This window comes from Microcebus murinus, chromosome 28 (genome assembly GCF_040939455.1).
Source record: "Microcebus murinus isolate Inina chromosome 28, M.murinus_Inina_mat1.0, whole genome shotgun sequence".
NCBI lineage: Eukaryota > Metazoa > Chordata > Mammalia > Primates > Cheirogaleidae > Microcebus > Microcebus murinus.
In genome coordinates, this window is record NC_134131.1 from 2,195,494 (window position 1) to 2,772,209 (window position 576,716).

The 576,716-nt window shown below is 41.8% G+C and overlaps 6 protein-coding genes, 2 long non-coding RNA genes and 1 other non-coding gene across 21 annotated transcripts; 5 read left to right on the forward strand and 4 right to left on the reverse strand.

Annotated features, from left to right (window-relative positions):
* Nucleotides 1-10,506: 10,506 nt before the first annotated feature.
* Nucleotides 10,507-34,352, reverse strand: CLK4 (CDC like kinase 4). 6 transcript variants are annotated; one of them, XM_012787387.3, is made up of 13 exons: nucleotides 34,333-34,352; nucleotides 26,227-26,387; nucleotides 21,544-21,769; nucleotides 20,335-20,425; nucleotides 19,871-19,937; nucleotides 17,393-17,509; nucleotides 17,139-17,305; nucleotides 16,839-16,933; nucleotides 16,453-16,582; nucleotides 15,220-15,302; nucleotides 12,262-12,341; nucleotides 11,394-11,484; nucleotides 10,507-11,308 (listed from the first exon to the last, which is right to left on the reverse strand). In XM_012787387.3, the coding sequence occupies exons 2-13, from the start codon at nucleotides 26,385-26,387 to the stop codon at nucleotides 11,168-11,170; spliced, it is 1,449 nt and encodes a 482-aa protein (XP_012642841.1). In that variant the 5' UTR covers nucleotides 34,333-34,352; the 3' UTR covers nucleotides 10,507-11,167. The 6 variants fall into 6 exon arrangements, with proteins under 6 accessions (XP_012642841.1, XP_075854593.1, XP_012642840.1 ...); XM_075998478.1 differs by lacking the exon at nucleotides 34,333-34,352 and adding an exon at nucleotides 30,838-30,984 and having other exon boundaries at nucleotides 20,335-20,422; XM_012787386.2 differs by lacking the exon at nucleotides 34,333-34,352 and adding an exon at nucleotides 30,838-30,984.
* A 24,903-nt stretch (nucleotides 34,353-59,255) lies between these two features.
* On the forward strand, nucleotides 59,256-59,446 carry LOC142865511 (U2 spliceosomal RNA). The gene has a single exon (XR_012915712.1). It is a non-coding gene; the product is annotated as a U2 spliceosomal RNA (small nuclear RNA).
* Nucleotides 59,447-60,102: 656 nt separating this feature from the next.
* On the reverse strand, nucleotides 60,103-80,247 carry LOC105883872 (zinc finger protein 354A). Of its 2 annotated transcripts, XM_012787395.3 has the most exons (5): nucleotides 80,056-80,247; nucleotides 78,233-78,319; nucleotides 74,646-74,772; nucleotides 73,621-73,716; nucleotides 60,126-62,249 (listed from the first exon to the last, which is right to left on the reverse strand). In XM_012787395.3, the coding sequence occupies exons 2-5, from the start codon at nucleotides 78,263-78,265 to the stop codon at nucleotides 60,691-60,693; spliced, it is 1,815 nt and encodes a 604-aa protein (XP_012642849.1). In that variant the 5' UTR covers nucleotides 78,266-78,319; nucleotides 80,056-80,247; the 3' UTR covers nucleotides 60,126-60,690. The 2 variants fall into 2 exon arrangements, with proteins under 2 accessions (XP_075854678.1, XP_012642849.1); XM_075998563.1 differs by lacking the exon at nucleotides 73,621-73,716 and having other exon boundaries at nucleotides 60,103-62,249.
* Nucleotides 80,248-87,862: 7,615 nt separating this feature from the next.
* Nucleotides 87,863-88,786, reverse strand: LOC142865011 (olfactory receptor 1f45-like). Its single transcript, XM_075998420.1, has one exon. It carries the CDS (start codon nucleotides 88,784-88,786, stop codon nucleotides 87,863-87,865), a length of 924 nt encoding a protein of 307 aa, XP_075854535.1.
* A 24,201-nt stretch (nucleotides 88,787-112,987) lies between these two features.
* On the forward strand, nucleotides 112,988-113,973 carry LOC105868564 (olfactory receptor 1f45-like). The gene has a single exon (XM_012759567.3). The coding sequence runs from the start codon at nucleotides 112,988-112,990 to the stop codon at nucleotides 113,909-113,911; it is 924 nt and encodes a 307-aa protein (XP_012615021.3). The 3' UTR covers nucleotides 113,912-113,973.
* A 17,163-nt stretch (nucleotides 113,974-131,136) lies between these two features.
* On the forward strand, nucleotides 131,137-132,305 carry LOC105883873 (olfactory receptor 1f45-like). Its single transcript, XM_012787396.3, has one exon. The coding sequence runs from the start codon at nucleotides 131,271-131,273 to the stop codon at nucleotides 132,210-132,212; it is 942 nt and encodes a 313-aa protein (XP_012642850.3). The 5' UTR covers nucleotides 131,137-131,270; the 3' UTR covers nucleotides 132,213-132,305.
* A 30,753-nt stretch (nucleotides 132,306-163,058) lies between these two features.
* LOC105883874 (uncharacterized) lies at nucleotides 163,059-170,470 on the reverse strand. Its single transcript, XR_012915310.1, has 3 exons — nucleotides 170,332-170,470; nucleotides 167,483-167,575; nucleotides 163,059-163,496 (listed from the first exon to the last, which is right to left on the reverse strand). It is a non-coding gene; the product is annotated as an uncharacterized LOC105883874 (long non-coding RNA).
* Nucleotides 170,471-170,495: 25 nt separating this feature from the next.
* LOC105883875 (uncharacterized) lies at nucleotides 170,496-189,333 on the forward strand. The gene is made up of 3 exons (XR_001159956.2): nucleotides 170,496-170,658; nucleotides 175,291-175,422; nucleotides 188,982-189,333. It is a non-coding gene; the product is annotated as an uncharacterized LOC105883875 (long non-coding RNA).
* Nucleotides 189,334-190,173: 840 nt separating this feature from the next.
* On the forward strand, nucleotides 190,174-402,818 carry MITF (melanocyte inducing transcription factor). 7 transcript variants are annotated; one of them, XM_012787398.3, is made up of 10 exons: nucleotides 190,174-190,461; nucleotides 322,910-323,159; nucleotides 375,423-375,650; nucleotides 376,656-376,739; nucleotides 378,833-378,928; nucleotides 386,736-386,853; nucleotides 388,865-388,939; nucleotides 394,134-394,209; nucleotides 397,312-397,459; nucleotides 402,207-402,818. In XM_012787398.3, exons 1-10 carry the CDS (start codon nucleotides 190,358-190,360, stop codon nucleotides 402,606-402,608), a joined length of 1,581 nt encoding a protein of 526 aa, XP_012642852.1. In that variant the 5' UTR covers nucleotides 190,174-190,357; the 3' UTR covers nucleotides 402,609-402,818. The 7 variants fall into 7 exon arrangements, with proteins under 7 accessions (XP_012642852.1, XP_012642854.1, XP_012642853.1 ...); XM_012787400.3 differs by having other exon boundaries at nucleotides 388,883-388,939; XM_012787399.3 differs by having other exon boundaries at nucleotides 322,913-323,159.
* The last annotated feature ends 173,898 nt before the right edge of the window (nucleotides 402,819-576,716 follow it).

A 576,716-nucleotide genomic window follows, 5' to 3' on the forward strand; every position in this document is an offset into this window, starting at 1 on the left:
CCCCCGGACTTACGGACCTTCCTGGCACTTCCAAAGTTCAAAACTTCGAACCCCGTGGAAAAGCCTCGAGCGTCTGTGCTGGGTGGTGACTTGGCGCCGCTTGGTGGCCGCTGGCGCCCTGTGCGCGCCCACAGCGGGAGACGCGGCCCAGGTCTGCGCCAGGCAGGAACGCGCCTCTTGGAACCCCAATCCCCTCTCCACCTACGAGGTGCCCGACGTGGGTGCTGCAGACAGAAACGGGGGCGCGCTGTGCCCGACCCAGAGAGGGCCTTCGAGAAAGCGGAGAACATAAACCAAAGCGAAAGGTGCGGAAAAGGAACCCCAAGTTGGTTGGACTTGACGGCCCCATTCTGCAGTTAGAAACACAACCGGACCCAAAATCCTTTTGCAGTGTGCACCCCATTTCCCTGGATCGCCTTTGCTGTGAATGTGCATCACGAGGTCACGGCAGGGACGCTCCGGTGCGCGGCCGGCCGGGAAAGGGAAAAGGGCTGGCGGCCACGGCCCTGTCCTCACCGACGCCCACCGGGCGTGGTTGTAGCCCAGCGTGGCTCCCAAGTACCTCTTGCACGCGCACCTGTAAAACCCGAATAAAAACAACACACCACAAACCTAGATGCTTGCAATTTGGGCAAGTCCGCAACCATTTTTTAGAAAAAGACCTGCTATACCTCTCTTTCTTTCCTCTCCCTCCCTGGGTATCTTTGGGTTGTCTGATTTCGTGAATACTGTATCTCTCAGAACTATCAAAGACCTCCAGCTCGCACGATCCTTCTTATTCCCTTCATACAGAGAGGAACATCATCCCTGAGGTCGATGGGGGGTATGGTTAGGTGCTTACAGAGACAGTCTTGGCTCTGTGCTAAAATCTAGTATGTGCCCAGTAAATGGTCTGAAAAGTACTTGCTGAGCAAACGTGACGGTCTACTCTGAAAAGAGGCCAACCCCCCACCACAAGGTAGCACTTCTTGCCAGGAACACATAGGTAAATTCCCCACCCCCGTGCTCATGTTACTGTGCATGTTGTTCACTATGTTCTAGAAGCTTCTGTATGTTGAACAAGCCAGGCACATTGTCTCCTTGGGGCTCTGCCCTTGCCCACTACCCCCCCCCCATGCGACATCCTGCTCTCGGGGCTTTGAACGGCAAGGGCAGGTCTCCAGGTCCTCAACCTCACTGCCTCCAGCAGGACCTTCCCAGACTGCCACCAGAGGCTGCTGTACCCTCAGTCCCCTTCAGGAGGGTGGACCAGGGAACCAGGGCAGTCCTCGCTGTCTGAAGTCACCTCGTAAAGAAATCCCTCGTCTAGCTCACCGCTGTTCCCCCAAAGAACAAAACGGTCTCTGGCACACAGCGCTCCACCAATATTTGTTGGATGAATCAAGATGGAAATGTTTGCTGTCTACAACTCATTTTATTTTTTATTTATTTTGTTTTTGTTTTTGTTTTGTTTTTTTTTTTTGAGACGGAGTCTCGCTTTTGTTGCCCAGGCTAGAGTGAGTGCCGTGGCGTCAGCCTCGCTCACAGCAACCTCAATCTCCTGGGCTCAAACAATCCTGCTGACTCAGCCTCCCGAGTAGCTGGGACTACAGGCATGCGCCACCACGCCCGGCTAATTTATATATATATATATATATATTAGTTGGCCAATTAATTTCTTTCTATTTATAGTAGAGACGGGGTCTTGCTCTTGCTCAGGCTGGTCTTGAACTCCTGACCTCGAGCGATCCTCCCGCCTCGGCCTCCCAGAGTGCTAGGATTACAGGCTTGAGCCACCGTGCCCGCCCACAACTCATTTTAAATGACAAGAGATACTCCTGTGTCAGCTGGGGTCCTAGAGAGAGGAGACGGCATGGTGAGGAAGGGGACAGCCCCGTCACAGGGCAGAGAGGAGAGAGAGGAGGTGGCAGGAGGTGGAGGGAGGGCACTCACAGTGCATAGCCATGTCGCCCCTAGCTGGGAGCCCAGGGGGAGCTTGGAACCAGAGAAGGGTTTGCTCCGCAGGAGCTGTGGCCTTTGCTTAGGGGGACGCCACCTCCGCAAAACCGTGGTTTGGAAGGGAGGGAGCTGGGGGGGAATAAATGCTCAGCTAGTCCCTCCTCCTGCTCGGGCTCCCAGTGACCTCACCTACATGGCAAAGGGGCCAGCCTCCCAGAGGGCAGAGAGCGGAGTCACAAGGGTGGGGCGCAGATCCTGAGGGAGGAAAGGAGAACATCCACCCACGCGATCACGTGGGCAGCACCGTCTAACACGTGGGGAGGTGGCACCTTCCCAGGTCAGTCCAGCGACTGGCAACAGACTAACTCTAAACCCGGCCTGACCCGGCACTGCTCAGGGAGACCAGTGTGCCACCTGGTGGCCACTGCTGTGGATTCCCTCCTCCCTGGACGACCCAGCAGTTTGTCCCCCGCAGGGGTGGCTATATATATTGCAGGGACGGGCTTTGCATTCCTGTGCACAGAGCCTCGGCCAGTATTGCCGTCCTTACCCGGTGCCCAGTCCACAGGTGTGCGATCTCCTACAACACAGCGTCCAACCAAGGGACCCGCTCCGCAGCAGAGGCGTGGGGTGAGCCCGTGACCAGGGGACCCGCTGGTTTGTCACATCCTGCACTGACCAGCCCCAGCCAGCCTTACGGAATACTGGAGCCGCCTTCCGAAGGGACAGAGGAAGCCCTTAGTCACTGCTCTGCAAGCACGCGGTGCCATCTTTCGGGGTGTGGCACATGCACTAAAGAGGGACCTCTCCACGACGCTGTGTTCTCAGTAAGAATACACGGGGCCACTGGCCGGGCGTGGTGGCTCCCGCCTCTACTCCTAGCACTCTGGGAGGCCGAGGCGGGAGGATTGCTCGAGGTCAGGAGTTCGAAACCAGCCTGAGCAAAAGCAAGATCCCCGTCTCTACTATAAATAGAAAGAAATTAATTGGCCAACTAATATATATAGAAAAAAATTAGCCGGGCATGGTGACGCATGCCTGTAGTCCCAGCTACTCAGGAGGCTGAGGCAGGAGGATCGCTTGAGCCCAGGAGTTGGAGGTTGCTGTGAGCTAGGCTGACGCCACGGCACTCACTCTAGCCTGGGCAACAAAGTGAGACTCTGTCTCAAAAAAAAAAAAAAAAAAAAAGAATACACGGGTCCAGGAACCAAGGGGTAGAAGCCAGAGTGCCCACTGGCCGTCACCCCCCATGACCCACTGGGAGATTTTGTTCCTGCTGTCCCCACAACTCTGGGCTCTCACGGTTGGAGGTGATAGTTCTCAAAGGGATTACACTCTTGCCAGGGGACATGGCAAGGGTCCCATCCATTGACAAGCTGTGGCTGTGACCCAGGGCACTTTGAATGCTGAGCACAGGGAACTGAAGTGCAGAAGGCACCGTTTGGCTGGCAGGGGCGACTGCTAATCAGCAGGGAGAGGCAGAGTGGGAGCAGGAAGGAATAGGCCAGGCGCCTCGAATGCCCCCGCTGCAGCCGGAGCAGACTCCTAGGGGTCGAAGGGGCATTTCAAAACATTTTACAGAATAGGGATTATTTGGGTCAGATAGGGTTGATAACCACCGTAGAAGATCGTAAATAATGTTAATAATGAAAAAGTTCAAATATGTTCAAAACGCCGTTTAAGAAGGCAGGGCTATGTAATTCATTTTATAAGAGTTTCCAGGAAAAAATGGTTTCAATTAAGCTGCAGGATTTGAAGGGATAAACTTCAATTACACGAGAAGACTGCTGATGCAGAAAAGCCCCAGGCCTTGACTCAGCGCCTGGATCCTAGATCCGGCTCCACTAGCAAGCAGGTCACGGTGCACACTGCAGCGAGCTACTAACCCACAGACCCTCGCCTTTTAGTTTCTAAACTGGAGGTACTGGCAGGCACCAGATTCACTCTCCCGTCTGAAGCAGCTAGAAAATCAGCTAGAAAACTTCATGAAACAGCAGTTGGCAAGTCACTGGACATCAGGAAACAAAGGCCTCTGATCGGCCGGCTGCGGCGGCTCACGCCTGTAATCCCGGCAGTTTGGGAGGCCGAGGCGGGCGGATCGCTCGAGGTCAGGAGTTCGAAACCAGCCTGAGCAAGAGCAAGACCCCGTCTCTACTATAAATAGAAAGAAATGAATTGGCCAACTAACATATATAGAAAAAAAAAATGGCCTCTGATCTTTGGAGATAGGAAACGGAGTGGACCCAAGGGTCGTCCCAGATCACCGCTCTCCGGAGAGATTGTCCAGGCCACGGTGCGCAGACACAGGGACAGCCAGCCTAAGGTGTGCGTCCAGGGAGGCCAGGGCGGTCGGGATTTGCAGAGGAGAGGACTGGAGAGGGCCCCCGAGGTCTGCACTGCATACTGGTCAGCGGGTGTGAGGAAACTACCTGAGGCCAGGAGGAACAACCCGGAAGGATTAGACTCTAATCAATAGTAGAAACAAACCCCGAGCTCACAGAAGGCCAGGGATAGTTCTTCAGACCGGCTAGTGCAAAGAACCTGATAGTTCAGACCAGCTAGTGCAAAGAACCTGATAGTTCAGAGGGCATTGGGTAGAGTACTCAAAAAGGTTTTGCTTCATTTTTTCCCCTTTAAAATGTTGCCCTTTTTGGACTCGTTTGGCTACCAAAAAAAATAAATAAATAAATAAAAATAAAATGTTGCCCTGGTCCTGCCTAGTAATGCTTAAAACCAAAACCTGAAAAGATCAAACTGATCCAAACACTTACCCGTGTCCCACAATAAGACGCAAGCATATAGGAATGCAGAAACATCCAGCACCCAGTAAGTAGTAAAACAAAAGGCAAAATTACCTGGCATTTAAAGCAGCAAGAAATATGACCCATAATAGAAAAAAAAGGCAATCAATCAAAACCAACCCAGAAACTAGAGAGATAGAATTAGTAAACAAGGATATCAGAAGCTATAATTGTTGACTGTTTCTTGTTGGGGCAATCTTTGAGAGTGTAATATAAAAAAAAGAGGAAAAGTTGTAACCATATTTCATATGTTCAAGGAACTAAAGAATGAATATGTTAAGAAGAGACATGAAATACTTTTTTAAAAGACCTAAAACAAACTTTTAGAGATTAAAATAACAATGTTTGAGATGAAAAACACAACAGATGGGATTAAAGGCAGATTAGATACTTTAGATGAAAGGGTTATTGAACATAAAAATACACCCATAAAAACAAAATGAAGGTTCTCTGTTCTGATCCATTGATAAAAAAAATAAAATAAAAATAAAAACAAAGAAAGAAAAATAATTAAAAAAAAAAAAAAATGAAGGCTGGGCACAGTGGCTCATGCCTGTAATCCTAGCACTCTGGGAGGCCGAGGCGGGAGGATGGCTCAAGATCAGGAGTTCGAAACCAGCCTGAGCAAGAGCAAGACTCCGTCTCTACTAAAAAAATACAAAGAAATTAATTGGCTAACTAAAAATATATAGAAAAAAATAGCTGGGCATGGTGGTGCATGCCTGTAGTCCCAGCTACTCGGGAGGCTGAGGCAGGAGGATTGCTTGAGCCCAGGAGTTTGAGGTTGCTGTGAGCTAGGCTGATGCCATGGCACTCTAGCCCGGACAACAGAGTGAGACTCTGTCTCAAAAAACAACAACAACAACAACAAAAAACAAAGGCTATGGATAGACATACAAAAGCTGAAAGAATTCATCACCATCAGACCCACAAAAAGAAATGTTAATGGAAGTAATTTAGGCAGAAGGAAAACCAAACCAGATGGAAATATGGATTTATACAAGGATTGAAAAGCACAGGAAATGGTAACTATGTGGGTAAAAAAAATTAGCTGGGCAACTAAAAATAGAAAAAAAATTAGCCGGGCATGGTGGTCCATGACTGCAGTCTCAGCTATTCGGGAGGCTGAGGCAGGAGGATTGCTTGAGCCCAGGAGATTGAGGTTGCTATGAGCTACGCTGACACCACGGCACTCACTCTAGCCTGGGCAACAGAGTGAGACTGTCTCAAAAAAAAAAAAAAAAAATTCTCATACTTTATGTGAAGTGGTGTCACTTAAAGGTACTGTATACTATGATAAAAACGTATACTACAAACTCTAAAGCAATTGCTAAACACACACAAAAGTTATACCTAATAAACCACCAAAGGAGATAAAGTAGAATTGTGGAAAAATAGTCCAAAATAAGGCAGAAAAAGAGGAAAACAGGAATAAAGAACAAATGGAACAAATAGAAATAGCAAGATGGTAGATCTAAACCAAACCACCTCAATAATTACATGACATATAAATCGTCTAAACACATATAACTAAAAGGTAAAGACTGTCAGATGGGGCCCGGCGCGGTGGCTCACGCCTGTAATCCTAGCACTCTGGGAGGCCGAGGCGAGAGGTTTGAGCTCAGGAGTTCGAGACCAGCCTGAGCAACAGTGAGACCCCATCTCCACTAAAAATAGAAATTAATTGGCCAACTAAAAATATATATAAAAAAATTAGCCGGGCATGGTGGCGCGCATGCCTGTAGTCCCAGCTACTCGGGAAGCTGAGGCAGGAGGATTGCTTGAGCCCAGGAGTTGGAGGTTGCTGTGAGCTAGGCTGATGCCACAGCACTTTAGACCGGGCAACAAGAGTGAGAGACTGCCTCAAAAAAAAAAAAAAAAAAAAAGAAAAAGAAAAAAAGACTGTCAGATGGGATGAAAAAGCAAAACCCAACTATATGCTGCCTATAAGAAACAATTTAAAGACACAAAAAATTAAAAGCACAGCGATGAAAAAAGATACACTGTGGAAACATTAAAATGGGGATAATCTGTATTTGGACTCATGTATATGAATCCTATAGGGCTAAAAGTAACATAACAGGAAAATAATTTATAGACTGTAGAATACTGTATAAATCAAGAATAGCGGGGCCAGGCGTGGTGGTGGCTCATGCCTGTAATCCTAGCACTCTGGGAGGCCGAGGCAGGTGGATTGCTCGAGGTCGGGAGTTTGAAACCAGCCTGAGCAAGAGCGAGACCCTCCATCTCTACTAAAAATAAAATTGGCCAACTTATATAGAAAAAATTAGCTGAGCATGGTGGCACATGCCTGTAGTCCCAGCTACTCGGGAGGCTCAGACAGGATTGCTTAAACCCAGGAGTTTTGAGGTTGCTGTGAGCTAGGCTGACGCCACGGCACTCACTCTAGCCTGGGCAACAAAGCGAGACTCTGTCTCAAAAATAAATAAAAAATAAAAACTTCAATGTTAGTGGATCACAAATTGAATTGATAGCTTAATAATTTCTGCTACCATAAAGAGGAACAATTATTAAATAAAACGAAAAGTCATCTGGGTTAAAGCATTTATAGAAAACAAAGTCATTGCTACTTATAGTGGAACTACCAAATTCCAGGTAATCTGCTGATGTGTTTTTCAAACTCCTGACCTTTAGCGATCCACCCACCTCGGCCTCCCAGAGTGCTAGGATTACAGGCGGGAGCCACCACACCCGGCCAGCTAGATGTTTTTAATCATCCTATAACACAGATATTACTTCTAAGTAACTCCACCTAACAAAGTAAAATTTCTCTGCCTGGTTGAGTGTCAGGGAAGACCTGGGGCCACAGTGTAAATCGTGGTGGTAAAAAGTCTGAGTTTCTTCAATACACTGAACTACTAACCTCAAGGAATTAGCTGAAAGGTAAGAAATGAAGAGCAGAAAGAGCTAAAAGCTTTTTTATATTAAAATTTCAACCTTGAAGCTTGATTATATCCAGGTTCAACATCTTTAGGTTTTAGGAAATACCTCACAGGTACTGCACACATCTGGTTGTCAACCGTCGGCTCTGATTGATTACTGAGTTCGAGCACTGTCAGCCTGATCCCTCCATGATAGTTCCCATCAATTTTTCACCCAATGAATTAGCATCCATTGGTGACTGGTTCCATTACTTCATTAAGAGTTGCAACATAGTGTATTTCTAATAGCCCTTCTGTATTTCTTAAAAGGAATTGTTTTAAAATGGTCATTGTATGGCTTGGTTTCTTTGAATGGGGATCCAGTCAGGGTCCAAATATTGTCAGCATGTCCCAGGTTCATAACATATACATTCCCACTTCCATCCTATTTTTGGCTAATGAAACTGAGTCATTTCTCTTCGAGAATTTCTTATACTCAGTATTTCATCCTCATAATGTTCATTCCTCTAGTCCTCATTTATCCTGTGTCCTGATTCAAACAAATCAACTATAATGTTTTCTTTCAGACATTCATGAAATGTTAGTTATGGACAGAATATCAGATAAGGAATTATTTTGTTAAGATATGATAGTGGAATTCTGATTTAAAACCCTCTCATCTGTTAAAAAGAGAAATATTATGAACAATATGGCATCTGGCATTTGTATTTAAATACAAGTAAGTTGAGGAACAGGAATAAAATTTACAAAATGTTTTTAACTTTTGAAGCTATGTATATAGAAATTCATTATTCTATTCTACTTTCGCATTGTATTTTTAAAAATCCCTAATATAGAACTGGCCAGCTTTTCCAAATGACTTAAACTACAATAAATACATGCATGTTTACCAAAAATTTCCTTTCAACTATATCCCCAAAGGCTGGATTGTTGGTGACACAAGCCTGTAGTTGCAGCTACTTGGACTCAGAGGCTGAGGCAGGAGGATCGCTTGAGCCCAGGTGCTTGAGGCTGCAGTGACACCACTGCACTCAACCCAGGGAGACAGAGCGAGACCCTGTCTCAACACACACACACAAAAGCTTGATTTCAATGAATTTTTGAGAAATAGTAAACTATGAGGTATCAAATTATTAAGAAAAACACCTAAATTACAAATAATTCATATTTATACACCCACTGGCCATTCTACACCTTTTTCCCTTTTAGTGCTGAAGCTTTAGGAACCTTTGTAAAAAAAAAAGAAACCCTGGAGGTTTTAAAGAGTTCAGAAGTACATGGAAAAAGGCAATTAAGGGTAGGAATTTGAGAGCTCAAACAAAGGGGAAGGTGGGCAAAAGACCCTCATATAGGAATCCCAGAGGTAGCACCCTAACCACTAAGCATTTCTTCTAATTTTTTAAAGTTTCACTTTAATTCCTAAAACTCCATGAACTAGGCCTAGGAATTAGCAAATAGCCTCTGTGAAGAATGTAAATAAATAATTTTCAGAAGAGAAAGGGGATTAGCAATCATTAACTTCTTAGTAAGAAATAGTGTGGATAACTTTCTTTCCTCCTACATCAGTTTCTGGCAGACAGTAAACATTAATTTGGGAACCAGAAGCACTTGCTGGGGAAAGGACAGGAGGCTTAGGTAGCACAGTGGCACTAGAAAAATGAAAATGCAGGGGAAAATAGGTGGCAAACTTCTGAATCTGCACAGCAACACAGCTAGGCTGAGGAAAAAACATTAAAAAAAAAATCAAATGCTCCTTTAAAAAAACATTATCGGGATGGGCACAGTGGCTCATGCCAGTAATCCCAGCACTTTGGGAGGCCAAAGTGGGAAGATCGCTTGAGGCTGGAATTTGAGACCAGCCTGGGCAACATAGTGAGAACACATCTCTATACACAAATAGAAAAATTAGCTGGGCATGGTAGTGACCTCCTATAGTCCCAGCTACTTGGCAGGCTGAGGCAGGAGGAGAGCTTGAGCCCAAGAGTTTGAGGATGCTGTGAGCTATGATGACATCACTGCACTCTAGGCAGGGTGACAGAGCGAGACTGTCTCAAAAACAAACACACAAAAAACACATTGTCACATATAACATAGTTCAACTATTCTGAAAGTACATTCACAATATTTAGAATACATCATAGAAGCCTAAACATAATTTATGCAGTGATTTTACGGTAAAATTTGTTTCAGCTTTCTTAAAGCTACTTAGTCAACTTAAGGAACATAGCCGTGCGATACTGACAAATGCTGCCCCTAGATTAACGTAGCGAATCCAGCCTGGTTTCACTATTTGTCATACAAGAGAATTCCATGCATTTTATGTGTTTAAAATACACAAACAGATAAAACTCAAATCTTTGCGTAATGCACTTTTGAAATGGGGATACTTTAAACAAAAAATAACCTCTATCTGAATAAGCAACTATGAATTCTACAACAAAAAATATTTCTACCTGGCAGACTAACCACATCAATAGACTATTTCTCCTTTTACTAAATTAAGTAGTATTTACTACCATGCAGTTTTTGTGTGAAAACTGGTACAGTAAAAAAAAAAAAAAAAAAAAAAAACCAAAAAAAACTATAGTCAAAAAGTTTATGTTAACCAACCATGTTCTGGAAATTTCTACATAGCTTTCTTCCCAAAGTGTTTTCCAATCAAATCCCTTTTCTCCAGTAAGGATTAAGCCAAATATAAATTGCTTAATAATAGCCTTAATCCTCATAGGTCTAAGTATTTACTTCATTTGATAAGGAAATAGACACTGGACAATTTTAAGACTTCTCAGAACCTAGTATTAAAAACTAAAACCTCAGTCAGCAGAATTCCTATTTTTATATCACAAAACAGCCCTTGGAAAAACTGAGTTTTCAGTCAGACTTTAATCTTAAATGAAGTGTGCATGTGGTTTTACTAAACCACCTGTCATAATGGACAAACTGGATGCCTTTCCATGAATGTCTACTTATCCCCACGGACGTCACCAAATGAAACAGAACACAGTACTTATAATAAAATTCTAACAGTGAATTTTCTATGGGTTTTGGTTTCCAATACCTGCCTATCTAGAGTTGATAATAATTATTACCCGTTCAACAATTACAGAAAAAACTTTTAAAATTAAGAAAAGTTCTAAATTTGAGGTATATAAAGAATATTCATTTAAGATTATAAAGTAGTTCAATATTCCTTTTACTCAAAAAAAAATCACTTCAGAGTTGATCTCCATGTACAAAAGACAAGATCAATCACATTTATCACTGGACACAAAGGATATTCCAAAGGTCATTAAAAACCGTAATTAATCTCAAGAAAAATTAATTTTAACTTTTATATTTCATTCATTATCAAGACCATACTTACTTAACAAGATAATGATACTATTGATACAAAACATACAGTATTTACACTTAACTGTACAAAATAATTTAATGTTTACAAAAATATTAGAATGTTTAGTTGACTGACACAGTCTTAAGTAATTTCTTCTAGAGAAGTATATAGTAAGACCACTGATTTCCATTTCATTTCCTTTTTAATAAGTCAAAAAAAGGATGCTGCAATGCTTCATCCAGAGTAATTCTTTTAGTTGGATCATATTCTAACATTCTTCGAACCAGGTCAAACAGTTTTTCATGTTCTTCATCATGACAAAGCATAAATTCCTAGGGAGAAAAATGTTTTTGTTTAAAAAAATGTATTAGTAACAGTGAAAATACTGTTTTTAAACTTTCATCTTTTTTCCTTTACCTTTAATGGTTTGCAGCGTCTCCTAACATATCTACCAGCAGAACTATGTTCGTCCCAATCTAGCTGGTTATGGTGAAAATATTTGCGTTTTCTACAGGAAAAAGAAGTCTGGCTTAGTAAAATAGCAAAAGATCCACATCTTTACCCGGCCACAACCATGGGATGAGAGACAGAAGCGTAAGCAGCTCTCTCTAGATGTACAGACATATGCGCATGCATGTAATTTTTAAAAATCTCAGCAGCAACTATATAGCAGACACCTTATATAACATCATCCTTTATTTTCCATCCTGTGAGGTTTTAATATCCCAACTAAGTTGATTCCAAATACCATACACAGAACAATGCTAGCTTTAAAAATAGACACCTCCTGCATGCATTCCTGTAAATTCTGATTTCACTAGATCTGGAATAGGTCTGGAACTCCTTAAATAACTCCCTGGTGACTTCAGTGAAGCTGCGTTTGGAAGTCTGGAAATAATACCTTGTCCAAGGACATACATGCTGGTTAGTGACAGCACACATTTCAAGCTTAGATTGATGTGACTCTAAAAAACAGGCTTTTTCATATTCTATGTTATTATTTATACATCGACTTAAGAAAGCGTTCATATAAAGGTAAACTACAGTATTAAAAAAACATCATTAAAAAAACATCATTTTATTTACTAGATCACAAGTTAAATACTGAATTTTTTAAACTATGACTTTTAAAAAAGGAGATGCAGTATAAGTTATCTCTAATACATAAAAAGTTCAAAATCTGCAGTCCTTGGAACATGCATTGTAACAACGTTGGGTTTTCTGTAGTTTGAATATCGGCTATTGTATGTACCCAATAAAGGGCTTAAAACATATTAAGACACACCTCGTTTTCTGGATCATGTGTGGTGGTAGGGGTCCTAATATTCGTTCCATCATTGCCAGGTGCTCTTTACTATCATGAGTCTAAAACACACAGGAAAAAGAAATTTAGCACACTCCATTTTCCTATAAGCACATTCAAAGAGAACACAAGAAAATGGTGCCACTATAAAAGGACCAGACAGCTACACAATTCACATTACAGCATACTGCAAAGATGGAACAATACCAAACGAGCTGTGTTGTTTGGTGCAATACAGTCTCTAAGATGAATTGGTAAAATTAAAACCAAGCAGTTTCCTTGTTTATATGCATTTCTTACACTGTTTTCACTGAAGAGGACTGGGGAAGATCACTAGAAAAACTGTTTCCTCCTCATTTAATCAGCTGCTTAACCAAAATTAACCTCCCAACAATCAGTCCATTTATTAACACTTACTAATTCCAAGCAATAGAAGTACACAGTCCCACTAATTCTCACGACAATCCCGAGCCAGGTATGTGAGAACATGAGTGTCAGAGAGGTTAAAATATTAGCTCCAAGTCATATAGTTCATAAACAAGGAAAGTGGAGCTATAAACTCAAGTTAGAGCTCATAATCCTTAAACTATATAGTAATAGAACCTTGGCTTCAAACTTAATAGCTGAAATGGTATGCTTCTAGAGCAGAGACTGGCAAACTTTTACAGAAAAGGGCCAGATAGCACACATTTTAGGCTTGGCTGGTTACAAATGGTTTCTGTTACATATTCTTCTTTTTGTAAAAACAGGCATTAGACAGGATTTCACCATGGGCCAAAGTTTGCTAACCCTAGTTCTGCAGAGCAGAAGCTGTGTGTAACTGCTTTGTAAAATCTATTAACATCAACTCTTGTGCCCTGCATATTGCTTTCAAAACATTGTTATTAATTCATGACAGGAATAAATCATACTAGCTCCACATTTTTTAAAAAAGTTCTGTAGTTTCAGAATATTTTGCAGTGTGGAATTAAAATATAAACTGCCTCGCCTCTTAAATAGTCTGCACTTCATTTAAGACCTCAAAGTGATTTACAATCACAAAAATCATTTGAAGCATCCGTTTTATATAAGTCAGAAGGAAGAAAGCATGCACTCTGATTAACTTTTTCTTATCCTACAACTCGCTAATACAAACCAGACACTATCCCTTCCTAGAACTAATTGATAACCATGGTTCTAAAGCACTTAGCGTGTCTATAAACTCAGTACTTTTTCGTAGGATCTCCACAGATGAGACAGAAACTCAGGTCTTGTGAGGTGCCCTACAAGAAGCAAACTCATAAATTGTGCAACAGCCCCCTAACTGACTCCACTTATCATAAACAGCTCACCCCCCTGCCCTGCTGTAACTTCAAATCGACCTCAACACCACCGAGCTGGGATTTCCACAACCTCTTCCTCCCAAACCCACTGGCCAGGAGTTTAAAAAAGCTATCTACTAACAACTATTACTATCATTTCATAAAAATAATATTTTAATACAAAAAAGGGAGGGATAATCTATAATAAAGGTAAGAATGGTAACCCTACAAAATCATCTTTCGTTTACTTTTGGAAACTACTGACTTCTAGAACTTTTTTTTTTTTTTTTTTTTTGAGACAGGGTCTCACTCTGTTGCCCAAGCTAGAGTGCCATGGTATCAGCCTAGCTCACAGCAACCTCAAACTCCTGGGCTCAAGTGATCCTCCTGCCTCAGCCTCCCGAGTAGCTGGGACTACAGGCATGTGCCACCATGCCCAGCTTATTTTTTCTATATATTTTTAGTTGGCCAATTAATTTCTTTCTATTTATAATAGAGACAGGGTCTTGCTCTTGCTCAGGCTGGTTTCGAACTCCTGACCTTGAGCGAACCTCCCGCCTCAGCCTCCCAGAGTGCTAGGATTACAGGAGTGAGCCACCACGCCCGGCCTAGAATGAAACATTTTAATACCTTTCAAAGTATGTGAAGTCCTTTATTGGTCAGTCCTTGCCTATTGCCATCATTTTCCCTTGTACACAAGATACTCTGACAACATGATTCTTCCCTGACTACAATACGTTCCTTTACTCCTCTGTGCATTTACAGATACTATTTCTTCTTCCTTATAAGCCCATCATGCTACAGTTTTCTGATAAACTTCTAGTCTTCCTTCTTCTTTCTTTTTTTTCCCTTCGAGACAGGATCTTGCTCTGTTGCCCTGGCTGTAGAGCAGTGGTGTCGTAGCTCACAGCAACTTCAAACTCCTGGGCTCATCAAGCCATCCTCCTGCCTTAGCCTCCTGATTAGCTGGGGCTACAGGCACATGCTACCACACCAAGCTATGTTTTTCTATTTTTTTGTAGAGATGGGGTCTCACTCATGCTCAGGCTGGTCTCCAGCTCCTGACCTCAAGTGATCCTCCCGCCTCGGCCTCTGAAAGTGCTAGGATTATCGGTGTGAGCCACTGTGCCCAGCCCTACTCTTCCTTCCAGCATTAGCTTCAACTCCCTAACCTCCTCGGTAATGTTTTCTCTAAAGAAATGTAATTTTTAACCTTTCCTGGGTTCCTCCTACCTACACTTTTGTACATCGTTCCATTACAGCTAATATCACACTATACTATAACAGCTTTCTCATGTCTTTTTGCATGACTTGAGGACAGAGATGTTGTCTTTTCACCCTTATACACCAGGTGCTTAGATATGCCTAAGGCATCAATGTTAAGTATTAAGCATCTACAACTAAAGAAATGAAAACATGTGACAACAGAAACCGCACATGCAGCAGGTGTTAAAAATGCCAATCACATGCAACATGAACCACGACTAGTTGCATTTCATTCAACTGTGGCTTTAGAGAAAGATAATCATTATCTCAAAATAATGATCTATGGCAGATTTCCAATAAGGAAGCCAAAACTTAAACATGCCTTTAACATTTAAAATTCATTATTATTAATTGAAATTTACTAGACACATACCTGAAAGACTGTGAAACCAAGGTAATATTCAATGAGAATGCAACCTATGCTCCAAACATCACAAGGCTGAGACCAACCTAAAGCTATTTAAAAACAAATATAAACATTTTACTATGCAACAACTTTTAACTGACAACACACTAAATCCTTTCCTATATGGGTGCTCCCTTTACATAGCCCATTAGGGAGAATATGACAACAAATTCAGGGTTTATATTTACAGTTTTGTATTGAACATTTACCTAAAATTTAAAGTTATGTAAAATTCAAAATTCAGTTCCTCAGTCACACCGCCACACTACAGGAACTCAGGTGCCCACGGTGGCTAGTGGCTACCATACTGGGTGCAGGTATGGAATATCTCCATCATTGAGGAAAGTTCTATTGACTAGTGCTGCATAACATTCTTGATTTTCTTACCCCTTTATGAATCCTCTACTCTAGGTAAATATCATTAGTTTGCTTTTTCAGAACCTAACAAGTCTTGCTGGGCTTAAAAAAGAAATAGGAAGTAGAGGAAACATCTGATTCCACAAAAACATTTTACTATCTAACCTCAGTTTGACCTTACTTTTGTAATCAGCTTATTCCGTTTAACTATCTCTCAACGGCACCTGATCTGACCTTTTCCCCGTCTCCAAGCCCACAAACCCTCCTGACTTCCCTGCTCTATTACCATGTCCTGATCTCTATTTTGAGGCGTAAGATGCACATTCCCTTAGAGTTCCTTATTTTAAAACCCTGCACCTCAGCGCATTCTTTCCCAGCCTTTCTCACATCAAGAGTTATCACAAACGCTCCTCTTAGAGAAGCCCCTCTTTTCTTGACCTTTATCCACCCTGTATCTAGATGGTTGCCAAGTAACCACCAAGCAGTCTTCTCACTAGCACCATACTTTTGTGATGACATGAAAATAGGTACCCATGTAAAAATACCCATGTGATTTTCAAAATCACATTGGTGTGATGTACTTAGCTAACAGAGCCTATTCTCTCATGATCATTTAAGACTAACTTGTTCAAAAATAACCACCACCTGGAATATCTTTCACAGACGGTATCACATTTTTACCACTAAGGAAAAATATTTATAGCAATGTCCACACACTTTATGAAAATAGAAAACGTTTTTAGAACACTGCTAAGAAGCTGCTACCTGCCAACACCTCCAATAAAAGCTCTAAGAACAATCTCTTCTTCAATTACAACAACTGAAAATCCAGTGTCTACTGACCCAAAATGACCTCTGGAGCTCTGTAGTGCCGTGTAGATACCAAAGTGCTGTGATGTTCATCATCATACGTTGCACTTCCAAAGTCAACAACTTTGATATCTGTGCTTTTCAGTGTGCGTTCGTCACGTTTCTAAAGACATACAGTTGAGTAAATATGAAACTCAGTAAGGATATGAAATATTTTATAGCATTATTCAAAAGGCTTGCATATGAACTATTTTTCTGGGTTGTAAACATAAGCCTATGAGAAATGCAAAGGATTACTCCTTTTTTGGTTAAATATTAAGCTACAATGAAGCTCAGCAGTGAAATTCCTCATCTACGGATCACCAAGTTAAATTAATTTTAAAGACAACCACCAAAATTAAAACAAGTCTTTAACTTACCATTTTAGAATTATACTTGACTACATAGTCAGACTTCACAAATAAAATGTTTTCAGGCTTCAGATCTGTATGGGTTAATTTATTATGATGCAAAACTACGAGAGAACGAAAAGGCATTATTGGTTTCAATTGCAAATTTTGCTTGGCAGGGAAAGGTAGATTATCAGTGGATACAGTGGCCAAGAGGGGTTTCATCTTTATCTGTAAAATGCATATTTTTAGTGACAATGTTTTGATATGTTGCTTATATAATAAAAACTTAAATTTTCTAGTGTTTAAAGATTTGCCAAGTATACTTACAATTTATTGATTGGCAGATCTGATACGCCATCTGCCTGATGTGGTCAATCTGAAATGGCAGAAAGCTGTTTTCTTTAATGAAATCATAGGTACTAAGTCCCAGCAGTTCAAACACAATACAAACATGACCATGATGATCAAACCATTCCAGCATCTGGACACATCGGCTAAAATAGATCAAAATAATAATTCAGTTCACCGAATACTGAGTATTTCATGTAATATGATGCTTCATAGTTCAAATTTATACTTACAAGACACTGTTGGGGTCAGTACTATTTAAATGCTCTAATACTTGGATTTCTGAACGAGCTGCTTCACGGTAGCGGCCTACATTTTTTACGATTTTCACTGCTACATGCATGCCGTCCCTTAAAAATAAAATCAAGATGAAAACGGTAAATGTACAGGAGTGGGCTGAAGTCATGTATCCTCTAAAGCATGATCTTAATTACCAAATTCCTCTATGCTATTATTCTAAAATAACCTTTCAATAAATCTTTCAAACCATATTATAATAGATTTCACATAACATCTTTTCAAAACATTTTGACAAAATATACTTTATATGAAGAGATGATTCCCTTAATACTTATGAATTTTAATGTTTGTTCCCAGAATTTTATATTCACCTAGATTTTATACAAAAACTAAAAATATATATATAAAAATATAAACCAAGAATAGAATATGCTTCTGCTGAAGGCACTCATTCATTCACCCACCAGGCTAGACCTACGCTGTGCCAGAGTAATGAAGACAAGACAGGGCCTGACTAAATCCACATTTTACACAAACGATTTGTTCTGTGAAGTTTGGACTCGGTCAAAGGGGCACACTTGTGGATCTGCAGGGCCACATGTGGTCTTGAGGCCGCAGGCTCCCTACCCTTTCTTCACAAAAGAGGTGACACAGAACTGAGCCCTGAAAGATAGCTATGAGTTTGACAGACTGGGAGGGAAATGCAACATCCAGGTAAAGGAGTCACCAACCATAAAGTCATGAAGCCGAGAAAACCCTTAGCACAGTCACTGATGCAAGTACACAGAAATACAGCTACAGGGTAGGGAAGTAGGCTTTAGAAGGCTTCCTAAAAAGTACAGAGTAAGAGCCATAAATGAATTTGAGGAAATCAATTTGCAAATCTTCGCCTTCCTCATCCTCTTTCCTAGGGTCCGTCTGGAGATAGGCCAGCATTCAAGCCTCCTTTATCATTGTGGCCTTTCTGCTTTACAAAAGAAAGGAAAACCTCAGCCATCCCTTATCAGTGTATCAAGATGTATGTCACAGGTTATAAAAAATCTTTGGGGCAAACGTATTCTAATAGCCAGGTAACAAACCTTTTCCATGTCCAGTGGTTTCCAATTCATTGCTTTCAATGAGGTACCAATAAATATGGGCTGATAAATCATTTAAAAAAAATTTCTGATGATAATCCTCCTATGATGGTTGGCATATATGTCAAGACTTCAAAGAACTTTTATAAAACTACTGTGACAAAACTTCTACTCTCATCTATATAATTATAATGACCAAAAAGTTTTCTCAGTGAAAAGTGAAAACAGAAAACAGTTACTCAACAATGAGATATTTATCTATGGATATATATACTCATTTTTTAGAAGCCCCAATCATTCCAATAAAAGATACATTCCAATAAAATCCTGTTTTAGGTCTAATAAGTATAAAAATTTATAATATATTGGTACTTTGATCAACTGAATACTATTATTTGGAATACCTCAATTAAATAAATACTCAGAAACTTAGAATCTCAGGAAATTTTAAAAGGACATTAACGGGACAATTGGTGAAATCTGAATAAGGTCTATAATAGATTAGCTGGCAAAATTTGGAAATATAACATATATAAAACGATAAAGTAAATATTATAAAATGTAGACATTTGGAAAATCTGGGTAAAGAATATATAAAAATTCTTTGAACTATTTTATCAACTTTTCTGTGAGTCTGAAAATATTTTAAAGTTCAACTTATGTTTACATTTTTGTTGCACAGAAATAAGATGGGGTGACGATAAAAGTTAATTTAGGATAATATTCTTTATAGAAAGTAGAACAAAAATAAGTTCAAGAATAAAACGTGTAAGTATTCAAGAAGAGTTTGTTTATGGTTGATGGTAGGTATCAAGCGGCTACAACAGATTCCTTCAAATACATTTAAACAGAAAGTTTTTTTTTTTAAATTAAGGTTTACAGTAAGCTGCAAATTATATATCCCAACTATTTTATGATAAATGTGCAGTTTCATTAAATTGTTTAAGAAGTTCACTTACAAAAAAGTTTACAAGCCACAGAAGAGAAGTCCTGCAGGAAAATGATAAAATGAGGCAGAGAGGGTCCAATTACTATGCCTCCTTAAAGAATTTGGACTTTAGTTCTGTAGGGCTTAATATAACTTTTTTGTAGTTTAGGAAGCTAACTCTAACATGCGAGATTAGATACGCTTTATTGCCTCTGCAATCCAAAAGCTGAATCTTCACTTGAACACCCACTTTAATTTCAATGAACTCCATCTGATAAAATCTATCAGTATTCTTGATCAAAATCCACATTAATGGTAAATAAATCATACACAGTTCAAGAAATTTTGTTGTATATGTATATTTCCCAGAAAAACACATGGCTATCACTTAAAACATATTTCATTTAAATTATCAATCAATCCTTCCCCACCAAAAATATCAGAATGTTCAAAAAAAAAGAACTTACATGCCATGATCAATGCACTCTACAACTTTGCCAAAGGCTCCTTCACCCAAAGTGTCCACAATTTCATCTAAAGTGAGGGGGGGTGCAAAGAGGTGTAAGTACCCAAGTACAAATTATCTAGTTATTCAAACAATGAATGCTTAAGTGTGGAATATTTTCAAATGATCTCTATCAAAGCATAACTAAGGTTTCAGCACTCAAATTATTTTATTTTCAGCTGCTACAAAAACAATTAGATAGAGCTATCTTTCTTGCTCTAATCTCAAATTCCATTGATTATTTTGGAACTTTAGAATAGAAGTATTTAAATTCTACAGAAAAGAAGAAATACAAAAGAATAAACAAACCCACAAAAAACAAAACAAAAAAGTAATGAAGAGTTCTTTAGCCCCCCGCTGACAAACTATTCTTAAAAAGATTATTCTGTGTGCAAAGTTTAAAAAGTGTTGAAAAATATTCTATACATCTTGCTCTTAGAACGTCTCCACTTTGACAGATCAGGTGACCCTCCTCATCATCCTCTATACTCCTGGATCTTTTCCTTCGGTGGCTCTTCTGGAACGGCAAGTGGGCAGCACCAAGATCGTCCAGCCAATCAATATATCAGAGTGAATTCAGGGCAGAATACGCAATTCATTCAGCGGGGAGATATTCAGGCATTCAGATAAGCACCAGGCCACGAACAGTTGGCAGGAGCAATTTCAAATTCAGTCCCCAGAAATTCACAGGGCACAGTTTATGTTACAGAAGAAAAACATGGCAAGGAACAGATTTTCAGATAAGATACTTAAAGTGGCAATAGAAAAAAAACAACACAATTGTCTCTTTAAAATACTGATTTAATTGAAGTCTGAAATTTAAAGAATGCAATGTCATGATTTACTAATCTCTTGCTATAAACAGCATATGCTGTGAGTTGAGATGTCTAGTTTGTCAGAAAAATGTTTTAAAATGTCAAGATTAGTTGAAATTGTTCTTAGCAATACATAAAAATATTCATGATTAAAATAAAAGGGGGAAATAAAGGCTAATTTCAATGTTCAAGCTAATACAAGCTACTTCTACTGAAAAAAACTTGGGGAGAAAAACAGTAATTCAAAGTTTACTGATTAAATAGGAGAAGATGTCTGAATGTAAAAAAAGGGCAAGCTTTTTGGATAATACATTTCCCATTCAGCACCCATTTTCACAATTTCAACAGAACTGGTTGCAGACAATGATGCACTGTGCTACAGAACTAGCTAATATTAGCTAATAACACTTAAGTATCCACTAGTGCAATTTTCCATATTGCTTCCAAGTATCAGGGAAGGGATTTCTTTCAAAGTAAAAAAAAAATGTTTAATATGAAAGAAAAGATGGGTGCATCATTTTTTCGTAAGAATATATTACAAACACAAAAAATAAGATAATTTTATTACTAAAATCAAAGAACTCATGATCTGGTCTCAGAATATAAGTCAATGTGGGCAAGTGAAGGCTAGCTAATAAATATACAGATCAACTATGAGAATTTGGAAGTTTCCTTTAAGGATTTAAGTAATATAAATACAATTATAATACATCCAAATAGCATTATATATGTATAAAAAACATTTGAAACTTATCAGCTCATTAAGAGCTTTTATGCACAAATAAGAATCCACTCAAAATAAAAACAAAATCAATCATACCGAATGTGAATGATGACTTGAACCAAAATGTCTATTAGGCTTCCTTTTAGGACTGCTTCTCCTGCTTCGGACTGAAGATTTACTGCAGTGGATTCGATAACTGCTTTCAATGTCTCTGTGATAATGTCTAGGAACATATCCTTCACAGTAGTCATTCCTGTATTCATCAACGTATCTCCGGTCCCGATAATCTCTCTCATTCAAGGACCTTGCTTCTAAATAATGACTGTGAACACATTAAAGGATTTCAAATTATTCTCTTCATTCTGGAGTAATGTGGTTTAAACAAAACATTCTCTTCAAGAACTCTTGGTTTAAAGAGCTAACTCAATAAAAGAAAAAAAATTCAAATTGATGAATTAGAATTCATATTTATCTCAAAGTTTAACAAATAATTTTACTTTAACAATCAAGTAAATGGGCCCATTATACAGATTGTTGTCAAGCACTTCACACCAAGGAACAAAGTTTGGGTCAAATCATTAATTTATTGTTACTTAAGTGTTCCTTTACCTTCTTGGAGAAAGTTAAAACCAAAACTTCATGAAACTGCTGTTCTGAACTCATCAGTCTTATGATATATGCATCTAAGTTTTTTTTCCTCTCACAGAAGCACACACAATCAGAGGCAGGCAAAACAGGATTCCTTTCTCTTTTAATATAAGTGTATTTTAGAAACTCCTGGACATAGAGAATTCTTTCATGAAAGGTGTATTTTAGCTATAAGGAATCTAAAATTTTTCCAGCCCTTTTATTTTACCAACAACTAAATTAAGATCCTTAGAAGGAAAATGATTTGCTATGGTTATAGAGCACATTAGTGTCAAAAACTGAAATATTTTCTAACCGCTATTATACAGGCCATTTTTATTACACCTATCACCTGTCCTGTCTTCCTCTCCTCTTTACATTTCTAGCCTTCTGTTATTCCTGTTTGAGAAATAGACAACGTAGCTTTTGAGGATTGCCTCATGCGCTGAAGACATCTAAAATAAAAAAGGGATCCTGTAATTGCTTGCCTAAGATTACAATAGTCCCGCTATTCTACTTCCCTTTGCATTTCTAATTTCCTGTCATTCCTGCTTGAGAAATACATAAGAAATACAACAGAAAACATCAAGTGCCATAGTGCTTGCATCTGTAGATCCCTTTGAGAATCCGATGAAAGCTATGACCCTCTTCCCCAAGTAGCACACAAACGCATACACAAAACTTGGCAAGGAATTTCATAGAAGTCATGGATCTTAGGAAGTTAAGCAGCATTGATGGGATGGAAAGGGAAGGACATAGATTTAATTGGCCCAGCTTCCCATCCCCTCTCTACCTGGGATGAGTGTCCTCTTCAACAGAGTGCGAAGCTTCAAGAGGGATGCACATGGAGCACTGAGGGAGAGAGGGGACACCTGCCCAGTCAGACAAATCGGCTAAAGTAATCCTAACAAGCAATGGAGTGACAGATGTTGACTAACTGCCCTCACCAACCCCTTTCTTTCCCAGAGTATGCTGTCGTTTTTTTCCCCCGGGCAGCTGGTTTAGGCCAAAACAGAAGCATCTTTATAAATCCTACCCAACAGGGCTACCATCAAATGCAGGCTGGGGAGTTGCAGGAACTCTCTTCTCTCTGCCTAGTGTCAGTCTTAAGTTCTATCCATTGGAGAACTCAGGACATCAGGGTAACACTGTGGGTATAGGTCAGGGATCTGATCAGTTGGCTTGGAACTGTCAGAAAGAGATCTACAATATAAGCAGCTAGAAATGAGCATACTCTTAAGGGCATCCTGTTTTATTCTGTAAGGCATCCTTCCCACAAAAGTCCAAAATCTATTAGAAAAAACTAACACTAACAATCTTTAGCAGGAATAATACATGAAGGTAGAACTGCTAGTAATCCAAATTACTAGCATAACAAAACATGCAGTAAAACAATACCATGAGGATAAACTAAAAGGATGAGTGTCTCTTTGATCTATAATGGCCAGTGACCAAGGCTGAGGGATTATATAAACAAAGTCTACAGAATTTCACAGGCTGTGGAGAGGGTAGACAGGACAACAGATTGATTTAATTTTTAAAAATATTCACTGAATGCCCAGTGAATATTTCACTGTAGCCTTTCAAAATAGCCAAGATTGACGAGGGTATAGGCATTCGTTTTTATTTCCACACAGGTCCTGTGGGAGATAAAAAAAATTATATAAGGCAAAGTCCCTGCCAACCAATAATGAACAGTTTGAGTTTACGCACATAAAAATGAAACAAAACCCAACAATGCAGGAAATACAGAAAGGTTACATATGAGTGCTTAAAGAGAATGAAAAGAAAATCTACTTAAAATGGTCAAGGAAGAATTCATGAAAAAGATGGAAACAAAGTTGCATCGTAAAGGGAAGCCAGGATTTGGACAAAGTGAAATGTAGAAGAAATTCCAGGAGGAGAATAGCATATTCCCATCTTACGTTCATACAGCACTTTTAGACACAATGGCGTAAAGATGGATTTGTCTATGTAGTACTCTGGAAAAAGTAAACAATTCCAGCAAGAGCAATCTTCACAAAGGGGAATGTGGACAAATAAATAAGCTGAAAATAGATCATTAAAAGCCCTGCATGCCAGGCTAAGGAATATTTCTCAAAGGATGGTCTATTTATTAATGATACTGAATATGGAATTCTTATTAAAAATGACATCTCCAGGCCTCAGGTAATATTCAATGAACCTAAATCTGGTAAATCTGCATTTTAAACATACCTCCAAGGTGATTCTTATTCACACTCAAGTTTGAGAATCACTAGTAGAAGACTTAATACTTCATGTTATAGGACTCTGACCACAATATATAAAATATGGCATTTACAGCCACCTCAGTCTTTTTAACATATTATGCAGAATGGATTAATTAACCCTGTAGGGAGACCAATTCACAGGCTACAGCCAAAAGACAAGTAAGAAAAGACACACTGTAATATATGACTATTTAAATAATGAATATGTAATAAAAACTTCTTTTAAATCAGTAAGAAAAATATAATCTAATAAATAGGCTAAGAATAAAAAAAGTTCAAGTGATCTACAAATATGTAATAGTGGACAAATTCACAAGAAATTTAAAAATTCAAATAAAAATAAAAAGTCAAGACTGGTGATAGCATGAAGTAGCATGTTGCAGAAATACAGTTTGGTACAAACTTTCTAGAAAATGAAATGTGAATATGTAGCAAGAACTTTGTAGGAGTTCATACCATTTAACTTGAAAATGCCTCTTCTTGGCATCTGTTTTTAGGAAATAAATAAGAGGCAAAGATTTGGATACAAAGATATTTTTAAGAATCATTAGAAATAATTTTACATCCAAAATAACGGGGACTAGCATCCTACTAAGATTATCTTCTTTATACTTCTCTGCATTTTTCTATAATTTTATAAAAAAACACCCCCATAAAGTTTTTAATCTTCAAAAAGACTCTTAGAATATTCTAGATTTGGTAAGCAATTATCACATATCTGTCAAAGAAGGTACTGGCCTGGTGGTTAAGCCTTGAGAGTTGTTTGTATTTATGAATAGTGGGGTACAGATAGTTTTCTATAGTATTCTGTACATTAATTAGCTTTGGTCATTGAAATCCTGCCATAAACCTTCCCCTCTCTCCCCTTAAATAATAATGTGTGATGAAGCATGTTAGTCTACACTGACTACAAACAAGCTCACTATCTGGCAGAACATGTCTGTTTAGCATGGAGAAGGAAAAAAATTACATACTGTTTTTTAAAGTAACCCCAGCTGGCTAATTTAGAAAGCAATCTGGTAAACAGTCCCAATGGAACATCTGCACAAAACAAGGAGAAAACATAGAACCAACAAAACAAATGAGAAAGGGAAGTTAATGGAAAACAGAGTGAAAGAAACTCTACCCACCTAGTCTTTCTTTAATCATTTAGAACCTTTAAGATTCCATTAAAGGAATTAAATCTATATAAATGTATAATCTTCAAATTTTACTCTGGTAAGAATATAATAAAACAGGACACACACTGTTGCAAATTTTTATTGAGGCCCTTTCCTAAATGATTAGCTACTGCCTGCGCAAAGGAATAGATCTTAGAATAAAACAAGCTTCTAAAATCCCAAACAAACATATATTCTGGCCTTATCTACAAATAAAACTTGCAAAACACAGTCACTAATTCCTAATGCTCTTTAATATTCCCAAATAACACATGTTGCTTTTCTCATCTGGAATAACTTTCCCCCACCCCCAAATCCTCTCATTTCTGAAACAATGAGCACTCCAACATACTTTTCTCCCTACATGCAAGTTAAAGGCGTTCACTGGGCATTCTATTATCACTATTACTTAACTTTTTGTGTGTCTCATCTCCCCAACCATTATTGGCAACCTTACTGGCCAGGACTCAATGTTATTTATTTTACATTCACAGTTACTGATTAACTGTCTCCCACCACTCCCAGACAGACATAGAGAGATGAGGATAGGAACTCTGTTTTATTCACAGCTGTAGCCTCAGTACCTACAGAGTCTATCCTAAAATAGGCACTCAATAAATATCTTCTGAATGAATATTTAACTGAATTATAAACAATTTGACAGATGAAAGCCATATAAGCAAATGACAAATCATTAAAACTATTAGTGTTAAAATGCTACTAGTTCAAGAATAATTTACCAATCAGATTCTTTAAATTGGTGGTGTAGTTTACAATGCCTGTTCTCTTGTGTACTACTGTGAGATCTCCTCTTTCGTTTGTGACTTCCACTGTAGCTTTCATGTCCCCAGCTTTCTCTGCTATCCCAATCAGGGCAGTGAGTTCGTTTGGAATGCCGCATCTGTTAACAGAAACGAAAAGGGAGTTGCAAAAAATATGGATGGTTACGTTTGGTAAAAACGTTATGCATTAATATTATTTGAATATAAACACCCAGCACATGGGATCACACAGGTTCTGAAGTCTTTTTGGGTAATGTTTCCCAAGGCACGGGCCCCTATACCACATCTGAGTGGCATGTCGGGTGACTGGTGAGTGGCACAGAGATCTAGTACTAAATGACAGACAGCATGTGAGACCTTAATAAACATTTTCTTTTAATTCTTCTGATTATAACCAGGACTAATTTTCAGTTTGGTGCTTGTCTTCAACTAACACTTGTTAACTGCCCTTTAATAACTTTTAAATTTATTTTTACCTTCTATTTACTAGTGAACTTCTAGTTAAGCTATTGACATGGTTTCTTTTAAAAATGTTTTAATGTTAGAATGTGAGCTGATTTAAAGATAAATAGCATCACAAGTGTCATGTGGCTTTGGCAAAGTACTGTAATAGAAAAAACTGAAGTGAAAAAAACAGAGATACTAAAATATGGGAAGTGACTTTGTTCTAATGATAAAGAACCACTCATTAATTAAGCTTCTTTTTCTCAAACTTTCTAGAGTTCCTTTCTCTAAATCTCAGAATGACTGCAAGCTTTGAAAATAACAGAAGAGGTGGACAGAACACAGTATTCAACAGAGAAACTGAAGGGCAATAAAAAGGTGATTTTATGAACTCATTTTCTCTATCCAACAAATTTACGTTCTGATCATACTGCAGTTATTCTTAAAATTAAAACCTTTTTGTTGTAGATCTGGAGTATCTCTGAAAAATAAACCAACCTACAAGGGTGCACACAGAAGCACGGTCACAGTGAAATCAGATAATGGTGACAATTCCAACTCCATCGACAACGTCCAATGCACAGCCTGGCTTCTCTCCAGGCTCAGCACCTGTGCTCAAACAATTTAACCCCTATCTGCCTTTCCTCATCCTAATTCTTTTTGAAAGCAGTTAAGTTTTTAAAAGTGAGATCCAGACTCGGCTAAATAGGGTAAGTTTAAGTGGTAAGAAGAATTTCACAAGGAGCTGAAAAGGCTAGAAGGGAGCAAAGCCAATCTAGTTAACTTCACTGAGGTTGCTCAAATGACTGAATAATAAGCAAACAAATCCAAGCCTAAACGTAAACTATTTTAAATGGATTAAAGACTATGAGATGAAGCAGCTTCAATTCTCCTGAGAGGTATTCCCTAAGCATGTATCATGCCATCAGAGTCTGATGCCACCAAATACTCAGAACTTTTAACTCATTTTTCTGGCTGATTCTAATTCTATGTCCACCAAGCATCCCTGTGATAATATGGCTTCTCTTTTAGCTTACTTAAAAAAGGAAGAGGAGGCATTGGTCAGGTCAATCAAAAATCCTAAAACTTGGCCGGGCGTGGTGGCTCATGCTTGTAATCCCAGAACATCTGGAAGCCGAGGCGAGAGGATCACTTGAGGCCAGAAGTTTAAGACCAACCTGAGCAACACAGTGATACTCTCATTCTCTACATAAAATACAAAAAAAAAAAAAAAATTGCTACGGTGTTCCAGGTGTGAACAGCTCTTGGCCGAAGAAAAACTCGAGTGGCACACGGAGAGTTGGAGAATCAGCTTTATTTCCACGGTGAGCTCAGAGAGGCTTATCTGCCACCAAACTCTGAGCGCCCCTTTTTCATTTTCTTTTAGTTTTATACCTTTTTGGGGGTTACAGTTAGCCAATGGCAACTTTTCATAAAAGTCACCTCATTTACATAGTAGTCAGCTAATCAGAAGTATGTCCCAAAAGTTACTTCATTTACATGGTAGTCAGCCAATCAGAAGTATGACCCCAAATCACCTCATCAGCGGTGAGTATTAGTAGCTGCTCAATTTAGGAGTGGGATAAGCGAAACAGGCAGGTTTTGGTGGAACGCCCAGACAGTGGCTCGTTCACGCCTGTAGTCCCAGCTACCCCAGAGGCTTGAGCCCAGGGTTTGAGGTTGCAGTGAGCTATGATGACATCACTACATGCTAGCCCCTGCAACAGAGACACTGTCTCCAATAAAGAAAGAAAGAGTCACTTCTATGTGGGAAAATTAAATAAATGACACTACAAATTTACCTGAGGCAAAAGCCAAAAAAAAAAAAAAAAAAAATCTTCAGAAGAGCTATCAAGAACAATTTATATTTCGAATGCAATTTTTCTGACCTGTCCCTTGAAATGGCAAAGTTGTATTTCAACCACATCAGGAACTCAGCTTGGTTAAGCATTCTTAAATAGCAGCAATCAAAATTATAACATCTGATGAGTGAGGGCTGTTATTATGATCATCCATTATTATGCAGGTTTTGCAAGACATAAGCACCTACTTCTAGTTTTGTTTTTCCCCTACTGCTGTCAGTCTGACAAAAACAGCTCACCTCTAGCAAGGCAGAATTCTCAAATCACCTTAGTTATTTATTCACATACAAACATCAAAATAAGAATGAACTTGTGAGAGGCCCAAATATTTATTCCTCTAGTCAAGTTCACTACTTTAACATTTAACTCACGGCTTGTCTGTCCCAGTCCCTTTATCCTCCACCTTCCCTCAATGTTCAGAAATATTTCACCTACAGGCAAAAGATTAAGATTACTGGACAAAGTTCTGTGTGCAAAGGTTTCTTTGCACACACAAAAAAGAAAAACTTATCTGGAGGCTTTGTTGGAAAAAAATAAAATAAAAAAAAAAAAAAAGAAAAACTACCTAAAGTTATTACACTACCTCTAATTAACAAAGAATCCTATGTATTAGAATCACCGGGTAGATTTCAAAAAAATCGGACGAAATGGATCTATATATATATACATATGGATAAATATATATATAGGTAAATATATATGGTATATATATTATATATAGGTAAATATATATGGTATATTATATATAGGTAAATATATATGGTATATATTATATATAGGTAAATATACATATGGTATATATTATATATAGGTAAATATATATGTATGTATTATATATAGGTAAATATACATATGGTATATATTATATATAGGTAAATATACATATGGTATATATTATATATAGGTAAATATACATATGGTATATATTATATATAGGTAAATATATGGTATATATTATATATAGATAAATATATATGGTATATATTATATATAGGTAAATATACATATGGTATATATTATATATAGGTAAATATACATATGGCATATATTATATATAGGTAAATATACATACGGTATATATTATATATAGGTAAATATACATATAGTATATATATTATAAATAGGTAAATATATATAATGTATGTAATATATAATATATTATATATACACACACCCGTATCAGAAACCTGATTCTATATTATATATAATATATTACATATATATATACACACACACCCGTATCAGAAACCTGATTCTATATTATATATAATATATTACATATATATACACACACACCCGTATCAGAAACCTGATTCTATATTATATATAATATATTACATATATATACACACACACCCGTATCAGAAACCTGATTCTATATTATATATATTACATATATATACACACACACCCGTATCAGAAACCTGATTCTATATTATATATAATATATTACATATATATACACACACACCCGTATCAGAAACCTGATTCTCCGGTGCCCTTTTTAGGACCCTGTAGTTTTTAACAACTTCGCACTGTGCACATGGCTTATAAACATGAAAACAGCATTAAACGGCTCCGTGACTGCATTTCACGGGTGGAAAGGCTGCAGGCGCGCGCGTGGAGCGCGGAGACACAGAAACAGCTACTCTGAAGACAAGGTGGCAGGCGGGCGCGGTCCCGGGCGGTCCCCCAAGGGTCGGATCCGCACGCGGGGCGGTCCAATGCAAAACCATCGGAGACGCAGACCCGCCGCCACAAAGCGCGGCGCCCCACCTCGAAAAGCCGCGCAGGGCCGAGCCCCCGCGCGCGCACGCCCCGCACCGCGGCCGCGGCCCCCGCCGCCCGGCTCCCCGCCCGTCCCGGGCGCCCGGCCAGACACCCGGGGAACACCCGGAGCCCGACGGCACGGTCGTAGCGGGCGGTGTGGACGGTCCCGCGGCAGGCCCTCACCCTCGCCGCCGAGACCAGGCCCCGACGGGGCTCGCCGAGGACCGCGTCCGCCCAGGCCCAGGGGAGAGCCCAGGGCCCCCGCAGCCCCGAGGCGCGCGGCCGGGGCCTCCGGGCAGGGCCAGCCGCGGACCCGCGACGCCGAGGAACTCCAGGCGAGGGACAGCCCGCCGGCCGAGCGGCGCCCCGCGGAACTCCCTCCTCAGTGCCCAGTCCCCGAGGCCCGAGCCCGGCCGCCGCTCCGACGCTTGGCTCCCCGAGACCTGGAAGACCGGACAGCCGCCAGCCCCGCACGCCCCGCTCGGAACCTCACCTCCGCGAAAGCAAGTGGCCCTTTGGCGGAGAAATGTCGCCAAAACGCCGTCTCCCCTCTCCAGCAGCTGCGACAAACACCCTACAAAATGGCGGCAGCGCTGTCGGCATACAACCCCCCCTCCCGGCGGCCTCTGGCGCCACCTACGCCGCGCGAACGCGCCTGCGTGACAGAGCCTCGCGCGCTCTCGCCCGAAAGGGGCGGGGTTCCGTGTGACGCCGGGGGCGGGGCCTGAGAGAGGCCACGCTGCGACTGCGCGGCCCCAGGCAGCCCCGCCCCGCGGCCGGAAGACGCAGAGGGTGTTCCGGTTCTCGGAGGACGCGGGTGGAACCCGGAAGGGACGAACACCTGTGTCCTGCCCATGCCCGCGGCGCGTGTCTGTTCCTTAAAGTGGAGGTGTCTCAGCAGGACGGGCTCGTGGCCCGTTTTCTGCCGTCCCTGTCGAGGGGGCTGCGCCATCGCCTTTGCCTGCCAGGGCGCCCACCAGGTGGGCCCCAGGTGGGCCCGACGCCGCCAGCGCCGGCCGCCGGGGACCAGGGTGGCTCAGCGGCCGGGCTGCTTGTGGTCCAGCCCACTGGGAGCTTCCAATCTAAAGCGGGTTCCGGCCGGGCGCGGTGTCTCACGCCTGTAATCCTAGCACTCTGGGAGGCCGAGGCGGGCGGATTGCTCGAGGTCAGGAGTTCGAAACCAGCCTGAGCAAGAGCCAGACCCTGTCTCTACTATAAATAGAAAGAAATTAATTGACCAGCTAATATGCATAGAAAAAATCAGCCGGGCATGGTGGCACATGCCTGTAGTCCCAGCTACTCGGGAGGCTGAGGCAGGTGGATCGCTTGAGCCCAGGAGTTTGAGGTTGCTGTGAGGGAGGCTGACGCCACGGCACTCACTCTGGCCTGGGCGAAAAAGCGAGACTCTGTCTCAAAAGAGAAAATAAATAAAGCGGGTTCAGATAAAGTAAAGAGGGTGTCTCAGAAAACAAGCTATGGGAGAAGGGGTGGGGGTGCTTGTCTTTTGGAGGCACGTGCTCCTTCCTGATCAGAACAAAACCAAAACACTGCAAAGTTTCGATGAAGGCTCCGAAGTTCTCCAGCCCTGGTCGGGTGCCTGCCTCCTCAGCAGACCAGGTAGCTGGAGGTGTCCCCGCTGGAGTTCTCCCCAGCATTTGGCCCCGTGGGTTGATTGTATTCAGCCGAGGCAGAGTAATGTCTCAGTGCCAGTGAGGGGCCATGAGGAGCTTGCTTGCTTCACATAAGGTGTTTTGCAGTTCTGAGAATCTCCCCGCAGTTTCTCCAGCTTTAAATGAGTAGAGAGAAATCTGAGGGTCAAAGTCAGGAGCCCTGGGGGATGCTTTGAAGGGACAGAGGAAAAAAGGAGCCCGAGAAGGAATGATCAGGAGGGGAGAACCAGAAATACAGTGTCAAAGCAAAGGGAGGGAGGGCTTAAAGGAGGGACGGGCACTCTGACGGTGCCAGTGCTGGGAAGGGTTTAGGTAAGGTTAGGTTAGGCTGAGGAGTGTCAGGGGTTCTCTGTTGTGACGAGGATTGCTGGATAAAAAGGAAAGGCAGAAGTCAAAATTGGAAAGGTAAATGTGGGTGTTGGCCCTATAGCACACGGGAGACCTGGTAGAAGGAGGGCACTGTGATAATACCTTTGCTGAGATAAAATCGGAAACGTGTGCCACCTACTTTGGATAAATAGGATAAGTCTGGATCAATTTCAGGAGATTGTACTCCAAGAAGTAAGGTTAGAAGACAAATTTTTGTGGAGGTTGTACCCCACTTCAGGAAGTGAAGTAAAAAAAAAAAAAAGTGCTGTTGAAAAGACACTTGGATAACTGGAAACGAAAACTCTTTATGCTACAGAATGAAACACACTATTATTCTCCTCACCTGGAATAGCCACCAATTCTGTATCTACACATTTAAATCTTACCCATCCTTGAAGGGCCATCTTTTTAAAGATGGTATCTCTGACAATTCCAGTTCCCACCCATTGTCCTGCTTTTGACTACTTTGGTTAGAGATGAAGTCCTCAGTAGTGGTGTATAGCCACCTGGGTATGCCAACAAATTTTGCCCAAAAAGCGAAATTTATTGGGTCTACAACAGATCACACATACTGTGTGTGATCAGGAACATCTGTCAGAATGTTGAGCTGAGTACACAGGCAGATCTTGCAGGACAAAGAAAGGCTCAAATTGTAGCATGTTGGGGTATAAATTCAAACTGGCACTAAAGAAAGTTCCCCTGATTCCTGGAGTATGAGAGATCTTTGCCTAGTGAGGGTATAAGAGAGTATGGTCATGACAGCCCACAATTCAGCTCAAATAACAACACTGGGGTAAAAGAGAGCCCCGTCAGAAGGCCACCTACAGGGGCCTTTGTAGACATCACACACTGTTACCCAGTAGCGGAGTCTGCTTTGCGATTACTGCTATCTTGTTTTAGTGTAATTTTGAGTATTTTAATGTAAGTGTGCCACCAAAAGGCCTAATACTTAAGAGCATGTAGTGATCAGAAGGAAGTGGAGAAAATTCCTATGACCAGCATCTCTATGACATGTAAACAGAGCACTATGATGCTTCTAATCGCTTTCTGTGGCTTTGTGCTCCGATTAGAGCCAAGGACCTGATTTATATTGTCTTTGGTATCTCAGTGCCCAGAATTCAGTAAATATTTGCAGGTTGTTTACATAAGCTGCTTTTGGCTATTTTGCTCAGTTGGTTTAAGTTCACAGCGACTGAGTGAGCAGTGGACATTTACTCCCAGTCACCAGGTAGCTTACCACCCTTATGTGCAACCTCAACCCTTCCTATTACATCAGTTACCTGTAAAGTCATCACCTTTGGTCCGAAGACTAAATAAAAAGATCTATCTAAATTTCTAAGAAACTGCTACCAACGCCAGAAACACTGCCTAATCCAATAGCTTCATGTCCACACAAGAACAAATATGTCCAAAAAAAAAAAAAAGCCTTGTTAAACCATGTGTTAAAAATAAAACTAAAGAAATTATTAGTTTCGAAGAGCAACCAGAAAAATATACCTGTTGTATATTCTAGGACATACATTCTATAGGTTTAACTTCAGACATAGAAAATACTCATCTACGAAAGCCAAGTTCTACAGTAAATGTCTAAATTATTGTGTAAATTAAATTTAACAAAAGCTTACCATCTTTACAGAGTAACCTCTACGAAGCTGTAAACCTTTGTGCAGTTACAATGTATTGTTACAAGCTGCTCTTTACCAATGGGTACCATCCAGTATTCAATTAGATTTTTTGTTTTGTTTTGTTTTTAGCTATCAATTAAATACAATATGCTAACCACTTCACAGACATGATCTCATTTGATAGTCTGAGCAATCCTATAGGGAGATCAGTTATCAAGTCCCAGAATCAAGATTCCAATCCAGGCCTTGTTTGCTCCAAATCTTGGCGTTTAACCCTTTATACCGACTGTTTCAATTCATACAACAAAGTACATAGCTACTTACTTCACTTAGTCATTAGAGGAAATAGGCTGAGTCCATCTTTCAGCAAGACCAAAAGGTTTGTCTTACAAAACCACTTTGCAGGGTAATATATCATGAGGGGCCTTGTGATGAAACAGTGGGGCAGTTTATCTCCAGCACGTCAAGGCCATTAAAGGTCTCAGTGCCTCATTTGCTGTTCGATACTGAGTCACAAAGGGTCTCCCAGGTATCCCGCACTGCCCTACATGAGTGACATCCCAGCCTTGTCCAGTGGTTCCTGACACTGGTTGCAAGGAGATTCACACAGCACCCTGCTAAATAAGACTCAGTCACACCAAACAATGCCAGAAACATTGCCTGATTCGTGACTCACTTTTCAGCGTATATGTGAGATGAGGAGTGGAAGGGTGCAGGGAGTGATTTAACTCAGAAGTTCTGTGGAGAATACCATAGGCTTTTTCTTTTCTTTTTTTTTTTTTTTTTAACCAATCTCCTTGTCAATTTCCACTACCATCCATGAAATGGTCTGAGAGCCAGGGCCATAGCTAAATGGCCTTTTGAATATCCCCGGGATAACCTTGGGACTCTTCTGGATGTTGGTTTTGGAAATTGCAGCAGATCAGCAATTTACCCTTCCATTTCATGCCCAAAAGCCTACAGAAAAAGGAAGTAGCATGATAAGCAGACTGAGTAATGGATCCTCAGGTTCTTAGCTGCTGTACATGAGTCATGTCCCCCCCCCATTGGTACAGAAAATCAGGAATTAAATAGATCTTTTTGTAAGCTTCAATTGTTGACTGGGTATAGAGTCCCTGGGTTTCAAAGCAGTCACTAAAACATTTTAGTGATTTCCTAATGTCTATCACACATTAATCTGCAGGTCACTACCCCCACACGGATCTGATTAAAATCACGTCTCAAAAATTTTCCCATAATGCATTTTCTCTAATGAATCTACTTTGTGAATTTTTCTCAGCATTTAAAAATATTGTCAAATTATCCTGATTGGCTATGTTGTCCTCGTAGATCAGACATTACACTAAACACCACGATTGTCTTGGACAATCTATAGGTCTAGCTTGGATAGGCGTGTACGTACAAAGGCATTCATAAGGGCTAAAGGAGCAATTTCTCATCCAGGTTAATAAATAAGAGTTTCTCAACCCTTACTGCCAATATTCTCAACTTCAAATCATCCAATGAAACCATTGAAGGGGAAATATATTTATCTAAATCCTAAATGTTTTGTTTGCAAAGGGAATTTTTCTGACGATCTGCAGGTTACATTTGGCAGGCTTCCAAATTAACCCTCCCTGGGGGGTGTCTTGTGATTCCTGCAACATCCTGCCCCTGAGCAAAGAATCTTATTGTGGATTCCTCAGATTGTTAATGCACCAACTAATGCATAGACTACTGTAGACACTGACAAAGATACTGTTTGTTTCTGAATCATGGAGTTGTGCTGATGATTATCTTGCATGAAGATATTTTAGCCTGTATGTTATAATCTGTAGCCAATGATTGCAACCTCTGTGTTGTTCAGAGACCAGCACCTCCTCAGACACCAACCCGTCCGGTGCCTTGATCTTGGACTTCCCAGCCTCCAGAGCTGTGGGAAATAAATTTGTATTATTTATGAATTGCCTAGTCTGTGGTATTTTGTTATAGTGGCACAAACAGACTAAGACAGTATGGGAAAGCTGTGTATGGCCAGATAGGCCATATCTGGCCCCGGCTGACTATTTTTTAAATAAAATCTTCCTGGAACATAGTAATATCTATTCGCTTATATATTGTCTGTGGCTGCTTTCACACTACAATGGCAGAATCAAAGTTACGACAGAATGTACAACCTGCAAAGATGAAAATATTTATCTAGCCCACTACAGAAAAAGGTTGTCAACCCCAGCTTTAAGCCATACAATTTAACCCTCTTGGGTATAGCAGGCTGATATATTGGCTCCTACGTAGTTAAGATATATCAGCCCGCTGCACTTTTTGCCAATATTTCGGCCCGCTGTGCTAAGAGGGTTAATATGTTTTCTTCTGAGTCTATATTATATCTCACAATTTAAAAAAAAGCAAGAAAAAAAAAACCCTTTGGGCTCTCTACTCATGCTGAGAACGTATAGGTAATTGTTATGCCTTCATATAGACAATTCTTCATCTATACAAAACAAAGCTACTGTGTTTCCCCCAAAATAAGACCTACCCATAAAATAAGCCCTAGCAGGATGTCTAAGCATTTGTGCAATAGAAGCCCTACCCTGAAAATCAGCCCTAGTGATGGGCGTGGCTACGCAGCGCATCTGCACAAGCCATGCATTTCATTGCAGAGCGGGAAAGAAGATGAGCAGCCCTTCTCATCTGCCCCATCGTGACAGCTACTGTCCCAGAGGTGACCGGAAAGGTGCGGGCAGCCCCACCAACAAGGTCGGCTCCCCTGTCAGTTCCCGGCCATCCCATGCGTGCTGCAAGCTGAGGCTTGGAGGTGAAAATGACACATCCCCTGAAAATAAGCCCTTCTTGAGGAAAAATAAATGTAAGACCCTGTCTTATTTTCGGGGAAACACGGTATTAGTAAATATGCACAAATGGCCTTCACGGTGGAGGCATTACACGCTGGCTTGTAATTCAGGCTGGGAATTCGCTGAGTGTGTATGTATGTGTGCACGTGTGTATGCATGTGTATGCATGTGCACGTGTGTGCTCGTGTGTATGTATGTGTGCGTGTGTTATTATAGCGAATGCAGGGGAAGGGATCTGTCATGGCAATGCATGCAGAGGTTTTGCAAGGGTGCTGGGGAAATCCGCTCGCATTTTCACCCTTGCGACTGTGGTCGATGCATATTTTTCTTTTTATCCCCTGGCTCTGACATCTCCTCCCCCCACCTGTTTTGTTAAAATCTTTGCCGTTTTAAGTAGCTGAGGAGGAGGGTGGAGGCAGTGCCATATTGTGAGCTGAGTCACAAGGAACTCAGGCTGTCGACCCATATGGGGAAGGGTGGCGTTCTGCGAGGTAGGGGCGGGACATTTCAGGGGGCAAGCGGAGGGGACTCAGTCTCAGTGAGCTCCTCCCGGGAACCGGTTCTGAGCCGGCTGGTGGCAGCTCAGCTCTCTGTGGTGTCCTCAAAAGACTGGAAAACACATCTGCTAGAGGGTCACGTGCCCCCCGTCTGGCATGCCTGGAGTCCTGGCTGGGTCCTTGCTCGTCACCGTCGTTGATGTGAAGTGGCATTCTCCACTTTCACCTTATTTTTCCTAAATAATAAATGCTTCTTATTTAAGAAATGTGGCTGCCTTTTGGCCAAGACCGCGGTCACTGCTGGGCTGCTTCTCCGTGTCCTTACATGCCACGTGGCTCGAAGGAGGGGACAGGTCTCTCCAGTGGCTGCGTTGTTCTCGGGACTTCCATTCCGCTCCCTCAGTCCCGGAGCCTGGGGCACGTTTACCAGGCAGACTTTTTTTTTAAAAAAAGGAACTGGATCAACATAAGCAAGTAGGATTATTCGTTAAAGCCACATGTCCCCACTTTGTTGCAGAGCGACACGAGTGTAGGAAGTTATTGCTAGTTATCTGGGACTGTAGCGGAGTGCTGCCATGGTGACCTAACACTTTCAAGCTTAAGAGTATGGAATCTGGCCGGGCACGGCGGCTCACGCCTGTAATCCCAGCACTCTGGGAGGCCGAGGCGGGCGGATTGCTCGAGGTCAGGAGTTCGAAACCAGCCTGAGCAAGAGCGAGACCCGTCTCCACTATAAATAGAAAGAAATTAATTGGCCAACTAAATATATATAGAAAAAATGAGCCGGGCATGGTGGCGCATGCCAATAGTCCCAGCTACTCGGGAGGCTGAGGCAGAAGGATTGCTTGAGCCCAGGAGTTTGAGGTTGCTGTGAGCGAGGCTGACACCACGGCACTCACTCTAGCCTGGGTGACAAAGCAAGACTCTGTCTCAAAAAAAAAAAAAAAAAATGATTTGCTATTAAGGAATGTCCCTGAACATGCTCTGATTTGGAGTCGTAAATGCCTTACAATTTCCATCTGCTCTTTTTGAAAGTACTTAAAGGAGATGAGCTATATAGGCCTTCAAAGGTACTAAGCCTTGAAAGAATTCTTACAAATTATTCAACTCGATTTATGAAAGTGGGGGCAAGACATGAGTGAACGGGTCCCAGTGATAAGGGACCCCCAACTATTACTTGGTGGCCTGTCATCCACCAGAGACCCCCACCCCTCACGGAAGACCCACATCTGCATAATTCTAACCTGTTTCCTGGCCCAGCAACTAATCTATTACCTGGTGCATCAGCATAACACTAAACTATTACCTGGAGCATCAACATAATACTAACCTACTACCTGGCGGGCATTAGCAACCTGGTACCCCACCCCTTGGATCACCCCAGCTTAATAAAAGTGGGAAAAATCGGGTAGACAGCGGGGCTCAGAATTTGGTGGCGAGGTCCCTTTGAGCCTGCCAGCAAATAAACTTTGATTCTCCGTGTGCTGCTTGGTTTGTCCTTGGGACCACCCGCTGTGACACCCGCTGACCAGCAGAAGACTGGAACTAAAGAAATCAAGCGGGTAAATCCCAGCTTCACCCCCGGGCGGGGGACACCTGCTTAGCATGTCCCACCTGAGAGCCACAGAAATATGATAAGGATCAAATTTTCTCTCTTATCATGTTAAAGACACAGTCTAAAAAGTATTTGTTTTCCAAAACCACTTCGTTGAAGCATAACTGACGTGTAAAAGGCTGTGCATAGTTAATTGCACAACCCGACGAGTTTGGGGATAGGTATACACCCATGCAAACGTCTCCACCAGGGCCACAGACATTCAATTACCTCCTAAAGTTTCCTTTCATCCTCCTCCTCATCATCATTAGTATTTTGTGGTAAGAACGCTTAACAGAAGACCTACCCTCCTAGCAAATTTTAAGTATCCTGTATAGCATTGTTAGATAGACACACAACACTGTATTCGTTCTCTAGAACTTATTCATCTTGCAAAACTGAAACTTTGTACCTTTGACCTTCACCTCCCATTTCCCCCTCCCCCCCCCCAGGCCCTGGCAACCACCACTCTACTCTCCTCTTCTGTTCACTTGACTTCTGAGGTTTTGCATAGAAGTGAGATCACACAGTGTTTATTTTTCTGTGTCTGGCTGATTTCAGTGAGCACCGTGTCCTCTGGCTTCAGCTGTGTTGTGCAAAGTGGCAGAATTTCATTCTTTTTTTCTTTTTTTTATGGCCGAACAGCATTCCATGGTGTGTAGACCACATTTCTTTAGCAATCGTCCGCGTATGGACACTGCAGTTGTGCGCATTTCTGTGCTATTATGAATAACGCCACGGTGAACATGGGACTGCAGGTGTCTCTTCGGTTTACATTCCTTTGGATAAATAACCAGCAGCGGGATTGTGGAATCATGCGGTAGTTCTGTTTTTAATTTTTAGAGGAACCTTTTATACTGTTTTCCACAGTGGCTGCACCAATTTACATTCCTGCCAACAGTGTACCACGATTCCCATTTTCCCACATCCTCACCAACACTTACCTTTTGTTGCATTTTTAACAACAGTCAATAAGATGTGAGGTGACATTTCATTGAGGCTTTGCTTTACATTTCCCTGATACTGATCACCTTTTCATATGCTTATTGGCCTTTCGTATATCTTTGAAAAATGTCTTTGAAAAAAGTCCTAACCCCATTTTTATTTATTTATTTATTTTTTTGAGACAGAGTCTTTCTCTGTTGCCCGGGCTAGAGTGAGTGCCATGGTGTCAGCCTAGCTCACAGCAACCTCAAACTCCTGGGCTCAAGCCATCCTCCTGCCTCAGCCTCCCGAGTAGCTGGGACTACAGGCATTCGCCACCATGCCCGGCTAATTTTTTTTTTCTATATATATTAGTTGGCCAATTAATTTCTTTCTATTTTTAGTAGAGATGGGGTCTCGCTCTTGGTCAGGCTGGTTTCGAACTCCTGACCTCGAGCGATCCACCCGCCTCGGCCTCCCAGAGTGCTAGGATTACAGGTCAGTAACCCCATTTTTAAATTGGGTATTTTGGGGTTTTTTTTGCAGTTGTATGAGTTTCTTTTATATTTTGGATATTAACCCCTTATCAGATGTATGGTTTACAGATGGTTTCTCCCATTCTGTAGGTTGTCGTTTCATTTTGTTTGCTGTTTCTTTTGCTGTGCAGAGCTTTTCAGTTTGAGGTAATCCCCTTGTTTATTTTTGCATCTGCTGTGTGTGCTTTTGGTGTTATATCTGAGCAATCATTGCCAAGACCAATGTCAAGGAACTTTTTCCCTTATGTTTTCTTCTAAGAGTTTTACAATTTCAGATCTTATGTTTAAGCCTTTAATGCATTTTAGTTGATTTCTGTGTAGGGTCTAAGATAAGAGCCCAGTTTCGTTCTTTCGCACGTGGATATCCAGTTTTCCAAACACCACTTCCTGAAGAGCTTGTCCTCCCTCTATCCCGTTTCTTGGGGTCATTGTTGAAGATTAGCTGGCTGTATGTGCATGCGCTTATTTCTGGGCTCTCTTCTGCCCCGTTGGTGTTCGTGTCTATTTTTACGCCAGTACCACACTGCTTTGATGACTGTAGCTAAAGATCGTGTGTTAACTTAACAGGATTATTGATTAAAGCTTCACAGTACTGTTGATGATTAAGGCATAGAATTTTAGTTTACCAGAATAAACCCCTGGAAAATGGAATCATGGGAAAGTATAAACGGACGGGTGTCTCCCTTGCAGAGCATCTGTGACCATGACCAAGTTAATTTCTATTTATGCTAAACAAAGTGTTATTTAGAGACGCTCTTCGGTTCAATACTGTTTCTTGCCCCACCATCCATCTTATGTTTCTTTTTTTTTTTTTTTGAGACAGTCTCACTTTGTTGCCCAGGCTAGAGTGAGTGGCCTTGGCGTCAGCCTAGCTCACAGCAACCTCAAACTCCTGGGCTCAAGCGATCCTCTTGCCTCAGCCTCCCGAGTAGCTGGGATTACAGGCATGCACCACCATGCCCGGCTAAATTTTTCTATATATATTAGTTGGCCAATTAATTTCTTTCTATTTATAGTAGAGATGGGGTCTTGCTCTTGCTCAGGGTGGTTTCAAACCCTTGACCTTGAGCAATCTGCCCGCCTCGGCCTCCCAGAGTGCTAGGATTACAGGCGTGAGCCACCGCGCCCGGCCCATCTTATGCTTCTTTTCACTATTTAGTTTAACAATTATTTCTATTTCCAGATTCCCCGCTCTTCCACTCTTCCAAAAGATAAACACATGCAGACACCCAGCAGTTTCTTCCAAAATGCCTTCAGCGAGAAAGATGAGCAGGAGGAAAGGAAAAGGACAGTAGCCACGTCCTGTCCTGCCCTTGTTGGAAGAAGAATGTGGGACATATAAGCCATGCACATCTGATGAAGGCAAATATGTTCCTGCTTTTCTTGTCCCTAGTCATTTGAGTGTCTGCTGGCCGGAGTCTGATGAGCACAGGGCACGACGCCGCACATGCATGTAGCGTTCTTCTGCAAGCGTGGGGTGCTTCAGCCCGCGTTGGAAACCAGTGTCAGGCATGGCTTTGTGCTCCAAACTGATCTGGCAGCCAGAACTCCCTGTCAGCGGCCAGCCTGTTTTAGTGGCATAAGGAATCCAGTAAAACAGAACCCCGAATCTGAATCCTGACGAGTCACAACAAAAATTAAAGCAGATCCTAAACCTAAAAAGTACTTGATCACCACCTTGTGGCCGTGACACCACACGCCCCATAAACTACGGCAGACAGTGAAATCCTGGAGCAGTCAAGATGCATGAGAAGAGTGTCGCCCACAGCCGGGTGACAAACAGGTGACAGACACACCGCAGAGCCACAGGGTTCTGCCTCCGGGGTGGTGAGGGGTGGGTGCGCTTCTCCAAGGCTGCCCCAGGGAGGTGTGGACTTCCCGGCAGACAGGCAGGCTGACAGGGGCATGTCCAGACACACAGACATCCGGACAGGCAGATGGATGGTCAGACATGCAGGCATCTGACAGACGGACAGATGTTCTGACAGACAGGTGTTCAGACGGACCATCGGACACGTGGAGAGATGTTCGACAGATGGGTGTTCTGACAGGCAGGCACTCTTAGAGGACATTCAGACAGATATTGGACAGATGGACAGGAAAGAACTTCCAGACGGGCGGACATTCAGGCAGACGGACACTCTGGCAGATGGGTGTCCACCACCTGGGCATTCAGACAGGTGGCCCTCAGACGGGCGGGTGTCCCGACAAATGAAAATTCAGACACGTGGATGACTGGAGAAGTGGAAAGGTGTCCAGCATGATGGGCAACAGACAGACAGAGCTTCACAGAGATGGACATTCAGACCAAAGGTTAGATATTTGGACAGATGCCCAGATGTGCTGACAGGTGTTTACACAGATGGCTGTTCAGACAGATGGACAGACATGCAGGCTGAAGGACTTCTGGACACGCGGACAAACATTCACACAGATGGATGTCCAGAGGGACAGAGTGGATATCTTGTAGACAGACTCCATCGGTGTGTCCTTCTGGACGTTTCCGCAGGTGGACAAATGTTCGAACAGGTGTTTCAGGAAAAGGGCATGCAGCTACAGAGGTTCTGACAGACGGATGTTCAGACGAATGGTTGTTCCTGCAGACTAAAAGTTTAGACAGATGCCATACATACCGACAGACAGACATTGGGACAGACAGACAGACATGGGGGCAGACGGCATTCCAGCAGCTAGGTGTGCCTACAGAAGATGTTCGCACCACATGGACACCCACACAGACGGACTGATAGACAGATGAACATTCTGACAGACATTCTCGCAGGTGGATGTTGGGACAGGCAGACAAACGGAAAGATACTCAGAAGAACGTTTGGAGAGACAGGTATTCTGACAGATGGGCATTTTTGACACCTGCGTGTTCAGAGGTGGACTTTCCAATAAATGGACATTTCGGTGGATTCATACTCGGACAGATGGAGAGGCTTTCAGACAAATGGATGAGCAGACAGACAGACATAGGGCTCAGATAAATGAATGTTCAGATAGATGGACAGACATTCATGCTATGCACATTAAAGCAGACAGATGCTCAATCATTCGGACACATGGACGAATGTTTGGATTTACAGACAAATGATCAGAGAGATCTTTGGACAGTTGGACAGATGCTTGACACACAGCCTGACGCATGGGTGTGCTGATACACAGAACTGACAGACGTTCAGACAGATGGGTGTTTAGACACACAATTGGAAGTTCAGACACCCCAACATGCTAACAGACGTTCAGACACCTTAACAGATACATGGTCAGACAGATGGACTTTGGGATTGCTGGACAGATGTTCAGATAGACCAACGGGCTTCCAGAAAGCCATTCAGATGCAGATGGACGCACAGGCGGGCGGGCGGGCATTCTTACAGATGGACATTTTGACATGCAGGTGTTTCAACTCATAGCGTTCAGACACACGGACAATGTTTTCTGCCACAGTGTGGCTTGCCTTTTCATTCTCTAAATCATGTTTTTTCACAGAGGAGAAACTGAGTTTTCATTAAGTCTGACTGATCAGTTCTTTCATGGATCATGTTTTTTGTGTTGTATCTAAAAAAGTTATTCGGCCTGTCCTCAGTTAGGGGTCCCACCCAAGCCACAAGCACAAGGCAGAAAGGGATGAGGCCGCAGTCATTGATTTCATATTTTATTCTCATCACATTGGGCTGGGGGAGGAAGGGGTCATGGGCCAATGAATACATTCTGCTACTTTTTGCCTTTCAGATAGATTGGGACCCCGGTTCTAAGCGTCTCTGGGCTCCGGATCTTAGTCAGTAGCGACAGACCACTGCGGCTGGGGCATGGGGACTCCTGGGAGGAATGCAGGGACCAGGTATGGAGCTGGCCCTGGAAAGCTGGTGTTCCAGGGCTGCCATCCGGGTACCTGAGGATCCTCCATGAAGATCACATGTGGAGGAGCCCACAGCTGCCCCGCAAAGGGAATAGGGATGCCGTAGGCCTGAGGCTGGAACTGGGGGGGCTGGAACTGGGGGGGCTGGAACTGGGGGGGCTGGAACTGGGGGGGCTGGAACTGGGGGGGCTGGAACTGGGGGGGCTGGAACTGGGGGGGCTGGAACTCAGGGGGCTGGAACTGGGGGTGCTGGCACTCAGGGGGCTGGAACTCATGAGGCAGGAGGTCAACCACATCTGCAGAGGGAGGACATGAGAGAGAAAAGCACATGGACAGCTCATGAGAACGTGCCCTGTCCCTGAACACTCGCCTATGCCCTAGGCCAGCCCTGGGGCCACGCCCGGTCCTGATGAACAAAGTCCCCCAGGGTCACTGGTGTTGGGGAGCAAATAGGATAAGCAGAGACAGATGCAACAGAGCAGCAAGTCTCCTGTGCTGTGTGCACACCTTGTGACACTGCTCAGCAACGCTCAGCAGGGCCAGGCCCACCGTCCCCTCCATGTTCAGGGCACAGGGGTGGCAGGGCCAGCCGATGCCGCTTGCTAAGGGACCATGAAGATGAAGGCGGGGAGAGACAAACCTGAGAAGACGTTGGCCTTCCATCTGTATCCCATGATCCTGTGCAGGGCGTCTCCGTAAGGGCACGGCAAGGGCTCGCTCCTCGGCCTCTCGTTGGCCTCACGGACGGTGTAGTACAGATCCCGCAAGTTTGTCAGCATCTGCAGACAGTCCTGCCAGCTCTTCTTTATGCCCCTCTGCTTGAGACGCCGGGCAGCTTCTTTAGCTATTACGTAGTTCTTCTTCCTCACCTTGAAGTACACCTCACGTTCAAGAGATTCCCACTCTTGCAGGAAACTCCAGATTTCCTGGTGACTCCATGATTTCACTAAGCACTCTAGAAGGGACAGAGCAACGCGGATGATTTGGCATGAGTCACATGCACACCCGGGGCACAGATCCCCCCCACACACACACCTGACAGGCCCGGACATGGCTTTATTCCTTAGTGGGAGACAACGGCTTAGATGAGAAGTTCGGGCACTCAGCGTCTGAGTCCCGATGCCCAGGCGGTCACTGGGGCAGGTCAGGAGCATCAGAGGGTCTGGGTCTTGCTCAAGTTCCAGAAAACATCGATGGGGCCGAGATGGCACATTTGCTCCCCGGATTGGGGCTCACACCCCACGCCACAGCAGGGCCCTTCACCTCCACCAGGGCTGGGGGCAGGGGGCTCCCGGGGTGCTGAGGACGGCCCTGGGGTCCCCTGGGCTGCACCCGACTCCCCTTGGTCAGATCTGGGGAAGATGGGGACGGGAGAGAAAGTTTCCTGTGACATAAATAGGATGCCAAGAACATTACCTAATGGTGCTTCCGGTTTTTCTTTTTCCTTCTTGACTATCTGAGAGTTTCCGGTAATTTTAGTTTCATGTCTCACTTCCTATTTAAAAATAAGATATAATTAAGAGGTGAATATTTACATGGTAGGAAACCTTTTAATTATTATTACTATTTTAGAGACAGGGTCTTGTTCTGCTGCCCAGGCCGGAGTACAGGGCTTGGTCATAGCTCACTGCAACTTTGAATTCCTGGGCTGAAGGGATTCTTTTGCCCCAACCTCCCAAGTAGCTGGGTCTTCTACATGTGTGCGCCATCACGCGCGGCTAATTGTCTCTATTGTTTCGTGTACAGAGATCTCACTGTGTTGCACAGGCTGGAATCGGAACTCCTGGGCTCAAGTGCTCCTCCCAAAGTGCTGAGATCATAGGTGAGCGTCACTGTGCCCAGCCAAACTCTTATTTAACAGTGAAAGGATTAAAGTGTTAGCCAATCACAACATTAAAAATAAAAATCAGACATTCTCGACTCTTAAGAACTGAAATGTAGCCGGGCGCGGTGGCTCACGCCTGTAATCCTAGCACTCTGGGAGGCCGAGACAGGCGGATTGCTCGAGGTCAGGAGTTCAAAATCAGCCTGAGCAAGACCCCGTCTCTACTGAAAAATAGAAAGAAATGAATTGACCAACTAAAAATATATATAGAAAAAATTAGCTAGGCATGGTGGCGTATGCCTGTAGTCCCAACTACTCGGGAGGCTGAGGCAGGAGGATCGCTTGAGCCCAGGAGTTTGAGGTTGCTGTGAGCTAGGCTGACGCCACGGCACTCACTCTAGCCTGGGCAACAAAGTGAGACTCTGTCTCAAAAAAAAAAAAAAAAAAAAGAACTGAAATGTAGTGAGCAAAATGTTAACATTGGAGGAAGGGAAAAAAAGAATAAAAATAGAAAAAAAAAAAGAACTGAAACGTATATTCTAAAATAATGGGGACCTCATTTGCAAACTATTGATGAAGCACTTAATTCTCAACGTCAAATCAGACTGTGCCAGAGGAACTATAGAAACCAACAGTGTGTGGAGGCAGGAAGCAAATGTGTGGGCCCTACAAGTGCCCAGCTCAAACTCATACAGAATTTCCAGGCTAGGAGAGCAAGGAGCGGGAAACCAAGCAGAGTGTCTTCCAGAGTAGGAACCCTGGGGAGGTAGCGTCCCACAACAGAACTCATATTTGGATATTTGGGAGAAAAAAAGCAAAAAACAGAACTCATATTAAAAAACTAACACGTATTTTTGACTTATTCATGGTTCCACAAAAATTTCTCTAAAAAAAAAAAGTTTGACAGATAATGACAGGCCAAAATATGCATTTGAAAAGACTGAGGATGCACCTTCACAATAAAAGTAAAACAAGAAGTGTCAAAACGAAATGTCAGAAACAGCTACTGTCAAACCTAGTACTAAGGAAATCGGACATTTCATATTTAATGATATCTATCGACTGAAGACTAGACAAATGGGACTTGATCAAATTAAAAAGTTTCTGCACAGCCAAGGACACAACCAATAGAGGAAACAGACAACCTACAGAATGGGAGAAAATGTTTGCATGCTACACATTGGATAAAGGACTGATAACTAGAATCTATAAAGAACTCAAGAAAATCAGCAAGAAAAAAAAATCAAACAAGCCCATTAAAAAGTGGGCAAAAGACATGAACAGAAACTTTTCAAAAGAAGACAGACTGACAGACCGGAAACATAAAAAAATGCTCGACATCTCTAAACATCGGGGAAATGCAAATCAAAATGACAATGAGATATCACTCAACTCTAGTGAGAATGGCTTTTATCGAAAAGTCCCCAAACAACAAATGCTGGCCTGGTTGTGGAGAGATGGGAACACTCATACACTGCTGGTGGGACTGCAAGCTAGTACAGCCTCTGGAAAACAATATGGAGAGTCCTCAAAGAACTAAAAGTAGAACTACCCTTTTATCCAGCAATCCTACTACTGGGTACTGGGTATTTACCCAAAAGGAATAAAGACGTTCTATAAAAAGACATCTGCACTCAAATGTTTATAGCAGCACAATTCACAATTGTAAAGATGTGGAAACAACCCAAGTGCCCATCAATACATGAGTGGATTAATAAAATGTGGTATGTGTATGCCATGGAGTACTACTCAGCCATAAAAAATGGTGAACTAGCACCTCTTGTATTAAGGATGAAAACAGAGACCATTCTTCTAAATGAGGTATCACAACAATGGTAAAACAAACACGACACGTACTCACCATTAAATTGGAACTAATTGACCAACACCTATGTGTATATATGGAAATAACATTCATCCGAAATCAACCAGGTGGGAGGGGGGAGGAGGGGATGGGTAGAGTCACACCTAACGGGTACAATGCACACTATCTGTGTGATGGGCACATTTATGACTTTGACTCAAATGGTACAAAAGCAATATATGTAACCAAAACGTTTGTAACCCCATAATATCCTGAAATTAAAAAAAGAAGAAAAAGAAATTCAAGATGATCCCCAAACCATCACCATTACTTATTTCCAAGTAATTTAACTGCCTGACAAAAAAAAAAATCTCAACATTAAAGGAACACAAAATATCCAGCTCCTAAGCATGTAAAATGCACGGTGTGACCTCCTACCTACAAGACCTGGCATGCAACAAAACAGAGATAGCCGGCTCACCACGAGTAGAAATTGCATCAACAGACCCAGAAGTGACACAGATGATGGGATTAGTGGAGCCAGACTTCAAACAGCGTGTAAGAGGTTGCCTAAAGCCAAGCGTGTCGTGGAAGCAGGAGTGTGTACGCGAGTAGGAAGATACAGAGAACCCAAACGGAACTCACGGAGAGGAAAAACGGAATAACTAAGCTGAGCCTTTAAGCAGATACACAATCCAATCAACATCAGGAGTTTGTGAGAGATAAACCACGACGTGGACGGGCAGCGCGGGACAGTTGTGCAGGTCACGCACTCGGTAAGCAGAGAGCTGGTTTCTCCCGGCTCTCGTAAGTACACCTCTGGGTCCCCACACAAGGTAGTCGGCTGTGCCGTGCCTCAGTTTCCCTCACTGTAAGATGGATACAGTAATAACACCTTCCATCAGGCTTACCATGGGGAGAGTTATATTTGTAAAGAACGGCACACAATTTTTTTTTTTTTTAAAGACAGAGTCTCACTGTGTTGCTTGGGCTAGAGTGAGTGCCCGGGCGTCAGCCTCGCTCACAGCAACCTCCAACTCCTGGGCTCAAGCGATCCTCCTGCCTCAGCCTCCCCTGTAGCTGGGACTACAGGCATGCGCCACCATGCCCGGCTCATTTTTTCTATATATATATTAGTTGGCCAATTAATTTCTTTCTATTTATAGTAGAGACGGGGGTCTCGCTTTTGTTCAGGCTGGTTTTGAACTCCTGACCTCCAGCAATCCTCCCGCCTCGGCCTCCCAGAGTGCCAGGGTGACAGGCGTGAGCCACCGCGCCCGCCATGAACGGCACACATTTTAATGGCTACAGAAACTTCTTGTGAGGACAATCCAGCCTTCCTCCCCTGAAACAGGAAGCCAGCTCGCTCCAACTCACCTGCATGGTTACTCCTGAGTTTTCTCCTGGCAGTCTTCTCCCTGCAGCTGCAGAGCCTAGTCCGGCGGTGACAGAGAGCTGGCACTGCCTCTTCCCCGTGGAATCCGGGAGTCGGGAGCTGCGGGTGCGAGGATGAGCTTGCCCCTCTCTGCCTCTGGTGTGTCTGAAGCCAGCGCAGGTCTGGCCTCTTTTAAAGGCCTTGGGTGGGACTGAGCCAGACCCACCCTCATCCAGCTTCTGGATTGACTCGGGATAAGCTAATCATTGCATATGCAAAATCCCTTCACCTGGATAAAATGAGATTGAGTAAACGGGACAGAGAAATTAGAGATCAGCGAGGGGGCTGGGCGCGGTGGCTCACGCCTGTAATCCTAGCACTCTGGGAGGCCGAGGCGGGAGGATCGCTCCAGGTCAGGAGTTCAAAACCAGCTCTGAGCAAGAGTGAGACCCTGTCTCTACTAAAAATAGAAAGAAATTAATTGGCCAACTAAAAATATATAGAAAGAAAATGAGCCTGGCATGGTGGCGCATGCCTGTAGTCCCAGCTACTCGGAAGGCTGAGGCCGGAGGATTGCTTGAGCCCAGGAGTGTGAGGTTGCTGTGAGCTAGGCTGACGCCACGGCACTCACTCTAGCCTGGGCAACAAAGTGAGACTGTATAAAAAAAAAGAAAATAGAGATCAGCGAGGGAGGGACTCCCAGGGACTCCCAGGGTCTCTGCGACCACATCTAAAATCAAAGGGAGGGCTTGCGACATTCCTGCAAACAAACTGCCCCTGTCCCCCAAGGTAGCATGGAATGGTCAGCGACATTCTCTGAGTTTGTCACTAGGATTCTTTGTGACTTGCTGCGGTGGTCTGAACGGAGGGTTAGGGGAAGAGACCAGGCTTCAGCGGGCTGAGGGTGGGCAGGATGGCAGCAGGGGGTGGGATGGGAGGGTGGGGGGTGGTGGTGGGGGGGCCCTCTAGGAGGCCCAGGCAGAAAGAAGAGTTTAGGGAGGGGCGGGGAGAGGAGCAGAGCGTTCTGCCTGCAGGGCGGGCTTGAGACTTGTTATGCCCCAGGACGGGAGAAGAGGCCAAGGCCAGGTCTGGGGGGGTTCATATTAAATAGTTGGAGCAACTATTTAACTAACTATCTAACTAACTATTTGATGGTGGGGACAGAGGACAGCACTGAGTGCCCGGGGCGATGGAGCATGCTGGGGAACACAAGGCTTAGATCGTTTCTTGGTTTTGGCATCTCAGAGGTAGTCCAGGGTTAGGAGCCCACTCCAAATAAATCTGGAATCTCGGGATTTATTCCCAATCCTTTACGTCGACGCCCTTTATCTCAGGATGGAGCCTGAGTGCACTGAGCGGGACCCTCCGAAGTCAGGGCAAACTCAATTGCGGACTAATGTTTGATTCTTTCCGTGTCATCTGAGAACGCCACGTCCTCTCCTTTCTGCAGACAGATTTCAGGCCTCCACGCCCTGATGTCGCGTGGCCGGGAGACTGGTCCCCGGGCCTCCCACCTCCGGCCTGGCCTGAGCCACGCCCCCACCCTGCAGAGACAGAGGTCCCACCCAGCTGCTCCTGCGCCTCCCCAGATGCTAACGGACACCCAGTCCCCTGCCCAGGCGGGCCTGTGTCCCGTTGCAGGCACACGGGGACTTTAGGCACCCCCAGTGCCACACCTGGCAGGCCCAGGGAGGCAGCACAGGGACAGGACTCAGGCCTCCCTGCTGACCCGGGAGGCAGCGTGGGGCTGCGTGACGCAGACTAACGACAGAAGAGCAAACTGCAGGTGACCTCCGAGCTGCTGGCCTGCAGCCCAGACCGGTGCGTGTAAGGGGGCGGCCAGGCGCCTGTCTCTTGAGCGGTGCTTCCCCAAGACCACCGGGGGGGTGAGATGCCAACGCCAGCTGGTAAGGAACCTGGCTGCAGAAACCCAGACCTGTCTGGATCTAACCCCTCTAAGCCAAAAAGGACACCCCTGCCCTCCAGCACTGGCCTTACCCTGACTTTTCCCTCATTATAATCTCATTTTAAGGCTAAAAATCTCACCCATGGGTGGAGAGCCATTAATAACATGGTAATGAAATATAGGACGATGAGGGCAGGTACTAAAACCACACAGGCACAAGAAAATCTGCACCTCCCTGTGCTCACACCTCATCCTTTTCCCACCTAAGCCTCCTTAAAACTCTCTGAACTCCCCTTCCCTACGTGGGAACATAATAGTCCCCTATAGATTAGCCTCCTCTGTGACCTGGCTTGGCCTCTTGTCGATTTCTATCCCACAGAGAGCCCCACTCAGAGGGTCTACACCAGCACCACCCGCCTGTCTACACCAGCACCACCCACCTCCCATGCTTTTCGGGGCTCCTCCCCTGGTGTAGATGACAGCCACATGCGGGCTGGTTTGAAAGCAGACATGCAGAAACAATTCCTGGATCCTTTTTCTTCCCCAGCGACAGTTTCCTCTCAAGCAGAAATCAAAGGAAACCCTGCTGTACAGATGCGCGTGGCGTTAACCTTTTACCCACGCTGGAACTGAAACAGCGCAGGCATCAAGGGTCACTTCTGCGGGCGACAGCCGACCCACCTAACGGGGACCCGGGTCACACTGCCCGCGGGACGCAACCAGGCTGTTTCTGACACAGCCATTCTTCGTCCGCGTGGCAGCTACGGATCCCCGTGCTTTTCTCTGGACAGCCACGCTCCGGCCACCTTCCTCCTCTGCATGGACTGGCTGCACGGGGCCTCGCTGCTCACCCCGGGCACAGAGGCCTTCTCGGCCGGTGACGGGTGCTGCCACGCTGACCTCGACCTCCACCAGCGCTGCGTACATTTCAGCCTAACTCCCGGTCGGGTCCCTCTCTCCCACAGCTCCGTGAGCCAGTGAAGTCCTGGACCGGGTCTGCAAGTGAGTTCAGCGGTGGAACGCCTTCCCGGCCCCGACTCTACGGTGGAATCGCTTTGCAGGTTTTGCAAAGGCCAAACCTAGTGATTCAGACTTAATTATCGTGCCCCCAGGACCAGGGTCTTGTGTTTATGGGAATCTCCCCGGAGGCTTCTAGGAGGAGGCCTGGGTTGAGATCTCTGCACTGCTGCACTGAGCGCGGGGCCTGTCTTGGTCCCTGTCTTGGTCACTGCACCCTCCGAAGGATTTGGATTAGATTAGAACTCTCTAGGCTGCAGGCTAGAATCACCAGGAGAGGGTCTAGCATCCTGAGTCCCTTCTCAGAGAGCCCTACGCCATGATGATCCAGGTTGGACCCGAGCTTCTGGAGTTCCGACGGGCTCCAGCGGTTCTGATCTTCAGGGCTGAGCAGCTCAGCTTTAAGAGGGACCAACGGCCAGGGAGCTTTTGATTTCTGACAATTGATGGAGTCTCTGGGGCCTGGGGCAGAAGATTAGGCAATTAGGAAAGATTTAAGATTTATTCAAGAAGGGGATCTGAATTTAAAAGAAATGACTTACACTCGCTTTCAGGGCTACTTGTCTTTTTTATTTTTTCTTTTTTTTTAAGCCGGGGTCTCACTCTGTTGCCCGGCCTAGAGTGCCGTGGCATCAGCCTAGCTCACAGCAACCTCAAACTCCTGGGCTCAAGCAATCCTCCTGCCTCAGCCTCCCAAGTAGCTAGGATTACAGGCATGTGCCACCATGCCCGGCTAATTATATACATATATATATATATATTCTTAGTTGTCCAGCTAATTTCTTTCTACTTTTAGTAGAGACAGTGTATCGCTCTTGCTCAGGCTGGTCTGGAACTCCTGACCTTGAGCGATCCTCCTGCCCCAGCCTCCCAAGTGCTAGGATTATAGGCGTGAGCCACCACGCCCGGCCAGGGCTACTCGTCTTTTTCAGGGTGAGGAAACATGGGCGTTCAGTTTTAAACATTTGGGAAAATTACCTAATGTAAGGGGATCTGTTCGGATGTTTCAGTGTCAAACCTGTGGGCAGGGCCCCGTCTCAGAATTTCTTCCCTGCTCCTGGCACAGTGCGAAGGGCTGGGCTTTCTGAAGGGGCTTCCTTAACAGCCATGCACTGGAACGTACAATGGAAGAGAGAAACCTGAGAAGTGGTGCTCCCAGTTATGGCCCAGGATTCTCTCCAGGGCCCCTCTGGGAGGACAGGCCAGGCACGTGGCTTTCAAGCCTAACGGTCGTAGAAATCCTATAAAGAGTGTGGATTTCACCATGGTTTAGAGCTGCCTGTGTTTTCAAGGTTGAGTGAAGAGACATAGAATAAGGGGTACCAATAGAATAAGACCTAGTGTTGGAGAGATCAGTAGGGTGACAACGCAATAATCTATGGTATATTTCAAAATACCTAAAAGAGAATAATTCAAATGTTTCTGGCATAAAGAAGGCAAATATTTAAGGTGGTAGACATCCCAATCACACTGATATGATTTTTACAAATAATATAAATGTATTAAATCATCACATGGGCCGGGCGCGGTGGCTCACGCCTGTAATCCTAGCACTCTGGGAGGCCGAGGCTGGCGGGTTGTTTGAGCTCAGGAGTTCGAGACCAGCCCCAGCAAGAGTGAGACCCCATCTCTACTAAAAAATATAGAAAGATATTACCCAAACAAACTAAAAATATATAGAGAAAAAGTTAGATGGGCATGGTGGCACATACCTGTAGTCCCAGCTACTCGGGAGGCTGAGGCAGGAGGATCTCTTGAGCCCAGGATTTTGAGGTTGCCGTGAGCTAGGCTGACGCCACAGCACTCTAGCCTAGGCAACAGAGTGAGACTGTAAATAAATAAATAAATATTAAATAAATTTAATTTAGATATAATAAATAAATAAATACACTTTAAATTATCACATGTACCCTGAAAAAAAAATAAAATGAATAAAATTTTTAAAAATTGAAATCACCAATTAATAGTTCAATACCAACCCAAAATAATATTCATGATAATTTACACAGCCAAAATTTTGGAGTTCAAGGGAATCTGGAAGGAGTGAAGAGAGAAGCAGAAAAAAGTAACTGAGGGTTAAATGTCACAGGTGAATGCTTGTTTTCCTCCAAAAGTCATATGTTGAAACTCTGCTCCTTAGTGCGATGGCCTTAGGGCGTGACGCCTTTGGGAGATAATTAAGGCTAGATGAGGTCATGAGGGTAAAGCCCTCAAGAATGAGATTAGTGTCTTTATAAGAGGCCAAAGAGAGCTGGTCCAGGGCCCAGTGGGCAGAAGCTGGCCCAGTGTCAAGGAACAGGCCATTACTCGCAGTGGGTGCTGCGTATCAAGACTTCGGTTTTCCAGGAAAGGATCTGAAACCGTCTCGGCACTTTCACTCGCTCTGTGAGCTCAGGTGTGGTCTTCGTTCTCTGAACCTCAATATCTTCTTTTGCACAAGAGGCAAAGTCCCGTCTCACCCTCCCGATTCAATCAAGTCTATCCCGGATGTGCTCCCTGTCGGTTAGCTTAAGGAGTTGGGACTTCGATGGCATCAGACAAATCCCTTCACAGCGCTTGATGGGACACCTAGGAGAGGGTGTGTCTTCCTTCAACGTGGGGAGGGATTGGAAAGGATTCTGGGCCCCGTAGCCCCAGCTGCAAAACAAGAGTTTGCTCTTCCTTACAAATGCACATCCATGATCTCGGAATCCTTTTGCTACCTCCCGCAGTGGCAGTGCTGCATCCCTTTCACTGGCAAGTGCTGCATCCCAGCCCCTCTGTGACTGCAGAATTCGCTGAATTTGTGAAATGCTTTTTCTGCATCGAGATGAACACAAGGCGCCCCCCCCCCACTTCATTCTATTCATGTGGTATAATTGATTTTCATACGTTGAACAAACCTTGGATTTCTGGGATAAATCCCATTTGGTCATGGTGTGTAACCCTTTTTAATATGCTGCTACGTTTATGTTAACTTGGCTAGGAATCGGCGAGGCATGTGTGCCAGACGGTTTCAAATTCCTCGAGCATCTTTTGTTTTCTTCTCCACTCTTGACTTGGGGTTTCCCTGAACACACCTCTCGGGGCGTCTGTGTCTTGTGGCTCTGTGGCTGTGATCCAGTGTGACTGTACGGGAGCCCTGTTGGCATGGTGGCACATTCTATAATCTTCTGATTAACCTGTTGGCGGGTCTGTGTGGGGGCTGGGACCTCTCAGCGTTTCTCCAGTGGCTTAGCTTTTTGCCTCCTCGCCCTGCACTTCCTCCCCTGGTTGCAGCATTCCCAATCTATTTCCGTGAAGCCTTGACCCCTGTTGACTACATTTCCTCGCCCTTAGGTGAGATAAGAAGGTTCGAGAGAGCTAGAGAGCTAGAGAGGGAGGAATGTCCTTCACCCAAGCTAGAATAAGGCTCTAGCAAACTCCTTGAAATGTAGTTTTTTTTTTTTTTAATGGGGAAGGCTCTTGGGTGTATTTCACAGTGGTTACCCTCTTCTGCCAGAGCCCTGAGGGAATATTTCCTGGATCATCACCTTGTGAATCTGGTAGGATTCCTGGAGCTAAAGGCAACGGAAGTATGAGGGGGCCCCTTAAGACTGTGGCCCCCAAGGAGTTCCTCACTCCCAATCTGGCCCATACTCAACTTGTACCAATTCATCAAAATTACCATTTGTTTTCCTACCAGTTTATGGCTCTGGTAGCTTCTGCTCCAAGTAAGCAGATTTTGGCTTCGCCTTTGGATATGCCTGTCTCTTCAGATTTCGGTGTTTCAACCTCAGTTCTCAGAAAGATAAAAGGAAAGTCATTGATTTTCAGCTTGTCCAGCCTTTTAAGGACAGGAGTGAGGACTTCAAAGCTGTTTACATGTCACAGCTAAAACTGGAAATCCCGACAAGTTTCTGAGTGCTAGAGAATTAAAGAATACTGAATGCCAACAAAATCACAAAAATTCTTTAACTGCTCAGTTAAAACTGTTTAAATGCTGAAGAGGAAGGGTAATAATATTTCGTGATGATTACTTCAGTGTCAATAGAACAGACATCAGATGTTTTCTGCGGAGCATCATGCAGAATACGGGCAGGAGAGCAGACACTTTCCATAGAATACTCCAGGCTTAGCTTTAATTTTGAATAAAAATTGTTTATACTTTTAAATTTTTTTGTAGAGATGGGGTCTCGCTATTGCCCAGGCTGGTCTCAAACTTCTGGCCTCAACTGATCCTCCTGCCTCGGCCTCTCAAAGTGCTGAGATTATAGGTGTTAGCCACTGTACCTGGTCAAAAAATTGTTTGTACTTTAATGCATCTACCTAAATTTGTATTTATATCTACCAAAGCAGTAAAATTTTCTTTATTAACTCAATTGAGGCTCTGCAAAAATTTTATAGTGTTTCTGAGCACTAATCTAGAAGATAGAAGATAGCCTTATAAGCAAGATTTTTCAAAGCAAAAACATTGCACAAGGGAAAAATTTTTTTGTCACTGTGATTATTTGCACCTGAGGTTATATTGTAAAAGGATAAGGCATTTTAGATTTTTAATCTCTGCAATAGAAAATGGAGCAATTACATTTTTATTGTGGTGGATTTTATCCTATCACTTTGAAAATGTCTGCAATTTTAGAATCAAAAAATATTTTTGAGCTGAAAAGATTGATGTGATGATATAAAATGTGGAAGGTCATTACAACTTCTGCAACTTATTTTCATTTGAATTTCTTTTAATCAGAAATATTTTATCCCTTTCTTTAGTAGTTGAGGATATATACCTTTTAGGTTTAGCTGTTAGTATATGTTGGTTTATATCTCACTTTTCATCATTTTTTATATTGAACTAACAGTTCTATACTGCAGAAAGAGCCTCAAAAGGACTTTTCCCTAATTTAACAGATACCCAATGTTTTGAAAATAATGAAATTTGCACTTGCATTTGGAAATCAAATATGCACAAATGAAAGATGGAAAAAATGAAAGATGTATTCTTTTTTTTTTTTTTTTTTTTTTTTTGGAGACAGAGTCTCGCTTTCTTGCCTAGGCTAGAGTGAGTGCCGTGGCGTCAGCCTAGCTCACAGCAACCTCAGACTCCTGGGCTCAAGCGATCCTCCTGCCTCAGCCTCCCGAGTAGCTGGGACTACAGGCACGAGCCACCATGCCCGGCTGATTTTTTTTATATTATATATATTAGTTGGCCAATTAATTTCTTTCTATTTTTTTATGGTAGAGACGGGGTCTCGCTCAGGCTGGTTTTGAACTCCTGACCTTGAGCAATCCGCCCGCCTCGGCCTCCCAGAGTGCTAGGATTACAGGCGTGAGCCACCGCGCCCGGCCGAAAGATGTATTCTTAACACAAAATATAAAATTAAAAAATAGATTATAACAATTATAACAATCGAAAACACTGAATAAAATCTCACAAGGTTGAGGCACAACTAACAGTAAATTGGGGTTGAATTGTTCAAATAGTTGCACACTTACAAATTAACAATAAACTGAACTTGATATTGTGACAGAAAAGGTGAACTTCATGTGTACCTGCAAGGGAGAGCTGCATTTGCAAGGACTGATTCCTGAAGAGAGCCAGAGCTGATTTTATTCAAGGTTTTTGGAAGTTTGGTGTCCAGGGATTGGTGGATTTTCAGAAGCAGGAGTGCTTATGGATGGTCAGACTTTCAAGTTTGCTAGCGTGGTCACTGCAGTAAGGCTGTACTGACGGGCAGACTTTCAGAAGCATGGCCACTGGAGTGAGGCGCTCGCAGACCGACAGCTAGGAAAACGAAGCAGTCACTAACTGGCCGACGCCCAGGAGCTGCAGGCTGTCATCAACTTGGTAACATTCAGAAATAGCCACTGGAGTGAGGCTGCCGCTGAATGATTTTCAAAGCATGTGTACTGATCCAAAGATCTAATTATCTGGGATTATTTAAAACTAGGGACTTCTGCCAAAAGAACAGTCTTTTCCTTTCTTCAATATGGAAAGCAAGTACTTTTATTCTCAGTTCCCCCTTTTTGTCTTCCCTCAGCCAAATGTGGGAGAGACTATAAGGGATTGTTCAGATCTTTATTTGCAGAGGTATGATTTCTAGCTTGAATTGGCATTAAACTTAAGTATGATTTCTAGCTTTTGTTGCCACTTAAGCGATTTAAGTGCCAATTATTGAAGCATAAAAATATCTTTAAGTGCTGATTTTTCATTAATGGGGAAAAAACCCTGAGTACATTTAGGGTGTCCTGACAAAGTCAATACCAGATGCTGGACAAAAATCATTAAATACAGCACGTCTATCTGGCAACCCTACCTGTGAGTCAGCTTAGCTTTCTTCTCACTCACCATCATCACCTATTTGCTTGCAAACCATGTTTTATTCTAATACATGATGATCTGTCTCCTGTTCTCCACCCATGTTGTCCCTGCTTGAGTTTGGATCCTCATTCATCTATCACTTGAATTATAACAGCCCAGATTTCTAGGCATCAGTCTGTCCAGCTTTCTTCAACCCCCTAAATTTATCCCCTACACAGTTGCCAGAACAATTCCCTTTCTTAACATTTTTTAACCCATCCAGCAATTTTAGGATAAAATCCAAACCACTTAGCATGGCAAATAAGGCTTTCTGCTAACTGGCCTCGGCTTTCTACTGAAGCTTTAACATCTACCATTCTCCTGCTCACTAGTTCTACACTTTTAGGTTTCCCAAACATGCCAATATTACTCACTTCTACTTTGGCACATGTAGTTTCCTCTTATTTGGCATGTTTATTCCACCCTCAGAAGAGTCCTATTATTCCTCCAAACTTGGTTCAGGCCCTGCTGCCTCTGGAAAGCTTTCTTTCGTATGTCCAGGCTCCCTTGATGAGGTCTCTTTCATCTTGTGCAAATTTTACAACATTCTTATACTGCAACATACTGTCATAAGTTATTTGCCTATTACAACAAACATGCTTATATACTGTGATATAATTTTACTCATTTGCTAGTTCCTCAACTCCATCCCTTCCCTGCCAATTTATGGCTTCTTGAAGAAAGGCCTTTCTTCTTAAAATTTGCAGTGTGTGGTACAATATCTGCCCCAGTTAAAAAACAAACAAACAAATTGCTGACTGCTTCTCAGCCTTTTGGCTAAGATCAAGTATAGGTATGTGTTCTTATCAGTTTAATATCTGATACACCCTCTATTCAAGGATAATGTATCAATGGATTTCTGGAGCAGGGAGATGTAATAGGAGCTTGTTCCACCCACTCCACACAGCAACCTAGCATAGCAGTACCTCCAGGACTGCTATACCAATCCCACAAAAATGAAAAAACAAACAAAAACCCCCACATTTACTAAGTTTATGAAGTAACTGATGTCTATCTTAGTATGTCTATGCTGCAATAACAAAATACCTACTGGGTAACTTGTAAACTGAAATGTATTTCTCACAGTTCTGGAGGCTGGGAAATCCAAGATTAAGATGCTAGCAGATTTGGTGTCTGGTGAAGGCTGTCTTCTGGTCCAAATAAGGTATATTCTTGATGTGTACTCATGTGGTGGGAAGCAGAACAAGATCCCTCGGGCCTATTTTATAAGGGCACTCATCCAATCCATGAGGCCTTCACTCTGATGACCTAATCACCTCCCCAAAGGCACCACTTCCTAATACCATCACCTTGGGGGCTAGGATTCCAACATATAAATTTTGGGGGAACACAAAACACTCAGACCACAGCAATGTCCTTTTCAAGATTTTGCCATGGGTCTTAGAATTGTTAAAATTCTGGTAAGTCCTTTTGCTGTAGCTTTAGACTTGAAATAACTGCCTATTTTTATCTTTGATATACCTAAGGTGACAGCTCACAGGATATAGCAGGTATACTTTCACAATAAATATGACTTCAGGGCAATGAAAGCATTTCTGAGTACAGACTTAGGAATTGAGTAGAAAATTCCCAATTCATAGCAATTACTAGAACAAAAGAGACCAGGTTTTTATTTTTGTTTTTTAATGAAATTCATGCACAAAGTTTGACACCAGGTCAGGAAAAGGACAAACCCCAGAGACTGAGAGGTAGTTTACAATTCATTTTTCCCTTATTTTGGTCCTTTTCTCTAAAAATGTATAATTTCTTTGATCAATTCTTTCATATGCTATTAAAATGTTACATAAAAATATTACCAGTGTATATACTTTGACGTTTTCTCTAATGAGAAATCCAGGGCACACCTCCCCACCTACTTAGATGTTTCTAATGATCACATATGAAACCTAGCATATACTGCTGTAGAAAAAGGGAAAACAAATACCTTCTACTTTATAAATGACCAAAGTTAATGTCTCCAGTTGTAAATTCTTCATCTCCGGCTATTTTTAAGAGTCTGACAGGCACAGACATTTTCCTCTCTTACACAGTCAAGGTTTATCCATGGAACTTAATATCTAATGAGGACTAATTACAGGGTTTTTCATATCCATTACATTTATACATCACTCTCAAGTATGTATTCTCTGATGAACTTTGGTTTAAGGCTTTCATACATGCAAATCTACTTTCTAGGAGTCGTCATCAATATGAATTCTATAATGATTAGTAAGGGATGACCTGTGGTTGAAAAGTTTTCCACATGTACTACATTCATAGGGTTTCTCTCCAGTATGAATTCTCTGATGTGCAATACGTGATGAGCTTTGTCTAAAAGTTTTCCCACATGTGTTACACTTAAAGGGTTTCTCTCCAGTATGAATCCTTCGATGTTGAATAAGAGCAGAACTTTGGCCAAAAGATATCCCACATTCCTCACATCGATATGGTTTCTCTCCAGTATGAATTCTCTGATGATTACTAAGGGATGAATTACATCTGAAGGTTTTCCCGCACTCATTACATTTATAGGGTCTTTCTCCAGTATGCATTCTTTGATGCTGAATGAGAGCCGAACTCTGTCTGAAGGCTTTCCCACACACTTTACATTTACATGGTTTCTCTCCAGTATGAATTCTCTCATGTATAATAAGTGTTGAGTGGGAACTTAAGGCTTTGCCACATTCATTACAATTATAAAACTTTTCACCAGTATGGATTATTCGGTGTCTATTAAGCCGTGAAATAGAGGTGAAGCCTTTTCCACATTCATTACATCTGTAGGGCTTTTCTCCAGTGTGAATTCTTTCATGTTGAATAAGAGATGCACTCTGACTGAAGGCTCTCCCACATTCACTACATTTAAAAGGTTTCTCTCCAGTGTGAATTCGCTGATGATAACGAAGGGATGAGCTAGACTTAAAGGTGTTGCCACATTCATTACATAAGTAGGACTTCTTTCTGGAATTTCTTTGACATCCAGAAAGGGAAGTATTACAACTGGAAGGTTTCCTACCTGGATTATATCTACAAGGATTGTCTTGAGCATGAATTTTTTGATGTATGAAAAGGCCTGACCTTCGGCTGAAGGCTTTACCACATTCTTTACACCTATAGCATTTCTCTACAGTATGGGTTCTTAGATGTTTATAAAGGGATGTACTGAGAGTGAAGGCTTTCCCACATTCTTTACATATGTATGGTTTCTCTCCAGTATGAGTTATTTGATGCTGAATAAGAGCTGAACTTTGGCTAAAGGCTTTTGAACATTCTTTACATTTAAATAATTTTTCTCCACTATGGTTTTTCTCATGTTTACGAAGGGATGAAGTGTTAAGGAAGGTTTTTTCACACATACTACATTTATAGCGTTTCTCCACTGTGATTTTTCGTTGATTAAATAAATTTGAATTTTGTTTGTAGCTGTTTCCTTGTAGGTCCCACTTTGGTGGTGTTTTTTCTCTGGGAACTGTCTGTTGCATCACAAGAATTGATTTGGGGCTGATGTTTTGAACAAAATCAATATTTTTATGGCTTCTTTCTATAGTCAGGATTTTTTTGTGGGTAACTGAAACCATATGAAAACTTTCCTTTTTATCTTGCTTTTTCTCTAATCTGCCTCCATGTATGCAAGGCTTTTCTGATTTCAAGTCCCAGGGCCCATTCCTTTCGGATCTTTTCGTTATCAGGCCCTGAAATGAAGAGTCTTGTGTTTGAGTTGACTTTGTGGTTTTATGACTGTTCTTCCATTCTGGAGGGGAAAAAAAAAGAAAATGAAGATGTTTCATGTGATATCACAGTATTTAACTACTGAGACTAGATGTGTAGAGTGAATAAATAAATATTGATGATATTTAAATATGGGCCTAGCATCTGGCCAACACATAGCAAGAAGAAAAAACAGGAGAGTTAGTATAACAAAATACAATTGATGGATACTGAAATACTAGGGAAAAGAAAAGAATAAAGCAAGCCGATTTTAAGAGAGTAAGAGTTACCAGAAGAATTGGCTAATTGAGAACTGAGAAAAGGATTATGAGGGGAGCATGAGTTGGGAAAGGCAATCTGGGTCAGTATCCAAAGCCCATGATGGACTCCTAAATTATCTTGACGTTTTTCTCTGTGTAATCATTCCTAACCAAAAAAGTCTTCCCCCTTTTCTCTCATACCAAATTCCTGTGTATCCTTCAGATTTAGTTTAAATATTAACTCTCTATGAATTCTTTCTTGATTCTGACCTTCCACAGTCTATTCCCCTTAGTACAGCACTTACCAGTATTAAATATAAGTATTACACATCTTTATAATATATATACACATATATACTATTATTATATTTACATTTCTTTCCATATCCATCTCTCTCTCTTTCCTTTTCTAACATGTGTTCTTCTAACAAGCAGATTAGCACGCACTATTTTTCTACAGATCCTCTTGACAGCACCCCAATTATATATAAAACTTGTTAGTCTTATAAATCTTATTTGTATATTCCCAATTTGAACAATGTCAATATTCTTAATTACTTACACATTAATTTCATATATACAAATACACATTTTCATATATACAAATATACATACATATTATACATAAACACACACACATATCTCAAACCCCTACTTAAGTTGCCTTCTAGGACAGTACATGGGCTATTGAAGAGGTTTCAGGGCCAGTTCAAACAGGAAAGCATTATCAAATTAATCTACAGAGGTGCCACAAGGTAGGCATGAAGCAAGCTGAGAGCTGCAAGCTAGGGAGGCAACTTGAGTTTATGCATTAAGCAACAGAGGCCATGCAGGAATGGCTCCAAAAAGTCAAAGATCAACAATAAGTTAGGCATGTATTAAAGCAAGGTTAACATGAAAAAGTAGTAAAGAACAGAATTCAATAAATATTAAAACTGGGTGAGGATACGATACAATATTAAATTCTGTCAGGAGAATTGTACACATTTGACATTTTCTCCTGGGCTGGAAGTAACCATTTAAAGAGATCATTTGCAACTCACTGTATTTGCCATTCCCATCTATTTAACATTCACTTTCTCACCTCTGTACAAATTACTCCTGCTTGTTAAATGCAGTAATATACTCTGGTTTTTTTTTTTTCTACCATTGTTCACTTTTCAGTTTCCTTCATGGATAACCCCTTTTCCATTTCTTTTTTAAAAAATGGCATTCCCTAGGGTTGTGGACTTTTTTGCCCACTCTAAACAACTTGGCTAATTTTATATGCATCCATATCTTTATTATTTATTGTAAAGGAAAGAGGAGTTTTTTATACTTTCTTCTTAATACCTTTCTAGTTCCTTCCCCATTTAAATTTTGCTAAATTAAGCAACCAAATTTCAATACATAGTCAGGCACAGTGGCACATGCTTGTAATACAGTTACTACAGACACAGGAGGATCATTTGAGCCCAGGAGTCAGAGATCAGCCTGGGCAATACAGCAAGATCTCACCTCAAAAAAAAAAAAACCAAAAAAATTCAATATATTATTTGGGCCATTTAGAGGATAGTGACAAAAATGGAGTCCTTTCCCCTGTGTTATTTCTAGGTTTAGTACATGTGCTGGGAAGAAGGTAGCAAGATTCTGCAATTTAGATTCTAGTGCATAAGATAACAGTAGAGATCCTGCCTTAGGCCTTAGTGTAAAGAAAGTCTGCAGCTATGTGACCAATTCACCTTTATGAGAAACCTGGGATTGGGTACCTAGGTGGTATTTTGTTTCCCATGCATTACTGTTTCTACCATAATTCCTAACTAACGTCCCTGTCTTGAGTCTTGCCCTCTTCCAATTCAGTCTACACCAGGGGTCCTCAAACTTTTTAAAGAGGGGGTCAGTTCACTGTCCCTCAGACCGTTGGAGAGTGCACACTGTGGGCCCGGGATGAGTCAGCTGCTAAGCAGGACAGGCAGCCACAGCAAAAACACCTGGAGGGCCGGATAAATGTGCTAGGCGGCCTGCATGTGGCCCATGGGCCGTAGTTTGAGGACGACGCCTGGTCTACACAGTGCAGCCTTTCTAAAATCCATCCCTTATTGTGTTGCCAACTTCCTTAAGATCCTCCAACAGATTTTTTTTCAGTGATTCATGTATGAAGTTGAGTCCTTTACATGGTAAACAAGGTACGTCATGATCTGACCTTTGTCTACTTCTGGCCTCACCTCCTGCCCTGGTTTATTGCCAAGGAATGCTGAAATATATGCAGCACTGTTTTTTCCCCCTCTTAATTCTTTATTTTTATATAAATGGGGACATCCTTTCCATTCACAAATATTCACGAAGTGCATACTATGGGCCAGGTAATGTTCTGGGGAATGCAGATAATGTGTTGAATAAGACAGGGTTCCAGTTTCAAGGAGCTTACACTGGGAAGAAGGGGGAATAATGTGACTACTAACAAGCAGATAAATAAAAGCCATACTGATATCTGAAGAAAGAGCTTCCCAGGTAAAGGAACCAGCAAACACAAAAGTAAAAGTGTGGCTGGCTTCTGAGGAACAGCAAAGATACTGGGTGGAGTGCAGTTAACAGGTAAATGGTAAAATGATAAAATAAGACTGGAGCAAGAGGTGAGGGGCAAATCCTCTAAGGCCTCCCAGGTCATGATAAGGACTTTGGAATTTTACTCTAAGCCTGATGGGAAGCCACAGAGGAATTGTGTCCTCATTTGACTTGGCTACTGAGTAGAGGAGACTATGCTGGGCACCAGTGGGGCAGGGAGAGGAGAGGCCACCTAGGAAGCAGAAAGGGGTGGTAGTATAGATGACTGCATCAGGAAATACTGTGAAGGAAGACCTACTGGGACTGGAACTAACAGGACTCACAGGGTACTGAGAAAGAAACAAAAAGGTTAGGGATCACTCCTAGGTTTCTAGCCTGAAAATGCTAAAAGCCAGTACCAGATGCTGAGAAGGAGAAGACCACGAAACAGCAAGTCTCAGGGGGTATTCTGTTTCAGATATGTTTGTCATGGCTGAGCTGCCTTAATAGACACTGGAAGAAGATACACAAAGGCTCATTTGTGTATACTATTATGGAGATCCAGGAAAAGGTCAAAGCTATAGATGATGCATTTGAAAGTTGTCAGAATTTTAGCTTTATTTAAAGCCAAGGAACTGAAAGGAATCACTTTAGAGGTTGGGCAGGTGTGGTGGTTCATGCCTGTAATCCCAGCACTTTGAGAGGCTAGAGGTGGGAGGATTGCTTCAGGCCAAGAGTTTGAAACCAGTCTGGGCAACATAGTGAGACCCTGTCTCTACAAAAAATTTAAGAATTAGCCAGTTGTGCTGGCCTGTGCCTGTAGTCCTAGCTACTTGGGAGGCTGAGGCAGGAGGAATGCCTGAGCCCAAATGCTGGAGGCTGCAATGAGCTACGATCCTGCCACTTGCACTCCAGCCTCGGTGACAGAGTGAGACCTTGTCTCTAATAAAAGGAAAAGAAAATGAAAAATAAAAGAATAATTAGAGATAAGAAGAATAATATCAGGACAGTATGATATTCCAGAGCCAAAGGAAGAAAGTACTTCAGCAAGGAGAGAATAATTGCAGCAAATAATTTGATGACTAAAAACTGAATCCTGATCGTGGCAAGATGGAGGTTGTTTAGGATATAACAGTGCTTTCAGTGGAATAATAAAGAAGAAAGCTCAAATGGGATGCACAGAAGAAACAATGGGAGGTGAGAAAATAGAAACATCAAGAATAGAAACTCTTTCAAACAGTTTTGTTTAAAGGAGAATAAGGGCCGGGCGCGGTGGCTCACGCCTGTAATCCTAGCACTCTGGGAGGCTGAGGCGGGCAGACTGCTCCAGGTCAGGAGTTCGAAACCAGCCTGAGCAAGAGCGAGACCCCGTCTCTACTATAAAAAATAGAAAGAAATTAATTGGCCAACTAATATATCTAAAATTAGCCGGGCATGGTGGCGCATGCCTGTAGTCCCAGCTACTCGGGAGGCTGAGGTAGAAGGATTACTTGAGCCCAGGAGATTGAGGTTGCTGTGAGCTAGGCTGATGCCACGGCACTCACTAAGCCTGGGCAACAGAGTGAGACTCTGTCTCAAAAATAAAATAAAATAAAATAAAATAAAGGAGAATAAGGAAATGAGACATGAGGAGTTTTTATTTTTTAAGGGACATGATTATAATGCAAGAGTCCGTATCAATTCTGGGAAACTCATCCCAATTCTAAAGTCCTGAATTCATGTTTTCCACTAAGGCAGACATGAGTCTTAGACTGTAGACATCCTAACTGTTCCTTATGATCTGCTTAGAACTTTCTATATGCCTATAAATATGTTTTCTGAGGTAGAATTCAACCTTTACTCCCTCCTAGATTCAAACCCAGGCCTGACCTACCTCCTGATGAGCAAGGTTAAGATTCAGGTCAGAAGTTCAGAGACCTGAATGATCTTGCTAATGACCACTGCCCTGACTTGCTCCCTTTTTTTTTTTGTTTAGAGTCAGAGTCTCACTCTCTTGCCTGGGCCGTGGCATCAGCCTAGCTCACAATCTCAAACTCCTGGGCTCAAGCCATCCTCCTGCCTCAGCCTCCCGAATAGCTGGGACTACAGGCATGCGCCACCATGCCCGGCTAATTTTTTCCATATGTTTTTAGTTAGCCAATTTAGCCTGCCTAAATCTGAACCCAGTGCATTCCTTTTCAAACCTTTTTTATATGTATTTCCCAGTTCAGAATAACATCAAAACCTTTACCATAAATTCTTAGTTTCATTCTGGAATCTTCTCTGCAAGCCAAGTCTAGGCAGCCATCAAATTTTCTTAAATGTCATCACTAAAAGGTCTCTAACAGCCATCATGAATACGGCCAAGTTCAGAATTTTCTTACTCTAGAGTGACCGTTGATTCTCAATTTGTTCCTTCGACCTACTTCTCATCTTTCCAGCGTTATTTCCCCACTATTAAGAGTTAATCCCTCTTAATACATAGAACTCCTCTTGTTATTTCAGAAATCATTGATTGCTGCTTATTTGATTCATTTATCAAAAACTTAAAAAGCATCTACTATGTATTAGGCTCTATCCCAGGCACTGGTGGTACACAATATACTATGGATCCAAAAATACAAAGAAAACAGTCTATTTCTTCAAGGAGTTTACACTTTGGCATAAGAGATGAAGAAGTTAATGGGCAATCACAACAAAATGAGATAATTTCTACAATAAAAACACAAGGTAGAAATGGATGCGAACATGGGCTTAGAACAGCATCCAAACTATCCTTAGAGAGTGGAGGGTGCAGGTAGGAAGGATGCAGGTGGTGGCTAGAGTTTTCTGGAAGAACTGACATAGAAGATGGGATTTTAAAGGATCAGCCACAGGACAGACGGAGGGGTAGAACGAGGGCTGAAGGCAGCATTCAAATCTGTGAACCCAAGTCGGCTTCCAGACTCATTTCCTGAAGTGTCCCTGACCACTTTATGGCCAGTCAGAGTCAACATTACTTCTATAAAAATGTCACTTTTAAAAATCTGCAGTCTCATAAGTTTTCTAGAGTCAGAGAACTCAGGAAGCTAGCTAATGCTGAGAAGTATGCATAAACCATTAATAGGCGTAGTAGTACACATTTGTAAACACCCTCCATAATGTTTGTGTTGGTGGAAAAGAGAAATGCTGTTGTAGAAATTTTATTGTAGTAACTTTAATTTTTAAAGCTTTATTGTGGAAAATTTTCAGCATATGCAAAAGTAGCATGAATTGTATAGTGAATACCCAAACCAGCTTCAACAGCCACTAACGCTGCTCCATCTATAACCTTCTTACGGGTTAAATTGTGTTTTTAAAAAAAGATATGTTGAAGTCCTAGCTTCCAGCACCTTAGAATGTATGACCTTATTTAGAAATAGGGTCCAACTAAATGAGGTTATTAGGGTACGCCCTACCCCATTATGACTAGTTCCTTGTAAAAAGGGGGAATTTGGACATGGGCACGCACAGAAGAAAAACAAGAAGACATACGGGGAGAACACAATGTGAAAACTGAGGCGAGGATAGGACGGACGCGGCTCCAAGCCAAGGAACACTCAGGACTGTCGGCCACTACTACAAGCTTAGAGTAGGCAAGGAAGAATTCTACCCAGAGTCTCAGAGGGAGCAGGGCCCTGCCAGTATCTTGATTTTTGGACCTCCAGCAACTGCAAAATACATTTGCTGTTTTTTTTTTTTTTTTTTTTTTTTTGAGACAGAGTCTCACTTTTGTTGCCCAGGCTAGAGTGAGTGCCGTGGCGTCAGCCTGGCTCACAGCAACCTCAAACTCCTGGGCTCAAGCGATCCTCCTGCCTCAGCCTCCCGAGTAGCTGGGACTACAGGCATGCACCACCATGCCCGGCTAATTTTTTGTATATATACTTTTAGTTGGTCAATTAATTTCTTTCTATTTTTAGTAGAGATGGGGTCTTGCTCAGGCTGGTTTCGAACTCCCGACCTTGAGCAATCCTCCCGCCTCGGCCTCCCAGAGTGCTAGGATTACAGGCGTGAGCCACCTCGCCCGGCCTACATTTGCTGTTTTAAGCCACTCAGCTTGTGGTCCTTTGTTGTCGTACTGCTAAGAAATTAATGCAAATTCCTACATGTCTTCCACCAGATTATGCTAAGCATATCCCAGACATCAATTATTTTATCCATAAATATATTAAAACCACTCTTATTATGCCCACCAAAATTAACACTATTGTTTGCAGATATTTTTGTCCGTAGGATATAAACCACTAATAAATCAAACTGCTATGATATAAAGGCATTTGAAATAATTCTTCACCATGTAGTTAAGCCTGAAATGCAACTAGGGTCATTTGTTTCATTTTATCTTCAATACTTAGGGGATACTTACTTGCTTTTATTTAATTTTGTTTTATTATTTTACAAAACATTTTCCAATGTTTTGTAAACATTGGAATATCAAAATTATATAACAAGATATCTCAAAAGATTTTAGATTTTATCACTGTTCCCTTCAACCTTTTTTTCCCTTCACCTTACAGCTAACCATTTTTATTGATCTGCTTTTATCCTTTTTTTATGCTTTTTTTTTTTTTTTAAGCAGAGTCAGTCACTGCTTAACAACTGGGATATCTTCTGAGAAATGTGTCATTAGGCTATTTTGTCATTATGAGAACATCATAGAGAGTACCTTCACAAACCTAGATGGAACAGCCTAATGCACACCTAAGCTACATGGCATGGCCTATTGCTCCCAGGCTACAAACCCGTATAAGTATGTGATTGCACTGAACTATAACACAATGGTGAGTATTTGTGTTATCGAAATGTATGTAAACACAGAAAAGGAAATATATGGTATTATAATCTTAGGGGACCACTGTCATATATGTGGTACACTGTTGACCGAAATGTTATATGGTGCATCACAATATAAGCAAATATACACATACCATCTTTTTGGGAGGTATGTCCCCCCTTTCTTAGTTAACAGTACTTCTTGTTTTATACATTTCTCCACTTACTAATATATTCTAGAGTGGAACATAGTGGTATTACAGAGGTCTTCCTCATTCCTTTTTATAGCGGTATAGAATACCATTGTGTGGATGTACTACGGTTTATTCAACCATATTCCTTTAATGGACATTTGGACTAACATTAATTTTATTAAATCAGGACTTTACATTGGTACATGATAAAGGCACAGCTTTAAATCAATTTCTACATTGCTGAGAAGCAAAAAGTAACATTTATAAAATCCTGGCTCAAATGGGACCTGCTGAGCTACCATCATCCAAAGCCACATGTAACCAATATCACTTCTTCTCCTAGCCAAGAATAGAGTCAGCCTGAGGCCTCAGAACTACTTCCCAGAGGGAGGAAGTTCTCTGTGTGCTGACATGGAAAGAGCTTCAATACATACCAAGTGGAAGGTGCAGAATATGATGCATTGTATACCGGTTGAGTATCCCTTATCTGAAATGCCTGGGACAGGAAGTGTTCCAATTTTTTTTTTATTTTGGAAATTTGCATTATATTTACCAGTTGAGCATTCCTAATCTGAAAATCTAAAATCCAAAATGCTCCAGTGAGCATTTCCTTTGAACGTCATATAGGTGCTCAGAAAATTCAGAAAATTTTGGATTTTGGAGCATTTTGGATTTTTGGATAAGAGGCACTCAACCTGTCCTATAACCAAGTAGAGAAAGAAACATAAAAATATTTGTTTATTTATGGATAGATGAGCTCTTCCATTTAGCGCTGCTGTCTCTTCTTCACCTCTGATTTTGTCTCTCTAAAAATACTTCTCTACATAGTGCATTCTAAATCTGGCCATCTGCTCCCTCTCATTCACCAATCATCAGCTCCATTCTGGCTTCTGCCCCACCACAACCCTTGTTAAGGCACTATGACCTCCCTGCAGCTAAGACAAGACACTCTCTTCAGTTCTCACCTAACTTACCTCCTTCGAAACACAATCTTCCTATGCTAGAGCAACCCTCCATTTTCCTCCATGTTCTTCTCATTTTCCACCATCTCCTTTGTATGCTAATTTTCCTCTATCTGATCTTTAATCCTTGAAGTTCCTGAGGGTTTAGTCTTAAACCCCCAATTCTTCTCACTGTGCCTCTTTCCACAGGCCAAATTCAATTACAAATTTATACTAGATGCAAGAGGTCTCCTCTGCTCTCTTCTCCCACTTTTGGGCAGCCTACTCAAAATAGCAACCTAGCTGCCTCAAAGTCAACATGTCTAAAGCCAAATTCATGATTATTCCCTCCAACCTGTTTAACCCATTGTTTCTGTAAATGGCACCAGTTCTCAATCAAAGCCTTAAGAAGTATCCTTACCACCTCTCTCTCTCAGCCCTCTCATCAATTAAATATTCTACCACCTCAAAGTGTCTTAAATTCATCTACTTCTTACCTCCCCTGTGAGTCCCAGCCCTGTCTACCTCATACCCCTGGCCACCAGTGATCAATACTTGAGGTGTTTCACTCTACCTCACATGAAAACTATCCCACACCAAGGGCGTCTTGTACCCTGATCACACTGGCTCCTCCTCTTCCCTCATAAACCTCATGGAAAGTGCTTTCTCCATTCTCCAGGCCTGATTAACTTCCTGCCTCCATGACTGCAGTAAGCCATGTAAGGTTTACCACCTCTAGTTTTGCCTCACTTTAAATCTATGCCGTTGGATGCTTCCAAAATGACCCTTCTTATTAAACTCAAATCACTTAAGAACTTCATGAATATAATGAGGACTGAACTCTAATTTTTTGCTAAAATCTCCTTCCTGGCCGGGCGCGGTGGCTCACGCCTGTAATCCTAGCACTTTGGGAGGCCGAGGCGGGCGGATAGCTCGAGGTCAGGAGTTCGAAACCAGCCTGAGCAAGAGTGAGACCCCATTTCTACTATAAATAGAAAGAAATTAATTGGCTAACTAATATATATAGAAAAAATTAGCTGGGCATGGTGGCGCATACCTGTAGTCCCAGCTACCCGGGAGGCTGAGGCAGGAGGATGGCTTGAGTCCAGGAGTTTGAGGCTGCTGTGAGCTAGGCTGACGCCATGGCACTCACTCTAGCCTGGGCAACAAAGTGAGACTCTGTCTCCAAAAAAAAAACAAAAAAAAAACTCCTTCCTAAGGAGGCCAGCAGGGTTAGGCTGACAAACAGGAAAATTCCCACTAAGCGGCTTTTGTTAACCAAACGAAGCAGTGGTTTACTTCCTGACCTGATTCTGGTATGGCATTAACATCACCTAAAAGATAAAAAGCCCCTGTCTTAACTCAAGCATCCTGGCAGATGCCTATCATAAATCTAAAATGTCTTAACTGAGCATCCTAGCAGGCGCCTATTCTTAAATTTAAAGCATCTTAAAACATCCTAGCAGGGGCCTATTGTAAATTTAAAATGTCCTCCTGTCTGGACCTCCCAGAGTGCCCACAACCTTATCTTAAAATAAGCATATCCTTTCTGGTCTTCTAGATAAAGTCTAACCCTCTCAGCCAATTGCCAGCCAAAAAATCTTTAAACCCACCTATAACCTGTAAGCCCCCGCCCCCTTCGAGATGTCCCACCTTTTTGGGCCAAACCAATGTATACCTCTCATGTATTGATTTGTGACCTTGCCTGTAACCTTTGTCTCTCTGAAAATGTATAAAACTGAACTGTAACCCAGCCACAGCGAGACCACTTGCTCAAGGCTTCTTGAGAGTGGCTCTGGGTCATGGTCCTCAAATTTGGCTCAGAATAAACTTCTTTCAAATATTTCAGGGCTTAGATTTTTTCCGTCCACAATATTCTCTATGATAAATGAAAACATTACATTTAAATAAAGTCCCCTTTCAACAGACCCGTTCTCGATCCCATCCCAAATGTAACCGGTGTTAGCAGCTGAGGTGTGTCCTCCTTCCTCTGTGGCTTATACACGTTACACATAGACACACACACACACACAAGTTTTGTTAAACGTAAATGGTGACGTGTCATAATAATGCTCTGTAACTTGCTTTAGTACTTAATGTGCTTTGGAACTCTGTCCAAATCAGTGGTCTCTTTTGTTTTCAGTGTGACAATGTCTGTCAGAGTAAGGACACATGGTAGCTTTAGCTATTCTTCTACTGAAGGACATTTAAATCGTTTCTGATTCAGATTAAAGTTTCTAAGCTATCAAGGACCATGCGATTCTCTGCTTAAATCCTTCAATGATTTCCATCCCCTGCCACAGAGCGCACATCCTAGAACTGTCCCAGAGCACTTCCTGCATGGCCCTTGCCCAGCTTTCTAGGCTCATTTCAGTCTCACCTCCTTCTTTCCCCAAATACATTCCCTGAGCTTTAGCCAGAATTAATTATTTGCAATTCCTTAAATACACTACGTTTGTCGAATGAATACATGAAAATGCAGCCCTGTTCTGAAACAACAGGAAAAAGCATAAGAGAGACCGAGAGTTTCATTTGTGAAGAGAATACAACAGAATAAGCAGAAGCTCCTATCTAAGAGCCTGGGCTTCCTCTTCCTCACCACTTCTGGAGGACCGAGAACCCTGAAGGGAGTTTCCCAACCCAAATCCAGGCTGCAGCTCCTCTTATTAACCAGATTTTTTTTGTCGTCTGCAGTGATTCCCGGCACCTTGGGCCCACCCACTCACCTAGAGAGCAGCTGCTAGGACTTTCTCTCTCTACCTTCCAGGGATCTTCTCCTTGCTGCAACAGGGAGATCACTTTTGGTTTGGTAAATGGGAGTCCTGCTCATAGACAGAAAAAAAACAAAATAAAAACCACAGACCTGATTTTGTTTTGACACAAAGAGTTTCGTTTCCCAGATTTAAGTGCCAAACCCAGAGGATGGTACAAAAAGCTTCTGTGGGTTGCTCAAGTTGTGCCCCCACGATGTAAGGGAATATGTTAAGGAAAAGGCAAATGACTTGCAGAACACGACTTTGGTATAATTAATTGTATGTTAGGGAGATAAGATAAGCACGCAGCCTTGGTAATTAATAGGCTGCCATTAGCTTTCCATAAAAAAGGGAACATGGGATGTACAGACTGAATAAAATTTGTAAGCAAGTATCTACAGAAAGGATTATGTACCAGGTAGCTTGTTTAAATGCGAAAACACTATCTGACTCCCTTTCAACAAGTGCAGCAGTCATCAAACTAAAGGTTGTGGGTCAAATCCAGACTACCGCTTGTTTATGCATGAACTTAAGTGCACAGAATGATGAAAAAAAAAAGAGAACTATGTTATAGAGACCATTATGTGGCACACAAAGCCTAAAATATTTACTACCTGGCTCTTTACAGAAAAAGTCTGCTGACTCCTGGAAAAGACAAGAGGGAAAGGTAAGTGGTAGGTCGAGGTTGAACAAAGCCCTTTTGAGAGATGAGCAAACCAATCACAGAATAATCTTTGTGGGGAAATGATGCCTTAATCATGTGCAATTATACAGAGGGAAGGGGATGATTATCAGTGCCACCTCCCCCATTCCCATACATGGGGCAATTCCATACCCACTGGGGGAATATGTTTGTGATCTTTAGTTTTAGAGATCTGATTTGTATAATCCTCAAACTCAGCTAAAATGTTTAGATGACCTGCAGCTCTTACTCAGGGAAGAAGGTGCTGCGATACTGCAGTTTGTGTATTCTGTGTCTGCAGAGGAAACGCCCTTACCCAGGGAGAGCAGGTTGCTATAGTTCTCCAGCATCACATCCCGGTACAAGTTTCTCTGAGAAGGATCCAGCTTTCGCCACTCATCCCGACTGAAGAGCACGGCCACATCCTCGAACACCAGCGACACCTGCAAGGACAAGCCATTCCAGCTCACTCAGACCGCCCCTCGGAGTGAAGAGGGCAGCAGTGCGGGAGGCAGCCAGTGTACCCACGAAATGCTTCTGATACTATTCAAGGTCCTGAAAATTCCTGGCCATTTGTATAATGAATAATCAACCAGTAACAGACATATATTGAGCAGCATAAAGCATGAACCAGGCCTTGTGTGAGCCACTATAAGGGATGTGTAGAAGGACTAAGACCATTAGTGGGAGTGTTAATTAGAATAATCTTGCTGATGGTGATTTGAAAATACATATTAAAAAGCTTATAAATGTGTATATTCTTTAACTCACCAATTACTATGTTTGTATTATAATGAACAGCAAACAAAAGTACACACACGCAGTTACTTATTATAGTGTTTATAACAGAAAAAAATGGAAACAATCTAAATACTCACTGATAGAGATTAGGTTAAATAACTTTTTTTTTTTTTTTTTGAGACAGTCTGGCTCTGTTGCTTGGGCTAGACAGCCGTGGCATCGGCCTCACTCACAGCAATCTCTAATGCCTGGGCTCAAGTGATCCTCCTGCCTCAGCCTCTGGAGTATATGGGACTATAGGTGTACACCACCATGCCCAGCTAATTTTTTCTATTTTCTTGCTCAGGCTGGTCTCGAACTCCTGAGCTCAAGAGATTCTCCTGCCTTGGCCTCCCCAAGTGCTACAGGCATGAGCCACTGTGCCCTGCCTAGATTAAATAACTTAAGGCACTATATGTCTGCTCACTCAAACTTGAGGATAGTAATTATAAAAATTAAAATAGCTATTAATATAATTTATTGAATGTTTTATATAGGCCAAATACTTCTCTTAGAGCTTTAATCTTTAGTGTATATTCTTTATTTAATCTCTACAACAATCCTATAAAGAAGGTCCTATTAATGTTTCCATTTTATACAAGAAAAAACAAAGTCACAGAGAAGACATGAAATTTGTCCAAGTCACGTAGATGGTGTAGAAGTGGAATTCCCATTGAGGTGAATGTCCAAGGCTCCATTTTTAATACTTTGCAAAACTGCCTTGTAATGTCTACCTCTTAGGGTTAAGAAATAAATAATGTTCAATAAAGATGGATAGTGATGCCAGTTACACAACAATGTGAAAGTCCTTAAAATACCAGTGAATTATACACTCAAAAAGGGTTAAAATGGTAAAATTTCATGGTATATATATTTTGCCACAATAAAAATTGGTGAAAATGGCAAAATAAACACATACATACAGACATATGCACACAAATAGATGGGCATAGAAAATGATTCTGAGGGATGCATTCTAAAGGGCCCATAGTGACTATCTCTAGATGTTACATACAGTAAGAGTGATTTTACTTTTTTATATATGTATTTTTTTCCTCTAAATTATTATAATTCATGTATGATAAGAAAAAATTTATTGACACTGGCACATGGGGGAATAAAAGAAATTATCTTTGCCCTCAAAGAATTTACAGTCCAACTCGCAGACAAAGAAAACACAAGAAATAATTTGAACAATGAAAGAAAACCATGTAACTGGACAGGAGTGTATGCCACCTCCTAGTTCCACCCTCATACTGCAAATGAGGAAAATAAGGTCCACAGCAGCCAAGATCCCAGGCCACATGCATTATTAGTGGCAGAAGCATAACTAAAAATTTCTAACTATGAACCCACAACTTGGTATGTTCTCTTTCTGATATATATATATTTTTGAGACAGGGTCTCACTCTGTTCACCCAGGCTAGATTTCAGTGGCATGATCATAGCTCACTATATCCTCCAAATCTAGGGATCAAGCAATTCTCCTAGCTCAGCCTCCTGAGTAGCTGGGACTACAGTACATTCCACCATACCCAGCTAATTTTATGTGTGTGTGTGTGTGTGTGTGTTTTCCTGTACAGACTGGGTCTCACTATGTTGCCCAGGCTAGTCTCGAACTCCTGGCCTCATGTGATCCTCCTGCCTCAGCTTCCTAAAGTTCTGGGATTATAGGCATGAACTACTGCACCTGTTCTTACATTTCCTGTCACTGAATTTTACATACAAGTCCACAAGGTATTGATGTACGGGCAGCAGATGTGGTTAGAAAGGACTATGGTATTCACTCGCACACAAAGATGGAGAAGATTCTGGGCAGGAGAGCAACCTGGTTCTGTTGCAATAGAATGGGAAAACCTTAAAGGAAAAAGAACAGACCAATTATGCAATTATGCAATGGCAGGCCCTGGCTGTAGCCTCAGATCAGATCCCACTGCATTTGTGGGTCCAAAAGATAATGCCACGTTATGGAGGAGCTTTGGTAACATGTGGCTGGTGCTCTGAAAGACATATCACAGTTGCAGCTGGATGGCCTGAGCATGGACTGAGGGTCATATACCTCAGCGGGAATTCAGGTGTTAGATGAAGATGGGCAAAGAAAAAACAAGTATTTTCTGGGTGCTAGAAATACTGTGTAGCAATTTCTATCTATTAACATTAATAGTATTATTAACAATACTATTATTATTATTGATAATAGTATCACTCAGCTCCCACAACCACCACATATTGAGCAGTTACCATGGTAACCTGAATTCGGATCCCACCCTGATCTAAACACTTTCCAGGCACTAACTCAGGTTAACTCTCCCCTACGCTTGGAGGTAGGCACAGTTGTTATTCCCATTTTATAGGTTAGGAAACCGGGGCACAGAGAGGTGGAGTGATTTGTCCCAGGCTCACAAACAGCAAGAGAGATGGCCTCCCCAATACCAATACTCCACACAACCCTCCCTTTGGCTTCCTGAGGGGTCTTCTCCCTCCTCTCAGAGGCAGGAGACCTCTTCACTGTGGCCTCCCCGACATAGCTCCCCTAGGTTCAGGCACTATCTCACCTGGATGGCGTGCCTCCCCCTCTCCCCAACAGAAAGATAAAAACAGCAGGTCTAGATCAGTTTTCCAGAGAGTGGTACAAACAAGGCATACGATCCGTCAAGTTAAGAGGGAGATAAAACTAAAAGCCGTAAGTTGGAGAAGACTGGGGAAGGCACCATAAGAATTCTCAGGAGCAGAAAGGAAAAGCAAAGCATTCTCACCGGGGGCTGGAAGGGAGACATGGATGAGTGAAGGAGTCAGGGCCCGAAAGGATTTTTCCCAGGTGTGTATGTCTGCTCTATCCCTAGTGACATAAGGACACAGGCATCTTACCTATCAAATCAGTAACCACAGGGTGGACTGAGATGAGTGAACAAAAGTGTGTCCGGCAGGGAAAGAAGAGAACACCAGACACACGCGGACTGGGAGGGCAGGGAAGCATTCCCTGAGCACCCGCCATCCCAAGGTAAGAGGGCGTCTGCTCTGAAACCTGGCGACGACTGCACTGGGTAGAGAACTTCAGTTGGGAGGTTAAACACGACAACAACAAAATCCATCCACTAGGAACAGAGACGGCAACGAGCTCACCTGAGACCTTGCCTCCCTTTGCTCTGCAGCCATGTCCCCCTCTGGGCTCCTCCCCTGGATGGGCGCAGTCTCCAGAAGGTGGCAGATCTGCGAGAAGGAAAAGGGGGCAGGATGAAGCGCCTTCTGCCTCCCACCCCGAGAGGCAGCAGCCCCGACATCCCTACAGCACCTGAGAACGACCCCACGTGCCGTCACAGAGGGGCGGCACAGGGACCCAGGAGTGCAGGGAACCAGAGGGAAGGGCTGGGCCACGCTGGCGCGGGCCCCGGCTCCTGCGGGCTCCGAGTCTCCACGGGCGGCAGCGCCAGCTGCCACTGCCGGCGCCCCCATTTTACAGATCGGGAAACCGAGGGCGGAGTGGGGGCGGCACGGCGGACCGGGGCCTGCGCACCTGCTCGCGCCTCGCCGTCCGCTTCCTCCTCCCCAAGCGCCCCCGCCCGGCTCCCGACTCTCACCCCAAGCCAGCCACCCCGCGGAAGGGGACCGCCGGGGAACCGGCACACGAACCGGGGTCGCGGTGGGCCCGGCCGGGGGAACCGGCACACGAACCGGGGTCGCGGCGGGCCCGGCCGGGGGAACCGGCACACGAACCGGGGTCGCGGCGGGCCCGGCCGGGGGAACCGGCACACGAACCGGGGTCGCGGTGGGTCTGGCCAGGGGAACCGGGACGCGAACCGGGGTCGCGGCGGGCCGGGCCGGGGAACCGGCACACGAACCGGGGTCGCGGTGGGCCCGGCCGGGGGAACCGGCACACGAACCGGGGTCGCGGCGGGCCGGGCCGGGGGAACCGGCACACGAACCGGGGTCGCGGCGGGCCCGGCCGGGGGAACCGGCACACGAACCGGGGTCGCGGCGGGCCGGGCCGGGGAACCGGCACACGAACCGGGGTCGCGGTGGGTCTGGCCAGGGGAACCGGGACGCGAACCGGGGTCGCGGCGGGCCGGGCCGGGGGAACCGGGACGCGAACCGGGGTCGCGGTGGGTCTGGCCGGGGGAACCGGCACACGAACCGGGGTCGCGGGCCCGGCCGGGGGAACGGGCACAGGAACCGGGGTCGCGGCGGGCCGGGCCGGGGGAACCGGGACGCGAACCGGGGTCGCGGGGCCGGCCAGGGGAACCGGCACACGAACCGGGGTCGCGGTGGGTCTGGCCAGGGGAACCGGGACGCGAACCGGGGTTGCGGGGCCCGGCCGGGGGAACCGGCACACGAACCGGGGTTGCGGGGCCCGGCCGGAGGAACCGGCACACGAACCGGGTCGCGGCGGGCCGGGCCGGGGGAACCGGGACGCGAACCGGGGTCGCGGTGGGCCGGGCCAGGGGAACCGGGACACGAACCGGGGTCGCGGCGGGCCGGGCCGGGGAACCGGGACACGAACCGGGGTCGCGGTGGGTCTGGCCGGGGGAACCGGGACGCGAACCGGGGTCGCAGGGCCCGGCCGGGGGAACCGGCACGCGAACCGGGGTCGCGGCGGGCCCGGCCGGGGGAACCGGCACACGAACCGGGGTCGCGGTGGGCCGGGCCAGGGGAACCGGCACACGAACCGGGGTCGCGGGGCCCGGCCGGGGGAACCCGGACGCGAACCGGGGTCGCGGCGCCCGCGCTGAGGGAGGAGACGCGGCGCCGGCGGGAGCGCGCCCGGGGCGGCCCGCAGGCAGGGGAGGCCGGCCGGCGCCGGCGGGGACCGGGCCCGACCTGACGCGCCGGGGCCGCCGGCGACAGCCGCCGAGGGGCCCGCCCGCGCCCACAAAGGCCCCGCGGAGCCCGGGCCGCCGCAGGCCCGCGCCCGGCGCCGCGTCCCCCCGAAGCCCGGGTCCGCCGCTCACCTCCCGGGCTCCGGGTTCCCGAGGGCCGCGCCTCCCCGAGGGCCGCGCTCGCAGGCGGGAGGCTCGGAAGCGCCCCCGCCGGGCAGCAGCAGCCTGGCGTCCGGCCTCCGCGGCTGACGACGGGGCGAACCTCAGGCCCCGCGGCCGCTCACCCGGCGGCGAACGCTCCGCCGCCCGCTCAGGTCCGGGGGCGGGGCTGGGCGGCCGCGCGTCCCTCTGGGAAATGTAGTCCACGTGGGGCGAGGGAACCAGAGCATTCTGGGAAGTGTAGTTCTCCCGCTTGTCTGCTTAGGCCGGACGTGGACTGAGCTGTCGGATATCTGCGGTCGCCCGCCAGGTGAGGGCCCTAGTGCGCTGTAGGGCTGCGGGTTCCGGGTCTTTGGGAAGGGACGAGGGCGGAGTCTTGTAGCTTTGTGTCTGTGTGAACGCTGGGAGGGCTCTAGATGCTGGCCAGGAACCCACCCATTCCCCAGGGCAGCCCTGAGCAGCGGGTGTGTGCCAAGCGCCATTGCAAGGGGTTTGAAATGCACCCCTGCACGAAACGAATTGTCGCCCAGGAGGATGCTTTTGGGGGTGTGGGGAGCAGGCGACACGCGGTGAACACGGGGTTATATCATCTTAGGAAGCAAATGTGAAGGAAAAGCCAAGCAGAGCAAGGTTGGGGGATCCGGGCGAGTGGGGAGGGCGAGTAGGGCGGCCTCGCTGGACAGGTGAGGAGGAGAGAAGGAGATTCTGAGGCTGTGCAGGGGAGCCGGGAGGGGCCTTCCCGGTACTGAGGAGCCAACGCATATATATATATATATATATATTTTCAGATAAATCTTTTCAGTTATAAAAAGAACACACATCCTGTTTAGAAGGTTTGATAAAAATGGGGAGAGTGAAAGAAAAATGTTGCCCATGCCACCATGCAGAAATAGTAGTTAGCATTTTGGTGAACATCTTGTAAGAGCCCTTTAAAGTCCATTTTAATCTTTCAGTCATGACTGCCGCTCTCCTTTCAACAAAATGAGATATTAGAGTTGGCACTTGAGACCTTTTTGGGTCTCCTCCCTGTTTAAAATATGCCTTGAACACTTGAATTTGCCAATAAATATTCTTCTTCAGTAGTATTTCAATAGCTTCAGAGCACTACCAGGCTGGCTGAGCAAACACCCTTTTCATATGCTAACATGTGCTAAGAAGGGGCGGTCATTACAATTCTCTAAGCCAATTATCAGGTTAGGTGTAGAAATAATTTTACATAATAGTCCATACTAGCTTGCAGTCCCACCAGCAGTGTAAGAGTGTTCCTATCTCTCTGCATCCACGCCAACATTTATTGTTTTGGAACTTTTTGATAAAGGCCATTCTCAGTGGAGATAAGTGACATCTCATTGTGGTTTTGATTTGCATTTCCCTGATGATTAGAGATGTTGAGCATTTTTCATATGTTTGTTGGCCATTCTTCTGTCTTCTTTTGAAAAGTTTCTGTTCACGTCCTTTGCCCACTTTTTGATAGGGTTGTTCGATTTTTTCTTGCTGATTTTCCTGGGTTCTAAATAGATTCTAGTTATCAGCCCTTTATCGGATGTGTAACATGTGAATGTTTTCTCCCACTCTGTAGGTTGTCTGTTTGCTCTCGTGATAGTTTCTTTGGCCTTACAGAAGCTTTTTAATTTGATCACATTTATTTGTTTTTGTTGTTGTTAATTGCCTTTGGGGTCTTACTCATAAATTCCTTGCCTAGGCCAATGTCTAGAAGAGTATTTCCAAAATTTTCTTCTAGAATTCTTATAGTTTCATGCCTTAGGTTTAAGTCTGTTATCTAGTGTGAGTTGATTTTTGTGAGAGGTGAAAAGTGCGGATCCTGTTTCAGTCTTACATGTAGCTATCCAGTTTTCCCAGCACCATTTATTGGATAGGGATTCTTTTCCCCAGTGTATGTCTGCTTTGTCAAAGATTAGATGGCTATATGAGGATGGTTTTATGTCTGGGTTCTCAGTACTGTTTCATTGGTTTATGTCCCTATTCTTGTGCCAGTTCCATGCTGTTTTACTTATATTATAGCCTTTTAGTATAGTTTGAAATCTGGTAAATTCATGCCTCCCATTTTGTTCTTCTTGACTAGCATTATTTTTGCTGTACGGGGTCTTCTCTGGTTCCATATGAAGTATAAAATTATTTTTTCTATATCTGTGAAAAATGATGTTGGCATTTTAATAGGGATTGCATTGAATATATAGATCACTTTGAGTAGCACAGATATTTTAACAATGTTGATTCTGCTGACCCACGAGCATGGTATATTCTTCCATCTGTTTACGTCCTCTGCTATTTCCTTCTTCAGTGTTTCATAGTTCTCCCTGTAGAGGTCTTTTAGCTCCTTAGTTAAATATATTCCAAGGTACTTTATTTTCTTTGTTGCTATTTTGAAGGGTATTGAGTCTTTGATTTGGTTCTCAGTTTGACTGTTATTGGTGTATATGAATGCCTCTGATTTGTGTGTATTGATTTTGTATCCTGAGACTTCACTGAATTCATTTATCAATTCTAGGAGTCTCTTGGTTGAATCCTTGGGGTTTTCTAAATATAATATCATATCATCAGCAAAGAGTGAGAGTTTGATCTCTTCTGCTCCCATTTGGATGCCTTTAATTCCACTTTTCTCATGATTAGACTGTGGAGGGGGAGGAGAGATCACCTCCAGCCCCGCTTAGCTCTTAGTGGGCTCCTTGACTAGATCTACGAACCAAATTGACACCAGACAGACGAAGAAGAGAAAAAGCACACGCAATTTGTTAGTTTTACATGCCCATGAGGATCTTCACAAGAGAGTGAAGTTTGAAGAAGTGGCCAAAGCAAGATGCTTTTATACTTTTTAGACAGAGAATGGGGTACAGCTAGTGGAGGCGAGATTTACTTTGGGAAGGTTATTTATGCGGGTCCATTGCAACCCAGCTCCCGGTCTCTGGTGATAAGGCTACTTCCTCTCCCTGGCATGGGGGGGGGCACCCCTTCCAGAGGAATCTTTACTGTTCACTGCTCACAGGAAGAGACAGCTCAGCTTACCCTTTCTGAGACAATTCTCCAGTGTTTTCAATTCAAAATAACCAGCCTACAAATTCGGCATATTCTGGGGTGGCACATACTTCACTCCTTCACCTGTCATCATGGTTTTCGGGGGAGAATCTCACAGGGTTAACCCGTCCTCATCGCCTCATGTCAGGGATATGTGATATCAACACGTGTCATCGATCATGTTGACCTCATCACTTGCTTAGCGTGGTGCTGACCAGGTTTCTCCACTGTCAGGATTATTTTCCCCTTTCTGTGTTCTTTGGAGGCGAGTCACTAAGTCTAGCCCACCCCCGAGGTGGGAGGATTAAACTTCATCTTCCGGTGTGCAGGGGCACACCTACATATTGTGGACGGAAAAAATCCAAGCCCTGAAATATTTTGAAAGAAGTTTATTCTGAGCCAAATTTGAGGACCATGACCCGGAGCCACTCTCAAGAAGCCTTGAGCAAGTGGGCTCGCTGTGGCTGGGTTACAGTTCAGTTTTATACATTTTCAGAGAGACAAAGGTTACAGGCAAGGTCACAAATCAATACATGAGAGGCATACATTGGTTTGGCCCAAAAAAGGTGGGACATCTCGAAGCGGGGGCTTACAGGTTATAGGTGGGTTTAAAGATTCTTTGGCTGGCAACTGGCTGAGAGGGTTAGGCTTTATCTAGAAGACCAGAAAGGATATGCTTATTTTAAGATAAGGTTGTGGGCACTCTGGGAGGTCCAGACAGGAGGACATTTTAAATTTACAATAGGCGCCTGCTAGGATGTTTTAAGATGCTTTAAATTTAAGAATAGGCGCCTGCTAGGATGCTCAGTTAAGACATTTTAGATTTATGATAGGCATCTGCCAGGATGCTTGAGTTAAGACAGGGGCTTCTTATCTTTTAGGTGATGTTAATGCCATACCAGAATCAAGTCAGGAAGTAAACCACTGCTTCGTTTGGTTAACAAAAGCTGCTTTGTGGGAATTTACCGTTTGTCAGCCTAACCCTGCTGGCCTCCTTACCATTTGCCAGCCTAACCCAGCTGGCCTCCTTAGGAAGGAGTTTTTAGCAAAAATTAGAGTTCAGTCCTCAATATATCATTTCAAATTCTTCTGTAAGGAAAGTTTGTTCCTTCCCCCCATTCATTTGTTTATTCAATCACTCGCTTTCATCGGTAGGGACTCATTTCCATTTATTCCATGCTTGGGTCATGACCCAAACCACTCTATTTGGTGCTCGAATTGTTCTAGCTTTGGCCTCAGGAGCCTTTTCACACTGGCTGCTGTGCTCTTTGACACACGCCTGTCCCCTTTTCTTTTTGTTTTTCGTTTTCTTTAGCACGCCCTTACTGCCTCGCAGTACAGGATGCTCCGGGCCCATCTCATGTCTTCCCTGTCCCTGGCCTGGGATCAGCCTCATCTTCAAGCAGCCACAACCAGCGTGAAGTCCAGAGCGAACAAAAGACGGTCCTTTTGGCAACACGCTCAGTGAGGCCCTGCGGCTCACACGGGAAGAGTGTGGACAGCCCGATCATAATAGGAACCAGAGTTCACCAGTTAGGCAAAACCGGTTTTCCGTATTCATGTGGCAGAAGGTTAACTACCAGGACAAAGCCATCTGCTGAAGACTGCATAGACACCGTGAGACAGAAAGTACCGGAAAGCTTAGCTTCCTCCCCGATGCATGAAGAAACAAAAGAATACAGGCAGGACAACGACAATTTCTAGAAGTTTGCAATAAGCAGACGATGGCAGGAAGGGCCTCTTCAGCTCATCAGAGACATTACCAGGCTCTCCCGGAAGACTCCCTGGTAGGCCTAGCCTTGGGGTGGACACTGGAAGGACAAGTTGAGGGCAAGTGATTCCACGACACTGGAAAATACCTTCAAGGCTGTGACCCTCTCCAGGGAGAGCGGCCTCTGGGGACCTGTTCTGGGAAGAGGCCTGAGCCTCTATTTCAACACTCACTGAGCTGAAGTCCAACTTTTCAAATTCTTTTAATTGTCTTGCAAAGAGCTGGTCTCCCATGGTTAATTAGCAGGAGTGGGAAACTGCCTACAGGAAGGAGGGAGTGGTGGGTCGTCCCAGCAGGAGAGGAGGCTCTTGGCACAGGTTGGTGCCTGCTAACTCAGGCCCTGGAGGGTAAATCACCAGACACAATCCTGATGTCCCCGCTGCCCCCTGGGGACTCTGCCAGCCTGGCACTGTGCCTGCTTCTCGAGGAAGAGGATGCTGGCGGCCCGGCGTGAGGCTGAGCTCCAGCTGTGAACAGTGCATGTCCTGTGCGTGCCTCACCCTGCCTGCAAACCGCGGCAGGGGTGACGCCACCCGAGCCCCGGAGTGCCCTCCTTTCTGCATCTCTCTGTGCCGCCGGCCTGAGAAGGGATGCCGGCAGCCCAGGGAAGACGCAGTAGATGGTGGCCGCCAGCAGCAGGAGGTGTAAAGACCCGAGGCTGAAGTGGCATGAACCCGTGCACGACCTCTCACACTGTGGCCAGGCCGACAAACACAGGGGCCTGTCCGCTTTCTGGACACGCCACGCTGCTGAACTTTTAGGGGCTCCTTTCCCCCTTTCAGGCAGGCTTCTCAGTGTGGCACGTGATGACTTCTCCCTGGGGTGCACCGGGTTGGGGGGACCATGTGGGTGCAGGTGAGTTTGCCTTTGACTCTGCACCTGCAGTCTGCTCATGGACTTCCTTCCGTCCCCACTCTCCTCCCCACAGCGAGAGCAGAGGGAGGGAGAGACTCTGAGCAGTAAAAGCCAAGTCATGCCTCAGCCCTGCAGCCTCCTTGGGTGCTAGAATTTAGTGAAATCTTTCCACTACTCCAGCTCCCTCGGTTTTGAATTTTACTGCTCTGACGTTTGCTGTCTAGGAACGCGCACTTCCCACCTTCCCTTAGGCTGTCATCCGTGCTTTCCAATACATGATGATTTAGGAGGACGACAACTCTACCGAGCACTGGAGACGTTACTTCCAATGTACGCCGTGGGACTTTCTCAGAACGAGAATGTAATGGAATAACAGGATGGGATTCTATGCAGACATGGGTCATGCAAGGGAGAATATGCTGAGACCAAAATGAGCCATACGACCTCAAACGCCAACACTTAGTCCATGTTCTGACATCTCAAACCTTTCTACTGAACCACCTCTATAATCAAACTGGCAGTTCAGAAGGACACGCCAAGTTTGTCCCATGTAGCCAGGTTGCCATGGCACCCAGATGTCCCCTCCTGGGAGCCCACACACTCCAGGCTGAGAAGCCCTTGCTGGGTGCTCAGCGCACGTCTGTGGTGTGTGATTGCTAAACGAGCTAAGGGAAATGGACAATTATTAGGGTTTCAAAAAATCAGAGGATTCTTTCAACAGAGACTGATGAAGGAAGGAGGAAGAGAATCAGGAGAGACAAAGCGTGAAAGATATAAATAAGTGGGTTGATAAGAAATAAAGCTGTAAGTATAGGTTGAGGCCAAATCATGTCAGGCATTGTGTTTGGAAGCAAGAATATTTGGACTTATCTCGAGGTCTTCAATATTCTGTCTGTGGATGGGCTGACAGGTCCCAGTCAGTGTTCCAGGAGGATGGAACTGACCCTGTGGGCAGGATAGAGATGTGCAGGGAGAGGCAGGGGCAGTGAGGTTCACCAGGAGCCTCTTGTGGTTGAAGGTCAGTGTCAGGACCAAGTCAGGAAGGGCCAAGAGTGAGGACAATGAGCACTGATAGCCCCAAGAGCGGAATGAATTGAGAAAGGAGAGGAGGAGAGGGAAGAGGGCCGGCAAGGGGAGGGCCATTGGAGACTGGTCCCTGGAGACGTAAGTGAGTACCGTCTGGACATCAGGAAAGAGAAGGTGGGAACGGGCCTGGTAGGCTGTTAGTCCCCAGTTGTAGAATAGAAGCTTGGACTACAGGACACTTGGCCCTGCAGAGTACAGCAACTCTAGACTTGGAACCAGGAGTCCTGGGTTCAATCAAGTCCTATAATTAGTTCATGTCCCTGAGTCCCTAAGGTGCTATAGTAAGTCTAGACACCTCAGCTCGGAGGGAATCTCTGCTTCCTGCAGCCCACTTAAACTTGAAGGGTACCCCAGGGTTCCTTGAGAAAGTATAGTTGCTATCTGGTGCCTCTTCCTTCCTGTTCCTGGCTGATAATTGTGCTGGCTAACAAAACACCAAAAAGGTAGATTGGGCTGTGGGGTGGGGCAGGCTAAGGGTAGGGTTTGATTGTGAGAAGTTGGAGAGGGACCCAAGCCTCGGACACAGGAAGAAATACCTGACTCAGTGATGACCAAAGATTTTAACAGCAGACAAGACGAGTCAGTAATCAACAGTTACTAGGACAGCCCTGGGCAAGGTAGCCTTTCTGTGAGTCTAGAAATGGGATAATTGTAGAATCTCGCGTGTGAGGCTATCGAGAGCAATTGACTCTGAGAGTCTGCTCTGAAGTCCTTTGAAATTCCCAGATCATTGTGGCTGCCACTGTCTTAAGAGGGTTGCCGGACCCATCTGATAAAATAGATTCACATGTGTCTGACCCTCAGTTTTTGTTGTTTGTGAAATGAATGCCTTAGAACCAGACCTTTTTATAAATAACAATTTAATAGTTTTATAATATATGTACAGCCTCATTATCTAAAATCATGATCATGTATCACCAATTAGAGGAATAGTTATGGGTGAGTTTTGCAACTATTGCTGTTCCCCCTTCTCTGTTTGTAAAATGAACAAATGTATGATTTCCAAGAGTCCTCTCAGCTCTAAAAATTATAATTCTAGAACCTGAGAATTAGTTTCCTTATGGCTTCTTTCATGCCATGATTCCGGAGGCTGTAGATGAAGGGATTGACCAGTGGTGTCACCACTGTGAAGATGACAGTGGCCACCGTGTCCTGAACTGAGTAGGAGGAGGAAGGGTGCATGTAGACGCCCAGGATAGCCCCGTAGAACAGGGACACCACAGTGAGGTGGGAGCCACACGTGGACAGGGCTTTCCTTATCCCACGGACAGACGGCGACCTCAGGACCGTGGAGAAGATGCAAGCATACGAAACAACGATGCATGTAAATGGTGTCAGAAATACCAGTGCGCTCACAGTGAAGCGCATCATTTCATTGATAAGGGTATCAGAACAAGAGAGCCTCAGAATAGCATCAGGGTCACAGAAGAAGTGGTGCACGGCATTGTCGGAACAAAATGTGAGTCGGACCATGAGAATGGTGTGGAGAAGAGCATGCAGGTGTGTAATGAGCCAGGACACGGCCACCAGAAGGACACAGAGTCTGGGCCTCATGCGCATGGCGTAGTGCAGTGGGCAGCACACGGCTACGTAGCGGTCGTAGGCCATCACGCTCAGGAGGAAGCCGTCCATGTTGCCAAAAGTGATGAAGAAGTAGATCTGGGTCATACATTCCACATAAGACATAGACTTGCTTCCCAGCACGTGATTCACCAGCATCTTGGGGATGGTGACCGATGAAAAGCAGATGTCAACACAGGAGAGGTTGGCCAAGAAGAAGTACATGGGCGTATGGAGATGACTGTCACAGCTGATGGCCAGCGTGATGAGCATGTTCCCAGCGATGGTGACCAGATACATCCACAGGAAGAAACCGAAGAGAACCTCTTCCTGCTCTGGCTGCCCAGAGAGTCCCAGGAGAAGGAATTCTGTGAATCCAGTCTGGTTGTTTCTGTCCATGTCTGTGGGGGGAGAATGTGGTTAGAAGAAAGGTTTAATTTATTGGGCTCCATCTATTGCTTAGAGATTGCAATTTCTAATGACACCACATCGTGGGTTTATTAATATCATTTCAAATATAAAATCACATGAGATTGGTAATGTCATCATCTGAGCAAAATTTTATGTTATATGTTTTGTTTTGTTTGGGAATTAATTCACATTAGATAATTCCATGGAGTTAGTATTATGGACATCAACAGCTGGTTAATTTTAATGTTTAATTATGTTGCTTACATATAGCTTTACTTCACTAACATTTACTAAACAGCTAGTATGTACCAAGTACTTTCACATACATTCTTTTTTTTGACCCTATGAATGATGAGTAAGAATCAGAGACTCAGAGACTTTAGGTGACAGTCCCCAACAGACATTTAGCAGTCCTAAAAGAGAAAAAAAACATTTCTTTAAATTCCTCCCTGGTTTCCCTTCCAGATTTTGATTAGCTACCATTTGTTGATTAACCCAGTGCCAGGCACTGTGCTCTTGCTTGGTGTGCATTTTCCCATTTTATCCATATTAGAATCTGCCAGGTAGATATAAGGAGCTTCATTTAGAAGAAGGAAAAGGTAAAAGCAAGGACATTTAGAAATTTGATCAAGGTCATAAATCCTTTTACCTTGATAAAGTGCTATTTTATACAACTCCCTCAAATTCACTGTAGGTCTCTTACATTTTCCCAGGACGTTGCTGCTTGTAGGCTTTGAGGGGTCTCCCTGATGGTCCGTCCTCAACAACCTAGAAACTGCACAGCATCAAGATGTCCTTGTTGGCTTGTCGAGCTAAGCTTGCGGGTGAGGTTTCTATGTGCACGAGTCTGCCAAGAGAATTCTGTTCCCCTTATGCTAGCCACAATAAGAGAATCAGTTCGGTTTAGGACTCAGTTTTATTTTTAGAATGAAAGGGAGAGATTTATAGAGAGCAAAATCATGGGGTATATCTAAACCATAATCCCAGCATTTAGAAATCAATACTGTTGCAAAACACTGTGGTGTCAATAATCCTTAAAGAAGTCACAGTGTTTAAAGGGGCGTTGGTTAGGAAAAAAAAAATTCACAGTGTTTGGATAATAAACAAGAGAGGAGATAGAATTTCTGGAGAGGGTAAAGCCCCAGTCCTCTCCACTTGCTCTGGCAGTGTAGGCAGTATAGACAGCATAGACACTATAGACAGAATAGACAGTATAGACACTATAGACAGTATAGGCAGTATAGGCAGCATAGACAGTATAGGCAGTATAGACAGTATAGACACTATAGACAGTATAGACAGTATAGGCAGTATAGGCAGTATAGGCAGTATAGACACTATAGACAGTCTAGGCAGTATAGACACTATAGACACTATAGACAGTATAAGCAGTATAGACGCTATACACAGTATAGACAGTGGTATAGACAGCACATTTGGGAGACAGGCGGTTGGACGTAGATCGCCTGGGACAGTGAAGAGTCCTAGCATCTTGAGAGTTAAAGGGCAAAACCCGTGTAAATTGGGAAGATCTGAAGTTATTTTCTCACAACTTACAGCACAGACTGCAGGTGGCGGGACGGGACTAGGCTGTGTCCAGAGATATGGAAGGAAGGTGCCGGGGAGAGGCTGACTCTCGTGGAATGTGGAGTTGGGGCTCGGCGTGGCGTCAGGGAAGGCGCGGCAGTGTTCGCGCAGCGCCGTCCTGGCGCGCCGAGGCGCACATGGGCACGGCCTGACTCGCTGCCCGCAGCGGGAATGGCAGGAGGGGGCGCAGCGGGTGGCGTGGGCTCTCCGTGCGGTCTGTCCCCTGCGGATAAGCGGGAGACGCAGGAAGACCAGCTGTGAAGAGTCCAAACCGCGCGCGGGGCGAGCCCTGGGCAGGGGTGTGGGCCACGTGCGTCCGCGTCTGCTGATGACCCGGCCCGCGAGACCCGCCGGGCCGTCCCGGGTCAGTCCGCGGAGGGACGGAGACACGAGGGGCGGCGGTCGAGAGGAGCGGCCGGGCCTCCTGTCACAGGCACCGGGAGGGGACGGAGGCTCCCGGCCCCGGCCATGTGGATGGAGGGCTCTGAGATCGCCGCAGCGACGGCGGCGCTGGCAGAAGCGGACAGGGCGTTTGGTTCTTGCTGGCGCCCCTGGGCGAAGGCAGGTCTGGGGAAACCCCGTGCGCTCCGAGCAGAGCAGAGAGAGGAGAGCGAGGGTGGGGACACGGAGAGGCCCCGCGTGCTGGCGGGAGCGACCAGGGCGTGGCCGGAGGCCCGAGAAAGGCACCCGGCTCGGCACACAGGGCTGCTCCCGGGGCAGAAGCGACGCCTGCAAAGGAAGGTGACAGCAGCGACGCCCTGCGCCGGTTCTCGCGCTCCCTGCCAGGGGCTCCGGGCGGCGGAGGGTGACGGCGGGGTCTCCCACCAGAGACCCCCGGACACGCGGCCCCGCACAGCCGTCTGCCCGCGTCCCCGGAGCTGGTGAGTCCCGCCACGCAGCGAGGACAGCCGGGCAGCAGGAGGGGAGGCGTCCCTGCGCGGTGGGGACTGGCACCTCCCAAACCCTCCTTCGCCGACCAGCTCGGGAAACGGGCTTGGGAGAGGACAGGGGCAGAGCCCAGCCTCAACCCGCGTCCCCGCCACCCGTCCTCCAGCCGGGAAACACGCGGGACGGGGGACGGCTGACGTGGGTATTGGTGACCGAGAGGGACTTCAGTGCGTCATGCCCAACACGCTGGGGTCTGGCCAGGACTTTTCAATGAAAGCAGCCGAGAGAAGATTAGTTACGAGAAGCCAAAGGCTGCTACGTCCTGATTTGAACCCCACACGCTGAGAGTCCCGGGAGTGGGTCACACTGCAGGCGCCTGTCACTCTGAGTGGACACTCGCCACCCGCCTCTGGGTGCTGCTTCCGCTCTGCCCTCGGCTGCCTCGGAGGGGCGGCCCCTGCCAGCCCTGGGCAAAGTGTCAGGTTCCTGTGACTTAGACAAGTTGATCCTGCTGTCCTGCTTGTGAGTCGGTCGCCCAGGGACGGTGGCGGCGACAGCTGACCTGTCAGCAGCGTTGAGTGTTCCGGCTCCCGGACCTCACACCAGGGCTGCTCCGGCCCCAGCCCCGGCCCCGGCCTGCACCCGCGCGGCTCCGCAGGGACCCGAGTAGCCTCTCTGGGGCTCCTTCCCTGAGTGGCCACAGGCCGAGGTGGCAGAGCACAGACAAGCGTGTGGCACAGAGGTGGACATCAGGGCGGGGCGCACGGTCGTGGGGGACCGAGACTCTCTCTGGGCGGGGGGAGAGGGGCTCTGGGCTCCGAGCTCTTGGCCAGGCTTCAGGAGTCTACACTGGCTGATGCTGGCGCTGCGAGCCCCGCTGCCTCCTTCCCTTCCCACTGCCCCCCTCCTGTCCCCACGGTGCCACCTGCCTGCCAGTCCCCAGCGGACGTGCGTCCTGACGGGGAGAGGGCTGCACACGGCAGACCGAGAGTCGCTGCCCGCTCTGAACGCGGCGAGATGCAAAGGGATCTAGTGGGTTTCTATTCCCAAATGTTGGCTATGCGCGCGTGTCCACGCGGGTCTGTCTGCGGCGGCGGCGACCGCGCCCCACCGGCTCTCCCAGCCCTGCTTACCCGGCTGCTGTCCGCGGCTGTCAGATGCTGTCACGGACTCCCCATCTCTGTAGACCCGGCCCCGGATCCTGGACGGTGGGAATTTCTCAGCTGGGGCTGGAGATCGAGGCACCCGTTCTCACTGGAGGACAGACAGCATGAGCCCCTGTGGGGCCCGCAGGCCAGGCTTGGGGGATTGGGAGCAAATTAGTAGGTTCGTCCATCCCTGGGCAGCGGGATTTCCACAGGGATCAGGGCAGAGCTAGTTGCTAATTTGGGTGACCCTAGGGTTGATTCCTCAGAAGTCCTCATTAGAGATACTCAAAGTTTCTGTTGTTTGTATTCTGTCTGGGCACCGAAACTTGGAGCAGGAGAAGCTCAGCTCTGGTGCAGAGACTTCCCGCACAACCTTGGATGTTCAATCTCCCTTTTCTTAGCCTGTTCACAGTCTGGGAAAACAGTGAGAGGAGGAGCGCAGAGAGGGGTATACTTTGTGATCATGAAATATATCATAGACAAAAACATTTTAGCAGTTGAGAAACTGTATGCAAAATGTAAGAATCCCTAAACAGAATGCTGAAAACTCTTAGAACTCCAAGCAGCGTTTTACTAAATGTGTGCTTTTACTGGAATACTTTATTATGCATTTCTCCAGCTCAGTCATCCTAGTGGTCCAAAATACATAGTGATGCTGAGGGGTTGGAATTATGAAATAAAAAGTATGATTTAAAAATCTTAACCAAATAAACAAATAGACACATATATAATAACAAACATACACATAATTGTATCTTATATACGATACGATATAAATGTATATCTCTTAAAGTCCAAGAAAATTAAGTAAGATTAATTAAAACATGTCATTGATTGTAATAAAAGCCTTAAAAAGTGCATGAAATATAGACGTTAGAGATCACCTTCTCTGGTCATCAAGTAATAAAATTAGAAGCCAAGAAATATAGTAAAAAAGCCCATTGCTTTTGTTGGATTTTTAAAATTTAAAGTGTACTTTATATACGGTAAAAATCATCCATTTTGGCTGCTGGCTCTATTAACTTTGACACGTGCATCCAGTATGGTAACCACCATCACAGTGAAGGTATCAAATAGTTCAATGACCTGCAAAAAATGTCCCTAGTGCCCCTTTGTAGTTAGCCCCTATCCAAACGCCAGCCGCTAGCAGTCACTGGTCTTTGTGTGTCAGTAGTATGCTCAGTTTTGTGGCTCAGTAGTATCTTGTTGTAACCATTTGTTACTCCGTCCATCCGTTCAAGGACATTTGAGCTGTTTCCAGGTGCATGCATGATGAATGAAGTTGCTGCAACCATTTGTACACAGGGTTTTGTAAACATAACTTTTTATTTGTCTTGGTTAAATAGCTAGGAGTTTTATTGCTGTGTCCTATGGACTGAATATTTGTATCCCCTAAAATTCTCATGTTGAAGCCCTAACTGCCCAGAGTTAGCTACTCTCCCAGCAAACAGGCCCCAAGGCAGGATCGTCGCAAGGGATTTGGAAATAATACGAAATGAAGAAATAATATAGCCAGAGAAATGATTGAGACGGAGACAAAGTGCAGTTTAAATGATGGGGGAATGTGGGGGTCTCCAGCATTCCCTTGAGCTGTGAGCCCACGAGCAAAGTCCCCCATCAGTGTTTATTGTTACAGCAAATACTTGTCTTTCGTTAGAGAAGTACGTGCACAGCTCACTTTTTGAGGTTTCCAGGGGAACCTTACCGAGTTCTGTCTACAAGAATAGACAGTTACACAATTTTTCTAAGATAAGCATGTTAAGCCCAGAGTGAGAAACAGACCTAGCATACAAATTAAAGATAAAATGCATAAAATGAGAACACTGAGTCTGTGTACTAATGTAATTCTTCCAAACACAGAGCCACGTGGTCAGGAGTGAAGCAGGAATAGCCTTGAAGTCTAGGGTAGCTCCAGCTGCAATGTTATCTGCTGGGAAGGCATTTTACACTTGATCTTAGCCAAAAGGCCGCGAAGCGATGGGAAGGCATTTTAATCAGGTTCTCCGCCAAGGATCCAAACCGAGCTTCTTCTTTGCAAAAAAGCTCAAGGCGAGGGTCGGCAGCAACGAAGAAACGTTGCTTTGCAAACGTCCTCTGACAATGCCCCCCTTGTTGGAAGCAGCTTCTATTCTGTGAACTCACATGTCCACAGATTCCTTCACGACAAAGCCCTGCAAAATCCCTGAAACCTTTCAAGTCTCTTAGCCTATATCCCAACACTAACCCCCAGGATGGCTGTATTTGAAGCTGGAAACCTTAAAGAAGTATGAAGGTTAAATGAGGTTATTAGGGTGTGGGCCTGATCCAACAGGATTAGTGTCCTTATAAAAAGAGACACCAGAGCTCGCTCTCTTCTCTCTGTTGGTGCAGGCACAACGAAAGTCCATGTGAGGAGGCAGAAGGAAGGCGGCCATCCCCAAGCCAAGGAGACAGCCCTTGCCAGAAGCAGAATGAGTCAGAATCTTGACCTTGCACTTCGAGCCTCCAGAACTGTGAGAAAATAAATTTCTGTTGTTTAAGCCACCCAGTCTATTGTATTATCTTGTGACAACCTAAGCTCTTTAATATAATAACCATATGTTTAACTTTATAAGAAACTGGCAAAGTGTTTTCCAAAGTAGTTGCACCATTTTGCATTCCCTCTGGCAGAGCACAAGAGTTTCCCTTGCTCTGCACATTCAAGATATTTTCAGGGTTTAAAAAAAAATATCCTAATGGGGATATGGCATATTATTTCATTGTGATTTTCATTTCCATTTCTGAAGACGAGTGAAGTTGGGCATCTTTTCATGTGCTTCTTTTTCATCCACACATTTTCTTCAGTAAAGTGTCTGTTCGAATCTTTTACCCAATTCTAAATTAGGTTATTTATTTTCTTATTTAAAAATTTTGAGAGTTCTTTACATATTCCGGTTACTAATTCTTTATCAGATATAGCATTTGGGAATAATTTATCCTAGTTTGTGGCTTGTCTTTTCACTTTCTTAACAGTACTTCTCTTTTATTTTTGTTTCATTAACTAATTTTTTTCTATAAGTTGGGCAATTAATTCCTTTTTATTTATAGTAGAGATGGGGTCTCGCTCTTGCTCAGGCTGGTTTTGAACTCCTGACCTCGAGCAATCCACCTGCTTTGGTCTCCGAAAGTGCTAGGATTACAGGCATGAGCCACTGCGCCCACCCTCTTTTTTTTTTTTTTTTTTTTTTCCTGCTAAAACTGACAAGGCATCACAACAGTATTTTCGAGGAAAAATGTTTTTAGTTTTGCTGACATCTAATTTGTAATTTTAAAAAGTTTGTATACCAATCTTTTGTTGATGTACCTATACAATCTTTGCCTAACCCAAGATTGCAAAGATTTACTTTTATGTTTTCTCCTAGAAATTTATAGTTTTAAGTTTTACATTTATGTTTATGACCCCTTTGGAGTTAATTTTGTATATGGTATGAGGTAAGGATCTTTTTAATGTTTTTCAATATGACTGTTTAATTGTTGCAATACTATCTGTTGAGAGATTATTCCCCCCCCCCATTGAATTGCTTTGGCACCTTTATGTAAAATCAGTTCACCATGTCTGAGTGGCTCTATTTCTGAACTTTGCTGAGTTCCATTATTCTACAAATGTATGCTTTTATAAAAACTATTGTAACTTTATAGTGAGTCTTGAAATTAGGTAATATGAATCTGTCATCTTTGTTCTTTCTCGGTGTTATTTTCCTATTCTAGTTCATTTGCCTTTCCATATACTTTTTAAAATCAGCTTGTCCATTTCCAATAAGAAAAATCTCTTCAAGTGTTTTAATTAGACTTGTGATAAGTCTATTCATTATTTTGAGAGCAGTTGACTTCTTACCAATATTAATTCTTGCAATCCGTAAACATTATACATTTTTCAATTGATTTGGGTCCTCTTTTTATATTTTTAAAAAATATTTTGTAGTTTTCATCATACTTTGCACACATTTTGTTATATTTCATTTTTTATGATTTTTGATATATTACAAATAAGACCTCAAAAATGACTTCTAATTGCCCATTGCTGATATGTAGGGATATGACTGATTTTTGAGAGTTGAATTTATATCCTATGATCTTGCTAACCTGAATTCTAGGATATTTTTGGTTTTGTTTGTTTTTTTGTTTCTGTCTCCTCTTGTGCGTATTCCTTAGGATTTTGTACACAGGGGGTTGTGTTTTTTACACATAGAGTAGCTTTATTTTTCTTTCCTTTTCTATCTGTATACCTTTTAGTTTTTTTCTTGCTTTATTGCACTGGTGAGCACTTCTAGGACAATGGTGTCACTTCTAGGAGTGGTGAGAATGCACATCTTTGTGTTGTTCTGAATGTCAGTAGGGAAAACATTTAGTCTCTCACCATAATTATGACAATAGCTTTGGAGTTTTTGTATAGGCCTATATCAGGTTGGAGAAATGCCCTTTGATTTGGAATTTACTGAGAATTTTCACAGTAATTGATTTTTAATTTTTTGAAATGCTTTTTTTTCATTGATTAATATGATTGTATTGTTTCTATTCTTTTTTTGAGACAGGGTCTCAGTGTTTTCCCCAGACTATAATACAGTTCGTGATCATAGCTCACTGTAACCTTGAACTCCTGGGTTTAAGGGATCCTACTGAGTAGCTGGGACTACTGATGCACACCACCACACCTGGCTAATTAAAAATTATATGTAGAGATGGGATCTTGCTATGTTTCCCAGTCTGGTCTCAAATTCCTGGCCTCAAGCAGTCCTCCTGCCTTGACCTCCCAAAGTACTGGGATTACAGGTATGAGCCACTGTGCCAAGTGATTCTTCAGTCCATTTACTTAGTGATTACATTGATGGATCTGTAGTTTCTTCTCTTGCAATGGATTTGTCAGGTTTTGGAATCAGGATTACATTGGCCTCATAAATGAATGGGAAGTATTTCCATCCTTCTCCATTTTTTGGACAAGGTTTCTGTATATCAATATTATTTTTTCCTTAAATGTTTTATAAAATTTACCAGTACAACCATCTGGGCCTCCAGTTTTCTTTTTAGAAGTTTTTTTTGTTTTGTTTTGTTTTGTTTTTTTTAGATTGCTTTATTTCCTTTAATTATGTTTATGTCCCAAACTAGGTAAGGACCTAGCAGTGTAGGGGAGACGGAATTTTTTTTCCAGCATATTGAGGATACAAATGTTAAGGTTAGGTATATTGCCCTTTCCCCCCTCCCCCCTCGAGTCAGAGCTTCAAGTGTGCCCATCCCCCAGTAGGTGCACACCGCATTCATAATGGATGTGTATGCCCATCCCCTCCCCCCACCCGCCCGACACCCGATAAATGTTATTCCTCTATGTCCACTTAGGTGTTGATCAATTCATACCAATTTGCTGGTGAGCACACGTGGTGCTTATTTGTCCATTCTAAGGATACTTCACTTAATAGATTGGGTTCCAGCTCTAGCCAGGAAAACACAAGAGATGCTCTATCACCGTTGTTTCTTATAGCTGAGTAGTACTCCATGGTATACACGTGCCACATTTTATTAATCCACTCATGTATTGATGGGCACTTGGGCTGTTTCCACATCTTTGCAATTGTGAATTGTGCCACTATAAACATCCGAGTGCAGGCGTCTTTTTCATAGAGTGACTTTTGTTCTTTTGGGTAGATGCCCAGTAATGGGATTGCTGGATCAAATGGTAGATCTACTTGTATTGCTTTAAGGTATCTCCATATTGCTTTCTATAGAGGCTGAACTAGTTTGCAGTCCCACCAGCATTGTAGGAGTGTCCCTATCTCTCTGCTTCCACGCCAACATTTATTGTTTTGGGACTTGTTAATAAAGGCCATTCTCACTGGAGATAAGTGATATCTCATTGTGGTTTTGATTTTCATTTCCCTGGTGATGTTTTAAAACTAAGGCTTCTATTTCTTTAGTAGAAATAGAGTTACTAAGAGTTTCCTTTTATTTTATTTGGCATACATTTTGGTAAGTAATGTATTGTCTGGAATTTGTCTATTTCTTCCTAATTCAACTTTGAAAGGTTGTATGTGTCCAGGTGTTTTGGGAAAATCCCAGGACAGTATAGAAAAACATACCCCCAAACTGAGAAGGAGCTGAGAAACCAAAGAATGACTCAGACAAGTCCAGTTTGACAAGTTGGATGAGTTTATTAGAGGTTACCTACAAGGACACTTGCTCTTGGGTGGCATGGGAATTTCTTCCACAAGAGCTTCCTGACATGCAAAATCTGCATCTGCCTACCCTGTGGTGTTGCCTTAAATCCCTTCCCAAAGAGTGACACTGAGCTGTTACATTGCATCATTGCTTGTTCACAGTGAAACAAATCATAGTACCATCATCACAGGCCATCATACAACCCCTGTTATGTTAACGATATTACAACTTTCCATTCGGTGAGGATTTTAGTATTACAACTAGCTAAGGGCACTGTAGGAGAGTGAAAGCATTTTTCAAGCAGTAGGGGCTTGTCTGAGCTGGCCATTTCAGGGCAAGAAAGTGCTGAGCTGCCCAAGAAAGTGCCGGGCACATTTACTGAGCCCAGTAGTTATCTTGGTACTTGCTTAATCTACTTTGTAACAATTCTGCTGAACACTCAAGGCTACCACAGTGTGTCTGTTATGTGGTGTGGAACTTGCATTTTCCCCCCGCATCAGGAATTTGTCCATTTCCTGTAGCTCTTCTAGTTTATCAGTATGTAATTGCTCATAATAACCTCCGATGATCTGTTGTATTTCTGTGGTATTCGTTGTGATGTCTCCTTTTTTTATTCCGATTTTGTTTCTTTGGGTTGTCTCTCTTTTCTTCTTGGTTTTTCCAGCTATGAGTTTATTGATTTATCCTTTCAAGAAACCAACTTTTTGTTTTGTTGATCCTTAGCATTATTTTTTTTAAATCTATATTTTGTTTATTTCTGTTCTGATCTTTATTATTTATTTCCTTCTACTAATTTTGGGTTTGCTTTGTTCCTACTTTTCATGTTCCTTGAGGTGCATTTTTAGACTGTTTATTTGAAATGTTTCTCCTTTTCCAATGTAGGCATTTATTGCTATGAAATTCCCTCCCAGCACTGCCTTTGTCGTATACCATAAGTTTCACTATGTTGTGTTTCCATTTCCATTTGTCTCAAGAAATGTTTTAATTTCCTTGTTAATTTCTTCTTTGACCCCCACCCACCCATGGTCATTCAGGATCATGATGTTCACCTTCCATGTATTTGTGTAAGTCCTGACATTCCTCTTGGTATTGATTTCCAGTTTTATTCCATTGTGGTCTGAAAAGATACTTGATTTTTAAAAATTTACTGTGACTTGTTTTGTGACCTAACGTATGATGTATGCTGGATAATGTTTAATGTGCTGATGAGAAGAATGTGTATTCTGTAGCTGTCGGATGAAATATTCTGTAAATGTCCATTAAGTGCATTTGTCAATGGACTTAAGTCAAAGTTAAATCCAGTATTTCTTTGGTGATTTTTTATTATTATTATTTTCACAATACTCCAGCGGTACAAATGTTTAGATTACATATATTGTCTTTGCCCTGCCCGGGTCAGAGCTAGAAGTGTGTCCATTCACCCAGACAGTGCGGACTGCACCCATGAGGTGTGAATACACCCATCCACTCCTACCTGCCCGACACCTGAAGAATGTTACTAACATATGTGCATGTAAGTGTTGATCAATTAGTACCCATGTGATGGTGAGTACATGTGTGGCTCTTTTTCCATTCTTGTGCTACTTCGCTTAGTAGAATGGGCTTAAGCTCCATCAAGGATAATAATGCAAAAGGTGTTAGTTCGTAATTGCTTTTTGTGGCTCCATGGTATACCACATTTTATTAATCCACTCATGTATTGATGGGCATTTGGGTTGTTTCCACATCTCTGCATTGTGAATTGTGCTGCTATAAACATTCAAGTGCAGATGTCCTTTTTATAGAACTTTTTTTTTTTTTTTTTACTTTGGGTAGATACCCAGTAGTGGGATTGCTAGATCAAATGGTAGTTCTACTTATGGCTCTTTGAGGTATCTCCATAGAGGTTGTACTAGTTTGCTGTCCCACCAGTAGTGTAGGAGTGTTCCTATCTCTCTGCATCCACACCAACATTTGTTGTTTGGGACTTTTACCAAAAAGCTATTCTCTGTGGAGTTAAGTGATATCTAATTGTGCTTTTTGATTAGCTTTTTGCTGATGATAGAGATGTTGAGCATTTTTCATATGTTTCTTGGCTATTAGTCTGTCTTCTTTTGAAAAGTTTCTGTTCATGTCTTTTGCTTACTTTTTAATGGGGTTATTTGATTTTTTTCTTGTTGATTTTCCTGTGTCCTATATAGATTGTAGTTATCAGCCCTGTATCAGATGTAGCATGAAAATATTTCCCCCCATCCTATAGGTTGTCTATTTGCTCTCGTGGTATTTTCCTTGGCTGTGCAGAAGCTTTTTAATTTGATTAGGTAGGATTTATTTATTTTTCTTGTTTCTGTCGTTTGGCATCTTCTTCATAAATTCTTTGCCTAGGCCAATGTCTGTAACCGTTTGCCCAACATTCTCTTCTAGAATTCTTATAGTTTCATGCTTTAGGTTTAAGCATGTTATTCATAGTCAGTTTATATTTGTGAGAGGTGAAAGGTGTGGATCCTGTTTCAGTCTTCTATATGTGGCTATCCAATTTTCCTAGCAGCATGTATTGAATAAGGTTTTTTCCCCAGTGTATGTTTTCATCTGCTCTGTTGAAGATCAGATGGTTGTATGAGGAATAGTTTTATATCTGGGTTCTCAGTTCTGTTCCATTGGTCTATGTTCTGTTCTTGTGCCTGTGCCATTCTGTTTTGGTTAGTATAGCCTTGTAGTATAGTTTGAAGTCTGGGAAATTCATGCCTCTGAATTTTTTCTTTATGTTTAGGATTACTTTTACTATATGGGATCATCTCTGTTTACATACAAAGCATAGAATTATTTTTCTTAGATCTGTGAAAAATGATGTTGGTATTTGAATGGGGATTGCATTGAATCTGGAGATCGCTTTAGGTAGCATAGACATTTTAACAATGTTGATTCTGTTGATCCTTGAACATGGTATTTTTTTTCCATCTGTTGACATCCTCTGCTATTTCTTTGCTAAGTGTTCCGTAGTTCTCCCTATAGAGGTCTTTCACCTCCTCAGTTAAATATAGTCCTAGGTATTTTATTTTCTTTGTTGCTATTGTGAAGGGTATTAAGTTTTGATTTCATTCTCGGTTGGACTATTGTTAGCCTATATGAATGCTACTGATTTGTATACATTGATTTTATAACCTGAAACTTTGCTGAATCTGTTTATCAATTCCACTAGTCTCATAGCAGAATCTTTGGAGTTTTCTAGATATAAGATCATATCATCAGCAAAGAGGGAAAGTTTCACCTTCTCTGACCCCATTTGGATGCTCTTCATTTCCTTCTCTTGTCTGCTCTGGCTAGGACTTCCAGCACTATGTTGAATAGAAGTGGTGGTAGAGGGCAACCTTGTCTGGTTGCAGGTCTACACGGGAATGCTTTCAATTTTTCCCCAGTCAGTATGATTTTGGCTGTGGGTTTGTCCTATATGGCTTCTATCATTTTGAGGCAAGTCCCATCTATACCCATTTTGATAAGTGTTCTTATCATAAAAGGGTGCCATATTTTGTTGAATGCTTTTTCTTCATCTATTAAGAGGCTCATATGGTCTTTGTTTTTACTTCTGTTTATGTGGTGAATTACATACATAGATTTGCATATGTTGAACCATCCCTATATCTCAGGGATGAAGCCCACTTGGTCATGATGGATTATTTTTCTGGTAAGCACCTGAATTTGTTTTGCTAGGATTTTATTTATAATTTTTGCATCTATATTCATAAGCGTTATTGGTCTGTGGTTATCTTTTCCTGTTGAATGATTTCCTGGTTTTGGTATCAGGGTGATGTTGGCTCATAAAGTGTTTTGGAGAGGATTCCTCACTCTCAATGTTGTGGAATAATTTCTGCAGGATATGCACTAGTTCTTCTTTGTAAGTCTGGCAAAATTCAGGTGCGAAAACATTGGGCTTGAGCGTTTTTTTTAGGAAAGTTTTGTATTGCTGCTTCAATTCAGGAATTCTCTTTCTCCCTTATTTAGCCTATGGAGGCTGTGTGTTTCTAGGATTTTGTCCATTTCCTCCATATTTTCAAATTTATGTTCATAGAAATTTTTATGGCATTCATAGATGATATTTTGTATTCCTGTGGTATCAGTTGTCATTTTTCCCTATTGAGCTTATTAGATTCTTTTCTTTTCTGCTTCTGGTTAATCTATTGAGAGGTATGCCAATTTTTTTCCAAATGATTAATTTTTTAATTAATCCTCTGTATAGCTTTTTTTTGTTGTTGTTCATTTAGTTCTGCTTTGATCTTGGTTATTTCTTTTCTTCTGCTGGATTTGTAATTGGTTTGGTCATCCTTTTCCCGGTCTTTGAGATGATTAACAAATTGTTTATTTGTGATCTTTCTGTCTTTTGGACATAGGCATTTATGGATATAAATAGTCCTCTCAGGACTTCTTTAGTTGTGTCCCACGGTTTTTGATAACTTGTGTGTCCTTATCATTTAGTGCAAAGAATATTTTGATTTCCATATTAATTTCCTCCTTGACCCAATAATCATTCAGCAGAAGGTTGTTTAGTTTTCATGACTTTGTGTAGAGATGAGTGTTTCTGTTGGAGTTGATTTCTAATTTTATTCCGCTGTGCTCTGAGAAGATGCATGTTATAATTTTCATGTTTTAAAATTTGTTCAGACATATTTTATAGCTTAGAATATGGTAAATCTTAGAGAATGTCCCATGAGCTGGTGATAAAAATGTATATTCAGTGTTTACTGGGTAGAATGTTCTATAAATATCTGTCAGGCCCATTTATTATACAGATCTGTTTCAGTCCACTGTTTATTTGTTTGTTTTCTGTTTGCAGGGTCTGTACTTTTCTGTCAGAGGTTTGTTGAAATCCCTGACTATTATGGGGCTGCTGTTTATCATTTTGTTTAGATCCAGTAGGATTTGCTTTATGAATCTAGGTGCACCTGAGATAGGTGCATAAATATTTAGAATTGTTATGTCTTCTTGTTGAATTGTACCCTTCACCATTATATAACACCATGATCATCTTTGTCTTTTATTACTTTTATTTATTTGAAGACTAAGTTATCTGAAATCAGAAGTGCTACACCAGCTTTCTTTTGGTTTTCATTTGCATAGAATATAGTTTTCCATCTCTTCACCTTGAGTCTAAATGAATTCTTGTGGGTTATACGTGTTTCTTGAAGACAGGAGATACTTTGCTTGTGTATATTTATTCATTCAGCCAGCCTGTCTTTTTAGTGGCAGTTCAAGCGATTCATATGTACTGAAAGAATTGATAAGTGGGGTGGATTTTTGTTCATCCTGTTAAGTTGAATGTTGTTGCTTTGTTTTCTCTCTTGAGCCATTGTGGTGTCTGACCTCTGATTGTTAGCTTTTGGATGATTTTACACTGGTGAGTGTCTATTTTGCTGATCCATGTGTAATATTGTTCTGAGTACTTCCTGCAGGGTGGGTCTTGTCTTGATGAAGTCCCTCAGTGTTTGCTTGTCTGAAAACATTTTTATTTCTTCCTCATATAAGAAACTTAGTTTTGCAGGATTCAAATTCTAGGCTGGGCATTATTCTGCTTGAGAAGACTGACAGTGGAGCCCGAGTCTGTTCTGGCTTGTAAGGTCTCAGTTAAGAAATTTGAAGTTAGTCTGCTGGGTTTTCCTTTGTAGGTTACCTGCTACTTTCACCTTATGGCTCATAGGAGGGCTTTTTTCATGTTTATTTGGGCACTCTGATGAGTATGTGTTGTGGTGTCTTCCTGTTTGCAATGACTCTCCGAGGAGTCCTTTGAGCTTCTTGTACCTGGCTATCTAGATTTCTAGCAAGGCCAGGAAATTTTCCTCCCTTATTCCTTCAAATAGATTATCCAACCCTTGTGTATTTTCTTCTTCACCCTTATCGATCCCTATGATTCTTATAATAGGACTCTTCACATAATCTCACATTTCTTGTAGGCTTTCCTATTTTCTCCTTTTTTCCCTCGGTTGTTTCTCTACAACTGACTTGTTTAATTCAAAGGTGTTGTCTTCAATCCCTGAGATACTTTATTCTGCTTGATCTAGCCTCTTCTTGAGGCTTTCCACTGTTTTGTAATTCCTTGAATGAATTTTTCATTTACAAAAGCTTCCTCCACCAAGATTCACAACAACACAAAGATGTACATTCTCATCACTCCTATATAACATTGTACTAGAAGTCCTCGCCAGTGTAATGAGGCAAGAAAAGAAGTAAAAGGAAAGATTGAAAAGGAAACAAAAATAAAGCTACCCTATGTGTAGAAGACATGATCCCCTAGGTAGAAAATTCTAAGGAACCTGCACGAGAAAAAACAGAAACAAACAAACAAACCTAAAAATATCCTAGAACTCAGGTTAGCAAGGTCAGGGATATAAATTCAACTCTCAAATATCAGTCATATCTCTACATATCAGCAATGATATATTAAAAGTCATTTCTTTTTTTTTTTTTTTTTTTTTTTTGAGACAGAGTCTTGCTTTGTTGCCCAGGCTAGAGTGAGTGCCGTGGCGTCAGCCTAGCTCACAGCAACCTCAAACTCCTGGGCTCGAGTGATCCTTCTGCCTCAGCCTCCCGGGTAGCTGGGACTACAGGCATGCGCCACCATGCCCGGCTAATTTTATATATATATATCAGTTGGCCAATTAATTTCTTTCTATTTATAGTAGAGACGGGGTCTCGCTCTTGCTCAGGCTGGTTTCGAACTCCTGACCTTGAGCAATCCGCCCGCCTCGGCCTCCCAAGAGCTAGGATTACAGGCGTGAGCCACAGCGCCCGGCCTAAAAGTCATTTCTGAGGCATTATTTATAATGTGTCAAAAAAAATAAAAAATGAAATATCATAAAATGCATACAAAGTATGCTAAAAACAACAAAGGATTTCTCAAAAAATAAAAAGACCTAAATCAATCAAAAGATGTGTAATGTTTCTGGATTGCAAGAATTACTATTGATAAGAAGTCTTCCTGTATTGTTTTCTTAGAAAAAAAAAAGAAAGAAAGGAGAAAATTTAAAAAAAAAAAAAAAGAAAAAAAAAAGAAGTCAACTGCTTTGAAAATAATGAATGGACTTATCAAACAAGTCAAATTAAAACACTTGAAGAGATTTTCTTTTTTACTGGAAATTGACAAGCTGATTTTAAAATGTATATGGAAAGGTAAATGAACTAGAATAGCAAAATAATACTGAGAAAGAACAAAGATGACAGATTCATATTACCTAATTTTAAGACTCACTATAAAGTTACAATAGTTTTACCAAAGCATACACATATGGAACAATGGAACTCAGCAAAGTTCAGAAATAGAGCCACTCAGACATGGTGAACTGATTTTACATAAAGGTGCCAAAGCAAGTCAATGGGGGGAAAATAATCTTCTCAACGGATAGTAATGCAACAATTAAATAGTCATATTGAAAAACATTTAAAAAGATCCTTACCTCATACCATATACAAAATTAACTCCAAATGGGTCATAAACATAAATGTAAAACTTAAAATTATAAATTTCTAGGAGAAAGCATAGAAGTAAATCCTTGCAATCTTGGGTTAGGCAAAGATTGTATAGGTACATCAACAAAAGATTGGTATACAAACTTTTTAAAATTACAAATTAGATGTCAGCAAAACTAAAAACATTTTTCCTCGAAAATACTGTTGTGATGCATTGTCAGTTTTACCAGGAAAAAAAAAAAAAAGAAAAGAGAAGTACTGTTAAGAAAGTGAAAAGACAAGCCACAAACTAGGATAAATTATTCCCAAATGCTATATCTGATAAAGAATTAGTAACCGGAATATGTGAAGAACTCTCAAAATTTTTAAATAAGAAAATAAATAACCTAATTTAGAATTGGGTAAAAGATTTGAACAGACACTTTCCTGAAAAAAATATGTGGATGAAAAAGAAGCACATGAAAAGATGCCCAACTTCACTCTTCCTCAGAAATGGAAATGAAAATCACAATGAAATAATATGTCGTATCCCCATTAGAATGGCTTTTATAAAACCCTGAAAATATCCTGAATGTGCAGAGCAAGGGAAACTCTTGTGCTCTGCCACAGGGAATGCAAAATGGTGCAACTACTTTGGAAAACACTTTGGGCAGTTTCTTAAACATATGGTTATTATATTAGAGAGCTCAGGTTGTCACAAGATAATACAATAGACTGGGTGGCTTAAACAACAGAAATTTATTTTCTCACAGTTCTGGAGGCTCGAAGTGCAAGGTCAAGGTTCTGACTCATTCTGCTTCTGGCAAGGGCTGTCTCCTTGGCTTGGGGATGGCCGCCTTCCTTCTGCATCCTCACATGGACTTTCGTTGTGCCTGCACCAACAGAGAGAAGAGAGCGAGCTCTGGTGTCTCTTTTTATAAGGACACTAATCCTGTTGGATCAGGCCCACATCCTCATAGCCTCATTTAACCTCAATACTTCTTTAAGGGTTCTAGCTCCAAATACAGCCACCCTGGGGGTTAGTGTTGGGAAATAGGCTAAGAGACATGAAAGGTTTCAGGAGTTTTGCAGGGCTTTGCCTTGAAGGAATCTGTGGACATGTGAGTTCACAGAATAGAAGCTGCTTCCAACAAGAGGGGCATTGTCAGAGGACGTTTGCAAAGCAACGTTTCTTTGTTGCTGCCGGCCCTCGCCTTGAGCTTTCTTGCAAGGCAGAAGCTCGGTTTGGGTCCCTGGCAGAGAAGCTGATTAAAATCCCTGCCCAGCAGATAATGTTGCAGCTGGAGCTACCCTAGACTTCAAGGCTATTCCTGCTTCACTCCTGACCACGTGGCTCTGTGTTTGGAAGAATTACAGTAGTACACAGACTCAGTGTTCTCATTTTATGCATTTTATCTTTAATTTGTATGCTAGGTCTGTTTCTCACTCTGGGCTTAACATGCTTATCTTAGAAAAATTGTGTAACTGTCTATTCTTGTAGAGAGAACTCGGTAAGGTTCCCCTGGAAACCTCAAAAAGTGAGCTGTGCACGTACTTCTCTAACGAAAGACAAGTATTTGCTGTAACAATAAACACTGATGGGGGACTTTGCTCGTGGGCTCACAGCTCAAGAGAATGCTGGAGGCCCCCTCATTCGCCCGTCATTTAAACTGCACTTTGTCTCCGTCTCAATCATTTCTCTGGCTATATTATTTCTTCATTTCCTATTATTTCCAAATCCCTTGCGACGATCCTGCCTTGGGGCCTGTTTGCTGGGAGAGTAGCTAACTCTGGGCAGTTAGGGCTTCAACATGAGAATTTTAGGGGATACAAATATTCAGTCCATAGACACAGCAACCAAACTCCTAGCTATTTAACCAAGACAAATAAAAAGTTATATTTACAAAACCCTGTGTACAATTGGTTGTAGCAACTTCATTCATCATGCATGCACCTGGAAACAGCTCAAATGTCCTTGAACGGATGGATGGAGTAACAAATGGTGGTTCACCAAAACAACTAGATACTACTCAGCCACAAAACTGAGCACACTATTGACACACAAAAACCAGTGACTGCTAGAGGCTGGCGTTTGGATAGGGGCTAACTACAAAGGGGCACTAGGGACATTTTTGGAAGTCATTGAACTATTTGATACCTTCACTGTGATGGTGGTTACCATACTGGATGCACGTGTCAAAGTTAATAGAGCCAGCAGCCAAAATGGATTATTTTTACTGTATATAAAGTACACTTTAAATTTTAAGAATCTAACAAAAGCTATGGGCTTTTTTACTATATTTCTTTTACTATATTTCTTCATCAAATAATAAAATTATTTGATGACCAGAGAACATGATCTCTAAAGTCTATATTTCATGCACTTCTTAAGGCTTTTATTACAATCAATGACATGTTTTAATTAATCTTAATTTTCTTGGACTTTAAGAGATATACATTTATATCGTATCATACATAAGATACAATTATGTGTATGTTTGTTATTATATATGTGTCTATTTGTTTATTTGGTTAAGATTTTTAAATCATACTTTTTATTTCATAATTCCAACCCCTCATCATCACTGTGTATTTTGGACCACTAGGATGATTGAGCTGGAGAAATGCATAATAAAGTATTCCAGTAAAAGCACACATTTAGTAAAACGCTGCTTGGAGTTCTAAGAGTGTTCAGCATTCTGTTTAGGGATTCTTACATTTTGCATACAGTTTCTCAACTGCTAAAATGTTTTTGTTTATGATATATTTCATGATCACAAAGTATACCCCGCTCTGCGCTCCTCCTCTCACTGTTTTCCCAGACTGTGAACAGGCTAAGAAAAGGGAGTTTGAACATCCAAGGTTGTGCGGGAAGTGTCTGCACCAGAGCTGAGCTTCTCCTGCTCCAAGTTTCGGTGCCCAGACAGAATACAAACAACAGAAACTTTGAGTATCTCTAATGAGGACTTCTGAGGAATCAACCCTAGGGTCACCCAAATTAGCAACTAGCTCTGCCCTGATCCCTGTGGAAATCCCGCTGCCCAGGGATGGACGAACCTACTAATTTGCTCCCAATCCCCCAAGCCTGGCCTGTGGGCCCCACAGGGGCTCATGCTGTGTCCCCCAGTGAGAACGGGTGCCTCGATCCCCAGCCCCAGCTGAGAAATTCCCAGGGTCCAGGGTCCGGGCGGGTCTACAGAGATGGGGAGTCCGTGACAGCATCTGACAGCCGCGGACAGCAGCCGGGTAAGCAGGGCTGGGAGAGCCGGTGGGGCGCGGTCGCCGCGCCGCAGACAGACCCGCGTGTACACGCGCGCACAGACTGACATTGGGAATAGATACCCACTAGATCCCTTTGCATCTCGCCGCGTTCAGAGGGGGCAGCGACTCTCGGTCTGCGGTGTGCAGCCCTCTCCCCGTCAGGACGCACGTCCGCTGGGGACTGGCAGGCAGGTGGCACCGTGGGGACAGGAGGGGGGGCAGTGGGAAGGGAAGGAGGCAGCGGGGCTCGCGGCGCCAGCATCAGCCAGTGTAGACTCCTGAAGCCTGGCCAGGAGCTCGGAGCCCAGAGCCCCTCTCCCCCCACCCAGAGAGAGTCTCGGTCCCCCACGACCGTGCGCCCCGCCCTGATGTCCACCTCTGTGCCACACGCTTGTCTGTGCTCTGCCACCTCGGCCTGTGGCCACTCAGGGAAGGAGCCCCAGGGAGGCTACTCGGGTCCCTGCGGAGCCGCGCGGGTGCAGGCCGGGGCGGGGCCGGGCCGGGGCCGGGGTGGGAGCAGCCCTGGTGTGAGGTCCGGGAGCCGGAACACTCAACGCTGCTGACAGGTCAGCTGTCGCCGCCACCGTCCCTGGGCGACCGACTCACAGGCAGGACAGCAGGATCAACTTGTCTAAGTCACAGGAACCCGACACTTTGCCCAGGGCTGGCAGGGGCCGCCCCTCTGAGGCAGCCGAGGGCCGAGCGGAAGCAGCACCCAGAGGCCGGTGGCGAGTGTCCACTCAGAGTGACAGGCGCCTGCAGTGTGACCCACTCCCGGGACTCTCAGCGTGTGGGGTTCAAACCAGGACGTGACAGCCTTTGTTTTCTCGTAACTAATCTTCTCTCGGCTGCTTTCATTGAAAAGTTCTGGCCAGACCCCAGCGTGTTGGACATGACGCACTGAAGTCCCTCTCGGTCACCAATACCCACGTCAGCCGTCCCCCGTCCCGCGTGTTTCCCGGCTGGAGGACGGGTGGCGGGGACGCGGGTTGAGGCCCAGTCTCCACCCTTGTCCTCTCCCGAGCCCGTCTCCCGAGCTGGTCGGGGAAGGAGGGGTCCGGGAGGTGCCAGTCCCCACCGCGCAGGGACGCCGCCCCTCCTGCCGCCCGGCTGTCCCCGCTGCGTGGCGGGACTCACCAGCTCCGGGGACGCGGGCAGACGGCTGTGCGGGGCCGCGTGTCCGGGGGTCTCTGGTGGGTGACCCCCGCCGTCACCCTCCACTGCCCGGAGCCCCTGGCAGGGAGCTCGAGCTGGGGCGCAGCGCGTCGTTGTTGTCACCTTCCCTCGCAGGCGCCGCTTCTGCCCTGGGAGCAGCCCTGTGCTCCGAGCCAGGTGCCTTCCGGGGGCCACCGGCCACGCCCTGGTCGCGCCAGCACGCGGGGCCTCTCCGTGTCCCCACCCTCGCTCTGCTCCCTCTGCTCTGCTCAGAGCGCACGAGGTTTGGCCAGACGTGCCTTCGCCCAGGGGCGCGCGCCAGCAAGAACCAAACAGGGTGTCCGCGTCCCGCCAGCGCCACCGTCGCCGCGGCGATCTCAGAGCCCTCCCCCCTGCAGGGCCGGGAGCGTCTGTCCCCTCCCGGTGCCTGTGACAGGAGGCCCGGCCGCTCCTCTGGACAGCCGCCCCTCGTGTCTCTGTCCCTCCGCGGACTGACCCGGGACGGCCCGGCGGGTCTCGCGGGCCGGGTCATCGGCAGTCGCGGACGCACGTGGCCCACACCCGTGCCCGGGGCTCGCCCCGCGCGGTTTGGAGTCTTCACAGCTGGTCTTCCTGCGTCTCCCGCTTATCCGCAGGGGACAGACCGCACGGAGAGCCCACGCCACCCGCTGCGCCCCCCCCCCCCCCCCCCCCCCGCCATTCCCGCTGCGGGCAGCGAGTCAGGCCGTGCCCATGTGCGCCTCGGCGCGCCAGGACGGCGCTGCGCGAACACTGCTGCGCCTTCCCTGACGCCACGCCGAGCCCCAACTCCACATTCCACGAGAGTCAGCCTCTCCCCGGCACCTTCCTTCCATATCTCTGGACACAGCCTAGTCCCGTCCCGCCACCTGCAGTCTGTGCTGTAAGTTGTGAGAAAATAACTTCAGATCTTCCCAATTTACACGGGTTTTGCCCTTTAACTCTCAAGATGCTAGGACTCTTCACTGTCCCAGGTGATCTACGTCCAACCGCCTGTCTCCCAAATGTGCTGTCTATACCACTGTCTATACTGTCTATATTGCCTATAATTCCTATACTGTCTATACTGCCTATACTGTCTATAGTGTCTATACTGCCTATACTGTCTATACTGTCTATAGTGTCTATAGTGTCTATACTGCCTATACTGTCTATACTGCCTATACTGTCTATAGTGTCTATACTGTCTATAGTGTCTATACTGTCTATACTGCCTATACTGCCTATACTGTCTATAGTGTCTATAGTGTCTATACTGTCTATACTGCCTATACTGTCTATACTGCCTATACTGTCTATGCTGCCTATACTGCCTATACTGCCTATAGTGTCTATACTGTCTATAGTGTCTATGCTGTCTATACTGCCTATACTGCCAGAGCAAGTGGAGAGGACTGGGGCTTTACCCTCTCCAGAAATTCTATCTCCTCTCTTGTTTATTATCCAAACACTGTGAATTATTTTTTTTTCTTAACCAACGCCCCTTTAAACACTGTGACTTCTTTAAGGATTATTGAAGCCCCAGTGTTTTGCAACAGTATTAATTTCTAAATGCTGGGATCATGGTTTAGATATACCCCATGATTTTGCTCTCTATAAATCTCTCCCTTTCATTCTAAAAATAATACTGAGTCCTAAACCGAACTGATTCTCTTATTGTGGCTAGCATAAGGGGAACAGAATTCTCTTGGCAGATTCGTGCACATAGAAACCTCACCAGCAAGCTTCGCTCAACAAGCCAACAAGGACGTCTTGATGCTGTGCAGTTCCTAGGTTGTTGAGGACGGACCATCAGGGAGACCCCTCAAAGCCTACAAGCAGCAACGTCCTGGGAAAATGTAAGAGGCCTGGAGTGAATTTGAGGGCGTTGTATAAAATAGCACTTTATCAAGGTAAAAGCATTTATGACCTTGATCAAATTTCTAAATGTCCTTGCTTTTACCTTTTCCTTCTTCTAAATGAAGCTCGTTATATCTACCTGGCAGATTCTAATATGGATAAAATGGGAAAATGCACACCAAGCAAGAGCACAGTGCCTGGCACTGGGTTAATCAACAAATGGTAGTTAATCAAAATCTGGAAGGGAAACCAGGGAGGAATTTAAAGAAATGTTTTTTTTCTCTTTTAGGACTGCTAAATGTCTGTTGGGGACTGTCACCTAAAGTCTCTGAGTCTCTGATTCTTACTCATCATTCATAGGGTCAAAAGAAAGAATGTATGTGAAAGTACTTCGTACAAACTAGCTGTTTAGTAAATGTTAGTGAAGTAAAGCTATATGTAAGCAAACATAATTAAACATTAAAATTAACCAGCTGTTGATGTCCATAATACTAACTCCATGGAATTACCTAATGTGAATTAATTCCCAAACAAAACAAAACGTATAACATAAAATTTTGCTCAGATGATGACATTACCAATCTTATTTGATTTTATATTTGAAATGATATTAATAAACCCACGATGTGGTGTCATTAAAATTTGCAATCTCTAAACAATAGTCGGAGCCCAGTAAATTAAATCTTTCTTCTAACCACATTTCCCCCCCACAGACATGGACAGAAACAACCAGACTGGATTCACAGAATTCCTTCTCCTGGGACTCTCTGGGCAGCCAGAGCAGGAAGAGGTTCTCTTCGGTTTCTTCCTGTGGATGTATCTGGTCACCATCGCTGGGAACATGCTCATCACGCTGGCCATCAGCTGTGACAGTCATCTCCATACGCCCATGTACTTCTTCTTGGCCAACCTCTCCTGTGTTGACATCTGCTTTCCATCAGTCACCGTCCCCAAGATGCTGGTGAATCACGTGTTGGGAAGCAAGTCTATGTCTTATGCGGAATGTATGACCCAGATCTACTTCCTCCTCACTTTCGGCAACATGGACGGCTTCCTCCTGAGCGTGATGGCCTACGACCGCTACGTAGCCGTGTGCTGCCCACTGCACTACGCCATGCGCATGAGGCCCAGACTCTGTGTCCTTCTGGTGGCCGTGTCCTGGCTCATTACACACCTGCATGCTCTTCTCCACACCATTCTCATGGTCCGACTCACATTTTGTTCCGACAATGCCGTGCACCACTTCTTCTGTGACCCTGATGCTATTCTGAGGCTCTCTTGTTCTGATACCCTTATCAATGAAATGATGCGCTTCACTGTGAGCGCACTGGTATTTCTGACACCATTTACATGCATCGTTGTTTCGTATGCTTGCATCTTCTCCACGGTCCTGAGGTCGCCGTCTGTCCGTGGGATAAGGAAAGCCCTGTCCACGTGTGGCTCCCACCTCACTGTGGTGTCCCTGTTCTACGGGGCTATCCTGGGCGTCTACATGCACCCTTCCTCCTCCTACTCAGTTCAGGACACGGTGGCCACTGTCATCTTCACAGTGGTGACACCACTGGTCAATCCCTTCATCTACAGCCTCCGGAATCATGACATGAAGGGAGCCATAAAGAAACTAATTCTCAGGTTCTAGAATTATAATTTTTAGAGCTGAGAGGACTCTTGGAAATCATACATTTGTTCATTTTACAAACAGAGAAGGGGGGACAGCAATAGTTGCAAAACTCACCTATAACTATTCCTCTTATTGGCGATACATGATCATGATCATGATTTTAGATAATGAGGCTGTACATATATTATAAAACTATTAAATTGTTATTTATAAAAAGGTCTGGTTCTAAGGCATTCATTTCACAAACAAGAAAAACTGAGGGTCAGACACATGTGAATCTATTTTATCAGATGGGTCCGGCAACCCTCTTAAGACAGTGGCAGCCACAATGATCTGGGAATTTCAAAGGACTTCAGAGCAGACTCTCAGAGTCAATTGCTCTCGATAGCCTCACACGCGAGATTCTACAATTATCCCATCTCTAGACTCACAGAAAGGCTGCCTTGGCCAGGGCTGTCCTAGTAACTGTTGATTACTGACTCGTCTTGTCTGCTGTTAAAATCTTTGGTCATCACTGAGTCAGGTATTTCTTCCTGTGTCCTAGGCTTGTGTCCCTCTCCAACTTCTCACAATCAAACCCTACCCTTAGCCTGCCCCACCCCACAGCCCAATCTACCTTTTTGGTGTTTTGTTAGCCAGCACAATTATCGGCCAGGAACAGGCAGGAAGAGGCACCAGATAGCAACTATACTTTCTCAAGGAACCCTGGGGTACCCTTCAAGTTTAAGTGGGCTGCAGGAAGCAGAGATTCCCTCCCAGCTGAGGTGTCTAGACTTACTATAGCACCTTAGGGACACAGGGACATGAACTAATTATAGGACTTGATTGAACTCAGGACTCCTGGTTCCAAGTCTAGAGTTGCTGTACTCTGCAGGGCCAAGTGTCCTGTAGTCCAAGCTTCTATTCTACAACTGGGGACTACGAGCCCACCAGGCCCATTCCCACCTTCTCTTTCCTGATGTCCAGAGGGTACTCACTTAAGTCTCCAGGGACCAGTCTCCAATGGCCCTCCCCTTGCTGGCCCTCTTCCCTCTCCTCCTCTCCTTTCTCAATTCATTCCGCTCTTGGGGCTATCAGTGCTCATTGTCCTCACTCTTGGCCCTTCCTGACTTGGTCCTGACACTGACCTTCAACCACAAGAGGCTCCTGGTGAACCTCACTGCCCCTGCCTCTCCCTGCACATCTCTATCCTGCCCACAGGGTCAGTTCCATCCTCCTGGAACACTGACTGGGACCTGTCAGCCCATCCACAGACAGAATATTGAAGACCTCGAGATAAGTCCAAATATTCTTGCTTCCAAACACAATGCCTGACATGATTTGGCCTCAACCTATACTTACAGCTTTATTTCTTATCAACCCACTTATTTATATCTTTCACGCTTTGTCTCTCCTGATTCTCTTCCTCCTTCCTTCATCAGTCTCTGTTGAAAGACTCCCCTGATTTTTTTGAAACCCTAATAATTGTCCATTTCCCTTAGCTCGTTTAGCAATCACACCCCACAGACGTGCGCTGAGCACCCAGCAAGGGCTTCTCAGCCTGGAGTGTGTGGGCTCCCAGGAGGGGACATCAGGGTGCCATGGCAACCTGGCTACATGGGACAGACTTGGCGTGTCCTTCTGAACTGCCAGTCTGATTTTAGAGGTGGTTCAGTACAAAGGCTTGAGATGTCATAACATGGACTACGTGTTGGCGTTTGAGGTCGTATGGCTCATTTTGGTCTCAGCATATTCTCCCTTGCATGCCCCATGTCTGCATAGAATCCCTCCTGATATTCCATTACATGCTCGTTCTGAGAAAGTCCCACGGCGTACATTGGAAGTAACGTCTCCAGTGCTCGGTAGAGTTGTCGTCCTCCTAAATCATCATGTTTTGGAAAACACGGATGACAGCCTAAGGGAAGCCGGGAAGTGAGCGATCCTAGACAGCAAACGTCAGAGCAGTAAAATTCAAAACCGAGGGAGCTGGAGTAGTGGAAAGAGTTCACTAAATTCTAGCACCCAAGGAGGCTGCAGGGCTGAGGCATGACTTGGCTTTTACTGCTCAGTGTCTCTCCCTCCCTCTGCTCTCGCTGTGGGGAGGAGAGTGGGGACGGAAGGAAGCCCATGAGCAGACTGCAGGTGCAGAGTCAAAGGCAAACTCACCTGCACCCACATGGTCCCCCCAACCCGGTGCACCCCAGGGAGAAGTCACCACGTGCCACACCGAGAAGCCTGCCTGAAAGGGGGAAAGGAGCCCCTAAAAGTTCAGCAGCGTGGCGTGTGCAGAAAGCGGACAGGCCCCTGTCTTTGTCGGCCTGGCCACAGTGTGAGAGGTCGTGCACGGGTTCATGCCACATCAGCCTCGGGTCTTTACACCTCCTGCTGCTGGCGGCCACCGTCCACTGCGTCTTCCCTGGGCTGCCGGCATCCCTTCTCAGGCCGGCGGCGCAGGGACATGCAGAAAGGAGGGCGCTCCGGGGCTCGGGTAGCGTCACCCCTGCCGCGGTTTGCAGGCAGCGTGAGGCACGCACAGGACATGCACTGTTCACAGCTGGAGCTCAGCCTCACGCATCCTCTTCCTTGAGAAGCAGGCACAGTGCCAGGCTGGCAGAGTCCCCAGGGGGCCGCGGGGACATCAGGATTGTGTCTGGTGATTTACCCTCCAGGGCCTGAGTTAGCAGGCACCAACCTGTGCCAAGAGCCTCCGCTCCTGCTGGGAGGACCCCCTGAGGCCCCACCACTCCCTCCTTCCTGTAGGCAGTTTCCCACTCCTGCTAATTAACCATGGGAGACCAGCTCTTTGCAAGACAATTAAAACAATTTGAAAGTTGGACTTCAGCTCAGTGAGTGTTGAAATAGAGGCTCAGGCCTCTTCCCAGAACAGGTCCCCAGAGGCCGCTCTCCCTGGAGAGGGTCACAGCCTTGAAGGTATTTTCCAGTGTCGTGGAATCACTTCCCCTCAACTTGTCCTCCCAGCGTCCACCCCAAGGCTAGGCCTACCAGGGAGTCTTCCGGGAGAGCCTGCTAATGTCTCTGATGAGCTGAAGAGGCCCTTCCTGCCATCGTCTGCTTATTGCAAACTTCTAGAAATTGTCGTTGTCCTGCCTGTATTCTTTTGTTTCTTCGTGCATCGGGGAGGAAGCTAAGCTTTCCGGTACTTTCTGTCTTACGGTGTCTATGCAGTCTTCAGCAGATGGCTTTGGCCTGGTAGTTAACCTTCTGCCACATGAATACGGAAAACCGGTTTTGCCTAACTGGTGAACTCTGGTTCCTATTATAATCGGGCTGTCCATACTCTTCCCGTGTGAGCCGCAGGGCCTCACTGAGCGTGTTGCCAAAAGGACCGTCTTTATTCGCTCTGGACTTCACGCCGGTTGTGGCTGCTCGAAGATGAGGCTGATCCCAGGCCTGGGACAGGGAAGACATGAGATGGGCCCGGAGCATCTTGTACTGCGAGGCAGTAAGGGCGTGCTAAAGACAACGAAAAAGAGAAACAAAAGGGGACAGGCGTGTGTCAAAGAGCACAGCAGCCAGTGTGAAAAGCTCCTGAGGCCGAAGCTAGAACAATTCGAGCACCAAATAGAGTGGTTTGGGTCATGACCCAAGCATGAAATAAATGGAAATGAGTCCCTACCGATGAAAGCGAGTGATTGAATAAACAAATGAATGGGGGGAAGGAACAAACTTTCCTTACAGAAGAATTTGAAATGATATATGTAGGTGTGCCCCTGCACACCGGAAGGTGAAGTTTAATCCTCCCACCTCGGGGGTGCGCTAGACTTAGTGACTCGCCTCCAAAGAACACAGAAAGGGGAAAATAATCCTGACAGTGGAGAAACCTGGTCAGCACCACGCTAAGCAAGTGATCAGGTTAACATGATCGATGACACGCGTTGATATCACATATCCCTGACATGAGGCGATGAGGACGCCTCAACCCTGTGAGATTCTCCCCCGAAAACCATGATGACAGGTGAAGGAGTGAAGTATGTGCCACCCCAGAATATGCCGAATTGGTACACTGGTTATTTTGAATTGAAAACACTGGAGAATTGTCTCAGAAAGGGTAAGCTGAGCTGTCTCTTCCTGCGTGCGGTGAGCAGTAAAGATTCCTCTGGAAGGGGTGCCCCCCCCATGCCAGGGAGAGGAAGTAGCCTTATCACCAGAGACCGGGAGCTGGGTTGCAATGGACCCGCATAAATAACCTTCCCGAAGTAAATCTCGCCTCCACTAGCTGTACCCCACTCCCACCCCAGACATCTCCTAGTGACTCCCTAGAATCTATGCCCATAGCCAGATATCTCGACATTTCTTTCCAAATTTATCATTCTTTGTCTAAAAAGTATAAAAGCATCTTGCTTTGGCCACTTCTTCAAACTTCACTCTCTTGTGAAGATCCTCGTGGGCATGTAAAACGAACAAATTGTGTTTGCTTTTTCTCTTGTTCGTCTGTCTGGTGTCAATTTGGTTCGTAGATCTAGTCAAGGAGCCCACTAAGAGCTAAGCGGGGCTGGAGGCGATCTCTCCTCCCCCTCTCCAGTCTAATCATGAGAAAAGTTAAGAGAATCCCAGACTAGAAAGACACTGTACAGAGTCTGGGGGGAGAATCCAAGATGGTGGATGAGAAAGCCCGCCAGCCAGAGGGTCTCTGCAAAAAAGACAGATTTTAAAAGAAAGTGAAAAAAAAAAAATAAACAAGCAGACAAACATAGATTGGATGAGAGTCGGAAGGAAGGGTGCCCGAAACTACAAGAGATTCCATGGGAAGAAGTTGCAGAGGAGAACTGGAAGGAGAAAAGCCCCCGAGAGGCTTGGAGACCAGTGACAAGGGTATGTGGAGGAGTTAACTTCCCCTCCCTTGCATCTCGGACTGCTGGTGGGCTCCCCAGCGGGTGGAGAGACCTGCCAACACCAGTCCAGAGACAGCTGCCGCCAGTGAGCAGTGAGCCTCTTGAGGACAGGGCACCAGGCTCCCAACTCCCTCAGGGCACCTCCCCACGCGCAAACCTGAGCCAATCAGCAGGCGCCATATTGCTTCATTCTTCCCTCCCCCTTCCCTACCTGTGGATGCCCAGAGACACAATTTAGCCATCCCACGGAGGCATCTCCAAGGAACGGGACCTCTCCGTTTGGGGCCCTACAGCAGACTGAGGGGTACTCAGACTCTGAGCTCCCTACCCACCAGCCCTCCCAGGTGCTGCTGGCCTGGTGACTCCAGGAGAATGGGGCAAATCCCAAAGTAGAAAGATATCGATCCAGTTTGGGCACTCTGTGGGTGACTTGAGACCAGCACTCCTCTCTCTCGCATGGTCAGGAATTAATCTCCAGTTCCCAGCGGTCAGACCTGCAGACCAGATCCTGTACACCCAGGTCTGGATCACACTGCCCCGTGGCACAGAGAGGATATTTGTGAACGAGCCTACTGAGGTGTGTGTGTCTTCAGGGGCAGATCAGCGTGCTTGAGGGGCAACCCTCCTCCAACGGGAAGGCCATGTGCCTGGGCTGCGGTCCTGGGCAAGGAACCTCCTGGCCCGCATCACAGCCAGGGGAGGTCCGCTGGCTTGAGGTCTTGCCTGTAGGCAGAGGCCCAGGAGAAACCACGGAATAGGGGAGATTGGGAGGATTGAGGCCTGCTCCAGACTGCAGGTCTCTGACAGCTCCAGCCTCACCCCTACATGCAGACTTTTCAGCTGAGCAGGGCCATTCCAGCCCCTTGCTGACAGCTTTGCCCAGAAGCAGAGAAGAGACCTTTGCCCCTGCTAACAGCATTTGTGGTGCCAGAGGGCAGGCTTACCCAACCCAGCTCTGCCCAGACTCACTCCCAGACCTGCCGTCACTGAGGGGGAGAACAAGGACACATCTGGAAGTCCCAGGACCCACCCACCACCTGAGGCACTAGAGTGCCTCTTCAGAGGAACAAGAGCTGATTACAGGACTCATAAACAACACTGTAGCCTGCTCCTCCCAGAAAGCACCACCTACTGACAGGGTGGGCATTCTGCACACACTTTTACCGCATCTAATGTCTCATCATACAGGGTATGGTTGAATCTTACCGATAAACACCACCTACTGGCTCAGAGACTAAACAGGGTATGTCATTATCCAAACAAAAATCTAAAGGCAAGAAGCAACAACTGCTCCAGATGGGAGACAATAAGTGAAAGAACTCTGGAAGTATGAAGAATCAAACACAAAGAAAGCCCCCAAAGAGGAACACCAGCTCTCTAGCAATGGACATTAACCAAATTCAGAAAACTAAAATGACAAGATAATAATTTGAAACATGGATTGAAAGAAAACTCAATGATACGCAAGAAAAAATGGATAACCAACACAAAGAAACCACACACACACACACACACACACACACAGACACACACACACACACAAATCCAGAACTTGGAAGAAAAGTTCACTAAACAAATTGAAATATTAAAGAAAAATCAAATCGAACTCCTGGAAATGAAGAATTTATTCAAGGAACTACAAAATACAGTGATCTACAGGGTAGATCAAACAGAAGAAAGAAACTCAAGGATTGAAGATAACATTTTCCAATTAAATAAGTTGGTCACAGAGATAGAGCAGATAAATAAGAGAAAAGAGCAAAGCCTATAAGAAATGTGGGATTATGTGAAAAAACCTAACATTAGAGTTATGGGATACCCAAAAGGGAAGAAGAAAACACGCAAGGGTTGGATAAGCTATTTCAAAATATAATAGAGGAAAATTTCCCAGGCCTTGCTGAAAATCTAGATATCCAGGTACAAGAAGCTCAAAGGACCCCTGGGAGATTCAATGCAAACAGGAAGACACCATAACATGCAGTCATCAGACTGACCAAAATATACATTAAAGAGGCCCTTCTACGAGTCCTAAGGCGAAAGAAACAAGTAATATACAAAGGAAAGCCCATCTGAATAACACCAGGCATCTCAACTGGAACCTTACAAGCAAGAAGAGACTGGAGACCAATTCTCACTCTTCTGAAACAGAATAATGTCCAGCCTAGAATCTCATACCCTGCAAGACTAAGTTTTGTATATGACGGATAAATAAAGACATTCTCAGATAAGCATTGAGAGATTTTACCAAGAGATTTCACCAAAGATAGAGAGAATTCACCAAAACAAGACCAGCCCTCCAAGAAGTCCTCAAAACAGAGTTACACATGGATCAGCACAATAAACACTCACAAATGTAAAACCACTCAAAAGCTAAATATCAAAGGTCAGATACCACAATGGCTCAAGAGAAAAAAACAAAGCAACAAAGTTCAACCCAATAGGATGAACGAAATTTGCCCCACCTCTCAGTTCTCTCAATAAATGTGAATGGCTTGAACTCCCCACTCAAGAGACATAGGATGACTGAATGGATAAAAAAAAAAATATAAGCCCAGTATCTGCTGTCTTCAGGAAACACATCTAACTTGCAAGGATGCATTTAGAATCAAGGTAAAGGGGTGGAAATCAATATTTCAAGTAAATGGAAGCCAAAAGAAGGCTGGCACAGTGGTTTTGATTTCAGATAACTTAGTTTTTAAATCAACAAAAGTAACAAAAGACAAGGAGGGCCACGTATATAATGGTGAAGGGTACAGTTCAACAAGAAGATATAATAATTCTAAATATGTATGCACCCAACTTAGGTGCACCCAGATTCATAAAGCAAACTCTACTTGATCTAAACAAATTCATAAACAGCAACACCATAATAGGCAGAGATTTCAACACCCCACTGACAGCACAGGACAGATCCTCCAAACAGAAAATTAACAAAGAAATAATGGACTTAAACAGAACTCTAGAACAAATGGGTCTCACTGACATTTACAGGATATTCTACCCTAAAACCACTGAATATACATTCTTCTCATCAGTTCATAGGACATTCTCGAAGATTGACCATATCCTAGGACACAAAGCATGTCTCAAAAAATTTTAAAAAATAGAAATCACACCATGTATCTTCTCAGACCACAGTGGAATAAAAGTAGAAATCAACCCTAATAGAAACTCTCATTTCTACACAAAGTCATGGAAACTAAACAACCTCCTGCTGAACAATTACTTCATTAATGAGAACATCAAGAAGGCTGGAATTCTCTCCAACACATTTTATGAAGTGAACATAACCCTGATGCCAAAACCAGGAAAGGATGCAACAAAAAAGAAAACTATCAATATCCCTTATGAATATAGATGCAAAAATCCTCAACAAAATCCTACCCAATCGAATCCAGGTGCTTGTCAAGAAAATAATTCATCACAACCAAGTGGGCTTCATCCCAGGGATGCAGGGATGGTTCAACATATGCAAATCTATAAATGTAATTCACCATATAAAAAGAAACAAAAACAATGACCATATGATCCTCTCAATAGACACAGAAAACTCATTTGACACCACCCTTTCATGATAAGAACGCTTATCAAAATAGGCATGGACAGGGCTTACCTAAAAATGATACAAGCCATATATGACAATCCCACAGCCAACATCATACTGAATGGGGAAAAATTGAAAGCATTCTCACTTAGAATTGGAACCAGGCAAGTTGCCCACTACCTCCACTTCTAATACAACATAGTGCTGGAAGTCTTCGCTATAGCAATCAGACATGAAAGTGGAATTAAAGGCATCCAAATGGGAGCAGAAGAGATCAAACTCTCACTCTTTGCTGATTATATGATGTTATATTTAGAAGACCCCAAGGATTCAACCAAGAGACTTCTGGAATTGATAAATTAATTCAGTGAAGTCTCAGGATACAAAATCAATACACACAAATCAGAGGCATTCGTATACACGAATAACAGTCAAATTGAGAACCAAATCTAAGACTCAATACCCTTCAAAATAGCAACAAAGAAAATAAAGTACCTTGGAATATATTTAACTAAGGAGCTAAAAGACCTCTACAGGGAGAACTATGTAACACTGAAGAAGGAAATAGCAGAGGATGTAAATAGATGGAAGAATATACCATGCTCGTGGGTCAGCAGAATCAACATTGTTAAAATGTCTATGCTGCCCAAAGTGATCTATATATTCAACGCAATCCCTATTAAAATGCCAACATCATTTTTCACAGATATAGAAAAAATAATTTTATACTTTGTATGGAACCAGAGAAGACCCCGTATAGCAAAAATAATGCTAGTCAAGATGAACAAAATGGGAGGCATGAATTTACCAGACTTCAAACTATACTAAAAGGCTATAATATAAGTAAAACAGCATGGAACTGGCATAAGAATAGGGACATAAACCAATGAAACAGAACTGAGAACCCAGATATAAAACCATCCTCATATAGCCATCTAATCTTTGACAAAGCAGACAAACATACACTGGGGAAAGGAATCCTTATCCAATAAATGGTGCTGGGAAAACTGGATAGCCACATGTAGAAGACTGAAACAGGATCTGTACTTTTCACCTCTCACAAAAATCAACTCACAGTAGATAACAGACTTAAACCTAAGGCATGAAACTATAAGAATTCTAGAAGAAAACTTTGGAAATACTCTTCTAGACATTGGCCTAGGCAAGGAATTTATGAGTACTACCCCAAAGGCAATTAACAACAAAAAAAACAAATAAATGTGATCAAATTAAAATGCTTCTGTAAGGCCAAAGAAACTATCACGAGAGCAAACAGACAACCTACAGAATGGGAGAAAACATTCGCATGTTCCAATCCGATAAAAGGCTGATAACTAGAATCTATTTAGAACCCAGGAAAATCAGCAAGAAAAAATCAAACAACCCTATCAAAAAGTGGGCAAAGGAGGCCGGGCGCGGTGGCTCATGCCTGTAATCCTAGCACTCTGGGAGGCCGAGGCGGGCGGATTGCTCAAGGTCAGGAGTTCGAAACCAGCCTGAGCAAGAGCAAGACCCCGTCTCTACCATAAATAGAAAGAAATTAATTGGCCAACTAATATATATATAGAAAAAATTAGCTGGGCATGGTGGCGCATGCCTGTAGTCCCAGCTAGTTGGGAGGCTGAGGCAGAAGGATTGCTTGAGCCCAGGAGTTTGAGGTTGCTGTGAGCTAGGCTGACGCCACGGCACTCACTCTAGCCTGGGCAACAAAGCGAGACTCTGTCTCAAAAAAAAAAAAAAAAAAAAAGTGGGCAAAGGACATGAACAGAAACTTTTCAAAAGAAGACAGAAGAATGGCCAACAAACATATGAAAAATGCTCAACATCTCTAATCATCAGGGAAATGCAAATCAAAACCACAATGAGATATCACTTATCTCCACTGAGAATGGCCTTTATCAAAAAGTTCCAAAACGATAAATATTGGCGTGGATGCAGAGAGATAGGAGCACTCTTACACTACTGGTGGGACTGCAAGCTAGTATGGACTATTATGTAAAATTATTTTTACACCTAACCTGATAATTGGCTTAGAGAATTATACTGACCGCCCCTTCTTAGCACATGTTAGCATATGAAAAGGGTGTTTTGTTCAGCCAGCCTTGTAGTGCTCTGAAGCTATTGAAATACTACCGAAGAAGAATATTTATTGGCAAATTCAAGTGTTCAAGGCATATTTTAAATGGGGAGGAGACCCAAACAGGTCTCAAGTGCCAACTCTAATATCTCATTTTGTTGAAACGAGAGCGGCAGTCATGACTGAAAGATTAAAATGGACTTTAAAGGGCTCTTACAAGATGTTCACCAAAACGCTAACTACTATTTCTGCATGGCGGCATCGGGAACATTTTTCTTTCACTTTCCCCATTTTTATCAAACCTTCTAAACAGGATGTGTGTCCTTTTTATAACTGAAAAGATTTATCTGAAAAAAAAAAAATGCGTTGTTTCCTCAGCACCGGGAAGGCCCCTCCCGGCTCCCCCTGCACAGCGTCAGAATCTTCTCCTCTCCTCCTCACCTGTCCAGCGAGGCCGCCCTACTCGCCCTCCCCACTCGCCCGGATGCCCCAACCTTGCTCTGCTTGGCTTTTCCTTCACATTTGCTCCCTAAGATGATATAACCCTGTGTTCACCGCTTGTCGCCTGCTCCCCACACCCCCGAAAGCATCCTCTTGGGCGACAATTGGTTTCGTGCAGGGGTGCATTTCAAACCCCTTGCAATGGCGCTTGGCACACACCCGCCGCTCAGGGCTGCCCTGGGGAATGGGTGGGTTCCTGGCCAGCATCTAGAGCCCTCCCAGCGTTCACACAGACACAAAGCTACAAGACTCCGCCCTCGTCCCTTCCCAAAGACCCGGAACCCGCAGCCCTACAGCGCACTAGGGCCCTCACCTGGCGGGCGACCGCAGATATCCGACAGCTCAGTCCACGTCCGGCCTAAGCAGACTAGCGGGAGAACTACACTTCCCAGAATGCTCGGGTTCCCTCGCCCCACGTGGACTACATTTCCCAGAGGCACGCGCGGCCGCCCAGCCCCGCCCCCGGACCTGAGCGGGCGGCGGAGCGTTCATAGGCCATAGGCCGGACATCAGGCTGCTGCTGCCCGGCGGGGGCGCTTCCGAGCCTCCCGCCTGGGAGCGCGGCCCTCGCGGCAGACGCTCGGGTTGGGTCCCTGGCAGAGAAGCTGGTTAAAATGCCCGCCCAGCAGACAACGTTGCAGCTGGAGCTACCCTAGACTTCAAGGCTATTCCTGCTTCACTCCTGACCACGTGGCTCTGTGTTTGGAAGAATTACAGTAGTACACAGACCCAGTGTTCTCATTTTATGCATTTTATCTTTAATTTGTATGCTAGGTCTGTTTCTCACTCTGGGCTTAACATGCTTATCTTAGAAAAACTGGGTAACTGTCTATTCTTGTAGACAGAATTCGGTAAGATTCCCCTGGAAACCTCAAAAAGTGAGCTGTGCACGTACTTCTCTAACGAAAGACAAGTATTTGCTGTAACAATAAACACTGATGGGGGACTTTGCTCGTGGGCTCACAGCTCAAGGGAATGCTGGAGGCCTCCACATTCCCCCATCATTTAAACTGCACTTTGTCTCCGTCTCAATCATTTCTCTGGCTATATTATTTCTTCATTTCCTATTATTTCCAAATCCCTCGAGACGATCCTGCCTTGGGGCCTGTTTGCTGGGAGAGTAGCTAACTCTGGGCAGTTAGGGCTTCAACATGAGAATTTTAGGGGATACAAAAATTCAGTCCATAGGACACAGCAACCAAACTCCTAGCTATTTAACCAACCAAAATAAAAAGTTATGTTTACAAAACCCTGTGTACAAATGGTTTTAGCAACTTCATTCATCATCCATGGAATGAAGCTCAAATGTCCTTGGAAACAGATCAAATGTCCTTTAACGGATGGATGGAGTACCAAATGGTGGTTCACCAAAACAACTAGCTACCACTAAGCAACAAAAGTGAGCAATGACACACAAAGACAGTGACTGCTAGCGGCTGGCGTTTGGATAGGGGTTAACTACAAAGGGGCACTAGGGACATTTTTTGCAGGTCATTGAACTATTTGACACCTTCACTGTGATGGTGGTTACCATACTGGATGCACGTGTCAAAGTTAATAGAGCCAGCAGCCAAAATGGATGATTTTCACCGTATATAAAGTACACTTCAATTTTTAAAAATCCAACAAAAGCTATGGGCTTTTTTACTATATTATCTTTGTTGGGTTCTAATTTTATTACTTGATGACCAGAGAAGGTGATCTCTAACGTCTATATTTCATGCAATTCTTAAGGCTTTTATTACAATCAATAACATGTTTTAATTAATCTTAGTTAATTTTCTTGGACTTTAAGAGATATACATTTATATCATATCATAAATAAGATACAATTATGTGTATGTTTGTTATTATATATGTGTCTATTTGTTTATTTGGTTAAGATTTTTAAGTCATACTTTTTATTTCATAATCCCAACCCCTCAGCATCACTATGTATTTTGGACCACTAGGATGATTGAGCTGGAGAAATGCATAATAAAGTATTCCAGTAAAAGCACACATTTAGTAAAACGCTGCTTGGAGTTCTAAGAGTTTTCAGCATTTTGTTTAGGGATTCTTACATTTTGCATACAGTTTCTCAACTGCTAAAATGTTTTTGTCTATGATATATTTCATGATCACAAAGTATACCCCGCTCTGTTCTCCTCCTCTCACTGTTTTCCCAGACTGTGAACAGGCTAAGAAAAGGGAGCTTGAACATCCAAGGTTGTGCGGGAAGTATCTGCACCAGAGCTGAGCTTCTCCTGCTACAATTTTCGGTGCCCAGACAGAATACAAACAACAGAAACTTTGAGTATCTCTAATGAGGACTTCTGAGGAATCAACCCTAGGGTCACCCAAATTAGCAACTAGCTCTGCCCTGATCCCTGTGGAAATCCCGCTGCCCAGGGATGGACGAACCTACTAATTTGCTCCCAATCACCCAAGCCTGGCCTGCAGGCCCCACAGGGGCTCATGCTGTGTCCCCCAGTGAGAACGGGTGCCTCGATCCCCAGCCCCAGCTGAGAAATTCCCACCGTCCAGGGTCCGGGCGGGTCTACAGAGATGGGGAGTCCGTGACAGCATCTGACAGCCGCGGACAGCAGCCGGGTAAGCAGGGCTGGGAGAGCCGGTGGGGCGCGGTCACCGCCGCTGCAGACAGACCCGCGTGGACACGCGCGCAGACTGACATTGGGAATAGAGACCCACTAAATCCTTTTACATCTACCTGTGTGCAGAGGGGGCAGCGTCTCTCGGTCTGCGGTGTGTAGCCCTCTCCCCGTCAGGACGCACGTCCGCTGCGGACGGGCAGGCAGGTGGCACGGTGGGGACAGGAAGGGGCCATGGGAAGGGAAGGAGGCAGCGGGGCTCGTGGCGCCAGCATCAGCGAGTGTAGACTCCTGAAGCCTGGCCAGGAGCTCGGAGCCCAGAGCCCCTCTCCCCCCCACCCAGAGAGAGTCTCGGTCCCCCACGACCGTGCGCCCCGCCCTGATGTCCACCTCTGTGCCACACGCTTGTCTGTGCTCTGCCACCTCGGCCTGTGGCCACTCCGGGAAGGAGCCCCAGAGAGGCTACTCGGGTCCCTGCGGAGCCGCGCGGGTGCAGGCCGGGGCCGGGGTGGGAGCAGCCCTGGTGTGAGGTCCCGGAGCCGGAACACTCAACGCTGCTGACAGGTCAGCTGTCGCCGCCACCGTCCCTGGGCGACCGACTCACAAGCTGGACAGCAGGATCCACTTGTGTAAGTCATAGGATCCGACGCTTTGCCCAGGGCTGGCAGGGGCCGCCCCTCCGAGGCAGCCGAGGGCCGAGCGGAAGCAGCACCCAGAGGCCGGTGGCGAGTGTCCACTCAGAGTGACAGGCGTCTGCAGTGTGACCCACTCCCGGGACTCTCAGCGTGTTGGGGTTCTAATCAGGACGTGACAGCCTTTGTTTTCTCGTAACTAATCTTCTCTCGGCTGCTTTCATTGAAAAGTCCTGTCCAGACCCCAGCGTGTTGGGCATGACGCACTGAAGTCCCTCTCAGTCACCATTACTCACGTCAGCCGTCCCCCCGTCCCGCATGTTTCCCGGCTGGAGGACGGGTGGCGGGGACGCGGGTTGAGGCTGGGCTCGTGCCCCTGTCCTCTTCCGCGCCATCTCCCGAGCTGGACGGGGAAGGAGGGGTCCAGGAGGTGCCAGTCCCCACCGCGCAGGGACGCCGCCCCGCTCCTGCCGCCCGGCTGTCCCCGCTGCGTGGCCGGACTCGCCAGCTCCGGGGACGCGGGCAGACGGCTGTGCGGGGCCGCGTGCCCGGGGGTCTCTGGTGGGTGACCCCCGCCGTCACCCTCCACCGCCCGGAGCCCCTGCCAAGCAGCGCCAGAACCAGCGCAGCGCGTCCTTGTTGTCACCTTCCTTTGCAGGCGTCGCTTCTGCCCCGGGAGCAGCCCTGTGCTCCGAGCCTGGTGTCTTCAGGGGGCCACCGGCCACGCCCTGGTCGCGCCCGCCAGCACGCGGGGCCTCTCCGTGTCCCCACCCTCGCTCTGCTCCCTCTGCTCTGCTCAGAGCGCACGAGGTTTCCCCAGACGTGCCTTCGCCCAGGGGCGCGCGCCTGCAAGAGCCAAAGGGCGCGTCCCCACCCTCGCTCTGCTCTCTCTGCTCTGCTCAGAGCGCATGAGGTTTGGACAGACCTGCCTTCGCCCAGGGGCGCGCGCCTGCAAGAGCCAAAGGGCGTGTCCCCACCCTCGCTCTGCTCCCTCTGCTCTGCTCAGAGCGCAGGAGGTTTGGACAGACCTGCCTTCGCCCAGGGGCTAGCGCCTGCAAGAACCAAACGCAGTGTCCGCGTCCCGCCAGCGCCGCCGTCGCCATGGCGATCTCAGAGCCCTCCGCCCGCAGGGCCGGGAACCTCTGTCCCCTCCCGGTGCCTGTGACAGGAGGCCCGGCCCCTCCTCTCGACCGCCTCCCCTCGTGTCTCTGTCCCTCAGCGGACTGACCCGGGACGGGCCGGCGGGTCGCCCGGGCCGGGTCATCAGCAGACGCGGACGCACGTGGCCCACACCCGTGCCCGGGGCTCGCTCCGCGTGGTTTGGAGTCTTCACAGCTGGTCTTGCTGCGTCTCCCGCTTATCCGCAGGGGACAAACCGCACGGAGAGCCCAAGCCACCCGCTGCGCCCCGCCCTCCTGCCATTCCGGCTGGGGGCAGTGAGTCAGCCGTGCCCATGTGCGCCTCGGCGCGCCAGGACGGCGCTGCGCGAACACTGCTGCGCCTTCCCTGACGCCACGCCGAGCCCCAACTCCACATTCCACGTGAGTCAGCCTCTCCCGGGCACCTTCCTTCCCTATCTCTGGACACAGCCTAGTCCCGTCCCGCCACCTGCAGTCTGTGCTGTAAGTTGTGAGAAAATAACTTCAGATCTTCCCAATTTACACGGGTTTTGCCCTTTAACTCTCAAGATGCTAGGACTCTTCACTGTCCCCAGGTGATCTACGTCGAACCGCCTGTCTCCCAAATGTGCTGTCTATACCACTGTCTATACTGTCTATATTGCCTATACTTCCTATACTGTCTATACTGCCTATACAGTCTATAGTGTCTATACTGCCTATACTGTCTATAGTGCCTATAATGTCTATACTGTCTATATATAGTGTCTATACTGTCTATACTGCCTTTACTATCTATACAGTCTATAGTGTCTATACTGTCTATAATGTCTATACTTCCTATACTGTCTATACTGCCTATACTGTCTATGCTGTCTATACTGCCTATAGTGTCTATACTGCCAGAGCAAGTGGAGAGGACTGGGGCTTTACCCTCTCCAGAAATTCTATCTCCTCTTGTTTATTATCCAAACACTGTGAATTCTTTTTTTTTTTCCTAACCAACGCCCCTTTAAACACTGTGACTTCTTTAAGGATTATTGACACCACAGTGCTTTGCAACAGTATTGATTTCTAAATGCTGGGATTATGGTTTAGATATACACCATCATTTTGCTCTCTATAAATCCTTTCTTTCCCTTCTAAAAATAATACTGAGTCCTAAACCGAACTGATTCTCTTATTGTGGCTAGCATAAGGGGAACAGAATTCTCTTGGCAGACTCGTGCACATAGAAACCTCACCAGCAAGCTTAGCTCGACAAGCCAACAAGGACATCTTGATGCTGTGCAGTTCCTAGGTTGTTGAGGACGGACCATCAGGGAGATCCCCCCTCAAAGCCTACAAGCAGCAACATCCTGGGAAAATATAAGAGACCTACAGTGAATTTGAGGGAGTTGTATAAAATAGCATTTCATCAAGGTAAAAGCATTTATGACCTTACACAAATTTCTAAATGTCCTTGCTTTTACCTTTTCCTTCTTCTAAATGAAGCTCCTTATATCTACCTGGCAGATTCTAATATGGATAAAATGGGAAGATGCACACCAAGCAAGAGCACAGTGCCTGGCACTGGGTTAATCAACAAATGGTAGCTAATCAAAATCTGGAAGCAAAAGCTGAGAGGAATTTAAAGAAATAGTTTTTTTTCTCTTTTAGGACTGCTAAATGTCTGTTGGGGACTGTCACCTAAAGTCTCTGAGTCTCTGATTCTTACTCATCATTCATAGGGTCAAAAGACAGAATGTATGTGAAAGTACTTGGTACATACTAGCTGTTTAGTAAATGTTAGTGAAGTAAAGCTATATGTAAGCAAACATAATTAAACATTAAAATTAACCAGCTGTTGATGTCCATAATACTAACTCCATGGAATTATCTAATGTGAATTAATTCCCAAACAAAACAAAACATATAACATAAAATTTTGCTCAGATGATGACATTACCAATCTCATGTGATTTTATATTTGAAATGATATTAATAAACCCACGATGTGGTGTCATTAGAAATTGCAATCTCTAAGCAATAGATGGAGCCCAATAAATTAAACCTTTTCTAACCACATTTCCCCCCACAGACATGGACAGAAACAACCAGACTGGAGCCACAGAATTCCTTCTCCTGGGACTCTCTGGGCAGCCAGAGCAGGAAGAGGTTCTCTTCGGTTTCTTCCTGTGGATGTATCTGGTCACCATCGCTGGGAACATGCTCATCACGCTGGCCATCAGCTGTGACAGTCATCTCCATACGCCCATGTACTTCTTCTTGGCCAACCTCTCCTGTGTTGACATCTGCTTGTCATCGGTCACCGTCCCCAAGATGCTGGTGAATCACGTGCTGGGAAGCAAGTCTATCTCTTATGGGGGATGTATGACCCAGATCTACTTCTTCATCACTTTAGGCAACATGGACGGCTTCCTCCTGAGCGTGATGGCCTACGACCGCTACGTAGCCGTGTGCTGCCCACTGCACTACGCCATGCGCATGAGGCCCAGGCTCTGTGTCCTTCTGGTGGCCGTGTCCTGGCTCATTACACACCTGCATGCTCTTCTACACACCATTCTCATGGTCCGACTCACATTTTGTTCCGACAATGCCGTGCACCACTTCTTCTGTGACCCTGAGGCTATTCTGAAACTCTCTTGTTCTGATACTTTTATCAATGATCTGATGATCTTGACTGTGGGTGGGCTGGTATTTCTGACACCATTTACATGCATCATTGTTTCGTATGCTTGCATCTTCTCCACGGTCCTGAGGTCGCCGTCTGTCCGTGGGATAAGGAAAGCCCTGTCCACGTGTGGCTCCCACCTCACTGTGGTGTCCCTGTTCTACGGGGCTGTCCTGGGCGTCTACATGCACCCTTCCTCCTCCTACTCAGTTCAGGACACGGTGGCCACTGTCATCTTCACAGTGGTGACACCACTGGTCAATCCCTTCATCTACAGCCTCCGGAATCATGACATGAAGGGAGCCATAAGGAAACTAACTTTTAGGAGACTAGTTTTGTCGAGATTCTAGAATCAGAATTTTTTAGCATTGAGAGAACTGAGAACAGAGAGACTGGAGTCCAATAGGTGCAAAACTCACCCATGACTGTTCCTGTAATTAGTGATGTGTGATCAGGATCACATTTGTGCCTATGAGGCTGATGAGTGCTCGTAAGTCATAAAGGCCTTTATTCCTTATCCATATAAGGAGCTAATCTTATAACCCTCAGGTACAGACAAAACTAGACTCAGGGCCAGGTGAACTAGTTCATCAATACAAAGTGACACCTCATTGCATTTTTAAGGGTGGATCTAGCAATGTTATAAGATACCAGTCACCAAAATGGTTTGGAAATTTTATATGCCAACTGAGAGCGACATATACTAACTAAAGTTTCACCAATATCACCCAATTATCTTACTGTGCATAACGTTAAATAAAATAAGAGCTGACACTTACCAAATACTTTTAATATATTTAAGGACTATTTCTGTATTATCTGACTTAACTCTCACACAACCTCATGATTTGAGACCAAAAATATCCCCATTTTATAGGAGGAGGATCTTGAATCACTAGAGAGATTAATTTGTCCAAGCCCATACGACGGAACCGGAAAGCACGCGTGTGGATTTGGGGCTGTCTGTGGCCCGCAGTCTGGCAGTCTGGGGCAGGCCTTCCCGCCCTCCCCTGTTCCACGTTTTCTCCCAGGCCTTTGCTAGCAAGCACGACCTCCAGCAAGCTGGGCTCCCCATGACTGTGATGTGGGCTAGGAGGTGCCCTGCCCAGGATGCTGGCCTGAGCTAGAAGCGCGGTCCTCCCATGGAAGGAAGGGTGCCCGGTGAGCGCCCCGCAGCTAGGACCCACTCTGACCTGCCCCTGCAGGCTCCCGCACCTCAGGTGTACAAGATCCGGCCTGCACACCTGTCACCTGGGCCCCACAGATAAAGCTCTGACCCTGTCAGGGAGAACAGGGTCTCCTGGTCCCGAGTCACCCACAGGGCGCTCAAGCCGGATCCATGTCCCTCCGCCTCGGGGTGTGCCCTGCTCTGCTGGAGCCACCAGGCCAGCAGCACCAGGAAGGGCTGGCGAGTAGAGAGCTCGCAGTCCGAGCACCCCTCAGTCCACCGCAGGGCCCCAAGAAGAAACATCGGAGCCCAGCTCCCTGCGGATGCCTCCAGGTAAAATTGTCCCCCTTGGCCAGTCCCGGGTCAGGGACGGCAAGGGGCGAATAGCGGACCAGGCGGAGGAAGGACTGCACGCTGGCTGTCTACACCCCTCTGGGGGGGGGGCAGTCTGCCCACGGTGGGAGGGCTCTGGAGTCAGGCAGGTCTCCCGGCCTGCTGGACCCCTGCAGCTCCTGCAGTGGGGGCTGGAGTTGGGAAATGTTTGTGCGGGAGGAGCTACAGGCCCCCCCCCAGGGAGGACAAAGTTCCCAGTGGGTTGAGAAGCAACGTGGCACCTGCCGGGGAGGTGCCCGAGGGAGCTGGGAGCCTTTTGCTCCGTCTGCAAGAGGCTCTCCACTTGCCCAGCTGCTGTCTGCAGGTCTCTGCAGCAACTCAGGAACCCCGGGCAGCCCGAGATGCAAGGGAGGGGGATTTTAACCACTCCACCTACCCTTCCCGCTGGCTGGCCTCCGACCTCTCAGGGCTTAGTTCCTGCTGGTGCCTTCCTCCTTCCAGTTCTGCTCTGCAACTCTGCCCGTGGAGTCCCCTGCCGGTTCAGGCGCCCTTCCTTCCGACCCTCATCCGATCTATGCCTGTCTCTTTGCTTTTCTTCTCTTTCATCTTTTATTTCTTTCTTTCAAGGAAATATGAGAGTACAAACATTTTGGTTGCATTTTATATCTTTGCCCCTCCCTAGCAAGGGTTAGAGGTATGCACTCCCCTCCACAATGTTCACCACTTCCCTCAGCCGTGGGTCTACCCCGCCAACACCCAAATCCCTGGAGAACGCCACCACCAGTTGAGCACCATAGTGTCAATCAGTCAGGACCAATTTGATGGCGAGTACATGTGGAGCCCATTCTTCTGATCTTGTGTCACCTCACTTCGGACAATGGGTTCAAGCTCAATCCAGGATAGTATGAGCGGGGCTGGCTCACTGTCATGTCTTAGAATTGAGTAATATTCCATTGTAAACATGTACCAAATTTTAATAATCCACTCATGAATTGACGGGCACTTGGGTTGTTTCCATGTCCTTGCAATAGTGAATTGTGTTGCCATAAACATTCGGGTGCCGATGTCTTTATTATAGAATGTGCTTATGCTCTTTTGGGTAGATGCCTAATAATGCCATTGTTGGGTCGAATGTTATTTCTATTTTCAGCTCTTTGAGGTATCTCAAAATTCTTTTCCACAAAGGTTGCAGTAATTTGCAGTCCCACCAGCAGTGTAAGAGTGTTCTTGTCTCTCCACATCCTTGCCAGCATTTGTTGTTTTGGGATTTTTTTGATAGAGGCCAATCTCACTGGGGTTAGGTGATATCTCATTGTGGTTTTGATTTGCATTTCTCTGATGATTAGAGATGTTGAGCATTTTTTTTTTTTATATGTTTGCTGGCCATTATTCTGTCTTCTTTGGAAAAGTTTCTGTTCATTTCCATTGCCCATTTCTTGATGGTGTTGTTTGATTTTTTTCTTGTTAATTCTTTTGAGTTCTAGATAGATTCTTATTATCATACCTTTATCAGAAGTGTAGAGAGCAAATATTTGAAGCTCTTTTTTTGAGACAGAGTCTCACTTTGTTGCCCAGGCTAGAGTGAGTGCTGTGGCGTCAGCCTCGCTCACAGCAACCTCAAACTCCTGGGCTCAAGCGATCCTCCTGCCTCAGCCTCCCAAGTAGCTGGGACTACAGGCATGTGCTACCATGCCCGGCTAATTTTTTCTATATATATTAGTTGGCCAATTAATTTCTTTCTATTTTTATAGTAGAGACAGGGTCTTGCTCTTGGTCAGGCTGGTTTCAAACTCCTGACCTTGAGCAATCCACCCGCCTCGGCCTCCCAGAGTGCTAGGATTACAGGCGTGAGCCACTGCGCCTGGCCTATTTTAAGCTTTAAAATAACAAAAATAAAGATGTCCACTATATAATGGTGAAAGGGAAGATCCAACAAGAAGATTTAACAATTCTCTTTCATCTTAAGTTTCTGCTTATGCAGAGATGCTCTGGCTGGTGGTGTTTCTTGTCCACTGTCTTGCCTTCTCCTCACTGTGCTGATTTTCTGTCTAGATGATCTGTTTAATGCTGAGAGTGAGTGCTGAAGTCCCCCATGATTATCGTGCCAGAGTCTCTCCCTCCCTGCAGACCCAGTAATATTTGCTTTATATATCTGGGTGCTCCAGTGTTAGGTGCATATATCTATTTAGAATTATATCCCCTTACTGAATTCATCATTTATCATTATATGATGAGTTTGCATCTTTTTATTTTTAACTTAGTCTGTTTAATCTGATAGTGCTACTCCTGCTGGCTTTTGGTTTCTGTTTGCATGGAATATCTTTTGTCATCCTTTTGATTCCTACTGTTAGCCTTATTATTTGCTTCATTCATATTGCTTTGCATCTATTTTCTTTTCTTTTATTTCTATCTTTTACAGTTGAAAGCATAAATCATTGATTTTAAAATTTTCTCTCTTTTCGCCTAATGTAAGCATTTTAAATGGCAAATTTCTCCCTAAACATTACACAGTTTTGATATCATTTATTTTCATTATCAGTCAATTAAAATATTTGTTTCCATTATGCTGTTTAATTTCTAATTATCTGGGAGCATTTTTAGATGTGATATTTTTCCTGTTTTTTAATTTAAATTTGTTTTGGTCAGAGAACATAATATGTAAGCCTCATGTATATTGTTGAGTAGTTCCCGTGCATTTGCTAGGAAAGTGTACTGTAGCTTATTGTCAGTTATGTCAAGTATTTTCCTGATTTCCTTTAGTTCTTTGTTCCTGGTTTTCTTTAGCTCATGAGAGTATTTAAGACAGCTGGCTTAACATCTGTGCTTAGTGATTCAAATGTCTGGGCTTCCCCAAGCGTGGCTCCTGTCAAACGTTTCCCCTGTGAATGGGCTATGTATTTTTTATTTGGTGTGCTTTGCAATGTTTGACGTTGTTGAGGGCTCTATATTCTGAGAATAATATTTTGGTGACTCTGGACATTTCATTTTCCCTACTTGCAGGGATCGCTGATGTTTCAGCTTGTTGGGGGCTGGAGCTGTACTGTAGGTAAACCCACAGCGAACAGCGTTTGATGGGATGTCTCTTCTGTCCTGGGACCCACGGACCCTCGGATACCAAATTCCAGTCTGCCGACTGAAGTAGAGAAAACGCACTTTTAGGTCAGGTGGCCACGTCATGTCACCCAACTGGGGCATTTTCAAAAGGCCGCTTGGACCGGACACCAGAACCGCAGGCCCAACCAGGCTCGTCCGAGACAGGTGAGGATGTGTGGGCGCTCTGCTTACATGGCCTCTTACCAGGAGGCTGGAAAGCCATCACTCCCCTGTCGTGTCCAAAAGCAAAGAGATGAACACGAGAGCACACTGAGAAAGAAACACTTAAGCCGGGCGCGGTGGCTCACGCCTGTAATCCTAGCACTCTGGGAGGCCGAGGCGGGAGGATCGCTTGAGGTCAGGAGTTTGAAACCAGGTTTCATAAGAGCAAGACCCCGTCTCTACTGAAAACAGAAAGAAATGAATTGGCCAACTAAAAAAATATATATAGAGAGAAAAAATGAGCCGGGCATGGTGTCACATGCCTGTAGTCCCAGCTATTCAGGAGGCTGAGGCAGGAGGATCGCTTGAGCCCAGGAGTTTGAGGTTGCTGTGAGCTAGGCTGACGCCACGGCACTCTAGCCCAGGGAAACAGAATAAGACTGTCTCAAAAAAAAAAAAAAAAAAAAAAACCACAAGAAAACAAAACTTAAACAGCTCAACCAGGAGAGAACAAAGCCAAGTGACATAACCATGAAGATTTAAGGCTAGTTGATTGCAAAAGGCAGTAGGAGAGTGAGGGGTGAAAAGGAAGGACACAAGAAAATACAGACCTGGCCAAACCAAATGAATCTCCAAAACCCAGCACTTACAAAACAAGCAGAAACATAAAACGTCACTGAGAGCCTGTACCAGACCAATTGAGTCCAACTGCAATGGCTGTATAAGAAAATTCGTCTTGAAGCCACAACAAAATCTAAATGGAAATCAGATGACTTCGGAGAACAAAAGCCAGCGATGACTCATAAAAATACCCCTTGAAAAGGAAAGTGAACAGAAAAACAGAGAAACGTCCAAATAAAATGTGTTTTGCTGGTTCAGGGTCTGGTCCAGCAGAAGGTTCCTCGTGGCTTATCAAGTCACAGAAACAAACCCTCCTTCTGGAACAGATCCCTCCACTGGGTTGGGAAGGTTAGGCGGAGGGCTGGTGTGTGTGTGTGTGGTGTGTGTGTGTGTGTGTGTGTGTGTGTGTGTGTGTGTCTGTGTGTGCAGCTGAGTGAGATAAATGTGGAGCTGCCTAAGGCTTAGCAAATGCGTTCTGGGACTCCCAGCCTCCCTGACTCCCAATTTCCAGTCCGTCTGCCTGCCGGGCCCTGGCTGGACCCCCGCAGTGGAGAGGCATCAGCCTGCCCAGGCTTAGAGTAAACACCACCTGCTCCTGGGCTGCAGGTGTTGCAAGTAGCAAAGACAGATGGAAGCTCTGAGCAGGGTTTTTTTCTTTTTTTGAGACAGAGTCTCACTCTGTTGCCCAGGCTAGAGTGAGTGCCGTCGTGTCAGCCTCGCTCACAGCAACCTCAAACTCCTGGGCTCAAGCGATCCTCCTGCCTCAGCCTCCCGAGTAGCTGTGACACCTTTTGTACATATATTTTAGCTGTCCAATTAACTTCTTTCTATTTATAGTAGAGATGGGGTCTTGCTCTTACTCAGGCTGGTCTCGAACTCCCGACCTCGAGCGATCCGCCCGCCTCGGGCGCCCAGAGTGCTAGGATTACAGGCGTGAGCCACCGCGCCTGGCCGTGTCCAGGCCTTTAAAATTCTGAAACCCTTAATCCCCCCTCACACGAGACAGCCTGGGGAAGCAATCGTCACCCAGCAGGACGGGGCGGCACTTCTGGCAGAACCCTGCAACGCAGAGGAAGCTGACGCTCTCTCCAAATGGTTAAAGGGTTTTGCTGTGTCCAGAAAAGTTTGTCCTTCCTCCCTTCCTTCTTCATTAAATACCCTGCTCACGCCTGTCATCCTAGCACTCTGGGAGGCCGAGGCGGGCGGATCGCTCAAGGTCAGAAATTCGAAACCAGCCTGAGCAAGAGCGAGACCCCCATCTCTACTAAAAATAGAGATAAATTAATTGGACAACTAAAAATATATATACAAAAAATTAGCCGGGCATGGTGGCGCATGCCTGTAATCCTAGCACTCTGTCCTTCTCCCCCTCTGCTTCCTGGGTCTCAAATAAACCTCCTTGTCTCAGGCCCTGCTTTGGGAAACCCAACCAAGACATCATCTGTTTACTCTGTCTAATGTAAAAACCCCACATGGTTTTGCTTTCTGCCTTCTGCTCCCGGAACTGTGAGTACCTTAACCCAAGAAAAGCATATATTAATAATAAACGTTCTTGTTTTGTTATTTGTTTTTATACTGGGTCTCACTATGTCACCCATGCTGGAGCAAAATGGCGAGATCCTAGCTCACAGCAGCCTCAAACTCCTGGGCTCAAGTGATCCTCCTGCCTCAGCCTCCTGAGTAGCTGGGACTATAGTCACGAGCCATCGCACCCTGCTAATTTTTATTTTTTTGTATAAGACAAGAGTCTGGCTTTGTTGCCTGGGCTGGTCTTGAATTCCTGGCCTCAAGCAAGCCTCCCACCTTGGCATCCCAAAGTGTTGGGATTACAGGCGTGAGCCACTGTCACCAGCCAGGCTTCTTGTTTATTGAGCATGTATTATGCGCCAGCCAAAGTGCAAAGGGAAAAAGTTAATATGGCAAGTAAAATATACTAACAACAAAAAGAGACCTTTCTTCCCCTGGTGCTGACATAAGTTATAGCAGTGGGAGGATAAATATTTCTACTGCTTCCTTCCTCATTCGGAGGGCAAAGGGAATTGCCAGCTAGACCTGAGATTTTCATCTCGTTAACGAGCAGATGGGATGCTGCGGGTTCTGAGGCTGCTCTGCCATGCCAGAGGACGGAGGATTCTTCTAGAGCAGGGCCCCTTAATGAGCTTTTGGAGATGCAGGGGTAGGAGCAGTCTTAATTGAAGGTGGGGGCTGAAAGAGCTAAAAACACAAACATTTGGGAAGAAGTCTACAACTACGACTATGGGAAGGAAAAAGTGGGTGAGGCCTGGGAGTGTGGCCAGGGCGAGGTCCCCACAGAGACAGGCCCAGTGACAACTGTCCACAGAGGAATGTCTAATGAGCCTACAGGTGGGTTTCCTTGATTGTTGCATTGTGCTGGGAGATGATTCCCCTCCGCTGCCCCCAACCTTTCTCATCGTGGGCCACACAATTGCCGTGTGTCAGCCAACTCTTGATGTGGATGGCCAATGAGATAGGCCACATTTCCTCCACGTGGGGCAAAGAAAAGAAACCAGCAGCAAAATACAAGTCCCAATACCGTGGAAATGGGGTTTCACAACGTAGAGGGGAAGGTGGACTTGGCCTACGATTTTTTAAAAGGTAAAGCGACTCAAAGAGCATCAGTTTGGGGGCTTAAGGGACACCCGATGATTGGATTATAAATTCATTATCTCACTTAATTCCCAGGGAGGATGAGGAGGCTGCAGGGCGTTCATGTGACTTGTCCAAGGTCTCAAAGGTGGGATTTGAACTCAGCTCTGACTCCGAACCCTCCCGTGCCAGGCATACTTGAGCGGACTATGTTAGACTAGAAAGCAATTCGCTTCTCACTCAGATCTGCCCAGCCCATTGCAACTGTGCTTTTTAAAACCCTGGTTTAAAATGTTTTTCACATTGGCTAAAAATATAAGATAAAGGACTTGAAGATTCATCAGATTTGTTCTTCCCTCTTTTCACCCTCTAATCATCAGGGAAGAAATTAGTTCTTCTACATTTTATCCATCTTCAAAATCTTGAGTGGGTCTCACACACACACACACACACACACACACACACACACACACACACACGCAACCCATAGTCTATTTGGGAAAGTGCACACTGAAGTTATATATATCCCACTGCATTTTTATTGCTGGCCACATACAGAAAGAGTTGCTTGCTTGGGGCCTCTGTGCAGGAACCAGAGACCCAGTTGCTGGAAGGATACATCTTACAGTGTTTGGATTGTGCTAGAAAGAACATCACGGCCTGTGGTCTTCCACATATATATGCAGCACCATAAAAAAATACGTTCAATCTCTTCAGGGTACAGGAGGAAACACACATTCATTCATTCAGGAGGTACTTACTGAGTTCCTTCTATGCATCCGGCATTGTTACAGTCACTTGAGATCAAATTAGTGCAAAATCTCTCTTCCCCTGTGAAGTGATGGGGAAGGGCGGAAGATAAACAATAAGTGTAAGAATAAATCAGCTACAGAGAATAGTACATGAATGCAATGAAAAGGAGAAAGGAGTGGGTACGTTGCGATTTGCTGTGTTAAATGGGATAGTCTAGGACCCACGGGAAAGGTAAGAGTTGTATGAAGACTCGAATGGGAATAATATGTGAACAAAACAAATAGGAAGCCCCGGGGGATCTCAGGGACTCTGGCGTGGCATTGACATTCCGGGCCGGAAGCTCTGCCCGTCTTGCGGCTGTGCCAGTGGGATTCCACAGGGTGGCAGCACACGCTAGCGAGGCCTGCAGCCCGCAGGGACGTGGAAGGTGCCGGCTTTTGCTGCCAACTGCAGAGGGGGTCTCGGGGAATCTGTGTGTGAGCTGAGTGTCTGTCAAGGCATTTCTCCCTTTCCTCGTTTCGAGATGGCATCAGCTGGAGCTCTGTAGACGCAAGGCTCTTTGTGACAATGACAGCAACGCTGGCTTTCACATACTGAGAATTTCCGACGTGCCGTGTGCTGCTTGCATTATCTCATCGGATCTCCTTATAATCTCCTGCCCTGATCTCATTAGAACGTCACCACTTCTCAGAGGAGGGTACCGAGGCTAAGAATCATGTCACAAATGTAACATGTGACCAATATAAATATTCGAACAACACAAAGTTATATAAAGGGAAACAGAACCGAGACAAAATCTCTTCCCCACCATGTCAACCCCTCATGTGAGAGTCTGTACTTTTCTATAATTGAAAAGGTAATTATCTGTATCTGAGGCTATATAAACATAATATCTGAACACCATAAATTTTTTAAGCAGTGTAGAATAATATAACACGAAGATTATATCTCTTTTAATCTTACTACCTAGAAAGAATTGCCTAGAACATTTTTTTTTCTGGTAATACCTATTAAAACTTTAATTCACACTTTTATGGCTTTCGTTCTTTTTTCTTTTTTTTTTTTTTTGAGACAGAGTCTTGCTTTGTTGCTCAGGCTAGAAGTGAGTGCCATGGCGTCAGCCTAGCTCACAGCAACCTCAGACTCCTGGCCTCAAGCGATCCTCCTGCCTCAACCTCCCAAGTAGCTGGGACTACAGGCATGCACCACCATGCCCGGCTAATTTTTTCTATATATATTAGTTGACCAATTATTTCTTTCTATTTTAGGTAGAGACGGGGGTCTCGGTCTTGCTCAGGGTGGTTTTGAACTCCTCACCTTGAGCAATCTGCCTGCCTTGGCCTCCTAGAGTGCTAGGATTACAGGCGTGAGCCACTGTGCCTGGCCATGGCTTTCGTTCTTGATTTGTCAACTTCAGAACATAGCTATGGACTCCTTGCTAGCTCACTGTTACTCAACAACCTCCCAATTTTTGTTACATCTTGGTTTTGTTTAGTTCTTTTTCTACCAATTAATTTTGGGGCTGTGGATAATACATGTAAGATTCTCTTTCTTTTCTTTCTTTCTTTCTTTCTTTCTTTCTTTCTTTCTTTCTTTCTTTCTTTCTTTCTTCTTTCTTTCTTTCTTCCCTTTCTTTCTTCCCTTCCTTCTTTTTTCCTTTCCTTTCCTTTCCTTTCCTTTCCTTTCCTTTCCTTTCCTTTCCTTTCCTTTCCTTTCCTTTCCTTTCCTTTCCTTTCCTTTCCTTTCCTTTCCTTTCCTTTCCTTTCCTTTCCTTTCCTTTCCTTTCCTTTCCTTTCCTTTCCTTTCCTTTCCTTTCCTTTCCTTTCCTTTCCTTTCCTTTCCTTTCCTTTCCTTTCCTTTCCTTTCCTTTCCTTTCCTTTCCTTTCCTTTCCTTTCCGAGATAAGGTCTCATTCTGTTGCCCAGGATGAAGTACAGTGGCTTGATCATAGCTTACTGCAGCCCCGAACTCCTCCCAAGCGATCCTCCCTCTTTGGCTTCCCAAAGTGCTGGGATTACAGGCATGAGCCACTGCACCCAGCCTCTATTTTTGGCATATAAAATTTAGAACATGCCAGTTAACTTTGTTTTTGTTTTTTAACAAAGAGAGGAAATTAGTAGTGCATTTGTATTTATTCCATTTCCTGTGGCCCGGTGTCCTTCTGTTTTTTACAACTCACTGGTCAAAGTTTGCTCTAACAGGAGTTAATTCCCGCGCAATGCTGGTCACATCATCCAGCCCCTGGGCTCTTCTTATCCACCACATGACACACAGTGTCGCACTTGGTTTGTGTTTAGATTTTGCTTTGATCCAAGTGTTACGACGGTAGTGCAAAAGTCAGTGGCACTTGTGGGAACACGTTCTAATTGTGCCCTGTATCCACTCTGCCGTGCGTCCACAGGAGGACATCGTTTGGGCAGGCATGTGGCTGTCCCCAAGAGAGAGAACATGCCTCAGAGGCAGGTGACCATGCGATGAGTTTTGGCCTAGAGGATGTGAGCAGCATCGTTGTGTGGCTGCTTCAGGGCGCCTTCCCTGTGGCCCTCCCCCAGCTTGTCGAGAGGAGGGGGCTTTGGACCAGGAAGGTGGCACCAGCCCCTGGGCTTGGCAGAGGGGCAGCTGAGAGAGGTCTTGCTGCCCCGAGCATGGCATGGGGTGACGCTTCCGGACCGGAACTGAACTACCCACCTATGGATTTTCATGTGAGCAGGGAATAAACTTTCTCTCTTACTTGAGCTATTGTTTTTTGTGGACATTTTGTGGCTGTTGTGGTGACTTGCAATCGAATATGATCCCAACTAATAGGGTTTTGAAAGACTTATAATAAAAGAAACAGCAGTTGCCAGGCCCATGTCTGGGTCCTCAGCCAGGAGCAACACTTTTTGCCGTTTCTTCCCATATTTGCACCCAAAATTCTAAATAATATTCTTTGGCTACTCTTCCTTAATTTTGCCAATATTATTGGCTATTTTTATGGTTGATGAGGACTTTACTCTCTTACATCTTTCCTTCCCCTTCAGTCACCCTCTCGATATAGTTCTATCATAATTTATTTAGTTAAATTGATATTCTTTATTAAATACATTGATATGATTAAATAAATATTATTCACCAATGAGGCAAATTGTTAATTTTGCTTACATTTCTTCTTCTTCTGTATACTCTTCTTTTTTTAGAAGTGTGAGTTTTCTTGGCAATTGTGAAGGTTTCTTTAATCCTCCTATTAGATAGGTGTTTCCATTTCCAGTTTTTAGCTGAAGACTTTGAGGCCTTTTTTTTTTGTTCCCACTCTAATGATAATAGTGATTAATTTATTGGGTTTGTGCATTATACCACACACTGAGCTTGATGCCCATTGAGTGCTCAATTATGCCTACCATTGTCCCCATTTTACAGGTCAGGAAGTCAAGGCAATAGAGCTTACATGACTTGCCCAGGGTCATGGAATCAGGATTTAGACTCAGGTGTTTTTGACCTCAAAGCTCATGCACATCTTAACCCTCTTCCTTGGGAATGGTGTGAGGAGAAGAGAGGGACGTAGTCACAATATTTAAATTCAGGACAGTATAAGCATGAGCAGACAGAACAGCTCAGACTAGCCTGATCAGAAAGGAAGACAGATGTTATTAACCAGTGCACGCCAGATAAATGTCAGTCCTGTCTTAACTAAGGACCCCTGACTCAGTCTAAGATGGGAACCCAGCCTTGGTTTTTTTTTTTTTTTTTTTGCTCTGGTCTGCAGATGAACCTGGACATTTTGCTTTAAAGTAGAAGAAGACCAAATAACAGGTACCTACAGGCTTCTACTTTCCAAATAGTAACTTTAGCCTCCAAGGAATTAAACAACTTGCCTATGGCCCCACAGCTAAAATGGTAGGAGGGGGAACTTGCCCAGGGGCCTCGGTTTCCAGAGTCCAGGCTTTTCTCCTTACGCTGAGACCTGCTTCATGGTTGTGCTCTCAAACACCACCATCCAGAGGACTTGGCAAAGACATTTTGCAAATTAAAACCCATGCATATATGATGAAAAAAAAGAGGTGATTCTGCTACTTGTGTGTGCCGGTGTCTGTCTGGGAGGTGACTTGGGATGCCAACACCCACAATTCCTCAGGAGATAACTCTGATGATTTCAGGGACAACATAATGGGATCTTTAAAATCAGGGCTGTTTGAGAAAATCTGGGCACCTGTCACCAGGCTAGAGACATTGGAGGTAATGAGAGTAATAATGAGACGTTAATGAAGTAATGGCCCAACTCCTGCCCGTTGAGTCAGGGCCTTCCTGCGTGTGAATAAATAACGAATTACAGGGATCATCTTACCTGAGATTTACAGAGTCTCTCCCTGAGGATAAGTCAGAGGAAGGTGTTTTTTTTTTTTTTTAATTATCTTGAATTATTAAGATTACCATTTAGTAGTGAATAATTGTTTCCTATTGGACTCTCAAATGTGCTTAATTATACTTGGAGAACAATTTGCTTGAGCTTTATAAATAAACCTGAATATTACCTAAGTCCCATTTTTTTTTAAAACCCCTAGGGGAATATGCTACTAATATAAATGAAATCAATGTCTACGCAATTCCCAGAGTAGCAGAGTGTCCTTACCCCGGTCTATAAAATTAGTAATATAATGCTTACCTCTTGGGGTTGGAGAAGGCTGAGCGATGGTAACCAGCCACTGGCTACATACCAGCCTGTCCCAAGTGCTTTATGTATATTAACTCATCATCCTCCCAATGACCCCATGAGGTGAGAGCTATGGTTATCCTTAAACGGAGAACTGAAGCACAGAGAGGTTAAGTAACTTGCCTTAGTCACACAGCGACGGAAAGATAGACCTGGGATTTTAACCCAGACTGCCTGACCGTTTCTGCAGAGCTCACGCTCCAGGAAACAAGAGGGAGAGGTCAGGTTGGTACAGACGGTGTGCACCAAAAGCCCATGGGAGGCAAAAGCAGCTGGCTAGAGCAGGAGAGCATAGTTAGGTCACGGCCAGTTGATGAGGTTAGGTGCTTAGAGTCTCAAGAAAATGGAAAGAGAGAAGGAAAAGTGTAAATGTGGTATATGTATACCATGGAGTACTATTCAGCTCTAAGAAACAACGGTGACATAGCACATCTTATATTTTCCTGGTTAGAGCTGGAACCCATACTACTAAGTGAAGTATCCCAAGAATGGAAAAACAAGCACCACATGTACTCACCAGCAAACTGGTATTAACTGAGCAGCACCTAAGTGGACACATAGGTACTGCAGTAATAGGGTATTGGGCGGGTGGGAGGGGGGAGGGGGGCGGGTATATACATATATAATGAGTGAGATGATGGGACTTGAGTATGCATGGAAAAAAAAAATGAGTGAGATGTGCACCATCTGGGGGATGGTCATGCTGGAAACTCAGACTTGTGGGGGGAGGGGGGGAAATGGGCATTTATTGAAACCTTAAAATCTGTACCCCCATAATATGCCGAAATAAAAAAAAAAAAAACTAGAAAGGGACTAGAGGTCTATGTGCCACACCCATAGCTCGAGGACCCACAGCCGCGGGCTGGCCATGCCCTGGGTGGGGAGGGCGGGGCTGGCAAGAGCTCAGAGGGAATGGCTTTTCGGGGCCCCTGGGGAGGGCGCACTCAGACACACGCCCTAGAGCTCTGGCCCTCGCAGCGATTACCCTGCCCTGCAACACGGTGGGGAAGCAGAGAGCCTCTGACTTCAAGGGACCACTTACTTCTTGCCGATGGGAAGCTCTATGGTAACCGGTGTGGAACAAACAGGGATGTTGCCTCCTTACACGTTCCGCTCTGCACAGGGCCCCAGGAGCTTTGAACAATCCGAGGAGAGGAACTGAATTTCAGAGGGTCTGAGCTGATAGCGGTTAGCAGTTGAATTTAATCAATTGTCTAAGGGAAGAAATGCATTATTTTAGATAGGAGTGTAAATGAAACACAGCTGGCTGTGGGTTGATCATTTTTGCAGCCATGCAGAGAGGTGCATGGAGGTTCATTACACTGTTTCATCTACTTTTTTTGTGTGTTTCTATTCAGAACGGAAAGATTTTTTTTTTAAAAGAAATATAGCATTTCTTGCACATCTGAGATTACGGTTATACATTCTGACCTGTAACAAAAACCAAAAGGAATCTAAACTGCGTGTCTTGTATGTTTGATTTTGGAAGATAGGATACGTGCTCAGTTAAATACATATGAATGCACTGAAGCTGCAAATTTCGGCACAGGGTAGAGATGCCCTCCCTTGCTTGCTTTCAATAGCTAACAGTTGCATTAGACCTATTCAGGGCTCTAACATATCTTATCCTAACTGATTTTCACAACACCTGTGACACAGGTAAAGCAGATGTTATTATTCCTATTTTTCAAGATAAAAAAATCAAGACAGAGAAATTGTGATTTTTCCGAAACTCCTGTGGCAAGCAAAAGGGAACCAGGAGTCAAGTCTTTGAAAGTCAAGCCACAGAATCGCCTTCATTAGCATTTCCCAGAGAGCTTCGTACAATATTGGGGCTGTAACAGGCTCTTGAGTCTTTATTGATTAGCTGGCCATAGTTGCCATGAGTTATTTATTTAGAAATAGTAAAATGGAAATGGATTTAAATGAGCATCCCATTCTATGCTTTTTCTATTTCAAAAATGTCTATTTCATTTAAAGATATACCCTTCACAGCTAAGGCCTGTTTGCAGAGGTCCAGAGAAATAGAAAGAACTCCATTAATATTTTGGTTTTGTTTTTGTTTTTTTTTTGAGACAGAGTCTCACTCTGTTGCCTGGGCTAGAGTGCTGTGGCGTCAGCCTAGCTCACAGCAACCCAAACTCCTGAGCTCAAGCGATCCTCCTGCCTCAGCCTCCCGAGTAGCTGGGACTACAGGCATGCGCCACCATGTCCGGCTAATTTTTGTATATATTTTTAGTTGTCCAGCTAATTTCTTTCTATTTATTTTTTTTAGTAGAGACGGGGTCTCGCTCTTGCTCAGGCTAGTCTCGAACTCCTGAGCTCAAACGATCCTCCCTCCTCTGCCTCCTAGATCTATGAATATGTTAAAAGAAAACTTCCCTGGGCAGGGAATCACTGAAGATCTGCCGGCCAGTTCTGTTCATGGCGTGAAACTTACACCAGTGGTTTCCTCAAACTTCTGAATGTGACAGTGGAGCAAGAGAGGCCTGCGTCACTCTCGAAATCCCTTCAATTCCTAGAGCAAATGATAGCTAGTGTTTGAAAACCTCATTCTTAGTTTTGCCAAATGTAAGAAGAAAAATATTTCTGTGTGTCTGTTTGAAAAAGGCCATAATAGTTAGCTTATTTCTTTTTAACTTTCTTTTTTCAGGGAAGCTTAGGAGGCTTTTTCCCTTTAGTTAAACATAGCTTTCGAAAATCAGAAGTATAAAATCTCTCCACTTTACTCTTTCATTCTTTTCCTCCTCCATAGAAGTATGGTGCCCGTCAGTATCTACCCATGCCGGGCAGAAGGGGGTAGGAAGGAAGATGCCACTTTCTGAGACCTCTCATTGGGGTTCTTTGCACAAAAGAAAAAAACCCATGGAGGCCAAGGCATCAGGATTTTTGACAACCTCTCTGCACTGGTGGAGGAGTATTTGCATTTGATCCATTGTAGTGTTCTTTATTTCCTACAAACTACTTTGAAGTCAGGGATATTCCTTGGGCTTTGGATTGAAGCGTTTGGATGGATTTGTCATTGATGAGCTCTGTAGTTGGGTGACAGAGTTGATTACTCCTGCCCTCTCCCATCTCCTCCTCCTTTTTTTCTTCCTTCTCTTCTTTGTAGTCAACTCTCTTCTCTGCCTCCTCCTCCATCTCCTCTGCTTCCTTCTCCTCTTCTCCATCTTGTCCTTTTTAAATAAGTCCAAACAATTTTCAGAAAGAACACGGAGTTTGCCGTGATCAAGTTTGTCTTTAACTTGCTTAGTCGTGTAGCTAGAATTGAGTGATTACATCTGCAACAGTGGATTACAAGAGCACTGCATTTGGAGTTGGTTGTCCCAAGTTGTAGCATTGATTTGACTTTTATTGGAGTTGGAAGGGGGCCAATAAATAGCATTGCATTCCTCTCTCCCCCCATCCCTGTTCATAACCAATTGAAGGATGGACTCATGTGAGACAGAAGATTAAAATACACGTTCGTTGTTGGTAAAAATCAATTGCATAATGTGGCCTGCTCTGCAGCCACTTCTAGGCCTCTTAAGTATTTCCCCCAAGTCTAAGCTTGGTGCATCTCACCTGGGAAACATTGCCGTACTCACTGCCTGGGGCACAGGAAGAAAGATGAACTTGTAGACCCGATTGTTAACAGAAATGCTGGCTCAACTCTTAGACCCTTACTATTTGAAAGTAGCAACAGAGCATAAAACACTCATTTCATCCCACGTGCTGATCCAAAGCCAAAAGGAAAGAGAGGTCAAAGCAGCGGCTCCACTGTTTCTCCCAACGTTCTCTGTGTGCCAGCCGATTTTCCGAACACTTGCAGGAATTCATCCGTTTAGTTCCGTGAGCACTGGATGAGACGGGCGCAACTGTCGCCAACCCGATTCTGGCCGTTGAGGAAACCGAGGCACAGAGGGAGTAAATACTGTGCTGTCAGCTGCTGGACTTGAGGTTTGAACCTGCCCCGGCTCCAGGGCCTCACATTCCACCTTTTTCCAGACCGCTTCGGAGATGTTGCCTGTTTCTTGGGGAGGACCGAAGGAGCAGGGAGGAAAAGAGGGCCGGGACCTGACAAGTCCCACTGTCATCACTGTGGGGCCAAGAGAGGGCAAGTCACTCCTCTCCAGACCCCAGGCGCCTCTTTGGTAAAGCGAGTGCTGCATGTGTGACAGGCACACAGACTCCATCCCCTCTTGCCCCCAAACGACATTATGATCAGTCGTAGCCCAGGCTGGTGGGGCCTGACACATGTACTATTTGGGGGACTTCTTTTAAGAAAAAAGAATACAAAAATCAAAATTTAAAAACTCTGTATGAAAGTTAAAGTATATTCATACAATGATAAAAGGCAGAGTTTGTGATTCAGACTGTAAACTGTCTTTGGGGGTAGGCTGGATATTCTTCCTCTCAAAGCTTGTTTGGTTCTTCTCCTGCAGATACGCAAGGCTTTGTAGACCAATTCCCATCCAGTCAGTTAGCATCTGTCTTGCACCTGTTTGTTAGACAAGGTGGGTCTCTTTGAAGGCTTCACCTGTCATGCACCAGAGTTCAGAACAAACACCACAGTTTAAGGAATCCCCTTTGCTGGAGAAGGAGGAAATTTACATAGAGTAAGATCAGCAAGAGAAGAGAAGGTGGGAGTCCTCCATCCCCTCCTTATTCTGCAAAAGTTCATACCAGGCTAGGGAGTTTTGCTGTGTTCCCCTGTGGAGGGGAATTGTAGGCTTCTTGGTTCTAGGCAGTCTGGATTTGGGAATTAGCCATTTGGAAGGAGTTTTCTGGCGATATCAGCTGCCCAGACCTGGGAGTCTATGGGATGTTGCAATCTTTCCTATAAGGGAAAGTGGGGCCCTGATCCCATGGGAGCTGAGCTTGAATGCAGCCCTCCTTGTAGAAGAAACGGGCACCTCTGAACTGATCCCAGCTAGTCTGCTGTCTGGTTAATCTGGAATCAATATACTGGATCACCTTCAGACATTTTTACTTATTGGACCTAATTTAGGCTCGCATTAACTGAAGCTTTAAAATAGTTCAGTATATGGTTGGGCGCAGTGGCTCACGCCTGTAATCCCAGCACTCTGAGAGGCTGAAGCGTGCGGATTGCTCAAGGTCAGGAGTTCGAAACCAGCCTGAGCAAGAACAAGACCCCGTCTCTACTAAAAATAGAAACAAATTAATTGGCCAAGGCTGGACGCGGTGGCTCACACCTGTAATCCTAGCACTCTGGGAGGTCAAGGCAGGCGGATCGATTGAGCTCAGGAGTTTGAGACCAGCCTGACCAAGAGCGAGACCCTGTCTCTATTATAAACAGAAAGAAATTAATTGGCCAACTAATATTTATAGAAAAAATTAGCCGGGCGTGGTGGCGCATGCCTGTAGTCCCAGCTACTTGGGAGGCTGAGGCAGGAGGATCACTTGAGCCCAGGAGTTTGAGGTTGCTGTGAGCTAGGCTGACGCCACGGCACTCCCTCTAGCCTGGGCAACAGAGCGAGACTCTGTCTCAAAAAAAAAAAAAATAGTTCAGTATATAGTCTATCATTTATTGAGCACATGCTATGTGCTCATCAAAAAGACTGTATCTTGTATAACCCTACTAACTGTGTGGGGTACTATTATCATCCCCGTTTTATAGAGAAAGGAACAGAGGCTCAGAGAGATGATGAAACTCACCTCTGTCACACACCTAGTACGTGGCAGACCTGGAAATCTGACTCTCATGCCAGAGCCAGTGTTCTGAAACCTTGTGCCGTGATGTCTCCATGATGCGTGGCGGGGGTGGGAAAATCCAAGGCTTAGAGAACCAAGCTCTCCGTTCTGGGACTTGCTCTGTCAGTCTTCACCCTGCACTTGTGGACAAGCCGCTTGCAGCCTCAGAGCTGGAGCATGAGGGGAGGAATAAGGCCCAGAGCTTAGAGTGACGGCAGGATTAAAGATCATTTCCTAAAGGGGAGCACTACAAAAACGAAGCAGAGTTTATGTCTTTATTTTTGGATCTTTGTTGTCTACTGGGTACTCGATGATGGACGTTAAATAAATAAATGAAATGAGAAGTTTTATTTGTTCAAGACTCAGAATTTTGGTGTGATTTGGAAAACAAAAGACAAAATAAACTCAATAAGATCCTATTTTAGTTCAAATATCTTTGATAATAAGCCATAAAAGAGAACACACACGAGAGAGAGAGAGAGAGAGAGAGAGAGAGAGAGATCACACTGCACACACCACACACTGCCAATGATTCTCAAATTTAAGTGTGACTACATTACCTGGCAAAGTTTTCAATGAGACCCAAGGACTTCCTTTCGAATCGGCGCTGACATCACACTACCAGATTAATTTTTTTAAATTGATCTGTCTTGGGTGTATCTTGGAGGTAGAAATGAAGAAACTATATTTCTTCCTTTCTCACCTTTCTAGTGTAATTTTCAGGTACAAATATAGATTGAAGTGTTGCTGTTGTTAAAATGACACACTTTTTCACATAGGCTAAGATTAGAGAGTTTCAGAAGAGAAATTCACAAGCCTGGGGTCCAGCCAGGGAGCCCCTCATTGCTGATTTTCCAATATCAATCAGCTCACCTGAGTTTATTGAGCACCTACTATGAGCTACGGTGAGTCCAAGAGACATTATGAAGATGTTCTTGCCTTAATGTATTTGCCATGTGGTTGAAGAATTAAGACATAAACACAGATAATCCTACTAACAATGCAGTTAGTAAGTCAGAATTAGGACTCTTCTGGACTGAAAGTAATAGAACTCCGCTTAAGCTGTGATATGAGATTTATTATTATCATAATGGTAGTGGTAGATCCTAACCACCCTCCCCTACAAAGAAAAGTAATGCTGCAAGGCCTTATCTAGAACCAAGAGTCCAACTCCATCAGAGTTCTTATTTCCTCATATTTCAGCTTTCTCTGTTTCCCAGTCCACATGGTATAACATGGCCAACCCAGAGCTCCAACATGTATACTCCTCAGTTCAGAAGAAAAGATAGACAAGTACTGGGAGTCTCAATTCTAAATCTTAGGGCTTATTTGCTCGGTTTGAGCCAGATGCCCCGCCCTGATCTAACCACCTGTGACCAGGAAGCCAAACATCACTAAAGAAACGCTGTCCTTGGCCGGGAACGGTGGCTCACGCCTGTAATCCTAGCACTCTGGGAGGCCGAGGGGGGCGGATTGCTCGAGGTCAGGAGTTCAAAACCAGCCTGAGCAAGAGTCAGACCCTGTCTCTACTATAAATACAAAGAAATTAATTGGCCAACTAATATATATATAGAAAAAAAAAAATGAGCCGGGCATGGTGGCGCATGCCTGTAGTCCCAGCTACTCGGGAGGCTGAGGCAGAAGGATCGCTTGAGCCCAGGAGTTTAGGTTGCTGTGAGCTAGGCTGACGCCACGGCACTCACTCTAGCCTGGGCAACAAAGTGAGACTCTGTCTGAAAAAAAAAAAAAAAGAAAGAAACTCTGCCCTGTAACCATATGGCTCAGGGAAGCAGGGCTGTTCCCAGAAAGAGCTATCTGCAGAGTCCTATATGTGTATAAAATACAATTTTATTAGCAGGATGTTCAAAGGCTACAAATAACAGAGAAACTAACAGAGGCTTAATACTAACAGAGAATAAAATATTATAATTAACCACATACCGAGATGCTGAGGGCGGTCAGTCCTAGGGTGAATTCAGTGGCTTAATCACTCCGGGGCTCTGAGCAGGTCTTGTAGACAGTCTTGGCATTTTCCCCATGGCCACAAGACGGCTGCTGTGAATCGAGATGAGATATCCTCACATGATTGTTTCCGAAAGCCAGGGGGTATCTGGAAAAAGACATCTCCTTGCATACTTCTCTCCTTTATCATATAAAAGAGCTCTTGCCCAGAAACGCTCCCAAAAAGCATGCACTTAAGTCACATTGGGCAGTGCTGGGTCACAAGGACAAGACTAACTTCAAGTGCGTCTGGAAAAAGGAGTCTGAGCTTTTCATTTTCTGTAATGGGAGGCGACCAACTAAGACAGAAGGGAGTTGAGAGTTGGCTACTAAAAAGCCAATCCAGGCCAGGCGCGGTGGCTCACGCCTGTAATCCTAGCACTCTGGGAGGCCGAGGCGGGCGGATTGCTCAAGGTCAGGAGTTCAAAACCAACCTGAGCGAGACCCCGTCTCTACCATAAAAATAGAAAGAAATTAATTGGCCAACTAATATATATATATATAAAAATCAGCCGGGCATGGTGGCTTGTGCCTGTAGTCCCAGCTACTCGGGAGGCTGAGGCAGGAGGATCACTTGAGCCCAGGAGTTTGAGGTTGCTGTGAGCTAGGCTGACGCCACGGCACTCACTCTAGCCTAGGCAAGAAAGCGAGACTCTGTCTCAAAAAAAAAAAAAAAGCCAATCCAAAGTCAGAAACAGTGATGGACCACCAAATAAGTAGCACAGGCCGTGCTGTCTAATAGAATTTTCTGAGATAAGGAGAATGCTCCATACCTGTTTGTTCAATCTCACAACCACTTGCCACTTGTGGCTACCGAGCACTAGACACGCAGCTAGTGTGACCCAGAAACTAAATTTTAAATTTTATTTAAATTTAATTAATTTAAATTCAAAAAAGCACAGGAGGCCAGTGACTACTGTCTTGGTTAGTGTGAAATTATAGATGATATCTTCTTGGAGTTATCTTTTTGGAGGTCAGAGGCAAAACAGAGACATCACTGTGAGCCAGAATAATCTGGTAGCCTTCATGGGTGGGGGACGGGGAGGAACTTGAAGTGGATTTGAAGGATGATTGGGGTTTGGGAGTTTTCCAGGAGGGTAAGCTTACTCTGAGGCAGGGAGGCAGACAGTAATAGGGCATTCTTAGGAGGTGCTAATCAGATTAGTTGGACAGAAATAGATATCTGTGGAGGAGTGGGCAAAAAGTGGAAAAGTACTTAAGTGAGATGGCAGAAATGCTTGGAAGCCAGCTTGGACCACGTGCAACAAGCATTTACATCATTGAAAGAATAGTAAGATATGAAGTAGCACTTAGGAAAGATTAACCTGGTGATAGTAAGAAAGGAAAATAGAGGGCCAGAAATTCAGCCATGATAGTATTTTCAAATTTTTCATGTTATGGCACATAGGTATGCGTTGCTCACTGGGGAAAATGGACAAGACAGCTGCTGACCAAAGGTAACCATCCCAGGGACCCCAGCTGCCTGGGGCATTCGAATGAGGACCACTGTCTTCTATCAGCCCAGCAGTGGATGCCAGCACACAGCTGGGACCCTCCAAGGTAGCAAACGGTCCTGAATAAAAGTTACGTATACGAAAGAGAAGGAAAATGAATGAAATATTTCATAGGGGACATTGAAAGGAATTGGGACCTAATTAGAGGTTTTTAGGGTAGATGTCAGAGTTGACAATAACTCTGAAATTTTGAGAATTGTTATACCAGAAATAAAAGTACCAATGCAAGATTGTTTTGAAGGGACATGGTGATTTCAGTGGTAAGATATGGGGGTGAAAATTGGACCCCTGTAGTGAATTGTGTCATTGGTGGCCCCCCAGCAATCCATGGCCCCAGTAATCATGCTTTTGTGTATTTTGCCCCCCCCCCCCATTGACTCTAGGCTTGGCCGTGTGACTCTTTGGCCAATGAGACATTAACATAGTGCAAACAGAGGCTGGTAGTGTTTGTGCATTGAGGCCTGTCTTCTTGGAACCAGCCACCATGCTGTAAGGAAGCTCAGGCTAGACCACTGAATGATGAGAGGTCATGGGCAGAGATGTAGGACTATGACGGTCCCTCTTGCATGCTTCAGTCCTAGCCAAATTCTTACTTAAATCTAGACATAGGAGTGACCTCTGCAGAAGAACCACTCAGCTGAGCTCAGTCAGTCCAAAAATTGATGAAAAATAATAAATCATTGTTGTTTTAAGCTACTAAGCTTTGGGTATTATATTAGGTAGCAATAGATAATGGGAACAATATCCAAATAAAAATGTAGGTCCTTGGTGAGGTCCTTGGTGAGATGGGCCTGGAGCTCTGGGCCTTAGATGTAATTTTGCGATATATGCATGCTTCTGTTGTAGCAGTTATATTATTATTAAACTGGTTGCTTGTGTTCTTCATTAGACTGTGAGCTCTGTGAAAACAGGAACTGGGTCTTTGGTGGTTCCTAATATTCTATACCTGGTTCAAAGTAGATTCTCTAGAGATCCATGCTGAATAATAGAATAAGAGAATGAATAGAGACAGTGAAGTATAGTGGAAAAGGAATGGACTTTGAGATCAAACAGACTGGGCTTGACCTTCAACCCTCCCAATGACTAGTTGTGTGACCTTCAGTAAATCACCAATCCTCACTGTAAAATGTAGGTAATGTCAGCTACTTCTCAAGGGTCATTGAGAGAAGCCAGTAAATACTCAATAAACTGTAGCTATTTTTTTTTTTTATTTTCATTATATAATGGTAAAGGGAAATTTTTTTTTTTTTTTTTTTTTACTGTAAATGAATGGAGTGATCATCACAATGGGGGAATGAATGAAATTAATAAATGAGTAAGAGTAGAAAGAGAAGAACTATGAGCCTGGGGAGGATATGTTGGGAATACAAGAAAGAAAATGATTCAGAAAGAGAGAGAAAGCAAGAGTGATAGCATAAGAGAGGAAGACCCAGACCAATTGGAATGATAAGAAAAGAACCAGAATAGGGTGCAATTTTTTGAAAAAAAAAAAAAAAAAGGCAGATTTTTAAGAAAGACCCAAGTCGACATTGCTACACTTAATGGTTATAATGTACAGGGTGTACATCATTTTGTGTGTTTATTAAATCTCAGGTATTGGTCTAGGACTGTCAGTAGGGAAATCTACTTTTGCAGAAAAACATTAGGCTGTCATGGATGATCTAACTGTATCTTAACTAGGGACAGCATTAGATCCTAGATAAGACAGCCTTCTCAGGCCTTTTCTATCCTTTATAATTTTGACTGAGTACCTGGTGGTTGATAAGAAAGTGAAAGTTTAAACTTTCTGTGGTTGGATTTTCAGCTTCTAGAAGAATCACTGGAAGGAAGGCATGAATTTATGTAGAATAAAGAAATGCTCCAAGAAAGAAGAATACTATCCACATTAGGCCTCTTGGGAGAAATTAAACCTCAGAGATCCAATTCCCTGAAGTCATTTCTCTCTGGAGAGATAAACAACATAATGGCTGAAAAGACGTAGGTCTTGAGACATTGCAAAACACCCAATAAAACCATCACCTACAAAAACAGAATCATGAGTTACGCAAATACCTCTTATTTCATTGTCTTGGAGTTAGAAGGAAATTAGGCCAGACTCTTAATGAGATCAGATATTGTTGGTGAGAACTTTGAAGTTTACATTTGTGAGTTTTGCTGCCCACTGCCCATTCTTTCAAATAACAGCATTCTGATTTTGCTTTGGGGGATCATTTCTCTGCCACTCTCACTCAGCTCATGTATTTAGGAGGAGTAGGCGTGTGACTAAGGCCTAGGCAACAGAGTATCACATTCATGTGACCATGAGGATTGGTTCAGAGATGAGCATGTACCCTCAAACTAAGCCAATCAGGTTCAATCAGAGCTAACTCTGAGATTTTGCTGGAGTACCTGACAGATATGCTTCCTTTCCTCTTGGACTTGAATTAAAGGTAATATAAACTTGGAGCTGTCAGATACCATCACTGACAGAGGACTTATCTAAGAATATTGGCCACACACCGGCATTGCCTAAGCCTCTGGATTCAGTGATACCTGAGCTTTTTAGCTATATAAACCAGGCATCCTCAAACTACGGCCTGTGGGCCACATTTGGGTGTTTTTGCCCATTTGTTTTTTTACTTCAAAGTAAGATATGTGCAGTGTGCATAGGAATTTGTTCATAGTTTTGTTTAAACTATAGTCCGGCCCTCCAATGGTCTGAGGGACAGTGAACTGGCCCCCTGTTTAAAAAGTTTGAGGACCCCTGATATAAAACAATAAATATCTTTATTATTGAAGCCAGTTTGAATCGTTTTTTCTTTTTCTATTATTCACAACTGAAGTAATCCAAACTAATAAAAATAATGGGATGTAAATGTATTAAGTTATGGAAGGGGAAGAGTACCAGCCATATATTATTTAATGTAAGTCTTTCTTTTATGTTGGGCCCAATAACAGCTCCAATATAAAGAAGAGAACTCTGTAGCTAAGAGAAAGGAATAACTTTGTATAATGTCAAAGAAGGAAAGAAATGCCATTTAAACTATATGATGATGGCAGGGCAGCAGTCAATAAATTATTGTAAGACAGTCAAATCCATCCTGTCACTTGTTTTTGTATGTCCCACAAGAATGGTTTTTACATTTTAAATGGTAGAAAATAAATGAAAAGAGAAATGCTTTTTCTTGATGCATGAAAATTATATGAAGTTTACATTTTAGTGTCCAGAAATAAAGTTTTATTGGAATATAGCCATGTCCATTCATTTGTGTATCGCCTATGACTGCTTTTATGCTACAGTGGCAGAGTTGAATGAGTGAGACAGAGGCCGTATGTTCTGCAAAGCTTAAAATACTCTCTTGCTCTTTATGGGAAAAGTTTGCTGTCCTTAGTGGTGGAAGATATATACATGAAGAAATCTCTCTTCCTGTAACAGGATATGTATATGTTGTATATCAACATACATGTGCACATGTATTAGGGAGTATAAAGGGAGGAAGAAAAAGTTTGGTTTTTTTTGTCCACCTGGGTCTGGACCACCAGCTACAAGAGGTGTCATAGGAGTATTTGCTTTCAATAATCTAAATATTTTTATATTTAATAATCTAAAACAATAATAACAATAATCTAAAAATATTTTTAGCAGCAGAATCCCTTTATGAAAAGAAATTTCTAGAAGTCTCCAGAAATGTATACTATTTCAAAGTGAGCAGTTTTACGTGTGTCTCTAGTGGTGTCTACTAACTGCTGCTCTTGACCTGGCTGCCGTTTTCCCCCAGTCTCTGCTGCCCCGACCAATTCCAGCCGTGAATTCCAGGCACTGGTGTGACACCTTAAGATATTTTAAGGACAATTTGGAAAGCACTGGGATCTTGCCAAAGCTGTCTGCACATCAGAAATCAAGAATGTTCCTTTTAAATGTGAATTCCTCATCTGTCTACCTTTTGCCACGTACTTCGATTCCGTATCAGTAGCTCTGGAATGGGACTCTCAAATCTGTACATTTAACAAGCTCTCCAGGTGATTCTGATAGTGGCTAGGATTCGAGCTCCTGTCAGAGGTGATCTTAATTTTCTCCCCAACTCTGAAATTCCTTAACTGTAAGATCTTTAATAATACTTACAAAAGAACTTCCTGAAAAGAGACACAGAAATTCTACAAATCATCTCAGCACTTTTCTTTCTTGCTTTTCTTTTTCTTTCTTTCTTTTCTTTCTTTCTTTCTTTCTTTCTTTCTTTCTTTCTTTCTTTCTTTCTTTCTTTCTTTCTTTCTTTCTTTCTTTCTCTCTCTCTCTCTCTCTCTCTCTCTCTCTCTCTCTCTCTCTCTCTCTCTCTCTCTCTCTCTCTCTCTCTTTAAAATACGCACTCATCTGTTAAAAACTCAAAGTTGGCTGGGCACGGTGGCTCGCGCCTGTAATTCTAGCTCTTTGGGAGGCCAAGGTGGGAGGACTGCTTGAGGCCAGGAGTTTGAAACCAGCCTGGGCAACTTAGCAAGACTCCACAAAAAGTTTCTTTTTAAAATTAGCCTCCTGTGGTGGTATACACCCGCGGTCCCAGCTACCCAGGAGGCTGAGGCAGGATGATCGCTTGAGTCCAGGAGTTTGAGGTTGCTGTGAGCTACAATAGCACCACTACACTCCAGGGTGGGTGACAGAGCAAGATCCTGTCTCTAAAAAAAAGAATAACCTCAAACTCTACAAAAGTAAGTTTTCCTCTGACCCTGAAATCCTTCAATTGCTTCTTAAGAGGCATTCAGAATTTCCAGTTTTTAGTTTATCTGTTCAGAGATAATGTATACAAGTACTAATGTCTATCCTTTCCTTTTTCCTACTAAAGCTAGGAAAACATACACACTTGCTGGTTTTCACTTAATATTATCTTTGATATCAAATTCTGAATAGACAGAATTATCTAATACTTTTATTGTATGCACAGTATTATTCCCACATAGAATTATTTCTATTGAAGGATGGCCAGGTTGTCAATCCGTAATGTGATATGTACATTGTGGACATGTTTGCTCACATATGCAAATGTATCTCAGGGATACATTTCAGAGGGCTTTAAATTAATTTCTTATGATGATGACAGGAACTTGAATTAAGCGCCCTCTTCAGACATTTTGGTTTTTACAAATGCACTTGTTTGGCAACAATGTGTAGGAAAACAAGTGCCTGAAAATTTTATTTCTCAAAAATCTGTCTAGAAAGAGCCTTACTTTATTAATTTCCAAAAACGAAAACAAAAAAATACTGACCACCTACTATGGTTGGTCACTATGCTAATGGTTTTATCTGATTCACCTTATTTAAACCTCTGTGAAGTAAATGTTCTTTGCCTTGCAGATGAAGAAACCGAGTCTCTGAGTGGTGACCTAAGGCAGCGAGAGGCCTGTGTGTTATAAGTAGCAGGACTGGGTTGGAAACTTTGTCTTCCATCTTAAAAACCCAAGTTCATTTCACAAGACTCGGGTCTTGAAAGCTAATCTAGTGAGATGCCATCTGTGCAATTTCAGGTTTAGTTTCTAACAGCCCTCCCATGAGGAGTAGAAATAATGACACAAAATTCTCTTCTCGCCAACACACCACTGAAGTCGCAGGAGAAAGGACCAAATCCCCTTTCTGCCAACAGGGGGACAGAGAGATGGGAGATTTATTCTGTAAGACGACTATGAACAAAAACAATAGAAAATAGTCATCCTAACTGAATTCCATATCTGCTTATTATCTAGGTCTTTCTGCATTTCTATCCTTGAGAGTACCAATTAGCTACATCTCGTGAAGAGATTTATAATCAGGCAAGGCTGAACCCCCTGGTAATTAGGAATCTCCTCATTATCACTCATCTTTTGAACAGTGCAGATTGGCAGGCAATTGTCAGCTTCAAATTGGTCAAGCTCTAAATTGGTCAAGCTTTAAATTGGCCAGGGATTCCTGAAGCTTCTCCTTCGTGTCAGGGGGAGAAGAGAACAAAGCCGCAGACCTGGGGACCCCCTGTCTCGAATTCACTGAAACAGGGTACTTGGGCCAAATAAGAGGGTCATCTTACCAGCTTGGGCTAAAAATCTATTTTGAACTTTGACTTCAAAAGTTTTATTTTTAATTTTAATTTTATTTTTTCAGAAAACTTTGACAAAAAAAGGCTTCTAGGGTTTTTAAATTGGCAGTCTCCATAAGACAGCCTGAATTTTCCAGTTTATATCACTTGTGTCCTGTCCTAATATATGTTACTCAACATATTATAACCATGAAGCATGAAAGGCGGCCACACTCTTAATTAATAAGAGTATCAGTAACTCTGGGATGGGACTCTCAAATCTGTACATTTAACGAGCTCTCCCGGAGATTCTGATAGTGGCTAGGATTGGAGCTCCTGTCAGAGGGGATCTTAAGTTTCTTCCCAACTCTGAAATTCCTTAACTCTAAGATCTTTAATGACACTTACAAAAGAACTTCCTGAAAAGAGACACAGAAATTCTACAAATCGTCTCAGCACTTTTCTTTCTTTCTTTCTCTTTTAAATAAGATACGCACTCATCTGTTAAAAACTCAAACGTGGCTGGGCACGGTGGCTTAGTATTTACCGGGTACATTTTCTCATGAAGCAAAAGATATGTGAAGGTTTTTTCAGTGGATTTCTTTACAAAGTCTTAGCAACAACTCTCTGAGGTATGTTCTTTTAACTATTCCCATTTTACAGATGAGAAAGGTCAGATTCTCTTTAGGGTAGCCCAAATCTATGATTGGTCAATGGGGGAAGAGGGATAAAGGCCCAGCCCACCTGCCTATGGTGTGAAAACTCTGAAAAGCTCCTCTAGTTCCAGAACTAACCACAGGATCGGCTGAAGTCGCTGTGGCAATTGTGTTCAATTTACAAGTCTTGTTTTCAAGAGCAATCCTCAATCATGCACAATAATCTCTGTCTCTGAACCCAAACTAAGACAATACCGAGGCATTGTGTGGTGAAATTTTAGTGTTCAAGGGATAACAAGAAGATCCTAAAAGCTCCCAGAAAGGAAAAGCAACAGATCAACTGCAAAGGAACTAGAATCAGAATGACATTAGATTTCTCTACAGCAACACTGGAACCTAGAAAAGAGCCTTTTTAAGTAATAGGGGAAAATATTGTTATCCAAGATTTTGATTTAATCCTAAACTACAGATTTCATCCTAGAAGCACATAACTGTTTAAATAAGTGCAAAGATGGCGTAAGGACATTTTCATATAGGCAAGGACTCAATAAGTCCACATCTTTCTGAATCTTTGTTTGGAAAGTACTGGAGTATAGTGATACAAGGAGGAACAACAGCTGATAGTGTACCAAAATGAAAGAATAAACCAAGAAGGAGGGAGACATGTGATGTAGGAAAATAGAGGACGTTACCGCAAAGGCTGGCAAAGAGACAACCCCAGGAATGCAGCCAGCAGCAAGCTAAGAGAAAAATCAGCCCAGATCAGATCAGAAGGACAGAGGGTTCCAGCAGGGAGGGCTTTAGGAAACAAGAAAATTGATAATAATAAAGTAGCCATTAATTCCAGCAGAAATATATGTTGTACGCAAAAAGAGGCACAGTTCTAGTGAGCCAAGTAAATATTTGCATAACAATTTACTAATGTAAGTCATGACTATTGGTTTAGTAAAACCATTGACTATGTTGGAGTGTTGAGAAAGAGGAAAATGGTCAGACATCGTGGTAAGCTAGATTTTTATGTAGCATGTAGTGAAGTCCAGGATGCCTTCTTAAGTTGGCTAGCCAATAAATGGTAGTATATGCAAAATTTTAGAAATATGAAAATAAATACTAGGGGAGGTAACTAGAAGAGTTAAGGAGGGATTGCTTCTGAAGAGCAGAAGTGAAGCACAGTGCAAGGAATGACTGTTTTTCATAATAAAACTTCAAGTACTGCCTATGTTAGACTTTTAAAATCATGTGCATTCATTTCTTCCAATAAAGATTTTAAAAGCTTATTTAATTAAAAAGTTAGAAGTGGCAGAAAATGGCCTGCTTTGTTGTGATAGTGGCACTTTGGGAGTGTCAAGATACAGAGGTGGATGAACCAGGACAGATTCATAGAACATACTAGCTTTCTCTGGAAGTTGCTAGAAAAACTTAACAAAGGAATCCTGGTAAAAGAATGAACTTCCTAAAATCAAACTGTCATGATATGCTACTTTGTCACTTAGGTTCCGCTTGCTGACAGGTGTGAGCCACAGTGGCAAGTGCCTCCCACCTGTCCCTACCACAACCTCTTGTACCCATGGCAGACACTGCTAACTCAGCATGGATCTGTTTCATACGTAAGTATGATCAATTAGCAATGTCCATCATGGGCACAGAAAAGAGAAGTGGCTGCACATTTGCCAAAACCTTTGTGGCCTCAGAATCCTTCTCAACTCAGGGCTCTGCGAGCCATACCACTGGAGCAGTGGGACAGTTCTGGAGGACTCTTCCAATTCCAAAATTCCTCATAGGATTGGCATCCATATATACAATACGCCATCCCTGGTATAAAAGCCCACCTTCCCTAGGTTAGTTTGGGTCTTTTGAGAAGCAGATGCTGAGACAGGATTAATTGTGCGTATGTTTATCCGGGGAAATTGCCATGACAGGAAATGGTGAGGCTGGAAGAGCCATCGGACTGCCAACGAAGGAAAGAGAGACTTTCCAAGTGCAGTTCTAAGTAAAGTTTAGCAAGGCCATCGGAGTGTCCTCAAGCCCCTGTCACCCATCAGAGGAGTCCCGAGCCTGCCAGGAATGGGCCTCGGTATCCCCCCACCATGCTCAGTCACTGGTGATGGGAAACGTGGTCTTTGCTCAAAAGCAGTGATGCTGGGCCCGGACGTTGGAGCTCTGTGGATGTGACCACAGAGTCGTGAGGGACGACTGAGAAACTGGAAGGTGGTGCATGCAGGGCCAGAGCCTGGGCAGTAGCAGACGGACTGGTGTTGTTGGCATCTTCCTCCCAACATGGTGGCCAATGGCCAGATCCAGACAGGGAGAGTAGGATAGGAACTTCATTGGCCTGAATTTGGACAATGAGATAAAGGGAAGGAATCAGAATAAAAAACTAGGTAGACCCTTAGTAATCCTCCTATGCATCGTTAAGAACTCTGGGGAACTGACCTGACATATTTCTGGTCTCTTCAGTGGCCCAGATGAAGCTGTTTTAATCAGTAATTATGTTAGAAGCTATAATTAATTACAGCACTAACAACAAAAACCATTGATAGGCACCCACTAAGTATTCGTAGTTAGTATTAAAGAACGGCTCTTGACCTCAGGTGTTTTTGGTGGAGTTATAGCATTGGCAAATTCAACCAGTGTGTGCTGCAAACACACACACACACACACACACACACACACACACACACACACACAGAGCAACCCCATTCACTTTGAAGAGAGACATTTGCACAAAAGGGTCAGGAAAAGTCAGTTACCCTAGCTGGTATTCCTTCAAAGAAACAGAGATTTGCTTCCAGTGTTGGATAACATATTTTTAGACTCTAGTTTGAAGAGCTTCCACCTTTTACTCATGGCCTTACGTCTACAGAACCCCACAGGCCTAATGACTTAAAGAAAAGCATCATTTGTGCCAGTTGGGGCAGACGTCTGTCCTTTAGATACACCTCCATCATTGATTCCCATTAGAGGCTGGGGCCACCGACGCAACTGTCCAAACATGGGCGGCTGTAAACAGCAAGCTCGGCTGGGGGTACTTACAAAATCCTCAAGATCGTCTCTCCTCTAACTCAACACGCCGTGTGAGTCGTGCCTTCCCCTGCCTCCACATTCGAATATCTGAATAATAAATAGCACAAGGACGATTCCAAGTGTGGCTTATGTACACCAATTAGGCTTCAATGATCTGAAGTAGGAATTTGCTACCCGTTGAACAGATAAGGAAGCAGTGTTTACAGAAGTTACTTGAGGTCGCATCGTGAGTCATGAGGCCGTATCAGAACATGAACATTTGGCCTCATCTGGGCTTTTTTGTCAGATCCTATGTTTCAACTGGTCCAGCATTGCACTGCCAGCAGAGGGCTTCACCAAACACACTCTGGCGATCGATCAGAGCACTTGGCAGAGGGGCCATCTTCGTCATCAAATTTCTAAAGCAAAGTCCAAACAACTCTGCCATTGATTATTAAGTGACAACACATGTTTTGTGTTTTTTTTTTTTTTTTAAAAAACCCACCTTTTGAATATAAAAGAAATAAGTAAAGAACTTTAACCCTAGCTGGGTAACCACAGTAAAATAGTTAATCTACCATTTTATCCATTTGTAGAGAATTCTGCTTTCCAATGGTGGCATGAAGACCCACTGAAAATGATGGGAAGACACTCCCTGAAAAGTAAGAGCCCTTCAAATTACAAATACTAAAGGTGTTGATCCTCGAGATGCTAATTGGCCTTCCAAATAATCCAACACTGCAAGGGCTACACATACATCCATTATGTTCCTTGGCCACTGTCCCTCCCATTAGCACTAATGAACGTTTCCGGGACCTGCCTGGCCACATTCCCATCATAGATACCAAGTTAAGGACATGCACCACATTGGAAATTCAAAGTATTTCCCTCCCCTAGGAGTCATTTCATCATGTTTTGATTGGAATATATCCCTAACTCTATTGTAATAAAAGACAATTGAGTTAATAGCATGTTGCATTTGGGAGGATGGCTCAGGATTTGTCTGAAAAGCAGTGATGCTTTGGGATTTTTTTTTGTTTAAATACTAAAAATAAGAAGGAAAATTTGGAGGAAACCCAGCTCCTAAAGATATTGTATCATTCCAACCATTACATATGAGAAAGTTCAATATATGCTTCTTAATCATTATTTTTGTCAAATGTGTATTTCCTGCAATTTCTTCCACTAGCCTTAACTGTATCAATTTTATCATAGCTATGAAGTCAGTATGAAAATCATGCTACAGTCTTTACTTCACCCAGGCAGTTGTTCTATGGTTCATCTTTAGAGTTAAGAAAAAGACATAAAAAATTTAAAATATTCATCTGAAGAGTGAATATTTCATGAGGAAATCAAGAAATCAAATACCATTTTACTGTAGAGACCATCATGAGAGAACAAATGATAAATTTCAATTTTACTTTAAAAGAATCCATCAATAATTTCCAGAATGTGCACACATGCACACACACTTGCACACACACTTCCCCACGCACCCTAACACACACTGTCATGTACACACCCCATCACATGTGCATTCCCACATGCATCTCCAACATAGGAACCCTCACACACACGCACACACACGCCCACAATCCTATAGTAAAAGAGTCTCAAAAGTGGACAGTCCAGTTAAGAGGAGTTAGTTGAGAAGGGGGAGTTTCTACATATTTCTATATTTAGAATTCTTCCTATGGGAAGCTGTTCCCCTCCTCTCTCATTTATTGATTTATTCCATCATTTATTTATACAGTATGGACACATAAATATTTACTTTATTCTTTGGGTTACAACCCAACAGTATGGTTATTTTGCTGCTCAAATTATTCCACTTTTTATTCACACGCGGGAGCAAAAAATGAATGAGTTACTGCTGCACAATTGGGAATGGGCACCCAAGATGTTCCTAAGGTAATATTAATATTCAGTTGAATGGTAGGTAAAATACTTGGGCATTTGTTTTATTATTAATATTCAAATTATATGTCTCTGCATATGAACATTATATTCATTATTTTGTATACATTTACACTAATAAAGTTACCTCCTCAAAATGAAATAGATATAATTTTTTACCCAATAGGCTGTTAAAAACAAATGTTCGGGCCGGGCGCGGTGGCTCACGCCTGTAATCCTAGCTCTCTGGGAGGCTGAGGCGGGCGGATTGCTCGAGGTCAGGAGTTCGAAACCAGCCTGAGCAAGAGCGACACCCCGTCTCTACTATAAATAGAAAGAAATTAATTGGCCAACTAATATATATACAAAAAATTAGCCGGGCATGGTGGCGAATGCCTGTAGTCCCAGCTACTTGGGAGGCTGAGGCAGAAGGATCGCTTGAGCCAGGAGTTTGAGGTTGCTGTGAGCTAGGCTGACGCCACGGCACTCACTCTAGCCTGGGCAACAAAGAGAGACTCTGTCTAAAAAAAAAAACAAAAAACAAATGTTCATTCATATTAAATGAGGGCAAGGATATGGACAGTATGAATTGTAGTTTTATTCTGTGGGGCATTTTGGTAGCATTTTAAAAAATGTAAATTGGCCATTTCTATGAACTGCAAGTTCACCGCTCAGCACTAACCTAGACAAACAACCCTGGGAGCACTTCGCAAGGCAACATGCAAAAGTGTTCAGTGCAGCCAATTTTTAAAAAGCAAAATAATTGAGAGTGACCTAGATACCATTAATTAAGCCAATGACTAACCTACGATCCAGCCATACTACCAAATAGTATGAAAGACTAAAAAGAATGATTTGGAACTATTTAAGCTTAACATGAGTAGATCGATCTTCAACACACAGTGTGCTATAAAAAGGCAACTTGTAGAACACATAAGAGAAGACACCTCTAGGGGTATATGTGTTTGTTATTTTTATTTGTTCAGAATTATCTCCAAAAAAGAATTTGCTATTTTAAAAAGCCTAAAAAAATTGTTCTGCTTAGGCCATTGGGGACTCTTTCAGGCTGGCTCTTGCCTCTCTCTGCAAACTAGTGTACGGACTAGATCCAGCTTCTTGAAAGCAGGGACAATGTCTTATTTGACTTTGGAGAACAGAAAATGCCTTAATCATAGATGTTACTGGGCTAGAAGTTAAAAATCAGAATTATTCCTCTGATTTAACAAATACTTTTGAGCGTGAGATGGCACAACAAACAGCTTTCTCTAGGCCAGTACTTAACATGTATAGAGCGTGTAATGTGGGACATGTCATGCTACATGATGTCATTGCATCTCTACAACCACCCTGTACAGGTGAGGTTCAACATATTTGAACAACCAGTATTGGTGTGAGCACTATGGGCCAGTCAGAACCCACCTTGGCCTTGGCCATGGAGGAAGGTTCTAGCAGCCTCCTGCAGGGTCAGGTTTTAGTTCCTCAGCTGCTGGAGAGGTCCAGGTCCAGGGGCTTCTGAAAAATAAGACCGAATGGCTGGGTCAGTGGGAAGGGGGTCTACAGGTGCACACCAACAGATACTGAAAGGCAAGGATTATTATACCTGTTTTATAAGTTGATGTCAAATAATGTCCCCAAGGAGACAGAGTTGGAGACAAGTCTAGGCATTTCAGTAGTGTTCTGTTCACAACAGCATGAGTATTGTAAATTAAGGAAATGAATTTAAAATTTTAAACGAAACCAGATTCAGAAGCACTTTTACCTTTTCTCATAATTCCTTCTCATGACAGGAAATGACACATTGCATTTAAATTTTAAACTGAGGACGCTCAAATCGACCCCTGACACTTCAACAAGACTTCCTGTCTCCAGGGGAAAGAAACGACATTTTTTTAAATTTAAATTTAAATTTTTATTTCAGCATATTGTGGGGGTACAAATGTTAAGGTTGTGTATATTGCCCATGTTCCCCCTCCTCCCTCGAGTCAGAGCTTTAAGCGTGACCATCCCCCAAATATTGCACATGTCACTCATTATGTTTGTATATACCCACTCCACCTCCCCCCTCCCACCCACCCGACACCCAAAAAATGTTACTCCTATATGTCCACTGAGGTGTTGATCCGTTAATACCAATTTGCTGGGGGGTACACGTGGTGCTTGTTTTTCCATTCTTGGGATACTTCACTTAGTAGAATGGGTTCCAGCTCTATCCAGGAAAATACAAGAGGTGCTGTGTCACCATTGTTTCTTAAAGCTGAATAGTACTCCATGGTATACATATACCACATTTTATTAATCCACTCATGTATTGATGGGCACCTGGGTTGTTTCCACACCTTTGCGATTGTGAACTGTGCTGCTATAATCATTCAAGTGCAGGCGTCCCATTTGAAGAAACGACATTTTTTAAGTTGTGTTTTTTGATATACATGAAGTATGAAAGTGAATTTTTCTGTTTTCCAACCTAGGGCTCCATCCTTCTGCAGCAATGCCTTGCTCCAAGTTAATGTCCTTGGCCACAAGGCTTCCTCCTCCTTACTCTGCTTCACTGTCCGCCTGTTGGCCTGCTCAGCTGGGGCTGATAAGGGGCTGCTGTTCCATTGGGCAGTTCTTTCTAGGTTCTTCGTTTTATTCTTCATTCTTTAACACAGATCCTCATCCCTGGGTAGAGGTGCAGGTTTGCACTGTCTGAGTTCCAGCAAGGGAGGCAAGCTGAGGCATGCACCTGTGCAAACGTGTGTGTGTGTGCGTGCGTGTTTGTGCCTGGATGGGGGATTGCAGACCATGGGATCGATTCTGCTTTTTGCTGACTCATTCAAAACCCCAGAGGTACTAGCTTTGAACAGGTGCAATTATAACAACGACAGCAACAAAAAAACCAACCCCCTCCCAAAACCTTAGCAGGTATTTGTATAAGAAGACAATCTTACTAATCTTCTGAGAATTGAATATTTACTCTTTACGACATAATATGCAGGCAAGATCACCACAGTGCATTGGACTGTGGTTAGGGAATCCAATAAAAATAAACAATATCACTTTTCTATACATTTTATGTGGAGGTGGAGGTAGATGGTAATGGTGTTTACTTTGGGTGGGTTTGATTATTCTCTTTCTAAATCTAGCAACTCTGCTTTTTTTTAATGATAGGAATTATAAAAAAAAAATAGTGTTCAAATAATGTTGTTCATGTGGGAACTGTGAACACAGAATTGAGACTGTGTATATTTCAAACAAAAGAAGGTCTTTGGATCCTTCTAGAAGCAGGCCAAAGCCTTCCCTATTAAAAAAATCAAACGGAATCAGTTAGCACTAACTAAAAAAGTTATGGCTTATATTAATATCATTCCTTTAATGGAGAATCTAATGAATGTTGAAACGTACCTCCTGGCCAAGGTTCACAAGACCTTCCACAGCCTGGCTCCCACCCACGTATCCACCAGGGTCCTCAGTATCTCCTAGAGCTGTCAATTCCTGGGCCATCTGCCCCCACCTCCTCTAGGATGGGCAGGGTCACCAAAAGTGCAATCCTCACAAAACATGAAGCAGTAGGCAACCACGTTTGAAGACAGAATATCTAATTTCTAAGCCTCAAGTTCTTTAAAGTGGAGCTGATAATAGAATGTCTTGTGATAATAGGATGTCTTGTGACTTAAATGAGGTAATGGATTATAGGTCCCTTACAAGAGAGTTAATGCTCAATTAGTCTCAGCTCCCACCGCTGTGCTCAGTCCTTCCTTGAGTGAGGGACCAACAGGGACTATTCATAGGTGAGGGAAGCCAGCAAATAGATTAACCAGCATCCTGTTCCAGGAATGGCATAACTTAATAAGCTCTCTCAGAAATTTGACTGGAAAATACTAAGAGGAAAAGTTTATTACTTATGAATACTGAAGCTGATGAAGACATAGAAGAAAGATCACACTGGGAGACTGTGATGAGCCCCAGGCAAGCTCAATTTTTAGGCCTCTCTGACTTTTGCCTTCTGGAAACATTTGTTGGACTATACAATTTACTCATTTAATTGTATACGTTTGTTACTTCTGAATTTTGAATGTGTGCGTGTTATTTTTGTGTCCTTGTATCATTAAAGGTTCAGATGAAACAATTATAATGACTCCAGGTATCTCAAACAGAGGGAATTTAGTATAGGAAATTGGCCACACAGACAAAGAAAGAGCTGAAAATTTAAACAGGGAATGGGAGGTTAGTGGTAACAGCAAGCTAGTACCAACCCTAGGACTGGAGAGAGGGAAGATATACATTACCAACGTCCAGAATTTGGGGCCATCTATTGGAAGCTGGAATCATAATAGGTTTCCAGGCAGGAAGCAGGATCAGGAAGAGAGGGGCTGTTCTGCAGAAATAGTACTATAGACAAGAACCGCCTACTTCCACATGAAGCAGAAAGTGGAGGAAAAGTCGTCTGACTTTTGTCCTCCTCTTGTCCCTCAGTCTTGCACCAGTGACTCACATTGGCCAAACCACCTGAAAGCCAGAGGGCAACAGAGCCTGAGGAATGTAGTTCCCTAAGGAATGAAGCAGAGAACAAAAAGAAAAGGACCAGCAAGGCCCAACCACACAACTGCTCAAGGGTAAGTACTACATCATTAACTGGGTGTTTTCTCCCCATAGATGGTGAAAGAATTATTCTTATGAAAGATGTGTATTATTGCCTCTGTTTGGAGTGTAATCCTCTCTCTAAAGATAAGAGCTGTTAGAGGAGGAACACTGAAACTCCATAGTCAAATTCAAGAGAACAGACTTAAAAGTAAAAAGGATATTTTTCAACTCAGAGAACTCTGCAGCTCATGTCTAATGTTTTCCAGCTACAGCCTGATGACTCAGAAGATTTTTTTTTTTTTTTAATTTTGTCTCAGCAAATCTTGATTATCAGTGTGATCAGCCTTCTCTCTTGGATCTGGAGGGAATGATTAGCAGGAGGCTAGCTGTGAACTGGTCTAGATAACTTTGCACTTGTAAGGGATTCATTTTGCATTCTCAATCTCAAGGATATTTAAAATGGCATTCAAATAAATGTTTGCACACAACCCATGTTGGTGACAGATTCTGAATTTTGGATACTATTTTATGTAATTGCTTCACTACCTTCCCAGGCACTCTGGTGTGTGTATAACTGCATCTCAATTAAAATATCAAAGCAATTGAAAAATCACAGGCAGCTCTTACATTGTAAATACTAATTTTAGCTCACCTTTGCAGGGTCAGAAATTGTATCCGCTTGTAGAGTGCCACTGGGTGACACAGGTTTTGCCATATCCATTGCTTCATAGCAGAGAGATCAGAGAGGTGAATGTCAACAAGACTGGACACTAACTAGTAAAGTGAGCTAGACGTCTTCACCACCGGAAACCCTAAAGGAACTCCTTCCAAGCTTAGCATTAACTCATCCTGTTCCTACTTTGCCTTAAGGAGTTCACCTACAGCGCATTTATTTAATCTTTGCAAAGCGCCATCACCTTACCCACAAACAAATCAAAGACTTATTGGACGTGGGGCTGAAAATATCCCTGGATGTCTCTGGAGCCTGGGATTCCATAGATGCGAGCCCCCGTTGTTTGTAACATGCTGCATGTCACACGTTTGTCTCCTGAGGTCATCCCTTGTTCATAAAAACATGACCTTTCCTGCCACGTCTAGGGGGAATCGATCCAGCCACAAGGATGTAGGTCTGGCCTGTTCTAGAAGGCAGCGAGGAAGTCCTCCGGTTTCCACACTTCCTATCTCACTACCGGTTCCTGGAAATGGGGCCCGTGTCTCCTCTTTCACTCCTTTAAGCGTGTCAGGAGGGAGAGCCGGGTACTGGCGGGGCGTCTGCCAGATTCCCACTCCCCGTCTTCGTCTGGGAATCGCCTCTCTCCACACACACACAAGAAGGGCCCCTGGGCGGCCATGTTTACACAACCCACCTTCTTCCCGCCCTGATTGGACTAGAGCAGTCACGTGAGCCGTGGAGCGCCAATCAGCAGAATCTGCAACTGAGGGACCACTTCCGGGTGGTCTGCTGCCTTGGAGGAGGCGTAAGTAGCCATGTTGGCCGAGGACATGCAGTTCAAGAGCAATTACATGTAAACAGAGGAAAGAACAAACCTGCTGTGCAACAAATTACCTAAAACTTAGCAGCTTCTTATTATTTTATTTTGTTTTTTTAAGAGACAAGAGCCTTGCTCTGGTGCAATCACGATAACCTCGATCTACTGGGCTAATTTAAAAAAATGTTTTTAGAGATGGGGTCTTGCTATGTTGCCCAGGCTAATCTCAAACTCCCGGCCTGAAGCGATCTCCTGGCATAATTTAGCAGCTTTAAACGACAAACATGCATTACCTCATGCAGTTTCTGAGGGTCAGGAATCTGGGGCCGGCTTAGCTGGGTATTTTTGGCTCAGGGTGTCTCATGAGTCTGCAGTCCAGATGTGAGCCAGGGCTGGAGAATGTGCTTCCAAACTCACTCATGTGGCTGCTGGCAGGAGACTTCAGTGCCTTGCCACAGGGTCCTCGCCATAGGGCTTCTGACCAGACACAACAGCTGGCTTCCCAGAGCTGAGAGACAGAGTACCCAAAATGGTGGTTGTAACTTTCTGAAATATATATTTGGTCTTCATTTACTGTTTCCACAGGAGGCGTACAGGTTTAAGAAGGTATACAACTCCTAAAATCTTTAGAATCTCCAAAGTGATGTCTTTTTTTATGCTAAGGAGTTCACCGATAGCTGGCAGCCCCTAGGTAGCTCCAGATGGAAGCTGGTCACCAGGAAGATCAAGGCAGGGTTAGAAGGAGCTAAAAGAGTCTCTTTGGTGTCTCTTCTTATAAGGGCACTAATCCTATCCCAAAGGCCCTGCCCTCGAGACCTGCTTCAAACCTAATTACCTCCCAAAAGGCCCCATATCTAAATACTATTACATTAGGGTTAGGACTTCAACATATGAATTTGGCAGGGGGTGGGGGAAACACAAACGTTCAGTCCATAATGGAGATCTTATAAGACAATGCTGTATCCTCCTGCTTTGGGGGAGATCTATCCCAGGATAGACTGGCTATCCTGAGGTTAACAAAACACATACCCCTACATCTCAGAGGCTTAGAATAAAGGTTAATTTTTAACATATGCTCCGTGTCCAGCATGGATTGGTGGGGACTCTGTTCCATGTCATCCTTGCTCCCGGACCATAAGGAGTCTCCACCATCAGTGATTTGGGTGGACAAGGGAGGAGAATGAGATGAATCACATGTTGGCACTTCAAGGCTTCTGCTTGGGTACAGCACGCACATTCACATTTTCGCATTCCATTCACATTTCCTTGGCCAAAGCAAGACATATGGCCAGGCCTGGCTTCAAGGGTGTGGGAAGTTCAATCTGACCATGTTCCTGGAAGGAGGAAAATGGGATAGGGTTAGGGTTAGGGTGAGGGTTAGGGTTAGGGTTAGGGTTAAGGTCAGGGTTAGGGTGAACAGGCCTGATGGGCACCATCCATAGTAAGTAACTAGGACAGAGTGCTATCAAGGGAGTTTGTCATTGCCCTTTGCCTCCTAGTCCCTTTCTCTTTACTTCTTTCCCTTCTATCTTTATATCTTTTGCATTCTTTTTTTCTCTCTTCTCCTTCATTCCTTTTCCCTAGGTTATAAAACTATTTTCTGATTGCAAAAATGATATGTTCAAACTTCAAAAAATTCAAATATCATTGAAATATTTTTAAAAATTTGCCTGTTTCACCTCTCCTACCATAGTTAAATACTCTTAACAGGTGAGATGGGGAACATAATTTCAGAACATTTTTTTATACAATGCAAATATAAACATGACACTACATTTTTAAATTATAAAAATAGGATCATGTACATAGTATTTTGTAACTTGCTTTGTTATTGCTTTGTCTTAGATATCTCTTTTTGTTTTTAAGTCAGGAAACAGTAACAACAACCACATGACATTAACAAAGACCATTTATTGAATACTTATTGTGTCTCTCTCACTGCTTTGGGGATGGGATATTCACTGCTCAAGACCTCAAGCATTTTCTCTTTCATTAGAGAGAGATCTATGTCTGGCTCCACTTCTATCACAAATAGTTGTGCAACCTTAGCCAGATGTTTTGGCATTATTGGGCCTGAGTATATGTTTGTATTTTTATTTTCAACGACAACAAAAAATTAAGGGGTAACCCCATGAGTCCAATTCTAATTGTATTAGGATTTTTCTTGTTCAAACTACAGATACTGACTCTCATTAAGGTAAGAAAAAGGAATTAATTGGAAGAATATTGTGTGGCTCAGAATCCAGAAGGAATAGTTGAACAATTGTGTCTGGGGACGGACAGAAACCAGGGGTCTTGGCAGATCTCTGCAGCAGGAACTTGTGGGTTGCTTCTGTAGGGTGCTGCTGTTGGGTCACAGCCTTTCCTTCCAGGGTTTTTCGGTAGAAGATTTGGCTTTCTGGAATGGAAAGGTTTATTGGTCTGGCTTAGATCAGCAACGCACTCTTCTAACCAGAGGGAGTTGGGTACTGTTGATTACTAGCCCTACTAATACCGCCTGGGATGGGGGCTGGGCAGCTTTGCCCAGAGGCAAACAGAGGCACTCTTGGGGAGAGAAGCAGGAAAGAAGAAATAAAAAGTGAACAATCAAAAATGGGTGTCCCCACATGTACTCGCTATTAAATTGGAACTAACGGATGAGCTCACATGTGCATAAAGGGAAGTAAATCTCAATGGAAATCAATCAGGAGGGAGGAGGAAGGAGAGGATGGACGAAAACTTACCTAACGGGTACAATGAGCACTATCTGGGTGACAGGCACACTTTTAGCCCTGACTCAAGCATTTACAAAAGCAATCCATGTAACCAAAAACATTTGTACCACCATGATACTTTGAAATTAAAAAAAAAAATGTTAAAAAAGGATGTTCACTGCACTATTTTACTCCCTCTTCTCTCCCTGTTTCCATCTTTCTCTCTCTCTTAACTTTCTATTATGAATTTTCTCAATTGTCTGCATTTCTGCTTATCAATGTCTTGGGTTTGACAGCATGTGATAGGCTTTGTTTAACTGTGCTGGTGGGGTTTAAGTGCTGGAGGGTCTCTAATCTTTTCTCTGATGCCTCCAAAAGAATGCCTTCTGAATACATGGGTGAACTGCAGCACATTCGCCTATTTTTAAACATGCAGAGACTCAGTGATATCGCAGTACTTTGTGCCTCTCGTGTTTTACAGAACAGCAAAATTGAAAACTCCTACATTTATTTGTAGCACTGTTTATGGTGGTGAAAATTGGAAACAAGCAAGATGATCAAGAAGGGATTGGTTAGATAAATCCCCCTGTGTCTTCCACGGCCATATCATCCAGTGAGTCAACTCTTTTTTTTTTGTCTTTAATTATAGAACCCCAGAGAATCTGAGGACAGATACAGGCTCTCCCTCTAGAAAAATGCTCATACATTTTGCATAAAATTTCTCACAGATGTTTTAGGCATTTGCAAACCCAGTAATAGTTTACCTATAAATCCAGGAGGGGTTCATAATCATTTTATTTGTTCTTGGTGTAATGGAATACTGTCTAGGCATAATCTTTATATGGGTATATTCTTAATATGAAAACTTATTTAAAATATATGAAAAAAAAAACAAGTTGCAAAGCACTCTGGGAGGCCAAGGCGGGAGGATGTCTTGAGGTCAGGAGTTCAAGACCAAGCAAGAGCAAGAGCGAGATCCCTTCTCTACCAAAAATAGAAAAAATTAGCCAGGTGTGGTGGTGTGCAACTGTAGTCCCAGCTACTTAGGAGGCTGAGACAGGAGGATAGCTTGAGCCAGGAGTTTGAGGTTGCTGTGAACTAGGCTGACCCCACAGCACTCTATCCTGGACAACAGAGTGGGACTCTGTCTCAATAAATAAATAAATAAATAAGACAAAACACAGATGGTAATAGAGAGTAATACCGGAAATATATGCTCTACTCACTTATTGCTCAGCCTTTTTAAAAAATGCTTTATTGAGTTATGATTAACACACAAAAAGCTATACATATTTAATGTATACAACTTGATGAGTTTTGAGATAAGTATATACCTGTTGCTCAGCCTTTTTGTGCTGTTGGTTTTTATGGCTCTTTGACTTATGGTAGAAATAATTTGGAAGATTAGATAAAAGAAGACCATCTGCAAGCACTAAAGAGAATCCTAAAGGTTAAGTCTATAGTTTATCCCTTTTTTCTCACCATAATCATGGCATTCTTATCACTGGTCTAGATGGCATATTTAAAAATTACCATTTCTTCCTTGCCCCTGCTTTTAAAAGCCATGGGTATACATTGTAACAAAATAAAACATTAAAAAAGTGTGACTTTGGAAATGAAATTTCTTTTTTTTTTTTTTTTTTTTGAGACAGAGTCTCACTTGTTGCCCAGGCTAGAGTGAGTGCCGTGGCGTCAGCCTAGCTCACAGCAACCTCAAACTCCTGGGCTCAAGCGATCCTCCTGCCTCAGCCTCCAGAGTAGCTGGGACTACAGGTATGCGCCACCATGCCCGGCTAATTTTTTGTATATATATATTTTTTTAGTTGGTCAATTAATTTCTTTCTATTTTTGGTAGAGATGGGGTCTTGCTTAGGCTGGTTTCGAACTCCTGACCTTGAGCAATCTGCCTGCCTCGGCCTCCCAAAGTGCTAGGATTACAGGCGTGAGCCGGAAATGAAATTTCTTTATAATTCCTCTTTTGCCCCAATAGTAGCTGTCAATAGTTTAATCTATATAACCATTACACACACACACACACACACACACGTGTGTTTAGTAAATGAAAATAGAATTGACATATATTGTTTTGCAACATGCTTTTTTATTTCATGTAGAATTTGTTTTGGATGTCTTTCTATATCAGCTTATAGAGCTCCATCTTGTTCTTTTTTTAAAAAAACTTGCATTGCGTTCCATTGTAAGGATGCATCATAATTTATCTATAGTCTCCATGCCAGAGATCCAGTTTTTCAATATTATAAAAAATATTGCGGCCGGGCGCGGTGGCTCATGCCTGTAATCCTAGCTCTCTGGGAGGCCGAGGCGGGCGGATTGCTCGAGGTCAGGAGTTCAAAACCAGCCTGAGCAAGAGTGAGACCCCGTCTCTACTATAAATAGAAAGAAATTAATTGGCCAACTAATATATATACAAAAAATTAGCCAGGCATGGTGGTGCATGCCTGTAGTCCCAGCTACTTGGGAGGCTGAGGCAGGAGGATTGCTTGAGCCAGGAGTTTGAGGTTGCTGTGAGCTAGGCTGACGCCATGGCACTCACTCTAGCCTGGGCAACAAAGTGAGACTCTGTCTCAAAAAAAAAAATAAAATAAAAAATAAAATAAAATGAACCTGGGATTTTAAAAAATATATATATATATTGCAATGGAAATTCTGCGTATACATCTCTGTACCTTGGTGAGAATATTTCTGTAGTATAGAATTCCTGGTAATGGAATTCTTATTCTTCATTAATTTTTCACCAGGTAATCGGCTTGCAGTCCCACTTGCTTTGTTAATCTGTGTGTCTTACTGAAACAGCTCTAGTTGCTCAGGTGGCCAGGGATTGACGTGGCTCAGGACCCTTGCTTGACTGAACAACTTAAACGTTAAGCAAACATGCCTTTCATAGTCTGCAGCAGCTAACACGTTTGCTTTGGTTTAATCAGTCAGAGGAAAATATATTCCAGAAGAGAGTGCCTGTCTCTACCTTATCCCCTTCTGAGCTCTATTTGAGAGAAAAAGAAGTCCAGTGACTATTTGGCATAATATAGAAGGGCTAGTGAGGTTGTCACTCATGATGCCAACTATGTTGGTATGAGAAAAGGTAAGGATCATTCAAAAAAAGTTCTTGTTTTAGCGATTCAAGATATGTGGATTATTAAAACACAGATGATAAATTTGGCCCTAAATAAAGGTGATCAAATGCTATTTATCCCTCCCTGCCCCCAAATCAAAAAGTATTCCTTTTCTAGCTGTACAGGTTAAGAATTTCCCCCATGTATGGAAATGTTTATGAAAATTAAACCAAAACATATCCATGCAATGGAGTGCTGTACAGTAATGAAAGTAAATAAACTAAGCTGCACACAGTATCTTACAGGAATCTTTTTTTAAAAAGTTGAGTAAAAGAATCCAGATACAAAAGAATTTTTTTCAGTGTAACTCCTAGTTAGTTAGTTATCTATTGCTGTGTAACAAATTACCCCAAAGCTTCCTGGCATAATGCAACAAAAATCAATTATTGTGCATGGTTTTTGTGGGTCAGGTATTCAAGAGTGGCTTAGAGCAGTTCTGGCTCCGGGTTCCTCACAAAGCTGCAGCCAATGGTTTTCTGGGCTGTTGTCATCTGAAGGCTTGACCAGGGCTATAGGACCCACCTCAAAGGTTGCTCGGTAACAAGGCTGGTGAGTCCTGGATACTGATGAGAGGCCTCTGTCCGTATCCATGTGAGCCTCTTCACACAACTGCCTGAGCTTCCTTCTGGCTCTTCCCAGAGTGACCAGTTGGAAAGCACCGGGCAGAAACCTCCATAACTTGCCATGACCTAGCCTTGGGAATTGGCCACGCAGGTCAGCCCTGATTCAACGTGGAAAAACACCCCTCGGAGGCCAGGATCACTGGGAGCTGGTGACCACAATTTCACTCATAATAAATGCAAAAATAGGGAAAAATAAACTATATTGCTTAGGGAGGCATACCTGGGTGTTAAAACTATGAAAGAAAAGAAGGAAATAGTTATCTCAGAAGTGGTTACCTCTTGGAGAGAGGAAGTTGTGAGTGGGCAAGTATTGTCATTTGTAAAAGAATACCTTTATGTTTTATGCACTTTCCATAAGTGCATAAAATGTGATGTGTTTCATAATTATAAGAAAAGATTCTTTGAAGAAATTAAGCGAAAAGAGAGTTGACATAAGAAACAGAAAGTATTCTTTTCTCTAATGATATTAATATGAAATTAGCCAATAGTTCTTACCAGTTCCAGACAATTATATTGATTTCTTTACCCTCACAAAAACCAACGTGGTTGTATCATCCCCTTTTACAAATTAAGAAATTGAGAATTAGGGTGCATTAGGTATCTTAGGTGTCAGCCAGTAAGGGCTGAGTGAAGCCAAGGATCAGACCCAGCCGGTATGTGGTTCTCGTGCAGAAAAGGAGGCCAAACTATTGGCATACCTTTTAAAACTCTCTTTATTTTTGCCTAAATTGAACAAACTTTTGAAACCCTTAGCTGGATCCATTGACTAGCCTTTTTCAGTATGTGACTAGCACCACGTAAGTAAACAGATATGTGTTTACTTACACATAGCATCACCATGTAAATGGATATTTGTTAAATAATTTAAAAAAAATTTATTTATTTTGCGAAAACCCTGTATGATGCGGTCATGTGTCAAGCACTGTTCTGTGTGCTTTGCAAGTATTAATCCATTGACAGTCCTCTGACCCTCTGGTATTCACTCTCATTCACCTGTGAGAGCTAAACTCCTGGGAAACTTTGCTTCTTCACTTGCCCCAAGGCAGGAAATTCTCTGTTTTTCTTACTTCTTTACCTTTGACTCCTGGGTCTTCATATTTTAGCATACAACTGTGGCAAATCAATTCAATAGCAGTTCTTTGAGCACCTACTCCACACTGGGTTCTAGGAGGAAACAAAGATGAATATATTTTCATTTGTAACCTAAGAAATGAGTACTTGTCTTTTAAAACTTTCGACAACGTTTTGTGTTAACGTGGATGGGAACATCCAATTCCTTGAGAGGTTTATCCCTGCAACCTTCACAACAAGAAATGTGCATGCATCTTGGCTTCTTTCTGTTTCCGATTTTAGTACCTTAATAAGTGCTAAATATGCTTCATTCAGTTACTTCCTGGCATGATATTCCTCCAAATATCCTGTAGCAAGTGTTAACGCATCTGCTTTTTGTTTTAATGAAGAGATCTCAGCCTCCTTATCAGCAATACCATGGGGATAGGCTAAATTCCACCCTGAGAAATCAGTTCAGACCGGGATAGAGCCCTAGGGATGGAAGAGAAGTTAGTTATTTTGTTCAATCCATATTTGCCTAATGTACCCATGAACAACTGTGGAAAACTGAGTAAAAATCCCATTTTCATTTGCATTATCCCTGTTATCATTACATTAATAAAAAGGAGCCAATGTGAGTTCGTTAGAAAACATAATTTCTTTTACTTATGGCTAATCCATTCCTTCATTTAAGAGACAGATATTGCATATCTACCATGGGCATGGTCCCGGCCCTCTAGAAGCTCATAGTTTGGGCCAGGGTAGGGGTGCACTGGGAATGCGTGTGTCCTGCTGGAGGTGGTGGTGGTGAATGTATATGGAAAGTTAAACAGATCATTATGATACAGTGAACTGCAGATGTTATATCTGAGGGACTTAGGAAAGGGGCACTTAAACCCTCCTGGGCATCTGCTGAAGTTTGGTAGGGTTGGGCAAAGCTTCCTGAATAAGATAAAACTTGAGCTGAGTTTTTTAAAGTCTAAATAATTGTGTTAGGCAAAAAGGGAAGAGGAAAAAACAATTCCAGAGAGAAACAGTCTGGGAAATTCAAGCATTTGGGGTTATTGCAGTTGCTGGATATGAAAATCTGGGAGTGACCTAAAGATAGGAGAAGGCTGGCTGGAACCAGGCTGTGGAGAGCTGGATTTCAGGGTTAAGGAGCTTGGCCTGCCTTCATTCCGTAGCAACGGGAATCCTGAAAGGGTTTCAAATAGGGAAAAGGCAAGGTGAGATTTGTGTTCATGAAAGATCCCTCTTGGTGCAAGTTTCCAAAGCAGGCGTGCTTTTTTGGCCTAGCAATTGAATTTCTAGGAAATTATAGTGGATGGGAAGGATGGGAGCAAAGATTTAGCTATTAGGAAAATAATGAAATTATCTTTACCTATGATAGTGAAATCTTGGAAACAACCTAAAAGTCCAACGATGTGGAGATTAGAAAAATTAATTTTAGTAAATTTATATAATGAAAAGTATTATAGACAGGGAAACTACTCACAATAAATACAGGAAAGGGAAAAGTCAGTGACAAAGCAGTATATTCAGTGTGATCTCCTTTTGAATATTTCTTTAGACATATATATATACACATATGTATGAACACATATATATACACATACATATGTATGAACATATTGAATGGCATATACCAAGGTACGAATATCTCTGAATAGTGGAATTATGGATGTTTAATTTTTTTCTTTTTATTTATCTGCATTTTCTAATTTTTAAATAATGAATATTATTACTTTTCTAATATAAAAATGTTTATTTAAAATATTTTACCGAAAAGCAAGTAACTTCACATTGGTAGCTACTTAAAGGAAGACAGAGAAGCAGAAATGTCCACTTCGGAATTTATATTCCTCTTTTGCAATATTATCTCATGAAATGTTTTGCGTTCTCGTCTTGCACCAACCTTGTGAGCTCAGGCACTTTGGGGCAAGAATTAAAAGCACAGCCCTCAGTTACTGCTCAGCATTGGGTTTGGAGTCACGTGGGTCCAACTACTCTTTCCCCTGTCTTGGTAGCTCTGGGGTGACAACTACCTGTTGCCATCTGTTTGGCTTTGGAGATCATGAGCTACAAAGGCACTTAAGTGCTTTTTTTTTGTTTTTTTGAGACAGAGTCTTGCTCTGTTGCCCGGGCTAGAGTGCCGTGGCGTCAGCCTAGCTCACAGCAACCTCAGACTCCTGGGCTCAAGCGATCCTCCTGCCTCAGCCTCCCATGTAGCTGGGACTACAGGCATGCGCCACCATGCCCGGCTAATTTTTTCTATATATTTTTAGTTGTCCAGCTAGTTTCTGTCTATTTTTAGTAGAGATGGGGGTCTCACTCTTGCTCAGGCTGGTCTTGAACTCCTGACCTTGAGCAATCCTCCTGCCTCAGCCTCCCAGAGTGCTAGGATTACAGGTGTGAGCCACCGCGCCTGGCCAACTGTTTTAAGCAAGGTAAAACAACCCCCAAACTCACTGCTCAGCTCTAAACCTATTGACTCTTTGTAACTGCTCCACTGCAATCAGCTATGCTTGAGACCTACTACAATGTCACTCCTAAATCATTTAAATCACCCTTCACATCCCAGCCAATCCTTTTATGTTTCTTATGTTGCCTTTTATATACATACCTAAGCTTTCAACTTCACCTTGGATTATTTCTTAATCATCTTCTTTTTACTTTCTGGCCTCATGTTGGTCCCTTCCTTTTTGCTGTGATTCCTGTCAACCTGGCTTGATGTCATCCCTTACAGTGGTGGCTCTAAAATTTCCACGTGTGTAAAACCTAGCTGGGGAATCTCACTAAACATGCAGATTCCCCTTTGGAGATTCTGACTTAGTCGTTGTGATTCTGGGCTTGGAAATCTGCATTTTAATGGGTTCCCACAGGTAATTTTGGTAGACATGGCTTGTGGCCAACACTTTGAGAAGGGCACAACACTGCGCTTTCCTGGTCTACACAACACGGCACTCTTCCTAGCACTCTGGAAAACAAGACATTCAGAAGCCAGTAGCTCAGGGTCCACAGACTCCAAGAGGAGCAATAGGTAGCCACAGGGGGGTCCTCGGCACCTCTGAACTTGCAAATGACATTGTGATGGGCACTTTTTTTTTTCTAGTAAGAAGGTCTACAGCTTTCATCATATTCTCAAAGAAATCTACTATCCCAAAAGTTAAAGAAATACTAAAAAGCCTGTAAGTAGATTTATGCCTTGAAAATTAATTACCTTCCCATTTTGACATGCTTCCTGTCTAAATTTTGTGTAGCTTAGATTGTTTTCTTGGGGATCCAGCCCATATCTTGGCATCTAGTCCACTGTCTTGGCAGCAGAAGGAACGTGTAGAACATATGCTGGGAGAATCGAGCAGAAAACTTGCCTGTTGACCATCTCCTCTTCCTATACCCCATCACCCCATTTCCTTGGTATTTTTCTGTTATTTACATTGCTCTTCATCTGGACCTATCTCACCCTCTTTTTAGAGAACCGAATATCCACCTTACTGTTCATTCTTGTGCTCGTTAGAATATATATCAAATAACAGAAACAAAAATGAAATTATCTTATATTTAAAAAGAGGGGGAGGCCAGGCGCAGTGGCTCACGCCTGTAATCCTAGCACTCTGGGAGGCTGAGGCGGGCGGATTGCTCGAGGTCAGGAGTTCGAAACCAGCCTGAGCAAGAGCAAGACCCCTTCTCTGCTATAAATAGAAAGAAATTAATTGGCCAACTAATATATATAGAGAAAAAATTAGCCGGGCATGGCGGCGCATGCCTGTAGTCCCAGCTACTCAGGAGGCTGAGGCAGGAGGATCGCTTGAGCCCAGGAGATTGAGGTTGCTGTGAGCTAGGCTGACGCCATGGCACTCACTCTAGCCTGGGCAACAAAGCGAGACTCTGTCTCAAAAATAAATAAATAAATAAATAAATAAATAAAGAGGGGGGGGGAATAGGAAGATTTGTGGGTTTTTGAACACATGATGGACTATTGCTGCCAGGGAGGCTGCAAAGTAGTTTTTTTTTTTTTTTAATTTTACAGTCTCTAAAGCAGTGGGAGAAAGAGGGTGCTGAATGGTTTTGAGTAGTAGCTAGCATATCTTGCAGTGAGGACTTAGGCACAAAACCTAGATCCGCCAGTGCAATCAAGCCTTGACCTTGGACTGGGAGATAGACAGGTGAAGTCGTCAGGACCATGCTGAATGCATTCTGGCGGTATTTGGTGGGCATATGCAGTAGCCAGGGGCAGCATTTTGACAGTGTCCCGTGTGCAGTGCCAGAGGTGCAAGCTGTGATGTTTAGTGACACAGGGTGGCGCAGGGTGCCTTTGCCAGTCCAGTTCTGTGGCATCAATTTCAGAGTTGTTCCCAGTTGCACAGTTTATGTGCTAGGGTCTGCTGCTCTTCCCAACCGTCTGTGGGCTACTTAGTACCCTTTTGGTAAATTCCTTTCTGTTGAAGTCGACCATAGTCAGTTACTGTGAGGTCTTTTCTCCAAACAGACTATGCACAACTCTGTTTCCATATTTTCCTTATGTCCGTTTTCTTTTTTTAAGTGACATGTCTTTTTATGTAATTTCATCAGAAACTGTAACTCATTTTTAAAAAGTCATTGTGATAGTTTCCTCTCTCTTATTTTTCGCTTTGTAAAAAAAAAAATTTTTTTTGATCATGGAAATTTTCAAACTTACACAAAAGTAAGAAAGAACAGTATAGCGAGTTCTAACAACCTGTCCACCCAGATTCAGCATTCTGTACCATTCACGTTTCACCTTTCCTTTCCCGTGCCTTTTTGGGGAAAAATGAAGAGGAGATGGAGTGTTTTATGCCGGCTCCAAGGTATCATATCGTCTCACCCATTAATACTTTATATGGGCTGGGCGCGGTGGCTCACGCCTGTAATCCTAGCTCTTGGGAGGCCGAGGTGGGCGGATTGCTCAAGGTCAGGAGTTCAAAACCAGCCTGAGCAAGAGCGAGACCCCGTCTCTAATATAAATAGAAAGAAATTAATTGGCCAACTGATATATATATATATATATATATAAAATACTTTATATGTATCTCTGATAGACAAGAACTTAAAAAAATAAGATAAGCACAATACTATCACACAGTTAAAATTAACAATGATTCTTTAACATCATTCAATTCTACTTCATGTTCAAACTCTCCCAGTTTTCCTCAAAATGAACTTTTATAATTGGTTTGCTTGAATCAGAGTCTAAATAAAGTCTGCACAATGAATTTGAGTGATATGACTCTTTTTTTCCAATTTATCTTTTTTTTCTTTTTTTTGAGACACCGTCTCACTCTGTTCCTCGTGGCATCAGCCTAGCTCACAGCAACCTCAAACTCCTGGGCTCAAGTGATCCTTCAGCCTCCCAAGTAGCTGGGACTACAGGCATGTACCACCATGTCCAGCTAAATTTTTCTATATATTTTTAGTTGTCTAGCTACTCATTTCTTTCTATTTTTAGTAGACACGGCGTCTCACTCTTGCTCAGGCTGGTCTTGAACTCCTGACCTTGAGCAATCCTCCCGCCTTGGCCTCCCAGAATGCTAGGATTATAGGCCCAAGCCACCATGCCAGGCCTCTAATTTATCTTTTATTGGGATATAATTCACATCCCTCCTATGTCTCTTAAATCTTTTAAAACCTATAACAGTTCTTTCTTCCTCTTCATTTCATGCAATTTACTTTTATTTTTTTATTTTTTTTATTATTTTTTTTTTGGCCCCGGCATACTTGGAGAAGCAATTTACTTTTAGAATAATGTTTTCAATGACTCACAGAATTTCTCAATCTCTGGGTTGTCTAATTGTATCCAAGTGGTGTCATCGACATTTTCCTCTCTCAAGATTTAGAGGCTTGATTACATTTAGTTTTCACATACCTAGATTTTTCTTTTCTTTTCTTTTTTAAGATCTAGCTTAGTCATATCTCCTCCAAGAATTCTTCATTACTATCCCTGCCCTCAGTGGTTGGTCTTTTCTTAGACACTTGTATCATTTACTTATCTATCTATCCATTAAATCATATCCATTCCTATTCCTAAAAAGGCAGGGATCATGTCCTGAGTACTGGAACCACACATGTGTCATCACTGCTATTTCCCCAGAGCTAGGGCACACTGTGCCTGGCACAGAGTAGACGCTCCATAAATAGTTGTTGAGCTAAGAGGATAAGAGAGTACAAATCACACACCAGTTATGTGCTGCTTGGCGCTGCTCCTTTGTGTGTGGTTTCTCATTGTATTATTAATACAAGCCTTGACTCTACTCCTGGACTGGGAGCCCCATGAGGGCAGGGAGGAGGTCAAATATATTTTTGCAGTCTGAGTACTTAACACAATGCCATACACACACCTACCGCATATTCAATGCACAGTAAAATGGGGACCCTGGCCTATCCATTTTTGCAGGATTTTTGTGAGTTCAAATGAGAGGTGCATGTGACAGGTGTCCATAAAAAGTAAAGTATTACATAAAGACAGGTAATATTAATGGCAATGATTATAATCTCTAGTTATTGCTTTTGTACATCTAATACGCACAGTCCTCAGGTTAAATGTATGGAACTTTTGACTTTTATCACCTATTTTTAGAAGTGGTACCTATCTCTAGGGTTTAATGAAGAGAGATTACAAGGGACAGCTATCAGGTGGCCAACTTTTTGTTATTTGGATTAATGGTGTGGCAGTCCGCAGAAAATTATCCATTTAAAGGAGTGAAAGTTTGTATGGTGATTATTCAAAGCTGTTGTGGTTGCAAGTGACAAAAACTTAAACCAAAACAGTTGCTGCAAAAGGAAATACTTTTTCAGGCAGGAGGATTCTCATATCTGGAAAGTCCAAGGATATCTGACTTGGGATATGGTTGGAACAAGGAAGTGAAACAATGTTATTGTATTTTTCTCTCTGGTTCTTATCTTTGCTTTTCTCTGCTTCTCTTTGTTGATCTCATCTCATTCTCTCCCGTCTTCAATCAGCCTCCCTAAGTGGCCAAGAGTAAGTAGCTCTAGGTTCTCTTCCTTCCAGCATCATGCTTCCAAGAATCACACATGCTTCTTCAGTTGCCCCAGCAGAAAAGTCCCAAGTAGGACTCCTAAGTCATGTTAGGGTCCCTGTCCATTCCTCGAGGGATCACTCATGGGTCAGGATTAGGTCACATACCCACCCCCATTGGGTGGCAGATGGCACCGTGATGGATAACCCTGCCACAAGTAATGGAAAAGAAGTTTTCCTGAACAAAGAGTTGGATGAGACCAGACAAAAAGGTGTAGAGGGGAAAATAGCAGCCATCTGTGTGTACCTCAGGGCAACCTCAGCTCAGACATCTGCACCCTAGAGATCTCTCTAGAAGGTGTACTTAGTTGAAGATAAGTTCAAGGGTGTTGGTTTTCCTGACAGTTTTTTCCCTCTTTTGAGGCTGGTCCCTTAGGTCTGATAGGTCACTGTTTGGTATAACGAATGATGTAACAGACTGTCTCATTACACTTCTAAAGAGGTTGCAAACCGCTGTTCTCACTTGAAGTCTGTGATACCCTTCCGGGGTCAGCAGACCAAAATTATGAACAGAGTTTTATTTACATCTGTATTTTCTAAGGAGAGCGCCCATAAATTTCCTTGAATTAAAAAGCTTCTGGTGAGCCAAAAGATTAAGAAGCCTCCAGTGTTTCTTTTTTTTTTTTTGAGACAGAGTCTCACTTTGTTGCCCAGGCTAGAGTGAGTGCCGTGGCGTCAGCCTAGCTCACAGCAACCTCAAACTCCTGGGCTCAAGCAATCCTCCTGCCTCAGCCTCCCAAGTGGCTGGGACTACAGGCATGCACCACCATGCCCGGCTAAGTTTTTCTATATATATTAGTTGGCCAATTAATTTCTTTCTATTTATAGTAGAGAAGGGGGTCTCGCTCTTGCTCAGGCTGGTTTTGAACTCCTGACCTCGAGCAATCCGCCAGCCTCGGCCTCCCAGAGTGCCAGGATTACAGGCGTGAGCCACCGCGCCCGGCCTCCAGTGTTTCTTAATAGGGATACCACTAACATTTGGAAAAGAACATTTATTATTGTGCAACATGTTTAGTGTCTCTGGCCCATCCTCTGTGAATGCCTGTAACATCCCCAAGTTATTAGAACGATCAACCCCGCCTCCTATATTCTGAGCGCTGGAGGTCGAGAACTCAGATGAGAGTAGGAAACTAGACTGCCTGTTCACGTCAGGTTTTACCTTTCTCCTTTCTCTGGCAGAGTTGATACTTCTTTACTTCGGACATCTATTCCAGTAGTCTGTCTGCCAGGGACTCTGGAATCCCACATTCATGAGCACAAAATGCTCACTTTCCTCAGATTTAAAAAAAATTTTAATTGTGATTTTCTTTCTTTCTTTCTTTCTTTCTTTCTTTCTTTCTTTCTTTCTTTCTTTCTTTCTTTCTTTCTTTCTTTCATCTCTGGAATCCTACATTCATGAGCACAAAATGCTCACTTTCCTCAGATTTTAAGAAATTTTTAATTGTGATTTTCTTTCTTTCTTTCTTTCTTTCTTTCTTTCTTTCTTTCTTTCTTTCTTTCTTTCTTTCTTTCTCCTTCCTTCCTTCCTTCCTTCCTTCCTTCCTTCCTTCCTTCCTTCCTTCCTTCCTTCCTTCCTTCCTTCCTTCCTTCCTTCCTCTCTCCCTCCTTCCTTTCTCCTTCCTTCCTTCCTTTCTCTCTCTCTCTCTCTCTCTCTCTCTCTCTCTCTCTTTCTCTCTTTCTTTCTTTCTTTTTTTCTTTCATCTCACTCTGTCGCCCAGGCTAGAGTGCCGTGGTGTCCATCAGCCTAGCTCACAGCAACCTCAACTCCTGGCCTCAGTTGATTCTCCTGCCTTGGCCTCTCAGAGTACTAGGATTACAGGCATGAGCCACCATGCCTGACCTCCTCAGGTATTCTGTCATATTTTAGTAGTTATAGTGGAGGACCCAAAAGCACTATTTTGGGGGCTACATTTAATTATTGGATTTTGGTAATTGCTACTGTGACACAGTGTGCCTCCTGTAGTTTTTCTGAATCTCCTTGAGATTCCCAGCTCTAAAATTGACCCATCCTACTGGCGGTCTTTCCTGATGTGAAATTAAAACGTTTCATTGTAAGGCAAGAAGTGCAGGCAACTCCTAGGATGTGCCCAATCATTAGTGTAGCCTCCTAAGAGTTTTCTGCTAGGATGGTCATTTGGTTTATTACTTCCAAAAGCACAAAGATGAGATGTCAGTGTGAAAGAAGTATCTTCAAGATCTAATAAAGAAAAGAACGACCACTGACTGAGCAGCTATTTTATGGAGTACAAATAACTCTCTCTTACATTTGACCTTGCGACACCTTCTAAAACTGATTTGCCAATCCCCTCTCTTACAGATGAAGAAATCGAGGCTTCTAGGAATCAAGGGACATGTTTGAGATTGCACAGCGCTTCTTAGAAGGACTTGGGATTTCAACTCTTGAGTCTTACACCTTTGAATGCCACTCTGCAACTCTATACCGCCTCCCTGCCTCCTCAGGGCGCTCCTAATGAGTGAGATGTGCACCATCTGGGGGATGGTCATGATGGAGACTCAGACTTTTGGGGGGAGGGAGGGAAATGGGCATTTATTGAAACCTTAAAATCTGTACCCCCATAATGTGCCGAAATAAAAAAAAAAAAAAAAGAAGGTACAAATTCTGCTGGAACTAATCAGAGGGAAGGACTGGAAGTACAAACGAGCCATAAAGGAGAGTTTTTTTTTTTAAAAAAAATCCTGTTCCTTCAGGGATGCTGGGAAACTTAGGCGGTTTAACGTGCCCCTATAACTCCACTCCTGAAATACCAGGACAATCTCATTTGAACTCCCAGCCAGCTGAGAGATTAAAAGCAGAGAGAGAGAGCGCGCGACGACACTGTTTTGTAACTTTGTGCCTTTCAAAATGCACCGGATCTTTCAAGTGCTGCTTTTACTTTTAGAAGCAGTTAGTTGGGTAAAGGCGGCGGCTGCGTAGTGCTGTGAAAGCCCCGAACGAATAGTTTGCAGAGAGGATCCCATTTCTCCAACAGCGTCTACACCGCGAGGTGCAGGGACGTTTCCCCACGCTGTTCCAATCCGGGGACGAGTGGATGTGTCGCAGCAGACTAGGGAAGCATGCGGGCTGGGAGCAATCATTTTACTTGCATTTTAAGACGAGACTTGAACGCTAAAACTTTTTAGTGCCCAAACCCTTCACTGCTTTATTTTTAAAGCAAGCACTCGTCTGAGGTGGGGTGTGTGTGTGTGTGTGGGGGGGGGTGTCGGTGACGGCAGGACAGCAGGCCGAGCCCGTTCTTATTAATATTAAATGGCCAAGTCTGTACCCTTGAAGCAAGCGGGGAGAGAGGAGGCAGAGGAGCTGCTGACATTGACAATGAATCCAAACAGGAGTTGCTCTGGCGGTGTCCAGCACGCCGCCTCCCCGCGCCTGGCCTTCTGGGAGTTGTAGTTTCCGCGGGGGCGCGGCGCCCGCGGCGAGCCGGGAGCGCGCCGCCCGCGCCGAACTACAACTCCCAGGCAGCGCGCGGCCGCCGGCCCCTCCCGCGGGCCGCGAGTGTAAACTGGCCGCGCTGGGCTGGCGGCGGCGGCGGCGGCGGCGCGCGGGCGAGCGCGCTTGAGGTGGGCGCTGCGCGGGGCGCGCGGCTCGGGGGGACCCAAGGCCCCGGCACCTTCCCTCCGGCCCCGGGCTCGGCGCGCGCTTTCGAGCAGCGGCAGGCCGGGAAAGCGGGAGCCATGCAGTCGGAATCCGGGATAGTGCCGGACTTCGAAGTCGGGGAGGAGTTCCACGAGGAGCCCAAGACCTACTACGAACTCAAGAGTCAGCCCCTGAAGCGCAGGTGAGCGGTGACAGCCGGGAGCGGGCGCGGCGGGCGGCCGCGGGCCCCTGCGCCTGCCGCTCCGGGGCGCGGAGAGCCGGCCGCCCGGGCTCGGGGACAAGGACCCCGTGCCCTTGCCCGGGGCGGCGGCGGCGGCGAGCTGCACCCCGCGGCTGGGGGCCGCGCCGCCCGGCCGGGGCGCTTCTGAGGGGATCGGACGGGGCGCGCCTCAGGGGGGCGCCGCGGCCGCCGGGGAGGGCGCGTCGGGGGAGCGCGCGGGGACCCTCGGCCGCGGCCGGGCCGGGTGGGGGCTGGGGAGCGACCCGGCGCGCGGCGGGGGAGGAGGGCGCCGCGCCGGGACGCCGTCCGGCGGGACCAGGGCAGCGGGGTGTCCGGCGAACCCCCTTTCTGAAGTCCCGGCGGGCTGAGGGGGGTGCGCGGAGATGCGACGCCGGGGGGAAGCGGGGAGCTCGCTGGTCGTCGCCTCCCAGGAGCGCGGCCGCTGAGGGAACACCGGCCCCCGGCCGCTTCCAGGTGCGGTCCCCGGCCCCGCCCCTCACCTGCCGGACCGCGGCGCGGGCGCGGGCGGGGGCCGGGCGGCGGGGGGCGTGTCTCCCCGGCCAGGTGGGGCTCCCCGGACGGACAGACAGTCGCTTTCGCATCCAGGCCTTCCCCGAGCAGGCTGGGGTGACGGCGGGGGAGCACCTGGGGGGTTATGGGGAGTGTCCCCTGCTTGGCAGCGACACGTGTCTAATGCGCTGGGGACTTCAGCAACTTTGCAGAAGAGGAGTGAGGGTATCTGCTGATCTGGCGCCCTCCAACCTCGAGTGGGGCCCCCTCTCTCTCTGCGCTGCCCTCTTTTGCTGCCCGCACCCCTCTACTTGTCTGTTGGGGTGGAGTGGGCGTCTTGCTTTCTCCATTATCTCCCTGTGTCCACTCGGGGCACCTCGCTCGTCTCATCTCCAGTGTTTACTAAGCGGGCGGTGGTCACTTGGGGCTGTGACAGCAGGGGAGGGGTTGTTTCCCCCATCTCGGTTGCAAGAAGCAAGCATCCAGCCCTGCCCTGTCCTTCTCTCTGGGCAGGTCCAGGTGAATGGGCCTGGCTGGTGGAGGAGAAGAGAGCCCAGAAGGCAGGGTGAATGGGCAACTGAATCAGGAAGTGATTCCTGGTGTAGCCTTTGCTTCTGGAGAGCACCCGGCTGGTTGGTTCTTGCTCCAGTGCACAGCCGAGCCACGTCTCTCTCCTTCAGGGCTGTGGCAGGTGTCTGAGCCCAAGTCGGGGAAGGAAATCTGGGCACAGCAGACCTACCGACTCCAGTTGCTGAAGCAGCCTCTTTGTAGGTGCTTACTTAACGCAGCTTGGAAGGAAACCTCCTGAGCAGTTAGATGCATAAAACCAGCCTTTAGTTGGTGGTTTTTCTTCATAATGGCTGTTTTGTGTGTGAGCATAGATTGTGTGTTGGGGGCTGGGGGGTCTGAGTAATAGTGTGTAAAAGGGTATTGTTGGTTATGCTCATTGGGGCATTATCTGCATTCGGCTGAAGGGACCAGTGTTTTACTGAGCAGTCTCTGCTTTTGCTTCTATAAGCAAATGCTTACAGGGCCAGAATGAGGGAGCGAGTGTGTGTGTGGAATCCTGAAAGAAATGAATTAACTGGACTGTTTGGAACATTTTTGATGGTAGCTGATACATAACATTAGATGAGTTTGAGAGACGGAGGAAAATACCATCTGGAAAAACCCGAATGGGTGCCTCGAAGCTCCTGTTGAAGGATGGGGGGGGGGGGAGGCTGTTCTTTTTCAAAGTCAGCAAAATTTTCTTGCAAGGGTGAACGTCCTCAGTAGCTAGCTAGCAAGCACGTGTCAGGAAAAATGTGGGTACGTGGGAAGAAATGGCTTCACACGTTGATGCTACAAACAGGTGCGGGCCTGAACCAGCATGGAAAGGAAGGCTAAATTAAAAAAGTTGTTGTAAAACTTGTATGTGAAGCAGACACATGCACTTTGAAATAAACCAGTTAAATAAAATCTGTGAATAAATATATGGAGTTGGCAACATTGCCCTATACTGTTTCCCACAGTTGTCTGATGGTATTGTCATCAGCATCTGTTGTGTGACTTTTAAAGGGCTACAACATCATTCAGGGGTCTTCTCAGTGCTTGTTGTCTTGAGTCTTTGCTGGGCACTTCACCTCTTGTATGCCTTGGTTGGAAAAAGTTGGAATTAAACGGTTAAGACTGCTGTGGTCATTTTGTCTATCACTTGGGTTCCTCCAGATTATCTGTTAACGTTGAAAATATGTCCGGAACCTGCCCACTTCTCACCAACTCCTCTGCTACCCCTTAAGGCCAAGTCACCATCACCCCTTGCCTGGGTCCTCGCAGTAGTCTCTTAACTGGTCTCCAGACTTCTGCCCATGTCTGGTTTTAGTGAATTTTCAATGAAGCAGCCGCAGTGTTCCTCTTAAAACTAGTTCTCAACCAGGAGACATTTATGATTGTCACAGTGGAAGGGAGTCATTACTGACTTCTAGTAGGGTGGAGGCCAGAAATGCTGCTGAACGTCTACAGAGCACAGGACAGCCCCCACAACAAAGAATTATCTGGCTCCCCAATTGTTAATAGCACTGAGGTTGAAAAACCCTGTGGTAAACCGTAAGTCAGAGCGTGTCATTCACTGCTCGGGGTCCTCCAATGGCTTCTGGTTTCTCTCAGTAAAACTCAAGTTCCTGAAGATGGCACAAGGCAGCTGATGTGGTCAGGCTGCCTGTCAGCTCTGACCTTATCTCTTGCTGTCCCCCCTCCTGGCTCCCTCTGCTCCAGCCAGGCCGGTCTCCTCATTGTTCCCGGAAGACTCTAGGCCCTTCCACCTCTGGGCTTTTGTGTGTTACACTTGCTGTTCCCTTGCCCTGGAACATTCTTTGCCCAGACAGCCACAGCACTCACTCCCCACCAACTTTGAGTGGTGTTTAAATATCATTCCCATCACCCTCATAGTGTGGCCTTCCTTGACCACCTATTTACAGTTGCTATCCTTCTAAAATCGCAGTCTTCCCTGCCCAGCTGCATTTTTTCCATAGTACTTATATTATAACCTACCATATAATTTTGCAATGCGTTTATTAAGTGTTTCTCCACACTAGACTTCAGGCTCCAAGGGAGCAGGGATTTCTGTCTGTTCGTTGTCCACGGTTGTATCCCCAGAGCCTAGAGCAGAGTTTCTCATCCTCACTGCTATTGACATTTTGGGCCATCTAGAAAGTTCTTTGCTGTGGAGCTGTCCTGTGCATTGCAGGATGTTTAGCGGCATCCCTGGCCTCTTCCTGCTAGAGGCTGGTACTGCCCCCTCCACCTGTGACAATTGAAAATGTCTCTAGACATTGTCAGAGGTCCCATGGTAGGCAAAATCGCCCCCAATTCAGAACCACTGACCTAGAACAATGCCTGGCACAATAAATATTTGTTTGAATCTGTGTTGTTTTGTCCCTTAGTACTGTATCTCACTCAGAGTAAGGTGTTTGATTTTTGTTTTTGCCAATCCTTTAATAATAGGTGTCCACCAGGCTCTCTCCAAAGAGGAATTTATATATTCTTCATTGCGGCTAAGTCAGTTTATTCAAGTGTTTGATGAGGAGAGACAAGTTTCATTCTTTTTTAAATTTTTTTATTTTTATAGAGATGGGGGTCTCACTCTTGCTCAGGCTGGTCTTGAACTCCTGATCTTGAGCGATCCTCCCGCCTTGGTCTTCCTGAGTGCTAGGGTTACAGGCGTGAGCCACTGCGCCCGGCCAAGTTCCATTCTTAGCCCAGTCCTTTTTGACTTCGGGAACCTGAAGGTGCTGGGTTTAGATTATGCAAACCCCATTTTGGCCACAGTGATGGGCAAGGCTGTGTCCCAGGAAGACACATGCTATATGGGAAAAAGGTTCTAATGAAGAATTATTTGCACTTTGGTCCTTCCAACCAGGTTTTTAAAACCTTTGTGTGTTCTCCTGGGAATGAGTTCTGAGCTTTGGGTGGCAGAGAAGAGTGCTGGAGATTCAGAGTGAAGCCAGAGCTCAGGCAGGCATCGTCAGGGCGGGAAGTAAACGTGGAGCTGTTGCGTGAGCTCGTGGGAGTGAGGGATTTCTCTCTCCACCTTTCAGACCTGTAGACAACGTTTTAAAGCCTGGTAGCATCTTTAAGGCTCATGGTGCTTTGGTTCGGTGTACTCAGTGCTAAATTCTGTGGCTTTGTAGTTGTTGCTAATGCCCTTTTCCTAGACAGGCTTCAGAATTGGCTTAATTTAATTCCCATTTCTTCTTAACTTTTTAGTACTGTTTAGACAGCTATTATTAAACTTCCTGCAAATTGGAAATGGGAATGAAAGTGAGTATTAGGTTTATCACTGCAGGACAAGATAGAGCAGTGATCCCTAAACGCTGATTCAGAGAGGTGTGTGAGGTTTTTCCCGGGTTTGGGGTGACACGAGAAAGACAAAGACTGTTGTGTCACACGCATACTCACGCACGCACATTTGGGTATAAAGGCCACTTCCAGGCCAGGCGTGGTAGCTCACGCCTGTAATCCTAGCACTTTGGGAGGCCGAGGCGGGCGGATTGCTCAAGGTCAGGAGTTCGAAACCAGCCTGAGCGAGACCCCATCTCTACCAAAAATAGAAATAAATTAATTGACCAACTAAAAATATATATACAAAAAATTAGCCGGGCATGGTGGCACATGCCTGTAGTCCCAGCTACTCGGGAGGCTGAGACAGTAGGATCGCTGAGCCCCGGAGATTGAGGTTGCTGTGAGCCAGGCTGATGCCACGGCACTCACTCTAGCCTGGGCAACAAAGTGAGACTCTGTCTCAAAAAAAAAAAAAAAAAAAGGCCACTTCCATTTCTTGGATTTGTGCTGAGATATTTTTTTTTTTCCCCCTCGTGTTATCATATTTAAAAATGCCCTTTCTTTTATGAAATGATAATCCGTTCTTGGTAAAACAAAACTGTCTGACTCTTTTTTTTTTTTTTTTTTGGTTTCTGAAAGTTTTCTTGATTTTTCTGGTCTGTCCAACCTGCAGGGATCTACTAGCATAGAGATGAAGAGCCTTGTTCTGGCATCGTTGTCTGTCCCTAACTAGCTGGGTGTCCTTGGGCAGCCTGGGTGACCTTTAATTTCAGTTTCCTCACCTGGCAAATGGGGGCTGCCTCCTAGGGGTCTTAAGAATATTAACTATGGCACTGGCTGTGGGAAAGTGTTAGCAGGGGGCCTGGCACATGTAGTAAGTGCTCTGTAAATGTTAGCAGAAGTCGTTCTTGTTGTTATTGTCTGTATTACTTAGTATTGGGCTCTGGTATCCTGGAAGGTGTTTGCATTTGGTCAATTGTGGTTATCTTCTCTAATGCGAGTGTTGTTATGCAATAAGATTCCTTTGATATCAGTAAATTCCTTTTTGCTTTTCCCCTAATGAGGTGTCCAGATAAATTTTTTGCGTTTTATATTTTTGATCCAATCCATAACAATTCTTTTATGCTGGCTAAAAAAAAAACCCTTAGCAGTTGCGACAGCACACACATAAAAATTCATATTCAATGCATATTTATTGAGTCCTAGTATGTGCACTTAATACCAATAACAATGGCTAACATTTATTGGGTATGCACTGCATGTCAGTCCATTCCAAGTGTTTTTACATATATAAAACGTGCTTAATCTTTGCAAAGCCCTCATGAGATAATCATAATAATAAAAACAATAATGATATTAATTATCATTTAGAAAACACTTAACACTTATCTTGTGTTTACTATGTGCCAAGCACTACTCTGAATATTTTACCTATATCAACTTAGTTAATTCTCACTTCAACCTTGGGTGTCTGTATTTTTATTATTCTCATTTTACAGAGAAGGAAACTGAGGCATGCCAGTTAGATGGGACCTGGATCTAAACCCAGGTGGTCTGGCTCCAGCCTTGTGCTCTTGTCCTCTAGTCTGTACTGTGCACGATTGTGCAGAGTCCAAAGACGCATCTTGCTGTGCTTTCTCCAAAACCCCTGGTGCGGTGAGGGAAAGAGGACACGTGGATACAGTTAATCATATAAGACAGAGTGTGGTCCCTGTTGGGGGGGGAGGGACAGCAGCAGTGGGAATTTAATAGAGGAAGGAGAGTTGGTGGGGCAGTTTTGTGGCCAAGTAGGGGTGAGGTTTGGTCTTCATGGCGAACAATGCTCAAACACGTTTCTTTACAACATTAAATAAAATGCTAGACGCCTTGGAGGGCATAATACTAAAGCAGATGTTTAGGGTTTTCATTTGCCTTTTAAGCTTGTAACCAGACTCTCCGCTCTTCCTCTGGTCTCCAGGCACCTGGTGGCATCTTGTGGCGGAGAGAGACTGGATGCACACACACAGGTTTAGAGGAAGACAGGTGTAAGCACTGTGGTCAGGGCTTTACCGCTTAACTGCTGTGTCTGTGTTCAAGATTCGTAGCCTCTTGGAGCCTCAATTTCTCTACCTATAAAATGAGATCAATAGAACCCATCCCCTTAGGGTTGGTAGAAGTTTTAAAACTGAGGCAAAAATGTGTAAACATGCCAAGCACGGCGCCTAGCACTGTTCGTAAATGCAATTAATTCCTTTTTTCTTAGTAGAATTTTACCATGATGCAGTTTTTTTTTGCTAATCATCATAATAACACAAACATGGATAGAATCATGTATCTGAAGCAAAATAGACAAGATTGAGGTGCCTTAACCTGGCAGATGTTCAAATCTTATTATGCAGATTCATTTTGTGGTATGATTAGATGGAACACTTGATTAAAGTGGAAGTCTACAAATTGGTTTTGTGTGTTATTGGAGATTTCCTTTTCCCAATTACTACTAATTATAGATTTTATTTAAGTGGATGTATGTTTAATTCCTTTTGAGTTCTGCAGTGCAGTTTGCACAGGCTGATGTTTATATCTGCTCCAGTTGTGCAAGAAGTGGAAAATATCCTTTTTTTAGAACAGATCACATGTGCTTACTGTCAGGAATAGGACCTCAGTGTAAAAAAATGTATCTTGGGACAAATCAAAGTTACTAAATTTCTCCCTCCAACTGCTTTGTTTCAGAACTGGCAGTATTAGGATAAATAAATGGAAAAAAAATCTCTGGTTAATTTTTTTTTTTTGTCATCTTTCAAGGACAATAGGCAAGAGTTTTATTTGTTGTGTGTGTGTATGTGTGTGTGAAATATAAATTGTACTTTGCTGAGGGTTTGTCTAATCAGAATAAATTATAAAAATGTGTTTGACTCTACTCCAAGTATGCATTATTGGAAGAAAATAATCCAGGAGGCAGGTCAAAGATATTAAATGCAGTCCCCACAAGCTTTTGATATTGTAAAGACAGGTTTGCAGTTTATAAGAAGGTTTTTGTGAGTCTAGTGAACATTGTGTACTCTGAGAAAAGGAATCACACCAAGAAGTAAGTCTGCGTCTTTATCGAGACAAACCAGGTCAAGAAGACCTGCAAGGAGGTCTGTGATCTCTGTGGGAATTTCTCTTTTCCCTGTTTCTGTGGCCAAGGGTTTTGAGAGGAGGCCCAAGTTTGGCTTCTCAGTGGTAAACCCATTTCTCTAGCCTGTTTTTGAGACATGGCTTCCTTATTTCTTTGTTTTGTCTTTCCCTCCTGTGGCCTTTCGTGCATGCTGTGAAGAATAAAGAAGCACACATTCGAAGTGTCTGCCCAAGACATTTGTCCTGAGAGTCAGGACGACGAGGATCTTATCTTCGAGGGTCAGCCTTCCAGGGGCTTCTCGGGTGCTGGGCAGACCGTGAGCAAGCGGCTCTGTGCTGGCCATGGGGTCGCATGGAGAAAAGACAGGCAAGGTTCCTGCTACAAGGTGCTTGCTTCTTGGAGGTGGGGCACAGTTAATAATGAACCAAATAAAGGAACAAGATAATTTTGGCTAACTGCTCTGAAAACTAAACACGGTGTTATTGGTAGAGTGTGATTGTGAAAGAAGGGGGCTTTATTAGGTTGGATGATCAGGAATGACCTCTTGGAGGAAGTTATTTTGAGGCAAGACCTGAATGTCTGACATAGGTACAAATCTTGGTCCTACCACTCACTAGCTCTGTGTCTTTGGACAAGTTACTCAACATCTCTGAACTTTAATCCCCTCTTCTGTAAAATGGGGTAATAGCTACCTTGCCAGTCTGCTGCAAAGGTAAAAAGGTAGTGTATGTAAAGCTGCTGACATCAGGCTTGATGCTTAGTAGGTGTTCAGGGATACCCACAGGACTGGTTTAAGGTAATATATGAATAGTGGAAAAAGAAACACAGACATTAATTTTCCTTAGGAGTGTTTATTACTTGGTCTTAAGAATTTTCCTAATGTTGAGTAAGTGAGTCAGAGATTCATGTTTGTCTTTAAAAACCTAACCCTATCCACACGAGTAGAGTTTATATATAAAAAAAAAAACAAAAAACAAAAAAAAACCTAACCCTGGACTAAGAGAGGAGGTGGGTCTTGTTATTTTTATTATCCTTTCTTTGTTCTAGAATTATCCTATTAGATATTGTCCCTTGGTCTGCTTGCTGGTGTTGCCTGAGATCATTCGTGTCTGACCATCCGTAGCCTAGGAATGTTTTTAAAAAAATTTTTTTTGGCTGGATTTACTTTTTTGGTGTGAAGGAGAAGTCCACCTAACCAAGGATTAAAAAGGAAAGCCTAAGATAGAGTTAACAAAATATACACACCCACCAGGAACAAAGAGCCAGCATAGAACTCCTGACTCCTAGTCCTGTGTTTCAGTCCTGAGATCACACTTCCTGTCCACTCTGATGTGAAAATGTCAGTGTGGACACAGAAATGAAGAAGAAGAAGCAGCTGCCCTCCCACTCACCACCTCGAGTGTCCAGTAACTTCGACATCCATAGGCAATGGTGTGTTTTTAATTCAACTACTTAAAAAAAAAAATCTTCAAAGCATTTGGATTTCAGTGGCTGTTTCTTTGATTCAAGGATACACGGAGTGGTTACTTTTAAAAGGAAAAGTCCTGGATGGTGTGAGAGCAGATATTTAAAATCCAAACGCACTGCAGTGAATTATAGGTGTATAGAGGGCACTGGTAGAATTCTGTCCTATAAGAAGTTGTGGCTCATTGAGCAATTTCAGGAAGGCATCTGTGGTCTTCACCCTCCCCGCCCCTGCCTCTTCTCCATAGTAGGATAACTTGCTGAATCATTCACACACGATCCTCTGTTTTCCCATGTGATCAAGAGCAGCATCGGAAAAGTGGTTGTCCCCACTGTTGAAGGAAAGCATGGCTTGTATTTGTAGAATAGGTTTTCTTTCTGGGAAGCTTAACTTGCCTTCATGGGAAGAAAATCTGAGGCAGAGAAGATTCATGTAGCCTCAGGGCTGTGGTTATATATGAAATTATGAAATGACATACGGGAATACTGTGTTTACTTTGGTACCTTTACCATGAAGTGTTTCTAAATACCAACTGGTTCTAGGAAGCACGGCTTTCTCAAAACATACATTTTGTGTTTATAACTGGAGATTTGGAATGTGTTGGAAGGAAATGCTCATGGAAATCCTAAAGATGATTTTCTTGTTTATCTCAGGACCTAGTGCGATCCTGGTGAAGTCTACAAGTGCAGCGGTGCCCAGCCTTTTTGGCACCAGGGACCAGCAAGTTTCTTTGGTTTCATGGAAGACAATTTTTCCATGGACTGGGGGTGGGGGTAGGGGGTGATTTATTGATGATTCAAGCGCAGTACATTCCTCTCTGCTAATGATGATCTGTATTTGCAGGCGCTCCCCAGCGCTAGCATCACCGCCTCAGCTCAGGCATGAGATTCTCGTAAGGAGCAGCAACCTAGATCCCTGGCATGCGCAGTTTATGGTAGGGTTTGTGCCCCTGTGAGAATCTAATGCCGCTGCTGATCTGACAGGAGGCGGAGCTTATGTGGTGATGTGCTTGCGCAGTGCTCACCCCCTGCTGCGTGGCCCAGTTCCTAATGGGCCACCTGTACTGGTCCATTGCCTGGAGGTTGGGGACTGCAGTACTAGAGGACCCCAGTCAGATGTGGCCACGTTGTTCCTCTTGCCTGGGATCTATCCCAAACCAGTGGAGATAGTGAAGTGCTCTAAAATTGAGTCCATTAATTGACACACCGATAAATCAGTGGTCAAATTGTAATAATCCCCTCCATCAAAAGGACTGGGTATATTTTTGTTTTAATTTTTTTAGCCTTTGATGTTTTCCAACAAAAGGTGAAAGGGTATGATTTCAGCGTGAGCTTTGTTCTGTTGTATTACTGCTGGTTGCACCATCTAAATTTAGGATGTTGGCACCTTGGCTAATAGAACCCTTTGTAACTAATTTATAATGCTTTTGGCAGAGAATGATTATGAATAAACATTAAAATAGTATTGGCCAGTTAAGGTCATTTACTTTCAAGGGAAGAGGATGACCCCAACTATGCATTCTTGAAAATTCTCTTTATTTATTTTTAAAGGAAGAATTTACAGTAGCTTATGTGAAGCAACCCTTAGAGATATAAGCAGCTGGCAGGATTCCTGGTGACATTCCAAATAAAAGTGTGCCTGTTTTCTGCAAGGAAGTATATGCTTGGAGGGTAACTAGTAAGAAGTTGGCTGCTGGCTTGTGGTATATTGGACAATCAGTGTGTAGACTTTTTGGAACCACTAATAATATTTTTACATAGGTAAATGCTAGATGAGTAAATGCTAAATGATGGGATCTTAGAGTGCAATTAGATACTCATTACATATGGAAGCTTTAAATCTTTGTTGATTTAGAAATGAATGAGAGGGTTTGATGGTGCTTGCTTGGTCATAGCATCAGAGTCACTGAAATGCATGACTTAATGGCAGAGAGCTGAGTGGCAAGGACAGTTAATTGGGTTTTCATTTTTGGGGTCAGCAATACTACATGGTCACTCTGCTGGCCTTAGGGTATCTTCCTAGTGTACCCCTCTTTCTCACTCTTGGGTTCATATACCTGACATCTTACTAAACAGTTTTCACTGGCAGCCAACTTTCCTTTCCTTACATATTTCTTCTCATGGATGTTTTTATTTTGCCTGCTAATAATCTATTTCCAAATTCTTATAACAACCCCTCCCATGTGCTCAACCTGTGTAGTTTAATTTCATGGATCCAGAAATGGAAAATTTGAGACAGGCCTGGCTGCATGTCCTTATCACAGGGATTGGTTCCAGGGAGGTGCTGGTTGTCTAGCTACAGAGAATCCCAGGGTGAGCTTGGGTGCTACTGCATCACTAATGTAGATCTTATAACTAACTTTCTAGAGGGAACTTTCCATTTTTTTAACCAGTGAGAAATTATTATGAATGATTATCTCTGGCCTAACAATACAAGCAGCATCTCTCCCCCCTCCTCCCCCTCCTTTTTTTTTTTTTTACTAAATGTATTCTGATCCAGGGAAGTTTTCATTCCAAAACAGCAATATAAGAATAATTCAATACGGAGACATCAGATTTATGGTAAAAGCATTAGGGCAGCGGTTCTCAAACTTGAGTGTGCGTCAGCATCCCCTGCAAGGCTTATTCAAGCAGACTGCCGAGATGCACCACTCCAGTTTCTGATTCCTAGGTCTGGGTAGGGTCTGAGAATTCACATTTCTAACAAGTTTCCAAGTGATTGCTCAGATTGTAGGTCTGGGGGTCACACTTGGAAGACCATTGCAATGAGGTGGCGGTGGTGTGATTTTGACCAGTGAACTTGGAATAGAAAGCATCGTGTAGAGCTGGGATGCAAGCAACACAGAAGCTTGGGCAGTTTGCTGTCAGGTGACAGACAACCCGAATTAACCACGGGTTTTTCTTTTAATCAGAAAAGCTTATGGTTAAATAGCAGAAAGATCCAACAATAAGGGATAAGTAGGCCTTCCAGCAATAGGACTCTTGGCTGTGTAAATGTGGTCTCTGAGTGACTGGACGTTCACTTAGCTGTACTGCCACAAGGAGCCCTGAGCCAAAGCTCAAAAGGGGTTTGTCGTTTGATCTAGACTCTGGGTGTGTGGAACTGCAGTCACTTGACTGATTTGTTTCAGAAACAGGGTGATGGTGGTTTGGGGCACGTCCACATGACCAAATTGTTTTTCACAAAACTTCTGCAGAAATACGACTGTCAGCCTGTTTTCCTGCCTTAATGAATTCCAGACAGTTTGTAGAGTGTGGGAGCTTCCAAAACAGAGGGGCGGAATGGGCTGCGACCAGCCAGCGTCTGTGTCGTCACACACAAGGGTGTCCTGCCACATGGCGTCGGGTTCCTCGTTCTGAATCTCCCCGAGTTGTTCACTTCCTCGAGGGTGAGGTATAGACTGCGGGAGGGAAGGGCCAGGCCAATGTCGTGTCAGACAAATAAAGCCGATAGAAAACTTCCGGATCCCTTATTTACTAGGAGATTCAGCCTACTCCTCTGTTTAATCCACTTAGACCCAAGCATCGTGATTTTTCTTTTCTTTTGATGCATGCTGACCTTCTCCAGAGGGAAAGTCCTGATGTTCTTATTGTAAACCAGTTTAAGAGTTGTAACCAGTCTCCTAATCTGAACCTCAGAATAGGACAGATTTGAACTTAAATTCCAATTTGTCCACCTGCTTGCTGTATGTCTTTGGGCAAATTGTTCTTGTGGCCTCTGTTTCACAAAAGAGGGCCAATGGGAGGCAATGGATAATAATATGAGCTAAGTTATAGGGCGATTATGTGGATTAAAAGAAATATGTGGGCACAGTGCTCAGCCCGAGGCCGGGCTGTTAGTTCCCTTATTCTGGTTTCCCCTGTATCCACGGCATCAACAAGGTTTTTGACTTGAAATGAATTTTTAGTTTTAGGGCACCTTAATAAGGAGAAAACAATTTAGGGGCATTGGGAAAAGAACAGGATCCACAGAGGAGATGGGGGCCTAAATAATCCCCAAGTTGGATGATCAGCATCAGGATCGTTTTTTTTTTTTTTTTTAATTTTTTTTATTTCAGCATATTATGGGGGTACAGATTTTAAGGTTTCAATAAATGCCCATCTCTCCCCCTCCCCCCACAAGTCTGAGTCTCCAGCATGACCATCCCCCAGATGGTGCACATCTCACTCATTATATATGTATATACCCGCCCCCCTTCCACCTGCCCAATACCCTATTACTGTAGTACCTATGTGACCATTTAGGTGCTGTTCAGTTAATACCAATTTGCTGGTGAGTACATGTGGTGCTTGTTTTTCCATTCTTGGGAAACTTCACTTAATAGTAGCATCAGGATCTTTGGAAGTTGATGCGGGTCAAATAGTGGGGCCTCGGGTATTTGACGACGGCACGTGCTGTTTTCATGGAAGGCATTATTTTTGTTGCCACGCAGTTTTTATCTTTATCAACGTGTTTCCTTTCATCATGATTATAGACTATAGCTAGGTGGAGGGATGAATTATAAGGTGCACTAATTGGGGTTGCACAATCTTGCCCTGGCCGTGTAGCTGCTCGGCTCGCTGCTGTCACCACGGGAACATCCCTCACTCCTAACTGTCAGGTTGCAGCCTGGCCTGTGGGTCCTTCCTGCTTCATCTTGTCACAGCCTCTTTCCGTAGTTACCTTTACCCAGTGTAAGCCATGATGCCCTGTATTCTTGAGCCTCAAAAGCTTTCACTCTTCTAGAATTTTTTTTTTTTTTGAGAAAAGCAATATGTAGCTACTTTAGAGACCAAAATCTAAGTTTTAAGTGTTTTTCTCCACACTCATATGATAGTTTGCTTTTCTTGATCATCACTGCTTTCCCTCCTAGAACTTACGGCCAGACTAGTCACTAGAAAGCAGAAAGGGGGAGTAGCCCAAGTGGTACCCATCTTTCTTAGGGGAAATTTCCTGTTATATTGCACATAGATGTGGATGCCTTCATCAGTTAGTTTAGTAACTGGGTGACAATGTGCCTGCTTCGTAGGATCGTTGTGAAGATTCAGCGAGGTAGTGAGATAATACCTAGTAAGGATGCGGTAGACACCAGCTACTGCTCTGGTGTTTGCCTAAGAATGGAAGAAGTAGTTAATCACGGAAACATTTCTCTGTGCTGGGTTGTTGATTCTTCCTTGCTTTGTCACTGTTAAGTAAATGAGTAACAATTTGATTCTCCATAGCTTAAAAAAAACCCCAACCTCGTAGTCAATTCTCAAATGCTTGGGTTACATGCGGGAAGTTTTTAAACCTAGAGCAGCATTTGGTTATTTAGCCCAGGAATCTTCCAGACCACTTCCCCCCCCCCCCAACTGTCAGCTGTTGTGTGCATAGGATGGGAATGAATTTGATTCCCAATCAATGGATACATCTTCCACCAGAATCCAGCCACACATTCATACAACCATGCAGGATTCTCAAGGGAGCGTTCCTAGTCTGAGTTTTATAAGGAAAGAGGGAAAATGAAAGTTCTCCTGTTTCTGTGTGAATAATAATAATAATAAACTAATTGAAGCAAAAGACACGTAGAGCTAGGTGCTTTAGGGTGAGTGCTGATGTGTTCCGAGAAGGAGAGAAGAAAGTCTGAGAAGAGTTGGTCAGCAGTGGGCTGGTCTGCTGGGCTTCTGAACCCTGCATGTTATAGCAAGGGGACGGGGTGGATCTGCCGCGTGGGCTTTGAGTCGAGAGTTAGGACGCTCAGAACTCGGGCAAGAGCCAGCTGCTGAGATGGAAAGGTGGTTCTGGGCGTTTTCAGAGTAGGTCTGTTTCTCAGGCATCCAAGTAGGTGAACGTTAAGAGATCTGACTCCCACAGTCATGGTTTGAGAATTATTTGTAGAATCTTCAGGCAGATTCTCTTTGCCTTGTGAGATAAAAGAATATGTAATGAATATTTACTGAGCCTACTGTGGAGGTGGGAGATCATGGTGAGGAGGGTCAAACCGGAACCCCTGTCGCCTTTGACAGATGGGTGGCTGCTGGGTGACAGAGTGGACTCCAGTTCAGAGGTCTTTTTAGGGGAGAAAATAAGCCCGCTTGGTGGTCACATCAGTTGCCCTGGGAAAGAAATATGTTTTAACTGGTATTTATTGAAAATGGCTTTTAGCCGTCACTTCATTTGAATGTCCTATTTAAGAAATGATGTGTAAAAATTTAAGAAATCAGGTATTAGTATCTTCTTGTTTATAAATAAGCTAATTGGTAATACTTATGTTATTGTCTTTCAGTTCCCACAGGAACAGGGAATTTGTTACTTAACCCCTCAAGGATCCAGGGCACTGGATGTCCAATAAATATTTGTTGTATAAGGAATGACCAAGAAAGATGAAGTGTTTCTGGAGTGCGAGGAGGGACCAGTAACTTTTGGGAACTCTGTTTTTAAACTCTTTCAGGAAAATGCGTAAGAGATTTGTCTCAACCTACCTCGTATTAGCTATAGGCCCTTGTTAAGTTTTTCTGAGCCTCAGTATCTTTATGTATAAAATGAGGCTAATAATAGTATTTCCTTCTTGGGATAACTGAGGATTCTAGAAGATAATGTGTAAAATGCCTGGCCTATGTAACTCCTTACATAGTACATTAATTTAATAGGGGTGACTGTTGTTATTACTGTAGATCCTAAAGATATCCTAAAAATATAATCAGTTCTTATTATTTCTGTTCTATAAAGTCACTGCAGACATTGAATAAGCAAATACTGAATCATTGCTACTAGGGAAATATAAGTTCCTAAGAGTCTGTGGTTGCAATGTTTTCGTCAACCCATCAGTACATAACCTTGTTTTATGTGTGTTTCTGCTTAAAGACATGTTATTTAGTATATTTTATTGGTTCACTAATGTTGAACTCACAGCCAACAGTACTATAACTCACACCTGAACAAAACTTGTCTAAAACCCATATTTTCTTGTGAGGCACATCCTGGCTTTCTTTCCCATAGAGAAAGTAGAGACCATTTCTGTGCTATGCTTGGGGGCCGTTTGAAATAGTGGAGTCACCAACAAAAAGCACAAAAATACAAAAAAACATGGCACTAACTAGACCATTGAAAGGACACTTGCTTATGTATGTGAGTATGATATGAGCGCTTAAACAGGAAGGCAGACCATCACCTTGTTTGACCTCAGTTGGGATTGTGCTTGTTGGGCTATTCATATTTCTTGGTGTTCTGCGCATGTCCGTGGCTGCAAAAAACTGCTGCAAATACTGATTTTGGGGTTACAAATAAATTTTAGTGAGTAGGTGAATTCGCAAATGGAGGATCCATGAATAATGAGGGTTGATTGTATTAAAGATTGTTTTCTTTAAAGCTTTTCTGGGAACCTGGTCTTTCATTTTTTACTAGTTTGTTTTCCAGTAAAAATGGCCCATCTCTTCCAGATCTTTAAAGCTGATTGGGGCTTCAATTTTCAGATATGGTACTTTTTATTTGGACATAGTTTCTGTTGCTCTTGAGGAAGGTAGAGTGTGAGGGTGGGCACCTAGGTAGAGAGCACAGAAATTATGGGCCATGGGAGAGCGACCTAGCAGAGAACTGTAGGATGGCTTAGAACTTCTGGTGTAGGCTGTTTTTGAAGATAACCAGGCCCAGCCTACTCAGGGCCTGGAGGATAAAGGTGATGATTTTGACTTCTCTACGCATTGGAAATTAGCACATTATAGTTATCAGCATGGCCATTATTGTAAACATTAACGAAGTACTTGCTGGGAGTGCTTGAAATTCTTTTAGAAGAAGGGAGAATGGAATTGTTTTCAGTGGCTTTGGTAGTTTCAAGTTGCATAGCAGATAGATCACACAACTAATAACACTGAAGAAAACACAAAGAGAAATAATAATAACAGCAGCAACTTGGAGCATTGTTTAAAGCCCTTATTATAGGCTGTGCCTTCTGTTAGTGCTTCAGCTTACCTTTTGTATTTTCATGCAGTATCCTTGTGTATTATACTAGTATAAAGAAGGTACCTATGTAATCTTTTTCACATGTTAAAAAAATCAGGAAGCTGAAACAGCTTGAATTCATAATTAATAATGGGCATGGTGGCTCACACCTATAATCCTAGCACTTTGGGAGGCCAAGGCAGGAGGCGCACTTGAGGCTGAGAGTTTGAGACCAGCCTGAGCAAGAGTGAGATCCCGTCCTCTACAAAAAATAGAAAAACAAATTAGCTGGGCATGGTGGCACTCACCTGTAGTCCCAGCTACTCAGGAGGCTGAGGCAGGAGGATCATTCAAGCCCAGGAATTTGAGGTTGCTATGAGCTAAATACCACCACTGCGCTCTAGCCTGGGTGACAGAGCAAGACACTGTTTAAAAAAAAAAATCAGATCTAGGTGAATTATAAACACATTAAGATACTTATTATCTCCCAGATGTGGTATTAAACATTTTAAATGCTTTATATAGTGTAATTCTAATGTGAGGTAGGTAAGACCCCAGTTTATAAATGAAGAAACTGATGCTTGTCTATCTTCTGTCACTCATTTATCTGTTGCCACTTGTCTGTCTTAACGTCACTCAAATAAGGATGGAACAAAAATTCAAACCGAGGACTGTCTGACTACCAAGGTCACCCTCTTACCCACCGTGCTGCAGGGGTTACCATGAATATTGGGGTTCGGGGGGAAGGCAGGATAGGAAGTGATTAGGGGTGGCAACTCATGTTGATTTTGGAGTGGAAAGAGGACTAGGTTTCTGATGAAGCCAAGACAAAAGGCTCAGGGTGTGGTTGAACATTTGAATCCAAAATAAATAGATCTGTCCATTACAGGTGCGCGCAGCGTGCCTGTCTGCATAGTTCTTTGTTTTCAAAGCTGTTTCTGAAAAAGGAAAAGGGATAGGTGGTGAAGGCTCCAAGAAAGGTAGCAAAAGATGGGATGGTGGATACTTAATCATTCACAAGGGTGTGGTGTGTAAGTTGTAGATTTTCCTCGTTCCTTATTAAAGATCTTCTTCGAATGCTTTGATGACATCAAGCAGTCTTGTCTACACACCCACCCTTGTGTTCTGCTGCTGAACATGACGTAGCCCCTAACATCTTGATGTTTTCGGCTCATTTCTCTTTCTCCCTGTCTTTTTTTCTTCTAACCTGACATGTTAATTGCTTTTGTGTGTGTGTGTGTGTGTGTGTGTGTGTGTGTGTGTGTGTGTTGTCTTCATAAAGTTGTAGCCAGTCTGTTTTATTCTGGACTATTTATCTTTGACATGCCAGAGGTCTTGAAACATCATCATGTTGTGTAATGAGCATAACTTCTGCCTTGACGTGTGGGTGTTAAGAGCATTAGTCATTGCAAAGTATTGACTTAAATATTTTCAATAAAAGGATATAATGATCTAACAGAGAAGAAGAAGTTATAAAAATCCTAGTTAATGGCTTTAATGGTGAGCCATATACTTCATGGGTTCCATCAGCCATGAGTTCGAGATTTACAGAATGAATATAAAAGCATTCTTATTCTTAATTAGTGGGAGAAGAGAAAGACCAACAATTCATAAAAGGACTTAATTCTCATACATACCAAGAAAAGTGTACACCATCCACGTTTCCAGTGATTCTACTCCCGACCCTTCTCATGTATCTTTATCAACATGAAATGTTAACGATTTCCAGGAGATGTTATCAATAGGGACTCCCTGGGCTGTGTCTTAAGCCTGATCGAAAGCCCTTCACCTTGTGATGATCTCTTCTTGGAGAACCATCAGGGAATTCTTTGCAACACTATTAGAGAGCCAGGGCTTTCCTGAACTGACAAAGTAGGTCTTTACCTACAGAGTTGATTTTATGAAGAGTTTGGTCAGCATTAGTCATTATGAAACTATGTGCCTGCTGCCCTGTTTATTCTATAGACATCTCCCTGTGGCAGAAGATTGAACCCTCATCTCTCCGTGTCTCTGGGTGTCTAAAGATGTTGGAGGTACGTTGTTTTCCTTCTTGCTGGGGCGTATGTAGTAGGCATTGGTCTTCTGGGAATATTGTCTAGATGAGTGTTTGGTAATCAGTTTAATAGATTGATGGGCTATCTTATTTCCGGGGCTGGAGGTTTAAGCTAGAGACACTGGGCTAACTCTCCTCTTTACTCAGCAGTCCTTAGTCATTCTGGTAAACAACTTCTGAGCTAAATACCTTTTTTTTTTTTTTTCCTAGAAAGGTTACAAACAAGGAAATAGCTTTCATGTCAGAGTAGGGGACATAAACTGTGTCTATGGCTGCTTTTAAAAATTTCTCACCTGGCTATTTTCAAAGGAAGTCCAAGTCAAAATATATCACTTATGGGAATCATTTTTATAATTATTTTCATGATCTAATCAGCAATTATGACATTTTTGGGGACTGGAGGATTTGTGGAGGCGAGATCTATTTTCATCAAATTTCCTTGCAGAGATTATTGATCTTTAGTCCTGCTATGTTCGGTGTTGAATTTATTTACTACTATTGTTAACAGAATATATAGATAAGGAGGTTGTTTTGAATGGGAGCCAAGTAACCTGTTGATGTAAAGTCTATTTCACCTTTTATGATTACCATCAAGCACCTCCCTCCTTCCTGGCTGAATTCCCTGTCATTTTAAGTAGGCAGCAATTACTGGTTTGCTAGAGAAGCCGGCTCCTGCTGCCAGGGATCCTGTTAATTATCACTCTATCTCTAATTTAGCCTTCCTAGTGTTGAGAGAAGGTGCGCAGAAGCGTGCGGCAGCAGAGCGGCTGCAATCGTATCTTCCTAGTGATCTCCTTTTTGAGACGGTCCAGTGGTGCCAATGTTCAGCCAAGGGGCCGAGGTGGCCCTGGTGAGTGTTTCTGACTCCCTCCTCTTGGTTGTTCGTTCCTCAAGTGTGGTGTGCTTTCCTTCTCCCTTTTGTTTTGAGTAAGAGCTAATGGTTGGTGTTTATGTTGGGTATTCATACCTATTGCCGCTCTGTCTCTGAAGTCGAATGGGATGCCCCGAAAATAGTTCAGTGGTTTTCCCACCAGGTATTTTCTCTATCTACGAAAAGGAGACCATGGAACTGACCATGTGCCTGTTTTCCAGAAGGTAATACAAATGATAACCGAAGTACCTCAGTTTACAGGTTCTTGTGTGGCTTTTTTTTTTTTTTTTTTTTTTAAGGGTTGTCAATCTTTCTGTTGTATCAGATCTTTGGTTCTTGTTGTTTATAAATGGCTAGATCACTTTCTGTTTGTTTTCAGAAGTGTTTGCTTCACTTGTTTCAGTGGATATTTTTTCAGAAGTTCCACTGGATCATTTGGTTAGGTTTGGAGTGCTTACGCTTCCTTTTCCACTTTTTATGTTATTTTTGGCAGTGTTGGTGTTTGAAGCTGTAGAAGTGATTCACTGCAAAGTGAATTAATTTTCCACATTTCCAAATGCATTTTCCAGTCACCCCCAAATTTCTTTTCCCCCTTTCAGATGATTCTGCAGTTGTCCTGTCGTTCTTGCTGGCTCAAATATAAATGCTGATGTCACTGAATTTCTTAAATTACAGCTGGTGGGGATTAACAGAAATTGTAAGAGAATACCACTTCCTCATTTTGCTGTTTTCTTGACTAATTATTGTCCTTTGAAGTCCTGTAGAAAGAGGGGGATTTGGAAATAAATTCCTTGTCTGGAAGTTTAAACAGCAATTTTCATTTTCATTTTTCTGTTGCTCTTCAAAAATATTGTAGTGCTTAGGATGCTACTCTGCTGTGCCCTTTATTAACCCCAGACAGACTTTTCTCACTCCTTATTTTGCACTTTGTACTGTCTTCTACCCTGGGTGAAGGGTTTCGAATACTTCCCTTAAGTAAGTTTCCTTTTATAGAATATTTTTACTCAACAGTTTTTCTCTAACTCCAGACTGTTACTGACATTAGGTGAAGGGTTGTGATTCATTTATTCATTTGTTCAGAGCCTTTTGTTCTTTAAAGGAATGCTTAGCTGTGTCCCCATTGTTTTCTTGTTTAGAGTCTCAGTGTTATTTGTGACAGTTTTGATTGTTCCTACACCCTCTAAAAATTAATTTTTCTGGCTTCCCTCTCCTAGTTCTGACACTGGGAGTCTGGGCCCTAGGCTTTCTTTGTCACTTGCTTTGTGGTTTGAGTGATGGCTCCATGAACCTTGTCCTGGGAGTTCTCTGGGTTTCTGAGCGGGACGTTGAAGCCACCTGCAAGTGTGCACACAGGACAGCTCAGTGCCGCTGGGCCGTATTGATTGAATTGCAGTCCCGTGGAAACAGAAATAGAAAGGGTTCAGCATTTGCACTTTCCTCTAGTGGCGTTTTTGCTTATTTTGTGTATTTAGAAAAGGTAGCCATATGCAAACTGCTGACTTACTATTTTCCCTGGAATGGAAACCATTTGGATTATTTCAATGAGTTTTAGCTAAGATTTGTTTGTTCACAGTATTAGTTTTGTTTTCTGGTGGCCTGATTAGAATAAGACCAGAATGTGTCTTTTTACTTTATGGAAATGACTGCTACTTGGTGCCTTGGAATTTTGCAAACCAACATGAATTTGAAAAGTCATATGTTTATTCCAGAGTCAAAATAGAAACACGTTAGTGAAAATTATATAGATATTTCCATCTTGGGTCATTTACTGTCTTTGAAAAAATTTTTTTGACTAAAATATTTAAGATTTCAGAGCAATCTCTTTTCCTGGTTAATTTTTCCACAAATTAATTTGTCTCATTTTAAATGAGAAAAAAAAGATTAAACAGAAGAATTACAGACCAAAATCACATGTAGTATAATATTTACTATAAGGTGGTGATTGGTTCTTTTCTGTTGTCTTTCATGATAGAGTGGATTTAGTTTAACTGTTAGTGTTAATAGTAAGGTTTGTATTGGGAATTAAAAATAGAATTTTCTTACTGTAAGAACTATTAACACATTAACTGACATGTGAGTTGTATTTAACTCCTGCTAGTTTTGAGCCCAGGGCCTCATGAAGTTTATGTAACTCACATGTCTCTTCATCTTGGGAACTGTGAGGACTATTTTTCAAGTTGCATATAACTCACACACAGAAAACAATAACAAATAACAAATTTTTCATTAAATCAGAAAGGATAATTTTGCTTTCTAAGTTTTTATTCGATTTTTGTAATAAAACACCATGGCCCCAAGGCAAATTTTTTTTTTTTTTATTGTGGCAGTCAGTGTGTTAAGCACTGATTTGAGTTCCTGAGGACAAGTTATGATTGTTTAACCTCTGGAAAATTTGCATTGTAAGGTATGTATACAGTTAGCCAACACTTCCTTCTAACATTGTGATGATAAGTTCTTTGAATTAAGATTTTGGTATGGTATAGCTATCTGGAGAATATTTCAAATGCCATTGTGGAATTTTTGGTTAAATGCAAGTTTTAGAAGTTTGATAAATAGAATGGAGAGAGGGAAAGAAAGAATAGTTATGGATTGGTTGAATTGTTTGGGATGAAGTATTTTTTTTTAAAGAAGTTTTTATACTTATCTAGGAAATGTCACTAAATATAATAAAATAGGAATTTAATAGCTGAAGAGAAGGAGGAATTGGTAACATATCATGAGGTTGTAAGAGGAACTGTGGGTTGAGCATTAAATAAACTATACATTTCACGAGGCTGATGACCATGAGTGCTTTTGTTCATGATTTTATCCCAGCAAATACCACCATGCTGGACCTAGTAATTCCTCGATAAATATTGAATGAATGGGTGTATGTACTGAGAGGCCTGGTTAAAGGCCCAGCTGTGCTATATACTGACTGTGGGACCCGGCTAACCATTTATGAGGGATCTGTCTCCTCCTGTGTACAATGAAGGGCAAAGACTGGATCAGGGATGACCATGTGGGACGGCAGTGGCCAACCGTCACCTCTGTGAATCCGGGAGGAGCCTTGGGTCCTTCCGAGTTCAGTGTGCCAGGCTTCTGTGACCCACCGTGGATATGACAGGTGAAACTTCCTTGCTATCTCTTAGTGGTAGCTTCTCCCTTTGTTTTTGATATCTTGAGCCCAGTCAATCGTGAGTCGTAGAAGTAGGCAATATTCTATGAAGTGTGTTGGTCCATAGTAGCGACGACAATAGCATGTACCACTGTCCCTGCATTCATTAAGTTTTCTGGTAGATTTAGCAGGTATAGGTAGAACCTAATGCATGGGTCTAGATCAGGGTCCTCAAACTTTTTAAACAGGGGGCCAGTTCACGGTCCCTCAGACCATTGGAGGGCTGGAATATAGTTTAAAAAAAAACTATGGACAAATTCATATGCATACTGCGCGTATCTTATTTTGAAATAAAAATACAAACGGGCAAAAATCCCTGCATGTGGCCTGTGGGCCGTAGTTTGAGGATGCCTGGTATCCTCAAATACCATCTTAGATGGTATTCCTCCCATGGAGTAAGATCCCAAGAAATGATGACATTAGCAGCATTTTTCACGTTTACTCCCCGAAGCCTATTTATACATCCGGCTTGTGATGCCCGAGCACCTACTGTGTGCCACATGCTATGCTAGTCATAAAACGGCTGGCCCGTAAGCCATGGGCTCTCTGCCTTCTTGTAACTCACGGTGACATAAATATGGTTCTGGGTCTGTCATTGTCCCTTTATGGACAAGAGATGGAGGGGTTAGTTCTTCTTCTGAGGGGGTCAAGGGAGGAGCAAAGTCTCCCTGAAGAAGCAAAGTCTGAGCTCATGATTGAAAGGTGACTGCCAAGCAAGTGCGAGGAAAGCATTGCAGGTGGCCCAAGGCACAGCGGCACAGCGCAGTGTGGCAGCTTCGCGGCAGCGTGAGCATCGAGCCCGGCTGCAGCGTCAGGGAGCGAGGCCGGTTTCAAGCACGCTCGGGCTGCCAAGTGAGGGATGGGCTGGAGGGCGGCCAGAGCTGCTGTCACAGAGGCCCGCTAGGATGGTTCCAGCGGAACTGTCTTTGTGAGGGACGATGATACGCATGCGCTGTGCAGCCCCGGGGACAGGCTGTGATTGCAAGAGGGCAGAAAACCTCTGTCACGGATTTCAAGGGCAGTGAGGACAAAAGTAAGTCTGTGTGCATGCACGCTGCTTACCGGTGACAATAAAGTGATGGCTCATTCATTCATTCATCACTTAGTTGGGTGCCTGTTCTGTACCAAGCACTTGGAAAACACACTGTTTAATAAAACAGGCATGGGCTCTGCCCTCGGGGAGCCTCTAAGGGGAGACACAGTCAAGCGAACAGACGACTGTTGATTACTGTGTATTCTTTATAAGGTTCGTGAGCAAAATTCTGTGTCTATCCTATTATCCACACACCCCAGCCCCTTTTCCTGCAGCTAGTTTATAGTCTGACAACATGCTCTCTGCTCCCTCTAGGAAGTTTTGGAGAGTAAAGTTAGATAAGCAGGTAAGCCTCAACGCCCATGCCTTCTGTGGTGCACATTTGCACATGCACATAAACACACATGCCTGTGCACCCCAATTAAAGACATCTGTCTTCATTCCAGAGGTGGACAAGCACCTAGAATAAGGCACATGAGGATTCCTGTAAGCAAATCTGCTCCAGGGAAAGTTCTGGATATTTTCCCATATTTTCTGAGCTCTGATGTTATACATGCAGTAATCCTGGATCCAAGAAGAGTCTTGGCTCTTGTGGTCCTTCCACACAGAACTGGATCTTGAAGCTAGCTTTGGTGGCTGCTTCAAATTGGCCTTCATGTCTGTGTTCCAGGTTATTGCTAGTGTTTGGGATTTGTGCATAGGAGCAGGAATGTGCCTCTAGGCAGCAAGACTGGTAGACATTAGATAATATATTCAAGAGAGGTTTTAGTACACAAAAGGCAGTAACCACAAATTCCTTCCCCAAATAGAAATCTTCCCCATGTTCCCCATTCAACCCAGAATCACCTATAGTAGTATAAAGTCAAAATCCAGCTGACTGGATCTGATCAAAATTCCTAGGAAGCCAGTCTAGGCTCAGACACAGTACTTTGAAGATGAAGCATTCTCATTTATTGGGGTAGTAATTGCAGCTGGTTTTGGTGGGCAGGTTTAGGTGGGAAGTACACATTTCCCATTGGGTGTGATGTGAAAAGATAATAGCTTGTTAGGGCTAAACCTCTGGAGTCAAATTGTCCTAGGTTTGAATCTCAGCTGCACTCATTAGTACCTGTGTGAATTTGGGCAAATTGCTAAGACTCTCTTTCTTCACCTGTAAAAAGAGATAGTGATTAAGTGTGTAAGCCCTTTGTTAAACCTGCCTAAGTCTGAGTCTCTGCTGTGCTACTCTGTGACATTGTGCAACTTAGTCTCTTTGTATCTTGGTTTCCTTACCTGCATGGTGGTGGTAGTAGTAGTAGTAGTAGTAGTAGTAGTAGTAGTAATGATAATAATGATAGTGACTACCTCCTAAGGATGTGGTAAGAATTAAATAAGATTATGCACACAAAGGGTTTGGCATGGTAGCTTGGCACACAGTTGGTACTCAGTATACCTTACTCAGCTATTTTTCCTGCCATCATTATCTTGAGCTTGCTAAAATGTTCTGTAATGTTATTTGATTATTTTGTTCTTTCTGAAAGTTAAGGCTTTACAAAACATATTCATTGCTATGTGCTTTTCTTTTTTTTTTTAATTGAAGACTTAATAATATAGTTTCTGGGTTTGTGGTAGGGTTGCCAGAAAAAAATATAGGATGTCCAGTTAAATTTGAATTTCTGATAAAGAATGAATATATATATATATATTACCTTATGTTCCAAATATTTCATGGGATACTTATCCTAAAAATTTATTCTTTGTTCATCTGAAATTCAACCAGGCATTCTATACATTTTTATTTGCTAAATCTGGCAACCCTAGTTTGGGAGTAAGACATACCCTTTTACTCTTCTCATTCATTTTCTTCACTCAGGTGTATATGGATGCCTGTGTAAACCTAGTGAATAAGATCCTTGGACATGAGTTTAGAAATAGTTATACACATTTGAAGAGGTACTTTCTGGTATCTCCGGTAAATCTGTCTCCTAATTTATTATACGTATGTAAGAGATTATATACGTATTGAGATTATGTTGACACCTGAGCATATAGTGTGATGTTGCTTTAAAATTTTGGAATGTTCTAGTGTTGTTTCTACCCAAAGAGAACAATTAATAATGACACAGTAATGAGTAGGTATGCATTCCGGAGAATCCTGAAAGCCTCATCATCTTTGAAGGAAATTACCTCATTATTGTTGGAGTCACCGATCCGGGGAAGGTTGTTCTGTGGTTGGCCTGGTTTTCCAAGTAGGAAAATAAACATGTCAAGGGTTTAGGTTAATAACTTGGAGTGATTTCATTGTACTGACTATTTAAGTTAATTTTTAAGTAGGGTTGGTCTTTAAGCTACTAGACTAGTGGAGACTTTGAGAGAATTACACCCAAGACTGAGATCCTTTCAAATCAATTAGTATTTACTGAGTATCTCCTGTACATAAAGCAATTGCATATGGAGAGAAAGGAATTCAAAGTATAGTTCCTGCCCCCCAAAAACCTTAATGTTTAATGGAGCACGAAGGCTAGAAACAATTATGACAAAAGGTAGGATAAATAAGGTCAGGGTTGAAGGCTGGTAAAGTCAGATCCCAGATGGTGGAACGTAGGAAGTGATTAAATCTGGAGGCCAAGTAGAGTAGGAGTGGCTTATATTAGGAAGGGCTTCTTTGAGGGTAATATTTGAGGGAACTATCCAAAGATGAGAATGACTTTATTTGGGAAATGAAACACTCTAGATGTAGGCTTAGCATTCACAAATACCCGGGGGTGGCCACATTTCGAAATGAACGTGTGACTTAGACATGACAGAAATATACACAGCACCTCCGTAACTGCCTGCAACCTCTTCTCCCATGTGTGACTGTCTATGGTCTAGAATTTCCAGATCAGAAACTCGACTTTATGTAGGTGGAGCTGGATTCATTCCATGTTGGTTTCCTAAATATTTATCGTGCACTTGGTGTTGCTATGTATGAGGTGGCTAGAGATACTTGGGACTCTTTTAGGTGGTCACTTAAACCAAGTGAAAGTCACTCTGTTTGAATGTGGGTATTTTCCCCCCTGAAATGAACACTTCCAGTGGTCACTGACTTATACTGGGCAAGATCAACAGCAGAACTCCTTGAGAAGCATCTTGTGAAGCACTCTGAGTATTTGCTTAAATGAATTTAAAAGCCAGCTTAACTCATTTCCTGTTGGATGACACTTGTTTGTTAGACTTGGCCCAACTCAGCGTTAATGGCCTTAATGGCTTTGACTGGCTCCAAGTGTTTCTCCAGCAGTGTGCCTTTAGGGTCCGGGAGGATTCTGAAGATGGGACGGAGCTCTCACGTGGTAGCTTCAGCCATTGTAGATTTAAGAGAAGAGCTCTACCCACCTTAGATTTAGCTATGGAAACTTAGTATCCTGGAAAGCAAGAGTTACCATCGCAGGAAATGCGAAGTGTTTTTCACCAGTCCTTTCTAGTACGTTTCCTTTTTTTTTTTCTAAACGATTCCATGTGAAATCGATGCCATTTAAAAATGGCCTCAGCACTTGGAACTTGTTGAGATCATCCCAGCTTCTCTAGCAGAGGAATTAAAATGTGACATATGGGGTTCATGTTGGTTAAGAGATGGGGTGTAGAGGATTGGGTTTGGTAGCCCGCTCAGTGCATGAGAGGGACTGCTAAGATTGGGAATGAAAAACTTCTGTTTTTTAATTTATATGTGGGTTGGGCTGTGGAGCTCTAAATGAGACTGGAGATTAGTGGTGCATTTAAAAATGATCCTTGGTATTTCATTTTCATCAATTGGGATTGATGTGTCTTTCAAGTTTGGACAGGTTGTTCTCTGTGGATGTTTTTGCTATTTCAGACACTAATGGGGTGAGATACAGCCTGGATGAAAAGCTTTATTGGATTCTTTAACATAAAAGAGCATAAACTGTTTATGTTAGTTTGGGTCTGGCTGAATGTTACTAGTGTTTTTTTCTTTGATAGCCAGGCCAAATATTATGTAGTTTTACCATCTACCCTTGGTTCCTACTGCCTTGTTTTTTGGCCACTTTTTATATCGTCCCTTATATATCTGTCATTAAGTTATAAGTGAAGCTTTGTGTTTTATATTTAGAATTACTCATGAAGGTTCAGCCGCGCCAGCCATTCAGGCTTAATGGCAAATGTTGGTTCATGCAAGAACATTTTTGAAAGCTGGTCACCTTTTTAGGATGTCCAATCTAAGCAAGCCATCCCTTCCCCTCTTAAGCTGAGGGGCCCAGGGCAGCCCTTCAGAAGTGATTTCTTCTTCTGTCCATGTAAGAGCAAGTCGGTTCTGATAAAAAAAATACTGGCTTGCTAGGCCACTCTTCAGCCCGGAGTCACGCAGCCGCTGAAGGGATTGTTGTGACAAGTCTTTCTGTCACTTCATTGCTTAGTTTACTGGCTTCGACGCAGGGTATCAGTGAGTGCCAGTTCAGGAGTGGGCACACAGTGATGGCAGAAGACACCCATGCCACTAGCTGCTTCCCGTGGGCTGCCGGACGCAATCAGACGTTTCACAGCTCTCGGATTCTCTGGATGCGGGCCACTCTTGAACTCTGTCCATCAATCCATACAACCGGTTATTGAACTAATATTTACCGAGGCTCCGCTCTGTGCCAGGCACTCAACTAGGTATGAGGAATACAGCAGGGCACCAAACTGTGGAAAGTCCTTGTACTCACGGCGTTTACATGGGGACAGGGGGTGTAGAAATATAACAGATACGTGAATAAGTGAAATGCATGACATGCTAAATGGTGATCAATGCTATAGAGAAAGATAAAGCGTGCATGAGCTTGGGGTGACTTGCAATCACAAGTGGAGTGGACAGGGAAGGTCTCAGTGGGGAAATGACATTTAAGGAGAGACCAGAAGAAGATGAGAGAGGATTGGGGGAAAGCACAGCAGAGACAGAGCGGGGATAAGTGTGTAGCTCCTGGGCAGGATTGTGTCTGATTCAGGGACGCTGTGGCTCGGGCAGGCAGGGGCCTGGAGTCAGTGAAGGGATGAGATCCGGGCAGAGGCAGACCCCGTATGGTCTGTGAAGACTTTGCCTCTAACTCACTGAACACTGGGGGCCACTGCAGCCTTCCATCTAGAGCAGTAGCATGGTCTGATTCATTCGGGTGGCAGCCCAGGGTGGTCGGGGGAAACCGTGGTGTGAGACGTTGGAGGTCCTGTAAGTCATGGCTTTGTCACTAGGTGGGGACAAATGACAAATACATGCAGCGTCCTTAGCTTAGAGTTTTAGTTCTTCTTATGAGACAATGCTTGTGGGTTGGATCATTTTTCGTGACTTCCCAGGTTTTGACACCGCGGCTCTGGATTCCTTGTCTTCCTTTGAATATTTCATGTAAGTGGCTGATTCCATTTCTCTTATGAGTTTGCAGAGCTGGACTGCAGATGGGTAAATTACCTTGCTGCGCTCCACTTAGTTTTTTTTTTTTTTTTTTTTTTGGAGACAGAGTCTCACTTTGTCGTCCAGGCTAGAGTGAGTGCTGTGGCATCAGCCTAGCTCACAGCAACCTCAAACTCCTGGGCTCAAGCGATCCTTCTGCCTCAGCCTCCCGAGTAGCTGGGACTACAGGCATACGCCACCATGCCCGGCTAATTTTTTATATATATATCAGTTGGCCAATTAATTTCTTTCTATTTATAATAGAGACGGGGTCTCGCTCTTGCTCAGGCTGGTTTTGAACTCCTGACCTTGAGCAATCCACCCGCCTCGGCCTCCCAAGAGCTAGGATTACAGGCGTGAGCCACCGCCGCCCGGCCTCCATTTAGTTTTTAAAAAGTTTTCCAGAAACATCTCACGTTGAAAACCTTGCAAATTGTGAAGAAGTTTTATATATTAATGTTAAAGGTTGCTTAAAGGCTACATGATGTGAGTAAACACAGATAAGCTTTATCACGTAGCCTTAATACTATTTTTTATTACAGAAAATATAATTAATTTATTGAGTGTTATATGAAGCTATCAATTAGGATACAGTGATAAACAAGATATGGCTTCTTCCCTTGAGGAGTTGAATAGGAGGAGGGGGTCCTAGTTAAGGGGTTACCCCACAGGGCAGTGTTCATGGCAGAAAAGAGGGCCATGGGAGTCTCAGCCAGACTAATATTTGGGTGCATTTTCACACCAGAATTCTTTAAGTATGTTTCCAACATCCAGTTAGACCTAGTGCCACACAGGGTAGGAGGTGCCAGAGGCCTGGCAGCCTGTGTCACAGCCCTGAGCAATTTGGCTCAGCCCCAAACTTGCATCATGATGTTAAGCTTGTCAAGGTCCTGTAATTAATCCTTTTTAGAAGGTAGTTTGGGGACCGTCTTTTATTACACAAGAATGTCCTTTTGGCATCTCAGTCCTTTTGCTTCCATTAGACTGTTTCTTCCACTGCCTGTGATGTTTTAGTGCCCTGTGTAAGTCTGATACCCTGGGCAGTGTGGCCAGTCAGTTTCTTTACATCCCCCTTGGAAAAGTATTGCTTTAGTTTTGCCCTGTGTTCAGGCCTCCAGTGTGACCTCTGTCATCAGTCAGGTGGAGCCCCAGTCAGTTTACCCACTGACATAATCTACTCCTCGTGTTCTGTGAACTGGCCTCTCCTTGGGCAGCCTAGAGTGGTGTTAAGTTTCCAGGGCGAGGATTCTGGAAGCAACTTCCCAAGCAGTAGGAGGGCTGCTACTTGCCCAGACTGGCTCTGCGATGGCGTCTCTGGGGATATGTTGGGGAGGGGGGTGCCACAGGCCTTGCTGCTGGGGGCGGGGGAGTTACCATGGTTACCAGCACCATGACTCTCAGAAGTATGAAGCCAGCCCTTTAACACCCGAACTGTCCTGTGGGCATGCTGGGGTGGGGGGGCAGATGACTATTCCAAAGAACGCTGTTAGAGCTGCAGGGGAAACCGAGGCCCAGAGAGGTGAAGGGACTTGCCAGGGGAGTGGTTGAGCTGGGAGAGCCGAGAGCCCTTGGCTCCGCGTTGCACTGCCTCCTTTCGGCTCTTCTGCACCCCAGGCCTTCGCGGCCGTGTGGAGCACTCTCTTCCCATCCCTCCGTTTACTCTGTACTTGTCTTTCAGACTCAATTTAAAGGCTGCTTCTGGACCCCTCTCCTTGCCCCTCCTCTGAATTAGGTTGCTGTGCTTTTCTCTTATGGTTTCCTCATCTTTTCCTTCATTCAACTGATGTGATTACCCTACAGCCATCTGTATTTTCAATGCCTCTTTCTCTCCTCCATGAGGCCAAGGAGCACAGTTGTGTTGTTCGCCATTGATTTCCAGGGGTTCGGCCAGGCTCTGACAGAGGTAGGCAGTATATAAATAGTTGTTGATTAAGTGAGACCTCAAGTGAAAGGGTAAATGGTTGAGAGGCAGACTTTGGTTTTTCTCTTACCTATTTATATTAAATGTCTGTGCCTATCCCAGCTAAAGGTAACAGCTTTATTTATTTTTGTTTAGTTTTTTTTTTTAAACCATTTTAGTTATTATGGATAAATAATGGTTGTTAAACAACTGTTATGATTTTGTATATTATTGAGGATGCAGAAGATGTGATTTTTATTTTTAACATAACTAAGTGTGTGGCCTTGTGGAATTTTATTAAGTGTTGTCTCTGCAAGACCCACAACTCAGTGACACATGCAAATCAGCATTCTTTAATTGGCATGGAGTTGATGTGTGGGGTATGATTGATCAATTTATTTTGCCGTAGTTGTATTTTTATTCATTAGTTCTGTTTCCAGAAATCAGCTTTAATGCCATTTGGATCCCCCCATTTTTTAAAATTTATTTATTTTTTATTAAGAATGAGTGGAGAAAATACTGCTTTTCCTTAATGGCATTCATAATGCTTTTTTGGAGGGCTTCGTTTTGGCTTGTATAAGGGAACTTTTAAGAGGGTAGGAATAGGAAACCAAGCAGGGCCTTTGCTAGAAGAAAGAGCAGAATTTCCTACTGTGTGTAAAACAGAAAAACAGCAACAGTGAGTGTTCTTTATTTCTAAAACTAAACTGCCCTAAGTATTCATAGCAAAAAGATGGGCTCTTCCCAAGCTGGGTTGGAATTTTTAATTTACAGAGAAAGCTTGCATTGTCTTGCAGTGTGTGTTGCGGTTACACTGGCTCCCAGAAGATGAGCTCAAAGGTATCTATGAATAGTCACACCCTAAATTACATTAACTGAACAGTTTTAAAGAGGTGGAAAATCTGATTCATGCCATTTCCCAGCCACTCATGCCTCAGGAAAACAACTGGGGAGGTGGGAGAGTGAAACCCAGAAGTTGCTACTTTGTATTCCCCAGTGTGGCCTTTGTTGGCTGTGTGCCCCTGGATGACTGGATTATTAATGACTTCTCTGAGCCCCACAACTCACATTTGTAAAGTGGAGATAAAAATGCCATCCACCTTCAGAGTCGTTGTGAGGATTTCACGAGACGATGTATGGAAAGTGTCACAGTGTCTCGTACACTAGAAATGCCTTGTAGATACTATTATTATTATTGCTTAGGGAGTAGTACAGTGGATAGGGTGGTGGCTAAGTGCATAGGCTCTGGAGGCCCCAGCCTGGGTTTGAATCCTGAGGCTGCAGCTTGTTGGCAGGGTCATCGTGGGTTAGTTACTAGACTATGTTTGAGTTTCCTCATAGGTAAAATGGAGACAGTAATAATACCTGCTGTGTAGGGTTATTATGAAGATTAACTGAGTTAGTATTTGTCGAGTGCTGATAACAACTCCAGGTGCTTGGTAAGTGCTATATAAATATTTGTTGTGTGATTAAGAAGCTTGGATCCTGCAGACAGATGGTCTGGATTCATAAGCCAGACTTCATCATACACCAGGTATATCATTGTGAAGAAGTTGCTTACCTTTGAACCTTAGTTTTCTCTTTTTGTGATATGGGAGTGATGATTTTAGTTGCAGTGCCAAGTTTTCTGAGATATCAATGAGAGAATGCATATGTAAAGTGTTTAGCATAGGGCTTGGAACACAGAAACTAATCAATAGTCACAGATACAGCGAAGACTTTTCTTAGTATTGGTACTACCATTACTGTCATTGTTTCTATTATTTTTGGTTCTACTTCTTATATGTCTCTGGCTTATATGGAACTTATATTCTAAGATGGGTTCTGTATGGAAATGAATGTGATTAATATATAGAAAATAATGTTGAGGTCTACAGTTACTATTGGTGTATTTATATAGATGGAACTGTTTTAGCAAATTGAAAAATATCCAGTAAAAGTCTTATCATCATGCATTTACAATTTTATAGATCAAAGTCAGGGTCAATGTTAGGTGGGCAGTTTTATGTTCATGGGAAATGACACGTAGGAAACATGAGGAACTAAAATTTCCCAAATAAAAAAAGAAAAAGTCATCACATAAATTATGTTTAAATCAAGTCTGTATCTATTTCCTGTCTTAACTGGGATTGTGTTCATAGAGTAAAGTTTTGACATGGCCCAAATTTCTGATGTTAAGTCTCATTTGTGGCATCACAGGAAAAGGATAAACCCTGATTCCAGTGTTGGTAACATTTTCCACTTTAGTCATTTGGGTCACTGTTGCTACAATATCCATATTTAAACCTTTGTGTTGTTTTGCAATATATCTCTAGGTTCAACTTCCTTTTTTTTTTTTTTTTAAGAGGGTAGGGAAGCAAAAACGTGATTATAATACAAGGCTATAAATGGTATTTGAGACAAGCGGTGCCTCGACTAGCGTTTGGTCCTAAAGTCCTTGTGTTTTAATGACGGTGGGACCTTGCACTGTGTAGCTGGTGTGCAGAGAGGTATGAACTATTGGATCAAGGCCTGGGTGTCAGTTATTCTCAAGTTAAAATAATGTAAAAGCTGATGAAATTCCTAGACGATATGTTCTGGAAAAACAAGTAAAGTTATTCAATTAAAAATATAATGGGAGAACTTCCTCTAGGCACATGCAAATATCTGCTGAGCGTATAGCCTGGTTTGAAGGCTGGAACCTAGTGAGAAAGATGGAAAGTTCAAGTTCACTGTCACTGGTGCCATAGAAGGGGAGGACCTTTGAAACCAAAATGAGAAGGGTGGGCTTTGTTTGAAGGCCCGTAGAGAGAAGCGGAAAGGTTTTAATTAGGAGGGAAGGGATCCCGTTTGTGTTTCTGAAAGGAAGATCAGGGTGACAGTGCCACAGGGAATGGATTGTAGAAGGAGGTGACAAAGTTAACCAGTAAAGAGCAGTGCAGGCAAGAGGTGTTGCTGCCCTGGACTCGCACATGGTTGTGGAGATGGAGAGAAAGAGATGGAACTGAGAGATACTAGGGGCAGAGAATCAGAGGCTGGACGATTGGATGAACTTAAGTGGTGAGAGAGCAGGAGGTGGGAAGGGTGGCTTTTAGATTTCTTACGTGGGTAGCTGAGTAGGACAATGGTGCTATTTATAGAGATGGGGCTCTTGGGAGATAAACAGGTCGGTGTGAATATTAGTTCTTTGTTCATGGGTTATGGGAGATGGAGCAGGTGTCCTTTGACAAAGCTTTAGGACAGATCCTGTTCTTGGGGGTGGAACTGGTATATCAATCAAGTTTGCATTTTCATGCATGAAACTCAATAGCCAGTTAATACTTTTTCTAAAAAAAAAAATAAATAAATAAAGATTTATTTATTCCCATATAAGAAGCCCAGGTTTCTGTGACCATGACCATTATTTTAGTGGCTCCATGGTATAAGAACCAGCATCTCAGCAATTTGCCTAGGCCTTTTGCTAATGCTTGTTACCTCATGTTTACAAGATGGCTGCTACTTCTCCTGATATCTCATCTGCTTTAAGGAAAGGGGAAAGAAAAAAGGGGGAACAAGTTATAATTTCTCATTAGCATATACATTATGAAATATGTGTGAAGTCGAACTATATTTTTCTTAGATACCTTCAAACACATGTAACTCTGAATTTTCTTTAAAATATATTAAACACATTTCCCCCCCCATCTGATTAAAATTCTTCACCTGTAAAAGACATTTTTTATCAAATTTTTATTCCAAATCTTCCTTATTCCTGAATTCTCAGAGGACTTCTTTGGGTTTAAAACAAATGTGGAAAATTCCATTCGGCGTTTGCCAACTAATGTGCAAGTCGCAGCGGGGAATGGATGATGGGAAATGTCATATGCTTTACTGTGACTTTCGTGTCTGTGAAAGATATAATTATTCTGTGCTTAAAACCAGAGAAGGGGAATGTTTGTTCACTCTTTTTAAAGGTAACATTATTCAGGGTATCATAAAATGCAAATATTTGCCCTCCACTCCATTTGAATTCAAGACAGTCTCACCGCCTAATGTATGCAGAATTCTGTTAGTGACTGTTTTTGCTCACAGTGGCTCTGAAAATAAATAATGTCCAGTCCCTAAGGGGTAGAGAAGGAGGAGCAGAGATTTTGCAAAGAGGCATCTCAAGCCTATCACTTATACTGTGTGATTTTGGGAATATTCTTTACCCTCTCTGAACTTGCTTGTCCTATGAAATTGGGATGGGAACAGGAGATAGTTTTATAAAGTCCCTACCACATACACATACAAAAATACCTCTGAAACAAAGGTAGCTGGGACAAGTAAAATAACGTGGGTGTAGAATAGAGAAAAATTAATTTCTGCTAGCAAATATTGTAGGAGAGGAGATTTGAACCCCGTGTTGGAGAATGTGGAAGATTTACAGGACATTGGAGTACAGCCCTGGGATGAGCAGATGCACACAGGGTGCAGGGTGTCTTTGAAGATTTCAGGGACTTACTGTTTTTGATAAGGGACAAAATGAGGAGAGCCTTCAAAATGTGGCTCAGCCAGTTTGGTCTTTGTTCTGTAGGTGATGGGGAGCAACTGAAGACTTTAAGAAAATTCACATACATTTAATTTTGATAGAAGTAGAATTTATGGATTGAGGAATATATACAGTTAACATTTGCATAGATTTTTTTTTTTTGAGACAGAGTCTCACTTTGTTGCCCAGGCTAGAGTGAGTGCCGTGGCGTCAGCCTAGCTCACAGCAACCTCAAACTCCTGGGCTCAAGTGATCCTCCTGCCTCAGCCTCCCGAGTAGCTGGGACTACAGGCATGTGCCACGATGCCAGGCTAATTTTTTCTATACATATTAGTTGACTGATTAATTTCTTTCTATTTATAGTAGAGATGGGGGTCTCGCTCTTGCTCAGGCAGGTTTTGAACTCCTGACCTCGAGCGATCCGTCCGCCTCGGCCTCCCAGAGTGCTAGGATTACAGGTGTGAGCCACCGCGCCCGGTCTCCATAGATTTTTAAAAATCAAACTTTTCACTTTGAGATAATTGTGGGTTCACATGCAGTTGTAGGAAATACGGAGACATCCATGCCCTCTATCCATTCCCCCCAACACTGACATCTGGTGTAACATCACAACCCAGGAGATCCGCTGAAGACGTTTGAGGGAATCCACGCTATGCTGAAATCTGTGTTTAGTAGCTGTGGACCGACCATAGTAGAGTGGAAGCTAGGGCGCCCTCAGGAGGCTCTTGCAATAAACTAAGAGAGGGGGCATGGATATAATGGTGATAGGATTGGCAAGGTGGGACTGTCTGGCAGTCATGTAGGGGTGATAAGAGCCATTGATGTTTTGTGCAATTGCTCAGCAGGGAGGTACTGAGGATCAGTTGTGCACCGTGTAGTCTGCTGAGTACCGTAGGGGCTAAAAGATGATCTAATAGCAACCGGGGGATGTAACCGAGGAAAGGTGGCCAGGTGGAAACTATGTTAGACTGGACAAGACCCCTGTCTAGAGGGGATAGCCATTCTTCTGCTGCTGGTTATTACCATGTGGGACTACAGTCCCCTGTGGCTGGTATCTTGATTTCATGGAAGCCGGAAATCTTTTTTTGTTGTTGAATTTTCCTAATTTTTGAATGTCACCTAATACGATTTTTTTTTGTTTGTTTTTAAAGATGCATACCCGTGAGCACTCATCTGTGGGCGACATTCACTTCATGGGTTCCCACCCTCTGTTTTCTCAATGGAATGTTTGGAGCTTATTTAAGTTATTTGTTGCTGGGTAACAAACCACCCTGAGTAAACTTAAGGGCTTAAAGCAATAACCGTTTTATCTCTCGAAGTTCTGAGGGTTGACTGGGCTCAATGGGGCAGTTCTTCTGCTGGTCTTGCTCAGAGGGGGTCTTTCCTGGAACTGAAGTTAGATGATGCCTGGGGCTGGGGACATCGGGAGGCCTGCACTGGGCCCTCAAATGACTGGAACTTTCTCCTCCTCCAGACAGTTTCAGGACCTCTCGTGGCCTCTCTGTGTTCACGTGGCCTCTTTCGCAGACCAGTTACATGGGGGCTCAAAGGTCCCTGTAGTCGGTGTTTTAGGGGAGAATACGTGGATGCCGCCAGTTTAAGGCTACGTCCAGAACCTTGCCGGCTTCCGTTAGTTAATGCAAGTTGCCCCCACCCAGATTCATTGTGGGAGGGGACTGCAGAAGGCTGGGAGACCTGGTTCATTGACCGCTATCTTTGGAGACTGTCTATAGCTGAGGTCAAGGTGGATGGGTATTGGTGACACTGTTTATCAAAGGTAAGTGGGAAAGAGGAAATGCAGCCCATATCACTCTGAAATTCTTGGAGAACTGTATAATCCTAAGTTTTTATAGTGACTGTGACTCTGGAGAAACTTATTTTTTAATACAGTGACTTCCTTTGGAAGCATATAATTCATTTGTAGTTATTTGGTTTCCATTCCTTAAAAATTAATACTATTAATTGATGAGACAGATCTATGCTGTTTTTGGTGAGTATGCGCTTTTCAAATATGTGACCAGGTTGTTAATGTTGAGTCCATAATCATGTATCTCTTGATTAGATAAAGCCTGTTAAGTAAAAACTCCCAAGTCTTTATTAGCCTGAATAAATGCAATTAAAATGCCCTTTATCATGGCAATTTTATGCTTCTTGGAGTCAGAACTGGCCACATAATTTGCAGGGTCCAGTATGACAGACTGTGTGGGGCCCCTTGTTCAAATATCATTAAGAATGTCAAGATGACCAAGCAGAACATTAAACCACATCCAGGGCCCTACGTGACTGCATAGATCTCACACTCGTGAATCGGCCCCGGTTAGCCCCTTGAAATGTGAGTGAAATGTTGCCGTGTAGTGTATTTTTCCAGTCTAGGGCCATTAGTGCTAATCAAATTCTCATTAGATTTTGACGCCCCAAAAAGTTTTAGAACCACTGCTTTGAGAAATCAGAAAAGGTGAAAGCTCTGTGTTTTCAAAGATCTCTGCTCTTAAGCAGTCAGTTAGCTTACCTTCTAGCCACGGCAGCGGGCCTTGGCAAGCTCATCCATCTGAGCTTCCTGCTGTTCAGCCTTTCTGAATTCTAGTGGTGCCAACATCGATAGGGACAGCGTATGTTGTCGAGGGTTTGACATGCCTTCTCCTCAATGTACTGTCTCCCTTTTTCTGGGCTCCGTTTCTGAAGCGCCTGGAATATAATGGACTGCCTGTCTCATTGATGGGCTCCTACGTTGACTTGGAACACACTACTAGCACAGTCCATTATGCTAGGGATTTAGGGGTCTACATCTCCAGAAAGTAGTCGGTAGGCTCCAGACAGGTGTGCCACATTGTTCAACTGCAGAGGGCGTGTTCAGGTCATGGTCTAGGAGTGGCAGCCCCCGGTATTGCATAGTGCACAGCCTGGATGGCCAGACACAGAGGCCCTCTTTTGTAAGATTCGCAGTCTGCTATAATAACTTAAGTGTTTGTGCGGCTGATTTTTTAAATAATGCATGAGCCACTTTGAATAATTAATACTTATGTTGGCCTCTGACCCATAACACCATAGCTCTTAAATTTTTTTTCTTATCATCTTTATCAATCAGTGGATGCCAAGGCCAAATTACCCTTCTGCCCACACACCTGATCCTTATAATAGAATAATGGTAGCTAATATTTATTGACTGCTTATTATGTGCTAAGAACTCTACATGCATTATCTAATTTCGTCTTCACAACAACTCTATTAGTTACTGTTATTCTTCCATTTAACAGGTGAGAACTCTGAGATTAAGTGTGGTTGTGTGACTTACCCAAAGTCACATGGCTAATTAAGTGACAGGCTGTGGCTCGAACCCAGTTCTGTCTTGGGATTTCCAAACCCAAGCATCATTCCAAAAGTGCAATATGTTTTTAGGGGAATGTTTGCATGTGACAGTATTCACTATTCAAAGACTGTTCAGTTATAGGCCTTTTCTTGCTTCTAGATCATTCCCTGATTAAATATTCTCCACATGTGCTTATTTCTCAGGTTTCTCAGCCCTTTCAAAATAACCACCAGACCTTTCATAAGTTTTGGGTATCCTTGATTGCTGTCTGTTTCCATAAATCTAGGAATATTTAATCAGTATTAATTGAAATTACACATGATCAATGCCGGGGAGATTATGTTCTAGTTGTGTGTTTTATAGATCCCTAAGAGAACACAAAAATTAACTCATTTCCCTGACACAGATGAGAATAGAGACCTAAACATCACAGAGAGTTTCCTACTAGTGATAAGGAAGATTATAGTCATCTAATTTATACTGCTTTCAGTATAATGTGCTATAGGGTGAGAGGGGAAAGACCAAGTTCCCTTGATAAACACCTTTTAGCTCTGTTGCCTCTTTCCCAGGTAGTAACCAGAATTCTCTTGCTCCATCAGAGGGATAGTCCCCTTACATTCACACATGTGAATGGACAGGTGCTTTTCCAGCTGTGAGAGCAATACTGGTTTGGAAGCAGAGACCTGGGTATCCTCTGACGGATTGTGGGGAAAATCACATCCCAGGAATTACATTTTGCTTGGATGCTTCTTGTCTCTTTTGCCCATCTGTGCAGTATTACATTTCAAATAATTTGATAGAATTGTCTTTCTAGTATAATAATCCTGATTTATTCTTGACTAATAGTTTGTGTAGGACAAATAGAAAAGAAAGATAAGATGATTTATTTGACTACTGTATACTTAGTCAATGTGTGTATATGTGTGTGTGGGTATTAAAAGATATATACACACATATTCAAAGGAGATATACACACATATTCAAAGGAGATATACACACATATTCAAAGGAGATATACACACATATTCAAAGGAGATATACACACATATTCAAAGGAGATATACACACTTATTCAAAGGAGATATGCACACATACTCAAAGGAGATATACACACATACTCAAAGGATATATGCACACATACTCAAAGGAGATATGCACACATATTCAAAGGAGATATGCACACATATTCAAAGGAGATATACACACTTATTTAAAGGAGATATACACACATATTCAAAGGAGATATACACACATATTCAAAGGACATATGCACACTTATTTAAAGGAGATATACACACATATTCAAAGGAGATATACACACTTATTCAAAGGACATATGCACACATATTCAAAGGAGATATACACACATATTCAAAGGACATATGCACACATATTCAAAGGATATATGCACACATATTCAAAGGAGATATATATATATATATATATATATATATATATATATATATCCTTTATTAAATGCCAAGTTGGGTGATGTTGCTTCAGTACCACAAATAGTGACTAAGGACCTATTTACTCTAATTGAAGTATTTGCGCCAAAACTAGGAGATACTTTATTATGCTTATTTGCAAAGTTCTGATCAGAGATGTTTTAAATTATCCAGGATATATTTTTGTGTGTGTGTGTGTGTGTGTATATCTAAAAGCGGTGTTTCATAAAGTATAGAGAGTCACCTGTTTCAAAATCTCCTGGAGATGCATTAAAAATATGAGTTCTTGGGTCCCTGGGGTCCAGCTCTACTGATGTGAGGCTTCAGAAACATGCGTTTTGCTCAGCTTCTCTGTGATTCTTTGTCACATCATCCTTTGAGAATTACGGTCTGAAATGTATCAACGCGGGGATAAAGATTCAATTTAATGTTGTACTTTTTTGTTGTCCACTTTCCTCTTGACTGTTTCTCCTCCTCCTCCCTCTCCTTCGGATATATTAAAGAAAACTATGTTAAGGGTTATCCTAATGGCTTGTGCCTTTATTGTTGATGAAAAAGGCTTCTGTTAATTTTATCGATAGCACAATTCCATCTTTTCCTTTGTGGTCTGTATAAAAAGGGCCATCGGGGAAGAGTTTTGTTTTGTTTTGTTTTAAATGCCCACTATTCTCCATAGCAAATCTCCAGGAAGGAACAACATGCTGTTTGTTCTTTTCTCAGGATGAACCGTAGCTTTCTTTGCTAGTGGATGTTGTAATCAATGCTTTTCAGCAATTTATTATTTCTCCTTGTTATAAATCCTAGAATTCAGTGCAAACATTTCTGAAGTTTACAGAGGCTACTTTTTGGGGGTAAGAGAAGGAAGAGAGTCATCAGAATTCTTTGAGAAATCATTTTGAGGTTTCTCTGTGATCTGCAAACAGGCAGTAATGACCCCCTCAGTGTGTAGTGGCAAAGATTTTGAGATATTTCAGTATAGAAAACAGTTACGAAGCTAGAGGGTTTCATGGATTTTTAAAAATGCAGAGTTTTTATCTGAAAGTATTCCTGAAAGATAAATTCTCTCCCTACTCCCCATATTAGAGAAATTCCTTTGTTGAGGAAGCTGAACTAGCAAATTAGCCTCCCCTTTAATCCATGGCAAATAACTAATTGGATTATTAGAGATTAGGAATTTTCCTGGTGACTTGGATGGCTACTCCCTAAAGATATATTTACCCAGAGAACAATTTGAGAAGCAGGTTGTTCTTTATAAAGGACTTCTTAACATAGGAAAATGATGCTTTAAGTGTTGTGAAGTGAAGAAACTTTGTGGTGATTTCTTCTCAGGTGTCAAGTAAGTCCAGGACTTGTGTTTCTTTCTTTGGGGACCCCCAGGGAGATCTCCAGGACCCCATGTCCCAGTCTGGAAAGATGGGCATGGACTGTGGGCTCCAGCACCTCCCTGGCTTTTGTTAGTTTGGGCTGGTTAATGTGAGTGAGAGCCGGGCGTCTTTGTCAAAGAGCTGTGGTTGGATATATATTTTTTTAGTAGCTAGAAGTGATTATCTTTCTGTTGTCTCTTCCACGAAAGTTTTTACCAGTGGAGAGCTGTTGGCTGGGGAGCCGGGGGGATCTGTGTGGCGCTGAGCCTGATCCAGGTTGTCCTGTGAGGGGTTGCACATTCCTCCCGAGGGCTGCGGCAGGCAGGCTGCGTGGAGCAGTGAGTCACGGCGTGCTCGGGCAGTTGCGTCCTGAAATAACAACAGCAGCAGCAGCAGCAATTTAATAGCAGTAACTAGCATTTATTGATGCTTCCCGTATGCAGGGCACTCTGCTAACCTTCCATGCATTATTTCATTTAAATCAGAACAACCCCATGAGCTATGTTTCATCTTTCACGTCAGTTTTACAGATAATTATCTCAAGGAACTCTGATCTCTTGGATGCCCAAATCCATGCATCTAACAGCGGCTCTACACTCTTTGACTAAAGTCCACGTTATTACTGGCTCTTGTTTTGTTTTTTTGCTAAATCACTTCATAACCAGTTTTTTTTTTTCTTTTTAGTCATTTAAGCTCCAGTAACCTGAAGCTTGTCTTTCCTTATTTTTCATGCGTTGAAGTTTTGAGGGAGAGAGAAATATCATCTGGGAAAGTCAATCCTTGGGAACCCCAGCATGGCCTTCTGCCCGAGACCATGCCCATCTTCTGAATGGTGAAGGGGTCCTGAGAGGTGAAGGGTGGGAGGATCGGGTTAGAGAAAAAGAGATAGACAGGTGGGCACATCCAGGGTGATTTTTACCCTGGATAAAGGAGGAGGAGGGATATTAAATATGTATATTAATAACTTAAGAACTAGAGTTCAGAGGTCATCTGGGTAATAATTAATGCCACAGGAGGCTTTATGAAAAACAAAAAAAGGTTCTGAGATCAAATAAATTTAGGAAACTGGACATTCTAACATCCATTTGGAGAACAACAACAAAAACACTACAGCATGTAACACTTCCTGAGTGCTTCCGTGCGCACTTGAAGTACTTTATATGTATCAGCACTCAAAGGTAGGGGTTGTTTTCAACCCCAGATCTCAGGTAAAGCAAGGTCACACTGCTACTGCGTGACAGAGCTGGGATCCCTAGCAATCGGTCTGGTTCCAGACACAGGGGGTCCTATCTGCTGTCGCCTTAGTAACGCAGACTGAGCACCTGTGTGTGCACCAGGCCCTGTTCTGACTTCTTTACGCGTATTTGTGTTTACTCAGTTACCTTTCTCCGCATCCGTAATGTACATCAGCATATGGATGGTTCTAAACTGTCCATCAGTCAACAAACTTGTATTTCTTTGTCCAGCGTTTTTCAGACCTTTTCTCGACTACAGAGTTCTGCCTTTTTTTGGAGGGAGAGAAGAGTTGAAGGGAGCACGTCTGCCTGTGTGTATTTGGGGAAACACCCAGCAAGAGGATCGTTTTATTCTGTCTTTGCTCCACCTCGAACACAGGTTTGAGGCATGATTTATTTTCAAAATATTTAATAGAACGAGGACTCCCTGAGAGTCTGGCTTCATTCCGCAACTGCCCAGTGCCTGGTGACCTTTGTCAGTGGCTTTATCTTGCCACCTTTAGGAGCATGAATACCTGCTTCTATATACTTTATGAGAATGTTGACAATAAATGAGTATAAAGTTCCTGGGTTTGTTAGAAGTCTAAGGTGTTCCTAATGTTATGTCAAATATCAAGAGTTCTTTCATTTTAGTTGGCATTGAAAAATGAATGTATACCCTTTTAGGACAGATTAAATAGCTTTAGCTTACTTGAGAAAGGAAAGGAAATATATCTGGAAAATGTTTATTGCTCCCAGGAGTCAAATTTTCAAGTTCTTATGGGTGACATTGAGAGGATTGGTGATAGTCCTTGGGTAACATTAATACTGAGTTTCATGGGACTTCAAACTAGTTCAGCCTCTGTGGAAAGCAATATGGAGATACCTTAAAGCCATACAAGGAGATTTACCATTTGATCCAGCAATCCCATTACTGCGCATCTACCCAAAAGAACAAAAGTCACTGTATGAAAAAGACACCTGCACTCGAATGTTTATAGCAGCACAATTCGCAATTGCAAAGATGTGGAAACAACCCAAGTGCCCATAAATACATGAGTGGATTAATCAAATGTGGTATATGTATACCATGGAGTACTATTCAGCTATAAGAAACAACGGTGATATAGCACCTCTTGTTTTTCCTGGCTAAAGATGGAACCCGTTCTATTAAGTGAAGTATCCCAAGAGTGGAGAAATAAGCACCACATGTACTCACCAGCAAATTGGTATTAACGGATCAACATCTAAGTGGACATATAGGAACAACATTTATCGGGTGTTGGGCGGGGGGTGGTGGAAGAGGAGGGGATGGGTATGTACATACATAACGAATGCGATACGCACCAACTGGGAGATGGACACGCTTGAACCTCTGACTCGAGGGGGGTGGGCAAGGGCAATATACATAACCTTAACATTTGTACCCCCACAATATGCTGGGGAAAAAGTGCTGAGTTTCATATAAGACTGTGGAAATCTTATATGTATGTTTGTTTGTATGGTCTTATCTTTTTGAAGGCCAAATGTTTAGGGCCAGAGCCCCAATTATATACATCTGGGGCATACATCCTTGGAAATATGTGTTATTTTAAAAGTTTTGTTTTAGAATCAGAGTTTGATTGGTGTATCAGGTAAAAATCCATTTAGTTGTACATGACACAAAGTCCAACTGAACCAACAAAGGAGATTTATTGGTTCATTTAGGTGAAAAATCCAGGTCCTTTTGGACTTGGTTTGAACTTTAAGGGTTGGTATGACCTAGAAACCTAGAGTTATTATCATGTACTTGGTCTGATCCAATCTACTCTGTCTTCATGGTGTCATGTCACCTTTAGACTGTTTCTGGTTCTACTTCATGACGTTAGGATGTCTGCCAAATACTCCTAGGGCTCCTTTTTCCTTCCTCCACATTGAGAGACAGCGAGAGAGAGAGAGAGAGAGAGAGAGAGAGAGAGAGAAAGAGAATGAATATAATATTTCTAGAAGTTCTTTCAGAATAGGAAAGACATGAAGTAATGGGTTTAGGCTGATTAGCATAGACACAGGGGCAACCTGTTCTACTCCTATAGTCTATGTTGGAGTGAGCTTTGCCAAAGGAGTTGTAGATCCTCGAGGAAAATCAGGGTAGTTTCCAAAGTCAGTGAGAATGGACACAGATATAAATAGTTAAGACTCATGACACAATCTACCTGATAGTTTTCTTTTATATACACATGTTAGCAGTTATGTGTGAAACTGGCCTTTTAATGAATAAAAGATTAGATCAAGATTTAACTTCTAAAAGATTTGTTTTCAAGCGCCTCCCCATTTCTTAGTAGTATAGCCTAGACTAGACTAAATTGAGGGATTCTATTACTTTTAGCTTGTTGAAAAGTCCTGGTTGGTGTTTTGGTTTTGAATGTATACATGTTTAAATTGAGTCCATGTCTGGTCAGTGGTTTTCCATTCCAAATGCCTTCTGGAGGAGTAAATCTGAGGTTTCGTTAAGATAGTATAAATTAATCTTTATTTCTTTTTTCTTCTTACTGAGTTCAGTATGACTGCTCCTTGCTTCTGACCTTGAGTTTCATGCTTTAGTGAATAACAGATACCTGTTTCCACATGGATCTCGTAAGTATCCGACATAACATTTTAACCAACAAAAATTACACCACTGATAAAATAGTTAATATTGAAAAACATAAATACCACAGACGATAGCAGTAGCCAGCAGCTACTGAGTGCCCCCTGTGTGCTGGGTGAGCCAAGTGCTTTATTTGTGGTGTTCTGTTTATTCATCACAGCAGCCTTGTGAAGGAGGTGCTGCTGTTGCCTACATTTCGAAGATGAGAAAACTGAGATTTATTTTATTTATTTTTTTTTTTCATTTTTTTTTTATTTTTTATTTTTTTAAACTATCCAATACTCCTTGCTGTATAAAACTGAGATTTAAATACGTAGAGAGCAAGTGGTGGAGCCAAAGCTTGAACCCAGATGTCTTTCACTTTGGGACCTGTGCTTTTAACCACCATTCCCTCCACTAGCAAGGCAAGGATACTTCAAGTCTGTTTTACCTAATGTTAAGTTTGAAATTTCTTGGAAGTTGTGTTATGTCTGTAAGATGTTCTGAAGTTAGTGCCTCTACAATACTAGTAATAGTAGAGGATTGAAAAGAGAGCATTTACCACCTTGAATCTTGGGAAAACTTGACCCAGAGGTTTTTCACCAAAAATTTGCATTTACTCAAATAGCCAAAACAGTTTTGAAAAAGAACAAATTTGAAGGATTCACACTTTCTGATTTTCAAAACATATTACAAAGCTACAGTAATCAAAGCAGTGTGGTACTGACATAAAGATGCACAAATAGACCACTGGAATAGAATAGAGAGCCCAGAAATGAACCCTTCCATATATAGTCCAGTGATCTTTGACAAAGGGGCCAGGAAGATTCACTGGGGAAGGACAGTCTCTTCAAAAATGGCAAAATAGAATATCCACATGCAAAGGAATGAAATTGAACCTTACTTTACATCATACATAAAAATTAACTCAAAATGAATTAAAGACCTAAGTGTAAGACCCAAAGCTATAAAACTCCCAGAAGAAAACAGGGGAAAAACATCATGATATTAGACTTGGTAATGATTTCTTAGATATGACACCAAAAGCTCAGGTGACAAAAGAAAAAATAGAGAAATAGACAAACTTAAAAACTTTTGCGCATCAAATGGCACATTGTGGGATGGTAGAAAATAATTGCAAATCATATACTTGACAAAGGGTTAATATCTATAATATATAAAGAGCTCCTACAACTCAACAACAAAAAATCAAATAATCTGATTTTAAAAATGGGTAAAAACATGAATAACATTTCTCCAAAGATGATATACAAGTGGTCAATGACTGTATGAAAAAATGTTCATCATCACTAATCATCAGAGAAATGCAAACCAAAACCACAGTGAAGTATCATCTCCTACCCTTTAGGATGGCTATTAAAAAAATATAACAAGGGTTGGTGAGGTTGTGGAGAAATTGGAACCCTTGTTCCTTGTGCACTCTTGCTGGGATTATAAAATGATATAATAGCTATGGACAGCAATATGGAGTTTCCTCAGAAATTAAAAATAGAACCATATGATCCAGCAATCCCACTTCTGGGTATATATCCGAAAGAATTTAAAGCAGGGTCTCATAGAGATATATGCACACCCATGTTTGTTCTTAGCAGTGCTATTCACAGTAACCAAGATGTGGAAGCAACCCAAATGACCATCAGTGGATGAATGGGTAAACAAAACGTGCTATGTATATAAAATGCAGTATTATTCAGCAGTAAAAAGGGAGGAAATTCTGTTACATGCTACAACATGGATGAACCTTGAGGACATTATGCTAAAAGAAGTAAGCCAGTGACAGAAAGGTAAATACTGTATGATTCCACTTATATGAGGAATGTAGTATAGTCAAACTCATAGAGACAGAAAGTAGAATGGTGGTTGCCAGGGCCTGGGGTAGGGAGAAAAGGGGAGTGGTATTTAATGGGTATAGTTTCAGTGTTGCAAGATGAAAAATTTCTGGAGATGTGTTGTACAGCAATGAGAATGTACTTATCATCACTGAACTGGATGCTTATAAATGGTTAAGATGATAAATTTTATGTGATGTGGGGTTTTTTAATTAAAAATTTTTTTGTTTGTCTCCTGGTACTAATTTAACTACTTCATTGAACATTTGAACGTCCTACTTGAACTCACAAACCCCCAACCCACAGGCTGAATATCGTCCATAGACACATTCAGATGACCTGACAGTTTCCTCTTTTGTTTTGACAAAATACGAAGTCGTGGTCAACTTTTTTAAAAAATTGGGAACTTTCACACACACACAAATCCTTATTTCTAGCTTCTCTTGGAAAACTGGAAAATCTGGAAAGTCTGGGCTGCTAGTCTGTTCAGTGAATGAATGGCTGGAGCTGAGGAGCAGCCATCTCCTTTTCAGTCTGGGCATGGAATTCAGACTACATTTCTTTCCCTAATTTCTTATACCAGGCCCCAGTCCTCATGCATATGTACTGACTTTCTGGCTACAATATTTATAGGTTTAAAACATTAAACTTCTTAATCCTGAATGCCTCCCATAATGATACACCGTGGATCGGGTTGCTCTGCGGGCCCTACACTAACTATTTATTAGAGTCCCTAATCTCTAGGTTTTCTGTTCTGTTTGAGATCCTGGAGTTAGGATCTCTGTCTTTCTATAGGAATAAATATAGCCCCAGTGCCCTTTTTTCTTTTGCTGTTTTGCATTGCAGCAAATGTTGTCTTACAAGTCATGTTCTAAATATAGATGTGTTAAATTTCAAATGCGAAAGTTTTTGATGGGTCTAAAGCCAGTTTGCTAATCAGGGGAAATGCTGTGATTGGCGCCAGTCCTTGTAGTCCCTGGGGGGATTGCGAAATCGGCCTCTGCAACTGTGATTCAACTCCAGGATGAAAGAAAACTCTGCAACCACTGGAGAGCTCTCTGAGTTGTTTTCTTCTTAACAGGGTGGTGGTGGTGGTGGTGGTTCTTTGTCACCACTTAGAAAAGATAAATACATGTTTCTTAGTTCATTTTACTAGTACTGGAGTAATAGGATGGTACTAAATCATTATTTTGAAAGCAAAAACAAATCATGTGTTACCATTCTTTATGTGTGAGCTGTAAGAAAATGCCTGTCTATAGAAAGGATCTGGAGACCCAAGAGGCTACCTCTTTCGTCTCCAGAATGTAGCTGCTTAATGTGAAATATAAAAATCTTGGGTATTTGAAAGTTAAAACTAGCTCAACTTTTTATCTGTTATTTTTGAAATCTTACTCTGTTGTTTTCCAAGAGAGGGCTAGTGGTGTCCAATGTAAGTCAGGAGCAAAACAGTGAAATGCTGCAGTCGTGCGTTTTTCAAAGCTACGCACGCTGCGTGCCATTGACGTGCGTGTGTGGAAGCGTGTATGCATGAGGCGTTATTAGACATGCCTGTGTGTTTTGTGCTGGACCGGTTTCATTTGTGCAGTAGAACTTGGGAAACGCAGTTTCACGCTTTGAGTAATAGTGAACAGCAGTAGAGGGAAGCCTTTGTTTTTAGGACTGGTGGAGCAGAGGAATTTTCTGGTAATGAGACTTGGGTAACCAGGTTGCTGTGCCCTGAGAGTTGCTTCTGGAAGGAGAGATGGATGTGCCGAGCCCTTATCTACGCTTGCCAGAAGCCAGGCCTTCTCTAAGCTCAGTCGGCCGCGTTTCTGTTTTCGAAAAGAGATATCACTGTATTGATTCCGTCACTATCTGATGCAGAATTTTCGAGGATGAATAGTAGATTAGAGAAGCAAAGCAAGCCAGTTCAACCAAACTGTGCGTTGCTAGCTGAAGGGGCCTGGCAGTGAATACAGGGCCAGATGTGTGGAGTTGCTTTCTCCAGTTTTATCTCACTGCTTTTTATCCATTAAATTGGTCAACAGCAACACTCGCTGGTAAAAACAGGAACGGCAGACTCAAGCTTTCCCAGCTGCTGTTACCGTGATGCTCTCTTCTCTTTCCCCTCATCTCCGGCCTTTTTTTTTTATTTTTCCCTCCCTCCCGTCTTAAGCTCAGACTGACTTTATATGATCTTTCAAATCTGAAAGAATGATAATACTATATAAAAATAAAAAGTTACTTTTCCTCCTCGCCGTCCCCAATCCTCCCCTTCCAAAGAAATCAGTATGACCAGTTTGGTTTGTATCGATGATCCTTCCCCCTACCTTATGCAAACAATATCTGTATCTTGAGAAATTTATTTGTTAAAATTTTTATAAAAGTGGACTCATGCTATATACAATATCTTGTAACTTATTTCCCTGGCATTATTTTATGGGCATCTCTCCAAATCAGTACATTTAGCTCAAAATCATTGTTTTTAATGGCCACAGCATATTTTATAGTATAGTTTTATCACAGTTTGTTCACAAAATCCGTTATTGGTTGATTTAGCTTATTTATAGTTTTCCTCCCTCCACTAAAGCAAATAGTGCTGCATATTTTAACTACATTTTTTCTGTGTGTGTGAAAAGTCTTTACCCTGTGTGATAGTTAGTTGAAGAGGAAGGTTAAAGAGTTCCTTGTGTTTCATTTTGCTTTTATTTGTTACTTTATAATTTCATCTTGTTTATGAGCTAAAGTCTTTAGCTTTTCTAATTTGTTGACTTAGCTCTTGGAATCTTTGCATTGTGGCTAGCTATGTGATAATGTAGGGTTTCTTAACCTTGGCTTTGTCGTCATTTTGGGTCGGATAGTTCTTTGTCGTGCGCAGCTGTCCTGTGCATTGTGGGTACAGAGTGTCCCTGGCCTCCTACCCTGTAGGTGCAAGCAGCAAGTACCCCTGTCCTCAACTTGTGCTGAATGTCTCAGACACTGCTGCATGTTCGTTGGGTGACAAAATTGCCCCTGTTGAGAACCACTGGTATAATGCATAATGTATATAAAGTATATATTTAAACACCCAGTTATGGGCCAGAACACCGTTTTTCCTATACGCTTGCCTATTGTCACATAGCGTTAGAACTGAATCTCAGTACTGGGTTCCAAATAATGAACTGCAGCTAGCTCATGTGTGTAAGTCAGTACTACAATGCTCTTTAGTTTATGTCATTTTGGTGTCCATCCTGGTGCGTAGACACCGTGTCCTTGTTTAAACTGTGCTGTCTTAGTCAGACCATTCGTATATTTTCTGGCTGTGGTCAGGGAGCCACCTACTCAGATGGGACGGGAATGCTGTCTGAGTCCCGCATCATTTTGTTCAACTGGGATTCGGGCAATTCACAAGGTGCACATTGTCCCACCCATGTCACCCTGGATACATGAAGTGTGTAGGAGGCAGTGGCTTGGTCACCTCTTGCCCCTCCTTGTTTCTCTTCTGTAGACTTTCTGCAACTTCTTGAGCAATTGAGCCCCACTTTGGAGGATCTCTGAGAGAATCTATTCTTTCTACATATTCTATAATTTTTTCTGCAAGAAGATGCACTGTATAATTCTTTACATGTCTTCACATTTTACAAGTGGCTGTTCGTGGTTGCTTTGCTTAATTAAATAGGGTGTGGTGTTATTGTACCCAGACAAAGCCGGGCATCAGGCCCTTTATCATGAACGTGACCCATTATTAAAGCATTGTTTTTTTGTTTTACAGAACGTCAGGTGGCCTTGTGGTGTTTGACTTCGTGCCTTTTCCAGATAGACGTCCATAAAGATGACCTGATCATTCTGTGAACTGGGCTGTAAACTTTGTGTGCCTCCCTTCTTGTGCCTTCATGGCAAGCTAAGCTGATAGAGAATCAAGTCTTAATGTGTTTGCTCGGCATTTCAGTTGTGGCGGCTTGGTTATCAGGGTGATGGAGAAACATGAAAATTCACAGGCATTTAAAAAAATATTGACGTCACCCGGGCTGCTTTGCATTTGTGATTCGTTAGTGTATTTGTACGTGCATACGCTCCCATGCAGCTACTGCCCAGATCAAGAATTAGAACATTCCTGGCAGCTCAGAAGGTTTGCCTGTGCCCCTCTCAGCCACGAAGCACCTCGCCAAAGAAACTTCCAGTCTGACCTCAGTCACTCTTAGTTTTGCCTGTTCTTGAACTCCATGGAAATAGAATCAAACAGTATTTGTTCTTTTGTGACTGGCTTCTTTCGTTTAACAGCGTATCTGTGAGATGCATTCGTGTTGCGGCTCCTAGCAGTCGTCTGTGCTCTTTGATGCTTGTGTGTGGTAGGCTGTGTATGAATCTATCGCAGTTTATTTAATCCTTCGACTCTTCGTGGTGGACGTTTGGGTACTTTCCCATTTGGGGGTTTGAGGAGCACAGCTGCCTTGAACATCTCTGTACGTGTCTTACTCTTTACAGGGGAATGGTTAGCTCATGTTTTGTTAGATTTACTCCTAGGTATTTGAATTTTTCCATGCTGTTGTAAATAGATTTTCTATAAGAATTTTTCTTTTTTCCCAAGTAATGTATTATATTTTCATTTGCAAAGTTTGGTGTATTTTGATAGATGTCATGGAACATGCATTAAAGTTAATATTTGCCTCTTATTAAGAGAGTGTTGGCCGGGCGCGGTGGCTCACGCCTGTAATCCTAGCACTCTGGGAGGCCGAGGCGGGCGGATTGCTCAAGGTCAGGAGTTCGAAACCACCCTGAGCAAGAGCGAGACCCCGTCTCTACTATAAATAGAAACAAATTAATTGGCCAACTAATATATATACAAAAAATTAGCCGGGCATGGTGGCACATGCCTGTAGTCCCAGCTACTCGGGAGGCTGAGGCAGGAGGATCGCTTGAGCCCAGGAGTTTGAGGTTGCTGTGAGCTAGGCTGACGCCATGGCACTCACTCTAGCCTGGGCAACAAAGCGAGACGCTGTCTCAAAAAAAAAAAAAAAAAAAAAAAAAAAAAAGAGAGTGTAATATAGAACACTTCCACTTTTTCCAAAATATATAGACAATTATGTGATTACTCTGGATATTACAGGAAGATCACATCTGGTTTTTAAAAAATAATGAATTTTCTTAGATCATATAAAAATAAAGCTATTCACAAAACTTAAATGTGCCTACAGTTTTTCTCATGCGTAGCTACTATATATTAAGTCAATCTTAGTCTAAGTACACATATTTAAAAGTTGTAAGTATATATTTTTAGATTATCTGTGATTCCTCTTTATGTTGGTTTATATTATACCAGTTTATGTAAAACAGGGTCCCTTACGTCATAAATCAAATAAAATCCATTGTTAGGAAGCACAGTTTTAATTTTCTGTTTTTTTTTTTTTTTTTGAGACAGAGTCTCACTTTGTTGCCTGGGCTAGAGTGCCGTGGCGTCAGCCTTGCTCACAGCAACCTCAAACTCCTGGGCTTAAGCAATCCTTTTTCCTCAGCCTCCCAAATAGCTGGGACTACAGGCATGCGCCACCATGCCTAGCTAATTTTTTTCCTCTCTCTATATTTTAGTTGTCCAATTACTTTCTTTCTATTTATAGTAGAGACAGGGGTCTCACTTTTGCTCAGGATGGTTTTGAACTCCTGACCTTGAGAGATCCACTCGCCCAAGCCTCCCAGAGTGCTAGGATTACAGGTATGAGCCACCGCGCCTGGCCTAATTTTCTGTTATTTTTAAAGACAGGATTTACTTTCTATTCATGAGGAATACATTTATCCTTTTTTGCTTGGAAAAGGGAATCTAATTGAAAAGGATTTTTCTTCTTTTAGTGCCCATGAGGAATTGTTTTGCAGGTGGTAAAGCCTTTAATGACCCTTGGATGCACTGCAGTTTTCGAAGCTTACGATTACATCTTTTTAGGATAGCCGCAAAACAAAACCTGGGACAGGCTGACTTGTTACTTAGGCCACTTCTGTTGCCTTGACAGCAAACTAAACATTTCAAAATAGTTGAGCAAATGCCACAAACAAGTAATGTGTAGGGGTTAAGTAGTTAAAGCAGAAGCACCAAGACCATGTTTATAGGACAAAGGTTGCAGAAACCATACCTATTTTATAGGAGATTGTTAGTGTAGGTTTTCTGACTCCAACATAAGCTAAATACATCAGCGAAGAGGAAAATCTTCCTAAGTTTACAAATTATTTTGAATAGTAGTATGCAGGGATTTGCATGGTATTTTAGTTCAAAGGGTACACCTCTAATTATTTGGCCTTCTTCGAACCAGTTTAATGCCACGTATAAATGGAAAATTGTATTACACCTGTCCCAGTTGCCAAAGGTTGGGGTGATACAGGAAACCTAAAATACCAATGTTTGTGCCCAAGTCGTTTTGATTTTTTAAAAATCTGTATTCTCAGATTGTGCATATTCAGAGAGGTATTTTTTCCCCTGGATGGAAATATCTACAAATCATATAAATGAAGATTTAGTATAATATCTTACTAAAGATCATCATTAAGTAAGTTTGAGGAAAGAATGAATAGATATACGGAAAAAAGAAAGGATTCTTTTGGCCAAACAGAAAAGGTTTTCTATTTTAGTGGACCCATTGGGAGAAATAATAATAATAATAATAATAATAATAATAATAATAAAATCTGGTTGCATTAGATATTTGAAGGAGGATAGGTATGATGGTGGCATAATTAAGAATTCAGGGAGCCTATTTCACTTTTTTCTGTTTTCTTGCATTCTCATAGTCCAATATTGTCCAGTTTGGTTGAAAGCAACATTTGTCAGTCTTGATTTTGGGAATGCTGATACTTTCACTATACATTTTGTGAAAAATAATATCATTCCCCATAAATGACTTGACTATGAGAGTCATTTCTTCTGCTCATTTTGGTGGAGATACTTGATATTTTTCATCAGAAACAGATTATCTTTATGAACTGTCACTGGCATGGTAACACACAGTGATACAAATCTGGGTCTCCAACGCTGTGGGTCAGAGATTACAATAAAAATATGAATGTTGATTGCAGAGGCAACATACATTTTAGATTTTTACAGAGGGCTTTAAACTGATCACAGATAAAGTGGTGACTCAGTTTTGAATTAATCAGCATCCAAATTGAAGAGGGAGAAAAAAAAAAAACATCCAGAACTTTGTTGGCTTCAGTGGGTCTGGATCCCAGTTCTCTGTGACTTTCTGGGCTGGGAATTTCTGTGTGCCAGCTTAGGCCCTCAGCTGACCTGACTCTGCCTTCGTCTCTCCATCTGTAAAGTGGGAATAATGCCCCCCACATCGCATAGTTGTTGGGAGGATTCAATGCCCAGTTGATAGAAATGTGCCTAGCACAGTTCCTGGCTCCGTAGTAGCTGATATTCTTGTTTTTATGGCAAGGCAGCTGTGTTGGAAGCCAGGCAGGTAGACTCCATTCAATTCCTGTCATATACACATGCCAGCTGCATGGTCTCAGCCAAGCAACTTAAGTCGCTTACCCTCCTCTGAGTTTGGGTTTCCTCAGGTGCAAAATGGGGATCATGTCGCGAAGAAAAACGATAATACATTTAAAATACATAGCATGGTTCTTGGCATTTAAAAAGCATTCAGCAAATGACACTCAACTATTATTATGGCGGTGGTTATTATCGTTTTTATTGTGATTTGAACATCCATTTGCATCTCGATTTGCTGGCTGCTGTTTTTATCGCCCAGCCGCTATTGTCGCTGTGTTATTACAGTAGCCCTCTGGCCCTCTCCTGTGTTTCTGTGAAGGCCCCACATGGTCTGGCCTTTGCCAGCCTCTCTGGGGTCCCACGTTGCCTCCCCACGTGTTTCCTGTGATGCACCGGCCATGGACTTCATTTATGCCTTCAGATGCATCGTGCTCCTTCCCTGCACAGGGCATTTGCATGTGCTGTTGTTTTCTTCTTGGAGTTGTCTGACCTCTTTCTACCTCCCCTGCTACCCTTTCATTCTCCTACTCCTCTGTTTATACTCTCACAGGTCCTGGTACCTCATCTTAATTTTGCCTAGTACTTAATTATTTAAGTTACTTGTTATTTTACATTATTTGTGTGAACATTTGGTGAATTCTGCGTCTCACCCTGTACTGTAGGTTCTGATGCAGCAGAGACTGTGTCAGTTTTGGATTCCCATCGTATGTTCATGTAGTCCCCGTGCACTTCCTTGTTGAGGGAGCAAGTGAATAAATGAATGCATGATTTAGATGGTAATAGAAAATATCTGGGCAGTCTTTGTGGAAATCGAGGAGGTTGTGGGGTGCAGGGTTCATCTCTGGGAGTCTGCATAGAGAGAGCCAGAGTTGCGAATGGGTTGGCACTCCAGGGAGGAAGAATGGTGTGTGGATGGAGAAAGGAGAACAGTATAAAGGAAGAAATGCAGGGAGGAAGGAAGAAGCTTAGCAGGAAATAGTTGTGGAGTGTTGGAAAGAGGAAATAACTGGGAAGTGACTTGATAGAAAGTTGTGCATTTATTTCCTTTGCTTCAGTTCTTATTTTTCTGAATTATGCACTTGTCACCTTGCTCTTTTTGGGATATTTTTAGTCTAATTTATGGTATTCTCTTTGCCCATAGGATGCCATGTCCGTTTATTTACACAGACAAACTTAAATACCAAAAATAAGCAAAGCAATGATAGCGATTTAGCCTTTATCTTGTCTTCCTTCCCTGGGCCAAACTCTCCTCCCTCTCATCAGTTTCATTCACTGTCTTATTATTTCTGTGGTCAAAAATCCACTATTATTTTCTTGTATTAATAGTTCTTTGCTCTCTGATGTCATCTCCTTAGCATGCTGCCAGGGTAAACTGTTCCTAACTGTTTACGTTTTCCAGCCTTGGCTTCTCGTTTTCCTTGTTTGCGTCACTTAAGTGAGCAGGGAGATTTTTCATTGAAGAAACCTCTGCTGAGACCACTGTACAGTGTTGTGTAGTTGCAGGGGGTGAGGAACTAACTGGACGTCTGTAAGTTTAGTGTTTTTCTTTTCCGGTCTCTAACTTTTTCTATTAGCATTAGTTTAAAATGAGATGTAATTCACACACATGAAATTCATCCTTTTAATGTATACACTTAAGTGGTTTTTAGTATATTCACTGTGTTGTGTAGCCAACACCACTGTCTATTTCCAAAACATTTCCATTACCCCAAGAAGCAGCTCTGAAGCTATCAGCAGTTAGTCCCAGCACCCTCTCCTATTAAATCCCTGGCAACCATTAATCTACTTTCTGTCTTTAGGGGTTTACCTGCTGGACATTTCATATAAATGAGGCTTCACATCACGTGGCCTTCTGTGTCTGGCTTCTTTTTGCTCAGCGTGATATTTTCAAGGCTCACCCTTGTAGCCTGTAACAATACTGCATTCCTTTTTATAGCCAAGTAACATTCCCGAGTGTGGATATGCTACATCGTGTTTATTCATTCCCCAGTTGATGGATAATTTGAGTTGCTTCCACTTTTTGGCTATTAGGAATAACACTGCTATGAACATTCTTGTACAGGTTTTTGTGTGAACGTGTGTTTTCGGTTCTCTCAGGTATACGCCAAAGAGTGGAGTTGCTGGGTGGTGGGGTAGCTATGTCTAACCTTTTGAGGAACTGATACACTGTTTGCTGCAGCGGCTGAACCATTTGACATTCCCACCAGCAGTGTACTAGGGTGCCAGTTCCCATTTCTCCACATCCTTGCCAACACTTGTTATTCTCAGTTTTTTTGATTACAGCCATCCTAGTGTGTGTGAAGTGGTCATTGTGTCTGTATTTTGTTTTATGGTGGCTCTTGGTGGCCTTGATTAGTTCCTTTCTCCCTTTCATTTAAAAAAATGGGTATTATTCTTGTCATTTTTATTAGAACTAGATTTTGAAATGGGCCTTCTCTAAGACTAAGGGAATCTCAAAGAGTATTTGAAATACTTCTTTATTATTGGGAAACAATGTGTTTAGAGAAAGTAACTGAACCAGAAAAAGGGCAATTACAGCCTACAAGTTAGGATTTATTCGACCAAAGGAAACCTTAAGTAAATATTCACATGTGTGAATTATAGAAACCTATCATAATACAAAAAAAATAGTTAAAAAAGGAAATTTGGGTAATAACAATTTTTCTCTATGGTCTGGTCTTTTTCCTGTGTAACTTGATTTTTTTTAACCTTTAAATGCTATTCATCATATAGTGTTACCATGAAGATTATTTATAGGCTAATCTTATAAGATTCTTGAAACCCTGTAGAAAAAGCTCTATTAATAATTGTTTCAAGTGGATAAAATATCACAGCTAACGGCCCAGCATTAAGAAGCCTCAATAATTATAGAGTCCTTTTTCTTCCATTCATTTGATGGAGTTTAGTATTGAAAAAAGTAAAATTACTTCACTTCAACTGAAGTTCAGCTGTTTTAAACCTTTCTAAAATTCTGAATGTGGCCTTTTCATTATAAACTGCGGCAATATCAAATCAATAACAATATATTTTTCTTACTATCCAAGCAAGCTCCCCATCATCACCCAGAAACGTAATGAGTACTTCATTTATGGTCTCTGATCTGTAGGAACTTAACAGTTGAATACAAAAAGCATTGATGCCAATAGATAATATGGGATGTCAAGCATTGGCAGCATATACCAAGGCAGGAGGAAGTCATTGATCATAAGGTTGGAAGAGGCCCCTGTGATGTAGTCCACATGGGGCTTTTAAGAGACCATTCCAGATTTCATGCAGTAGGAAGACATACTGAACTCTGATGATTCCGGGAACAGAAACTTGTGAAAAATGTTGGAGGGAGACAAATACTTGTCGAGGGCCCACCGGGAGACAGAGTGCATTGGGAGGTTGGCTGTGCATTGGGAAGTGGTTTAGAGGTTGGGGCTGGGAATCAGATGGCTTCAGTTTGAATCTTGGCTGAGACGCTGCTATTTGCGTGCTTATGGCGAGAGTAAGAGTGCCGAACCCCATGTGATTGTTGCGAGGATTGGAGAGAATCAAGCTCTTTGAGGCCTCAGTTCCCTGCCCGGCATGTAATGGACACTCAGTGCCCATGGGCCTTGTCATTGTTAGTGTTGTTCGTTATTGCCGTTTTTATAATTTAATGATTACAACCATTACTTAAGGACAGTAGTGTTACATACATTCTTCATATGAGAAAACCAGGCTTGAGTGATGCAGAGATTTGCCTGGAGCAGTGGTTTTCGCCTGGGGATGATTTTGGCTCCCAGGAGGCATTTGGCAATGTCCGAAGAGATGTTTTTGGTGTTCACAGTTGGGAGGACAGGGTGTTATTGGCACCTACTAGGTACAGGACAGGGATGCTGCTGAACATTCTGGAATGCTCGGGCACCCTCTGCAGCAGAGCCAGTCCCGAATGTCAGTCACGCCCCAGTCAAGAAACCCTGGCAAGCCAAGTCGGGAAATTGAGGCGACGCGCAAGGGAACTCCATCCATTCATTTTTCACCATTCATTCATGCTTCGATTCGTTATTGACCATTAATTCTCCAGACACTTAGTGGACACCTACTGTGTGCTAGGCCACGGTCCTCATGCTCCTGTGGCTTCTATTTTGCCAGCCGAACTTTACTCAGACGTGAAAGATAACATTTCTGAAATATAACATAAAAAATGAAAAAAACTGCTCAATATACAAAAATCCAGTTTAAGAAGTTATGTGTTTGGAGACCTCACATTGATCTTTGCTCATTTATTCACTGACTAGTCAAACACATGTAGGCACTGGCGTCTTCTTGCTGGGAACTGTGTTAGCTCTGACACCATGTACACTCAAGGAACTCCGTCGTCCTTTTGTTCTTTCCATAAACCTCTGTGTTTGTTTGCAGTTTTCTCATTTCATTACCAGTAAAAATCCTTTCAGCAACAGGGGCTGTATCTGTCTGTGTCTCAGGACTTTGGGAATTGAGGTTAATGGTTAGAAAAGGAAGAATCCTCCCCGGATAGTTACTGAGCCCCGTGGTTTACTTTTAATCACTATTTTGGTGTGAAATAGCTTGCTGGGTTTTGTGGGACGTGTCTTAAAGTATCTAATTTCCCTAAAGAAAAATAAATGCTTGACTTATAAAAAGGATTGAATTCAATAAAGTAACTCTAACTTTTGAAAAATGTGTCTGTTATGGTAGAAATTTCTTTAACGACAGAAAGCAAGCACTTATGCGCACACAGCCGAAAATATAAATCTAAGGCCTTGATTCCTGACAGTTTATACTTTTATCCTATGAAAGCACAAAAATTGCTGTTGCTGTTATTATTTTTATGAACTACATTGATCCAGTAATCCATAGTGTTTTTTTTTTTTTTTAATTAACCATAAATCTTCACACAGTGAGGAAGAGGTAAACAGTTTCCTTGATGTTGGGAAGTCCCTTTCTTAGAAGTGTACAGTCATCATGGATGAGCTAGGCTGGTATTTTTTTTTTTTTTCATTTCTGTTCTTTTCTTAATAGAAGAGAGAATCCATGAGACAGGTGTACCTCTATATTTTATCGGTCACTCTCATGTAGTCTGAACCATTTAAACAGTTTATGCGAACACGCACTGTCTGAACAGTTTAACCCTTTCACTCATGGGACAGCCAACTGATCTTTCTGAGGTTCCAAAAATACATAAGCATTTGTTATGAAAGATAATGTAATATTTTTTTTCTTGATAAATTTTTGATACTTTGATTTGTCTCCTCTCTTCTCTCTCTTTAAATCCTTCGCGGCCTTTTGGGGTTGAGGCCTCTTTTATTCTGGTTTCTCCATCTTTTTCCACATTCCTTAGCACTTACCTTTTATTTCTGTGATTCTTCCATGTCCAACATTTAATATATTTCGGTGATTAAATCTCTTTAAAAGATATATACACCAGCACTTGATATTATTCTTATGTTTATTTTTTTTTTCTTGAATTTTGGAAAGTTTATATATGAAAGTACAATTAAGAGTTGATGGTTTCAAGATGTGATTTGCTTTTGTGATTTATGAGGGCACGATTTTTTATTTGATGCTAACAACATGTATACTTTCAACTTTGTTGTTGTTGTTGTTCTACGTTTAAAGAGCCTCTGCAGGGTCTCAGAGTGGAGGAGAGAGACCATCGCAGTGAGGGAGCTCTAAGTAAGGGAGGAGATGCGAGTTGGCTGTCTTGGGGACAGTCAGCAGGATGCAGTTTTAGACTTCACCCTGCCGAATCCTGTCCTTTTGGTTTGAAAAGCTATGGGATAACTGTTCTGCTGTGAAGCCACACTTGGGTGTAGATAGCCCACACCTCTCCAGCACACGTGCATTGCTCTTGGTTCTGAATCTAGTTTTCAAATAAAGCTTGTCATTTTCTGGGGATATTGTGGAGACAGATGTTATAGGGATTATTTGCTGCCTCTTCATGCTTTTTCTATTTAAACTAACAAGAAAGCAAGTCTAGGCCTGGCACGGTGGCTCACGCCTGTCATCCTAGCACTCTGGGAGGCCGAGGCGGGAGGATTGCTCAAGGTCAGGAGTTTGAAACCAGCCTGAGCAAGACCGAGACTCCGTCTCTACTATAAATAGAAAGAAATTAATTGGCCAACTAATATATATAGAAAAAATTAGCCGGGCATGTTGGTGCATGACTGTAGTCCCAGCTACTCGGGAGGCTGAGGCAGGAGGATCGCTTGAGCCCAGGAGTTTGAGGTTGCTGTGAGCTAGGCTGACGCCATGGCACTCACTCTAGCCTGGGCAACAAAGCGAGACTCTGTTTAAAAAAAAAATAGAAAGCAAGTCTATAAAGTGACATAATTTTGTCTTGTAATTTTTTTTATGACTTTTTAATTTCCTTTTAGCTAACCAATTTAAATTAGAAAAATAATTGATCTCATGTTTCTTAACCTCCCCTCCATTTCTTCCCCATTTGTAATTTTTTTGTTCTTGGTTGGAAGGAAACTGGAATTTTAAAATAACTAATATTTTGATGACCATTTACAATTTCAACTACATTTTTAATGGTAACTAGATATTTTAAAGGTATTTTATATGGCCCTCTTTAATTGATTTTTTTAAAGATTTGTTCTCTTTTTCTTGGCTAGAGTGAAAAAGAATGAGGTCTTCCTCACAGCTATCTGCAGGTTTCTTGGTTTCTTTCATAGTGATTAAGAACAGTTCTGATCCTGTATTTTAATCATCTATGTATTTACTTGTCATCTTTTTCACTAGGTGCTGTAAGGGCAGGAGTAATGTCAATTTTGTTCATCATAATGTGCATGGTATATAATAGACATGCAATAACTATTTGGTGAGTGAAAAAATACATTTTTAGAAGAATGGATATAGAGCTGTTATAATTTAGTCCATTAAATGTAGACTAGGTATGTGAAAACCTACTTTGTTTTTGCTTCTGTTTATGTGGTGAATTGCATTTATAGATTTACGTATGTTGAACCATCCCTGCATCCCTGGGATGAAGCCCACTTGGTCGTGATGGATTATTTTTTTGATAAGTGTCGGGATTCAGTTAGCTAACATTTTATTGAAAATTTTTGCATCTATATTCATTAGGGATATTGGTCTGTAGTTTTCTTTTTTTGTTGCATCCTTTCCTGGTTTTGGTATCAGAGTAATATTCGCTTCATAAAAGGTGTCGGGGAGGTTTCCTTTATTCTCGATGTTGTGGAATAGTTTCTGCAAGATAGGTACTAGTTCTTCTTTGTAAGTGTGTTAAAATTCGGGTGTGAAACCATCTGGACCGGGACTTTTCTTTTTAGGGAGATTTTTAATTGCTGTTTCTATTTCAGCTCTTGAGATTGGTCTGTTCAGGGAATCTATTTCTTCCTGGTTGAGCCTTGAAAACCTACTTTGCAAAGCAAATTTTGGGTGCCAGGTATCTGTTAGCAGAACTAAACTTAATTTTTTAAACCTATTGATTCATTTTGTCGTTCTTTTAACTGAGAGTTTTTATTTTATATGAGTAATTCATTTGATAATAAGAAAAGTTTTTAACTTTGGGAATCAAGAACTATTTATAATTTGAAAATAAGCATCCTTTTTCCAGAGAAATTTATTTAGCCCATTATAAATTTGTGCATATAATCATAAGATTTATGGAACTTTATAGGTGGGTCCTTGAACTCACATGCTAAGAACTTGGGCTAGGAACACATATGCAACAGCCCCACTTAATTTTTAGGTTGGATTTGCAGTGATTTATGAGGTTGATAATTCTTGCAGAACTTGTAAGACAAAAGTGTTAGATGGTAAGCAGGGCAAATGCTATCTGCTAAGGGGTTTAATTCTTGCCTCCATTCTCTATGAGACTTTTCTATAAATAACAGGATTCTGATTTAAAGATGGAGCTCTTTTACTTAAAACCCTGTGAGCCTATGGATTTGTAATCAAAACCACAATTAGTTAGTTTGTTTCCATGTGTAATTAAAGTCAGGAAAAAATACAAGCCAGTAAAATGAGTAATGCAAGGAAATTCTGACACAGCTTCCTTTTGAAGATGGTTTTACTCATTAATTCCTATCTAGTTCTCTGTTGAAGATTCTTATCTTGGCTGCATAGATTGTTTAGAATTTTCAACCCAAAGGAAAACAACTCTTTAGTCGGTCTGCCTTTTCTTGGGAAGCTTCCCAAGAAGGCATTTCTGGCTGGGCCAGATTCTCTCTTAAGTTACATTGTTTCACCTGTCATGTTGGTTGGTGGTTTTATTACTTGACTTTTCTTTTATTTTAAATTCCTGTGGTACATTATAGCACTCTGGAGCCATGTTAGGGATGACATAGTACACCCTGACACTTGGATGTTACTTTCTGGTCTTTGACAACTTAGGGATCTCTTACTTCTTTAATCTGATTGATGGGAAATTCAGAACTATAGTTAGAAAATAGTTTGCCTGAGCTGTTATTGCTTTGATGGAATTAATGATGAAATATTGGCTAATGCCCAAAGCAGATTCATGAACTGTGCTTAATTATATATTTCCCTTCTCAAAAGCAATAGTTGAACAAAGACCCTTTATGTTGACTAAAACCAGTTAATAAATGAAAATGTAATTTCATTTCTCTGTACCAATGGTTGAATTTGGTGAGTCTTGCTTGTTTATAACAACACTATAGATACCACCTTCATTTACTAAGTGCAATTATTAAGGCATAGCACTTTTTACTGAACTTCCTGTGGTGGAGAAACCACTTTAATACCATTATTTGGGTCAAAATGTTCTTCTTACAGCCTTTGAGGCACTGACCTCATTGAAACAGTTAATTTTTCAGTGACCCATTTTGGAATAATATGAACACAATGGTACTTCTCTAGAGTTTATCTGAAGTATTGCATATTTGGTAACTAAGCTTGGTGATTCTAAATGCCAGAGACTGTTAAGAGCTGGCAGTATATTTAATGGTTCTCTCTGTTTAGCAGTTTGGTATATTGGAAAGCTACTTGGTTAGTTGATCTCTCGGTTTTTTTCTTGAAAATACATTACAGATATATAGATAAATGATACTTTATATACAACATACAATATATATAAAGATATGCATATGTAAAATTAAAGTATACTGTCCCAAGATTTGTACTTATTAATAATTCAGTTAGTATTTACTGACTACTTTATATGGTTGCTATAGTAGTAGTAGTGACTGGGAATTCTGTGATGAACTAAAACTAGAATAGCCATATAAGTTTTAGTTCAATTGGATACTTGAGAGTGAAAGGAGGCTACTTACTTACTTACTCTGGGACAGCAGGTATAAACTGGAACTGTTTCAGGCAAGCTGGATGAATGGTCACCCTAGTTCAAACTGACATGGTCTCTGTCATAGAGCTTGCAGGCAATGGAGGACACACAGATGAAGCCAAGAATCACGTAATACATGCCAATTTACAGCTGTACAAACAATGATAAAAGAGCATATAGTAAGGGGAGTTGACCTGGTCATGGGTTTGGCAGGGCTCCCTAGGGAAGTAAAGTTTGTGCTGAGGTTGGGAAGAAGAGTGGGAGTGGAGTCGTGGATAAGGGAGTATGGCGTGACCAAGGGACTGCCGGAAGACCAGAGTGACTGGAGCTCGGACATCAGGTGTGGGACACGGCTAGGAAGCTGGGGAGGGTCAGCACCGTGCAGGACCTTGACCACCCTGGTAAGCGTTTAGATCTTTCCCCTGACTGCAGTGGGCAGCCGGTACAGAGTGTGAGGGGCAGGGATGTGTAGGTGGGTGGGCCATGTGATCGGATGTGCTTCCTGAAAAGATCCTTTGGACTTCAGGGTGGGGAGGAGGTTGAGCAGGGATGGGAGTGGTGGTGTGGGGCCGGGGACAAAAGTAAACCAGGGGAGAGTGGTTCAGTGTCTCTCCGTTAATCCAACCGAGACACGATGGTGACTGCGGTTAGTAACAGTGGAGTTGGAGAAAATGGATAGATTTATGAGGTATTCAGGAGCAAAAATCAACAGGACTCGGAAACAGACTGTTATGGGGGATGAAAGGCGTTTGAAATTCTTTTGTGCCTTCCTATAACGACAGACAGTTCTGTTGTGTCTGGTCAGTTTGTTTTGTAAATAAAAACGGGAGTACCGCACAGAAACCTCAGAGCAGGCTGAGCTAGCTTTGCTGACTTCTCAGATAGTCCCTCGGTGACTGAGATAGTTTCTGAGAAGTCAGAAACTCAGAAAATATCTTAATTATGTGGAACCACTAGGGTACCACCATGGAAGAATGGCTTAAGGGGTGAGGAGAGCGTGGGGCAGAGTACAGCCTTTTGAATTCTTATGCAAGAGTTAAACTGCAGCCTGATCTCCACCAGTCTTGCTGTGTCATTGTTTTCTTATCCTGATCTCTCCTCAATTACCCTGTTGGGCAGCATGACTAAGGTATCAATTAGGATGCCAGAGCAATAATTTTCTAATAATACCCTAGTGCATTGAAGGGGTTAAGGTAAGGGTTTCCAGATGCTTTATCTGTGATCAGGGAGCATCTTAGACTTTGGGCCCCACTGTTTATCACATGGTTCTTTTGTGAGGCTGTTGATCCTATGAAAGTGTAATGTAATGGATGGAGACCCACAGGGTCACGTGAGTATGTACAGGTACCAGTGAACTAAGTGTCTCTTTCTTTGTAAAACATTGTTTTACAAATGTAGGTAGAAGACCTTTGCTTTCCCACAAGGCACAGCGTCACGCTCCCAATGGTATTTAAGTATAAGTGTTTTCCAAATGATGGAACCTCACAGTCTGCTTCTTTCATGGGACTCAAGTTTCTTGTTTTATTCATCCTACCTTTTACTGCTTACGTGGCTTTTTAGCAACAGTTGAATAGGCCTATCTCTTGAGTCATCATCTTGCAGTCTTTGCTCAGATACTGTGCTAACAACATCGAAATTTATATCAACAAGCAAAATTCTGTTTATTCTTTCGAAATGAGCTATCAATTTTATGGCATTCTAAAATTGTAAGATGGTATCTTGAGCATTCTTCCAAAAACGTTCCAATTAAATAAGGAGCGGAGAGTCTTTCATGGGTTTTTCTTCACTTCTTTTGTTTAGCCCTTTAATCTGGACAAATCAGGAAATTTTGACTCCAGTTTACAGGGAGATATGCAGTTTCCATTAGCAGTCTTTTTGGCTTGCACGGAGTTGAGGAAGGATGATGTTAGAAATTTCATTTCCACCTGCCGTCTCTTTCCTTTTCAGTTTTCTTTTATGTGTTCTATGCTGAGTATTCATTTTAAGCAGGATCATCTGTCTTTGGTCTTTTGTCCTGAGCCTGTCAATGACTGGCCAGAAGAACTGGATGTTATTTTTCAGAAGTTTAGTATAGTTTTGGTATCTTGTTGCAGGATTCGGTACTGAGGGTGATGAAGGCCCATGTTCAGTGATGGTTCTGGTGGTTTTGATTACTGCTTGTTAGTTCATGCCTTTACTAAGCATTGAGTCACGTTTTATATTACACGTGGTTAATTTTTTCCATTCAGTTCGTAAAACCTTTCACAGTAAATTGGATATGTGGCTGTAGTTCAGACTGTGTTTGCTGTAAGCTGAGTCCTTGGACTGTTGTCTACTGTGATCTTGGAGAGTCCAAAGATTTATTGGACGGCAGTGTGCTTAGCTTTTGAAATTAAATAATAGAGCTAGTATTCAGATTGACTTTCTTAATGCTGGTTCTTTTTTTTTTTTTTTTTTTTTGAGACAGAGTCTCGCTTTGTTGCCCAGGCTAGAGTGAGTGCCGTGGCGTCAGCTGAGCTCACAGCAACCTCAAACTCCTGGCTCAAGCAATCCTCCTGCCTCAGCCTCCCAAGTAGCTGGGACTACAGGCATTCGCCACCATGCCCGGCTAATTTTTTGTATATATATTAGTTGGCCAATTAATTTCTTTCTATTTATAGTAGAGACGGGGTCTCGCTCTTGCTCAGGCTGGTTTCGAACTCCTGACCTCGAGCAATCCGCCCGCCTCGGCCTCCCAGAGAGCTAGGATGACAGGCGTGAGCCACCGCGCCCGGCTGGATTGACTTTCTTAACATACTGGTTTTGATTGTTGATCAAAAGATCAGTTTTGATTAACTCCATGAAAAGACGTGTAATTTCAACGTTATCTATATGATAGGTAGTCATGTGTCTCTTTCTATTTGTCACATATGTCTCTTTGTCTATTAGTTTTTCTTAGCTTAGAAATCCCTATTGGTGAAAAAGGAATAATAATTCCTACTTCTAAGGGCCGCTGTGAGGATAAATAAGATCATTCATTCATTTGCTCATTCAGCAGATAATTATTAACCACTTCGGTACGAGCGTCGACTATAGTCGACAGCCACAGGTGAACGCTCACAGGGACTTTAGCCGATAGCCGTGATATGACTTTTCTAATTTTTCATTTATCAAAATAAAATTGCGAACATTTAAAAATAACATAATGAAAACGTATATGTATATGTTACCTATTCTGATTTACATTATAAGTAAAGCTGCCTGCAAGTAAAACAAGCTTTCAGTGCTTTAAAGCTTTCCTCATCACACAAGAGCAAAATGGACTTGTACCCAAGTGGTTAAGTATCTGCAGTGTACAAGGTACCATAATAGACACTGGGAATATTACAGAGAACAAAACCAAGTCCTTGCCCTCATGGAGCTTATATTCCACTTCATATTTGTAATACATATTATAGATGATCAATAAATGATAGCTTTAATTGTCATGACCTAAAATTTGTCTAAGACTGGCAATCTAATATATGTTGCTAAATGATTTCACAGCTTTTCTTATTTTGACTTAGAGTTAAAATAGGGATGCTGAAGAGATTCCACAGATAGATTCTGCACATTAACTGAAGGTTCTAGAGCATTGGTTCTCAACTCTGCATGTTGTGGGGAAGCCACCTTCAGAAATTCTCACGTTTTGTCTATGGTGGGGCACTGGTAGTTTTTGAAAAGCTCCTACGGCAATTCTGTTGGGCAGCTAGGGTTGGGACTCACTGAAAAAGTTTTGTAAGTATTTACATGTTATGGTTAATAATAGATTTACTATTCTTCTATCAGGGTACATAACTTGATACGAGAGAAGACCTATGCCATTAGCTATGGATCGGCCAAGTTTAATGATAGGTTTCAGAGCAAAACGTGTGTCTTCAGTCAGCCACAGTGCATCTGTGCCATCTTTGCTAAGTCCCTTTGCCATGCAAACCTCAGTATCCTCATCTGTAAAGTAAAAGGTTTGGGTAGATGCAATGAGGGTGCCTACCAGCTGTTCCACAGTGTGTTGGTTTAATGCCCCAGTATGTGAGTTATGTACCTGTGACCAGATTTCCTAGCTTGCTGCCTTATTCCCTTCCTTCCCCACAGCTAGTCAAGCCAGTGGGGGACACTCAGCCAAAGCCTGCCAGATCATCACCTGGCCAACACATGGCCAAGTCACTCTTGAGAGGGTTTGAGTCACGACACAAAAGTCATTATCATCTGGGAAGCATAGAACCACAAGGAAGGGATGGATTACTTGATGATTGCCTTGGACCGTGTGTTAGCTGAGAAGGATTGGGTGGCTGTAAAGAGAGACTCATGGAGTAGGTGTGCAAGGTGACGTGCAGATTACACAGGCATGCAACTAGATGGCTCATGAGACAGAGAGGTGGCAGGGAGACCTTTCTCTTGGATCTGGTTTTAGTTCCAGTCCCCAGGGGCCCAGCTGAATTAATTCCTGTCCTTGGGCCACTGTGAGATTTCCTGCTGTTACCTTATCATTTCTCCCTCCTTCTGTTTCCTTCCGTGGGTGTCTGTCCTTTTCCAACTGCAAATGGCTTGAGTTTTTACAACATTAGGTTGTAACTTTCCAGTAACCCATGGGGCAGTACTAAAAATAGAAGTGGGGTAAGGAGACATAAGCAAAATATTGCGACACTATAGAAAGAATGAAGATAGCAAGTTATAGTCTTAGCTCTGTCCCAAAATAGCTCAGGGACCTTATCCGAGGTGCTTGACACTACCAGGTTTGTCTAAAATGGGAATGGTGCAATCTCATAGGGATGGTGTAATGAAAAAAAAAAATAGATCGTAGTTGTAGAAATGCTTTGAAAAGATAAAAGGACATGTCAGTGAGGGGATCGCCTTGTTGGCAGATATTTGGAGGGTGGGAGTTCGGAGATGTTTGCTCTTAGAGACGGAGACAGTAGAGAGGAGAAGCTTAGTTATAAAATATGCCCAAGGGGCCAAGTTTTTTTTTTTTTTATATATATATATATCAGTTGGCCAATTAATTTCTTTCTGTTTATAGTAGAGACGGGGTCTCGCTCTTGCTCAGGCTGGTTTCGAACTCCTGACCTTGAGCAATCCGCCCGCCTCGGCCTCCCAAGAGCTAGGATTACAGGCGTGAGCCACCGCGCCCGGCCAGGGGCCAAGTTTTTAAGTGTTCCTTTAATTCTAAACTGAATACTTATTTCCTTCACTAAGCTTTTAATTTTCACAGCTTGGTTTTTCTCCCACTGCTTATTATTAACATGTCATTCTCAGAATTTCAAATTATTTGCTGCCTAAATGGCCTCAGAGGTTTTCAAATATATATATTTAGATATAGTTCATTTTTTAAATGAGGTTCTGCTGAAACCGTGGGTGACAGAGTTCTGTGTGTTACAAATTAGCGATAAAGTGATTGTTTTTCTTTCTTTGTGCTCAGTGAAGAACCAGAATTGGAGCATGAATGTAAACGATTTGGTTGGTCGGCCTTTGTGTCCTCAGTTGGCACATCCTAAAATCATTCTGTGGTCTCTCAGTAGATTGAACAGACAATGGGAAAAGCTTGCAGTTGGAACAGCGAGGGTGTCAGGGGTGAAGACTGAGGAAAATTGGTCTTGCAGTGAACGTGCTTAGCATTTGGACACCATTAAACCTGACTCAGGCAAGGTTTTCTCATTCTTCGACCTCACTCTTAAAGACAACTTCTCATTGAGATAGGTAGCTAAGGAAAGATAAGGTAAAATCAAAGGCAGATTGGATCTGTCAGTAGGTAGAACATGTACAAAAGCTTCCCTATCTTTTGCCTCCTTTGTGCATTTATACCAGGGGGAATAATTCTCCCCCCTGGAAGTACCGTGATACTTCCTAGTACAGTTGGGCTTTAATATCATTACCTTTCTCGGGGCCACTTACAGATTCAGTTTATGTGACAGTCAAAAGTGTAAGGATTTTTGGTAGCTTCTATTGCTGGAGAGAGCTATGTTAGTTTTCCTGGCATCCCGGATTGTTTTACATTGCTTTAGTGGGAAAGGAAGATCATCTAATGCAGCTTGTAGATCTGACATTGGATCACAAGTCTCTTCCATCATTAGCAGCTTTTTTGCAGTTACCCAGCTTCCAGTATTTGAGATGTCTTTTATTTTTTTTTTTGAGACAGAGTCTTAATCTGTTACCCTGGCTAGAGTGCCGTGGCGTCAGCCTCGCTCACAGCAACCTCAAACTCCTGGGCTCAGGCAATCCTCCTGCCTCAGCCTCCTGAGTAGCTGGGGCTACAGGCATGCGCCACCATGCCCGGCTAATTTTTTCTATCTATTTTTAGTTGGCCAATTAATTTCGTTCTATTTATAGTAGAGACGGGCCTCATTCTTGCTCAGGCTGGTCTCGAACTCCTGACCTCGAGTGATCCTTCCGCCTCGGCCTCCCAGAGTGCTAGGATTACAGGCGTGAGCCACCGTACCCGCCCTGAGATGTCTTTAAAAGGTGTAAAGTTCATCATTTTCAGTGAAGTATGAATGGAGTATGCAATACTGTTCTTTTTAACAATTTACTGACAAGTTGATTAGCATTTATAGAATTCAGTTCAGTGGAAAATCAGTAATTTTTAACAGGTGCCTTTTTTTGATTTGTGGTAGGAACAAAAAGTGAGACTACTTAAGGATCTTAGATAAAATTCTGAAATAGGCTTAACTAGGCGCTGAAAGAGGATTGCTAATCCATTATTTTCTAGGGACCCATTAAGAACTACAGAAACTTAATGGAGGGTCACTAGGTATTTAAGTGTCCCTGGAAGATATTAGATGCTTATCAACAATATAATTCATCATTGTTTCATCTGACTTTCAATCTGTGGGATAAATGCGGTATGGTTGGCTCATGTAAACTAGGAAAAGCATTTGTATTCCATTGGTCAGGTCACTGTGTGGTAGGGGAGCCTCTTGGTTTCCTTTTCCCCCTCCTCCTCCTCCTCCTTATTTTTTTTTTGAGACAAGGTCTCACCCTGACACCCAGGCTGGTATGCAGTGGCAAGACCATAGCTTGTTATAACCTTGAACTCCTGGGCTCAAGTGATCCTCCTGCTCAGCATCCCGAGTAGCTGGAACTAACAGGCAGGTGCCACCATGCCCGGCTAATTTTTAAATTTTTTTTAGAGATAGGGTCTTGCTATGTTGCCCAGGCTGATGTTAAACTCCTAGCCTCAAGCGATTCTCCTGCCTCAGCCTCTCAAAGTGATGGGATTATAGGCATGAGTCACTGTGCCTGGCTGGTTTCTTTCTTAAACAATCAATTCTCCATAGACTTTTGATCATTTTCCCAAATATGATGAGTTCACAGCGCCTGGTGACCTAGCCTTGTGGTGTATTTTATAAGGTACAAGTTAAGTATTGAGTCACTTACTTATTCATTTATTATAATAAGTCTTTTCTCATTTTATATTTTTAACCTGTCGACTTTACTGCCATTTTTTGTGTAGTCTGAAATTTTAGTATCTTTGTATGCTACAGAGATGTGCCAGTTGTTAATCTGCTCTTGCCTGTAGAAACAAGGGGCAAGCTTCCAGATATCATCTTCCAGTGGAGTCACATGGCAATTCATTTAATTCTCCCAGCAACAGTATGTGGTAACATATGAAAAGTGTTGCTAACCAGGAAAACTCACTGGAACTTTGGTGTTCAGGGTTTTTGTTGGAGGTCACGGTGTCTGCGTGACCGACCTCAGCTACTTACCCTTCAGTTCCTTCTTTCCCCTGAGCAAAAACAAGCATATACCCTAAATCACATAGTGAAGATAAACTTTTTTAATAAACTGGTATGGCATGGCCCACGGCCTCAGGCATACAAAAACAGGCGTTTACCATAAACACAGCATGGCCCAGACCTCAGACTTGCAAAAACACTCTTTATCAAGCAGAATATTCTAAGGGCTCAGAGGTTATCTCCTAGGAGCCAATAAGGGCCAGTCCTGAAAGTAGGCCTTTCTTTGGAATGTGCAGGGTTTTAGCCACTTAGGCCTTCTGAGTTGATGCTTTTCTACCCATATGTGTAGCAATGTGGTTGCTCCCTGAACAACCCGGGTTTGGACTGTGCAGGTCCACTCGTACGTAGCTTTTCTTCTGCCTCTGCCACCCCTGAGACAGCAAGACCAACCCCTCCGCCTCCTCCTCGGCCTGCTCAACATGAAGGTAATGGGGGTGAAGACTTTTATGATGATCCACTTCCATTTAATGAGGAGTAAATATGTTTTCTCTTCTTTATGATTTTCTTAATAACATTTTCTTTCCTCTAGCTTACTTTATTATAAGAATATGATATATTATATGTATATATAAAACACATGCAAAATACGTGTTAATCCACTGTTTATATTATCAGTAAGGCTCACTCTAGCCTGGGTGACACACTGAGAGTCTGTTTAAAAAAAAAGTTGTATGTGGGTTTTTGACTGTGCGGGTTGTGAAGGAGGGACCCGTAACTCTGACATTGTTCAAGGGCCAGCTGTGTTTTACTGGGTGCTAGTCACTGTGAATGTTACGCTGTGTGTCTCTGGACTTTGTTGTCTTCCTTTAAGGCATGTTGAATTTTGTCCTGGTCGGTATTTACTTTGACTTGGGGATCAGCTTGATTCTTTGGAGGTTTGTTTTAAACTTTTCTGATAGTGGATCTAGAGTAGCCTTATTGTAGGTTTAATTTAGCCCTACTCCCAAGATGTGGCTTTTCCGGGGTCTCTACTGAGTGCTCCAGATGTTTAATGAAGTCTTTCCACTTTTGTGGATCAGAGCTTACAGTCTCCCAGCCCTTTGTTGGCTCTGAAAGTTGTTCAACTTATAGCTTCACTACAAGATGTTCTTTTCCTGGTAGTTATTCTTTTTTCCTTCCTTCCTTCCTTCTTTCTTTTTTTTGTTTTTCTTTGAGACAGAGTCTCACTTTGTTGCCCAGGCTAGAGTGAGTGAGTGAGTGAGTGAGTGCCGTGGCGTCAGCCTAGCTCACAGCAACCTCAAACTCCTGGGCTCAAGCGATCCTCCTGATTCAGCCTCCCAAGTAGCTGGAACTACAGGTATGTGCCACCATGTCCAGCTAATTTTTTGTTTCTATTTTGAGATGCCCGACTAATTTTTCTGTTTTAGTAGAGATGGCGTCTTGCTCGCTCTTGCTCAGACTGGTCTTGAACTCCTGACCTCAAGTGATCCTCCCATGTCAGCCTCCCAGAGTGCTAGGATTATAGGTGTGAGCCACCACGCACCGGGCCCTGGTAGTCATTCTTTCTCTAGTAGTTGTCCATTGCCCAGCGTCATGAAGTCTCACCCTTTGCATATGCATGTTGCTATTTAGCCAACGACTCAAGGAGACCCCTAGGACAATTTCTAAATCTCTTCCTTTGCATAGCTCCTTCCTTTCTTGTCCTCTGGCCTACTATTCCAACCAACTCATTCTCTCCAAATTCTAAACTTTTTCTTCTCAACTCATTGAGATTTCTATGCTCTGCTCAGGTTCTCTCTCTCTGCCTCACTGTCTGGAAAGTATTTCTGGGTGGAAAGCGCAAGCGATCAAACTGCTCGTCTCATTTGTTTCTCTTTCTTCGGTAATCCACAGTCATGAAATGCCTGTTGTTTAATAACCAAAAACTGCTGTTTCATATATTTTTGTCTAGTTTTCTAGTTAATCATAGTGGGAGAGATAATCTGGTACCAGTTATTCTTCATGATTAGAAGTGAAATTTATTGTAACATATTTTAATGTAATAATTAAGGCCAGGGGTTTGAAAATCAAGACACATGGGGATCAAATTTGGTCTCCAGCATTTGCTATCTTTTGATCTTTGGCAGTTACCATCTCTTTGATTTCGTTGTTTTATCTGTAAAATAGGCATAATAATGTCCAATTCATAGGGTTTTATGCACATTATTTGTGATAGTGCAAGTAGTAAAATGCTTGGTAAAGCACTTGACAAATGTTAAAGCTCATTCATTGATGACGATGATGATGATAGCGATGGTGGTACTTGGCTGTCTGTATTTTCCTTATTAAGTGAGGATGTTACATAGAAAAAAATGCTTTTCTCATGTTAGAAGGTCAGAGTGCTGCAGATCTGATGGCAGTTAGCTGTTACCAGTGTGATAGGATCAAGGAGAGCATAGACACTTTTCCTTTTCGCTGCTTGCTGTACTGTCGGAGAAGTTAGAGAAAAGGGCATCGATGACTTCCGGGCGTGGTAGCCAGAAGAGTTGTTCTTGTTCTAAAACTACTCAGATGACCTGTAGGAAAACAAAGCTCCTAAAGACTGTATTCAAAACACCTTTAACAGTGAACCTGATTATATATCCCTAACGTTTGATTGTGTGGTACGCACATGGGTGTGTTTATCGTATTTTTCTTAATTCTTTTTGGTATTTTGATATACCTGAAATGTTTCATAATTTTAAAAACCTACCTTAACTCCCTCAAATTGTCCTAATGTATATATATATATATTTTAAAATATTGAATTGAACATGCAAGTTGCAGTATATACATAGGTTCCAAGAAGTAAAGTTTTAAATACGTAGAACATTATCGTATACTCTTGATGGATATGTGTGTGTGTATGTGTGTGCATGAAAAACTTGGCTTAGAAAGAAATATGAACTTTAGGAAAGCAATTCTTTTCTGAGGAGGGAGATGGGAGGGAGAACAGGTAAGAATAGAAAACAGTCTTAAATTGAATCCATGATATTTTTTATTTCTGAAAAGAATTAGATATTCCAAGTAGCATTTTAAAATCTGGATGGTGCCTATGTAAGTATTTGTTATATTCTTCTCTATGTTTTTGTATATGTTTAATATATATCTTAAAAAAAATACAATAGCAATGATGTTCAAGTTGGAGATGGAATTAAAACTCTTGGCTTTAGGAGCTCAGTTCATAGTCTATTAATATCAATATCGAGGCTTTTGGTGTTATTTTCAGGGAAGTGATTATCCTGCGTCGTGTCTTACTCTGGGACAACCTCATGATATAACTTGTGCTTAAAGGTCAGGAACACCTCTCCTTCTGCATATATATTTGTGATAGTTATTGTTAGGATAAAACTCAGCTGGTGGTGTACCTGAGTATGAACTTTGGAAGTCTGAATGCAGGGACTTTTCCCTGTGCTCTCAGTCTGATCTGCTCCTCTTTGAGCGGATCAAATCTCAAAACCCCAGATGGCTTCTCATTACTAAGACAAAGTCCATGCAGCTTCAGGGGACCTAGGAAGCCCTCCCTCTCTTCTCCCTGTTGCTCCTCCTACCATCCTTTCCTCTTCCTTTTTGTCATCCAACCTTATTTGACTTTTCTTCTTCTCTCTTAGGCAGCCTGTTCATTCCCTTATTTCCTTCCAGGCATTGATTTGCCCTCCACCTGTAACTGCTTCCACCTTCTCTCAGCTTTTCTAGTTGACCCCTGTCCATCAAATCCTGGTTCTAGTGTCCTAGTGGAACCATAGGGATTCCATTACCATAGCCATAGCCATACAATAGCCATAGCCATTCCATTACCATTTGCTTTCTATATGTCCCCAGTATTAATGCGCACATCCTTACTGTTGTCCCTGACTTACCCATCTTTCCATTCTACATTTTAAGTTCTGTTAGAGAGAAACCATGTTTATTTCCATTTCCCTAGTGCTTCTATGTAAGCACTGACCACATAGGCACTGTGTACGTATTTTTTTGAATGAATACATGAGTGAAGCACAGTTTGGACTTTTGTCTTATTTCTAGTCACTAGATATTTAACATTTTTAATGGAAAGTATGGGATTTAAATAAAACTTTTATGAATATTTTCATAATATTCAGAGGATTGGGGGTCAAAGGTATATTTTTAAATCAAAGAAGTGTTTACTCACAAGAGAAGCAAGGTAAGATTCCATAGGCATTAATAGGTTAATTTTCTTCTTTAAATAAATTAAAATTTTTGTTATAAGTAGTACATGTGTATGGAAAAAATCAAAGAGGACTGAATTGTGTTTGAAATGTAAAACAGTAATCGTATGCCTCACTATTAACTAACTAGTAGATTAACCTATTAACTAATTAATAGGTTAAAATTTCAGTAAGATTCATCGTCAAGAAGCAAAATGTGCATATGTGTATCAGAATACCATAATGGTTTACGAAAAGCACCTATAGTTATTCAGTTGAAGGCAGGATGAGAAACGTTCACACAAAAGGGACTTTTTAAAGTCATGATTTGTTTTTAAAAAATGCCATCTAAAGGGCACAGTGACTCTTCCAATATTAGCTTGTTTTTCCTGTAACCTTCTTCCTCAAAGGCCCATCCTAAAAAAGGTTCAGCTTTGCTTTCTTCCCCTTTCTTTCCAAAGGCAGCGTCTCAAAAATGGTACTAATTTAAGCCCTGCTAAATGTCCAGATGCAGCACCTGGGAAAAACGAAGTTCAGAAGTTCAGAATTTGGAACTGCTTAAGCTAGGAGAATCTTCTTGCTGTGGTTGCATGTCTGGCTCTGGAAGCTGGTAACGTCTTCATCCAGGGATTGTTTCATGACAGATGGCCCGGAGCATTGGCCATGCCAGAGAGCGAAGCCCGGGCGTGAACTTGTCCAGGAAGTGGCAACACTTCTCAGAATATCTTCTGATAACAGCTATGCCATTGCAGCTAGAACTTTCTGGGTTGGAAGAGTGAACTCAAAGAAACATAAAAGAAGTCTTTAGAGCTGTCTTGTTCAAGACGGTAGTGCTGGCCACGTGTGACTATTGAATACTTGCAATGTGGCTAGCCCAGATAGAGATGTGTGGTGTGTGTAAAATGCACACCAGATTTTATGGATTTAGTATAAGAAAAAGAAAGTAAAATACCTTGTTAATAATTTTTAATATGGAGTAATGTTGAAATAATGTTTTGGCACAATTGGGTTTAAATAAGATAATAAAATTCATTTCACCTGCTTCATTTTGTTTTTCTTTTTAATATGAATATGAGAAAATTTAAATACACATATGTGGCTCATTTTATATTTCTACTTGGTGGTACTGCTTTAGAGAGAATCTTTATCAGGAATGCACATGGCACTTTGTCCAAATTATGCTTTGACGTTACTATTTATTCTTTTTTTTTTTGAGACAGAGTCTCACTTTGTTGCTCAGGCTAGAGTGAGTGCCATGGCGTCAGCCTAGCTCACAGCAACCTCAATCTCCTGGGCTCAAGTGATCCTACTGCCTCAGCCTCCCGAGTAGCTGGGACTACAGGCATGCGCCACCATGCCCGGCTAATTTTTTTCTCTATATATGTTAGTTGGCCAATTAATTTCTTTCTATTTATAGTAGAGACGAGATCTCACTCTTGCTTAGGCTGGTTTTGAACTCCTGACCTTGAGCAATCCGCCTGCCTCAGCTTCCCAGAGTGCTAGGATTACAGGCGTGAGCCACTGCACCCGGCCTTATTCTTAAATGTATCGGCTCAGATATGGAATCAAAACCTTGGAATTTCTAAGCTTATTTCTTAGTAGCTTACCATTTAAATGTAGCAATGAAAATAAGAGTAGGATTTTTTTTTTTTGCATTATGAAAGAAATTTCTAGAAACTAAGAGCTTTGCAGAGCTTAAAATTCATTCTCATTGTTTTATTTTTAAATTCTATTTTTAAGTTTCTGCCAGGACAAAAATGTTCAGTGCCTTTTGGGTTCTGATGGCCTGGTAAAACTTCTTTGTAGACCCAGGGGATGTGATAGAATTGGCACAGGAGAAAATTAATTTGGTTGGGATCCATGAATGGAAGGGAGGCAATGTGCATGGCTTGCAGAGTCTGTTGTAATCAATCACTGCAGAAGCTTTGCTGCGACTCCGGGTTGCCGAGCACCCCTCCCTTTGCGCGGCATCATGTCAAGACACCTTCCTGTAGAACCATGCTCCTGTGCAATAAAAGAAAAGCATAAACGGAGAACTAGAATATCTGTAATTATAGGTAATATACAGATATATGCAATAAAATTACTTGGCATTGATTCTTATGTGTGTGTGTGTGAACTTGCACATGTATATGTGTGTTCTGGAAAAAAGTTAAATGAGGTTTTCCACAACTTCTTTTTCTATCAGCCTAGTTGTAGGATATTTTCCGACCCCACAGTTTCCAGTAATTTGAGCTCATAACCCATAGCAGTGAGGCACTTTATGGTCAAAGGTGAGTCAAAAACAGGAACCCTTTTTAGTTCTGTCTGTCACATGATGCTGGATGTTATACAATAATAACTGCAAGGAGTTCATTTCTTTCCCTTGAATCGTCAGACTTTCAGCTGCTTCCCTTCCTCACCGTTGCTAAAGCCAGGAATTCAGAAGTGTAGGTCGGATGCTCTGCGTAGAAAATGCATTCGGGAGCGTACACATTAAATGGGTTATAAATAGTATCTGCCCTGACAATGCTGGAATTTTCTCAGCTTCCAGAGACATTGAAGTCTTTGTTTTGTGGGTCGCTGCCCTCCCCCTCCCCACCCCCTAAGCTTGAGTCATAAAGCCTGAAAAACTAATGAGGTTGCTGAAACTTAAAATCTAATTGGTAGGATGTATGGGAAACAATGAGAGATGGCAGAGACCATACGCTTCGATTCAAGACGCTTCTATTGCAGTCGGGCAACTTGCTCACTTTGCATTTTATTGTTTCAGGTCCTTGAATTTATTGTTTTTTTCTTTCAATAGGATCAAATTAGACCTAAATTGGGGGAAAAAAAACCCATAAGTGGGTAACCATTAAGGCTAATATTAGGATCCTGAATTCTCCGTTTAGAATAGGAAGGGAAAAAAAAAATCTATCTACGATAGCAAAAGTACAAGCTGGATTTTCTTGATAGGCTCTCTCTCAAAAATATTTTGCTTTTGTATTCTGAGTTTATATGTGATATTTTATGATAGGGGCCAGCAAACTATAACCCACATCTGGCCCGTACCTGTTCATGGATGGCCCTAAAACTAAATATTTTGTGTTTGTGTATGGGTGGGCGAATGAGAAATCCGGGAAGTAACTTAGCTGTTACATTTACTATTGTTTACAACCATTTAAAGTTGAAAAACAAACAAAGAATATGCAGCAGTGAGCATTCCTGGCTGACCAAGCCAAAAATATTTAGTATCTGGCCCTTCACGTGACAAGCTGGCTGACCCCTGGTTTAGCATGCACTTGCTGTGCAACACTTGCTATTAGATATATAATTGGATAAAAAAGTTCCTTTCTTGGATTTTGTTAACTCACCCAACAAATATTTCTCGAGTATTAGCTCCATTCCTGGCACTGTCATAGGTACTGGGGAAATGAAGTTTAAAAAGTGACACATCTTTACCATCACAGAGCTTACATTCCTGTGGAGAAAAAAGGCCAAACCTAACCCCACCAAACGGAAACAAGAAACTGCAAAACGAAGTCCCAGGAAGAGAAGCCAGCTGAGTACGAGAGAACAGCAGAGAGAGTTGTGGGGGTCTCACCCTCTGTCCGCCCCTCCTTGGGTTGTGCCGTGGAATGGTGACTAAGTCATTTCCCAGACTTTGAGTCACCCACCCATCCACAAACACAAAGCACTTGCTTGCTTTCCAAGTCGTTTCCTCATTTTTTATTTTTTTCCCCAAAGTCTCTTTTTTGCCCCGACAGAAATTCATTATTCAACCCAGTTCTGTTGAGTGCCTTAGGCTGGTGTTTGCTAGGTGTATTTATTTTATCTGTTTATTCAATCCACCTTTCTGTGTCTTTCTACCGAAGGGTTGTTCTGTAGTTGGGTTTTGAACCTTGGTCTTTGTCTCAGTCAGCTCAGGCTGCTATCGCCAAGAACCTTACTGGGAGGCTGACGCAGCACATTTATTTCTCACAGTTCTGAAGGCACGGAAGTTCAAGATCAAGGTGCTGGCAGATTTGATTCCTGTAAGGGCTCTCTTCCCGCCTTGCAGATGGCTGCCTTCTGGCTGTGTAGGGGCTAGAAGAAGCTCTCTGGTGTCTCCTTATCATAAGGGCTCCTATTCTGCCCTGAGGGCCTCACCCTCATGACCTCATCTAAACCCAGTTACTTCCCAGCACCCCCATCCCCCTCACCTGCCAGCATATACCATCACATTGCGATTAGGGCTTTAACACTGAATTTTGGAGGACACAAACATTTAGTGCATAACAATCTCTTATGCTTTTTTTCTTTTCTTTTGTAAACATGGATTATGGTTATTTTATTTCTTTTAGCATCAGGGTCTTTCCCCGGATCCAGTGTTCTCTAAAAAGCCTCCCAGGATCCAGTGTTCTCTAAAAATCCAGTGTTTTGTGATTTGCACCAAAGTCAGTTACAGAAGAATGTTTGTTTGCTGTTTTCCTTTATTTTAGAGCTTTCCTGTTAGAATCCTTTGTGACACTGCAGATCATTAATCCTCCTCTCCTAAGCATGCTGAGTAGATGACTATGATTTCTTTTGTGGTTCAAAATATGCCCTCTAGACTGTGTTTTGGTTAGCAGAATGACCAGAGCTTGGACAAAAGGCCACAACTGACACATTCCAAATATATTCAGGCCTGAAGTTATACTATTACCAGACAGTCGCCACATTCATGTAAATGGCTAAGCGAAGGTCAAAATAGGAGCAATGTTATTTGTGGCCCAGTGAGAGATTTGATATGTGAAGTCTGCCAGTATTTGTCAGAAGGCACTGGACCATCTACAGAGTGATTTGGTATGAACTCGGAATACAGTGAAAAGAAGAAAATCTGGATGTGTCCTGAGAAACAAGAGCCCTGTTTCTGAGCACTTGACTCAGCAGTAGTTCTATCAGTTCTTGCTGCTGCCAGAGTTGTTTGCCCTCTTGGCAAGAGATTTTCCTCCCTCTGAATCAGTTTTGTCATCTGTAACCAGGGTGGTACTCACAAGAACATGTTACTCTCTGCGGCATGCATATGAGGTGTTGGGCTCTTAGAACTTAATTGTAGTTTCTTGCTGTAGGTGCTGTGATGGTTACCAATTTATTGCCTTTCAGGTCCAAATTCACCCTTGATCGCCTGCACTGTGAAAATGGATATGGACTCTTTAAATGGCATGATGTTAATTGAGGTTTCTCGGGAAAGGGTGCTAGAAGGATGCCGCTGGAGAGAGGCGCTTTGCTTCTTCACTCTGGTGTGCGTGGTCACCTGGCTTTTGCAGCATTCGTGGCTTCTCCAGGGCTTGGCTGCTACAGCATGGGAGATGTCCCCAGTGCTCGTTTCCTACAGTACTTGTGGCTTCTCCAGCACCAGGTTCCTGTACCTGGTAGCCAGCAGCCTCCCCCGGCATCCCTCCTTGGGCTGTTTTGTGGCAGGCTACCTCCGGTGGGACACTTTGCTCTGAACAGCTTTCCCTGGCACCCTAAAAGGTGGATTCCAGGAAGCTACACAGGTGACTTCTCTGCCCAGAGTAAGCCCAGAGGATCTAGAACTCGGCCCTGGGGAAGAGGCTGTCCCTTGGGCCCTGTGTCTCTCTCCTAGGGGTGGATAGTGGCTGTTCCTTATATCTGCCATTTCTATATTCTTGCAGATTCTTTAAGGTTCTCTTAACTTCTTACTAGCTAAGCCCCATTATGGTTAATAATTTCTTGCACTAAACTTTCTATTTTCAAGCTGCTCTGTGCTTTGTCTCTCCTGATTGGTCTCTAATATAGGATCCCATCACTAGATTTAGGTTCTGTGCTTGCATTGCAAGAAGGAATTGGGTAAAAGAGAGCCTAATGAATTTGTGCAAAGAAGCGTGAAATGAGAATATACATGCTAATATATATTTCCCTGCATTCTTCTGATCGAATAAACGAGTTTTAGGAAAATCTGTAAGCTTGCAGATATCTGTCGTGTAGGAGGACAGTGGTTCTGATGTTAGTAGAGTAAAAAATCCACCAGAGTTGATCTGACAAATCGACCATTCCACTTTGTGTGTGAGCTTCAAGATCTGTCAGCAAGGCTGCTGAGGGACCCAGTTAATGAGTGCTAATTCAGTTTCTGAGGATCGTCGGCAGAGCTGTAATATCTGTGTTGATGATCGTAAGTCGATTAAACGAGCATGTCAAATGTTGTTTCCTTCTACCCTTGTATCTTGCGATAGCACTGTAAGCAGTTGTTCTTTTGTTCCCCTTTTTTTTTGTCTGGATCCTGCAGCAATGTGATAGGGGCAAGTGTAAGACTCAGAAAAAAAGAAAAGACCAGAATGAGGTGCCTTGAGGATTATCTGGTCTGGTCCCTTCATTTTTGAGATGGGAAACTGACCACAGGTGAGGATGCACCTAGGTTAAGAACAAAAAAATACAGCAAAACCACTCTCCTGATTCCTAGCGGACTATTTCCCCTTCACTGTAATCTATTCACTTTTTAATCTTTAATGGTTTATTTTCCTATGTTCATACTTAAGATTTACAAAGTTTGGAAAAGTATAGTCTATGCTTTATTAAAGAATGTTACATCTTTTAGGAAATACACTGTGAAGTATCTAGTGTTTCGCGTTTGCAACTTACTCTCAGTCTTTTTAAAGTGCAGGGTACATGTGTGTGCATGTGTGTATAGGAGGAGAGAAAGTGATAAAAAACCTGGTAAAATTTGGAGAATCTGGGTAAAGAGTATAGAGAAGTTATTTGTACTATTCTTACAACTTTCCGGTAAGCCTGAAATAATATAGAAATAAAAAGATTTTTTAAAACCTGAAAAAAAAAAAGAATGTTAGAGTCTAAATATGTTAAAAGCATAGATTGGAAAATGCGTTTCATAGCTACATCATTTTTTATTTTAAAAATATTTTAATGATGTGTAATATATGTAGAGAAAAATGCACATAAGTGCACAGTGTGATGGACTTTTTACAAACTGGACTCTTGTTAACCGGCCCGCAGATCAATTAATTGAATATTACCTGCATGCTAGATGCTTGCTGCCTGTGCCTTTTATCTGCTACCCCTCTCAAAGGTAACTACCACCTTGACTCCTAGCAGCATAGGTTAATTGTGCCTGTTTTCTGCTTTATAGAAATAGAATCAGCCATTCAGTCACTTGCGCCTGGCATCTTTTAATCATGATTATGTTTGAGAGATTCATCTACCTTGCTATGGGTAGTTGTAGATCATTCATTTTCATTACCGTATAGTATTTCATTATGTGATGCTACTAGGATTTATTTACCCATTCTGTTGTTGATGGGCATTTGGGGACTTTTCTAGTTTGAGGCATTACAAATAATGAGACTATGAACATTTGTCATAGTGATTTTTTAAACCTTTTGGACATAAGATGACAGCAAAGTGTGAGGTTAAAGGCATAAGCTTGGAGTCAGCGCCTTTAACTATATGATGTTGGTCTAATTCTTTATGTCCTTGAGCCTTATAATGGGCCTATTGATAACCAGTCTCGCAGGGTTTTAGAATGGGAGTTCCTATTACTTTTTAAATTATTATAAATTGTAGCAAAGGACCTGCATAGTTTACTATTTGTATTATCCTGTTGCTTGTACAGTGGTTTTTCATTTTCTCAGAGCTTGCACCTGCTTTATCTATGGAATAATGTTTAAATCTTCTTCTTCTTCTTCTTCTTCTTTTTTTTTTTTTTTTTGAGATAGAGTCTCACTTTGTTGCCCAGGCTAGAGTGAGTGCAGTGGTGTCAGCCTAGCTCACAGCAACCTCAAACTCCTGGGCTCAAGTAATCCTCCTGCCTCAGCCTCCTGAGTAGCTGGGACTACAGGCATGCACCAGCATGCCCGGCTAATTTTTTTTCTATACATATTAGTTGGCCAATTAATTTCTTTCTATTTATAGTAGAGACGGGGTCTCGCTCTTGCTCAGGCTGGTTTCGAACTCCTGACCTCGAGCAGTCTGCCCGCCTCGGCCTCCCAGAGTGCTAGGGTTACAGGCGTGAGCCACTGCGCCCGGCCTTGAATCTTCTTTATTGTCCCTCTCCTTTCCCCTCTGCCACAATTATTACCTGCCTGTTACATTCCAGGTATAGTGGACAGGAATTGAATAAGAGAGTTTCTACCAGACACGATTCACTCCTGAGTTTTCTCATCAGTTTTACTGTTTGCATAGCTTTTCCCCAATGCCACTACTGCGAGTCGATTCCTGTAGCGAGAATGTAAGATGATTCAACTTGACCAACGTGTTCAACAAACACGGTGGTACAGGATTTTCTCCTGCTGACGTGGACACGCAGTGAGACAAAGCCATCCCATCAGTCGGCTGAGACTAAGTTTTCCTGCCTTGTCAAAAGAATCCCGAATTTTAGTGCTTTACAAGAATCACAGGTTGACAGTGGCTCTGCTCTTTGTCGTCTTGCTTCTGAGACTAGGTCTTCAGGAGCAGCATCTACGTGGGACATATCTGCCTTGAATAGAAGGACGTGGGAAACGGCGCAGCCACAGAGTGACTCTCAGAACTTCTGGGAAGTGACACATGTCATTTGTACTCACATTTGTTTGGCCACCACGCGAGCAGCCCGGTATCAACGGGGAGGGAAATATAAACCTCCCAGAGGGAGCAGGCAGTAGGCAGGGGCTTGGCACACGGAGGCTGTACAGTCATGTTTTAAACACTTCCATTGAATCACTGGATGTGACCTTTGGGATATAATTCCCAAATTGTTTTCCCTTGTCACTTTTATTCAACAGCTTCATTCTTTGTTTTTTTTTTTTTTGACCTTCACGTCAGTGTACCGTCAAACCAGCAAAACAGGCAACATACAAGACACGCAGAAGAGCAAGGCTACACGTCGGTGGCCCAGGCACAGTGATGACTTCCTATTTTTCACAAAAGTGTGCCTGGGCACCAGTGACCTCGGCAGCCTGCCAGAAATGAAGTCAACAGTGTCATTCCGTAATTCAGTAAACAGTGATTCCTTCCGGCAGATGATGTGCTAGAGGCTTTGTGAAGCTTCAAGATGACAGTCTTGAGTTCTGCCTCTAGAAAATTCTTTTGTTACAAATATGATCAGGTGTATCTTCACCTTTCTGTACAGTTGGCTCATAGTGCAATAACCCGGTGTAGGTGCTTGCTAATCATTAAGTCAGTCAGTGTTAACACCACGCTTAGCCTTACTCACACTTTCCTCTGGAATGCATGTTTGGGTGGGCTTTGAGGAAAATCATTAACTCACCCCGACTTAAGGAGCTTTGACTAGAGATTTCAGGATTATGTGTATATGGTTTCAAAGGTTGTATTTTAAGATGAAGAATAATTTAAGAAGATTAGCTAGCATCCTTCATTAATCTGGAGCTATTTTAATAATAATAAAAAAGGACAACCTGTTTTCATCTTAGAGAAGTAATATGTCAGTTTGGTTTATAGGTTGTATCTCATCAAGTTTTCTGTAGGTTGTATAGGATAATTTCCAAGTAGGTAATGTTAACTTACCTAGAAAATGAAGCCGCTTGTGGCATAAGTATACTTCATTTTAGTAGCTTTTAAAAAAAGCTTCACTGTAATAGGCCATACAATAAATATGTTTCTATAAAACTATAGAGATATAAATATAGAAGATAAATATATAAAAATTATAATCTATAAAATAGTTAATATAAAATCGCCGTGGTATTAAGATATATAAAATGAATCTTACTAAATTATTCTACTTAGTGTGCAACTTGTTATAAAATGAACAATCTGACCCTCATTTCTATGTTTAAATCTTGGGATGACTTGAAGTAAGGCATAATCGCATATTAACATATTCTTAGAGTCTGATATTATGAGCATCATGAACTTGCTAATTTTATTCCTTGATGGTTTACATAAGTATGTGACAGAAATTTAATAGGAAGCAGAACTTTAATTTTCTCATTATCAGCTAGAGAGCAAAAACATTGGCATCTGAGCTGAATACCAGAGTCTGCTGTGCGTGTATGTGCTAGTCAAAGCGTGAGCCGTAGATTGGACTGTTTCGTGAACTGCGTGTTGCAGTACAGAAGAACAAAAATTGAGAGTGTTCAGAAACTTTTATAGCCATCAGTAAGAGTAATTTTAGGTCTGTTGAATCTGATAATACAAATCCGGGCTTGCATATTTGTGTGTTTTGTTTTTTATTTCATTTGTTAAGAATTCATTTTTATTGTAGTCTATAAAAGTATCAGTCTGTAATGGATTTGAAATTAAAAAGACAAACAAACTGGTGCCCCAGGTGGTTTGAAAGGCATTGGTGAGGGCTGCATCACGGTGGCAGAACTGTGGTGTGATTTCTACTATTCCATGAGCATGGTTCATGACATGGAGTACTGTGGCTTATGTTACATTGAGCCTTTGAAATCCTTGTCCTCTGACTTTTTTTTTTTTTGAGACAGGTCTCAATCTGTCACCTGGGCTAGAGTGCAGTGGCATTATCATAGCTCACTGCAACCTCAAACCTCAATCTCCTAGGCTCAAGTGATCCTCCTGCCTCAGCCTCCCTAGTAGCTGGGACTATAGGCGTGCACTACCACGCCCAGCTAATTTTTCTATTTTTTTGTAGAGATGGGGTCTTGCTCTTGCTCAATTGAAGTCTCAAACTCCTGAGCTCAAGAAATAGTTCCGCCTCAACCTCCCAAAGTGCTAGGATTATAGGCATGAGCCACTGCGCCTGGCTCATGTAAGCCATATCCTTGAACCTTTCCAATATTACTATTCTATTTAATTGTGACATTTTGATCCACACATTTCCTGGGCTGATTTGCAAAGAAGTAATTCTTTGGATTTATTCATTCATTTAGCCATCATTTATTTTATTTTTTTTTTATTTTTTATTTTTTATTTTTTGAGACAGAGTCTCACTTTGTTGCTCAGGCTAGAGTGAGTGCCATGGCGTCAGCCTTGCTCACAGCAACCTCAATCTCCTGGGCTCAAGCAATCCTCCTGCCTCAGCCTCCCGAGTAGCTGGGACTACAGGCATGCGCCACCATGCCCGGCCAATTTTTTGTATATATATTTTTAGTTGGTCAATTAATTTATTTCTATTTTTGGTAGAGACGGGGTCTCGCTCAGGCTGGTTTCGAACTCCTGACCTTGAGCAATCCGCCCGCCTCGGCCTCCCAAAGTGCTAGGATTACAGGCGTGAGCCACCGCGCCCGGCCTAGCCATCATTTATTGAGCAGCTACTCTGTGCACGATACTACTCCAAGCACCGAGAATTCAGCAGTAACAAAACAAACAATACTTCCTCCCTTTTAGCTAATATGAAAATATAAATAAAACATATACACTCAAATGTACACACACATACACACAGGATCTGTGAGCTGGTAGATTAGCTCCAAGTGTCGTTCGATTCTGCTTGGACTACTAATGCCTGGGTTCTTCTACCCTATTGATATTACAATCACTATTGATGTGATTGTGGGCTAACAAGGCAAGTCCCAGGTAATGAATGTAGGTGGCCCTCCTTAGGGCCACTGATGCTTGAGGATAGCCTCTGCAGTTTGGTGATGACTGTGGAACAAAAGGAGCCTCAGGCAGTGGAGGAACCTTGGCATTCACTGCCTTGCATCGCTGTTCCCCCTCTGGGACATCTCAAAAGAGAGAGTTAGATCCAGTGTGTTTCTTTGGTTCAGCAGGGGGGACCGTGACCTTCTGCAGGACGATGTTCCAAGTCTGTGACTCCAGGATGGAATGTCAGGGAGGTGTTAAACCTCTGAAAGTAGGGCAGCATTTTCTGCGTGTGCATTTTTCTGGGGGGAGGGTCCCTTGCATTCATCAGAGTCTACAAGTGGTTCCTGACCTCGAAAGCTGAAGAGTTACCGGTACGCAGTGGCCTCAAGCCTTTGCAGTTTGGCCCCTATGACTCAATCTGGTTTTATCTCCTGCTTTCCCCCCTGAGCCTCCCTGTTGCAGCTAGACTGGCCTTACTCACCTCTCAGGAGCCCACCTGGGTGTGCTCTACCTGGAATGCTGACCTCCCACCGTCCATGCAGCTCATCTCCTCGCATCCTCCAAAGCTGCGCTCAGATGTCACCCTCTGGGCCTACCCCGACTGCCGTATTTAAAATACATCCTTCTCCTGTCCTCTCTTGGCCTTTTGGATGCTTCTTGCTCTGCCCTATTTTTACGCCTAGCACATGCTGCCTTGAACATTTTATATAGCTTTGATAACTTACCAGGTTTATGATTCAAATTCCCTGCCCCAACCTGATGCTCCATCAAAGTGGGTGTCTGTCTCTTTGCTCACTGCTGTATCCCCAGTACCTCGAACAGTGTCGGGCACATAGTGGATGCTCGGTAAATATTTGGTCAATGAATGAATGAATGAATGAATGAATATGAGATCTGGCACGCCTTTTCAGATTGTACAGCATGAATTTTAAATTCAGGCAGTTTGACTGAGATTCCTCATATTATTCCATGTAAGTTCCATCCCATTGGTTATGGTTTCATGAATCTCATGTCTTATGGGGCCATAACTTGACTTTTAATATGTCTCTTTATTTTTCTTTCCAGGTTTCAAATAGTGTCTTGAGGCATGTTCATCTTTTTCTTATTGATTTTCTCTGTCTGCCTAGTTTTACATTGCCCTGTACCCTCAAAGAGTTCATGGATAAAACCTTAGGTCAGTTAGCTGACTTCTCCATCCCTCGGTTTCCTCATCTGTAAAATGGGAATAATGATATACAATCTTGCAGGGTTACAGTGAGGGTGAGATGAGGTGATGCATGTGCAAGTGGTTAGCACATTGCCCAGCATAAATATCGGTTGCAGTCATGCTAATGAAGATGTAAGTATATCATAGCTCAGCATAATGCCTGGCACGTGGTGGGCGCAGAGTAAATGGCAGCTGTTAACAATTATTGTTTTACCCCATTATTATCATCATTAATGATATGGTCCCAGACAATCACCAGAGAGTAGGGCACTAGCAGAAAAATCTAGAGAAGATTTAAGAGTTGACTTTCTTCCCTTTTCTTTCTCTTCCTTTCCTCTTCCTTTTCCATGAATGGGGATAAACTTTTTCTCTCTTTGCCGTGCGGATGAAGACCTTTCAGATTTAAAATCTATTCTTTGCTGTGTGCTGTGATGTTGGTTGTCACCATCATCACACTATTCAATCTTTGTTTTTGAATTTCTGTTTGAATAGATAGATGGCAATAGGTAACTTGTCTTGGTCCTTAAGACATATTTCTGCATATGTATTTCACAACAATCTTGATTTCTGGCAAGCGTTCCATTTTTTTGTGGAGGGCATTTCAAGGAACTGCCCTGTAAATTGCTGAATGCCTGGGTTATTTCCCTGGTCTTTTACCCCTCAGTGCCAGGTTAGTGACACTCCCCAGATTTGAATCTTACAGTTAGTCAATCAGCAAATGCTTATTAAGTATATACGTGGAGGACTATCTGAAGAGCAAAATGACATGGTGCAAGGTGAGCTTTAGACAGATTAATCTGGGGTCTGCGTGCATGATTGGCAGACAGGGCGTTACAAAGCCAGCAGAGAAGGGAGCGGGAGGGTATGTCGTGGAGATCAGCAGTGGAACCGTGCCCGTGGGCGTGGCAGCCAGGGTGGCGCACAGGGTGTGTGCATGCCCACCTTCCCTAGGTGCAGCCGACCAGTCTCCCAGAGTAGGTGCCTGATTTGCACTTCTGTCAGTGGCGTCCAGGCGTTCTGGCTGCTCCCTGTTCTTGCCAACACCTGGTTACTCTTGCTGCGTAGCAGATCATGCCCGAACTTAGTGAATACAATACCCATCATTTTATTCTCTCTCGTGCTGTCTCTGGGTCAGGCATTCTGGAGGGCTGGGCTGGGCACTTCTCGCTCAGGGTCTCTCCTGAGGTTGTAGACAGAACATGGCTGCCTGATCTTCAGAAGGAGGAAGCCGGCGGTGGTCAATTTATTCCCTTGCTGATCATCTCTCTCCACCTCAAGAGCCAGGGCTAGGGTGGGGGAGGCAAAAGAGGCCTCAGAATGAAGGGGACACTTTTGCTCAAGGACTGGCCCTGCCGAGGAATGAAATGAACACTTATTGAGCATCTACTGTGTGATGGGTCTTGGGCCGGATGCTCTGTGGTTATAGGGGGTGTTTTATTCCCTTTACCATGATCTTGTTTTCCGGGTTAGCTTCTTAGACAACACTTTTCCTTATCCACCCCATCTTTACGCTTGCGTCTTTATTTTCATCTTATGGTCCAGCTGATCACCTTCATAGCTCTGTTTCCCTGTTTACTCTGTATGGGACTTCTTGCCCGTTTATCCCGCATGGAGCTCTTTGCCTACTGATTGCCCGTCCGCCTGCCTCCCCAGCCTCTCTCACCGAAGGTCTGTGACAGCAACAGCCAGGACTCTGTTGTGCACCCAGTAGAGTTGCCGGATGAGATTTGGATGCCCAGAGAAATTGGAATTGTGGATCAAAACAAATAACACTTTTATTATTTTATTTTTTAATGGACACACTGTAAATGTGTGTATTTATGGGTACAGTTTGATGTTTCGATACGTGTATGTGTTGTATAATGATCAAATCAAGGTAATTAGTGTATCCGTCACCTCATGTATTTATCGTTTCTTTGTGATGAGAACATTCAGAAACCTCTTTTCTAGCAATTTTATAATATATTAATACATTACCTTACCGTTAACCACAGTTGCCCTACCAAATGATAGAACATGATAATTTATTCCTCCCAATTGTAACTTAGTACCCCTTTGACCAACCTCTCCCAGTCTTCTCCTCCCCTCGGTCCTCCCCAGTCTCTGATAACCACTGTTCCATTCTCTACTTCTGTGACTTCAACTTTTTCTTTTTTTTTTAAGATTCCATAGATGAGTGACATTATATGATATTTGTCTCTCTGTGTCTAGCTTATTTCACTTAATATGATACCCAGCTTCATCCATGTTGTCACAAATGACAGTATTTCGTTCTTTTTTATGGCTGAACAGTATTCCAATGTGTACATATATCACATTTTCTTTATCTGTCCATCTGTTGTTAGACACTTAGATTGATTCCATATCTTGTCTATTATAAATAATGCTTCGGGAAACATGAGAGTGCAGATATCTCTGATATACTGATTTCATTTCATTTCAGTCCCCATAGTGGGATTGCTGGATCCTATGGTAGTTCTGTTTTTAATTTTATGAGGAACCTCCATACTATTTTCCATAATGGCTATACTGATTTACAATCCCACCAATAGTGTGTAGGTATTCCCTTTTCTCTACATCCTGGCCAATACTTGTTTTCTTTTGTCTTTTTGATAATAGCCATTCTAACTGAAGTGAGGTGATATCTCATTGTGATTTTTATTTGCATTTCCCTGAAGATTAATGACATTGCACATTTTTTCATATCTGTTGGCCATTTGTATGTCTTCCACTGAGAAATGTCTATTAAGGTCTTTTGGCCATTTTCAAAATTGGGTTATTTGTTTTTTTGCTGTTAAGTTGCTTATATATTCTGGATGTTAAGCGCTAAATTTGGCGACCCTAGTCCCTGCTACTTAGTAGAGTGTGTAGCACATTGTAGAAGCTCGATAAATGTTTGAATGAATGAAAGAGCGAATAAATGGAAGAGCTCATTTCTCTCTCATGAACCATTCTGCAAGGTGGATATTATTGTTTTATAGATATGATGCTCCAATAATCTTATAAGCTTATAAGCATGAGCCCAGAGCCAATTAGTACAGGTTGGGGATAAGAGTCAAATTTGAAACTGCTCTTTTTGGCTTTTAGTTATCTTTATATTCTTTTCACTACATCATGCTTTCATCATTCTTTTCACTACATCAGAGAGTTTATTGAAGGATTTTTAGGCGCTCAGGGTCCCTGGGAGGACAGAAAAACAGACCAGAGGCTGAGTAGCCAGGATCTCTGCTCCCAGCATATCGTAAAACTGATCCACCAAAGGGGATAGATATTGGCGTTGCCATTGCTGGCACCCATACTGAAGCCTGTACCATTGACATCACGGGTGTGGACCACTAGATCACACAGCCAAGCCCCTGGCCCCGAGGCCTTCCAGAGAGAGCTGCTTCTTTCCTTGCCAGTGCACAGTTTCATGCTGTCTGCTTGGGAGAGCTGAAGGCATGTCTTCATCCTAGCTGCAAGGGAGTGTGGGAAAGTTGAACCTTTGGCTTCTAAAGTAGAAACTGCCTTTAACTTCCTTCTAACTCTTAAGGGGAATTCTTCAAACGCAGGAAGTCTTAAAAGGTGTTAGGTAGCCAAAAAAATAATATATGTGCACACAGAACCTGTTTTGAACTTTGGTATCATAGTTGTTTCTAACCTTTTAAAACATGTATTACTTTCTACCTTGTTTGAAAACCAGGGTTGTGTTTGCTTTAATTTTTTAATGTACCTGCACAGTACTGAGCCTATACCCCCAGGAGGCCTTCAGTACTTGAGTGAATAAAAGCTCCTGTTCTCTGTGTGGTGGGATTTTATAGGTGACTTTAACTCTATCATGTATATTTAAAAAATGCCCAATCATGAACATTTAAAAATAGTTAAAATTGCCAACATTGACTAAGCAACTGGGAGAAAAACTATAGGTCTGAAATCCCTTATCTACAATCCTAAAATTCACAAGTGTCTGAACGTTGAAGGATTTTTTTCCCCCTGATACCTCATTTGGCAGATTTATCTGACCCGAAATGACATGAGACTATTTATAGTCTTTATTATCTAATTTAATTGAATATTCATATGTTTCCTGGCAGAAATATTAATGCATTTGATTACAAGCTGTTGCCCTGATCTCACTGGGGGTATTATACTGTATATGACCTCTGTTATCTTTATAAAATCTGGAAAAATTCTGATGATCAAGACTCATCAGTCCCCAAGGATTTTTTTGAAGTGGGTATGTGTGTGTGTGTATACACACTTGCATAATATGTATGTAGAAAGTTCTGGAAGAGTACCTTCAAAACCATCCACAGTGATTATCTCTAAGAGAAAGGATTCAATGGGGAAACAGTGAGAAATAGATTTATGCTTTATATTCTTCAGCATTTCTAGTAATTATTATAATAAAATAATTACCTTTTTAATGAAGGAATTGAATGAAAACTTTTAATGTATTTAGCAAAATAATGGTAATATTAATTTTAAAAGATGGTTAGTTAAGTAGGCTGTGCCTTTATGTTTGGTTCAACATACTGACTGCTGACAAAGGCCCCCAAAAAGTTACACACACCACAGGCAGCCTCCTGCTTTTTGTACAATGTGTGCATGCTCTAGTGGTGGAGAATTTGCATCAGCAAAAGAACTAATTTTGCTAAAAAAAAAAAAAAAAGGCACATAAATGTGATGAGTAAATGAAACTAGTGTTATTGGTGACGGGTTTGGCATGTTTTACGAAGTCTGAACAATTACTCATCCACTGTCCGTTTGCAGAAGTTCTTTAACAAAAGCCAGATGCATATGTAGTAGCAGGGTTAGTAGGTGGATGGGAGGATTAGACCCAGAGAGTTTTTGGAGCATTGGTTTGTAGCTGTTTTTTTGGCTTGTCAACAGGCTACTTTTCTGAGTCAGCCTATAGGATGGCTTTCCAGGGTAAGTCTGATTTTGCTTTTCTGGGTTTAAAATATAGTGGTAAGGGAGAACTGACTAGTTGCCTTTTGCATTGGATTCTGTAAATCAGTAGTGCCTGCATTTCTTCTGTGAGAAAGACGTTTATCATATTCCAGCATACTCTGGTGTTCCTGCTACTGATTTTTATAGCTTTGCCTCACCTCCCCCTAGTTTTTAAAGTCGAATTGCCCAAATGCCGAAAGGATTGGCAAGGGGAATTGCAAAGGTCACATATAAGTTCTGTGGTTGGAGTATGGAGAGCAATATGATCGAGCCGTAGCCCTCATGACCCTTTCTTTTAAAGAGGAGGTTTCTAATAAATTAGTGTAGCACACTTTATGTGCTTGTTTGTGCCCTTAGAAACGGTTCAGATTGTGCTGAGGGGCCACTGCTGATGCTTTTTTTTGTAATAATGGTTTCAACCTGCTTTTTTTTTTTGTACCGAAACAATGTCATGCATCAGTCAATGTGAAGTTCTTTTTTTTTTTCCTTTCTTTTAAAGGGACTTGGGAAAATGTTTGACTTTAGATTAAGTCCCTGGATTCTGACTCCAGAATGTTGGTTCTCGAGGTCAGGACAAAAGTAGAGACTCGCCAAGCTCTTACAAATGAGCTTTGTAGTCATCGCTGATGAAATGATAAAAACACTGCTTTTCCCACTGGATGTTAAATGCCCCTTTTCATTAGCTATGGTACGAGGAACAAAATCATGTGATTTTTTTTTTTTTTTTAAATTTAACCATAATCACTTTTTAAAGGCAGTTTTCATTTTGTGGCTACTGTTTTTCTTCCGGTGCCTCGTGCAGTGGAGGACTTTATCTTCTTGTGTCTCGTAGCATGCTCTGATGAGTAATGGGGTTCGGAGTGCCGCTCTCAAGGGAAGGGCCGGCTGTGTCCTGTTGGCCATGGCCTGGATGTGCTGCTGCCCTCTTCTCTCCGGCCCACGGAGGTCGCTGTGAGTGGCTGGGGCACGTCCGTGGCCGACTGCTTCTCTGAGTGTCAGTGACATCTACGTGGAGGCTCGGAAAGAGGATTTTCATTCGTGGATGCTCAATACCCACGGAAGAGAACATTGACCTGATGTAAATGCAGCCCTACTTCAAGAAAGACTGCTATATGACAAAGAAAGGGAATTTCAGTTGATTTTTTTAAAAATGAAAACATTCACATTAGGACTTTGTAGAATAAAAGCACTTATGTCCTTAGTGCTGTGGATCTCATGTAGAAATACTCCCCCCGCCCCCAGTCTGAACTCCTATGCCAAGGGCTGTGTGCATTTGGAGGTTAATGTGGCCGATCTTTCTGGGACGTAAGTGGGTTTTGGATATATGGGGTAGAAGTGTGAGAGTGTCCTAATTCCACTGATCAGTAACTCAGGAACTTCTTCATGCTGATGTGAGCACGGGTACATCGGGAAGTGGAATGTGAGGCGAGACACGGAAGCTGTAAAGAGCTGTCTCCCTGGCTGAGGCCGAGTGCAGACCGTGCTCCCAGCCCTGGCTTTGGGTCCTCCTTGCCAGGCTGGTCCTCTGTTTTCTGCGGCGAGATGTGCTGTGGTTGATAAGTGACGGGGTTCATGTTCACCCCTTCTCAAACGCAGCCATTCCGGCAATGCTTCTGTGGCTCCAACCAGGGGAGACACTGCGCAGTTTGAGAAAACTCACTGCCCAGGGTGGGCTGGAACAGGTAACCCATCACCTAGGAGATGTCACCTGTAACCTTTTCCAGGGTCCCCTGCTCACCCTTTCTTGAGCCTCCAAAATGACTTACCATGTAGCTTTTTTTTTTTTTTTTTTAAAAAAAGAAGGGAAAATTAATTATCAGTGATTTCAGAGCAGCTGACAGTGTGTATGGATTATCCTGCCTCTTTTGGTTTCATCCTGTTTCTTCATTTCCCATTGTGTCTCGGCGGCTCATTGAAAGGTGAGAGGGGATGAACCCCCAAACTGCTTTTCACTCTTAGTTGTGTGTTTCCAGTTAGGAAATTTAATTAAGCAGTAGATGGAATGATAGATGTACGTTACCTTTTGTAGGAGAGAAAAAAACTCAAGACTGGGCTTAAATGTGTGTGTGTGTGTGTGTGTGTGTGTGTGTGTGTGTGTGTGTATCTTCCCTGTAATTTACAAAACTCTTAAATCCATAGTCACACATACAAAAAAAAAAATCAAATCTTAAAGTAACTTTTGTGGGAGGAAAAATGGGAAAAATAGTAGACATTATTTTTTTCATGACACTTATTACATGTATTTACTGCTTAAAAACCTCAAACAGCTTTGTTTTATGTAGTTAATTTTGGTGGCACGATATTTGAAAAGGTGGTAGATAAAAGGGCAGGGTGCAATTCTCAAAGCTGTAGTTTGCAGGAGGCTAATTATACAAGTCCATTGTCTTTTCTGAATGTGCTATTTATATAATTTATATTTTTAACAAATCTTAGAACTAGAATGAAAATAGTAATTAATCTTAAGGATAAGAAACATTGCAGCTATGGCAAATTTGGAGACTTTCAGATGTCCTCCTGGTGGTTAAGCACATTCTGTTGAATATTCTAATTTGTATGTCACAGAGCAAAGTGCTGAGCAGACAGCATGTGCTATCTTAAGTTCGTGTTAATTAATTAATGTTAAATGATTGAGTCAATTTGGTAATACTTCTTTTTGAATGAGAAAAATAAGCATATTTAATTTAGAAGTGGCAGGTCAATTTTAAAGCCAAGTTAAGATAAGTAGGTCAAGTGGAGTAGTGCACATAGCAGAGATGATATTGCTATACATACAAAAGTAAAAGACTGAATGGAAAAGTATCAAAATGTTTACATACTACGATGATGAGTGATTTTTGTTTTTTATACATTTTTGTTTGCTTTTAATTTTCTACAATGAGCAAGTACATTCTTTGGAGCGCAGTACTTCCATAACAAATACGAAGTTTTACATAACTTTTTGTTGAATCTCGAGTTAATAAATTCATAATAGATATGACATATGTCAGATACAATGTGCGTGGTATCTCCTGTGCTTGGGCAGCATAGTCGCTTCGAGTGGAACTTCCATTGTAGCGAAATTCAATTTTTCAAATCATATATTATGATTGTGTAGAATCCCAGTGTTGTCAGTTCTGGTAAAACACAACATATGTTTTTCTAAAATCTCATCAGGGCATTACAGAATCATGCAGTAGATGCCACAGGGTGTATAGGAAAAATGGGATTAGGAGCATGATACTCAAAAACGTCATTGGTGACATCTTAACGAAGATAAGATAGGCAGCTAATAAATACGGCAGACAGTTTTACACTTGTTAAATGGTTAAGCAATACATCAATACAATAATAAACTTGCTATTTTCCTTTAGTAAGACCTGGAGTTTGCTTGTGGAAGTGGCCTCAGAAGAGTTGCAGCTTGTGAGTTATTATGAAGTGGTGGAAGGAAGTTTATCTAAATCGGACCAAAAGCTGTAGCAGCAGAGGTGGATGGGTGTCGTTGGTAACATACATGGTACGCTGAAGTGTGTGCTTGATACAGCTGGCTGTCGTTTTCTGTGATCACCTGGTGTTTCTAGTGGGCAAAATCATGTATGAACAAACCAAAATTTCTTGGGGTTATGCTCAAATTGTTTCCTAAAGTATCAGTCAAGGCAGAACAAGTTTGCATGTTCAAAACAAGCATTATGGCAGAACTGACTGTGTATGGGACAGATGCAATAAAGCTGCACTAGTTCTAGGTGTGTCAAAAGCCTGGGGTGGAACCCAAACTCCCCGTCACCACCCGAGGGGTTCCGTGGAGCATCACTGTATGATGTTAGCTTGATTGTCCTTTGGTGTGTGACCTGGAATGAATGCAGAATGATGTTTTCCTTGTGAAGACATTTAGTCCTACCCGTGTATTCCTTCCTGGCTGGTGACTGGAGGCATGCCAAGTGCTTTGGAGTTCACAACTTTAGTTGCACTGCCATATGGGCTGTCCAGTAAAGCAAATGGCCTTGAACTTGAAACACTAGAATACCTCACCCTAGGTCCTTGCCAGGGAGTCTAACTTTGAACACAGTGCTACTCAATACTTATCAAATGCTGCTTTGAAAAAGCAATGTTTATGGGTTACAGTGTGAAGGACAGAGGTTCATTCTTCTCTCTGGATACTCTAAAACAATGAGGGAGGAACTGTTATGTCGTGTGAAAAGTCTTTTTCCAAGGTGTCAGTGCTTAAGGAAGGTGTGAGAATTTTACATTTACCAAAATGGGTCATTGGTTATAAAGTAGTTAAAGGAAATCTACTGTAAAATCTGTACCTGAAATAATATCCAGAGCAGCAGAAATCTCTTTTCTGAGATTTTGATATGTCTGAGAATTTGATATATCTGAGATATAGCTGAGAATTTGATATATCTGAGAATTAGTTTGACTAAAGTATACTTAGTATTATGCCTCAGCCCCCGCTGAAGATCATTATAAGACGGAGCCTTGTAAATCTTGGTTGTGTGGGGTGCCCTTCTGGTGAGTGTTACAATGTCCTCTTTATGAAGCCTCTTGGGAAAAACGGCTCTCTGGTTTCAATACCGCAAATGACTGTACTTCTACACAACTTTGGGTTTTCATTTTATGGATATAGTTAGTCATGTAACCGATCATGTTTTCTTCCTCTTTGTGGCCACAGACATGTTTTCTTTGACCCACACATTTTTTTTTTTTTAACCAAAAGAAAAACTATCTGCCAACATTGGAATGAGAATATTCACACAAGTGCGTTTGAATTACCAGCATCTATTGAAAAATCAGATCTGGCAACGTTGGGCTCTCATGTCTCCATGGCAACCATGGGATCTAATGAAGAAGTATCGCCATTTTCCTTAAAATAGAGCAGGCACTCTTCAGTTTGCTTTAGTGTTTTATCTTACTTGCCTGGACCTTGTGGATGCTCAACTCTAAGCCCTCTGGCTCAGAAAGCAATTTGTGACGCACCTCTAGAAAGCGTGCAGACTTGAATTTGCGTTTGTGTGCTAATCTCATTCCTAAGGTCATTTTATAATTATTTTTTTCTTGAATTCTCTTTTCCTTATCCACTTACATTAACTTTCTGTTGTTTCATCTTGGAATGTTTTGTGCTTTTTCATAAGCTTCCTTAAGTCCTTTTGAGAAGAAACAAGATATAAATAAATAAATAAAAATAGGAGAATGACTCCCCCTCCCCAATCATTTTATTCTTAATTTCGCCTGGTACGTTTAAAATGATTTCAGCTTTTTCCTCTGACCTATTTTAGTAATCTACTTGATTCTAGTGCCATTCAGAGCTCTGACATTCTTTGTTTTCTTTTTGTTCTTTCCTTTCATCCTTCCTTTTTTTGTTTTCCTTTTCTTTTTTCCTTTCTTCCTTCCTTTCTTTCCTCTCACAGACTCTGAGAAAGGACTCATATTTCACAGACACGAGGCATTCAGCACACACAGTTGTTTTGTTTTCCCAAGATGGGTTGACTGTCCATGATCTTGCCTTCAGAACTAAAGAGCTAGGTCAGAAGAATTGTTCATTTAGCTCCAAGAGGAAGGGTTAGGATACCTCACACCTTCTTGAAGGGTGTCTCCTGGTTTCAGAGACTGTGAGCAGTCATTCTTCGATGCCGTATGCCTGGGCCCTGCCGTGGCTCCTGCGACAGGTATCAGGGAAGGCGGTTGCTGCCCCTGGCCTGGAGACCTGCCGTTCTGAATCTTGCCGATGGGCGCATTACTGCAGCCTGAGCAGTGTTGGAATCAGCTCTGAGTTGATTAGCATGTGGAATCATTACTTTTCACTTACAATTCAGGATTCCCATATTCCTTTGAGAAACCCAAGGAGCCAACATTCATCCTTGGAAGGGTTTGTAGGTAGTTTACTACATCCCTCCCTCCCTCCCTCCCTCCCTCCCTCCCTCCCTCCCTCCCTCCCTCATTGTACCCATGAGACTGCAGCTGAGTGCCACTTGCCCTGTGCCCTCCCTTTCCTTGGTATGTCACCCATTGTTATTTAATGCCATGTCTGTCTACCACCCCAGCTGACCTTGCTCTTTGGCAGTCACCGGCTTGGGTTTTCTTTAAGGTCCCTCTTCTCAGGGTCGTAAGCTTCCTCGGCAGGAGTGTCATGGGTATGTGTGTAGGTACAAAGAACACTGGGTCTGTTCAGTCAACAGATATTTGCTGGCACCTACTTTGTGCCAGGAACTGTTCCAGGGCTGGGGATAGAGCAGTGAACAAAGTAGGCAAAGGTAATGCGCCCCACTGGAGCTTGCATTCTGGCGGGCGGTGGTTTAAGTAATATGAAGCAAAATAAAGCTAGGAGGGCTTCCTCTCTAATTGGAGCCTGATAGGTTAGACTTGGCTGCTGAGGTTGCATTTGAACAGAGATCTGAGTTCATAGAGGAACAAGCCGTGCAGCTGTCTGGGGAAGAGTGTGGTGGGCCAAGGAGTGGCAAAGAAAAAACTTGCCGAGGAAAGAACGTATGGGGTTTGGCATTAGACAAAGCTTTTATTTCAAGTGCCGCCTCTCTGGATGGTGTGAACTGGGACCAGTTGCTAATGTTCTCTGGCCCGTGTCTGGGAACTCATCTCTAAAATGCTAAGATTCTGCATGGGAGAGCGACTATGCCTTTTTTACTACTTTCTACCCAGTGCCAAGTCCTTGGCTCTTGGGAAGTGTTCGGTAAATATGTGTGCCATTAACAGATGGACACAGCGTGGTTTAAAAAGAATGTAATGCATCTCAAAAGCAGGATCTGGCTGGGCATGGTGGCTCATACCTGTGATCAGAGCACTTTGGGAGGCTGAGGTGAGTGGATTGCTTGAGTCTACAAATTCCAGCCCAGCCTGGACAACATAAACGAGACCGCTGTCTCTACAAAGAATAATAATAAAAAAAAAAATTAGCTGGGCATGGTGACAGGTGCCTGGAGTCCTAGTTACTCTGGAGGCTGAAGCAGGAGGATCACTTGAGCCTAGGAGGTTGAAGTTGCAGCGAGCTGTGATTGCGTCACTACATTCCAGCCTGGGTGACAGAGCAGGGCCCTGTCTCTAAAAACAAAACAAAACAAACCAACAGCAACAACAAAGGCCAGCTGTTAGCTAAGTATGTATCACAGTCCCAGAGATTAATGACAAGGAAAATGGCTAGTTCTGAAGCATGTGCATAAGGAATTTCTCTTTAATGATGATTCCATGTTTGCTATAGTTAGCAAGATACATCTACAAATCAAACTGAGGACTATGATGGCCCAGGAAAGGGACCTGGGATTTTTTTTTACTGTTTCCCCCTAAGGACATTAGCATGGCTGATTGGGAGGCAGTCCTCTAAATTTGACTAAATATTGGTCACCCTCCAGAGTGACACTGGGAACCAGACCAAGAGCAGGGATTGTGCCTTAGTTGTATCTGTTGTTCATTGGCATATCCCAGCTTCTAGCATAGTGCCTGTGAGCCTATAGTAGGAGCTTAATAAATATTTGGTAAAGAGTGAATGAAATCAAAGCAAGCACACATTTTCAAACTCTTTCATAAAACAGTGTTGAAGTCACCCTGGAAAGATATCACACATTCTGCCTGTTTCCTTCCCACGAAGAACGCACTAGAGCTAGAGGTGATTAAAAAGACTAAAATGATGTTAAGGCTACGCCTAGCGGTAATGTCTTATTTGCTTTAACTTATTTAGTTATCTTCGTTTACAGCTGGGGAGATAGGGATCAGAGCTGGTAAGTGGCAGGGCCAGGGAGTTGCGTTGAGAACTCTAAGAGTATGTTACTTACAGAGAATAACTAGCAGGTACAGAAACAGAAGTATGAATTCACTTAGGCTAAATGGACTCAGTAGAGTTAGTGACCGCACTTTTCTGGTAAAAATCAGTTTTTTTCATGTGGAACAGGTGTCCGATGGCGAAAGGTCTACTTCGTAACTCACACTTCTCTGGTTTTCGTATGGACGCCTCAGAGATGCTGCTTTGGTTCAGTTTCTTGAGATGTGATGTTAGGTTTGATGAAAGCCACTGGGGAATCCCTTCCTAGGACAAATCTTCGTTTTGATCCAGATAAGACACGGGAATTTTCTGACTGTCCTATTCCCGTTCCTACTGCTTCACAGCCCGAGAGCTCTCCACCACGTTCACGGTCACCCACGTGCCAGCACACCGTCCTCCTGGCAGCCTCCCCTCCTCCCTTTCTGTCTCTGTCTCTGTGGACAAATTCTACTTCTCATTCTCAGACAATCGGCTTTCCCGCTGCTTATTTGCACCGTGGAGAGAATGAACTCGTGCACTACTATGCTTTTTCAGGAGAACACATTTAAAGCTGGAAGGCAGCTCGGTGAATTTGGAACAGTCTGTTGGGTTCAGAGAGGATCGTTGGAATCCCTGCGTTTCCCTTTCATTTGTGTGCTTTAAAGTGAGGGGAACGTCATGATTTTTATGGATGGTGTCAGCTTAGATGGCACAGATAAGCAGATATTCTGGCCAGCTTTTTGGGGAAGATGAAAATGGTTGTGTTTCTCATGACTTTATTTTTCCAGAGCTGACTCTATGGTAATATCACTCTGGCAAATATTGGCTGGCCTTGGAACATTTTAGAGAGCAAGGGTTTTGTGAATGTTCTGTCTATTGCCATGGCTGAGGAATCAAAACAAAATATTCTTCCACACTTTTCCTCGAGCACTCATGGAAGAATTCCAGTATATTACTTTTATGTCAGCTCCTAGACCACATGAAGAATTTAAAATCAACCATTACCTAAAAACACAATGATTCAGAAGAATCGAGTAGAATATTTTGTGCCACTTTCCCCTTTCTGCTTAGTAATGCCGTGCCTTCTCAGAGGGACGACAAAGGTGAGCTGAGTGCGAAAGGGCTTTGCGAAAGTTTACGTTTTCAGATGCTCGTTGTGGACACGGTGGCAGTGAGAAGCGTATGTGACATCCGTTCAGCTCGTGAGATCTCTATTCTCATGTAAGAAAGGAGCAGACACTGCTGCTATTCGAAAACAAAGCCACCACCGACATCCCAAGATTGTCATAATTTCTGTTTTTCCTCCTTCTCTATAATATGCTTCTCACATCGCTGTGTGATTAATGAGAATAAATAATACGATGTGAGTTTACAAGGACGCTATGTTGAGAGTTGACTTTTGGCACTGGGGTTTTGCTTGGGCAAAGGTCCCTCTATGGTATCTTGTGTGTCTATGAACACAGCAGGAAGGCACAGACCAAGGAGTTCGGTTGTGGCGCTGTTTTGGAGGAGCTCCTTTTTCGAGGCTGTGTCGTCAGGTCATGGTGACCATGGCGGTGGTGGTGGTGACGGCGGTGGTGACAACGCTAACAGTGGCTCTGATGTATTCGGTGCTTGGGCCTTAGGTTCAGTGCCAAGCGCGTGCCAGGCGTTGTTCCGCGAGTTATCTCGCAGTAAGTAGCCTGTGAGGTTGGGACGGTTCTCTTCTCAGTTTTGCAGATGAGGAAACTGAAGCTTAGGGGGGGTTGAATGATTTCCCACAGGTGCACAGCTGAAGCGAAAGGAAAGGAGCTTGGTTTTGAGCCGAGTTCTTTCTGATGCCCCAGAGCCAGGGCTCTGACACCTCATTCTCACCACATGCTTTCTAGAAGTAGGAAACTCTTGCCTGGACTGTTTCAGTGCCTGTTGCCTGTCGCCTTGCTTTCTTCCTCTTTTTTTCTTTAGACCTTTTCCCTGACATCAGCTTCCTGTACCATGTACCTCTCCATTGAGGGTCTGCCGTCCTTGCATCTTTCCATGGCTTATACCTCTCAATCTTCAGAATGGTCCTACCCTGGGTTTTCTCCTTTGAATTCTCCTAATCCTCTCTTCCTGTTTCAATCAAAACTCTGGGTAGCTTATAGTCAACTACTTAAACATTCCCGGGATTCTGAACCTATGGTCCGTGCATTCAGTTGAGTTTTATGTGTCTGGGCCTGTGTGAATTTTCTCTGAAAGGTCTGTAGTTTTCATGCAAGTCTTAGCAAGGTATTAGATCAAAAATGTTAAGATTGTCTATAGGATTCCCAGTCATCTCACAAGTAATGAGTACCTACACGAAAGGAGCATCTCTTACTCATGTTTATTTCTCTGTATTGGCATGATAGTTTTTGATCGTCTGGATAAATGAGTGTATTTATTAGTAGGACTATGAGGTGGTATAGCTTGTGGGTTAAGAACATAGGATTCAGCTTCAGATTGTGCCTTGGGTTGAATTCCTTCTTTCCAAACCCTTCAGCAAGTGATATCTCTCAAAGCCTCATTCTTCTCATTGGCAAAAAAGGAACATCACAATAGTATTAAGGGCAGAAGGTTGTTATTAAAGATTAAAATAAGATAATACGTGTGAAATGCCTAGCATGGGAACACAGAGCATACTTTCCGTAATTAGCTGCTATTATTATTTAGGAACCTTTGAAAGAGGACAAAGAGTGAGTTCTCTTGACTGTTACAGAGAAACAAAAACTTTCAAAACAAAGAGTTTTCATGCCACTCTCGAGTCTTAAAGACTCAGAACCAGTGTGCTATCTTCAGCCACGGTGGCAGGTGCAGGACAAGTACCTTCATGGAATGTTTTTCTTGGGCATTTCCTTTCCCTGTGGCCTTGACCCTGGAGGAACAGGGGCCCAGGCTGCCAAGACGGACACCCAGAATGCCAGCTAATGGAAACTTTGCGAGGGACGCTCTGCCCCCGAGGATTCGGACATATGTTTTTTGTGTTTAAATCAACAGAAAAAAAGTGCAACTGTAGCCACCCCTCTGCATAATCGTTGAAGTAGCCCTTTTCCTCCCGTGTTCTCGGAGTCCCCCAGTGCTGGGCCTGTCGCTTGTCATCCTTTGTGTGGGCCGCAGATGAGTACAGTAGGTCAGATGAAAGGCAGAGGCCGGCCGGGCATCCTCGCTTATTTACACGGCAACGATGAATAGATTTACATAGATCAAGACATACAAGTTATTTATAGTAGTCTGGTGGCCAGGGTCACAGTGGCAAGAAGGAGCCTTCAGAAAGGTGCTTTGGTTGGATACTTCTGAACTCTGGCCCATTAATGTGCACTAAATACAGAAAAGGTAATTGAAAGTCTCTTTACAGAAAATATATTGTCAGCTGGATTTCATTGGCACAATAGAGAAAATTGTCCACTTACACTTTTCCTATAGGTTTCTTTTAAGTGTACACCGATTCTTTCTATCACTGGTAATTGTGTGGCCTTGATGGAGTCACTTGTGAATATCCTTTCTTTTGGAAATCTTGAAAATGGATAACACCTTCTTTTCATAATCACCAGGAACTGGAAACAGGCTGAATGTCCTTACACTAGTGAAAGGGCAAGTAAACTGTGGTTCATCCGTATAATGGAAGAGTAATTAGAGATTAAAAGGAACAAGTTACTGTCACCTGTAGTCACATGGGTGAATTTCAAATGCACTCGCTAAGGGAAAGAAACCAGACTCAAAATTCTATATGCTATCTGATTCCATTCATATGGCATTCTGGAACAGGCAGAACTGTAGGAGCAGGAAACTGATGCGTGGTTGCTGGGAGTTGGGGTTGGGGGTGGTTTTGACTATAGAGGTTAGGGAGACAGAACTGTTCTGTTTGTTGATTGTGGTGCTGGTTGCATGACTCTGCATTGCAAAACTTATAGAACTGTACCCCAAGAAGGATGAATTTCAATGTACATAAATAAAAGAGTAAAAAAGGGATGGCAGCATCTGTCCACCATGCTCACAGAGAAATGTTGCTTTGAAAAGGCAACGCATGTAATTTAAATCCCCAAAATATTTATTGAGTAGCTGCTATAATGCACTGCTTTACGGGAAATCATAAAGGAAATCTGCTCCTTGCATTCAGTGATGTAGCAGTCTCCTTTGGTAAACAGGAACAAGCAACTTTAAGGTAATTTTAAGGTTAATGGTTATATCATGGGTCATTAGGTGAGGAAGAGGCATCTAGTTAGGATCAGAGAAGATATTTGTTAAGAAAGCGAAGGAAGGTTTGTCAAGGAATAGTCTTGAAGAGTGAGTAGATTTTAAAATATTTTTTAGTAAACTTTTTTTTTTTTTTAAAGACATGATCTTGCTCTGCCACCGAGACTGGAGTGCAGTGGAGTGATCATAGTTCATTGCAGCCTCAAACTCCTAGGCTCAAGCTATTCTCCTGTCTCAGCCTCCCAAGGAGCTGGGACTACAGGCATGTGACACCAAACCTGCCTAATTTTTTAATTTTTTTGTAGAGACAGAATCTTGCCATGTTGAGCCAGGCTGGTGTTGAACTCCTGGCCTCAAGCGATCCTCCTGCCTCAGCCTCCCTAAGTGCTAGGATTATAGGAGTGAGCCACTGCACCCAGCCTTAGTAAACTGTTAACTGAAGTATATGATTGAAGTATATGATTCCAAATATAACATTCCTACAGAAAAGTATGCTCATCTTAGGTGGACTGCCTCATGACTTTCCACCTAGCACCCAGTGTATAAAATTGGGCAGCCTTGTGCTTCCTCTTAGTCGACCCCTCCTCTAAGTATAATCACCATCCTGACTTCTTACACTGTGGATTAACACAGTCTGGGTTTTATTTAACTTTATACAAATGGAATCATATAGCATGTATTCCCACATCTGGATCCTTTTCTCAACATTAGGTATGTGAGATTCATCCCTTGTTAGTATGTGGTAATAGTTTATTCTCATAAACAATTCCATTGTGTAATTCTCACTATTTATTCTACCATTGATGGGCATTGGTTTGCCTACAATTTGCACTATTATGAGCAGTGTTGCTGCGAACATTATTGCTATATGCTTTTTGGTGTACATGCATATACATTTCTGTTCAATACGTACTAATAAGTGGAATTACTGGGCTATAAAGCATGCACATGTTCAGCTTTGGTAGATACTGCAAACCATTTTCCAAAAGTCTTTTTATGAATTTATATCCTCAGCAATAGCTGCTGAGTGTTCCAGTCGCTCTTTTCCTCATCAACATTTGGTAATGCCTCTGTTTCATTTTATTGAAGAATGTGTAGGTTTCCTTTTTTTTTTTAAATATAGAAAGAAATGTACATGAAAGGTTATTAGTACATGAAGGGTACTCCAGGCAAGAGAACAACCCAAGGAAGAGTAGACAGCTAGAGTTAAGAAATGAGGAAGTTGTTCATATTGGTTGGAATTGTCACAGTAAGTAATACTAGAAAGATAAGTTGACCCTTGATTGCTAGTCAAAATAAAACATTTGAAAAATCCATTCATTGTATGTCGATGGACCATTGATTTTCTTAAAGTAATTGCATGAAAACAGTAGAACCGTGCTTTGGGAAGGGTTATCTAGCAGTAGACGTGGATGCATTGGGGGAAGTCGGCAGAACAATTTAGCACTCCAGAGCTGAGCCGTGTCAGAATATCTGTGAGGACAGAGGGGATGCGGTGTGGTGGCCGGCAGATAAGATGTGATCAGTGACTGCTCAGTGGAGAGTTGAGGGGAAGGAACAGTAAGGGGTGCTTCTGACCCTGGTGGTACCTTAGCTAGTTACGTCAAAATTCACTATTAACTTTCTTAATGCCTTGAATGAGCAACTTATACTTACACTTGCTGTCTCCATTTCTTTACTTCCTTTATGCTCCTTATTTTTAATGTTTTTTCATGGTTATTAAAACTCATCAGTTTAGTAAAGAACAATAACCACCATCCATCTTAAAAATAGAACCCTCTGGAAGCCTTGTCTTTGATTGCATCCTCCTCTTTACACCCCACTGAGTTAACTGCCATCCTGAATTCTGTTCTAATCACGTCTTTGCTTTTCATTATAGTTTTAGCACCTGTGAACACATCTCTAAACTATACTTTGAACTTCAAGTGGGATCATATGGCAGTGTTCTATGTGATGTGTCTTTTTTCACTCAACATTTGTTTTGATTTTATCTGTGTAGAGGCATAAGGTTGTAGTTTACTAATGTTCACCGTGTGTAGAGGACCATTGTGTCAATATTATTCGTCAGTTTATTGATCCATTTCCTCTTAATCTTTAATCCCTTGGCACATTGACCCAAATACTATAGCATATGTGATAGACTCAGGTACATCCATGTCTTGTGTCCCACAGACTTAAAAGTTGTTTCATAAGCACATTGAGAGGTTTGGTGAATACTGTAGTGCCTACAGTGAGTTGGAACGACAGTCGTCCCTAGGTATTCTTGGGGGATTGGTTCTAGGACCCTCTTGGATACCAAAATCTGCAGATGCTCAAGTCCCTGCTATGAAATGGCACAGTATTTGTATATAAACTATGCAAATCCTCCTGTATTCCTTAAATCATCTCCAGATTACTATAATATCTAATACAATGTAAATGCTATGTACATAGTTGTTATACTATGTTGTTTTTTATTTGTGTTATTTTTTACCGTTATATTGTTTTTCACTTGTTTTTGTTTTTTTTTCTGAATATTTTCGGTCAGTGGTTGGCAGAATCCGTGGGCGTGGAGCCCGTGGATGTGGAGGGCCGACTGCACTTTGCCTTCTGTGTGGGGGAGGTGCTTGCCCTTCCGGAGAGTGGCCCAACCTGGGCACTGCTGACATTTGGGGACAGATGCTCTTTCTTGTGGGGGCTCTCCCATATACTGTAGGACGTTTAGCAGCATCCCTGTTTTCTACCTACTAGATGCCAGGAGCACCCAGGTCCCCATTTGTGAAAACCACAAGTGTCTCCAGACATTGTCAGATGTGCCCCCCCCCAGGGACAAAACTGACCCTTGTTGAGCACCACTGCTTTAAAGTATGAGGATTCAGTTACCAGGACTGGCTGGAGAGAATCATGGCTGTCACCTTCCTCTTAATATTTCCCAGCCCTAGGTTGGCGACTGTGAACGGTGATATTTTCTTTTGTCTTTGGTGGCAGCCGTCTCCTGTTGCCAGGGCGTTGGCAGGTTTGCCCCGTGCTGGGGCCCATTTCTCTGTGCTCGTGGACTGCAGGTTTGCATTCTGCCTGCTTGTGGCTCTCTTTGCCTTCGCCTGGAGGGAGTCTTTACTTTATAGGTCTGATGGGACGATCATGCTCACTGCATTTATAAATTGCTTCCATTTCCCTCAAAGCAGGAAAAAAACCCAAAAAAACAAAAGCCACATTTTTTTTGAAATTGTCAGTATTAAAAGCTATAATAAGACATATATGTTAATAAATCATTTAAATACCAATAAGTTATAAGTTAATACATATTTGAAATATGCTTTATAGTGTGATCGATACTTTGATATTAATTCAGGCTTAAGAGTTATAGAAAATATGCAGAATGCTAAAATGATGGGACCTTTTGACCTCTAAAATGAAAATCTAAAACATTTAAATTAAAATATATTGAGTTAATAATGCACAGCTCTCCCATAACTTTGTATATGGATTTTTTTCCCCAAGTACAACATAAGACTGACGCATGAATCCCAAAGCACTATAAAGTTGGCTCCATCTAGTGTATGAAACTGTTATATAGCTAGGGGGAAAAAAGTCCGTACTAGGAATCCCTTTGGTACTTCATTATGGAATTAGAAAAAAACCAAACCCAAACAAAAGTGGACTTGCAAGATAAATCTGTGCTCTAGGAGATAACACAACCAGCGGTGCCCTTCCCAGCATTAGAGGAGAGGTCTTTACCTATTGAAACATCAGCCTCAAGCATGCCTGGCATTTTGTTCTAACAGCCTTGCCTTTTTTTTTTTTCTGGACAGAGGGCTTGTTTACAGGTGGTATCAACGAATGTGGCATGTCACTTCCATTGTGATATTCTCAGTCCTACTTGGCTGGCTCCCCACTTTTCCCATACGGAATCATATCTGAGAGTCATGCTTATTTTCCACAGTTAGTGAGAGATTAGGGCTAGGTTCACTCACTATGATTTCAGGACCGTACGTGATTTTCTTTATCAGACTGAAATTCTTCGTAGCTGTTTAGCTTCTCACTACAATAATAGAGTAGGCCACTATTTCTGGGCTGTGTTTAATCTCGTTTCCGCTGAAAGATTCTGGCACATTCTTTATTTCTGTCAATCAGTGTTTCCTAAATTTTAGCTATCCTCAATCTCACTTTACTACTTTTGCCCCCAGATACTATAAGGGGCTTAAAATTTCATTATTTTTTTCTTCTTCTTTTTTTTAATCAAGCAGAGACTTAAGTGGCTAAAATTTTAAACATGTATTTTAAAGGAAATATTATAATACATGGAAGCCACAAGTGGAAGTACATGTCAAATGAATACAATGAAACTAGAAGAAAATTGGTAAGAGTCTTGCTAGGTATACTGTTTGGAGTGGCCCCAGTCTGAGGTCTGAGCTTTATTGTTAACAAAGGGCAGTGTTGAGAGTCTGAAGACGTATTCAAACAGTCTTTTCTCTGAGATGAAAGAAATTTGAAAGGGCCTTTCTCACTGTGTGATTCCATGGTTATTTAATGTGGAGTCTAGATGTCTTGATCTGAGATCATCTTGCACCCCACACTTTGGGAAATTTTGCTCAAGATTTATCAGGTTTGCCAAAAGATGTCTATCATTCACCCCCAAATTTCCAAAGACATCGTTGCTCCTAGGAAGCCTTTTTGAATAGATCATCGTTTTTGAGAACATCCTACTTCTCCCATTAACAAGTATAAATTATGCTGATATACTGGGTTACTTTTTTTTCTTTTTTTCCTTCCTTGTAATTTCACATTTTCTTAATCTCTTTTCCAACCAGATTAAGTTCTTTTAGGACAAACATCATTTCATTTTTGTGTTTCTTTCTAGTACATGCCGTTAATTTAACTCATGCTTGGTATAAATATTCAGGGAAGTCTGCTTCACCTTCTTTCTCTCTCTTTTTTTTTTTTTTAAGTCAGTTCATGGTCAGAGGTAGCCAGAAAAAGCACCATGATCAATCAGTTAATGATTTAACCCATCGATGAATAGTTTCTGAGCTCCTTCTCTGCGTCTGGAATTGTACTTGGGGACGGAAGGAGGTAGTGAACTCGACAGACTTGGTTTATGCCTTTACGGAATTCAGAATCCAGGGTGGGGTGTGGGGCACAGCCAAGTGAAGAGGCAACTCCAGCGCAAGGTTCTAATTTTAGAATCATTAACAGTTTGCTTTGGTGACCATTGGGTAGCTTATACAAACGTGGAGCAGACAGCCATAGCGAGGAGAGAGTGGGCCATGGAGTCTCAAACCCCAGATCTGTGCTCATTAACGCCTCAACCTTGGCAGGTTACTCACCTCGCTGCCTGTCCCTTAATCACTTTCTTTATTGAAACGAAAAGATTCATTTGGTTAATACACATTCGGTGTGATATACAAATACAGTTGTCAGTGTGACAAAATGATGAAGAATTCTCCATGTCTCTCCTCTCCTCCCTCCTTTTTCTTTAAATGAGGCAGAGACATGATCTCATTTGTTTTCTCAAATTTTCAGATTTCCGGATTTCCTGCCCTGCACGCTAGGGAATGAAAATGCATTGATCCTTGAGCCTATGTTAGAAACCAAACATCCTTGTTAATGGGAATATCATTGTGTACAGCGATGAAAGATCGCAAATCCATGTAATTTTTAAGTTGTCTGTTTAAAGTAATAAATAATTTGAACATTCAGAGTTACCCCAAAACATTTCTTTCTTAAGAATTGTGATATATCTCTGGATGTATCTCAAGCCTATTGAACAGGGCCTGGTACATAGTAGTGGTTCAATAAATATTTATTGACTGAGTTTTAATAAGGATATTTTGATTCTTCTATCTTTTTTTATGGTTTGATTCACATCCTTTAACAATGAACCAATATTGTTTGATATTAGGAGCCAGATAAGCTTAAATTGGAGGCTGACTATTCTCTATATTATCAGCCTTGCCTATAATATCTGGCAGGTAATTAATACTTAGTAAATGTTTAAGGGAGAATTAGGTAGCTTTGTTAGGCATTTTTGTTTTTTGAGGACATTGACTTTATTTTTTTAAGTGAAAATTTAAGTTTTTTTCATGGCAATCCTACTTGAAATTACACAGACTATTAATTTAAAATATTGGTTATCTTAACAGTTTAATATCAACATAAATAAATACTTTTTTATAAGAAAGACTCCCTAGAGTATGAATTAGATACAGAAAGCTAAGGTGTATTGAGTTTATTATGATTGATTGGAGTTTATTATGATTAATCAACAGACAGGAAGGATTTTTGTGCAAATATTATTTTTCTCATTTTAAATCCTGTTTGCTCAGCATAAATGAAACAGGATGTCATTAGTGTGAGAGTATTTGAGATGCTTTGAAAGTTTGGGAAATTTGACAATTAACACAAATTTAACATAAAATAATCTATTGGGCACAAAGAAGTTGGATTTCTTATAGTTTTGATCATTTAAATAGATGATTTCTTGCTTGACTCCTGATTATGTTTACATAGTAAAAATATAAATTAATTGACACCCTGAATCAGAGCAGAAAGTTCCCTGGGCTGGGATTTGGTTTGTAGTTAAGACAACCATTGAAAAGTCATAGTTAGTTGTCTACTATCAGAAGTTACAGATAACTATCAACATTTAGTATTTAGTTATTATGAATATATTTTTCAAAAATTTATCTGGACCTTTCCTGAATTTACATGTTTTTTGAATCTGTATACCCTCTTTGATACTGGGTTTTAAAAAAATCTTAACCATTGTCTCCAATTAATAACTTTTATTTGCCCTAGAACTTGGAGTTCTTTAAGGCTCAAAGGGCTGATTTTTCATTACCTAACAGTATTCTGAAACAGAACTGGTTGCTCCTTTGTAACATTGATTGAGTGCTATTTTTCACACACTGTGTTTAGTACTTTTCATACCTCACCTCATTTAATCATCACATTAATCTGTGAAATAGGTGATATTAATACTCCATTTTATAGATGCAAATCTTGATAGTCAGAAGTTAAATGACTTAGCCAGGGTAAAGCTAGGATATGCACAGAGTGGAGTATGTTCGTGTATGTGCATGCACGCACGCATCTACATTCAGTCACCACGCTTTGTAGTCTCCAGTTGGAAAAATGGTGCTAAGGTTATATCTGTAGGAGTGACATATCAGTTATTCATGCATTTATAAAATAGTGGACCTCTTAGAGGTTTATTGCCCACAGGTTGAAACCATTGTCCTGGATCCTTACTACACCTTGTGCAAATGGGAGTTTTTGTACTTTGGTGACTTCCATACCACCTTCTACAATGGCATCACAGACGGACTCACCAACTGACCCACTCACTTCCTTCTCAGATTGTTTCCTTTCATTAGCCCAGTCTGGAGGAGGGCTCTTGGGAGGTGTAGGATGTTGTCAGATGATCAACAAGTATCCTCAAAATTCCATCTACCTATGAGAGTCCCCTCTAAGAAAGGTCACCTGGGGAGGGGGCGGTGAACTGCAATGCAGATTCAAGCTAAAGGTGGATATTATTACTCTTAGGTTACTCTAGGTCGCTTTCTAAATCTTATTATGCTTGGGCTGGGGCAACCCTAGATAGAGAAAGCATTCCCTCCTTCCCCAGGGTAGCAGTTGCTTGGGCTAGGATTAGGGTGGGACAGCACCAACACGGAGTGCCCACCCTTGTCTTTCTTCCCAGGTGAAGCAGCTGCTCCAGACTACACCCAAACAAGGAACCCTTGTCTGGAGAAGAGCCGGAGGCCCTATCTACCCAACACTGACAGCGAAAGAGATGTCCACATGCTTCTTTTTAAATGAGTTCAAAGTTACCCACTAAACATCACGATTTTCAAATCCCAAAGTGGAAGATTTTTTTTTTTTTACTGTAAAATCCTATTGTGAATAACTTTGCCCCCTCCCCCAATTCTGATAACAGCCTTATCTGTCCCTGTTTATTTACCTTGATAAGAAAGAAAATTGCAGTTTTATTACATTTCTCATTTGAAGAGATTATGAAATCAGTATAATTTCATCAGTGTTTCTCTCTCCAACTTTGTGCTGTCTCTCACCTACTTGCCTTATATTGTAGATTGTAACCTGCTTGTTACAACAAATACTGGTTGCTGTTTATAGATAACGCAGAAAGGCCTTTGGGTCACCTTTAATGTAGGAACGAGTATTTCTTTTAAAATGAACCCTAAGACTGAGAATATCAGAGAGTTTAAGGCAAGGGATTATTAATATGTTGCATTGATTATTAAGTGAAAGAGCCCAGCTAATATTTTGTATATTTTTCCTTCATTAACTACTTAAATATTCACTTGAGATAGAACTTGAGATGCTTCTTTGTAGATGACATATTTATTCTTCTCAGGATACATTTTTCTAAACAATTTAAAGAAAAAACATTTTTCTCTCTGAATTTCTTTAATAATGTTGGGATACATCCAAATCAAGTTTGGACGCTTCTGTATTTTCTTTTTTAACCTTGAAGGGCTTCTTTGGGTATATGCTGAAGGTACAATGAGCCATCTTTGAGAGGATGCTGTAATATCACTGCTACAGGGAAATCTGTTTTCGGTAGAAGGAAAAAATAGAAACAGGATGAAGGAGATAAACATGATTGAATGGTATGGAATAGTTATTTCTGCAGATAGGTAGTCATTAAAAATTTTCTACAGTCATGCTGTGATGGTCTCAGATTAGAACTATGGGACCAGTTCCTTGTACCTTTGTACCCCGGGACTCTATCCGTGAAAGGGAGTTGTATTCAGCCACTAAAAGCTTATAAATAGAGAGTATACAGTTGTGTGTCTAATTTATGCCTGTTGACTTCCTTCCTAATTAATTAAATGCCACCCTCAGATGATACTTCATAGATCCTTCTGTACCTGATCTTTTTTTCATGTGGTCACTCATTTATTCATTCTTCTTTCCTTATGTCCACCCCCCTCCCCGTTCAGCAAATATCTGAGTGCTTACTGTACACTGCTGAGAATACAATAAATACCACAGACCTGTCCTTCAAGAAGAAAGGACAAATAAATAGACAAATAAAATGATTACACGTTGGATTAAGTGCTCTAAAAGGAAGAAGCAGACACTTGCTGAAGCGGGTGTTTCTGCTTTAGGGAGGACGGTCTGGGAGACCTGCGTGAGCAGGAAAGGGGAGACCTGCAAGATGTCCTCTGCCAGAGGAGGGGCAGCCAGCCCCAGGAAAGGGGGCACTGTGACCTCCCCGCACACTCTGAGCACAGGGGTGGGTGTGTCTGCGGTCCCTCTTGTGTGAGTCCCCGGAGAGCAGGGCCTCTTGCGCTCGCCCCTTCGCCTTGTCCACGGCGCTGACAACAGTGCCTGTCACACGCGTGCTGGGCAGCCCAATGAGTGTTTGGGTTCAAGGACCTTTTGGTGGCATCTGACCTCTCCCAGAACATGAGGATAACGGCATGTGGGGCGAAGAGATGTGTGTTACTCTTGAGAGTACTTTTTGAGTTTCCTTACTACTTAAATGAAACTCTTTAATTACTCCACCTTAAGCCTTTCTCAGAACACTCGAAGCATGTCTAGAGTAATTCCAAGTAGGTATTATACTTTAAAGAATTAAAACGTGCGAGTAACTTTTTTATTCAACAAATAAAGGCAGCTTTCCTTCTTGAGTATTTTCTTGCCACTCCTACAGAGAGAATTTACATAGACAATATTATATATAGTTATGGATATACTATAATATGTTATGTTATATATTAGTGGTTTCCAGACCTGACTTCATTTTAGAATCTTAAGAGAGTCTCTTTTAAAAACAATAGAATTCTGAACCATACCCCTACAGAGTCTCATTCAGTCACCTGTTTGGGGAATGATCCTTAACATTTGTACTTTTAAAATCTTCTGTATTTATTTTAATACGGGTAGGCTAGGGAGAAGGTGCCCTAGGTGCTTCTGATAGGAGTACAGGGTTGGTTAGAAAAAATTAGCCAGGCCTGGTAGTACGTGCCTGTAGTCCCAACTACTTGGGAGGCTGAGGCAGGAGGATCGCTTGAGCCCAGGAGTTTGAAGTTGCTGTGAGCTAGGCTGACGCCACGGCACTCTAGCCCAGGCAACAGAGCAAGACTCTGTCTCAAAAAAAAAAGGATACAGGTTTGGGAGCCATTGGCTGGGATCATAAGAAACATTTCAAGATGAGGTAGATGCTTCCTAAATTGTCTGTGCTCGATGGGTCAGTACAGCGCCTGGCACATAGTGAGCTCTCGGATGTTAACTGTTGTGAGGCTGGTGAGTAGAAGAGTTTACTGAAAAGAACAATGACTGTCAAGAGCAAAAATGTAAGAAAATGGTACACTTTGGGGGAGCGATAAAACATTCAATGCCCACATAAAATAAGAATTCTGAGCTGTGATAAAATAGTTGCTTTATTTTTCTTCAGCTAAGTTTTGGATGGGATAACAAGTAAAATCCCTTATCTCTTCTCTAACCTGTTCAAAATCGTGATCGAATTTTTCCTTCCAAAAAGATTCCAAAGGCCAATTTAGCTTCCAAAGACAAAGTTGGCTGTCACTTAGATGGTTGATTGTTTTCAATTCCAGTTTAGTTAAGGTTTAGCTTTTAAAGGGTCATTAAGAATTCTGATGACTATAGTCAATTTGCTGCAATTTAGGGCAAGGGGTAGTAATTACAATTTGTAAAGCATTGGAGGACAGGTAATGTTTTTATTCTGTGTTCTGTCCTTTATTTTTTTAATATTATCCCCCCTTCCCACTGACAATTCTTAGTTTGTGTTTAACTTTAGGATTAAAAAAAATATATATATGTATATATATATATATATATATTTTTTTTTTTTTGAGACAGAGTCTCACTTTGTTGCTCAGGCTAGAGTGAGTGCCATGGCGTCAGCCTAGCTCACAGCAACCTCAATCTCCTGGGCTCAAGCGATCCTCCTGCCTCAGCCTCCCAAGTAGCTGGGACTACAGGCATGTGCCACCATACCCAGCTTGTTTTTTGTATATATGTATTTTTAGTTGGTCGATTAATTTCTTTCTATTTTCAGTAGAGATGGGGTCTCGCTCAGGCTGGTTTCGAACTCCTGACCTTGAGCAATCCCCCCGCCTCGGCCTCCCAGAGTGCTAGGATTACAGGCGTGAGCCACCACGCCTGGCCAAAAAAATATTTTTAATTACTATGGATTATGATAATTGTACATAGTTATAGGGTGCATGTGATATTTTGATACGAGCATACAATGTGTAATGATGAAATCAGGGTAATTAGGGTATCCATCACCTCAAGCATTTTCCGTTTCTTTGTGTTCTAGTGTGTGTTCATATGCATATGATACTTATGTATGCAGACTTAGGGTACACATCTGGATAGTATAGATGTACACAAGAGAGTTGCATATACATTATAAATTGATTCATCTTAAAGATATTTATTGAATATCAAACCACAGACTGTCTACTGGGTTCTAGGATACAGTGGCAAACCAAACAGACGTGGTTCTTGACACCCAGAAGACATTTGTTGAATGATTTGGGTGATGACTTGCAGGGTAGTACTTTTGTACTAGAGAAATGTATGCAAGATTTCATGAATTTTGTAGATGGTGGCACGTGATCACATTTAAGTCAATCTTTAGTCCATGTGCTCTCGAACTCCTGACCTCAAGCGATCCTCCCATGTTGACCTCCCACAGTGCTAGCATTAAAGGCATGAGCCACCATGCCTGGCCCCTAAGTCAAGCTTTAGTCCATGTGCTGGTGGACATTTCATTGGTGTGTCCAAGAAGTTTCCCTCAGAACTCCAGTGTAAGCTGGATCTTTCTAAAGTACCATTAGTAAATTGAACATATGCCCCTTAAAGGTAATTTTATGTAAACACTTAGGAAATCTTTCTTGGAGTGGTGGATTGTCCAGGATAAGTCAGGTCATGTCACTGGCTGAACATACCAGGGGAACATTTGGCACCACATTGTGTCCCCTTCGGGAATGGCTGGAATTGATAGCATTGGTTTCATGGTCAACATTTGAGAACCCATGGCGGGGGCAGATTTCCCCTTCGTGTGAGCATGTAATAAATCAGGGTTTCAGTTCTAAAGCTTACCCAGGACCTTGTAGCTTAATTCAACTTCAGATAGTACTCAAGGTGGGAGAGAGTCTGGCTTGAAGTTTTATTTACTTTCTTTAAAAAAATTTTTCTTTCTTTTTTTATTTTGGCATATTATGGGGGTACAGATTTTAAGGTTTCAATAAATGCCCTTTCCCCCCTCCCCCCACAAGTCTGAGTCTCCAGCATGACCATCCCCCAGATGGTGCACATCTCACTCATTATGTATGCATATACCCGCCCCCTCCCCCCTCCCACCTGCCCAGAATTTTTCTTTTTTTTAAGATGGGTTTTGCTATGTTGCCCAGGCTGGACTTAAACTCCTGGGCTCCTGCAATCCTCCTACCTCAACCCCCTGAGTAGCTGGCACTACAGATGCATTCCACCCTGCCTGGCTTGCTTTTATAAAATCTTGATATGGTAATTGCCTATATATACTCTCTTTTTTCTTTGATCTTTTACTTTTCCAATTTTGTTGTTGTTGTTGTTTTTTCACTCTGTACAATTTTCCTTTGTTTTCTCAATTGGTCCATATTAATCCAGCATAGCTATCACTAACCACAATCTCTGAGTCTTTTTAGAGTTGAGCATCTACTGTGTGTCAGAGACCATGGCGAACTCATGTCATCTCATTCAGTTCTGAAAATAACTTATGGGATAGTCACTTATCATTTCTCCTTTCTTAGCTGAAGAAACCTGGGCACAGAAAGTTGGGTAAATTTGCACAAGGTCCCAGAATTAGTAAGCAGTGGAATTTGAATCTGGATAAATTAACACCATAATTTGGGTTCTTAATTTTCATGCCTAACTTTGCTAGAGGCAGAAGAGAGGGAGGTGGGGAAGGTTAGTAAGAGAAATAGTGTGGCCTCCCCCAGGAACCAGCAAGCACAGTGCCTGGCCTGTAGAAAGTGCTCTTGATTACTGCTGCTGATGAGTGCAGTCATTGCACCTGGATGTTTCTCTCTTACTGCTTCCATTTATTGGTCCTTAGGCTTACCAGTAATCTGCCCACTTTGCTCCACTCTGCACCTTTCCTCCCTCCTCCCAGTGATCTGCCCCTCCCCCAGTCTCCATGAGCTATCATCACTTCCTACCAGAACCATTGCAGTAGTCAATCTTGCCTGTCTTCCAGTTGGCTGTAAACATAGCAGCCACAGAGACCTTTCTAAAAACTTAGATCTGAGCTCATCACCCCCCTGCTTGCAATCTCTCAGTGGTTTCTTGTTCATCTTGGAACAAAATCAGTGACCTTTCCCTATCCTACCAATCCTGCCTGGTCCGACCCTGGTCACTGCTTAGCTATCATGGGTACCACGATTTTTCCACACTCTATGTTGTCCAGCGACAGCAGGTCCTCCTGCTTAACTCCCCACCTCGGAGTTCTTGCGGGTGTTGTTACTACTGCCTGGAAGCGTCTTCCACACCCCCCTGTCTCACTCGGAGCTCAGCCCAGAGGTCCCTGCCTAAGGGAAGCCTTCAATTTTAAGTCTTTTACCTCTCAGTAGCAGTCATCACATTTATCATTATAGGTTTATGTGATTAATTAATATGTGTTTCCCACTAGACTGTAAACTCTCTAGTGTTTCCACAGTGCCTGGAACGTAGAAGGTATTCTGTGAACATTTATGGAATAAAAGCAAGAACGAATGAATAAATGAGCAAAGACTAAACAGAGCCAGAAAGAGTTTGGCTGAGACTCCTGGCTGGATATTTCCTATTTTTTAGAGGGAAGTTAGTTTGATTATGGCTTAAAGAGGTTGCATTATTTTCCAACCATTTATTTTGGAGATAAACTTAGGCACAGAGAGGTGAAGCAACTTGCCCGGAGTGCACAGCCGTCAATGTCAGATGCCTTTGTTCTGACCTTTGAATTGTGTGTAGGGCCACATACAGTGTTTTCAGAACTCTGCAGGGCATCTTTGGTGTGCTGTCTGTAGGGAGCTGCATCAGTATTTGAAAATATTGATGTTGTCATGTCTGCGTCTTAAAAGTGTTTTTTTTTTTTGAGAACATGTATGGTTATTTTTATTTATTTTTCTTCTTGTATACCACTGCGTTCAGAACTGGGTTGAATGACAGCTTTGTGTGTCCTGGAAGACACTTTGAGGCAATATGTGTTTTGTTAATACTTGCACCTGGACCGGGCGAGGACAGCTGTCCCAGTATTCTCGGGGTCTGGGGGTAAGAAAAGCTGCGTCCGATTTGTGGGATCAAGCTCCCCACACGCCTGTGCACAGATGCAAGACAGCCAGAGGTGTGTGATGAGTGGACGCCCGAGATCTCCCACACTGCAAAGGGACACGAACGATCCCATAACCCTCCCTCCCAGGTTGTGTGACTCCATTAAGTGTTAAAAATTCACCGGTATGTGAAATGACCTCTCTCTCCAAGTTCTCTAATAACGTGCAGTCCTGCAAGCCTGGACCGGTCCCTGAGCTGGGGAAGGCTAAACGAGCATCTCAAGGTGCTCGCCTGGCAGCTGGGTTTCCTTTCTGGCTGTGCCTGGGTCCTTGAGCAGCCCCCTTTGTGGTGTGAGGCAGCGTTTTTGTCCTGCAGGTACAGAAGGTACTGGATTAAACAGGTCTGCTGTTGCAGACAGACACCAGGCTCCGTTGTAGCGCAGAGCTGTGTTTGGATTGGAGTTTCCAGGGCCTTATCAGGAGCCACCCCTAGTGACACAGCCGGTGCCAGAACTAACTTTGACTTTCACTCTTCGCCAAGGGCTTGCAGAACACCTTAAAGGAAAAAAGATGGAGGCGCTTAGAGTTCAGATGTTCATGCCATGCTCCTTTGAAAGCTTGTATCTGTAAGTGAAGTTTTATTCTGGAAATAATCCTGGGACCACTTAACAGGAGCCGGTTTCTTCTTTTTCTTTTTAAGGGGGAGGATAGAGGAAGGGAATGTTTTATTGGAAGTTAAAAATACTGAAGCTGTTACTTTGCGACTGGGTCTAATCAGCTTCAGCTTGTAACCTCTGCTAGGTGGAAATGACAAGGATTACAACTGGTTTGTGGGGTTGGGGGGGAATGGAAATGCTAGCCCATTATCTTTGCCTTCTGGCTTAAAATAGAATGTTGGTCTTCAGTTAATAATGACCAAAAAAACCTGACTGCTTGAAAAATCTGAGTGAGAACAGAGCTTGATTTATGATTGCAAGATAGACTGCAGAACAGCTTTGTTATGAATAAAAAAAGAATTTTCTGCAGGAAAATAGTGTGCTCAGTACAGTAGTAACATTTGTCAAAACTGCCCTGTTGTAAAGACTTTGGATTTTTAGTTTCTATGCCCCCCTCATTTTTTTCTGACTGTGCAATAGTAACGATTGTGTTAATAAACACCTCATTTGCATTTTTGTATACTGATTTTGTTGTTATTGTTGTTGAGGGGAAAACAAAACATCCAAACATCAGAATCATCTGCCTGGCATGTATATGTGTAGAACAAGTTTGAAACTGGCAGTTTCAAAGAAATACTAAAATGGAGAAAGACTAAATGGATGACAGTCCCCTCCCATCCCCCCCTTTAACATTTACTTTCACTGTTAGGTGATAAGATTTGAAAACAATACTGAAAGCTGTGTCCCTAAGTGAATAGGCATTCAAGCAAATCAACTTATGCAAAAGCCACCTCTGGAGCTTAATAATTATTTACCGAACGTTCCTGGGTCATGAGAGAGGTTCTGATTAAGGCAGAAAAGCATTATGTTCAGCAGCTTGTGAAGGTGTGTTTAAAGACGGCAAGAATAATGGAAAAATACTAGATGGAGCAGAACTATTTTTAGAATTTGATTCTTAAAAAAATAAAACTCCCCTCAGTTTAAGTGTGGGTTAAAGCTGATCGTTTTCAGTAGATACATCTTTAAAAGGTGCTATAAAAGGTAGTTTTAAAAATGATTTCTAATTTCTTATGCTTCTATTTCTGCTGTATTTAGTGTGCTTTAATGGATGCTTTAGGTTTTTTTCATTCTATATGTCATTTAAAGAGTTTGATTATTCATCTCTGTAAAATGATGGAGCATTTTACGGGCAAAGTATCCATAGTTTTGTATTTAAAATGTCATTATGCTAGAAATGTTGTAAATTTTGCCTTTTAAATCAGACAAGAGTTGGGGAGATGATGTCTGTTCTTTGTGATTCATACCCTGTAAGAATGTACTGTATAACTTACTGGGTTTTTAAAATATTAATTTTAAGCCACTTAAGGGATGGCATGAACGGCTGAAACTTGCCATTCGCGATGCAGCGTGAGGACAGTAGTAATGTCAGACCTGAATTTACACCCAAATTAATTCTTAATTTTGAATTTGTTTTTTTTAGTTAATTCAAATACTTATCATAGGAGCATGCTTTTCTTATAAACTCTCAGAATGAAATTCTTAGCAAATATCTCTGACAAAGCTTGTTCCCTGGGCTGTTGCCCATTAACTTCTTTGCACCTGTTTTTTCAGGAGGGCACCCACTGTGAATTAATTGTTTGTTTTGTATTTTCCTCTAGGAAGGCAAAGGAACATAATAGCAGAAGGCAACATTCTAGAAAGTTGGCTCCCTAGAAAGTAACTTGTCAGTTTTCACTAGTTTTTAGATATTAAGATGTTCAGAGGATACTATTTCAGGAATTGGAACACAGTATAGAAGAATTCACTGCCTAACCTGTACTCATTGTCTCTATTGTTTGTGGATCATTCTAAGCATCCTGCCTGTATTAACACATTTAATTCTCACAACTGCTCTGTGAGGAAGGAACTTTTTTCTACCTCCCATTTTGCAGATGAGAAAATGAGGTAACTCATACAGTTAGGAAATAATAGAGCGAGGATTTCAACTCAGGCATTCTGGCCCTGGGGCTTATGCTCTTATCTGTTACATTCTCTGGATTTTCACTTAACATGCCAACCAAATGAATCTGCATAGATTCATTCTTCCTCTGCTTTGTTTTTTTTTTTTTTTTTTTGAGACAGAGTCTCGCTTTCTTGCCTAGGCTAGAGTGAGTGCGTGGCGTCAGCCTAGCTCACAGCAACCTCAAACTCCTGGGCTCAAGCAATCCTCCTGCCTCAGCCTCCCGAGTAGCTGGGACTACAGGCACGAGCCACCATGCCCAGCTGATTTTTATATTATATATATTAGTTGGCCAATTAATTTCTTTCTATTTTTATGGTAGAGACTGGGTCTCGCTCAGGCTGGTTTTGAACTCCTGACCTTGAGCAATCCGCCCGCCTCGGCCTCCCAAGAGCTAGGATTACAGGCGTGAGCCACCACGCCCGGCCTCTGCTTTGTTTTTGAATCGGTTTCTCCCATCCTCAGATTTCTGAATTACCAAACCATAACTCAGTAGAGCTTTTGAGGGGCTACAGTTAGTCCCGGTGCCGTGGTGTTTGTCTGTCAAATGTATTTCCCTGAGTCCAGTTCACTGTTAATTATCAGGGAACTGTTTGGGGCAGGAGAAAACTATATGAAAATGTATCCATTGATTGTACTATCTCTTCTGACTTGAGAAATCTTGAAATGTGGAGGGAAGGTTCCTGTTAGAATTAAAGAAACAGGGTAGCTCCCTAGAGCTCAAGAGTTCTTCAGCCCTGAATGATTCAAGCAAATGACTTTAATAAAGATCCTCCGACACTGATGTTCTCGTGTTATGTGATTTGATGAGGTAGAGTATTTGTTAGGAGAGAAACACCAAATTTACCCGTTGAGCAAACATTTGTTTTACTGTGTGCTTGGGGGTGCCTGAGTGAGGAACCATGTAAATAGCTCTGCCCTCGGGGCTGATTCGGCCAGGTCATGAAGGACCAGGTACATACCTGCCTCTTCTTTAAGTCTGGACCTCATCCTCATGGTCCAGAATGGCTTCTGGAGCTCTAGCCATTTCTGCACATGGCAGAGGATTCAAGGACAGGTATCTTTTGAAGGAGATTTCCTGGAAGTACCACATTTCTGCTTAAATCTTGTTGGCAAAACTTAGCATGGGGCCCACCTACCTCTGGAAATCTGGGAGATGTTGTGGGTGGGGAGACAATAGGAGAATGGGTGCTAGATTGTTTGAATTGTAGTTCTTAGGCTCACACTTTTTTTCCCCCTCCAGAATTACTCATATTTTCTAAAATGTCACAAAACTCAGCTGTGGTATCCCAGGGTACGTCAAACTGGCTTAAGCCAAAGTGGAGATTGATTGGTCCTTTTGAATCACTGTTCAGGGTTAGTACAGGGCTATCATGGCTTCAGATATGGCTTGATCCAGGTGCTCAAAGTCATCTAAATACTGGCTTCCTCTTTGTTTTTCTTCTTCCTCAGTCCTCTCTCCCTTCTTTACTGTTTCATCTAGTTTGGCTTTCTTCTCAGATAGACCTAGGAGTTCCAGATGTATGTTCTACCAGCTTTTCAGGCCTTAGTATAAAGAGAGTTAGTTTACTCCTGTAGTTCCAGTGAGAGGCATAGTGGTGGCTCTTGTTGGACAGTCTTGGGGCCATTCCTGAGTGAGTCCTTGTGACCAGAGGAATGGATATACTGATTGGCCAGGCCTGGGTTGTCCTTGCATGTTTGGAGGTAGTAGCAACAGCATAACCTCCTCATGCACTGAAAGTGACGGAGCTGGCTCTTCCAAGTGAAATCAGGCTACTTTCCAAGGAAACGGGACAGGGTGCTGGGCAGATAAAAATGCCATGGGACCCCCTTCTTCTGTCTTGATGTCAACACAATGTTGCAAACTTTGCATCTTGGCAGATCTGTCCTAGACATGCAGTGATTGTTAAGTGATGGTAGTCTAAGGCTTTTGCTCTTCTACAGTGCTCTTCTGCAGTGCTGTCTAGACAAGTAGATAAAGCCTGGCTTGTGATTGGGATAATTATCTGAGTAGGGATAGAGGGCTTTCTGCCTTTAAAAAGTTCCTTCTGTTTACTTTCACACTCATGTCTGAATTATGTTTTTAGATTTTGTCCTAATTTTGGGTTTAAAAAAATGTTCTTTCTTTTAAAATACTCTTGGGGTGGGGCATCTTGCCATGCCATATCAATTACTTATACCTTATAGGAGACGAACTTTTCAGAGCTTTGTAAACACATTGACTGCCACTTTAGAAAAAAAAAAATGTTTTTTTTCTTGGGGCCACGGTGTTTTATTATGAAAATAGAACAAAAACTTCGAAAACAAAATGATGCTTTCTAATCTAATGAAAAATTTGTTATTCTTTATTGTTTTCTGCACGCGAGTTACATGCAGTTTGAAAAATAGTTTTTGCGGCTCCCAAGATGAAGAGACATGTGAGTTACGTATGTTTCACGAGGCCCCAGGCTCAAAACTAGCGTGCGTTAAATACAACTCACACGGCAGTTAATGTGTTAAAACGTGGTAGCGAGATGTGAATGGGATTCCTTCGCTGGAGAGAGGAAGCAAGAAATCTAGAGTGTGGTCTAGTGGAAGGAAGCTCGGTATGAAAGATAGAAAACTTGAGTGTGAGGCACTTCAACTTCATCTGCTTTATCACCTTGTGATGAACCGACTCTCAGAGGTGGTTTCCTTGAAGGGAATTCGGTGTTAGGAGTGTGCCAGCCCACCGTGGCATCTGTGGGACATGAAGCTCTGTCGTGCTCATGAGATGAGAAAATGGCAAATTTCATATCCTTGGTTTAAAATATCTTTTAGTAAGCACCTGAAATTCTCCTTAGTTGGAGTATATAGAATTGGGAGACACTTTGGGAGTGATAAAAAGAAACAACTTAAGAAAAAAAAAAAATCTGGTGATGTTTTTCACTGGATTGCCTAAAAGAGCATTGTTCATATATTCCAGAGGTCTCTAAGTGTTTTTTGATCATCCCTCCTAGTTCATTTTTCTCCAGCAAACTCTTTCAAAACAACTTTATTTTCTTTATACATAAATGTGCCATCGTCATTATATAAAATGTATAAAAAAGAAAATAAAACTGATGAGATAAAATTAAATATAAAAAAAGGTTCCCTTTTTTTCTTCCTGTATGGTATCATTTTTGGTATCCTCTTCTTGGAAAATACTGATACATTGAGAGTCTTATTAAGGTTCTCTTTGATTCTGAACCAATCAGTTATTGAGGTTAGTCTCACCTGGTACCTGCTGAAGGTCCAGCTTAAAGAATATGGGAAGTCCTGAATAGATAATGGAGTGTTTCCAGTTTTTACCAACTAATTGGGATATCAGAGTTAGAAAGTAAAGATTTCAGATTTTATCTTATATATGATGGATGGTTCTTAATTTTTACAATATTTGTATCCGTTTATACAATGAAAGGTACAAAGCTCTGTGGGTAGGAACACTGTGCAGTTTGGACACCGTGATATTCTGAATAGCACCTGGCCTTTGGAAAGCATTCAGGTATTTGTGGAAGGAAAGAAGAGGAGAAAGACATGTAAGAAAGACAAGCCTTTTTGTTTTCTCTGTGCCAGCAACCTGGAATATCTATTATCCGAGCTTCTAATTATCAACCAGAAAAAGATGGATTTTGGCAGATTTTTACCATTATTATTATTATTATTATTTTTTTGACCACTAAAACCCAAGTTTGGTGGTGACAGAGGTCCAGAAGATCTCAATATCTAAAGCCAAACTGTGATAACTGGTGCTTTCACATTTATATAGGTTATACCACCAGCTATTTTAAATACGAGGGATGATATAGTTTCTTATTGATACTCTCTTCTGCCATACGTGGTGAAAAAGTCATCCTGAATCACTTTGGAAGCAATGGAAAGATTGAGATAATGGAAGTGCTTATCACTCTGAAATGTTAGATACCCAGACTACCATTAAAAAAAATCCATTTACCAAGTCTGATTTATGCACTTGGAAGCTCTTTCAAAAGATTCTTTTTTTTTTTTTTTTTTTAGAGACAGGGCTTTGCCCTGTTGCCCAGGCTAGAGTGCAGTAGCATGGTCATATCATAGCTCCCTGCAGCCTTCAACTCCTAGTGGTTTTTTTTTGTTTCTTAATGTTTTGTAGAGACAGAGTCTCCCTGTATTGCTCAGGCTGGTCTCAAACTCCTGGCCTCAAGCAATTATCTAGCTTCAGCTCCTAAAGGGCTAGGATTACAGGCATAAGCCACTATACCCAGCCTGCATTTACATTTTTAACTTCCAAAACCTCCTCCTCCTCTTTGATGGTGTAAGTATACTCTGGACATAGGCTCTGAATTGTCTGGCATATTCCTAAATATAAATAGTTTATTCCACTGCCTTCATCAACCACTTAACTATATCAGAAATTCTATTAAATCCAATGCCCTGGCATCCAAACCTCATCTGTCTGGCCACCCCTCCCCTGACATTGAAGCCAGTACCCCTTGCTAGCTCATATGAATCAGTTTTTGGTCTCAGTACCACAGTGCTCCAAGGGAGGAATCTGGTCATCAGTTGAAACCTAGAGAGGATGAAGGGACTGTTAAACTTTTCCCTGCATTTCTTCTCTTCAGTTTCTCGGACACAGTCTAGCTCTGCCGTTTATTAATCCGTGACCGTGGCCGAGTTAGAGTCTATCAGAGTTTAGTTTTCCTTATTTATAAAGAGTGTTTAAGACACCTGCCTCTCAGCATTGTGGCGAGGATTAAAATTTGTACTCAATATATAAAGCGTAGTTCAATGACTAGAGCATGGTCCAATAACTGGAATATAGTTCAAAAATTAATGGCAGAAATAATAATCAGCCATAAACATGCTACTTCTTTTTGATATAAGGGATCAATTTGTTATAAGCTTATGTGCAAGTCTGGACCATAGAAAATATGTTTTATAAATTTTAGGCAATCCCTCTTTAGTTTGGAGAATTTGGCAAAGTTTTGCAGGGATGGAGAGAGAAGATAATTTATTATGCAATTCTCTCACAAGCCATAAAATAAAAATTGTAGCATTTTTCTCTCATGAAAAATAGTCATCATTATAGTCATTTGGATGATAGAACTCGAAGCCTAGCATTTGCTTGCAGTGGGGTGCAATTTACTTATGTCCAGGAAAGCACATGACTGATGGTCAGATACATGGTGGAGACACAGCAGGGCACAACAGTACTAACCTCATGTACAGAGAAGGAAGCTACGTCATGGGTAGGCTAAGATTACAGGGGTTTCCAGATGCGAAAGCCTGGCAGCAAAAAAAAAAAAAAAAAAAATCAGATGAGGACTTCGTCTAAAATAAAAATGCCCAGTCTTGTTTCCTAGAAATTCTGATTTCAGTTTAGGGAAGGCCCAGGAATCAATGTCTACAAAGATTGTACAGCGGATTCTGACACCAGGCCATGCTTGGAAGCTAGTACTAAGACACCCAAGGTCACCTACCTGTTTAGCAGGAGCCCTGGGGCATGAACCCCCGTCTCTAATTCTCAAACCAGAACACTTACTTCTGTGTCTGAGGAACTCCATAGTCCATTCCCCCCTCCAGTCCACAGTTCTGAATCGTCCTTCTGGTGCTGAATTCAACATGCTGGACGGGATGGAACAGGAAGGAGTACCCACTCCTGCCAAATAGGCTATGAAACCAAACAAAAATATCTGTCCGAAAACTGCCATTGGATCTTTAGCAAAAACTACTTTATCATAAATGAAAAGGAACTTATAGGCTGGAAATCTATAGAAACTGCCCCCGCCCCCAAACAGTCTGTTTTATCAGCAAAAAGAAATTCTTAAGAATCTTTTGGGGCCAACAAAAACAAACAAACAAACAAATGTAAATTCAGCCATAGAAGGACGGACTCAGATCACGTCCACTGACCCCCATTGTCCACACACTGCGTTCCAGCCATGGTGCTGGGCGCTTTAATTTAGCTAACATTAGCTCACATGATCCCTGCAGTGCATTTAGAGGCTGGGTTTTGGGGACGCTCAGAGAGGTTAAGTGGCTCATTAAAAATGACTGTGCTCAGCAGGGGCTGAGCCAGAACTGGGGTCCAGTTGGTGGTGGCTCCCCCTTAAGTCAGTGTTGAGTGATCCCCAGCTCTCAGGGGGGCTGTGTGCCTGTCTGACTTCAGTGATTCGGGTAAGGGCCAGGAAAGGCGTTTTCCTCGCCACCAGTTGCCTTTCAAAGGGCGATTTCTGATGGGGAGATGCTCACCTTACCCGGACGGAACCCCATCAGAGTCCTATAATCCAGATAATTGGCTTAATTTTTTTAAGGCATCTCAGAAGAATTTTGTGACTGTGGCATTAAACAATATGAGATTAGAAACCAGGTATTCCCAGCACCTGGCAATAAACTATTTGTTGAATAAATGACCTTTACATAATCTGATTAAAAGGAATCAGACTCATGGAATTAGGATTATCTAGCAAAGATTGGGCTTCACGGGCCTGCGATGAGTTCAGTTAGCTTTTAAAATTAAATACCTTTGGATGTCTCTCCTTGCATATCTTTGGTAGCATCAGCATCAGGTCCTCATTTTTTAAAAAAATAAGCTCTGTAGCCACCAGTAGTTGTGATCACGGAAACCCCAGTTTTGAGTTTAAAACATTCCTCTCCTTTGTCCTGCCAACACTGTGAAGTGTAGGTATCTTCATTTCTGTCTATAAGATGATAAGTGCAGATTCAGTGACTTCTAAGAGAAAGGGATGTTTAGAAGATCAAGAGCGAAGCTGAGAATCCGAGAGTGATCTTGAACACCATACACACGTCCTGCCGAGAGTGTACGCGCTGAATGACTGCCTTGCTTCCTTGGCACTTTTCTTCTGGTGGGAAGATATGTTAAAAACACCGACAATTAGCTGAGCTTTGCTATCTTTATATAAATATAAAGATATATATATATGTATATTTGCTATATTTTCTCGAGTGGGATTTGAATTTATACTGGTAGACTGTATAAATATGTAATTTTTTTCCTCCCGACAGGATATTTCAGAAAATGCTTTAAATGATACTGTTGTCGACTTTAAAGGGAAGCCTTAGCGTGGTTGATAACTAGTAATTTTAATTTAAGATGTCTCAAGAATGCTTTACTGTTAATTGAAAGGATTTTTTCCCCCAGTATCACAGCCAATGACTTGTCTTGAGCAGCTAATTAGTACGATTATTCCACAGCTGCGTTTGCTACAGCACAAAGGTTTGCTCCTGTTTTTATCAAAAGGATCAGTCTCTCTGGGAATGTTTTAACCTGACAGGCTTTGAATAGTCAGGCCGCTTATTTATTTATTTATTTATTTTTAAATAGCCGCCCCCCCACCCCCACCCCTTCTTTTCTTGGCTTAGGAAAGTACATTTGAACTTTGAACGCATACTCAAAAGCGGGAAAATACATTTTCTTTTGATGCTCTTTTAGTAGAGTCTTAGCAAGTGAATAGATGATTTTAAGTGAATAGAGTTGTGGCTAGGTATTCTTATCGTGAGGGTGAGTGCATGATATTAAAATAATAAGCACGGTATTAACATTGTTCAATTTTGTGTGTGTCTGTAGGAAATGTAGGGGGAAAAAAAAAGGAAAAAAGAGTTTGTGTTTTCTGGGTTGCTGAGGGCTTCCAGGAGAACCAACATGCTGGGTACAGTCCTTACTTTCGCATCTTATCGTCAAAATATTGTCTATTATAGTATAGTCTCCTTCTAGCCAAATGGTAACTTTGATCATTCAAGTCATGTCTTCGTGTTCTTAAGTTAGTGTCTAATGGCATATATTCTTCCACTGGAAAAATATTGTGGCTTTATTATAGTTAAGGAGAGAAAAGGAAATAAAAATAAATTTACCTGTAATTCCATTCTTATTCTTGCAACTGTCATCATCTTTATAGATTCTTTGCTAATCATTTTGGGTGTTTGTGTACATACACACACCATACTCATTTTAAATCAGAATATACATACACTTTTTAATCATACTTTTTAATTTACTCTTACTACATGCGTTTCCCACTGTGCTCTGTAGTTGTGCAGTGTTTTTTAAAAATAGGTAATATTTTATTGAATTCATGCATCATAATTTACTTAACCATTCTTATGGGGCAAATGCAGGCGATTCAAATATTTTGAAATTTGTAAAGAGCTTTGTAATCTCAGTTTTTCTACATTTATGTACTTATGAAACTTGTCCATCAAAATGAAATTTCTGAATCAAATTTTATGAACAACTTTATAGCTTTCTGATGACATTGTTGTTTTCCTGTAAAACAACAAGGATTGTAATAATATGTACACCAGCAATGGCCCAGAGTAACATTATCATTATATTTTTTCTTGTCTTGAATAGTTTTTTTTTTTTTAAACTTAGATCATACCATAAATGCTATTTTATGCTATGCTATGTGTCTTTTCTAAGTTCATTATATTGTGTAGCTTTACTAATATAAATAAATATATTCCATACCATTTTTAACGACTGCATTGCATTACATTATATGAACTGATCACAACTCACTGAACCAATTTCCTGTTGTGAAAATAAGTGAATTGCTAGTATAATTGTTATTATGTAGCTTTTCTGGGAAGGTGTGAGGGTGAAAATAACACTTCCTCATACTCTAGCATGTTCTGTAGAGTTTGAAGGTTCCTATCTTTAAGGAGTTCATAAAAATGATCAATGAGTTAAAGGTTTAATTTAGCTTTTAATTAGAAGACTAAGGCAATACTGGGGTGTATACTGAAGGAAGGAAGCTCAGGGTACAAATACTTCCCTTGAAGGGTGACTTTCTCAAGAGCGAATATTCATTCAAATGTTTCTTTTGCTGTTTCCAGTTGCTAAGGTTTGGTACTGTTTGCCCCAAACAGAGATTTAAAAAAAAAAATTATATTGAGAGAAATAAACAATGAAATTATCTAGATAATAATAAGACCAATAGCAAACATTTATTGAGGCAGTATTACATGCTACTCAATGTACTGGAAGACTCATGTGCATTGTTTTATTCAGCTCTCACAGAATCCCCCAGAAGTAGGCCTTTGAAATATAAATGATGCAATAGAAATTTTTAAAAACACCTTCCATTTTTATAAACAGGTAAGTGGGTAAAAAACTATTGTTATTTTTCTTTTGACATCATCGAGCTGGCAAGATAAGCAATCAGAAACCATATTTAGGACAATTAGGAAGTCTTTTTTTCCTAACTCATGACTAATGTTTCAGCATTTTAGAGAATTTTGGGTGCAGTGAGTAAGTAGCAAAGCCATGGTAGCCCTCATGGGCAAGGTGCTGAGAACGCATAGTAACGGGCATGCCAAGGTGAATCAGAAGAAAAGATGGCACAAAGAAGGCCAGGCGGAGAAGAATTGGGTTGTCAAACCAGCTGGTCTTCTGCCCCCTTGCCCAAAGACTGAGGTCGAGTTCAGTGTTAACATTCTGGTCCAAGTGCTTCCTTCACTAATGATTTTTACTTCCCACATCTTAGAAAAGTTTGCTTTCGGCAAAACTCACCTTTACTTTAATTCCTTGTTAGTAAACATTTTAGACATCTTTAAGGAATTTAGATAACACGTAGGAGTAGTTATTTGGTTCGACTCGGTTGTAAAGAATAAAAAACAGCAAATCAAGCAATTTATTTTTAAATGTGGAAATTTGGGTGCCATTAAGACACACTGCTTCTTGGCAGTACATATGGCGGCGCTATATTTGGTGGTGATGAGTCGTGTGCAGGATAAAATGTCGAAAAAAAAATTGAGCCTCCTGATAAAAAAAATGCCTAGTGCAATCAAGCTGACTTATTTTAATTCAACTCCTAATGACTTCAATCCTGTCACCTCTTGATTTTCAATTATGTGGAGTACCACTCTGCGCCTTGATTATATTTGCACAGGCTCGTTTTATAGTTTGGTGCAATTTAGGATACCCCAAAGTGCCAGCGAAGGGGCTCATTAGGGAACTAAACGTTGTGTGCCTTTTGGTTTTCCCACAGCAGTTCCGCGGAGCATCCTGGGGCGTCCAAGCCTCCGATAAGCTCCTCCAGCATGACATCACGCATCTTGCTACGCCAGCAACTCATGCGTGAGCAGATGCAGGAGCAGGAGCGCAGGGAGCAGCAGCAGAAGCTGCAGGCGGCCCAGTTCATGCAACAGAGAGTGCCCGTGAGCCAGACCCCGGCCATCAACGTCAGCGTGCCCACCACGCTGCCCTCTGCCACCCAGGTGCCAATGGAAGTCCTTAAGGTATGTGAGCGTTGCTCTTGCTGGTGGGACCAAACCTTCCATTTCCCATTTGCAAGGAGTTTTGTTTATCTGAACATGTATTTGGTTATACCGACCCAACAGAACCGTATTTCTAAACGCCAACCCCACCGATTCCTATGTGGCTTAGTATTTTAAAAGAAACGAACTGTAACTGTAATAGAAACCCTCAATAAATGGCCGAAAAGTGTCAGTCCTCCATGAGGAATTGCAAGAAGGAGTATCTACGCCTTGCTTTGTTGTCATGACATCTTTCCATCTTTCTTTGGGAAAGTTACAAAATGTAGAAGTTATCTGAAACAGACCTCTTCCAATATATATTGTATATATTTTTTTCTTAAATACATTCCATGGCAACTCTTTAATTTTCTCTTTATGTAGCAGATAAGGTGGACTACAGAATCTGAAAGTCTTTTAGAAAGTGTCTTCAGATGTAAAACTGGAGAAGAGCTCTCTGCACTTTAATAACCAGACTGCATAATCCTTTTACTGAAGCGAGTAGTCTGCTTTGGGTCTCTTTGATTTCTTGCTAGAGTAGAAACTGCAGGAGCTTGTTAGCATCATTCTATCAGGGACATATAGCTTCCTAATTACTAGGGAAAATAGTAACAAGTCTAAGAATAGAATTCCATCTCACACATGTCTTCCACATCACAGAAGGAGATACTCCTTGTTTAAAGATAAACATTTCAATTGTTAAATATGACTGATTCAGGGAAAGTTAAAGTAGGGAAACTTCCTTTCCTTTTATTCATTTTTAATTTTTTTACCTACTCACCCAGCAGATTCCTTCTGAAGAGTCCCAAGTGTTGCTGTTCATTAAACAATGTGAACTTTACATGCTGATGATTCATTATTGGTCTTTGCATTGATTTGGGTGCTCAGAAAAAAAAAACAAAACACGTCTCCCACTATTTAAAGTTTACTACTAAAGCAAATAGAGAGATGTTGTTTTATAATCAGAAATCAATATGTAATCCTTACCAGGAAGTAGGAAAGGGATTCTTTAAAAACAAATTTAAAGTCAATTATTTTTTCTTTGTAAAGACTCTTTTAAAATGTAGTGACGGACTAATGGAACCTTTTGATAAAGAAACCGACTGAAATTCTGTTAGGGCAAAAATGTCCCATATGGTTTAGCATAAAATTTTACTCTAATGTGATTGTTTGAAATTCTGGATACTGCCAGAATTAATAGATCGCTTACTCTCCCCCTACCCTTCTTTCAAGTAAAGCCAAAGGTTTTCTCTCTGGGATAGATTATACATGGAATCTTTCTGTTCTGCTTGGGTGAAAATTGGCAGTCACAAAGTTATTATAGGTTTAAGATTTATTGAAGATTTAAGTTGTCTTGTGTTTGTAAGAATCATAAATGTTTGGTCTATACTTTAGGTTGTTTAAAGTTGTATGAATTAATAGTAATAAGATGTGGAGAAATATGTATTTTACTAGTCATAATAGTTTACTATTTTAATCTGAAGGGCAAATTTTAAAAGAGTTGACTTGGATTTGGGTGAGTAGGGGTTTATGTCCAATATGATGGTAATGTTTGAAACTATATTTAAGTATATTAAGTGAAATCAATATTCTTATTAAGGCAGTTACATCTGATGGCAGGGAAATGACCCAAATGCAAATGTGTTGAAACATCATTTCCATATCATCTTAAAAATGGGCATAATTTCTAAATGTTTTTATTACTTAAAATATATTATTTTTGAAAATGATTGAAATTAAAGTCTACATTAAATGGTTTAAGTAACATGCCCATTTTTCCTTATATGTTGCCCTGGCCTGGTAACACTGGACTGAGCTGCAATCCTGAATTTAGGTATGCCAGAAAAATGTCTAAAGTTAAAGCACAAGTAAATTATTACAGCTGGAAGACATAATCTAACTAAAAATAAGTAATTGGTAAATTTATATTTTATGGTGAATATAGCTTATTTCTGCTTAACTTTTGCTTCTTTATACTTTAATTGTTTAAACCAGTGAAGCATGTGATATAAATGAAAAGAAAGAATTGTTGGCATAGCCATATTTGATAGCTATTTAGACAAATTTTAGTACCCTTAAGTGAAGAATATATGATTTAATATAAGGTGATATTCTAAGAAATTCAAGTAATATTTAAAAGAGCATTGTATAAGTGATTGCTTCAGACACTTAAAGACTTATTACTTTATAAAAAATGGTTTACATATTTTCAAAAGTTTTATGTATAAAAATATTATTATGGAATACTTACTATAGGAAGATAAATGAGAGAAAGGTGGTCATTTTTTCTTTTTTATAGTTTTAAAATCATAAGCATAGTTTTATGAAATAGTTAATAGCAAAACAGTTATTTACTACCATTTTTCCATGAACACACATTTTCCAAAAATGGTAAAACCAAGTATACTAATTGGGTGCTCTATCATGCAGATGATACTGAATAAATATTTTCTCATAATATAGCCTGAGTAAATTTTTCGTTTTAATTTTTAAAGGTTTAAATTGCTAAAACAGAGCATACCTGCTTCTCAGTGGAGGAAGACGTGTACAATTAGACACGCTAGCATGTGCTAGAAAATCTGGTTAAATCCTTCCATCTGCCAACTGGTTTGCAAGACCCTGATACAAGAAAGGTCATAGTTTAGTTTTCTTTCTCTCTGTCTGTCTCTCTCTCTTGCTGCCTCACAGACACTTAAGTTACCTGCATTCTACTCTCTGTGGGTTGAATGATGGATTTCGAAAAGCTAAATTAGTATTTTCAGGTTAATCCCTTTCCTTGGCAGAGCTAAACTTAAAATATGAAACTTTATAAAGCATGTTTAAAAATTGTCGAAATCTGGCAAACTTAGGACGAGTCAGAATTCAAACTAGATGTCAGAAATTTGCATCACGCATTCCTCAATACAGGAAGCTCGTCACTAAGCTTGTAAAGCTTTGCAGGATTGGCCTCTGGTTCTTATATTGATTTCATAATTTATACATTTATTCCTCTTATTGATTTTATCTTGAGTGACATGGATGCTGAATCTTACTGCTGTGTATTTACATACTAAAGCTATTCTCTAAGTTTCTCAAGAACAACTTTATCTAGTTGGGGATTGTAATTTAAGGATGCTTCTTTACCATAAATTAACCAACATTTGGAGTGCATAATGCCTTTTTCCACAGTAGTGAACATACTCTGTATTTCAAACCGTGAGTTAACAACAACAAAACATCATTAGGCACTATTAATTGAAGTGGTTTCTTCCACGGATGGATTTGGTTGACATGTGAATCACACAAACCTCAGGTTTGAAATTTGATTTCGTTTCTTTCAAACGAAATCAGAGAGTCACCAGGGACAGACCTTGTAGATGTGTCAGGCCTGAGAGCTAGGGAGGCACTGTGGTACCAGCCACGGAGTTATCATTTGCACACTCCTCAAGCATCTGTTTTCAGCCTCTCATCTCTCTGACTTTGACTGATTGTAGAAGCCCTTGGTTGCTCGGATCCTGGACTGGCCAAGTTCATCAAGATTTCTTTCCCGACTCCCTTCCCCAACACGACTCTGACAGTTTACAGCTTGAAAGCATTAGTTTGCAGTTTGAAAATGTTTCTCTGTTCAGGAATTTGTAAGGAATTGTCAAGGATTTCCCACTGTCCTCTCTTTCCCTCCTTCTTTCCCTCCCTCCCTCTCTCCCTTCCTTTTGTCTTAGAATTTGAAATTTTAAAGACAGTGTCCTCTCTGGAAGACATTGTACATTGAATTTTTCTGTTCTGCTAAGGAGAAAGGCTATATGTATTTAACTTTTGGTTATAGGAATTTACTTTTGGATATCCTATTTTAAGTAGTCTGAAGAAATTTATTTTTAAATTTTCCCTTTTTTCCAAATCATCTCAAGAGTTGGGCAAATTGCTCTGCAGTCAGAAATGATGTTTACTGTTTGCCAAATACAGAATCGCTTTTTGCCAGGACCTTCTGTATTGTAAACTAAATTTACTTGGGCATTTATTTGGTGGCAACTCCATCCGCGTTGCACCCTGCTCAGGTAGAGATGCTAGTGGGTTGGAATGAAAGTTCTGCGTCCTTGTCACCCTGTCCCCCAGCTGGTGTTCAGTGAGCTTTCCCGAGTGAGGGAAAAGTTGGTGGCTGAATTGCTTGTCTCTCTCTGTAAACTACAAAATCTACATGGAGTAGAATTTCCAAGGTGTGACTTTTTTTTTTTTTATAATACAGAAACATGAAAAAGAGCATGTAGAGTTACAGGTAGGTTGATGGGTTACGGATTGACAGAAGGGATTTCTTTCACCCCAACGTTTAGATTTTGTTTCCGATTTTTTTTTAGCCAGGAATACAAATCCTGAATCGCATCATGGTGGCGGCAGGAAGCCAGAGCAGATGCAGCGTGTCTCAGATCAGCTTGTCTTGGTCCCCTTAGTTAGGGGACCTGTTTCCATAGGTGTTGTCCCCATAAGATAAGGACCTGCTACGTGTGAGATTTCTTCTAATACCACAGTCCATTCATACACGGGCCACCGTATACTTGTGTCCCCAGGAGTGTGACTTACACACACAGTCTCCCGGCCTTGATTTCAGGAATCATTTATATACACTGCTGTGCTTTTGTTTTTGATCGGATTTGGTGTCTGCAAGGCCACATTTTCATTCAGGGGAAAAAAGGACTCAGTTTCCAGGTTCCACAAACAGTTCTTGATCCTCCCAGAGACTTAATTTCCTTGTAGTCTTTGAATAATTCAAAATCATTCAGTGTCACACATAAGGTAATTTTCTCTCTCTTGAAAACTCATTTTATTGATTTTTTTTTTTTAAATTGCAGACAATACCTGTTAACTTTTAACAGATTAGAACAACTAGGAAGAACAATCCAATAGGAAACTGTTTTTGCCCACTTCGGCCATGGCCTCTCCATGGTGCTTTCTGCAGGGGGCTGCTGTTAGCAGTTTAGGGTGCAGCCTTCCTGGCATGGTCGGTTTTCCAGCCTTGCAGTTAGTTGCCTTTTGTAGGAGTGAGGTCTGATGAAATATATTAGGCAGTTTTGATCAGGTAGACAGAAACCCTCAATTTCTGTTTATTCACATCTGCAAATGGAACAAACGAAGTAGAATGTTTTCCTCCTACTGGGTTGTCTCTGGTTTTGAGAGCCCTGCTTCAGGCTTCAGTCTTCCCTAGGCAGCGTGGGGGCTTCCTGCTCTGTGTGCCGAAAGCAGTTTGGTTGTTCTGGTGTCCAGGTGTGTGCCGGCGTGCAGGGCGCTGACTGGCAGCCCGTTTGCTTCTCAGGCTGCGTGCCCGCCCCTGCGGTTACGGCTTTAGTTATCTCAGGGCTGGTGCAAGGCGGTGCTCCTAGAGTTGGCTTCCATTGGTCAAGTCAAATTGAACACAGGCTGGGTGGTACAGGAATCTCAGTGAGTGCTTAGTGATTAACGTTAGACTCGCTTTTCTGTCTGCACTACTTTTAGTGACTAGGAACGAAATGCTGGCTGAAGAAAGTCATCTTTGTTTAGAGTTTTGGGAGAGGTAGCAATGTTCAGCCCCTCCAATGACATGGATGCCTGGGGTCTACAGCAAATGTTTATTACAGAGTTTCAGGCTGTGGCTTGAAACTTCTGTAGGAATGACTGGTGGGAATGTGGTTCTACCTAAAGCAACTTGGAAGAGAAAGGGCAGTGGTGCCTCCTTGACTGCATGGACATTCATTGTGGGGTGTTTGGGGTGGGAGGAGGAACGCTTTCATATCCTCTTGCTCATTTATCCTTTTAGCATCACTATGGGACAGGTAGGATAAGCCTCATCTTCCAGATAGGGAAACTGAGGCATGGAGAGGTTATTAATGGCCCCTGGTAACATAGTTAGAGTCCACATCCTACCCTGTTTCCTTACAGCCACACACCTGCTGTTGTTTTCTGCAGATATTAAGGATATACTCTAAAAATTTCTGAAGATTTGACAGAATATGTCAGAGCAAAGTGGGAGGTCAGGGGGAATCTGCAGAGGGAGTCTCCCCGGCTTAATGGAAAAACACAAGATCTTAGGCATTTGGAATCAGTAAGGGCCTTCTCTGTGGAATAAAGTAGCTCCATGAATCTCCACAATATGCCAGATGACAGAACTGGATGCGTTTTTACTGTCGGAGGAGAGCGCCTGGCCACATGGATTTCTGGGTTAGTGACAGTCATCATTGTGAGTTCAGGGGCACTCTAGTGAAAGTTTCTCTAGCAACATCCCCAAATCCTAACTCAAAATCACTTATGTTCGAAAGATCTCGATGGCCCAGGCCATCACAATTTGTATGCTTTGTAGTTTTGTGTATTTTAATAATGTATTTGTATTGTAAGTGATTTTTTGAAATATTCAATTTGATAGACTTTACAGACTCAGACTCATAGACTTGATAGACTCACATTCTTTTAATATGAATTTTCTCCTGAAATTACAGTTGCATGTTTAGTTTTTCTTCCCCCACATCCCCTGAACTTTCGCTATATTTTAGCACTTGAACTGGAACTGCACATTTGGGTATTTTTCTGTTTGCTTTTAAGAGAATTTCAGGGTAATAAATCTTGCATTATTCAATGTAAAGGTCATGAGTCTCCTTCATAAATGTTACCTACTTAATTCCAGTAATTAAAGAAAGGATGTAGATTTGAAAGAGAACTGATGGGCTACCTTCTGTAGGTATGCTTTTGAAGAGAGGTTGCGGACATATGTAAGCAAAATCTAATTTTAACTTTGCCCTACTAAAATAAGTGGGTAGGATCTGTGTTAAAAATATGTAAATCAGTACAGCGGCTTTGCTCAAGGTTACAGCTGCACTCAGTACTGGAATGTTGGCTTTTGCCCTGAATGTGTCTCTTTTTATTGACTTCTCAAGAGTATCAACCCGAACTTTAAGAAGAATTTAGCTCCCAATAACAAGTCAGTCTTTCAGATCTTGTTTATAAGATTAGATGTTTTTGTGTATTACTATATAACTGTGAAAAAAATGGATCAAAATTGGAATGTATGAATCAGATAAAGTTGGGGTCTGTTAAAGTAGAGAATGGTCCTAGAAAAGAAATTGTTTTAATCACCCTTTTAAGAAATAGGGAATGTTCTAGAAAGGAATTTAAATGAATCTGTACCAAATTGTTTCCTCTAGTTATCTCTGGAATGATTAGGGATTGGAGGTGCTGGTCTAGTCAAAAGCTTTATTTATTTTTAACAAGGAGAGCATATGCCTGGGCTCTTCATGTAATTAAAGTGGAAGTCTCCAATGCATTTTATGTAAGAGTCACCTGCAGCTTTCTGAGGGGCACAATTCTGGCAGGTGACTTCCGCACATTGTATAACTCTGGTGGTCTTTCCTAGAAGAGAGATAACAAGGTATAGGAATCCTGAAAATTAAAAATGAGCAAAAGGATTTGAACCACCCACCCATTCGTGAATAATTTTAAAAAGTAGTTAAGAGGCCCACAATGAAAAGCAGAATTCAAATTTCTACTACCTTACCACCCATAAATTTGTTGTAATCTCCCGTGTTGGCTCTGGGTTTTGTATGATTAAAATTTAGGGGCTGGAAATTTTGTTGAGGCTTAATTAGAAGTGACAAACCAGAGACATTCCTGCCGGTTAGGAAAGGCTTAAGAAATTCTTATTGGCTAAATTACAAATATGTAACATTTTTTCTGAACACTGCATGGTAGTTCAGACTGCCTAAAGGTGACAAGATTAGCTCTGTTTTTCTAGTGAAGTAGTAAAAATTAGATTAATAAGTACCAGGCAAAGAACCTTTTCTTTTTTTTTGAAAGAAATCTTACCTTGAGTACTTCTGGCTGTGGAGATCGGTGCCTTAATTAGCCACATGTTCTTTTTACCTCCTGGGAAACAAGTACAGGATAAAATTGGGGATCAAGACGTAGACGTACATTGATTTAGCACACGCCGCTAAGTAATTCATCAAGGAATGTTGGTAATTAGTCCTGCCTCTTTCAACTCTTGGCTTATTTTATAAAACCGGTTGATTTAAAATAATGCTTGCTGATTTATTACCCACACGTTTCAAGACTGGGCCTTGGCTCTTAAACAAAAGCAATATTGTGCAGCGATGGAAATGCACCCTCTTGTTTTTGTGTTTTTACGGATTCTGAAGGGCCATCTATCATCCCCTATTAACTTTGTTGCATTTTCCTTCACCCCCATTCAGCATTTTACTGGGCTTTCTTTTGTGTCTTGGTGAAGAGAAAGGGGGAGCAAATTTAAAACAAAACAAAACAAAAATCCAGTCTCTTAGAGGTTTGGATGTGAGGTGCTTGTCAAAGTATATCGGCTCAGCGTGGTTTGATGGAATTTAATTTGAACCCTTCGTCTGGTAAGACAGGCTGTAGTGATGGCCTTTGGGTTTTTCTTTTTTTTTTTTTTTGCGTTGTTAAATGTTTGGTGATATTTATGACAGCCAGGTTAATCTTAAAAGATTGAATTTATGAGAAGCACAGAACCTTATGACTTTGGCCTGGTCGCCCTGGTATTCGAGCACCATAGTAAATTATAATTTGGATGCCAAATTCCCATTAATGCTAAGTGGCGTACCTCATTATGCTCTGAGATGTGACCATTATCAGTGTCCTTGTTGAAAATCTAGGGGTTAGGCTGACTTTGGTACTTCACTGTGTGTGAACTTGGGCATGATTCCTGGTCTCTCTGGGCCTCAGTGTTCACATCTATAAAATGGGAGTGATAGTGCCTGCTCTGGGGAGTTTTCTTGAGAGTTAAACGAGATAATTCACTAAAGCAGTGCTAATAAAAATAGAATGTGAACCATGTGCGTAAATTCAGATTTTCTAGTACTCATTAAAAACAGTCAAAAGAAACAAGTGAAATCACTTTTGGTATATTTTATTTAACACAGTATATCTAAGATATTATCATTTCAACATGTAATCAATATAAAAATTATTGCTATTACCAAGATTTTTTGCATTCTTTTTTTTTTTCATACTAAGTCTTTGCATTAGGTCTTTCATACTGTCTTCAAAATTAGGTGTGTATTTTATAGCTCCAGCACATCTCCATTTGAACACTAAATTTTCATTAGAATTACTTGACCTATGTTTAGATTTTATAAAATTTGCAGTTGAAAAAGTAGATTCCTATACCTAAGTTGTTTCAAACATATTTAAAAGATTTTCAATAACTAAGTCACCTATGTCCTTAAATTTTGATTTCAATTAAATAATATATATAAAAATTTTCAGTTCCTCGTCTGAACTAGCCACATGTCCAGAGCTCAGCAGCCACATGTGGTCTGTGGCCTTTGCCCTGGGCAGCACGGATCTCAGGCATTTAGCACAGTGCTGCGTGGGTGGAACAGTGCTCAGAAAAGGATTCTGCTTTATTGTTGTTGATAATAACTAACATAATAATCTATAATTATTAATATAATCTGAATATAGTAATTATTATCGTCTCCAAATTGCTATCTTCATGTGCCACTATTATACTTACCTAATACTATTGCTTTCCTACTACCCCCTCAAAGAAAACAAACAAGATTTTAGTCATTATTTTCTTTCTCGTAATTTGGAGCCTGGATTAGCTGGCGTATCTCACGTATGGTTGATATTTCCTGTCAAAACAGCCTCTTGTAGGAGACATCAGCAAAGAGTCACCTTTGGTCACGTGGCATTTTGACTCGTCTCTGCCAGTAGTCTTCTAATCTGGCTTGAGCATGGCGATGGCTCTTGTGAATCACACGTCTTATTCATACTGTCAGTCCGGGTTCTTTTCAAACCTACACATATCACACTTCCATAGCACCTGCCAAGTGTGTTAAAGATGTCTAAAACCTTGGAAATATATAAGCATTCCATCAGCGGTTCTTGGTGCAAAGCAGACATTGAGGGACAAGGAGATTAGTTAATCCTAGGTTGTTCTTTAATATACATTCCACAGTAGCTTAAGTAACATGAAGGATATTGAAAATTGGGGGAGGGGTTGGTGTAATTTTATATATGATTTGTATTTGCACTAATGTTATTGAGGCAGTTTTCTTTCTCAGTTAACTTATAGCATATTTTCAGGAAATTTCAGCATAGTTCATACTACAATGAAATAGTTCTTCTCCTTTTCTTATTTACCAGGCATCCAAGTTTTCTGTTTTGATAGTAATTTTTGATCCTTTATGAAATAATTCCTAAAATGATAATTTACATTTTTTTAGGCACCTCGTCATTTCTAATGAAAACAGTAAGTTGATTATATTGGAATTAGTAAACTGTGTTGGAGAGATTTAATGTGTTCTTCACCTAATACTAAGAGCCTATAAAGTCTCATTCTTGTGCAATTACAGCAGGCAAGAAAGCCAAGAGAACAAAAATGCTAACTATGCTATGACTTCCAGAAAGAAAAATAATTGCGTTGTCAGGTATCATGATTTTCTTAGTCTGGAATTATGTATTTCTCAGTGTTTGTTATTTATTTTAGTATTTTCTTATCATCTTCAAATAATATTTTAATAAACATTCAGTCCATTGCAATGTTGATTTTGGTTTCCTAGTAGCTTCCAGGTTTGTATTATAATAAAATCACATTCCTAAAGAATTTTTTTTCAATTCATTAATTAGCATAATCTTCGTAGAATTTATAATGTTATGAATATGGGTCATTGTGCCCATTCTTATTGACACTGAGGACTACTGGTATCTCATAGATAGGAAGACAGATTGAACATTCTAAAAGGACCTTTATTTTGATATAAAATCTTCATTCATTAATTTGACATGAAGCTAAGGTATTTAGAATTTAACCAGAGGATTGCTTGAGGCCAGGAATTGGAGACCAGCCTGGGCAACATAGCGAGACCTCGAGACCTCTTCTGTACAAGAAATAAAAAAAAAAATTAGCCAAGTGTGGTAGTGTGTGCCTTTAGTCCCAGCTACTCGGGAGGCTGAGGCAGGAGGATTGCTTGTGTCCGAGAATTCAAGCTGGGGAGAGCTATGGAGAGCTATGGTCGTGCCACTGCACTCCAGCCTGGCCGACAGAGTGAGGCCCCATCTCTTAAAAATAAAAAATGATATTAAGTATTCTGTAGCTCAGTGGTTCTCAAAGTGGATCTAGAATCTGTAGGCCCTCGGACCCCATTAGAAATGTAAATTCCATTGGTCAATGGAAGTTGTAAAATATCTAACAGCTACTTAGGGCATTTTGTACATGGGGGTATATTCTATAATATTATATGCATATATTTATACCAAGTTGATAAAAAAATATATTAGTTCTGTCAAATCTAGAGGAGGTAATTTGAGAATAAAGCAACTATAAGAAACTCTAAACTTACTTGTTTTGGTGGTTCTTGCTTTCAGCTACTGAAACCATTGGGCCTTTCTGGGAGCTCTAAGGGGCCCATGAATCCATTTGTCTACAAACCTTTGTAAATTAGGTCTATACTTCACACATATACCACACATCTCTTTTTTCAAATAAATGTCGATGCTGCTCTGATAAACAAAGTCCAAATTGATACCCAAGCCATACATGCCATTTTTTCCTTGTTTTTAGACATTTTCTTTTCTAACTTTCTTTTCTAACCAAATGGGGCCTTGAAATATTTGACTTTTAAACCTGGCTGACAGCTACTTTAAAAAAAATACTTTAATTATGAGAGCAGTTTTAGGCTTACAGCAAAGTTGAGGGAAAGGTACAGAGATTTCCCCCATGCCCTGTGCCCACGCAAACACAGCCTCCCCGTTGTCACTGTCCCCACCAGAGCGAGACATTTGTTGCAGTCAGGGAACCTACGTTAACCCATCATCACCCAAAGTCTGTACTTCATATTTGTGTTCACTCTTGGCGTTGTATGTTCAGTGGTTTTTGAGAAATGCATAATGACATGTGTCCCCCGTTGCAGTGCCGTACACATGTTTGCACTGCCTTGAAAATCCTCCGTGTTCTGCCGGCTCCTCAGAAGTAGGGAGCCACTCACTTCTCTTTAGGAAAACTTTATTTTTTTTAAGCTATCAGGGGTTATTTAACGTCTACTTTAGGAATCTTCTCTTAATTAAAAATATTGGACTTAGTTAAATGGTAACACAAAATGGGCCTTTCAGAGTCTGCAGACCTCTGACATCTGTAATTCCACAAGCAGCAGGCCCTGGATGGTCAGTCTCTGACATCAAAGGTCTTTCTCCTGACGTGGCCAGAGTCCTGACTTTGCCTTTTACACTGGGGCATTGACATCAAGAGAAAGTGTTTTTCTTTCCTTTCTCTTTTCTTTTTTTGTATTAGTTTTATGCCTGAAGGCAATATATCCAGTGCATGTGGCCAGCTTCCCTCTCCGGTTGGAATAAAACAAACGGTCATTTTAGGAAGCTCCACGGGAAAGACCAACTCTTCCCAGTACTCATGTCCTTAACATGCACATCCAGCACGCCTCCCCAAATCCAACCCTAGAAGGGGCACGGCTCCTACGTGAACCATGAAGGCACCAATTGCCTTCTTACCTTCTTATCACCTCCCTCTTCATGCTTCTAGTCAACTCGTAAGAGGAGAAAATCAGAAACCACCCTGAGATGCCCCCGGGAAACGTCTGCACTGGACTGTGAACCTTGTTTCCTAAACCTAGTTTGCTTTTCTCTTGGGGTTTCCATTTCTCAATTAAAATTCACTCAAAGAACCGCCCAAAGGGCCGTTTGATGATGCACGACACCTGCTGTCTGGTTGCAGTACACATGTTTAAGGTCATGGGCTCCAGAGTTAGATGCGCCGTGTCCAAATCCTCTCTGACCCTCAGTTTCCTTGTCTGCGTGACAGGGAGAATAAAGTCCCCAGCTCATGCCATTGCTGTGGGAAGTAAGTGACGTGATGCTGCAAAGCACGTACGTGGTGCCTGGCACGACACTTTTTAATGCCGGCCACTGCCGTGGGCCTTTCAGCTGGACACACACAGTCCACGGTAACCGAGCCACGTACCGGGTTCTTGAGAAACGACTGAAAGGTTAATGCTTTGGCAAAAGGTCAGGACAGTTGATTCTATCTACAGTCTAGAGTTAATTTCTCTAGAGATGCATGGGATGTCTAAATATTCTTTTACCCAATTACTATTGTGTTACGTTTCAGCAGGAAGGAATTTTAATTTTTAAAAACCGCCTGGGCCGGGCGCGGTGGCCCACGCCTGTCATCCTAGCACTCTGGGAGGCCGAGGCGGGCGGATTGCTCGAGATTGGGAGTTTGAAACCAGCCTCAGCGAGACCCCGTCTCTACTAAAAATAGAAAGAAATTAATTGACCAACTAAAAATATATATACAAAAAATTAGCCGGGCATGGTGGCGCATGCCTGTAGTCCCAGCTACTTGGGAGGCTGAGGCAGGAGGATTGCTTGAGCCCAGGAGTTTGAGGTTGCTGTGAGCTAGGCTGACGACACGGCACTCACTCTAGCCAGGGCAATAAAAGTGAGACTCTGTCTCAAAAAAAACAAAAAAAACAAAACCCGCCTGGCTAGGTAGGTTCTTCTAATACTAATTTTTTTGGGGAGGAGAATAGTGAGATACTTGGCCACAGTGTTTACCTTCTGCCACAATTACACTCCTTACTTGAAAGTCTTTGAAGTTGTTTAGACGATTGACAGCCAAATTAGGCAACAGTTTAAATCCTTACTTATAGAAAACTCTGGGAAAAGTGGTAAAAATTGGGGTTAAATTTCCAAGAAAAAATTCATAGACATCAGGCTGTCAGAATATATCCTGGTTCTGAAGTTAAACTTATATAAGCTGAGAAGCCAACAATTTTGATTCTGGAACTCTGGTTAAATGTGAGTGACCATACATGGTTTTATTAACTGTCTACTTGCTAAAGCATTATCATTTTTAGGCAAGTAGAGGTTCAGAATACATTTAATCACAGCCTCTCACCCCTAAGCCCACATTATGGATCCAGTGAACTGATGGAAACAAATGATCTGTATTCAGAGAGTTTTCATCACTTTCATCACAGAGAGTTTGCATAACCATTGTTATCTGGGCTCTCAGGGTTTGGGTTCATTTGCTCGGGAATCACCTGATTTCTTCCTTATGTGGTATGTTCATTTTTTTTTTCTTTTTCTAATCTAAGATCCTGCTATCCTACTCCAACACCCCCTCCCCATCTCTTGTAATTTATGTACAAATTTAATCTTTTAATTTTTTCCTTTTTATTTTTTACCTTTTAGACACGTGTCACTTTGAGCATTCTGTAGGCAGTGCTAACTACTTGGCTAACCTTTATTTTTGCTATTAAACCACTTGTCTTACTTCCGTGACATATACCACCTTTTCTCTTCAGCCGATCTTGTAAAATTCACTACTTTAAAATTGATACTGCAGCCATGAAATCACAGCCTGCCTCTGCGTGGACCTACAGTGGGACCCTGGGGAAGTCACTTCCTTTCCATCTGAGTCTCAGGCTCCCCCCAGCCCTGACATTCAATGAACTGTTTTCTTTTTCCTTGAGAGGCACCTACCTACAACTGGAATTTTATTGGCGATAAGATGAAGGCAACAAAGGACAGTAAAAGCCCTTGAAAGAATCGTTAGGTTTGTTTTAAGTATCAGATGCATGGAACAGTTGCCATGATAAATAACTTCAGCGTATACAATACTTACAGTGTAAGTCACCAGGTACACTGTGACTTGCAGCCAGTGACTCAGGAGAACGTCTTTTATCGTTCTTTAGACATTCTGTTATTTTTTTTCCAAGTGTATTTTGCTATTATAAAAATAGCATTAAGCCTAGCTATCACTTATTGCATTTCGGAGACTTTCCTGAAGGTCTTTTAAGCAGAGATTGAGCACAGACTTCTTAGGAGTAGCTGATGGGGAAGTCCACCAATCTGCCATGAGTTTGTTTATATGAACGTCTTAAAATCCATTTTAAATATTTAATTCTCAGGGTTACAAAACCTCTAATGTTGTAATAAAATTCATCTCTGCAATTTATAGTCACAGGATGTTATGTAGCTTTTATTTTCCTTTATTCCTTTATTAAGGAGAAAACAAATGGAGACGAAGGATTTTTTTCCTTTTTTTATATTTGGTCAGTGAGTATGAGGACAGGAGAAGGGGGATTTAAAATTTGATTCACTTCTCTCTCCATTATCCTCACTTTCTTTGAGCTTGTATATTAACGCTGATTTTAATTCTCTCCTTAAGAGAGACTGTGTTTTCTGGGTGTGGGTGTGTGTGTGTCTGTATGGGTGGGGGGGGGTTGATTATTTTTCTCTCAAAGGCTTTCCTTTTTCAGTGATCTTTCAGCTTTTCCTCTTTTTCCGTCTTGGAGAACACCTTTATAGATGATATTACCCCTCCCTCTCTCCTTCTCTCTCTCTCTCTTCCTTAAATGCACAAATCTGGAATCACATGGGGGCCAGACTTGGAATCTAGCTCTGTCCTTAGATAATCTTGGGTAGGTGCTTAGTGTCTAGTCTAAACCTTAGTTTCCTCATCTGTAAAATGGGCACACCTTGTTCTGTTGCAACTTCTTTAATATGAAAACCTCAAATGTTGTTGATAAATAAGAAAGTTACGTGAGTACAACATGAAATTCCTTCCAGTTCATTTCCCACAGCATGTTAATGTTTGAAGCAGTCTGAGGCAAGCTTCATCATATTTAAAGGTCTGATATAGATGGCCTTAGCCACAGATGAAGGGCTTAAGAAAAACAAGCTAGTGTCTGCAAAGCATCTGTCCTTCTGCAGGCTTAGTGGGATCTGAGCTTCAAGAACTACTTGGCTTTCCACGGGCCCTGCTCTCTGGAGAAGTCGACAGTGCAGAGGCAGCCCTACAGAGACATTGCTGTCTTTGCTCACACAGTGCACTCGTAAAGAAGGCTGGATCCAGAATCAGATTTTAACTTTTTAAAAATGATCAATATTAGAAGCACTTGCCATCCATAACCTACCTTTTGAGAGAGGAGGAAGCAGGAGTTTCAGCGTTTAAGGCTGTCTGTGATGCCGGCTGCACATGTCGGTAGATATTTAACCAGCTGGTGTTAGATTAGGGTTTACTGATTGTTGTGATTCGTGCTCTGGTTACAAAGGTTTGTGGGCTTTCAGGGGTCTGCCCTAACATTCTTTTTTTCCTATATGCCCTGTTATGCATACTATGTGATTTTTTAATAGAATGTGATGTTTTCTCAGGACTATATAGACAGAGTTAGAGCAGAAACACCCTAACCAACTTCAGAGTTGGGGCAGTTAAATGAATTCATGTACATAAAGTACACAGCACAGCTCCCGAGCTGGTTGTCTTTGAGCCGAGTCTTGAAGGACAGTTTGGAAAGCACTCAATCAGTAGTAGTCAGTACTACTGAACTCTGAATTTTTTACTTCTCCAGCAATGAAGGCAATCGGCCGTGGCACATGGACGAACCGCAGTTCTGGCTCAAAAGGTGAGGGGCATGTTCCCGCAGTGGTTGATGTTGACTGGAAACTTGAAAGAAGTAGGGTTACACCCAAAGACTAGCTTGAGAGAGCATGGCATGAGGGGAAGGAGGGAAGCAACAATACATATTCCGGATTTTGTTGTGAACACAAGGTATGTTCTAGAAGGTGGAACTGGGAGCATATTGGGAAGGGAAGCTGATGTGTGGTCAGGGGCCAGGAGCTTGGATTGGATGCAGTTGGAGTTGGGTAGCCTCTTTGCAGCATGTGTTTGCTTTTGTTGCCATTTGTGTGTTCATTTATTTTCCTTTTAGAGAAGAAGAGGGATGCTAAGGTAGACTTTTCTGGGAGCTGGTGGAGGTGGGGTTATCAGTTTTAGAGAAATACAGTTGGAGGTGGGGAATCAATCAAAGAGATTTTGGAAATAACAAAAGCATTGGTTTCAGAGGTCTCAGAAGACAAGAAAGCACTGGTTAAAAAAAAAAATTAAGAGGTAAAGTGAACAGAACATCGTTAAATGAAATGGAGAAGGAAGAAGGCATAATACAATACACATTTGACACAGAAGAAAAATGAACACAGTAGAAAGTTAGAAATTAGTCTGTACCACGAGTTGACAAACAATGTCCGTGGTCCGCATCCTGCCTACCGCCTGTTTCTGTAAAGTTTTATTAGAATATAGTCATACTCGTTCACTTTCATATGGTCTGTGGTTGCGTTTATATCACCATGGCAGATGTGAGTAGTACAACAGAGACCTCAAGGCTCACAAAGCTGAAAATAATTACTCTCTGGACCTTTATAGAGAAAGCATGTGACCACTGGTCTCCGTGCATGGCTAATAAGCAGTAAATGTGGAGCTCAAATCTTTGAGAGTTGGGATCCTAGCTCTTTTGTTCACCTCTTGTATCCTGGACATTTTACCTTGTGTCTTAAGTCCTCATTTCATCTTCTGAGAGTGGATTCACCTAAGCTCTTCAGAAAACCACCAGCTCAGATATAAACCTACACCTGCCTTGGTAGAAGAACATGAAAATGTCTCCTGAAACTCACTTGGAGAAAATTCTCTGGGGAGAATAATGTCCTCCAGGGATCGCGTAAACTGTTATTTCAGGAGATATGGATTTCTAGACCAACCAATTGCAGGCAAAAAAGGAAAAAAAAAATGCAGGCAACTTCTGAGAGAAATGGCTTTAGGCTTGAGTTATACCTTTGTCTCTCCTTGCTGTCTACAGACAGGCAGACAAGTGTTAAAGCCGTTTCTACACCTTTCTACATCTGTGCTCTCCTGCCCTCAGACTTAATGAAACAAGAGAGCCTTGCTCAGGGTGCCTTACTTGCACATGTATGCAAAGATGTCTTTGCATAGTAGGAGGACTTGAGTACAGCCAGGGTGTGGGCTGGGAGGGGAAAATTATGATACTTCCATGTTGTTCTTGCCTACATTTTCCTGTTTCTGAACTCTTTGTCTTTCTCTTTCGTTTCAATTTTTTGCATAAAATGTGTGGTACAATCACCTGCGTTTCTTCTCCTTCCTGGCCCTGTCTAACCCCACACCTCCCACATCTTTGTTCTCTGTGCTCATCCTGGTTGACTCATGAGGTAGCGCTGGCTGACACTTGGCAAACCAGTGACCTTCTTTTTGAGCTAGAGTTGACAAAAGCAGATAGAAGAGGGTAAAAAAGGCTAGACAGAAGGCTGAAGCCAGCCCTTTCTTCATTAAGGAGGCGGTGGTGTAGTAGGTAAATATATTAAGAGGAAGTTCTGCTTCGAATACTTTGGGAATATTTGATAGATAATTTGTTCGAGAACAAAAGTGACATAATGAAGGCCAATAAAGTATGAAGTACGATGCTCATTCAGGGAAAATGAGGTAGATGGATAGAGTAAAAAAGGATTGTACCATGTCTATTTTACAGATATTACTTTCTGAAATTTCTGAATTTTGTTACCTCTTAAAATTAGAAGGCTTAAAAAAAATTAGAAGACTTTAGCTGGAAAAGTAGTACATTAGAGAGGAAAAATGGGTCTGAAATATATTAAGCACCAGAAGCCATCCTTTGTACATCTCCCCGGAAAAGTTGTTTTCAATTAAAAAACCAAAAACCTGTGAGTGCGGAATGAGCTATGTGTGAAGTGCGTTGAGCTCTTGGGATGAAAGTTGCTACTGTAGAACCTTTTATATATCCATGATTTGCGTTTTGGTTATAATTTCAAGCAGCATACTCCTAGACCAGCTAGATGGAAAAAAAAAATGGCTTTTTAACCAAGCTAGCCTCAATATATACTCATGTGATTTTTTAAAAAAGCAATGTATCTCGTCAGACTTTGCCTCTGTGTTAAAAGTTGTAGTATTTAGCATCACCGAGAGCCATTTTGCTAAGTATGAATAGTATGTTATTAATAATGCAAGTATTTTGGCTCTTTTGAAAAAAAAGTTATGTTTTTAAATGAATTTTCACCATTTCCATTTTGCCAAGATTTAGGTAAGTTTTGTTACCTAAAGAACAGTCCTTTCAACTTAAGAACCCGAGTTTTAGTCATGATGCCCTGACTTATATCCTTCTACTCATCTTCCATCCCTCCCAGATCCTCACACTTCAATTTTCTTTAAGACAATTGTGAATTAAAAACAAAATCCTAAGCCCTCTGCTAACTGAAGGGACCCCTCTCGGCCAAGGGGACCCCAGAAACACCTTAAAACTGAGTTGGTAGCTATGAGAGTACAGGAGTGATAAAGCACAGTTATCCGTGGGCATGATTTCTCTTATGAATATTCATGACTCCTCCTATAGCTTGTTGAATATGTATTATTTGACCTCCTTGCTCAGTATAAAATCTGGTTCCTTTTGTCTTTGCAGCATGTGTGCCTGGCTTCTGGCCCGGGCTCTGCCTTCCAGCCTGTTGGAATAGCCACCCAGTAGGCTGCTGCTCTTTATGAGAAATAAAGCTCTCTTTTTCCCCAGAGTATAAACGTTGTTGATTTTTTTTTAGTGAACACTATCTTTGCATGAATGGAGTCTGAGCCCACCGAAGTTTGCTGTTGCTTAATTGTTTTTGTCCCAGTGGCCCATGGTCCAACTGCACTTTAGAGATGGAACCACCGTCCTGTCCTCTGAGTAGCTCCGCATTTCTGCATAGGTGACAACCAGAGAGGGAGGAGCAGGGGAGATGGAGCCCTGGCCCAGTCAGGAAGAGTAGGGGGCCAGGGGTAGCAGGTTTGCTTTATAGCTGTTTGCTTTGCAGTGAGCTGTGAACCCCAAAACGTGTGCCCTGTTTGGTGAAAATCCAAATGAAGAGGTTGCCATCAACGGACTTGAGACTTTTCATGTCAGAGTCCTGGTATCTACTAGGAACAAGTAATATTCATGTTTTGTGGTTGTTCCTTTCTTCAGTTTTTCTTTTCTTTCTCCAATCATGGGCAATTCTTATCATTTCTTATGCACCCCTATTTTTCCCCCATAGACATAAATGCCTAAGGCCATGATAGCTAACGCCTTACTTAATGTATTTGTGCTTCCAGCTCAGTTGGAACTTCATGAGAACATGTCTATTTGGTTTACAGCTGGGTCCCCAGCACCTAAAAGAATATAGGGATATACCACAGACTCAATAGATACTTATTAAAGGAAAGTGCAGTTTAATTCATGACTCGTTCTCCCCCCTTTATTCTTATGTCTGAGTGGCCATGCTGTCCACTGGCTTGTCTGGATGATTTACGTTCTCCTCCACATGAAGGGTTAAACAGCTCATAGGTTATTTTGGAATAAAACAGACCCCTTTGAAAACCAGCCTGAGGCTCTTTTTCTTTCTTTTTTTAAATATAGCATGCTGGTTTGATCTTCAGACAAAAATACTACTTTTAATTACTGTGCAGTCTTTAGTTACACTCTTAACCTCTGGGACACAGAGATTGTAACACATTCAATTCTTTATCTTATTTTTTAGAGACAGGGCCTCATTCTGTCACCCAGGCTGGAGTACAGTGATGAGATTATATCTCACTGTAGCCTTGAACTCTTAGACTTAAGCGATCCTACTGCCTCAGCCTCCTGTGCAGCTAGGACTACAGGCACATGCCACTGTGCCTGGTTAATTTTTTTTACTTTTTAATTTTTTCTAGAGACAAGGTCTCACTTTGTTGTCCAGGCTGGTCTTCGACCGTGGCCCTCAAGTGATCTTCCCACTTCAGACTCCCAAAGTGCTAGAATGACAGATGTGAGCCACCATTCCTGGCCTTAATTCTTTGTCTTTGACTTGGTTATTGGCAGCTCATGATATTTAGTTGGAATGGCCTCTAAAACATTTTAATGTGTTCTTTATTTTTTAAGGTAAAAAGCAAACAAAACAAAACCCAAATGGGTTTTTTTTTTTTTTTTGAGACAGAGTCTCACGTCTCACTCTGTTGCCTGGGCTAGAGTGCCGTGACATCAGCCTAGCTCACAGCAACCTCAAACTCCTGGGCTCAAGTGATCCTCCTGCCTCAGCCTCCCGAGTAGCTGGGATTATAGGCATGTGCCACCATGCCTGGCTAATTTTTTCTATATATATTTTTAGTTTGCCAATTAATTTATTTCTATTTTTAGTAGAGACGGGGTCTTGCTCTTGCTCAGGCTGGTTTCAAACTCCTGACCGTGAGCAATCTACCCGCCTCAGCCTCCCAGAGTGCTAGGATTACAGGCGTGAGCCACCACTCCCGGCCGGGTTTGTTTTTTAATTTGAAAATAAATTACCTTATTTTTGTTTTACAAAAATATAGAGTAATTAAAAGAATGCAATAATAGCATTTTCTATCATGTTTTATTATTTCTAGTTTTCTTTGTAGAGATTATAAGCTATGGTCTGTAAGTCTTCAAAGAGTTTAGGAATTAGAGTTTCCTTTTAAGTTGACCACATACTATGAGTTTCTACTTTAATTATTATGAAACCATAGAGATGAAAATTCAATGTATATCAAAAGAGCAATTTTTCTCTATGATGTGGATCTAGTTTGTGGTCGAGAATAGTGATTTTCAAATTAGCCAATCTTTGGAGTGCCCTGGTGAGTTTTTAAGCATAAAAATAGCTATGTCTGGACTTGTAGTGTGGGAGTGGCCTTGCAATGTGCATTTTTTAATTTTTTCTATTTGTTTTTTACATGTTTGTGAAATATTTTCAGAAATTTATCATACTGAGAAAAGAAAATCTCAACAAGTTCTTCCCAAAGTAGAAAGGGAGGAGGCCATCTGAACTCAATGTAATAAAACCAAAGATTAAATACAGAACATTAAACCAATGATAAGTTGTCCTGGCAGTTAATTACTATATATCCATGAAACAGATATACTTTTGATTTTTTTTTTTTTTTTTTTTTTAAATAGAGACAGGGTCTTGCAATGTATGTTTCTAAAAGACTCCGTGGTGGTTTCAGATGGTGAGCAAATTCTGGTTTAGGACATGGAATCAGTAAGTTCAAGGTCATGAGTGTGATTTATCGGTGGGCCTATTGATTGCACACTGTTGTGTGGCCTGAGATTTGCATCTGAGCCTGATCACCACCTTAGAGATGGATTCCTGATGGGGTGCAGGTAAGAGCGTGTGCGCCAGGGAGGCCTTGAGCCGGGATCCAATCCGACTACCATAAAGAATACCTTAGATGGTGAGGCAGCCAGGGTCCTCTTTAAGGGCAGCTGATTTTGTGCCTTATGCCAGGCAGCGACCTTGTCACTACTGGGGGCTTCTTTCTTAATTTGGCCTTTATTATTTTTTTTTTAATTGGTGGTCATCAAAAGCAGTGTTGTTTTGTCGAATTGCCAATTAATGGAGACTCACAGGTCTTTTCCAGTATCCCCTGAAGATGCGACTCAGAAAGCCAGCTCTCGCTTCTAGAAGGCATAGCTGCTAACGCCGCCTTGGTGTGGGAGGGGTTTCGGCAGCATGCGAGCAGGAAGCACTGGAAGCACATCTCCTGGGTTCTGGTTCTGCTGCTGCCACGTGCTAGGTGTGTGTGATCTCGTGACGTAACCTCTGAGAGCCTGTTTTCGTGTTGGCAGAAAAGCAACGATAATAATGCAAGGCTGTTGGGGGGCTACATGAGATAATACCTCTGCAAGCAAAAAAGTAAACACTCGGTAAATGTCAGTGGCTGCTATTATCACCAAAGATTTTGAATAAGAATTCTAGAAACAACTTGTGCTTAGCTTGAAGCAATATTGCCAGTAATTGTTTATTAATTATTGCCTCGTTCTGTACTCCCTGGAATTTTAGTTTATTCATTTTATAGATATTTATTTAGCAATTACTGTTTGCCAAGCAGAGTCCTAGGCACTGCTGGCACACTTGTGAACAGAAGAGACAAAACACAAATGCTAATTTAAAAATTGACACTTCAAGCCAGGCGCGGTGGCTCACGCCTATAATCCTAGCACTCTGGGAGGCCAAGGCAGGAGGATCGCTCAAGGTCAGGAGTTTGAAACCAGCCTGAGCAAGAGCGAGACCCCGTCTCTACTAAAAACAGAAATTAATTAATTGGCCAACTAAAAATATATAGAAAAAATTAGCCGGGCATGGTGGTGCTTGCCTTGTAGTCCCAGCTACTTGGGAGGCTAAAGCAGAAGGATCTCTTGAGCCCAGGAGTTTGAGGTTGCTGTGAGTTAGGCTGACACCACGGCACTTTAGCCCAGGCAATAGAGTGAGACTCTGTCTCAAAGAAAAAAAATTGATACTTCACTGCCTTTTAACAGCCCCACCATTTAACCATAGGAAAGACTGAGAGAAGAACTATTATCATTTTTAGATTTTGTGCATTTGCATATACTGGGTACTGACCAGCATGGAACATAGCAGCAGAAATGCCAATAATTTTCTCCATGCGTCTCCTGGAATGTCCATCTGTCTCCATCCATTATTGGTCAAATCCTGTGCAGCCAGTAAGGCCCAGCTCAAACATTGCTTTTTATGTGAAAACGTTCCTTTTCTTCCCTGCTTCTCTCCCTCCTCCACTCTCCACCCACTTCCTTCATAGAATTTCGCTTGTATATCCTTTATAGTCCATATCAGTATATCCCTTCTTCTACCATTAGTTAGTTTCACCCTTGTAACAAGAGAGTAGGACCGCATGGCTTCATGTCTTGCACGCCCCTGGCTCTTAGGATGGTCCCCAGTATATATTAAGTGGTCAGTATGGTGCAGAGTTCATTGAGATAGAAAAGGAGACTTCAGTCTACAAATGATATTTTCCTCTCTTCACTCTCTGTAAATTAGGAGTAAAGAATATACCTGCCTCACAGGCTGGTAAGTCTGTGTGAGACAATACACAAAAATAGAAAGGTGAGCACAGCACGTTCATAGTATAGTGTAGAAAACACACTAGTTATTGTTACTTTTTTAGACAGCTATATTGAGCCCTAACTGGCATATGATAAAGTGTACATGTTGAGAGTACACAATCTGATGAATCCGAAAAATCTCATTTGGACACATTATCCCAACGTGAACTGATTCTCACAATCAAGATAATGAACACATATATCCTTGTGTCTCCCTGTAACTCCTTCCTTCTCACCTCTGCCCACTCACTAGAGATGAGTTTGTAATTTTCAGAGTTTAATAAATATGGATTCATATAGTTTGTGCATTTTGTAGACAGGGGCCTGGCCTCTTTACTCAGTTTAATTTGTGACGCAGCGCTGAGTAGTATTCCTTTGTATAGATATACCATAGTTTGTGTCTCCATTTGCCCCTTGGTGAACATTTGGGGTTACTTCCAGTCTTGGAATATTACAAATAAAGTTCCTATGAATATTTGTGTACAGGTCTTTGTATGGATGCATTCCTTCATTTCTTTTGGGTGAATATCTGGTAATAAAACAGCTGAATCATACATTAAGCATATATTCAACTTTTTAAGAAAGTGCCAAACTTTTTTCCAAAATGATTTTATCATTTTATATGCTCACTAGCAATGTCTGATAGTTCCATTTCCTTGCATCCTCTCCAGCACTCGGTATGGTCAGTCTTTTAAAATTTTTGATAGGTTTGTATACTAATGGGTGTGGAATACTATCTCATTGTGGTTTTAATTTGCATTTCTTTAATGACTGATGATGTAGAACATCTTATCATGAGCCTGTTTGCCATTCATGTATCTTCTTTTGGTGAAGTGGTGGTGAGAATCATTTGCCCATTTTAAAATTGGGTCTTTTGTTTTACTGTGTTTTGAGAGTTCCTTATTTGTTCTGGGTCCATCAAATGTATGCTTTGCAAATATTTTCTCCTACTTTGTGGTTTGTCTCTTTGTTCTATTAATAGTGTCTTTTGAAGAGCAGAAGTTTTTGATTTTGATGGAGCCAAATTTATTGGGGTTTTTTAAATCATACTTTTGATGTCATATGTAAGAATTCTTTGCCTAGCCTTAGGTCATAAAGATTCTTTATGTTTTCTTCTAGGAGTCTTGCAGGTTTAGGTTTTATGATTCATTTTGAGTTAATTTTTATATATATTATAAGATAGGGATTGAAGTTTATTTTTTTACATATCGATGTACAATTGTTCCAACATCATTTGTTGAAAAGACTATTCTTTTTCCTAGCATTGCCTTTGTACCTTTGTCAAAATCAGTTGATCATATGTGTGGGTCTATTTCTGGACTCTCTGTACACTTGTATTGGTCTGTTGGTCAATCTTGACACAAATAACAAGTTGTCTTTATTACTGTAGCATTCTAGTAAGTCTTAGAATCAGGTATAGTCTGACCTCCAATCTGTGTATTTTGTTATTAGTTTTTATAGTAAAATTTAATGGATAATGGTTTTGTTTATGATGTCAATCTTCGTGAAACTGAAACTTTGCTTTATTGCCCTGGTTAATAAATGCCATGATTTTGCATTCCACTAGTTGTCTTTCTTTTAAAGTAATTAATCTGGGGCATTTTAGAATTTCCCCAAATAGCAGAGGGATGAGTTATGGACAAGTGCACTTGTATAATCTTTAACTTTTTCTGAGTCTTATTTTACATGGTCTGTAATGCTGTAGTTACTTAACATTTAGCAAGTGACTTCAGAGTGCTTGTGACAAGACTGATTAAAATACCCTGGAAGATTCTGAAGTGGATTGTAAAATTTACCCAGGAGGATTATGACTGGGTTTTTGTTTGCTTATTTTATAAGATGCCCAAGTGGAGAGTGTCTAGAATAGAGACTGGCAGTCTATAGACTGTTGGGTACGACTGACAATAGGAGCTGTAACACCCTCCCTCCCTTTCTCCTTCTTTGACCATGCATACACAATAAAATCAGCAGCTTTTATTTATTGTCTGCTTAGTATATGCTCTTCACTGTGGTACTCACATTGTCAGTGTGAAATAGACACCATAATACCTGTTTTGCTTGAGAGAGGGTTAACAACTTGCCCAAAGATACACAATTAGAGGTAGTGGGGCTAGAGTCTGATCCTCTCATGTTCCTATTCGCCTTGCTATCACACCCTTAGTACGAAGAATGAAGAGGCTTTAAACTTGAAATACAATGTAAATAGTCCACTGGTCTCTGGAATTCCTACTTTCTATGTCCAGAACTTTCCCATATATGATTTCTTCTGAACCACTGGATGAAAAAGTCATGTGGTATTTAGAGATGGAGCCTTGTGGGTCAAACTGACTGAATAAATAAATGGTTCATTTATTCGTTGAGTAATTCAGCACAATTCTCTTGCATGTCCAAGTGCCAGACATTGTTGTAGGTGTTGAGGATACTGCAGCAAAATAAGCAAACAAACAAACACGGAGGTCCTTTTTTCATGAAGGTTGTATTTTCCTGGGGAGAGAGATATGATGGACGACTTTGAGAGAGTGTGGTTGAAATTAGTTCATAAGCAGGAGGTAGTCTCCTCCTCAGATCCCAGTCTCATAGCCTGTGTTACAATGCCAAAACTTGTAATTGAAATCACCTTTGATTTCAGATAGGACTCACCTGTCTGTCCCTGGCAGTTTTGAGTGTGTTAAGCTTGGGTAGACCATCTGCTTTACCTAAGCTTGGATCATTGACTCTTTTTCCTAGTAGTGGATTTTCCCCGGACCACTTACCTCTCCATAGACCTTTCAAATGGATGAGAGCAAACCCCGGAAAATAGCTCTTGATAAAAAGCAGTATTGTGAGAACACAAGAAAAAACAGATTTCATTTGGGCTTAAAGAGAGTTTCTCAGAGTTGTCTCAGAAGAGGCTTAAAGACGGTAAACTTCACAAATGATTTTTTGAAAGCAGGAAGGAAATGATTTATCTGTTATTTTAATGGTTTTATTTCAAGAGTGAGACAAGTAAACCAAAATATCCAGGTCTTTTTTTCTTCTAGAACTTTTTTGTAGGAGGTCTTGCAGTATTTTCCCTTTTAGTCTTGTTGTATAATCTAGGATGGATATATGGGATGAGAAGATAACAGAAACATTCTCAAAGTGGTTGGTTGTGTCACCCAATTAACTCTGAAGGTATGACTAAATTTTGTACCATTTAAATAAGAAACATTAATGCAAGAAAACATTCCAGAAGGAGCTGTGTTTTCCTGGGGCATAGGTATGCCTTTCTATGTCTCTAATGCAGTTGAAAAGTGAAGAATGGTACATCTCTATGGAAGGCAATATGGAGATATCTCAAAGGACTGAAAGAAGTAGAACTACCATTTGATCCAGCAATCCCACTAGTGGGTGTTTACCCAAAGGAAAAAAAGGCTTTCTATAATAAAGACATCTGCACTCGAATGTTTATAGCAGCACCATTCACAATTACAAAGATGTGGCAACAACCCAAGTGCCCATCAATACATGAGTGGATTAATAAAATGTGATATTAATATGTGTATACCATGGAGTTCTACTCAGCCACAAAAAACAATGGTGAACTAGCAACTCTTATATTTTCCTGGATGGAGCTGGAGCCCATTTTTCTAAGTTAAGTATCACAAGAATGGAAAAATAAGCATCACATGGACTCACCATCAAATTGCACTAACTGATCAACACCTATATGCACATATGGGGAATAACATTCATAGGGTGTTGGGCAGGTGGGAAGGGGAGAGGGGAAGGGTAAATTCACACCTAATGGGTACGTGTGTACTGTCTGGGGGATGGGGACTCCTGTAGCTCTGACTTGGGCGGTGCAAAGGCAGCATACGTAACCAAAGTGTTTGTACCTCCATCATATTCTGAAATGAAATAAAAAAAAAAAAATAAAGAATAGTTTCCGGTTTCTGCCTGATGAAATTAAAAAAGAAAAAAAAAATCAAACCCCAAAAACTCTCTTACAACATATATCACCCCTTTATTTGGCCTGAGTTTTCAAACTAACAGTTTCCTTTTTCACCACTCCCCACCTTTTTTTTTTTTTAAATACTAGATAGTAGAGATTTTTTTTTATTTGACAATTGAAAAAAATGTTGCACTTTAACAACCATAAAATCATTGTGTTTAAAAAATCATATGAAAATAATAGTAAGATTTTTTTTTGTTTTCTTACCCCACTGGTGTTTGTGTATTGGTGTTTGTTTTACCACATTGTAATTCAGTCTCCTATGAAGATGTGGGAAAATGAACTTACACACACTGCTAGTAATAATGTAATTGGTACAATTTACCGAGAAGAAAATTTAGCAAAATGCATCAGAGGCTTCAGTGGTTTTTGTATCCTTCTATCTGGTAATTCCACCTGGGATTTATATTTTTTCCTTAAGAGAAAGGAACAATTTCAGAGTATTTGTTCCTACATGAGCTAATCCAATTTCTTAAGATTTATATTGAAGTTAATTCCTTTGTACTGTCACTTTTGCTTTTAAGTTGGGTTTATTTATGGGATAAAACTTGTTTAATACGAAATAAGGCCTTAGAAAATATCTTTGATGCTTATAGTTACAGGGTATGGTGATTTCCTTTACCAGCTGCTAAATTCTGTTAGGTTTTTATTCAAACTTCTGGGAGATGGTATTAATTAGAAAGACAAAGTTAAAAGACAAACAATAAATAGGAAAACAATATTGATAACATAAATAAAAGGCACAGGATTGATACCTAGAATATGTAAAGAACACTTGAAAATCAATAAGAAAACAGTGGGGTGAGAGAGGAGGCAAAGAATATAGACAGGGAATTCACAAAAGTTCAGCCTGATTTGTAATTAGAGAATTGCAAATTAAAGGAACACGCAGGCACTGTTTTATACACTATCAGATGGGCAAAACTTAGAGAGCCTGATCATGCCATGTTTTGAGAGAACAGGGAAATCAGAACTGTCATATGTTGCAAGTAGGAGCATAGATTGTACAAACTCCTTGGGGGGTACTTTGGCAACACTTAATAAAGTTTTCAATGTGTGTAACCTACCATCTGGTGATTCCACTTCAAGATTTATACCCCAGAGAAGCTGTAAAGGAGACAAGGAGACATGCACGGGAGTGTTCACTGCAGGCAGCACTGTTTGTGATTGCCACAGACTGCAGTCTCTAGGCATCCACCACTGCACCCACCGAACACCATAAAATGGAGTGAAGAAGTGGCTTAGGTGGGTGTGCATCATCATGGCTAGATTTCAGAAACTTGAATATGCAGTGATAAAAGCAAGTTTGTTCAGACATACATATGGTCAACGATTATGTAACTTTTAAAGACAACCACACAGAATGACGCAGGTACTCTATAGATGCTGTGTTGTAAATGCATAACAACACGGGTTGGGTAGATACGCAGCACATTCTGGGTAACAGTTGCTTCTGAGGAGGGAGAGAGGCGAATTTACAGAGCTTATCATTGTTTTTAGTATTTAATCCAAAACAAACATGGCAATATTTTATGCTAGTGTTTTTTTTTTGTTTGTTTGTTTGTTTTTTTCATTTTAGGGGGCAGGAAGATGATGGTTATATCATTCTGCATATGTTATTTTTTTTTTTTTAATTAACAAAATAGGGAGGGGACACTTTAAAGGAAATAAAAGCAAGGAGGTGCTTCCCACCCAAAGTGTTCCTCAGAAGCTTGTCATCTCTGCGTTTGCTTGGTTAGCTTCCTGGCATGCATTCTAGGTGCCTCTGTTGCCAGTTCCCCTCACAGCGTCATTATCTTGCAGGGCGGTAACTTTACATATGATTTCTTTGAAGCCCAACCTTCATGCTATTTGCTAAAGAAAGTGTGATAATCATTCTGTAAGTCACTCACAGAAATTGTTACAAAGCTTCACAAACCTGCCGGGGTCGGTGTTGAGGAAGGTGTGGGGAAACGCGTGCTTCGATCCTCTGTTGACTGGAATATAAATGGAATCGTCTTTTGCAGGGAATTGGGGCAGCATCTGTCAAAATGGAAAACAGGTATTATCTTTGCCCAACTGTTTTCTGCCTCAAAGACCCTGCCCTCCAAAAAGCTTATATAATGGTGCTATACAGTCCTAATGCAAGAATAATCAGTTCTGCATTACTTATAATAATGAAAATGAGGAACAATCTCAATGCCCTTGAATCTGGGAATGATTACAAATTTTTACTAAAAAAAATTAAGTAGTGGATGTTCAATGCATTCAGTCCATTCAGTGTTCAGTCCATTTAGGATGGAACAATACTAGCTGCTGCTTTTAAAAAGAAAGGTAGATAGAGGTGTCTTGACATGGAAAGTTGTTAATGTTAGATTATTATTTTTACAAAAGCAAGCTATAGAAAAGTAGGTATCACATAACCAGATATTTGTTTTGTATGCATGTATCAATACATGATGTAATCGTGATTAGATTTTTATTTAATTCTGTTATATTTATATTTATGTTAGCCTAGAAATAAATGTAGAGAAAACATGTAGACTCTAAAATTGAGAGTAGAAATAAAGGTGCCTTTATTATTTTTTTTGATGAGCTACTTTTATTTTTTATTTTTATTTTTTTATTTTAGCGTATTATGGGGGTACAAGTGTTAAGGTTACATATATTGCCCCTGCCCCCCTCTCCCCTCGAGTAAGAGCTTCAATCGTGTCCATCCCCCAAATGTTGCACATCTTACTCGTTGTGGTTGTATACACCCAACCCCTCCTCCCCACTCCCACCCTCCCGACGTACTCCTTTATGTCTACTTAGGTGTTGATCAGTTAATACCAATTTGCTGGTGAGTACATGTGGTGCTTGTTTTTCCATTCTTGAGATACTTCACTTAGTAGAATGGGTTCCAGCTCTATCCAGGAATATACAAGAGGTGCTATCATTTTTAATGAGCAATGTCAGTAGTATTACTGATGTGTGAATGACATTATCCTCCTAAAAATTTGAAGGAAGACTGTCATGTGTTTCATGTCTTATACTGCTACTTTTCTTTAGGAGATGAATTCTTTGAGAGATCTCATGTGCCCTGCATTAGTGATCTAAGGTTTTTCTAAGACTTCAAAGGAAGCTGAGGTAATGGAGCAGTGACAATGGTGCACAGTTGAATTTGCATGAAGGTGACTCAGATTTCAGCCTGCCAGGTGCTCAGTCATCATGCGCAGTGACTGACTGCATATCGTTTATGATGGTGCCGGCGACTCTTCTCAGATGTGAATAATAGCACATCTCATTGGACAGGAGGGGAGAGCCAGGTATTTCCCTGGTTGCCATTGGCGTGTAAACTAAGCCAGTGATTTTACATCGCCCTAACGAACGTGTTAATAGCACGATAGAACGGAGGCCCTTGCATTGTTTTGGTGGGGGTGCCTACTCAGCCTTTCCTTATCCTAGATGACATAAAGCTGTAACAGGCTTTTGGGAACGCAGTAGATTTGCTATTGTGCTTTTCATGAGCTGTGACACAGTGGATTTTGGCAATTTAAATGAGAAGGGGAATTTTCTTCCTTTCTGAAATGTGGATTAACAAAATGCTTATTCTCAGTAGAAGTTGTCTTCATGGGCTTCCCTATTTGTTTCTGCCGTGGTTCCCCTCCTCCTCCCCTCTGCTAGACAGACAGATTGACACACACACACACACACACACACACACACACACACACACACACACACACTTCATCAAATCTTGCTATTAGTATTGAACAATTTTGTTTTCAAAGAACAATTTTGTGTTCCAGAAGAGGATATTTCAATTGAGCCATGCAGTGGAAACCCCCTAAGAGATGAACGTGATGCTTCATTGTGTATTTATTGTCTGTCTTTGTCCAAATCGGTACTTCCTCTGGCTTAGGGACACCTAACCCACTTGCGAGGGGGCTGTAGTGACACTTACCTTCCCCCAGGCCCCCAGCACTGGGCTGGATGAGTAAGTACTACAGAAAGGTGATTGACAAGGGCTGGGTAGTTCTGTGGGGGTGGGGGGGTGGGGGATGGGAGAGGGTTGTGATAGTTGCCTGGTTGTTAAAATAGCAGATTAAGAAGAGGAATCCTGAGCCTGACTTCTTCTTTTGTCTGACCTTTTCCTTTGCAAGCCCAGGCCAATGATACTGTATGGATATATTCCCAAGGAATTGGGGGGGGGGGCCTTAACCTTAATTAAAAATAATGAACTATTCGGGACAGTTTGTATAAATTCAGCATTTGAGTAGATATTTATTGAATGTCTGCTATGAGTAATGCATTAAGCATAGCAGGGAGATATAAAGCCCTGTTTACTAGGTTCTAATGACAAACAACTCTTATGTTCTGTAGGTTAGTCACTGTGCAATACACAGTTACAAATATAGGTGTTAAACATAACTAATCATACTTTTCTCCAAAGTTGAGTAGAGATGCTACTGTTGTATCTGTACATACTGTATCCCAGTATATACTGTTGTAGCATACTTAGGCATAACGAAAATGAATCAGCAGCTGGGAGTGGTGGTCCATTCCAATAGTCCCAGCTGCTCAGGAGGCTGAAGTAGAAGGATCACTTGAGCCCAGGAGTTCCCAGTCAGCCGGGAACACATCATGAAACCTTGTCTTCAGAAAAAAAGAATCACACCATATAGTTCTTGTTCATATAAAGAAATCCTGGCCGGGCGCGGTGGCTCACGCCTGTAATCCTAGCACTCTGGGAGGCCGAGGCGGGCGGATCGCTCGAGGTCAGGAGTTCGAAAGCAGCCTGAGCAAGAGTGAGACCCCTGTCTCTACTATAAATAGAAAGAAATTAATTGGCCAACTAATATATATAGAAAAAAATTAGCCGGGCATGGTGGCGCATGCCTGTAGTCCCAGCTACTCGGGAGGCTGAGGCAGGAGGATTGCTTGAGCCCAGGAGTTTGAGGTTGCTGTGAGCTAGGCTGACGCTACAGCACTCACTCTAGCCTGTGCAACAAAGCGAGACTCTGTCTCAAAAAAAAAAAAAAAAAAAAAAAAGAAATCCTAATACATGAAAATTAATGAATGAATGATAATGTGCTCTTTATATATAAATAAATATTTTTGTATATATAATGCATATATTCATATATATTTTAAACTATGTACATATTTATAAAAATAGATATCACATATATATAATTAATAAATACATTACAGGTATTTATATGTTTATAAAATAATTACATATATTTATGTAATTAATTTATACATATCAATTTATATAATTGATACAGGGCTAAGGTTTAATTACTACCTAGCAATACGAAGCAACTCTGATTCATCTGAAAAGAAAATAAATATATTAGAAGGATATTGGGTTACTTGCCGAACTGCGAGGCACTTAGGAGGACTATGCTTGGAGCCTGGAGCAGTACCCCAAACATATTGCAGCACTGGTCTGGAGAACAACCACAAAAGCCCGATTCTCTGCCTCTGTGCACCAGGAACTCAGTCTTCCTACAGCCCTGCCCACCCTTGGTGATCCCTGCCCCTCATCTTTAGCACCCGAGTCTGTGTGGTCCATCTGATCAGTGGATCCTAAGTTATATGCTCACTTCCTAGCTGCAAGGGAGGCCAGCAAAGAAACACCTATATTTTCCCACTTCTATAGTAGGAGACTGGCTCAGCAACAACAACAAAAAAAATCGTCAAATTGTTATTATAATAATTGTATCAGAAAATTTGGAAGGTAGAGAAGATGAAAATATCATATTCCACTGTTCTGATATCAAACAATTTTAAAATAAAATTATCTTAGTTTTTTCCCAATTCATGTTTTTGAATGTCATTGTAATTATAGCTTGTGTATGTTTACATCTGCTTTTTATTTTTAATATGTTTCTATGTTGCTGCATACATGCCATAGATATCATTTTTAATAATTGCATAATAATTCAAATGAATAGACTTGGCCATTCTTCTAATGTTAGAGATTGCTGATACATTTTCATTATTATAATATTAAATATAGTGTAATGAATATGTTCACATCTAAAGCTTTGGCCCCTGGATATTGGATTTGAGGGTAAAGAACCTAGAAGGAAGTCTTATTAGCCCCCAGTTCTTTAATAAAAAAGTCAGTATATTTAATTTATACCTTTCATTAATTGACTTAAACATAGACACAGTCAGTCCTCACTCCTTTTGATGTGAAATTTTATAAGTTCAGAGATGGGTACATTAAATTTGGGGCTATTTAAAATTTTTTAAAACATTTTATGTAGGCAAGCTATGTTTGTTAAGCAAATATTTACTAAATAGCACTGCTTTTTAATTTAATATTAGGAAAACAAATCCATGACCTAATAATAAATATCCTTAATCTAGACTAAGTAATTTGATGTGCATCATAATAAGCTTTTAACCGTTCTGTGGCTGTTAACACTAGCTTCAATATTTTTTAAAGTAAAGAATTTCATCAGGATCACAGATTTTCAGAACGATAATCATCTTACTTTGTGGATGTTCTGAATCAATTACAGTATTTACCAACTGGATTCTTTTAGAATTAAATGATATTATCATAACATGAACATACCTTAGTTTAGTAGTGGGCCCCTTGGTAAATCTGTCAATCTACCGTTTCTAATCTTTAGAAGAATTGCTGTCTCCTGTAAAATTCTGGTATTGTCTCTTATTCATTCAGCATATGTTTATTACATGTCTAGTGCATGTCACACTCCATACAAAGGAACAGCACAAGAACAAGAAGGACATCTGGGCTGCCTTCCAGGGGCTTACACCAAGTAGGTGCTATTACAGTCAGGAAATGGATGTGTGTGGATGCATTCGAAGAGCCACAATAGACTGTTTCTGGGAGTGACCGAAGTGTCATGTGTGCATATTTAAGTTATTGGCATTTAGGTTAGTGTGCATGATGAGCACTCGGGCCTGGGAAATTCTTAGGTATTGTCTACCATTACTGACTCTGAAATATGGTTTTATTTGGTTTGATACAGTTTCTGCGCTTTTTTTTTTTTCCCCCTTTTTCTTTTGCTGTAATTAGCCTTTTAAGTCAGTCTGGGTTGTAATTCTGCTCTTAGGTGGGGATGGCTACATTCAAGGCCTCATGTAGAAGACGCATAAGTTTAACAAAATTGGAAGAGTTGGGGAAAAGCATAGGATTTTCAGCATTAAGCTACTTCTTACATAATAGTCCTTTTATTCTCCTGGCCATTGCCAATTCCACTTCTACTCCCTTGATATCTAGCAAAGGGCTATTTGTAATTCCAGGCGTCCCCTGGAATGGGATGCTGCAGTGTATCGTTAAAGGGTCAAGAGCAGTAAAACGTAATTTAAGTTAATAATCGAAATCTGGACTATACTCACAGGGTATAAATCTGATATAATCTTGCAGGATCTTAGTGGGCAGGATGGTGGGTATGTTTTGTGTTTTAGGGGTATGTATAAATCCCCCTTTTAGAAAAGATGGAGCCTTGGTTTTTTTGAATAGGACAACTCATGCTTCAGTCCTGCGGATGTTGCCTGGCACGGTATTAAAATCACACTTTGATCAATAAGTAGGTAAATACCATAATGATGTCACATGTCATAATGTTACGTTTTTTCTTCCATTTATTCATCTTTTTTGTCTAAGTTTTCTCCAACCATATACATTTACATTTTTAATAAGAAAGGTCATAAAATGCTTGCCCCTGGTCTTGAGGGCCGTGAGCTCAATATCCTTTCCTCTGTAGGTTTTCTGTGGTGTGATCTTTTACATGGCAACCATTTGGGGGCCTTTTAAATAAGCATATTTGCCACATTACTCATGGCAGGGCCGTGGTCACTCCTAGAAAGGGAAGCAGTGGTGTGTCCTGCATATTGTGGTCTGGTCATACGAGAACAGGCAGGTGGCATCAGGGCCAGCCATTGAACCCTCTGCCCTCTGTTTTCTCATCTGTGAAATGAGACTAGTGGTAGCACTTATGTTTATTGTGAGCCTAAAGTAGGATTAATGTATGCAAAGGCCCTATGCCTTCTGTATAAAAGATGCTCAACTGAAATTAATTTTCCCTTCTAATTTTCTTTTCCCTGAACAGAAAGGGTGAGAATTGTTACAGCTCATTCTCATACCCTCCCAGTAACCATTCTGAATATGGAAAAATTATATGGCTTGTTAATTAAATACTCATGTTCTATGTATAAGGGAACATGAACTAAAAATATTGTGTTATTTAGTCTTTTATGACATGCTTTTCCGTAGTCATTTCTATTATTTCAGGATCTTTCTCTTTTATATCAAAGGTTAACTTTCTAAGCATATTAAGTAGTAAAGGCATAACTGTATCATTTCATATTTTCAATACCAAAAGGGGGAGAAGAGAACACTCAAATTCAGTGTCCACAATGCAAGTATTTTCCGTAGCACTAATTAGATAATACACATAATATAAGAAGGCTTCAGTTTGGCAGCTGAAACCACTTGTCATTCAGATAAAAGTAGGGGTCCATTGAAGGTCATTGGGTCTGTACTTATCTTTCATGAGCATCATTTGAGACAAAACTTTCTGGGAAGAATGTTGTTTAATTTAATGCTATTTCTACCATTTTAGCACTGTTTTTTGTCTTTCTGAGTGCTTTTTACATTTTTTTTTAAATGTGGGGAGGCAAATAGCAAAATGAAACCAGATCTAGAATTTTTAAAACCCCAGAGAATTTGCCATTGAAGCTGTTGGGGTTAAATTATGTAAACAACCAAGGCAACATTTGTGTGTATGTGTGTGTGTGTCTATGTCTGAGAACTATTTATTTTTTCTGTTTTTCTAACCCTTTATTATGGAAGATTTCTAATAAGTACAAAAGAATAGCACGATGTGCCCCTGCCCCATCTCTCAGCTTTAACGACCATCAGCATTTGCCACGCTTCTGTTTATGCTTTTAAATGCAGTTAGAAAAGAAAAGTCTTTGTGTCTTATACAAAATTATGAAAAAAAATGACTTTGGAAAGCTCTTAAAATATTAATATATTAAAGAAATAACTCCTTTTTTGAAATCGTAGGAAACGAATAGATGAAAAACGATTTATTGTTTTATTGTGGGTCATTTGGGAGAGTAAGGAGGATGAATGTGAGGCATTGTAAGCTAATTGTGAACATTGTAAACTAAGAATGAGCGAATTTCAGGTTTTGTGTGCAAGTATAGTAATGTTCCCTTATTTGCTATTTTATCAGAAGGGACTTTTAAGGGACTCATATCTGAGATATGAGCCATGCACTCATAGTTGATGTTCAGAATGACTTAGAAACACCAAAAGTAGGTCCTCAGTATGCTTTTTGAATCATTAGAATTGTTTACTTTTTGTTCAGTATAATTTTAGGGCATAGTTTATTACTGTGATAAATTGATGATTCTCAATTTATAACATGGCTTCTTCTGTCCATGTGACTGTCTAGAACTCAAGTTTAAATGAAGTCTTTGAATTAGGCTATTTAACAGTGAAGATGACATTTCCACCTCCCTCTAATTAACAAGAAAAGGTCCCCTCTGCATGTCAAGACTAGACATGAAATAGCTGTGGACGTCAGATACAAGAAGGAAACACATCAGTAGTTGGTGAGGTTTCCATGCCATTCCTGTGGTTTGACTAGTTTCTGTGCCTTTTTCTGAAATCTTCCAGTAAGGGGAGAGGGGTGGGAAATTGGCACAGCTCTCTTAGGGTAGGATTTCTGTACTCTGACATTATTGACACTGGAACCAGAGAATTCTTTGTCGTGAGGGGCTGTCCTGTGCATTGTAGGATGTTTAGCGTCCCCGCTGGCCTCTGGGACTCTAGGTGCCATAGCAACACCTACCCCTCGCCCAGTCGCGACAGCCAGAACCTTCCCCAGACATTGCCTGTGATGTTCCTGGATGGGAAATGTCCTGTGGTGCTGAGCCACTGTCTGCAAGGGCAGGAGCACCTCATGCAGATTTCTGTGTGCGTCACCGCCCGTTGTCCCCTGCCCTGCCCTTCCAGCTGTAAGCTCCTGGAGGACAGGAATGAGGTGTTTTCTTTCATGTTGATGTCCTTCTTTCTGTCTACTATACAATAGATATACTGTTGGGGATTGAGTATACCATTGCTTTTTAGTTTTGTTTTTATCCAAGTCATATAATATAGTGATTTTTTTTTTTTTTAAAACACAGGAGCAATCCGGACACTTCTCTTCTTCCCTAATTTTTGGATACTGGTTTGCAATTGAACATATGGCAACTGGCATTTCTGTGATACAGTAGCCTATTTTCTTTCTCCTAAAAGATATTACGATAATCATACGGTATTTTAACCTTTCCTTTACAAATCCCATGATGCTGAGATGCTTTTGGTTAACAAAAATTCCTATTGAGTCTGGAAGATTCTGTTTGCCTGCCAACCGACAACCCCCCCCCTCCCAATAAGAAAAGAAAGAAAGAAAGAAAAAAAATCCTTAAATTACCGCAAGTCCTAAGGCAGTTTTCCCAGAACAAATGTTCGCTTTGACTTTCTCTGTTGTTAAGTGCTGTCTTTGTTGACTGACTGCTGGCTTGAGGGGCTGCTTCCCTTCACTTACAAACAGGGGAGAGCTTTGGTTAAACACCAGGGTCCACTGGTAAGGACCGTATTTTAAGGGGAAGGCTTATTTATAAAGAAGTACAAAAGAAATACTCTGGAGAAATAATTATTACATTTGAAACTGTATATCTGTGTATAGTTTTAAAACCAGAAATTTTATATTGAAAATATGAATTCTATAGTGACTCATAACATGGAAGTGTTTGGTAAAGTGATTAGGAGTAAACCTCAGTTTTCTTATCCTGAAAATGGGCATAATAACATCCTCTCCCTCATGGACTTCTAGCAAAGATTAAATGAGCAAATCCTTTGAAAACTTTTAGAAAAACTACCTGTAACGTAATAAGCACTCGGTAATTGCTTTGTTTTCACTTTTTTAATTCTTTCTCTTAATTATGAGAAGTCTTAATATATTCCCATTTTCCTATCTTTCAAAATTCCCACCTTTGTTCTCCAATGACATACTCTGCCCGTTTTCTCTTTATACCCTGTATCTATGATTTTTATCACACAAATCCAAATGGGTCTATCCAAACCACTTATATTGATCTTGTATAAATGTGTCCTACCTATATAGATTTTTGTAGATTTTCAAAAAATCTTGAATCCCTCCGAGAATTTGCTTTATAGGGTGTGATTAATCATTTTTTTGCGAATGACTTTTTTTTTTTTTTTTTTTTTTTTTTGAGACAGAGTCTCGCTTTGTTGCCCAGGCTAGAGTGAGTGCCGTGGCGTCAGCCTAGCTCACAGCAACCTCAAACTCCTGGGCTCAAGCAATCCTGCTGCCTCAGCCTCCCAAGTAGCTGGGACTACAGGCATGCGCCACCATGCCCGGCTAATATTTTTTTTTTTTTCTATATATATTAGTTGGCCAATTAGTTTCTTTCTATTTATAGTAGAGACGGGGTCTCACTCTTGCTCAGGCTGGTTTCGAACTCCTGACCTCGAGCAATCCGCCCGCCTCGGCCTCCCAGAGAGCTAGGATTACAGGCGTGAGCCACCGCGCCCGGCCGCGAATGACTTTTTTTGTAGTGAAGAAAAACCAAACTCCACCTACATACCTATATAAGCTTAGGTTTTAGTGGATCACATTTTTATATGACATACATATACTGGCCATTTTGTTTGAAAGTCATAGTCCTGACTTTGACCTCTGGTTTGATCTGAAAAGGTGAGTATGAATTCAGTTCTGTACCTATGCACAAGTTTTGTTTTTTTTTTTTTAAAGTTTCATTTGTGGCTAAAATATACACTCCTGATTTGATCAGTGAGATTTGATCGGGGAGAGCAAATCCAATCCATGGGCAGATCCAACTTATTTTGCTTGTTAACAAGAAGTTTCTCCGAGAAGTACTCATGCTCATAATACCACAGGGATGATATTGAATCCATGATCAACTCATGCCACATAAAGTCAGCTCCTTTAGAAGAAAATTGCAGGTATAGGTCTAGAATAGCAAGCTAAAAACCAGACATTTTATGCTTGTGATAGGTTAGTAGACTAAGTGCTTGCTTAGTAAATATGCTATGATGGAACTTTTCTTTTATGCAAGCAGAAGATAGAAAATGAATAAAAATTATTGAATGCATAAACATATATGCCCTGTGTGAATGTGTACAGGTTGTCTCAAATGTGTACAAAAACAACAATACCACGAGTCTTTCCTGTACTGAACACTCAGCTTCAACAGTTGTTGACTCGAGGTTCATTGTGTTTCACGTACACCTCCCCCTAACTTGTCGATCCTAGACATAATTTCATCTCGAAGTCCTATATAGTATGTTAAACTTCTCCCCAGAAGAATGCATAGTCAGAAGCTTGCAGACAATTTTCAGTGATGTGCAGTTTCTCTAAAGCCCAGTTTAAGAAGCAGTGACTGAGCCAGCTCATTTGGAAGGTGGGAGAGAAGAAAGATTTCCTCAGAGCCTTCTGTGTGTGACTCCTGCCTGCAGGTGTCCCACGCTCTGAGATTCTTGTTTCTCCCCATTGGCTCTTACCCTCACCATCCAGTTGTGGTATTTGACTTAGCTAAAGAGAAAAAGATAAAGGAATGCCTGAAAGAGGCTGAATATGTCCCCTCCCCTTTTCCTCTTTCCTCTCTTCAAAATGACTTTGTATTTTTCTGAGATTGATGAGCTATATGTTTTAACACTGATCTACTTCGACATTAGAGCAAAAACTCCAAGACTAACAATAATAGAGAACATTATTTATTTATTGAGCATTTACTATGTGCCAAGAACTTTTCATGCATTTCATCACCTAAAACTTACCCACATCTCCAGCAACTATTAGGTCTTTAGTATCCATGAGCCCATTTTGCAAATAGAAGACTGAGGTTTCAGAGCACTTAAGCAGCTGGCCCAGGATTGGAACTCAGATCTGCCAGCAGTCCCAGCCAGATGTTTAGCAAATCTTAAACTGCCTGTCTCCATTTCACTCTCACAGTGGACCACGTTCTTAGCAGTGTGTTTCCCAAGCAGATGGATGTGTGAGGTATTTTACAGCTATGTGCATCATTTGCAATAACTTCTTCATGGTGGTATGAGGCATTTGAGGGCATTGTTTAAGAAAGTCCATCTGGCCCCAACTGCCTCTCCCAGGACACTGGCCGACTTGGTCACTGCTCCCCCTATGCTGCTTTGTGGCTGTGGGTCCCAGTCTTCTTCCTCCAATGTGCTGCACTGCTTCCTGCTTCAGGATGTAAGCCCTTCTGGAACTCGGCATAGCCAGTGTTCTCCTGTCTTTCAGGTTCCAGCCAGAATGTGCCTTCACAGGGTAGCTTTCTTCTCTCCTGATCGTTTTTTTTTTGTTTGTTTGTTTGTTTTATTCTCTGTGTCACTGTATGAAATTCTTATCTGAGTGTTGGTTTATTTGCATTGTATTTGTCTCTGCTTCCCTAGCTTAAATATGATTTTCATACGATCAGGGGCTTTTCTTTAGTTGCTGCTCGATGCTCAGCACCTAGACAAGTGCATGGTAAATACTGGTCGGAAGAATGCATGCGAGGGGTGTTAAATGGGAGCGCTGATAGCAGCTGGGTGCAGAGCTGTCAGCATGGCGCCCGACACAGTCAGAAAGCGCTCCGGAGCCGTGGCTGTTACTGGCGGGGTTAATTCCAATCTGGAATGTTATCATCGCATCGTCTATAAAGCAGGTCTTCAGAACTGCCCAAGACAATGCAGTTCCTTAAAACGCAGGAGGGCCCCTCGGTCTCATGATATATAGATCCTGAAGTCTGTTATTATGAGGCCGCTGCGTTTTTTGCCAATTTTCAGCTCGTGTGGACTTGACCTTCAAGCCAGCAGCATTGAGCTCTCATCTCTGACTGGGAGCCTTTCTGGCTGACCTTTTGCTCAAGCCCAAGGCAATGTTTTCATCTCTGACAAACTTGACCACTGCCAGTCTCTTAAGAGCGGCGGTCCTTATGAGAAGAAGTTGTTCTGCCTGGGCTGTAATCATCTCTAATACCCGATAAACTGCAAACAATGGGGGCATTTGAGGGGGGAAATGCTGGAACAGAGAGACGTCTGGGATGCTGAAGCAGTGCTAAACTGGGGCACGTGGAAAGTTCTAGCATGCGGAATGCTGCACTGGCAGCTCCCATGAGGAGGGGGAAGCTTCACGGTCCTCACAAGGGGCTATTATACGGGCGCCACGGAACCACGCAATCACGGCCCTTTCCAAAACCATAAAAAATGTGTCAAATATTGTGCAAACGCAAACTGCCTGGGCTTGAACGTTAGCCTCAAATTTTCATAAATAACAGGATCCTTTTAATCTGACCAAGTATTTCACGAAAAAAGTGGAAACAAGGGAAATTTTGCCATTGTATAACCACGTTATGGGTGGATTTGTTGTTTGCACAATTCTTTTCTTATAACTTTTTTTTTGAGACAGAGACTCACTCTGTTGCCCAGGCTAGAGTTCCATGGCATCAGCCTAGCTCACAGCAACCTCCAACTCCTGGGTTCAAGCGATCCTTCTGCCTCAGCCTCCTGAGTAGCTGGGACTACAGGCATGTGCCACCATGCCCGGCTAATTTTTTCTATATATTTTTAGTTGGCCAATTAATTTCTTTCTATTTTTAGTAGAGACGGGGTCTCGCTCTTGCTCAGGCTGGTCTTGAACTCCTGAGCTCAAACGATCCGCCCACCTCGGCCTCCCAGGTTGTTTGCACAATTTTTAATAGAGGAATTCTACCTGAATATAATTTTATTTATCTAGGTGTACGGGTTCCCATTTCTGTGGAATATATAGGTTATTTTAAAATTACAAAGTTAGTGCCATATACATTATAGAAAATATAGAGAAAGAACAAATAAAATAGCAGTCACTGGTAATTTTACCATTCCGGGATAGTCATTGTCACAGCTTTGCTGAATGATTTGTCATTAGTCTTTTTTTAGCCGATGCGTATGTATAAATAACACCTTGAAGTCAGTTTAGGATAGCAGTGTATGTAGTGTCTTTAACCTGCTTCATATGCTCACTTCCATTTTGAACTTTCCCTCTCATTAAATATTGCTAAATAAAATAAGAATTTTAATGACTGTGTAGTATCCATCTACATGTAGTGGCTTTCAGCTGGGGGCAATTTTGACCCCAAGGAGGCATTTGGCAATGTCTGGAGATGTTTTTGGTTGTTTGGGGTGGGGCTACTGGCTTCTAATGTGTAGAGGCCAGAGATGCTGTTAGACGTTGTACAGTACACAGATCACCCCCCAAAACAAAGGTGTATCTGACTCTGGTGACAATAGTCCTGAGGTTGAGAAGCCTGAACTGTATGGCTACCTCATAATTAGCTTAATCCATGGCCTGTTAATGGATATTTGTTTCCAATTTTTTTGTTATTGGAAATTAATGGGACAATTTTTTTTTTTTTTTTTTTTTTTTTACCCATTTCACCCAAGGACCAGATACTAAATATTTTAGGCTTTTGGGGTCACTAGATCTATTACTGAACTAGGTTCTTACACTGTGATAGGTTGAGAGCAGTCATTGATAACACGTAAATAAATGGGAATGGCTGCGCTCCAATAAAACTTTATTGACCATAATAGGCAGCATGCTTGGAGCAGTGGTCTGCCCACTCCTGTTGGAGATAATGCTCTGATGACATCCTTGTCCCTAACTCTCCACCGTATAACTGATGATCTTGTTAGAGAAGTTCTTGAAAAGTACCATTGCTGGATGGATGAGGATATACCTTTCACAAGTTTATACTCTTTTATTTTATATGTCACAGTTCTACCAATTTATTTTCTCATATGAGATTATTCATTTAATGCGGCTTTCTGAGTCCCCTGATGCCACTACCATTCCACCAGACCTGGAACCCCCTCCAGGAATGTGGAGCATGAAAGGGTAAGACAGGCTAAGGCCAGTCTCAGTGTCTTCAGGAATCAGACGGGTTAATGAGTGAAGCAGGCCAGCTGTCAGTGCCAGAATAACGAGTGGCGGGAATGTGGCAAAGCGAAGGTCATGTGTTCATGTTCTCCATGTGAAGAGCTGCTGCTTTTGCAGAACTCTGTGCAGTTGCTGGCCTGCTAAGAGTGCAGTTTGGTGTTGCTAGAGTTTCTGATTTATCAGCCAGAAAAGAGAAATCCAAACTCAGGTTTGAGAAACCAGAAATCCACATTTTGGTGTGAAAACTCCCAATTTTTAATTGTTGGTGACAAATTCTAGAACACCAAACATTGTGTAGCCATCCAGTAAGCCATACCTGTGGACTGTGTCCATGGGCTACCAGTGTGGGTTCCTTTGCTGTAAAGTATAACTAATCAAATGATCTACAGCTGGGGATCTCCAGGCTCCTGGCCTTGTGTTTGAGACCCGCAAGGCCCTACTGGCATCTAGCACTCCTAGATGCCAGCTGTAAGAATTGGCAGTCTTTGTGGGCAGACCCCGATAGAATAAGAAGCTTTGCATGGAAAAGGCAGAGGAGTCAGGAGAACTTAAGTCATCTAAGTGAGAAAAGATAATGACCTGGATTGGGTAGTAACAATAGAGGGTAAAAATTAGTGAAATTCTGGATATATTCTGAAAACAGAACCAGTACTCCTTGATGGATTGGCTGTAGGATATGAAGGAAAGAAAGGAGTCAAAGATGACCAAAGTTTTTGGAATGAGCCACTAGAATGAACTATGTGAAGACCATTTTTTGACCTACAAAAAAAAAAAAAACCACGGCAATTTCACATGTTTCAGCCTATAGTAGGAAAAATGGAGTTGGCAACTGTGAAGATGACCATGGGAGGAAGTGATCTGGAGGGTGATGAGCAGGCTAAGTTTGAGATGCTTGCGAATGGTGTTTTTGCATAAAGAGGGAGAACAGCTGGGTTTGGAGTTCCAAGAAGTTTGGGCTGGGGTGCTTAAATCAATGAGACTGGATTAGATCACCAGAGCTGTAAGTGTAGACACAAAAAATCAAGTTCTGAGCCTGGAGGCACTCTGACATTTAAGAGGCAGAGAAGAGGAGAGAACTAGCTCTAAGGAGAGTGAGAAGAAATGAAGGAGGTGAGAGGAAAACCAGGCAAGTGTGTTGAATTGGGAGCCAAGTAAAAAGAAAGTGTATTGAGAGCCTCCTTGCGGTTCCTCGAACATGCAAGGCTTGTTCACACCTGAGAGCTTTCGTGCTCGGCTGGGATGTTGCTCCTGCCAATCTGCTTGGCTCGTCTCACCAGTTTCAGGTCTGTGCTTCAGTGCCACCTTCTCTGTGGCAATAGAGTTGCCTGACATCCAGCTGATGTTCAGGTAATGTTTGTTGAATGAATGGTAAAAGTATAACTCTTGATGAAAGCAGAAGCCCAGGTGAGAACATAGCAAAGCCTTGCCACTCTCAGGGTACGGTGTGTTCGCTGGACCAGCTGGGTCAGCACCCCTGGGAACTTGCTAGAAATGCAGGGTCTTGGGCTCCAGCCCAGACCTATGGAATCACACTCTGCATTTAACAAGATCCCCTAGTGATTTGTGTACACATTCAGATTTGCAGCCAGTCCTGTTTTTAATTTTCTGTGTATGGCAAGAGTGTACTCTCTCAGATGGCAATGACTCAAATGAAGAAGTTAAAACCATCAAAGCTCAATCTCTTCGATAGTTGTTTTTGTATTCAGTCAGAAGTTGTCATCATATAATTTAAACACACAACACAACTGTGTCCTCTCAAATCCTGCTGAAAAGAAAAAAAAAAACTGTGAGTAGAGACTTGAACTAATATTTTATGTAGTTATTCCAGTGACTTCTTTCTTAGTTTTATTTTTAATTGGCCTAAGCTAGGAGAGAATATAAAAGGTATAGTGTTTGGTACATACAGACAAATTTGAGAGAATGAATGCTAATTCTGTTTTTTATATTTTTTAAAAATCTTGTTGTTTAGTATGATATATTTATGCATTAATGACTTAAAGGATCCTCAGAGAAATGGTTTTCTCTTAGAGTGAGTGATGGGTTAAGCTTTTTGGGTCTTGCTGCCTTTTTTTTCCAATAGAAATTCGAGTATGAAAGTAGTGTTTTTATTTTCAGATTATAAATACTCTGCAGACAGCTCCCGCTCCTAAATCCCTCCTACTTCTATTTGGCTGAGATAGAAACTTAGTGTTCTTTTTATTCCCATGATCTTTGGCTTATTTGAGCCTGAGAGAGGAAAAAAAATAATGTATATATTAGGAGTTTTCTTATGATAATGCCTTTTTTCCTGAGGCTACTAAATATTGTTTGTCCTAAAACCAAAGCATACTCATCCTGCAGTTTATAAGCACACTGTTTCATAGGCCATTAGCTAAGGATAAAAGCCATGCTAGGAATTTTTGGTAGGGCTAGTCTAGTTTGTTCTATTATAACATCAAAATTTCAGAAAAGTAGATTTGTTATTGTTTGCTTTTGTACATATTTAGAATTCTCTGAATTCAGAAGCCTACAAAGTAATAACACAGGGAGTGGTGTACAAGTATACAGACCCATGAATATGCACTGTAAATTCACATCTGTTTGTTTGTGCACATACAGGGTATGTGAGCACACCTCTGGCTTTACAGTTTAATCTTTCCCTCTTTACTCAGTTAAAGCCGTAGGTCAGAACTGATCAGCAGTGCAGCGTGCTTCTCTCATTCATCATTATGTGCTGAATAACTGAGGCCCGGCTGTGGTTTCCAACCCTGGCAAGTCTCTTAACTTTTCTTCTCAGAGTTTCTGTTTCTTTATCTTTAAAATGGGGATAATTAGGCACATCCTGTGTTCTCACATGGATGCTTGTCCAGTTAAGACACTCTTTGGAAAAACAACTACAAAATTATATATACATACACAAATTTTGGGTATAAAAACCACCTCTTTTTTTCCTCCAAACCTTGCTGAAACTTTTATTTCATAGGAAAGTTCCATTCTAGTTCGGTAAACCTTTCCTAGAGTGCAGCGTTTTCTATAGAAAGTCGGAGGGAGGTAGATGTTTTCGGCTTTGGGGACCATGTGGACTCCGTCCCCACCACTCAGCCACAGCTCTTGTGGCAAGAGAGCCGCCGCGGGTGACGTGCAAGCTAGTGGTGTGGCTATGTTCTGACCAGACTGCACTTATTGAAATTGAAATTTGAATATCATATAATTTTCATGTGTCATGAAATACCATTCTTCTATTGATTTTTTCCCCCCAACTATTTTAAAAATGTAAAATCCATTCTTAGTTTATGGGCCATGCAAAAACAGGCAGCAGACCAGACCACTGTTGCAGAGAGAAGGCCTTGGCCTCATCCGTCTCAGTCATTTCTAATCTTCCTTTATTCGGGTACCTTTTAGTTTCTGATTTCTCTTTGATTTTGATTCTTTTCTCTTAGGTCAGGATTCATACCTTGTTGCTCCTTTTTTTTTTTTTTTTTTTTTTTTTTTTTTTTTGAGACAGAGTCTTGCTCTTGTCACCTGGGCTAGAGTAGTGCTGTGTCATTATCACAGCTCACAGCAACCTCAAACTCCTGGGCTCAACCAATCCTCCTGCCTCAGCCTCCCGAGGAGCTGGGACTACAGGTGCATGCCACCATGCCCAGCTAATTTTTCTATTTTTAGTAGAGATGGGGGCTTACTCTTGCTCAGGCTGGTCTCGAACCCCTGACCTCAAGCAATCCTCCCATGTAGGCCTCACAAAGTGCTAGGATTATAGGCGTGAGCCACTCCACTTGGCCTGGCGTTTTCTATTTTACCATTTTTTCAGAGATTATGATTGTATCATTGACCTTTTCTGTAAATTGCCATTTAAGAAACAGTATGGAGAGAGTCCTGGTGTGGTGCTGCCCGTGGACAGCAATTGACTAAATGATAATCCCTTTAGTTTCCTTTAAACTTGCTGAACAGAAGAATAAATTCTCTCCCTTAAACATAACCCTAACAATATTTGTACTTCCATAATATGATGAAAAAAAAATAAGTAAGAAATCTGAATACTTTGTTGACTTGTTAAAAAAAATTAATTATAAATGGATTGTGGAAATCTTTGCTCAATTTTACTGAGATTCTTGTTTGTAAATAGGAGAAGACATCGGACTTTCAGATGGGGATTTTTCCCCCCAGTGAATTCTTTTGTCAGCTAGGATGGTGGTATCTGCAGCCTCCATCCTACATTGGCTCGTGATGTGCGCTGGGATCTCTGTAGAGTGAGGCAGATGGAAAATAACCTGTCAGTGCTGGTCCAGTAAGTGGCGAAGCAAAAGCATGACAGTTAGGAGGTGATCCGTCCCAATTCTCCTGCTATCCATTCAACATCTGAATGAAGAAAGGGAAAAGAGACAAAAAGATAGAAGCGGTAACAAGAAAAGTCCCAAAGCCTTTGGATTTTTGCACTTTAATTCAGATAGCTAACGTGTGAAATAAAAATTACATCAATAAATGCTATATTACGGTTAGACTAGGAAGTACCCTAGCTTTATTTTGTGTTGTGTGCTTCATCTGCTCAGCAACACCCAGCCTTTGCTATCTGAATTCTTCGAATGTGGGTAGTTGATTGGAAGGTCAGAAACATGCAGAAATTATCAGGAAATCATGAAGATGTTTCCATCCTCTGTAACACTATGTATATTCTCATTTGCATGCTTGTTTGATTGGCTGTTTTAAAATTAATGAGAGCAAAGTTATTAACTAAAAAGCTATGAATTAGGATGGTTGAAGATAAAGAGTTGTACTTTTACACCTTTTAAAATTGTCAGAGGGCTGTACAGCCTCATAATAATGCTTTGAGGGAGTTCGGGCAGGCTTGGTATCTTTCCGTCGCATCTTCTGGGTGAGGGAGGTGGGACCTGCAGACCTTTGTCACATGCCACCTGTCCACTGGGGCAGGGGCGATGCCAACCGTATTCTAGGTCAGTGGTTCCCAAAGTGTGATCAGGGAGCCCTGCTGGTCTCTAAGACCCTTGCAGAGGTTCTGCCAGGTCAAAACTATTTTAGAATAATACTAAGATGTTGTTTTTCTTTTTCACTCTCATTTCACCAATACACAGTAGAGTTTTTCAAAGGCTACTTGACACGTTAAGATGTCATTATTGTGGTATCCAGTGAGATACGTGCTAGTGTATGCAGTCCTGTGTTTTCAGAATTTCTTGATTTTAATTCCTGATCAGTAAATATTGATAGATAGAATCCATATAAACAATAAATTTTAAGAATATAGAAGGGTCCTAAGACAATAAAGTTTGAGAACTGCTTAGATACTTATTTGCTAAGCGTGTTAGAGACTCGATCTCTCGTTTAATGCTGAAAACACCCCAACGAAAAAGGCGCTGTGATCATTCCCGTTGGATATATGAGGAGAGGAAGGCCTGGAGAAGTGAATGGCTTGCAGAAGGTCACGTGAGTAGTAAGTCGCAAAGCCAGAATTCAAACCCAGGTTTCCAGTTCTTAACTACTCTGCTGACTGTGCAGTCAGGCATGTTATTTCTCAAAGAAGTGCCAAGAAACGCCTGGATTTGGACATTAACTTAACAGAAGAGAAATTTCTCAAAATCTAAGCCATCGTCCTGGGAATGTAAATATGAAGAATATCCTCACAGATGATGTAAAACGGAGACCACGTACTAGTGGTTTGTGGGCTGAGTCTTGTACTATATGAAAAACAAAACAATGAGGTGTCGATTTTCTAAACGTAAGAGGATTTCACTTAAAAAAGAAGTTCAGATTGCCAGCTACCCTTGAAAAATTGGGAGATCTGGCTAGACTGAACCGGCATTCCCGATGGCCATAAGCAGGTGCAGCTTAGATCCGCTGTTCCCCGTAGATGATGAGACTCGTGTCCTCTGGTTTGCCCAGGCCTCGCTGCTCCTTATTGCCTCGCTGCTCGTACCCTCATTCGTGTCACCTGTTTGAGGAGTCTGGGTTGGAAACAGCTGGAGATGTTCCGTCTACTGCATAGTGTTTGTGGGCCGTCTGCTTCTAACGTATTTGAAAACTAAAAAGACATTGACAATAAAAGAACAAACTGCATCCCACTCTGCTTACCCAATCCTAGTTGTAGTAAAGACAGTGCCAAATAGGGAGCAGGTTGCTTTTTTCTTACTGAAGCATTATGTTCTGATTCATTAAAGAATAAGGATCTGCAGTGAATTAACATTTATTTTTAAATGTGCAGCTCTTTCTTTTTTAAGTGTAATAGTGAAATAAGCACATTACACTCACTGCCCTCATTTTATGTTTATTTTAGTCATGTCTGTTGTCCTCATCATTATCGTGTCTGGACCCTTTTATGAAACTTAAAACGTCTCTGTGAACCTCTGTGTGCATGTTAAATCGGTCATTTGAAACACTTTTGAGATTGTCAACCTAAAGGACTTCATTATCCTGGGCATGTAGACAAAAATTACTGAATTTCAGATTTTTATGCTTAAAATATCATCTCTCCATTTCAGCAGTGAGTATTAAGCATTTATTATCATTTTTAGATTTATATTATTAATAGTTTGCCTCTTTTCACAGAACATACATTCTGTGTGTTCACAATACATAGTCTATGCTTTGTGTAGTGTTTAACACACAACAGTAAATAAATGGAACAAATAAACGTATAAGTGCATCAGCTGTCCTATAGGGTCACTCATTCTTTTCTAGACCCAAGGATTGTAAAATTTTCAGTAAATATTTTTAGTAAAAATTTTCATGCTTCCCCATTGAAGAGTTGAGTTGGAGAGACATTTGTTTCTTTTTTTCACATAAATCTGAGTCCAATTTGTGTGTGTGTGTGTATGTGTGTGTGAGTGTGTGTTGCATTCTATTTAGGATAATTCCCCTTATTCATGATGTGAGGTCAGTAGGCAAGTTATAATCCACCCAGCTAAGAATAGGTACACACTGAGAACCAGGATGCAAGAAGCAGCTTTGACTGGAAAGTTCAGCACGGATTCTCTTCCATACTGCAAGGTGGCCGCCCTGCAGCCGGAAGTGGCAGAGTGACTCGGCCGTTAGGATAGTCTAGGGTAACGGCAGCTTCTAGGCTCTGTCTCCTGCAAAGGGGGGTCATCCCGCTATTGGAACCTATGACAGAAAGAGAAATACCAATTGTCTATTAATACTACTGGAACTAAAGCTGAATAGTGAATTGGCCTTGATCTGACAGTGAGTTTGACTTTGATAGCTCATCACTTAAAAAGGTTCTTTTGTATTTATGAAAAAAAGCGTGACGTCAAGCCAGGGGGAAAAATTGATATCAATATTTAAGACCAAACTCGTAGGACTTCCAAAAAAAAAAAAGCCCCTTGTGTGAATGAGGTTTTTTTTTTTTTTTTTTTTTTTTTTACATGCATAACTAATTAGCTTAGGTTATTATAAGAAGGGCTGCTGTGATAAAGTTTCCGGTGGTGTCTCGGGATACCTTGTTTATAGTGCCTTCTCTATGCCAGTTAGTCTTCGAATTGGAATTACAGAAAGTAGAGGGAAGAATAGTCTACCCGTTTCTCTCGTTGGATTGGGGCCACCTGCAACATTATTATGCTGGAAATGCTAGAATACAATCACTATCAGGTGAGCTTTATTCTTATTCATATTCAGTCTCTGAAATATAATGCAATAAATTGACTAATCCACCTTTTAATGTTATTATAACAGGCACACTGTTTTCGATAAGTACAAATCTACTCTTTTAATGCTGTCTATTGTTGGATGACATAAGAAGTAATTCAATGTAGTTTTGAACAACGTAAATATTAGAAGGATATGTTTTTTCCCTAGTGTGTGGCTATACTCTCTTCATCAGCTCCTGTTCATAGCTCGTAAGAGTCATTTGTGTTTATCAAAGAAAGAGTGACTTTAAATTGAGTATCATGGTTTTGGAAATAAAAGCATTTCTAATTCTGTATAATGTTTATAGAAAAGGAGACAAAGTATCCTGGTGGCTTACCGATAGTTATGCCTTTAAAAACACATACATATAAGTGTTATGCATTCGAAAGAAAGTGCTTAATGTGGAATTGCTTTTTACCTAGAATTCTTTCTTAATTAAAATGTTGAATAATCATGTCCAAATGAAAGTGGGAGGAATTAACCCACAGCTACCTGATTTAATCATCAGAATGTTTCTATTTATTTTCTACAATCATTTTACAGTTGGTTCTTAAGGAGTCTTTTTCTTTTTTTCTAACAGAAAGCTGTTCTGTTTGCCAAGGAAAGTGAAATAAACTGAGTTATAACGCCTCCTTCTAGATTGTTGTTTTGATCTTAATAAACCCTTTCAAGTGTGTTGGGGAAATTTTTGCCCTGCAGATAGTTTCAAACTTTTAATTATTAGATAGGAAAAGAAGGGCACAAGGTTTGAAAGAGATGTATAATTAATTAGCAGGGAAATAAAATAGGGCAAAGTATTACCCCCAAATCCTAGGAGTTAGACTTTCAACTGCAATAACATCAAAATCCGTTAGCACGGTGCCTGCCTGGCACACAGCAGGGATTTAATCATTTATTCTGTTGGTGGACCGGTCAGTTTCATATTTGTGCCTGCAAGAGGAACTGTCTGAAACTCAAAAATAACAACACCGTCTTCTTTCCCCCTCCCCATGGCTATGTTCAGGTGCAGACCCACCTCGAAAACCCCACCAAGTACCACATACAGCAAGCCCAAAGGCAGCAGGTAAAGCAGTACCTTTCTACCACTTTAGCAAATAAACATGCCAACCAAGTCCTGAGCTTACCATGTCCAAACCAGCCTGGCGACCATGTCATGCCACCGGTGCCGGGGAGCAGCGCGCCCAACAGCCCCATGGCCATGCTTACGCTTAACTCCAACTGTGAAAAAGAGGTAATTCACGTCTCCTCTCCTCTCTCCTGTTTCCTTACACTGAATGACTTGTCTGTTGGATATTATTCCCGCCCTTAATTATGGACTGGAGTCTGTCCACGTGGCCGCACTCAACAGCCCTTGTCCCGTTGTGCCAGCGTGGTTGTGGCCCTCCAGCCTCCTGTCCCCGTCTCTGGGTTATCAGGTTCAGGGCGTATGGCCGGAGACCTGGCTTGCTCTGTGTGGAGCGTGTCTTCGTTAGCTGAGTGCTGTCTTCTGTTCCATGCCTTTCAGCTCACGGAGCAGTGAAAATGCAGAGAGGAGAAGGGGAGGTGGAAAAGGGAAGGCAAAAATAGAAAAGGTGTGGGACAGGAGGTTTAGAAGTTCCGCTTGTTGTGAATGTCTAGAATATTATTTTTATTTCTCCCTGAGTTGGGGGGGGGGGAAAGCATAGAATGTACATGGATGGATTTGAATAATAATAGCACTTGAGAACTTAACAGAAAAGCCAAAGTTTAATTGCTGGATACATTCCGTTTCATGATAAAATTGCCACTGCCCATTAAATCTGCTTTTGTAAAGGCTGGATTGGAGACAAGACTCAAACATACCTTCAAGCTAATTGTTGCATCAAAATTTGGGGCATTAAAATACTTGAGAGAGGAGAGTTGTGATTTAATGCCTGTTATTTCCAAATTATGAGATGATGAGCTTCATTTTAGTGGAATTTTACTGCACTCTGAAATGTTTATGCAAGTTCAGAGGCGACTTTTCTAACGCTGGATTGGTTTTAGTTTCTAGAGGGACTAAGTCTTTTCCCCTATGCCAACCGCCCTATCGGCCATCTATCTAGCAAGACGATTTGACACAAGTTCTCCCTTCATTCTTTCATCTCTTGGTCCAATTCCACTTTGTCTGAAAGCTTATTTCATCTTGTGGCCGTGTCATCGGGCTCATGAGAACATGTCATTGAAAAGCCGTTTGCAAATCCAAGTCAATGGGCTGTTTCTGCTTGTGTTTCTGCAGGGGTTTTATAAGTTTGAAGAGCAAAACAGGGCGGAGAGCGAGTGCCCAGGCATGAACACGCATTCACGAGCGTCGTGTATGCAGGTACTGAATGACCCGGCAGCCGGAGGATGTGACACTCTGTGATGAGATCTCTATTTGCGGCTGATCACACCTTCCTGATGACTTAAGGCTTTTTCCCCCCCATTGATTTTTTTTTTTTAAGTAGGGAAAACTAAGGACAGGGCCATTTTCTTCCTAGTATCTCATGATTAAATAATGACTACAGAAATTAAACTTAAAACGTATTTTTTCCCTAAGTTGCTTTAAATCACCAAAAAGTGTTTCAAATACATAAACTTTAATAAATAAGACATAAAATACCATATTTCATTTATGTACCATCATCAGTATATATGTCATGCAAATTTGTAGGGTAACAATTGTCAAAGGATATTAGTAAAACCAGGAAGTATGTGTGTATGACCTATATATTGTTTTATAAATGGAATATCATGGAACATATATTTTGAAACTTTATTAATTTAATAATATTTAATGGGTATTTTCCCAAGTAATAAAAGTTGCTTCTATAACATCCTATTTAATGGATACATAAAATTATGCTATATCCATTTATATACTTATGTGTATTATAGACATATGAGAGAATTATAAGCAACAGAAAACTTCTTTTTTTTTTGCTTTTCTATATTTTCCATCAAATTGGGTTACTTTTGTCATAAGAGAAAAAAGATTATTCTAAAAATGCTATCACATCAAGCCCACTAATTTTATTTCCCTCAAAATGAAATTAAAAATCACAAAGAAAGGTTGCTCTTAAGTCCCTTAGCCTATTTGCTTCCTGACCAACTCAATTAGAAACTCATCTCTTAAAGACAAACACAACAAATAAAAGTGTACTTAGAAATGGAACCTAACAAATAGTGTGCTACAGTTATTTCTAACTGGCTGCCAGTTAGTCTTCTCAGGGATCACTTAATTATACTCATTTTTTAAAGTGTTTACTATATTCCTGGCACTGTGAACACTTTATATGGTTTGTGCTGAAATCTCACAAGAATCCAATAAGGCCATAAATATTATTAACACCCATTTTCTGGATTGACAAACTGAGGCTCTTAATGATTAGGGGCTTTGCCCTTAAGCTAGAAAGTGAGAGAACCGGGGTTGCAGCCCCAGCCCTGTGCAGTTGGAGCTCCCCCTCTTCAGTGGGAGTGGCAGAAAGACACAGAAGAGCATGCCCGTAGGTCCCGAGTATCATCGCGTACCCACGAAGCGCTATTCAGACCCAAGCACAGACACACCAGCTAGCTCAGATACGGAGGGTGTTTACGAAGAAATGTTTCCACAGGCTTGTCTTTGCAACTGCTGCAATGCACATGTAATCACTGTTGTTTATTATCATAACTGATGTTTTGGTACTTCAGGAATAAAATTGATCTAGTGGGAATGTCAGCTCCACGACTGTAATGATAACCCCGCCCTTGCATACTCCTTGGGGAGTAGCAAGCACGCTGGCAGCTGTACCAAGAGAAACTTACTTTACGAGTGACATCAGCACAGGGCTAGCCAGCGGCCTGGGAACCACAGTCCCCACACGTGCCCAGGAAACCAGAGGACTGAATGGCCATCTGCGTTTTCCTTCTCCAGGAAGGGTGAGGGAAGGGCACGAGGCGTAGTCTTTAGAGGGAAAAAAGGAAGTGGCCACTGTCATTCGAGATAGAAGCTTCCTGGTTCATCTTTCCTGTTCGGGGCAGGCAGGTTAGCATGGTCGTGGAGAGCATCAGCTAAATCATTGCTCCAACAATCCTTTCGTGTGTGGCTTTGGTCAAGTTGCTTCTCATTTATTTCACCTGGAAAATCGCTATCACAGTAGTACCAGCCCTGCTAGGGTTGTTGTCCGGAGAAATAACTTAGCCTATGAAAATCCCTGAGCCCAGTGCTTGGTGCCTCATAATCATTCATTTAAGGCTGGCTGCAAGTATCATTCTCATCACTCAGTAGTGTTAATGGTCTTTAGTTATATTTTCACTTTAGTGGGAAGAGGACAGTTAGACTCTAAATGAAGAATATTATTGCTTTGGATAAGCAAGGGCCATGGATCTCTTTTTGGGTTGCATTGCGTGGTTTTTGTTTATTTCTTTCTCTCTCTTCCATTGCCCTTTTTCCTACAGATGGATGATGTAATTGATGACATCATTAGCCTAGAATCAAGTTATAATGAAGAAATCCTGGGCTTGATGGATCCTGCCCTGCAAATGGCAAATACGGTATTGATCTTTTTTCTTAAAGAAAATCTTGAGAGACATTTCTAATATTCTGCCCTCTTTTCCTAGACTTTACCTTTGCAACATATTCATTAAGAGATTAGCTAATGATAAAATGGAGAAATATCCCAGAATCACACATAAGTGACTTTGACATTGGAAATTAAGAATTTTTGATGAGTTTGTCAGTAACCCCGTGATAAAGCCCTACCATTCCCTGGAGTCGAAGGATACTTGCGGTGGAACGTTAAGCCTTAAACCATCCCCACTTGGATCTCAGGCCCAACTTAGTACCCTGCAGCCAAGGGACCACTGCTGATCGTGCTATTCACAGTGCTGTTTTGGTTAGCCTGAAAAAGTTAATGCCGTTTTCAGAGAAGGTGTTTTTTCACTGTTCATAAGTGGCGGAGGCCCATTGGGGTTACTTTTCTTCACCAGCAAAATTGATTCCAATTTTAGTTCTTAAGACACAGTGGTCATATGTTCTCTTGTATGCTACTTATTTTTTTCTATAATTTGGAGTCTTGCCTATATTATTGATTTTCCTTTACTCCTTGTGTTTTTTTGTTTTTTTGTTTTTAATGTTATTGTTTTACCAAAGTCCTACAGCAGATCTTACTTAGTCCTTTCAATAATTCAGTGAGTCAACTTGGGACGGCACTGTAGCCTTTGATTTTGGTTTGTCACTTGGTTAGAAGGTCCTGTACAAGATTACACAGCCTGGATGTGTCTAGGCCAGGCCTGCTTGGTACTTTGAAGGCTCACACCATCATATTCTGTTTTCTCTGAGAGCAGTGATACTACCAATACTTAATAAATAGTGTTTTAAAGACTAACATCCATTGAGGGGAAGGGTTCGGAAAGGAGGAATTATTGTTTAATGGGTATGGAGTTTCACATTTGCAAGATGAAAAACTCTGAAGATCTGTTTCACAGCAGTGTGAATATATGTAACACAACTGAACTGTACACTTAAAAATGGTTAAGACGCCAAATTTTATATTATGTGGTTATTTTTGACCGTAATAAAACATTTTTTAAAAGGAAGATGAACTTCCAATAGCAAATTCTCTTGGCCAAGGAACAAGATAGCCTTTACTTATTTACACCAAAATCTTCAGCAAATCGAGTCTTATCATTGGCATTTTTTTTTTCTTTTCCATCTTGATTTAGTTCCTTAAGTTCACTTACTTGAACTCTTGCAGGGTGAGGACTTCCCTTGAAACCTCTAAGCTTCTTCTACAATATTTAGAGTTTGTCTGCTTCCCGCCCATTTAAACTCATCCCCTGATTTTGGAAGGTCCGAATGTTCTGCCGCTCTGATAAATGTTTCCATGACAGACCCTTCTCACCCTCTTGGATCCCTGGTTGACTTCCACGGACCCCTTCTGCTTCCAGATTGGTGCATCCCAGGAGACAAACTACTCTTGTCAGCAGTCAGAAGCTAGGATGAACATGAGCAAAACACTTGGGGGAGCTTGCACTAGGGAATCTATAAATACACCCCAAGACTTGGGTGTATTTACAGTGTTTCACTGTTCTAGCAGCATTAATTAGCAATGGCCCAGTGTCTCAAAAGAACTTTTCTGTGACGGTGGTCAGACTGTAAAATTGACATGATTTTGTAAAATCATTGATTTTTTTTTTCTTTTTTCAATTATGAGGACCGTTGAAGTCCCCTGATCCAGCCTATTACCCAATGCATTAACCTCCTCTTGCGTATCTATCATATTCCCCACCAAAAAATCAGGCATCCAGCTTCTTGGAAACCTCCGATGGAGGATCTATCTTCCCTGCCTTCCTAGTGAAGCAGGAAAACACAACGGTTAGGATTTAGAGATTTGTAACCAGACCTGGGTTCAAATCCCAAGTCTGTCACTTGCTCTGCGGCCTTGCATGTTAGCTTAGCCTCTCGAAGTTCCTTGTTTCCCCATCTGTGAAATGGGGCTGTTAAATAACGTCACGTGGTTATTTCACTTGATAAAGCATGTATAGCAGTTAGCACTGGGAACATAAGTGGCACTCAGTAACATTATCTAGATTATTAAGTGTAATTTATTAATTACAATCTCAAATAATTTTAATGGTATTTGTTTGTCCAGTTGATATTCTTCGTGCGCTCTAATGTGCCGGGCTTTATGTTAGAATAAGATTACACTTAATGACCAAGATAGCCCTCGCAACGAGTCTCCCTGTCAGTTCCAGCATGAGTCCCAGTTTGCTTCATGGAAAACTTTTCCACAAGACGAGTCCTGACCCCTTTAGAATGACCCCTTTAGAACCCCTTCTCTCCTTTAGAATGAGTCCCCGAGTCTCTAGCATTGAGGTCTTGTTGTCTAGCTGCTCCTGAGCTACTTTAAAGATTGACTTAGCATTTATTACTGCGCCCCACGGGGGCATGCGCTGGGTGAGGTGCCGTGGATGGGAAGGGAAGGTACGCTCCCTGTTCTCGTGGGGCCTACCAGTCCAGAAGGGGAGACTCCTTTCACCCTCGAGTGGAGGAGGGTCATTCAGGCACAGAGAGGCCATCTCAAGGGAATTTCCAAATAGGAAAGATCCCCTGGGCAGAGTTGAATTAATTCCCAGCCAGGGCCGGGTGCCACCATGGCTCACACCTGTAATCCTAGCACTTTGGGAGGCCAAGGCAGGAGGATCGCTTCAAGGCCAGGAGTTCAAGACCAGCCTGAGCAAGAGCGAGACCCTCATCTCTACAAAAAATAGAAAAATTACCAGGGCATGGTGGTGCGCACCTGTAGTCCCAGCTACTTGAAAGTCTGAGACAGGAGGATTTGAGCCCAGGAGTTCAAGGTTGCAGTGAGCTATGATGAGGTCACTGCACTCCAGGCAGGGACAACAGAGAGAGACCCTGCCTTAAGGAAGGGAAAAAAAAAAATCCCAGATAGGAGAGGTGTACCCAGAAGCCACCCTAAGAAGTCAGTAACTTTGTGCCAGCGTCCGTTTCTGTTCTATATTCCCATGTTGTAAAAGGCTAAATATGGCCCCATCGGGAATCTTCGTACAACAAAGCTATTTCAACATTTTCTTATTTGGGGAAAGACAGTATAAGTTCAAGGTTAGGAGCCCACACTCTGAGCCAGATACCTGAATCCATTCTCTTGAATGAGTTATTGGACCTCGCTGCCTCAGTTTCTTTGTCTACAATGGGGGGATACCCATAGCATCTGTTGCAGTAGAATTAATGTGAGAATGATAAGAGACCATCCACAAAAACCATTTAAAACAGTTTAGCCCGATGAACTCTCACTAAAGGTTGGTTGCTAGCTCTTACTCTTGGGCTTCAGTTGTCAAAATTAAATAAAAAGCTACTGCAACCCATGCACATTTTAACTTTTTTTCCCACAGTAAAGTTTAACTTCAATGTTCTTCATGTTAGGCATTTTTTTTTTTACTTTTATTTGATTCTTTGAAATGCTTTATTTCAAGTTAACTACTTAAAAAAATAAAGTGGAAGGAACACTCAGAGAGGAAACTACCCTAAGGGAATTGAAGTCTAGAAATAACTATTCTGAGAGCACAAGGGCCCTCTTGTACCATCACAAACAAAGAATAAAAGTCCCAGTTTGCTCGTGTTAACAGTGCTCAATTGATATTCAGAGAAGGGGGCCATCCAGAGGGAAAAAAATAATAACATTTTACAATTATCGTTTACTTGGAAAAATATTCATTTTGGTGGAGCACCACATTGAAGAAATCAATTCAGACCACGCACAACTAAGGCACCTTCTCTTTATCTGTCCCAGTTAGACTGTGTGGCTCTCGTCTGTCCATTGTGCAGCTCGTGCTCGGGAAGGAGAATCTTGTCCATCAGGTTAATGTGCTGGATAAAAACCCAGCAAAGATGCAAGACATCAATGTTAACAGAAGATGTCTTTTCCCCTTTCTTAGCTCCGAAGGTGTTGTTTTGACCTAATTACGATGCTAATAACCGTATTTATGGATGAATTTCTCTAACTCCGAAGAAGAACCACAGAATCCTTTCATTCTAATGCCTAACTAGGAGACTGTTTTTTAATTAGAAAGCTTACACTATTTTAATCAACCTTCCTTTTAGTAGCTTCAGCAAATAATAGCCATTAATACAAAGGACATATGCCACCATTAGGACGCAGTTTCTGAACTGTGGCACCGTTGACGTTTGGGATGGATGAGTGTTTATTGTAGGGGGGCTGCCTGAGCATTTGGGGACATTTAGCAGCATCCCTGGCTTCTGTCCACTAGATGCCAGCGGCACCTGCCCGAAGGTGTGACAACAAAAAATGTCTCCAGACATTGACCCCAGGGGACAAAAATCACACGTAGTGGAGAAGCCCTGATTTGGGATAATGAGTGGTCACCTTCGCCCTGCAGACTCCCTGATTCCTGCGCTTTGACCTGCATTGCAGTCTGGTAAAATTGGTCTAAAGGGTGACTATACTTAGTCATTAACATGGCAGATGGTTTTGTTGATCAAAGTGAAAATAGCTCGACTGCCCAAACTGTAAAGTGCAAATCCGGTACTTTCTAGAAAATTATAATACTGAATTATTATAGCAGCTACTGCATTGATCACTTAGAGACACTGTGTTTTTCCTGCTTTATCTCTATTAAATCTTATATCCCTGTGACATGAATAATTGCCACTTTTCTAATGGGGACACTGAGCCTCAGAGAGGTCAGAAAACTGGCCTGAGATTGCACAGCAAGTCAGTAACAGGCAGAATTTTTATCTGGGTCTTTGACTTCTAAGCACAGGCTGTTCATCTCTGCACTATTAGAGATTGGAGAGTCCATATTTGGCCAGTGAGCAACTAGGTATTTATTTCCTCAGGCCCAGTTGGAGATAAATTGAAAATTGTAGTGTCTAACTGGTTGAAAATCAGCATGTTGACACTGCCCCTTGTTATTGCTGTTAACATAGGACGTGGGACATGGGCCTCCTTCCAAAATCCTCCATGCAGCCATGGTAAGAACCTTGGCTTTTCCTTCTGTAGAAATCAGTAAGATAACATGTACAAAATGCTGTTCTAGTTCTGCACCTGGCCCAAAGTAGGCACCTGCAAAATTAGATGATCCCTGGCAAAATGTTCTGGCATGCTCTAAGCAGCCCTCTCCTAATCAGCAAGTATTGGAAAAGCAGCCAATGCAGGAAATGTTTAGAGAAATAGAGATATAAGCTGTCTTTTTGACTGGAAGTAACTCTGTCTGACCTCCACATAGTGCCTGATGGAGCGTCTTGTCATCGAGCTTTTAATTCATCTCCCCTATTGGTGGCACTGCTTTCAGTCCATGCTGATCACAGCAGTCCTCTCTGTGGCTTTTCATCCCTCCCAGCCCATTTCTCTCTCTGTGTCCCTCCAACCCCAGTCTGCTCTCTTTCCCACCTTGTCTGTGCATTATTTTTTAGAATAGTTAGAAAATATGTTCTTGTTCCAGAGCAGCTTAGAAGTAGATGTCTGTTCAATGTAGATCCATTGATAACTTACAGATATGTAGCACCTGCTATTATTCACCCCTAACAAATAATCATAACAACACACTTTCATGTTTTGCATATGATTTGCATATGAAAACATAATTTGTATTTCTAGAACTAGGGGAATAATTTTGTTTTTTTAGCTTATTGCTTTGAATTTTCAAGTCACATTCTTGGTTTATTCAAACCCAGAGGTTCTCCCCAAATCTGAAACTCAAGGAAGATCCAGAAGAGTTATCAGATGTCATAACAGCTTTATAAGTTTTGACTCCCTGGCCCTTTATAGTGCTATGTTCAAACATGTGAGCTCCTTTCGCTTTGTGCTCAACTGGGCAAGAATAAAACCGAAGACACACAGAGTAAGGCTGACCCTGAGAAGGTGACCTATTTCAAATAAAACCACTTAGTGACATGACAGCTAATAATCAAAGTCACTTTTTATCAGTTCCTTAGTTAGAAGGCCTTGAAATGTGGTTCAAGGGCATTTTAAATGACTGCAATGTCTATTTTTTTTTTTTTTGCATGTGTGTAGGGGCTGTGTGTGTTGCGTTTTATGCCCATACTGTAAATGCTACCTTCAGAAAAGAGCAAAATTGAGAGCTGAGCGCTGCTGGTGTGTCTGTCCTCCCTGCCTCCCTCCCAACCCTACTAGAGCCAGTGTCAGACTCACCTGTAGGGAAGTAGCTTAGTCCACACCCCCCAACCCATCTCTTTAGCTCGGGCTTTAGTTCATAGAGTATACATTTAGCCCCCATCATAGGAATAGCTGCAAATGGCTGCCAATGAGGGGAAACGCGTTTGATTTTATTGTGATTTCATGGTGTATTTGCACCTATATGTCCATGGTCATTTGAGAGGATGAAAGGTACTCTATTGAGTGCAGTCTTTACTAGATACCTCTTGGTCACTAAAAACTTTACTCACACTTAATTGCTTTCTGAATTTACTTTTCTCAGATGTAGAGTAAAATTCAGAGTGTGAAATCAGGAAAGGGAAGGGCTAAATGACATAAAGTCTTAGCCTGTAATCATGGTTATAGGAGTTGTTTGACTCTGGAAACTGTTGTTTGTAAGCAGAAATGAAGGTCACTTAATTATTTCTCCATAGTTAATAGTTTGAACTTCATTTCATAACATGGGAAGAGGAATCACCTTGGACCTCTTCTACAAAAATGGGCATGTGTTTAAAACTATTGCAACCGGCTAGTTTTACAAGGAAAACACATATACAACAAAAGAAAGTCCCAAAATGTTGGGGAAAAAACAAGTTCACTACTTTAAAACATCCAATTCAGAACTAGAGAAAAAACTCCCAAGATAGCTTGAGAAACCTAAATATTTCTTTTCTTCTTCCTTTTACTTTTTTTTAAAAAGTGTAAATTTTGTTCTTTTTTTAAAGTCTCTTGGCTCCCTCTTGTGGCTTTGTGAAAAATTTCAATTACAAGGAAACTTGCCTTTTCTTTTTTGGAAAGAATTTCTTTTCCAATAAGAAAACATTTTTTATTGCTTTTCCTTATAAAAGAAAGAGAAAGAAGCAGGGAGTGAGGAAGAAAGGGAAGGAAGAACATTGACTTTTATAAAAAAAAAACCAATTTGGTGAAAAAGGACATCCCACATAGAATCCTATTTTATGATAATAGCCGACATTTACTGAATATCCACTATATCCTACTAGTTGTACTAGACAATGCATTCGCCATATTATCCGTTGTTTCCATGCTCAAAATAAACCCATCAGCTAGGTGGTATAACCATATTCTCGGTGTGAGACTCTGTCCTGTCCTGTCTGACGGGGAACTAGCTAAGGAGACTATGTAACTCTGTGAGTGAATGAAAAAGTAAAATCTCATGTTTTCCTATTTAAAAAAAAAACAAAACAATTTTTTTTTTTTTTTTTTGAGACAGAGCCTTACTCTGTTCCCTGGGCTAGAGTGCTGTGGCATCAACCTCGCTCACAGCAACCTCAAACTCCTGGGCTCAAGCAATCCTCCTGCCTTAGCCTCCCAAGTAGCTGGGACTAGAGGCATGCACCACCATGCCTGGCTAATTTTTTTTTCTATATATTTTTAGTTGGCCAATTAATTTCTTTGTATTTTTAGTAGAGACAGGGGCTCGCTCTTGCTCAGGCTGGTTTCAAACTCCTGAGCTTGAGTGATCCTCCTGCCTTGGCCTCCCAGAGAGCTAGGATCACAGGTGTGAGCCACCGTGCCCAGCCAGAAACAACTTTTTGTATCAATTCATTTTTCTTAAATAAATCCTGGAATGGGATATGGGTTTTACCTGAAAAACTTAGGAATTGTTCATCAGTTCATTTCTGTTACCGTTTCCCTCTCTCTAGTTACCTGTCTCGGGAAACTTGATTGACCTTTATGGAAACCAAGGCCTGCCCCCACCAGGCCTTGCCATCAGCAACTCCTGTCCAGCCAACCTTCCCAACATCAAAAGGGAGCTCACAGGTAAATACCTAGCAAATGTGCCTCATCCTGTAGATTTATGTCCACTCCTGGATTAGACATAGTCATCAGTATAGGGATGTCCAGAGTATATCCAACCCATGGACATACCTTTTTAGGTCTCTGCAGTGGGTAAAACATTGTGCAGTATTTTAAAACGCAAATCCTGGTTTCCAGTATCTCCTGAGATACCGGGAATTGGGGCCACTGTTACTGCATGTCACCAATCCCTGTCTGTGGCTGCTGTTCCCTTCACTTTGGGGGCAGCAGGCAACATTTTTACCTGTAAATGTCTCCACCCCACCTGGTGTTTATGTTTCCTGCCAAGCCCCAAGAGGCATTTGGGTTTGAGAAACCTGGTCTGAATTTTCCTTTGACACACCTTCAAGCCCACAGTTGGGATGTGAGAATATTATTTCTTATATCTTCAGACGCCTCCTGTTATTTGTGCTATATCTTGTGTAAAAGATTTATTGCACAAACGAAAAAAATAAATTATGAAATGGAGGCATGGGCATTGTTTGTTCTTGACACAAGTGTGAAATTACCTGTTTTGCCACACCGCTTAATGCTTTAGGGAAGGCATGTGGTCATTAAAACATGACGGAAACTGTATTAGAATTGGGAATCTACCATGGTGAAGTTTATGGCCCTCACCTCAGCCTCCATTTTATTATTGGTCCTCACGTCCTGCAGGGTTGGGTGAACAGACTGCGAATATGGAGCATGGATTTGGGACAGGAATTCCTGTCCTAGTCAACAATGCCTTTTAAAAAAATTATTTCAGAAAATTGTACCAGGAAAAAGACACTTTAGAAAAGAAGTCATTGATTTAGGTTAAAAAAGGTAATTAATTAATAAGTAAAAGCCATTCAAAACCAAAAGAACTAGTAGTTACCCTACCAGAAAGGAAAAGTACCATAACAACAAAAAACTTAAGAATCGTTGAAGTGGAGGAAGTGTTAAATCAAAGCTGCCTGTCATGCTTCTGTGTTAGAAAGAAAATAGAAAAGGATTTGGATTGACCATCACAATTGAGAGAATTCAGCTTGTGAATTATATATATATTGTACACATATATGCATATACATATATATATGTATATATGCATATATATGCATATATAACACTCATATAATAAATATATATGTGTAGATATATGCTTCAGTGGCTATAAGTTATGCTAAAGAGATTTCTATTTTGAGGTAAAATTCTAAGTTATGATAGTGTAACGCTTAAGATACCACTTCTGAAAAGAAAATAACAGAGCTCTCTGAATCCCAGGATTGATCAAACATGTTTATTTTATTTTTTTCATTTTATTTTGTTTTACTTTCTGTAAGGCAAAAAGTAATCTCTTATTGCAGAGAGCCCACAGGAATTGCTATGCAAATATTAATAGAATTTTCCAAGTGGAGTTGCCACCAAATGCCTCTGTGAGCTGTTCCTCTTTTTTTTTTTTTATAGAACTCAAACTAGCAAATAGTTGCTCCTAAGAGTCATTAAATGGTAGCAGGTTCTGATGGAGTCTGGTACCAGTTTCTGAAAAATGAGTTCATTTCTATGAACCAGTCAGAGGATACAGAGATCCAGTTTGGGAGCTTTTCAACTTGGTTTTCATATCAGCGTGTTGCAGAGGCATCAAAAAAAAGACTGAAAAAGTTCTATGGCCTAAAAAGAAAAATTAACTCCTGATGATAGACTATCAGCAGCAAATTTCCATAGTTTTCTAGTTATTTATTTTATTCTTGTTAGTAGCTGCATATGTTTATGGTGTGCTGCGGATCATTGTTACTGGTCTTTTACCATTTCGTGGAAGCCGAGTTTTTGCAGACTGACATACATTACTTTTGAAAAGTGCAAGCTTTTAAGAGGGCGTCATTAAAAAAACAGTATTTTTACTTTGAGACAAGTCAGATCGGCTTCTCTATGTTTAGGAAATGAGATGTTTTGCAGTTGAAATGCTTGTACCCTGAACAGTTCCAGTTTCTAATGACTTCATTCATGTGCACAGCGTGTATTTTTCCCACAGAGTCTGAGGCAAGAGCATTGGCTAAAGAGAGGCAAAAAAAGGACAATCACAACTTGAGTAAGTTGATTTTATTCATGTTCATGACATTTGATATGGATTTAATGTTCTCCCTTACATCAAAAAAAGTTTCCAGAAATGTTGGAGGAAAATTGATTTCTCTAGCAATTAAATAGACCTTCCATGGGAGAAACGATTAAAGGGACCTTCTATGGGAGAAATCATATTTCAGAGAAACTAAGGTATATATTTTTCCCCATTTTTATCTCGAATCAAATTGAATTTTATGTATATACTTGTGTTCAGTACCTGAAGAGTTTTTATTTTTCTTGTTTATAGTAGTGAAGTTGGGTGTTTTTTTTCTTTTTTAAGCAAGAGGAAGACTCCCCAACTACCCAATTATAAATATCTCTCACACTGGAACTTATTAACAAAAGGGGATTATGGGATCACCTTCTCCAGTGAGATTTGAAAGAAAACAAAAATGAAACACATCTGGAGGGGAGTAAATGGATGAGGTAGCCTCCTAAATTTCTGCCTTTACTGGAGAGTTAAGAAAAAATCCTGTAACATTTAAACTATTTTTTATGTGTTTAATTTAACCTTGATCAAACCTTTAAACTTTTTCCTATGAAAACTTAATTCTTTTTACAATAGAAACAAGACAGAGAAACTACACAGCAAAAGTAATAATAATAATAATAATATAATTAGTTTGGAAATAGTCTGTGTGTGAATTTCTTATTTCAGACCCTCATCTTCTTTATCCTAAATTGATTTTTAAGAATATGAGTCATATATAAAGACTTTCTCCTTATGAAAGTGATAGAACAAGGCCAAAGTTCTCTTTTAATTTGCAGGAATATGCAAATTTGTTTTAATTTGGTGTTGCTCTTCCTGGCCTTTTTCAATGTATTTAAGAATATACACACAGAAAATAAATAAAATGGTTCTTGTATGTTTTAAGACAAATAATATCATATTGCCAATATTCCATTGTTGCTCGCCTTTTTACAGAACAATATGTCCTGAAGATCTTTTACTATTAGAATTCTAGATCTATCTACTTTAAATAAATGACTGCATAAACTTCCAGTGTGAGTGTATGATATTTAGTGATTCCCCTACGGCTCTGTGTTTATGCTATTTCTAGTTTTTTTTCTATTATAAACAGTGCCACAGTGAACCTTTTTATACCTGCCTGTTTGTATATAGGAGAGTTTCTTTCTCTAGGTTAGTGTTACTGAGAAATGGAATTGCTGAGGCCTGGAGGGTGTTGGTTTTTATTTTTAAAACCAGTTTCATGTCGGGTATAAGAGCTGACATCTTTTCTTCATCTTCTAACCCAAAGATACGGACTAAGTATCTCTAAGGCCTCCACCAGCCTCCAAGTAATTTTACTCTGAGATATTTCTTCTTGTAAAACACCTTGGAAATAAGATAATTAGGTATTACCTAAAACTTAACAGAGATGGGGAAAGCTAAGTTGCATCTTGTCAAAAACAATAGACACCTTTAATGAGGCACCTGAACTCTCAACTTCAGGGCTGTCAGTGAAGTGCAAACATGATTAGTTCCAACTCTGAGGGCTATAAAACAATCTAAAAGTCTCAGCTAACCACTGGAAAATAATATTCAAGGTTAGATCGCCCCTTGACCTGGCTCTTCCTTTTCTACAAATTGATTTTGTAAGAATGTTTGCCAAAATGTGCAAAAGAATATACATTGTTCATTTATCTGCTCATCCATTCAGCCACCATTATTGTTTGTTGAGTCCCTGTTTTGTATGAGACACTTTTTTTTCCGAAATGTGAGTCAGACAAATGGGTTTCTCACCTGTGAACCGTGGGTCGCCTGCTATATATTACTGAGTGCGAAAATCAAGTGGCAGAATAACATGTGCAATGTCCCACTGTGTGACAAGAGCACTCTGTGCAGAGAGATGCTCACGTGTGTGTGTGTTTATATGGACACGTGTGTGCGTGGGGAAAGAAATGGACACCCCCCTCCCCTCGATCAGTGGCAGTCTCCCTAGGCATAGAGATCTTGGGTGTTATAAAGACTTGGGTTTTTCTTTATACGCTTTTGTATTTTTTGAGAACTTTTACCAGCTTATATCACCTTTATAATAGATCATTGGGGAAGGAAGTCACAGAACTAAAAATAAAAAGTGGTGCATGTAAATGTCGACGGTGAAAGTTGTCAACAATCAGCTGCTGCGTGAAAAAAGAGAGAGGCAGGATATTTTCAGTGTAACTCCACCTCAAACGCATCAGTCTTCATTCAGCACATATTTTCTGACCTACTGTGCGCTCAGCACACGCAGTTGTTTGGAACGCAACAGTGAATAAACACAGAGGATGAATGAATGAAGTCTGTGAAGTGTTAGATGATAGAAGGTTCTACGAGGAGGAAAAGGGTAGCCGAGGGGATATAGTGTCATCATGGGCACAAAAGGTGATGGGCCCGTTTCAAAGAGGGTGACCAGGGGAGTCTCCTAGGTGAATGGGGGTCACTGCCTGAGGGAGGTGAGGGCAGGGCCGTTCAGGCATCTGGAGGAGAGAGTTCCGGGGCGGCCAGGTACTCACAGATGGCGAGTGTGTCTGGCGGGGCTGACGGAGAAGGACACGGTGTGTCACTATAGGGGGTGTGGTCAGTGGGAGAGGGGGAAACCAGGTCGGGGTGGGAGGACACCTTGGGGGGCTTTTCTGCAGGTGAAGTGCAAAGTGGTCAGAGAGTTTCGAGCAAAGGGTTGAGGTGCTCTGACTTATGTTTTAATAGGATCCCCCCTATATGCTGTGTTCTGGGTAGACAAGCGGGCCGGAAGCAGGGGGCATGGGTGAGGTAGAGATACCAGCCAGGAGGATGAAACAATCCAAGGAAGAGATGACAGTGGCATCTTGGGTAGGCTCGGAAGTTAGACGTAGACAAGCTCTGGAAATATTTTGAAGGCAGAACTAACAGATTTGATAATATATCCGACGTGGGATGTGAGAGGGAGAGAGGCTCAGTGCTGATTCCGTAGTTCTGGCCTCCACAACTGGAAGGATGTGTTAATAGTTACCGTTAAGGGAGGCAGGTTGCTCTTAATCCTGTAGGGGGACAGGTTTGAGTGGAAAAGATCAGGAGCTTACACTGGACGATTGGTCTGTCCATTAGACCCGTGTATGGAGACAGCTAGTAATCAGTCAGACGTGAGTCTGGAGTTCCAGGGACATGTCTGGGCTGGAAATAGAAACATGAGATTCATCAGTACACGGCTGCACAGCTGTGTTACCGTGTGTGTGGTTATTTTCAAAGCGTCAAAATCATCGTAAGGGACATATAAGAAACTTAACAGTGGATCATAGGGGACTTTTATTTCGCTTTGTATATTTCAGTATTGTTTGAATTTTTGATTATTCTACTCTTGGACAAAATAAGAAGAAAATATCCCACTGCAGAGTTTTGGAAAAGGTTAGTTAGTGGATCAGGGATCCCAAAATTCCTTCTGCAGGACTGTCAGGAATCCCAAAATTCCTTCTGTCAGCTATCATATAGGGTTTCTATTTTATAAAAGTTTAATGATAAGACTCAATATTATATATTATTGATTTAATCATTGGAATAATTATACTTTCAAGACAAACTGCAATATACATTGGCAAAGCAGTGAACATTATTTAAGTGTAGAGAATATTACGGGTCAAATATAAATATATATTAGGGTATTTAAAGTAAAATATTGGCCAGGCACAGTGGCTCACACCTGTAATCCCAGCACTTTGGGAGGTCGAGGAGCGAGGATCATTTGAGGCCAGGAGTTTGAGACCAGCCTGGGTAACATAGCAAGACCCCTATCTCTACAAAAAATAAAAAACTTAGCCACGCATGGTGGCACACACCTGCAGTGCTAGCTACTCAGGAGGCTGAGAATGGAGGATTGCTTGAGCTCAGGAGTTCAAGGCTACAGTGAGCTTTGATCGCACTACTGCACTCCAGCCAGGGCAGCAGAGAGAAACCTTTGTCTGGGGAAAAAGAAAAAAAAAGGTAAAATATTAACAACTTTAGTCCAATTTTTTAGATCTTAAGTTGTTGGGAATTTATTTGCTACACTACATAAATTATTATAGAAACATTTACTGTCTCATATGCCTTAGTATGTCATCCTCCCCTAAAAGATGATGATTTAGTTGAACTTACAACTAGATTTATATGGGAATGCTGTGAAGATGGCATATAGTGTAGTTAAAAATGCTAGACTCAAGTTCTAGGGCTGTGCTATCCAGTACGGCAGCCACTCGCCACCTCGAAATGTGGTTGGTCCAAATTGTGATGTGCTGTAACCATACAATACACTTTGGGTTCCAAAAGCTTAGTATAAAGAAAAGAATGTTAAACATCTGATTTTATACATTTTTATATTGATTTCCTGTTGAAATGATAACATTTTGGTTACAACAAATTTAACAAAATGTTAATTTCACCCCTCTTTACTTTTTAATATGGCTATTAGAAAATTTAAACCTGTATGTAACTTGTATTATATTTTCATTGAGCAGCACTGAGCTAGAGCAAGGGTTTTTGTGTGGCCCATGAGTGAAGAATATTTTTTATATTTTTAAATGGTTGAGAAAAATTAGAAGATTAATATTTTTGTAACAAGTGAAAATTATATGAAACGCAAACCAGGATCACAAATAAATTCTAATGTTTTCGTTTGCAGACTTGTCTTGCAAAAAGATTGTACTCAGTCGTTATTCATTTATTTTTTTTTGCCAAGAAAAAGTTTGTGGAAATTTATGTCTCTGGTTTTGTTAAGCACCTACATAATACCTTCAGTTTTGCTACTTGGCCTGTGAGTGCTAAAGTACTTGCTGTCTGGCCCTTTGGAAAGTGTGCCTACTCTTGCTCTAGTTTGTGCTATTTACCACTTTTTGCTGGGTGTCCTTGCTAAGTCCCTGATTCCTGTATCTCTAAGGTGGTTTTCTCATTCTCAACTGAGGATAGTCACTCTGATTTCAGTGTTGTTGTAACAGCAAATGAGAAAGTGTATGTCTAAGGACTTCGTAAATGGTGAAGTTCTGTACAAAGGTAGCTCATTATTTTAGTGGTTTAACCTCATACCAAAGACATGGTAAAAACAAGGGAAAAATAGGCTCAGGTTTCCATTGTCCTGACCTGGTGAAGTTAATATGCACATGCCTTTAATGAGATATGCTAAATGCATCCTGTCACTGTTACTAATAGCCCTTTCCTATGCTCTTTTCTTAAGTTGAACGAAGAAGAAGATTTAACATAAATGACCGCATTAAAGAACTAGGTACTTTGATTCCCAAGTCAAATGATCCGTGAGTACAATTGCATGTTAATCTGCATCATATATTTTTCATACCTTAATGTTATTTCATATGTTGCAAAAAAATATGCAGTTATTAAAACTAGAGTAAAGATGTCTGCCTCTTTCTTTGGTTCCATTCCTAAATGCTTCTTAAACTTTTCTTTTGGTTAGTCTCATCAAACTAAAATTTCAAGAAAAATGCACTGAATTGCATAAAAGGATTGTTGGCTAGGAGATGGTTAGCTCTGGGCATGAGGAGGTGGCTTTCTGAAATCTGAGAATTCTTGGCAAACAAATACTGAGCTACTAAAAACAATTTCTTTTAGCAGTTCTTGCAGTACAGAGAACTGAGTAGCTATTAAAGTAAAATTTGTTGACTATTTGCTCTTCGACTTGTATAAGATCTCTAAATAGGCACTGATGAACAGATATGGGCGACTTCAAGTTTAATGATATTCAACAGACAAAGAGGTCAATTGTTTTTATGAAAACTTGCATACTCTTTGTGTGTTTTACCAATCTAAGGGGGGAAAAGTAATGTTTAATCCTCTTATTAAGTACAGGTCAGCTAATTTGGATTTCAGCTTTCAGAGATAACAGCTGTAAAGATAATTTTCTCAAGTCTTTTCCTACCGGCCTTATAGTTGCCTACAAGATTAGCAAATAGGACAATAAATACAAAATTGTTATCTATTAGATATCGGGCCCATTTAAAGGACTAGAGAATATATACATTTTAACAGCCCCACAGGCATTCTATAAAATTAGCCTTTGAACATGACCTTTTAGCTACCTAATAAAATGTAAAAATCAAGCATTATTCATGCAAAGCTTATTAAATTTGCTATTTGCATTATTGTTAGAGAATCTGTAACAAAATAAAATGCAATCATTACCTATCGTGAGGTGGTTTTGAGGAATGTGCTAGCACAATTCCATCTGCAACATTTCGCTTGCCCGGGTTTCAAGGAAAGGCATTTTCAAACTCAGAACATTCAAATTCTCAGTTCTGCAGCACAAATTTATCCTACTAAAGGGCTGTGACCTTCATTTCCTATAGTCAGTCTTGCATGATAGTTGAAATTGAATTCCCATTTTCCTGTTCTTTATCAGCTTTCACTTTTTAGCATATTCTTTTAAACTGTAGCATGTGAATCTCTTTAGTAACATATTATGAAATTATGGGACTGCAGTGAAAGCCTCTATTTGCATATCTCCTTTCTCCATTGTATTAGAATACTTATGTGTTTATAATCTGAACCGATAACAATCTTTAATTGTAGGCATTGTTTTAAGATAAAACAGACTATAATCTATATGGTGGTTTTCCCACACCGGGTTTCTAGAATGTGCCTGCTATAGAGATGTTCTTACTGATCAGCCCCATACCCTTTCTTCTTGCAGAGCAAGTCTGCTTTTGTTGATTTTATATATTGGAGATCTATGTATATACTTCTGTATGTAAAAAGAGTCCCTCTCATTACAAAAAGAAAAAAAAAATTAAAACCCTTCCTTTAAGCCCAGAAATGTAATCGATTGATTGGGTCTCACAAGGAAGCAAAACTCAGGATAAATGCTTGAAATAATCACTTCTTAAAAACTGAGTGGCTGCTTGCATGTTCCCTTACTGATTTCTCACCTTGCTGGCCTACTAGGCAAGGCATCCTTCATTATAATTGCATTTCTCGCTGGCTGCTGAAGTTACTGTTACTTTGGTTTTAGCTCTGAATGTTAAGTCTCTGTGCTCTCTCTGGGTATCTCAGGACACTTCCCTGGGTTGCTGTCTTTGGTGCTCACACCCCAGGGATCAACCCCAGGGAATTCTCTGGGGGCTGGAACTGTCTCCTCTCATGGGGGAACTTCTGTTTTGTTCTTCATCTAACCCATGTGAGGATCAATTACTTGGTGGCTTGTTTTAATGGCCCTCCATTGACAGGTTCCACCTGATATTTCCGATCTGCTTTCAGCAGCTGTAGATTATGGGGTGGATGGTTCTCTATACAGCAAATTAGTTTTGTTTTCATCAACATAATTGCCATCAGTGTGATGAATATTGTCTATAAAAAGGTTCAGATTAATTCGAAGCCATACAAAAACATTACTCTTAATGTTGTAATGATAGTTCATTCTTTATTATTTTTCTGGAGTGCTCTAAATTTTTTAAGGTGCTTTCGCCTACCTTTTAATTGTGTTTTTAATTTTCTCATATATGAGTACATGAGAGCTAAACTGATTGAGAACCGAGAGGCACCAAGCTCAGGCTGCCTGGGTTGGAATTCCAGAACAGGTCCTTACTAGGGGTCTGGCCTTGTGGAAGATGTCTGCATTCTTGTGCTTAATTTTCCATATCTGTTAAAAAAGAGAACATCGGAATTATCCTACCTAGTCTAATTGTTTTGAGGATTCAATCACGTAAGAGGAAGTATGATGTAGAGGTTTAGAACAGGGGGTCTAAAGCCAGGTTCTCTAGGCTTTCTGGCTCTGCCACTGCCTAGCTCTGTGACCTTGGGCACATTGATTAACCTCTCTGTGCCTTAGTTTCCAATCAGTAAAATGGGAGTCATACTAGTACCTACCCATTGAGATTGTTGTGATTAAATGAACTGTAGAACACTTTAAAAAGTACCTGGAACGTAGTAAATGGCATTGACAGATCACTGTTATTATCAACACCGTGCCTACTCCATCAGTTGAATTGTGTTTTTAACTTTTCACAGCACATTTGTATAAAGTGCTTCCTTTGATTCCAATATCATACCTATGAGGCTACTTATACCAGTGTGATATCATAGTTTTGAGACGAGGGAATGGATACGGAGAGATAATCTGCCCGTGATAGATAATTCATGATAAAAAAAAAAAAGAGACGGTGAATTGTCTCTGTTTCAACATACACACAGTGTCTCTACCTTGCAAACTGCTTGTCTGGGTTAAGTAAGGTAATGTATGCCAAATGGCACACAGCATTCTTTGCGTGACAAGCACTCAATGAACGATAGCCATTATTAATGCACAGTCTTTACCGCATCTTTAGAAATTGAATGCTTTGAATACTAAAGTTTCATTCCGCCTTGAATCCTGAAAACAGCCTGTTTTCCTCCTTTTCCATCAGAGACATGCGCTGGAACAAGGGAACCATTTTAAAAGCATCCGTGGACTACATCCGGAAGCTGCAACGAGAACAGCAACGCGCGAAGGAACTTGAAAACCGGCAGAAGAAACTGGAGCATGCCAACCGGCACCTGCTGCTCAGAATACAGGTGCGTGGCGTGCGCTGTGTGAAGTTCCCCGCGTGCTACTGCTTTTAGATGGAGAAGGGAAAATATAATGAGCCATAGGGGAGCTGACTCACACGATCCTAATATAGTCGTTCCTTCTTATTCGTGGGTCCTGTGTGTGTGAATTTGCCTGCTTGTAACCTCAAAATGAATGTCGGTGGCGTGTCCACGGTGGTTCTCGGATGTGTACAAATTCGAGTTGCCCATTGCGCTCATTTCTAGGTGAGGTCAAACAGCGCTGCCCGATGGGAATGCTGTCCTTTCTTGTCTCAGCTTTTGTACTATAAATAAGTGTCTCTTCCGTGGTCTGCCAACTCTCGTGTTTTCTATAATCGTGTGTTTTCTGTTGCTGATTTCACCATTTAAAAATGACCCCCGAATATAGGGCTGAAGTGCTGGCTAGTGTTCCTAAGGGCAAGAGGCTGTGGAGCGCCTTACAGAGAAAACGCAGGTGAGCGGTGAGCTCCGCCCAGGTGTGAGCTATGGTGCTCCTGGCTGCGAGTTCAATGCTAATCAATAAATATATTAAAGAAGAGGACTTTAAGCAGAAACAAGGTTAAGTGTTATGAGCAGAGGCTCTCAGGAACCTAACCTGGCATTTCCCCTAGGAACAATGCTTCAGTACCCACCAACTCAGGGTTCACAGGGACTTTATAGAATGTAACGTAATGAGCATTAGCTGAAATTTTTTTTTTTTGCCAGACAGAGTCTCACTTTGTTGCCCAGGCTAGAGTGAGTGCCGTGGCGTCAGCCTAGCTCACAGTAACCTCAATCTCTTGGGCTTAGGCAATCCTTCTGCCTCAGCCTCCCAGGTAGCTGGTACTACAGGCATGCACCACCATGCCCGGCTAATTTTTTCTATATATTTTTAGTTGGCCAATTCATTTCTTTCCATTTTTAGTAGAGACGGGGTCTCGCTCTTGCTTAGGCTGGTTTCGAACTCCTGACCTTGAGTAATCCGCCCGCCTCGGCCTCCCAGAGTGCTAGGATTACAGGCGTGAGCCACCGCGCCCGGCCTGAACTTGTTAAATTTTAAAGAAGCCTTAGTATTTGCAGGATGGGGAAGCAGTCAATGCTCAAAGCCCGTGTTGACAGGGAACTTGGGGATACCTGGAGGATGTTATATATATATAAGGACATAATTCTCAGAATAGGTATAGATAGTGGAATTACACTGTGTGTATCTCTAACTTAAACTATACGCTTTTAGAAGGAGACATATTAATTTTATCGATGTGCACTTCGTCCAACACCTCACTCCGTGAGTATGTGCACCCGTGTGAGCAGGAGGTGGGGGTCCCTCTTCCCTATCAGCTCCCAGTGCCCCTCTCAGGCGCTCAGCCTCTCACGCTGAATGCAAAGAACCAACTTCCTATGAAGCTGTCCCCCAAAACTGACTGTGTTATTGCCAGAAGAGGTTCGCAAGGGTGATTTTAACGTACTTGCTGACTTTGAATGCAGCCTATACCGTGGCACTGTATCTTCTCGAGTAGAGGGACCCACCCTTTGCTAGGTTTTGCCGTAGAGCGAGGGTTGTTTTTCAGATTTCCAGGGCAACCGTTAAATACTTGTGGAGTTAAGTTTTATGGCGCGACAATGCAAAGGATGACACCTTAGAGACCGTCGTGTTTTCACCTAGTGGTGTCCACCCCGGACGTGGAACTTACTGAGCAGAGCAGTTCGTTTATGACAGTGGTCTCCGTGCTTCTGAAAGCTCCCCAGCACTTGCAATTCGAGATGCCACATGCTGGCTCCCTGCAGCCACCCTCAGCCGCAGGGCAGGGAGGCAGAAGGTGGCTCTTCTCTAGGGCTGCGTTTTAGAATCTGGGTAGTGAAGTAGGGGTCATATGTAATTTGCAAATCCTCCTTTCCCCTTCCCCTCACCTTCTTTGGCTTTTGTTGTTTGTCTCGTGCTCCCTCTCTTCATTAAGCAGCCATAGGTATTTAATCTCTTGAACTTAGTATACCCATTTATAAAAGCAGCTTGTTCTAATGTGTCATGTCCTTATACAAAGTATTAAAATGTAATAACTATTTGGAAAAAGAAGCTCGGTTTTGTTTTATTTTAAGGTTCCAAACATGTATATTCATGCGAAATCCGAATATTGTGAAATATATGCATTGGAAATTCCATGGTGACAATATCTTGGTTTCCTTCCAGTGATGGTGTGAGGCAGCCTTTAGAACTGTCGCATATCGTAGAAAACATTATTAATTGGGAAAGCTCTGTGATGCAGCGAATCTGGAGTTCTCCAGATGAGATTCGTCACCTTATTTAGAAATCTAAGTAACGCTCTGATCAGCTGACAAACATTTTTAATTAAACAACAAAGGATTGGAGTTAAGATGTTTGCCTCTCTTCATCTAAATTTATTATTATTTTTATTTTTAAAAGACAAACTGCATGTGTGGAAGGTACTGTTCTTATTAGCATGTTGGTGTAGATTTACAAGGGCCCGCGTTTTCAGCCTGGGCCTAAGGGCCTCCTTTCATTTTCAGTCTAAGTGATGCATGCAAAAACGTTCACAGAAGAAAGAGCATGAAGTCTTAATATCAGTGGAACTGCCATTTTATTAAACAGCCCAGGGCTTTAAAATGATGCCTGGAGAGGCTCGTGTTCCTGGGCATTGTGTAAAGGAACTTGCAGGCACTCGGGTGACATGCGAGGCTCCCAGCTCGTACTTGAACTGCACACAGAGAAGGATCTTGCAGAGCCAGCAGCCTTGAGTGCGGACCGAAATGACTTTTTTCGGGCACATGCATTCTAGGCTTTTGGGCACAGGTTGAGAGGCCGTGTCACGTGGTCCCTTTCTGATGAGCCCAAGTGACTTGCTTCAAATGTATGCCCTATTTGTATATTACCATATCGTAAACATAGAAAGGCATTGGACTGTAGAGGCACAGCGCTTGTCGGCGACAAGCTGGGGTCTCCACGGTTCACTTCAGGAATTCCCAGGGACACTCAGAAAGGAAAGAGGGAAAGAGCTTGCGTGGAACGAGGAAGGCATTTTGGAATGAGTTGCTGGGGAGCCACTGACATTCAGGAAGTGTATGAGCTAGTGCTGCTGTGGCAGAGTGCTGCCAGCTGGGGGTTTACACAGCCGGAGGTGGTTATGTTTTCTCAGGACTCTGGAGCCCAGTAGACCCGGATCAAGATGTCAGCAGGTTCCTACTGAGGCCTTCCTCCTTGGCTTGTAGATGGCCGTCTTCTCCCTGTATCTCCCATGGTCCTCCCTTTCTGTGTGTCTGTGTCCCAGTCTCCTCTTCTTATAAGGACACCAGTCCTGTCGGGGTAGGGCCCACCGTGTGACCTTATTTTACCTTAATTACCTCTTTAAAGGCTCTATCTCCAAATACAATCGCATTCCAAGGTATTGGGGGTTAGGACTTCAGTGTATAGAGTTCAGCCCATAATAATAGAAAGTCGTGTGAAAGCAGTAAAGGAAGAAATTATTTATCTTATAGATGAGAACTTACTTGTTGAATTAAAAAAAAATAATAATTTTCCTTTGCTCTGGTGAGATGGCTAAATGATGCTTCTAAAACTTTAGCCACTTGCACAGGACCTTCACAACTTTTGCATCACTATACAAACTTTTTAAATTCATGCTGCCCTTAGTGTCTGAAAAACCTACCATTTTTGTTAGGTTCAGACGACTTATTAAGTATTTGGGTTCTAATGACTTAGTAGCCATTTGAAAAAATAAAATATATAAATTGAGAGGAAAATCGCATTTTTATTTTATTTTTAAATAACTGCATTAATTACTACCAGGACATGTGTGCCTGTTGGGCACTGCACAACTTCTAAAGCCTTGAAATGGGATTGGATGCCACCACACTTACATCCCGGTCCTCGTTGATCTTCATGCAGCACTTGTTTTTGTTCTGTTGTTGTTGTTTTTTCATCGCAGCAACTGACAGAAGCCCAGCTTTGCAATGATAGGATGTGATGATGTGCTCGAAAAGTATGTAGCACAATCTAATGCTGAAAGTGACTTTAGTAGTTCTTGAGGTAGTAGCATTACTGCCCTTGAAATTTAAAAATATTCCTAGTGCCCTGCGAGTTCACCGCAATACCCCTGGGTACTTCAGTTCACAGTTTGGGGACTATGAAACTATATTACTATTTACTTGATATTTTTCTTTTACCAGCTCACACTTAAAAATTTCATTTTTATATTCCTAAACTTATCCTCATTATGAACGTTAATATCTGAGAGACTGTCTCTATTTTCAATACATAATACAATCCAGGAGACACCTAAAAATTCATTTCCGTACCAGTGACACCTCTCCTGGCCTTGAGGAGATGCAGTTTATTCATCAAAAAGAGCAAAACGCTTGCGTTTTAAGAATTTATTGTTTTCCTTCTTAGTGTCTGATTTTTTTTAAATAGACTACTCTTTAGAGCAGTTTTATATTCTCAGTCAAGTTGAGAGGAAGCCGCAGACATCTCCCCTGTCCCTCCTGCCCCCCGCACGCAGGCCTCCCGTCATCAGCACCCCCGCCAGAGGGGGGCTTGGATCAGCATCCGTGAACTTGCACTGACATTTCATTGTCCTCCAAAGCCCACAGTTTACATTCATTCACTCTTGGTGTTCTACATTTTAAGGGTCTGGACAAAAGTATGCTGACACACACCAACCCTTGTAGTGTCACTGTCCTAAAAAAACCCCTCTGTGCTCTGCCTAGTTCAGCGTTGTTTGACTTTGACTTTTTATTCTAGGAACTCGAAATGCAGGCTCGCGCTCACGGACTCTCGCTTATTCCATCGGCGGGTCTCTGCTCCCCGGATTTGGTGAACCGGATCATCAAGCAGGAGCCCGTCCTTGAGAACTGCAACCAAGACCTCCTCCAGCACCACGCGGACCTGACCTGCACGACGACCCTCGATCTCACGGATGGCACCATCACCTTCAACAGCAGCCTCGGGCCCGGCGCCGAGGGCAGCCAAGCCTACGGCGTCCCCACGAAAATGGGATCCAAACTGGAAGACATCCTGATGGACGATACGCTGTCTCCTGTCGGCGTAACTGACCCGCTCCTCTCCTCCGTGTCCCCGGGAGCTTCCAAAACCAGCAGCCGGAGGAGCAGCATGAGCATGGAGGAGACGGAGCATGCCTGCTAGCGAGCCCGCCCTGCCCCGCGCCCTCCCGGACTGCTCCCTTTCTTGATTAGTAGATTTAATAATTTACCTGAAGGGGTTTTCTTGATAATTTTCCTTTAATATGAAATTTTTTTTTTCATGCTTTATCAATAGCCCAGGATATATTTTATTTTTAGAATTTTGTGAAACGGACTTGTCGATTCTATTACAACTACAAATGCCTCCAAAGTATTGTACAGCTGAGTGTGCAGTATCTGTGAACCGAATGCACCACGGACTTTAGCTTTCTGAGCAAGAGGATTTTTGCATCAGAGCAATGCCTGTCCATTTTTATTCAGGGGAAACGTGATTTAAGATTTTTATGCCTGTGACTTCCTTGGAAATTAAATGTAACATTTAATTGAAAGAATGTAAAGCAACCAAAAAAAAAAGAAAAGAAAAGAAAGAAAGAGGAAAAGAAATCCATACTAACCCTTTTCCATTTTATAAATGAATTAATTCATGGGTACTGCCTTAAAGATACAGTACCTTTCTAGCATTGTTTAGTCTTTATACTGCAAACTATTTAAAGAAATACTATATTCTGTAAAAGACCAAAAAAAAGAGAGAGAGAGAGAAAACAAACAAAACTGCAGCCTTTTATGAGGATTGTCTAGTTAGAAAATGTAATTGATGCCAACTGAAATTAAAGGGAGTTAGACCAAGGCTCTGAAACATAGAGTCTAATCTTCACTCTGTGCTGTTCTGGTTTTCTTTATCCATGAGTGTGATTAAGTTTTTCATAAGATATATTTTATTTTGAAATGGAAATAAACGTCCTCTCAGAGTAAAATATTGAGGAGCACTGAAAAGTTTGCTTTACTTTTTTTTTTTCATTTTTGCTTTTGATAAGAAAGCCAAACTGGGCATATTTCTAATTGGCTTTACTATTTTTATTTTTAAATTATGTTTTACTGTTCATTTGATTTGTACAGATTCTTTAATATCATCGTTCTTTTCAATATGTTTGTATTAATTTGTAAGAAGATGCATCTTAAAATGGCAAGTTTTCAATATTTTTACAACTCACTGGTGGTTTTCCGCATTCTTTGTACACCCACGAAAGAAAACTTTTATGCAAGCAAGGTCTTGTGTTTAAAGAGAGCTTTGCGAATATTTTGTATATTGCAGTCTCACTCCGGAACTGTTTTTTTGACACATTTAAGGTATAGTATTAATAGGTTAAAACCAGGCTTTCTAGAAAGAATAAACTTACATATTTATTTTTAGGATATAAAAAATAGCAATATATTCTTGGAGACTGATAACCATAGCATTAATGTGCCCATTATGGTCATTTCAATTGGGGTTTATTTCAGCAAACTTGCTGAATTTTTTTTTTTTAAAGAGAGAAATACTGTATTGGCAAATTACTGTTACTTAATAACAATGTTTTAACTGAGCAGCAATGTTGTAAAGTTAGTTTCAGTGCATTATCTACTTGTGTAGTCCTATGCAATAACAGTAGTGTCACATGTATCAAGCCTAGATGTTTTATACAGATGCCATATAGTGTTACGAGCCAGGCTGTTGAATGGGATGTCTCAGTAGCAGCCTACAATTGAATTGCAAGTTGCATAAAGCATATCCATTCAGAATGAAGTGCCTTACATATAGCAGTAGTCTTTTTTCAGACTAGCACTGACTGAACTATAATGTAGGAGAAAGTTTCAAGATGGTATCTATAGTCAAGAGGAACATGTAGCATGGTGCCTATGTAGACAATATAAGAGCTTCCAATTTTCCTTCAGATATTTTTAATATTAAATATATTTTAGTGACAGAGTGCCAACTTCTTTCATCAGGAAACCTTATTCAGGAGGGTTTTTTTTTTTTTTTTAAGTGTTTAAATGTCAAACGTGAATTGGTGATGGGTGATGGAGGGTTCGGAGAGAAAGGAGTGCTTGTCAGATGTGTGAATGGATGATGGTTTAGGTGAACATAATCAGCTGCATAGTTCCCATGCACAGTGGGCAATGAGAATCCTTGGAAACATTGAGGATGCTATCAGTTTTATAGCTTTATTACTTAAGGGGGTAGGGAAAATTAGTTCCCATTCTTTCAGCCCCCTTAATTGTATAGCTCTTTTCCTAGAATAGTGCTTCGACTCTGCATGAACAGCTCCTTGTACCATAGTGTTCATCGATACAATCATAGCATTGTCTATTTTTCTCTTCATATTTATATGGGGGGGAGGGGGCCGGATACGAACGCCAGAGGTCGTGATGCTATGATGCTAGTTTTCCTTAGCTGACTTTGAGGGTTTTTTAATAATGAAGGTTGACTGAGCCACGGCCAAGGGAATATGGCCACCGTTAAGCAACCTCGCAGAAAGCGCTGTTGAGAGGAAGTATTGGCATCTTGTACTGCTGCCCCGACTCTTGCAACTCCTGGCTTGGCCAATGCCTGCTTCCCCGTCCCCTGCTTCTTAAGAGACAATTTCTAAAAGTGGCAGGTAAGCAAGCCTGGGAGAATGCTGCAAGCTTGAGGGTGGTTTTATTTATTTCTTTGTTGCCAAATAGAGTGTGGAATCATTTTAGGGACTAGTGAAGCCAAGAGGCAGTGGTTTGGGCTTGTCGTTTGTGACTAGAGAGTGATCCACACCACTCCCCCCATCCCTGGGTGCAGAACTGTGACTCGGGGTTGAGCCTCCATCTGGAGAGACCAAAATGCCAGAATTGTCCACCTGCCTCTGGGTAGGGCAATGGAAATACCAAACCTTCTGACTTTGCCAAAAACCGTACAACCAACCTGGTCATACGTAGGGTGACGAAGTTCTTTCTGGTTGTTTTTAAACAATAAAGCAATAAGAACAAATAAAATACATAGGAAGTTAACAGATATAAAATAAAGCACAAAGGAATGCACTTATTAATATTTTTTAAAAATGCACTGGGAAAAAGTTGATGTCAATAACAGTATAAAAAACCCTATTTCTTGATAAAAATGACAAATGACTGTCTCTTGTGGACTCTTGGTACTGTAATGTTAATAATAGTCACCTGCTGTTGGGTACAGCAATAATTTCTGTGTGGTCCATAGCACTGTATATTATGGATCGATATTAATGTATCCAATGGAATAATTGAACTGTTTGTTCTTGATAGCCTCATTAAAGCATTTGGTTTTTCACATAGTGGTGGCCAATTGTGTTTAGTTAATGCCAATTTTGAATGTTATTTGCCTTATCAAAAAAAAAAAAAAACGGTAGTGCACATTTTCTTCTGATTTAATGAATAACAAATTGCATGAAAAATTTTAAAATGCCAGTAAGTACTTTTTTTTTGTTTTAAATGCCACTCTAAGATGTTACTTTTTAGTTTTAAACATTTTTTTTATTACTTTATGACTTGCACTCAAATGAACTATAATTATGCAGCTTCCCCCCCGAATTTGGGGAGATTTTAAACTCCCAAATGCCAAGACTTCATTTTAGATATAGGAGTTTTATTTAAAATGTTTCAGTGAGAGGTAGCTTTACAAAAAGAAAAATTGTCAGAGAAACCCTTGCATATTTACAGAAAAGATATTGGGTTTTTAAAATACAAATTTACAATAATGAAAGCTTAATATACCCAGGCTGCCAGCTCCTGGCTGTTTTTTTTGTTTTTTTTTTTTAATACAGTACTTAAGAATCATTTGATAAATGTTGGATTTGAATTGGAAAGTGTCAGACAAAACATGTCTTTATTCCCTAGCTAGACCTTAAACTTCTGCCCTTTTAAAAAAAATACATTCTAGTTTAACCTCTGGAGAAAAGGAACAAGAAACTTCCTGTAATGCTTCTGATCTGACTGTCAGCTTTTTCTTAAGTTTAATTTTTTTCTCGAATTGTAATATACAATAACCGAGGCCTTTCTTTTTCAGAGTTATTTGAATTATTTATATTTCCCCTAGACATATGACTGTGTGATGTCTTAGAAACATGTAAAAGTAGGAAGATTTCCTAACTGAAACAAGAGAATTTTCTGGGTGAAATCAAAAGCAGGTAAGTCGAAAACTGGAACCTTCCATCTCTGGCAGCAGCTCCTTCACCCAAGGATCTGTCCTGGTATTGGCCTGGTGACAGTCATTTCCTAGCCCTTAAGGATGCTGAATGTCTAGATTCTTTCCCCCTCCCACACAGATGTATGTGTTGTAGCCGTGTTGGCTGGAGATCATTCACCTAACTTGCATGACTGTATATCCACAGACTTCCAATTAAAACAGTTTTTAAGCCAATTCACTTTTAACAAAAATTATATCCGTAAAATGACAAAATGTGGCCTCTCTTCCAAACTTCCTGGGTTTGAATCTTGTCTCTGCCCATGTCCGGGTGGGGGATTTTGAGCAAGTTACTTAGCCTCCCTGTGCCTCTAGAGCAGCTGCCGAACAGGGGTCTCGTGAAGACCATTCAAGTTAACATACTAGAATTTTTGCTTGGCGGCACACAGTAAGTGCTTAGTAAGTGGAAGCTGTTTTTATGTTATCTTCATAATCATCTTCATTATTAAAACAGAAAATACTTCCTGGGCCATCTAAAATCATCATATATATCAGCAAGGACATGCACACCACATTTGGCAAAACACTGCATTATATAACATAGGGCTACTCTGGAGAAAGGAAGCTTGTTCTGTATAAGGCCTGGGGTTAGAATGCTTTAGAGACTTAATAATAAACCCAATTTATCACATTTAATAGCATCTTCAGCACAAATGACCTAAAATTGAAATTGCATTAAACCCGTATACTCCTCACGTGTGCTTCAGCCATGAGAATAATTATACTATTTCCAGAAAACATGCCTTGCTGAACCTGAAATCTCTATTATGTTCCCTAGAGAATTAAACTTTTTAATCCTTTGTGATATACACCGATGTCAGGCAGCTAAGAGTGGTGTCTCAACTATATCCTGTCTTCAGTTTCCTATCAATATTGAAATGTTTTTCAGGGTTTTAGTTTCAATTGTACTTACGTTTGATGACTTCTTTGGAACACCATCTGAGAAGTTAATCTTCATAATCCAGCCAACATAAATGAACTGTTAGAATTACCCTGTTTTTATTTTTTTGTGTATGCCAAGATTTAATGCATAGCCAAGTAGCATGAGGAAAGCTCGTTTAAGAGGAGTGTTGGAAAGTTAGATTTTCATTATATTTAGAGAGAAGTGATGATGATCTCTTAATTCTCTGCTGCCGCATCTGAAGTTCAATAGCAATGGCTTTATGTCTTCACTCATAATAACATGAATCCATATTATACATCTTGGACAGAGTGTAAATGAAGAAGCTTCCATTATCCCAGTTTTCCCAAGAGGTGTTATCTCCCCCCCACATCCCCCAAAAAGGAAAGAATATATTTGCCATATTAAAATTGTCAAGGCCCTGTGTATACATAAAATTTAGACATAGTTAATTGCATTTGTGTTCCATATTTGTAGGTCTTTTGAGCCTGTTACCTATCCCATACATACTAGAAAGTAACATGAGAATACTATAGAGACAAAACCAAATAACTCTCAGCAACACGTCAAAATGGTAAAGACAGTTTGCTTTTGAAAAATTTGCATTTCAAATTTGTAATTATGGAGTCAGTTGAAAGATCTATCCAAATGGGTGCAATTGTCACTCAAAATTCCTTCCATATTATTCAGACAGCAAAATCTGTGTAGATAGAAACCACGAATCTAGTGTTTCCCAAACTTTCGCTTTACGGAACTAGCTCCACTAATTGTTCCAAAAGTTGCTTTGAGGAATGGGGGTTTGCGGGTGGGGCCGGAATGGGAAAAGATTTATTGTCATTAATTTTGAGGAAGTTAACTTTGGGAAATGCTGGGCTAAAGTAATTTGAACAGTTATCTCTACTGTAATCATCTCACATTCTGAATTATGCTAATGTGCCTTGAGAGTTTTCAGGGCAGTAATATTAAATATGTAACGTTTCCCAATCTTATTGGGCTGCAGAATTGTGTGCGTGCGTGTGTGTGTGTGTGTGTGTGTGTGTGTAAGACACCTGTTAATGGTTCCAAAGAACATCGTTTGGGAAATCCCGGAGATCTTGCAGAAATTATGTAAAGTTGATGAAGATAATTTCTTTTGTTTTCCTAAGGTAAGTATGCTTATATTTGTTTATGACCCTGCAGGCAAAAAACGTCATTGTCATTAAAAAATTATTGTTCCTGAAAAAACAAAGTAGCTTAGGTTTTCATGTCCAGTGAAAATGTAAAATTCTGGTTAAGGAAGCCTTTGACATTAAAACATTATTATTCCTGAATTTAAAAAATAACATGTTTTTGTTTTCAATGAAAATATACATTTCAGTTGTGCACACATTCAGTGTACCTTTTCTACGAAAGGTAAAATGAAATACCTTTTATACTGAATGTCTCCTACCCCTTTAAATATGTACAACCTAGTGTTTAGGAAGTAGAGTGGAGATCACAGCCATAGCATAATTGGTTTATAATTTTAGGTCCTACTCATTGGTTTTTGGTGGAAGGACATTAGAAAGAATCGTATAGTATTCACAGCTGACATAGTCTTGTCAATGACTTCTTTTTTAACACAGGCAAGCCCTAACAGATGGACGAGGTTATATCTCAAAAGTTCAGTTGTTAATTGGTTGTAGGCCAGCCCACAAAAGCTGCATTAATCATTAAAGACCTGCACTATATTATAGTACTTAGTAAGACTGTTCTAGAATTTAAACAGCCTGTATTACGAAGCTCAATGGAAAACACATCAGCACATCTTTTCCACTTCTTACAGATGAGATCAGAGATACTTTTCATTCAATGTCTTTTTCAAAACATATTTTTTTCAGCCCCTGCTCTTTGCCCAAGAATAAATGGTGAGCAGAGGAATTTCACTCCAGTGGAACGGAGGAATTCACTGGCTCATAGTAACATCAGGTCCGAGTGGTAAAAGGAACTTCATGGAGACCTGGGTTCAAGGGCTCAAACAAGGCATTCGATCGGCCTGTCTCTTAATTTCCTTGGCCCCGCCCTGCTCTTTGCAGGCGGGTCTTCTCCTTGAGGTTTGCTCTGGCAATTTCCAAGTCCAGTAGAAAGCCAGCGTCTATTTTCCAGTTGCAACGGCAAAGTCCCTGTATTGGCTCTGAGCGGGCCTGTATGGGCGTCCTCACCAAGGCCCAAAGATGGCACATGCCAAAGGGCTGGATCACATGTCTGCTCCGCTAGTTCCACTCGGCACCAGCTACGCCTTGTGGACCAAGAGAAGAGGCGGTGGGACTCACCCAGACTCCAAAAGGGGAGCACTTCTCCCAAAAGGGGGTGAAGAAGATTCTGGGCAGGCAGGACAACAGACACGCATTGCTGTGGATCACAAGAGCACTGGACAAGCTCTACCTTTGCCAGTCTTTGGTCACTCCCAGGTACATCAGTTGGGGATTTGTCCTTCCTCTGCCCTTAACCCCAGGGTGACGGAAAGGGAGGGAAGGGAGGTACAAAATCCCCATAGCCATGTCTCCCTCCTCTTCATCATTCAGGGCTAGTTTTTCATAAACTACTCTCTACCTCTTACCCCTACTCAATCCTCTACCAGATGGAGATCGGAAGACCCAAGCTTTGCAATAAAATACAATCATGAGCCACATACAGCAGGTACATGTATCATGGTGATCCCCTAAGATTATAATGGAGCTGAAAAATTCCTGTCGCACCCAATGACATTGCAGTTGTCACAGTGTCATAGTGCAATGTATTACTCAGGTGTTTGTGGTGATGCTGGTGCAAACAAACCTGCACTGCGAGTTTTGTAAAAGTCTAGCACATGTAATTATGTGCAGTACATAACACTTGATAATGATAATAAACAACAATATTATAGATTTATCAGATTTGTGCATTTACTATTCTATTTGTCATTATTTTAACATGTACTTCTACTCATAAAAAAAAAAAAAGTTAACTGCAAAACAGCCTCAGGTGGGTCCTTCAGGAGGTGTTCTAGAACAGGGGTCCTCAAACTTTTTAAACAGGGGGCCAGTTCACTGTCCCTCAGACCGTTGGAGGGCCAGACTATAGTTAAAAAAAAAAAAAACTATGAATAAATGCCTATGCACACTGCACACATCTTATTTTGAAGTAAAAATACAAATGGGCAAAAACACCCGCATGTGGCCTGCGGGCGGTAGTTTGAGGACGCCTGTTCTAGAAGCAGGCACTGTTGCCATGGGAGACGACAGCTCCATGCGTGTTCTTGCCCCTGAAGACCTTCCAGTGGGACGAGATGTGGAGGTGGAAGGCAGCGATGTTGGTCTTGACCCTGTGTAGGCCTGGGCTAATGTGTGTATCTGTGTCCTCGTTTGTAAAAAAGAAATTTTAAATAGTAAAAAAAAAAATTTTTTTTAAATAGAAAAAGAAAACTTACAGAATAAGGATATAAAGAAAGAAAATATTTTGTGCGGTAGTACAACGTGTTGGTTTTACGCTAAGCGTTATTACAAAAGTCAAAAAGTTTACAAAGTAAAAAAGTTACAGTAAGCCAAAGAAAGAAAATATCTTTTTTATAAATTTAATGTAGCCCAGGTGTCCAAAGTTTATGAAGTCTACAGCAGTGACAGCAATGTCCCTGGCCTTCACATCCACTCGCCACTCCCCGACTCACCCAGCAGCTTCTAGTCCTGCAAGCTCCGTGCATGGCAGTACACTATGCAGGTGTACTGTTTTTTAGTGTGTACTATTTTTAATTACTGTGCCTTTTCTATGTTCAGATACACAAACACTTTTGCTCACGGTATTCAGTGCGTGCTGTGCAGGCTCGTAGCCTGGAAGCAATAGCTCTACCCCATAGCCTAGGTGTGTCCTGGGCTGCACCATCCCGGTTTGTGTAAGCACGCTCTATGATGTTTGCACAACAAAATTGCCCAGCGACACATTTCTCAGTGTGTTCCCATCGTCGTTAAGGGCAGCATGCCTGTTTCAGAGGGTTCCCCAAGCACGTGTTCCTCTAAACACAAATGGACTCCTAACTTCTGTCATTTCCAAAGCCCTCGGGGTTGTCAGGATGTTTTCAGCTGCCCGTGGCAGAAACCAAACTCCACTGGGCTTAAATCCAAAAGGGGGATGTATTGGTTTATGTAGCAAAACCTCCAGGACCGAAAGTCAGAATGGCGACTTCAGGGAGTCAAATGACAATGACATGCATCGGCTGCTCTCTCTCCTGCTTACACCTCCTCTCCTCCCTGTTGGCCTCATTCTTAGGCAGCTCTCCTGTGCGGTTGGCACAATGGCCGGCAACCTCAAACACACCCTTGCAGTTTATCAGCCAGCCTTGAAAGAGAGTTTTTCTCTCCTCCCAGAATCTCACTGGCCCAAATTGGCCAGTGGGGTCTCACTCTGTTGCCCAGGCTGGAGTACAGAGATGCAATCATAGGTCTTGCAGCCTCGAACCTCTGGGCTCAAGAAATGCTCTCGAGTAGCTGGGACTACAGGCACACACCACCATGCCCAGCTAATTCTTTTCTTTTACTATATTTTGTAGAGACGGGGGATTACCCTTTTACCCAGGCTGGTCTCAAACAGGATCCCAGCCTCACGCAATCCTCCCACCTTGGCCTCCCAAAGTGCTGGGATAGGCGTGAGGCATCGTGCCCGACCCTTTCTTCTTAAACCAATTTACTTATAAAATATTCATATTCATGATCAGTAGACAAGGGCTGGCAAGTTTTGCCACAATTTTGTCAATAAAATATAATCTTAATTTAAAAACCATAGATGAAAATCCTAGGTTCACAGTCAGGCGTGGTGGCTCAAACACCTGTAATCTTAACACGTTGGGAGGCTGAGGTGGGAGGATTGCTTGAGGCCAGGAGTTCAGAGACCAACCTGAGCAAAAGCAAGACCGCATCTCTACTAAAAATAGAAAAATTAGCCAGGAGTAGTGGAATGCGCCTGTAGTCCCAGGTACTCCGGAGTCTGAGGCAGGAGGATGGATCACTGGAGCCCAGGAGTTTGAGGTTGCAGTGAGCTATGATGACGCCACTGCACTCTAGCTGGGGCGACAGAGTGAGACTCTGCCTAAAAAAAAAAAAAAAAAGAGAGAGAGAGAATCTGTTTGCTAGGACTGTGGAAATATTTGTATACAAACAGCATGTCATCACCTCTCATTTACATGAGAATAAAACTTCCATATGAATTAACTTACAGGCAGCTGAACTTTTAGGCCACAATTTTACCTCCACTATTTTTGATAATAGGTTTTCTCAAGTGTATTATTCTCTGCCTCTTGAAATAGAAAATAGTGAATATAATTCTACCTGTGCTGGGTGGCACAAGGTCCTCTTTAAGATCATTATGACAATGAGCTCTAATACAGGGGTGTCCAGGGGTGTAACGAAGGCTTTGGTCCCTGTATTAAGTGGCCCCAGGAGGAAAATGTACCCGTATAGAGGTCTGGGCATTCCCTGGATGTGCAATGCAAGAGCTTTTGGAGCTTTGATTTGGGCTACGCAGAAACTTTCCTCTCCCCTCGTTTCCTGTTTTTCCACTGGACTTTGGCTGATAAAAGTTGCTGAACATGCGACCTAGTTAAAGAAGTTCTGCTATAATTAGAAACACAGGCCAGACTCCTTAAGGATCATGGAATTCTGTTTTGCGAAGCCACTTGTAAGCCATTCTTTCTATACCTTGCAGGAATTCTACTAGGTCAGACCGACTCAGACTAGGACGTGTGTTGCCAAACTTTTCTATAAAAAGCCAGAAAGTAATTACTTCGGCTCTGCAAGCCGAGAGGCGAAAACCAAGGATATTATGTTGGTACTTGTATAATAAGAGAAAATAAATGTTCATATATTTTTCATAATGAAATTCAAAGTATAATAATAAATTTGAAGTCTAATTAATATAATTTTTGTAACACAGATCTAATGAGAAGAAATGGAATTCTTTGGAGGGGGCTATAAACATTTTACTTATTTGGGGTTCAAAGTTAGCATGCCCAAGCCTCAAATTGATTGTAAATGTTAGTGTGTAAAAGCCACTCTTAACTCATGGGCTGTTCTGGAACAATTGGCAGGCTAGATGCGGCCTGTCAGCCGTGGTTTCATAACCCTAGACTGGTGTAGAGACTAGTAGTGATTGTCCCCTGTTACGTTTTCCCTTCTTCCTTTTGGCAATAGAATAAAACGCTCTTAGCTCAGCACGTGGCCACACTCCTGGGTTTCATATTTCCCAGCCTCCCTTGCGACCAGGTGCGAACATATCATTAAATTCTGCACAATGGGATGTGAGTATCCTCCATTGGTTCTTACTATCCAGGAAGGTCTGGGAGCTGAAACAACTCCTTGGACCCAGAGACAGATGCCCTGTGTTGAACATTCCACCCTGCATCTCTGGTCTGCCATGTGACAGACAGAGAGACGGTCATCTCATTTAAGGCCTGTGTCTTGGATCTTTTGTTATTACATCTTAGCTACGATGACAAATGCATGACATCCTTTACACTTGCAAGTAAGACTTTTTTCTCCTTTCCTTCCATCTCCTCACTTACTGGTCCTCTTCTTTGTCGTTTTCTTCAGTGGTATTAATACCCAATTTTCACTATTTCTTCCTGGCCTCACCACTCAGATAATCTACATTAATGAGGTTTTCTCTGCTTAAGCAAAAACAAATTAAAGTCCCCTTTGTAGCCTGGATAAGAATAGTCGAGTTTGAATTTAAAAGCTATCTAAAGATTTTCTGTGTTTCCTAAACAAAGCTAATGAGCTGTAGTTGTTCTTTTGTAAGAGTGGGAAGCCAGAAACATGGGAAGTGTATTTTGCTTGTGAAACCTGCAGGCAGATTTTATCTGTTTGTTGAGATTTTTGTAAAAGACTGGATAATAGTATTTAATATTTATTTCTTTTGTTGTCACGTGAACTTTTTCTTTAATCGTATCTAGTTTGAGATGGGGAACTGCTGATGGGAGGGTTTTACATGCACATTGTACAAAATTGAAAGATATATCAGAAGCAATGAAACTAGCACAAATGCTGTTGTCTGTCTGTGGTTTCCTGTAAGAAGAGATGGCTAGACTGGTATTTTTAGCATTTTTTTTTTTTGGCTATGGGATATGTGATAACTTACTAATAAGATCAGATCCCCCTCTCTCCTCTCCCCAAGTTTAGTATCTCCCCAGAAATCTGATGTATAAGAAGGATCACACCCTTGTAATGCCTAACATCACCATAGCTTTCCATTTTTTTTCTCTCTTATCCCCACTTTCTGATAGTGTTTCTGAGTATGAAGCAGCACGAGCAATCTCTCTCTGCTATCGAAAATCTAGCTCAAGGGTGGCAAAAAATATGGTTCCCACGTCACTACTTCCTGAAGCCACTTCCATGGCTGGGATTACTCAGTCTGGAAGTGGCTTCGCAAGTCACAAAAAAAAATGTTCTTGGCAGCCACAGCTGATTGATCACAGTTGTTTCTGAAAGTGAAACCTCTTCTCCAGCTCTAATCCGCTTGGTGAGAAAGGAATGCATTTAGGAGAATGTATCTGGTTCACAAATTGTCTTACCAAATAAGACGCTACTAAGCTTTGTCGCCTGGCCCAGTGTCGGGATCACAGGTTGGTAACTCCTTCTCCCAACCCCCCCCCTCCAAAAAAGGTGTGCCACATCTCACACCTTCGCTTGTCCTAGGTAGCATTCCTACATGAAACCTAGAAATCTAGGAGAACAGAGTTACTCTCACTCCAGATCCAAGACATTTCAGTACCAGCTAGTCATCTGCTTTTCATGTTTGTGTCCCTAGTATTTAACCAAGAACCCGACACATAATAGGTTCTCAATAAATATATGAATGAATGAGAAATGAATGATCATGGGTGACGATTTTAGTAAAGTTTGTTGAATATCTGTTATGTTCTTAGTAGAATTTCAAAATTTGGAAAGAGATTAGAAGCACCTATTCCAATGATTTATGAGAAGCATAGTTATTTTAAACTGTAGTAAGGAGTATAGAAATTTTTATTTAATGACACAAAATTAGGTATTTAATAATATAGAAGGGAAAAATCTTATTATTGCGAAACTGTGTAGGGGCCAATTTTGGGGCATGAAGACATATGTATACGAAAAGAACCAAGGTATAAGATTCTTCTGTTCCCAAAAGTGGGATATGTGTTATAAAATATAAAGAAATGCTCATGACTTTACAGATAAAGAAATGGACCCAGAGAGGTTAATTGGCCCCCCTGAGGCCACACAGCTTCTTCTTAGCTGCGTACCTTGTTTCCTGACTTTGTGTTAGTGAGGCCAGCATGAGAGATGGCAACAGGTGGGTTTTAAAATAGAGTGTAGTAGAGACCTTGAGCTATGGTGAGACCAACAGCTCAGAAGACGATGGCTACTGAAAAGACAGTTTGGTACAGTACCAAGGTGGGGGCATTCCATGCCATGGGGGGCCGCATGAGGAAGCCCTGGCGTCAGTTGTAAGACAGAATGAAAGCGAGGAGCCATTTGTTGTGGTTTCCATGGGGAGGGATGGGCGGGGCAGGGATGCAGGCTTAGAATCTGCGGGTGTGAATCACTTGGGTGGGCTCCAGGTGGAGGAGCTGTCCCCAGGAGTCCAGTGCTGGTCTTGGGTGGTCGGGGCAGGTGGACGGAGAGCTCACTGAGAGCGGGAGTCGGAGGAGTGGGGTCTGGCTTGGCTGGTTTGTATTTGACAAGTGCAGTCCTGGGAGGAGGACTCTTCCCAGAAAGGAGGGAGGCAGGGGGCTAAGGCATGGGGGCTCAGAGACATTGTCGAGTTGTCCAGGCCAAGGCATGTCCCGCGTGTACCTGTAGGACAGACGTTTACAGAAGCTAGACACATGGCTGATACACTGGGACTCATGGCTCAGAGAAGATGAGCCATTAGTCAAGACAAGAAGGTGGGGAGAAGGGTGGGGGAAGAAGAGACGGGGAGTCAGTGCTTAATGAGCACAGGGTTCTTTGGGGATGACTAGAATGTTCTGGAATGAGAGGGTGGTGATGGTCACACAACATTGCAAATACACCCGCATCTGCCAAAACGTACACTTTTAAGATGGTGAATTTTATGTGTTGTGAGTTTTATCTTCATTTTTAAAGTTGGGGGGAACAAAGAAAGTAGGGAGAGAGTTGTTTAGGCTGGGGAGCAGTTGTTTTTAGGTAGAGAGAAGATTGCTTCACAACTTCTAGTGGGAAAAGGATCCTACCAAGCGCAGGCAAGGTAGGAAGCTGGGTGGAAAACAAGTGTAGGAGAGGCAGGGGGCAAGGTGGATGGGAACCTGGGATTGGGGGGGGGGCTTCTGGGGTTAAGTTTGTTCCCGAGTTATGGGTGGACAGTGGGCATGAAGCGGAGTTTGTGTTAGGAAGCAGAGGGGGAGGAGAACTTTCATCTCTGTCAAATCGTAACGCCATCAGAATCAGGGATAAATAGTGTTTTCGTTCATGTTTCGTCATGAACAAACTCTTGGCTAATACAGGCTATCTTTTCATTTGTCAAAAACCAAGTAAGCTCTGAAGATGAAATATTGTCATGATACCATGGTGACATCCTATTTTATGAACACTGGTTGTGTTTGTGTTCGTTGGTTTGTTTTTTGCCATGAGATCATACAAACATTTCATCAATAATGACGTTGGTTTCTTTTCTATTTTTTTTGAGACAGAGTCTCACTTGGTTGCCCCGACTAGAGTGAGTGCTGTGGCATCAGCCTAGCTCACAGCAACCTCCAACTCCTGGGCTCAAGCGATCCTCCTGCCTCAGCCTCCCGAGTAGCTGGGACTACAGGCATGCAATATCATGCTCGGCTAATTTTTTTCTATATATTAGTTGGCCAATTAATTTCTTTCTATTTATAGTAGAGACGGGTCTCGCTCTTGCTCAGGCTGGTTTCGAACTCCTGACCTTGAGCAATCCGCCCGCCTCGGCCTCCCAGAGTGCCAGGATTACAGGCGTGAGATGATGTTGGTTTCATTTAACATTTAGGCGTTTGCATTTAACTGAAAATGGTAGGCTAAACTAGTTTAGTTATTTAGTTGGGTTGTGGTCAGGAATGGTGTGTCATGAGCCACCAGTTGAATTATAAATTAAGCTGAAATATTGACTTTTTTTTTCCTATTCTGGCAATACACTTGCATTCCCCCACCCCATGCACGAACACTCATATACACGCATGAACACACACGTGCCAAAACAAAACGAAAAGAATTTATTGAAGTCGACTCAACAATTGGTTCTCAAATATCATTCCACAAAATCATGCCTGTCCAAAGCAGGACACTCACATACAGGTATTTATGGCAAAGTGAGAAAAATCAGGACAATTGTTTGAACTTTCCATAAACCTAAAAGTTTAAGGGTCTGTGCTTTAGTCTGCGATAATATACTTTATCAAAGTTGTTGTTAAAATTATCTTTATTTTATAAGTTTTAAAAATGGGATGCCAATGTTGTTCATCCAGATTTTGTTGAAGGATTGTTGGCTTATGGGATCCTCAGCTGGGTTAATGCAATTACTTTGCAATTCCAGACAGAGAAGATACCCCTGTGAGAAGAACTTTGGATCTTAAGTATTCATTGTTTGCATGTCTTTATTGTTTAAAACACCAAGCATCGGAAGAACACAGGGTTTTGAGTTAATAGGGTCTGTCACTGACCGAGTAACCTTAGACAAATAATTTAAGCTTTCTGAGTTTTCGTTTCCTCATCTAGAAAATGGAAGAAAAATACCTGTCTCAGAGGCTTTATGTGAAAATATAGAAAACATTTATTTCCACACTTGGCAACACTTGATGACTGTTGTTATTTTCTCTTCAGCTGTGTTTGCACCATGATGTTTCCTTTCAAACAATAGTTGTCTTTTCTTTGCCAAAAATAACTCTTATTGGCCAACGTATCTTGGTTAGCGGCTCTAAAGCCCAAACAGCATTTGGTCGTAGTGTTTAAAAGGTACACGATGTCAAACTCTGTTTTGTTTTTCTATGATAAAAAGACAAAGCTTTCAAACAGAGTTTTGCAAAGGAAAATGGCAATACTTGTTTCTCTTTCATCAAATATGCTAACAGAACATTCTCTAAGTCTGCAGATTTTTCTGCAGGACACACACGAGTTCTGGACCACACCAGGCTCTCTGATGTTGTGGTGAAGATGCAGGAGACAGACTGAGTTTGAAGTCTACGCCCTCCACCCACTGCCTTATAACCCTGAGCAGGTAGCTAACCTCTCTTTTCCTCATCTGTAAAATGGTGCTACATAACATCCCTTACCCCGGACAGCTGCGAGATAAATGCACCGATACATGTCAAAGGACCTCTGGCTGTCACAGAATAACACTCCCCTAATATTAGCTCTTGCTGTGCTACAGAAGCTGATTGTTTTTTTCTTGGACTGGCCTTGTAATCTAGCAATGGGTAGCTCCAGCCCACTAGTTTTGCAGTGTTTTTCTTTTTGTTTCCCAGATGTCCCACGCACCTATTGCTGCATAACAAAGCAACCCCAAATCGTGGCATAAGACAAAAGACATTTTGTTAGGCCCACGGCTTCTGTGAGTCAAGAAGGGAACAGGGCACAGGGGCGGGGGTAGTGCTTGTCTTGTCTCTGTCCCGTGAAGTCTGTGGCCTCAGCTGGGGAGACTCCAGCAGGGGCGGTGCCTGTCTGATGGCCGAGGGCTGGAATGATCTGGAAGCTCCTTCACTCACAAGTCTGGCGCCTGGGCTGGAATGACTCAGCGACTTGGCCGTGCTGGGACTGCCGAGCAAAGTGCCCGCACGTGTCCCTTCAGCATGGCTTGGGTTCCTCTCCGCATGGTGGCCGGTCCCCAAGAGGGAGCACCCCTCTTGGAGCGAGTGTTCCGAAAAGCCAGACAGGAGCTGCTCGGTCTTCTGTGACCTGGCTTGGGACATCGGGGGGCATTGCACCAGCCTCTACTGGCCCAAGCGGTCACCAGCCCTCTTCTGAATCCAGGCGAGGGGAGGTCAACTCTTCGCTAGCTGGGAGAAGTGGCAAAGATTTTGGGTCCTTTTCCTTTCTTTTTAAAAACTTTCCTCCAATATAGCTGCCTCTGTTTTTTTTTTTTTTTTTTTTTTTTTTTTAGACAGAGTCTCACTATGTTGCCCAGGCTAGAGTGAGTGCCGTGGCGTCAGCCTAGCTCACAGCAACCTCAAACTCCTGGGCTCAAGCGATCCTCCTGCCTCAGCCTCCCGAGTAGCTGGGACTACAGGCATGCGCCACCATGCCGGCTAATTTTTTCTATATATTTTTAGTGTCCAATTAATTTCTTTCTATATATAGTAGAGACGGGGTCTCGCTCTTGCTCAGGCTGGTCTCGAACTCCTGACCTTGAGTGATCTGCCCGCCTCAGCCTCCTAGAGTGCTAGGATTACAGGGGTGAGCCATCGTGCCCTGCCCTGGCTGGGTTGTTTTTGTTGTTGTTATTTTGTTTTCCCCTTTCCTTTCTTTTTGATAGAGACAGGGTCTCACTCTTACTCAGGCTAGCCTCAAACTAGCTGAACTCAACCAGTCCTCCTGCCTCGGCCTCCCAGAGTGCTAGGACTACAGGCGTGAGCCACCGCGCCCAGCGCTGCCTCTGTTTTTATCTCTAGCACTTCTTGCCCAAGTTCTTCTGGCTCCTGGTTCCGGTTCTTCCTCAATTGCTCTGTAACTTTGACAAACCCTGATCCCTAAGGTCCGAACTCCAGAGCATCTTTCTGTTCACCCTGCTGCTCTTCCCACGGCCCCTCCCCAAACCCCACCTCGCACCCCGTCTCTTCCCGCGAGCTCCAGCTGGCTACAGAAGAGCCACTGGGTAGGATAGATAGCATTGGCTGTAATGCTAACCAAACCTTCCTCCTGGGTCTGTCGCAGCAAACCAGACTGGCATGCTTTGTCATCTTAGTTTGCAGTTATGCTACTATTAGGAAGGGCGTGGGGAAATTCTCCCTTACATATGCACAGCTTCGCGGAGCTTGATCATTCTGTGCTTATGGACCCAGGGAAGGGGTCTGTCTTCTGAAGTGGAACAAACCGAGAGCCACACGAGAGTACTGCAAAACAGGCTTTCATTATGCCGGCCGGCTCAGAGGGGTCTCGCCTCCAAATTCTGAGCAAAATGGGGTGCAAGCATGGTGGCTTTTATATGTTACAGAAGCAAATGGTTATAAAGTCTGCACAAGACCCAGGTCTAGTCACGTGTTCCTCTATAGTTGCTTAGTCATGCTACTTTGCAGTTATGCACAAGATGGAAATCTACTCAGAGGTCACTCTTTTAGTTGCTTTGTCGTGCTAGTTTGCATTTATGCTGCTATTAGGAAGGGGGTGGGAAAATTCTCCCTTACATATGCACAGCTTCGGGAAGCTTGATCATTCTGTGCTTATGGACCCAGGGAAGGGGTCTGTCTTCCGAAGTGGAAAACAGAGGCAGCTCCTCTTGGGAAAAGAGGAAAACCTCACAGCATAGCACAAATATTTGGGTACAGTGGTTCCCTCAACAGGCTCCACAAAGAGTCCCCAGCTAGGAGAGAAGAGAAGGCAAGAGAGAGAGAGAGAGAGAGAGAGAGAGAGAGAGAGTAACGAGAAGAGAGAGATTGGTGGGGACCAGAGAGATGGGCTCTGTGCACTATTACTTCAGCCAAAGCTGAGAGAGGTGGCAGAAATCCCACAGCGTTTTAGGGGATCTGAGAGCAGAGATGACACAAGGCTGTTCCCAGGAAAGTCCCTGCAGGGGCAGGAATACCTTTAAAAACACAACAATTGTATTTAGGTATCATGAAGCCTTACACAGCCTAACCTACCACTTAGAAAGACCTGGAATTAAAGAAGGGAACAGCCAATCATGGAAGAACCTTGCAGAAGGGGATTAGAAAGACCCATCAGTAACCCTCGTGGGCCCATCGCCAAGACCAGAGAGAATGTCCTTGTGGACCAGGCACCCTGCCTTCTGCTATGGCTTCTTTCCAGACTCCCCCGAAACATACAAAGTGGCAGGAAAGGGAAGGGAACCCCAAGTTACAAAGTTTCACCTTCAACCTCCTCCATAAGAGGTGCTAGGCTTAAATTAGAAATCATCTAGTTTTAGAAAAATAAAGCAAGTAAAATTGTTTTGCACACCTAAAACGTGTGCACTGCGATCCAAATTCACCCCGTACACTTAATGGCTCCTATTGACAGAGGTTTCTAGAGAGAAGCGAGTATATACAATACAATACGATATGGCACTCATTTCTGTATGATCAATTCTGATTTCTGTTGTCTTGAGATGGTGTCATATGTTGGATCTTTGTCAAACACATTGAAAGGGTCGCAGGGAGCCGTTAGGGAAATGGAAATCATTCCAAGTGGGAGCTGCCATTCATTCATTCAGACCTCACTGAGCACCTACTGTATGTCAAGCACTTTAGTGTAAGTTACATTGAGTTACAGAAGTAAAAAGGACATAGTCTTTGCCCTTGGAAAATGAAGCTCACATTCAAACAGCTTCAGAACAGGCATAATTTCTTTGTCCCATAACTAGGTCCTAGTTTCATAAGTAGACATATGCCAATGTGTGAGAAATCTGGGCAGCTTAGAAAAAGTATTCTCTAGGAGCTTCTTCCTCCAAACACACAATAATCTCTGTGGCGATTCCGTCCTCCTATGGGTTGGTCAGCACACTACAGGGAAAGCTCTGGAACGTGCATGGGTATCCATGCAGGCTCGGTATTCTGTTTGCAGGGCGTGTTGCCGTCGTATGATATGTTTAGACAAAAACGACTCACTTTATGCTGATCTTTGTTCACGCAAAATCTTCAGAAATAAACAGTATTACCCATTTCTTCTTTTGTTTGGTGTCAGCACGAGGTATTCATTTGGAAAATGCACTGGGTATAATGTCACCTTAATTACAGTATGGGAAGTTTTAATGAAGGCAAATTCCCCTTCAGAGCTTTCGACTTTAATGCCACGAGGCTCTTCTGTTTATTCCAATGACTTACGTTCTGGCACCCATGAAAATCATGTAACAAATGCATAACTAATGTGACATTCACACAAAACATCACATTAGTTCCATACCATCGGCTCTATTCCAGGGAACACCAAACCAAATCACGTTATTGTAATGCGGGTTGTGATTTAATATCCTCATTTGTAAGTAGCTTTGTCTGAATCCGGCATGTTATTTATACCACTGCTGGTGGCTTCAAAGACATGCCACATGCACACTGTATTTGACTCGGCTACCTCCGTCTCCCCTACACCCCGAGAGAAACGCCCCTCAATAGTATATCAAATGGTATTGTACTACTAAATGCGTTCTCAACCAAACCTGGGTATGGTTCAAGCCATACCAGGTTTGAACCTGGTATGTTCTCACCTACCAGGTTCAAAATGATAGGCTGACAATAGTTGATTTTTTTTTTTTTCATGACTCAAAAATGCCCATAGTGTAACATGCTCTGTTCGGTTCTGTTGGGAGAACTGCAAATTAGGAAGAAAACAGGTTATCAACGTAGCCAAGGAAAAGTTAATAGGTGCATAAGATTATTATAGAGCGGGGCCAAGATCATTCTGTGCGCAGCAGTCCAGTCTGTTTTGAGACGAGACATTCTTTGTGTTCAGCGCCCTCACCTCCTCCCAGTTCACGTGGCAAGGTCTTGGGTCAATTGTGGCCACCTGAGGAGACCTCTGACTCCCCTATTTAAAGGAGCCCCCTCTGCACCAGTTACCCTGTGTGGTGATCTTAACTACCTGCCTGCTCTACCGGTTTCCTTAGTTTTATTTCCTGATGTCTAGGTGGGCATAGGACCACTCAGAACGAAGGCTTCCTATTCCTAGTTTCCTTGCAGCCAGGGGCTACATTCTGACTATTGGGGGGAAAAAAACACTAAATTATCCTTAAGGGAAGGAAGTGTGGCCCTCTTTTTGCCTTTGTCCTTCATGCAGATGTAATGGCTGGAGCTCAAGCAGTCATCTTGGCCCATGAGGCAGAAACCATATGTTGAGAATGATGAAAAAAAAAGAAAAAAAATCACTATTAAATTGGAACTAAAAAAAAAAAAAAAAAAAGAGAATGATGAGCAACAAATCCAGACCCTGGATAAATTTGTGAAGCCGCCTTACCAATTCCGTAGCTTATTTTAGTATATCTCTGACCTTGTTTAATGTGTGAGAAAGAGAGAAATAAACTTTTTAAGCCACAATGAATATTCAACATATATAGCAACTAGTCCAGCACATGAACCTGATCCAACCAAACAAAATAGGGTACTGATCAATCAGAAATAGATGCCAGTGTTAAAAAAAAAAAAAAAACAAAAAAAAAACTGTTGTAGCTACCTTAATACATATTGGCTAAATCACGGGCTTGGTTAAAGCCAAATGATTTTGAATTTTCTGTCACTTCCAGCTAAACCTAACCCTACGTAGCATCCCCTATTTCTTTTACAACCCTTGTTATAGTCTCTGATTATCGTTTCATCATTTTACTCATTTATTATCTTCCCCTTCCTTTAAAATCTAATCTCTATGAGGGCAGAGAACTCCGGGCTTTGCTGCTACAACACGGCTCTGTTGAATGTTAAAAGAATGAATGAACTATTTCTTTAATTTTTTATTGCTAGATATAATATTTTGGGAATCACAGATCTGGAGGAGTGAAAAGAATTCTATTTGGAGAACTAGGGTTGGCAGTGGAATTGACAAAAGTTTTTTTTTTTTTTTCCCCAGACTCAAAAAAAAAAAAAAAAAAACCCTGATGAAATTAGTGGTAGATAAAAATTCATTTCTAGCTTCTAACAAGGAATCACAAACAATGGAGGACATATAAATAGTGCGGCAGCTTATTAATAATACTTTCCTATTCCGTGCGTGATCTTTTGATGACAAGCCTGGCGGAGGCCCTCTTTATCGGGCACTAAAGCAATTTAGATGCTGTCACATACCTTTGTTGATATATACGTATTAGACATGAAGCAGTTTTCTGTTCTTTAGCTTATTTTAGTATATAATTAAAACCCTGACTGTCTGCTACTAAGCAACGGAGCATGGCAGAGGTTGATCACATCGTATCGCCAAGATAGAAAGAGGAAAAATAATAAAAATAATCATACACATTCCTGCAATCAGCCTTCAGATCTTAATTATGTTTTAACTCCTTTGTTATGCCAAAGGCAATGCCTATTGGCGTTTAAAAGACACTCTCACTTTTCTGCCTAAGTTCCATCTAGTTCTTTCATCTGGGTCCCAGTCTATTGATGGAATTCTTCGGGGGGCATTTAAGGTCACCGGGGGGGGGGTGTGATAGAAAACTCAGATAGGGGTCAGGAGGTTTAGGTTCTACTCAGCCCTGGCCCTGGTCAGGTGCGTCCAGGGTTGCAGCTGGATTCTAACCTCGGGGGAGCAGAGTGGGTGGTGGGGTGTGAGCAAAGCTGGAGGGGGTGGAGCAAGAGGGAGGCAGGGTTTGGACCCAGATGGGTCAGCAAGGGAACGCATGAAACAGCCCTCGCCACCTTTCTCCTGTCCCAGGGTCTGACCTGTGCGGTTTTGGTTTGATATCCCACTCTGCTTTCAAAGATGCACCAGTTTGGGGGAATGCACCAAACTCAGGGGGGAATAACTCATGCTTCTGTGCTGGCCCCCATCTCCCAGAACGGTGACTTCTCAGTATGAACCTCATTCATTCCCTCTACGAATGATTTCTGAACTCCTATTGTGTACCAGGCACTAGTCTATGTTCTAGAGCCATAATGGTGAGCAAATCTAGCATCTCTGCCCTTGTGGCACTTCTATAGTGAAGGACAGCCAATAAATAAGAGGGCTCTTAAAAGGTATGAATGAATGGTAACTGTGTACTGAACTCTCACCAGGCTAGGCTTAGCATTGTCTCATGATGCTATTTACACTTTGCACCAACCCACGAAAGCGCTGCAGAGACGTACAGCAATGCTGCACAGACAGGAGGCGCATTGTCTGGCCTTGAATACACCTCTGCGACTTACTAGATGAGTAATCTTAAGTTCCTCGATCTTGCCTCAGTTTCTTGATCTGCAAAATGGGGGTCCTACCTCTTCCGGTGGTTGGAGAATAATAATTGAATGTATCTGCAGCTTTTGCAGGACTGCTTGGCACCTGATCCGATTTTCCAGGTAAATAAATCGAGGCATAGACAGATGAAACAACTTGTCCCTGTCCTTTCAGCTAAAAAAAAAAAAAAAAAAAAAGTGGGAACCAAAAAAAAATCCACGCCAGGTCTGCCTCTGCAGCGTGCGCCCTGACCCCACCGTCCTGCTTGGCTCTCTGCCGGCGAGGTCTCTGGCCTGTTGGAGAATCAGTTTCTTCATCTGCAGTCTGGGCATGATAATATCAAACTGCATCTCGCCCAGTCTGTTGTGAGACTCAACTGTGATAAGGCATTTAAAAGCGCTCTGAAAACTGTGAACTTACGGAAATCATGTGTTGCTATCATTGTTACTGCTTTGTGTTTTGATATTTACCACTTTCATTTGCCTGTGATGAGTCATGTTTGCATGCTTGTCACATTCTCATATTTGGCCTTTGTCTGCTTGGTCATGCTGTGCTTGGACCTGTTGGCCCTCCTGGGGTTCTCTGCGGTTGCGTCCTTGTTCCTGAACTTGAAGCCACCTACGGTTTGGGGTACTTGTTGGATGTTCTGTGACAGTTTTCAGTGTTTGGGCAGAGGCCAAAAGCATTCAGAATATCTGGGGACAGAACTGGATGGGAGTGAGCCCAGGTTAAATAAGAGTTCGTTGAAACGACAGAGGGACATCTCAGCAACCCTGGAGCAGCCAAGTGTAAGCGTGCCTTTAGGAAAACAAGTTACAGGCCGGGCGCGGTGGCTCACGCCTGTCATCCTAGCTCTCTGGGAGGCCGAGGCGGGCGGATCATTTGAGCTCAGGAGTTCGAGACCAGCCTGAGCAAGAGTGAGACCCCGTCTCTACTAAAAAAGATAGAAAGAAATTATCTGGACAACTAAAAATATACATAGAAAAAATTAACTGGGGCCGGGCGTGGTGGCTCACGCCTGTAATTGTAGCACTTTGGGAGGCCGAGGCGGGTGGATTGCTCAAGGTCAGGAGTTCGAAACCAGCCTGAGCGAGACCCCGTCTCTACCAAAAATAGAAATAAATTAATTGACCAACTAAAATATATATACACAAAAAATGAGCCGGGCATGGTGGCGCATGCCTGTACTCCCAGCTACTTGGGAGGCTGAGGCAGGAGGATCGCTGAGCCCCGGAGATTGAGGTTGCTGTGAGCCAGGCTGACGCCACGGCACTCACTCTAGCCTGGGCAACAAAGCGAGACTCTGTCTCAAAAAAAAAAAAAAAAAAAAAAAAAAAAATTAGCCGGGCATGGTGGCGCATGCCTGTAGTCCCAGCTACTCAGGAGGTTGAGGCAGGAGGATTGCTTGAGCCCAGGAGTTTGAGGTTGCTGTGAGCTAGGCTGATGCCATGAAACTCTAGCCCGGGCCATACAGTGAGAGTCTGTCTCAAAAAAAAAAATCAACCAAAAAACAACATATATATATAAATAATGGAAACCAAGTCACGGGCCCAGAACCCTCTCCCCTTGCTAGGGGGTTGACCTCCTGTGAGTTTCAGACAACCTAGAAGTGGCCAATCGTGTCATGTAACCTGGGGAAAGACCTCATCCCGGAGAAGTTCTGTGACTTCACAAAAAAAAAAAAAAAAACAATGTGACTTCCCTAACTCAATTCAAGGGATTCTGTCTTGACCCAGATTTCTGTAGATCAACACAAGCCCTCATCAATGCATAGCACGGGGGACGTATCTAATGTCCCCTTTCTCCAGAGTTACCCACTGGCTGGCATCCGTGGTAGGGCAGGCGCCACCCGAAGGTTTCTGAGCATGTTGGATTTTTGAAAGCCCGGACCCGGGTAACTCCCTTTAGGGGATGTGTGGACAGGGGGGCGATTGGTCCCTATTAAGGTCATACAAGTACATAGAAAAGATCTGGAAGTAGGGAAGGTGGGCAAGCTGTCCTAAAACAATTAGCTACATTAGGAAAAACCCAAAAGTGCATCTGTACGCAGATGTCTCTGTGTTTAACCCTTTGCACTCGCTTGCTTTTTTCTGATTATCCACTCGACATTATCCACACTCGACATCTGAGTGCAAAGGGTTAAACCATACAAGTTCCTCCTGGGGAGGGAGGCAGGCAAGAGGAGAGAACGCTTTCAAGTAGGAGATGGGTCGCTCCATTGTTCTTCCTCAGAGTTTTACAATCTTCCTCTGTAAAAGCGACACAAGTGAATCTACCATTTGATCCACCAATCCCATTGCTGGGCATGTGAAGATCAACACAAGCCCTCATCGATGCATAGCATGGGGGACGTATCTAATGTCCCCTTTCTCCAGAGTCACCCACTGGCTGGCATCCGTGGTAGGGCAGGCACCACCCAAGAGATCCAGTGACACTCTACAAAAAAGACACCTGCACTCGAATGTTTATAGCGGCACAATTCATAATTGCAAGGCTGTGGAAACAGCCCAAGTGCCCATCAATCCAAGAATGGATTAATAAAATGTGGTCTATGTAGACCATGGAGTACTATTCAGCTCTAAGAAACAACGGTGATATAGCACATCTTATATTTTCCTGGTTAGAGCTGGAACCCAAACTACTAAGTGAAGTTTCCCAAGAATGGAAAAACAAGCACCACATGTACTCACCAGCAAACTGGTATTAACTGAGTAGCATCTAAGTGGACACATAGGTACTACAGTAATAGGGTATTGGGCAGGGGGGAGTGGGGCGGGTATATACATACATAAAGAGTGAGATGTGCACCATCTGGGGGATGGTCATGCTGGAGACTCAGACTTGTAGGGGGGGGAAGGGCATTTATTGAAACCTTAACAAAAAAAAAAAAAAAAAGAAAGACACAAATGGGGCTGGCATGGCCCCATCTCTGTCCTTCGCTTAACAACCCCTGAACCATTATCCTGCTTCTCTGCAAAGGCTGCCTGGGCCTCCCTGTTTATTCGTCTGTGTGCATGAAGACCCTCAGTCGGATGCCCAGAAAGAGCATGCGCGGAGAGATTGGGAGCAGCCCAAAGGGACAGAGAGGGTGTGTGCCTGGTCATCCACCAAGCACTGAGTCAGCTCCGTGGGAATCGGGGGCCTGTCCTCACCCCATCAGCTGTGATGGGGACGGGGTTACCTTGCGAGACTTTTTTCTAATCAATAAAGAAAGTGTCCCTTGGGCAGCCTTTGTAAACGTCCTCTATATTTGAGTCGTTTCTGGAGTTTTATTTTTTCACAGAGTGCATCCCACTCCGATTTTCCCTGCCCTCCGGTCCCCATTGCAGACGGGAAAGCATCGGCTGTGTTGTCACCTCTGATATTTAGGAAGGGCCTCCTTCAATGTAGCAATGCACAGACGAGTTTTTTTAAAGTGGCTCTGAGTCTCTTTGGGAGTGGGGCGGCTGGGAACCTCACCCACTCGAAGCTTCTTTCTTAGCAGCAGCCGGCCGTGAGCACACTCTGGGGCTGACACTTTGCAAGACAGGTTTGCATCTGGGCCTGTGTTTTCTGCCTCTACTCAATCTCCCAACCCTGTGGTCCCTCTATACGTAGTTTAACGTACTGCAAGGAAAGAAACATAATCTGTGCCCTGCAGGAGTTTTAATCTGGAGTGGATCATGACATGCACAAGATTTCAACATTTTCTCCAAGTCCAGCTGTGAAATGAATCGACTAAACTGGCTCCTTGAGACAAAAAAAAACATTTCCTTTAAAAACGTCTTCTGTTACCACTGCACGTAGAAGTTGTAACTACACTCTTTGTGACTTTCTTTTCTGGTGAGCTTGTGCCTCCCCTGCTAGCACTCGGGCGAGCATGACAATCGGAGCAGTCGCTTAGCCAAAAGGCCATGTTTTTGCTGTAGGGTAAACTTGTTAAAATCGGGCACTCGGCCAGGGTCACCCCTCTGAGGACATCGTGAAAGGATCTTAGGCTTGTTCATCTAGCTACGGTCCAATTAATTTTCAAATGGACAAAGTAGCTTCTTGGGCCATGTAACAGGCATTTTTCATTCATTTAAGGGAAGCTGGATTTGGCTCAGAAGAGGGTCACGAGAAATTCTAATGGCTCCTTCTCTTCTTTGTGTGTCCCCCAGGAAAGCTTGAGTCGGATGTCAACAAAGCAAGATCTGCGCTCGGGGCAAATTGGAGTAGAATCGGTTTCCAGAGAGCCAAGTTCTTTGACTTCCCCGAGAAGGAGAGGGTATGGAAGCGAGCATATGGGTAGACTCTCCAAGGCCCTTTTACATTATTGGATTTAGCTACGCTCACATAATGAAATTGTTGAGATTGTTTAAACCTTCTGCAGGGACTTCTGTTAGCAGAAAAGAAACTTGTACTAAAGCCATAAGAAGATTGTATTATAGATATAATGGAATCTTTTTTATCTTTTGCCTGGTTTTCTGCACAGGACTGACATTTTTTTTTTTTTTTTCCCTGGGCACAAAGCCAAAGGTCTATTTAATTTCTACTTAAAATTTCCCATGGTCACTGATTCTGTGCCCCCAGATGGTGGTTTTATCAATTAATAAATAAAGACAAAACCAGTAGAAAGATTGTGAATCCTTGGAAGCTTTAGTTTTTTTTTTTTGTTGTTGTTTTTTTAAGTTGGCTATTTTGCACAGTAAATATAATCGCGCCCATAAAGAAGTGTGTTCCTGAATCTTCAAGACAATGTTCCACTAATATCACCCAAACGTCAGTAAAATATCGAACTCACCTTTGTCCTGAAACCACAGCTATGATCAAATAAGGCTTGAATATGAAATCGCAGGTTTTCTTGCATCAGATGAATTTTCATGAATAGGTGAGGCTGTATAACTCTCCTATTTTTATTGCATTTAGGATTTGGGGGTGGTAGTGAACTTCTAATTATAAATTTTATTTTATTTATTTTAAGTTTTCTAGGAGGTTTTTTTTTTTTTTTTTTTTTGCCAATTAAGAGGGAGATATGTTTGAGAGAGAGAGAAAGGAGTTGGGGGGAGAAAGAGAGAGAAGGAGGGAGAGATGGGGGAGAGAAAGAGAGAAATACAGATGTGGAGAGAACTCCAGTGTTAGAAACTGGTTATCATGGCAGTCAGCTTCTCATAAGGACCATCATGACAATTTGATTATAAAAAGTGCACCCTGTCGAGCACTAAGTGTTCTGGGAAATGGCTGGCCAGGGAAAACCTGCCCCAGCATTTATTTCAAGAACGTCGCAAACTGCTTGCTCTTCTTGCTCCCTTGCAGCCACCCAAGGACAGTCAAACGCACCTGCAGACCCACTGGAAATCCATCCTGCCTTCCAGAAATCCCACCTTCACAAACCCTTGCCAGTCAGAGGCCGTCTCAGGCATTCCTTTTATATTTTTATAAAAGTCACCCTCCTTTCTAACACCCCTGAACCCTGCTAAAATGAAAGGGACAGAAGATGGGGTCCCTCACCACAAATTCATGAACAAACAGCCTTTGTTCATTTTGTCTCAGACCTAGTTTTGTCTTGGACGGGCGTATCCACAACTTAGAACAATACCTTGCCTGTAGAAGGATCCAGTATGCATTCGACAACTATTCACAGATTACCTGCCGTGCGTCAGGCAGGTAAGATAGATAATTTGCCGGCTGTGATTCCCCTCTTGGTGAATCCAAGAAGTCCATAAATAGGGGTAATTTATCATTAACAACACGTACCGAGTTATAAGCCTCCTTTTTATAGTTTAGAGAGGAGTCGCCCCTCTTTCATAAGTGTAACCAAAACCAAATAGTTCGACGTGGTCTCATAGACTGCTTGGGATAGGGATGCAGTTATTGTTGTAGTTGTGCTTGTCATCGCCTCGCGGTAGTATTTCTAATTAGAGAAGCATCAAGCTTTCAAAGAGAAAAAGTACATTAATTGATACCTTTACAGAAGAGTTTTCTCTGCCCGATGCAATACACTTTTGTTTTTTTTTCTTAACTTACAGAACTATAACATAGTTGTACAGTTATGTGTATTGACAATATTCCTCCTTTCACCGACATTTTACATCTGTGTTCAAGATTAAATGAAAAAGGATATTCTCAAGCAGCTAGCAAAAACAAAAGCGAGCCTTTATGCCAAATATAAACATATTTCTGTTTAGCAAATAGCAGGAGTGTATAAAACATTCCCATTTCCCTTCTCACATGACAGAATGTTCCATGCTTACTGTATTAGTTAACAAATTCAAGTCTGTTTATTTTGTTTGAAGTTCGACTTCATCCATAAATTACAGCATTGCACAATAACACCAGAAGGACAATATCACCATTGTTTGCTTTTACAATCAGCTCAGCCCACAAAATTCTGTTCCATTGTCAGCCTGCTGTCATCAGTCATTGTTGTTTCCCTCTTTCCAGAGTCTCATTACTAATATCATTCAAATTATTTAGACACTCAGTGTTTTTGCTATCAGTGCAAACTTCCAACAAGCCGGATCTCCAGTGTGATGTCCATATAACCAGGGACTGTTTGTCTTTCTGCAGCTTATTAATTCCCGAAGCCCTGGGGAAGCTGAGTCACAGTGTGTGCCCTGCAGGGACGGGACCTTCTCCTGCTCACGCTGGTTTGTTTCATGGGACAATGAGGCGTGTTCTACCTGGCTCTCTCCACGGGCACCTACACAATGGAGGTGGTTTAGGAAAAGGGGTGACAAGGAAGATGATCTCCCCAAATTCTTAGCGTGAGGAATTTTTGAGCCAGAAAAAAATGTTGTTGTTATTGTTCATTTTCATTACCTTTTTTTCCTAATTGCAAAAAGCTACAGGCACTTGAAAAAAATTAAAATATGTAGGCCGGGCGCCGTGGCTCACGCCTGTAATCCTAGCACTCTGGGAGGCCGAGGCAGGGGGATCATTTGAACTCAGGAGTTTGAAACCAGCCTGAGCAAGAGCGAGACCCCCGTCTCTACTATAAATAGAAAGAAATTAATTGGCCAACTAATAATATATAGAAAAAATTAGCTGGGCGTGGTGGCGCATGCCTGTAGTCCAGCTACTCAGGGAGGCTGAGGCAGGAGGATCGCTTGAGCCCAGGAGTTTGAGGTTGCTGTGAGCTAGGCTGACGCCACGGCACTGTAGCCCAGGCAACAGAGTGAGACTCTGTCTCAAAAAAAAAATTAAAAAAAAAAATTAAAGTATGAAAAGTAAGTCTTTCTTTTTCTCTCTGAAGTTCCCTTGTTCTTGCTGGTAGAATTGCATAAGTATAACAGAAACCAAATAGTTCGACATGATCTCATAGACTGCTTGGGATAGAAATGCAGTTATTGTTGTAGTTGTGCTTGTCATCGCCTCGCGGTAGTATTTGTAATTAGAGAAGCCTCAGGCTTTCAAAGAGAAAAAGTACATTAATTGATACCTATACAGAAGAGTTTTTTCTGCCCGATGAAATACACTTTTGGTTTTTTTCTTAACTTACAGAACTATAACATAGTGATTCATGCTGCCACTATTTAAGCTGTGCTTCCTGTGGCTAAGAAAGACATCAGCCACTGAAAACACAGAAATCCAGGGGACAGGCACACTTCTTGTGCTCATGTAGCTGAGGGCCAGTGGGAGACACAGATATTAGGTTGCTTCTAGCGTTGTTCTTTTGTAACGAATATGTTCTGTTAGGTACACGTGTCATATGTATTCTTGCTCTCGTTTTTAAAAAAAACACGAATGGTGATTTACTGTACATATGCTTTTGTGTTTTGTGTTATTCTTGTGAATGGTAAGTAGAGGGTGTATTTTTTTTTTTTTACTGCATAGCATTCTTTCTCCCTTCCAAATAACACCCTGGTTTTATTTTGGGGAATCACCTTTTTTTTTTCTTCCCTATTTTTTTTGCATACTGCTTGTGGGATTGTGAATCAAGTCCACTATCCTTGGTAGCTGAAGGTTAGATATGCAATTCCTTAGGGTCAGCCTCAACCAGAGTGACTCAAGGACAGACACAACCTTTGAAAGGCATCAGTAATATCTGCACAAGATAGTGGAGTAGGGCCTGAGGTTGAGAGGTCTGGAGTTGCCAGACCTCCTGTCCATTCTGTGGACCGACTCATATTGCTGCAATTCATTTCGGTTTCGCCTGCATGAGCCAGAAATAATTTCTGTTGCTTGTAACCCAAGACATTTAACCAAAGACATATAGTACATTGGCATATAGAGACCCACTTCTTTCTTCATTAATGCCTGGATGACTCACATTTTATTTAATCGGTCTAAGTGAACATTTAAGCCTAGGGTTCTGTCAACAAATATTTCATAATATGCATCCGTACAATGCAATAATATGCAATATTCTTGCATATCTACTTTTGGACAGATGCGTGAATGTAATTTTGCGGGGATAAATGTCTAGAAATGGAACTACTGGGTCAAAGAATTTGTACATTTTTAATAACATCAAATAGTCTCGAAGCCCTTCCTTTGAGCACAGTAATTACTGACTGAGAACATAAATAATGAAAAAAAAAATTTAGTGGCAGTTTATTTGTAATAACTCTTTATGGTCACTGAGTGAAAAGGTAATTTTCATTGAATTTAGAAAAAGTAACTAATACTATATTTAGAAAATGGGGAAAATACATAAAAACACAAAGAAAAAGCCAACCACTAAATCACTCTTAATTCTCACCCACAGTGGTAGAATTATATTTACTCATCATCATATTTTTTTTTAAAATTCAGATTTTGTAGTTTTTTTTTTTTTTTTTTTTTTTTATGCAAACCTGGCTGAGTCCATGTAGTTGTTTTTGAAGAGAATTGTTATCGACTAGCTCTATCATAGCTGGAAGTAGAGGCCACTAAGTATATTTCTTAAATTACTGTATATGGATTTTTTTTCTACTTCACTTTTTGTTTTTGATTTCTAATTTATTTGCTAGTGGTCAGAGAGCTCTCTATGGTTCCAGGCTTTTGAAATTTACTGGGATGTTCTTTGTGGAACAGAGTCAGTTGTGGGTATGTTTTAAGCATGCCTGTGAAGAATGTGTCTCTTCTAATTTGGGCAGTATTCTATGTACTTGCTTTAAATTGGGTTTTCTAGTTGTGTTTTTCTAATCTTTTGTATCCTTACTGATTTTGTTCACTTGATCTGTTAGTAACAGAGAAAGATACGTTACAGTTTTCTACTATGATTATAGATTTATCTATTTCTTGTTGAACTTCTGTCAATTTTTACTTCCTATATTTTGAAGCTAGGTTGTTAGGTACCTAAAATTTATAATCATTATATTTTACTGGTGAGTGAAGTATTTATTATTTAATTGCCTCTCTTCAACTCTAGTAGTGTTTTTGGCTTAAAATACATTTTGTGTTATTTCAGTTTCCACTTGTTAGTCTACATGACATATAGTTTTCCTCCTTTTAAAATCTTTTTCTTTTAATAATTATATGTATCCCTTTCAAACAGTGTATAGTGAGATTTTTTTTTGGCTTCGCTTTTAAATACAGTCTTTGTCCTTTAAGTGGAGCCTTTATTACATTTATAGTTAATATAATTATTGATATATTAGAGAATGTCTTTTATCTTATCTGTCCAGGCTGTTCTTTGTTCTTTTTCTTTTTTTAAATGTTTTTGCATTGTTTTGGATTTATGATCTCATATTGTTCTCTAGAAATGGAGTTTGAAAGTTTTACTTATATTATTCTGGTATTTAACATGGTTATTACATCTATCTTTGACTTAGAAAGTCTAACATTAGTACTTTTAACCTCTCTGTGAACTTTAATGCGAGTCATTTTAATGCTATTTACTTGCTACTGATTAATATGATGTGTATTTTAGTTTTCCATATTGCAAAAACCAGAAAGGTATTATTGTTTTGTACACTTGATATCCATTTGACACATACACATGTTTACCATATTTGTTGCTCTTTACCCTTTTTTTGCATCTTTGTACTTTCATCTGGGATAATCTTCCTTCTGCTGAAAGAGCACTCTTTAATATATTCTTTAGTAAGTATCTGTTGGTGACAAATTCTTTTAGTCTTTTAGAATGAAATGTCTTTATTTTGCCTTCATTGGGAATTAATTTTTTTAATTTGCCAGTTTGACAGGCGATAATGGTATTATACTGCTTTAATTTGCATATATTTCATATATTTACTACCTTTTTTCTTTCTTCTCTTGGGGACTTAATTTCCAAAATGTTAAAAGCATCTTTTTCTTTTCTTTTTCTCTTTTTATTTTTTGCAGGAGAGGAGGAGAGGCTAAACTATTCATATAACTGAGGTTAAAGTTCTATATATGTTTTTGGTGACATTTGTTTATTGTGCATGTATGTCCATGCACACACAAAGACACAAAACACCTGTTTAGGAGCTGCCTATGGCTAATAAATTAGCCCTTTCTGTGGTCAAGCATGTTGTCAGTGCCACCAAGACTTCTAAACCATCCTGGACAGTTACTTTGATTTCACAGCACAAACTTTTACTCCTTGGTGAGGCCCCTTGGTTCAGAAAGGTGTCTTGGCCTCTCAAAAAGATGTCTTGGTATCAAAAGATGTCAAAAGAATCACAAATTATATTCAATATCTACTATTCATTATTCTGCAGATGCCATAGTGAAAGAAAATATGGGTGACATTTAACTTTTAGCACTAAAAGGGATCCCAGAGACACTACAGCTAATGACACAGGACTTCTTAGAGCTTGGAGAAAGGTATGGGTAAGTACCATCTTCTAAGACTCTTATTGCATTAACAATAAAGAAATACCCAAACTGGCTTACAAAAATTATATATATATTTTTTTTAAAGCTTGAAATTTTCAAATTAAAATTCTTGGTGAGCACACAAAATACCATGCAACATTATTGTGTTGGTCACAAGTTAATAGTTTTCAAGAACAATACTAACACCACATTACGGACAGTGAGTCCAGATAATGAGACACAAATTTAAAGTTGTGCGGAGAACATCATCTATTTTCCATCCTTGCGTGTCTTTCCCTGATTATGTATGATAATACGGAGCTCATGTTTAAGCATCTATGTCTCATGCTGTTTTGTGGCTATAAACCCCAGCCAAGAGACCCCAGGAGCTGCCCTTCCAAACTGCGGTGGCTTGGTGAGTGTCCTTTCTCATTTTACTGATGACAAAACGGAAACTAAGAAAATGAACTGATTCACCCAGCATTTTTCTCACTGAGTGGCACAGGTAGATGTCTTTGCAACTGCTGTGCGTTCTCTGTCTTTCCTGCCATGTTTCCGAAGAGGAGCATTTAATTTTGAAATTTCACTGAAGGGAAGAGATGATCCCAGGCCAACGGAAGCTCATTCCTTCAATGAAATATTTTATTTTGAGGACTTATCTGAAAACCTATTCATTCTCTTATCCCTCTCCCCTCTACTATCTGTTCTCACCTATTGTTGAGTAACAGAGCAATCCAAAACTTAATAACTGAAAATGTATTATTATCCACAGTTCTTGCAGCAAGGAATGCTGGGAGAGCTCACCTGGGCAGTTCTTCTGCTCCACATGGGATGGGCGGGGCTGGACGCGTACAGGGGACACTACTCATCTGTCTGACATCCCATCTCTGCACTTCTCAACGTGTCCCCTGTCTTCATGTGGTGCCTCATCACTTAGTACTCTGGCATAAGCTTCTTTGGGCTTGGCATCTGGCTGGCCACATGCAACCTGGAGGCCCTTAAAGGGTTCTTAAAGACCTTGACCAGAACTGGCGGAGTGTCACTGTCACTGTCTTCCAAGGGTCAAAGCAGGCCACAGGCTGGCCTGGATTCAGGGGAAAGAATCCAGGAAACAGAACTTACCTTTTGATGGCTAGAGTGACATTCATATACAGGGTGGGGAGGAATTGAGGGAAACCATATTTGCATGCTGTTCGCTACTCTCCCTTAGCAAGTATTTGGTATTTCTTTTCTGAAGACCAGAACACATTGCTTCTTTCAAACTTGTTTTTATTTTAAAGCATAAATTAGAACATGAGTTGCACATATGCTTACCCACTTGGTCCTTTCCTTATTGACTAAAGATAGAACAGGCTCGTTCTAAACAGGCTTCAGTTAATGCAAAGTATGTAGGCCACCCCTATGGAAACTTGCTTCATAATCAAGAATTCATGTAATGCTTCTAGTTTTGCATTTGCTTCGGCCCTCCTGGTATTAGCCAACAAAAGAATTATAGTTTTAATAGCTAGTTTGACACAGCTGATTTTTATCGATTTTAATAAATAATCAAACATGCCCGAAAGCAAAAACATCAAACACATGATTTAAATCCCCAAAACCTTGCCTGCGCTAATCACGAAGCTCAGTTAAATGACTACGATAAAAACAGATTAGTGTCATTAGGCAGAGAAAGAACATGCACCAATTACAGAATATACGTCTTATCAGGTTGCTTAATGAAACCTGGGCGGCTAAATGCTCTCGCTTTTGCATGCTTCAGCCTCTTGTTGCAAACAGTCGTGCAAGGCAAGCCAGTAACCTCTGCATACGGGGGAGCGTGCAAACGTGGATCGAAGGCCTGTCCTTCCTTCACCGAGATTCCCGGGAGCCCTGCCAAGCTTGACAAGTGTGGACACTCACAGAGGTGAAGCAAGTTGCCCAAGGACCCCCAGGCTAATGAGAGGTGAAAGAAGCAGGATTCAAACCCAGGACTCTGTGCTCATCCAAGTCCATGTGGTTTCCACCACTTGCACACTGCCTCTCAAAGGGAATACAATCATACCTGTCTGGAGAAATACCCTCAGGTCAGCCCTGGGACCTGTCCTGTTTTATGGTTAAAGTCTTGCTATCATAGCTCAAGGACAGGGTGGACGCTATTCTCATCGATGTCTTTCTCGTGTCTTAGGGTTTCTGTGAGACCTCCCCAACTTCCTCTTAATAACCTACTCTTTTTTTTTTTTTTTTTTTTTGAGACAGAGTCTAACTCATGGCTAGGGTGCCATGGCATCAGCCTAGCTCACAGCAACCTCAAACTCCTGGGCTCAAGGGATCCTCCTGCCTCAGCCTCCCTGAGTAGCTGGGACTACAGGCATGCGCCACTATGCCCGGCTAATTTATATATATATATTATGTTTTTTCTTTGGTTGTCCAGCTAATTTCTATTATTTTAGTAGAGATGGGGTTTCACTCTTGCTCAAGCTGGTTTCGAACTCCTGGGCTCAAACAATACTCCTGCCTCGGCCTCCCAGACTGCTAGGATTACAGTCATGAGCCACTGTACCTGGCCAATAACCTACTCTTAATTTCTTCATATGTATCTCTCAGAAATAATTGGCTCCTGAGAGGTGGACAGACCATATAGAACACTGGGTTTTACACTTTGGGGTGTTCCTCAGGAGTGCTTTATTTTCTGTGTGCTTTGGACCCTTTTGACATTATGGTGAAGAAGATAGACTCCTCAGATGAATGCTTCTAAATGCATAAAATAAAATACGAAGGAAACCAAATGTATTGAAATACTATCTAATGTTATGGACCCCCACTTAAATTAGTTCAAGCAAAAAAAAAAGACAAGACAATGGGGGTGGTGGGTGAGTTTATTGGCTTAAAGAACTAGACCACGGGTCAGCAACCTGGAGCCCACAGGCCAAATCTGGCCCATCACCTATTTTGGTAAAGTTTATTGGGAAACCATTACTTTCCCAAGGGTAAGGAAAGGGCCAAAGCCAAAGAAGGCAGGAAGCCTCTAGAATCTGGAGAAAGCCAAGAAAGAGATTCTCCCCTAGAGCTTCTAGAAGAAGGAACTCAGCCCTGTAGACTCACTGTGGAAGTCTGACCCCTAGATCTATAAGATAATAAATTGTGTTGTTTTTACCTCTGCAGTGGTGGTAATACAGCAACCATAGGAAGCTGATACAACCACTTGTCCCCTTTTACTCCACCACCAAGAAGGGTCTCCATGTGCCCCAGTGACATCAGAGGACAGGAACTGGGCCAAGAGGTGGAAGGTGTGACTTTGAATGTGATCTGGGGAGTGGTGGGGCTTTGGTGTGGCCAACTCTTCCGCTTTGAAAACCTTTGGTTTTCGAAGGGAAGTTCTGGTTTCTCAGAAGTTCTGGTGGCTTACATGGATGGATGGCATAGGATCCTGGCGCTCCTCCTACCTTGGGAGGAAGCACTGTTGATCCTTTTCATCTACCCTAAAAGACCAAGCCTGACGTTGTGGTCAAGCCTGAAGACTCCGGAGCAAGACCATCTGGTTTTGAAACATACTTGCTGTGTGAATTTACCTAAATCAGCTAACTTTGGCTTTCCCATGTCTGAGAAAGGGATAAATAGTACCCACCCAATGAGTTATTTACGTAAAACACTTGAACAGTGCTTGACATATAGCAATGTGATGATGATGATGATGATGATGATGATCTTAATAAGTTCCCAAGTTGTCTAGGTTTTGACCCTGGCTCTCTTGTTTTTGGATCTGTAATCTCGCACCATGTTTAAAAGCCTGAATTGAGTTTCTTTTCTTAAAAAAACTTTATAAACCAGAGTTAATAATAGTAGCCACCTCAAAGGTTGTTATGAGAACTAAAATCACACCTATAAAACACATGGACATAGCCAGTGTTCAGTAAAATCCAGCCGTTTTGCTTTTACAAATTGTAGTCAAAGGAGGCCAGTAGTTAGTTGATGTTTGAGCCTCTCTCTAGGGTGTAGTTCTTCTTCATCTTCCTTTATTGAGTTTTTCCTTCTCTTCTTTTGAGGATAGTAAGATCGAAAGGACTCAGAAAGGCGTTATTGCATTCTTATTCCACGACCATGCAATTCTCGAAACCAGGGCCTCATCAATGAGCCAGGGGCACGAGAAGACACTGTATAAGCATGGCACATCTTCCCGGAAAGTCAACTTTACTCAAAGGTAAATAATTTAACATATTTTTCTTTTAAAACAAACATAGATGTATTATGAAGGAGAATGCAAATTTTGCATGAATTTTTAAGGATAGGAGTGGATTATTCCGCCACTTTCTTATGGCAGCTTTTAGAAACACAACTCAAACGAGCTGGAGCAAGAAGACACTCCTGATCCCGTGAGTTGAAACTTTTGGAGGGATCTAGTTCAGAGGCATCGCTAGATCCAAAAGCTCTCTGAAGACTCTGTAAAGAAATGTCCAGAAACCAGAAGCTCAGGAAATTCTTGCTTAGCTCCTCTTTGTTAGAGGCAGAGAACACCCAAAGACCCTAAGAACAGAGTTCAAAAATGCACCAAGTGCATCGTGGCCAGACAAATGCTGGCATTTCTGCAGCAGATGAAGGAACTGGGCTAAGCATTGATTGTGAGTATGTGATGAGCCAAATCCCCGGGTGAATCTTTCAGAAACGAACAGGAAGCACAACAAATTTGGGTCTAAAAGTCATCTTTATTCCTTTTTATCTTTTCCTTTAGTTCTCTCTTTCTGCTCAACTCTGCCTTTTTGCATAATCTAGAGCTAAAGGATTAAAAAGGAAAGCAAAAACTCAATAGAAACAATGGTTTTCGGGCACCCCAGACGAAAGAATACAATTTTAACATCTCATGGGAAATAGCCAAAGGAGCTGGACTTATCCACGTGTCCTGTAGTTGCATGGATTTTCTTCTACTAGCCTGGCTGCCCAACTGGAGATGGGTCAACACAGACTGGCCCGGCTGCAGGCAAAGTTGTCCAGTAGGCTGGTGTTTGCTATAGACTCTCCCCTCTCTGTGCAGTGGGACCCGGAGCCTTCACACTGCCCATCCCCCACTGCTTCCATCTGCACATTTCTCTTCACCTCCTAATCATCCGAGTGAGCCGCCTTGGATCTCCTTCCTTCCCCACTCGCTAATGAGAATAGTAATAATAATAACACTTAATAATAGTGATGATGCTAGCAGGGGCAGCTCCTGTAGATAGGGCACCTTCTGCACTTCCCAAGGCAGGGAAGGGACTGAGATTCAGAGCGTTTAAGCAAATTTCTCAGCGCCGGAGAGTGAGAAAATGATGGAAGCGAGTTTTGAAAGTGTTGGTAATGGTGAGTGTAGTGTGTTACCCGCCTAGTTACCTGCATTTAGCAAGGGCACCTTGGAGATGGTAATGCCATATCTTTAAGAAGGGAGTTATGAGTTGGAATTTTATTCTTTTAGAATTCTGCCTCTTCTACCATATGGGCTGATCATGGAAAGAATTGTGTGTGTGTGTGTGTGTGTGTGTGTGTGTTTGGGGTTCAGGAAGTGGGAAGGGAAGGCAGGACATGAGACATGAGCAAACCTTATTCCTTAAGACGCTACCAGAACGCATTACCTGTTATAGTTAGTATAGCGAGTTTTCATTTTTCAGTTAAAAATCTACAGTTTTTTCCTATTAGATTTCCTTTTATTCCTGTTTGATATGATCGCTTTTCTAGAAAGAAGCCAGCATGTGGCCTGCCGTTCAGCCTTGTTAACCTCTTGCTGGTTTTGGAACTGTTTACCCCATTTTGAAAAATTCTTAGTCAATGAAAATAACGAAGTTCATGCACTTACAAAATAAAACATCCGTGGCAAAATGCTAAAAGGACAGTCAGGAGAGACATAGTTTGTTTGAACAATGCCAAATGTATGTCTACCAGGCCTGATTATGTATTTTTTTTTTTTTTTTTTTTTTAGTTTTAAAAACCTCTCTTTGGTCTTCTGTGATTAATTGTCATTAAAGATCCAAATAGTTTTTAGTATGAGGATTTCTCAAATTGTGCATTTCTCAGGTTGTGGTGATACTAACAGGGATTGAAAACCAACTACCATTATTATATGTTTTATTATTTGGGGACTGTTTTCAAGCCCCTGGAGGAATTGGACCGTAGCCTGCTCCAACGAATAAGGTTTTTAAATGCATTTCTACAAATCTGTTTTTGGGGGAGCCAAAATCTTGACTTAAAAAAAAACTTGCTTGCAACTGAGACTTACTGTTGTGTATGAAGAAAGCCCGGGAGCCATTTCGTTTTTAATAATTATTTTCGAAGAAACCTATGAAATCTTCATCAACATGTGTAAAGAAGTAGTCACTATCAAGGGGCAGAGAGACTTTGAGATCTAACCCTGTTTTGGCACCAGAGCAGAGTCTGATAGGTGACACACGGTCTTATGTCACCTGCTGAGAGGTGGCGGTGTTGGCTGGAAGGCTGAATCTTAACAAGAAGGGACACTTGTTTTTATCAGCCCAAAGATTTTGTTCTTCCAATAATCTGTTGTCCTTGAATTGGGGCTCGAGTATACAAAGAGTTCTACAAATCGACTCTCTACAGTAACTCGGAAGACTCAAATGACAACATCATGTCCCCCAACTGGACCCCAAATGTGCATAATTTGATTTCATTAAGAAATTGTGTTGTGATATTGCCAGCACAGAGGACAGAAAACCAACTATTTACAATAGTCCTCGTGGTTTCGGGTGGGAACATTTATGGGACTAATTTAATTTCTTATTGCAAAATCTATGCAGCAGTCGGACTTGCATCGTAAATTCCAAAGGCAGTTCTAATTGACCAGATGGAGCAAGGTCCCTTTGACTTTAGCATCGTGTCATTTTACTTTGTCTTCTTGTGTCGTTTCTCAAAAACATCCTTAAAGAATTCACTGATTCTGACCAGGTTTGATACACAACTAAAGGGCTTATAAAACTCAAGTTCGATTTGGTTGGGTGTCTTATCTTGAAACAAAATGGTAGCTGTCACCATTTTCAAATAGAGTAGCTTCTGTCATTTAAACATAGCACTTGTTTTTTTTTTTTTTTTTTATTCTGGGGCTAAAGGAAAGATTGAGTATCTTGTGAAGAAAAAATTGTGTTGGTATTTTATGTGATTGCCTTGAATTAAGAACACGGTTAGAAGAATTGGATCCAAATCCAAGCTCCCCTCTTACGGTGGCCTGCCAGTCGATTTTAAAACATCTTGCTACGACTTCAGACTTGCTAAATCTCAACTCATCATCTCTGCCTTGAAGTTGACTCCTTAAACCTTCATTTTAGTGAAAACTACCAAATCATTTTCAGTCTCTAAGGCTGGGCATCTTATAATAATTTTCTCTATTTAGTTCTTTATTTCCTGTAGCCACAAATTTTTTTTTTATTGTGTAGCTATTACTCATAGCCACTATGAAAAATTAGCATCCGGCAGGTAGTGTTTCATAGCGCATAAAAATTTGAATTCACAGCTCTGTTTTGCCTTCTCCTCGTGCTTCTCCTAGACTCAGTAACTACCAGTGGCTGCCATTTGTCCACTGTCACAAATGTAGCTGCATCTGCTTGTTTTTGGGAAAAAAGGTCTGATCTCTATTTTCAGCTCTTCACACGCCCATTTCTGCCTCTGTCTCTCTGTTCATGTTGAGCCTTTCTCCCAATTTGTTCATGCTTTTTCCTTCTGTCTGTCTCACCCTCACCTTCCCACCCAGGCTTGGTGTGGCAACTCCTTGCTGTCTTCTTCCAACCATTATCACCCACGCTGGCCTGTCCCTAGGTGCAGAGCTGCCTCGACAACTAACAGGGCGACACAGCTCTGTCTGGGATTGTGCTTTAATGACTCTATGTCTGTTTCATCTTCTCAGCCAGATTGGCAGTCCTTTGACCCAAAGAACGATGCCTCACATCTCTTCTGTGTCCCTACACTGACGGGCACAAGTCTAGACATATAGTGAGGTGCTTATATTTATTAAATGAGTATCTGATTAATGGAAACAATGCATGATTTTCCTGGTTTTCACTGACATACCATGGTAAAAAAAACACTCTAGTTTGTTGTTATTTTTCATGATTTATCCTCTTTGGGTTTTCTTTTTAGGGGTTTTGTTTGGTTTTTTCACAAATTGACATATCTTCTAGTTGCCTTAAATTAAAAATTAGGCAGACATAGACTTTCTGGCTGAGATCAAAGCTAGTAGATGGTATTAGGCTAGCGTCTCAAGAATGATAGTAAAATTAGCTGATTATTTATCAAGTTATTAATAGTAGATAGCACCAAAAGAAATGGAGAATTGGAGGGAGTGAGCTGTTTGTGCAAAGGCACAGAGCAAGGCCTCTGAGTCCGGGAGACCCCTCCCAGCCACGATGCTGGGCTGCCCTCCCAGTTGGTTTTGCTTTACCCTAATCTCAGTTGTTCTTCCCAAGGTCCCTGCAAGATATCCACATGGAGGAAGCAAAGGAAAGCATCAGACTTTTCTTTCCTTCACCGGGGCTTTGAGTCCTCAGTGTAGAACTCCATCATGTAGGCTGGTTCCAGTGGAAGGCTTTTGTTTTGTTTTCCAACGATGACAGCCTGCACCAAAAATCTGTTTCCCCCCCACTTCATGCAAATCTTAGATCCTAACAACAGCAATGGCAATGAAAGGTACAGCAGAAAAGAAAGGGAGAGGAGCAGAAAATTCCAGAATGTTTGCCTCCTTGTGTGTATTTAGTCAACTGTGGGAAGAGGTGAGAGAAAGATGACCTCAAGATGGTCGAGGTCACGAGCTTGTCCCATTCTTGGTGAAAAGTGGGGAAGATGAAATTGGAAGATGTCTCGAACTCCCCGTAGACACCACCGTGAGCTAAGATCTACTCAGGCACAAAAGATGTGTTATTTTATAATGAACTCAGCTCAACACAGAATATTTGAAGGTTGGTGGACATAGTAAAGTTTTGAGGCATATTGTTGCATTAAAGAATCTAGATTAGCTACTTCTCCCCACAAAAAATCGGGTCCCTTAGGCAGGAGTCATCGCAAAGGATAAGAAAATAACAAAAAATAGAAGGTAATGGAAATAAAAGAATAGACAGAGACAAAGGTATAGTTTTATAGATTTATATAAAGAAATTAGGAAAGCAGGTGTACTCAGGGGTCCCCAGAATCTACAGGAAAAGCCGTCTTGGAATAAATACAGTAGTTTTATGTTAATGCTGAGCCTCTAGTTGTTTTATATTTAATTGGCTAACAACCACCTTAAATCAGAGATCCTGTTCTCAGAAAGAAGTTAGAAGAGAAAATAGGAAACAGAAAAGAGGAGAAACTAATATACAGTTGACTCTTGAACAACACGGGGGGTTAGGAGTGCCCACCCCCATGCAGTTGAAAACTCACATATACCCTTTGACTCTCCCCAGACTTAACTGCTAATAGCTTGTTGTTAACTGGAAACCTTACTGATAACATAAAATTTACTGATAAATATGTGTTGATTAACACATATTTTGTGTATGTATTATATGCTGTATTCTTATAATAAAGTAAGCCAGAGAACAGAAAATATTCTTGAGAAAATGAAAAGGAAGAGAAAATACATTTACCATTCATTACATGGAAGTGGATCATGTTAAAAGTCCTCATCTTCACATTGGGGAGGAGGAGGAGGAGGAAGAGGAGGAGGAGGAAGAGGAAGGTCTTGCTGTCTCACGGGTGGCAGAGGCGAAGGAAATCCACATGTCAGTGCACCTGCCCATCTCAAACCCATCTTGTTCAAGGGCCAGCTGTGGTGGAAATGACAAGCAGTGTCATTCGGTGATTATAAAAGTATAAAAGGAGGAAATAATTAAAAAAATTTTTTTTCAATGACACGGTATTCCTTGCCTAAGTATTTTATTTTGCTAAGGTGCTATATTTATTCCATGAAAGGAAATAATGTCATTGGAAGATGGTACTTATTGCTGCTGGATTTCCAAGCATTGAATATGTTCTACTTTAATTTCGGAGAATAGGATTTCTGATTTCAAGGACCAGTGTTTCTGATGTGAGGTAGTTGTTCTCTAATTGGATGTAAAACAATCTGCAGCTCAGCAATTTCTTTCTTTTACCCATTTCTTTTTCATTCCTTCTTCCCTTCTGCCTCTCCCTCTCTTTCAGTCTTTCTCACTTGTCTGTGTCTTCTTCTTTCTGTCTATATGTTTCTTTCCTGCTGAAATCAAGACTTCCTGGTAGTTGGTCAAGCTCTCACAAATAACAGAGAGTATAGATTTGCCAGGGTCTAAAACAGGTGTCCTCAAACTACAGCCTGCGGGCCACATGCCGCCCACCGAGGACATTTATCCGGCCTGCCAGGTGTTTTTGCCACCGCTGCCTGTCCTGCTTAGCCACCGCTGCCTGTCCTGCTTAGCTACCTGCTGCCTGTCCTGCTTAGCCACCGCTGCCTGTCCTGCTTAGCCACCGCTGCCTGTCCTGCTTAGCCACCGCTGCCTGTCCTGCTTAGCCACCGCTGCCTGTCCTGCTTAGCCACCGCTGCCTGTCCTGCTTAGCTACCTGCTGCCTGTCCTGCTTAGCCACCGCTGCCTGTCCTGCTTAGCAGCCGACTGGTCCCGGGCCCACAGTGCGCATGCGTGGAACGTGCACTGCACTCTCCAACGGTCTGAGGGACAGTGAGCTGGCCCCCTGTTTAAGAAGTTTGAGGACCCCTGGTCTAAAGGATGACATCCTGCAGGAATATTGAAGCCAAATCAAGTCCCTCATCTCCACAGACCAGTGGTCTAGACTAGAATTTTCTCTCTGTCCACAACATCATGTGGGAGGGGAATAGTTTATTTGTCGAAATCATATAATATGATGATTTTACGGTGGCCTGAGAGTCGCTGAGGGAAGCTCCAGATCTCTTTTTTTTTTTTTTTATTTTTTTTTTTTTTAGGCATTCCCAAACATTCTGTATCCAGATCTCTTTAGAGATTCATGCTGGTGGGCACAGAGTAAGAGGAGCTGATACCCTCTGAGTTCACCACGCTAAGATCCCAGCAGGCTGACACTGTCCATGCACTTGGAGGAAATGTATTAATTGGACCTCATCGTGGGGCTGTGCGTGAATGGCATTTTATCCTATCAGCTTTTTCTTTTTCTCTGAAAGAATATTTCTTATCCCCAGTTAAAGAAGCATCCTTGAGGGCCGGGCATGGCGGCTCACGCCTGTAATCCCAGCACTCTGGGAGGCCGAGGCGGGAGGATCACTCGAGGTCAGGAGTTCGAGACCAGCCTGAGCAAGATCCAGACCCCCGTCTCTACTAAAATAGAAAGAAATTAATTGGCCAACTAAAAATATATGGAAAAAATTAGCCGGGCATGGTGGCGCATGCCTGTAGTCCCAGCTACTCGGGAGGCTGAGGCAGGAGGATCGCTGGAGCCCAGGAGTTGGAGGTTGCTGTGAGCTAGGCTGACGCCACGGCACTCTAGACTGGGCAACATAGTGAGACTCTGTCTCAAAAAAAAGAAAGCATCCTTGGATGGTGGGTGAGGGCAGCAAGCTAGATGGGCCACCACTGTAACACGGACCCTTGGAGGCACAGTGTTTAACATGAGAGGGTGGGGTGAGTTCTCAAACTGTCCCCGAAGTTTGTAGAACGGGTGCTCTAAGCCTATTTTAACAGAAACGTCTGTGACCCTGCAGATTACTGTGCTATCCATGAATCAGACCACCGGGGCATTTTCATTTGCCATAATTTTCTTTGAGGTTGAATGTTCCTAATGATTTATCTCAGTAGTTAGCTAAAATATTTGCGTCCTATTTAGACAAAGTAATGGAGGAGGCAGGGTTCTGGACTTTGAAAAATGGAAATGGGAGAATCGAGCTTCAGAAAAAATGTATCATCAGCCATGTAGAAAGCTAAAATTTGGTATAGACTAATTAATTGTGACTCAATTTTTGTTCTAATACCCTTGGAGACATCGGACGTTAATCTCTTTTTCTCTCCTTTGGAGAATCTACTGAAAAATTTAAGTGAGCCAGAGGTGGACTAAATTAGAGTTTTCTTGAAAGCCATGACTGAAATTTATCATCAAGCTTGGGCAAGGTTATGTCTCAATGTACCAACCCACTAATTTTAGAAACCTTCCCTCTTTGTCATCAAAAATCAATTTAGTGTCAGGAAGAATTGTTTTCTTAAATCAGAGAAGTTGTGAAGATTTTTAACGGGTGTAGGAGGGGTCGGTTGAGAGCAACAAATACTGGTTTATTTCGGAATAATGCTACGAAGGCGGGTCTATACGTTCATTCTCTTACACCAAATCTATTCTTAGACCCATCCATCCCCAGATGTTGCCGTCTTTGGGACCATACATCATGAGAGTGAGGTGCTCTTATAATGTATTGCACTAATACATTGTGCAAAGGACGGTACTGATGATAAATTTCTTAAATGATGGTGCTGTCTAACGCTAATGACTCCAAGAGCAAATGCAAGGTAATGCAGTGATTTCTTTTCAGGGCCCAGCAAAGAATACAGAAGCCATTTTCATTTAGGGGTGGTATTGAAATAGGATTTAAAAGGCCTTTGCAACATCTACATAGGCAGAGAGTATTGGGGATGGCTTTGCATTTTCAGTTACAAACCATTTAATGCTCTACTGCTTTGCTCATTGGAGTTTGCTTATTTTATTTCGTTTTAGTTTAGAACACCTAAAAAAAAAACCCCTAAAGTGATTGTTTGACAGAAAGAGGGGTTAGCTGTTGAGGCTTTGCTCTCTGTGTGGGAAGAACGTGGCGTGGGCATCTTTGGATGTGAAGCGTTTGCTTTAAGTCCTTTAGTTTGAGCAGGAGGTGACTTCCCAGGACCTTTGTCCACACATGCGCAGCCAGGCCAATGAACGGACTGGGCGGATTTGTGGCTGAGAGACTCTTGTTCTTGCAAAAGCTTTGTGGGTAGACAGCAAATTCCCGTCTGCACCCCAGAGTTATGTCAGGGCCGTCCCCAGGGAACACCTGGTTACCCATCAGCTGAAAAAAGAAAGCAACCCTACATTTGAGAAATTGAGAGGCAAAATGAAACATGGAATGGGATATTTCATGGTGGAAGTCATTCGTTTGGGTTGGATACTCGCTCTTTGGGTTGGATACATACTCTTTGTGCTAAAGGCAGCAAAAACTGTGACGGTTGTCTTTTAATACTGGAAGATGATGCCTCTCCAGGTGATTTCATTCCCATTGTTCAGGCATCTTCAAAATAAGACACGTCTAGTGTTTTTCTGGAGGTAAAAAAAAAATGTCAGTTCGAATATCATCCGCGTAATGGGGGCTCCTCGCTGGCAGTAACGCTAGCAGTAAGAGCTAAAATGAGTAGGGCATCTCTAGCTATGCTTCCAGATGCTTCCACACATTGACCGCTGCGTTGAAGCAGGCACCATTTTTAAGCTGATGTGACAGGTGAGAGATTTGCTCTTAGAAAGGACAAGCCACTTGCTGGAGGTGACTCGGAGATTTGGTATTTGCACCACCTGACTCCTAAGCTCACGAACCGAGCCATTATACTCTATTGCAAGTTCCTTTAAAATTTTAAAATGCATCCTGTCTCCTTCTGCAGCACAATATGAGATGGTGAGAACCAAGTCAGAGACCGGATTTGATGATAAATAATTTCATGACCCAATTCATTGGCTTTGACCAGGTGGTATTACCTTTTGTCTACCCTTCTTTCTAGCCAAACACATGACACAGCGAGAGTCAATTCTTTCCTCTTTAGTTAGATGCCATGTCAAATTTTTTGAGAATTTCGCCAGGCACGATGGCTCGTGCTTATAATCCCAGCAATTTGGGGAGGCTGAGGCGGGAGGATTGCTAGAGGCCAGGAGTTTGAGACCAGACTGGGTGACATAGTGAGACCCTATATCTACAAAAAATAAGAAAAACTAACCCGGCATGGTGGTGCATGCCTACAGTCTTAGCTACTCGGAAGGCTGCGGCAGGAGGACCACCTGGGCCCAGGAGTTCGAGGCTGAAGTGAGCTATGATCATACCACTGCACTCCAGCCTGGGAGACAGAGAGAGACGCTCTCTCAGATAATAATAGTTTGAGAATTTTTTTAATGCGATTACTCTTAGTCTTTGAACAATGGATGAGACCAATGTGGAATCTTCTTGGTCTAATGTCCCTTCAAAATTCTCTGCACTCTGTTGAGAGAATAGTTAGTGATTCTAAACCCCCTATTTAGCCAGAAGGTAGAATCATCTTTCTACTAATTATCCCTAACTTTGTTGGTGAAAATAGCTATGTATTGAATCAGGTCCTTCGGGGTAGTGATTTTAACTTGTAATAGGAAGATTTGGCTGAAATCCTTTAGATGTGGTTTACATTAGAAATCATTCTTTGTCTGCCGGTTAGATGGCTTCTCACTCCTAGAATTGTTTTCTTGAATCCATATTTATTCCAGATTTCTTAATTGCAAGAAAAAAAAATCGAATTTTAGTGGTCCTTTTATATGAGCTTTCATTCTCTATGGAATAGTTCACTTTCACAGGTACCAGTAAGAGAAATACTAGGATGACAATATAAAGTTTTCTTTGGTATTTTTGCCAATAAATTTGTCCTGATGTGAATGAGAGAAAATAAATAAAATAAAAATAGCTATGAGTGTTAGATATCAAATCAGTGTTTGTAAACTTTAAAATAATTTTTAACACATTATTTATTTATTGTCCTATTCATATTTTCCTTTTTATTGCTTAAGTGATTGAGAGACTGGGAACTCTAACTTTAGTTTTCTTTTTTATCAATTTTCTTTAAGATGAAAGGCTACTATAGGCCACCTTCAGTATTTTGGTATTTTGTATTTTGGTATTTTGCTTCACTCTGTACAAATATAACCAGATAGCTAAGAACAAACAGCTAATAGTCCTGACCACATGCCGAACATTCTACTGTGATCCACATCATTATCTCATTTACTTCTTACAGCAATGCCCCAAAGTGGTTATTATGGCCTCATTTTACAAATAAAGAAACTGAGATTTAGGAATTTGAAGTAGACTGCATAGTTTGTATCATATTAATAAGTGGTGAAATTGGATTTTAATCATGTTTGTCTATTACCAAACCCAACTCAACAACAAAGAAAATAAATAATCCAATTCAAAAATGGGCAAAGAACTTCAATAGACATTTCTCCGCAGAAGGTATACAGATGCCAATAGGCATATGAAAAGATGCTCAACGTTATTAGTCATTGGGGAAATGCAAATCATCATCACAATGAGATACTACTTCACGCCCATTAGATTGGCTGTTATTAAAAAAAAAAGAAGAAAATAACAATTGTTGGCAAGGATGTAGAGAAATCGAGACTCGTATGCTCTGCTGGTGGGAATGTAAAATTGTGCAGCTGCGGTGGAAAACAGTTTGGTAATTTCTCAAAAACTTGAGCATAGAATTACTATATGGTCTGGCAATTCTACTCCTAGGTATATACCCAAAGGAATTTAAAGCAGGGACTCAATGGCAATGTTATTCACAATAGTCAAAAGGCGGAAGGCCGGGCGTGGTGGCTCACGTTTGTAATCCTAGCACTCTGGGAGGCCGAGGCGGGCGGATTGCTCAAGGTCAGGAGTTCAAAACCAGCCTGAGCGAGACCCTGTCTCTACTATAAAAATAGAAAGAAATTAATTGGCCAACTAATATATATATATATAAAATTAGCCGGGCATGGTGGCGCGTGCCTGTAGTCCCAGCTATTCGGGAGGCTGAGGCAGGAGGATTGCTTGAGCCCAGGAGTTGGAGGTTGCTGTGAGCCAGGCTGACGCCACGGCACTCACTCTAGCCTGGGCAACAAAGCGAGACTCTGTCTCAAAAAAAAAAAAAAAAAAAAAAAGGTGGAAACAACCCAAGTGGCTATCAACAGAAGGATGGATAAACAAAATGTGGTATATATATATATATATATATATATATACACACAATGAAATATTATGCAGCCAAAATAAGGAATAAAATTCTGATATATGCTACAACATAGATGAACCTTGAAAACATTATCCTAAATGAAATCATCCAGACAAAGAACAAATGCTGAATGATTCCACTTACGTGAGGTCCTTACAATAGGCAAATTCATAGTCATGGATAGTAGGAGAGAGGTTATCACGGACTGGGGAGACAGGGAGAATGGGGAGTTATTATTTAATGGGGCCACAGAGTTTCTGTCTGGGATGATGAAAAAGTTCTGGAAATAGTGGTGATGGTCGCACAGCATTGTGCAGGGACTTAAAGCCACTGAATTGTACACTCATAATTGTAAATTTTATGTTATGTATAACACACACACAGGAGGAAGTAGAATACTGCTGGGCAAATAAAAGACTAGGTAAGAATGAAATGTAAAGCTAAGTATAGACATTGCTTAAAATTGTAGTGACTATCAGTTTTAACAGATGGCAAACATCTTTGCAGGGAAAAAAAAAATCTTATTTTAGGTGTATGCCTAATTAGCGGGATATTGGTTAGCTTTGCTAAATGAAACCAACTTGCCTTTCCGAGAAAGTTTGATTGTAAGACATTAAAACACTGATGGAGTTTGAAATGGCAGAATGGTTATTCTTGCTTAATAGTAAACATAGCTATTAGCACAGTGCTGGGCACATGGTAGATGCTCAACAAATAGCTACTGAATGGAACGCCTAAATTTATCAAAAGCCAGCAGCTATGTGATAATTTTGAGTTAATTGTAAAGATTACTTATGAGATGCGTTATATACATTTTTCTGTGTGATGCACATTTTTTCCAATCATAGTTTTATAAAATGGAAAAATAATGCAAACTGGCACACTCAATCAAAGGCACTGGAATCCTATTTTTAAATTTATAGGAATTCGGGAACATGATTCTTTTAGGGATGAGAGCTGCCTAGAATTAGGATGAGGCTGTTATTTTGATCAACCAATTAACATTTCTAGGCTGTCCCTCTGAACAGACACCCACATTTGTATTGAATTTATGTCAGAGTACATCAAGCAAACAAGGGGAGAATGCACACACACAAAAAAATCTTTCGAATTCATTTGAATAAGTCCAGAATAGAAAAAAATATAGCCACTTGCTTAAATTATTTTAAAGGTAACTTTTATTGATTGAGTTTATAAGAACAAAGATTGAAAAAAATATGATAAAGATGTATTGAGCAGTGAATTTTAAATTCCTTCAGCCTGAGGATTTTGCTTTCTCTGTCTCCTTTACTTAGTATTTCTTCAATTACAAAGGCCAGGAAGAAAACAACGTTACTGTTGCATTTGGAATTGAGTCAAGAGTATTGGGTTATATATTTGACAGTTAGGGCCATAGACCTTACACTTTAGATTAACGAGTTGATATCTTTTTTTTTTTCCTTTTATTTTTTATTTCGGCATATTATGGGGGTACAGATTTTAAGGTTTCAATAAATGCCCATTTCCCCCCCTCCCCCCAAAAGTCTGAGTCTCCATCATGACCATCCCCCAGATGGTGTGCATCTCACTCATTATGTATGTATATAGAGTTGATATCTTTTTAACTGTGTTTGAAATATGTGGAGTGAGATGTTTAGTATCATGGAGGGGCTTAGGATCAGTGTTGGGGATTGATTCATTGCACAAATGTGAGGAATTCTAGTGTGGGCTTTCCCAGCTGGGCTTGTCCTCCAGAACTTTAGAGTCTAGCGTAGGAAACAGGCAATTAAAATCAGCTCAAGTATGTGTTGCAATAGGGCTAACCACAGAGGACTTTGGGAGCTCTTCTCTCTTGGAAGGAATATGGGAAACTTCGCAAAGAAGATGTCACAGATATTTTGGGGGCCTTTCATCACCCCCTCAGTCTACCTCTGCTTCTCTTGCCTAGGCAGGGAACAGTTTTGACACGCTGAGAGTGAGCTGTGCCTCTCAGCTTGTCTGCAGAAGGCTTTATTTGAAGTGTCAGGACCTGGAATTATGAAGTAGAAGTGCCCCCAGGTACCTAATTCCCCAGGGGGTAGATCTCTGACTAATGAGAGGATGGGAAACCAATAGGCTTTAAGTAGACAAACTTGAGAAGCATTCTGTTCTAGGTGGTTTTCAAAGGTCCTGACCTTGTCTATAGCAACAACCTTAGTAATGCAGCTATATTTATTTATTTGCATTAAGGGGGTACAAGTGTTTTTATTACATGGATATCCTGTATAATGCTTAAGTCAGAGATTTCCATGTGCCCACCACCCCAATTCCGTTCGTTGCACCCAATAGGTAGGTTTTTATCCCACGCCCACCCTCCTGCCTGCCCCCCCCCTTGGTTTCTCATGTCCTTTATATCACTTTGTGCCTATGCAAACCCAACTAGTAGCCCCTGCTTATTATTGAGAACATATGGTATCTGGATTTCCATTCTTGAGGTACTTAGGATAATGGTTTCCAGTTCCCTCCGCATTGCTGAAAATGGCATTATTTCATTCCTTTTTATAGCTGCGTAGTACTCCATGGTACATACATACCATATTTTCTTTATCCGCTCATGAATTGAAGGGTATTTAGGTTGATTTCACATCTTTGCAGTTGCGAATTGTGCTGCGGTAAACATTCAAGTGCAGGTGTCTTTTTGATAAGGTCACTTCATTTCCTCTGGGTAAATATTCAATAGTGGGATTGCTAGATCAAATGCTAGGTCTACATTTATTTCTTTGAGGATTCTCCATACTGTTTTTGATAGAGATTGTACTAATTTGCAGTCCCACCAACAGTATATAATTTCTCTTTGCATCCATGCCAACATCTATTATTTTTTTTTTTTACTTTTTAAAAATGGTCATTCTGATAGGGATAAGTTAGTATTGCTGTTTTAATTTGCATTTCCCTGATGATTAGTGATGTTGAGGATTTTTTCATATTTTTTTTGTCCATTTGTCTATATTCTTTTAAAAAACTTCCATTCAGGTCTTTTGCCCACTTTTTGATGGGGTTGTTTGTGTTTTTCTTGCTCAATTGTTTCAGTTCTTTGTAGATTCTGGATATCAGTCCTTTGTTAGATGTATAGTTTGAGAATAATTTTTCCCGTTCTGCAGGTTGTCTGTTCACTCTGTTGATTATTTCCTTTGCTCTGCAGAAGCTTTTTATTTTAGCTAAGTCCTATTTGTTTGATTTTTGTTGTTGGGATATTTGCCTTTGGTGTCTTAGTCATAAATTCTTTGCCTTACTGTTAAGAGGAAATCTTAGGATAAAAATGTTATATTAGTTTTCTATTGCTGTGTCACAAATTACTGCAAATTTAGTGGCTTAAAACAATACTAATGGGCCGGGCGCGGTGGCTCACGCCTGTAATCCTAGCTCTCTGGGAGGCCGAGTCGGGCGGATTGCTCGCGGTCAGGAGTTCGAAACCAGCCTGAGCAAGAGCGAGACCCCGTCTCTACTATAAATAGAAAGAAACTAATTGGCCAACTAATATATATAGAAAAAATTAGCCGGGCATGGTGGCTCATGCCTGTAGTCCCAGCTACTTGGGAGGCTGAAACAGAAGAATCGCTTGAGCCTAGGAGTTTGAGGTTGCTGTGAGCTAGGCTGACGCCACGGCACTCACTCTAGCCTAGGCAACAAAGTGAGACTCTGTCTCAAAAAAACACAACAATACTAATGGCCTCACAGTTATGAAGGTCAGAAATCTGGGAAGGTTTGGTTGGGTTCTCTGTTGAGGGTCTCACAAAGCCAAAATTAGGGTATTTACCTGGCTGGGATCTTTTACCTGGAAGGTTCTGGGGAGGAATTTGCTGCAGCTCATCCAGGTTGTTGGCAAGATCCAGGCCATACTGAGGCCATGTTTGTTTCCTTGCTTGCTGGTGGTTGAGGGCTGCTCTCAGCTCCTTAGAGCTCCTTAGGGCCACTCACATCCCTTTTCATGGGCTTCCTTCCATCTTTAAGTCTGCAGCAGCTCATTGAGTCCTTTTGAAGCTTCAAATCTCTCTGACATCTTCTACTATCAACCAGAGAAAATTCTCTGCTTTTAAAGGGCTCGGGTGATTCCATAAGGTACACCCAGTTAATCTCCCTGTCTTTAGGTCCACTGATCAGTAAACGTAATATACCTGTGAATATACCCCTACATAGCACCTAGATTAATGTTTGATTGAATAACCAGGAGCCTGGAATCCGGGGTGACCATTTTAGAATTTCACCAGTGTTATTCAGCAATTCTAGGAATACCCAATGTGGCCCATGAGTCTCTGTGAAATAGATCATTACAGCTAAACCGTCCTCAGTTTCTCTTGCTTTTCCTCGTTTATCTATTCTGCATTACAAAAAAAAAAAATTGGGAAGCAGGCTGGTGTGAACCCTCTTGCAACTAACTAATGATAGTGGAAAAGGAAGACAACTAGAATCTGATCATTTTCAGCTAGTGTGTGTGAGTCACACCGATTGTGTACAAATGTGTCTTTTAACTTGTTTTTATCTGCCCTTTTTACAAAATAATAATTTAGCATGGTCCTATTTTTAAATCCTCTATAATATATAATACAACTGACCAAACATATACAGCATAACAAAGATTACAATACAGAATCAAAGTTAAAAAGGAGGAGCAGTTTGGGAAAAGAACATATCAAAAATAGTGCCTGAAGAAAGTTAAAATTACATGGAAGTCCAAAATTAAGCACAGGTGACTGCCTTCAATGGGCTTACAGTCAGCTACACTGGTTTAAATTTTTCTAAGCTAAACAATGATTTTTTTAAAGAAAAGATTACAAAGAAGGCAGATGTATAGAACAGTAAAGGGTGAGATACTTGGGTTGAAATAATGGAGAGAGGCCAATAGCCCCACATTCTCAGCTTTTTGATACTTCTATTTCCTAAGAAAAAGGTTTTCTGGGGTCCCTAGAGTGCTGTGGAGCCCAGTGTAGAAACTCTTGGGACAGAGACAAATTCGGTGTCCTTTCTCAGCTGCCTGATAATCCATCTCATCTGCTGAACAGCCTGGATTTTCCCCAGATGAACAAGCTCGACCCCACTCTCAGCTCATATGGTTTGAAGGGGTTGGAATCACTCTCAGATTCAGGGTCTTATTCTAATTAGCTCAGCTCCTAAGTGTATCTTCCTAACTTGAGCACAGTGATTGGTTAATGAGCGTATATCCTAATTCTGACCCATGAAAGTTGGACCTACGACTTTTGTTCTAGCTTTGCAGGAGAGACAATCTTATTCCTCTCCCGGACACGAAGCTGAGAGGACATGAAGGCAAGATCTGCTATGGCCATCTGGCCACCTCTGTGAGAGAGCCCATCTGGTAATGAAGTTAGCTCATCGAAGTGAGCCAGGGTGAGTCAAGAGCTGAGATAGAGTGAGTTGGATTTTGGTGATACTTCTGAGCACCAGAAGCCAGAATTACTCTTTTACTTTTTTTTTTTTTTTTTTTTTTTTTGAGACAGAGTCTTGCTTTCTTGCCTAGGCTAGAGTGAGTGCCGTGGCGTCAGCCTAGCTCACAGCAACCTCAAACTCCTGGGCTCAAGCAATCCTACTGCCTCAGCCTCCCAAGTTGCTGGGACTACAGGCACGAGCCACCATGCCCGGCTAATTTCATATATATATATATTAGTTGGCCAATTAATTTCTTTCTATTTTTATAGTAGAGACGGGGTCTCGCTCAGGCTGGTTTTGAACTCCTGACCTTGAGCAATCCGCCCGCCTCGGCCTCCCAGAGTGCTAGGATTACAAGCGTGAGCCACCGCGCCCGGCCTACTCTTTTACTTTTTAGGAGCACAATCCCTTTCTGCTTACTCTACTAGAAAAAGAAATCATTTGCTGCCAGAAATATTCTTAACCCTTTGCACTCGCTTGCTTTTTTTTCTCGATTCCTTTATTCTACGCGGGATTTGATTTTTAATAATCCCCCAGGATAATAAATACTGGAGTTGCTTCTCTTACAAACTTATTTCTTTGGATTTTTTAATATTTCAAATTATCGATACATTCAAAGAGTAATTTTAATCTCTATAATTTTTCATGGTGTGAGCCACTAATGATGCTAACCGTGTCGAGTCACACTTGACATCCGAGTGCAAGGGGTTAAATGACACAGTAAGTATAATAGAAAGTCAGATAACTTAATGCTGAACAGAGAGATCAACCAACTGCTACAAGAAAGCAAGGGAAGGAAATATGATTTGTTTATTCGGTGGTGGAGTGTAGGATTGTACGTAGCCTAGAATGGCGGTTAATAGAATGTCAAAAGGCAGGGAAGAATAGAGAAAGATATTTAATAGAGGTTGAGATTACTAGAGGAAAGCATGGTGTGTTTAATTCTTTCCATGCCTGGCACAGGAAGGAGAGTCTATGATATGCCTGCTACCTGGAGTGGACATCCGTTGGTTTTGTTTTTTCACCCTCCAGAACATAACAGCACACCCTTTCCTATTGTTTATGGCTTTACCTGATTCTATCTGGACTGCCAGGCACGCTGTTCTTCCCCTCTGGCCCAAGTGCTAGTTGCATGACCAAAAAAGGGTCAAGTAGACTCCTGCTCTGGAACTGAATATATAGAGGGGTGTTAAGAAATCCCCCTCACCGTCCAGAACTGGGATATTGTAAGTTGAAGATATTTGGTCCATGACACAATTCTCTCTCCACTGCCCCATCCCCAGGGCCTATTTGTAGGAGAAGAGAATAAGCCCAACAGAGTGAGGGTGAGCCAAGAGATGGAGAGAGAAAGGGGAGGAGAAATACCGTGTTTCCTCGAATATAAGACGGGGGTCTTATATTAATTTTTCCTCAAGAAGACACCTAGGGCTTATTTTCAGGGGATGTGTTATTTTTTTTTTAAGTACGGTGCAACAATCTACATTGATTCAAATATAGTTAAGTCGTCTTCCTCTGGAACATCATCATCATCACTCTCCAAACCCTGAATTCCATTCTGAATTTCTTGCGACTCTATTTCCTTTAGAACCATTGGCCCCAATCTCTCATGTCGAGCACTAGAGCTCTCATGGGGCAGATGAGAAGGGCTGCTCGTGTTCTTGACCGCTCCACGTTGAAATGTATGGGTTGTGCAGACACACTGCATAGCTACGCCCAGCACTAGGTCTTATTTTCGGGGTAGGGCTTCTATTGGACAAATGCTTAGAAATCCTGCTAGGGCTTATTTTATGGGTAGGTCTTATTTTGGGGGAAACACGGTATACACAGGCAAATATGGCGATATCATCAGATTGGACTCTTGGAGCCAATGAAGGCTCTGTGAGTCAGAAGGGATTGAGTGAATAAGAGCAATTTTTCAGAGTTGAAATTGGAGTCAGAATAGCATAATTTATACTGGGAGAACACAAGTAGCCTGTCGTTGAGGAGTTGAATAAGTATGAAGCACAGTGGGCAATATATGTAATCTTAATACTCGTACCCCCATAATACGCAAAAATAAAATAATAAAAAAAAGGAGCTATTGAGGATCTAATAGGGAGTGTCCTGGATAGGTTACCTTGGAAGCAGAGCCTGAGGCAGGGATTTGGTCATGGTGTATTGATTGACAGCTACTGTGACAAACCTGTGACAGAGAGAGGGAGAGAGAGAAAGAGAGAAGCAGAACAGGGAAGGGGAAGAGGCCAAGCAAAGGCGTGATTGCACTTAAAGTCAACCCTCCATCTGAACCATAAACATGGGAGGAATTTGGGGCCTAAACCACATCACTGGATGGTTCTGTTCAGGCCATTTGAATCTTGTTTAGTCACTGGCTAACTGAATGGGGAGGGGCTGGGAACCTCCTGTGATGACTAATTTTTTTTTTTTTTTTTGAGACAGAGTCTCACTCTGTTGCCTGGGTTAGAGTGCCGTGGCATCAGCCTAGCTCACAGCAACCTCAAACTCCTGGGCTCAAGCGATCCTCCTGCCTCAGCCTCCCGAGTAGCTGGGACTACAGGCATGCACCACCATGCCTGGCTAATTTTTTCTGTATATTTTTAGTTGGCCAATTAATTCGTTTCCATTTTTAGTAGAGATGGGGTCTCACTCTTGCTCAGGCTGGTTTCGAACTCCTGACCTTGAGCAATCCTCCTGCCTCAGCCTCCCGAGTAGCTGGAACTACAGGCATGCACCACCATGCTGGTCTAATTTTTTCTATATATTTTTAGTTGGCCAATTAATTCGTTTCCATTTTTAGTAGAGATGGGGTTTCACTCTTGCTCAGGCTGGTTTCGAACTCCTGACCTTGAGCAATCCTCCTGCCTCAGCCTCCCAGAGTGCTAGGATGACAGGCGTGAGCCACCGCGCCCGGCAGGTGATGACTAATTTTATGTGCCAACTTGGAGAGTGTTTCGGGATGAAGTTTACGTTTAAATTGGTGGACTTTGAGCCAAGCAAATTGCCCTCCATCATTGGAGTGGGCCTCACTCAATCTGTTGAAGACCTGAATGAACAAACATACTGGGGGTCTCCCCGAGCAAGAAGGGGAGACTTCCTCCTGCTGACTGTACTTGGACTTCATCTGCACCATTAGCTATCCTGGGGCTCCTGTTGGCCCACACTGAAGATTTAGACTTGCCGGTCTCCATAATTGCAACCGTGTGACCCAATTCCTTATAATAAACCTCTGTACACACACACACACACACAAACATGTGCACTCGCATGCACACACACACACGTGCACGCACACATGGACACATACACACATGTGCACACATGCACACACACATGTGCACGCACACATAGACACATACACACATGTGCACACATGCACACACATGTGCACGCACACATGAACACATACACACACGTGCACACGCATTCTGTTGATTTTGTTCCCCTGGCGAATTCTAATGCACCTGTTAGTCCTGTCTCAGGGGAGGTGGCTCCCATCAGCCGAGGACGAGACTTCTGCAATGATCACAGGTGCAAGCCCTTAGCAGTGGTTCTTGCAGCAGCTGAGCTCACAGGCAGGGAGAGGAAATGTTGGCGGAGTGTCCATCTACTTCAGGGAGGATACATTTAGTCAGTCCTTTTATGAGGTGCTTCTTGGAGAATGCTGCAGAAACAAACAGTGGCGAATTAAATTTATTTTGGTTGCAAACTAAGTTTTCGGCCCTTCGCAATTTCCTCCTCAGTACATTGTCAGTTTTTGCAAAGCCCCGTTGAGCACTCATTTATTAGTATGGCAACAGGGCATGGTGATTTCAACTCTTTGGGCTCGAAAATCAAAGGGACACATGTTCAAATTCAAGCTCCCCACTTACCAGCTGAGTTACATGTACTCATGCAACTTAAATTTTGGGTTTGGGGCCCACATGTGTACAGTAAATGTTACAATAACCACTTCAAAGACGGGTTGTGGTGATTAAAATCAAAATTGATACCATGCACGGGAAGTAGATAAATATCACCTGTGAATATGGAATCTTTCTGGGCCAGGCAGTGGGTTAAACAATTTAAAATCATTATCAGGTTAAAGTCTCAGAATTGTCTGAAGGTTATGTTATTCAACCTGTTCCCTAACGTGGAAACTAAGGTGCAGACAAGTAAAGGCACACGCCCAAGGTTACCAGGTTGGGAAGCAAAGGAGCTGACCTTCTAAGTTTATATCAAGAAGCAAAGCTGAGGCCGAGGCAGGCGGATTGCTTGAGGTCAGGAGTTCGAAACCAGCCTGAGCAAGAGCGAGACCCCGTCTCTACTATAAATAGAAAGAAATTAATTGGCCAACTAATATATATAGAAAAAATTAGCCAGGCATAGTGGCGCATGCCTGTAGTCCCAGCTACTCGGGAGGCTGAGGCAGGAGGATCGCTTGAGCCCAGGAGTTTGAGGTTGCTGTGAGCGAGGCTGACGCCACGGCACTCACTCTAGCCTGGGCAACAAAGCGAGACTCTGGCTCAAAAAAAAAAAAAAAAAAAAAAAAAGAAGCAAAGCTGGACACATTCCATTGTCTGTAGAGAACAGCAGACTAGGATACTGTTTAGCTTCTGCTAAATGGAATTATAGAAGTTTTGTGACTTGGTTGTCACTCTGGAAACATGCGATCCTGCTCTAGGGTCTAAAGTCATAGGTCAATGCTACCTATGGGCTATGGGCACTTTTTTTTTTTTTTTTTTTTTTGAGACAGAGTCTCGCTTTGTTGCCCAGGCTAGAGTGAGTGCCGTGGCGTCAGCCTAGCTCACAGCAACCTCCAACTCCTGGGCTCAAGCGATCCTCCTGCCTCAGCCTCCCGAGTAGCTGGGACTACAGGCATGCACCACCATGCCCGGCTAAGTTTTTCTATATATTTTTAGTTGTCCAGCTAATTTCTTTCTATTTGTAGTAGAGACAGGGTCTCATTCTTGCTCAGGCTGGTCTTGAGCTCCTGAGCTCAAATGATCTGCCCGCCTCGCCCTCCCAGAGTGCTAGGATTACAGGTGTGAGCCACCACGCCCAGCCTGGGCTGTGGGCTTTTAGTGTCCCTTGGGAATACACAGAGAGAGGAGAGGTAGGAGTGTGTGAGGACTCCAGGCAGGAGGGCTCAGTGTGTCCGACAAGCCTTGCGCTGTCTCTACCACCTGCCAATCATCCCAAATTGCGTGGTGGCTTGGGGGCCAGGGTGGGGGGGGACAGGTGTAGGGTGGAGAAGACGGGTGTAAATGGAATTTAGGGCAAAATGAGGCTTCTAAACTTCCTTTCGATATGTCATAATCAGGATGCAAATCAATGTCTCCGGGCTTGAAAAGGTCATAAACCGAAAACCTGCTGCACCTCTGAGTTTTCACAGGTTTCAATGACTTGGTCCAAATCCAGAAACCGTCTCGAGGCAATTAAAAGGCTGCTGCATGAACGGTAACTGAGGACGACTGCTATACTCTCAGTGAGCTACTTTGACGGAACCAGAGGCATTTAATTTTCATGGTCTTGCAGTAAATTTAAAGGCAAATTATAAAAGTTAGGCTCAGTTTGGGTAGGGCTCCAATTTATGTGCATAGGGTTCTTCTAAACTAGACTTTGGGGGCGGCTGGCAGAGAAAGTTTAGATTTAAAGACCTTTGCCAAAATGTCCTGTGTGGAAAGTTCTGGCATTTGTGGAATTTCCAAAGACGTCTCCGTGTATACCCCTAGGCCTCATATCATCCACAGGGTTGGAAAGCAGGCTGTGGCTGGTGCAGGAATGTAATATTTTTAAAGGGCAAGTGTGAAACTTAAGGACCAAATCACTTTGTCTAATGTGTTTAGGGAAATCACATAATGTCGATCCCTATGTTAAAATTTAATTATTGCTTTAGTTTCACAATTTGCCTTTCAAGGGAAATGGAGGCCTGCAAGAGAGAGGTGGTCTGCATAGCAATTAGGATCCCTGGGTCTCAGTTTCTTCATCTGCAGCACGTTAGTAACGATCTCATGCGGTGTCAGGTGGGATAAACTCAATAACGCTTGTCAAGCCCTTGGTGACGTTGCTGGCTTGTGTTTAGTGCCGTCAGCCCTCTGTTATCTGTGGGCTCCCCATCCACGGATGCAAGCTACCATGCATCGAAAATATTTGGGGAAAGCCGGGCGCGGTGGCTCACGCCTGTAATCCTAGCTCTCTGGGAGGCTGAGGCGGGCGGATTGCTCGAGGTCAGGAGTTCGAAACCAGCCTGAGCAAGAGCGAGACCCCGTCTCTACTATAAATAGAAAGAAATTAATTGGCCAACTAATATATATATATATATATATATATATATATATAAAAATTAGCCGGGCATGGTGGCACATGCCTGTAGTCCCAGCTACTCGGGAGGCTGAGGCAGCAGGATCGCTTGAGCCCAGGAGTTTGAGGTTGCTGTAAGCTAGGCTGACGCCATGGCACTCACTCTAGCCTGGTCAACAAGCGAGACTCTGTCTCAAAAAAAAAAAAAAAAAAAAAAAAAAAAGAAAATATTTGGGGAAAAAAAACCCAAACAAACAAAATGACATTAACAATAAAAAAATCAAAATGAAAACCCATAGAGTAGAACAACTATGTGCATAGCATTTATATTGTATTAGGTGTGAAAAGGAATCTAGAGATGACTTAAAGTGTACAGGAGGATGTCATAGTCAAAGAGGAGGCCACTGTATATCAGGGACTGGAGCATCCTGGGAGTTTGGTTTCCTGGCCGGGGTGGGGTGGGGTTGGGTTCTAGAACCAATCCTCCAGGGATATGATAGATGACGATATTTATAGTATAATAGGAAGCTAACACAGTCATCATTAATAGGGGGGGAAAAAAACCTTGCCATTACATGATGAACAAAAATTGTTTTGTAATCTATGAGGCTGAGAAAGAGAGTAGTATGTGCACTTTGACCCTGACAATAGTTGGACTCTGGTGTCGGATTCGATAGCTTTGAATAAACTCGCCTTTTTTGAAGGAGGGAAGACAGACCTCCTGTGTACCCCGAGTTTCATCCGAGGCTGAAAAGCCCAAAGGTCACTTTCCTGGCAGAAGAGGCTTCCGTTTCTACAAGCGGTTGCACATAACCCCATTGGAGGCTTCACAAGAGCAGTTTAGGAAGAGAAAATGAATGTGTGTGTTCTTGAAGGCCAGTCTGGGATTTGGGATCTCGCTGGAAATCTATTATTCAGATTTCCAAAAAAAAACGAGCCCTTCTAATGTGATCTCAAGCTAATGTGTGGGTCTGTTTGAATAACAGCTTCCAGAAATTCCTTCCCATAGTGCCTACCAAGCAGCCCAGGATAAAGGCATTGTTTTTCCACCCCTGGTGGCATTGCCCGGAAGGCAATGGATTGCACCAGACTTTTGTTGGAGAAACAGAATTCAAGCTTCTTTTTAAATTTTTTTTTACTTAAAAAAAAAAACAACAAACCCTTGAGAGACTACTGTGTCTCTCAAATATATTGAATAAATACTATGTGCTCACTATATCTCAAATATATTGAAAATACTATGTGCTCGCTAGAAATTCTAAAGATGACAACACACCGCACTAGAATCTCGCCTTATTTTTCTCTCTCTGCTGCTCCCCACCAGCCATCTCTCCACCAGACAGAAGAGGTGAAGAGGTTGAGTCCTAGATCTCGTTTCTCCTGTTTTGGTGCTTGTGAAGTCTGCCAACAGAATCCACCTTGACAAAGTCAAGGACTGTGCGTTTAATGTTGAGCCGAGTGAATAAATTATGCATGAAATTGTGCCGGAGTCTCTAGCGTGCGGAATTGCTCCTTTTGATATGAAAGGTTAATTCAGAAAGGAGTCCAAAATAGCTGGAAATTGTGGGGATAAGTGGAGAGTATTCAGTGTTGTGAGCTGTTATTACTAGAAATTGCATTCTCTCTCCGGCTTCCCCAGAGAGTTCTCTTTGCCAGTGAATATAAACTGTACTCAATAGAATAGCATTTAGGAGTAACAAGAGTGTATGTCCACACACAATAAAATATTCTAATGGCGTTTTAAAAAGAAGTTGTACTTTTTCATGTATGTCATGCACCCTAAGGAAGAATTTCTATTGTATTTAGGTCAAGAACAAGGCATATCAAAAGTAATGAGTTCTGAGCATCTATGTATTACAGGGGGGGCTGCTTGGGACTCCTGTTTCAGACCCAGCGATGGTTCTGCCCCTGATTAGTTATGCAAACCTGGTTTCCGACAAAGCCCAAAGCATCCTCCAGATGAAACCACCCCAAATTGTTTCATCTCTAGCTCTTACATGTCCGGCTTTAATTTCATCTTCAGTAAATGCATGGGGTTCTTCAACCTGTTTCACTTAAATGTCCTTTTTTTTACACACATCCTTATATCATTTTTACGTTAGTTCATTATTTCCAGCAAGGAAAAAAAAAATGTAGTTGGCCGGAAAGCTAAATTTTACTTAAAAATACACGTATATATATTTTTGGAGCTTGTTAGTGACTCCTTTCTGTGTTTCTATCACAAGGGGACAGAATTGTGCCACCAGACTGTGGAAGTTGTTTATTTTTGTCGCTCTTATGTACATTTTCAGAAACCATCTCCTTAATCTCCACTGGGTACTAGTAGTTTTTTCTCTAATTATAAAGTGATATCATTTCTGACCTGGGGTAGTTTTTAATTTTAATTCCTGCCTTGTGTTTATAAACTGTTAGACTGCATTATCCTGTTGGGAACATGGAGAGAAAATATTCAGTCTTTTGTGTTGGTTTTAACAATTAGATATTCATCCAATGTATTAAAATGTGTTGGGGCCAACCAAAGATGCGTTTTTGATGTAGATTTTTTTTTTCCCCTTTTGTCTATATATTTTACATGAGCAGTGAAGCTTTTAAAACTCTGGATTGGTGTGGTGGATGGCTGTAGTATTATTAAAAGTCTAACAAAAGTTAGAGTGAGTAAAATTGATCCAATTACTTTTTTTTAGGTATTCTTTTTTTGTTTCGAAATGTTTATGCAGCAATATATATATAAATCTTGGCACAGGGAACATATTCCTACAAATTTTGGCAGATGCCGGGTTAAAATAAAGTAGTTGCTCAAACATCAAGGTGCCTGTGGGTTTTTTTTTTTTTTTTAAATGTGTTTTTTGTTACATTATGGCTTTACCAAGGAACATTTAAAATGACCAACCCTTAGCGTACTAATTAATGCCAAGAGTATTAAGTTTCTTTACTCTGCTGTCTGTGATTCATTAATCTGAGTTCTGGATAGCAAATTGGCAAAATGGCCTCTTGTCACTGGAAATTGTTCTTGGTACACAATGAGAATTTACTGTGCCTGCATTGGGGGGGAAGCTACCCAACATTTTTTCAGGTAAACCTGGACATCTTAAGCAGCTAAAACTCAAGAATTAAGTCACAGGCAATATGCAATTGTGCTTAACGTTCTGATGGTTACAGTGGTGTCTACCCTGGTTAATGTTAGACTCACTGTATTTAAAAATATTTTGGGCCAACCACACGTACATTTTTGATGCAGATTTAAATACCTTCAGCAGATCAAACTGAAAAATCACTTGAATCAACAACTGTGTGGCATTGAGAACAGATATTGAAAGCAGTGGAGATACCAATTATAATTTACACGATCTGCAAGACAAACTAAGGAGTAGAACTTTCCAGATCATTGCGTAACAGACACGTCCATACACATACACAAAGGAAACAAAAATGGGAAGCTTTTTTATGGACTATTCAATCTAGCACTGACATATATGTATATATTAAATAAGTGAAATATAAATAGTTTACATATAAAATATATAATTTTTTTATATATAAAGCAAATCATTTTAAACATGTTATATATGTTTTATAAAATTTTAAATTACATTTAAACATAGTTTATATGATTTTTAAATAAACCTTAAAATATACTATTTAAACTATTTGATTTAATATAATTTATTTAGTATATTTTAAATAGTTCATTTAAAATTATGCTGACAGAATGTTCACTTTTACCCCAGACATTTTTTTGCAAGCAAAGAATCACCCAAAGAAACAATTTAGAAGCAAATGGAGACTCTTTTCCGCAAGTAATTAATACCTTTAAAAGCATGTTTGAAATAATTAGTTAAGCAAGAGAATCAATCTCTTTTAAAAGCTTCCAATTCACTAGAGGCCCATTCAATAGCATACACCTGCTCACCAACAGTCCAACACCCTGGCACCATTAACATTTTCTTTATCCACTCCCCTTCTTCTTTGGGGAGGGGGAAAGTAGAGATATATTTTCTTAAAAATGCACATACTTCTCTCCCCACCTCCCCACCCCAACGTCCAAAAGCATGATGCGTTCATTTCTCATTACAAAATGAAGTGACTAGTGAATATTTAGAAGCTTGGATTTAAAATTGCATATATTAAATGCACATAAAATGAATCTATTGTTTGTGAAATATTAAACCGAGTACTTTTTTCCCCCCAAGTTGTTAAGCACAAATATGGGCCTTTAATGCACGTGTGTTACCTTAGGAAAATCTGGGGCTTTATTAGCTCTTCTTTAAATCATACAAATTATTCCTTTTAACTGTAAATGATCTTTTCTCTTGGTAAGTTTCCTTGGTTAAAGATAACGTCACAAAAGCATATATAAGTTCACCAGAAATGCAAGGAAAAAGTAACTGTTCAGGGGCGATTTATCTTTTTAAGTATCACTTGGAGGGGTGATATAAAAGGCGATTTTCAAAATGCAAGTAATCTTTAGAAAAAATATTATGAAAGGGCTTTATTAGTATTATGTTGTGTTGTGTTAGCACCCATTTCTCGGGAAAGATGTTTCACTTTAACAAGATCCTCCACTGCAAGACAATTAATTTTTTTTTCTCCTTTGGCACAACTCCAATCCTTTTTTTTTTTCTTTTTCCTCTCAGTGGATGACATGATCTCAATGGAAAACACATTATTTTGAAAGTACAAATTTATAGATGAATGTGACCAGTGAAAATATTTAAAGTTAAACAATGAAAATCGAGTGATTGATGCAGATCTTCTTTGCTGAGCAGTTTGGACTTCTGCTGATTGGTTACAAGGAATGACCGTGTCTACCCCAAGTGGGAAGGGAAATCACTTTAATCCACTAATGCTGTGTATTGATTTTGGAAGATTTGCAACGTGACACACGTACTGGGTATTTTTGCAGCTGGTACCAGGTGTATCCAATACTAATATTTGTTTTATTATTCATTCCATTATAGTCTCCAACTTTTAGGCATAAAAGTTAGTTCTTGCCCTTCAAATGCTTTCTAAAAATCAATTTTCTTATTATTTGGAAGCCTGCGAATCCTGTTTCTTTTGTCCTTGCGTATTGTATTCCTTTTCTACCGCTGTTGTAACAAACGACTGCAAACTCAGCAGCTTCAAGATGCAAGTTTATTATTGTGCAGTTCTGGGTCTCGCTGGGCAACGTCGAGGTGTTGGCAGGGCTACATTCCTCTCTGGAGGTCTAGGGGATTATTTATTTCTTTGGCTTTTTCAGCTTCTGGAGGCCAGCCCTGTTCATCCCTCCGGCTCTCTTCTGTGGTCACGGCTTCCTCTACCCTTGACCTCAGCAGAGAAAAGGCTCTTTTAGGGACTCATATGACTATGCAACCAGGCTAATCCCCTATCTCAGCGTCCTTAACCTTAGTTACATCCTCAAAGTCCCCACGAGGTCACATATTTATATTCTCCAGGGATTTGGATGTGGATATCTTTGGAGGACTGTTTTCCTGCTTACTGTGCACAGAAAGATAATCAACAGCAACAGCGGTTACTGCCATTTATTTTATTTGGTGCCTCTTTTGGACTCTCTAAAAAAGTGATCAACGGCCGGGCGCGGTGACTCACGCACGCCTGTAATCCCAACACTCTGGGAGGCCGAGGCGGGCGGATTGCTCAAGGTCAGGAGTTCGAAACCAGCCTGAGCAAGAGCGAGACCCCGTCTGTACTATAAATAGAAAGAAATTAATTGGCCAACTAATATATATATATATATAGAAAAAATTATCCGGGCATGGTGGTGCATGCCTGTAGTCCCAGCTACTCCGTGAGGCTGAGGCAGGAGGATTGCTTGAGCCCAGGACTCTAGCCTGGGCATAAAGTGAGACTCTGTCCCAAAAAAAAAAAAAAAAAAAAAAAAAAGTGATCAAGTATGATGTGTAGTAGGCACTCAGTAAGTATTTGTTGAGTAAATGAATGAATGAATCAAGGACAAAACTATTGCACAGAAACAATGAAGATAATAGGCACCCAATAAATGGAAGGTATTATTATTATCATGTAATTATTGTTTAAGTAATTTTTCCAGTGGTGTGTGTCTTAGTCCGTTTGTGCTGCTAGAGCAGAAGACTATAGGCGAGACTGGGCGATTTATAAAGAACAGGAATGTATTCTCTCTCACGGTTCTGGAGGCTGGGAAGTCCAAGATCAAGGTGCCGGCATCCGGTGTGGGCCTTCCTGCTGCCAGAGCAGAAGTCCTTTTTAACAGGGGCATTAATCTATTAATGAAGGTGGAGCCTTCCTGACCTAACCACCTCCCATTGGGCCTCACCTCCCAACGCTGTTGCGTTGGGGACTAAGTTGTCAACACACGGATTTTGAGGGACACGTTGAAACCATAGCAGTGTTTTATACAAAAAATGTCATGCATTTCAGATAAGTAAGAGACACATTTTTGTTAGAGTTTAGGCTCTGAATTTATTCATCCATTTCTTCATTCATTTTTTTTCCCACACATTCCAGAATTCCCTATTGCCAGATACACACCGTGCTACAGGCTATCAGCCGATGACGAACGGAACGGATGTGCTTTCTTGCCTCTTAGTGCTTTTGGTCTAGTGGAAGGGACAGGCTATTAAGTAAATAAATTAAGGTTCATATCCTGGTGCCATAACTTACGAGCTATGCTGTGTGGTCCTGGGCAGGTGACTGAACCTCTCTGAAACTCTGTTTCCTCATCTGTAAGTGAAGTTAATTAGGACTTACCTTATAAGGTTGTCATGAAGATTAAATTACTTAATGCACATAAATGCTTAGCATAGTTCTTGGCAAACAAGAATCAATGTTTTGTAGCCTTTAAAAATTATTATCGAGTACCTAAAAAAGATTTGATTCTGTTTTTGATGAGGAACTTATGCCTTTTATAGCAACAGCACCAAATAACAAAATAAAAAGCTTGAGAAAGGGATCTAATTTTCCCTTCTTTATTCTTCATGATCTATTTTTTAGAGAATATTATTGCTACTAATACTATTGCTACTTTACCTACAACTATTAATGCTACCACAACACTTACTTTTCCTAACTTCTTCTTATGTGTCAGGCTGTATTCTAATCGCGGTGCCTACATTGTGTTATTGAATGCACAATGCACATCACAGCCCTGTAGGGTGCATTAGGTGTTGTTATATAACCCATTTCACAGCTAGGAAAGTGGAGGCAAGAGGCTTAAGCCCCTATATCTACACCAGGGGAGTGACACAGCCAGGATTCTAACCCAGGCAGGATTCTAACTCCAGCGCCCACTGTTCTTTGGAAGGAGGCAGGATTTGGGCTGGTTTTCCAAATGGGGCAAATTGCATGGTGGAGGACGGCGTGAGAATAGAAGAGGGATATAGCACTGAGGATTCCACTTCGTTGCTATATTTTCCAAGATAAAAGATCAAAGAGACATAACTTCTAAGATAAAAGAGACATAACTCATTTGTTCAGCTGCTTGTTCTTTGATCAAACACTTACTGCGTGCTTGCCAGGTAACTGGGTACTGCTAGAAGTGATTAGGTTTGTGTCGTGCAGGAGCTGCCAGCACATTGTGGGGAGCAAGTAGTCACCGTGTTAAAATAGATCGTGTCGCCTGTTCTAATAGAGGTCCCTGCAGGTGATGCTTGGAGAAATTCAGGACATCCCACCTAGCTTCCTCACCTTCCCTTGGGTGGCCAGGAAAGGCTTGCCAGAGGAAAAGTTCAAAATATGCTTACTAGAGCCTTAAAAGACTGTCTAAGATTGTCTACTGAGATGTGTTTAGATGAATGTGCACCACAACGACTGATGGCTCAGTCTTTGGAGTTCAAACCGGTGACTTTCAAACCCTGCCATGTGTCCCCTCCAAGCCTTTGGAGTCTTCATCTGAACGATGGAAACACTAAGAATATCTCCTTCTTTACACTGTGATGGAGACAACATATAAGACTGTCGGCACAGCGCCTGGTATATGGGAAATGGTCAAAGCACGTTATTATCCTCGTTAGAGTTATCTTCATCATCGCCATCATCATCATCACTGTAATTTTTTTAAGAAATAAATCCCAAACAATATGACAGGAAATGAAAGGATTTTTTTTTTTTTTTTGCTGTTGTTGCCGTTGCCGAATTATTAAGAAACAGTACCTTGGTCTTAATTTTTAAAGCTGGAAAAATTTCAGACACTTTATAAGTCCCGGTGATCTCATAGAAATATATATTACTGGAATTGATGTGTGGAAAGAGTACAGTTTGTTTTTACCCCAGTTGAAAATGTGCAATGACATAATGTAACCCTTTAAGATAACAGAAGCCAGCTGCCCCATTCATATTTAAATATGAGTCACTTTCCAGGGAGACTTGCAAGATTCTATGTGCCAAGCTGGAAAAGTAAAAATTGCCAGCAAGGAGGGAAAGAATAAATTCACAATTAGAAGGGGGTGTTACAGGCTAGAGGTCCCATCTAGCCAATTCTCTCTAGGAGCAGAGAATGGAACCCTAGTGGCCAGAGAGAAGAACTGTAGCACCATGGCATTGTGTCTATATTACTAAAACATGGAGACCTCTTTACATTTCGAGAATTCTTTCTACGTGGTTAAAAATATTTTGTGCTCTGTGTAAATGGCCCATATGTTCAGGCACCAACACAGTCTTCTGGAATGATTTTTTTTTAAAAAAAAACTCAATATAGTTATTTCTGAATCTTTCCCCTCCCCCAAACCCAACCGAGGACCTTGGGATTGAGTTGGCCAACCATTTCCAATGGCTTCCAGTACAGCAGAGCAGGTCTCAGAAGAAAAATAAAGGCCCAAGGGGATACAAAAGAAAGGTCTGAAATTTCTTGTAATGCCTGTCATTGTGAGTGTTTGCTGAGAGCCCATCAGAAAGAAAAGGCCTGTATGTGGTACTTGGGAACCATATTTAAAAAATTAATTACAGATGTTAATTGAATTGACACATGGGCAATTGGATGAAGTTAAAGGTTAGTGTAAAGGAATCAGAGATTGCTAATTAGGGTTCCCCTCATGGCTGAATCAGATTTGCTATGGATCTGACTTTGTGAGCTTTCACCTGAATGGTAATTCAGTGATCAGTGATCAATTGATTAAATCTACATCCGGAAGTCAATTTAATTTTGGCAATTTGGACAGGCTGTGGCATGGAATAGTCCATGCTACTGGAAAAAAAAAAATCAAGCTTACCAGGAAGGCAGTGGGTGCTACTTTTAGGAATAGAAGCAGATTGTTAGAGAAGGTAAAATGACAAGTATTAAGATGGCCTTGAATTTCACCTTTTCAATAAATCTTTGGGGCTGGGTGTGGTGGCTCATGCCTATAATCCCAGCACTCTGGGAGGTTGTGGTGGGAGGATCGTTTGCACTCAGGAGTTCGAGACCAGCCTGAGCAAGAGCAAGACCGGGTCTTTACTAAAAATAGAAAGAAATTAGCTGACCAACTAAAAATATATAGAAAAAAAAATTATCTGGGTGTGGTGGCACATGCCTGTAGTCCCAGCTACTGGGGAGGCTGAGGCAGGAGGATCGCTTGAGCCCAAGAGATTGAGGTTGCTGTGAGCTAGGCTGATGCCACAGTACTCTAGCCCAGGCAACAGAGTGAGACTCTGTCTCAAATAAATAAATTAATTAATTAATAAATAATAAATAAATCTTTGGGAGGACAACTTGGCCATGTGAATCCTATACTTTGCCTTCTAATCTGACCTCTACCAATTTAACTATACACTTCAAATGCACATAAATACTGAACAGTGAAGATGTACAAAGTGGCATTGTTTTACGGTAGGGGATTGATCAAACAAATCATAAACATCCATACAATGAAATATTTCTATGCTGTTAAAAGTAGTGTATAGAGTTCTATTTATGGACCCAACAAGATGTGTACTATATATTGCTAAGTGAAAATAAGATGGTAGATTGGATTTTGGTTATGGTCTCATATAACTGGTATGTTTTTTTTTTTTTTTTTTACAATGTTCTTTAGGTTAAAAAATTGTGGAATGACTTTCCAATTTGACCTCTTTCCATTTCTATCAACTTATATATTAAGTTTATTTTGGTGGAGTTCTGATATTTAATTTCTTAGCTTTGTAAAAAGTAATATTTAATTTCATTAAAGAGAATTCAAGACAGTAACCTATTTATTTTCTTAACGCTATAACTACTCATAAGAAAATCAAAAAACAGCACCTAAGTGGACACATAGGTACTACAGTAATAGGGTATTGGGCAGGTGGGAGGGGGCGGGGGGCGGGTATAGACATACATAATGAGTGAGATGTGCACCATCTGGGGGATGGTCATGATGGAGACTCAGACTTGTGGGGGGAAGGGGGGAAATGGGCATTTATCGAAACCTTAAAATCTGTACCCCCATAATATGCCGAAATAAAAAAAAAACAGTTAAAAAAAACCAAAAACCAAAAAACAACAACAAAAAAGAAAATCAAAAAATAAATTATTACCCACAATAATATTCCTACTTTAATAATGTCCCCATAATAGTCATGGCCTCTCGCTCTAGGTGGCCAGCCTCATGAGCAAAAGCCATGACATCTCCCCTTTTCCCTGTGACCTTTACCAGCTTCCTGCAGTTATAGAAAAACCCAGAAGACTAACACCTCCTCCACTAAATGTATACAAGGAAACATTTTGTAATTTCAGTATTAAACGTCCTTTGTACGTTGCGTGTTTGCTGTTACAATAGTAGCAAGCGTTGGTCAAAAGTGAGGTTTGGGGAATGCCATTTCACCCAGCATGATTTGGCAAAAGGCATTTTAGAACGGCATTCTGGCATTAATGCTATAGGTGATAGTAGAGACACGTATGTGCGTGTATGTTTAGACGAGGGTTTCTCAGTCTTGGCACTAGTGACATTTTGGGCTGAATGAGTCTTTTTTGTTGCAGGGGCCGCCCTGTGACCTGCAGGGTGTTTAGCAGCATTCTCTGCCACTAGATGGCAGTAGCACCCCCACCAACCTCCCCCTGAATTGTGAACCACCAAAAAAAAAAAAAACGTTTCCAGAAATTGTCAAATGGCACCTGGCGGGAAGGGAATGGAGGCACAAACTGTCCCCATTTGAGAAGCACTGGCTTAGATCTCTATTCATGCACCCAGTGTCAATGGGTCTTTTTCACGGTGGTGAGAACATGAACAACATCCCCTCTTCTTTCTGCCTATCTTGTTCTAATTTATGTGTTTTGACATATATTACTTGTATATTAAAGAAAAAGGTGAAAAGACCAAAAAAAAAAAATCCATAATAAGCAAATGGAAGCTCTGACAGGTAGCTCTGACAGGTACAGCGCTAAGTTGTTTGTGGTCCTTGCACAGTTGTATAGCGCTTTGTAATTTGCAATTCCCTTCGCACACACTTATCATCTTTCTGGAGCCTTCAGATTTTGTGAAGTGGGTGGATAGGGATTGCTACCCTTTTTTTTGTATATATATATATATATTTTTTCAGCATAGTATGGGGGTACAAATGTTAAGGTTAAGCATATTGCCTTTGCCCCCTTTCTGAGTCAAAGCTTCGAGTGTGTCCACCCCCAGTTGGTGCTCATCGCACTCGTTATGTATGTATACACCTGTCCCCCCCACCTGCCCGACACCCTATAGATGTTATTCCTGTATGTCCACTTAGGTGTTGATCAGTTAATACCAATTTGCTATTATTCTTCTTATTTACAGACAGAAATGGCTGAGGTCTGGACCCAAGTCATCCAAGTGGTGAAACAGCAGAAGTTGCAATAAAACTGTGGCCTCTTGCATCCTAAATTGTGTTAGCCACTGTCCCCTCCCAGGGAGCCCGTAGCCTTTTCCATGCATTGTATGCAGGCGTGGCTTGGACCTGTGCTCGCTGTAGGGAGGTGCACACACCTGTGGTCATGAAGCCACTGCGATGGGGAATCTGAACGAACACGTAGAAAAGAAGAACAGAAAGACAAGGCGTCTCCTTGTTAAAGACGTGAGCAACACAGTGAGATTTGGGACGACTCATTCCCTGACATTGAGCTCCCACATAGAGTCACAGGCCACCTCCAGGTCTTCAACATACAAAGACACCGAGAAAGTGCCAATTTTGTGAGACACTGTCTATGAAAACCTTTCCACATTCAGCTTTTCTGTGTCCTGGATGCATGCATTTTTGGAGAAATTCTCATGTCATTAATTCACTTAATTCCCCGGGGAGACAGACCCCTCCAGGTCTCCCATTATATTAAATTTCTTGGGGTCTTTTCTTTTTTTCATCGGTGCATTTCCTCTGGTGCTATGAACACTAATAGGAATTATGCATGTGCATCGACAGGTGTATATGCCCATATGTTGGGAATTTAATTTCCCAAGCTAGGTGTGTCTTGGATAAGGTACAGTAATTATTATTATCCACTAACACCAGAGTGCACAAAAATACCCTAAGAAGTAAATATTTAATATTTTACACTCGTTGCCTTTTTTAGTTTTTAATTTGCCGTGTGCATAACAAGCAAATTGTACATTTTCTTTCCCCCCGGTCTTAAAATTAAGCTCTTTCACTTTAGAATAGCATCTGGTTGCCAAACACACACCATTTTATTTTCTTACGTTGAGTATTGAGCATGCCAGCTCATCTGCAAAGGAGTCACCATATAGATACAGGTGAGTGGAAGAAATCTAGCTTTAGATTTTAATTTCAGTTTTAATTTTAAGAGCATTAATACCTTGCCCCAGTGACTACACTTTTAATTTAACCTACTGTACTTGCATTCTCACATTTCAAAACTGACAAGTGAATGGGGAGGGAGAGAAGGCTTTATGTAGTGTTGAATTTGGCATAACTCCTTTAAAAGTAACATTACCCATCTCTGGATCTTGGAATGCAAGGCCAAGAAAAGAGCCCAGCACATTATTTGGTTCTCCAAATAATTCTTGAACTAATCAAATAAATCTGTACCTCATAACTCCTCCACTCCTCGTCTCGGCTCTCTTGTCTGTGGACTTTGCATCTTCTCTTGTCCTGTCCTTCATTTGACCTTCGGATCTGACCATTTGTCTTCGGGGTTGTGACTCTGTGCTCTGCAACCCACTCAAGTCTGTAAGGCTACACCATGACCATGCTTTGTCATTTAGGACATCAACCCCAAAAGCTAAAGCATGGGTTCCAATCATCCGTGATTTCTGTTAGCTTAGATTCAGGATTGCAAACTCAGTTGTGTCTACGAGCCAGGCAGGCAGTGTAGACTAGGGGAGCAGGCAGTGGGCAGGGCAACAGGGTGTGGTGAGGACTGTGGTGGGTTGGAGAGTTCGGGATTGGTCTAAAACAGGAAGCAGCTACTTCATTCCTGCCTAATATCGCTATTCAGGGATGTATACCCAAAGTTGCCAGATCTTCTTGATTTTTCAAGAGAAGTCAGCAATTTAGACTTTTGGTTGAAATATCTCTATTTTCAAGTGTGACAATAAATTCCCATTTTTTAAAAAAAAATAACACTGTGTATCAGAGCATTTGACTGGATATTTGACAATGTTAAGGAATAATGATTAACTTTTTTGGTGTGATATTGGTATTGCAGTTATGTTTTTTAAAATGTCCCTATATTTTAGAAATATTCACTGAACTCTTTACAGATGAATGATGCCATGTTTGAGATTTGCTTCAAAATGATCCAAGGGGCTGGGTACGGTGGCTCACGCCTATAATCCCAGCACTTTCAGAGGCTGAGGCAGGAGGATCCCTTGAGGCCAGGAGTTGGAGACCAGCCTGAGCAAGATAGTGAGACCCATCTCTATTAAAAAAAAAAAAAAAAAAAAAAAAAATTAGCCAGGCCTGTGAATCGAGAGTCCCAGCTACTAAGGAGGCTGAGGCAGGAGGATCGCTTGAGCCTGGGAATCCAATGGGCTATAGTCATGCCACTGCATACCAATCTGGGCAACAGTGAGACTCTATCTTTAATAAAAAAATGATCCAAGGGTTGTGATGAGGAAGTGGATATAAATGAAACAAAGGGTATAAATGAAATAAGATTGGCCTCAGGTTGATAATTACCGAAGCTGGATGATGGATGAATATATACACATTTAAATTTGTGTATGTTTGAAGTTTCCATAATAAAGAGTTTAAAAAAAACATGGCCACAGGCCAGACCTGACTTCAAGCTACTAGAGTTGTCTCTGATCCATGAATTTGTCTATACACATCCCAATCTATTTATATTTTTAATCCGTACTATATTTGGTTATAGTATTTTTAAAAGTTTATCACAAATGTACCACTCTAATGCGGTGAGAACTGTCCCTCATTACACAATTCTTGAACTTTCTTGAACGAGTGCATGTTCATCCCACTTACTTTGTAAAAATTTAAACCTCCAATCATATTTCCCCTGAGTTTTATCCTTCCGGAAGAATTTGTTAGTCTTTCCTTGCATAAAAGTTCTCTAGTTTATCAACATGCATTTCAGAGGCTTTTTGCTGAACTTACTCTTGTGACTCATTGTATCTTTCCTAAGGTGTATGGACTTTTGCACTTTGTACGTATCCTAAATATGTCATGCATTGGAAAAAGGAGAGATGAATTTCCCTTTCAATTATTGTCACCTTCTTGCCTATATCTCCTTTCTTTTCCATCAGGATCTGAACTGGCCTATTTATTCCTTCTTCTTTGGGCTATGAGCCCTTTGGGGACAAGTGCAGTTTGCCATGCCAGTGACTGGCTCACCGACAGCATTTCGCTTACTCAGAGATATTTGGTAGAGCCCCTTACTCTACTGGCAATGTTTTTATTGTATTTCTTCTCACTCCTCCAACTCCACTCCTGTTTTGCCAAAAATGATGTCTCAATTTTCTGTAAGAAAAGAATAATATTTCAGTGACCCTTTGGGCAATTTCTGTTTTTTCTTACTTTCGAGGGTCTGTGCAGACTAAGCCAGAGCCCCATATATTGATTAATTTTGACACCTCTTTTTCTTTTCCTCTTCTTTTTCTTCTTGTCAAAACTCAAAAAGACAGACGAAGGGCTCCTTTTGCTTTTTACCAATCTCAAATTTTATGGCCACCACCATGTGCTTTGTCCATCCAGCCTTCCTTTGTTCCTTTATTCAACAAAGGTTTATTAAGCACATACTATGTTCCAGGCACTGTTGCAGCTCAAGGATCTGGTGGTAAATAAAACAGAAAAAAAGCATTTCTGCAAACAAATGAGAAGGATGAATAAAAACAGGATTTCAACAATGGAAAGAAATATTTAGTAGCTTCTTAAAAGCTGTATCTGGGGCCAGATGCAGTGAGTGGCTCACACCTGCAATCTCAGAATGTTGGGAGGCTGAGGCAGGAGGATCATTTGAGACCAGCCTGGGCAGCTTAATGAGAACCCATCTCCACACACACAAAAGTAAATAAATAAATTAAAAAAAATTAGCTCCGGGTGTGCACCTGTAGTCCTAGCTACTCAGGACGCTGAGGTTGGAAGATCGCTTGAGCGCAGGAAGTTCAAGGCTGCAGTGAGCTATGACCACACCATGGCAATCCAGTCTGGGTGACAGAGCAAGACCCTGTCTAAAAAAAGAAAAAAAAAAAAAAAAAAAGCTATATCTGGTCACCAACTATTATGCAACCATTTAGATTTTCTATTTTTGTTTTCTTTTTGCATATATTTAGAGAGAATACTCCCCCCTCTATCTCTTTTCAAGACTCATTTGACGTTGTACATAGGATTCTCCCCTCTCTCTTCACTAAAGAATTTAATGGAAATATACTATCTAGATAGAAAGTGATTTTAAAGAGCTAAATAATATTAAAATTCATAGTGTATCTATAAAAATGTTTATATTTCACATCTAACACTTTTTATTAGGTGGCAAAATACAGTGTTATTTAAGTTAACAAAAGAGTCTCATTCATGTTACAAGAGAAACAGGCCTAATCCATATACTCTTCCCTCTGTGAGTATTAGCCAGGCTCGGTGTTCAGTTCTTATCAGCTGCGTAGAATTTTCCTATGACAAGAGACCATATTTTGATGCCAAAGTTAACTGGTGCTGTATTGAATAAAAGCCTAATCTATATAAATGAACTAGTTTAAAAATACGATGGCATTTAGCCAACTAATCAGCTATGAAAATAGCTGCATCCAGAGAAAACATTTATCTGTAAGAAATAGCTAGTCTGTTTGTGTCGCAAAGAAGGCAGGCGAGAATTTATGTACACCATAGCCAAAGAGACCTTTGCAAAGAAGAAGAAAAAGTTTCTTAATGCTTCTACTCAATTACATTCAGAGAGCTTTCTTTCTATACTTTGTTACAAAATGACCTTCCCCAATTTTAGTCAAGTCAGAATGCAAAATAAGTTTTACAAATGATTTTTTTAAAATTAGGTAGAGGGAGTGAAGATAATGATATTCTTTAAATATTTTCTTCTTTTCTATCTTCCTCCCCCCCTTTTTTTTTCTCTTTTTGAATGTTTATTTATCTTCTTTTGAAAGTTATCAGATCCTAAAAGGGTGGAGTATTTTTAATTCATTTTAAAAGAAAGTTTCCAGGTACATTTAAAAAAATTTTTTGGATTATTCTTGTAGGATTTTAATACAACACTGAAAATTTGGCATCTGCAAGCATAATTCAATGAAGAATTGCCTTTGCCTTGTTTGAGGACATTTAGTTTTGAAATAACAGCATTAGAGTCTTTTGAAAATAGCAGAACATGAACAGAAAATTATTTCCCTTGGAAAAAACTGTAGCTAATTTTTCCTTTGGCTGATTTGTTGCTGAAATCACACATTCGTATAAATGCCAAGCTATACATATGCATATAAATATGTATATGGATGAGCATGTGTGTGTGTGCGTGTGTATGCGTGTAAAATTCTACTCTACAATCATGCTATAAATTGGAGAATTTGTCTTTTTAAATTAACACTCATTCATATACAGGTCAGGAAGTAATGCAGAATGTTGGTGTTGCTAACACATTTCATCCAAGATTTCAATTAATTAAGTTTTACAATTCCCCCATGCAGTGGGCAAATACTGTCATTATCTCAGCTTTATTGATGGGAAATTTGAGAGTCAAATCTTGTTCAAGGTCAAACAAAATCCAGGTCCTCAGAGCCAAAGTGAAAGGGAAATTTGAAACATTCATTTGATATTTCAGTTGCAGATAAGTATTTGTTGAGTGAATGAAATATACATATTAAAAAAAAATTTTGGATCTGAATTAGTCGAAAAAAATCTCCTTATTTTTTTTTTTCCTTTTGAGAAGAATGCCATCTAAACTGTGAATCTAATTGAACTTCATTCAGCCTTAAGGAAATTGATGAGGACAAGATACACATGTATAAACGGAGGCCAAGTGAGGCTTGTACTACACAAGGCTAGCAAGAGGGACAGATGTCAATAGCCCGGTTCCCTCAACCCAGTTTGCTAAATGTCCTGCTGTTGTGGATTTAAATGGGTACTGACCTCCCTAGTGTGAAACTGCATTTCTGCTTTGACTTTCTTTTGAACCTAAACTTCCAGTTTGCCTTAGTTTCGGTGCAGTAAAAATTCCGGCTGATTCAGAACAGATTTGGGTATTCCAGACAGAGTCACCAGATTTAACGAAAAGGTCTCCTAAAAATTCAAAGACATTTCACAAAACTACGGGGAAAATTCCAGGTTTATACACTTTGAAGTATAATGCATGTCCTGGGCCCAGTTCTAGTCTCAGGCCATAAAAACCCTGTGTTGACTTGTTGGCCACAAGGGTGAGGAGAAATAAGAATTGTGTGTTTAAAAATGGATATTAGGTAATTGATACTATTCTCATTTAACTTACCGACAATTGCAATTATGAAATGGGTCACCCCTAGGAACTATTCTTGTCCAAAGTTCTTTCCTGATTATACTATCTCATTTGTTTCTCCATAATACAGGGCCTATATTTATCGATTATTTGCTACTTACACCATCATATAATCTGCACACTAGGTATTTGTATTCTATTTGTATTCTCATTTTATAATTAAAGAAATCAAGGCAGAGAGATTATATAATTGACACAGGGCATACAGCTATCATGAAGTAGAATACAGATTTGAATCCGGTCTGCAGGACTTCAAACCCTAGGCCTATAGGAACTATCACTACTCTTGCCAGTAGGCAGATATTATGTGTCCATTTTATAGATTGGGAAAAACCAAGGAGGTTAGTTGACCTGCCTAAGTTCACAGAGCCTAGGTTAAGTCTGGCCTCTAGTTTTTATAACAAAGAATCCAGCCCACCAGATCACAAACTCATAGGATGATAAAAATATGTGCTGGCTGGAAGGTTTTTGTATGTATTATTTGTAAAGTGACATGTTTATTGTAAAATAAATAATAATAATTGAACTGGAATCAATAGGAATTTAATTTTAAAATGCAGGAAGAGAACATTAGGTAAGCATTTTAGATACAGATCATAAATTCAAAATTTGGTTAATGCTTTAGTCAGGGTTATCCAGAGACACGGAACCAACAGGACAGATATAGATACAGATATAGATAGCAAGAGATTTTTTTTTTTTAATGAGGGATTTACTCACGTGATTATGAAGGCTGAGAAGTCTCACGATCTGCTGTCTGCAAGCTGAAAGCCCCAGACAACTGTAGGAGTAGTTCCAGTCCAAACCCAAAGGCCTGGGAACCAGAGATGCCAGTGGTGTAAGCCCCAGTCTGAGTTCAAAGACTGGAGAACCAGGAGCACTGGGGTCCGAAGGCAGGAGAAGATGCATGCACCAGCTCGAGAGGAGATAGCAAATCTGCCTTTTTTTGTTGTTCAGGCCCTCAATGGACTGGATGTTGTCTGTCCACTTTGGTGAGGACAAGCTCCTTGGTTCAGTCCACTGATTCAAATGCTAACCCCTTCCGGAAACACTCTCACCGATACGCCAGAAATAATGTTTTAACAGCTATCTGGGCATTCCTTAGCCTAGTCAAGTTGCCACATGAAATTAACCACCGAGTTCGGTTTGGTTGTGGAGGGCTTTCCGGCCGTTTTCGTAAATGACAACGACACATTTGTTTGTCCTGCAAATATTTAGAATTGTCAACAATATATTCGGTGTTAAGGGTAGCAGTAAAAAAGTGGAAGGCAGACTCTCTTAAAGATCTCGAATTTTATTGGTGATAAAGATCTGATATATGGGAATCATGCGTAACGAGGCACCTCGGATGTCACATAGATTTATAGAAAAAGAAAGACCGCTGTCAGTTGGTGTTAATCGGGGGAGTCCTCACCCAGATTGTTGAGCTCGAGCTGTGTCTTCAGGGAAAAAGAGAATTGGGATTTGCTGAGAATTGGGTGTGGGAGAACCACTCTATTAATGTAAGACTCATCATTCACTGTGAAAATATCGAGCGCCCCCTCTGCACCAGGCGCTGTGCTAGGCCCTGGGGGTGCTGTGACAATGAATGACACAGTGACACAAGTCTATGTCCTCGTGCAGTGAGCGTACGTGGGGGTCAGGGAGGTGGCTGTGCTCTCCTCTCTAATAAACATGGAAAAGTCAAGCGATGTGCTGGCCATGGTTGTGGGCACTGTAATTTACGGACTCACTCTCCTTTCCCATCCCCCCATCTCTGAGCAAACTTTCCTGCTACCTGTTGATAAATACTTCGGGTTCAAATTAATCGGCAGGTTATCCTGGGGCAAATATGAGGAGGCCTCAATTATTTCCACCACCTCCTAGTGGGTGTTCCAAGTAGGGGTGGGGGGACGGGTGCTGACATCCCGTGGGTAAAGGCCAGGGAGGCCCCTGACCATCATAGAATAGACCCAAGAGTTACCCGCACAAACGTGCCCATAGCAAAGAGGCTGAAAAGCCCCGACCGAGATATACAAAGACTCCTGGCTGAGTCTGGGAAACCCGGCCGTTGACAACGGCAGAGCTACCGTGTGCACAGACAGGGAAGGGGCTGCGGTTGGAAAGAAGCAGTGGGTTGGAAAGGTCAGGCAGGGGAGAGTCCCGGATGCAGGTCAGCGACAGTTGTCTGTATTAGAGTGGTGGGGAAATTATTTCAGCCCGGGGATGAAGTGGGTGGCAAGAAAGACCCCCATTTTAGAAAGATGCCAGGAGTAGGGAGCCCAAGTAGGTGGGATGTGATGCAGACAGTTTAGACTAGAAAGCATCAGACCTTCAGCAGGAAATGAAGACAATGGGGGTGGGGGACAGAGATGGGGATGGGGGACAAAGATGAGGGTGGGGAGAGATATGGGGATGGGGGACAGATATGGGGATGGGGGGACAGAGATGGGGATGGGGGACAGAGATCGGGATCAGGGGACAGAGATGGGGATGGGGACAGAGATGGGGATGGGGACAGAGATGGGGATAGGGGGACAGAGATGGGGATGGGGACAGAGATGGGGATGGGGACAGAGATGGGGATGGGGGACAGAGATGGGGATGGGGGGACAGAGATGGGGATGGGGGACAGAGATGGGGATCGGGGGACAGAGATGGGGATGGGGGACAGAGATGGGGATCGGGGGACAGAGATGGGGATGGGGACAGAGATGGGGATGGGGACAGAGATGGGGATGGGGACAGAGATGGGGATGGGTGACAGAGATGGGGATAGGGGGACAGAGATGGGGATGGGGGACAGAGATGGGGATGGGGGACAGAGATGGGGATGGGGACAGAGATGGGGATGGGGGACAGAGATGGGGATGGGGACAGAGATGGGGATGGGGACAGAGATGGGGATGGGGGACAGAGATGGGGATGGGGACAGAGATGGGGATGGGGGACAGAGATGGGGATGGGGACAGAGATGGGGATCGGGGGACAGAGATGGGGATGGGGACAGAGATGGGGATCGGGGGACAGAGATGGGGATGGGGACAGAGATGGGGATGGGGGGACAGAGATGGGGATGGGGACAGAGATGGGGATGGGGACAGAGATGGGGATGGGTGACAGAGATGGGGATAGGGGGACAGAGATGGGGATGGGGACAGAGATGGGGATGGGGGACAGAGATGGGGATGGGGACAGAGATGGGGATGGGGGACAGAGATGGGGATGGGGGACAGAGATGGGGATGGGGGGACAGAGATGGGGATGGGGGACAGAGATGGGGATCCGGGGACAGAGATGGGGATGGGGACAGAGATGGGGATGGGGGGACAGAGATGGGGATGGGGACAGAGATGGGGATGGGGACAGAGATGGGGATGGGTGACAGAGATGGGGATAGGGGGACAGAGATGGGGATGGGGGACAGAGATGGGGATGGGGGACAGAGATGGGGATAGGGGGACAGAGATGGGGATAGAGGGACAGAGATGGGGATGGGGGACAGAGATGGGGATAGGGGGACAGAGATGGGGATGGGGGACAGAGATGGGGATGGGGGACAGAGATGGGGATAGGGGGACAGAGATGGGGATGGGGGGACAGAGATGGGGATGGGGACAGAGATGGGGATGGGGGACAGAGATGGGGATGGGGGACAGAGATGGGGATGGGGGGACAGAGATGGGGATGGGGGACAGAGATGGGGATGGGGGACAGAGATGGGGATGGGGGGACAGAGATGGGGATGGGGGGACAGAGATGGGGATGGGGGGACAGAGGTGGGGATGGGGGGACAGAGATGGAGATAGGGGACAGAGGTGGGGATGGGGACAGAGATGGGGATGGGGACAGAGATGGGGATGGGGGACAGAGATGGGGATGGGGGACAGAGATGGGGATTGGGGGACAGAGATGGGGATGGGGGACAGAGATGGGGATGGGGACAGAGATGGGGATGGGGGACAGAGATGGGGATGGGTGACAGAGATGGGGATAGGGGGACAGAGATGGGGATGGGGGACAGAGATGGGGATGGGGGACAGAGATGGGGATAGGGGGACAGAGATGGGGATGGGGGGACAGAGATGGGGATGGGGGACAGAGATGGGGATGGGTGACAGAGATGGGGATAGGGGGACAGAGATGGGGATGGGGGACAGAGATGGGGATGGGGGGACAGAGATGGGGATGGGGGACAGAGATGGGGATGGGGACAGAGGATGCCCGCCAAGGTGCTGCAGAGGTTGGGACTGCAGTTGGAGCGGAAGGCCACTCAGAGGGCGAGGACTTTGGCAGGGGTTTGTCCTTCCAGAGAACGAGGCCGGGCGGGAAGAGGGATGTGGGGAGAGAGAATGCACTCGGGATGGCCGTGTCGGGGTGGAGGTGCTGGCAGGACCCCTGTGGGCCGCCCAGTAGGCGGATCCGACCGTGAGTCGGGCGCTCAGAGCCGGGCCCGCGTCCGGGGACGGTGCTAACATCTTCATTCTAAGCCAGAGGTCCTAAGCTGGCAACCTGCGGGCCCCATCTGGGCTACAGATGTGTTTTGTTTGGCCTGCACAGTGTTTAAAAATTCTAGCAACATAGACATGGAGAGACTGCATATAGAAACCCGTCTCTGGAGCTCATCTTGAAATATCAGAGCATCTGGCGATCCCGGTCCTTGTTTTTTGCACGGCGGGAGTCTGGACTGAGGCTCAGCCGCCCCGCACATGGGGCAGGAGGTCGCCAGTCACCTTGGTCCCCACCGATCGGATCCCCTGCTCAGCCCACCTCCCTGTCTACCTCACCTGCCGCAGGTCCCCGTTTGCAGTCCCCATGCTAGGTGGTGGCGGGCATCATTCCAGGGTCTTCTTCGGAGGGAGCTGTTTTGGAGGCTGGCTCCCTCCACCTCTGGCCGGTGGCCGTGTCCCTTCCACCTGTGTCTCCTCGGTGGCTCGTGCAGCACGTGTCTCATCGCTCCCTCCGGGCCCATGTCCTGCTGCACTTGTGCACGGCGGCTCTAACTTGCAGATCCTCCAGCTTGCATTTTCTCACCTCGCAAGGTCCTTTTCTCTTTGACTCAATCATTTTATTGGCTGAACGAATGATTGCAAGGATGAACTGACGTGCTGCTTAGCCACTTGTATCTCTGAAACCCCCGTGCCCTTCCTCAAGTCCCTGCGATGCTTCCGATCGCTGGCCTCAGTCTGTACCATTCTACAGACACACCCTGCCTCGGTGATCGTCCAAAGTCCACAAAATCCACTGGCCTTTTTCCTTCTCTCTAAGCACGTGGTTGTCCCCACGGTCCGCGTCCTTGCTCTCCCCTCTGCCGGGGGCTGCTCGGATGCCCTCACTGCACATCCCTCCTCTTCCTTCAGGTCTGTGTACAAATTTGGCCGGCATATTAGGAAAGCTTCTCTTGACCCCTCCGTCCAAGACCCCTGGGAAGCCCTGACACGCTTTTTGTCCTTGCCTGCTTTATCTTCTTTAAGACACTTGTCATTATCTGACGTCCTGTTAGATTGAACCACATTCGAAGGTGCACATTCGAGTGCACCTTTTGTAGATCAAAAACAGTCACCCATTGGCAGTTTCCATTGACTATATTAAGTTGTTTATCGTCTATCCTCTCCCCCCCCCCCTAAAATGTAAGCTCAGTGACAATACGAACTCTGCTTTGCTCCCTCTTCAAGTCTCAGGATCCAGAACTTAGCCAGGCACATAGTAGATGCTCAGGAAACACCTGTCAAACGTGAAAATTGTGACATGTTCTTCTTCATGACTTTTCTGCAGCGGTCACCGTTAGCCGTATAGCCCTATTGCTATTATGTCATCTTCTGCCATTGTGATTTTCTTTCTCTCTCTAATTCCTCCTCTCTTTTCTCCCTCATTCCCCTGGCTTTTCCGAAAGGTGCACGCACAGAACGTTCGGGCTTGGCTGTCTGTTTTGCAGTCTCATCTCTCCCGTCCCTGGAAGGTTAGTTGTCCTTGTGTTGTCACCTGAGTTTGTTGGGAATGACGTCCACATCTGTACATCCATTCCTGACCTCAGCCCGAGTGAGCAGTCGGTTTTGGTGCCAACTGCATGTGGAACATCCTGTCTTGCGTGCCCACGACTTTCAGGAATGCAGCATTCCAAAACTCAACATCTGCCTTTATTCTTCAGAATTTGACTTCAGCTCCTGGTTTTCCTATTTCTACCCACGGTTCTGCCCTTCTCTGCAAAACCGAACCACTTGGCAAGTCCTTTGTCTCCCGCTTCTTCTGTGGGGCCCTTCTTCCCTCTCGGCCAGCAGCCCCCACCGACTTTCTTTGCAATCCTTCTCACACCTGTCTCTTTCTTTCCTTCCCCATGACAAATATCTTGATTAATGCGAGCGCCTTTTATCTTACTGCATCATTGCATCCTACCTTTCCCCTCCATCCTGCATAGTGAGAGCAGATTCACTTTTGTATGATATCTGAACAGGGTCATTATTCCACACAATTCCTTCCTTCCTTCTTTCTTTCTTTCTTTCTTTCTTTCTTTCTTTCTTTCTTTCTTTCTTTCTTTCTTTCTTTCTTTCTTCCTTCCTTCCTTCCTTCCTTCCTTCCTTCCTTCCTTCCTTCCTTCCTTCCTTCCTTCCTTCCTTCCTTCCTTCCTTCCTTCCTTCCCTTCTTCTTTCTCTCTTTCTTCCTTCCTTCCCTTCTTCTTTCTTTCTTTCCTTCCTTCCTTCCTTCCTTCCTTCCTTCCTTCCTTCCTTCCTTCCTTCCTTCCTTCCTTCCTCCCCTTCTTCTTTCTCTCTTTCTTCCTTCCTTCCCTTCTTCTTTCTTTCCTTCCTTCCTTCCTTCCTTCCTTCCTTCCTTCCTTCCTTTCTTTCTTTCTTTCTTTCTTTCTTTCTTTCTTTCTTTCTTTCTTTCTTTCTTTCTTTCTTTCTTTTTCTTCCTTCCTTCCTTCCTTCCTTCCTTCCTTCCTTCCTTCCTTCCTTCCTTCCTTCCTTCCTTCCTTCCTTCCTTCCCTTCTTCTTCCTTCCTTCCTTCCATCTTCTTTCTCTCTCTTTTTCCTTCCTTCCTTCCTTCCTTCCTTCCTTCCTTCCTTCCTTCCTTCCTTCCTTCCTTCCTTCCTTCCTTCCTTCCCTTCTTCTTTCTCTCTTTCTTCCTTCCTTCCTTCCCTTCTTCTTCTTTCTTTCTTTCTTTCTTTCTTTCTTTCTTTCTTTCTTTCTTTCTTTCTTTCTTTCTTTCTTTTCTTCTTTCCTTCTTTTTTTCTCTCTCTTTGTCTTTCTGTTCCTTCCTTCCTTCCTCCCTGCCTTCCTTCATTTTCTTTTTCTTTCTTTTTTTGTGAGATGGGAGTCTTGCCCTTGCTCAGGCTGGTCTGGAACTCCTGGCCTCAAGCAATCCCCCCGCCCCTGCCTGGGCCTCCCAAGGTGCTAGGATTATAGGTGTGAGCCTCCAACCTGCTTTTCAAATCCCATTTGCTGTGATGCTGTCTGAACCAGTCAGCTATCCACCCCCACCGGTTTCCTTGCTCTTCCTTGAATCTGCAGCAGACATTCCCAGTGGTAGCAGCTCTGGGTGCCTGGGAGGTTGGCCCTTGCTGTGATCTCCATCAGCAACTCTCACTTTATCTAGGCAGGATCTGGGGGTCTCTTCTGCAAACACAGCCGCTAACAAGTCATTCAGCAGCTCTTCCTCCCAAACAGATTGCCACCCTAAGTCCTTCCTGCAGAGAAATTCTAGAGCTGCCCATGCACGTCTCTGCCTCTATCCCCAAACTTCCTCCCGTCCTCCAGGAATCCCTTTCTGTGACTTGGATCTTTATTACAGGAGACAGTGCAGCAGGGTGGCCCAGAGCATGAGCTATGGAGTCCTGCTAACCTGGGCTTGAGTCTTAACCTCTCCCTCCCGTGCTGGGTCACACACCAGCAAAATGCAGCTACCAACGTTAAAGGATTAACTAAGGCAATATTTGTAAGGGGCTTAGCACGCTGCCTGACATATCTTAAGCAACATTAACATCAACATCATCCTTCTTTATCATAATGCAATCATAAACCTTTTCCAACAAGGTCAGTCCTCAGATCTCTCCTTCCAAATTCTCACCGTGCTTCTTGTCTGGGCTGTTCAGAATTCACCCATTTTACATTTCCTAATTATGTGGCCAGGTTGTAAGCTCTCAGAGGGCCAGAACCATATTTTATACTTCTCTGGGCCCTGATTCTGAGTGCCAAACATATCCACGTCTTTCCACAGGTATTTGTGGGACAAAGAATTATTAGAGACAGTGGGTGAAGCCCAGAGCTATATTACAATAAAACTGAGTTCTGGTGCCTTTTTATTTAATCAGAAGAATAATGTCCTGTGCTCCTTGTCAACCTATCGTGCTGCCTTAAAACAGGAATAATAAAATATACAAAGTACGTGCTAATTTGGCAGTCCTCCTCAGAAAACTGGGACGGCAGGCTGTAATTAAGCACTCGTAGTTAAACATTTGACCAGAAGATGGTGCAGTGTTCAAGGGATCCTTCCCTCTGAAAGTCAGAACTCCGATTTGCAGGGAGTGAAATTGCAATCCCACCAAGTGCAGAAAGGAACCGGAGAAAGCGATGCCAGTTCAGCTTTGACACCATCCTAGGGCTTAGCAAGTGTCATACTTTCATGTAGTTTCTTACTTCCTACTGCCGAGCATAATGAGCTGGAGGACTCTTCTAATTAGCTAAATATTATTGTACATCAGAGTGGGGCCATGCTTCCTGTGCATTCTTATTTGTGTTTTGCCAGCCAAGGGAAGAAAGCTGTTAGAGGCACGAGCAGATGTAAGGAAGGCACAAAACACGCCAAGAAGTCATGGCGCTTCTTTGCTATTGGATGAGTCACTTTCCTTCACATGTTTTTATTCTGTTATTAGTAGGAATCCTTCAAGTCAATATGTCTCTCTGGAAAAATCCTTTGTGTGTGGGGTGCATGCGTGCATGGTGTGCGTGTCAAAGTATTCTTTACCCTTGGCAGAATCACGTAAGTGGGCTCTCATTGCTAAAATAGCCAGCGCAAAATGCAAACTGACACCATCTTCTCATTATTGTTATCTTCGGGAATGTGCTGAGGCAGAGAGACTGTATTGCACTTTGCTTCAATTTGCTATTTACATTGATTGGAAACTAAAATTTAAAGAAGAAGACTCAAAGTTGGTGCTGATCAGCCATCTTTTATCAGATTTGTGTATCATGTACTTGCTCTTTTTTTTTTTTTTTTTTTTACCATGTAAAGTCTTCTGAAAATTGAAAACTAATTTATTATCATGTAGTTATTAGCACAATCACAAAAGAGGTCACCGGTCTTTCCTTTAATTTCTGTCACAGACTGCAGGCCGTGTTATGCTAAATCAAGGATACGGGAGAGATAATTAACATAGCAGCTCTGGCAAGCGTAATAGGTGAGCGATGAGCATTTAGGGCTGGGCTTCGCAATCCAAGTCCTCATTGTCACCTGCCCCAGTGAGTGCGGGGACAGGGCTGGTGCTTGGGCACCAGTTTCCTGGGCCCCCTCTGTCCCGCCGAAGTTGTAGTGAGATACCTCCTGACAACTATGATTATTAGATCGAGAGACTTCAAGGCAAGGAAACAATGTTTTATTAAAACGACGACAACAACAACAACAACAAACAAACATTTGGGGACATCTTAAGCCGTTCCAGTGTGCGGCGCTTCTAGAAGCAGCATCTACTTTCCTGCAAGAGTTCTGCTCCGGGCCACGTTGTCCCCCAGGGGACATCTGGCACCATCTAGAGCATTTTTGATTGTCACATCTGAGGGAGGATGCTATTTGCATCTCAAGGGTAGAAGCCAGGAAGGCTGCTGAAACTCCTACAATGCACAGCGCAGCTGCCCACCCCAGAGAATTGTCCCCAAACGTCAATAGTGCCCTGAACCATCCACTCCAACGGTGGTTGTTTTTTTGTCACTGGTTACCAACAGGTGCCACCGAAGGCCCCGGTTGTATCTGCAGTGTTATCAAAGAGAGAGAGTCCATAAACTCTCGCAACATATGGAATGAAATCCCAACTGCAAAGCTGTTGTGGAAGGCAGTTACATGCTGCTGAGCTGAGGCCTATGTAACCAAAATTGATCAATTACACAAATTAAGCATAGCCCTTAAGGAATTTATTTTATTGGTCTGGACATCTGTTGCAGTATTGTCCAAATCCAAAACTCAAATGGTGCCTCGGGTTGCCAAGTTAGGCAAGAAAATCTAGTAGCTATAAAAGTACAACTGAAAACCCTATATTAATATCACGTCCATCTGCTGAATGTTACATAAATATGCAGACTTTTTATTTTCCTTGGGAATAACATTTATTTTTACAGTGCCCAGTTTGACATTCTTATGACATTCTGTTCAGTTTATTACATTGTAACTTTAAATGTTTCTTCAAAAATGCATTTATAATGTTGTTGTTAATCTTTTTTCAAGGGTCTGTACCACCTGTTTAACTTATAGTTAAATAGAGAAGTCCTTTTTCTTATAGGAAGAATGGGAAATCTTTGGACAAAGAGGCTCAGAAAAGATTTTGAGTAACACTTGTGTAGTGTAAAGGGAAATTATATAACAGCCATGAATGCTAATATTCCATCCTGCTCTTTTACAAGTTGAAATGTAATCTCCATTTTAAACTAAATTAGCATCATTTCCAAACAGAGTATCATATTTATATCAGATTTATACAACCACATCAGATTACTATTAACATGTAAAATAGTCTCTTTTATGCTGCGGGTAAAAAAAAATAGATTGAAGAGAATGATTTGATTTCCACTTTAATGTCAGGGATTTAAATTAATCTGAGTGGACATGTTTAAGTTGAGAGTTGTTCCAACATCGAACAAACAGCAGGTAGGGGCTGATTTACCTTAAGAACCTGTTGTGATCCTGGCACGAAGAAAACCTTGCAGTTATAAAAGTACATCTGAAAATCATGATGTTCCTATCATGTCCATCTGCCGAATGTTAAATAAATATGTTGGTTGGTTATTTAAATATGTTGAGTGGCTAAGCCAACTGGAAAATTATAGGATATGTGTAGGAAAACTTAGAGGACATTTTTCTTCATGTTTTTTTTTCCCCCCCTTCATTCTCAGTCTATGTGTTCAGTAAAACGCTTTTTGCTAGTCAATGATTGAATGAATGGTAGTCTGGTAATAAGATCATCTAGAATGGTCAGGGAAACTGAAAAAGCAAAAACCAAAACTCAAAAACAAACAAAGAAACAAGGCAAACAAAACTTGGCACAGGCTTTGGGGAGACTTCCTTATGGTATTTTCTATTTTAAAAGAAGAAAAAAAAATAGATAGCATTGTATCAAATTCATTTTAAAGAACACTTTTAAGTGAGAAAGTGGTACTCACTATGGGCCATTTAGATAATATGGATCAAAAAGGATATTAGCAATACATTCAATTTTCTTTAAGTGAAAATGTATTAACCCATAATTAGAAAGGTGTGAGATTCACGAAAGGGCTAATAATGGGCATTGCTTTTTCCTTATTAGAAAGTGGCAATTCATTGACTGTCACTTGTAACAGAATTCTTGTACCCCACCCCCCAACACTTGGGACTAAAGAAGAAAAGGTTGTCTGAATAAAACCCAGATAAATCCACTTTTAGGGAAACACATCTCCAACGTTAAAGAAGATAAACTTTGAGGGGGACCAAGGAGATGTCTGAGAGTTTGAATTGGCTATGAAGGAGAGAGGGACCGGTTACTTGCCCTTTATGTACTAGTGGACTAATCCTGTTTGAAATAAGATGATATACTTTTTACAGCCCTGCCTGTACTAGACAGGGAGGACCATAACTCCCCTAAGGTCACCCGCAAAGAATTTTCATGCCAGAGTTTGCCTTATAAAACTGTGGGATGAATAAGTCATTGAGGCAGGATGGCATAAAAGAGCATTCACCATGGACTTGTGAGACTTGATTTTTTTTCTCCCTGTCTTTGCCACTGTCATCTCTATTGTCCTGGGCAAATCAGTTGGTCCCTTTAAAAAATAACCAATATAGAAACTGTGTCACAAAACAATTTGTGGTGGAGGGGAAATGTCTATAAAAAGATATCCCTATCTCCAAATTCAGCACTATATAAATATCTAGGAATCCTTGCCATTTATATTCATGCACCCAGTTAAGTAGATGGATGGTTGGGAAGAGGAGGTAACTTGCTTTTGGAGAGATAGACTCTAACTGGCCAGACTAAGAATAGCTCTTTGATTCCCAATAGTCTTAAAACCAACAGGCATTTTCTTTCCCTGGTATAGAACCGCTGCATTTATTGAAGTCATAAGCCCGTAGTCTATCTTTAGACTCCTGATGTAATTTCTGAATCACCGGCCATTTCTGAGACCACAAGATATTTAAAAATAAGATAAGAAATATTGACTGAGACTCCCCGAAGCCTGCAAGGGAAACGAAGATACCTCGGCAGAGGTTTGTAGTGGAATTTCTCGCCTGGTAGTTCATGCACATTGAAAATGACATGTTTTATCCCAAGGAATAACTTAAGGCCTGATCCACTCAAACAGCTCCAAGTGATTTATCATAAATGTGCTTATTTGGAAGGTTTAGCAGTAACTGCTTATGGGAGGTGGTGGGGTTAACTACCAAAATCGTACATAACTTGGGGCCTGTGCATGGCAATTAATCAAGAAATTATATTCTTTGACTTTCTAACAACCCACACGGAGTGCTGCATCTGTGGCATGTTAAAGAGAGAGAGAGAGAGAGAGAGAGAGAGAGAGAGAGAGAGAGAGAAGGAGAGAGAGAGAGATGAAATATTTCTTCTAATAAAATGCTAATGGTTTTGTTTTGGAGAAAAAATATTGAATTATTGTGGCGTTAGATTTATCTGGGTGAGGGTTTTTCAAGTCCCAGTCAATAAGTACTTCGGACAGAACACCAACTATTTCCTGAGTAAGACATTCCAGTCCTCTAAATGACTTCAGGATGACGAGGAGGTCCCTTTGTAATGCGGAAGTAAGAGCACAGGGATAAAGAGGGTTACAGAGGGCTAGAGCAACAGAGGTTATTATTATGGGCATTTGTGAAAGTTTTCAAGAGTGTTTTTTAACCGAAAGCTCACTGGACCGTGCTAATCCGGACCAGGGAGGTGCTGCTTTTGGTTTGTGGTGTACCCCATGGGTGTAACGGGCACCTGCTTAGTACTTGGATTTTTCCAGCAAAGACTGTTGGGGGGTGGGGTCCCGCTGTGGCCGGAAACCCCGACTCACCACCCCCCTCGAGGGGGGACTCTTACAAATTCAAGATCTGCAAACCTATACGTGCCATAAGCTGAAAAGGAAAATTCTGGACAACCGGAGTGGTTCTGTCATGTCATTTTTATTCCCACAGTCCTTTGTGATCTGGTTCAAATGGTGGATTTTAAGGTTTTACGTTTCGGTCATTGGCTTTTTTTAAAAAAATAAAAATGACAATTTCACAAGCATTAATGGAGCACCTGCTTTGTGTGGACGCTGGGCCAGAGATAGAAAGGTGGAGTATTATCTACCTTCTGCCTTTGAGGGTCTCAGAGTGCAGCAAAACAGAGAGGAGCATGAGGAATATTTTGTCCTGCGAGAAGAACAGCACTCATGAGACAGCCCGGTGCTGGGCACTGACCATAGGCTGGACACTGCGTCATTATTCCCTTCTGCAGACGTGGGGGAACTGAGGACTGGAGAGAAGCTAAGAAGAGAAGGGGTCAGCAGTTAAAGGAAGCTCTGTGTGGCTCTGGACACTCACGCAGTGCTTGTCAGATGCCAGGCACTCTGTTAAGGGCTTTGCACCCATGACTTCCCTTGATTCTCCTAGCAACCCTTTGCAGCAGATGCTATAATTATCCCATTTTACAGATGAGCAAACTGAACTCTGAGAGGCTAAGAAACTCGACGAAGATTGAGTAGGTAGTGCCAGAGCAGCAGTTTGAATATAGGCTCTTGGCCACTAGACTTTACTAGTTGGAGCTAGGATGGGGAGATACCTGCCCCAAACTGTGACAGGCAGAGAGGTTGGGGCAAATGGAATAGAAAGGTGGTCTTGATCAGGACTTTAAAGATAACACAAATGAGAGCTTACTCTGATCTGAGTCAATGGAAGGGTCTATTTGGAACCTTTCAAAATCCCTCTATCAGTTATAGATCTGAATTTTTCATGAGAATCTATTCTATTCCTTGCAGTGTGAAAATCCAACACAATGTCTGGGAATTCAGACTTATAAAAATCATATAGAGGTAATTCTTTTTTTTTTTCTTTTTAAACCTTTTATTTTGAAGTAATTGTAGGCTCATAAGAGGTTGTAAAAATAGTACAGAGGTACAGTATACCCTTCACCCAGCTTCCTCCAGAGGTAACATTTTATATAACCATAGTATATATCAAAAGCAGGAAATTGACTCTGACAGAATACTATTAACCAGACTGCAGACCTTATGTGGGTTTCACCAGGTTTTAGATGCACACTATTGTTTAGTACAGTTCTTTTTAAATTTTATCACATGTATAGCTTTGTATAATCACTAAGAAGTATTTCTTTTTTTTTTAAATTCTGGCATAAAGAAAAAAGGAAAATAAAATAGTTTAAACAATCAATCATTTTCTTGTATGGCATTATTATGTTTGGGGGTTACTTTGCCAAATATCCTGCTCTTTTAAGATAATTTACGTTTTAATGGAATATTACCCTGATGGAAGAATGATTATTTATAGTACAAAAGGGTTACATTTGTGTAAAAAAAGATTCCCCTCAGAGGATATAAAATGATTCCATTAAAAAAAAAATAAGGTTTCCATACATTTATTACTTAAATTTTACTTGTTAGATTTAATTTTTAAACATTTACAGCTGGAAGTGGTAGGCTCTTGGTTTTTCTGTGTATTTTTTGTGTGTTTCAAACGAGCAATCAATAATGTATTAAGGTACAGATTGAAAGATGCTGTCTTGTATTAACAGGGAAAACCGTTTATTGCAATTCAGTGCTTTTTATTTTGTAGCTCTTGTTTTGCAGAAAGCTGTGGAGGCAAACACCCAAGTTTTCAGTATGTTCCCCAAAGCCCCAGACGTCTGAGCTTAAAAAGGGGTTAAATTTTAATGAAAACATACCTTCTAGTCAATGTGCTTTAAATTATAATTTTAAAAGCCAATCATTTTCTTTTTTGACTGACATGTGGCATTTTGGAGAAATTTTTAAATCTTCAAAGTCTGTAAGGAATGAACTTGGGGGGGCTTGTAGGTACCGCATTTAGAACAGGGGGGAGAAAAAAGGATAGCTCATAGCGAAGAAGGGGTTGAATTAAAATCATTTGTAATTATGCATCACAAAGATACACAATCACAGTACATCCATTTATACTTGCATCTCTGCGTCTGCCTCTGACCCCAGCTTTCTGGTTTCTGTTTGCTTTCTTTACAAAAATCTTCAGCTATGCCTAGATGCACACATTAAGGAGGAAATTGGGGCTAATGATTTAGGAATGTGCTAATTAATTCTCATCATGTCCTATGAACCCAGAGAAGTAGTGAAAGGTTGTCTGCATAAGCATATACACTATGTATATTTTGCCACACAGTGTTTTCTTCTGAAGGAAAGTTATGCTGGTTTTTTAATTTTTTTGCTTTTTGCTTTTTAGGTTCTTACACATACTGACAGCTAGCAGCAGCCAAAGCACTGACATTATGACTTAGAGATGTGATAAAGAGAGACATCTAACTGCGTTTCCTGTAAGCAAACGTGGTTCTGGCATGAAGAGAACATGCCCGTAATCAGACACCTGTTCTCCACGAGTTTCTCAACTTGAACCCCGGGATTCTCAGTTAGCAGTGAGATTGCGTCCATTGTGACTTTGTCTTTGGCTGTCAGTGATGATCAACCCTTTGCTAAACAAAGACATGAAGTCGCCCTGGGGACACTCGTGGACTTTTTTTTTTTTTTAAAGGTTTTAACATTTGATAACAGGCTTTCCAATAGCTTGAAGGATAGCTCTTAGTTCTGTCCAAGCTCTCTGCAGTTAAAGAAAAGGCTTTTTGACATTTAACAGACAATGTTGTGCCTTTTCCTTTTTTCTTCTTCAGACAAATGTATAGGCATTTCAGCGGCCACATTGAACTATCATAATTGAGACACCTTGCAGAAATGGCAATTACAGGGTGACTTGTGTCAAAAATATTTCAGAACAAATTACGTTTCACTAATTTTTTTAAAAACTTGCCAAGGTACCTCTCCCCTCTGTCTCCTCTCTCCCTCGCTCCATCTCCTCCTCTTTTCTTTCAAATATTAAGTAAACTATTTGCATTTTTAGATTTTTATCAAATTTGTTCCAGTTTCTTCTGGATTGAGCAAAACTCCAAATGGACTGCCCAGATCAAAACAATTAGTGAGGACTAAGGTGTTCTCGATTTCTGAAATGAAAACAAAATCGATGTTCGGGACGTTCTGTTTTGCTCTGGCTACCAGCTTGGCTTCTGCCTCGAGAATGTTCTTGCTCTCAAGTCAGTTCCAGTTCTGTTTATTTTGTCCTGAGCTCAGCGAACTTTCCACAGCCATATTCTTCAAACAACACTTTTTTTTCCCCCCCTTTCTGAGCTGGAGTTTATTTTGTGTTCACCCTTCATTCTGCGGGTCGTGAATAATTTTAACACAAAGAAAAACTTTCCTCCTGACCACTGACAGAAGAGGGAATCTGAGAATAAAGATAGAAATTTGCTGCTTTCACCCAAAAAGCAAAGGGCTTGAGAAAGAAGAGAAAAGGGAAAAAAAAAAATAGAACAGCAAAGGAAAAAAAAATAAAACCATTTAGTAAGGGTTTCAGTAGGAAACAGGTGTTTGATGAAGCTTTTATGCAAAACAAACAACAAACTCAGCATTTAAGGGCCAAGTATTTGACAGGCATTTTAACTGCTAGGTTATTTTTATTTATGAAATAAATATGCAGTTTTACAAATTTGAACATAGAGCAAATGTTTACATATTGAAACTTAGGAATTTTTGATAGACAGCATGAAATAGGGCAATAGTCCTCTTGAAAAAAAAAATCATTCTTAATTGGGCTCCATGTAAATGTTATGGTTAAAAGAAGAGATTAAAGTGAATTTTTGTCCTCTGTGGAATGTTGACGTTGGTGAAGTTTCTGGTTTTAGTGTTGTATGCAAATTGCTTGCCGGGGAATTTCATTTCACATAGGTAAAGGAAGGCAGAGGAACTCTTGGGTTTAAGCTTGTCCAGTGACAGGTGACACTTATGAGGCCCGTCCTAGTGGCCACAGCAGAATGGTTCTGTTCAGACCTAAACAATTTGTGACTGCAAATGCTCGGGTACCATATCATAAAAAGTGGCTCTATCCTTGTCACCTTAGGTGCTGGCCCATTTTCCTTTTGAGGCCATATAGAACACTACAACATGAAAAGTGAAATAGCCAAAGCCATGGAGAGGAAGAAAATATGCTGCCGTGTTCCGATTTTCTGGTTCTGTGCTAGCCCTAGAGGACACCGTGGTGGCCAAGACAGATATGGCTCCTGCCCGCATAGAGCTTACAAGCCAGCACAGAGCTGGACCAGGGCAAAAAATCACAATAAAGTGGGAGGAGTGGAAGCCAGTGAGTGTTACAGGCGTGCCCAGAAAAGTGAGGTTCTGGGTTTAGCTGGTCCTTTCCCCCTCCTTCTTCCCTTCTCTTTTTCTCTTTCCTCTCTCTCTTCCTTCTCATCCCTCTCTTTTCCTCCCTTCCTTCTCCTTTGCTTTCTTATTTTCCTTCGTTCTTTGTTCTTCTCCTTCCCTCTTGATCTTTCTTTTCCAAACAGAATCCAGCCAAGCTCGTTTAAAAAAAAAAAAGAGAAACAGTTGTGTTATTTAGAAAGTGGCAGCGTGTTATAGTGGTGACAGCTATAGGCATGGAAGGCTATGACCTAGATTGGACTCCTGGCCCCTCCATTAACCAGCCTACAACCTTGGCCAAAAGAAATTATTGCAGTTTTTTTCTTTTATTAAAGATAGGACTAAAAATACCTACTTCGCAGGAATGTTAGATGAGCTCTTTTAAGTAAAGTCCCTAGCTCCCTTCCTGGCAGGTAGTGAGCATGCTAAAATTGTTAGCTTCTACCATATTATTATTATTTTCCATTTCATTGTCTAGGAGCAGCGTGTATATTATATAATAGCTGAGAAATAGTAGATGATGATATTAATCAATTGCAAAATTTTCTCTGAAAACAACCGATTAGCTTTGGTATTTTGTGACTTATGTTTTGTTAGGGGTTTTTTGCCCATTCACAAAAGATATTTTTTTTTCCTAATGTTAAAATTAAAAATAATTATCAATACATTAAGTTTTTAGATAAAACATTTAAGACTTTTCTGCAACATTAGATACAATTGCTGTCTTCTCCTGCTAACGTTTTTAGAGCTAAGGCTTGAACTAAATTTCAATTAACCCCTTTAGGAGAGAGGGCAATTTATCAATGTTTATTAATATTTGCTTCGATTCAAAAGTGACTGAGATTCCTCCCGCAATGTGCCCATGTGGAATAAGACGACAAAATTGTCTTGTGTCTTGTGAAGTCAGTCTTACTGTATTATAGACAAACCTTATGTATGTGCCGTGTGAATATATACTCATATTATTTGAGAGTATTGAAGGTGAACTTCAAAAATTAAAATTGTTATAAATTTTTCCTCAATCAGGGCATTTTTCAATCAGTCTTCATGAGCACTTTTGGATGCTGGAAGTGCTCACATTACCTTCCCATCACTTTGTCTTCCCTAGACTAAAAAGGTACAAAAGATACAGGTGACACCGTCACACATGGAATTTAAATGTCTTCCTCTCTGTTTATACGTAGTATGATGTTCCTGTCCCCCACGCCCTGGACTAAGCTTTGGCATCCTTGAACATGTCCCTTCCACGAATGGTCCATTTACTCTCGTGCCTTCTGTTTTGCTTGTGTGGTTCGATCTGCTTGAAATGCCTTTTTGGGGTGAATTCTAACTTATCTTTTAAGGTCTGATTCTCAAGTCTTGCATTGTGTGGTTTCTTCCCCCACCCCCCTGGGCAGAATAAACCGGTCTCTTCTTTGTACCCCATGGCTCTTTGTTCCTATGCCCCGTACATGATAGATGTATGAGTGTCTTTTCACTCCTCCCTACCAGGGACTGCTTGATGGTAGGGTCTATGTCTTATCCATCTTTCCAGAAAACCTGATTCCTGTCTTCAAGGAGTCCCCAGTCCCGGCAGGGAGACGCCATAGAAACACGCAATTACACTGTAATTTGGAAAGTGATGTAAAACAATTGTCTAAATTAGTGCACACAGATGAGCACTAATTTACTACAAAACTCTGCTTTACTCATATAAGAATCGAGCAGTCGGGCATGTAGGTGTAGCGAGTTTCTTAAAATAGCAATGTTTTCCCAGTCTTCCTATCAATATTTATGTTGTTGCTCATGCTCTGTAAAACAAAACAAAACCAAACAGAAACTCCCAAGTGACATTGTATACCTAATGTCAGTGGTGAGGAGTTTAGGAGTCTATCGGGACTCTGACGTTCAGCAGGAATGACACTTAGTACTCCAAACCAAATAAAGTTTCACTGAACCTTAGCTGTAAGCTAAGACTTTAAGTGCCATTTATTTGTTGAGTTTTGCCACTCTAAATTGCTCAGTTTGGCACAAGACCTTTAAAAGTATTTACAGTTTAATTGGTATGTGGTTTATTTTCAATTATATTAAAATGACCTGCTTATATTAAAATGACATGCTTTCCAAAAAAACCTAACGCTGCCTTGAAAACATTGTTGTAGCGGTGAACATTTCTAAATGTTATTCTAAAAAGCGAAGGAAAGGACTTTAGACAAACACACGGCCCATAGCTCAAGTATTGGATTATGCCAAGCTCCCAGGACAAGTAGCTATAAAATCATCTTCTTTTTCACGTGTGCCCAGAGTTTGGAGCTTTTGGAAAATGTTTTCTATTATTGTTATTTTTTGGTACCTGTTTTTTCTTTCTTTCTTTTTTTTTTTTTTTTTTGTAATACTCACTCTGAGGGAAGTCCTATTATAGCAAGCTCCTAACACCATAACCTTTTTCCATATATAGCCAAGCACAGCTTTCTGCTGTTAAGCAGAACTTATGAGTGCTCCAGAGAAGGCAAGCATTGCTATTCTTGAGCAAACTCAGAGGGTTTAAAAACATTATTTTGAAATGTGCTTCCTTAAAGTCAGAAGAACTTAATTAAGTTCCCAGGGTTAATTGTTTCTGAAGTGTTAACATGTCATTTGTCTATTCAAACTCCAAAGCAAATCTAATACAGGATTTAATAACCTGTTTATGTGAATAGAAATTTGGGGTGGGGATGGCGTGGGAGAAGAGGGGAAAGCTAACAGGCTTTTACCTAGTTAGTGGGTTTAAGGAAAATTCTTTTCTGTCTTCCTTTGAAACAAAAGGTAAATCCTACGTTCAAAACTCCTTCTATTTGGGAGTATAAATTGGGATGACAAGGAAGTTTCGGAACAAAACAGTATTTTTATACTTTGTTCATTTCATATTTATCACTAGCTTGTTTGCTAATTTTCATTTGCAAGAGGCAATTCTTCCAGCTAACTGGGTGCCTCAATGGGCCACTGATTTCTTTGAAGTGACAGTCTGTAAATATGCATAAAAAAGGGATGCAATTAGCGTGTGTGTGGTTCAGTGCAGCCTGATTCCATTGGCAAGTTTACCCACAGTGTTGATAAGCTACATTATCTAGAAAATTGGCCGCTGAAAAACAGCACCTCTGATTGCCAGTAAAGGTTCCAGATAACAGAGTGCTGAAGAGAAATATAATTGAGGTTGAATATATTAACCAAGGTGTCACATGCTCCTTAGAAGCTCTAATTTATCAGCATGTTGGAATTTTTATTAACATTTGGAATGCGTTTCTACCACACTAATGAAGTGGAATTGGCAGTTCAGGTTTTAGTTATTGTCATTTCTGAGAAGTTAAATGTAATTTCTCGTTAGACACAGTTATGTAAATATATTTGTTCGGGGGCTGAAAAAAATTATACATTTTTACAAAATACAAATATGTTGTTAAGAGGCAGTGTGACAAATCAGTGATGGCTTGAGTCCTAAAAACCAGTCTCAGATGTATCCTGCATTTTGTATGTTACAGCTCTTCTTTGTGGGGGGGGAATTTGAGAGAAATGAAGGAAGCTTAATTTCATTAACGCTGTGACGGGCTCACCAATTGTGAAAAGCAGTTAAAATTAGCCACTGTTTTAGTAGGCTAGCACGTCTAAAAGGATTTTATGATTTAACTATTATTTTAAAGAAATAAAAACTTGCTCAGATTATAAGGTGAATTAAGCTTTCATGGAAGGTACCTGGTTTTCTTTTTCCTATTCTTCTTGGAGATACCCAAGACTTTTGTCCATTTTCTGATTCCAATAAATAGATTTTTGAAAGGTATTTGCTAACAAGAACATTAATTTCTATCAATCAGAAATAAATTTAAGTGTGTAAACTTGAAATTATTTCGGATTGCATACCCATGTGATAACACTACGCATTTTTTTTTAAAGCAGGGAAATAAAATTCATAAACTTTGGGATAATGATTCCTTAGGAATAAAGAGGAGGAAAGAGTCAGAAATATCTGGAAAACATACACAAGTAGCTTCAGCTGTCTCGTTCTTATGTTAGGTGGTGGATTTATGAGCATTAATTTCAATATTATAATCCATAATTATATATATGTAACATAGATGTTTATATAGATCATATATCAGAATATAAAACATTTTTAAAAGGAAATAAAATAAATTTTGTTTTCCCATGGAAATGATTATGAATCGCAGTCCACGGAGCACTGTGTATTTGTAACACACTTAGTTAATCTCACATACCTCTAACCTCAGGGAATGATGCCTGGATTTTTCCTACATTAGTAATAGATATGGTGGTCACAGGCAATGGTTCCTTTAAGTCAAATGACCCATGGAAGACATTCTCAGCTTTTCTTTTGCATTCACTCCTTAGCAACTGCCAGCATTTGACTGTCCTATAGGGCTGCCAATTGCATTCCTTCTTCTCCTGGCTGCTATCACTCCCAGTATTCCTTGACCCAATTCTTTATCCCTGTTGTACTTCTTCCCTGCATCTCACATGCTCATCCTCCAGCCCTTAGCTGGAGGATGATCAGGCCTTAGCTGATCTCTAACACGTATTCCATCATATGTGTGTGGGGGAGGGAGGGGGTTGGCAGGGGAGGAGGAAAAAATGGTGTTCTCTTCATTAGCAGGAACTTCTGGTCGGAATTGAATTTGTCAGGGGAGAGTCTTACAACCATTTGATACTTACTCTTCGGATGCTCATTATGGTGGATGTGGTCAATTTGTCACTAGCACACATTTTGCTTTTCTTCTTATGTCACCAGTTGGATAGCTAAAAGCTGCAATTTCCAGACTCTCTTGCAGCTAGGGTTCTGGAAGAAAACTGAGTTTGCATAGGTGCCATTTGGAAGGTGGTGGTCTAGCACTGTTCACTAAAGTTCCTGGGAATGGAGTGGCCATGGTGGTGGCCCTTATGCTGGATCATGCCTATGTCATTTTGTCTTTGGACCCAGCAGTTGCATGGGCAGCCTCCAGATGTTCCACATTCTTGGGTGAGCGATGTAGAGGCTCCCCCCCGTTAGCCAGTTTGTCAGTGTGGTCTCCTTGTCTTTGCTTTATCCCTTCCAACAGTTTTGTAAGCTCCTAATTCCATGTGTTAAATCCCCTTCTGCTCCTACAGTTTGGTTTTCAACAACCGAACCCTGATCCATACACCTGCAAATCTGGTTCAAGCGACTCAATAACAGGGCCAGGCCAAGGGTAAGCCAAGAGAGGCACCCAGGGCCTCCAAAATGCAAGGAGTCTTCCACTTTGAGGGTCATGGAAGTGTCTGCTTAAACTTTCTGTCCTGGGCATGCCTCTCTTGCCTCCCTCCAGTGCTGGCTCAGCTCGATAATCAAATAGCAGACGCTATTTATTGTAAAAATAATTAAATCACATCTATAGCAGATGTTGGCAAAATGAATGCAGCCCATGGGCTGAATCTGACCCACTGCCTGTTTTTGTAAACAGAGTTCAATTGCAACAAAGCCATGCTCTTTTTTAGTGTACTGTCTAGGCTGCAGAATTGAGTAGTTGCAACAGAGACCTTGCAGAGCAGAAAATATTTACTATCTGGCTCTTTAGAGGGAAAGTTGGCCGATTTGTGCTCCATGTAGCACCGTGGCTAGGTCTTAATGTGTGGAGTAAAACTGCCTGAGACGGAATTCTGTTTCTCCTATGTGGCTCCGGCTAACTAGCTCCCATGGAATGAGTGGTAGAGTCAGCCAGAGCTGGTTGTGAGCTTCTTGTCCTAACTCACCCTCACGGATCGTGCTGATGGCTCGGAATCGGCATGGTGGAAGGATGTACACCAGGAAAATATGCCACAAATCTGGACTTCCCCAGAGAGCCAGGAATCAAACACTTGCTGTCTCCATAAGTAGAGATGGTCCTTGCCTTATAGTGGTTTGATGTATGGTATTTCGACTTTACGATGTAGCAAAAGTGATTCGCATTTAGTGGAAACCATACTTCAAGTACCCATACAACCATTCTGTTTTTCACTTGCAGTACAATATTCAGTAAATTACATGGGATAGCCAATACTTCATTATAAAATAGGCTTTGTGTTGGTTTTGCCCAACTGTAGGTTATGTTTTGAGCATGTTTGTAAGGTTGGGGACAGCGGTCCCCAACCATTTTGGCATGAGGGACCAATTTCATGGAAGACAATTTTCCCACAGACTGCGGGGTTGGGCTGAGGGGTGGTTTAGGCATGATTCAAGTGCATTGCATTTACGGTGCAGTCAAACCTGTCTACTAATGATAATCTGCATTTGCAGATGAAAAAAACCCAATTGTTGGCTTTGTACATGTGGTCACAGGGCTTCCTACTAAGTGCTCAAGTATGAGGACAATGTAGAGCTCATTCCTTTCTCATTCCAGGGAAGTGAATATTTGAATACGATCTATTCATAATGTTTCCTTCACTCTCAAAAGACTTTTAATTGTTATATTGGTAGTTCTTCCCCGGTGTTTTAGCCAGTTTAGTTCATAGATACTGTCATGGTATATCTCAACATTCTGTTAAATTTCTTCCTAGTTCTCACCACTACTTTATAATTCTCTGAATTGTTTACTGACAAACAATCTTTCTCTTTGACAAGACTATCAGCTCCATGAAGGCAGGTTCTTCACAAAGGCTCCCAGTTGTATCTGGCCAAAAAAACCGAGCCGGTGGAAGGCACGCCATGAGTGTCTGTCACCATAACAACACAACAAACAAATCACGTAGGCTTCCCAGGGCTGTGTGTAGTGACATAGTGTGAGCTCAGTACACGTGCATAGAGTGAGTGAAGGAGTGAAGTCACTTAAAGAAACCGGCCAGCAAGTTTCTCACGGGCCAGGGGCTTCTCTTATTCGAACTTGATAGATACTGCTGTACTTTTCTCCGAAGACCATATATATATGACTACATATACTCATATATAGTGTTTTCCCTTAGATTTGTCCCCATCTGGAAAATCCAGAAACTGTGCCACCTGTAATTGAAAATGCAGCGCCATGAATTCTTGACTCTAGAAAGACTCAAGTCATGAGGGAGAGATGAGTGTAGGGTAAGGGTTATAGCCAAGACGACTGGTGTTTGACACTCGAATGGCTTTATGGATGGGCTCCAAGAGGGATGGGGGGCACACTGGAGTTATTTTACTGTAAAGGTGCAGGGCTGGGACCTGGGGACTGTAGGGCCTGCCTTGACTGTCACCTCAGCCGAGGAGAGGGGCGACAGGGATTGAAGACGTCAGTCAACTCTGTCCCGGGGTTGGCTCTGTGTCCAGACAGGATTCCTGAGATCTCTCCTCAGAGCTGCACAGTGATTCCGTCTGGAGGCCGTAGAGAGTAAGACAAACAGATATTAGGAGGCCCACTCCGGCTTAAGTGAAATCAGTGCTTCCCTCTGTCTGCTAACGCAATGGGCACCTGCTTAAAATTTAATTCAAAAATACTCAAGACCCATTGGTATAGAGGAACTGAGAATTAACTCAGAGTTAAATTTAGAATTCCAAACTCCAAATCAGAACATCTGGACACTTTGTACTCTTTCCACAGGGCTGTGATCATTAAACTTTCTGGGCAGAAGACCTCAATCTAGTAGTTTACTAGTTCCTTCTGACGTTATCAAAATGAATAACTCTCACCAAAATATACATGGGCATTCAAATTCCCCTGTGCCTGATAGAGAAGTCATGATTGGTAATTACTTCGTGGGACCTTATTTTGATTTGGAAAAAAGTGAGTGGTTTAAATTTTGACTATGTGGCCTCTTTTGCTTCTGCTGGTAAGATCGATCGTTGAGTTATTGCCAGTATGTTGTGCCTTAATACCCATTTACCTTTATGTCATGGCTCCTACCAGCATTGTCCCTGGACCAAAATTTCATCCATCCATCCATTTGTTCAGATTTACTGAGCCGCTATTGTATGCCAAGATAGGTAACTAAGATGAACCTGGTTCCTGTCCTCATGAGACTTGCATTCTTCAGAAAGATATGGAGTTTAAACAACTAATTACATGACAGATAATTTCAATATAGCTGTTACCAGTGTTAGTAAAAAGAAAACATGGTCCATTGTTTAGACTTGAAGGCTACATAGGAGTTGGGCTACAGGTGGTAGGAAGGAAATTGGGGAACAATCATTGCTGGCAAGCTTTCAGCCTTTTGTTTCCTTAGGAACTTGGGTCTTCAAGCCATGGTGGTGTCTGGTTTCTTGCCGTCTTGCACACCCGTTTGCCTTTGCTTAGGGGGAACACAGCATATTCAGTGGAAAAAACGTGGACTGACGCTGTGTGTTCTTGGGCAGCTTGCTTGCTTTCTCTGAGCCTTATCTGTAAAGCAGGACTGTCTGTGGGGTCCAGGGAGGATTACTGTCCCCCTCCCAATGGCAGACACTGATGTAGTGTCCACCAGGCACTGGTTTTGAAGCAACCCATTCCATCTCCCTAACGGGCCTATGAGATAGGTGATGTTCCTATCCCCATTCCTCAGATGTGGAAACTGAGGTCAGAGATTAAATGATTTGCCCAAGATTACATTGGCTGGCAAGTGATGGAGCTAGGACTCAAATCCAGGCAGTCTGGCTCTAAGGTCTGTGTGTTTAGCTACTAACTCTTGTTTCATCAAGTGGCCTGCTGAGCAAGTAAAGGGAGCTGAAATAATTGTCTTCGCCATGCCCTTGGCTATTGGTGAGTCTAGGGCCCTGGGGACTTTTGTTGATCTATGGAACTCTTTGGGGGCACATGATTTTATTGGAAACAAAACCATTCGCTTTTACTTAAGAGCTCAGGATCATGATCATTTCCTAGAATTGGTTGTCTTGAAAGGATTGTATCATTTGCCATTTGGTTTTCATTCTGAGGCCACATGTGACTGTAACATAAACACTTGTGGAGGGATATTATTACTCTGAAGCTTAAAGTTTACATGTCGGCTCCCTGTCTTTACAGCAACTGCTGCAGCTCCCTTCTCTTCTTGTGCAAGCTGAGAACTCTGGAAGACCCTTCTCGCGGGAAGATTTCTAACTCACCTACAACCATGACTTCTAGCAACTAAGGGAAGGGCTGAAGTGGCCTTGTCCTGCCTCCTCCCAACATAGAGTCACCAAATCTTGCTATGCCTTGTGTGCAAAGACAGGATCAGGAACCTTAAATTATGAGTTATTTTCCCACCATGGCTGGATTCCTTTGAGTGCTTCTTGGTGTTGAGGGCATCAAGGTAGATCTGCCCCAAGGTAGTGGGGACTCACTCTTCTTGCTGCCTTCCTTCCTCACAACTGTCTTTGGCTAACTCCTTCATACCCTTCAGGGCTTAGTTCTACATGTCATTTTGGAATAGGTGGGCTCACTATGAAGGTCCCACTTCAACGTTTAAGAGTGGGTAGAACAATGAGATATCACTTAACTCCAGTGAGAATGGCCTTTATCAAAAAGTCTCCAAATAACAAATGCTGGCGTGGATGCGGAGAGAGAGGAACACTCCTACACTGCTGGTGGGACTGCAAACTAGTGCAACCTCTGTGGAAAGCAATATGGAGATACCTCAAAGCAATACAAGTGGATCTACCATTTGATCCAGCAATCCCATTGCTGGGCATCTACCCAAAAGATCCAATGACACTCTACAAAAAAGACACCTGCACTCGAATGCTTATAGCAGCACAATTCATAATTGCAAGGCTGTGGAAACAGCCCAAGTGCCCATCAATCCAAGAATGGATTAATAAAATGTGGTATATGTATACCATGGAGTACTATTCAGCTTTAAAAAACAACGGTGATATTGCACATCTTATATTTTCCTGGTTAGAGCTGGAACCCATACTACTAAGTGAAGTTTCCCAAGAATGGAAAAATAAGCACCACATATACTCACCAGCAAACTGGTGTTAACTGAGCAGCACCTAAGTGGACACATAGGTACTACAGTAATAGGGTATTGGGCAGGTGGGAGGGGGGAGGGGGCAGGTATATACATATATAATGAGTGAGATGTGCACCATCTGGGGGATGGTCATGCTGGAAGCTCAGACTTGTGGGGGGCGGGGGGGGAATGGGCATTTATTGAAACCTTAAAATCTGTACCCCCATAATATGCCAAAATAAAAAAAATAAAAGTATTTAATGCAATCAAAAACAAAAAAAGTGGGTAGAAAGATGTGTCCATTGGCTACTGCTCAGAAGGTCACGGGCACTAACTTCCAGGATACCAACCTATGCACCAAGAGCCTCGGAGTTTGAAACACAGCCATCAGGAAACAGGGGGTTTCTATTAAAAAAATTCATTACGGCACTTATTAAAGTAGGGAGAAAGAGCCCATACATCTGTAGAGCAACAGATAAACTGAGAGGAATGGGGGCATCGAACCCAGAAACAGCCCCCAACGTTACCAAGGAAACAGACACACACAGAGACCTGCACACACCTGGAAGCCCGGACGCTGATGAGAAGGTGCGTAGCATCATTTGTGAGTGGTCATTTTTAAATGACCAAAAGAAAAAGACGAACAGTGCAAATGCCCTAAACCGCTAACAGCAGATACGTAACCACTGGGTGCTGGGGTGTGAGTGCATGTGTGTGCTTGGCTTCCTTCCCTGGATCCAAACCAGGGCCCTCATTATGTGAGCTGTTGTCTCATTTTGACTTCATCTTCTAGTATTTATCACACGGTACCATGATGTATATATACGTGTATGTACATCTATCTATCTGTCAACATTTGTGTATTTGCCTGATTCTTTTTGGCAGTCTGTCTTTCTAAGTGAAACCAAGCCACATCCCAAGTAGGAGCTCCATAAATATGGGTGGAATGAATGAATGAGTGGAGATGAGTAACATTTCCATAGTTATCTTTTCTAGAATTGGCTATTTTTCATAATCCAGGCATAACTGGAGTCCCACCGGAGACCCTGAGATTGGCTATGAAATATACCAGTGCACACGCTTTAAATGAACTTCTATCCCCCATCCCAGCCTTCCTCCTTCACACTTGCCCAGCAGGTTGCTCATTTCATACCAGTTTGTCACTTTTTTGTGTCGTGCTTCAGCATGAGATTAATTGAAAAAAAAAAACAACAACAACAATAACAAAAACCCTCTGTGGGGATGCCCTTAGAAACTCATCCAAACCATTCTGCCTGGAGATTATTTATTAGGGGTTACCTTTAGCCTGCTGCAGCCCTTTCTAGAATCCTGTAAGGGTGAAGTGACAAACAGGTATGGATTTGACACAGAAACCACCATTGCAATTGACGCTAATTAACAGAGCTGAGAAAATCTTTCATTAGAAGCGTTTAAATCATGCAGCCTGGCCCTACTTAGAAGGGGGTGTGGGGGAAGTGGCCTGTGGACCATTTAATGAAATTTGAAGAGATTCTTTTCCTTTCCTCTTTCTCAGAGGATGGACTGGGATTGGATAGGATGATTTGTTCAAAAGTAGGGTCATGGAAAAGGGGTACAAGGCCTCTTGCCCGTGTGCCTGTCTGCACCTCCAATGGTCCCTGGTCCTGTGCTGCGGCTCGCCCAGGTGCCTCCCTGCATTGCAAAGCTTTCCTTCTCTGATCATTCCACATTTCTAAATTCTCAGGCCATAACCACGAGACTGACATCTTTTTTTTTTGAGACAGAGTCTCACTCTGTTGCCCAGGCTAGATAGAGTGAGTGCCGTGGCGTCAGCCTAGCTCACAGCAACCTCCAACTCCTGGGCTCAAGCGATCCTCCTGCCTCAGCCTCCCGAGTAGCTGGGACTACAGGCATGCACCACGATGCCCGGCTAATTTTTCGTATATATATATATTAGTTGGCCAATTAATTTCTTTCTATTTATAGTAGAGACGGAGTCTTGCTCTTGCTCAGGCTGGTTTCGAACTTCTGACCTTGAGCAATCCGCCCGCCTTGGCCTCCCAGAGTGCTAGGATTACAGGCGTGAGCAACCACGCCTGGCCCTGACATCTTATTATTTACAAACAACAACTGCAAAATGAGCCAACATCTATTGAGTACTTGCTACGTCCCAGGCATGTCATATGAATTATTTTATCTGCAAACAATTCTACATTTTTATTCCCAATGTAAAGGTGGAAATGGAACCATAGCACCGTCAATAGACTAATTAAATGGATGAAATGAACAAACCCTTAGCAGAGGGTGACAAGCGTATCCCTCCTGGACACATGCATGCGTTAGCATGTGCTTGGAGACAAGATGTCTTACCCTCAAGACCGGGTGGGAGTGGGTGAGTTCTGGAGAGGAGCCAGTGAGGGTGGGAGAGGATTAGTTACTGTTTCCGGATAAAGAGGTCAAGAGGTCATATTTGGAAGTGGCATGGCTTCAGATGTCTCTCACATCCAACCATGGAGTGGACTTCTTTTCCGAACATGTGCTGATCTGAACGTACCTATATCAAGAGTAAATGACCAAGTTTTCACTAAACTTCCTAATTAATGAGTGAGACGTGCACCATCTGGGGGATGGTCACGCTTGAGGCTCAGACTTGTTGGGGGGAGGGGGAGCAAGGACATTATTTGAAATCTTAAAATTTGTACCCCCATAATATGCTGAAATAAAAAAAAATGTTAAAAACATTTCTTTTTGACTAGCTAATATTAATAGTTTATCTGCTTAATATCCTCTTGTTGGTAAGGGCTGACTTCTTGGATAGCCACGCAAGGATTCTTTTGGGGTTCCCCCTTTCCCATCGTCTCCTTAATGACTTGATTGCTAGTCAAGATATTTCATTGGCACTCACAACAAATATCGGGGAGCCAGGCCAGGAGGGCTTGGGCATTTACAAGTTTCAAGACATCCATCATTTGCATCCCACATTGCTTTCTTTTGGGGGTGGCCAGTGAGACTTCTTTGATTTGGATTAGTTTCCCTATTTGATCGAGTTCTCTGTTATAGAGTTTACCTTACATTTTCTTCCTGGTATGTTGAGTAAAGTCACTCCTCCCCCCACCAAACTCACAGCTCTCCCAAATTTTGCAAATAGCATTATATATATTTTTTTTTCCTAAAATTTTGTTAAAATTTTAATAAGCCTAATATCATGGTCACTGTTAGTGGACTCAATTTAAGCGCAAAGAATGATCGAGTGTCAGGTTCTTGCAAAGTCAACAATTCAGTTACTCCCAATTTTACAATCTAGTTCCCCCCTAAATACAGGTAGGGCTAGCGTGAGAGGTGGAACCATGGGACAAATTCTCCTGTAGTGAAATAATAGAGTCCTTAAGACATCACAAGCCTATCGACTAGTGAAACAACAATCCTAGCCTATGGCTCTAGGGCTTCTGTTTAGATTTTAAGGAAGAAAACAATATTAAGAGATCTAGACTGGTCACGGACGTCTAATAGTTGACTATGGGTTACTTAAAAGCATCCTTTTTTTCAAGTAAGCGTTTATCATGGCAGCTGTATTATTTCCAAAAACCTTCCAAATAATTCTTATTGGATGTGGCAGGTCATTTCAACAGAAGGTCAGTCTGTTATTACTAAGGAAACCACTGAAGGAAGCAAGTTTTATCTTTGGTACTGACAAAATCCCTCCTGAGACTGGCTCAGGGACTAAGGCCTGTCTTCTCTCTCTTCTCGAATCTCCAGTGACACTTGATAAGCTCTATTCTGTGGACTCCTGGCTGTCCTCGGGGCAGGGGTGACAGGGGTAGGGGTGGGGGTGGGGGTGGGGTGCAGCCATCCCTTTATTGTCTGCCTCAAGTGTGAAAATTCTTTCCCCTTATTTTAACCAAGACAAATTTGGCTATTTTCAAAAGCATCTATTATTACTCAGGAACTAAAGTGAAAGAAAACAAATGCAGACACCTGAGCTTGTCCTGCCCAGCATCTCACCCTGGCAGAGTTAGTCTTGTTACCTATCGGCTTGTTTGATGAAGCTTATTGGTTACCCTGCCCTGGTTTCTTTCTCTATATTCAGTCCGGTCTGGGTCAGTGCTAGGAAAAAAAAAAAAGCCTCAGACTTCCAGCCTGAAGTGGATTTTTGGTAAGAAGTTCTGCTGAGCCTAAGGAGATTTTTTCTGTCCCTTCTAGATTGGCTTCTTACCTTCTATAAATTCAGGTCCCCGAGTCCTGGGATAAATTTGTTCTTGAATTCTTTCACGTGTCCTTGTTTGGGAAGTCTCTCCATATAATCGGTTCTTAGGGTGATTATGATATGTTAAAGCTCTGATCCTGGCTTTGTTGTACCTTTGGGCCATCCATAAATTGCCTTCTGTGTGGACCAAGTCTCAGCCCAGAATCTTATCTGCAAACAAACATTTACTTATTTAATTTGACATCAAGTGAACTTAAAAAAAGTCTCCCAGTGGATACGAATGTCTGTTTTAAGAGAAGCAGCCAATGGGATGCACTTGGAAGGCATATTCTTGCCTCCACTGGGGTCTCTCGGCCTAAGACCTTTCACTCTGCATGCACCGGTGTGCATAAAGAGACCCCACGTTGGAAAGGAAGCGGCTCTATCGATTCCACCATCCTGTGGATTCCTCCCACGTGGAGCCGACTGGTGTCCGGGGGGCTAGCCAAGCATGTTCTCATTAGCAGAGATGACACCGGAGTTGTTTTCTCACTCAGTAGAAAACAGGAGAGAAGAGAAAGGCAGCTTTCCTATTTAAGAAATGGAGTGGGCTGGGCAAGGCATTATCTGTGTTATTTATCATCCGAATTGCCTATGGACTCGGAGAAATGTGCCAAGAATGATCAGAAGACAACCACGGGCACTTCCCTTTCTCCAGAACTTCGCTGTCTGCAACAGACACTCACTGAGGCTTAAAAACAAAGGGTTTGGGGATGCGTGCATTCGAGAGAGGGGCATATGTCAGAAACCGAACCCACTTTGTGTACATTGAAACAGAGCTTTGTTGGCTCACATTACCAAAACGTCTAGCAGATAGTGCTGCTTCAGGCATGGCTGGATCCAGCGCCTAAATGGTGATATACAAATTTGCCTTCTTTTGGTAGTTTGGGTCTGTTTTCCTCGGTGATGGTTTTATTCACGGGTAGGGTCTCCAAATGCTCTCGGCTCACAGTCTAGAATTTAAGCAACCTTTGGATAAGGACAGCTTCTCTTTTTCTAATGTTTCCAACATTTCTAATGTTTCCATTAATGTTTCTAATGTTTCCATCAGTAGGCTTGGGTTGTGTGTCAGTTTCTGGACTGGTCTCTTTGGTCAGGATATATACGGGTTCTGATGGATCAGACTTGGTACCTACGCCCAGCCTTGGAGTTGGGGCTGGGTTAGTCCTACAAGTAAGTCAGTCACAGGGACTGAGGATGGATTAGGGGTAGTTTCAAAGGAAAAGAATGATATTGCAAGAAGGAGGAGGAATGCAAAAATAACAGACGTTCACCACAGTGCAACCACAATGGAAATGAGAAAGTAACTAGGGATGGAAGGGGAGGCATATGGGCAAGGCCAAAAAGATACTTTGTACAGAAGGTGAGACAGTAGCAGTGACATGCACTTGATGTGGCCGGGGATATTGTGGTTCAGTTACTGAGCCTCAGTTTCCTATGTTTTGAAACTGTATGTGATGATATCTCTATAAGAGATTTCTTGTGAATATCAAAAGGGATAATTCATGTGAGAGTACTTGAATAATTCGAAGGAATCACAGTAGTTAGTCCCTTGCATTCAAAAATTTGCAAGCATCTCCATTGCATTGCAGAGATGCTAAGAAAATAAAATCCATCCCTTCAGATCTCAGATGAGAGTTATGTTGGTAACAATGAGCTGCGCAAGGCAGGTACCGGGGCAGGTGACAAGGCACATTCACTGCCGAGCGACTTGTTTTCATTCACAAAATTTCTGACCAGATCCACGTTTATGCCTCAGCACAATGATGAGCAGACCAGCGTCTGCTCAAGGTCACTGAGAAAAAGTCAAAATAGAGGTGGCTCAATTTAAACTTGTGTTTCCTCTGCTCTAAACTGGGGCAATAAAAGAGGATGCTTGAAAAAAAAAAACCCAAAAAACAAAAAACAACAAACTGCTCGCTGTTGAGGATGCTTTGTAAACATACCCTGTCTGTATTTGTTACATTCTAACGTTGTCCCAGAAGACTGGTTTGCTTGAGGTTCCCTCCAAACGCCCAGACAAGAATGGAAGATTTTTCTTTGCTAAAGGAAGCTAATAAGTGTGTGCTAAAAAGCAAAAAGGACATCCTAATTAACATTTTATTAAGGAATGTACAATGGGAGCCCGGCTCTAACGCCTAATAGGCGTCAACACATGCAATCTTCACAGCATCTGCATGAGTACAATTACTCTCTCGCTAATTTATGCATGAGGAGACTGAGTCAAACAGCGGATGGAAATTAGCCCAGGTTATCCAACTTGGAAACCATGAAGTTAGGATTCAAACTCAGGCGGCTCCGTGCTGCTAACTGCTTCACGGGCATAGCGTGGCATAGCGTGGAGTGTTTTGTAGGCAGATATTGGGGGTCTGGACTCTCAGCCCTAGCTCCCCAGTAGCTTGCACCTGTTCACGTGGAAAATGCTGGGTAGGGCAGCACGTACCCCTTTGGGTTATTTCGAGGAAAAAATAGGTTGATGCTTTTAAGGTGTTTAGGTCAGGGCCATTTTTTTTTTGGATACTTTCACAAGATGTAATGTTATTCTTGTTAATAGTAATTATTATAATTTATGCAGGATTAGAAAAAAAAAAAAAAACAACTATCTGTCCAGGAGCGAGTTTGGCTCCCATGGGTCAATCATTTTAGGCTGAGCCCAGGACTCTACTCTCTCCAGCTCCGACTCTGTCCCTTGATGGATTAAATGCTCCTATTAAGCAGATGGCTGGGTAAGTGTCCCCACTCTGCTGGCCTTACTTTTCTTGAGTGATTTCCTATTATAGGAAGAGAGTATCCCATAATAATGAAAAATTGGCAGTAGCTTATTGATTAAATTCTTTCCTACCCTCTTTTCCTTGACTTTCCCCCATTAGTTAAATATGAACACCTCGGAGATAAATATAAAAAGGTGAAGGGCGGTGAGCCGGAATAGGGCTGCCTTTCTTTCGTTTTAAGAGCAAAATATTTTGCTTCATTCGAGTCCGATCTTCCTAAAAGATCAGGGAAAGAGAAAAAAAAGTCTAGATTCCTCAATTCCTGGTCATAAATTATTTTCTTTTCTCCGGGTACATCTGAAATCTTGGGATGGCAAATGCCATCTGAGAAATGTTCTTTTTATTTTGGTTAGCACAGCAACTCCAGAAAAATGGGTTAATTGGTTCAGAGACTTGCTCTTACTGTTAATGGCATTTAGCTTGTGAAATTGAACAACTGCATCTCAAGACAGAATGTTCATAAAATCGATATTCTGGTTGCTAAGCGTGTGTTTTTAAGATACGGTTTGAATTAATTTATGCAAAGCCAGCTGGTGTCGTTCCCGGTATAACCTCTAGGAGGAAACCTCAACCCGTGTTGTGTCTAAAATAATAGGTTTTCCGTTCTCTATTCAACTTTCATATTGTATCTAAGTTAGTACTTTTGATATTTCTAAGTTTTTTTTTTTTTAACATTTATGTAGAACACCACATAATTGCAGAAAAGATAATAGTCACATACCCTAGGGCCTACTGTACACTTATGTTAAAAGTACAGCTTTTATTGGCAACTAAAGTAATAACCTTTCCATGTCAAATTGCTTTAAATTAAACTTAAAAAAAAAAAGAAAAACCACTGGCTGATACCCACACTTAGTAATTGTCAAACATTAGCATAATGTGGAATACTAACGCTACCTAAATCTTAGGCTTAAAAATAATTATTTACTTAGATAAATTTTGTATGCAGTGGCATATATTATTAGAAATCTTTCTTCCCCCCCCCTCTTCTAAAAATGCAGGATCAATGTATGTGTTAATATTATACTTAGGCTTGACATGTAAGTGGGACTGTAACTTATGTTAGCCTCTGAGAAAGGGGTCTCGTTTAATCTCTGTTCATCCATCCATCACGGAGCACGTACAAATGGGGTGAGTCGACACTTGGGACAGCTTAGCATATCGTCCTTTGTGTGGGGTGACCTAACACGTGACCTAAGGGGGGGAAATGCACAAGTCTATTTTTGATTAGGCTGCAACGTGGCACGGTCTGCATAATTTCCAACCATTTCGAGGCACTTGGGAGATGAGCATTCTAAATGATTGCATGCTCGAAGCCCTCAGGCACAGGTCGCCTGCCGCCTTTCACACTAATGCATTTGTATTTCCCAGGTCTCCCCCTGCTCAGCCTTGGAGCTTGCAACTGAAACGAGCCCACGGTGGTTTCGGCTTGGTGGGACGCATGTGGTTTGCAAGCTCTGGCCTGAGACTAGGTGCCATCTAGGCACCCCTGCCTGCTAAAGCCAGAAGGGCTTTTGTCAACTTCCTGGCACAAGGCTAATTTGGAGGGAAACTGTATTGCTAGGGGTTGACTTCCGGTTGTTCTCTGATTTCTACAAAATCCTACTCACAGTCACCCTTGGGCAACTGCCTTCCAAATGGGTTGATAAGGCATCTGGAAAGGAACCACCTCCCCATCCAAAGATGCTGGCATCCACGTCCAGCCTAACAAGCAAGCCTGGCAGCGCCAGGGACGGGCGGTGGCGTTTGCATACGTAGGTGGTGATGCTTCCAGGAACCAGGGACTCAGAGGTTGAGCACGTGGCAGGTGCAGGGCAGCCTTCATCCCTCTAAATTGTGTCCTTCTTAAAGTCAAGAGACGTGAGGGCAGAGATGGCGAATGGCAGGGCACGTGCGGGGCTCTCGGGGGGACTGGCGGTCCCCAGTCTCTGCTGAATTCCATTCGCCTGCCTTTGGAACCCCCATCTGCCTTTTTTCAAGGTAGGGACCAAGTAAAAGAGATTTTAGAGTCTTTTTACTTCCTCCTCACTGAGCCTGAGATGATAATATCTAAGAGGAGTCTAGGGACAAGAAAGTGAAGATCTAGCACCTGACCTTGGGTCTCCACTGTGCTGGTTGACTTTGGTTTGAAAATAAACCTCTCTGGTCTCAATTTGTGATAACTGCTCTGAAATCAAGGGATGAAACGAGAGTGGGATTAGATGAGATTTTCCAAGATGTTGCTCCTTTATAGTTATTTGTATACTTTTAATATGCACGATGGACACTTCAGCTTCCTCCAAACATACCCCACTCATTCCCACCTTCGGGTGGTCACTTGGGTCGTTTTTCACCTGGAGCAGCTTCTCGATTTCGTGTCATCGTCTTTCCTGACCCAACTCATGCCCTCTGCTCTTTATAAAGCTTTCCTCTCAGTGTGCTCTCATCGCTCTAAAATCGCTAACACGATCTACTGCATCATCTGTCATTTTATTATATCCTGCTTTGTACTATTTAGTTTTAAAACTGCTATTCTTTACCCCACCCAAGCTGGGCCCTGCAAAGACTGTCACTTCTCTGAGCTCATAGTCCTCGTTTAATAGACGCTGATGCATCGCTTTTGTTTTTTAATTACCTGTTCATTTAGCACCTTATCTTATCCTGTCCTAAATGCAGATGTGTTTTTGTGTGTAGATGTGCCTTTCATTTGTGGAAGGCAAACCCGAGGCAGACAAGTTGAGAGATTTGCTTGATAAAAAATACTCCAAGGAAGGTCTAGGATGCGTGGTCTAGTGTTTTTTTTTTTTTTTTTTTTCCATCAGATCAATGTTCTTCAAATTTCCTTTTGCAGATTGGTGCCAGGGGTCCCTGAGGGGCTGTCCTGGGATAGGGGGCAGTGAGGAGAGAGGGAGGAGTAAGGGTCGTGAGTGGTCCAATGCGTTCTGATCCTCCTTATTCCAAACCTTTGTCTCTTCCACTAGACTGTGAAGCTTCAATAGCTAAAGGCTGTCTTTTCTCTGCCCTTGATCTGAATAGCACCAGGCAGGCCATAATCATGATAATGAACACTTACAGAGAGCACTTGTCAGGCCAACATCTTTGATGGATCACTTTTCTTAATTATCATAGCAACTTTATGGGGAACTATCATTATACCCATTTTGTAGACAAGGAAATGGAGGTTAGCAAAAACTAAACAGGAGCTGGAGAAGTGATCTGACCAGCTGTTAAGGCCCTAGGACCGTGCTGCCTTAGCTTGCCATTGACTTCGATTATGCATCCTTTTGTGTCAAGAACAAAGATGGCCTGGCTGTCTGTAGATGACTAGATAACTCGCTTAGCTTTAGACTTGCGCCAAGACCATCTTCGGAGTGCAAGAAACTGCCTTTACGTGAATTTCGTATTTAATGAGGTGCACACCGGGCTCCTTTCTGGGTGACACTGAGGGGCGTCCTGCCGCCTGGATGCAGGGGCAGGGTTTGGGGTGTGACTCACGGAGGAGCCCCCGGCAGCTCTGGAAGGAAGGGAGGAGGTGGGACTGTGAGATCTCATGCATCCCGTGGAGTGAGTGGGTCTCTTTGGTTCTTTAGTGGAGGGATGCACACTGAGACTCAGAAATGCTTCTGAAGGGAGTGCCCAAAATGATGCCTGCAGCAAAACCATATTGGCCCACTCATTCAAAAAAAAAAATCTGTTTTCTAAAACCAAAGCCATTTGATTTTTAAATGGGTGATTGAAGTCCTCAGTCAAAGCCCTGGGGTGCCTTTGGGGCATGTTTTGCAACCCCTAACCAACCGCCTTTGACTTTGGGAGTCACTTAACCATCGGCCCCCGCAATTGTGGTGCAAACTACACACGGTTCCAGTCGTGCCTGGCGGAAACCTCCGAGTCACCCTTGATCTCTTCCTCCTCCCTCCCTTACCCAATCTCTGTTTTCATCTCCAAAATATCTCTTGATCGTGCCGGCTGCTCCTCATCTCCCCACCTCCTTTGTTTAGGCCGCCACCATTATTTGGTGCCTGAACTCATCTCATGGCCTCAGACGTGTACCCCTGACTCCCTTCAGTCCCACCTACTCCAGAAGCCAGAGCAGAGATTCTCGAAATGCAAGTAGTAATACTCAGGTGAGCCTCACACTCTGCCAACCCCTCTATGGCATCTCATTTTATGACTCTTAAGATAAAGAGGAAATTCTTCCGTACTATCTGCAATTCTCTGCATGGTCAGTCTCCTCTTATCTCGCTAGTCCCTCCTCAATGTCTCAGCCCTGCCCCTAATTGCCTTATTTCATCCCACCTGCCTTAAATCATTCCTTCCTGCCCCAGGGCCTTGGCACTTGCTGCTCTCACAGCTCCGAGTGCCTGTTTCTGATAGACCCTTACCTGGGGGGTCATAGTTCGGGTTCAGTGTCCCTGACCCCCCGGCTGGGTTAAATCCCCTGTAAGAGACCCGCGTAGGACCACAAATTCTTTCTTTCTAGAACTCATGACAGTGCTCACATTTGTTAGTGTGATTTTAGCGTCATGGTCGAGAAGCGAGCTCAACACTCAGATCTGCCAATTACCAGGAGTTGGGGGCCCTGGGCAATCGCTCCATGTCTCTCTGTTTCAGGTTCCTCAACTATAAAACACAGACAGTGATAGTTCTTAGGAGTCGTTGTGAGGATTAAATAAGACAATATACAGAAAGTGCTTGGACTATTTAGTGCCTGCCACATGGTAGGTGCTAAGTAAGTGTCAACTATAATATTATCGCGATGTTACGAAGTGTTTATCTTCCCCGCTGCACTAGAAGTCCTGTGGGGTCAGAGAAAGCAACTAATTTTTCTTATCATTGCAGCCCAGCGCATATCGCTGACACCTATAAGGTTATGAATCAATAATTAATTAAGTAATTGCGTTAGTTATCTATTGCTGCATAACAAATTACCACAAACTCAGAGGCTTCATGGGCCATACACTTATTATCTCATAGTTTCTGTGGTTAGGAGCTCGGGCGCAAATGAGCTGGACTGCGTGCTCCAGGGTCTCTTGCCAGGCTGTAGCCGTGTCGGTGGACAGGGGGCAAGGTCTCATCTGATGGCTCTACCGAGGAAGGGTCTACTTTGAAGCTCACGTGGTTATTGGCAGGATTTAGTTCCTTGTGGGTTGTTGAACTGTGGGCCTCAGTTTCCTGCTAGGCATTGGATGGAGGTAATGACTAGTACCTTGCCCGGTGGGCTTCTTCTATACGGCAGCTTTCTCCGCCCAACCTAGCAAGAGAGACAGCCTGCTAACTAGACAAAAGTCACATCTCTGACTATTCCTGGAAGTGACATCCTATTATCACCTTTTGGTTAGAAATAGGTCCCAAGTCCTGTCCAGACTCAAAGGGAGGACACCACACGGGGTCATAAATACCAGGAAGCAGGACCTTTGGGGGACCCTCTCAGAAGCTGCCTACAGGATCCCTTAGTTAATTAGCAGCCAGGAGCTGTTACTGTGCACGTGGCTCCTTGTTCCAGTCACGAGGTCACAGGGCAAACGTCTAGAACAGTGCTGACCAGCCCCTGTTCTGTGTGGTCCCCGTATGCTAGACATGCCCATGGTCTGATGCGTTTGAGACACAACTGGGCTGAACAAAGCAAAGCCAGCTTGTGAGATTTTCTGAACTGAGAATACCACCAACATGACCTGTGGTCCTCCGGGAAGGAGACGTGGCCAACGGCTCATGGCTCATAGCACTTGCGTTCCCTGCCCTCGCAGGTCACCTCTTGGCATCTCAGAACATAATTTGGGAAACGCCGACGCACAGCATGAAGGTGGGATGCCATGCCAAGCCCTGGTTTTAGGAGTGCTGGTGCAAGAATTGTGACAAGCTGTTCTGTCTCTTACATGATTTGGGGGTGAATGAATGAAGTCCGAGTTTTCCCAGCATGGCCAGAATTATTGCTCAAGTAGGGAAATAACAAAGCCAAGGGCAGAAGAGCTGAGCACCCCAGATGGTACTCATGGCTTTTTTCCTGGGCCATGGGTCCCGCTGCTTCTAGAAAGCACGACAGCCTTATTCTGAGCGTGGGCTCTTTTTCTAAAGGGAGGCAAGGCAAGGAAGTGTAGATGAATGAGGATAAGCCATTATCTGCTACTGGGAGAACTGCTCAAAGAAACTTCCTTAACTATCTTTATAAAGAATAGAGTCTATATATTTCCATTGACTATCATAACTTGCTTTGCTGCCCCTCAGCCAAAACCTTTTATTCCTAACAGACCCCCAAATCAGGATGTCTTTGTATTGGCAGACACCGGGTGCTAAGGCCAATGTCACTTATCCTAAAGTGCTCAGAATTACTGCAGCAAATTGAAACTCCAAATACAATCTGTGTCATTAACCTCTTAGGGATTATATTTTTGACTTTCTCCTATTGTGACATCTATCTGGCCACGCAGCCATTGTGAACCAGCGCTTAAAATGCATAATCCTCAAAGGTTACTCGCAATCATTTCAAACACCCCATATTCATCTCAGGAACCCAGAGCTGGGAGATAAGGTTTGAGGAATGGCTGAATGGGACACTGGAATAAACAAACCATTTCATAGTTCTTTAAAATAAAGCACTTATGGAGCACATTTTTATCTACAAAGCTCGAGAAATGAATTTATTAATCCTTACGACGTTCTCTCTGTTATTATCACCACCTAATAAATATGGGGCAAGGGGTTGAGAGGTTAAATTAGCTTCCCCGCACCCCCTCCTCGGGGAACTTGGTAATACTTTTGAATTAGAATGGAGTCAACTGTGTCCTCCAGCTTTAAGTTGGTGCTTCCTTTGGCAAATTTTCCCACTTGTGGATTTTTTTTGGGGGGAGGTATAGGATTATCACAGAGTCAATTTTGGGATTTGGGTCCAAGTCAAGTCAGCGTCTTGTCTGATCCTTCTGGAAAGCCTAGGGTTTGTGTGTCATTTCATCAGTGACAGGGATCCCTGGTCTGTCTACACCTTCCCTCTCGCCCTCCCCACCCCAATCCTGGTCCCTTCTCCTTACTGGTACCTGGTGAGCTTTCCCTTTTTATTTCTAAAATCTTACTCTTATTATGTTTTGGACATACAGAAAGATCTAAAGGATAGTATAATGAATTCCTATGTCCCTGCCACTTTGCTTAAGAAATAAAATATAACCAGAATAGGTACAAACTCCCAGGGGCTTTGCCCCTCTCTAGTATATAAAAAAAAACAACAAAAAACCAAAACCTTCTCTTACGTGTGCCAATTATTATTCCCATTTCCCGTGTTTTTCCTTACATTTTACTACATCTATGTGTGTCTCTAAGCAATATAGATTATTACGCTGCATGTTTTAAGACCTTATATGACTAGCGTGATAAGGTTTATATCTTTCTGCAACTAGTTTTCTCTCTTTATTGCTCAATATTTAATTTAGGAGATTCATCTTTGATACGCATGGCTCTAGTTTGTTTCTAATGCAATTTCATAAATCATGGTATGAATATACTATGCTTTTGTGTTATTTCCGGTTGTTAGACATAGATAAGTAATTTATGTATATATATTTTTTCAAATATAGACATCACTACCATAAAGATTTTTGCACATGTGTTATACTTATTTCTAAAGTCTATTACAAGGAAGGGGATTGTTGGATCAAAGGGTATTGGTATCTTAAGCTTTCATTGACTATTGCCAAATATTTCTTTAGAGTGATTATACCAATTCACTCTCTCATAAATGGTATATGAAAATTCTGGCTGCTTCATATTTTCTTTATGATCAGTATTGTCAGATTTTTGTATCTGGTAAAGTTTAAAATGGTACCTCTTTGTGTTTTGATTTCCATTTTTTCTGATTCCTACCAAAGCTAAACATGTTTTTAAATGTTTTTAGGGTCATTTAGGCTTTGAGTTTGGGAAATAATTTGTCTAAAATTTTTATCTATTTTTTTTTCTACTGGTTGTCTTTTTATTGATTTATAAGTGTTCTTTATATAGTCTGGATACCGGTTGTTTGTCAATGATATATTTTGCCAATATTATTAATATCTTCTCCAAGCTTATTCTTAGCTGCCTTGATTTCTCCTGAAGTCTTGTTTTTTTTTGTTTTTTTTTTTTTTGAGACAGAGTCTTGCTTTGTTGCCCAGGCTAGAGTGAGTGCCGTGGCGTCAACTTAGCTCACAGCAACCTCAAACTCCTGGCTCAAGCAATCCTCCTGCCTCAGCCTCCCAAGTAGCTGGGACTACAGGCATTCGCCACCATGCCCGGCTAATTTTTTGTATATATATTAGTTGGCCAATTAATTTCTTTCTATTTTATAGTAGAGACGGGGTCTTGCTCTTGCTCAGGCTGGTTTTGAACTCCTGACCTCGAGCCATCCACCCGCCTCGGCCTCCCAGAGAGCTAGGATTACAGGCGTGAGCCACCGCGCCCGGCCTGCAGTCTTGTTTTTTAAACATTCTGTCTTTTAAGTTTTGGCAAATATGTCTCATTCCTCCAACTTCTGGCTTATGTTGTGGTCTCTGCTTGGAATGCCCTCGGCTAACATGTATTAGTCTTTCACAACCCAATTTTTTGGGAAAGTTTTTGCCGGCTCCCACCATCCCTTGCGCCCCTTGCTGGCCTTGCATAATTCCCTGTGTACGCTGTGAATCTTCCAGCTTCTCCCCCCAAGAACTGACGGTTCTGAAGAAGGGAAAATAGTGCCTGATGGTGTTTTCCGCCCACACGCTTGGCTTCAGTGAAGTCTTCCTGAATGGCCTACCAAGCATGGGTGGAGAAATGGCCCTTTGAGGAGATTTTCAGCCAAGGCTCAGCTACAGGGTCCAGGCCTTGTATAAACATTCGGATTAATTTAGTCTTGGCAGTACTTCCATTGGGGTCCACATCATCATCGTCTTTCAAACCAGAGACATTTTATTTCAGTTTTCAAAGGCAAGTACTCACTTGAGGAAAAAAAAAAAAAAGCCCCAAATGTAGTTTTTGGAAATCTAGATAAATTCCATAGATATTTTCTTCCATTCTTCAAGTTATCTCTTCCAAATGGAGCTCATCGAAGAATCTTTGGTTTCCTACCAGGCATGACCATGGATGGGATGGTCTGAAACACATATCAACTTATTCTGTTCCCTCGTGTGATTGACAAGGACATACACTGGGACATCTATTAGTTTGAAGCTGGAATTTAACCCAACTAAGGGGTGAAAAAAAAATCCAACGCACTAAACTGTGTATTATTTACACATTTCAATATTTAATTTCCTGTCTCCATTACACGCATTTTAGTATGCAGATTATTTGCCCAACATAATTTATCATTTCCTTGTTAGATAATATTCTCCTCAGGGTACATATTGTTCATATTTAGAAATTCTTATTAATCTCAAGAATCACATTGTTTATCCAACAAAATTATTACAGCTTTGATGAAGCTTTTAAAGTGTAACATGTAAATCACTATTTTCTCACTTTCATAAGCAGTTGAATTTTTGATCTGGTGGATTATTATGGTTTAGAAGATATTTAGTCTCAGACATGGAAAATGCACAAGATGGTGCAGGAATGTGTAGCTGAGGCTATTTAATTAGGACGACTGTTAATTATAAACTACCGTCACTGTAGCTACCCCCCTCCAAATTATCTTTCTTAAATAGATAAATGAGTGGTGCTATTCAATGTTGTTATAAATAAAATGGGTCTGATATTTAAAGCTATAAATGTCACAATAATAAGTGATAGGATGGAATAAGTAAATGAATATTTAAGTATTTATTATCACTTACTTTCTAAATTTCATGTTGATCATTTTGCCTGGGAAAATATTAGGGGTATTCTTTATAAAAAAAAGAACTTGAGAGAATTGCATTATAGGAGATACACTATTATATTCACAATTTTCCTTGATGCGTTGCATATAGTTTTTTTGTTTGTTTGTTTTGTTTTTTTTTTTGAGACAGGGTCTTGCTCCGTGGTCCAGGTAGAGTTCAATGGTATCATCATAGCTCACAGCAACTTCAGACTCCTGGGCTTAAGCTATCTTCCTGGCTCAGATCCTGAGTAGCTGGGACTAGAGGCACACACCACCATGCCTGGCTGATGTTTCCATTTTTTTTGTAGAACATTTTTCTCACTCTTGCACAGGCTGGTCTTGAACTCCTGACTTCAAGCAATCCTCCTGACTCAGCTTCCCAGAGAGCTGGGATTATAGGTGTGAGCTACCAAGCCCGGCCTACTTATAGGTTTATGTGGATGCTGAATGAGGCCATCCCAATTGCATTAATTGCATAAATTATAAAGTCAGATAAAGTTGATTTCTTTAGTGTCTTTGAGAAAAAAAATGTTAACTTCCTTATTTGTGAGTTATGTTTTTATATGAGACAAAAAAGCATTATCAACACAGCATGCTCACGTATTAAAAATATCTTACGTCTGGAAAGCATTTTGCCTTTTGCAAGCATGTTTATATCCATGGTTGCATTTTGTCCTTCCAGTATGTTCATCCTTGGGATGATAGAATTCCTCATTTGACTCGCGAAGAAACAGACCAGAAAAGGTTATGCGGCTTGAAAAAGCCAAAAAATCAATTAATAACAAAATTAAAATGATAATTCCCCGATTTCATATATATCATGATACATTCTTGCAAACATAGACAAAATGTGGAAAGTGGGAAAGTTGGACAATGCTTATAAGTCATGAAATTTTATAATATAAGTTGTAAAGATTTGGCAGAGTTCCTATAGCAGCCTATTGGAAAATAATCAATTCCCTAATTATATCCACTGGTTTCTGTCTTTGATATATTTTCAACATTTCCTATGTGTTCTTGACTTAGGTCTTTTCGTTCATAGTCAACATGCAGCTAAAGCCAGGGAGCATTATTCAACTGATGAGAAATACTTGCTATTTTTCAGGATGTTTAGTGATTTCATATTTGTCGTTTCTGAACTGAATTTATAAGATCTATAATTTCTGTTACTGAATCAACAACCTCATCTTTTTCTCCTCTTCTTAGCAATAATAATACAACTTTCAAACAGATGCCCATAAACTGCTATCGAGATGAAATGGAGCAACGCCATTTCTGACATCGTTGGAAATATTTATTCATTGGCTGATATAAAAATAATTAGGTCTGGCATCCAAAACTGTTTTAACGGAAAGCACGAATTCTATCAGATTTGAAGATCGCCTCTAGTAATTTTTCTAGACACTTCTGGGATTTTTTTCAGGCCTCTTTCTCTTTCTCAGATTTTATTCCTCTTTCACCAATGAGCTGGGTGCCAGGGGACGCTTGCAGAGGGTGTTGTCTATTATAAAGGTGCATTGGGTTAAGAATGGAGAATCCATCTCTATTCCTGTCCAAGCAGCTCCAAGTTCAAGCTCACAGTCAATGGTCTAGGGGAGTCAGCCCCTTCTTCACATGGTTGTGTCTCATCCTTGGTCTTCTAAATGCATGTGCATGCTAACTGGGTCTCTCTTTATAGTCATCAGGGGGAAATGGGCGTATAGAGTGAATGTTAATGGGTGTGTTTGGTTGTTCCTTGGGCTTTGACTGCAAAAAGCACAGGTTCCTCTGCTCTGCTGTTTGACTTGGCCCTGACATCTCCCCTTTCCGCTCGCTTGTTGTGTGTGTATTGTGTCTCTCTGTTGAGAAGAATGGTATGCTTCGAAGGAAGTGTACCAGCCCCTTCGGCAGTCAATTTGGAAAACTTTCCACCGGAGCCTATTTTTCTGTTGCAGGGGTTGCAAACTCAAATGCGCAGTGAACAGGTGATATTAATGAGTAAAGTAGGCCAAAGGTGGCACTTGAGAGGTGTGGACGGTGGCAAATTGGCATGCCTCGTTGAGAGCAGTGGCTTCCATTCAGCTTCAGCAAAATGGTACCATGCCAGAACGCAGGTCCACAGCTACCTGAGTCTCTGATTTTTTTTTTCCAGCAGAAGCCAAAAAATTTGGATTTTTACGTGGAATCCATGGATTTCACAAATAAAAAATATAATGTGAAGTAAACCACCATGTTGGCCAAACAAAATATGCCAGGTTGCAACCTCTGTTTCATTGTGTATTTGGAAACCAGGTTGAGAGAGAGGGAAGGGACAAAGGCTATAGGAATGCTTCCCAGGTGACATACTGTTACCTACACCTACAAGTGTGAGGTTCAGCCCAAGCCTAAATGACTTTCTATTTGGGCAAAGCTTCCTGTCCCAACGTACACAACGTTTTGTATATCTATCAAATATTTTCGTGGTGAAAAATGTCCATGGCTTTATTAGATTCTCAAAAAGTCTATCACTCTAAAAGATTGTGAATCTCTTGTGTTACATCCCTGACAAGTTGTCATCTAGTTTGTACTTGAATTCCCCTAGGAGCAGGAAACTTACTACCGCACAAGATAGCCCACTCCTGATTTAGACAGCTCTGAAGATAGGAAACTTCTTACTGGCAAAAATTCTCACTCAACCTCTTTGTTATTGGCAGCTAAAAAGGGCATCTAATCTTTAAATAGGAAAATGCACTTGAAAAAATCATCTTAGAAATTAAGAGGTTGCTATAATTTCCTGTAACTATCACCCATTCTTGCAAAAAAATGAGCGTTATTAAATTGTGATAGTTACTAATGGAATTTCTAATTCTTTTACAATTAAGGTCATTGAATCTTTATGTCTTGCCCTTCATCCTGAGACTATTTGCATGAAAATAAAGTCTCTAAGTTTCATCATGTGCTATTGATTCATTTAAGGTTTTTTTTTTTTTTTTTTGGTCCTATCAAGGGTTTCTAGAAATGTAGAATTGGAAATAATCTAAGATCTGTGGCAGAATGGAAAAACCCAATGGCGTTCGAGTCAGATGATTTTGGATTACTTGTTCTGCTGTTTATTAACTGTGTAGTGTTAAGCTGGTAATCTTGGTTTTCCTCTTCTGAATGTGAGAGTCCGATAATGTCCTTCTAGGACTTTTATATGCGTGAAAACCAAACGTGGATAGGCAGTATAATGTAGCGATCAGCAAAAAGCTGTTTCTCTAGGCTGTGATCATGTGAAGCGGTTACTTTACTTCTCTAAGCCTCAGTTTCCCCATCTGTAAAATGGAGCTGCCAGTTCCTGCCTAGCAGGAGTATTTTAACTATTGAGCGAGATATTGGATGCAAAGGATCTCAAACTGTCTGACATGCAGCAAATATTCAATTAATGTTGGCTATTTGAAGATGCTAATAGAAGTAAAAGCACTGGGTAAGGTATAAGGTGTAAAACTATTCTGATCAAGCCCCTTACCTCCCACCGTGGACGGGAGAGTGTGGACACCCCCAGGGCCAGAGGAGGTGGCTAGAGATGCATTGGAAACCAAACTGAACCTTCCAAGAGGGCCAGCTATGCCAGGTGGCGAGGAGCTTAAAAATAAATTCTAAAACCCTTAAAACAAACAGATACATCAAGGGACAAAATGCTAGACTCTTATAAATTTTTAGGACACAAGAAATCCTGCTTTTGCGGCAGTCCTTGCCAGCTGCATGCCCAGGCCTTGGCCGTGTGTGTGTGTGTGTGTGTGTGTGTGTGTGTGTGTGTTGTCCTGCATTGGGTGGGCTGGAAACCTGGAGGGTGACTGATTTCCAGGCTTTTGTTTTTCAGATGTGGATCCCCCTGGGGAAAATAATCTGACAAGTTTTAGGATCCTGCTCCCTTCCATATGAGCTGGATGGTAGAACCCCTTCTGATGTAGGGTCTCAGTAGCCTGCACAATTATTGTGTGACTCTTTAAAACAGTAATTACGTGCAAATTCAGGGGGAAGAGCAGTAGGGGAAAAAAAAAAAAAAACAGAATCAACATTGGAAAAGGAAATTAAAAACATGTCCACCCAGAAAGTAACCCAAGCACTTTTCAAGGTCTGCTATTAGGGGGAGAATCTTATTCAAGGAGAGATTTTTTTTTTTTCTCCTTCCATAATATCCTGACAGAATCAAGGGAAACGTAACCCCCATTTCAAAAGACAGGGTGAAATGATAAAAACGTCAGTCTATCCACTGACTCGTTCGCTTTGCTTTCCTATTGTTAAAGAAAAAAGTTGTTGGTTTTAGACTTTTGCTAAAAGCAAAAGGGATCTAAAACAGCAATTATTTTTCACCATTAGCCTGCCTTTCTTTGTGCTGGGGGCATAGGAAGGCCGAAGAACCGTCCACGGTTCAGAAATAATGAGCAGGGAGAAGCTGTAGGTGTAGTTTAGACATCAGTACTTCTGTCGTGCGTGCATAGAACGGTTTTATTTGGGAGTTGAATGTTTGAGGGCTGAGGGGTCCCCCTCCCCCAGAAAGTGCAAAGACCCTGGAGCCTGGCTGCGCCCTCCGATTTGACTGGCATGCCAAGATGCTGACTCCCATGTGGAAGAGAACACAGAACTTCCTTATGCATGAGGCGTTTTTAGCAAATTGGACCCCATTTCAATCTTGATGAAACTTGATGACATTTCCAACCTGCAAGTGCACAAAACGAAAAAGCAAATTTTTAGCTATTTATGTGTCAGAACATCAAAAGCTCAAAAGCCATAATTAAGGGTGTCAGCATGGCAAGGAGACCAGATTTCTACTCTTCTCGGGGGTCTTCCGGGTCTCTCCATAGAGCTGCTTCTCCTAGAAGATGCGAATCGAACAATTTGGATGTCGTGAGCCCCACCTGCGAAACCGCCTCTTCACTCCGGTCCTGTCATGTGGATATTTAGTGTTTTTTCACTTCTTTCATGAAAAGAGAAATTTCAAGAACAACTATGAAGTTGGTGTTCCCTATTCCTTAATGCTGTCCCTGGGCTGCCTATTCGGAAGTCCAAAATGTGCTTGGAAGTCCGAAACAGTGCTTTGAGATGGTGTTTTAATGCCTTTTGAGTTTTGTTTTTTTTTTATTATGTGCAATTAACTCTTGACTTTAAATTGTACTCAATATACTGAACAGGCTTTCATGACATATCTACTCAATAGCTATATGGGCATAATATATTTGGACAGAAATATATGTCCAAAAAATGTACATTAAAAATTTAATAAATGTCCATTGAATATTTAAACCAGAGCTTCTAAGCCTTGATTGTGTGTGTTTGTCCAAAGGCAGGTCTGGCTCACTAGGTCTGGGACGTGGCCTGTGAGTCTGCACTTGTCTTAAGCTTCCAGGCTGACCCATGTGGGCGGTCTCTGGACCACCACGTGGAGGTGACATGGCATCACATGACTTTTCAACTCAGGGAAGAGTCTTAAAATTCAGCTGTGGACATCGTGATCACCCACAGGTGCACTTGTCTGGGATATACCTGCTTTAGTTAAGATAGCCTTTGCATTTTACAACAGAAATATTATTAAAATTAAACCCCAGTACCGCGGCTGCCTGTTAATGATTCACAAAAATCCTTGCCTAATAAGAGCTATTTTCTGAAGAGCTCCCATTGAATTGCAAATACCACTTCCAATGTGAGTGACATCCGCAACCCAGTCGCATCTGGGGAGCTGGGGACAGAGCAGCTTCTGCAAAGGGTTGGATGCCTGGTGGTGTTTGCAATGCGTTGTCTGGAGATGTATGGAGAAGAATGATGCTAAATAAGGCACAGATCTGCCACCAAGAGGTTTAAATTCCGCTGTGGGGGACAGGGTAAAGTACAGACTGGAGTGATATGAGACAGACCCAAAGGAAATGGTAATTGGATTCAAAGGAAAGGGAGAGAAAACTCATGCGATGGCAGATCCCAAAGGGAGTCTTTAGGGAGAGGGTAGCATCTGAACTAGGCCTTGAACCCCTGGGACTGGGTGTGCAGGGATGAGGCTGTGGCTTACGGAAGGAGGTGAGAAAACATTCCAGGGAGGGAAAGTTTGAGAAAATATATGAGGTAGGAAAAGGGGCTTATGTGTCATAAATTGGGAGTAGTTTCAGTTTGGCCGACATGAAGATTTTCGTGCAGGGAAATGGTTGACACCAACCCTGGAAAGGAAAGTTGGGATTACAACAAGAATGACCTTAGGAAGACGAGAGGAAGGTGTTTGGGTTTAACTTAGTAGGCAGCGGGGACCTGTCCTTTACCCAGCCAACTTGTTCTCAGTTCTACTTTCAGAATTTCTCCTTTAGGTTTTTTGTTTTTTTTTTAAGGCAGATTATTTGTGTGTGTGAATTGACATTTTGATCCTTCTTGAATTTTTCTGGTAGTCCATAAAAGAGGTCATAAAAGGAAAATAAATTATTGCAGGAATTAATAGGAACGGAGGATGAGGAAGAAGGGAGATTCTTTGCACCAACCTCCGAAAGGTGATTCTGGCTTATAAATTGCAATGAAGGGATAATCCAGAGATTTGGCTGTCATGGATTTGGATTCGTGCTTCTTATATCAAAGATATTCAGCAATGCATTAAGTGAGATGGGAAGGATACATCTGGTACTCCTTCCCGGATTATCAGTTTCACTCAATCATAGTTTCACTCTAGGGTATATAATTTAAAGCCTTTTAAAATATGTTGGAAATCATTATATTTATCCTTAAAGTTAATGTACACAGTAATTAATGATAATCTAAAATCAGTCCGAGGTACCAGTTTGGATTTAGATATGATTGCCTCTTGTTCTTTAAGCATTAATGTTTAACCAATGCTGGCTGTGTTAGACTGGATTCTCCAAGAGCTCTTTCTCATTAAAAAAAAAATATATATATATAGCTATACATAAAAAATAAAAAGAAAGCTTGCTAATCTCTTCCTCTTAATCATGTATATAGGAAGCCTGGCTGCTCAAGCCACATGGCTCTAGTAGCAATAGAGCACCCTGGTGGCAGCCCACTGGAATTGCAGGTATAAGAACAAGGGGAAATAGCCTTTTGAGTGATAAAGGTGAAAGGATGAGTGTACGGAGACAACATAAATGCTACAAATGTCAGTGAGTATCAAGCCTGGCATAGTGTTTCTCAACTCTTTGTATTTTTATATTATCACCTGCCTAGGGAGACTTTCTGGACTTTTTTTTTTTTCTGTTTGCTACTTCTTCCCTGTTATAATATTTTTAAAAATTGTATTTTTATCCATTTATTTTTTTGAGAAGGGGTCTTGCTCTGCCACCTGGGCTAGAGTGCAGTGGTGCACTCGTAGCTCACTGCAACCTCAAACTTCTGGGCTCCAGTCATCCTCCTGCCTCAGCCTCCTGAGTAGTTAGGACTACAGGTATGCATGGCCACACCCAGCCACTTCCATTAAATTATTTATTTATTTATTGTAGAAATGGGGTCTTGCTATGCCGCCCAGGCAGGTCTCCAACTCCTGGCCTCAAGTAATCCTCCCACCTCAGCCTCCAAAAGTACTAGGATTGTAGGTATGAGCCACCATGCCTGGCCTAACCCTGTTATGATATTTCAATACCACATAGCACAGACTAGATGTTTGTGTTCCCCCAAGATTCATATGTTGAAGCTCCAACGTGATGGCATTTGGAGATGGGGGTCTTTGGGAGATAACTAGGTTTAGATGAGGTCGTGAGGGTGGGGCCCTTCTGATGGGATTAGTGCTCTTCTGAGAAGATCAGAGAGCTTGCTCTCTCCTTGCATGCACACAGAGAAGAGGTCATGTGAGCCCACAGAGATGACAGCTGCCTACAAGCTAAGAGAATAGGCTTATGAACTGAACCCACCTTGCTGGCACCTTGACCTTGGACCTCTCAGCCTCCAGAGTTATGAAAAATACAGTTTTGTTGTCTAAGCCACCCACTTTATGGAATTTTCGTATGGCAGCCTGAGCTGTATATTTGCTTATGTTCTATTGGAGCACTAAAATCTATGGTAATAGCTAAGATTTTAAACCCTCAAGGAATAAGCTTTTCCCCCTTTGGGGTGACATCGCCCCCATTTACGATGCATGATCTAGACATTTCCAGCCTCTCTTCCTCTTGGGGTGAGTTCTTGTTGTCATACCCCCGCAGAAGTTCTAAACTGAAGCATCCGGAACCCACCCCTCTGTCAACCAGAGACTTGTCAGAGACTTATGGAGACTCCTGCTACTGGGGAGGACCCCCAGATGTCCCTCTGTCGCACACGCACCATAAACACAATCTACCTGCGGCACCGAAATAACTTTTCCTGGTGACTGATCAACGCTTAGCCGTTGTCCTAGCCTGGACTTCTTCGCACTCCCAGGGCTGCTTGCCTCTTTGCTCAGATGTCATTGTCCCTGAGGTCCCCGCAGCAAGAAGCCTGCTTGGGTCCTTGCGTTTTCCATGCCAACGTGCGCACGCATAGATGCAGAGGTCACGTGGGCATACAGTGTGAGTTCCGGAGCTGTGCTTCCCATCCTGCCAGCCCACCCACACCCGGTGCAGGGATGACACGCAGGAGAAGAGCTTGATCTCTCGTGGCCTGTAGGTCCCTTCCTATTCTCTTCCCTCGAAAGACACTAACTAGTATGGATGCGTGTCCTCTTGGGTTTTCTCCCACACTTCATGTTCCCGATAGCCCTGTGAGACATACATAAAAACATCTCCACATTTCAGATGAAGAAAAGATCATGCAGTTAGTGCATGCTGGATCCAGTCCTTTTTTTTTCTTTAGACAGAGTCTCACTTTGTTGCCCAGGCTAGAGTGAGTGCCATGGCATCAGCCTAGCTCACAGCAACCTCCAACTCCTGGGCTCAAGCGATCCTCCTGCCTCAGCCTCCCGAGTAGCTGGGACTACAGGCATGCGCCACCATGCCCGGCTAATTTTGTCTATATATATTAGTTGGCCAATTAATTTCTTTCTATTTATAGTAGAGACAGGGGTCTCCCTCTTGCTCAGGCTGGTTTCGAACTCCTGACCTTGAGCAATCTGCCCATCTCGGCCTCCCAGAGTGCTAGGATTACAGGTGTGAGCCACCGGGCCCGGCCTGGATCCAGTCCTTGAACTCAGGGATCTCTGGCTACAAAACCAGTGCTCTTGTCTTGGATATTATGCTATTTTCCTGAGAGGTCCTCCAAGCCCCTCCTGAAGAGAAGTAATAACTTATTCTCTCCTCTGCCCAGGTACCTGTATTTATTTATTTATTTATTTATTTATTTATTTATTTATTTTTTGAGACAGAGTCTCGCTTTGTTGCCCAGGCTAGAGTGAGTGCCGTGGCGTCAGCCTAGCTCACAGCAACCTCAAACTCCTGGGCTCGAGTGATCCTTCTGCCTCAGCCTCCCGGGTAGCTGGGACTACAGGCATGCGCCACCATGCCCGGCTAATTTTTTATATATATATCAGTTGGCCAATTAATTTCTTTCTATTTATAGTAGAGACGGGGTCTCGCTCTTGCTCAGGCTGGTTTTGAACTCCTGACCTTGAGCAATCCGCCCGCCTCGGCCTCCCAAGAGCTAGGATTACAGGCATGAGCCACAGCGCCCGGCCTTTATTTTTCATGTAGTCATTCATTTACTAAATAGTTTTTGTGCAACTGCTATCTGATAGGAACTTTGAAAACTATGATACTATGATGAAAAGCACCATTTCTGTTTCAGAAGAGCTCTCAATTTATGAAGGAGATGAGCCAATGAATGAATAATTGTAACCTGTGTTTGTGGGAAGGGGAAAAGGGGTTGGGTATAGACACACGTAATGGGTGTGGTGCACACAATCTGGGGGATGGACACGCTTGAAGGTCTGACTCGGGTGGGGCAAGGGCAATATACGTAACCTAAACATTTGTACCCCAGTAATATGCTGAAATAAAAAAATCGCTGTGTCTGATACATTAGTGATAAGGACTACCATGGGTGTTGTGGGAAAGGCCCCCAATCCCATCTGGCTGGTGGTATGCAAATGGCAGAGCACCCAGAAAACTTTCTTTGAAGTGGTGAACCCTTCTGTGTCCCATTATATGTTCACGTGTCTTTCTCTTCCCTCTTGCACTCTGTAAGCTACTCAAGGGCTGGGACACTCTCTTTTCCCTATTGGGTTTTCCAGTGCTCGCTACTGTTTGGCATATTGTCGGTGCTGGACAAATGCTAGCTGTCCCGGATCTCAGAGCAGTTCCCCTGCTGCTCGCCATAGACGCTCTGTGTGCCCCTGTTCTCTTTGTGTCTTAGAATTTTTAGGGTTGAAAGACACAGCAGCCAATTTGATCTAACTGAAGTGCAGAGGAGTGATTTATTACCAAGATACAGAGATGTATCATGGAAATCAGGTGTTGAATTGCAGCTGGTTCTCAGGAGGAAACTAGAGTTGGAAACTGGAAAAATGTCAGAACTCTCTGTTTTTCATTCCTGTATCTCTTGCAGAACTGCTATGCCCTTCTCTCTCTCCCTGGTGTGGAACCCAGCTACCCTTTACCTCCAAGGTTTAGGTACTCAGCTTCTCCCAGCCTCAATGCTAAATTCCCCAGAAGGCATATGACACTGGTTCAGTTTGGGTTAGTAACAATATGGCGGTTGGCAGCCCATTCATTTGGAGATGAGAGGAAGAGGTGAAGAGCAAGCAGCTCCCGGCGAAAGGGGACATGGTTGTGAGCTGCAAAGACACCTAAAGAGATGCCACCTACCTGAGCAGTCGAGAAAAACATCCTTAGGATTAACTTAAGTGTGGCAGGACACCTCTCTCAGGACACAAGACATTAGTCACCAGGAAGAAATGTTTCTCTGATCAAATGTAAGACCCTCTGGAGCCATGTGCTCGCAATGTCCAGGCTTCCTGGGGCCCCTCCTCCTCCTTACATCAATTATTAGCCAAATGACAGGAAGACCCAGTTATCAATAAAGGCATTCCCTTGCTTTACCCTCCATTGATAAATTGTAATGCTTCACCACGAGCAGCATGTTATGTCGTTCTTGGATCTTCACATACGGACATATTGGTGGGGCTTCTAGCTCTTGCAATAGCATGAGCAGAGTTACTGAAGGTGCATTCTGACCCTGTATGAAAATACATGAAAGGCAGGATAAAATAAATAGATAAAAAAACAATTATTAAAACCAATCTGTGGCTTACTTCAAAAGAAATAAAGATAAATACCCAGGTGACCAGCATTTATAAATACAGAGAATCATACCGAGAGTGGTTATGAGGATAGCAGACCTACATATAATTTTTCAAGACAAGAAACTGAATTTTTACCACTAATGTGTGGACTTAAGACACAGCATAGATCACCTATCAGACCAAATAAAAACTGTAAGATGGAGTTGTTTCAATAACTCATAATGCACAGGACTCCCATAGCAAAATAACCTCAGCTGAAGGTGTGTCCACAATAAAAATTTACAAATTACAGGAGGAAGTTGCCCACCGTTAAGGAGAATCGACGAATTCTACAAACAGGAGGATCGACACAGAAATGAACTTGAGATTATAAAAAGGCTATTACATAAGTTGTTTTAAATTGACTAAAGACTTCATGAATGAGGACAGGAGTATAAATAAAAGAACTGGCAATTTTGATTTCTAAAGCAGGAGTTCCAGAAATGAAAAATGTGGTAATGTAAACTTCAATGGATAGGTCTAAACAGCAGATTAGATATATGGGGGAGGATGAGATAGGGCAGAGAGAGAGAGAAAGAGAGAGAGGAGAGAGAGAGAGAGAGAGAGAGAGAGAGAGAGAAAGAGAGAGAAAGAACTTCAAAGAAATAATATTGATTGCTGTCCAGAATCATAGAGAATTGGAAAATAATAAAGGGTCATTAAAGGACATGGAAGATAGAATGAGAAGGTATAAATAATTTACTAGGTTTTTCTGGAAGGAAAGACTAGAATGAATAGGAGAAAAGCTATGTGATGGCCAATAATTTGAACTACTAATAAAAGACATGAATCTTCAGATTGCAGGATTACATTAATTTCTAAGCAGATAAATAAAAATAAATAAGCACCTAAAAATATCATAAACAGACTGTAGAAGATCAAAGAAAAAGTGAAAAACCTTAAAAACAACTAGAGGGAGAAGAGAGAGGCAGTAACTCCACTAAGAGTAGAGTTCCCGTCAGTAACAGCAAGTGTTAGGAAGACAATGAAATATCTGCAAAGTGCTGAGAGAAAGAACTATCAACCTACAATTATGTACCCAGCAAACTTACTACTCGGGTGTAAAGGGTAAAGACAGACAGCATGCTTCCTTCGTAGAACACTGCTATAGTAATCACCAAACAATGGACTTTGGGAAGAGAAACTGAAGCCCAGGAAGGAAAGAAAGAGTGAGATAAAGAGGCAACTGTGAGCCAAGAGATTGGAAATTATGTGAGTTGGCAGAAAAGACTAATACGGTAGAAGAAGGTAGAAAACAGAGTGGAACAGGACTTGTCTCCCAAAGTGACATGGAGGAGCAGAGGTCAAGTGCTCTTGGGTACATCTAGTACTTGCCCAGACTTTGTTAAGAAAACATGCAATTAGGAAATGCAAAATAAATCTGAGTATTTTAATAATCCCAGTCCATATGAACAAATACACTTACCAGTTAAAAGTCTGAGATTTAGTTCAACCTCTGTGGAAAGCAATATGGAGATACCTTAAAGCGATACAAGTGGATCTACCATTTGATCCAGCAATCCCATTGCTGGGCATCTACCCAAAAGATCCAATGACACTCTACAAAAAAGACACCTGCACTCGAATGTTTATAGCAGCACGATTCATAATTGCAAGGCTGTGGAAACAGCCCAAGTGCCCGTCAATCCAAGAATGGATTAATAAAATGTGGTATATGTATACCATGGAGTACTATTCAGCTCTAAGAAACAATGGTGACATAGCACATCTTATATTTTCCTGGTTAGAGCTGGAACCCATACTACTAAGTGAAGTATCCCAAGAATGGAAAAACAAGCACCACATGTACTCACCAGCAAACTGGTATTAACTGAGCAGCAGCTAAGTGGACACATAGGTACTACAGTAATAGGGTATTGGGCAGGTGGGAAGTGGGGAGAGGGGCGGGTGTATACATACATAATGAGTGAGATGTGCACCATCTGGGGGATGGTCATGCTGGAAACTCAGACTTGTGGGGGGAGAGGGGGGAAAGGGCATTTATTGAAACCTTAAAATCTGTACCCCCATAATGTGCCGGAAAAAAAAGTAAAAAAAAAAAAAAACTCTGATATTTAAATTTGGTTTTAAAACCCTCAGTTATATATTCTTTTGAAAGGCAGACTTTAGCTATAAAGACACCTGCTGACGTAGCTACACTTGGTTTCCCTTTAATTTCTAGAGAACCCAGAGTGAGGTTCTCCAGTGACCCTAATGGGGTCACTAAAACTCCTTTCCCACTGTGGCTGCCAGAACTCATGCGCACACATTCTGGAGTATCGAGCGCCTTCTGTGAACAGGAAATAATAGCAGCATTGAGAATTGAACATGGCTGGATCCAGGACTCGAAGTATTTTAACGCTTTGTAACATGGAATTGAAGAACTGCTGATCCATGTTTGCCACAGGATTAGTTTTCACAGATGGCTGAGAGTAAGGCATATGAAAGGACATATATATCTTCCGTTCAGAATAAAATGGACACATCTAACAGCATATGGTATAGTTATTTTAATTATGAAGTTTTATCACACCATAATTAATGATAAAATAGAAATCCAAAAGACACAAAGGCATTAATTTGCTGTTTTAATGCTATGACATAAGTCTCTCTCTTTCTTATTTTCCCCTAAGTCAATTTTTCCATGTTATTAGGACATTGATATTTTGATCATGCACACCATCCTCAAAAGCCAGAATAAATAGTGCGCTGGGTTATATTTACGTAACTGCACGTAAACCAAATTCACAAATAATCATATAAAATCAACATATTGACTAAGGCAAAATTAGATGGCTTTTGAAAATTTAGATAATCAAATCTCACTATATATTTTACCTGAAGACATTATTGTTTGTAGTTTCCTTGATCGCTGATTTAAATAATCCAGGGAGAGGTTGGCCTTAAGGGACTGGGTCCGTCACACTCATAAATGTAAAGTATACAAGTTTATCTCCTGCTCTGAGTTTGGGAAGGCAGATTTGGTACACTGACACATTGAAACAAGCGTTGCAGATTTAATTTTTAGATAACCTCCCCGGATTCCCAAGTTGAAGCCCTAAACCTAATGTGATGGTAACCCCCAGTATGATGAGTTGGGGCCTTTGGGAAATAATTAGGGTTGGACAAGGTCAAGGGGGGCAAGAGGGGCTTCCCTGTTGGGATTCCTGTCCTGTCTGCCATGTGAGTTTGTGGCGAGGAGGCAGCTGTCTGCCAGCCAGAAGACAATTCTCATCAGGAACCCAATCTGATGGCTCCTTGATCTTGGACTTCCACCATCCGCAACAGTGAGAAATAAATGTCTGTGGCTTAAGGCATCCAATCTGCGGCATTTTGTCACAGCAGCCCAGGCTGACGAACACAACAGGGCTCCCTGATGAGGTTGGAATTGACAAGTGGATCAAATAGGAGGCACTGATTCGTTCATCTCAGCTTTGTGCCCATCAGAAGAGAATGTGGGAAGGAGAATCAGACTTTGAGAAGCCTGCAAACCATGTGAGCCTGAATCTCTCTGGTGAGTGCTGGCCTCTTTGTGTGTATTTATAATGAGAATGATTAAAGCTAAATCTAACCTCGTGTTTTGTTAAGCGTCACAGTGAGTAGCTTACCCTGTGTCCAGGAGACATTTAGATCCTGCACTCTTGCCGGATGTTCCTTTTGGCTTCAGGTAGAAACTATTTGGTTAGGTGTCTTCCTCCAACGAAATCTCTTTGTCAATAGAGAAAAAATATAAATAAAAATTGAAAGTGAAGTAGTAGACACACGTAAGTTGTTTATGCCAACAGGCACTAACACACATGAGTCAAAGGCATTTTTAGTTAAGTTTTCCATTTACAGTGTTTGTCAAGAGACTCATTTAAGCTAAGGTGGGTATGGATCATTTAGTTTCACACAACCCTGCTGCTGTTTTAGTGCCTCTTGGTGCCTCTGCTTAGTGTATTCTTATTATCCATATCTCGGCACCAAAAAATGAAGACAGGGCAAAGTAGAATTTTTGAGAAATCAAGACATTGGGGAAAGATTTTTAAGAAAATATCTTCAACAAAGGCCAAGTAGAGATGATAAACAATGAATCTCTATGTGAAAGATATTCCATAATGATTCAAGTATGATATGGGATTCAAAGTATCACTATATATAAAGATATCAATTATTTAAAGGGAGATTTCTAAAATAAATATTCAAGTTTTAAGATATAAGTTTCCTTTGGGACATTCTTTCATTTAGCATTGGCAGAAAGTGCTTTATTTTCAAATCTTTGCTGAACATTTTTTATAGTCATTACTAATAATCTTGTCCTATCATAGAAATTTGTGTAAATATTTCCCTAGAGAGAGGGAGAGAGAGTGTGGTGAAGAACAAGTCCATGCAAATCATTTGGGGGAAATTATGTAATCATATATGTGATGCTTGAAAGAGACTAAATTTTACATCAAACCATAATTTCTCCAGGTAAATTTTGACAAAGATTGCCAAGGTTGCCTTATTACTTCTGATTTTTTATAAGAATAATTTACTATTCATTAGCTCATATTTATTAAGTGCCTGGTTTGAAAACTTTGGATGTATGTCTATTTTGATCATCTCAAGAATTCACAAGGTAGCTACTATTCCTTTTATTATTATTATTTTTTTATTTCAGCATATTATGGGGGTACAAATGGTAGCTACTATTAATATCTCCACTTTCCAGAAAAAAAAAAAAAAGGACTACACATGTAATTGCTATGTTAGGTCTACTTTGACTTTCTCAGTAAATAGATTTTACAAAAGCGTTCTAAAATACAAGTTACCTCTATAAAGATCCTTTGTGAGTATTTCCATGAAAAAGATTATTTCCCCAATATTCATGTACATACCTAAATATATGGCTTAAATTAAGCTAGTGAAGATTCAAACATCCATATCCCGCTTAGAGAGGTAGAGCTGAGACATGCTGATTAAGGGCAAATGTGGATTCTGTTTCTTTTGTTTTGTTCTTGGAGTCTTTGCCATTGTAATGGACTCAAAGCACAAAGCACATGGAGAAGTGGAATGAGGAAGATCGTAGATGGAGGCAGTTGGAATGATTTTCTTGTCCTCTCTGTCCTATGAGTCTATAGACAGTGGAATTTATTTACTGACCCTTGTCACAACTTAATTTCCCATTGAAATGGGTACACAAATGTTTTTCTTAAACAAGAGTTGAAAAAGCAAACAAACAAAAAGAAACACTGACTCTGAAATAATATTCAACAGAAATCATTGGGTTTGACCCCGGCTGCCAGATGGCCCACAGTTTTGCCATCTCAAACATGGTGGCTTGGGTCTGTAACATAAGTTGGTGATATTCATTGGATGCAAACTTCAAATTTATGTGTTATTGAACTCAGGAACACTTCCCATAAATCTTATGAAAGTTTGGAATATGTTCTAGAATTCTGTAGGTAAAGCCTTCAAGTCCAAACTTTCATTGCGAAAGTTTTGCACAAATCTAATCACCAGCTTAAATTTGTGACGCCCTCTTCAATTTTAAGGTAGGAAGATTTAACAAAAGCAACTAAATTCATGGCAAGAGAAAGGAAAGCAGGGAGATATAAAGAATTTAGCATTTATCTGAGCATAAATATTGGAAATTATTGCAAAGGGAATATAGAAAATGACTAAGTTAATGACTTGTTTTCAAGTTCAAGGAGAAAGGTAATGCTTCCTTTTTTAAGAAGAAATTGTCTGCATTGCTCTTTTTTTCATTTTGTCATATTTTATTTTGATTTAAAATTTTTCTTGGATTCTATAGTTTTGCTGTCTTCTATGCACTTTCCAATAAATGGTCTATTTATTTACATGAAAGGCAAGGTTAGCTAATGCAAAGGCAACACGAAAGACTTTTTCCTACCAATTTTCTAATGAAAGCCAAAGACAGTTTTTTTTATTTAGTTCTAAGTTTCATTTGCTCAAAATGAAAAATGTATTCTTAAAACTAAATAAAAAATATCATATTATCAGTATTTCTAGCAGCAAGTGAATGAATACTTATTCTGAATAGATCCCTCTGAATGGCTGCTCTATAACTACTGTGTTTTGTTAGAAAAGTATATTAAAAAGTAGAAACAGCATCATGAATGAAGAAAAGGAATAGAAACAAAGTATAAAATATGTAATCTTTTAAAAGGAGCTTATCGAAGAAAATCTTAGTGAAACTTTAAATGGGAGAGTCACAGAATCCCAAAGCCTTCCCATATCCTATTCAATGAATAATTTACTTTTTAGATGAGATTTGCCAACATTATTGCAGAATAACTGTAATTGAAAAATTATTAAAGCTCTATCTTTATTGCATTTTCAAACCTGTGCATTTGGTTTGACCAGGTCTGCCTCATCATTAAGAGTTTTGAAGAAACACAAAATCTCTGTCTTCTAAAGAATAAAAAGCAAAAAACTTTAATTGCTTTCTTGTTTCCCACAAAGATGCTAATATGATGAACTGAATGTCAGGAATAATAAGATAAAATGATGGTGTACACCCTGGGAAGAGAAAATAAAATATCTTTTTATGTAAACTGTCACCAAAGCCTCAAGGAAACTCTTTGCTCTTTTCTTGCCCTGATTTTGAACTGCTTCATTAAAAGTAATTTTGTTTTTCAGGAGGATAACACCCACATTATTCTATTAAAAATTTTAAGAGAAATCTTCAATTAAGAGGTTATTGTTGTCTGAAGGATTTTTCCATAGTCGGTTGGTAGCTGAAAATGTGATCTTCCCAAATTTGAATGGAAATATGACATTCATCACGGTTTAAAATAGATAAACGTCTTATCTGTTTGAAATGCCAATGAACTTGGTATTATTTATCAGAGACTTTGAAAATGTTGGAATTTTCAGAGAAGGAAAGACTTTTCAAAAAGGAGACAAATGAATCATCAATTCTTCCTGCCTTCAATTGATTGAAAAGTTAAATTATACAGAGATATTTATAGAGCCCTTGTTCCATGCAGTATTTTGGCTTTTAAGGTTGAGAATAAACAAGGGATGGTGGACCTCAGCTATGAGCCCCTGCAAATCTTCCTTTTGGTGGGTCCAGGGAAAATCCATCACACTGGCCAACAAATTCCCACCCAGGACTTGTCCTAATCTCAATGCAGGTACTACTTGGTCCATGGTCCCACTTGATAAACGTTTAGATACATAAATACATTTAAACCACTTAGAAGGAAAATCTAATTTAAATTAACCACCAACAAATTCTTAATAGTAAAAATATTCCTAGCTCTCTATTTACCTAATAAATTTATCCTCTAGAGAATTTTTTCTTAATGGGCTCACGACAAGCATACTGGCCATAGGCCATGGAAATCACTCTGCAACTCAGACAATAGTCATCTGAGTTACCAGATAGTTTCCCAGTTGTTAACATCACCCATATGCAAAGAAGTCCAAATGTACCATTAAAAAAAAAGTTTCTGTTGACTTCAGATGCCTCTTAGAATTTTTTTTTTTTTGCCAAACTATGTCCTGAGAAATATTAATCTTTAGAAATACTCATCATAAAAGAGTACCAGGTCAAAGAATTCTGTGGAAATCTGAACCTTGAATTCTATTTGTGATTAATAACAATACATGAGCATGTGGGAGGCTCTGAGAAGCTCTGCATTGTGTTCTATAGAAATCTATTCTATACTGTTCAATGTCAATGCCAGGATTCTGAAATGTATTTAACCATGGCAACATCCTCCCTTCCCCAGTTTTGTTTTGTTTTGTTTTTGTCATCTTGTATCCACTTATTCTTTTGCAACTAATGTTCTGGGCCACCTGCTTTGGTGAATATTCCTGTTAAATAACCCTTGTTGAGGTAGATACCATCCCTATTTTGCAGATGAATAAAAAAGCTCAGAAAAATTAAATAACCAGCCCACAGACGTATACCCCTTAGATTATACAGCTAAGATTTGAAGCCCCAAGCCCAAGCCTTGCCTATCTCCTGGCACTGTGGCAAAGAAACACAAAGGACATGCACTTATTTGAGTATATGGACTATTTCTAGCTAGACTTAGTGATCGTACATTTTATTTTCTGTGCCCTCTTTCCTAGATTTCTTTTCTCCTTGTGTTCATGCCACTGGAATTTTGTGAGAAAACCACTCTTATTACATACAGTATATTTTGCTTACAGAAAAGTGAATGAATTCCACGCTATATAATAATTAGGACTGGGCCCAAATAGCACATAGAACACATCATTTTACAACTAGTAAAGGCATGGAGTAGGGAAAAGTATATATTTAGAGCTGGGAATGATATTCACTGAAATATTGTGAGTCAATAGAGCAACATGAAATGAAGGAATCTATTTGAGTGAAAGGACCTCATTTAAGCCACTTTCAGAAATTTTTGAAAGATTCAATTCTTTATGTATAACAATATTAAAATAAAGGTTACATTGAGGAAAAAAAAAACCCTTCTAAATGCATTAAAAGATTCCTCTCATAGTGAGAAAAAATAGGTTTTTAATTAGTGTGTAGCATGTTGTCTACCTTTATTCTATGTACCTGTGTATGTTTGTGGTCAGGAAAGCGTGAACACGAATATACAAATCTGCATCCCTATACAACTTAACTAATAAAAGCAACCTTGTATCTGAATTGTTAAAATACCCATTTTCGTTATTTTAAATGTAATATACTTTTAGATTCCTTTAATAAATGTCCAGTGGATAGACTTATTATTATTATTATTATTTTTAATTTCCTGCATCAGATCTAGGTCTTTGATAAATATCACAGACAACCCCAGAGCTGTAGGATCGGCTTGACAGTTTTTCAATAAAGGGCTGTGTGGTTTTTCTGTCAGTGCCTTCCTCCCGGGTGACAGCTGCTTTGTTCTTTTCTAGTCAGATTTTCTAGTTAACACATCAAAAGTGTATCTGTGTACACGAAGTACGAAGAAAACAGTTCAAAGAGGTAAGAGATTCACTTTTAACTGTTCGCCACATTTTCCCCACACTTGTCACAAAAGACATCTCAGATGGGGGTTTTGGAACAAGGTGAGAAGTTCAGGGTGGAGCCCAGGGGAGTATGGCGTTTAGGGGGGCTAGTGTTTTAGAAGGCGAGCTGGTCAAGGCAACACGCTGGGGGACCCCAAATTAGTGAGAGCTCATCTAGGAGACAGAATTTGCATTTTCCCAAGACAACCAAGCTCCAGGGCTGAATGCAGTTTTTCTGTTCAATGTATTGTTGAAGACGGGTTTCTTCTTCTTGGTACCCCATGATGGCATGCCATGATGGTAGTATCTGCCTGCTGTATGCACACAGCTCTGGGGCTGCTGCTTGTGCTAGCAGGAGCCGTGCACGCATACAAGAATGAAGCTAGCCATGCCTCCATGCGGATGCAAACGTCTTTGGGGGTGAGACTCCTAGATCTTTTTGACTATAGTGGCTAAACCTGAATTGGCAGTGAAATATCAAAACCCTTGGAGAGTACCTTCTAGCACCTGGGTCTCTCTTGTAGCTCTCTCGTGGTGAGTGTTTGTTGACTCAGGGATGCAGTAAAGCAAAGATCAAGTAGAAGGCAGCCTCCCCTCTCCTCCTCCCAGGTAGACGGAGTATAAGCCCTGGGTAGGGGGGATGTCTAAAGAAACTTCCTTCAGTAAGTCAGGTCCAAATAGGCCAACCCTGGATTGTACCATGTGCACGTTTTTAGTATCCAGAGAGAAGCAAAAGCAACAAATGTTTGTTTTAAAAAAAATTTTTACATTTGATCTTTTGACAAGGTATCAGAGTAGCTATCATGAGAAAAATAAGAACTTTGCTGGACTTTCTTAGGCTTCCTTTAGAGCTGAGTGTGGTTTTTGAATTTGAGTTACGTAAGCTGTTCAGTACTTAGGGGCTTTGAAAGTCTTAAGCTAGCCCAAGCCAAAGCTGTACACGCAGCCAGCGGACAGAGAGGCCCTGCTGTTCAGGGTGTCCATCATGGTCCTGGCACTGCAGTAGGCATGAGGGAGGCAGGATGGTGACAGACAGGGATGGGAAGGGGACAGGGGGCAGACTGCCTGGAGTCTGCTGAGTCAGCCAAGTGGCTCAACTTCTTTAAGCTTCGGTTCTCTCATCTGAAAGTTGGGGTTCCGATGATCTCACGCTCTAACAACTTATTATTTTTGGAGGGGCACGTTTTGCATGTAAAGCAGTTGGCACAGTTGAAGCACATGGCTTGAATCTCATAAGGGACTCAGAGGGACAATGACATGGACCAGAGTCTCCACAGACCTGGGACACAATGAGTATCTGTGGGTGCCAAAGACCACCCTATGATAGTACATCAGCAGGACATTGACTTTGGAATCTTTAATGAGAAGTAGGAAGTGTTAGCCATTGAGGATTTTATTTTGTCTCACACTATGCAGTCTGCAAGCCAGAATATAATGTTCTTTATAATTTTACCTCTACCCCATCAATTTTCAATTATTAAAGAACGTGAAAAAAGATACGCTTGTTAACAAACATAAAATCGCATTATGAACCTTTAAAACAATAGTAATTTAAACTAACATTAAATGTCAATAGGAAAACTAATAGGAGAGAAAAGGCCATGCATTTTATTAGAGATAAAAGCTGGGAAACAACATTTTCCTCCATTTTGGGCATGTAGTCTGTAAATTGTTTTTTGTTTAAAATCATGGCTTTAGAATAGATAAACTTTGAAAGATTCATTTTTTTTAAGCTCTCAAAATAAGATATTTTGTAACATAAATATTTTTCATCCTCGAGTGTGACTTTTGGATGCACTGCAATTAATAGCAATGTTGTGCAGTTTTTGAATCCTTTGCCAAGTTTTTCCCACCCTTATTATTTTTGAATGTTTTTGCTAGTATTTTGTTTTGTACAGTATTTGCCTTATCTCCCTGGCGTTTTTAGCTGTGAGGAATACTGTCTCTGTGGTTCCCAACTCACTGGTCTTCAGAATTATCTAAGGTACTTAAAAATAATCCCTAGCACCTATTCCATCCCTCCTTGATCGGTGGTTACTGCAGCCGAACCACTCGGAGGGGCTGTTCGGGCGCAGATTGCTGGGCTGTACTGGCAAATTCAGTGGGTTTGGGGAAGGGCCCCAATCCCAAATTTCTAACAAGGTCCTAGAGGCTGATGATACTGCTGGACTAGGCATCATACTTTGGGAACCCCCATGCTAGATCATGCTTTTCTGGTAAACTTAGTTTTTAAGGCCCCCCAAGGTGATTCTGGTGTTTAGCCAGGCTTGGGAACCGTGTTCTGGTTAATAGTTTCCATGGCATCGTAACTGCTCACATGTCACTTGGGCAGGGACCTGAGCCAGGGAGTAGAACACCTTTAAAGTCCCTGCAAGTTTGAGGGCAAGAACAGATTCCTTCTCAGGTATCTGAGTATGTGCTGGGGCGGTGGGGTGTAGGAAGGGGAAAGCCTCTAGGCTTTTGGAAGACTGCTGAGGATTTGCTTTCCAAAATAATTTTACGAGGATGTCAGAATGAAATGGAATCATCATGCATGAGGATAAACTTGAGCACACGGCGCAGTGCATAGCGTAGTGGGAAGGCAGGAAGTGAGAGCCTTTATCAATAGTGTCACGTCTCAACAAGATGGAAAGTGGCCCAGAAGGTGGATTCTAGGCCCAGCTGCATCCCCGACTAACTGAATACTCTTGGCAAGTCCTGATCTCTCTCTTGGCCTTAGTTTCTTGGACATTCATCTCTTGGGTTGACCACTGTGGTTATTTCATTCTCTGTCTTCCATATTGTACCTTGTCCTATTCACTACTCTCTCTTGAGCACAGAGCACAGAGCCTAGCTCACGAAAGTTTATCAAATGAATGAGTGAAGTTAATGAATGTGTTTCTCTGACATGGTCTACCCGCCTTGACTTGGCTCGGACTAGGTATTCTATAAATACGTGCTGAGTGAACTAATGAAGAAACCTGCAAGTTAGAGGTGCGACTAATCACGGGTTTTCATCCTTTGGGGGAGAAATGCATATTTTTAAAAAGCTCATCTAGTAGTTAGGTACTGGGGAATCACATATACAAAAAAAATCTCCAAGTGTCCAAGTGTCAGTTGAGAACATTTTCATCTGACACGTAAGCATGCCTTACGTTAGACTGCTAAAATACTGTACCTTCAACTTGAAGTTGAAGGTCCAATTCTCTATGAAATTTGCCTACACGCACTTACAGTAGAAATATCACAAGTGCATTTTACAATAAGGAAGTGTCTATCAAAAGGAAGTTTCATATAATTTTTTTAACATGTAAAAACACTTGAAGAATTCCTCTCTCTTCCTGTTATTTGGACTCACTGCTTTACATGGCAAGATTGATTGTGAAAAGCTGAGCGAGGCTAAAGAATTAGGGTTTTAATCAAGTAAAATTGGGTGGAACATTTGGAAATGTCAGAGATGGACAGCATATATTATACTTACATGAATGAATGCTTTAAATAATGACAAGGGCTGTACCACATAAGAGTGTGAGCTTCTATGTTTGTGAGAAGTTGGTATCTAGTCCAAAATGCCAAGAATAAAGATATAAGTTGCCATTTTTTTTGTATTCCTAAAAGGAAGAATAAAATGTGCATATCCATAGCTTTCCTGTCACTGTGATTACTTTTGACTTTTAAGGCTCCTCTCACTACATTACTCCTTTTAGGGAAGAAAGTACAGTACAGTCTCCAGAAAACAGTAGCCCATGAGCTTATCAGGGTCAGGATCATAAATTGTCAGAATTTAATGAGTCACTCGTGCCAGAAGGCAGACAAGAGGCCATGTGTTTTCATTCTCTATACCCAAACTCAAGGCGGACCTGGGAAGTTGATAGTGACTCCATTTCCCAACATAGCGCCAACGAGATATACGATCTCATAGTCTTTTATTTATTTATTTATTTATTTTATTTCAGCATATTATGGGGGTACAGATGTTAGGGTTACATATATTGCCCTTGTCCCCCCTCCCTCCCTGGATCAGAGCTTCAAGCGTGACCATCCCCCAGACGGTGAGCATCACACTCATTATGTATGTATATACCCATCCCCTCCTCCCCTCTCCCACCTGCCGGACACCCGATAAATGTTATTCCTACATGTCCACTTAGGTGTTGATCAGTGAAACCAATTTGCTGGTGAGTACATGTGGTGCTTATTTTTCCATTCTTGGGGTACTTCACTTAGTAGAATGGGCTCCAGCTCTATCCAGGGAAACACAAGAGGTGCTAGATCACCGTTGTTTCTTATTGCCGAATAGTACTCCATGGTATACATAGACCACATTTGATTAATCCACTCATGATTGATGGGCACTTGGGTTGTTTCCACAACTTTGCCATTGTGAATTGTGCTGCTATAAACATTTGAGTGCAGGTGCCTTTTTTTTTTTTAATAGAATGTCTTTTGTTCTTTTGGGTAGATGCCCAGTAGTGGGATTGCTGGATCAAATGGTAAGGATCTCATAGTCTTTAAAAAAAAATTATTTTTCTTAACAAAAAGGGATGGACGATACTATAATTGGTGAGCACTGGCAAATGGAATGAAATCTATTTGCTATAACTGAATTAGTCCATGCCCCACATTTTATAGATAATAGTTCATACTCTGGAGTACAAGGAATGGTAAGGACCAGCATAGATGAAGTCCCTGGATTAGGCATTTTAGAATTCACATGTTGGACCAGTGGAAGAGTCCATTCATTCGTGTTGGATAAAAGAAAATAGTATAAAGTGAGGAGAGGGGAGAGCCTCTCTCTTCTTGTTCCGTTTCCAGGCATCTTGCCTTCCTGCTGATCCTGGCATTTAGGGTGCTGTAGGCCACTCCATACAGGACTCTCTGCCCCAGAACTGTCCCAATTCCCCTTGTTCTCTTTCCACATCAAAATTGCCATCTCCCCATCCGATTAGCTGCCAAGAATGTCTTACTGATAAGTCCATCCCAATAGTCCCTGAACGGTATTCCAGTGAATACCAGTCCGGCAAGAACAATAGAAATGAGTTTCAAGGTTAAATATATATAGGAAATACTTTACAGACCCTCCCGGAGATTCTCAACAAATACTAGCTCTGAGAAGTCCTGGGGCAAGAAACCATTTTAATATTTTAAACCATTTCATATTTTAAAAGATAGCTTGATAATTCAAAAGACAATGATTGAAATAAGGACTCTAATGATTGGAAATAAAGATATCATCTGATTAGGGTACATTTCTGTATCTCACACCTTTTAGGAATTCTTTTTCTCTTATTTTAGAAACTCTCATTTGAAAGGCTGCCCTTTCCTATTCATCTTTAGATTGCCTAACTCTTTCAGAAAGGGACCCAGTCCTTGGCTATGCTTTGGGGGTGACATGAGGCTGAGAGGTCCAGACAAGGAATTCTTTTCAATTAGGAACAAGATAAGAAGCATTTGGGGCATGAAATTAACATTGTGGTTTATTACTAATGATGTCTATTAATAACCCTCAGTATCTCTCTTAAACATTTTCGCCTGTTATATCTGGTAGTGCAGGAAAGTGAAAAGTATTAAAAAATGCAGAGAATTTATAGCAGTGTAGAAAGTAATATGTCACAGGGTAGGTAAATATAGTAATTTTCAATTCTAAAAACTGCCTTATAAGGTTTATGTAAGCATCAAATGCATATAAAACTTTAACACCCGGTCTGGCACCAATAAATATTTTCTATTAAAAATAACAGAAAAGAGCAATTTCTTTTCACATTTATTTGAGACTGGGGTTATATGTATCTGGGCTGTGTCTATGTCAGACTGATTTTACATTTCGATAAAAGTCGCCTCTTTTGTAACTTATATGCTTCCCAAATGGTTAAAATAGTGTGCTTGTCAAAATGTGGCTGAATTCTCTATTAGGTAACAGGCGATATTTATTAAGTATTTACTGTGGTCCAGGTATTGCTCTAAGCTTTTCTACATTTATTCTATCATTTCATTCCCATAACAACTTTAAGAAGTAAACATGGTTATTATTATACTTTTCCCCAAATGAGGACACTGATGTTTGAGCAAAATTAAGTCACAAAGATCACACGGACAGCAACTGGTGCAAAACATTTGGGGCATCCTTTAAAATGAATGAATTACATTTTTGACATGGAAATAACTTTAGAGATGGTCTATTTTAAATATATCTTTAATAAATAAGAATAGTGAGGCCCAGAAAGGAATAGAATCTTGGTCTAGATGACCCAGCCAGTCTTCAGATTCAGGCATCTCATCCAGCCTGTGCATTTTATTCAATGATCTTGGGACTGCCTATAGATTATGGTCTATAGGCATGAGGTTACCCCTAATTAAACATATCTCCAATCTAGTGGCAGCAGATTGTATTTTCCATAATGAATGGACCTGTATCTATATATTCCATCCCACATTCTGTTTTTCCAATATGACGTGAACACTGTTCCATCAAGAAATGGGGTCTTGTTCTCTCACTTTGGAACTGGCGAGACTATTTTTTCCCCACTTTAAAAAATCATTTATTTATTTAATTTTATATATTTAAGCTGCACAGCATGATGTTTGGATATATGCTATATATAGTGAAATGGTTACTATAAGCGGGCGACATACCCATTATCTCACATAGTTAACTTTTTTTTACGTGGTTAAGAGCACCTAGAATCCACTCTCCAGCAAACTTCCGGTGTACAGTATTATTAACTAGTCTTTGTGTTCTAGGTTAGGTCTCCAGGTTTGTTCTTCCTATGTAAGCACAATTTTTTACCCGTTGACCTACATCTCCCTGTTGCCTTCTCTCTGTCGCTGTCAATCCCCTATAACCACCATTCTATACTCTATATTTCTATGCATTAGACCTGTTTAGATTCGACGTGTGCCTAAAAGCAGGCAGTATTTTTCTTTCTATGTCTGGTTTATTTCACTTGGCATAATGTCCTCCAGGTTCACCCACGTTATCACAAATGGCAGTTTCTCTTTATTCGTTCTGAATAATATTTCGTTGTGCATATGTACCCCAGTTTCTTCTTTTATATTCATCTGTTGATAGACGCTTGGGTTGTTTCCATATCTTCGCTGTAGTCAATAACGCTGCAATGAACATGGGAATGCAGATTTATCTATGAGCTGCTGATTTCATTTCCTTTGAGTATATACCCAGCAGAGGAATTTCTAGGTCATATGGTAGCTCTATTTTTAATTTTTTGAGGATCCTCCATACTGTTTTCCATGATGGCTGTATCAATTTACATCACTACCAACAGTGTACAGCGTTCCCTTTTCTCTATACCCCATCCATAATTGTATCTTGCCTTTTTGATAGTAGCCATCCAAACAGCTAACAGGTGACATCTCATTGTGATTTTGATTTACATTTCCCTGAGGGTTAGTGATGTGGCGTACCTTTTCATTCATTCGTTGGCTATTTGTAAGTCTTCTTTGGAGAAATGGCTATTCAGGTCCTCTGCCCATTTAATTGGGTTATTATTATTTTTTTTTTTGCTACTCAGTTTTGTGAGCTGCTTACATATTTTGATATTAACTTCTTATTAGATGTATGGTTTACCAGGATTTCCTCCCAATCAGTAGGCTGCCTTTTCACTGTATTGATTGTTTTCTTTGCTGTGAAGAAGCTTTTTAGTTTGGTGTAGTCTTACCTGCTTATTTTTGCCTTCATTTCTTGAGCTTTTGGTGTGATATCCAAAAAACCATTACCAATGTTAAGGAGGTTTTCTCTATGTTTTCTTCCAGAAGTTTTATGGTTTTAGGTGTTACATTTAGGGTTTTTTTTTTTTTATCCATTTTGAGTTGATTTTTTATTTATGGCATAATAAGATAAGGGTCAGCCGAGTGCGTGGTGGCTCACACCTGTAATCCTAGCACTCTGGGATGGCTCAAGGTTACAAGTTCAAAACCAGCCTGAGCAAGAGTGAGACCCCATCTATACTAAAAATAGAAAGAAATTAATTGGCTAACTAAAAATATACAGAAAAAAATTAGCTGGACATGCCTGTAGTCCCACATACTCAGGAGACTGAGGCAGGAGGATCGCTTGAGCCCAGGAGTTGGAGGTTGCTGTGAGCTAGGCTGATGCCATGGCACTCACTCTAGCCCGGACAACACAGTGAGACTCTGTCTCAAAAAAAAAAAAAAAAAAAAAAAAAAAAGATAAGGGTCTAATTTTATTCTTTTACATGTGGATATTCTGTTTTCCCAACACTATTTATTGATGTGACTATTCTTTAAAAACTGGGTGGACTTTGTAACTCAACCAATAGAATTCGGCAGAAATTAGATTGGGGGATCCACAATTCATTGATTCACAATAAGTGATATGGCTTTTGTGTGGTCTTTGCTCATTCTCAAGACTCCTGCCTTTGGAACCCAGAAAATACATTGCAAGGAAGCCCAAGCCTTGTGTAGGTATCAGAGCTGACAGACCGATATGAAATCTTAGCCAACAGTTATGGTCAGTCAACCTCCAGATAATTCTTCCCCTCAGCCACTGAACTTTCCTTCTGATGCCTCAGAAATTGTGAAGCAGAGACAAGCCATCTCTACAATTCCTTCTTTGGATCCTGTGAGCACAATAACTGATGGTTTTAGGCCAGTAAGTTTTGGAGTCATTTGGTATGTAGCCATAGTAACAGGAATTTACTTTGGTACCGGAAGTGGGGAGGTGCCATAACAAAAATCTAAGACATATGAAAATGGCTTTGGGACTAAGTAGGAGGTGAGACTGGAAGGCATGAAGACACTATGAGGGGACACCTCATGAATCTCCAGGGTGATGTTGACCAGGACATAAAAGCAGCAGAAGTCTGAGGCCCATCAAAGAGGCTGTTGGTGAGGTCTTAAAAGAAAGTGGGGACAATGATAATGGAAGCCGAAGGTCAGGGACCCTTGTCATGTAACGGTGGGAAGTGCATCCACACTGTCACCTGCAGGAATGTGGAAAATAGAAAATGTACCTGGTGAACTTGTTCAGTTTTCAAGTGAAATTCAGAGGAAACAGAAAGGAGCCATCATGCCTTGCCGAACATAAAAGTAAAACTGTCTCTCCTTTCAGACTCTCTAAGATTCTCAAATTCAAAAATGTTTTGCAGGTGGAAATCAAATCCAGAATAGTGTCAGAAAAACATTTTATACTGATAAAACCAAGAGTGTGGCTGTAAACCCTTTGTTAGGGCCCAGGAAATGTTTACGGTGGTAGCCCGAAACAAACAATAAGGCTTTTAAAGATCTTAAGGGCATGGTTTCATACGAGCCTTACAGAAAGATCATTATGGAAAAATGGTCATCTTGAAGAGATTTGTGGCTTTTGTCTAACGTCACATGAATTGGTTCGTAAGAAACATACAAAAATTTTAAAAGCATTATATCCAGTCAGAAGGAAAGGGACAAAGACAGTATAAAGTAAAATAGACCTTTGGGTTCCATGGGAAGGAAGCTAAGAAAATAATTCAGCTGCTACCATGTGCTACATTTGATGGAAAAAGAAATCTAACTCAGGTGGGGAAATCTAACCAAGAGCTATGGTGGAAAATTCCTGGGACTAAGCTCTTATCAGTGAGAGGGCAGTAAACACCTGTTCAGATTTCAGAACTGCTGGGGAACAGGATCGACAGTGTGTGTCCCCTGTCCCCACTTTATGACAAGGGCTGTCCTTAGCAGGCATTCTATGCCTGTCCCACCACTGAATGTTGGATATGTCTGAAACAGGAACTCGTCTCTGTGCTTCACAGTCTTAAGATGCAGAGGAAGAGAGTTGAGGTGCTGTAGTTGAGGAAGTGCATCTGGGAGCCTCATTTGCACCTGGACTTAAGCTGATTCTGGTGACAAGATCCTGGACTTTGAGCCAATTCTGCAATAAGACTTGAGGGTTTTGGGAGAGGAGTGGTATATTTTGCATGTGCTAGGGTTGTGAATTACTGTGGCCAGAAGCAAACTGTGGCAGATGGCATTTCCAAAGTTGGCCATACAAATATACACCCCATGTGCATGCTATTCTTACAATGTGATAATGACATTTCTTTGTTCCCTCTGCTTGAAACTGGATGTAACTTGGTAACTGCCCTGAGCTATAGACTGCAGTGGAGGTGACGCTGGGCGACTTCCGAAGGGAAGGTAGCACATCAAAGGTGATGTGACTTCTGTCTGGCCCTCACTCTTGCTTAGGATGCTTTCCTGCAGAAGCCAGTTATCATGTTTTGAGGAAGCTCAGGCACCATGGAGAAGCCAAGTATACACGTTCCAGCCAACAGCTTCGACTAGGTTCTCAGCCAATAGCCAGCAAAACCATGAGCCGTTCGAGTGGAGGAACCCTTGCATGAGCCCAACCCTAAGTCTGCAAGGTCTCTGAAGACTTCAAGGACTTCAAAGCTTCCACCTCTGGCCTCAGATATCAGAGAACAAAAGACATGCTATTCCCTCTGTGTCCTGTCCAAATTCCTGACCTACAGAATATGTGAGCACCATAACTGGCTGTTTTATGCCACTAGGTTTTAGGATAGCTTATTACTCAACTGCATTAACTGAAACTCTGGTCAACTAAGAAGGAGCTTGAATGCTCATGTATATGGCTGTTATTTGGTTACTGCTGGAATAAGTAGGGTGCTTTCGGCTGCAAGTAACAGAAACTTAACTCAGACTAGTTTAAGACACAGAGGATATATTATCTCACTTAAAAGTGAGCCCAGAGGTTGGATGAGCTCCAAGTATGGTATTCTCAGTGGCTGAATGCTGTCATCAAGCAACTCAGACTCTTTGAGTTCATAGAGCCATTCTCCAAGCAGCATTATCTCAGTCTAAAAGCAAGACGTTTTTGGATGTTGTAAGTGTCCTGTACAGTCACAACAATATCTAGAAGAAAGAAAGAGCCTGTCTCCTTCTGCAGTTCTCTCTTAAGAGTGAGGACTTTACCTAGAAACAGTCCCCAACTTCACGAGATTTCCCCTCCCATCTCATTGCCAGCTGAAATTTCTTGTTGAATGGGAGGATGAAATTACCATGATTGGCTCAGCCAGTTGTCTGGGGCAGGCTGAACACAGAGAGGTTCCCTTTATGTCTACTATTTCCTTTGATTATTGATCACACTCCAATCACTAAAAGGAAAAAAAAAAAACAGAGTTTGGTTGACTCAGGGTAATAGAATTTACAATTCTTGACCATGTTTATAAGTGGTCTACTTGTAATCAGGTCTAGAGAATAAATAGGAGATGGTGTGCCATGTCTGAAATTTCTTTGAACATGGCCTTTGCAAGGCAGGTCCTATAAAGGCAACTTGAAACTTCCTGTCTCTGACTTCACTATGAGTGTTTGCTACCAGCAGTGTCTGCGAATAACTGTGAGAAACAAGTATACAGGCACTGCTATATTGTGATACAAGAAGAAATATGTATTTGCCTTCCCTTCCCTTTACTGGAACTCAGCTTCTAAAACCTTTGTAATCTACAAAGTGATATGGATCTTTTTGTATGCTAATGAGGAGACCCCTGGCTGGTGGCCCCCAGGTAGCCTCAGGATGGGGGCTGGTTGCCACGGGATTCAACCATGCGATTAGAACTTTCAGCCCCACCTCTTGACTGCAGGTTGAACTGATTACCATTGGCTAATGATTTAGTCAATCATGCCTAGGTGACGAAGCCTTCATGAAGACTCCAGTGGACGGGATTCAGAGACCTTCATGTTGCTAAACACACGGGAGGTGACAAGTAGGAGAAGGCACGGACACTCCGCCTCCTTCCCCTGTCCCTTGCCCTAAGCATCTCTTCCATCCGGCTGAGTTTTATTCTTTTATAATACACCTGTACAGGTAAGTAAAGTGTTTCCCCAAGTCTGATGAGCCATTCTAGCAATGTTTGTACTCGAACATTGGTTATGGGACCTCCGATTTATAGCTCGCCAGTAAGTAGCACAGGATCAGACCCTGGGGCATCTGAAGTGGGGGCAATCTTGGGGGGACTGAGCCCTTAACCTGTGGGATTTGACAACATCACCAGGTGGATAGAATCAGAAATAAGTTAAACTGTGGGACACAATTGAGTTACATTCTAGGTAGTTGGTGTCTGCCAGAGAACTGATGTGTATTGAGAGTGATTGTGAGTATAGAAAGGAAAAGTTGGTTTTTCCTTATTCAAGCACAAATACACGATCCACCTGTTAATTAATGTTCTGAAGTATAGCAGTTAAAAATCCAAGCTTTGAGTTCAGAGTGATGTGAATTTCCTCATCTGTAAAGTGAAGATTATGTTAATATTTTTCACCTCGTAAGATTAAATGAAACTATGTACGTGAAGAAGTGTATGCCCAAGAGTGTTCCTGACTCATAGAAGATACTCAATAAATGATTGCTTTTTTAATAAAAAAAATTCTCATTATGCCATGACCTATAAATTGGAGAAAAGTTTCAAGTGCATCATGGAGCTATCCTTGCTTTTCAAGTATTTTTATTGACTGGTGTTGTGATAACACAATATTTTACCAACAAAAGAAAATATTTTCTAATGAATATATACTAAAAATAGCAGTCTGTAATAAGATGACTTATTGATAAGATGACTTAACTTGCATGCTTTAGATTCAGACATAGTTATATTCAACATAAGACATGACAAAGGCATTCCATTCTTTAAAGGTATATGACCTAACAATATATTACAGTATATGATTTAATCTCAGCAAAATAGAAAAACATTTTATGACATATTTCTAATTTATTGTTATTTTATTACTTATACATATGATACATATTTATTTCTAAAACAAATATATCTCTATGGCCACCTATTTTATTTTGTTAAGTTACAGGCAGTACATTACTCATGAATGGCAGAGTATGTCAGTTATTTATCTTTCCAAAGTTATCTAAAAGTGAATGAAGCTTGAATTGGGCAAGGAAGTATCATAAATTAAAAAGTGAATTCTCTAAGAAAAGCTGGAAAAAGGTTTGAATAAAATTAAAGTACATTTTGCCATAAAATGTAGCTGTCAAAGTGGCATGAACCCAAATATGAATTAGGATTGAATTGAATTTGTATTTTTATCTGCACTAAAAATTGTTTTGAAATCATTGATTGTGTCCAGCTTTAAATCTGTATTTTTCTGATAACATGTCAATCGGGTATAAAGGTGATGAGAGACAATTTAAGCCTGTGCATTTATTTGTCAATAAAACGTGTGGTCTATTGGCTTTTTCTCAGTTGCATTGTTTTATCATGTCAATATTTCATAAGATTATATGACTGACTAATGGGAATAGCTATTACCACTGTTGATGTACTTTGAAAATAGCAATCTATATTTTATGGACCAGAAAGAGACAAAACCTTTACCTTTGACCTTACTGAGCATAAAAGTAAGTTAATGTAAATGAAATTTATCTCTTATTTCACCTATTCACAATTAGCTTCTAATAGCCTCAGGATTAAATGTTAGAACAGGTAACTTATCCTTTCTGGGTTTGTAAGAATGATTTATGGATCTTGAATAAAATTCCTCAAAAGGCAATTTAGGGAACAGAAATACCTTAATACAAGCCAGGAAAACAGACAATGGGCATTTTTGCCTGAGTCTTTTTCTCATTAAACTGATTGATACATGTTCTCTGTGAACATCGAAGATAAAAACACATAAGCCCAAAGGAAAGCAGTCTTGTCTAATTTGGATTAGATCCAGAGATCTAATCCATCAAGAGATCACCACTCAGGGTTGGTGTGTACCCTTCTAGTCTTTTTTCTGTGCATACATACACATTTCTTTTCCAAAAATTTACTCTACATACTGTTTAATAACCTGATCTTTTTTTCCCCAAGTGAAATTTTGTACTTTCTATGCTATCCATGCCCTTTATCAAGAAAATAATAAACCAAAGCAGTTCGTTTTTACTATAAATTTCTCTCCATCTGATGCCTTGCTTCTTGTATGTATTCACTTGAGCATGTGGCTTATACAGGCAGGTAATTTGCTTTTATAAAATACCCTGTGTTCTCTAAGTGTTTTAAAAGGAGTGATTTGTTGGTTGTTACCGTTAAGTTATAGTTAGATATGCTTTTAATACAGTATAAAGATTTTTTTTTCCTATAATAGAGCTATACACAGAATTAGAATATTTTAATCAGATTACTATTTGTAAAACATGGGTAATAGCTAGACTTAGGCGCTGCCCGTAGCTGTCACTCTGAATGTTTTGGGGGCAACTGTGGGGTAGTCAACTTCCAAGACGGTGCCCAGTGGTTCTTGCTTCCTGTTATTCGTGCCCTGGTGTGGAGCCCTCACCTATGGAATGGAACTGGCCTGGACCAATGGGTTATCATAGATGCATGACTTTCAAGGATGGACTGTCAATGGCATTGCAGCTTGCTTCCATCCTCTTCTTTGCCAATGTCTGTCCGAGAGTGAACTGTTAATACTTGGAAATGAATCCTCTCACCCCAGTCAAGCCTTCAGATGATTGCAGCCCAGGCTGACAGCTTGCCTGCGGTTTTTTTGTGAGACTGTGAGTCACAACCAGTGCTACACGTCTCCTGAGTTCCTGATGTACAGAAACCATGTGAGATGGTAGTTGTTTACTTTTTGCTTTGGGGCTCTAACCTTTGGGGAGTAATTTGCCATGGGGCAGTAGAGAGCTGGCACAAACTGAGAGTGAAACGTCTGCTAAATTAACTAACTCCATAGAGTATGCTCTGAATGAATAAAAGCATATTAAAACATTGTATCTCATTAAGAGCCCAGATGACCTTCAACTCTTTATACTTACTCATTTAAAGGGCAGAATTTGAAGGGTAGCAACATCTCTAACTTAAAATATTTTGTATCGTTAAAGTTTTGTGTTGATCCAAGTGTTTTTCCTCCCTAGTTTTTGCAGTGATGACGAACAGAAGAGAAATAAACACTAATATCAAATATTTCAATGATAGTCTTTGTGTATTATATGTGATGAAACTTTTGATACGTTTCACAGGAAATAAACACGAATATCAACATTTCAATGGCAGCCTTTATAGAAATACGATAGGACTTTTGAAATTTATATACCTTTTATTTATCAGAATTTTAATTATGAGTCATACGTAATTATTGTGATCAGGGAAACATGATATAGGCACACAAAGAAACGACTACGTACTCGCCTTCCTTGCCTTCCATCTTATGTCCAATGATAACAGCTTAATAAACAGTTTGGGGTGAGTTCTTCCACAGTTCTTTGGTCATATAAAATTAGGTAAATGTATGAACACAATAATTTTATCTTTTTTACAAACATGAAATCATGCTCTGCATGTTACTCTGCAATATATTGTTTAGAGAAAGTACATATAGCACAGATAAATCTAATTCATTTAAAAAATAACTGCTTAACTGTCTACAGAAGAGAGCAGCAAACTATGACTTGTCCTGTTACCTGTTTTGGTATGATCCATGAGCTAAGAATGGTTTTTACATTTTTGAATGGTTGGGAGGAAAATTAAAAGATGAATATTATTTCCTAATGTGAAAATTATATACAATCCAAACCTCAATGTTCATAAATAATTATGGAAACACCGTTATGCTAATTTGTTTATATATTGTCTCAACTCAACTGAGTAGTTGCAATAGAATCTTCATGGCTTGTAAAACCTAAAATATTTACTGACTGATCCTTTACAGGAAAAGTTTGCCAATTTCTGATCTATCCCACAATCGTCCATGGAAATATAATACGAGCCACAAATGCAATTGTAAATTTGCTAGTGGCCACATTAAAAAAAGTAAAAAGGAATAGGAAAAATTAATTTTAATATTATGCTGTAGTTAACTCAATATATTAAGACATTATCATTTCAGCATGTAATTGATATAAAAAGTTATTAATGAGACATTTTGCATGCTTACTTTTCCTACTAAGTCTTTGACATCCAGTGTGTATTTTACACTTACAGTGTATTTCAAGTGTAGCTAGTGATTACTGTATTGGACAATGTAGTTCTATAGAACAGATATACCATAATTTATTAATATATAGCTTACTCAGAGACATTCAGGTTGTTCCTAGTTGTTTTTGTCATTATAAACATTGCTGGCCTTATTATACATATTTACTCATAAAGGATATGGAGTCCCAGAAGTGGTATTGCTGAGTAAAGAAATGTGCACTGTTAATTATAATAGATACAAGAATTTGTTTTTGGAATGAGTTTCAAATGGTAAAAATCTTTTGGTTATAGAGGATCACAAAAAGTTTATTTGTTTTGCATCGTTTTCTTTTCTTTTTTTTTTTTTGAGACAGAGTCTCGCTTTGTTGCCCAGGCTAGAGTGAGTGCCGTGGCGTCAGCCTAGCTCACAGCAACCTCAAACTCCTGGGCTCAAGCAATCCTGCTGCCTCAGCCTCCCGAGTAGCTGGGACTACAGACATGCACCACCATGCCTGGCTGATTTTATATATATATTAGTTGGCCAATTAATTTCTTTCTATTTATAGTAGAGACGGGGTCTTGCTCTTGCTGAGGCTGGTTTCGAACTCCTGACCTCGAGCAATCCGCCCACCTCAGCCTCCCAGAGTGCTAGGATTACAGGCGTGAGCCACCGCGCCCGGCTTGCATCGTTTTCTTTTAGTGTTTTTTTCTGGGAAAAAAAATTCATTGCCACTATAAATCTATATTAAATAAAATCCCTATTTTTGTGGGGGGGGGTGTTTGGTAACTGTTTTATTCTTTTCAGGCTGCTATAACAACACTATCATAAAAATATGATAACTTATAAAAAACAGAAACTTCTTTCTCACAGTTCTGGAGGCTGGGAAGTCCAAGATCAAAGCACCAGCAGACTCAGTGTCCAATGAGGGTCCACTCCCTACACAACCATTTTGCTGTTGTAACCTCGTATGATAGAAGGGGTGAGGGATCTCTCTGGGGTCTCTTTTATAAGGGCACTAATTTCACTTATCAGGGTCTTGTTCTCATGACCCAATCACTCCTCAAAGGCTCCGCTTTCTAAGACCACCACCTTGGGAGTTAGGATTTTAACACATGAAATTTGAGGGAACATCATAAATATTCAGTCAATTGTGTTCTGTCCCTGCCCTCCCCAAATTCATGTCCTTCTCACATATGAGATACATTTATTCTATCTTAATAGCCTCCGAAGTCTTAACTTGTTCCAGCATCCAAAGTCTAAGGTCTAAAGTCTCATCTGAATACCTCAATCAGGTATGAGTGAGATTCAAGGTATGATTCATCTCAAGTCACATTGCTCTCCAGCCATGAACCTGTGAAATCAAATATGCTATATGCTTCCAGAACACAACGGTGGGAGGGTAAATAACATTGAATCTTAAGTCTGAAGAATAATTGTCTTTGGCTCGATGCTCTGCTCTCCAGGCCCACTGGGGCAGTGGTCCTGTCTTCTGGACCCTCTGTGCTGGCAGCTCCCCCACCATGACTCTGGATGTCCCTGCCGCCATGTCTTTGCTGGGCATTGCCTTAGTTGGGGCTCTCTGTAGTGGCTTCACCCCCGAAGTGGCCGTCCGCCTGCCTCCTGTAGCTCTCTGGGGCATCCTTTGAAGTCTAGGTGGAGGCTGCCATGCTTCTACAGCTTTGCTGTGTGCAGCATATGGGAGCCACACCAGGGCTGGGTGACGAGCATGGAAATGGTGTTCAGAGAATGGAGCTTGCAATGTGAGGTGGTGCTGAATAGTAGTGACCCCTAATTTGAAATTGTTCTGCCAGCCCCGAACCCTTGGCCTGTGATGGGAAGGATAGCCCTGGTATTTTCCAATACATCTTTGAGTCATTCTTCCATTGTCTTGTACAATAGGTCTTGGGTTCTATCTGGGTGACTGACTGCTCTCCCCATTGTCCTGATGATCAGTTTCTGGCTTCCATTGAGATGGCTGATCCATGCTGATCAATCCCCTCATTAAATTTGGCCACACCCTTCATATTCTCTTCCATATAGGCTTCTCATTTTTGTTTTCTAGTATGGATAGGCTGAAAATTGTCCAAATCTTTAAGTTCTGCTTCCCTTTTGATTAATAATTCATCTGTAAGTCATTTCTCTCCTCTCACCTTTTACCATAAGAAGTCAAGAGAAGCCAAGCTCTTACACTTTGCCTAAAAATTTCCTAAGCCAAATATCCAATTTCATTGCGCACAAGTTCTATCTTCCACAAAACGCTGGAGCATGAACACAATTCAGCCAAGTTCTTTGCCACTTTATAATGAGGCTTATCTTTCCTCTATCATCTGATAATAAGCTTCTCATTTCCATCTAGCCTCATCAGCTTTATTGTTCCTATTTCTGACAACATTCTGTTCATGACCACTTTGGTATTCTCTAAGAAGATGAGGTTTTTTCCTACAGGTTTCCTCCTTTCTTTCTGGGCCTTCACCAGAATTGCCTTTAATGGGACATACATGACAATGTAGGTTTTTTTCTAGTATGAACCTAAAAACTCTTCCATTCTCTACCGATTACCCAGATCCAAGCTGCTTCCCCATTTTCAGGTATTTGTTATGACAGCACCCCACTTCTTGATACCAAAATCTGTATTAGGGTTCTCCTATCTCCAATAGGATATGAATGTGTGTGTGTGTGTGTGTGTGTGTGTGTGTGTGTGTGTGTGTGTAATTTATAATGGGAATTGGCTCACAGGATCATAGGAGCTGAGAAGTCCCATGATTTGCTGTTTGCAAGCTGGAGGACCAGGAAGGTCGATGGTGTTAATTCCAGTCCGAGTCTGAAGATCTGAGAACTAGAAGTGTCAATCTCCAAGGGCAGAAGAAGATGCCTTTACTCATTACACTGACTTAAATGCTAATATCTTCTGGAAACACCCTCACAGACACTCCCCAAAATAATGTCTTACCTGCCACCATGCATTCCATAGCCCAATCTAGTTGATGCATAAATTACCCACCACAGCATTCGAACAAATTATTTCTCATGACGCTTTGGCAACTCCATGTAGGATTGGTTTTGTCCCTAGTTTATGGCTGAAGAGACTGAAACTCAGAGGAGTTAAGTGACCTCTCTGAAGATACTATGCAGCCAGAAGTTAGAGACAGGATTTAGAATAAGTCCTGTATTAGAATAAGATGATCTTCCCAGTACCATGCTGCCTGTCTAGGTCATTTGTTAATCTATTAAACATATATACTTGTCATCTGCTCTGTGTCAAGCCCTGTGCTCATTCCTAGGGTTTCAGTAGTGAATAAGACCAGTGGGTTCCTGCCCCAGCCTAAGCCTGAGGGATATAAAAGGTAGCAAATCTGCGAAGCACCTGTACAAAAGAAACATAATTCAATTGCTTTAAGCACGCTTGAGTCCCTAGTTCACTGAGAAGAAGCCCTTCATCTCATTAGAGGGATTGTGATGAAGTGATGATAAAAAAAGACAAGGACTCAGAATGATCTCAGTTTGCCTTCTGAATGAACCACTTAAAGCCTGAAGCACTTTAAATCATTGAGACATTTAGCTACTTTCAGGGATACGTGATCAGATGTACTTATGAGATTTTAGATTTTTAGAGTTGTGGCCGTGACCACTTGCTATCCCGACTCCAAACCCAATCAGTTAAGACGATCAGCAAAGTGCAAGTACAGTTCTTGTACTATGTTAGAAAGTGACATAATTTCTTCTTCTGTGATGAAGCTTCTGGGCTTGGAAGTTCTAATATGCAGCATCGGTCACTCAACTGGCTCTGGGAGAATCAAAGGCCTGACTTTCAGTGAAAGAAATATTAATACCTGTGATAGCTAGAACTATCTTCTTAATAGGAATATGTGTGAGTGTTGGTGTGTGTGTCATGGTGAGTGGAGGTGGAATTATTTCAATTATAATGTGCCCCATAGAAATTTTTTATTACGTGCACCTATTCTCAAGTCTCAGTGCTTTCAGTTGCCTGGCCATCCTTCACCCTCCCAATCTCCTCTGTACTCTACTCTGTTCTGGGCCCCAGGAGGGTGACGTTTGTGGCTCAATCACATCCCGTTGGGTTTGGCCAATGGGAATTACCAGCAGTGGCTAAGCAGGTGGGAGGAGAGAGCAGTGACACTCTTGTGGTTTGCTGTAGTGAGAATAAAGAGTGTCCTGTGCTTCAACTGTAGCTACTTTTGGAAACTACTGCTTCCCCATAACCCATCAGGTCAAAGAGTGGGTTCCCGGCTATTGCTGACCTTGGTGTATTCCACCATTCCTTGTTGATTTTACTGAACCTTGCCCACATCTTTGTAAATAATTCTTTTTCAAAATTCTTTCAACGTTCCTTTGATTTGACAACTATTTTCTGCTATCCTGCCAGGACAGTGCCTGATATACTTCTTTTTTTTTTTCATGAGAAGTAATTGTTTATTGTTCTTATTCACAGATTTTTATAAGTACCTAAGTGGTAGACCATCATTATGATTCTTGCTAAGCATTTCTGCAGACAACTTTGGATTCCTATCAAAGTACACTTAGGGATTCTTAACCTGCTGGAGTAATTGTATGCTATTAAGTGTGTGCATTTAAAAACAGCTTTCCTGGGTAGAAGAAATCATCAAAAAATATTTAGAAAGGGCAATGACCTTTTATAAAGACATCCCATTAAAATATTTTACATTTTACCTTGACCATCATTTTTCTCATTAAACAATATGCATTATTTATTAATAAGGCCATTCACAGGGACAGGCAGCAAATTGGCAAATTGGCCTTTCCATTAAACTTTTAATGCTATATCTGTAATGAATATGCCGAACTGCTATATATAAAATAATACTCTCTCCGTTCTACCCATACTGAGAAAACTATTGTAAGCCTCAGTGCTGCAGTGTGTATATAGGATCTGTTTCTTTCTTAATGCTTTTCTGACCTAAATTAATAAAACCCACCCCTTCCAATGCTACTATCTTTAAATTCCCAAGTCTGTCGGAATTACATGTGTGTGTATGTATTTCAAGTTCATGTCTCCCTCTAAGGAATCCTATTCTTTATCTACAGTGTCCTCCAAAATAGACTTAGGAAAGCACAATATGATCATGTTATTTCTGCTTAAATGTCTATAACTGCTCTCTGTTGCTCACCAGCTAACTCTGAGGGTGTATAAGTGTATTAAAAGTCTGTTACCACTTTTCTCCCACTACCTCTTGCTTTTCTCCCCTCTTCTCCCTTCTTACCCAGGACTGCTGCAGCCATAGAAAATCTTCCTGGGACACTGAAAACCCAGTGCCCTTATTCCCTTCCAAACTCTCCCACATGCTAAATTCACCTAACAACAAAGCTTCAAAGCCACGAAGCAAAAACTGACAGAAAGGAAAAGAGAAACAGACAAGTCTACAGTTGTATTTGGAAACGTTAACACTCCTCTTTAAGTAACTGATGGAACTAGGAGACAGAAAATCAGCAAGGTTATAGAAGCACTGAACAACACTACCAGCCAACTGCAATCAAATGGACATTTATAGAACCTTCCATCAAAACCCAACAGAATAACATTCTTTCCAAGAGTATACAGAGCATCCTCAAGAGAAATCATATCCTAGGTCACAAAACAAACCTTAACACATTTAAAATAACTGAAATCAAGCAGGGACAAGATGGCTGACCAGAGACATCAGCTGCCAGATCATCTCAGAAAGAAGAAGAACTTTTAGATGAAAAAGAAAGAAAGAAACAAACATAGATGGCGTGTAATTTCAAGGCAAAAGTGTCAGAACCTACCAGAGATTCCATGGGAAGAAGTTATGGAGCAGAACAAGAAGGAGCAAGATACTAGCAGAGGAAAAGCCATGAGTGGCCTTGGCCACCAAAACCAGGAAAGGATGCAACAAAAAAAGAAAACTACAGACCAATATCCCTTATGAATATAGATGCAAAAATTCTCAACAAAATCCTAGCCAATCATCATTTTTCACAGATATAGAAAAAAATAATTTTATGCTTTGTATGGAACCAGAGAAGACCTTGTATGGCAAAATCAATCCTAGGCAATAAAAACAAAATAGGATGTATCAATTAACCAGACTTCAAACTATATTACAAGGCTATACTAATTAAAACAGCTTTTTACTGGCACAAGAACAGGGACATTGACCAGTGGAACAGAATAGAGAACCCAGATATAAAACCATTCTCATATAGCCATCTAATCTTTGACAAAGCAGACAAAAACGTACACTGGGGAAAAGAATCCTTATTCAATAAGTGGTGCTGGGAAAACTGGATAGTCACATGTAGAAGACTGAAACGGGACCCACACCTTTCACCTCTCACAAAAATCAACTCACACTGGGTAACAGACTTGAACCTTAGGTGTGAAACTATTAGAATTCTAGAGGAAAGTGTTGGAAATACTCTTCCAGACATTGGCCTAGGCAAAGAATTTATGAAGAAGACCCCAAAGGCAATCACAACAACAACAAAAATAAACAAATGGGACCTGATCAAATTAAAAAGCTTCTGCACAGCCAAAGAAACTGTCAAGAGAGCAAACAGACAACCCACAAAATGGGAGAAAATTATAGCAAGTTACACATCTGATAAAGGGCTGATAACTAGAATCTATCTAGAACTCAGGAAAATCAGCAAGGAAAAGTCAAACAACCCTATCAAAAAGTGGGCAAAGGATATGAACAGAATTTTTCAAAAAAAGACAGAATAATGGCCAAGAAACATATGAAAAAATGCTCAGCATCTCTAATCATCAGGGAAATGCAAATCAAAACCACAATGAGATATCACTTATCTCCAGTAAGAATGGCTTTTATCAAAAAGTCCCCAAACACTAAATATTGGCATGGGTGCAGAGAGATAGGGACACTCCTACACTGCTGGTGGGACTGCAAACTAGTTCGACCTCTGTGGAAAGCAATATGGAGATACCTTAAAGCGATACAAGTAGATCTACCATTTGATCCAGCAATTCCACTACTGGGCATCTACCCAAAAGATCAAATGACACTCTATGAAAAAGACACCTGCACTCAAATGTTTATAGCAGCACAATTCACAATTGCAAAGTTGTGGAAACAACCCAAGTGCCCATCAATACATGAGTGGATTAATAAAATGTGGTATATGTATACGATGGAGTACTATTCAGCTTTAAGAAACAATGGTGATCTAGCACCTCTTGTATTTTCATGGATAGAGCTGGAACCCATTTTACTAAGTAAAGTATTTCAAGAATGGAAAAACAAGCACCACATGTACTCACCAGCAAATTGGTATTAATGCATCAACACCTAAGTGCACATATAGGAATAACATTTATCAGGTGTTGGGCAGGTGGGAGGGGGGAGGAGGGGATGGTTATATAGAAACATAATGAGTGAGATGTGCAACGTTTGGGGGATGGTCACGCTTGAAACTCTGACTCAAGTGGGGAGGGGGAGCATGGGCAATATATGTAACCTTAACATTTGTACCCCCATAATATGCTGAAATAATAATAAAAAAAGCTGGTTCTAAAATTTTTATGGAAAGCAAGTCAATCTACAATGGCCAAAACAATTTTTAAAAAGGAATAAATTTAGCAAAATCACTTTAGCCAATATTTTGACTTACTATATAGCTGCAATGACTGAGACTGTGTGTTATCATCAAAGAGATCATAGGTAGATGAATGGAATATAATAAAGTCCAGAAATAGACCCACATAAGTATGCCAATTAATTTTTTAAAGGTACAAAAGCAATTCTTTAGAGAAAGGATAGTCTTTTCAACAAATGGCACTGGAACAATGAAATACCCATATGCAAAAAAATAAACCTCGACCTAAATTTCATGCCTTGTATCAACATTAACTCAAAATAAGATCATATATTTAAGTATAAAATTATAAAACTTTTAAAAGACAACATAGGAGAAAATGTTGTGATCTGGGGTTAGTCCAATAGTTCTTAGACATGGCAGCAAAATAATCCACAAAAAATGATATATTGGACATCATCAAAAATTTTTGGCTAGGTTCAGTGGCTCACACTTCTAATTCTAGCACTATGGAAGGCCAATGTGGGAAGATTGCTTGAGATTAGGAGTTCAAGACCAGCCTGTGCAAGAGCAAGACCCAGTCTCTACCAAAAATAGAAAAAAATTAGCCAGGTGTGGTGGTGTGCACCTATAGTCCCAGCTACTCAGGAGGCTGAGACAGGAGAATTGCTTGAGCCCAGGAGATTGAGTCTTCAGTGAGCTATGATGATGCCACTGCACTTTAGCCTGGGTGACAGCATGAGACCCTGTCTGAAAAAAATTGTCATCCATTTAAGGAGATGCGAGTTAAACCCAAGATCAGATGCCACTATATACCTTTTAGAAAGGCTAAAATTAAATATACTGACTATACAAAGCAATGGTAAGAATGTGGAGCAACTGGAATTTTCAAGCATTACTGATGGGAATGCAAAATAACATAGCCACTCTGCAAAATAGTTCAGTGGTTTCTAATAAAGTTAAGTATACACTTACCATATAGCCTGGCAATCCCCAAATAAGTATTTACCTTAGAGAAATAAAAACTTACGCTCACACACACAAAAAACTACACATGAATTATTACCCTCATAAAGGAAGAATGTTTTGCCATGAAAGGCAATAGGTTTCCTATTCCTGGAGAAATTCAAGCAAAGGATGAAAAATCTTGCCCAAGAGCTTGTAGAAGCGATCTGTTTTAGTCCATTTGTGTTGCTATAAAGGAAATACCTGAGGCTGGGTGATTTATAAAGAAAGGAGGTTTGTTTGGCTCATGGTTCTGCAGGCTGTACAAGAAGCATGATCCCAGCATCTGCAATTGGTGAGAACCTCAGGCTGCTTCCACTCATGGGGGAAGGAGGAAGGGAGCTCTTGTGTGCACAGGAAGAGAAAGAGGGGAGCTGCCAAGGTATTTTTAAGAGCCAGCTCTTGCAAAAACAAATAGAGAACTCACTCACTCATTACTGTGATGGCAGCAAGCCTTCCAAGGGACCTGCCCCTGTGAACCCAATCACCTCCCATTAGGCCCCATCTCCATCACTGGGGATCAAATTTCAGCACGAGGTTTAGGGGGACGAACATTAGAACTGTAGCAGGATTCCTGCAGAAAGCGTGATGTTCATTGAGATACCTGAGGTTAAGCCACCTGAGATGTGGTGAAATATCAGGAGCCAGAGGGATGACGAAAGCACCCATTGTGGCCAGGTGAGGGACAACTCTGTTCGGCTAAATTGTACATCATATTGTGTCTCCCACAAGGAAAAGGTGCAATCAGAATCATTCTGGAGATTAATCAAGTTGGGATCAGGATCTATCAGACTAATTTGAACTTCTGAAAATGATTTCACAGCAGAAGGTCAAATCCGTGGTAAAAAGAATTATCCCCAGTTTATTTATCTTAAAAATCTTTTTTATAGGTGTGCATGTCTAATTTTTAAAAAAAACATTTATGATGATTTTCATGGAAATTTGTTGATATATTTCTATCGCGGAAAATTCCTTAAGCTGGTCTGTTCTATTAGGGGACAAAGCAGAGCTAGAAAGCCTGAAGCCCTTTTCTAAGACACTAATGTAAAGAAAGCACTTGCAAACTCCATTCTGTGGCCAGTAGTGGCTTAGAACAGCTCTTAGCCAGGTGTTTAAGCCCGTGGTTCTCAGCGGATGGTCCAAACCAGCAGCATCAGGTTCAACTGAGAGCTTGTTAGAAATGCAACTTCTCATGCCCCACCCCATACCCACAGAATCAGAAACTCAGTGGTGAGGTAGAGGGTGGGGTCCAGTAATCTGTTTTAATTAGCCCTCCAGATGACTCTCTTGCAAGCTAAGGTTCAGCTGATTCATGCTAAAGTTTAACAACCATCATGCAGTTAACTTCATTTTTGACCAATTTCAAGCAGGGCTCTGGACAACCCCAGAGGTGATTTTTAGCCTTTGAGAATTCGCATTCCGCTGTCCTAAGCTACCCGCCTCATTAGAGAGGCCCACTACTAGCTTAATTCAAGCATTAGGCATCAGAGAAACGAAAATTCCATCACAGGTCTGTCCATTTCCTACTTACAAGCCATCTTGATTTCCAGTTCCAAATTACAATCTCTAGGTCAGAAATGAGAAACTCAAACATACACTCCTCTCTTCTCTTGCTTCTTATGTGATTAGCTCATTATTAGCCTGTTTAAGAAGACATAGTCTTTCTAAATAATGTGTCCGGCTCTAATTTTCTTTCAAACATTATTCATTTTACTCTCTACACTCTTTTTCTTCTTCTTTTAATTTCCAGTTATTGTCTCACGGCTCTTGCTAGACTGAGTTAAAAACTTCACTGTCTGTTTTAATATCTCAGTTGGTTGCCATAATATGACTGTCGAGGTTTCTCGAACCAAAAGCGTGTCTGCCAAGTAAAGATTTCTGTCTGAAACTTGAATGTGACATGTTTCCTCATCATTTAAAGCACTGTTATAATTAAGGATTGGTGAACCCTTTTTCAGTTTGAGTTAGTTGAATGTCTAATGTTTATTCAAACATCCTGGTTTCAATAAAAGCTCTAAATGTGAGTTGCCAGCACTTTTTTCCATTAACTTTTAAATCCCTGTGTGTTTCAAGGGAAATACGGTTGGTATGTTTCTGATTCATTTACACTTAACTCATCAGAATATTATTCTGCTAGAACTAGTTCTTATCCAAGTATCACGTACCTCTCGAAATCTTTAGAAAGAGGATGTTAGTTAAAACACTACAAAATATAGCCCAAGCTGAAGCTTAGAAAAGTTGAACCATATTTGGCATTGTTTCTGAACTTGGCCCCAAATGCCTTCTGTTTAAATTTGTAATGGATTAGCAGGATTCTTTTTACTACTCCAGAAAAATATGGCTATTTGCTTCGTACCCTGGATTCCATCATGTGTGCAGTATTGGGGGTACTATAAAGAGCATGAGTCGAAATAAACTACACGTAGTACCATTGTTTTAGTTTCAGTGTTGGTGAGGCCTTTTCTTCTAAAATGTCCATGAGAAGAGAAGCTATGTGCCCATTTAACACTGGAGCTTGGAATACATGAAAGGAAACCAAGTTGCTGCCTGCCATCCCTTTGAGGGCTACACATAATAAATCTCCAAGAACACAGAATTGTGTGAATACACCTTCAATTTCTTGAGTCAGGCTAGATGTGAAAATGTGGCATTCTATGTTACTGGATCAACAGAAACATATACAAATAAGTGGCATTGTTAGCAAGTTTATATTAGTCAGGCTCTACTTGGGAGAACAGACCCATTTTAAGTATTTCAACAGAGAGAATTTAATAGAGGGAACTGGCTAAATAGGCCTGAGCAGTCTTGAAAAGCAAAAGGAAAAAAGTAAGAGCATGAAGATCTAATAACTACGGGAACAGCTACCACACCTAAGACCGGAGGAGCAAAAGGAAGAAGTTGGAGTTATCAAACCGGAGAGCTAGGAGAAGGGGCCTCATGGAGCTAGAGCTCAGAGGTGTAGGGCTGTGAAGATACTTTAGGGTTCTGTTCCATGAAGACTGGTTCTGGGAGGGATGAACAAAGCTGGGCGCTAGAAATGATTGCCACTGCCAGTGGGAAGAGGTTTATTATTACAAGTTATGGTCCAACCTGGATTCTCATTGAAATACTTTTGGATGTTTATTGTCCTTCAAGTTGAGATGCCCTATGGCTGTATTTACTTCTTTTCTTTGCCTCAGTCTCTAGAAACTTCTTTATCCTCAACCAATAAAATGGGACCAATCATCTTTGCTCTACACATCTGGATGGTGTCTTTGGAAAATAAACAAACATTAAAGCACCTGGTAAATGAATAAATTTTAGCATCACTTTACTTCAAAATATAATACTGAAATAAGAGAAATAGAAGACAAAAATTGCTTATAATCCCATCATCTCATTGCATAAATGGTTTTTATTTATTTATTTATATTTATATAATCATTGAGTTTTATTTGCTTCTTGCTACTGTTGTCATTTTAAACTTGAGGCCCTGGAATTTTTGTCTTTGACTACATAAGTGAATTGTTTCTCAATCATTTTAAAATAAGTTCAAAAATTTTAAACACTAAGTTTGTTTTTTTTAACAAATAGATATACAGAGGAAGGAAGCAATTTTAAATAAAATCAGATTATTAAAAAGAATATTAAGGGTATTTTACAGCTGCAGATCATAGCACTAAAAGGAAAGCATAGCTATGTTTATAAAATTGTAAACAGAAATATAATTCCATGTTCCTTGATCCTTTTTCCTAATTATACTGCTTTTATGCAGGTTGGAGTAGAAATATTTATAAAATAAGATACAGTTCTGGCACCTGTTGCAGAAATATGTTTATCCTTCAAATTTTAAAATATTTCTACATTGAAATTGAACACTTGGTTTGCAATACCATTAAGGAAAAAATGTCATCAAACAATTTGGGGGAGTATTTTAAGTTGCCACTTCAAGTATATGGTTTTGAGCATTGACAGTCCCCGACAGTATGAATAGATGGTGTTCTCTGAGTAACAAAGTGTCATTTTGATACCCCTTTCAGTTTTGGATTTTAATTTAACAAAGAAATGTACAAGTTCAGTGAAATATCTAGTACCAATGGATCTTTTTTTTCTAACTCTCTTCTAATCAGAAGTGACAGTGGGTACCTTCTCCTCTATTTCTTAAACGGGTACAGTTTTCATGATTTTTATTTGACTTTTTTCATCAGAACATAAGAGTATTGTACATGCTATTTTCTGCAGACCCCAAGGTGTTTTATTCTCTTACCCCTCCTATTGCCATCACCCAAAGTGGGTGGCAATAGACTATTTTCCCCTTGGGATATTGTTGGAATAGACTGCCTTTATGTGTATTATTTTCTTAGTCAATGAGCTTCGGAAGACAAAAAGCTATCAGTCTGCTCCTCAGTGACTTGCTTCAACACGAAAATACCCTTAGGGGAACCTCAGTGACTGGTAGAGTAGAAGGTATTGCTTCATGTTTAGACTTTTCCAGGGAAAACGAATTGGAAAGTGAGAGCTATCTAGCATGGGGGCGTTCCAGGGGGAGTGCCACAATCAATTGGAACAGGGAAATGTGAATTTGCAATAGCTATTTGGTCTCCCCACTCCAGTAGCAGAAAATGTTAAAATTGTATCTGGTTTGAAGCATTCACAGATACAATTGAATTTTAGTAGAAGTGTCTCACACCGTGCGTAAATGTATGCAGAGGCGTCATTCCATTGGCCCTTGAATGAATCTGAAGGAAATGCAGAGCCAACACTTTGCCCCTAGAAGGTATATATATATATATACATATATATATTTTTTCTCCCAAGGAAATGATCCCAAGGTGAGGGGTATTATTCCGTCGATATAAGTGCCCTTGGGATGTCAATGAAATATTTTTTAATCCTCACCCCAGCCTCCCCCAAGTTTTTTAAATGGCTTTATAAAGTCAAGAGCAGTCTCTAATACAGTTGCACTGACAGTATATAAGGTTTGGAAAAGCTGTCACAGCATCAATCAAATGTCAGCTCTGCAGAAACTTTACAATGTCAGTACAATTTCACCCATTAATACTCAGGACTTTTTGTTTTGGGAAACCCTGCGAGTCACCTGGTGTTCTCTATAGCTCCCATTGGCTTTGATGAGCATCACTGAGGGAAGTTTTTGTGGTTGGGTCAATTTCCCATTACACCTATTAAAAGTGAGGTCATAAATTAAAAAAAGAAAATACTGAAATGTGGCCTTCATCTGGGGAACATTAAAGGAAAGAAAGAACACAAATGGGATTTTATTTAATACATTGAAAGTAATCTTGCAATCAGAGGAAACTATATTTAAACTATACTTAAATATATTCTATATTTTTGTGATTTTTAAATTCTTTTTTTTTTTTTTTTTTTTTTTTGAGATAGGCTCTCATTCTGTCACCCAGGCTAGACTGCAGTGGTGTCAGCCTAGCTCACAGCAACCTCAAACTCCTGCTGTTAAGCAATCCTCCTGCCTCGGCCTCCTGAATAGCTGGGACCACAGGCCCAGTTAATTTTCCTATTTTTAGCAGAGACGGGGTCTCACTGTCGTTCAGGCTGGTCTCAAACTCCTGACCTCATGAGATCCTCCTGCATCAGCCTCCCAGAGTGCTAGGATTATAGACATGAGCCACTGAGCCTGGCTATGATGTTTAAACTCTTAACATTTTTTATTGTGGTAAATACTGTAACAGAAAATATACCATTTAACCATTTTAAGTTTACAATTCAATGGCATTAAGTGCATTCACACTGTTGTGCAAACATCACCACCACCCATTTCCAGAACTTTCTCATCTCAAACTCAAACGGTGTACCCACTGAACAGCAACTCCCCATTCTACACTCCCAACCCCTGACGACTATCATTCTCTTTAGTTTGACTTATTCTAGGTACCTCATATAGGTGGAATCATATAATATTTGTCCTTTTGAGTCTGACTTAATTTCACTTAGCATCATGTCTTGAAGTTTCTTTTATCCTGCTATTTTTTTTAAAAGATGTTTGTTCTCAGTATTAAATGCTGAAGCTTCTCTGATACCAAAATGCACCTTGAAACTGACTTTTTTTTTTTTTCAGCACAGTGTTAGGGGCTATTTAAGGCAGCATTTAATTAAATTTAAATCAGAGAAATGTATTAATCTTCATATATCAGCCATTGCTCTATATCTTCAAACATTATAATATAGCTATACAATATAGGGCTTTCTGTGTACTAGGTGTAACTCTAAGTGCTCTGCATGTATCACTTTGCTTAAGTCTCACA

Excerpts from the sequence above, each read along its gene's own strand:
- LOC142865011 (XM_075998420.1), bottom strand. The coding sequence starts at position 88,786 with ATGGACAGAAACAACCAGACTGGATTCACAGAATTCCTTCTCCTGGGA.
- LOC105883872 (XM_012787395.3), bottom strand. The coding sequence starts at position 78,265 with ATGGCTGCAGAGCAAAGGGAGGCAAGGTCTCAG. Across the intron at positions 74,773-78,232 it reads AAAGGGAGGCAAGGTCTCAG|GTGTCGCTGGTGTTCGAGGA; the intron begins GTGAGCTCGTTG and ends TTGTCCTTGCAG. Across the intron at positions 73,717-74,645 it reads TAGCAACCTGCTCTCCCTGG|GACTCCCATTTACCAAACCA; the intron begins GTAAGGGCGTTT and ends GTCTATGAGCAG.
- LOC105868564 (XM_012759567.3), top strand. The coding sequence starts at position 112,988 with ATGGACAGAAACAACCAGACTGGATTCACAGAATTCCTTCTCCTGGGA.
- CLK4 (XM_012787387.3), bottom strand. The coding sequence starts at position 26,387 with ATGCGGCATTCCAAACGAACTCACTGCCCTGATTGGGATAGCAGAGAA. Across the intron at positions 16,934-17,138 it reads GATCTGCCAATCAATAAATT|TTTTGCATCATAATAAATTA; the intron begins GTAAGTATACTT and ends GTTCTCTCGTAG. Across the intron at positions 12,342-15,219 it reads TTGGTTTCACAGTCTTTCAG|ACTCATGATAGTAAAGAGCA; the intron begins GTATGTGTCTAG and ends TGTGTGTTTTAG.
- LOC105883873 (XM_012787396.3), top strand. The coding sequence starts at position 131,271 with ATGGACAGAAACAACCAGACTGGAGCCACAGAATTCCTTCTCCTGGGA.
- MITF (XM_012787398.3), top strand. The coding sequence starts at position 190,358 with ATGCAGTCGGAATCCGGGATAGTGCCGGACTTCGAAGTCGGGGAGGAG. Across the intron at positions 323,160-375,422 it reads TGCCAATGGAAGTCCTTAAG|GTGCAGACCCACCTCGAAAA; the intron begins GTATGTGAGCGT and ends GGCTATGTTCAG. Across the intron at positions 388,940-394,133 it reads AAAGGACAATCACAACTTGA|TTGAACGAAGAAGAAGATTT; the intron begins GTAAGTTGATTT and ends TCTTTTCTTAAG.